Source organism: Schistocerca cancellata, chromosome 4 (genome assembly GCF_023864275.1).
Source record: "Schistocerca cancellata isolate TAMUIC-IGC-003103 chromosome 4, iqSchCanc2.1, whole genome shotgun sequence".
Taxonomy (NCBI): domain Eukaryota; kingdom Metazoa; phylum Arthropoda; class Insecta; order Orthoptera; family Acrididae; genus Schistocerca; species Schistocerca cancellata.
Window position 1 is genome coordinate 242,672,875 of NC_064629.1, and position 576,716 is coordinate 243,249,590.

Consider the following 576,716-nt stretch of genomic DNA (forward strand, 5'->3'; position numbering starts at 1 on the left):
CTGAAATCATCGATGCAGTAATCGCTTTATGATCGCTGATTCCCTGTTCTGCGTTAACTGTTTCAAATAGTTCGGGTCTGTTTGTCACCAGAAGGTCTAATATGTTATCAGCACGAGTCGGTTCTCTGTTTAACTGCTCAAGGTAGTTTTCAGATAAAGCACTTTAAAAAATTTCACTGGGTTCTTTGTCCGTGCCACCCGTTATGAATGTTTGAGTCTCCCAGTCTATATCCAGCAAATTAAAATCTCCACACAGAACTATAACATGGTGGGGAAATCTACTCGAAATATTTTCCAAATTATCCTTCAGGTGCTCAGCCACAACAGATGCTGAGTCCGAGGGCCTATAGAGACATCCAATTACCATGTCTGAGCCTGCTTTAACTGTGCCCTTCACCCAAATCATTTCCCATTTTGGATCTCCGTCAATTTCCTTCTATACTATTGCACTTCTTATCGCTATAAACACGCCTCCCCCTTCACTGTCCAGCCCGTCTCTGCGGGATACATTCCAATCTGAGTTTAGGATTTGATTACTGTTTACGTCTGGTTTCAGCCAACTTTCTGTCCCTAGTACTATATGGGCATTGTGACCGTTTATTAATGAGAGCAGTTCTGGGACCTTTCTGTAGACGCTCCTGCAGTTTACTATTAGCACATTAATATTGTTATTCCCTGTAGCATTTTGCCTACTCCTACCTTGCCGCGTCTCAGGAGGCGTCTTGTCGGGCCTAGGGAGGGGATTCTCTAACCTAAAAAAACCCCCTGTGCACTCCACACGTACTCCGCTACCCTTGTAGCCGCTTCCGGCGTGTAGTGCACGCCTGACCTATTCAGGGGGACCCTACATTTCTCCACCCGATAGCGGAGGTCGAGAAATTTGCACCCCAGATCTCCGCAGAATCGTCTGAGCCTCTGGTTTAAGCCTTCCACTCGGCTCCAAACCAGAGGACCGCGATCGGTTCTGGGAACAATACTACAAATAGTTAGCTCTGATTTCACCCTGCGAGCGAGGCTTTCCGCCTTCACCAATTCCGCCAACCGCCTGTACGAACTGAGGATGACCTCTGAACCCAGACGGCAGGAGTCATTGGTGCCGACATGAGCAACAATTTGCATTCGGGTGCACCCAGTGCTCTCTATCGCTGCCGGTAGGGCCTCCTCCGTATCTCGGATGAGACCACAGACAGAGTGAACACTGGCCTTCTTCCCCGACCTTTCCGCTATTTTCCTAAGGGGCTCCATCACCCGCCTAACGTTGGAGCTCCCAGTAACTAATAAACACCTCCTCCCGTGTGCCTGCTCGGACCTTGCTGAAGGAGCAGCCACATGTCCACTCACAGGCAGAGCGGGCAATGCCACACGGCCAGCCTCCACATTTACCCTCTGCCTCGTGCACCGCGAACGGCGCTGAACCCGCCACTCCCCTTGGGGAGAGGGTGGCCCAACCGCGCCCGATACCCGCGAAGATGTCTTGACAGCAGGGACAGTGGGTGAAGCATGTAACACCTGGGGTGTACCTTGCGATGCACCAGACTCCCCACTGCTGCTACACTCCGAGGCAGCAGCCTGAAGACAGCTGACCGCGGCCATCAACACGTTCAGCTGTTCGTGAACAGTAGCCAGCTCCTCCTGCATCCGTTCACAGCAGTCATACATCCTATTCAGCCTAAGGAATCAATTTACTGAAGAGAGTTAATCAACTTTTAACTGGTTGGCATTATCCAAAAAGTTAATAATGAATTAGCTTTTGACGTTTTCATTGTTGGCTGTAATAAACTGGACTGTGGAAAGAAAATCAATGGCAATAAATAGTATCAATGAGTGATTTGAGCTCAATGATTTCTAGTGTTACACATTTAATGACAGCATGCAAGTAATTTAATAGTTTCATGATGAATATATATGGTACTCTGCATGCTCTTGTTCTAAGATTTGTTAAGTATAGAACAACAGTAACATCAGTGATAATATTGTTTGAGGAAATAAACTTAATAATTTACCATTATTGTATCCTATATGTTTGTATTGTACATAAGTTAAACAAAAACTTTTCTATACACCATAAAATCCTTCCTTTCATATAAGTATATAATGATATTGCTTCATGCAGAAGTCATAGATTGCCTAATACTCTCCTGTAGTGTTCTTTTCAGGTAAACAGTTCAATTTATATCAGGTTATATTAGATTCAGTGATTCTGTTTTCGTTCCATAGACCCAAAAATTAAATGATTCTTGTAGGTATGGAACATATCCAAAATTATAAAATAAAAAACATAAAACTTTTGAGTGTAATTCTTACTGACCTGATTATTTATTAAGGAGAAAAAAAAAATGGTTCAGATGGCTCTGAGCACTATGGGACTTAACATCTATGGTCATCAGTCCCCTAGAACGTAGAACTACTTAAACCTAACTAACCTAAGGACAGCACACAACACCCAGTCATCACGAGGCAGAGAAAATCCCTGACACCGCCGGGAATCGAACCCGGGAACCCGGGCGTGGGAAGCGAGAACGCTACCACACAACCACGAGCTGCGGACTGTTAGGGAGATTGTCAAAATATTTTAATACATTACAGTAAACTGGAACTGCTAATATTTTTGCAGAATTATTATGCTGTCAGAATGAAACATAGTTATTAACTTGTAATATATTTATCTTACACAAAATAACTGATCTTGACTGTGTGTCAAGTGCTGCAAAAACTGAAAACTGAGAAGCATTTTTACTTAAGCAGGTCTAACAGTCCCTGTTAAGGTATTCATGTATAAAGTAGAGTTATTTGCCTATCAAAAAGACTTTCAAACTCTGACTACACCATGCTTTATCTGGAACCAATTTTTTAATAGTATCTGGCATGATACTGAATATGTGTGGTCCTCAATATTGGACCCCTTTTTGGATCAATGTAAGTGATTTTAGGTCTTTATGTAGATTGTTCTTATTCCTAGTACTGGTACTGTGTATTGAGCTATTCATTGGAAAGATGGCGATGTTGATGATGTTCGGTTTGTGGGGTGCTCAAATGCATGCTTATCAGTGCCCCTACACAATCCCAATCTGTACACAATCCAATCTAACCACTTTCATCAATGATAACTGAATATGCGGACAACACAAACACCCAGTCCCCATGCAGAGAAAATCCCAAACGCGGCTAGGAATTGAACTCAGAACCCCATGATCCAGAGGTAGCAACCCTAGCCACTAGACCACCGGCTGCGGCCACATTGGAAAGAGAGATATATTACTTGCAACAAATTTCATTAAGGAATAAATATCCTAGGAACCACAGGGTAGGATACAAAGTTCCTTGAATAGGTTTGTTGATTATGTTTTTGAATTTACACCATAAATGATTCTTATTACATGCTTCTGCTCAATGATATCTGTTGCTCAGTTTGATGAGTTGCCCCAGTATATCATCCTGTATGACATAAAAGACTGAAAGTAAGTGAAGTATGCAAGTTTTTTTTATATTTATATCTCCTACATCTGACGTGATTCTTCACTGCAAATACAGACAATTCTGTGATATGCCTTTATCAACTAAATTTATTATCGAGTTGTAATCCCAGAAATATAACACTATAAAACTTAACAAAATCAGGGATGCAGTCATTGCTAGACAGTGAAAATGTGTTAAAAATAATATTAATATTCACCTCATATGTGCTTATTTTTGTCTGAGTTCACTTTATGTGACAGTGGGTAAACATATGGAAGAAATTTTACTGCAAATATGTATTAACCACTTACGTTAGTCTCCTTCTGCTTACTTTTTGTATCTGTATGTCCTACATCTGACATGATTCTCACTTTTTATATTTACATCTTCTACATCTGACATCATTCTCACTGCAATTACAGACTTGTTTAGGTGCTTTAGCGATTCTGTGATATACCGTTCCCAACTGAATTTTTTATCAAATTGTAATCCCAGATATTTATCACTCTCAGACTTAATCATATCAAAAATGCACTCATTGCTAGACAGTTAATGCTGTGTTCTAAATTATGTTTAATATTCACCTCATATGTGCCTATTTTTAGATCAGTTCACTTTATCTGGTAATGAGTAAACATATGGAAGCAGCATTACGGCAAATATATATAAACCACTTACCTTTGCCTCCTTCTGCTTATTTTGTTGCCTTCTCTGGAAGACATGATTTCATTTATTATAAGAGAGATATACTTTTCATGCAAGCTCTAAGTTCACTGACATTAATATTATCTTCTTTGTTCCCTGTGTGTTTGAAAAATTCTGCTAGTTTTTGTATATATAGTCTATATCCGTAAGCGAAGAGATTGTTGCTTCATACTTAAAGTATAAAAAACATGTTTTCAAACCATCTCCTTCCACATTGTACTGCTTAACAATACACATTGTTAGCATTCTCTTGTTGCATATTCGTCATGTTTAAATAAAAGTGCTATCTACTTTTACACTGTAACTTGAAATACACAAAGCAAAGTGGTGTAATAGTTTTTCCTTTTTATTTGTGCACAGATGAATTATTTGAACATGGTTATCAACCATGTGTAAGAAAAAACCTGATCGTGACTGTTTAGATTTATAAGGTGAAATGATATTAGTACCAAGAGAAAGATTTTGTAATATCTGTTGTGTCATATTGCAATCTGTTTATAAAAAGATGTGTAACAGATTTGACATTAATACAGTAGTGTGTAAGTGTAAATATATTAAGTGCAGTGATATTAGATATACGTTGTCACTTTTTCCATGTCAGTGTTTTGTACTTCTTAATCCTTAAAATATTCTACATCAGTCCACTTGAACAATAACCTACAAACAACTGAGGGCACTTATTTCACAATCACACATATAAACAGGCAACACAACTAACAACTATGTTTGATATTTGTTCCATTTTGTCAGATGAGACAACATTCTGACCTTTCACTCAACCAGACAGGTAGATAATATGAGCTTTTAATGGGAGATATAACAAGATTTTCTAATACATGAGCAGAGATACATTAATGAAAGGTTTACTATTGTCTTTAAAATAAATAATGCTTTTATGTGTTTGAATTGTGAGTGATGCTCCAGAGCTCTGAATAAAATCCTTGAGAAGTTGTCTAGTGTAGCAATAGTAAGAAAGATTTGTTTTCTAAAATTGCTAGTAGAGAAGCAGTTGTTACTTGAAGGTTGACAGACACTAGCACTTTCAACATCCTTCCCTGGTTGTTTGAAAAAATTTACTAGATTTTCAATTATGTATTCTGGGTCTCAAACTGGGGAACTCATTGCTTCATACTTACTGTACCCACAGCCTGAATCTACATGATATCCTCTAACATTTAAAAAATTCAAAAAGCAAACCATTTCTATTCTTCCATTGCATGCTCACCATGGATTAAGATGAAATGCAGTCCAGTTTTAAACTTTACCTGGCTGTATATGAAGCAGTATGGTACAATAGCTTGTTTTGTCATTTGTGAATAGATGAAATATTTGAAGATGAGTATGAAAATACAGCTGGAAAGAACATTAACTTTCGATGCAGGATTTCTAATATGAAGTGATATTGAAATGTAGGGACAAATTATGTAAAGTGTGCTATGTCATACATGCATTGCCATACAAGTGGTCAGTGGAACTGACTGCTATGCATAGAGCTTTAGGTCCATTCCCTGTACTGCCAAGGAATTTTCCTCCATGGGAGGACTGTGTAGAGGAATGTTGGACGAAGATGGGATGTCATGATGCGCCATTTTAAAACTCATCTGAGTTTCCCAAGTGATTTATTATTTCCAGCTACAGTGCCCCTATTCCTCTTGGTCTGCGTCACCAGGTTCCGCAATGCTGAGCAAACCACTTTGTTGTCTGTGAAACAGGGAATGGCTGCCTCAGCGACCCATGCAACACCCTGCTGTGTGTCGGCCTTGTACTGCCGCAGAGTTGTGACGACGTCAGGCTGTGCCGGAAGTCATCTCAGAGGTCATCACCCCTGCCGCCTCAGTGCCTCCTCACTGGTATGGCTAAGATTGTGGTGACAACAAGCGACCGTGATCCGGTGTCCGAATCTGCAGCCCTTGCCTCGGGCTGCCTGTGGCATGTGTTGGGAGCCAACAAGACTGCTCGCATTAGCAAACTGTGGTGTAGCCTGCCGCTGGCTGGCTGCAGACCCCACGTTGGCCTCAGAGGGTTGAACTAGTGACCTGCTATGGACGGGAACACTGGCGCCCCGTCTGCTGTTGCGTGTAGCCGATGGTGTGACACGCCCCGCTGTCCAGGAGAGCTGTCACACTTGAATGCCTTGTTAGTGAACTGGCACCTAGTTATGAGCGGCTGTGCGCCTCTGTTTTGCTAATGCGTTGCTCCGAATCACATACTCATAACACATAAGTTGGGCCAGTGGGCCCCTTCTGCCTGTAACTTGCACCATGCAAACTGCTGCATTTACTCTTTTCAGCAGGTCTACAGCCCTGTGGCCTCCATTCCACTTTGCAAGCGCTGGTAGCGTAACTTACTGTCAACAGTCTCACGCCTGGCTGTAACTTGTGTGCTCTGAAATATTGCACCAAAGCTAACCTTTTCCCGTTGTAAATGGTGGTGCTGCTATAACTGTAATGGAGTGCAGTCTGCCCCATCATGACTTTTGAGGAGCACAGTTAATAGACAGAATAGTAACTGGAACAACAGAGAACAAGCGGTATCTTACTAGATTGTTCCTTGATTTGGAAAACATGTTTAGTTGTGCCAGCATCACTATATTAAAAGTAATAGAACCCAGTTATTAGTGGAACTGTGTATGAATTGATAAAATCATATGTGAGAATGGGAGTTAATTTGTGTTGCTCAAAACAGATGGTGTCAACAATTAGTGATGTAAAACATGAAATGCCTGAAGGTGCCATGTTAGGATCCCTTATTTTCTAAATTCATGTATATGATACATTATGCTGTTGAAATATCTCTAAAAAGAATATTACATATATTGTGTGCTCATGTTATGTCAACTGTGTGCAAACACAAGCCTGACAGTCTGAAGATGCAGGGCAACAAATGCATGACAGTCTTTTTGTTGTGCCTGTTACCAACACAACATACCACCTTTATGATGAGTAGTAACTTATCCTTTATATAATATTATTGCTATTCCATCTTGTACTTTCAATCATTTAATATTTTGGCCTCATGAGTTAAGAACAGATGAAGTATTTAGAAACTGATATCAGCCATGGCTCAGTAATACCTATACAGATTTTTTAAATGAAATGTCATCAATATTGGTACTAGATTATTCTAAAATTCGCTGTGTTTTATACATAATGTACATATTAAAAAGAGTGTATAACAGGATGAGGCATTAATAAATTAGTCCATAAGCCTGAATATATTAACTGGAGTGAAATGGGAAAAGCTGTGGCATTATTCGAAGTATGATGGTTGCGAGACTTAAAACTTAACCTGGATTTTAACACCTGCAAATTGTTCTTAGTAAAACAAGTATAGAGTGGGTATGTCATTAAATTTATGTATGAAATCAAACAGCTCCATGAGTCCAATAGAACAATGTAAATAACTGAGTGTATACTATCTGACACTGGAACGTTTCACATAGCAGTATAGTAAACAGCTGTATCTAATATTTGTGCTCTTTGTTTAGTTCAAGGAACATTTTCTGATGGACTCTCTTGGTGTTGAAATGAACTCCACCAAGATTCTCTAATAGTTTAGTAGTGGAAAAGTGTGAAAGTATACCCAGGAACATATGATGTTCCCTGTTTGTTGTTTCAGTCTAGTGATCCATTTTATAATGACATGAAGGACAGCATGGAGGAGATGTCCTTAAGCAGTTTCTTGTGTTTTCTACTGTTTTTGTTCTTGTGAGACACGTGTTGTTTTGTGGAGCATTTGTAAATATTATGAGTTTTACACATTTAAGTGTTGTTAATAAATTAAAGCTATTTTGAAATTATTGTTATTGTACAGTTGACTTGTTTTATGGTGAGTAAAATTCTGTAATTTTTTATAACTAGTTGCCTAACATGTGAATAGTTAAGCCACACTTTGTGTTGTGCATCGCCTTGCCCCTTGGAATAGAAGGTCTATTTAGCTTCAAGCTCTTAGCCAGTGAAATGAGTTTCTGTAATGTTATCACATATTTCCCCATTTCAAAAATGGCAATCTGCATTGGTTTCCAATTGCTTCTGTTAACTTTTATCTAGGCTTTGATAATACTTCCTACTAATTTGACTGACTGCCAAATTATTGACATGTAGTAGAGTGATAATGCAACACATAGATTATTATATGGAGTATTAATAAGATTTTACCAATTTCAGTAATTTTAAATCTGAAAAGAATATTTATTGGTAGGTACGTGACCATGTTGTACCCTGACCAGATTTCACATTTGGAAAAATCTTACATAGTTGTAGTAGCTTTGTAATTTGACAAAAATAGTGTGTCACATGTAAAGTGTATGCTATTACTTCCAAATGCAATCAGAAAATATATTAAACTTCTGTTATGGGGCTCACAAGAGGTGCAAGTATGAAAAGTGTGCCAAGCTACAACACTCTTCTATACAGATAAGTTAATTAAAAATTGTTCATTGAGTCAAAATGAAATAATGCTTTTGTGTGCATAGAAAGTGATGTTACAAATCACTAAGAAATGTGATTGTTATATACCTGGATGTCCTGTCGAACATTGTTATTGTGTAGAAGGAGAAAAGAAAGGTTGTAACAATGAATCTTAATGAGTTACACTCTTCTGTTTTTCTACTGCCTAGTGCCACACCAGCGCATATGAAGTTACTACAACTACATTCATAGACATGGAACTCTTGACTGTGGAACCAGCTGTGGTTGGCTTCATTCAAAATTTCAATAATGTATCAGCTTTTGACGTTTTAACTGTTGACTGCAGTGTTAATTATCAATGAGTGACCTGTGCTTAGTGCTTTCTCTTGTTACGCATCTTATGACAACTTCTAATTAATTCTAGTATTTTTGCGATGAATATATATGGTACTGTGCATGCTCGTGTTCTAAGATTATTTAGGGATGGAACAACTGTGACATCAATGGAAATACTAGTTGCAGAAATAAGCTTAGTAAGCTATCACTGTGCTACGTTTTGTGTTATTGCTGTGCATTAGTGTAACAGAATTATTCTTGTGTATCATAAAGTCCTTTCTTTCATAGCAGTACATAATGATATTCCTTCATGCAGAAGCCATAGTTCATCTGATATTCTCATTTAGTATTCCTTTCAGATAAACAATTCAGTTTATATCAGACTTAACAAAATCAAGGAGGTAGTCATTGTTAGACACTGAATTGTGTGTTATAAAATTATGTTTAGTATTCACCTCATATGTGCCTACTTTTATTGTAGTTCACTTTATGTGGCACTAGTTAAACATATGGAAGAAAAATAATTGCAGATGTGTGTAAACCACTTACCTTACTCTCCTTCTGCTTACTTCTGTGCCTTCACTGGAAGACACTATTCTTGAAAAGGCAGTTCTTTCAGGGTACAGATGTTAATTTTGTATGACAGTTATATTCAATTCTTGGAGATATGGACCAGAAATGTTCTTGCTTTATATTTTGATTTTATATATTAAAGGAGAGACTTGTTTATCATGCTAGTTCTACATTCACAGACACTAATATTATTATCTTCCTTCCCTAGGTGTTGGAAAAAAGTTGCTACTTTTTTGAATGTGTAGTCCACATCTGTAAGTGAAGAGTTTGTTGCTTCATACTAAGTACATCAAAAGTATGTATCCAAACCAACCACTTTCTCATTGTATTGCTTAACAGTATACATTGCTATCATTCTTCTGTTGCATACTCATTATGTTTAAATAAAAGTGCTGTCTCCTTTTACACTTTATCTTGAAATACATGAAGCAATGTGGTGTGATAGTTTTTCTTTGTCATTTATGAATGGTGAATTATTTGAACATGGATATCTACCATCTATCAGAAAAAAACCTTATCATGATTTTTTATATTTATGAGATGAATTGTTATCAGTACTGAGAGAAATATTTTGTAAACTCTCTTGTGTCTTATTGTAATATCTTTATTATAGTAGATGTTGTAATGGATTCCACATTACTACATTTTTGTGTAAGTCTGAAAGTATTAAGTGGAGTGAAATTGGAAAAACTTTGTCACTGTTCCATGTCAATGGCTCGCACTTCTGAATACTTAAAATAGAGCTCAATATGTCATGGAAATTCTACATGAGTCCACTTGCACAGTAACCTATATTTAACTGAGGACATCTGTTTTACATTCGCACATGTCACCTAGCAACACAACTGACAACTGAGTTTGATATTTATTCCCTTTGGTCACTTGAGGCCACATTCTCACTTTTCACTCAACCAGACAGATATGCAACACAACTGTTAATAGGAGAAATACAAGATTTTCTAGTATGAACAGAGATATGTTAATCAAATGTTTTCTGTTGTGTTGAAGATAAGTAATGTTTTTTTTGCCCCTGAATTGTTAGTTGTGCTCCAGAACACAGAATAAAATGCTTGAGAAGTTGTCTAGAGTAGGAATAGTAAGAATTTTTTTTCTAAATTAGTCAATGTTCAGGTTGAAATCAGTAGTTCCTAATTGCGTACACGAAAGTGATGAGACCCTCTGATCACATCTAGCCTACTATCACACCATCTCATCTCTAGTAACTACAACTGTGCTTGTAGATAAATACTTGTTACTTGAAAAATCAGATTTGATTTCTGTCTTCTAAATGGACAGTGACAAGCCAACTTTTGACATTTTTATGTCTCTGATCTAGAAAACAGGTGTAAGAAATGATCATGTGTTTCTATGTCAAATATCACTGAGAGACCTGAGCTAAGGGCTTCCTGCTGTTATACATCTACAGAAATACAAGGTGAGCACCAAGTCTTGCCCTGATTATAACAATTTATTACAGAATAACCATCTGATATAATAATTTACATTTGATGCCATTACATAGTTTAGTGTTACTAGTTTTTTTCAAGACCACTTACATTAGTAAACCTCAACATGTGCTCTCTTGGTAGCACGGAGAATGTCAAGGCGGTATTCCAGTTCCCACCAGCTGTTTCGTAACAAGTGCTCTGTCACAGTGCCCACAGCAGCTTGTATCCTGGCCTTCAGTTTGTCAATGCCAGCATCTGGTGTGACGAAGACTCTATCCTTGATATAGCCCTAGAAAAAAAAGTCAAGGGTCATATTGTCAGGAGAGCTGGGTGGCAAGGGTGTTGGACCATTCCTTCCAATCCACCGTTACGGAAATATTTCATCCAGGAAACCACACACTGTCAAAGCCCCACAGTTAGAAGAATATCAACCCCCCCTCCCCCCCCCCCCCCCCCCCCACACACACACACACACTGGGCTTTGATAGTGCATGATTTCCTGGATCAAACATTTCCAGATTGGTGGACTGGAAGGAATGGTCCAACACCCTGGCCACCCTGCTCTCCAGACATTATGCATCTTGACTCTTTTTTCTGGGGCTATATCAAGAACAGAGTCTACGTCACACCAATTGCTGATGTCAGTTAACTGAAGGCTAGGATACAAGCAGCTGTGGGTGCTGTGATAGAACACATGTTACAAAACACCTGGTGGGAACTGGAATACTACCTTGAAATTCTTGAGCTACCAAGGGAGTACATGTTGAGGTTTACTAACGTAAGTGGTCTTAAAAAGAACTAGTAATGCTAACCTATGTAACAGCATCAAATGTAAATTATTATGTCAAACTGTTATTCTGTAATAAATTGTTACAATCAGGGCAAGACTTTGTGGTCACCCTGCATATCTCAGTAATTGAAATGGTTTATTTAAGAAGAGATTTCACATTCTGTACATATTTGTAGTACATGCCTTACTTATTGAGTCCCTGATGGTAACAGCAATACAATACCAGTTTCAGAAAGAGTTTCATTTGGAACCAGTATTCCATTTATGTGTTGTTATTATTAGATTAGTATAGCATAAATATTACTATAGCTCTGCAATTCCCAGAATTTTTACATCAGAACCTAATAGTACTTCCACATGCAGAAATCATAGATTTTATAATGGTTTCATGTGATTTTTGTTGATTTCTAATGACTTTTGATAAAAATTGTTTAGCTTTTATAAAGTTTTATATAATACTTATTCTTAATTTGATTAACTTCTGATTTTATTGGTATGTACTGGAGTGATAATGTAACACATAGATTATTACATGCAGTGCTAACAAGATTTTTTTAATGTTAGCCCTTTTCAATCTGAATATAATATTTGACAATAGATGCAATAGATGCATGATCATGTCACACCTTGGGACAGTTTTTCACATTTGGAAAAATCTTATATACCTGGAGCAGTTTTTGTAATTTCAGAAAGAGACTGCATTACATATAATGTGAATGTTGTTATTTAAAAATGAAATCAGCAAATATGTTAAACGTCTATTACAGGGCTAGTAAGAGGCAAAAGTGTGGAAAAAGTTCCAAGCTATAACGCTCTTCCATACATTGTCCATTGGGTCAAAAGAAAATAATGCTTTTATGTATTTACATAGAGAGTGATGTTTCAGATCAGTAAGAAAGATGATTGAATAGATACTTGCATTTTATGTTGAACTCTGTTATTGTGTAGCAGGGGAACAGGAGGTTTGTAACAAAGTATCTTAATGACTTACACTGTTCTGTTTTTCTGCTTCCTAGTGGCACACCATCACATATGAAGTTACTACAACTACATTCATACACATGGAACTTGCTGTGGTTAGCTTCATCCAAAATCTCAATAATCATCAGTTTCTAACATTTTACCTGTTGACTGTAATAAACTGGCCTATGGAAAGAACAGCAGATCACTGAGTAATATGATTGACTAGATACCTAGATTGTACAGCAGGGGACAGGAGGGTTGTAACAGTGGATCTTAATGAGTTACAGGGTTTTATTTCCCTGCTGCGTAATGGCACACCATCACATCTGAAGTCAATAATAACTATGTTTATGGACAAGAAACTGTTGATGTGGAACCAACCGTGGTTGACATCATGTAAAAGGTCAATAATGAAGAACTTTTGACATCTGAAGTGTTGTCTGTAATTACCTGGTTTAAGTAAAGATCATCTGTAGTAATTTTAATCATCAATGGGCAGCCTTAGCTCCGTCCTTTGTAGTGTTACACATCTGAACAATGTCTCAGCAATCCTAGTAGTTTTGCAAGGAAAATATAATTTAGGATTCATATTCTTATTCTGAAATTTGGTAGGAATAGAACAGCAGTAATATCAATGACATTACTGACTGCTGAAATGAGCATACCACTATTGCATCTTATGTTTTTGTATTGCTGCTTTATTGTGAAGAAAAACATTTTTGTGTATCATAAATTTCGTTGCCTTTCATATCAGTACATAATGATATTTCTCATGCAGAAGCCATGGAAAGTCTAATATTTGCCATTAACCTACTCCTCAGATAAACTATTCAGTTTATATCAGACTGAACTATATTAATGATGCTGTGATTCTAAGACAATGAACAATAAATTATAAAAATATATTTAATATTCACCTTGTACGTGACTAGTTGTAATGTGAGTTCATTTCATCTAACAATAGATAAATGTATGGATGAGATATTACTACAAATATTTGTAAACTACATACCTTAGTCTCCTTCTGCTTACTTTTGTCTCTTCACTGGAAGACACTCTTCTTGAAAAGGCAATTCATTCAATTCCAGATACTAAATTTGTACAACAGTAATTTTTCTATCTTAGAGAAACAGCCCCCCCTCCCACTCCTTGAACCATGGATCTTGCTGTTGGTGGGGAGGCTTGTGTGCCTCAGTGATACAGATTTCTGTACCCTAGTTGCAACCGCGACGGAGGGATACCTGTTGAGAGGCCAGACAAACTTGTGGTTCCCAAAGAGGGACAGTGACAAGACAGCTTAGCTTTTCAGTAGTTGCAGGGTCAACAGTCTGGATAATTGACTGATCTGGCCTTGTAACACTAACCAAAACGGCCTTACTGTGCTGGTACTGCGAACAGCTGAAAGCAAGGGGAAAGTACAGCCGTAATTTTCCCTGAGGGCATGCAACTTTACTGTATGGTTACATGATGATGGCATCCTCTTGGGTAAAATATTCTGGGGGTAAAATAGTCCCTCATTCTGATCTCCAGGACATTGCTAACAGGAGAAAGAAAACTGGCGTTCTACAGATTGGAGCATGGAATGTTAGATCCCTTAAACGGACAAATAGGTAGGAAATTTAAAAAGGGAAATGGATAGGTTAAAGTTAGATATAGTGGGAATTAGTGAAGTTTGGTGGCATGAGGAACAAGACTTCTGGTCAGGTGACTACAGGGTTACAAATTCAAAATCAAATAGGGGTAATGCAGGAGTAGGTTTAATAATGAATAAAAAAATAGGAGTGTGATTAAGATACTACAATCAGCATAGTAAACACATTATTTTGGCCAAGATAGACACGAAGCCCATGCCTACCACAGTAGTACAAGTATATATGCCAACTAGCTCCACAGATGATGAAGAGATTGGTGAAATGTATGATGAGATAGAATAAATTATTCAGATAGTGAAGGGAGCAAAAATTTAATAGTCATTGGTGACTGGAATTTGATCCTAGGAAAAGGAAGAGGAGGAAACGTAGTAGGTGAATATGGAATGGGGGGTAAGGAATGAAATAGGAAGCCGCCTGGTAAAATTTGGCACAGAGCATAACTTAATCATAGATAACGCTTGGTTCAAGATTCATGAAAGAAGGTTATATACATGGAAGAGGCCTGGAGATACTGGAAGGTTTCAGATAGATTATATAATGGTAAGACAGAGATTTAGGAACCAGGTTTTAAATTGTAAGACATTTCCAGGGGCAGATGTGGACTCTGACCACAATCTATTGGTTATGAACTGTAGATTAAAACTGAAGAAACTGCAAAAAGATGGGAATTTAAGCAGATGGGACCTGGATAAACTGACAGAACCAGAGGCTGAGAGAGTTTCAGGGAGAGGATTATGGAACGACTGACAAGAATGGAGGAAAGAAATACAGTAGATAAAGAATGGGTAGTTATGAGAGATGAAATAGTGAAGGCAGCAGAAGATCAAGTAGGTAAAAAGATGAGGGCTAGTAGAAGTCCTTGGGTAACTGAAGAAGTATTGTATTTAATTGATGAAAGAAGAAAATATAAAAATGCAGTAAATGAAGCAGGCAAAAAGGAATACAAACATCTCACAAATGAGATTAATATCAAGTGCAAACTGGCTAAGCAGGGATGGCTAAGGGACAAATGTAAGGATGTAGAGGCATATATCACTAGGGGTAAGATAGATACTGCCTACAGAAAAGTTAAAGAGACATTGGGAGAAAAGAGAACCACTTCTATAAATATCAAGAGCTCAGATGGAGACCCAGTTCTAAGCAAAGAAGGAAAAGCAGAAAAGTGGAAGGAGTACATAGAGGGTCTATACAAGGGCAATGTACTTGAGGACAATATTATGGAAATGGAAGAGCATGTAGACAAAGATAAAGTGGGAGATACGATACTGCGTGAAGAGTTTGAAAGATCACTGAAAGATCTAAGTTGAAACAAGGCCACGGGAGTAGACAACATTCCATTAGAACTACTGATAGCCTTGGGAGAGCCAGCCCTGACAAAACTCTACCATCTGGTGAGCAAGATATACAGGGTGCTACAAAAAGGTATGGCCAAACTTTCAGGAGACATTCCTCACACACAAAGAAAGAAAATATGTTATGTGGACATGTGTCGGGAAACACTTACTTTCCATGTTGAGCTTATTTTATTACTTCTCTTCAAATCACATTAATCATGGAATGGAAACACACAGCAACAGAACGTACCAGCGTGACTTCAAATACTCTGTTATAGGAAATGTTCAAAATGTCCTCCGTTAGCAAGGATACATGCATCCACCCTCCGTCGCATGGAATCCCTGATGCGCTGATGCAGCATTGGAGAATGGCGTATTGAATCACAGCCATCCACAATCTGTATATTGAGCAAGCAGTAAAGGAAACAAAAGAAAAATTTGGAGTAGGTATTAAAATCCATGGAGAAGAAATAAAAACTTTGAGGTTCGCCGATGACATTGTAATTCTGTCAGAGACAGCAAAGGACCTTAAAGAACAGTTCAATGGAATGGACAGTGTCTTGAGAGGAGGACATAAGATGAACATCAACAAAAGCAAAATGAGGATAATGGCATGCAGTCGAATTAAATCAGGTGATGCTGAGGAAGTTAGATTAGGAAATGAGACACTTAAAGTAGTAAATGAATATTGCTATTTGGGGAGCAAAATGACTGATGATGCTTGAAGTAGAGAGGATATAAAATGTAGACTGGCAATGGCAAGGAAAGCGTTTCTGAAGAAGAGAAATATGTTAAGATCAAGTATAAAATGGTTCAAATGGCTCTGAGCACTATGGGACGTAACAGCTATGGTCATCAGTCCCCGAGAACTTAGAACTACTTAAACCTAACTAACCTGAGGACATCACACAACACCCAGTCATCACAAGGCAGAGAAAATCCCTTATCCCACCGGGAATCAAACCCAGGAACCCGGACGTGGGAAGCGAGAACGAAGATCAAGTATAGATTTAAATGCCAGGAAGTCATTTCTGAAAGTATTTGTGTGGAGTGCAGCCATGTATGGAAGTGAAACATGGATGGTAAATAGTTTAGACAAGAAGAGAATAGAAGCTTTTGAAATGTGGTGCTACAGAAGAGTGCTGTAGATTAGATGGTTAGACCACATAACTAATAAGGAGGTATTGAATAGAATTTGTGGCAAAACTTGACTAGAAGAAGGGATCAGTTGGTAGAACATGTTCTGAGGCATTAAGGGATCACCAATTTAGTGTTGAAGGATAGCGTGGAGGGTAAAAATTGTAGTGGGAGACCAAGAGATGAATACACTAAGCAGATTCAGAAGGATGTAGGTTGCAGTATGTAGAGGGAGATGAAGAAGTTTGCGCAGTATATAGTAGCATGGAGAGCTGCATCAAACCAGTCTGTGTACTGAAGCAACAACAACAGAGAAACAGTGCAGTAATGTTTCCCACTTTATATTTTAGATTTCATCTTTTATAACAGAGACTTATTTTTCATGGTAGTTTTAAGTTGACAGACACTAATGTTATCCTCTTTCTTCCCTAAGCATTTGAAAAACTTGGGTACTGTTTTGATTGTATACTTCAAGTCTGTAAGTGAAGATTTTGTTGCTTCATACTTGGCACATCAAAAGCTTGTATCTAAACTTGAGAATACACATAGATACAATTCTCTTCTTACATATTCATCATGTTTAAATAAAAGACTGTTTACTTATACACTTTACCTGGAAATATATGAAGCAGTGAGGTGTGATAGTTTGTCTTTGTCATTTGCACATAGATGAAATATTTAAACATGGAAATCAACCATCATCAGGAAAAAGCTAATCATGATTATTTAGATTCATGAGATGAAATGTTGTCAATACCGAGAGAAAGATTTAGTGAAATTAGCTGTATCATATTGAAATCTGTTATAAAAGTAGATGTAATAGATTAGACATTAATACATTAATGTATAAGTCTGAATGTTTTAAGTGGAGTGAAATTGGAAGAACTTTGTCAGTGTCCCATGCCACTGACTTATGCTTCTTAATACTTAAAACAGCCCAGAAAATTCTAAATGAGTCCACTTGAACAATAACCTGAAACAACAAAGAACATTTATTTCACAATTGCACATATCACCCGGTAAAACAACTCACAGCCATGTCTAATATTTGTTAATTTTGGTCAGTTGAGACAACATTCTCTCCATACACTCACACAGAGAGGTGAACGAAACCAGCTGTTAATGGTAGATTTTCTAATAGGTAAATTAACCAAATGTTTTCCATTGTATCTATGATATGTAACTCTTCCATGTGTTTGCATAGTTAGTGATGCCTCAGATCACTAACTTAAATATTTGAAAAATTGTGTTGAGTAGTAGTAGTAAGAAAGATATTTTGTCCAACTTCCTCAAAGCTCAATTTGGAATCAGCAGCACTTAACTGTGTACATTAATGTGTTGAGACACTCTGATCAGCTCTTGGCTAGTGTCACACCATCCCATCTCCACTATCTATAATGATGCTAGTGAATAATCTGTTTGTCACTTGAAAAATTAGCTTTGATGGTGGCTTCTAAATGGTCAATGACAAGTCAGCTATTGACATTTTGAGTATCTGTCATAGTAAACAGGTGTAAGAAGTGAACGTCTGTGTTGAGCATCTCTACTGAACATCACTGAGAGACCTGGGGTAAGTGTTTTCTGTTGTGATACGTTTGAGGAAAAAAAAATCAGCAAATGCATTGGGTTGCTTATGAAGAGGTTTAGAATTTTTTACAGTGTCATAGCGTACATTGATCAGCAAGAGCATTATGACTACCTACCTAATAGCTGGTATGTCCAAATTTGGCAGGGGTAACAGCGGGAACATATCACGGCATGGAAGCAGTGAAGCCTTGGTAGTTCACTGGAGGGACATGGCATCATGTCTCCACAAACGTGTCACGCAGTTCCCCCTCTGAGGGGGCGATCGTCTCTGACATCGCGTAAAATCACATCACAGATGTATCTGATCAGGTTCAGATCTGGCAAGTTGGGGGACTGTACATCAATTGTAACTTGCTACTGTGTTCCTCAAACCATTGCATTACATACCTGGCCTTATGTCATGGCACATTGTCTTGTTGAAAAATGTCTCTGCCATCGGGAAACATGATCCTCATGAAGAGAGGTATATGGATCTCAACCAGTGTATGATACTCCTTGGCCATCAAGGTACCTTCAGTGTCATTGGACTGCTGGATGCCCATGTGAATGTTCTCCACAGCATAATGGAGCCACCTGTCACTTGTCTCCATCGTGCAGCACTGGTGTCAAGTAGTTGTTCCCTTGGAAGGTGATGGATTTTTGCAATTCTGCTGGTGTAGTGAAGAAGATATGGGGTTTCATCACGCCTTGGTCACGTGCCCATGTTGTACTGATGTTATGGTATTATCATTGGCACATGCAGGGGTCATCGGCAGCAGAGGCCTATTGTTAGGAGAGTTTCGTGCACCGTGTGTTCAGATGCACTTGTACTCTGCCCAGCATTAAAGTCTGATTTAAGTTCTGCTACACTTTGCCACATGTCTGGTTTTACCAGCCTGCTCAGCCTACATAATCTGTAATGAGGGGTGGATACCCAATGTCTAGACGTGGTTTTACTATGGTTTGCCATGTGTTGAGGACTCTTACCACAGCACACCTCAAACACCTAATAGGTCTTGCTTTTTTCTAAATGCTTGTGTTAAGCCTCTGGGCCATCACAATCTGCCCATGGTTAGATTCAGATAAACTGCATGCATTCCCCATTCTACACACGGATAGCATGCTCACTGATACTGTAAGTACCATGCACGAGTGATGTGGAGATTGTGGTGTTTCAAAAGTCTAATCAGGAAACATCGCGTTTCTTTACAGCTTGAGTGATGCCAGGTAAGAAATGTTAATATACATATTTATTTATTTGTAGCATGTTAAGTGGACACTTGTTATTTAAAAAGATTTTGTTTCTTTTCTTTCGTGTCGAGCGTGGCAGCAAGATGATCCATTGGGGACTCCAGACATGGCGGACGACGAGAGCTAACCACTATTGCCGGCGGCTGGAAGAACCGTTGAAACATCGTGCTGACCATTATTAAAATTTGTTGTATTTTTTTTATTTTTTTTTATTTTATATATATATATATATATATATATATATATATATATATATATATATATATATATATATATATATATATATATATATATATATAAATGGAAAGGGAGTTCAATGTTGAAGGTGGAATGATAAAGTTTGTAATTGGATGTCAATTGGTTATCAACTGTTAAATAAACTTTGAGTTGGAAGTTAAAACAGTCAGTTGACTCTGTTGTTACAACATACATCATAAATATTACTTATGTGTGAAATTTGAAAAATTTATTAAAATTCAGGCTTCTTGAAGAGATTCTTGCAGAATTTTATCAGCAGTGTGGACGATCTTCAATAATTAACTAGTTTAAAGCTTTATTAATGAGAAGTCCACATGTATTGACATTTTGAAAATAATCGATACTGTGAAGTGTATAAAAATTCTGTTTTAAAACTTTATCGGCGATTGTGGTCAAGAAGATCAGTTTTAAAGCGAAATATTTCATTAAATGAGAACAAGATTGATTTTTTAGTGACATTAAGGAATTACTTAAGGAAAAATTAGGAGAATTTCAATAAATTCTGGCAAAGATATCAAGGAGGGTCAGACTGCACAATGAACATATAAAAACTCTGTGGCTTTGTTGAACTGTCAAAAAATTTTAATGAAAAAACTTTTGTACAACAGGGACTGGTGAATTTTGCTGCGTCTATCCTTATCTTCTAGGTTGAGTCTGCTACAGCTTAATGTTTTCTTTATGGGTTTTTCAAGTAACTGGGAAAAGAACTTATAATTTGATCTGTAGCAGACCGTTGGTACTGGGTACACGGTTAGGTTGTTGTGTAGCCTGTTGGTTTGCAGATTGCCTTTCTTTCCCCTGCTGCAGACATCATTGCGGAGTTGGTGCGACAGGATCAATGGTTCAGCCAGACGTGGTGACCGGTGAAAGGACACCAAACCTGGATAGAGTGCGGCAGTTATCGGAGTGCGGAACGGCTGAAGTCAAGACAGCCGATACAAATGCAGTGATGGGGAGGAAGAAACGCCACCGTCGATGTTGATAAAGAGTTTGTACAGGTTCAAGTTGTCGCTGTTCGCACTCGGCGGTGCCTGTTGCTGTGACGCCATTTGCAGCTGACGACACCGTAGCTGTGTAGCAGTTAGTGGTCGGCGACGCCCATTGCCGTAACACAGTTTGCAGCCAACGACACCTGTGTAGTAGTTAGCGATCATTGGCGCCTGTTGCCGTTGAGCCATTTGTAGCCGACGATGCCAGTGCAGAGTAGCTGCTTGTGGTCAGTGATGCCGTTACAGAGTCGCTGGTGGGAGACAGTGACGCAGTTGCAGTAGACTTGGGTTGCAGGCGACGAGGCCGGCAGCTCATCGTTGTCGCAGCGCAAGACAGAGTCGGTGAGTCATATTCATTATGGCAGTGTAATGCGAAGTGTGAGTGAGTGTATTAATTTGTAGAAGGTTAGGACCGAAGTGAGCACGGAACAACAGTATAACTTTGAGTCATTGTATTTGGGGGTTTTCGTTATAAAATGGAAACGCAAGAAGGTGAACCATTGATAACAGATGAAAGGGAGCAGGTCAAACAAGACCATAGGGAAGCCAGAAAGGAACACAGGGAAATTAGAAAAGAAATAATTGAACAATCGAAGCATGTGAACGAAAGGTGTGCACAGCTGGAGAAGGAAAATTTATCTGTAGCTACTCAGTCCGCAGGAATTAGTAGTATTTCAGGCTCTTTCAATGAAGTTAGATGATACAAAAACCGAATTGTCACAGTCTATGGACAGAATGAAAACTGAATTGTCGCAGTCCTTAGATAATAGTATAGATGCTTTGAAAGTGGAGATCGGTGGACAGATAAATGATATTAGAAAGGATAACAATACTTTCAGACAAGAAGTTACGGAACAGGTAACAAAAGTATCTTCTCAATTGCAAACACACATTCGTGAGTCTAGGGAAGAAAAAGATAAGCTGATACAAGATATACATAAGCTTTTGGAAGATTTTGCTAGTCTGAAATCAAATCTCTTCACCGATCTTGAAACTAACAACAATGATTTAAGAGAAGAGATTCAAAACATTGTTAAAGTTACCAGTGATGAATTTACTGATTCTCTGGAGGAAGTTAAATTTCTTATAAACAACATACAGGAAGAAAAATTATCTCAGATTACAAGTGAATTAGAAAAGGAAGAACAAGAACTCTCTTCTCTTAAGCAACGAATAGAGAGGAATGAAATAGAATTAAACGAGTCTCAGCAAAGAGAATCTTTTGAACGATGTGGGTTGGAGAGACTTTGTGCAGAAACAAACGAGACAATTAGAACTGATCGTAATTTAGATTTTGTAGTGGACATTAACCGTGATGTAACTAGCGATGGATTGTCCGTGTTACCTCCTGGAGGACAACGGGAAGAGACTTCAGGTGCTAGCTCAAAAGCATGAGATAAAATAATATTAGATGAAAATCCCATACAGTATAATACCTCTGTAGGGAGCACGGAGAATCCACACGTAAATGGAAAAGAACCTATGGTTATTCCTTGTACTAAAGTATTGTGGGAAGAAATTCGGATTGGAAATAGTGGTCAGTTATTGAACCGGTTTCCTGGTTTTCAACCCGAAGGCTCAGTACAGCCCATTGTGTTTATAAAAACATTTGAGGATGCTTTACCTTGAACGTGGGATAGTAAGAAAAGAATTAGCTTTGTGGTAGGCCATCTGGAAGGAGAAGCTGCTGAATGGGGCGTATTAAATGCTAAATATTTTTGTCATTGGGAGGATTTTGTCTACCACTTTAAGGAAAAATATTGGTGAGAAGTGGAGCAACAAAAGTTAACGTTAGAATTATTGTATCCGGCCCCTTACAATCGTAGTTGGGGAGGATTCCGAAAATACTTCAAGTGGCATTTAACAAGAGTAAAGTTTTTAGATGAACCTATCAATGAAGAATATCTCATTAAGCTGTTAATAAGTCGCATGCCAACATATGTAAAAGAGAAATTAATAGGGAGAGAATGGGGAAGAGTAAGTAGTATTTTAAGATACTTAGAACAATTAGATATTTTAACTAAATCCCGTGAAGATGACAGGTTAAGATTTTTGAGAGATAATTTTAGGTGAGGAAATAATTCAGGTGGTGGTTCAGGAGAACTTTGTAATTCACATTATTGCCAAGTAAAGTTACCTTACCCATCTATTAACAATAACAGTCATAATGTTAGGGCTTACAACAACAATAATAATAGCAATCCAAATTTTTGTAACAATAATGAGGAGAATGATGGAAAAAGGAGAGAAAAAATTCATAGAAAACAGGAAGAAAAGTCGTCTGAAATTCAGGAATACCCTGTAGGGGCAGTAGTGATAGAAAATGTGGGAAATGAGGAATGTCTTTCGATGGGGGCCATATTGAGAGACAAATAAGATCTAAATATCGGTCCAAAAGGCTAGGAATAATAAATTTAAAGGAGGAAAGGGACCTCATGGAAGAATTATTGGAAGAAACTGAGATCATAGAAAGAGGTGATGTTAGAAAACCATTCATCCAAGGGCATATAAATGGGGAAAGAGTCACCATGATGATTGATTGCAGCAGTGAAGTCTGTGTAATAGATGAAGCATATTTTAGAGATAGGGAAGAAAACCTGATATGACCAAAACTTCCTGTAACGAGTGTCAAGATAGTAGGAATTACAGGCGGACATGGACAAAATGTAAAGCTAGAGGTGTGGATTTCTTTTGTAATTGCAGGTTTTACATTTTACCAAAACTTTTTGGTAGTTCCTAAGATGAATATACCCATTCTTTTGGGATTAGATTGGTTAAATAACCATGGGATTATTCTAGATTTAGAGAAAGAGTTTATGATATGCACTGTACAGAGTAAGCGTTTTGACTCTCAGTTTTGCAAAGGTGAACTTGAGGATGTGCAGAATGTAGAGAAAGCACACCTATGTGCGGTCACAGACATACCAGATAATGATAAGGAACTACTAGAACAAAGTAATGAAAATCATTTCGAAAAGAAATTAAAAGAGAATGATTATTTATCACCAACAGAAAAAACACAATTAGTAGACTTGTTGGTAAAATATAAGGAAGTTTTCTCCGATAAACCTGCTCGTATAGCAGGGTATGAATGCAAACTTAAGATTAAAGATAATAAGCCTTTCTTTAAGAAACCGTATCCCATACCTGTAGCCATTAAACCAGCTGTATCTCTCTAACTTAAAAAGATGATAGATCAGGACATTATTGAAAGATCTCAAAGCCAATTTAATAACACGATTTTAGTGGTAAAAAAGGCAGACAGCAGTGTGAGATTAGTTTCAGATGCACGGACACTGAATCGAGTGATTGAAATGGAATGAGATCGTCCCTTACCTATGGAAGAAGTGTTGGCCAGATTAAAAGGGGGGAAGTACACCAGTAAAATGGATTTAACTGCTGGATATTGGCAAGTAAAATTCCATCCAGATTCTAGGCCATATACTGCATTTTTATTTGAGGGCAGGTCATTCCAATTCAAAGTTTTACCATTTGGTCTTAACGTATCGCTATAGGTATTTATGAGGGCATTGGATTTAGCTCTTGGAGATGAGTTAACACAGAAAATCATACTATATGTGGATGATTTGTTAGTAATTTCTGATAATTGGGAAGAACACAGAGAATTATTGGAAAAGGTATTTGATAAGTTTAAACAAAGCGGAATAACACTTAAGTTAGCTAAATCCACATTTGGTAGCAAGGAAGTTAAATTTCTAGGTCATATAATTGATGATAAGGGGATTAGACCTGACCTGAGTAGAGCAGAGGCTATAGCGTGATGTCCCTATCCGCAAGATAAAAAACAATTAAAATCCTTTCTAGGAATGGTAAATTTTTTAGAAAGTTCATGTCAGGAGACTGTATAATTAACCTATGTATTACAATTTTGCTTAAACAAAAGACACCCCAGCGTAAGAGTGATAAAGAGAAGGAAGCTATTGACAATATCACAAAAAATTTAGTATTTTCAGGGTTACTGTACCACCCAGACTTTAATGAAGAATTTAAAATGAGTACAGATGCCTCGAATTACAGGATAGCATGTGAGGTTTTTCAAGGAGATTTTGGGAAGGATTCAAAGGATCACTGTAGTATAGCATTCGCTAGTTGCACACTGAATGAGCACGAATGAAACTACAGAGTAACAGAAAAAGAGGCCTTAGCTGTTGTGTGGAGTTTCTAAAGGATTAGATATTTATTAGCAGGAAATAAAACCATAATATATACAGATCATCAGGCACTTACATTCCTGATGAAAAGTAAATTATTACATCAACAACTAATGAGGTGGATGTTAGCTCTAAAAGAATTTAATTTCGAAGTAGTATATATATAAGGTTCACAGAATACAGTATCTGATGCTTTGTCAAGACTGCTGGTAGGAACTGAAGAGTATCTGGAAAGGTTAAACAACAACACACAAATTAGGATCTATTTCCTTAAACAAGGGGACAGTAATAAAGGGATTAAAAAGTTAGTTAAGCGAATAATGGAGGAACAAGAATTAGATGAGAATTTAAAAGCAATAATACAAGCTTTAAGAAATCATACTCTGGTATCTGGTAAGAAACGTTACTGGTTACTTTGTAATGAGATCTTGTATTGGGGGAGTGATAAGGAACAAGGTAGATGGAAGATTTGTGCATCCTCTCACATAACTGAACAACTTATTGAATACATACACCAAGGTTAAGGACACTGTGGTATTAGAAAATGTCTGATGCATATGATCAGACAATATTATTTTAGGAATATGGGAAGAATAACAAGAAAAATAATCGGTGTATGCAAGTTATGCCAAAAGGTGAAAGAAACGGCACCAGCCTTACATTACTGTATGTACCCTATAATTCCAGATAGGTTACTAGACCTCGTAGCTGTGGATCTCCTAGGATCCCTTCTGACTGGAAAAGGAAAACAGAGATATATTTTTTGATGGTTGATTGTTGATCAAAATACGTTCGGTTATATCCACTTCACACAGCAAATGCACATAACCTGAGTAGATGCATTGAAAGAGATTATGTAGTAAAAGTGGGTGTTCCGAAGAGAATATTGTCAGATAATGAGAGTCAGTTTACAAGTAAAATCTTGAGAACAATTATGGAGAAATTTAATATTCTCCACATTAGAACTTCAAAATATTACCCTCGAAGTAACCCGGCAGGGAGGGTAATCCAAGAAATCGTATGACTTTATAGAGTGCAGTGTGCACATAAACATTCAAAGTGGCCTGAGATACTAACTGAATTTGAATGATTGTTAAATGAGTTGCCTTATATTAGTACAGGGGTAGTGCCCTTGGAAGTGATGAAAAAGGAGGTGTTATGAGAACCATTATTACATCTTTTACCATGGCCTGAAAATAACAGCCCCCCCTGTAGATATGAATCAATATAATGTGAGGAAAAAACTCGAAGGCAGTGCATAAAAAAAGACTACAGCGGTATAATCAGGATGCAAAAGTACCCCAGTTTAATAATGGAGAAAAGGTTATGGTTAAGACACATATTAAGAGTTCCAAGAGTAATAAACAAGTTGCAAAATTTTTTCATATTTATCAGGGTCCATGGGAGGTTATAGATAGTCCCCATCCCAAAGTATTACATTTATACAACCCCTTAAGTAAGAAAGAGAAGAGGACTTATAACGTGACACAAGTTAGAAAATATCGGGAGATTAGAGAACAATAACCTCAGGAGTTATGCTGGTTTTTAGTTGATGCAGTGATCACAGGGTTCAAGCTGTGACAGTGGTTATTTTACGACAACCTTCCTCATTTTCTATCTTATTCAAATGATCTAAGAATAAAGCAGATAGTTTTGATGCCCACTGTAATCAATTTGAGGATGAAATCTAGAGAAAGACCATTACAATAATCAAAGTTTACAGTACATAGATTATTTATCTATAAATTCCATTTAATAATTACATATTTCTGTTGAAATATGTTTATTGACTTGTAAGGAAAGATTATTTCTATGTTTTATGAACCAAATAGAATGCAATAAGGGTGTGTTTATATTGTTGTTTGTAGGGGGGGGGGGGGGGGGGGGAGGTATAATACGACACATTAAATGCACACATTACACTTACACACACAGACACACACACACACACACACACACACACACACACACACACACACACACGCACACACACAGATAATAACTCACCTAAGGAAGGGTTAAGTTAGTAGGGATTCATCATTTTAAGAGGATTGAATATCATATCCTATGTACGAGAAGGTAAAACGTGTCAAGCAAAGAGGTTCTGGATAAATAATAATATACGAGAGAGAGCGAGAGAAAAGGAATGGATACCTCGGGATAACAGACAGAAATAAAATCTATTAAAGGATAAGCAGTAAATAGAAGTTAACCATCCAGAATGCGAAAACTAAATGACGAGTGAACTTTAATGAAGCATTAATAATATTACAGAGGGTGTAGGAGAGTGATTATAATAATTTGAAGTTGCTAACTTGTGGTGTTTTAATTAGAAGGAAATATGGGTTTTACTAGCCTCACTTTAGTGTAATCCCTTCTCTTGGTACATAGTACCCAGGTATTGCTATGAAGCTTTTCAGCAATGGCAAACACATATAGAGGAAATTGTTTTGTCATTGGGACTAAGGTTTGTTCAGGGAATGACTGGTAAGTATACTCTGGGATGACACCTAACTGGAATATGGTGATCATTGGGGCCTTGGGCACCTGTTCAGGGAACAGGGCAGTAATCAACTCCAATTAGCAAAAAGAAACCCATCAGAGCAATTGGAAGTAGGAGGATGTTAAGATGGTTGTATATACTTAATGAAATTAAAGTTTGACTCTGATAACTAGTAAGAGCATTCTCAAATGATAGTTTATAAAGTTCATATAGGGAGTGTGATAATACACATTATTCAAACCCTTGGGATAAAACCAGTAAACTTGTATTAATTTACAATATTAAAGAAACTGTAAAGAGTTCGTATCCATAGAGGATCAGATACCACATCTCTCCAAAACGTATCACAATATATATTTATAAATCAAGATAAAATTATGAAAAACTTAAACATAAATCGGTAGAAATAAATAACGTGGAAACACAGTAAAATTTCATTAATAGAAGGTATCTTGGTAGTAACTAATGATTACGATATTATGAAAGAATAAATATCATGAAAAGTTACTGAAAATCTGATCTGTAAGTAATTAATAGAGTTCCAGTAGATAAGATGGATCTGTATAATATAAGTTGATAAACTACTTGTATTAAACAAAAAAGATAAAACGCTGTAATCTGTTATAAAATAATGTTGTTTTTAAGAGTAATCACCATAATGGGTGACAATTAAATTTAAGAGCTTAAAAACTTAGAATGACTTTTAGTCTAACTATTTATTACTAAAATGACTAACAAGGAACTTACCTAAAGGAGACTACTATGTAGTCTGAAATATTTTCTTCGAATATTCTTAAAAGGAGTAATATGAACGATTCCCATGAATGTCTGGTAGGGAATGGTACAAAAAAAGAATAGATGTACATATATATGAAAACTAAAATTATGCTTATAGTCAATATTAAGAGGTTTAAGAGGACTAAAGGAAAAGATGTTAATAAACTTTGGAAAAGAAAAACTTGAGTGTATACAAAAATGAACTGGAACAATTAATTATAAAGTAAATGAATTATGTCTAACTTAATAGTAACATTTTAAGATTAATATGAGAAAATAATAGGTTTAGTAGACCTGGAGTCACTCAGCTTGTGGTGGGGATATGTGGTGTTTCAAAAGTCTAATCAGGAAACATCGCGTTTCTTTACCGCTTGAGTGACGCCAGGTAAGAAATGTTAATATACATATTAATTTATTTGTAGTATGTTAAGTGAAGACTTGTTATTTAAAAAGATTTTGTTTCTTTTCTTTCATGTTGAGCGTGGCAGCAAGACAATCCAGTGGGGACTCCAGACGTGACAGACGATGAGAGCTAACCTCTATTGCATCGTAGTTGATGGCTGGCGGCTGGAAGATACATTGAAACATTATCCTAACCATTATTAAAATATGTTGTATGTTTTTTTTAAAAAAATGAAAAGGGAGTTCAATGTTGAAGGTGGAAAGTTTGTAATTGGATGTCAATTGGTTATCAACTGTTAAATAAACTTTGAGTTGGAACTTAAAACAGTCAGTTGACTCTGTTGCTACGACATACATTGTAAATATTACTTATGTGTGAAATTTGAAAATTTTATTAAAATTCAGATTTCTTGAAGAGATTCTGGCAGAATTTTATCAGGAGTGTGGACGATCTTTAATAATTAACTAGTTTAAAGCTTTATTAATGACAAGTCCACACGTATTGACATTTTGAAAATAATCGATACTGTGAAGTGTATTAAAAGTCTGTTTTAAAACTTTATCGGCAATTGTGGTCAAGAATATTTTGTTAAATGAGAACAAGATTGATTCTTTAGTGACATTAATGAATTATTTAAGGAAAAATTAGGAGAATTTCAATTTATACTGGCAAAGATATCATGGAGGGTCAGACCATACAACGGACATATAAAAACTCTGTGGCTTTGTTGAACTGTCAAAAAAGTTTTATGAAAAAACTTTTGTACAACAGAGACTGGTGAATTTTGCTGTGTCTATCCTTATCTTCTAAGTTGAATCTGCTACAGTTTAATGTTTTCTTTATGGATTTTTCAAGTAACTGGGAAAAGAACTTATAATTTGATCTGTGGTGGACCGTCAATATTGGGTACATGGTTAGGCTGTTGTGAAGCCTGTTGGTTTGCAGATTGCCTTTCTTTCCCCTGCTGCAGACATTGTTGCTGAGTTGCTGCAACAGGATTGGCAGTTCAGCGCATGATGCTGCTGTCACCTGTGTGGGTTTATATGATAATAAGATATTGCTCATAATGTTCTTGCTGGTCAGTGTAAGTCTTAATTAGTGTCACCATGATAGTAATGGTAAAACAATACCAGTTTCAAAACCGGCTTAATTTGGTACCACTATCCTATGATACCCATTATTATTGGTAGATTAGTATAACAAAACTAATACTGTATATCAACCATGCCCTTGTTTTTCACATCAGTACATAATAATATTCCCACATCCAGAAATCACAGATTTTGTAATAGACTCATCTAACCTACTTTTCAGTTACACTGTTACATTTGTATAGGTCTCAACTGTCTCATGTTTGCGGACTGTGTCAGACAGTAATCGCTATGTTATAAAATAGTTAATTTGAACATTACATGTATTTTATTATCTTTCGAGCTCACTCTACATGGTAGTTGACAATCATTAGGATCATACATAAGTGTCAGTGTGTGTGAGCCATAGGCATTAGTGTCCTCCAATTCCTCTTGCCTGCTCAGTGAAGGACTTTTTTTTTTTGTATTGTTTGTTGATGCAATACTAATCCTTGATCGTGTAAACTAACCATTTTCATTTCTTAGAAACACAAGTCATTAAAACTTCCTATTTTATATTAGGTTTCTTTTGTAATAAGAATAATAGATTGTCATTGTACTTCTAAGTTGACAGACACTAGCACTTATGACAAAGTAAGCTGGGATCTTTTTACTTCCTCTTTTGTTTTGCCATCTGCCTCCTGAAAATAATTTTATTTTCATTTTTGCCTGATTACCTTTAACATACATGAGTATAATCTGCATTTCTATAAAAGAGAAAGGTTGGCCCTTAGTCTTAAAGAATATACCACCAGGTCTAATTTTGTGCTTAGTTTTATACATGTAATTAATTTCCTAATTTATTTTAACTATTCCTGGCTAATACTTTTGTGATAGGGTGAAATCAATAATTGTTTTGTGACTTAAATTTTATTGTTAATTTATAACCAAATATAAATTCTGTAATAATTATAAACATTTGGAAGAACTATTACTAAGATTCCTAAAGTATTTATTTGGGTCTATTTGAAAATATATTAGCAAAGCCAGCCCTTAATTAATTCCAAAGTAATTACCAGGTTTGTTAAAAATATAGTTTGTATAACTATGAGGGTAAACCCAAAAGTAAGGTCTCCAATTTTTTTATAAGTACATGGACCTGTTTATTTCTACAATGCTTTACATCAGTTTACAGCTTGAACATTGAGCTAATTTTCGACATATTCACCATTTCTGTCGATGCATTTTTGTGGATGCTGTGGCAGTTTTTGTATGCCCATGTCATACCAGCTTGCCAGCATGCTGTTCGGAAAGTTATGAACCTCTTCTTTCACTAAATTCCTTTCTGGCCAAATGTTCTTTTAACCTAGGGAACAGGTGATAGTCTCTGGTCCCAAGTCAGGACTATAGTGTGCATGGGTGATTATGTTCCACTGAAACTGTTGCAGGAGAGCAACAGTTTGTTGAACGATGTGTGGGTGAGTGTTGTCATGGAGAATGTGTATGCCCTTGCTTAACATTCCTCTTCTCCAGTTTTAAATTGCTCATTTGAGTTTTTTCAGAGTGTGTCAATGTTAACTGTGATCCCAGCAATTCAACTTTGATGACGAGGTGAAAGAAGAGGTTCATAACTTTCTGAACAGCATGGCGGCAAGCTGGTTTGACATGGGCATACAAAAACTGCCACAGCATCTACAAAAATGCATCGTCAGAAATGGTGATTATGTTGAAAAATAGCTAAATGTTCAAGCTGTAAACTGATGTAAACCATTGTAGAAATAAACGGGTCTATGTACTTATAAAAAAAAAATAGGAGACCTTACTTTCAGGACTACCCTCATATATGTGTTAATGTTATTATTGAAACAAATGTTTTGGCCTAACCCTTGTAATACAAGAAACTGTTAGGAAGAAGGAATTTTTCTGTATATTCAGTTAATTGAATGAGTTATGTTTTAATTGTAATTGCTGTACTTTAAGCATCAAAGAATGTATAGGTTCAGTACCTATTATTGTGAGGATATATGAAGGCCTGATTTTTGGTCTTGAGTCAGTCAGTCCACGGATGAGTTTTTGATGAGAAAACTGTACTGGTCAGATCAACAACAATGCATTAACTTAACCATCAAATAAGTGTAACACAAATAGGCCATGTGTTAAAACAAATACAGTGTCTGTTCAATAGTGTCACATGTACCGCACTATTCTGCAAGAACTGTGTGATTGGGTTTTTACTGCTCATAGATGTTCAACGGTAAACTATTGTAGCAGTATGCTGACATGTGTCTGCAGACTATTAATGAAGCTTATTGAAAGTTAATCAATGGTGAATTGGCCATATAACTGTGTAATATTGATGAGTTGTCAACAGTGAAAGTAAAGAACTGTGAAAAGCAACTGTGCAAGTGTCGGCTACATCATTTACAATATACAACCCCTATATACAATATACAACACCTCATTTTTCTGCCGAGGACTATCAACAAAGAAATAAAGCAGGCGAATGGCACATATGGTGCCCTTCTGGGTGAGGGCTATTATATTTGGGCACAATAAATTAGGACTCACGAAGTATGAACAGTGAACTCAAGAATGATTTAAAATACAGTGGTTTTAATGTAGGAGGTGCAACAGCCAATCAGCACTTGGGTTTCATGGCCACAGTATGACAGCATTCAATCAGTGAGTGGGTTCTATGTAAGCAGCCACTGAGTACAGGAGCAGCTAATCAGTACGCAGTTGGACACAGCCAACTGAGATAAAAAACGCACATAACTGAAAAAATTACAACTTGCAGCAGCCATGCAGACAACAAATCAGGATGACAACTGCAGCAGCAGCAGCAGGAGACAAGTGAATAAAAATAAGATAATTTATAGCAAAAGCCCTTTATATTAAGTGATACATCATGAGTGGCTTTAATGAACAAGACAGTGGGATGGAGGAGAATCAACAACAGTAGAGTAATGCGATTGATAACAAAGCTGTAGAGGTTAAGTTTTAAATGAACAGAATGACTTAATGGGGACTGGTTTGAAGGACAATAGTTTTTACAGGAAACTGGAAATGATGTTAATGCAAATTATGAGTAGTATGAGTAATATAAGTATGAAAGAAGATGTTAGTAGATTGGGAAATAGCATAAAGAAAATTGTACATGATACTAAAGAGAAATTGACATTAATGAGTAGTAAATGTGTAGAAGAGAGAGAGAAACCTTGTGATGACTGTAGTAGGAGGATGGTGGCTTCCGAGAAATTTTGTGCTGAAAGTAGGGGTAAACTTGGGAACCAAATCGGCCAGATTAAAAATGATTTAGAAACGGAAGTAGAAACCAAGTGTGCAGTAGTGGTAGAGGAAAAACTGGTAAAAGTAAATGAAAATGTAGATTCAAAATTGACTGCAATGGAGATAAACATGGAAGAGGTATAAAACCTAAAGCACAGAGAAAGTGGCAGTGGGTCTAATTCTGACAGTAGTTGTAATGATGATAGCAATGATGAACCAGTAGTGATGAGCACAAGGTATTTCAATTTATCATTGATAATGCCAGCAATGTGTTAAGTAAAGGAAGATTAAAGGAGGATAATGTTAGGCCTAATGAAGAGTCAGAGTTTAATGACAATGGTAACGGGGAAGAGGACCATGCTATCTGTCATTTGACTGTGTCTGATAATTGTTTTGGTAAGAAGGACGATGGTTTTTCCTGGGAAAGGATTAATGAGGATTTGTTGTCTGAAGATCACATGGTAAGTAAAAGAGAAGTGTGGCACTCTGTAATAAAAGTGTGGCACCCTGTAATAACAGCATGTGTACAAGTTGTACATGTTAAGTGTTTACTGGACAGTGGTAGTGATTTGAATGGCATTTCACAGGCATTTTTTGAGTCTATTAAGAACACAGAGGGTATAGTAGTGATGCATGTTTCTGGAATAAAAATTATTGATGCTACTGGTAACCAATCACTGAGTGTGAAACGAGAGTTACTATTAACTGTGGAATTGGCAGCACAGCTGTTGGGGTGCAATTTCTTGGTGATTCAAAATATCAGCATTGATGTAATATTTGGGACTAATTTCTTGTGCAAATAGCAAGTAGGGGGTTCAACATACTGTATTGGATTCATTATGTGGTGATAATGCTTACCTCAGCTGTCCGTCTCATTTTTTGTGTTTCCTGAGGCAGTCAAGCTCTTCTCCTATCCTATCTGTAGTTTATAAGTGGATCAGAGACATTCTATCTTCAACTTTCGTGTGATTTTGTACAGCAGGATACTTTAGGATAGGAATATTTTAGAAAAAGTTTCTCCAGTGTTATCTATGTATATTGTATTGTGTTAGTGATAAGTAATGGAATCATAAGAGGATGTAAGGAAAGGCAAAAAACAGCAGTGGCATTTGGCAAACATTTATGAGATACTGTGTTTATTCTGGTTTTATGAAATATGATGGAAGTAAACTGTTGTCATGGTTAAAGAATTTCTGTCAAACAAAGAGGTAAGGTAAAAAGAAAATGATAGGTGTCAGCATATAAGGAGGAGAACATCTGAAATAATCAGCTCATGTGCAAAATTAGTATAATTTGGTGCAGCATCAGAGGAAATATGCAGTAAAAACCATCTTGAATACTGGGTATTAACATTAATTGTGGTATAATAAAAGTGGTTGTGTTCAGTACAGTCTGTATATGTTGTTGTTGTGGTTTTCAGCCCTGAGACTGGTTTGATGCAGCTCTCCATGCTACTCTATCCTGTGCAAGCTTCTTCATCTCCTAGTACTTACTGCAACCTACATCCTTCTGAATCTGCTAAGTGTATTCATCTCTTGATATTCATACAAGTGGCTCTCTTTTCTCCAAAGGTCTCGTTAATTTTCCTGTATGCAGTATCTATCTTACCCCTAGTGAGATAAGTTTCTACATCCTTACATTTGTCCTCTATCCATCCCTGCTTAGCCATTTTGTACTTCATGTCGATCTCATTTTGGAGATGTTTGTATTCCTTCCTGCCTGCTTTATTTACTGCATTTTTACATTTTCTCCTTTCATCAATTAAATTCAATATTTCTTCTGTTACCCAAGGATTTCTGCAAGCCCTTGACTTTTTACCTACTTGATCTTCTGCTGCCTTCACTACTTCATCCCTCAGAGCTATCCATTCTTCTTCTTCTGTATTTCTTTCCCCCATTCCTGTCAATTGTTCCCTTATGCTCTCCCTGAAACTCTGTACAACCTCTGGTTCTTTCAGTTTATCCAGGTCCCATCTGCTTAAATTCCCACCTTTTTGCAGTTTCTTCAGTTTTAATCTACAGTTCATAACCAATAGATTGTGGTCAGAGTCCACATCTGCCCCTGGAAATGTCTTACAATTTAAAACCTGTTTCCTAAATCTCTGTCTTAGCATTATATGATCTATCTGATACCTTGTAGTATCTCCAGGATTCTTCCATGTATACAACCTTCTTTTATGATTCTTGAACCAAGTGTTGGCTGTGATTAAGTTATGCTCTGTGCCAAATTTTCCTTTTTCATTCCTTACCCCCATTCCATAGTCACCTACTATGTTTCCTCCTCTTCCTTTTCCTAGGATCGAATTTCAGTCACCAATGACTATTAAATTTTTGCTCCCTTCACTATCTGAATAATTTATTCTGTCTCATCATACATTTCACCAATCTCTTCATCATCTGCGGAGCTAGTTGGCATATATACTTGTACTACTGTGGTAGGCATGGGCTTCGTGTCTCTCTTGGCGAAAATAATGTGTTCACTATGCTGATTGTAGTATCTTAATCACACTCCTATTTTTTTTATTTGTTATTAAACCTACTCCTGCAATACCCCTATTTGATTTTGAATTTACAACCCTGTATTCACCTGAGCAGAAGTCTTGTTCCTCCTGCCACCGAACTTCACTAATTCCCACTATATCTATTTTAACCTATGCATTCCCCTTTTTAAATTTTCTAACCTACCTGCCTGATTAAGGGATCTGACATTCCACACTCTGATCCATAGAACGTCAGTTTTCTTTCTCCTGATAATGACGTCCTCCTGAGTAGTCCCTGCCCGGAGTTCTGAATGGGGGACTATTTTACCTCCGGAATATTTTACCCAAGAGGATGCCATCATCATTTAACCATACTTTAAAGCTGCATGCCCTTTGGAAAAATTACAGCTGTAGTTTCCCCTTGCTTTCAGCCATTCGCAGTACCAGCACAGCAAGGCTGTTTTGGTTAGTGTTACCAGGCCAGATCAGTCAATCATCCAGACTGTTGCCCCTGCAACTACTGAAAAGGCTGCTGCCCCTCATCAGGAATCACACGTTTGTCTGGCCTCTCACTAGATACCCCTCTGTTGTGGTTGCCGCTACAGTCCGGCCATCTGTATAGCTGAGGCACGCAAGCCTCCCCACCAACGGCAAGGTCCATGGTTCATGGGGGGAGTCAGTATATAGAGATAAATATCTACCTATAGAAGTGTGTCTTGATACAGCCTCTTGTAACATTAAGGAAATAAAACTTTAAACAGAGTTGCCTGGAGTAATGTTTGTAGAAAGAATAAGCAAGATTGGTATGTACATTTCCCTTCAGGATAGAATATCAAGGAATTTGGTGAAATACACGTAATAAATAGTTTATCTAAATGATAATTTTGTCTGATCAGTAATGAGAGTTAAGTTTACCTTAGCACAAGGATCTGTTACTATGGAGTGTTTTCAGTAGAATCAATTTTGCATTGTGGATAAGCAGAGCAGGTGTTTATTTATTAGATAATGAAGCAATAATGAAATAATAAAATAATGACTAATCTTAGGGTCTTCTGTCTCTGCAGTAGGGGTATTTTTTGAGAATACACTCCACTAGTTAACAAGGTAAGAAATGTAAGTAAAATAATGGAGCTGACACACATGATTGAGTAATGGAAAAGATAACTGTATACAAATAAATGAGGTGTAACTATATTGATACTGTGCATATTGTGCAATTCATGACACTGCAGGTGGGAATGAGAGCTTAATATAAAGACCAATATTTTAGTGAGGTACAAGTCATATAATGCTGCGTTATTAGACCTATGGTTATCTGAAAACTTCTGTTTGTGTTCTGAGGAATTATGAGCTTATACTGGAACAAAGAAAAGTAATTTTGATGATTAACTGATACCTGTGGAGCTAAAGTGATGTGAAGATCAGGTCAAATATTTGGTAGCATTTTGTGAGGATTTAATTTTCTGGTTGAATGAGAGTAGTACCCAGAGTTAAGCGGAGAAGTAGGGCAATGATTTGGTACAACTCCCATCCCTTAATTTTGATATGAGTAGTAATTGAAGTTATGCTATGGTGACTCTCTTCCTTTTTCACAGTGTAATGATTAGTAAATCTATGCTACTGCACAGCTTGAGTTTTTGCTAGATGTAATACACATATTTTGGACTGTAGAGGACAAGGGGTTATTTTTAGGAAATATGGTGCGAAATTGTGATTTAGTGTGTTTGAGTGCGTGATGCACCAGCCTCACAGCAGATGGCAGATGAAGGCTGGCTGGCACATTATGTAGGTGACACAGTTTTGCAACAAGCACCAGTAGGTGTGTACATGCACGGCAGCCATCAACAGCCAGAACGCAGCATTAGCAGAATTATGCAGGCGCAGGCCACGTTTGGCATGGTTGCATTAGCCAACTCATCAAGAACATTCTAATAAACACAGCGCCTCGTAACCGGTGTATTCGGCAGCAGTTTGCACTATTTAAGGGCATTGGTTTGACAGATTGGGCATTCGGTCGCTGTTACGTCATCGTCATCAGTGACGCTGTCCTTGAGGACCGGCTGGCAGAGGGCGTTTCCCACTGCTACACGGGTGACTCCCAGCATTGTCACAAGCTGCAGCATCTGCAGGAGGTGAACTAGGCCAGGCCTCATGCTGCTAACCTCCTACCACCTGCACAGCTGCTGACCGAGCACGGCGTCGCGTGCCCCGGGCTGCGCGCATCAGCACGTCTCCACCACAACACGAGCGGTGGGGCCGAGCTAATAGAGAATGTATTGGAAGAACCAACAATAAAGAGGAAGATTGCTAAAAACAGCCACCTTCTTCTACCCAGCCACGCCCTACAACCCCGACCATGTCACCCGCTCCTGTCATCATATTACAAGTGGTGTCAGTCAGGCAACCTACGCATCACGCACTCCTGTTACAAATAGTGATAGTAGCGGTCTTCTCCCTGGATTTGGAGGAAATTGGGGCTGGTAATCGACAAGGATATGTGGCACCTGAGAAGGGCAACAAGGGATCAGCAACTCCTGCAATGTGACAAGTAAGTGCCAATTATTCGTTTGGTGATTTGTCTGAACCTGTAGCATAGTCTGTCTTCCTGCCCTGTTCTTCTTTCTGGGCTTACTGTAGTCTTGACTCGATAGCTGGTAGTGATGGAGCAGTCTGTGTCAGCTGAGGTGGCTATTTAGCAGCTACTTGAGCGAGTGTTAGAATTAGAGATAGAGCTTGCTCATTCTAAAGGAGTGACCAAGGAACGGTTTCCTGTTAATGCAGTTATTCTTGACACTAAAGCTGCGTCTTTGGTCACCCCTTTCTCAGGAAAAGCTGGGGAGGATGTTATGATTTTTTTTTGAGAACCTTAGCACAGCCGCTAAATTGGGAAATTGACGTGCAGAAACACTTTTGCATGTGGCTAAGTTGAAAGTAATTGGGGATGCCAGAGCATACGTTACATGCCATGAAGAATTAAGGGATGCTCGGACATTTGAAGTATCCAAAAAAGGGTTACTGGGAAGGTATCGGAGGAAAAATACATCTAGATACTATTGGGAACAATTGAATAGAATGTATTAAAGGAATGGGGAATCAACAGAAGCTTTTGTATATCGAATTCGAAAAATTAATGTTAATACCTATGAGCTAACGGATTCCAATAGAGTTAATGAAACCATTCTGCAGGAAGCTGAGCAGAGGGCACTAGACGCATTTTTGCGGGGAATACAACCCCAAACCTCCCGCAAGATTGGGATGGAATTCCCTAAGACTCTCAACGACGCAGTCGGAATCACTGTGGCGTTAGAGGAAATTGAAGCAGTAACAAAGACGCGGGACAGGAAAGCAGTGTTTAATGCAGAAATAAAATGTTTCAGATGTGGTCGGATGGGACACATTAGACGCGATTGCAAGGAAGTGCAGTGTAGGAAATGCAGACGTTGGGGTCATCGGGAGCGTAATTGCAATGGGTCCTGTTAGAAACATGATAGGAAACCGCAAGGTGGGCCTACCCCCCTCAGTTAAAAGGGGCAGGGGGTGGTGTGTCCACTGTGCAACACCCCGATAAGGATTAATGCTAGTGCAGAATCAGTGGAAGACTTTTTTCTGACTGGCTTGGTGAGGGGCAGACCATAAATTTTATTTTGGATTCCGGGTAAAGTAGAATTAAAACTACCATGCTGGGCCTTAAGTGGCGTGGATGGCAGACATGTGAAGTCACTTGGATCAGCGGTGTTAACCTTCCGAGTGGAAATGAGGAACTTCCAGGTGAAGGTAGAAGTTCTTCCAGTTGTTAGCAGCAGCTATGATGTCATACTCGGATTGGACTTCCTGGTTGCGCATCACGCGAAAGTTAACCTGGAACGGCGTACAGTAGAACTGGACGGAATACAATTTTGCCTAGGTTCTGTGGCTGAAAAACCATTACTGTTGCAAAGAACCGCCCAAACATCAGGTGGGCCACCTAAACTGTGTACAAGGTCCTTTAGGGTTAAGTCGCTGGATACTATACCGAAGGGTACAGGGAAAATAATCTGGGCAGATGTTGGAGCTAACGTGCCGATAAATTCATTGTGTGTCATTGAACCTTTGTCTGAGAACTATGCTATGGCATGTAAAACACTTCATTTTATCCACTCTCAAGAACCAGTTGTGGAGTGCCCTAAGGAAATCATACCAGGCATGGAGCAGCAAATGGATCCACATTGGGTATTTTCAGTAATGGAAAACACAGTCATTATTTGCATTTGTTATGAGCAGGGTAAGCAAGGGAGTACGCAAAGAATAGAATTGCAGGGGCAGGGACTGTTAATTAACGGCACACAGTGTGACATTTCAGGGCCAACTTTCCATTTACCAGCTATTGTTACCGGAGCTACAATCATGAACATAACACGCACATTGATCTACGTACCCAACCAACTGGTGCAAATTCGTCACGAAAGAAAATCTCACTCTTTTGAATAGCACATTAGACCCGACTTTGCTCGCCTCTTTTGACCAGATGCTAGCAGCTCAGGATGAATGTATAACTATGGAACATCTTTTTCAATGAGTGCATGAGTACCATAATGAGCATAAGCAACCCTTACTAGTTATTGCATCATCAACCACCATCACCTGTATTTTTACCTTTGGCGTAGAATTAGTGGAATATCGGCTCAAGAGGAAGGTAGCCCAAATCCCGCCCCTTCCAACCTTTAACCTAAGGGTCCAGACAAAATCGCTGAACAGTTGTGAGGTACTGCAGCAGAGCACTGAGTAATGTTTATGAACAAAGATTAGACTGAGGATAGAAGTGAATGAATACAGTGTAAATAGTGAATCAATTGCATTTTGTGGTGTTTGTGAAATGAACTGTAGTTGTTTTGACTTTTTGGTTGAATTTGGGGACAAATTCTTTTCGTAAGAGGGAGGAATTGTAGAGGACAAGGGGTTATTTTTAGGAAATATGGTGCGTAATTGTGATTTAGTGTGTTTCAGTGCGCGATGTGCCGGCCTCACGGCAGATGGCGGATGAAGGCTGGCCAGTGTGTTATGTAGGTGACACAGTTTTGCAACGAGCATCGGTATGTGTGTATGTGCGCAGCAGCCATAAACAACCTGAACGCAGCATTAGCAGAATTACACAGGTGTGGGCCATGTGTGGCGTGGTTGCGTTAGCCAACTCATTGAGAACATTCTAATAAACATGGCGCCGTTAACTGGCAGATTCAGCAGCAGTCTGCGCTATTTAAGGGCATCAGAGGTGGGCGTCGGCATCAGTTCGACTGATTGGGCGTTCGGTCATTGTTACGTCGTCATCACAGTGATGCTGTTCCCGAGGACTGGCCCATGGAGGGCATTGCCCGCTGCTAGACTGGTGACTCCCGGTGTCCTCACGAGCCACAGTGTCTGCAGGAGGCGAGCTAGGCTGGGCCTCGTGCTGTTAACCTCCTACCGCCTGCACAGCCACTGACCGAGCACAGCATCGTGTTCCTCGGGCTGCACGCATCAGCACGTCTCCACCACGACACGAGTGGTGGGCCTGAACTACAGGAGAATATATTGGAAGAACCAAGAATAAAGAGGAAGATTGCTAAAAACAGCCACCTTCTTCTACCCAGCCATCCCCTACAACCCCTACCACCTCACCTGCTCTGGTCATCCTATTATAGGATGTTAAGGTGATATGAGTTCATAGAATGATGTGAATTTCAAACCAGGACTTGATATTTTAGTGATTTTGGACATGGGAAAGAGTTATGACCTCGTGTAATGTTTTGTCGTGTAATGTGCACTCAATTTTAAATTTTTACCAGCCCCCATCTTTTGTACTGTAGTCAATTTTAATGCTAATTATTGTGATGTTGTGAAAACTATGTAATGTATTTATTTATGAAGTAATGACTACCATTTGCTACCAGCTCTACCATTTGCCATTAGTGTTCAATATGTTTCCTTATACTTAGAAGTAAAAGTAAGTGTTCTAAAGTAGGATATTTTGTCTCATTATTTCATGTAGTGTGGCGTAGGAGAACCACCTCCAAGAGATCTGATGGCAGTGGATTTCCTCACTAACTGCCACTTGGACCTGATGAAGGTGTGGATGACTTGGTGAGAAAATGTGTTAAAGCTCATCAAAAAAGTGAAAGTGTTTGTGCAGAACATTGAAAAAGTGTAAGTTCTGTCTGAAAATGAACTACAAGGCACATTGCAATGTAACTTTTTGCAACTCAGATCATTTATTTGTTGAAGCAAAACAGGACTTGTATAAACAGATATGTGTCTTAGAATGTAATCTTTGTTTATCCAAAAAGGGCATCACTTATGATGAAGATGCCTAATCTTTATTAAAAATATAACTTGTGGATATTTTTTGCCATTGTACAATACACTATATGTAAATATTTTGTATGGAGATTTTCATATGGCCAGTTCATACAAGTAAAAATTTGAAAAACCTATGTACTGTATTTTTTGATAAAGAGATTTCTTATGTAATATTCTTATGTGTGTAGATTGTTAAGCCCACTTTCTGGGGTCACTTGAGGATACTGAATTGCCCAGTTACCTATTTGCAATATCTATCTGGTCAACCCAATGAGGGGGTAATGTGACGAAGCAAGCTGGGATCTTTTTACTTCCTCTCTTGTTTTGCCATCTGCCTACTTCAGTTCAGTTTATATTCATTTTTGCCTAATCATCATTAACATACACGACTATAATCTGCATTTTCATAAAAGAGAACAATTGGCCCTGTCTTAAAGAATATACCACCAGCTCTAATTTTGTGTTTAGTTTCATGTATGTAATTAATTTGCTAATTTATTTTGACTATTCCTAGCTAGTACTTTTGTTATATGGTGAAATCAGTAATTGTTTCATGACTTAAATTCTATTGTTGACTTGTAAACAAATATAAACTTAAATAATTATAAACATTTGGAAGAACAATTACTAAGATTCCTAAAGTATTTATTTGGGTCTATTTGAAAAAGTATTAGCAAAGCCAGCCCTTAATTAATTCCAAAGTAATTACCAGGTTTGTCAATAGTATAGTTTGTATAACTATATCTGTTAATTTCATTATTTAAACAAATGATTTGCCCTAACCCTTGTGGTAGAAGAAACTGTTAAAAAGAAGAATTTTTTCTATATACTCAGTTAATCGAATGAGTTATGTTTTAATTGTAATTTCTGTAAATAATAGATCAAACAAAATATAGTTTCAGTACCTATTATTGTGAGGATTGTGCAGGGAGGAGAGCCCCCCCCCCCAAGAGAGGCCAGCTTGGGCGTACTGTGGTGGAAGGTGCTGGCCAGAAGACCGTGGTCGGCACATTCCTGCCACGTGCTCCTCGGTCAGACTCTAGTCCCACAGGTTGGTTGCGGTGACAAGGGTACGCTACTAGCAAGGCATGTTGGCGGAATCAACCTTGTCCAGTGATCACGTGGGGACGTGACCGGGAGCGGCGAGGGCGGCTCGGAAACAGCTCCAGGCTCTCTTAGCTTCAGACCTCGGCCCTGAGTAGTCGCTCCTCTAGTCTCTGCCTCTCTCCTCAAACCTCCTGATGAACAGACAGCAACCCCTCTTGGGGCTGCTCAGCCCTACATAGGCACCCATGTACCATCGTTACATGAATAAACAGAGTCCATTCCAACTTCATTACTTTTCATTTTTGCATCGCCCACCGCTCCTGACCTCTATCCTGACAAACAGGATATATAAAGGCCTGATTTTTGGTCCTGAGTCAGGCAGTCCATGACCAATTTTCAGACGAGAAAGCTGTACTGGTTAGATCAACAACGGTACATCAACTTAACCATGAAACAAGTGTAACACAAATAGGCCATATGCTGAAACAATGACAGTGTCTTTTCAATAGTGTCACGTGTTCTGTATTATTCTGTAAGAACTGTGTGATTAGGTTTTTACTGTGCATAGATGTTCAACATTAAACTATTGTAGCAGTATGCAAACTATTAATGAGGCTTATCAAAAGTTAACCATTGGTGAACTGGCCATATAACTGTGTAATATTGTGGGGTTGTGAACAGGGAAAGTAAAGAACTGAGAAAATCAACTGTGCAACTAATGGCTACATCATTTACAGTAGTCAGTGTTGAAATTCCACCCCCCATTTTTCAGCCACTGTAACAATGCAGTACATCAGCAACAAGGACTATCAACAAAGAAACAAAGCATATGAACATCACACAGCATGAACTTCCTTTCCTGCTTGTCTGAGAAAATTTCCTGCAGTTGCGGATGTATATCGGGGTGTCTAAGTGGGATACTTGTTGTTTCTTACCTAGTGTAACTATTGCCTGAAACTAGAAGGGAAGAACACTTGTGGGAACATTAAATATCAATGAATGACCTGAGCTCAGTGCTTGCTAGTGTCATACATCCATACAACATCGAAGTGAACCTAGTATATTTGAGATGAAAATATGCAGTACTCTGCAGGCTCTTGTTCTGAGTATTTGTTAGGGATAGAACAAAAGTAATGCAAATGGCTACACTGTTAATAGAAATGAGCATAGTAAGTTACCACTATTCTATCTTATTTGTTTCTATTGCTACATTATTGTAAAAAATTCTGTATGTATTAAGTTCCTTTTTATATCAGTACATATTAACTTTCCTTCTTGGAGAAGCCATAGATCACTTAATATTCTCTGTTAACCTAGTTCTTAGACAAGCTATTCAATTTATAACACACTTATCTATATCAATGAAGAACTCATTGTAATAGAGTGAATACTGTGTTATAAAATTATGTTTAATATCCACCTCAGATATGCCTGGCCGGCCGCGGTGGTCTAGCGGTTCTAGGCGCTCAGTCTGGAACCACGCGACTGCTACGGTCGCAGGTTCGAATCCTGCCTTGGCCATGGATGTGTGTGCCCGCATCTCGTGGTCGTGCGGTAGCATTCTCGCTTCCCACGCCCGGGTTCCCGGGTTCGATTCCTGGCGGGGTCAGGGATTTTCTCTGCCTCGTGATGGCTGGGTGTTGTGTGCTGTCCTTAGGTTAGTTAGGTTTAAGTAGTTCTAAGTTCTAGGGGACTGATGACCATAGATGTTAAGTCCCATAGTGCTCAGAGCCATTTGAACCATTTTAGATATGCCTAATTTTAATCTGATTTCACTTTATGTGACAACTGATAGATGTATGGATGAAACATTACTGCAGGTATGTGTTAACCCACTTAGTCTCTATTATCCTCTTCCTTCTACAGGTATTTGAAAAAAATTTCTACTGTTTTAAATGTGTAGTGCATATCTGTAAGCGAAGAGTTTGTTGCTTCATACTTAGCACATCAAATGCATGTATCCAAACCACCAACTTTCTCATTGTATTACTGAACAATACACATTGTTACCATTCTCTTGTTGCATATTCAGCATGGTTTAATAAAACTACTGCCTACTTTTACACTGTACCTTGAAATGTGCAAAGCAATGAGGTGTGATAGTTCGTCCTTGTCATCAGTGCATAGATATAATACTTAAACACTGATACCAAACATCTATCAGAAAAAATCTGATCATGATTATTCAGATTCCTGAGATGAACTTTACTGTATCATATTGTATTCTGTTTTTGTAAGGAGATAGTGTAATAGATCAGACAATAACACATTGTCAAGAGTACATCACATGGGGCAGTTGCGGTTTTGTAAATGATGTTCCATGTTCTAGATTTCAACTCAGTTGCTCTTGTTTTCTGCTCTGACTTTAAGGCCCTTGTTCAATTAGATTTGTTTTGACTGGGGTTACACCCACTCTGACACAGTACAATGTTCTCCAAAGCTTCTAGCTTGATATATTGCCACTGAGCATCTCTTGTGAGACAGGGTAGTCCTTGTGTTTGGCTCTAAGAAACGTGTTATAGGATTTAAGTATGCCAGCAGATAAAGCTATGTTTAGGCACTCTTCAGAAGTCTGTTTACATTTTTCTATGTGCTTATATGCAGTGCTTCAGGATTTGGATCTGAGAATACAGCTGCTTCATGTAGCTTCCTTAGTCCTGCATCCTATGGCTAATCTGCATGTGTCAGTTAGGACTTTTGGGCATGTGCACATTTGGACCATATGGGTCATACATATTGCACCATGGAGAAGCAAAATGATTGGATAGCTGTTTTTAATCCATTTGGTTTTACTCCCGATTTACTATTCGTTAGTTGCCTCAAGATATTCCCGGCATCAACCAAGTGGCTCATCTTGCAGTGACATTTGTATGTCAGTGATATGTCCAAAATGACATCCTGTTATGTTGCTATGAGTGTGTATTCCAGATTTCCAAGTTGCTGCCATTCCATGTGACAGTGAGCTTCCTGTTTGCCTTTTCTGAGCAAATGTGGAAAGTGCTAACTCTCTCACTGTACAATTAACAATGAACACCTTAGCCATTCTCTTGTTGCAGGATCATTTTGGTTGGGAAATACTATCTACTTTTCCACTTTACCTTGAAATACTTAAAGCAATGCCATGTGAGAGCATGTCATTATTGTTTGCAAATTGATGAAAGATTTAAAGATGGATATCAACCACCCGTTAGTAAATCCTCATCATCAATATTTGGGTTTCTGAGGTGAAAACTTATCAATATTCATGGATAGACTATTATAAAATCTGCTCTGTTCTGTAATTATCTTCTTATATAAGAAGATGGCATAATAAAGCATTCATTAATAAAATTGCTGCCTAAATCTGAACATATTAATTGGAGTGAAACAGGAAAAATTTTGGCAGCATTCCAAATCTGTGAGTTTTGTGGCTTAATACTTAAGTTTCACATCTCCACATACTTCAAAGTAAATTTTGTGCTGAGACAATGTCTCTGTAATGCACATTTAGTAAACAATGAACTCATATTAATCCAACATTTTCACGTTGATTGTAAATTACACATTGTTATAAATAATGCATAAGAGAAATGATGGTAGCCTCATAACACTGAATTTATTTGATGAAGATTATTGTCACAGTAAATTCACATGTAGACTCAACTACTTCATGAGTCAAGTTGAGCAATCCAGGTAAATGAGACATATTATTTCACACAGTAACAATTCCCCTCTGAATAACAACAACAATTACATTTCATATGTGTTGAGACAACACTCTCTTTTTAACCCAGTCAGATAATTAACGGCAGCTGCAAAAGGTAGATTTAACAAGGTTTTCTAGTAAGGGAGTATGCATAAATTATTCAAAAACTGTCCATTGTGTTGAACATGCATTGAAAAGCCAAAGAAACCTGTACACCTGTGTAATACCATGTAGGGCCCCCACCAGCATGCAGAAGTGCCTCAACATGACATGACATGGACTCAACTAATATCTGAAGTAGAGGTGGAGGGAATTGATACCATGAATCCTACAGGGCTGTCCATAAACCCCTAAGAGTACGAGGGCGTGGAGATCTCTTCTGAACAGCACGTTGCAAGGTATCTCAGATATGGTCAATAATGTTCATGTCTGGGAGGTGTGGTGGCCAGTGGAAGTGTTTAAACTCAGAAGAGGGTTCCTGGTGCCAATGTGTAGCAATTCTGGACGTGTGGGATGTTGCATTGTGCTGCTCGAATTGCCCAAGTCTATCGGAATGCACAATGGACATGAATGGATGCGGGTGATCAGACAAGATGCTGTCAGAGTTGTATCTTGACATATCAGAGGTCCCATATCACTCCAACTGCACATGCTCCACACCATTACAGACCATCCACCAGCTTGAACAGTCCCCTGCTGATATGCAGGGTCCATGGATTCATGCGGTTGTCTCCATACCTGTGCACGTCCATCCACTCAATACAATTTGAAATGAGACAAGTCCAACCAGGCAACATATTTCCATTCATCAAGAGTCCAAAGTTGATGTTGAAGGGCTCAGGCAAGGCATAAAGCTTTTTGTCTTGTAGCCATTAATGGTACACGAGTGGGCCTTTGGCTCCAAAAGCCCATATCCATGATATTTCGTTGCACTGTTTGCATGCTGACACTTGTTGTTGGCCCAGTATTGAAATCTATAGCAATTTGCAGAAGAGTTGTACTTCTGTCATGTTGAATGATTTTCTTCAGCCATCAATAGTCCTGTTCTAGCAGGATCCTTTTCCTGCTGCAGCAATGTTGGAGATTCGATGTTTTACTGGACTCCTGATATTCATGGTACACTTTTGAAATGCTCGTATGGGAAAATCCTCACTTCATCACTACCTCAAGGATGCTGTGACCCCATCACTCGTGTACCGACTATAACACCATGTTCAAACTCACTTAAACCTTGATAACCTGCTATTGTAGAAACAGTAACCAATCTAACAACTGTGCCAGACACTTGTTGTCTTATATAGGCATTGCCGATCACAGTGCCATATTCTGGCTGTTTACGTATCTCTGTATTCGAATACGCGTGCCTATACAAGTTTCTTTGGCGCTTCAGTGTATTTAATGCTTGTTTGTGTTTGAGTAATTAGTAATGTTTCAGACCAGTGACTCAGATGATAGAACATTTACCTGGAGTTCTGAGAAACAATTCATGTTGAACTCTTTCAGTGTGCATATGAAGATTAGGAGTTCTTAACAGTGTATCTTAACTAGTTAATGCCTTCTGATGTACTTTTGCATAGTAATACACCATTCCATCCACTGTAACTATAACTTGGCTGATAGACAGTAATGTCTTACATGCAAAACTAGCTATTATTGAAGTCTTTTAAAAGTTCAATTAATAACCAATGGCCTTACTACAGTGGTTATCATGGTTCCCGAGAGATCACTGAAGTTAAGCATTGTCAGTCTTGGCTAACACTTGGATAGTTCACTGTCCAGGTCTGCTGAGTGATTTTGGCAAGCATAATGCATTCAGCCCTTGTGAGGCCAATTGACGAGCTACTTGACTGAAAAGTAGCAACACAGGTCACAAAAACTGACAATAGCTAGGAGAGCGGTGCGCCTACCACATGCCCTTTGGTACTGGCATCTGGTAACTCCTAATGGCTGAGGATGACATGGCAGCTGGTCGGTACCATTGGGTCTTCAAGGCCAGTTAGGGCAATGTTTATTTGTTTGTTTTTAAAAGTTCAATTATGAAATTAACTTGTGGAAGTAGGTACAATGGCTTAAATGAATATGCTAAGATTCCACATGTAGAGATAAGCACTTTCATGATCAGCTTGATATCACTATAGATAAACACACAGTCACTCAAATTCAAAAGTTTGCAACAGACTGAAAGTCCGTGCACTATCTCTTGCAAACCCCAAAAATGGCAGTCCAAAGATAGGTCACTCGACAGGCATCAGAATTTGATGATATGCTTTCTTGCAATCTATCACCCTGAACATTTTAGAACCACTCAGTTGTTGTGCAAAGTCCTGTATATGGGGGACTGGGTAATTGTCCAAAATAGTTCTATCGTTTAGTCTATGGTAATCCCCACAGAGTCTGAATGAGCCGTCTTTTTTTGAAATGAGTTAAATTGCTGATGACCAATCGCTGGATGAGATGCAAACAATCCGTGCAGTTAATAGTTCCTGAATAATAGACTTAGCAATCTTGAGTATATGAGGGATCAGTCTCCAAGCTTTATGTAAAACAGGGGGTCCTTCAGTAGTGTTCAATTTATGACATCCACCACTGGTGACAGCCAAAATACTTCATGGCTGGGTGAGGGAAATTTGGAAATTTGTGGTAAGGACTGTGGGATCAAACTGCTGAGGTCATCGGTCCCAAGGCTTATGTACCACTTAATCTAACTTATGCTAAGAAGAACACACACACCCATGCCCAAGGGAGGACTCGAAACTCCAACAGGGTAAGCAGCAAGAATCGTGACAAGACGCCTCAGACCGCACGGCTACCCTGTGCAGTGCTGGGTGAGCGGATCCCACTATTCACTAGAAGAAACAGGAATGCTGACCTTAATATCATCTGTCACATGGTGGGCTGTGTCGGTGGTGTGTGCTGTGAAGGCTTGCATCTGGCGAGGTCGTGGGCATGAGTAGTATCCTCGACGAGTTGTCGTAACATGGCTTGATTAGTTCAGAGGTCATTAATCTGTTGGCATTGAAATAGAAGGTTACAAGTAGCACTCATGAGTTTAGCTGTAAGCAAAACCCACTCAGCTGTCAAAGAGCTAAGAGAACTGTTACAAAGGGGTGGAGGTCACTCTCGAGAGGCGGAAGTGAAAGGAATAGTCATATCAATAGGTAGGTGAGACTAGGTATTGTCTGACGTATTGACAGAAAACGAGTGCTGGCGTAGGAAATCAATGCCTAGCCCTGGGTAACTGACTTCTGCTATGTGGAATGTCCATGGAAACTGCAGAGAGGTGGATAGTTTCAACATGAGTGGAGCTGTACCAAGCCCGTTGATGTCTGAATCGTTTGTGGTCCGTAGTAATGCAGGTGAAGGTCGCAGATTTGGAGGTGCAAGTGTAGGGGCAATGATGCTTGTGTCAGCCCCACTGTCATCCAAAAACTTTTGGTTGGTGGTAGCATTGTGGACATAGAAGCATCCGCTGACAGGCGAGGCGATATGTGCTGACTGCTCATGAATGTGGCGCTGCATACTTTTTGTGCGAGATGAGGCACCTAATGCATCTCGCGTTGCATGTTTTCTTCCACACATGGTGAGCAACAGTTGCATAGTGCATCACTGAATGTAGCATGAAACCAGCATAAGGGATAACGTGTGTGTGATTCAGTGGCTGTTGTAGTACGGAGGTTGCTGCGCTGCGCATCACCCGAGGCTGCAGTGGGGGCAGGCTGCAGCATATGAGGTTCATGGCTTAGGTCACCAGATGAAAGCACTCATGCTGGCTGCCTGGACGAGCGCGTCCGATAGCGGGTGGTGGAGGGGGCAGTACTGTGCTAATGTCACTTGACTGAGTAGAGAAAGTTGAAATATGAAATGAAAGTTCGCGCCGGAGAATTATCATGAAAGTGCAGTCTGCCACTAACAATTTCTCATCCAGCGAGCTTGATGTGAGGGGCAGGAGTTGCAGTTTTAATGTTTTTGGGAGTTTCCTTAACCAGATCGACCACAGTGCTGCATCTGGCAGAAAGTCACGTGTAGCAAGGGCACATAGATGACGCCACAGTGTGGAGGGAGTAAGGTTGTCTAAATGTTCCTTGTGAATAATTTGGTGAATTATCTCGTAAGATAATAGTGACAATGTTCACAGATAATCAGATTTCTCAGAGTGGACACCAGTAGCATGAAAAAGAGAGTCCGCCAGTGCAAACCAGATACACCGCTGGTCCTTTACAGATGTAGGCAATTTCGGAAATTTGGCATGTAGGACGTCCGATAACACAGTGTTACTTGGGGGTTGATTGCCCGTAACTGTTTGTTTGGTAGTGGTAACTCTGGGGGGAGGGGGACATGGGGTCCCAGAAACTTGACCGGGAAGGTGAGGTACCTGTTGCAGCCGGGGCCTCAGGAAATGTTGTGATGAGGTAGTAGCATCTCCCATATCAATAATGCACTGCTTGGAATTTCGCAGTAGGCATGGGAGAGAGTTGTAGTTTGGTCGGAAACGCGACTGGCGTGTGTGGCACAGCAGATTCAACCTTGACTGAGGCAGGACAGCATGGCCTGGCAAACCGATGTTGTACAAAATGCATGAGGCACAGTTCGTGATACCTCACTCCTTTGACCAAAATGCCCATAGATATACAAAGGCACAGTCTGAGGCAATGCCGCGTGGGCCCTATTAATCATAGCACTCACAGGCACAGTAGAAAAATGATAAAAGATCGTGTTTGGAAGTTCTGTTTGCATAGTTGGAAGCTGTGATGGCATCTGGTTCACTGATAATTAAGGTGCTTGAGTTGTGGCAGGAAAAGGTAACTGCTGGTGGCCATTGAAAGACCACATGGCGTAGCAACAAAAGATGATACAAGAAACACAAAAACAGTTCAGAGCACTTGCCGTCGGGGTCACCAATGTGGAAGTAGGTACAATGGCTTAAATGAATACGCTAAGATTCCACATGTATAGAAAAGCACTTTAATGTTCAGCTTGATATCACTATACATAAACACACAGTCACTCCAATTCTTAAGTTCACAATGGACGGAAGGTCCATGGGCTATTTCTCGCAAAACTCAAAGATGGCAGTCCAAAGATAGGTCAGTCGACCGATTGCATGCTGCCACAAACTTTCACAGTTTAAGTGTCTAATGTAATGAACTGGTACAAGTAGTAATCTTCTATGGCAACGTTAAATTCATTGAGAGACATGAGCTAAATTCTTTCTATTGTTACATGTTAAGGACAAAATTCAGCAACTCGACTACTTCATTAATGAAAAGTAATACACTGTCCACTCACATCAATGTGACCACATGTCAAAAGCCTAAATAACTACATTATGCTGCATGGATGTACTGAAAGAGAGTGTGTGAGGTCCAGGAAGGTATCAACAGGGATGTGGAAATCCATGCCAACGTCAATGCTTTGGCCAGCTGTGCTATGTGATCCATTGCGAACAAGATGGTCCAACAGGTGGTTTAAACCTGGGGAGTTTGTTGGCCATGGGAGTACAGTAAAGTCGTCCTGGTGCACTTTGAACCACACACCTACACTTCAAGGTGTGTGACTCATTGCATTGTCCTGCTGAAAGATGCCATTGTGCCAAGGTAAAACAAACTGAATGAAGGTGTGGACATGAGCCCCAAAGATAGATACATACTTGTGTTCATCCATTGTGCCTTACAGGATTACAAGATCAACCAGGGAATGCCCTCCAGCCTGGACCCTTTTATTGATTATTGCAGGTCGTTTGCTTTCAGATGTTTCATGCTTTACATGCCAGTAGTCATCTGTCTGATGGGGCATAAAAAGTGATTCACCAGAAAAGGCCACCTGTCAGCACTCAGTGGGTATTCAGCTGCGAAGCTGACATGCAAATTCCCGATTTTGTTGGTAATGAACAGCACTCAACATGGATTTATGCTGCTGCAGAGGCCCATACACAGCAATGTTAGCTGAACAGTTGATGAGGAGATACTGTTGGTAGCCCATTGGTTGTTCTACATGGTGAGTTGCTCAGCAGTTGCACATCTCCAAAGGCATTGCTCATACCTGTCGTCTATGGCCTGTAGTGCACCAAAGTTGCTAGAGTGCTGGTTTTCTATAGCACCATTTTGCCATTCATGGTATATTTTAACCAAAGTGTGACACGGACAGTTTACAAAAAAAGCTGTTTTGTAAATGGTTCCATCCTTGGACTGAAAGCCAGTGATTATGCCCTTTTGAATGTCAGATAAATCACTGCGTTGGCATGTGATGACAATGACTGCACTGTTTCCCACAGGTGCCAATATATTATGTATTATTCACTGCTAATGCTGCCACTGGCCATCTGTGAGTCATTATTCCACGCTGATGTTCAACATAAGTGGTGGTCACATTAATGAGACTGGACTGTGTAGTACTCTGCATGCTGCTGTTGTAAGTCCTGGTTAGAGATAGAACAATAATAACGTCAGTGACAATACAGATTGCAGAAATAAGCATAGTGAGTTACCACTATTCTGTCATGTGTGTTTGCATTCCTAGATTAGTATAACAGAGGTATTACTGTCAAACAATGGAAAATCCAGGATGGAATGCAATAATACGAGAGAAGGAAAGTTGTTACTCACCATATAGCGGAGATGCTGAGTCACGATAGGCACAATTATTGTGCCTATTGCGACTCAGCAGCTTCGCTATATGGTGAGTAGCAACTTTCCTTCTCTCGTAGAGGTATTACTGTATATTATAAAGTTCCTTCTTATTCATATCCATATACTGTAACTCATGGAATTCATAATAGTCTCTTTTATCACTCTGGTATTATATTCTACACTGTTCTAATCAACCCATAAGGGATGTGATATAAGATTCACAACACTAAATTAACTGAAGCAGTTTATTTGGGGCAGTAAAGTAATATATAGTCTGAAGCAACTGCATGAGTTCAACTGAACTATGCAGATAATTGAGGACATACTAATTCACAATGGCACATTTCACCTGGTAACAGAATCAACATCCATTTTGTTCATCCAGATAAATTTGTAATTCCAGCTGTTAAAGGAAGATGTTACAAGACAGGTGAGAAAAGATAAGTTAAACAAAAGTTTTCCAATTATGAATCAGTATTTGACATTTTAAGTTCTAAACTACTGTAAGAAGGAAATATCTGAGGAAATGTTGAACATCATTGAGAGACATAAATAAGCCATTTTTAGTGTTAGACAGCTAATTCCAAAAACACAACAATTATAGCAGTTTCTTGATGGAAAGCATTACTATTCTGCAAGACCATATTGAAATACTTTGATTGTGATAGCACAATTGTAGTAGCAGTAACAATGCTGATTGCAGAGAAGAGTAAAGTTAGTTACAACTATTCTGGTATATGGGTTTGTATTTTTAGATTAGTATAACCAAAATTTTACTGGATATCATAAATATCCTTTCTTTTCACATCAGTAAATATCCAGTAGATGAATCCTCAAAATGCAGCTGCTGCTTTATTGAGCAGCTCCTCATTTAGTCTCTTGAGGCTGAGAGGAACCCCTTCCACACTTCCCTTCCTCAGAAAAGTCTGAGGAGGTACTGGGAATCAAATCCAGGACATTCTGCACCAAAGGCTGCAATTCTATTTGGCTATTGAGGTGGCCTTCTCATACATAAATAATAATACTTCAGCATGCTGAAGTCATTGATTTACTGTTAATCTTATGTAATCTACTTTTGAAGTTACACCCCTTTAATCTCTACAATTAAACTATTGCATATGTGTCACACTTGAATATTTCAACTTTGCATAAACTGTAAGAGAGCTAAGTGAAATTTAAAATTTTCCTGGCCAGTTAAATGTGCAAAGAGATTTTGGAATTGCAGCCGGTTGCCGTAAACTTCACTCCACAATATTTCAACTGGACACCTGCCAGTTATTTTCAGAAGAGCCATTGAAGACGTTCTGCTCTCTGCCTTATGTAGCATGCTGATAGTATTGCCGCACATGCATAATAGTCATGGTGACAGAAGAACTACACTGCCGAATGGCGGTACCCTTGCTGGTGGAACTGTAAGGATCAGCTGTCTTCTTCATTGCCAATTGCTGCAGTTATCAGAGTATTCTGGCGTCTTTGGTGGTAGCAAATCTCGGAGACGACAGGATTTCACGCATTATCCAGCTGGTAGCCACTGCCACAGTTCATTAAATTTTCCATGATGCATATTTCAACAGATTGTGTGGAGTCCAAAAAAGAATTTGCTGTGGCCAAAATTAATGTTTTGTCATACTCCACTGAATGTCTGTTGGAAATACAATGTTCCACAACTGCTGACTTACTGGGTTGCAGAAGGGGAGTGCTGTCGTTTGTCCTGTATAGGCCATACCACACTGGCAAAGTATTTTGTAAATTCCCACCTTCTACAATAACAAGTTATTCTTCACTGGTCCTAGCAGCTCTGTAATCTTAGGTGGAAGACGGAAAATCACTTTCACCCTTCTACAATAACACGTTATTCTTCACTGGTCCTAGCAGCTCTGTAATCTTAGGTGGAAGACGGAAAATCACTTTCACCTGAAAATTACTAAGGATTCTTGCTATTTTGGGGGAAATATTTCCAATAAAGGGAAGGGAAGCGAGGGAGTTTGCTGGTGCATTCTCCTCTTTATCTACTACTCGGTTTTTGGTTATAGCTGAGAATGCCCTGTTAATTTGCTGGGTCGAATATCCATTGTCTCTGAACACTGTCCTTAAATGTGCAAGCTCTTTAGGTAAACTGTCTGCATCCAGCACTGTATGGGACCTGTGTATAAGGGTTTTAAGCACACTCATCCTTGGGGAGGGGTAATGGCAACTTGAAGAGAGCAAGTACATATCAGTGTGAGTGGGCTTACGGTGAACAGAATGTCCCAGAGAGCCTTCACTCTTCCAGATGATGATGGTAAAGTTGGTAAAGATGATGGTAAAGTTGCAAACAAAGTCTTTGAAACCAATGTTTTCTGATTTTGCTGGTTAGCATAAGCAGCATGTAGTTTTGGTGCTATTCTGCAAGGAGGAAAATAAACACTACTGCTGGATCAAGAACATGTGCAATTTCTTTCACCGCAGTTGTAGAAAGAATATTGTGATACATAAAATTTTTGCCTGGCATGGCTGAACTCATTTACTTCAAGCAAGTTTTTAGCAAAGAATCTGGCCAACACGGGAGCCACTATATGGGGATATGCCCACAGATGAGAATACATTCTTAAAGTTTAAGAACACACAGAATAAGGAGCACTGCCCCTTTGTCGTGTGTGCTGACTTTGAGTGCCCCCTTGTTCCAGCGACATGCTGTGAGGGCCACCCCATACCACCTTCACTGAATGACACATGCCATATACAGCAATTCATCAAGTCGTGTGTGCATATGCCTCGGAACATAATCATTTTCATTCATGGTACGTTGGGGAAAATCCTGTATGATGGTTGCTCTCTGAGCTTGAACAAATTGCATGGAATGTTGATTGGATTTAACACATCGAGAATCCCATGACCAAATTGCAGGAAAATGACAGTTTTTATAAGAAGCAAGTTAAATGTCATATTTGTGAGCGACCATTAGATACGAAAATGTAGGAATTATTGTCACCTAATGAGGATGTTCCACAGTGCAGCTCATAACCCATGAAACTTGAAATGGTAACTGATTTCGGAATGGACAATGACCAGGTTAGTGTCTTGCCTTGGAGTGTTGAAATATACATCTCATTATCTCAATGAAGTTAACTGAGAATTATGCTAAACTACCTAGACTCATTACATTTTATGCATGTGCTACTTCATAAACTTGTCATGCATGAAGAGGTAATGCACATCACTCAAGATGCCTATCATGATGCTGCAAACCAACATATTGTATGGATTCTATGGGGAGACTCAACAAAACCACACTACCCATCATACCCACATTTGTCAGTAGCATTACAGGCAATTCCATACCAGATGCAGAGCATGGATATGCAGTGAATATTTGCCAAGGATTCGAGATCCCTAATTTAGTGGAGTATGCAAGACCTTAGATGGACATGATTTCAGACTTCCTTGCAGAAATTTTCGAGAAATTTCAAAGTGTTTGCATGGCCACACAATCTGGGCCCTGTTTTCTGTTACACCACATGAGGCCTTTTTTGAGGCACCATGTTGAAAAAGACATGTGTCAGCACAGAACTATTGACAGATGTCAACATGCTGCTCTTTCTTTAATACAGGATCCATGGGGAACTTTGCCAATGTGACATAGGCTTTCTGCTTATATGCCTAGGACAGAGCACATTCCAGATCAACAAGAGAAAAGTTTATTACCAAAACAACAGGACATTGACAAAACAAAAACTTCTTCTCACAGAAATTAATGCAAAACCCCCTCAGTCTTCTGCCAGGTGTGCTCCTGGAAAACAACATATTGAATAAAGATTGTGGGACATAGAGATAAACGTAATGAAATATCCCATGGAAATGAAGTAGAGTTTACACGGCAGAAGCTGGCCAAGATACTTCTCAAGGATGATGCTGAAGAGGTCTACAGTCCCACTGCAGAGGATCCTACCAGTCTCCAATTGAAGGGGTAGGTTGAGCTCGCATATGAGTTGGTTCAGAGTGACAGCAGAGAAATACCAATGACTGGGACTGCGGCCCTATAATAGCCGATGCACAGAGATACACCTGGGGATCTATTTCCACCCATGTGACTAAGCAGGTGAAATGGATCCCCAGTTAGGCGGACCTCTGGTGGCGATTGCCCCATCATCTGCCAGTTTCAATATGACTCTTGCCAGTGGCTGAAGTCCTGGGAGGTGACACCTTGGAGGCATGTAGGTATGTGATGCCAATCCTTCATATATAATGCTGGTTTATGACACAGACTAAGGCATATGACCCATAGATGGGTGAGAAGCTCAATGTATTTAATGATTTGAGTTACATCTTGTACCTGTATGTAAACAATTTATATGGGCGTGCCATGAAAGAAGCTCTTTGAATCGGAGGGTTTTTGTGGCTGTCCAATGAAGAAATCGTTGGATTAGGTAAATCTGATGATGTGACCTCAGATTCTGGTGTAGGATAAGTCATGGAGGAAGAATAAGGCATGTGCTAATAATTTGCATCACACACACAGCGATTTGCCACTGTTTCTAGAGTGACTAATTCTGTAGACAGTTCTTTCCCCAAGTTGTATCTCAGTTTGGGAATGGAACTTGTGTCATTAAATTTGACCTGCATCTCTGGTTGAAGGAATATAGTCATTTAAACACGGAACACATAGCTTCCTTGATGTGTGAGTTTGAAAAAGACTTTTTTAAACTGATAAACAATATAATTTTTGGCAAGACAGTGGAGAATTTCAGAAACTAGTCCTGAAATACATATAGTTTTCTGCTGGAGGGGAATTATGGAGCAACCGATTATACTGCCAGGCCAAATTTTAGACAGGCCACTACCTTCTACAAAGAATTTGTCACTCTGGAGATGAAAAAAGGTTCTGGTAGAGTTCAAAAAACCTGATTATGTCAGTATGTGTATATTGGATCTATCGGATCTTTACACGTATCAGTTTCATTATAGGTTAGTAAAAACTTACTTCGAGCACCCAGAGTTCCTTTATGTGGATATGGACAGGACAGGGGTTGTGACACATATGAAGTAAGAAGATACCACTCTGATCAATTTGACACGTCTGGATATGTGGCCGATAATCCTTATGGCATTATACTTGCCAACAATAAGGGTATTTACCTTATCAAACATGAGGTGAATGGGTTGCAAACTGAATAGTTTGTAGGTCTTGGATCGAAAATAGAGGCATTCTATACAGCGACAGGTGCCAGTCAAAGGCAGGTGAAGCATATGTTTCATGCTCTATCAATGATTGTCAGGCTTGAAGACTACTTGGAGTACCCGCACAGTGGCACTGGCAGTGGTCCATCTTCCACACTGCATCTGGTGCAGCAACTTAGCATTCGATTGCGGAACCATGGGGTGCACACTGTATCACAGCTGAAAATCATCCTGTCACCTCATAATGATATACAGGTCGTACTACCACCATTCACTGAGTGACAGAGTGACAGAGACAGAATGAATGCATTTATTTTTGTAAACAGCATGTGTGTTTGTAGATTATTAGTATTATCCATTTATAACCATGTAATTATTTGTGTCTATATATGTGTGTGCATGTCTCAGTTTATTGCACACTATGTGTACAGTAAGGAACTGTGTACTGTGCACACATGTATGTGTGTGTAAAAATTAGCTCATGAGTGTGAGGCTGTGCATATGTTCAACATCAGTTTTTCACCAGCTGCTAGTCATTAAAGTCTATAGTTTTTAGAGCAATCTGGTTCTCATACTAAATCTGCCTTTTCAACACTGAAAGATTGTATCAAATGCTACTGTACAAATTTTCTACTGAAACAGCTGTATATGAAATGACACTGTAATTTTTTTTCCATTGCAGCAGTTGTAAAATTTTTCATGGGAAATCTATTGAATTGTATATTGTAGATTTTGTTTTCTTGCTCCAAGTCATTTTTATTAGAGTAGGAAAAATCTATTTATGTATCAAAAGTATTACAGGAAAATTATTTTAAGGAGCCCATGATTCTATTTTTGTGCTTAGTAGGTTGCAACAGACTTGTATGAATAACTTTAAGGCTAGGTAGGTAGAAAAGTCACATAGAAAGCAAAGAGTCTTGCTGCTAGGAAGCAGTCATGCAAGAGGGGTAGGCCAGTTGCTACAGGAAAAGCCAGGTATAGAATACTATGTTTCAAGCAAGGAAATGGCATTCGAGACTACCACACCTGGCCATTGGACCATACGGCAGGCAACAATCTGGTTGGTATTCCAACACTGTCTGTGTCACCTACAGATACGTCTTTGGTCTGGGATTTCATTGATCGAAATAGAATTGTCTTCAGTGATGAGCCCCAATGAACAGGCAAGCCATGTTTGGAGACACCTCAGACGGTATTCAGATACCTACCTGACTGTCTTCTACCATATGGCCCAACAACGAGGAAAGATGTTCTGGAGTGACATTTCATTTCATAGTAGGACCCCTTTGGTGGCCAGGACCCTTTTTGTTGTCATCATCAGTAATCTTACAGCGCAGCAGTATGTTGATGATATTCTATACCCCTTTTTGTTGCCCTTCATGACAAGAAAAAGAATGCTTGCACATGTAGAGAGTCCCTACTGCTTGTCTTTGTGCTTGCCATATCCTACGTTTGGCAGCAAGTTTGTTGGATGTCTGCCAAAATGAGAATGTTTGGAGAATTACTGTCAGGGCCCTCCAACCAGCTCGGGATTTTGACATCCAACACACCAGTTGCACAGAATTTGGCATGATGCCCCTCGGGTGGACATTCAACGATTCTATAAATCAATTCCAACCAGAATAACTGCTTTCATAAGGGCCATAGGTGGAGTAATGTGTGATATTATTTGCTTAATTTGTGGAGCTCTTTCTCTTGAACAAATCATCCAATTTTTCTGAAATTTTAATCAACTGCTTATCTGTACAGGTGCATCACATCTACTGATTTATATCCCATTCAGATACATCTATGTCTACATCTACAGATCTACGTGATTATCCTGCTATTCACAATGAAGTGTCTGGCAGAGGGTTCAGTAAACCACTTTGAAACTATCTCTCTACCGTTCCACTCTCGAACGGCGCACGGGAAAAACGAGCTCTTAAATTTTTCTGTTCAAGCCTTGATTTCTCTTATTTTATTGTGATGGTCATTTCTCCCTATGTAGGTGGGTGCCAACAGAATGTTTTCGCAATCGGAGGAGAAAACTGGTGATTGAAAGTTCATGGGAAGTTTGCATTGCAAGGAAAAACACCTTTGTTTTAATGATTGCCACTCCAATTCACATGTCATATCTGTGGCACCATCTCCCCTACTTCGCAATAATACAAAACAAGCTGCCCTTCTTTGTACTTTTTCGATGTCATCCGTCAGTCCCATCTGATGCAGATCCTACACCACACAGCAATACTCCAGAACAGGGCAGACAAGCGTGGTGTATGCAGTCTCTTTAGTAGACCTGTTGCACCTTCTAAGTGTTCTGCCAATGAATTGGAGTATTTGGTTGGCTCTACCCACAACATTGTCTATGTGATTGTTCCAATTTAGGGTATTTGTAATTGTAATCCCTCAGTATTTAGTTGAATTTACAGTCTTCAGATTTGTGTAACTTATTGTGTAATTGAAATTTAGAAGATTTCTTTTAGTACTCATGTGAATAACTTCACACTTTTCTTTATTCATGGTCAATTGCCACTTTTCGCAACATACAGATATCTTATCTAAATCATTTTGCAGGGTCATCAGATAACTTAACAAGATGGTAAATGACAGCATCATCTGCAAACAACCTAAGACGGCTACTGAGATTGTCTCCTATATTGTTAATATAGATCAGGAACAATAGAGGGTCTATAACACTTCCTTGGGTAACACCGGATAGTACTTCTGGTTTACTCGATGACTTTCTGACTATTACTATGAACTGTGACCTTTCTGGCAGGAAATCATGAATCCAGTCACACAACTGAGGCGATATTCCATAGGTATGCAGTTTGGTTAGAATATGCTTGTGAGGAATGGTGTCGAAAGCCTTCTGGAAATCTAAAAATGTGGAATCAATTTGACATCCCCTGTCGATAGCACTCATCACTTCGTGAGTATAAAGAGCAAGTTGTGATTTGCAAGAAGGGTGTTTTCTGAATCCTTGCTGTCTACATGTCAATAAATTGTTTTCTTAGAGGTACTCCATAAATTTCGAATACAGTATATGTTCCAAAACCCTATTGCAAATCGACATTAGTGATATGGGCCTGTAATTCAACAGATTACTCCTACTTCTCTTTTTGAGTATTGGTGTGACTTGAGCAATTTTCCAGGCTTAAGGTACGGATCATTCTGTGAGCGAGCGGTTTTATCCAATTGCCAAATGCTTTTTGTGCAATAGCATTCTCTCTCTCTCTCTCTCTCTCTCTCTTTTCTTTTTAAATTAAGAGAAAAAGAGCATATAACGTGTGTGAGTCACATGTGTTAAACATTTATTTGAATTTGAGTGTTTTTTAGGAGGTGCAGTTTAAAGATGATAGTAACACAAATCAAAGACATATCACTTGGGATTTTGCACACTAATCAGCATATGAGTCTCTCTGGGAATAGGGAGCACTCTATTGCTGGTACCATTTTCAAAGAAGCTGGCACAGTGGTTAGCACACTGGACTCACATTCGGGAGGACAACGGTTCAATCCCGTCTCCGGCCATCCTGATTTAGGTTTTCCGTGATTTCCCTAAAACGCTTCAGGCAACTGCCGGGATGGTTGCTTTGAAAGGGCACAGCCAATTTCCTTCCCCATCCTTCCCTCACCTGAGCTTGCGCTCCGTCTCTAATGACCTCATTGTCGACGGGACGATAAACACCAATATCCTCCTCCTCCTCCATTTTCAAAGACATACAGAACCCATGTCTAAAATTACATAACCTGTGCTCGAAGAAAACCATAGCCATTGAATTTGGATGAAGTTGTACACTGAATAAAATGTCTCTCACCATATAACCACACCTGTCCTAGTCAAGGGTGGCAGAAACAAATTAAAGTCAGGGTGAAATCTTTAACAATACAGTGATTTTCTTTAAATTCATTCCTTGGTCACTCAACTTAAAAGTAAGTTTACATTTTCTAAAACCAACACAACACTATTTTATTTATTTCCATACTTCTTCTTGAACTGCCAAAGGGATGGACATCCATACGATTCCAGGTCATAAATAGCTGCATACTTCTAGATTCTGTGTATCCATGTGAACTCTCTCCTCAGTGCCTTTGACATAGTGTCTGTTTGGTTGAAATCTTGAAGCGATGCCATCATACCATCATAAGATATGCCACGATTATTCCAGAGAATTCCGTGGAGGAAGGTTGTTAATCATAATGCTGTCTTCCATGTTTTGGCACACATCACTCCATGTTTTGGCACACATCATGTCCCTGAGAGATTTTGGTGCTGCTACATTTGCTGAGAACAACTATACTGCGCTTCCATTGTTTCTAAATGCAATGATGACAACATCCTTAAATACAAACTATCTACACCCATCGTAAAAGCCCTGTGTGTCTACAGTAATGTTCACATTTTGAGGTGCCAGTGCGAAATACTTTGGATATGACTCAGAATTTTTTCATTTATACAACTCGTTGCACAATTCCTGTGAGGGGATGAACAGTTAGTCACATTGTCTTGCAGAATTACAACATATGCTGTGGTGCCTGGTGGGAAGTTTTCTGATGATTTGAATTCAGTTCGAAACACTAGTATAATGAATCTTTGTGTTTATGATTCAACAGATGTTTTAACAGTCCATGTCTGCATGGATGTAGTCAGTACCAGAGGATATTCAAAGTACTCCCATGAATGGAAAGTTAATGGTAGATAAATACCAACATTCAAAGCTTTTGTAGCCACACAGTCTGAGGCGCTTTGTCACGGCCCATGTGGCTCTCCCCGTCCGAGTCCTCCCTCAGGCATGGATGTGAGTGTTGTCCTTAGCATAAGTTAGTTTAAGTTAGAATAAGTTCTGTGTAAGCTTAGGGAATGATGACCTCAGCAGTTTGGTCCCATAGGATCTCACCACAAATTTCCAATTTTTCAAACCTTTTAAAAGTTTCAAACGTTCCTTGTCTGCTACATTGATGTGGGGAATCTTTCATATTATTTTATCAGTGATAATCTCATTCACTCTGACACCCCTTTGAATGTATGTGTTATTATGTGTTGCACTTCTTACTGAAATACATGACTGCTTTCCATTCATATCTTTGAAGTGTACCATCAAAATCTTGAGAGGCATACATGTACTAAAATGGCTGTACTCTGCTGCGTTTCAGCCTACTGGTTTGTCCTGTGAATAGGTTTGCCATACGCCATGGATTTCACAGACAGTCCGCGATTTTAGGGTAAATGAAAACGTCTGGGCTGAAAAGGCAAATGTCCGCGATATTTGCTGGATTTGAAGTCAACTTCCGGTAATTTCAAAAATTGCTGTCAAAGAAGCATCAATATGTTATCTCTTTGCCTTCACATTATATAAAATCCAAGCAGAACAGAACAGCTTTCGAGATATGGAAACAATGGGCAGTCAGGCTCAGGCGTACGGTACATCCTCTTCGATTTGCGAGTTGTCGATACAGTGGGCGGTCAGTCATCTCTGGCAATGAAGAGTATTATCCTCTTTGATTAGCTTGTTGAATGTTCGCATGGTTTGTTGTGCTTGCGATTTTGTTGTATTATTTTGTATTAAATAGTTGTTATTATTTGCCTGGCTGTGAACCATTCTGCATTTTCTAAATTGTTCTAGTCTGAGGCCAATGTAAAAACAGCTGTTTTCAGGGTTGATGCTATGCCTAGATTGCGTATGTGGTCAGTCTCAACACCTTTTAGTTCATATATTATTTCCTGACACAGAAATGCTAAAGCTTTATGTGTAAAATTCGATGCCTCCATAGCACTACCATTACTTTTCCAAAATTTCCTACCCAGCTGTAGGAAACTATTGCATGGAACAGTTAAAGTGTCCTGAAGCAGGATAAGAATCCTGATTTCATCTTTATTGAACATTACTGGCACAAAATGCTTGTGTGAAATCAATTCCATATACATAAACCAGCCTTCATATTCTACATGAGCTGTTATATTGAGGGACATCACCGTGAAGTTTCACACCCAGTGATTTAAGCAACTGGTAGTTCTTCCATGTTATCATGTTTTGCCTCCACTACCAAATGGTGCATGGACAATTCTGTGCACTGGTTTTATATCTCATGCCCATCCCGCCTTACATGCAGATATACTATAATTTCCTCACCATGACACTCAACGAGACTGTTGTCTTGGTATAGAATATGCAGCTCTATATGGTCTAATGTCTGGACGGTCAATTGAAGATATATCACATTGGTAGGAGCTCTAACAGTCTGTTATAGTAGCCCAATATCGATGATTTTCATTGAATACTTCACACACTGACATTTGTTGATTCCCAGGATTGAAATATGCAGAAATTTGCAGAATGGTTGTACTTCTGTCACGTTCAATGAGTCTCATCAGTTGTTGTTGGTTCTGTTCTTGCAGGTTCTTTTTCCAGCTGAAGCGATGTCAGAGGTTTGACGTTTTACCAGATTCCTGGTTTTCATGGTACACTCATCAAATGATCCTACGGGAAAATACCAACTCCATTGCTACCTTGGAGATGCCGTGCCTCATCGCTCGTGCGCCGACCATAGCACCATGTTCGAACTCACTTAAATCTTGATAACGTGCTATTGTAGCACCAGTAACCAGTCTAACAACTGTGCCAGACAGTTGTTGTCTCATATAGGTGTTGCTGACCACAGTACCATATTCTGCATGTTTGCATATCTCTGTATTTGAATACTCATGCTTATACCAGTTTCTTTGGTGCTTCAATGTATTACTCTGTAACAAACCATTAATATTGGTGTTAATAATGCCTTAGGAACTGGGACATTTTAACACGTTTTAACTTACAGAAATATTTATATATTTAAGTTTTTCAAGTTGGTGTAGGTAGGTATTAACTAAGTTTTCGCTATGGAATTCGAATTCTTGAGTTAATATGATTGCCCATTCCATTTGTGTAGGCCTACCAACCTATTAGATGTGAAGCTATTCATGTTCATGTATAACAGAGTACGAGTAACAAAATGTTTTCAGTTCATAGTTTAACTGTTTTCTATTTGTGATAAGAAACAGCCTTAGAAACCCATTTTGATCAGTTGACTGTATAATGCTGTTTTATATTGAATGTGTTTCAAGGAGAGTCACTCGAAGATGAGTGAGTGCCATTCAGTTGAAATCAGGAAGTAGTCATGTGATGCCCCTCTCTCATTACCTTTGAGCCACAGTATTGGGTTTATCATATTTTCTGGTCTCCATATGTGTTTATCACATTTTCTGGTCTCAGTATTTCAACTTGCTGGACGTGCAGACCGCGTGAGATGACGCTTCATCCAGTCTCAAACATGCTCAATGGGGGACAGATCCGGAGATCTTGCTGGCCAGGGTAGTTGACTTACACCTTCTAGAGCACGTTGGGTGGCACGGGATACATGCGGACGTGCATTGTCCTGTTGGAACAGCAAGTTCCCTTGCCGGTCTAGGAATGGTAGAACGATGGGTTCGATGACGGTTTGGATGTACCGTGCACTATTCAGTGTCCCCTCGACGATCACCAGTGGTGCACGGCCAGTGTAGGAGATCGCTCCCCACACCATGATGCAGGGTGTTGGCCCTGTGTGCCTCGGTCGTATGTAGTCCTGATTGTGGCGCTCACCTGCACGGCGCCAAACACGCATACGACCATCACTGGCACCAAGGCAGAAGCGACTCTCATCGCTGAAGACGACACGTCTCCATTCGTCCCTCCATTCACGCCTGTCGCGACACCACTGGAGGCGGGCTGCACGATGTTGGGGCGTGAGCGGAAGACGGTCTAACGGTGTGCGGGACCGTAGCCCAGCTTCATGGAGACGGTTGCGAATGGTCCTCGCCGCTACTCCAGGAGCAACAGTGTCCCTAATTTGCTGGGAAGTGGCGGTGCGGTCCCCTACGGCACTGCGTAGGATCCTACGGTCTTGGCGTGCATCCGTGCGTCGCTGCGGTCCAGTCCCAGGTCGACGGGCACGTGCACCTTCCGCCGACCACTGGCGACAACATTGATGTACTGTGGAGACCTCACGCCCCACGTGTTGAGCAATTCGGCGGTACGTCCACCCGGCCTCCCGCATGCCCACTATATGCCCTCGCTCAAAGTCTGTCAACTACACATACGGTTCACGTCCACGCTGTCACGGCATGCTACCAGTGTTAAAGACTGCGATGGAGCTCCGTATGCCACGGCAAACTGGCTGACACTGACGGCGGCGGTGCACAAATGCTGCGCAGCTAGCGCCATTCGACGGCCAACACCGCGGTTCCTGGTGTGTCCGCTGTGCCGTGCGTGTGATCATTGCTTGTACAGCCCTATCGCAGTGTCCGGAGCAAGTATGGTGGGTCTGACACACCGGTGTCAATGCGTTCTTTTTTCCATTTCCAGGAGTGTATAATGAAATAGCGGTATCAGTTAATGACACATCAGCAGCAAAAGCGCTTAGGAGATTCTAAGATGAATGATGATTATGCACAAAACTATATGCGATCACTGTAGCCATGTGGTTAGAAATATGCAGTTATAGAGTTCAAGGAATTAAATTCGCATGTTGCCATACTTTTCCCATCTTAACGTTTGTACCACATTTTGGCACTTTCTTGTTCATGTAAAGTAAGTACATTCTGCAATATTCGATGTTATTAAATATAAAAGCCTGCTCTCTCAGTAATGAATTTCCTCAGTTTCGTGATATCAGTCTGATTATAAAATGAAAGATGAAATTACTGTGAATAGGAAAACCAGTAATGACATTTATATTCCTGCCTGTCACAAATATTTGACCTTTTTTTCCGAATATGTCGCGATTTCCGGGGGTCTGATTTGACAGGAATTTAAGAACACAGCTTAAATTTCTGTGAATGAAACGAGCAACAATCATATTTCTAGTATTGATTGTTCCTATTTGTATTTGTACTTTATTCATCTCATAGCATACATTTACAGATTGTCCGATCATGCTGTACAGGAGACACATCAATTTTAGTCTTATGATATTAATAATTACATAATTCCCTAACACTACTTTTTACCACTACTTTTTTCTTATAATGTAACAACATATTATCTTTATATATGTATACAATATTATGCACTATGCTATAATATTAAACAGTCAAACTATTGAAATGATAGCCATTGTAGTATTGGGACAAGGCCATCTCAGTTAAAAGTACCATTATCCAAGATGTCGGCGATGACGTCATCGAAGATGGCGGCCGTGACGTCAATCAAGATGGCGGATTTTGGCGGGAAGAAGGTCGATTGAGCTACCTCCGCTAATCTAACCCCCTCCCCAGAAACATGGCAGGAAGTTCAAATTACAACAAGATAATGCATCACACCCCTGCTATTTCTACTAAGCAAGGAAAATGGCAGGAAAAAAGGAGTTGTCTTTATTATTTAACCAATTTCACTCACATGTGTTCACCACTGGGTCTGCACTCCAACTGGTTTAGTTCATATCGTTGCCACCAGAGGACACCACCATGACATCAGATCATGACGCATGTGCCGTTATTCATGATGGCCACACCCACTGTGTGTTCACCATGTGGTGTTGGTCTAATTCATATCGTCGCCACCAGAGGGCTCTATCGTGATGTCAGCTGACGACATTCTGGGATGGGAGAAATGGAGGGATCCAAGTGGAGCCCTTAATCGAGTCACGTGTTCAACTTCGGCCGATACGATTCAAGTATCCAGTGACGTCATTGTAGGAGATATAGATTAAGCCCAGCAACTCTGGGGCATCGGTCTTGGTCAGTCAGACAGCAGGAGAAGAAGAAGAATCATGAAGTGCCAGCAACAATCGAACTCCAGAGCAGTCATGCAGAGAAGGATTAAATGGAAAAGTAATTATCATCCTTCACATTATTCTATCTCACTCATTAGCCTTATTATTTTTCAAAGTTTTCAAAAAAATGCTTCAAATGGCTCTGAGCACTATGCGACTTAACTTCTGAGATCATCAGTCGCCTAGAACTTAGAACTAATTAAACCTAACTAACCTAAGGACATCACACACATCCATTCCCAAGGCAGAATTCGAACCTGCGACCATAGCGGTCGCTCGGTTCCAGACTGTAGCACCTAGAACCGCACGGCCACTCTGGCTGGCCAAAGTTTTCACATATTGGCCTATATCTAATGATTCCTTGTCTTTGTTCCACAGAGTGGAGCGCCAACAAGCCTAGCTCTCCAGACGCATCAGTACCTGCATCAGCCTAGACCGCCATCTTGTCGAGACCTACAGCAATGGCACCCATCTCGTCTGACCCAGTAGCGACCGCATGGGATCCTGTAGTCCACATAGCCCACTTGTTGGAGCAGGACAAGGACTTGCTACTCTCCGTCCCACTCAGCAACTTGTGTGATGAGGATGCACTACCTGCACATGGCAAATCAGATTCTTCTACTGGCGGTGTTAAACAGCATCTAAATGGAGGTCAGTACTGGGCACCAACATATGATTCATCCCAGTCAAACATTCCTGTGATAGTGCATCCACAGAGTTTACATACTGTAGATAAAAAGAATATGTCGAGTGCAGCCACGCTTTTCACCTCCACATACAATTTAACCCCCAGTGGATCCAAACATGTGAACATTGTTGCTATAGGCGTGCATCATGTGGGGGAGACCCAAGCTATAATGGAGATTGAAAATGTTACCAAATGTGTTAAAGTGCTAATTTCCGACTGGGATGAGATGTACGGTGCAGAGCGCTACATCAACCAGCAAATGACCACCGAGTATAATCCATCTCATTCTCCCCCGGACATTTGTCTTACTGATGCTACACTTTCTATTACTACGGTATATGATGACTGTGCCTTACGTGTGAAATCAGGCGACAAATGCGTCTATCTAAGACATCTGTCAGTTATGAAGTTATACAATGTAGGCTCTGCCATACAGCTTGTGCTGGAGAGACTGAATCGTTGGTTGCCTAGAATAGAGACTGCACACAGTGATGTTGTAAACGCCCTATGTGTGAATAGTATACTAATTGACGATCTTGAGCAGCACCTTCGTTCGCACATGACCGCTAAAGCTAAAGACAAACATATGAAATGTGTGTGTCAAAAACCAGAGTACTGTGAGTCACCTATTGTTTTAGGTGAGATATGTGCTGAATTTATTGCTAACCAAAAAACGTTATATGGTAGATATTGTACAGGTGCTAAGAAGATACATACAAATTAAAATGATATCCCGGAAATACTACATCCAATGTACAATTTTATATAAATAATTTATGTCTAATCTCAACCCGTGTATGTCTTCTTTTATTTCATAGCATTCTCCCATTATAATCAAAATATTACAATAATTTGTTTCAATGCTATGCCAGTTACTGATATTACGATCATGTTACTCTTCATGGGTCAAAATTGTACTTGTTTTCTTCGTGTAGTCAATATAACTCAATTGGTTGAGTGATGGAACTACACACAAATACTATTATTATTATCCTTTCAGGTGCATTTCTCTCTCTCTCTCTCTCTCTCTCTCTCTCTCTCTCTCTATATATATATATATATATATATATATATATATATATATATATGTCAAGTACTTGACTTGTCTGTTCATGACTCATTTAGTATCATGGTGCGCTGGGTGAAGCACCCTCGCCACAAGGAGTTTGTTGTCGGTGACTGGTCTTGTGAACATTGAAGTGAAGAGCTGAGGAAGGAGAACAAGAAGAACAGAATTCTCCTTCTCGATAATATACAAGCAATTATTGTAGGCCCATCCAATTGTGGGAAGACTAACGTCCTCATGACTCTGCTAACGCATGTCTGTGTGTTCTGAAAAACACTCTTTCAAATCAAGTATCAACTGTTGCAAGAGATATTGTGCTGTGTAGATGGTGTTACATACACAACATTCAGTGAAAGCAGTGATATCCCCCCATCTGAAATAGCAAAACCAAACACAGTCTTCATATTTGATGATGTTGCCGTGGAAAACCAGGACGAAAATCGAAAATATTTCTATTTCGGTCCCCATATGGGTGCTTACATTTTTATCTTTGTCAAACATATTCCAGAATCCACAAACAGCTTGTTAGGGATAACGCAAACCTCATTGTAGCCTTGAAACAAGACAATCTGAATTTAAAGCACATTTACCAAGCACATGTCGGAATGGACATGTCGTTCAATGATTTTGTAAAGGTATGTTCAGATTGCTGGAACCATTTACAGTATGGGTTCCTCACTACTGATAAATCAAGAAGATTCAGTGATGGTAGGTAAACGCGGAGCTTTCAAGAGTTTTTGCATATATAGCACAGTAAGAGAGGTTAGTACACAATGGACAAATTTGCGTGTATGTCCACCTCTCAACCCGAGAGGATGGGTGTACACAGACAGAACATTCGCTTGTACTTGTATGCGAAAATTCAGGCTATGGCGCATGAAGTTGCAGGTATGCACAGGGAACTAGAGACGTATTACCAGACTCTTCTGAGAATGGTGAATGCGTTAAATGAGTTAGTTAATCAAGTCAGTAAAGAAAGTAACAGACTTAACTGAAAAGGTCGATGCTATTCAGGGGAAAATTGATGTAGACTTCCTTGTTGTTGAGAGGTCGATGCTATTCAGGGGAAAATTGATGTAGACTTCCTTGTTGTTGAGAAGGGTGATCAGGATCATAGTAAGAGGAGGAAGAAAATGACTCGATAGATAAAGTCTCACGCAGCGGAGATGTCTGATTAGTATACACCAAGATATCAACGAAGCAGAAAGTGATTCAAGCACGTAAAGCAGTTCGTGAGAAATTACTGCTGCTGAGGTTAGGTCATATGGATCAGCAGCAAACACTAAGAGAGAGACCTTTAAGCCGGTTATTGAATCTCTCTGACAGCTCTCAGCAAAAACAAAAACACGCGATAACGAGGGTGTTGCCATTGATGAATTCATTATTAGTCACGCTCCAGGTCAGATAGATAGAACATTTGGCGTTAACAGGGGAAGACCTTACATGTTGGGTGCACAACTGTAAATGAAGACAAAATAGAGATCGATTATAGACAGTTTGACAGAACACCTGACTTAATGAATCTTATTTTCGTAAGACCCACCAAAAACCCCACGAAATATTCAGTTAGTGATAGGGACACGTATCGTGAAATACTGCACATGATTGGTGTGCACAAGTTCACGATAAGTCTGAGTAACAGGAAATATAAAACAACTGTAAAGCCAATACTTGAAGACGAAAACATCAACAACGGTAGCAGCAGTGGTGACGGTATTGACATTGGGCTTAAAGTAGTGAACAATCGAATCCCGCAGTATATATATTATGACAACCCAAACGAACTAATTGATTGACTACGGTTGCTCATGGCATCAGCTGCTGCAGGTAATACAGCTCATTCGAATGAAGTTGTTTCGATAAGCTCTGAGCTTTGGGAGAGGTATCATCGAATAATTATGGAGATGGTAGCTCGATAACTGCACAAGCCAGCACGCAAAACATACCCTCGCAGGCATGTTATGATTAAAGGGCTGGATAACTTGTGGCAAGCTGATCTTGTAGATACGCGCCAATATTCACATTAGAATAATGTGTTCAACTACATTTTAATGGTTATTGATACATACTCGAAGTTGGCCTGGGCATTACCTGTCAAGACAAAAATCCGGTCCAAATGTCGCTGATGTTTCTGAACATTTTCTACATACAGGAACGAATCGATAGGTATTTCAAGGCAGTGACGGAGCGCTATGGAATACGTCACTATGCGACATTCACTTACCCGTAGACGAGTATCGTGGAGCGCCTGAAACAGAACAATAAAAGGTCGAACGTGGATGCGTTTGAACCTTCGCGGCTCATACAAATGGACAGATATCCGTCCAGAAATAATTGCTCAATATAATAGATCCAAACATAGCACAATAAAAATGCGGCCAATCGATGTTCGTGATAATCGACTCATGGATACCGTATACTTTCGCATTAAGATGTTGGATTCGCGCAAACAGAAATTTAATATAGCTGATTTGGTGCATATCTCAAAACACAAGAGAGCATTTGAGAAATCATACCTAGCGAACTGGTTAACTGAGATATTTACAGTTTCAAAGGTGCAGCGAACGAATCCTAGAACTTATGTATTGAAGGACAGTAAAGGTGAAGAAATTGCGGGATCCTTCTACACTGAGGAGATGCAGAAAAGCTCATAATCAGAGAGAGTCATAAGACAGTGGGGAAATAATGCACTAGTCAAATGGCTTGGTTTTTCTGCTGCGCACAACAGTTGGATTGATGCTGGCGATTTGCTATATAATGAGCGTGCATTGTCCACAACCACTACAGTAGCGTAACATGCGCGCTAGAAGACACATTAGAGGAGGTGGTGGTGTTCTAGACAAACTACCTGTGGCATTACACATCCCTGGGTATAAATACTGTAAGCCTGGGACAAAGTTTCAGAAACGCTTGGCGCGAGGTGATAAGGGAGTCAATCTGCTCGACGAAGTGTGTTTGGAACATGAGATTGCATACACAGCGAATAAAGATCTATCAAGTAGTCACATTACAGATAGGATTTTAACTAATGAGGCTAAGGCGTCATGGAGAAGAAAGGGTATTGGTATAGGTCAATGCATAGCAGCATTTGCGGTTGATAAAACCGTGCATGGAAAAATCAAGTTGGGTTTAGGAGTGATGAATTTCAAGCAAGTTATGAATGCTGCACGTTGGGCACTGAACAAGAAGAAGAAGAACAACAAGTATTATTTGAAGAACTCTATCCTGACAGCGATGTATGCAGCTAAAAACGCAATGAAGCAGAAGGATTACTGAACAAGAAGAAGAGGATCGGTTAAAGCACCTCATGTTCTACCAATACCCAAAACATCCGGCGGTTTTATTCCTTTTCTCATCCCGGTCCTCTCCGCGCTCGTGGCGGTAGGGTCCCTCGCCGGTGGTGCCACAGCAATTGCTCGAGTGGTCAAGAACACGCAAAACTCCCAAGTGCAGTTAGAAGAGGTGAGAAGACATAACTGCATGATGGAAGCTGCAGCCATCGGTAAAGAACTATACTTGAAGCCGTACAGAAAGAGTCTCCGTCTATTCGTAAATAAAAAAAAAGCCCATTAGCGGTCCTACCAGATCGACCATTTACAAATACAGATCTTCTTAAGTTTGTTATAGATAAATTCAAGATACCAAGATTCCGTGGTGTGTTATTGCGGGATACAGTACCGAAGACTATGTGGAAAACTGGTGAATATGGTATTGTGAATTTAGATTTTGCTGAAGGTCCCGGCACCCACTGGATGGCATACTTTATGAGACACGTGGATACCGTCTACTATTTCGACTCATTTGGTGACCTGCAGCCACCAAAAGAATTACAACAATACTTAACTCACAGAAGATATGTACTCTGCAATTATCGACGCTATCAGGACATTAATACACACCTCTGCGGACATCTATGCATAATGTTTCTCTTGACGTTCACAAAGAAGAATAAGAAGAAGCACGCTATATAAGGAGGATGTTTAAACATCCATTCATCAGTTGAGGTCCAGATGCAATGTCGTAAACTTTGATATTGAAAGGACAAACATCTGTATTGCGTGCAAATTACTTCCTGCCAATTGATTTGAGCGCTGGTCAATGGAGGATGCATTGATTGGACTGGAGACGTACAACAGCATCCCGAATATCACCAAGACTAACAATAAACTGTATTTCGATATTAGTGGTGAAAAAGATATTCTGGAGATAGAACCTGGTGCATACAATATCGACGATTTAAACAACGTCTTAAAATAGTCCGGAAAAGGTATTGAACTACGTGCAAACATTAATACACTTAAATCTGAAATAAGAACTGTAAATGCAACGATTGACTTTAACCAGAAAGGTTCACTAAGACACCTGCTCGGGTTAAAAAAAGGACAGCGATTCAGACAGTGGACATACTCCCAATCAGCACAATATGTGCCAAGTGTAACATTGCAACGAACTCCTGTCTCAACGATACTCTCATTCACACTATTTACTGATTCTTCCCCTCAGTTGCAACAGGGTATAAGATTGTTGAGATCCCCTGCCAATGCAATATACCTTCCAGTGACAGCTCAGACACTGGACTATTTGGAGTTGCGTATTGTGGACGAGAATAATCATGTGGATGTAACCATGCCTTGTACACAAATACAGTTATCATGTTTTTTAATAAAAAGAACGATGATTGAGGATTGAAATAATATCATTCGACATTTTTACAATAAAATAAGTGAATTTATTATTGAATTCAGAATGTTTTGACAGTGTTTGCGAAATATGAGTTTACAGGTACACGATTCAGTTTTCACATTACAAGAATTTACAGATACATACATGATTGAGATTTACATTTTTCGACAAAAAATATCGACGTTCTGCTGTTTGCAGATATGTTTTTCAGATTTTACGTTATTCAGAAATATGAGTATTCTGCACATATATATATATATATATATATATATATATATATATATATATATATATATATATATATACGTTATTCAGAAATATGAGTATTCTGCACATATATATATATATATATATATATATATATATAAAGTTTACAACTAATGCAGAGGTGCTACAAGTTAATTACACTATCTTACATGGTAAATACTATAGCTAGTGAAGTTCCACCTGAAAAAGAAAAGACTTTAAAATAAGGGCAAACGTATTTCTTTGAAGTGGGTGGCTCTAACATTTTCCACTACCACAAGCAATTGAATATATTTCTTTGAAGTAAGTGGATCTAAACATTTTCCACTAGAACAAGCAAGAGAACATATATATTTCTTTGATGTTGATGACTCTAAACATTTTCCACTACAACAAGCAAGTGAACATATATATAAAGTATTTAACTGGGTGGAACTCACGTACTTAAAACTAGTTCTGACTGGATGTCTAGGAGTAGGTGAAACTTACAACCTAAAATCTAATCTATAACCACTCACACGGAAGCACATATGAAGTGCAAAAAGTTGTTTTTTTCTTGATATACAGGTACAAGTGAAGTGTGAAAACTTAGCTTTTGTTCATATATTAACTAGTAATACCATTGAAAAATGTTTACATACATAGAATTTTTTTCTAAATATTTTTTCCAGTTTTAAATTTTTTTCGTTTCTATGATTTCCTTTGGCAAAATAATGAATATATATTTACACAGACATACACTTAACACAGGCTCCCACACTCATTCACACATTCAGACATACGCGGAAGCACGCAAACTGATACACACCACACAACACTCTCATCCAGTATTTACACTACGATAAAAGAGCCATGCTATTTCCATGCATAACCCCCAATCATCACATTCACACGCTCATTTCCTCTCTATCAATCAACCAGAGTACCCCACCCCTACTTTCGTTTCAAGTAAATAGTGTGAGTATGGGAGGGTTTACACCCCATCCTCACAAATGGCAAATAGTCCTCGACTGTAAGAGCACGAGATGCCATGCACCAACACCCTTTGCCCGCCTCTGACTGCCCCCATGTGTTGTACGATATCCATACATTTTGGACCTCAAACCCACAAACTCTATAATTGGTAAACCATTTGACTCGTCTTTCACAAGACCGATAACCTTCCTGTTCTGTGGAACAATACCATAAGAATTATCGGCCCCATAAGAAAACGTGTCGAATTCTTTACCATTGCACCTAATTACTTCATATGGATTGCAGTTCTTGATCCAGTAGATAAAGCTGTCTTTATCCATATAAAGTAACTTTGGTTCTACGAAATGACGTTTTGAAAACTCATAGTAAAATCGGTACATGTAGAATTTGGAGATATCCAGTATGCACTTCCCCAAATAGATACTGCAGTCTTGACATCTCCAAAGCAACAAAGTTTTCATTGAAGATGGTGGCATACTTAAAATTTGGCCTGGCTATACATTTTCTCACGCCATAACGCTCTTCCCATTCGGTTCTAATCACAACATTACGTTTATTTCGCACATGCTGCATAGTTTTCCTGAAAATGGAATTATTCATTAATTTATAAAAGTCTTTTTCAAAATCATTACTCGCAACCACCCTCTTTTCGGTATTTAGTTCAATATACTCCTTCAACCAGGGAGATTGCTTGAAGGAGATTGCCTGGGTGATTTTAACAAGCTTCATCCCTAATCTGAGGCACTGCTGAAGGTAACGATAATGACTAATGTACCTCTGCTTATCTCGAACAGTAGCCAACAGTTTAGGGATGGTGCTTCCTCGTGGAATTTGTTGCTCTGGACATAACAGCAAGTCGCTTGTCTCTCCATGCAAATTATTAGGATATGAATTGTCTGCCTCAAGCACATATCGTACACCAGAATAAGCCGCAAGACCCATTATCTGCCCTCCTAATCCATTGAATTTGTTTTCGAACACCCATCGAAACCCACCAACTGGCAGTGGCTTCATCATGGAGTGCCCGTATAAGCTGTTGACATCTAAGTACAAAATGTAACTAGAATTAAGGGATGCATTGAATTCGACACCCATCCTTGGGTTATTTGTCTTGGCGTGCCTGTGAACACATTGACAAAGTTCCCCACGGATCCCTCGCTCAAAAAATAGAAGCATTGCAGCATCAGTCAAAAGTTCAATGCTGTGCCCCGTTTTTTTGAGCATAGCTTCGCAGGACAACCGAGGTGAAGTGTAATAAAATGCGGCGTCCACGGAGGACATGGTCATACATACAGTCCAGAACTTTTCGAAAACACCTGCCAGCAAACGCAAGTCGGTGTCCATGTATAACCTTGTATATTCACCCAAATTGGGGATGTTGAATTCCCGCCAGACGTTCACGGCATGCTCATAATATGCTGTAGTTATGGCATCGCGTGTGAGAGTACTGGTAAATGCAGATATTTCGGGAAACCTGGTTCCATTGAGTTTCGCCATACTATCAACATATTCGTATGGGAAAACTTCTTTCCTAGTCGCAAGCTGAAACTTTACCTCATCAGGAAATGCAGATCGAGTGATATGCATATTATTCCGAGGTAAAGTTTCAACCAGTTTCTGGAGTGAAGTCTGCATAAAGCGTAAAGAGTCAAGAAAGCGGAGCGTAATTTTTGGCGTCATTCGTTTTGAAAAAGAAATGTACTTCTCAACATTTTCAGGGAGGACACTGACCTGATCTTTCTTCATACCGAAATTAGCCAAGTGCTCAAAGAGAAATGAGCGTCATACCCGCTCAAATCATGAGAAAAGACGGGTATGTGTCTAGGAAACTGATACTTCAAGTTACACGTGTTGTGAGCTGCACCACGGAACTTACACGTAAGATGACAGTGGTCTCTACAAGCAGTTTCTGCTTTTATATCTAAGGCCAGCCCACAAATATGACAATTAGCTACCTTTTCATACATTTCATCATCTTCCTTTGATTTGGTCATGGGAATGTTGGTGCTGTAGAGCCTGTCAACTTCCCATGAAAGTTTTTCAAGCTCAGTGAGAAGCCAAACCACGGGGTTGTTCCATACATAAGACTGATAGCTATTAAGTTTAGAATCATATGCACATACAACTTGGAACGCTGCCACATAAGGTACGTGTTGATGTGTGAGGCTAGGGGATTCCCTTGACAACAAGTAATAGGAGCCGGCAGGCATTCAAAGTCTGCGTACACTACAAAAGTACAACGCTGCTAATGGTGAGCATTTTGAAATTTAATGAAGTTATTTTTCTCAGTAGGCAAAATCACACTACCGCATCCTTGGAAGCAAAATCTAATATATGTATTGCTAGTAACTCTTCAGATGAAAAATAATTCAAACACGTTAAACAAATATGCTGTTTATGCTGCTTGTTACTTAACTGGGGGGAAAGGAGTCGGGACATGTGTTTGATCCAGACGTAGTGGATCACCTTCAGAGAAGAGCATCATGTTTACATGCAACTCTTGCTCACCTGCAAATTTTGAGAAATGAAGGGGATCAACTACTGTGTGCTTGTCTGGGTCACCGAGCGAGGTGGCGCCGTGGTTAGCACACTGGACTCGCATTCGGGAGGACGACGGTTCAATCCCGTCTCTGGCCATCCTGATTTAGGTTTTCCGTGATTTCCCTAAATCGTTTCAGGCAAATGCCGGGATGGATCCTTTGAAAGGGCACGGCCGATTTCCTTCCCAATCCTTCCCTAACCCGAGCTTGCGCTCCGTCTCTAATGACCTCGTTGTCGACGGGACGTTTAACACTAACCACCTTGTCTGGGTCATCTGACTTGTCTTTCTTCTTCTTCCCAGGCCATAAACATGAACCGATATTCTGGTATTCTGAGCCTCAAACTTATGTATGTCCTGGCTCTTTACTGTGAACTCTATTCCATCAAAGTTATACTGTCTCTTAACATCACTAATGATTTTACTGCCAGGATATGCGGGATGATCTTTGTAATTGTAATTTCTCTGACAAGCCAGGACTGACCATGCAAAACAAGCATTATCATACTGATTTAGAACATTAATGCATGCCCACTTCTTCTCAATATCTATACGGAGTTTAATTTAACTGGACCCTCCATTAATTGGGTCATAGACATGTATATGAATGTTGAGGTGGGGTATACAGCTGAGCACTTTAGTGGTCCCACGTACTTCCATCTCGGATAATTGGGCCATAATAGTGCTCAAGGAGGATTCTTGATACCATTCAGCAATTGGTGTGCTCCAAGAAATAACGCCCTTATCATTTCATATATAGTGCAGACTCATTGTCTCTGCGTCACCTTGATGTTTAGGCGGGTGACTCAATTCGCAAAATAATACTGCACTGCATTTAATGGCGTTTAATCTCGGATCTTCTAGTCCGCCTCCAAGACAGGGAGGCACACCTCTCAAATCTCGGCAGGGTCGCAATACCTCCCTCCCAGATTCTCCATTCTAGTGAACGAGATGCCCCCCTCAAAAGCCCCAGCAACCGCTGACCCCTGAGGTCATTACACCATTATTCTGATCCAAATCATTATCGATAGCATGGGGGAGAGCACTACCACTAGCCACAGGATAATTACTATTACTAATTGTACTACTAGAACTAGAAGTCCAGCCTGTCGACGATGGGGCTGACAATGGCGCATCATCTTCAGGGAGGGCTATGCGTGTCGGGACACAAACCTTGTGCTGGCAGCAGGGGTGAGCTGGTTGAGGAGGAGGTGGTGACTGCCAGCTGGAGCAAACGGGCTGTGGTGACGGCCCCCGGGGTGCGATGCTCCAGCTACCGGCCAGTCCCCAGTGAGAGCACCCTGGGGTGGGGTCACGTCCCGGTGCAGGATCCGTGGCTGCTGCGGTGTGTGCTTCCCGTGAGGCAACTAACGGTGTCCTGACAGGCGACATGTGCTTTGCAGACCCTGCTTCAATGAGGGCTTAGCTGCTGCTGCCAGTACACTTGCGATGCCACCATGTTGAGGTGTGACCATTGTAGAAGAAGAACAAGTGGAGATAAACTAAATAAGTACATTGTCTACCATTGCTGGTGAGGTGAAGGAAAATGAATTCTAACTACAAGACACAAAGATGATGTGACTTACCAAACGAAAGCGCTGGCAGGTTGATAGACACACAAACACAAACATACACTCAAAATTCAAGCTTTCGCAACCAACGGTTGCTTCATCAGGAAAGAGGGAAGGAGAGGGAAAGACGAAAGGATGTGGGTTTTAAGGGAGAGGGTAAGAAGTAATTCCAGTCCCGGGAGCGGAAAGACTTACCTTAGGGGGGAAAAAAGGACAGGTATACACTCGCACACACACACATATCCATCCACACATACACGTACACAGACACAAGCAGACATTTGTAAAGGCAAAGAGTTTGGGCAGAGATTAACAGAATCGAATGACTTTGTAAGGTTGCAAGAGTAACCTGCTGCTTTGTTGCTTTGTCTTGCGATGAGCAGAGTTTTTTCAATGACTTCATTAATAGCACTCATGGTGCTTTTCCCTTTTTGGAACCCATATTGGTTTTTAAGAATAACATGATGTTTCACAATAAAATTTGTTATCTGGACTGCAGCTATTTTATTTTAAAGTTTGGATAGCACTGGGAGGATAGAGATGGGGTGATAATTTCCCATATCCTCTCTTGATCAATTTTAGTGTTGTGGTTTTCTGCGTACTTAAGTACATCAGGGAAGTTGGCTTGCTCAAATGACTGACTGATTATTAAGGACATAATGTGTGCTATTTTATCATACACAAATTTAATTGCATTGGTGGGTATTTGATCCCACCCTGAAGAGTTTTTGCTTTTTAAGGATAAAATAACATTTTTTCATCTGGGTCACTATTCCGATCCAGGCCAAAGGAATTCATGCTGTTTTGATAAGTAGTCACATTGAGATCAGATTTTGTTACATTTATGAGAAACTTATTAAAACATTGAGCTATTTGAGTGGGATTTGAAATAGTATTGTTGTTTTGTTTGATTTTTTAAATTTCCTAGTGTTTAACTGTTGTACCTAATTCTGTTTTAATAACAGACCACACTGCTTTAGACTTACTCTTATGTCCTAAAATGAACTTGTTGTGGCACCTTTAACAGCACTTTAAATACAGCTTTATAATGTCTCACATAGCAAACGAATTCAAGGTTTTTATTGTGGTTTATTTCTTCATGTAGCTCTCGTTTTCGAGCACTAGATATTTTTAAGCCTGAAGTAATCCAGTTTAATTTACTTTTAAGTTTATGGTCCTGGATCCTAGGTGGGAATGATTCATGGAATAACTCTGGAAAACTTTTTAGAAAATTATCAAAATTCTCAGTACTTGTCACAGTAATATTTATGGTTCATTTCATTGCATCTGTCTTGTCATGGAATAGGTTCAAGTTATTTTTACTAAAGTCTCTTTTCATAAACATTTGGTTTATTTTTTTCTGGCAGCTGAATAAACAATGCTGAATGGTCAGAAATTCCTAAGTCTAAACAAGACTTGTTTTCACTGTCAAATACGTAATTTGTTGAGATGTTGTATACAAGAACTAGCTGAATTGATATTTTCTCTAGTGAATTCACAAAAATTTAGTTTAAAACCAGAGTTCTGACTTACGTCAACAAACCGTTTTCAGCCACTGTCTTGACATATCACATTTACATCAACATCAGTTGCTATGATGATACAAGGTGTGCAACTTTGCTCCTTCTGTCTGCCGATAGGTGGCGACAAGGTAAGTAGCTGTCGAAAGAAACAGATCGCAAACGTCAGGCAGTTAGCTTGGTTTACGAGCCTAATTCTTGTCATTTGCGGGAGGTGTTACTGTTTTGTTTCAATATAAAAAAACAGCGGCTGAGTCTCATCGAATGCTCTCAAGTACGTATGGTAAGGACGTTGATAGTGAAATAATGTGTCGTGAATGGTTTCAACGCTTCAGGAACGGTGATTTTAACGTCGTAGACAGGCATAGTGGTGGAAGAGAGAATGTTTTCGATGATGCAGAATTGGAGACATTGCTGAGTGAAGACTCGCGTCAAACTCAAGAAGAATTGGCATGATTAATGGGAGTGACACAGTAAGCCATTTCAAAACGTCTCAAGGCTGTAGACATGATTCTGAAAGAAGGAACTTGGGTCTTGTGTGAGCTGAAACCAATAGATGTGAACGGCGTTTGTGTGTTCGTGAATAGTTGCTTCAGAGGCAAAAACGGAAGGAATTTATGCGTCGAATTGCGACCAGGGACGAAAAATGGGTACATTACGAGAACCCTAAACGCAAAAAACCATGGGGATATCCTGGCCATGCTTCCACGTCGATGGCCAAACTGAATATTCATGGCTCCAAGATCATGCCCTGCATTTGCTGGGACCAGTTCGGCATCGTGTACTATGAAGTGTTAAAACCAAGTGAAACAATCACAGGTGCTCGTTATCGAACGCATGCGTTTGAGCAGAGCATTAAAAGACAAACGGCCGCAGTACAGCGAGAGGCACGATAAAATGATTTTGCAACGCTCGACCCCATGTTGCAAAAGAGGTCAAAACATACTTGGAAACGTTGAAATGGGAAGTCCTACCCTACCCGCCGTATTCTTCAGACATTGTTCCCTCTAACTATCACCTGTTTAGATCAATGGCGCATGGCCTGGCTGACCAACACTTCCAATCTCATGAAGAAGTCACAAATTGGATCGATTCGTGGATCGGTTCAAAAGATGAACAATTTTTTCGATGCGGGATTCATACACTGCCCGAAAGACGGGAGAAGGTAGTGGCCAGCGATGAAAAATACGTTGAATGATACATGTGTAACCAATTTGTTCCATTACAGCCTTAAATGTTGGGGAAAAACGGCGGAAGCAAAGTTGTACACCTTGTATTTTTTCTCCTTTCTTTCTTGAGTTTGTCAAGGAGACACTAGACTTTGGGCAAGAAAGTTTTAGTTACTGCACTTCCCGGAATTCTGTAAATTGATATGACTATTGTGTTCATGACTTACAGTTCAACACAACAACTTTCAAAGGAGCACTCTTCATTTAAATAATCAAAATCTCTCTTTATTTCACATGTTATGCAGGTATCTAGAAGTATGCGCGAGCCCCCATGGGATATTTGTTTTCTGCAGAAGCTGCTTGCTAGTTGAAATGTTCCAGTTTATTTAAAATTTTTATGGAGTCACTAGTTAACCAACGTTCATTTAAACAGACAACTTTGATATTTTTGCTTTGATTGAGAATAATTTGCTGTTCTTCAATTTTGATATTACATGCCTTCAGACCATTTATATTCCAATGCATTAAATAAACTTTTTCACTTTTCTTTATCTGTCTAAGTACATATTTTCGTACATTTTTTTACGTGAGTGTTTTCTTCACACCAACTACTAATAAAAAATCCTTCAGATGGGCTGCTGGTGAGACTCTTCTCTTGTTAAGGCAACAGGTGACTCCTGTTGGTTCTGCTGTTGTTGATGTAGTTTCCGTTATTGGTGTTGCTTTTTTCCTTCGACTCACTTCATTAAACACTGCAGCTGGTGCTGTTTCTTCCTCACTTATTTCCACAGGACAGGCCGAAATTGCTGCTGCTGTTTTCAGGGTGCTAGCATAACTTTTTGCAACATATTCATTGTGTGGAATCTCCTGTTGACAGTGTATATGTACTGTCAATCTCTGAGTGATCTTTTGGTTCTGTTTCTGAGGTTCGGGACACGTCACTACACTTTGTATGAAACAACACCGCGACTGGCTTCCCACCGGTCATCATTCACAACTATGGAGACCTATGTCTCCTAAACAAGGAATTTAACAATAAGCACAGCCCCACAACATACTACTCTAAGCTCACCGGGGAACACGCCGCACTGTACGTGGCGAACAAGGCAGACTACACGAATCTACTGGACTTTCTCAAAGAAAGGAAGGTAGAACACTTCACGTACAGGACAGTCTTGGCAAAAACACAACAGTACGTGATAAAGGGGATAGACTCACGAACCCCGACCGACACGGTACACAATGAACTCTCTGCTCTCGGGTGGGAGTGCATTCGGGTAAACCGAATGTCAGAGTTCGGCACAGCGAGACCGTCACATAACTACATGGCGGAATTGGCCGACACGGCCAAATCCCGCGACCTGCTGAAGTTAAAGCTATTTCTTCACATGGTCGTCAATGTAGAGGTGTACAACACGCCGCGCACCCCCCAACAATGCCACAACTGCCAGCGCTATGCGCACGCGGGTATCAGATGCGGTCTCGCACCCCGCTGCCGCATTTGCGCTGGCGGTCACACAACCCAACGCTGCAAACACCCCCATACAGCACCTCGCAAGTGCGCCAACTGTGGTGCTGCTCATCCGGCAAACTACAGAGGGTGCATTGCATACAAAGCAGCTCTGAGGCGCAAAATCGCGAAACATGCGAAACCTACCGCCATCACAGTTCCAAGACCGCCCCCGCGCCCAGTAAGAAGTGGAATATCCTTCGCTGGAGTGGTCGCTGGCAGCCCCAGCAGCGCGGGACGGTCAGAGGAGCCCCAGAGCTCAGAACACGCTCAGCAAACACCCCCAGCAACAGACACACAACAGACAAGCACAACAACTGACACCACACCCGCACCAGGCACACCACACGAAACAAGCAACAACACCACCCTACCCCCTGAGATCGCGAACTGCAGCCCACCACAGGCTACAGAAAACGCACCTACACAGGGACAACCACAGCGCCAGAGGGGGAGGAGAAGGAGAAACAGCCGCAGCACGAGTAACACGACCACACCACAACAAGTACACAGGCAACAGAACACCAACACCCACGAATACATCCCGGAAACCAACTCAACAACCCACATAACACACCCACTCACCACAGAGAATACACAGGCGCCCACAACTGCCACACGAACAACCGACTCGCAGGCCAGCCCTCACCAAACGCCAACACTGGAACAAGCGGCCGCTAACACGACCAATAACTCGCAGGCCGACATGACCAACATTACAACAACATTCCAGAGAATAATGGAAACATTATTCCCCGGACGCACGACCACCGAAATAGTCACGAAGATTATGGGGTGTGTCTCACAACTCTTCATGCAGTTCATGTCGGGTACGCTCAACTGGACTAGCTTCCAAGCCACTATCACACCGCTTTTTACACTACTACATGGATAATACACCACACCAGCCCAGAAACGCAGACTTAAACACAATCACACAGATCCTGTTTTGGAATGCCAACGGGATCGCAAGCAAAAAAGCCGAGATGGCCGCGTTCATGGAGCGAAAGGGTATCCGAATCGCTCTTGTGAACGAAACACTGCTTACGCCTCGCAAACAACTAAACTTCCCAGGTTATTGCGTCTATCGTACCGACCGAGCGGATGGCAGGAGGGGAGGTGGCACGGCAATCATCATACACAGAGACATAGACCACACGAACATCGAGCTCCCAGCACTTAAAAGACTAGAGGCTACGGCCGTCAGGGTCAAGTTCAACGGAGCCAACACCACACTGGTATCGCTATACAATCCTCCTAAACACATAGTAACACGCGATATCAGCACAGTACTCAACATAGCACCGCGGGTAATAGCCGCTGGAGACCTCAACGCAAAACACCCTGATTGGAACTCACGAATACGAACCTCCAACGGCAAGGAACTGTACGAACACGCACTAGGCCGAAACTACATTATACTCGGACCGGACGTTCCCACGTTCGTGCCTACACAGGCCCGACATAGGCCAGACGTGTTAGACATAGCCCTCATAAAGGGCATCAAATGCACACTCAACCTGACGGTTGAAAACGATCTGGACTCAGACCACATGCCTGTATTACTGCACATGGAAGAGACACTGCAGGACATCGAACCACGCAGGATGCTTAACTACAAGCGCGCGAACTGGACACTGTTCAAGGAAACGCTTGATAGTCGCATTCCTGACATCCACGAAATTAACAACACACAGCAAATCGATGAGGCTGTGGAGGCTCTCACAACTGCCGTCCAAGACGCAATGACTGACGCCATTCCGTTTACAACACCAAGACAACACTCGACGGCCCTGCCCCAGGAAATCCTGGGCCTTATCTCAATGAGGAACCGCCTCAGGAGATACTGGCAGCGTACCAGGCGCCCGTTCTATAAACTGCACGTCAACAGACTCCAGGGCATAATACGGAATAAAATTCAAACAATCATAAACGAACAATGGGGACAGAAACTCGCTGGGCTGGATACCACACGTCCTGGCGTGTGGCAGCTGGCCAGACACTTCACCAGGGACAAACATTACATTCCCACGTTACAAGGACCAGACGGCCCAGCCTACTCCGCGACGGAGAAGGCAGAGCTTATGGCCACAACACTTGCAGCGTCTTTCATGCCGAATCTGGATCCTTCAGACCCAGCATTCACACTTGAAACGGACCAGGAGGTTACACGACTTGTAGCCCAGCCCTCGCGCGACGAAATAAGACGTACTAGCACAAATGAAGTCACATGGGCTATCAAGCACACCAACGCTAGAAAAGCCCCTGGGCCTGATGGCATTCAAAACCGTGTCCTCCAGGGGTTCACGGATAAAGCCATAGAATACCTCACACACCTAACGAATGCCATCCTGACACACCAACACTTCCCTGACTTTTGGAAGGCGGCCAAGGTCCTGATGTTCAAGAAGCCAGGGAAGGACCACTCTCTCCCACAAAATTACCGACCCATCAGTCTGCTGTGCTCGCTCAGCAAGATTGTTGAGAAGGTAATACTAAAACGTATCACTAGGCATTGCATCGCCAACGACACCCTAAGACCGGAGCAATTCAGCTTTAGGAATCACCACTCGACAACACAACAACTCCTCCGCGTAGTCGAACATATAACACACGGCTACAACATGAACAAAGCCACAGGGGCCGTGTTCCTAGACATCGAAAAGGCTTTCGATCGTCTCTGGCACAACGGACTCATACGCAAACTAAGCGAAGCTGGTTTCCCGGACGGACTCGTACGTCTCATACACTCATATCTCACGAACAGATGTTTCAACACTAACGTGCAGGATAAACAATCAACACAACACGGTATCCAAGCTGGAGTACCCCAAGGAAGCATCCTAGGGCCCATCTTGTTTAACCTGTACATTAATGACTTCCCAACGACACGAAACACGACGTTAGCCGTCTACGCGGATGACACAGCCATCCTCGCGCAAGACTGGAAACCGTCGAACATCAACTCACGAATACAGACAGCACTCAGAACAGCTGAGCCTTGGCTGGAGCGATGGCGTATTAAAGTAAACGTCGACAAGTGGGAAGCAGTTCTGTTCACACGCAGACCGAAACTACTGCGCAAACACCAACACTGTAAACCGATAACACTACATACACGCCCAATACGTTTCCGAGAGAAAGTCAGAACCTTGGTGTCTGGCTGGACCGGAAACTTACATGGGGGGACCACATCGAATACGTTGCCAACCGAGCGCACGCGAGGCTCAAACAGCTCTACCCTATGCTCAACAGGGAAAGCACACTGAATAGGAGGGTGTCGAGGTCCTTATACATGACACTGATTAGACCTCTGATGACCTACGCAGCTCCCGTCTGGGGATATGCGGCTCCCACACGACTGCGCCGCCTGCAGATCATACAGAACAAAGTGCTACGAATCATTAGCAATGCTCCACGCTACACACGCACCGTGGATCTTCACCATGAATACCGCCTTGATACCCTCAAGGAAGTATTCAAGAAACACGCCACACGACTATACAGGAGCTCGAGACACTCGAACAATCCTTTCATCCTCACTCTGGAAAACTACGATCACAACCACAGGTGGAAACACAAGCGACCAAAGACACTGCTAGCTAGGGCATAACCACCTATGGTAAACTAACATACGCAAACAGCGACAAACGTCGGTAAGCCCCTGCATATCAGCAACACTGACTGGCAACTACCAGCTGCTATTAGAGCCGACCAACAGGCCACAGCAGGGACACCGACGAGCTCGCCCACAGACGCACGAACCATCTGCCAACACTCCCTCACACTGTGCCTCCGATATATGACCTATCGGACACAAGACCGATAACAAACCTAACTGTTGCAGGTTGCAGGACGCTGAACGAGGACTCTGTACCAGCACCCAGCGCCAGCCGCCGAGCAGCACAAACGCACAACGTCAAGGTATCGACATGCATGATACCCACTACTAACAAAGCCTATCCTTGCACAACCTATCGCAGGCAGCAAGACAACCGCTACTGCTCTTGCCGCCCGACCTAACTTTCGCAGAGGTTTTTTTCCCTTGGCTCTTGCTTTGGCACTTTTTTTCCTCTGCCCTTCAAACCGCTACCCTTCGTCAGATTTCGACCAATCTGTCTCCAGATGAGCGCATATTAATGGTTAATCCTAACCAGACGTACGCAAACATCGCAGTACCCACATCCTGCGACACCTCACTTTAGTGAATACTAACCCTTATGCAGAGATGGCAGTAGACCTTTTGTGTTGGCCATCATGCCGGTGTGGGCGTGGAGGGGCTCCACCTCTATTTATTTTTTCTGGTTAGCATTTTGTGGAACTTTTGTGATTTTATGAGATAGAGGAATGTCAGTTGACCTATATATGTGGTGAATTTGCCACGACTTTATTATAGATGGTAGTTTTTCCTCTACCATTAAGGTGCAGACTCTCGGCACCGGTTTGAATTACCACGATCGGCGGTTTAACATCTGCGTGTGCTTGTAGGCTTAATATGGGAAGTAGGCTTGTCTCAGCTTGATGTAACAATTTATTAACGAAACCCTGCGGGCGGAACAGACAATAATACACTGCAATCGATAACTCGTGCGAAGTCGTGAGAAAAGTTCAGTACGGTAATTTATTCCGTATCTAACGCACTTGGATTCACGCTTTCGCCAAGGAGTAGAACGTGGAACAGAAAACCACAATCAAAGAGTAAATCTCTGAACAAATGTCGCTTGTGTATAGCGTCTCTGGCGTTCAGCGGGGAAGTTTCGCGGCACTGCATTTTCAAACACTCGCGCGTGTCACGGCGCTGGAGGATGACAGAAGACGCCACACACACGATGTCTGGTGAAGAAATCACGGTGCGTATCTTGTGTGTAGAGAAAGAATGTGTTGTGAAAGGCTTTGCACATTTTATTGTACAGTCTATTGGCTTTCTCTATCTTTTTGCTTACAGAAGACAAATTTGGAAGGTCATATCTGTTCGGAATTCCTACCACTATCATTGTTTTCTTTTCCAGTAAATTTAGTATTTTGTTAGGTTATCACCAATACTTTGCTGTTTATTCGAAAAAATGTCGCGATTTTCTAGAGTGCCCTTAGACAGAAACCTAAGAACACAGCCTAAATTGCTGCGAACGAAAAAACTTCTTTCTTATTTGTAGTCATACTCGTCACAAATATTTAGCTGCGATCAAATTCCTAACAATACTTTCGTCAATCTGGCGGTCTAGGTAAAGGTCGCATCACACAGGGACCGAGGAACGTCACATGATCAACCACAGAGCGCAATGGTGGCGACCTCATGTTCGTTAAACGTCACCGGAAGAGGATGCTGGATTTGGCGCCAAAATTGAAAGATAATCTTAAACGCTCCTTAAATGTGTGAGCGCACTACTGACATCCACACGTCTAGCAAATAGGATCCTCCCTGTGAGGACAAGATAACTCAGGGTATGAATAATTTCTTCTTCTATTTAAAAGTGAAAAATTATGATCCTTCACAGACACATTTTGCTATCGCCCACATTGTGCTCTGGCCATTTAAACATCTATATTCGAAGGTGAGTTTATGTCACAATGACTCAGATATCATTTAGAGATTACGGTACTAATATGTGAGACCTTTTTTCTATTGATATTGTGATCTCAGGGAAAAGCAGTGTCTTTCTAATGGAGGGAATACTCGAAGGTGATACAAACTAACATAATGTTAAACAGAGACCATGTATGGTTCCACGATTGTTAGCGTTTTTCGGATGCATACATAGTGAATTACTTTTTACTGGGACGTAAAATATTCATTTGTTTCCACGTTAGTTTGTATCTTCATTCCGGTTTACAAGGCAGCACATGATTTGCAATAATAGCCTAAAACAAATGGTTTTTAATTCCCACACAAGAGAATCTGTTCTGGTTACACGAGCTGTTTTTTTCCTTTATAACATTTAAGAAATTTTTATTTTAGGTGATCTAAATTTCTACTTCAGGTCAAGTGATCTAAGAGGAAAGGCTTTAAGTTGCAGTTAAACAACAAGAAGGAAGCAGCAGTTTCTGTTTTATATGACATCCTGTCGTCAATCTGTAGAGCAATACATGTGACGGATGTAACTTGACGGTTTCAGTTTGCTGTGGTACACTATCAGGTTGAAATTTGTGTCCTGAAAGTTTTGAGAAATTTTAGTTTTAGGTGATCTAAATTTCTGCTTCAGGTCTAAAGTGATCTAAGAGGAAAGTCTTTAAGTTACTGTTAAACAACAAGAAGGAAGCAGCAGTTTCTGTTTTATATGACATCCTGTCGTCAATCTGTAGAGCAATACATGTGACGGATGTGACTTGACAGTTTCAGTTTGCTGTGGTACACTATCGGGTTGAAATTTGTGTCGTGAAAGTTTGGTGCAGTGATTTGGGAGCCTAGTAAGAAAGCCAGTGATATAGCTGATTTGTGAACAAGCAGTGTAAGACGACAAATTCGAGACAGAAGAAAGACACCATAGGTAGTTTGTGCAATCGAGGCGGATTTTTCATAATTATTTCGATACTTACGATTGCTGACACGCTGCAATGCTTAAAGTTCTTAAAGACACCATAGGCCCGTTTGACTTATTCATTCTTCTATAAACTTGTGGAACTTGTGAATGGTGGCACTGTATGAGAGGAGATTCAGAAACATTAAAACTTACAGTGTTACGTTAGAACTGTGTGTATAGCCTCATCATAGTTGACTTTGATTCTGTCTTGGGTAAACGCTATGCATTGCCTCCCTACATTATTTTTCGTTCTGTATGTACGTAATGTGCTCCAAAATACTCGTTGGATGGTTGTCTAGAAAGTAATACAGGTTTTATGATTACGTTGTGGTTTTTGTTGTTATACAAAACAGTGGATTAAATATGGCACATATGTAGGCACCCTGATGCATTACGATTCATTCCCTTAGCACAACCTTTGTTTGACATCCACATTCGTTGGTTTCGCCATCTCACAACCAAATTCTCAACCTCCAGCCCAACCTAGACCTTGGGCTATGCTACAACTCAGTCACCACAACTCCGTGCCTGGTAGCTGAGTGGTCAGCGTGACAGACCATCAATCCTAAGGGCCCGGGTTCAATTCCTGGCTGGGTTGGAGATTTTCTCCACTCAGGGACTGGGTGTTGTGTTGTCCTAATAATCATCATTTCATCCCTATCGATGCACAAGTCACCGAAGTGGCATCAAATCGAAAGACTTGCAGCCGGCAAATGGTCTACCCAATGGGAGGCCTTAGTCACACAACTTTTACATTTAGTCACCACAACCAAAATTTCTGTGGAGGTGGCACTATCACACTCCAACCATATTCTACATTAATCTTGTACGTTTATGAACATGACATTACTGTACAAAACCTACATTCAATCTGTGATTTGGAATTCAGTGGGTCTTACTTCTTCATTATTGAAACATTATTTGGCGTTTTCTACATCACAGTGCATATTGATAATGCAGTAGGTATCATTTCAGTGCCTCTGTATTTTTTTTACCTCTCTTCATGCAAACAACAACCTATTGGCTATTCCCCAGAATATGAAAAAAGCTATTGGAACTGGTAATAGATTTACTATACATGTAATTCATAGGCCTATAGACAGACACTTACATACATATAGGTATAGTTTCATAGTGTGGTCGTTAATGATGTAGTAGGAAAGATGTATGAATCTGTTTGAAGTAATATGGAAAATCCATGAAAAATCAGAATCAGGAAAGTTGAGTAAGGATTAGAGCCTTTGTTCTCCTGAATCCAAGGCCAGTCCACTATAAAAATTATAATGTCATGTGGTTTATTCTGTTTCATAATGTAAGAATCTAGCTTACTGCTGTCCTTTATTTGTCAACACCAGTCACACTATCAGGTGACATCAGGACCTTGACATGATGTTTGATTTATTTTATTGTAATGGAGCTTGTCATTTACCTCCTGAAAGAATGGGTTAGGATACCTCTTAATGAATGGGATTTTGAGATAAAAAAGAAAATGAGACATTACTATTATTCCTAATGCAAAAATATGTCCTTTCATTCAAAGAGAATATTACATGTCAAATTTCTGTCTCTTCAACAGTCGTCCATAGAATAGAGGCCAACTTCAGATTGCTGTATTTCATTTTTTATTGACTGCATAGTTTTATGAGCGAGTCTTAAGTCTGTGAAATATCCATTAATGCTTGTCACATTGATTTTATTTATGACATCTAGTAAGTATGCCTTTTGGTGTGTTACAACTTGTGAGTATTTGCAGCAGTAGTTTTGTACCTGATGGATACAGTCATTAAGCAGGGAATGTGTTGTCTAGTTTTGTCCTAAAAAAGACCTATTTCTCCTACATATGAAAACAGGTATTTGAAACATGCATACCCCCCCCCCCCCACCCCCACCCCCACCCCACATACTTTCATCGATTAGTTATAACACTGTTCCCTTCCAAGTCCTGTTTAGGTGTCTAACTCCTAGTGAAACACTATGGAATGATAGTCCCAGCAAATACCAGTGCAATATCTTTCAAATCAGCTAACTCACTTCTCTATTAATGTATCTGGCCAGGCCACCATCTATGTGATATGCTGTGTCCCTATGTCAACTGCCTCCTACCCCAACTATTATGATTATACAGTCATCTTCTGTAAAATCTTTCTCAAAAGCCTTAAGTCATGTATCACTTAACTACACTCTCACTTTATTTGGTTGCATTGATACCCAGGTACACTGCCCCTAAACTTTCAGTACTCTCTTACAATACTGTGATTTTGCATCACTCTGTGACATTCATTAGAACCACCCCATATGTGGAATTCACTGGATTATTACTATAATTGTCATTGTCACTGCTTCATGTGTAAATTTCCTGTTATGTTCACTGGCTATTAGTGCAGAGAAGCCTCAATTTGTTTTTCTTTGGAAACAGTGGAAAAGTAAGCAGAGGATATTTTGGAAAGGCTCAGCAAGTTGTTATGCTTTTCTACATGCCTCCCAGTTGCTCAGAAGCTCTTCTATGTGGTATTTTGTATTCTTACTTCATATTTACTGATTGAAATATCATGTGCATGGATGATCAGAAAATGCACAGACGGTGCTGAAATGGGCTGAATCATTGTGTAGCAATATTTACAGAACTTTTGCAAATTATCGATGGCTAACAAACGGAAAGAAAAAACTAGGGTGATATTGCTTAATTCATATTTAAAATTGTCACATTAGAAAGATTTTGTGGAGTTGCTTCATCTAAATGAAACACATTGATCACAAACAAACAAAAAGTTACAATAGGAAACTGATCTAACTTTTTAAACAGCATACGTCATCCAAACTTGACTGGCAGTGATACTGGTGAGTATGGTCAGGGACATGTGGTATACGTTTCCTTTTATATATCCACTGAATGCTTCAACATAAACCAGAAAGTTTCCTGTGTGACGCCCACAATGAAACAGAAAAGGATGTTCCCATAAAAAATAAACTCTGATGTACGAAATCAAATAGTTTCATAGTGAGTTTGTCACATAAACCAAGAAAAAATAATACAAAAACTGTAATGTTAGTTGTTTTATCAAACCAAAAGAATGGAAGAGGAATTTTTGTCTGCATGAATTTCCTAGAAACGTATGTTAGCATTATCTGAAAGGAATGTGTTCCACAATAACCACAGTCCAGTGAGAATTGTGCATTGTTGTGTATCAATTAATCCTTTCCTGATTGTTCAACAGCCATCCATTGGTGGAAATAATTTTAATTAACTGAATAATTATGTTCTGTTAGAGCAGAAACCACATACCAGTATTGTTTTAGCACATGTACCCTCTTGTGTGTTGTTGGTGGAACTGCTCAATGTTTCTGGAATGTGTACATGTTACCTGTATGTTGTAATGCCTTTTTCACAAATATCTTACTGTTACATGCACATTTCATTTTATGTAAAAGAGACTGGACGTTTTTCAAAAGTTAATCATCTGGAGGAGCAGTATCTTTCATGTACAGTGTGTGTATATTATAAGCCTTTACTCCAGTTTATCAGACGAGTTAGCAGCATGTATAGAAATGTTGACTGGAAGAGCCTTGACATGTGCTTTCTCCTTGTGACAAATGAGTATTGTAGTACTACAGGTATAGAACCCAGTATAACTTATAAGTGCGTTAAAGAAAGTATTGTAAGCTGTATGAACTTTCCTAAATATTGGCAATTTTATAGTAGTAGAATTGGTAGTAGCAGTATGAGTAATAGAAGTGGTTATTTTCATCTATGGATCACTTTCATCAAGATATTGGACATGTCATGGAAATACAGTGTAACAACAAAAAATTCATTTATACGGGCATTTATATACTTATAGATCTAGCTTGACAAGGGAGAGACAGGTATTGAGCTACCATGTAATATTAGAAACCACCCACAAATTATTTAGAGAAATGTCCAAAACCCTAAATCATGAACAATACTGTTTCAGAAACAAGCTACGAATAATGAAAAAATTGGGCATTTCGCAATTCATTCATTTCTAAATACTGATTACTAGAAACAGGGCACACACAACAGACACATTACATCAAAATATAACCCTAGATAACTGTCAGTTGACTTCATCATCATCATCATATTGATGATATTTGGTTTTTATTTTGTGGGCTTCTAATGCTACCAATTAGCTTGCCTAAAAATTCTGAATAGCATGAATTCATACTCGAAGTAGTTTTGAACTCAGAAAGAGATAAGATGTTAATATTATCCATTAAAGATCTTATGGGGAGGGTTTTCCATAATAGAGAAACAAGTAAAAGTGTCGTGTGAAAGGATAAGTAAGTTCTACTGTTACTGTTACTACTACTACTACTACTATTACTATTACTACTACTATTATTATTACCTAGACTTAGATTTTTGATGAAACTCCTACTCTGGTATATCTACAAAGGCCTTAACTGTCAAGAATGTATTGTGCATCAGGAATATTTTAACTCATCATCATCATCATCATCATTTAAGACTGATTATGCCTTTCAGCGTTCAGTCTGGAGCATAGCCCCCCTTATACAGTTCCTCCATGATCCCCTATTCAGTGCTAACATTGGTGCCTCTTCTGATGTTAAACCTATTACTTCAAAATCATTCTTAACTGAATCCAGGTACCTTCTCCTCGGTCTGCCCCGACTCCTCCTACCCTCTACTGCTGAATCCATGAGTCTCTTGGGTAACCTTGCTTCTCCCATGCGCGTAATATGACCCCACCATCTAAGCCTGTTCGCCCTGACTGCTACATCTATAGAGTTCATTCCCAGTTTTTCTTTGATTTCCTCATTGTGGACACCCTCCTGCCATTGTTCCCATCTACTAGTATCTGCAATCATCCTAGCTACTTTCATATCCGTAACCTCAACCTTGTTGATAAGGTAACCTGAATCCACCCAGCTTTCGCTCCCATACAACAAAGTTGGTCGAAAGATTGAACGGTGCACAGATAACTTAGTCTCGGTACTGACTTTCTTCTTGCAGAAGAGAGTAGATCGTAGCTGAGCACTCACTGCATTAGCTTTGCTACACCTCGCTTCCAGTTCTTTCACTATGTTGCCATCCTGTGAGAATATGCATCCTAAGTACTTGAAACCGTCCACCTGTTCTAACTTTGTTCCTCCTATTTGGCACTCAATCCGTTTATATTTCTTTCCCACTGACATTACTTTCGTTTTGGAGATGCTAATCTTCATACCATAGTCCTTACATTTCTGATCTAGCTCTGAAATATTACTTTGCAAACTTTAAATCGAATCTGCCATCACAACTAAGTCATCCGCATATGCAAGACTGCTTATTTTGTGTTCACATTTCTTAATCTCACCCAGCTAGTCTATTGTTTTCAACATATGATCCATAAATAATATGAACAACAGTGGAGACAGGTTGCAGTCTTGTCCTACCCCTGAAACTACTCTGAACCATGAACTCAATTTACCGTCAACTCTAACTGCTGCCTGACTATCCATGTAAAGACCTTTAATTGCTTGCAAAAGTTTGCCTCCTATTCCATAATCTTGTAGAACAGACAATAACTTCCTCCTAGGTACCTTTTCTAGATCTGTCCGCCGCTCGTGGTCTCGCGGTAGCGTTCTCGCTTCCCGAGCACGGGGTCCCGGGTTCGATTCCCGGCGGGGTCAGGGATTTTCACCTGCCTCGAGATGACTGGGTGTTTGTGTTGTCCTCATCATTTCATCATCATCCAGGAAAGTGGCGAAATTGGACTGAGCAAAGATTGGATAATTGTACGGGCGCTGATAACCACGCCGTTGAGCGCCCCACAAACCAAACATCATCATCATCATCATCATTTTCTAGATCTATAAAGCATAGATACCATTCCCTGTTACACTCATAACACTTCTCCATTATTTGCCGTAAGCTAAAGATCTGGTCCTGACAACCTCTAATAGGCCTAAACCCACACTGATTTTCACCCAATTGGTCCTGAACTAATACTCGCACTTTCCTTTCAACAATACCTGAGAAGATTTTACCCACAACGCTGATTAAAGAGATACCTCTGTAGTTGTTACAATCTTTTCTGTTTCCATGTTTAAAGATTGGTGTGATTACTGCTTTTGTCCAGTCTGATGGAACCTGTCCCGACTCCCAGGCCATTTCAATTATCCTGTGTAGCCATTTGACATTCCACTGTATTTGATGAGTTCCGACTTAATTTCATCCACCCCAGCCGCTTTATTGCACTGCAATTTATTGATCATTTTTTCCACTTCCTCAAATGTGATCCTATTTCCATCATCATTCCTATCCCATTCTACCTCGAAATCTGAAACATTACTGATCGCATTTTCACCTACATTGTGCAACTCTTCAAAATATTCCCTCCATCTGCCCAAGGCATCCACAGGATTCACCAGCAGTTTTCCTGACCTGTCCAAAATACTTGTCATTTCCTTCTTACCTCCCTTTCGAAGACTGCTAATTACACTCCAGAATGGTTTTCCGGCAGCTTGACCCATAGTCTCCAACCTGTTTCCAAAGTCTTCCCACGATTTCTTCTTCGATGCTGCAGTTATCTGTTTGGCTTTGTTTCTTTCTTCAACATAACTTTCTCTGTCTACCTGGGTTCTGGTATGTAGCCATTTTTGATACGCCTTCTTTTTCCTTTTACAGGCTGCCTTGACTGTATCATTCCACCAAGCTGTTTGCTTCATCCTACTTTTACAGACTACTGTTCCAAGACATTCTTTAGCCACTTCTAGTACTGTGTCCCAGTACCTTGTCCATTCCTTTTCCAATGACTGTAATTGACTACATTCAACTAACTGGTACCTTTCTGAGATCGCTGTTATGTACTTGTGCCTGATTTCCTTATCCTGAAGTTTCTCCACTCTTATCCTCCTACATATGGACCTGACCTCCTGCACTTTCGGCCTCACAATCCCAATTTCACTGCAGATTAAATAATGATCAGTGTCATCAAAGAATCCCCTGAATACACGTGTGTCCCTCACAGCCTTCCTGAATTCCTGATCTGTTATTATATAGTCAATGACAGATCTGGTTCCCCTGCCTTCCCAAGTATACCGGTGAATGTTCTTATGTTTAAAAAAGGAGTTTGTGATTGCTAAGCCCATACTGGCACAGAAATCCAAGAGTTGTTTCCCGTTCCTGTTGGCCTCCATATACTCTCCAAATTTACCCATAACCTTATCATACCCTTCTGTTCGATTTCCAATCCTGGCGTTAAAATCACCCATGAGCAGAACACTGTCCTTGTACTTTACTCTAACAACTACATCACTGAGTGCCTCATAAAAACTATCCATCTTATCTTGATCTGTACCTTCACAATGCGAATATACTGACACAATCCTAATTTTCTTGCTAGACACTGTCAAATCTATCCACATCAGTCGTTCGTTTACATACCTTATTGCAACTACGCTGGGTTCCATTTCTTTCCTGATGTAAAGCCCTACACCCCATTGTGCTATTCCTGCTTTGACTCCTGACAGGTAGACCTTGTATTCTCCCACTTCCTCTTCTTTCTCACCCCTTACCCGAATGTCACTAACAGCTAAAACGTCCAGTCCCATCTTACTTGCAGCCTCTGCCAGCTCTACCTTCTTCCCAGAGTAGCCCCCATTTATATTAATAGCTCCCCATCTCATTACAATTTGTTTGCCAAGTCGTATCTTAGGAGTCCTTGGTTTGTCAGTTAGAGGTGGGACTCCGTCACCTCCAAAGGTCCGAGGCATTTTGCTCTGATTGTTGCCAGCATCATATTTAAAGTACCAGGGAAGCAGGTTGCTAGCCTTACTTGCCCCGAGTCCCATTGGGTTGTACCCCTAACGGCTGAGGGACTAACCGGTGGATTTGGTAGTCTTTGCCGTATGAGCACAAAGGTGACCATGACACAGAATATGTCCGAGATGCCCAGCCTTATTCCAAAGTAACTGGTATCCCGACTGTCGGGACCACTTACTTGGCCACTCATACATTGCCCATGGTTCATGAACTAGGACATGACTGCAGGAACCCACACCATGAACCACAGGAATATTTTAACTGCCTTTTAAAATAAATTTCACCTAGTAAATGTATTAATGACACTGGGATATTCACTGTACAATTTTCTTCCTTGACGAAAAAACTTCTACGTGTTTTGTGTTAATTTTGTTTCGACAAATGTAAATCCAGTCTACATTTTATCCGTGGTTGTGCTTACCATTGTGTCTTCACTGGGAGAGACTCTTCTTGAAAGACAATTCCTACAGTAACAGATCTTTATTTTGAACAACAGTAACTTTCATTTCTTGGAGAAACAGACAAGTAGTGTTTCCTACTTTATATTGTGATTTTGTTTATCGTATCACAGATTTATTTTTGATGCTAGTTCTTACTTCACAAACACTAATATTATCCTCTTCCTTCCCTTGATGTTTAAAAAACTTTCCTACTCTTCTGTATGTATACTCCATATCTGTAAGTGGAGAGTTTGTTACTCCAAACTCAGAATATCAAAAGTATGTGTCTAAACCAGCCCCTCTCTCACTGTACTGTGTAACAATATACATGTTTATCATTCTCTTGTAGCATATTCATTGTGGTTGAATACAAGTGCTGTCTACTTTTATGATTTACCTTGAAATATGCAAAGCAATGAGATATGATAGTTTATCTATGTCATTCATGCATAGATGAAATATTTAGACATGACTATCAACGATCTGTCAGAAAAAACTTGATCATCATTATTTAGCTTTCTGATGGGGGTTGTTTGGGGGAAGAGACCAAACAGCGAGGTCATCGATCTCATTGGATTAGGTAAGGATGGGGAAGGAAGTCGGCCATGCCCTTTCAAAGGAACCATCCCGGCATTTGCCTGGAGCGATTTAGGGAAATCACGGAAAACCTAAATTAGGATGACCGGACACGGGATTGAACTGTCATCTTCCCGAATGCGAGTCCAGTGTGCTAACCACTGTGCTACCATGCTTGGTGGCTTTCTGAGATGAAATGTTATCCAGTACTGAGAGAAAGATTTTGTAAGGTCTACTGTGTCAATTGCAATCTGTTTATATAAAAGGCAGTGTAGTAGATGAGAAATTGATATGTTAGTGTGTAAGTCTGAATGTGTCAAGCAGAGTATAAATGGAAAGACTTGGTTAGTGTTTCGTATCAGTGACTTGTGCTTCTTAGTACTTAAAATGAAGTACCACACCCTGAAAAAGTTCTACATGAGTCCACTTGAACTTACATGAGTTCACTTGAACAATAGCCTACAAATAACTTGGGAGTTAATTTAGCAATTGCATATATAACCTGGCAACAGAACTAATAATCATGTTTAATATTTGTTCCCTTTGGTCAGCTGAGACAACATTTACTCTCCTCATTTACCCAGATAGATAAGTAATATCACCTGTTAATGGGAGATATACTAAACTCCATCCGAACAGGCCTTGCAAGGCCCAGTGGTATGATCAGCTGCTGTGTGATCCTCAGCTGATAGGTGTCACTGGATGTGCATGTGGAGGGGCATGTGGTCATGACACAGCTCTCCTGGCTGTTGACTGTTTCCATGACTGGAGCTGCTACTGCTCAATCAAGTAGTTGGCCTCACAAAGGCTGAGAGCGCCCCGTTTCCCAACAGCACTTGTCACACTCAGACGGAGACCCATCCAAGTATTAACCAAGCCCGACAGTGCTTAATATTGATGACCTGATGGGAACCAGTATTACCACTGTGGACAAGGCCACTGGCAAAGGGAGATATAACAAAATTTTCTGGTATATGAGTAGGGATATGTTAAGGTGTCAACTGCGCCAAAGATAAGTAATGCTTTTAAGGGTTTGCATAGTTAGTGATGTTTCAGATCACAGCATAAAATGCTTTAAAAGTTGTCTAGAGTAGCAGTAGTGAGAAAGATTTGCTGTCTAACATTATCAGAGCTCAGGATGCAATTACAAGTCCTTAACTGTGTACATTTATGTGTTGAAAGCCTCTGATCATCTCTTGCCTAGTGTCACATCATCCCATCTCTAGTTACTACTATTGGGCCAGTAGATAAGCTGTTGTTACTTGTAAAATCATCTTTGATTGGGGTCTTGTAAGTGGTCTATGATGAGTCAGCTTTTGATATTTTGAATATGTGATATAGTAAACAGGTGTAAGAAGTGAACATGTTCGGCTGCATTTAATGTCACTGAGATACCTGAGCTAAGTGCTTGATGTTGTTGTACATTGAAGGAAAAATTTCTCAGTAATTCTATTGGTTTATTTATGAAGAGATTTAGTATTCTCCACACTGTCATTGTCTTAATTAGGGACTGCATAATAGTAACAGCAACCCTCCACTTTCAGAAAGAGCTTAATTTGGTACCATTATTCAGTTATATGTATTATTACTGGTAGATGAGTATAGAAAAAATATTACTGTATCAAAACCATTCCATTAATTTTCACATCAGTATGTAGTAATATTCTGACATGAAGAAATTGCAGATTTTGTAATAGTTTCATCTAACCCACATGTCAGTTACATTGTTCCATTTGTATCCGTCTCAACTATCTCATGCTTACAGACTGTGTAAGACAGTAATTACTGTGTTATGAAACAGTTAATATGCATTTTATATGTCTTTTATTGTGACTCAAGTTCACTCTATATGGCCATGAACAAACATTGGGATCACATATAAATGTCAATATGTGTGAAACTCAATCATTAGTATCCTCTAATTGCTCCATGTGCTCACAATGTTCTTGTCATTTTGTCTGTTCTTGCAATACTAAACCTTGATTCTGTTCAATAAATATTTCCATTTCTTAGAAATGGAAGGTGTTAATACTTTCTATTTCCTTTTAGGTTATTTTTGCCTGAGTCTGTAATTTTAATTCTAGATTGACAGACATCAGCCCTGTCAACTTCCTTCCCTGGTTATCTGAAAAAAAATTTGCTGCATTTGCTGATATATATGCCAGTTCAGTACTGGGGTCCTCGTTGCTTCATACCTAGTGTATCTGTGTTCTGAATTCAAACCACAACCTATTCCCTTGTACACATAAAAATGCACACTATTTCCATTCTATCATTGCAGGTGGACCACGGATAAATATAAAATGCATTCCCGTTTTATACTTTACCTGAATGTATGTGAAGCAGTATACCTTGGTGTTGCCATTTTTCAATAGATGAAACATTTTAAGAAGGGTATTAACAAACAGTAATGACAAACCTTATCTTGAGAGGCAGGATTTCTAAGAGGAAATGTTATGAAAATGTAGAGACAGATTATGTAAAGTCTGCTATGTTGCATGCAAATTCCCGTAACTTAGTGGTCAGTGTAACTGACTGCTATGTGGGGGATTTGAGTTCCATTTCTGTTCTTCCAAGGACCTTACCTTTGTGGCATACTGTAATGGAGTGCAGTCAGCCTTGTCATGACAGTGGGGGAGCTACTTAACTTCAGTAGCTGCAGTACAGTTAATAGACAAAATAGTAACTGCAGTTGAGAACAAACATTATGTTACAGGAGAGTTCCTTGATCTTGGGAACGTTTTTGGTTGTGTCACCATCAGCACATTACTCGACAAGCTGTGAAACCTGGTTGTTACAGGAATTGTGTATGAAGTGATAAAAGCATATGTCAGCAACAGGAAACAATTTGTGTTGCTTGAAACAAATGGTGGGTCATTCAAATCAAAAATTACTGATGTAATACACAGAGTGCCTCAAGATTCCATGTTACTTTTTTAATTTATGTGAATAATACAAAGCAGCAATTTTTCAAAAATTTTTAACTTGTATCTGATGTTGATAATTCTTCCTCTTATACTAACTGATGTACTTGTTATTAGTACAGAGTAGAGTGATTATGTAACACACTTATTATTACATGTAGTGTTAATAACATTTTTCCAATTTCAACACTTTTAAATCTTAATAAAATTTCTGTTTGTAGGTACATGACTGTGTTGTACGTTGGAACAGTTTTTTGCATTTGGAAAAATGGGCAGTTTTTGTAATTCCAGAAAAAGACTGCACAACATGTAGAGTGAGTGAAATTACTTCAAAATTCCATGAGAAAATATATTAAATTTCTGTTACAGGGCTGACAAGAGGCAGAATTCTGAAAAGTGTCCCTAAATACATTGCTCTTGCCTGTAGATAAGTTTATCAAATGTCATCCATTGAATCAAAAGAAGATAAAGCTTTGGTATGTTTGCACCCAGAGTGAGGTTTCAGATCACTGAATAAAGTGACTGAATAGACAATTCGAATTCCTATCGGACACTGTTATTGTGCAGCTGCAGATGAGGAGGTTGTAACAGTGTATCTTAATGAGTTGTCCTGTTGCCTAGGGGCACACCATCACATATGAAGGCACTAAAACTATGCTGATCACATGAAACCGAAAAAAAAAATTCTAAAGTTCACAAACACTGTCATTATCCTCTTCGTTCACTAGGAGTTTGAAAAAAAATTACTACTTTTTTAATGTATACACCATACAATATGTGATCAAAAGTATCCAGACACCACAAAAACATACATTTGTTATATTAGGTGCATTATGCTGCCACCTACTGCCAGATGCTTCATATCAGCAACCTCAATAGTCATCAGACGTCATGAGAGAGTAGAATAGGGTGCTCCATGGGACTCACGGACTCGAACAGGGTCAGGTGATTGTGTGTCACTTGTGTCATGTGTCTGTATGCAAGATTTCCACACTCCCAAACATCCCTAGGTCCACTGTTTCTGATGTGATAGTGAAATGGAAAGGTGAAGGGACACGTACAGCACAAAAGTGTACAGGCCGACCTCGTCTGTTGGCCGACAAAGACCACCAACAGTTGACGAGGGTCGTAATGTGTAATAGGCAGACATCTATCCAGACCATCACACATGAATTCCAAACTGCATCAGGATCCAATGCAAATACTATGACAGTTGATGGGAGGTGAGGAAACTTGAATTTCACAGTTGAGTGGCTGCTCATAAGCCACACATCATACCGGCAAATGCCATTCAACGCCTTGCTTGGTATAAGGATTCCAGCACCATGAGGGTGCCACAAACTTGTAAGTTATTTTCAGGCAGGTGTCTGGATACTTTTGATGACACAGTGTATCTGTAAGTGAATAGTTGGTTGTTTGATACTTAGCATATCAAAAGCTTGAATCAAAAGCCTCACTTTCTTACTGTACTGCCATGTGGGGTAGCTGTACAGTCTAAGGTGCCTTCTCATGATCCACATGGCTTCCCCCATCAGAGGTTCAAGTCCTCCCTCGGGCGTGGGTGTGTGTGTTGTCCTTAGAGTCAGTTAGTTTAAGTTAGATTAAGTAGTGCGTAAGCTTAGCGACCGATGACCTCAGCAGTTTGCTCCCATAAGACCATACCACAAATTTCCAAATGTTTCATTGTACTATTTAACAACACACTTTGATAACATTCTCTTGTTGCATATTCATCATGGTTACTACTTTCACACTATATCTTGAAATATGGGAAGCAATGCTGTATTGTAGCTTGTCATTGTCATTTGTGCATAGATGAAATATTTGAACATGGATATCAACCAAGTGTCTCTTAATTATTTAGATATCTGAAATGAAGAGTTATCAATACTGAGAGAAAGATATTGTAAAATCTGTTGTTTCATACTGCAATGTGTTTATAAAAAGAATGATTTGTAACAGGTTATACATTAATACATTAGTGTGTAAGTCTGAATGTATTAAGTGGAGTGAAATTGGAAAAACTTTGACAGTGATCCACATGAGTGACTGGTGCTTCTTAGTACTGGAAATGGAGCTCCACATCCCGAAAAAATTCTACAAGAGTCCACTTGAACTATATCCTACAAATAACTGTGAATATTTGTTTCACAATCACTCTTCTCACCTGGCAACACAACTAACAGCCATTCAGTTTACACAAGATTCTTGTCCTTCACTCCCTTAGACAGATATGTAATATCAGCTGTTAAAGGGAGATATGAGAAGCTTTCCTAATACATAAGCAGAGATATGTTAATCAAATGTTTTCAATTGTGTTGAAGATAAGTTACACTTTTATGTGTTTGTGTTGTTAGTATAGTTTCAGATCGCTGAATAAAATGCTTGAAAAGCTGTCAAGATAGCAACAATAAGAAAGATTTATTTTCTAACATTGTGAAACTTGAGGTTCATATCAGCATTTCTTAACTGTGTACATTAATATGCTGAGATGCTCTGATAGTCTCTTGCCTATTGGTACACAATCCCATCTCTAGTAACTATGGCTATGCTGGTAGGTAAGCAATTGTTACTTGAAAAATCAGATTTCATTGGAGTCTTCTAAATGATCTGATGTAGTAAACAGGTGTATGAAGGGAACATATGAGTCATGTTGAATATCACTAAGAGACCACCGTATGGTGGATTTCGGAGTATGTATGTAGATGTATGTATGTATGTAGATGTAGATGTAAGTGCTTTCCTTTGTCATACGTCTAAGGAAAAATATCTCAGTAATTCTGTTGGTTTATTTATGTAGAATTTCAGCTTTTTGTACACTGTCATTCTACTGGTCCTACCTAGTGACAGCACTACAATACCAATTTCAGAAAGAGCTTAATTATGCATCACTATTGTATTATAAATCTTATGTTTGATAGATTAGTCTAGCAAAAATATGACTATTTCTAAACCATTTCCTTATTTTTCACATCAGTACATAATAATGTTCATATAGCAATGTCTCTGAGTCCAGAGCTTTCCTTGCCTGAATGTTGCCATACCCTTTCTTCAGGCAAACTCGGTGCATGTGTCGTCTGTATTGTGCAACTGAGTGTTCGGGTATTTTGTTTTGAGTTCCCTTTTGAGTTTCCATTTGGTATGGTATCGAAAAGGATCAACAGGTGTTTCTTGTGTTGAACTATGCAAAAACAGAATCATACGTGAAATGTTGGATTGAATTCCAATGAAAATTTTGCAGTGTGCATGTTCCCAATGACTCAGTGTTATGCAGATTAGTAAAGAAATTTCAGACTGGATCTGTGTTTAACAAATGAACATGGTGTTTTAAGTGAAAATAAATGAGACTAGATAGAGGAGGTCTTAGAAAGGAGGCCTAGAAAATCTCTGCACTGTTTGGCACTATGGTGTGTCAAGTGCATCTGCTCACAGAGCTTTGCACAGACAAAAAAAAAAAAAAAAACCACACACACAAGATAACGGTAGGACATCGGCTGAGGAACTCAGATACTGTTGCTTGATATGATTATTGCAACTGGCTGTTACAGTATGTGCATGGTGGTGACGTCGATCCTGAGATCCCTTTTTTTTCTGAAGAAGCATAGATTATGTAAATTTTCAGAACAGCAGTTACTGGAGCTCTGAAACTCCTCATTAATTACGTCAACAACCTCTGCATGATACGAAAACAGGAGTGTGGTGTGTAATTACTGCAAGATGAATGATTGGAACTATCTTTTTCCAGTAAACAATATGTTCTGACAAGTATGAGAACAATATACTACACCCTTTTGTTCAAGAATTAACACCCAACGAAAAGGTGTACATCTGTTTCATACAGGACAATGCAACACCACACATCAGCAATGCATCTAGATAGCAGTACGAAGTGTGTTTGATAATAGGATAGTTGACTGGCCTCCTCATTCTCCAAATCTAAATCGGAGTGATTTTTATTTTTAGGAAATGTTAAAAGACAAGCTGTATGCAAGCAGTCCCCACAAGCTCAAAAAATTGGAAGACAGGATTTGACTAGTCATTTCACAGATTTCAGCAGCCTGAATTTATCAAGTGTTTGCTAATGACTTTAGTAAATGCCAGGCTGCCCTTACCTCAGAAGGACATCAGTTTGAGCACCTACTGCAAATAAAGGTTAGTTAGTCGAATGGCAATGAAATATATGCTTAACTCAGGGGAAGTGCCCACACAGCCAGCTATAGGCGGATTAGTCTCAGAGAGTAGGGTGTGACAGCGATCAGTGGATGCGGTGCCAGACACAAGTGGCTGTGCTGCAGTAACTCACTGATCCCTCCTTGTATTTAATATGTATTTTGAATGTATTTTATTGTGATTCATGTTCCCTCTATGTGGCCATGGACAAATGTTATGATCAGACATACCTGTAGATGTATGTGAACCACATGCATTAGTCTCCACTAATTCCTGTGTCATGCTCACTGAAGGGCGTCTCTTTGTATTGTTTGTTCATGCAATGCTTAATCTTTATTGCATTCACTAATCATTTTCATTTCTTAAAAACACAAGGAGTTAATACTTCCAATTTTATATAAGCTTACTTTTATACTTAGAATGATATACTGTCATCGCTCATTCTAAGTTCACAGACACTAGCACTTGTCAACTTTCTTCCCTGGTTGTTTAAAAAACATCTGCTTCATTTTCAGATATGTATATTATAGGTCTATAAGTGGGGACCTAGTTGCTTCATACTTAATGTATCTATTGCCTGAATGCAAATCATATCCTATTTCACTGAACAAATTAAAAATACACGCCATTCCCATTCTCTCAATACATGCACACCATGGATAAATATAAAACGCATACGACCTTTGTACTTCAGCCATATGAATGTGAAGCAATATGGTGCAATAGCTTGTCTTTGTCATTCATGAATACATGAAATATATGAAGATGGGTGTAAACAGTCAGGAAGAACAGTCCCTTGAGAGGCATGATCTCTAATACGAAGTTTTATTGAAATGGAGTGACAGATTATGTAGAGCCTCCTATGCTGTATGTCTACTGTCATAGCTAAGTAGTCATTCTGACTGCTATGCATAAGATTTGAGTTTCATTCCTGGCAATGCCAAGGATTTTTCCACCATGGCAGGACTGTAATGGAGTGAAATCAGTCTCATCATGCCAGCTAAGGAGCTACTTATGTTCAGTAGCTGCAGCACAGCTAATAGACAAAATAGTAACTGTAATAACAGAGAACAAGTGGTATGTTACTGGAGTGTCCCTTGATTTTGAAAAAGTTTTTGGTTGTGACACTGTCACTATATTAGTTCACAAGCTGTGGAACCAATTTATTAGAGGAACTGTATATGAATTGATAAAATCATATATGAGCAACAGGAAACAATTTATTCTGCTCCAAACACATGGTGTCTCATTCAAATAAAAAAATGCTAATGTAAAACAGGGAGTGCCTTAAGGTTAAATGTTAGGATCTCTTATTTTCATAATTTTTGTAAATGATACAAAATACTGTTCATGTAACTGTATAAAAAATATTGTAGGTCTTGTACACAGACGGTATGTCAACTGTGTGCAAACACAAAGCTTGACAGTCTAGACATGCTGGGCAACAAATACATAACAGTCTTTTTGTTGTGCCTGTCAGTAACTCAACATGTTATCTTTATGGTGAGTAGCAATTTGTCCTTTTCAAAATATTGTTAATATTCCAACCTGTACTTTCCATTGTTTAATATGTTGTCCTCATGAGTTATGAATAGATGAAGTATTTAAAGATGGGCATCAGCCATCAATCAGTAAGATCTCTTCATAATTATATAGATTTTGGGGATGAAACATCATCAATATTCAGGCTACATTACTTTAAAATATGCTGAGTTGTATACATGTCTACATGATCCAGGAATCAAATGTGGTTGTCATTGTCTTAAAGGTAAATAATGAATTATCTTTCATCATTTTAAGTGTTGACTCTAACAAAGTGGTCTATGAAAGGAATGTCCATGGCAATGTTCAGTATGAATGAGCTACCTGAGCTAAGTGCTTTCTAGTGTTTCGCATCTAAGGACAAGATCTCAGTAATTCTAGAAGCTTTGCAGTGAATATATATGGTGGTCTGCATACTCTTTTTCTAAGGTTTGTTAGGGATAGAACAACTGTAACATCAGTGACAGTACTGATTACAGAAATGAGTTTAGTAAGTTGCCAGTATTCAGTCTTATGTGTCTCTATTGCTACAGTAGTGAAACAAAAACATTTCTGTATTCATAAAACCCTGCCTCATAAAGCCCTACCTTTCATTGTTGTACGTAATGATATTCCTTCATGCAGAAGCCATAGATGGCCTAATATTCTCCATTAACATACTTTTCAGGACAGACTTAGGTGTGTAGAGGATGCAGTCATTGTTAGGCAGTGAATACTGCATAACAAAAGTGTGTTTAATGTTCACCTCATATGTGACTAGTTTTAATCTGACTTCACTTTATGTAGAAATAGATAAATGTTTGGAAGTAATATATCAGTAAACATATCTAAACAACTTACCTTAGTCTCCTTTTCTTACCTTTGTATCTTCACTGGAAAACACTCTTCTTGCAAAGCCAGTTCTTTCAGTAATAATTTGTAGGACATTCTTTTTCACTTCTTGGAGAAACAGATCTGTAATGTTTCTGGAGTTACATTTTGATTTCATTTATTTTAGGAGAGTCTAATTTTTCATTCTAGTCCTAAGTTCACAGACACTTTTCCTTCCCTAAGAATTTGAAAAAAATCCATTTTAGGATCCTCTTATTTTCTTAAGTTATATAAATGATATAATTTACAGTTCATGTAACTCTAAAAAAAATATTTTGTGTCTTGCTTGCAGACGGTATGTCAGCTGTGTGCAAACACAAAGCTTGACAGTCAGGAGATGCAAGGCAACAAATGTGTAACCGACTTCTGTTGTTCCTGTCAGCAAGTCAACATGTCCTCTTTATGGTGAGTAGCAATTTATCCTTTTCATAATATTCTTGATATTCCAACCCATACTTTTCATTGCTTAATATGTTGTCCACATGAGTTAAGAATAGATGAAGTATTTGAAGATGGATGTCAGCGACCAGTCAATAAAACCTCATCATAATTATATACATTTTTAAGATGAAGCATCATCATTATTGAGGTTACATTACTTTAAAATATGCTGAGTTGTATACATATCTGCATAAAAGAAGAGGATTAGGCATTGATACGTCAGAGTGTAAGCCTGAATATATTAATTGTAGTGAAATGGGAAAAGTTTTGGCATTGTTCCAAGTATAATGGTTGTGAAACTTGATGCTTAAGCTGGAGTTTCACATCTGCAAGCTGTTGTAAGGAATACAAGTGGAGAGAGAGTATGTCATTAAATTAAAGTACAGAATCAAACAACTGCATGGGTTCTACAGAACAATGCAAATAACTGAGTAGATACTATTTGACAATGGCACACATTATGTTCGACGCAGCTAACAACTGTGTGTAATATGTGTGCTCTTTATTTAGTTAAGGAAACTTTTTTTTGAACTTTCTTGGTGTTGAAATGAGATGTACCAAGATTCTCTATTAGTTTTTAGGGGAAGCGTATTGTATCTGGGGCAATGTATATCCAGAAACATGTGTTGTTCCCTGTTTGTTGTTTCAGTCTAGTGATTCATGTTATAATTACATGAAAAAGAACATGGTAGACATGTCCATAAGAAGTTTCTTGCAGTTTCTACTGTTTTTGTTTTGTGGAGCATTTCTAAATATTATGAGGTCTACACATTTCACTGGTGTTAATATATTAGAGCTATTTTGATTTTATTGTCATTCTTCAATTCAAAAGTTTTATCATGAGAAAAATTCTGTGCTCTTTAAAACCTATTACAAAACGTGAATGGTTAAATTGGACTTTGTGTTGTGCATCTTCTTGTCCCTTGAAATAGAAGGTGCCTTTAGCTTGGAACACATTACATTTGCCAATGTATTGAGTTCCATTAATTTCCTCAGAAATCTCCCAATTACAAAAAAACAAATTTATATTGATTTCCAATAGCTTCTGTTGAAAATTTATTAAGGAGTAACTGGTTTTTGGTAATACTTCTTCATAATTTGATTTACTTCTTGGTTATTGAAATGTAGTAGAGTGAAAATGTAGCAAATAGATTATTAAATGTGGTGTTAATGATTTTTTGTCAATTTTAACACTTAAATATCCCAACATAATAATTGTTCCTAGGCAGATGACAATTTTGTATCTTGGAACAATTTTTCACATTTGGTGATTTGGTGGAATCTTACATTTCTGGACCAAGTTTTGTAATTTCAGAAAAAGTTTGCATCACATACAAAGTGAATGCTATTATTTAAAAGTAGGAGCAAAACACATATCAAACTTCTATTGCAGAACTGACAAGAAGCAGAAGTCTGAAAGTTTTGTAAGTTACAACACTCTTCACTATAGGTAAGTTAATCAAAAGTTCTCCATTGAGTAAAAAGAAAATAACGCTTGTATGTGTTTGCATAAAGAGTGATGTTTCAGGTCACTGAGTAAGACAAGTGAATAGATGCCTGGATTTCCTGTCGAACATTGTCATTGTGCAGATGGAGATCAGGAGGTTGTAACATCGTATATTAATGAGTTACTCTCTTCTCACTAACATCTGCATTAACTCCGACTGTGCTGATAGCCATGAAACTGTTAATTGTAGAAACAGTTGTGGTAGGCATCTTCTATAAGGTCAGTAATGAAACAGATTTTCATGTCTTAAGTGTCAACTGTAATAAAGTGGTCTATGAAAGGAACATCTGTGGCAATGTTAAGTATCAGTGAGAGATCTGAGCTCAGTGCTTTCTAGTGTTATACATCTAAGGACAATGTCTCAGTAATTCTAGTAGTTTTGTGATGAATACATATGATACACTGCATGCTGTTATTCTAAGATTTGTTAGGGATAGAAAAACAGTAGCATCAGTGACAATGCTGATTTGCAGAAATGAGCTTTGTATGTTACCACTAACCTGTGTTATGTGTTTGTATTGTTTATACTAGTGTAAAAAATCAGTTCTGTATATTATAAAGTCCTTCCTTTCATTGCAGTGCAACATGATATTCCTTCATGCAGAAGCCATGGATTGCCCAATATTCTCCATTAACATACTTTTCAGGAAAGATATTCAATTAATATCAGACATAACTATATCAAGGATGCAGACACTATTGGACAGTGAATAATACATTATAAAATTATGTTTTATAAGCATCTCATATGTCCCTAGTTTTAATATGAGTTTAATTTTTGTAGCAATAGGTAAACATTAGGGATAATGTTTCTACAAATATTTGTACACTACTTACCTTAGTCTCCTTCTGCTTACTTTCGTGTCTTCATAGAGGACATCCTTCTTGAAAATACAGTTCTTTCACTAACAGATTTACATTTTGTATTACAGTCACTTTCATTTCTTAAAGAAACAGACCTGTAATGTTTGCTACTTTATATTGTGGTTTCGTTTATTAGAGGAGACACTTATTTTTAACATTAGTTACAAGTTCACAGACTCTATGATTATTCTCTTCCTTCCCTAGAAGCTTGAAAAAAGTTGCTACTTTTTTGAATGTATACTCCATATCTGTAAGCAGGGAGTGTGATGCTTCATATTTAGCACATCAAAAACATGTATCCAAACCCCACTTTCTCACTGTACTGTTTAACAATACACATTGATACCATTCTCCTGGTGCATAATCATGGTTAGTACCACCAAACTTTACCTTGAAATATGCAAAGCAATGTGGTCTGACAACTTGTTTTTGTCATTTGTGCATAGATGAAATATTTGAACGTGGATATCAACCATGTGCCACAAAAAATCCTCAACACTATTACTTAGATTTGTGTGATGAAATGTTATTAATACTGTGATAAAGATTTTGTTGAATCTACTGTATCATATTGCAATTGGTTTCAGTAAAAGATAGCTTAATAGATCAGACATTAATACATTAGTCTGTGTGTCTAAACATGTTAAGTGGAGTGAATGTGGAAAAACTGTTGTCATGAACACAACTAACATCCAGGTCAAATATTTGTTCCCTTTGGTCAGATGAGACAGCATTCTTTCCTTTTACTCACTCAGACAAATAGGTAATGTCAGCTGTTAATGGGAAATGTACTAAAGTCCAAAATGTTCCTTATTTATATCAATTCTGTGCCCTCTAGTATTATGAGTAACTCTAAAATATTTCTGTTTGCTGATGACACTAGTTTGGTAGTAAAGGATGTTGTGTGCAACATTTGCTCTGTTTCAAATAGTGCAGTTCATGACCTAAGTTCATATGTAGAAAATAAACTATTGCTGAATCACAGTAAGATTCAGTTCTTACAGTTTCTAACACACAATTCAACAAAACCTGATGTTTTAATTTCACAGACTGGGTGTATGATTAGTGAAACTGAACAGTTCAAATTTGTAGGTGTTTGGATAGATAGTAAACTGTCATGGAAAGCCCATGTTCAGGATCTTGTTCAAAGACTTAATACTGCAATTTTTACAATTCGAACAGTATCTGAAGTGAGTGATTGTTTGACATGAAAATTAGTCTACGTGGCTCATTTTCATTTGCTTATGTCATATGGTATTATATTTTGGGATAACTCTGCCAATTCTGAAAGTATATTTTTGTCTCAGAAACGGGCAGTAAGGGCAGTAGGTGGTATAAGTTCACGAACCTCTTGTTGACCTCTGTTCATGAGTCTGGGTATTTTGACATTGGACTCTCAATATATATATTCCTTACTGTCATTTCTTGTTAACAATATTAGCTTATTCCCAAGAATAAGCTGCTTTCACTCAGTTAATACTTGGCAGAAATCAAACCTGCATTTGGACTGGAGTCCCTTAACTCTTGTGCAGAAAGATGTGCAGTATGCTGTTGCATCCATTTTCAATAAGCTACCACTCAAATTCGAAAATCGTAGCAGTAATCCATGCACTTTCAAATTGAAACTGAAGTGTTTCCTCATGTGTCACTCCTCCTATTCTGTCAAGGAAGTCCTTGAAAAATTAAGCTTATTCTTGTTGTATTGTAGATTGTGTTTACTTAAACTTATGGATTGACTTTTTTTGGGTTCATAAACATTTTATGTAGTGTGACGTTCCATGATCTTGCTCCTCAATTTGCAATTTGGTCCTACAGAACTTGACATGGAAAAAAAAAAACCTCAGAAGCCACAAGGGTCCCAACAGTCCTCCGTACCATTATCAACTGATAGGTGTTGCTGGATGTGGATGTGAAGGGGCACTTGGTCATTACACCATTCGTCTAGCCATAGTCAGTTTTTAGGTCAAAGCTACTACTCCTCAGTCAAGGAGCCCCTTACTTGGCCTCACAAGGGCTGAGGCACACTGCTTGCCAACAGTGGTAAGCAGACTCGGATGGTGAGCCATCCAAGTTTTAACCAAGCTGAAACATACTTAACTGGTGATAGTATAGGAACCAGTGTTAGCACTGCAGCAAGAGTGTTGTGACTGGGAGATATAAAAGTATATTCATGTCATATACATGTCAATAAAATAGTTTCTATTGTGTCAAAGATAAGTAATGCTTTTATGTGTCTGCATAGTTAAGTGATGCTTCAGATCACTGAATAAAATGCTCGAAAAGTTGTCCAGAGTATCTGTAGTGAGAATGATTTGCCATCCAACATTGTCAAAGTTCAGGTTGAAATTAGCACTTCTTAACTGTGTACATTAATGTGTTGAAACCATCTAACCATCTCTTGCCTAGTGTCACCCCACCTCGTCTCTAGTAGCTCTGACTTTGCTGGTAAATAAGTAGTTGTTACCTGACAACCAGCTTTGATTGGTGTCTTCTAAATGGCCAGTAACAAGTCAGCTTGTGATATTTTAAGTATCTGATATAGTAAACAGGTGTAAGCATTGAATGAGTGTGTCTATGTTGAATATCATTGAGAGACCCATGGTAATTGCTTTCTATTGTTGTACAACTAAGGAAAGATATCACAGTAATTCTATTGCCTTTATTGTGAAGAGATTAGTATAGCAAAAATATTTCTGTATCTCAAATATTTTCTTATTTTTCACATCAGTACATGGTAGTATTCTCACATGAAGAAATCACAGATTATGTATTACCCACATATAATCTACTTTTCCGTTACACAGTTCCATTTGTTCAGTCTCAACTGTCTCATATTTGCAGACTATGTAAGACAGTAATTAATGTATTATAAAATATTTAATGTGCACTTTTAATGTATTTTATTGTGATGCAAGTTCATTCTAAGTGGCTGTGGGCAAATGTTAGGATCAGATATAACTGACATTTTGTGTACCCACATGCATCATTCCCTGTAAATCCTGTTGCATGCACACTGAATGATGTACTTATTGAACTGACTCTTCATGCAATACTAAACCTTCATTGTATACACTGACCATTCCCATTCTTTAGAAATACAGGGTGGTAACACTTTCTATTTTATATTTGATTAATTTGCCATGGATGAGGGATCAGTGGAACTGACTTCTATGTGTAGGACTCGAGTTCCATTCCTTGTACTACTGCTAACTATTTTTCCTTCGTGGGATGACTGTAATGGAGTGCAGTCATCCTCTTCATCCCAGCTGTGGAGCTACTTAAATACAGTAACTACACCACAGTTAATAGTCAAAATAGTTACTGCAATAGAGAATAAACACTATATTATTGGAGTGTTTCTTTATTTTGAAAAATCTTTTGTTTGTCTCATTGTATTACTGGCAAGCTGTAGGTCCTGGTTATTGGAAAAACTGTGCATAAATTTATAAAATGATATAGGAAAAACAGAAAATTTATTTTGCTCAAAACAAATGGTGGGTTATTCAAATAAAAAATTACTGAAGGAAACCAGTGAGTGACTTGAGGTTCCATGTTAGCATCTCTTATTTCCTTTAATTATGTAAATGATACAAAGTACTGTTTACGTATCTCTAAAAAAAATATTGTGTATATTGTATACAGATGGTATGTCAACTGTGTGCAAACACTAAGCTTGACAGACTGGAGATGCTGGTCAACAAACACATAACAGTCTTTTCAGTGTGCCTATCAGGAACTCAACATGTTATCTTTATGGGGAGTAACAATTTATCCTTTGCGTAATATTGTTGATATTCCAACCTCTGCTTGCCATTGTTTAGGATGCTGTTCTCATGAGTTAAGAATAGATGAAGTATTTAAAGATGAATATCAGCCACCAGTCAGTGAAAGCTCATCATAATTATATAGATTTTTGGGATGAAACATCATCAATGTTCAGGCTTCATTACTCTAAAATATGCTGATTTGTATACATATCTGCATAGACAAGAAGATATCATAACAGGATCAAGCACTAATAAATTAGTGCATAAGGCTGAATATATTAATTGGAGTGAAGTTCCAAGTACAGTGGTTGTGAGACTTAATAATTAAGCTTTGCTTCTGCAGACAGTTCTAAGAAAACAAGTGGAGAGAGGGTATGTAATTATATAAAATTACAGACTCAAACAGCTACATAAGTCCAGTAGAAGAATGCAAATAACTGAGTAGATGCTGTTTGACAGTGGCACGCGTCATATTGCAATACAGCTAACAGCTATGTCTAATATTTGTGCTCTTTTATTTAGTTCAGTAAACGTTTTCACTTGAAATCTCTTGGTGTTGAAATGGGATGCACCTAAATTCTCTAATAGTTTTGTTGGGAAAGAGTACAGTATCTGGAGGAAAGTATATCCAGGAACTTTTGAGGTTCTCTGTGTTTTAGTCCAGTGATCCATTTTATAATTACATGAAGGACAGTGTGGAAAAGCAGTTTCTTGCATTTCCTACTGTTTTTCTTGTTCTGAGGCAAGAGGTTGTATTGTCGAGCATTTGTAAATATTATGAGTTCCTTACATTGAAACACTGTTAATGTATTAAAGCTATCTGGTTATTGTTCAGTTAAAGAGTTTTATAGTGCATAATGTTCTGTATTTTTTAAAACCAACTGCAAAACATGTGGATGGTTAAAGTAGACTGCTGTTATGCATCATCTTATCCCTTAAAACTGATGGTCTCTTTAGCTTGGAACACATGATATTTACCAATGAATTGTGTTTCTTTAATGCCCTTACAAATTCTCGATTTTAAAAAAGGAAATCTGCTTTGGTTTCCAATAGCTACTGTTAAAAGTTTTTTAAATTGTATCTGGTTTTTGATAACACTTCCTCTTTCTTCGATTAACTTCCTTGTTATCAGTGTGTAGTAGAGTGATAATGTAACACATAGATTATTACATGCAGCATTAATGAGATTTTATCAATTTCAGCACTTTTGTTTCTGAACAGAATATTTGTTGCTATGTAAACAACCATTTTGTATCGTTGAACAGTTTTCCACATTTGGGAAACTCTTTCATTTCTGGAGAAATTTTTGTAATTTCAGAAAAAGACTGTATCACACGCAATGTGAATACTATTCTTTGAAAATGGAATCAGAAAATATATTGAACTTTTATTACAGGCTGACAAGAGGTGAAAGTCTGGAAATTGTTCCAAGCTATAACACTCTTGCTTGTACATAAGTTCATCAACAGTTATCCACTGAGTCAAAATAAATTATGTGCCTACTTTTTATTTGAATTTACTTTATGTGGCAACAGACAAGCATTTGGGAGAAATATTACTGCAAATATGTGTAAACCAGTTACGTTTGTCTCCAGCTTATTTCTGTGTCTTCACAGGAAGACACTCTTCTCGAAATGGCAATTCTTTCTGTAAAGTATGACAGTTACTTTCATTTTTTGGAGAAACAGACCAGTTATGTTTCTTGCTCTATTTTTTTTATTTTATTATAGGAGAAACTTTTTTCGTGCTGGTTCTAAGTTCACAGACACTAAGATTATCCTTCTCCTTCCCTAGTTGTTTGAATAGAAAATGCTCATTTATTAGATGTATCCTTCATATCTATATAATAAACTTTATTGCCCACAAGTTGTGCATATCAAGATACATTATTTAACACAGAGGTCTATGAATGATGTCACACAGTTTTTACATGTTAGTATGTGGTATTGATCACAATGTTTTTCACAGAGTTCACATATGTATATCGAGTCCTGATTGTGGTATGTCTTTGTCCTGCAGATTATGTGATGGTAGCCATGGACCACCATGGAATTTATGAATTTTCTCAGCTCGTGGTTTGTGGTGGTCCATGCTCTGTCCATTATGGCTTCTGAAGAGTATAACTCAGGCCATAGCTCCTTTTTTTTCTTCTCCCTCTATAGCTGCAGTTTCTTTCAGTTTTCTGTGTAGGGCAAGTTGAATTTCCATCTCAGGTCCTCTACTAGAAATGTTTCTCTCATGAGTTTGTACACTCGTCTTGACTTGGTGTACTCCATATCTGTAAGTGTGTAGTTTGGTGCTTCAAATTAAACATATCAAAAGCATGTACCCAAACCCCACCTTCCTCACTGTACTATTTACCAATACACACTGATGCCATTCTCTTGTTGCATATTCATCATGTTTAGTACTACCACACTTTACCTTGAAATATGCAAAACAATGTGATGTGATAGCTTGTATTTTGTCATTTGTGTGTAGATGAAATGTTTAAACATGGATATCAACCATGTGTCAGAAGAAACCTGTTATGATTATTTAGGTTTCTGAGATGGAATGTTATTAATATTGATAGAAAAAATTTGTAAAATCCTCTGTGCCATATTGTTATCCGGTTATGTAAAAGATAGTTAATAGATCAGACATTAATACAGAGGCATATTGTACTCTGTCTACATACAACATAGTTTAATAGACCAGGCATTAATAAGTTCGTGTGTAAGTTTAAATGTATTAAAAGGAGTGAAACTGGAAAAAGTTTGCCAATGTTCCACATCAAGGACTTGTTCTTCTTAGTACTTAAAATGATTCTTAACATCCCAGAATATTCTACATGAGTCCAGTTGAATAATAGTCTACAAATAACTCAGGATATTTATTTCACAACTGCTCATATCACCTGGCAACACAACTAACAACCATGTCTAGTATTTATTTCCTTCGGTCAGCCGAGACAACATTCTCTCCTTTCACTCATCCAGACAGATAGTTAATACTAGCTGTTAATGGGAGATATAATAAACTCCATCCTATTGGCCCTTGGAAGGTCTAGTGGTACCAGTTGGCCTCTGAGTCATACTCAGCTGATAGATGTCACTGGAGATGTAGAGAGAGGGGCAAAATTACTGATGTAAATTATGATGTGGCAAGGTCAAATGTTAGGATAATTTATTCTGTAAATTTATTTAAATGATACAATATACTATTCCCTTAACGCTAAAAAGTATAGTTAACAAATTGTATTCAGATGGCATGTCAACTGTGTGCAAACAGAAAGCCTGACAGACTGGAGATGCTGGGAAACAAATGTGTAACAGTCCTTTGGTTCTGCCAGTCAGCAACACAACAAGTAATCTTTATGGTGAGTAGAAATTTATCCTTTTCATAAAATTATTGATGTTTGAACCTGTACTTCCCATTGTTTAATATGTTGTCCTTGTGAATTATGAACAAAAGAAGTATTTAAAAATGGATTCAGCCGCCAGTCAGTAAAATCTAATCAAAATTGTATACTTTTTTGAGGTGAAATCTCATCAATACTGAAACTAGATTACTCTGAAACATGTGTCTTAGACATTATCTACATATAAAAGAGGAGAGCACAACAGGATCAAGCATTAAAAAATTTGTACATAAACTTAATGTATTAATTTGAATGGAATGAAAAACACTTTGGCAGTATTCCAAGTATGACAGTTGTGAGACTTAATACTTTAGCTGGAGTTTCACATCTGCAAACAGTTCTATGTAAAACAAGTGAAGAGATGGCATGTCATTAAAGTATAGAATCAAACAGCTACATGCGTCCAATATAAGAATGCAATTAACTATGTAGATACTATTTGACAATAGCATATATACTGATGCTATACAGCTAACAGCTATGTATAATACTTTTACCCCTTGTTTGGTTCAGGAAATATATTCTCTTGTACTCTCTTAGTGTTTGAATAAAATGTACCAAGATTCTCTAATAGTTTTGTGGGGGAAGAGTATTGCACTGGGGAGAAAATATACCCAGGAACATGTGATGCTCCTTTGTATTATGTTACAGTCTAGTGATACATATTATAACAACTTGATGGACAGCATCATAGAGATGTCCATAACCAGTTTATTTAATTTTCTACTGTTTTTAATGCTGTAAGATAAGAGTTATTTAAGGGCCATTTGTAAACATTATCAGTTCTATATATTTAGATGCTGTTAATATATTAAAGCTGGTTACTGTGAAATTGCTGTCGTTTGTACATGTTCTACATATGAAAAAAGAGAGTGTTTCAGGACCAAGCGTTAAAAAATTAGTGAATTTCACACAGTAATAACTGGCTTAGGACTGTGAAAAGTGATTTTGAGTATTGCTTATATGTACAACAGAAAATAGCCATAGAACAACCATGCTTCTGTACATCGATGATCTCCTGATAGCTTCAACTTTCTAGAGTAAAACTGACAATTTAATGCTGTTATTGAGTGATAACTTTAAAATGAAAAATTTAGGTGTGATTAGGAACTATTTGGAATTGAATATTATTCAAAATTTAATGGAGGTACTATTGCTGTTTGCCAAAGTACATTTCTTGAAAATGTGCTCCAAGTTTTTGATATGTTTGAATGTAATTCTGTTTGAATCCAATATCAAAAACTTTACAACAGATTACCAAGACATATAAAATCTCTTCCTGAACTACAAAGCTTTAAAAAGTCTGTGACAGCCTACCTTCTGAAAAACCGCTACTATTCAATCTCACAATATCTTAGGCAAGAAAAAATGTAATTTGTATCTTTAATAGTAGAAATAAGTTATAAATATACAGTATTTCAAAAATTTGTAATTATTAACTGTATAGTTCCAATTTGTCATAAAAATTTAAATAATGTATGTTTGATGTTTGAAAAACCAATAGCTAAAAAGGTTTCCTGTCCAATATCCTGTGTACAATATATGTACTGAAAAAGAGATGTGTATGGACAAACAAATAAAAAAAAATATCCAAACCATCCCCATATCAGGAGTCATAACTGTGTACATTAATGTGGTGAGACCCTCTGATCATCTCTTCCTAATGTCAACCCATCCCGTCCTTAGTAACTATGATTATGCTGGTATATACGCAGTTATCACTTGAAAAATCAGCTTTGATAAATGTCTTCTAAATAGTCAGTGACAAAAGTGCTTTTGACATTCTTAGTGTCTGATATAGCAAACAGGTGTGTGAAATGAACATATGTGGCTATGATGTACGTATATGGCTGACAGACAAGAACAAAGTGCTATCTGATGTTATACATGTAACGAAACATATCTCAGTAATTCTATTGGTTTATTTATAATGAAATTTAGCATTTTGCACACTGTCATTGTATAAGTCTTAATTAGTGTCTACATTACGCTAAACCAATACAATACCAATTTCAGATAGGACTTAATTTGGTATCATATTCGGTTATATATGTTACTATTGGTAAAAGCAATACAATACCAATTTCAGATAGGGCTTAATTTGGTATCTACACGTTATTATGGTTTAATTTTTATAGCAAAAATGTTACTGTATTCAGCCATTCCTTTAATTTTCACATCAGTACATATTAGTACTGCAGAAATCACAGATTTTGTAACAATCTCATTGAATGTATTTTTTAGTTACACTGTTCCATTTGTATCAGTGTCAACTATCTGATGTTTGGAGACCTTGTAAGGCAGTAATTAGAGTATTATAAAAGATTTAATATGCACTTTGTATTTACTGTATTGTGATTTGAGTTCACTCTATGTGTCACAGGACAAACATTAGCATCGGACATGAATGTTGCAGTGTGTGAACCAGAAGCATTTGTCTCCTCCAACTCCTCTTGCATATTCACTGTAGGATGGTCTTGTTGTATTGTCTGTTCATTCAATACTTAATCTTCTTTGTGTAAGTGAACTATCTATATTTCTTAGAAAAACAACTCTTTCAAACTTTGTGTTGTATATGGCGGTTACTTTTATGCTAAGAATGATAGAGTGTCACTGGTAATCTAAGCTGACAGATAGTACCACTGTCAACTTCCTTCCCCAGTTGTTTTAAAAAAAATCTGCTACATTTCCATGTATATATTCAAGGTTTCTAAGTGGGAATATTGTTGCTTCATATTTAGTGTTTCTGCAGCTGGAATCTGAACCGTATCCTTTTTCACTTAAGAAACTAAAAAACACACCATTTAAATTCTCCCATTGCAGGTCCATCACGTGTAAATACAAACTGCAATCCAGTTTTACCCTTTACGTGGATGTGTGTGAAACAACATGGTACAATAGTATGTCTTTGCAATGCATGAATAGATGAAATGTTTAAAGATGGGTGTAGAACAAACAGTCAGCAAGAACATTACATTGAGAGACAGGATTTCAAATATGAAGTTTCTTAAAATGGAGAGACAGATCGTGTAAAGACTATGTCATATGTCTACTGAAAAAGATCAGTGGTCAATTGAGCAGCGTGCTATGCGTAAAACTCGAATTCCATTCCTGGTACTGCTAAGGATTTTCCTTTTTGGAGGACTGTAATGCAGTGCAGTCAGCCTTATTAGACCATTTGAGGAGCTTTGGTAATAGATAGTATAGTAACTGGTATAGAGAATAAGCAGTATGTTACTGGAGTGTTCATTAGTCTTGAAAAGCTGTGGAACCTGGTAATTTGGGAACTGTAAATGAACAGGAAATACATTGTGTTGCTCAAAACAAATGGTGACTCATTCAAATCAAAAATAGCTCATGTAAAATATGAAATGCCTCAAGGACCCTGCTTAGGATCCCTTATTTTGTAAATTTATGTAAATCATACAAAGTAAGATTCACATAATTCTTACAAGAATACTTTATATATTGTATGTAGGTGGTATGACAACTGTGTGCTTTCACAAAGACTGGGTGTCAGGAGATGATGGACAACAAATGTGTACAACTCTTTTTGTGATCTTTATGGTGAGTAGCAAATCATCCTTTTCATGATATTGTTGATATTCCAACTTGTACTTTATATCGTTAAATATGTTTTTGTTATGAGTTATGAGTAGATGAAGTATTTAAAGCTTGATATCAGCCACCAGTCAGTAAAATATTATCATTATTGTACAGACTTTTGGGATGAAATTTCTCAATATTGGGAGGAGATTACTCTTAAATTTGCTATGTTTTGTATGTAGTCTGCAGAGAAAAGTAAAAAGCACAACAGGACCAAAATTAGTGCCTAAGCCTGAATATATTACTTGGGGTGTAATGGGAGAAGCTTATGCACTATTCCAAGTATGATGGCTTGAGATGTAATACTTAAGCTGGAGTTTCACATCTTCAAACAGGTGAAAGTAAAACATGTGGAGATAGGTTACATCATTAAATGAAAGTATAGAATCAAATAGCTAAGCGAGTCTGGTATGAGATTGCAAGCTGAGTAACTATTATGTTACTTTGGCGTAAATAAAGTTGTTATATAGCTATTAGCTATTTCGAATATTTGTGCCCTTTGTATAGCTCAGGAATGATTTTGCGATGTACTTCTTGGTGCTGGAATGAAAGGTACCAAAATTCTTTAATAGTTTTGTAGCGGAAAAGTGTTGTGTCACATGTTACAATACTGAAAGGAATATATGATGTTCTCTGTCCAGTATTTCGTCTAGTGATTCAGTTTATCATCACATGAAGGACAGCATGGAGGAGTGGCCCAGAAACATTTTCTTGCGTTTTCTACTCTATTGTTTTGGTGAGGCAAGAGATTGATTTGTGGAGAACTTGTAAACGTTACAAGTTGTACACATTTACAATCAGTTAGTATATTAAAGTTATTTTGAAATATTGCTATTGGTCTGTGATATAGTATTACATCTCAAGCCATCATATGTGGAATAGTGCATAAGCTTTTGCCATTCAATATCGATGAAATTTCATGACAAAAAACTATAATATAATGATGATATTCTATTGTCTGGTGGCTGATATCAAGCCTTAAATACTTCTTCTACTCATAACTCGTAACAACTACATATTATATGAAGGAAAGTACAGGTTGGAATATAAATAAAAAAAAATAAAAAAAAGAAAGAAAAGAAAAAGAGAGATAGAATTTCTACTCACAATAAAGATGACATGCTGACTTGCCGACTGCCACATCGAAAAGGTTAGATTAGGTTGTTTGGGAAGGAGACCAGACAGCGAGGTCATCCATTTCATCGGATTAGGGAAGGATGGGGAAGAAAGTCAACCAAGTCCTTTGAAAGGAACCATCCAGGTATTTTCCTGGAGCAATTTAGGGAAATACGGAAAACCTAAATTAGGATGGCACATCGAAAAGTCTTGTACACATTTGTTGTGCAGCATCTGCAGACATACCACCTTTGTGGCTGCACACAGTTACATACCAACTGCACACAATATACACAGATTTAATTTTAGAATTATGTGAATGGTACTTTTCATCATTCACATAAACTTAAAAGACAACGGATTCTAACCTGAATCGTTGTGGCTCTTCATGTTCTGCGTCACATAGTTTTGATAAGAATTCAAAATAAGGGAATACTCCATTATAGAACTATGTATAACATTTAGCTCATATGTGCATATTTTTTAAGAGTTCTTTTTATGCACTAATAGATAAATATGAGGAAAAAATATTACTGCAGATATGTTTAAACCACTTGTTCTTGTTCTTGCTCTTGTTCTGCTTACTTTTGTTTCAGCTTCATCATGCCAGTTGAGGAGATCTTTGGTAGCTGCAGCACAGTTAATTGTCTGTATAGTAAGTGGAATAGAAAACGTGGAGTATGTTAGTGGAGTGTCCTTTGATCTTGAGTAAGTGAGTCTTTCTGTCGCCATCACTGGTTTACACGAAGAGCTTTGGAACCTGGTAATTATGGATGTGTATATGAACTGATAAAACCATATATGAGGAACAGAAAATGCATTGTGTTTGTTGTAAGAAATACTATGTTACAATGGCATAAATAATGTTGTGATATAGCTATTTGCTATTTCTAATGTTTGTATCACTTTGTATAGCCCAGGAATGATTTTTTAATGTACTTCTTGGTGTTGGAATGAAAGGCACCAAAATTCTTTAATAGTTTTGTAGTGGAAAAGCATTGAGTCACATGGTAAAATGTAGGTAGGGATATGTGATGTTCCCTGACCAGTATTTCAGGTTAGTGATTGAGTTTACCATCACATGAAGGACAGTAGGGAGGAGCTGTCCATAAGCAGATTCTTGTGTTTTCTACTGAATTGTGTTTGTGAGGCAAGAGATTGATTTGTGGAGCATTTGTAAATGTTACGAGTTGTACACATTTATGATCTGTTCATATACTAAAGCTATTTTGAATTTATTGCTATTGTTCAGTGAGATAGTTTCATGGTGAGCAATACTCTGTATATTATAAAACAAACTCCCTAACAAGTGCATAGTTACTCCACACTTTGTGTTGCGGATCAGCATGTCCTATGGAGCAGAAGGTCCATTTAGCTTTGAATACTTGATATTTGTCAGTTAATTGAGTTTTTTTAGTCTCATGTTGACTGTGGAACCAAATGTGGGTGGCATCATCAGTCTTTGCTGTTGAAAGTACTGACTGTAGCAAACGTGACTAAGAAAAGCATCTCAGTGACAATGTTAAGCATGATATTCTTTGACGCAGGTGCCATAGTTTGCCTAATGTTCTCCATTAACCAACCAATCATAAAAACTATTTCCTTTATATCAGACAGAGATATATCAATGCTGCAGTCATTCTAAGACAGGGAAAACTCCATTATAGAACAAAGTATAACATTTAGCTCATTTGTGCATATTTTTGTAAGAGTTCTTTTTATGCTGTAATAGATGAATATGTCTCTATATGTGAACACAAAATAAGCAGTCTTGCATATGCGGATGACTTAGTTGTGATGGCAGATTCGATTGAAAGGATGCAAGGTAATATTTCAGAGCTAGATCAGAAATGTAAGGACTATGGTATGAAGATTAGCATCTCCAAAACGAAAGTAATGTCAGTGGGAAAGAAATATAAATGGATTGAGTGCCAAATAGGAGGAACAAAGTTAGAAGAGGTGGACGGTTTCAAGTACTTAGGATGCATATTCTCACAGGATGGCAACATAGTGGAAGAACTGGAAGCAAGGTGTAGCAAAGCTAATGCAGTGAGTGCTCAGCTACGATCTACTCTCTTCTGCAAGAAGGAAGTCAGTACCAAGACTAAGTTATCTGTGCATCTGTCAATCTTTCGACCAACTATATTGTATGGGAGTGAAAGCTGGGTGGATTCATGTTACTTTATCAACAAGGTTGAGGTTACGGATATGAAAGTAGCTAGGATGATTGCAGATACTAGTAGATGGGAACAATGGCAGGAGGGTGTCCACAATGAGGAAATCAAAGAAAAACTGGGAATGAACTCTATAGATGTAGCAGTCAGGGCGAACAGGCAAGGTTACCCAAGGTTACCCAAGAGACTCATTCATTCAGCAGCAGAGGGTAGGAGGAGTCGGGGCAGACCGAGGAGAAGGTACCTGGATTCAGTTAAGAATGATTTTGAAGTAATAGGTTTAACATCAGAAGAGGCACCAATGTTAGCACTGAATAGGGGATCATGGAGGAACTGTATAAGGGGGGCTATCTCCAGGCTGAACGCTGAAAGGCATAATCAGTCTTAAATGATGATGATGATGATGATGATGATGATGAGATAAATATGTGGAAAAAATATTGCTGCAAATGTGTTTAAACAACTTAGATTAGCCTTCTTCTGCTTCCTTTTGTTTCAGTTTCATCATGCCAGTTGAGGAGCTACCCAACTTTAGAAGCTGCAGCACAGTTAATTGTCTGTATAGTACGTGGAATATAAAATGTTGAGTATGTTAGTGGAGTGTCCTTTGAACTTGAGTAAGTGTGTCTTTCTGTCGCCATCACTGGTTTACATGAAGAGCTTTGGAACCTGGTAATTAAGGATGTGTATACGAATTGATAAAGCCATATATGAGGAACAGGAAACACATTGTGTTTGTTCTAAGAAATAGTGTCTCATACTGATCAAAAAATATGTTTCAGAACATGAATTGCCTCCAGGAATTGTAATAGGATCCCTTGTCTTCTAAGTTGTCTTCTAAGCATGATTTCAGCCACCAGTCAGTAAAATATCATCATTTTTGTACAGATTTTTCAGATAAAATTTCATCAATATTGAGAATAGATTACACTTAAAATATGCTAGATTTTGTATGTAGTCTGCAGAGAAGAGTACAGAGCACAACAGGACAAGGGACTAATAAATTTCTGCATAATTCTGAATATATTAATTGGGATATAATGGGAAAAGCTTATGCACTATTCCAAGTATGATGGCTTGAGATGTAATACTTAAGCTGGAGTCTCACGTCTTCAAAGAGGTGAAAGTGGTGCAATTGGAGATTGGTTATGTCACTAATTAAAGTATAGAATCAAATAGCTGAGCGAGTCCAGTATAAGAATGCAAAACCTGAATACATACTATGTTACAATGGCATAAATAATGTTGTGATATAGCTATAAGCTATTTCTAATGTTTCTGCCCTTTGAATAGCTCAGGAATGAATTTTTAGTTTACTCCTTGGTGCTGGAATGAAAGGCACCAAAATTATTTAAAAGTTTTGCAGCGTCACATGTTAAAGTACAGTAAGGAATATATGATGTTCCATGACCGGTACTTCAGCCTAGTGATTCAGTTTATCATCATATGGAGGACAGCATGGAGGAGCTGTCCATAGGCAATTCCTTGTGTTTTCTACTGAATTGTTTTTGTGAGGCAAGAGATTGATTTGTGGAGCATTTGTAAATGTTACGAGGTGTACACTTTTATAATCTTTTAGTATATTAAAGCAATTTTGAATATATTGCTATCGTTCAGTGAAGGAGTAATGTGGTGAGAAAAACTCTGTATTTTTTAAAACAACCTGCGTAACACGTGCATAGTGCGCAAGTTCCAGATCAGCTTGTCGTAAGGAGCAGCATGTCAATTTAGCCTGGAATAGTTGATATTTGTCAGTCAATTGAGTTTATTTAGTGTTCTTAAAAATTTCTCCACTCCAAATTGGAAATCAGTCTTGATTTCCTATAGCTTGGGGTTGAAATATTTCAAAAATTTGGTGAAGTTCCTTGTTATTGCTATGTAGTAGAGTGATAATGAAACACAGAAATTATTACATGGAGTATAGTAGGATTTTACCAATTGAAACACATCTCAGTGTCATAAGAAAATTTGTTCATAGGTACATGACCACGTCGTACTCGAAAACAGTTTTTCATATTTGGAAAAATCTTACATACGTGGAGGAATTTTGTGATATGAGAAAAAGAGTGCTGCACATGCAAAGTGTATGGTAGTTTTATGAAATGGAAAAGGAGAATATAATAAACCTTGTTTATAGGGATGGCATGAGGTGCAGGTGTGAAAAGTGATCCAAGCTTCAACTCTCTTTCCCACAGATAATTTAATCTAATATTCTCCATTGCATGAAAAGAATATAATGGTTCTATATATTTGCATAAAGAGTGGTGTTTCAGGTCACTGGGAAAGATGATGAAACATATACCTGTATTTTGTGTTGAAGGCTGTCACTGAGCAGCTAGAGACCAGAGCTGATGTAACAGTATATCTTAATGAGTTAAAACTGTTCTGGTTTCTACTTGCCTGGTGGCACACCATCACATCTGAAGCAACAACAGTTACATAGACAGACAAGGAACTGTTGACTGTGTAACCAACTGTGGGTGGCATCATTAGTCTTTGGTGTTTTAAGTACAGACTGTAGCAAACTTGATGAAGAAAAGTACCTCTGTGACAATGTTAAGCATCAATGAGTGACCTGAGCACAGCCCTTTCTAGGGTTACACTTGTCAACATCTCAGTAATTCTAGTAGGTCTGCGAATTATATAATACCATGAATGGCCTCATTCTGTAGTTATTTATTAAAAGAACAGCAGTAACATCAATGTTAATACTGATTGAAGAATAGCATTTTTGTACCTCATAAACACCGTTATTTTTCATATGAGTGCATTATGATATTCTTTGACGCAGGTGCCATAGTTTGCCTAATGTTCTCCATGAACCAACCTCTCATAAAAACTTCCCTTTATATCAGGCAGAGATATATCAATGGTGCAGTCATTCTAAGACAGGGAATGCTACACTGAACTATGTATAACATTTAGCTCATATGTGCATATTTTTGTAATAGTTATTTTTATGCAGTAATAGATAAATATGTGGGAAAAATATTGCTGCAGATGTGTTTGAACAACTTAGCTTAGTCTTCTTCTGCTTACTTTTGTTTCGGCTGCATCAAGTCAGTTGAGACGCTACCTAACGTTGGTAGCTGCAGCACAGTTAATTGTCAGTTTAGTAAGTGGAATAGAAAATGTGGGGTATGTTAGTGGAGTGTCCTTTGATCTTGAGTAAGTGTGTCTTTCTGTCGCCATCACTGGTGTACATGAAGAGCTTTGGAACCTGGTAATTATGGATGTGTATATGAATTGATAAAACCATATATGAGGAACAGAAAATGCATTGTGTTTGTTGTAAGAAATAGTGGCTCATTCTGATCAAAAATATGTGATGCAAAACATGAATTGCCTCCAGGAATCATAACAGGATCCCTTGTCTTCTAGGTTCATGTGAATGATAAAAAGTACCATTGACATTTTTCTAAAATGAAGTCTGTGTATACTGTTTGCAGATGGTTTGTGAACTGTGTGCAGTGACAAAGCTTGTCTTTCTAGTGATTCTGGACAACAAATATGTACAAGTCTTTTTGTTGTGGCAGTGAGAGGAAGTCAGCAACTCATCTTTATGGTTAGTAGCAATTCATCTTTTCCATGATGTTGTAGATATTCCAACCTGTACTTTCGGTTGTATAATATGTTGTTATTATGAGTTATGAGTAGATGAAGTATTTAAAGCTTGATATCAGCCACCAGTCAGTAAAATTTCATCATTTTTGTACAGATAAAATTTCATCAATATTGAGAGGAGTTTACTCTTAAAATATGCTATGTTTTGTATGTAGTCTGCAGAGAAAAGTAAAGAGCACAACAGGATGAGGCACTATTAAATTAGTGCATAATTCTGAATATATTAATTGGGGTGTAATGGGAAAAGCTAATGCACTATTCCAAGTATGATGGCTTGAGATGTAATACTTAAGCTGGAGTTTCACGACTTCAAAGGGGTGAAAGTGGTACAATCAGAGATTGGTTATGTCACTAATTAAAGAATAGAATCAAATAGCTGAGCAATTCCAGTATAAGAAAGCAAAAAAACTAAATACATACTATGTTACAATGGCACAAATAATGTTGTGGTATAGCTATTAACTATTTCTAATGTTTCTGCCCTTTGAATAGATCAGGAACGAAATTTTTGTGTACTCCTTGCTGCTGGAATGAAAGGCACCAAAATGTTTTAATAGTTTTGTAGGAGAGAAATGTTATGTCACATGTTAAAATACAGTAAGGAATATAAGACGTTCCATGACCAGTATTTTATTCTAGTGATTCAGTTTATCATCACATGAAGGACAGCATGGAGGAGCTGTTCATAAGCAGTTCCTTGTGTTTTCTACTGAATTGTTTTTGTGAGGCAAGAGATTGAATTGTGGAGCATTTGTAAATGTTACGAGTTGTTAGTATATTAAAGCAGGTTTGAATATATTGCTATCGTTCAGTGAAAGCATATTGTGGTGAGAAAAAGTCTGTATTTTTTAAAACAACCTGTGTAACATGTGCATAGTTTACTCACACTTTGTTTTGCAGATCACCTTGTCCTATGGAGCCGCAGGTCCATTTAGCCTGGAATAGTTGATATTTGTCAGTTAATTGAGTTTCTATAGTGTCCTTACAAAATTCTCCTCTCCAAATTGGAAATCAGTCTTGGTTTCCTATTGCCTGTGTTTGAAATTTTTCCAAATGTATCTGGTTTGTAATAATACTTCAACTTAATTTGGTGAAGTTCCTAGTTATTGCTATGTAGTAGAGTGGTAATGAAACACAGAAATTATTACATGCAGTATAGTTAGGTTTTACCAATTGAAACACATCTGAGTGTCATTAGAAAATTTGTTTATAGGTACATGACGATGTTGTACTTGAAAACAGTTTTTCACATTTGGAAAAGTCTTACGTATGTGGAGGAATTTTGTGATACGAGAAAAAGGGTGATGCACATGCAAGGAGTATGCTAGTATTATGAAATGGAAAAGAAGACCATAATAAACCTCTTTTATAGGGATGGCATGAGGTGCAAGTGTGAAAAGTGATCCAAGCTTCAACTCTCTTTCCCAGAGACAATTTAATCAAATATTCTCCATTGCATGAAAAGAAAATAATGGTTCTTTATCTTTGCATAAAGATTGGTGTTTCAGGTCACTGGGAAGGATGATGAAACAGATGCCTGTATTTTCTGTTGAAGATTGTCATTGAGCAGCTAGAGACCAGAACTGATCTAACAGTATATGTTAATGAGTTAGAACAGTTCTGGTTTCTACTTGCCTGGTGGCACATCATCACATCTGAAGCAACAACAGTTACATAGACATACAAGGAACAGTTGACTGTGGAACCAACTGTGGGTGGCATCATTAGTCTTTGGTGTTGTAAGTACAGACTGTAGCAAACTTGATGAAGAAAAGTACCTCTATGACAATGTAAAGCATCAATACGTAACCTGAGCACAGCCCTTTCTAGTGTTACACTTGTCAACATCTCAGTAATTCTAGTTGGTCTGCGAATTATATAATACCATGAATGGCCTCATTCTGTAGTTATTTATTAATAGAACAGCAGTAACATCAGTGTTAATACTGATTGAAGAATAGCATTTTTGTGCGTCATAAACAACGTTACTTTCCATATGAGTGCATAATGATATTCCTTTGACGCAGGTGCCATAGTTTGCCTAATGTTCTCCATGAACCAACCTCTCATAAAAACTATTCCCTTTATATCAGGCAGAGATATATCAATGGTGCAGTCATTCTAAGACAGGGAATGCTACACTGAACTATGTATAACATTTAGCTCATATGTGCATATTTTTGTAATAGTTATTTTTATGCAGTAATAGATAAATATGTGGAAAAAATATTGCTGCAGATGTGTTTGAACAACTTAGCTTAGTCTTCTTCTGCTTACTTTTGTTTCGGCTGCATCAAGTCAGTTGAGACGCTACCTAATGTTGGTAGCTGCAGCACAATTAATTGTCAGTTTAGTAAGTGGAATAGAAAATGTGGGGTATGTTAGTGGAGTGTCCTTTGATCTTGAGTAAGTGTGTCTTTCTGTCGCCATCACTGGTGTACATGAAGAGCTTTGGAACCTGGTAATTATGGATGTGTATATGAATTGATAAAACCATATATGAGGAACAGAAAATGCATTGTGTTTGTTGTAAGAAATAGTGTCTCATTCTGATCAAAAATATGTGATGCAAAACATGAATTGCCTCCAGGAATCATAACAGGATCCCTTGTCTTCTAGGTTCATGTGAATGATAAAAAGTACCATTGACATTTTTCTAAAATGAAGTCTGTGTATACTGTTTGCAGATGGTTTGTGAACTGTGTGCAGTGACAAAGCTTGTCTTTCTAGTGATTCTGGACAACAAATATGTACAAGTCTTTTTGTTGTGGCAGTGAGAGGAAGTCAGCAACTCATCTTTATGGTGAGTAGCAATTCATCTTTTCCATGATGTTGTAGATATTCCAACCTGTACTTTCGGTTGTATAATATGTTGTTATTATGAGTTATGAGTAGATGAAGTATTTAAAGCTTGATATCAGCCACCAGTCAGTAAAATTTCATCATTTTTGTACAGATAAAATTTCATCAATATTGAGAGGAGTTTACTCTTAAAATATGCTATGTTTTGTATGTAGTCTGCAGAGAAAAGTAAAGAGCACAACAGGATGAGGCACTATTAAATTAGTGCATAATTCTGAATATATTAATTGGGGTGTAATGGGAAAAGCTAATGCACTATTCCAAGTATGATGGCTTGAGATGTAATACTTAAGCTGGAGTTTCACGACTTCAAAGGGGTGAAAGTGGTACAATCGGAGATTGGTTATGTCACTAATTAAAGAATAGAGTCAAATAGCTGAGCAATTCCAGTATAAGAATGCAAAAAAACTAAATACATACTATGTTACAATGGCACAAATAATGTTGTGGTATAGCTATTAACTATTTCTAATGTTTCTGCCCTTTGAATAGATCAGGAACGAAATTTTAGTGTACTCCTTGCTGCTGGAATGAAAGGCACCAAAATGTTTTAATAGTTTTGTAGGAGAGAAATGTTATGTCACATGTTAAAATACAGTAAGGAATATAAGACGTTCCATGACCAGTATTTCATTCTAGTGATTCAAATTATCATCACATGAAGGACAGCATGGAGGAGCTGTTCATAAGCAGTTCCTTGTGTTTTCTACTGAATTGTTTTTGTGAGGCAAGAGATTGAATTGTGGAGCATTTGTAAATGTTACGAGTTGTTAGTATATTAAAGCAGGTTTGAATATATTGCTATCGTTCAGTGAAAGCATATTGTGGTGAGAAAAAGTCTGTATTTTTTAAAACAACCTGTGTAACATGTGCATAGTTTACTCACACTTTGTTTTGCAGATCACCTTGTCCTATGGAGCCGCAGGTCCATTTAGCCTGGAATAGTTGATATTTGTCAGTTAATTGAGTTTCTAGAGTGCTTACAAAATTCTCCTCTCCAAATTGGAAATCAGTCTTGGTTTCCTATTGCCTGTGTTTGAAATTTTTCCAAATCTATCTGGTTTGTAATAATACTTCAACTTAATTTGGTGAAGTTCCTAGTTATTGCTATGTAGTAGAGTGGTAATGAAACACAGAAATTATTACATGCAGTATAGTAAGGTTTTACCAATTGAAACACATCTGAGTGTCATTAGAAAATTTGTTTATAGGTACATGACGATGTTGTACTTGAAAACAGTTTTTCACATTTGGAAAAATCTTACGTATGTGGAGGAATTTTGTGATACGAGAAAAAGGGTGATGCACATGCAAGGAGTATGCAAGTATTATGAAATGGAAAAGAAGACCATAATAAACCTCTTTTATAGGGATGGCATGAGGTGCAAGTGTGAAAAGTGATCCAAGCTTCAACTCTCTTTCCCAGAGACAATTTAATCAAATATTCTCCATTGCATGAAAAGAAAATAATGGTTCTTTATCTTTGCATAAAGAGTGGTGTTTCAGGTCACTGGGAAGGATGATGAAACAGATGCCTGTATTTTCTGTTGAAGATTGTCATTGAGCAGCTAGAGACCAGAACTGATGTAACAGTATATGTTAATGAGTTATAACAGTTCTGGTTTCTACTTGCCTGGTGGCACACCATCACATCTGAAGCAACAACAGTTACATAGACATACAAGGAACAGTTGACTGTGGAACCAACTGTGGGTGGCATCATTAGTCTTTGGTGTTGTAAGTACAGACTGTAGCAAACTTGATGAAGAAAAGTACCACTATGACAATGTTAAGCATCAATAAGTGACCTGAGCACAGCCCTTTCTAGTGTTACACTTGTCAACCTCTCAGTAATTCTAGTTGGTCTGCGAATTATATAATACCATGAATGGCCTCATTCTGTAGTTATTTATTAATAGAACAGCAGTAACATCAGTGTTAATACTGATTGAAGAATAGCATTTTTGTGCGTCATAAACACCGTTACTTTTCATATGAGTGCATAATGATATTCTTTGACGCAGGTGCCATAGTTTGCCTAATGTTCTCCATGAACCAACCTCTCATAAAAACTATTCCCTTTATATCAGGCAGAGATATATCAATGGTGCAGTCATTCTAAGACAGGGAATGCTACACTGAACTATGTATAACATTTAGCTCATATGTGCATATTTTTGTAATAGTTATTTTTATGCAGTAATAGATAAATATGTGGAAAAAATATTGCTGCAGATGTGTTTGAACAACTTAGCTTAGTCTTCTTCTGCTTACTTTTGTTTCGGCTGCATGAAGTCAGTTGAGACGCTACCTAATGTTGGTAGCTGCAGCACAATTAATTGTCAGTTTAGTAAGTGGAATAGAAAATGTGGGGTATGTTAGTGGAGTGTCCTTTGATCTTGAGTAAGTGTGTCTTTCTGTCGCCATCACTGGTGTACATGAAGAGCTTTGGAACCTGGTAATTATGGATGTGTATATGAATTGATAAAACCATATATGAGGAACAGAAAATGCATTGTGTTTGTTGTAAGAAATAGTGGCTCATTCTGATCAAAAATATGTGATGCAAAACATGAATTGCCTCCAGGAATCATAACAGGATCCCTTGTCTTCTAGGTTCATGTGAATGATAAAAAGTACCATTGACATTTTTCTAAAATGAAGTCTGTGTATACTGTTTGCAGATGGTTTGTGAACTGTGTGCAGTGACAAAGCTTGTCTTTCTAGTGATTCTGGACAACAAATATGTACAAGTCTTTTTGTTGTGGCAGTGAGAGGAAGTCAGCAACTCATCTTTATGGTGAGTAGCAATTCATCTTTTCCATGATGTTGTAGATATTCCAACCTGTACTTTCGGTTGTATAATATGTTGTTATTATGAGTTATGAGTAGATGAAGTATTTAAAGCTTGATATCAGCCACCAGTCAGTAAAATTTCATCATTTTTGTACAGATAAAATTTCATCAATATTGAGAGGAGTTTACTCTTAAAATATGCTATGTTTTGTATGTAGTCTGCAGAGAAAAGTAAAGAGCACAACAGGATGAGGCACTATTAAATTAGTGCATAATTCTGAATATATTAATTGGGGTGTAATGGGAAAAGCTAATGCACTATTCCAAGTATGATGGCTTGAGATGTAATACTTAAGCTGGAGTTTCACGACTTCAAAGGGGTGAAAGTGGTACAATCAGAGATTGGTTATGTCACTAATTAAAGAATAGAATCAAATAGCTGAGCAATTCCAGTATAAGAAAGCAAAAAAACTAAATACATACTATATTACAATGGCACAAATAATGTTGTGGTATAGCTATTAACTATTTCTAATGTTTCTGCCCTTTGAATAGATCAGGAACGAAATTTTAGTGTACTCCTTGCTGCTGGAATGAAAGGCACCAAAATGTTTTAATAGTTTTGTAGGAGAGAAATGTTATGTCACATGTTAAAATACAGTAAGGAATATAAGATGTTCCATGACCAGTATTTCATTCTAGTGATTCAAATTATCATCACATGAAGGACAGCATGGAGGAGCTGTTCATAAGCAGTTCCTTGTGTTTTCTACTGAATTGTTTTTGTGAGGCAAGAGATTGAATTGTGGAGCATTTGTAAATGTTACGAGTTGTTAGTATATTAAAGCAGGTTTGAATATATTGCTATCGTTCAGTGAAAGAATATTGTGGTGAGAAAAAGTCTGTATTTTTTAAAACAACCTGTGTAACGTGCATAGTTTACTCACACTTTGTTTTGCAGATCACCTTGTCCTATGGAGCCGCAGGTCCATTTAGCCTGGAATAGTTGATATTTGTCAGTTAATTGAGTTTCTAGAGTGCTTACAAAATTCTCCTCTCCAAATTGGAAATCAGTCTTGGTTTCCTATTGCCTGTGTTTGAAATTTTTCCAAATCTATCTGGTTTGTAATAATACTTCAACTTAATTTGGTGAAGTTCCTAGTTATTGCTATGTAGTAGAGTGGTAATGAAACACAGAAATTATTACATGCAGTATAGTAAGGTTTTACCAATTGAAACACATCTGAGTGTCATTAGAAAATTTGTTTATAGGTACATGACGATGTTGTACTTGAAAACAGTTTTTCACATTTGGAAAAATCTTACGTATGTGGAGGAATTTTGTGATACGAGAAAAAGGGTGATGCACATGCAAGGAGTATGCAAGTATTATGAAATGGAAAAGAAGACCATAATAAACCTCTTTTATAGGAATGGCATGAGGTGCAAGTGTGAAAAGTGATCCAAGCTTCAACTCTCTTTCCCAGAGACAATTTAATCAAATATTCTCCATTGCATGAAAAGAAAATAATGGTTCTTTATCTTTGCATAAAGAGTGGTGTTTCAGGTCACTGGGAAGGATGATGAAACAGATGCCTGTATTTTCTGTTGAAGATTGTCATTGAGCAGCTAGAGACCAGAACTGATGTAACAGTATATGTTAATGAGTTATAACAGTTCTGGTTTCTACTTGCCTGGTGGCACACCATCACATCTGAAGCAACAACAGTTACATAGACATACAAGGAACAGTTGACTGTGGAACCAACTGTGGGTGGCATCATTAGTCTTTGGTGTTGTAAGTACAGACTGTAGCAAACTTGATGAAGAAAAGTACCACTATGACAATGTTAAGCATCAATAAGTGACCTGAGCACAGCCCTTTCTAGTGTTACACTTGTCAACCTCTCAGTAATTCTAGTTGGTCTGCGAATTATATAATACCATGAATGGCCTCATTCTGTAGTTATTTATTAATAGAACAGCAGTAACATCAGTGTTAATACTGATTGAAGAATAGCATTTTTGTGCGTCATAAACACCGTTACTTTTCATATGAGTGCATAATGATATTCTTTGACGCAGGTGCCATAGTTTGCCTAATGTTCTCCATGAACCAACCTCTCATAAAAACTATTCCCTTTATATCAGGCAGAGATATATCAATGGTGCAGTCATTCTAAGACAGGGAATGCTACACTGAACTATGTATAACATTTAGCTCATATGTGCATATTTTTGTAATAGTTATTTTTATGCAGTAATAGATAAATATGTGGAAAAAATATTGCTGCAGATGTGTTTGAACAACTTAGCTTAGTCTTCTTCTGCTTACTTTTGTTTCGGCTGCATCAAGTCAGTTGAGACGCTACCTAACGTTGGTAGCTGCAGCACAGTTAATTGTCAGTTTAGTAAGTGGAATAGAAAATGTGGGGTATGTTAGTGGAGTGTCCTTTGATCTTGAGTAAGTGTGTCTTTCTGTCGCCATCACTGGTGTACATGAAGAGCTTTGGAACCTGGTAATTATGGATGTGTATATGAATTGATAAAACCATATATGAGGAACAGAAAATGCATTGTGTTTGTTGTAAGAAATAGTGGCTCATTCTGATCAAAAATATGTGATGCAAAACATGAATTGCCTCCAGGAATCATAACAGGATCCCTTGTCTTCTAGGTTCATGTGAATGATAAAAAGTACCATTGACATTTTTCTAAAATGAAGTCTGTGTATACTGTTTGCAGATGGTTTGTGAACTGTGTGCAGTGACAAAGCTTGTCTTTCTAGTGATTCTGGACAACAAATATGTACAAGTCTTTTTGTTGTGGCAGTGAGAGGAAGTCAGCAACTCATCTTTATGGTGAGTAGCAATTCATCTTTTCCATGATGTTGTAGATATTCCAACCTGTACTTTCGGTTGTATAATATGTTGTTATTATGAGTTATGAGTAGATGAAGTATTTAAAGCTTGATATCAGCCACCAGTCAGTAAAATTTCATTATTTTTGTACAGATAAAATTTCATCAATATTGAGAGGAGTTTACTCTTAAAATATGCTATGTTTTGTATGTAGTCTGCAGAGAAAAGTAAAGAGCACAACAGGATGAGGCACTATTAAATTAGTGCATAATTCTGAATATATTAATTGGGGTGTAATGGGAAAAGCTAATGCACTATTCCAAGTATGATGGCTTGAGATGTAATACTTAAGCTGGAGTTTCACGACTTCAAAGGGGTGAAAGTGGTACAATCGGAGATTGGTTATGTCACTAATTAAAGAATACAATCAAATAGCTGAGCAATTCCAGTATAAGAAAGCAAAAAAACTAAATACATACTATGTTACAATGGCACAAATAATGTTGTGGTATAGCTATTAACTATTTCTAATGTTTCTGCCCTTTGAATAGATCAGGAACGAAATTTTTGTGTACTCCTTGCTGCTGGAATGAAAGGCACCAAAATGTTTTAATAGTTTTGTAGGAGAGAAATGTTATGTCACATGTTAAAATACAGTAAGGAATATAAGACGTTCCATGACCAGTATTTCATTCTAGTGATTCAGTTTATCATCACATGAAGGACAGCATGGAGGAGCTGTTCATAAGCAGTTCCTTGTGTTTTCTACTGAATTGTTTTTGTGAGGCAAGAGATTGAATTGTGGAGCATTTGTAAATGTTACGAGTTGTTAGTATATTAAAGCAGGTTTGAATATATTGCTATCGTTCAGTGAAAGAATATTGTGGTGAGAAAAAGTCTGTATTTTTTAAAACAACCTGTGTAACATGTGCATAGTTTACTCACACTTTGTTTTGCAGATCACCTTGTCCTATGGAGCCGCAGGTCCATTTAGCCTGGAATAGTTGATATTTGTCAGTTAATTGAGTTTCTATAGTGTCCTTACAAAATTCTCCTCTCCAAATTGGAAATCAGTCTTGGTTTCCTATTGCCTGTGTTTGAAATTTTTCCAAATGTATCTGGTTTGTAATAATACTTCAACTTAATTTGGTGAAGTTCCTAGTTATTGCTATGTAGTAGAGTGGTAATGAAACACAGAAATTATTACATGCAGTATAGTTAGGTTTTACCAATTGAAACACATCTGAGTGTCATTAGAAAATTTGTTTATAGGTACATGACGATGTTGTACTTGAAAACAGTTTTTCACATTTGGAAAAATCTTACGTATGTGGAGGAATTTTGTGATACGAGAAAAAGGGTGATGCACATGCAAGGAGTATGCTAGTATTATGAAATGGAAAAGAAGACCATAATAAACCTCTTTTATAGGGATGGCATGAGGTGCAAGTGTGGGATAGTGATCCAAGCTTCAACTCTCTTTCCCAGAGACAATTTAATCAAATATTCTCCATTGCATGAAAAGAAAATAATGGTTCTTTATCTTTGCATAAAGATTGGTGTTTCAGGTCACTGGGAAGGATGATGAAACAGATGCCTGTATTTTCTGTTGAAGATTGTCATTGAGCAGCTAGAGACCAGAACTGATCTAACAGTATATGTTAATGAGTTAGAACAGTTCTGGTTTCTACTTGCCTGGTGGCACACCATCACATCTGAAGCAACAACAGTTACATAGACATACAAGGAACAGTTGACTGTGGAACCAACTGTGGGTGGCATCATTAGTCTTTGGTGTTGTAAGTACAGACTGTAGCAAACTTGATGAAGAAAAGTACCTCTATGACAATGTAAAGCATCAATACGTAACCTGAGCACAGCCCTTTCTAGTGTTACACTTGTCAACATCTCAGTAATTCTAGTTGGTCTGCGAATTATATAATACCATGAATGGCCTCATTCTGTAGTTATTTATTAATAGAACAGCAGTAACATCAGTGTTAATACTGATTGAAGAATAGCATTTTTGTGCGTCATAAACAACGTTACTTTCCATATGAGTGCATAATGATATTCCTTTGACGCAGGTGCCATAGTTTGCCTAATGTTCTCCATGAACCAACCTCTCATAAAAACTATTCCCTTTATATCAGGCAGAGATATATCAATGGTGCAGTCATTCTAAGACAGGGAATGCTACACTGAACTATGTATAACATTTAGCTCATATGTGCATATTTTTGTAATAGTTATTTTTATGCAGTAATAGATAAATATGTGGGAAAAATATTGCTGCAGATGTGTTTGAACAACTTAGCTTAGTCTTCTTCTGCTTACTTTTGTTTTGGCTGCATCAAGTCAGTTGAGACGCTACCTAATGTTGGTAGCTGCAGCACAATTAATTGTCAGTTTAGTAAGTGGAATAGAAAATGTGGGGTATGTTAGTGGAGTGTCCTTTGATCTTGAGTAAGTGTGTCTTTCTGTCGCCATCACTGGTGTACATGAAGAGCTTTGGAACCTGGTAATTATGGATGTGTATATGAATTGATAAAACCATATATGAGGAACAGAAAATGCATTGTGTTTGTTGTAAGAAATAGTGGCTCATTCTGATCAAAAATATGTGATGCAAAACATGAATTGCCTCCAGGAATCATAACAGGATCCCTTGTCTTCTAGGTTCATGTGAATGATAAAAAGTACCATTGACATTTTTCTAAAATGAAGTCTGTGTATACTGTTTGCAGATGGTTTGTGAACTGTGTGCAGTGACAAAGCTTGTCTTTCTAGTGATTCTGGACAACAAATATGTACAAGTCTTTTTGTTGTGGCAGTGAGAGGAAGTCAGCAACTCATCTTTATGGTGAGTAGCAATTCATCTTTTCCATGATGTTGTAGATATTCCAACCTGTACTTTCGGTTGTATAATATGTTGTTATTATGAGTTATGAGTAGATGAAGTATTTAAAGCTTGATATCAGCCACCAGTCAGTAAAATTTCATCATTTTTGTACAGATAAAATTTCATCAATATTGAGAGGAGTTTACTCTTAAAATATGCTATGTTTTGTATGTAGTCTGCAGAGAAAAGTAAAGAGCACAACAGGATGAGGCACTATTAAATTAGTGCATAATTCTGAATATATTAATTGGGGTGTAATGGGAAAAGCTAATGCACTATTCCAAGTATGATGGCTTGAGATGTAATACTTAAGCTGGAGTTTCACGACTTCAAAGGGGTGAAAGTGGTACAATCGGAGATTGGTTATGTCACTAATTAAAGAATAGAGTCAAATAGCTGAGCAATTCCAGTATAAGAATGCAAAAAAACTAAATACATACTATGTTACAATGGCACAAATAATGTTGTGGTATAGCTATTAACTATTTCTAATGTTTCTGCCCTTTGAATAGATCAGGAACGAAATTTTAGTGTACTCCTTGCTGCTGGAATGAAAGGCACCAAAATGTTTTAATAGTTTTGTAGGAGAGAAATGTTATGTCACATGTTAAAATACAGTAAGGAATATAAGACGTTCCATGACCAGTATTTCATTCTAGTGATTCAAATTATCATCACATGAAGGACAGCATGGAGGAGCTGTTCATAAGCAGTTCCTTGTGTTTTCTACTGAATTGTTTTTGTGAGGCAAGAGATTGAATTGTGGAGCATTTGTAAATGTTACGAGTTGTTAGTATATTAAAGCAGGTTTGAATATATTGCTATCGTTCAGTGAAAGCATATTGTGGTGAGAAAAAGTCTGTATTTTTTAAAACAACCTGTGTAACATGTGCATAGTTTACTCACACTTTGTTTTGCAGATCACCTTGTCCTATGGAGCCGCAGGTCCATTTAGCCTGGAATAGTTGATATTTGTCAGTTAATTGAGTTTCTAGAGTGCTTACAAAATTCTCCTCTCCAAATTGGAAATCAGTCTTGGTTTCCTATTGCCTGTGTTTGAAATTTTTCCAAATCTATCTGGTTTGTAATAATACTTCAACTTAATTTGGTGAAGTTCCTAGTTATTGCTATGTAGTAGAGTGGTAATGAAACACAGAAATTATTACATGCAGTATAGTAAGGTTTTACCAATTGAAACACATCTGAGTGTCATTAGAAAATTTGTTTATGGGTACATGACGATGTTGTACTTGAAAACAGTTTTTCACATTTGGAAAAATCTTACGTATGTGGAGGAATTTTGTGATACGAGAAAAAGGGTGATGCACATGCAAGGAGTATGCAAGTATTATGAAATGGAAAAGAAGACCATAATAAACCTCTTTTATAGGGATGGCATGAGGTGCAAGTGTGAAAAGTGATCCAAGCTTCAACTCTCTTTCCCAGAGACAATTTAATCAAATATTCTCCATTGCATGAAAAGAAAATAATGGTTCTTTATCTTTGCATAAAGATTGGTGTTTCAGTTCACTGGGAAGGATGATGAAACAGATGCCTGTATTTTCTGTTGAAGATTGTCATTGAGCAGCTAGAGACCAGAACTGATGTAACAGTATATGTTAATGAGTTATAACAGTTCTGGTTTCTACTTGCCTGGTGGCACACCATCACATCTGAAGCAACAACAGTTACATAGACATACAAGGAACAGTTGACTGTGGAACCAACTGTGGGTGGCATCATTGGTCTTTGGTTTTGTAAGTACAGACTGTAGCAAACTTGATGAAGAAAAGTACCACTATGACAATGTTAAGCATCAATAAGTGACATGAGTACAGCCCTTTCTAGTGTTACACTTGTCAACCTCTCAGTAATTCTAGTTGGTCTGCGAATTATATAATACCATGAATGGCCTCATTCTGTAGTTATTTATTAATAGAACAGCAGTAACATCAGTGTTAATACTGATTGAAGAATAGCATTTTTGTGCGTCATAAACACCGTTACTTTTCATATGAGTGCATAATGATATTCTTTGACGCAGGTGCCATAGTTTGCCTAATGTTCTCCATGAACCAACCTCTCATAAAAACTATTCCCTTTATATCAGGCAGAGATATATCAATGGTGCAGTCATTCTAAGACAGGGAATGCTACACTGAACTATGTATAACATTTAGCTCATATGTGCATTTTTTTGTAATAGTTATTTTTATGCAGTAATAGATAAATATGTGGAAAAAATATTGCTGCAGATGTGTTTGAACAACTTAGCTTAGTCTTCTTCTGCTTACTTTTGTTTCGACTGCATCAAGTCAGTTGAGACGCTACCTAATGTTGGTAGCTGCAGCACAATTAATTGTCAGTTTAGTAAGTGGAATAGAAAATGTGGGGTATGTTAGTGGAGTGTCCTTTGATCTTGAGTAAGTGTGTCTTTCTGTCGCCATCACTGGTGTACATGAAGAGCTTTGGAACCTGGTAATTATGGATGTGTATATGAATTGATAAAACCATATATGAGGAACAGAAAATGCATTGTGTTTGTTGTAAGAAATAGTGGCTCATTCTGATCAAAAATATGTGATGCAAAACATGAATTGCCTCCAGGAATCATAACAGGATCCCTTGTCTTCTAGGTTCATGTGAATGATAAAAAGTACCATTGACATTTTTCTAAAATGAAGTCTGTGTATACTGTTTGCAGATGGTTTGTGAACTGTGTGCAGTGACAAAGCTTGTCTTTCTAGTGATTCTGGACAACAAATATGTACAAGTCTTTTTGTTGTGGCAGTGAGAGGAAGTCAGCAACTCATCTTTATGGTGAGTAGCAATTCATCTTTTCCATGATGTTGTAGATATTCCAACCTGTACTTTCGGTTGTATAATATGTTGTTATTATGAGTTATGAGTAGATGAAGTATTTAAAGCTTGATATCAGCCACCAGTCAGTAAAATTTCATCATTTTTGTACAGATAAAATTTCATCAATATTGAGAGGAGTTTACTCTTAAAATATGCTATGTTTTGTATGTAGTCTGCAGAGAAAAGTAAAGAGCACAACAGGATGAGGCACTATTAAATTAGTGCATAATTCTGAATATATTAATTGGGGTGTAATGGGAAAAGCTAATGCACTATTCCAAGTATGATGGCTTGAGATGTAATACTTAAGCTGGAGTTTCACGACTTCAAAGGGGTGAAAGTGGTACAATCAGAGATTGGTTATGTCACTAATTAAAGAATAGAATCAAATAGCTGAGCAATTCCAGTATAAGAAAGCAAAAAAACTAAATACATACTATATTACAATGGCACAAATAATGTTGTGGTATAGCTATTAACTATTTCTAATGTTTCTGCCCTTTGAATAGATCAGGAACGAAATTTTAGTGTACTCCTTGCTGCTGGAATGAAAGGCACCAAAATGTTTTAATAGTTTTGTAGGAGAGAAATGTTATGTCACATGTTAAAATACAGTAAGGAATATAAGACGTTCCATGACCAGTATTTCATTCTAGTGATTCAAATTATCATCACATGAAGGACAGCATGGAGGAGCTGTTCATAAGCAGTTCCTTGTGTTTTCTACTGAATTGTTTTTGTGAGGCAAGAGATTGAATTGTGGAGCATTTGTAAATGTTACGAGTTGTTAGTATATTAAAACTGGTTTGAATATATTGCTATCGTTCAGTGAAAGCATATCTTGGTGAGAAAAAGTCTGTATTTTTTAAAACAACCTGTGTAACATGTGCATAGTTTACTCACACTTTGTTTTGCAGATCACCTTGTCCTATGGAGCCGCAGGTCCATTTAGCCTGGAATAGTTGATATTTGTCAGTTAATTGAGTTTCTAGAGTGCTTACAAAATTCTCCTCTCCAAATTGGAAATCAGTCTTGGTTTCCTATTGCCTGTGTTTGAAATTTTTCCAAATCTATCTGGTTTGTAATAATACTTCAACTTAATTTGGTGAAGTTCCTAGTTATTGCTATGTAGTAGAGTGGTAATGAAACACAGAAATTATTACATGCAGTATAGTAAGGTTTTACCAATTGAAACACATCTGAGTGTCATTAGAAAATTTGTTTATAGGTACATGACGATGTTGTACTTGAAAACAGTTTTTCACATTTGGAAAAATCTTACGTATGTGGAGGAATTTTGTGATACGAGAAAAAGGGTGATGCACATGCAAGGAGTATGCAAGTATTATGAAATGGAAAAGAAGACCATAATAAACCTCTTTTATAGGGATGGCATGAGGTGCAAGTGTGAAAAGTGATCCAAGCTTCAACTCTCTTTCCCAGAGACAATTTAATCAAATATTCTCCATTGCATGAAAAGAAAATAATGGTTCTTTATCTTTGCATAAAGAGTGGTGTTTCAGGTCACTGGGAAGGATGATGAAACAGATGCCTGTATTTTCTGTTGAAGATTGTCATTGAGCAGCTAGAGACCAGAACTGATGTAACAGTATATGTTAATGAGTTATAACAGTTCTGGTTTCTACTTGCCTGGTGGCACACCATCACATCTGAAGCAACAACAGTTACATAGACATACAAGGAACAGTTGACTGTGGAACCAACTGTGGGTGGCATCATTGGTCTTTGGTTTTGTAAGTACAGACTGTAGCAAACTTGATGAAGAAAAGTACCACTATGACAATGTTAAGCATCAATAAGTGACCTGAGCACAGCCCTTTCTAGTGTTACACTTGTCAACATCTCAGTAATTCTAGTTGGTCTGCGAATTATATAATACCATGAATGGCCTCATTCTGTAGTTATTTATTAATAGAACAGCAGTAACATCAGTGTTAATACTGATTGAAGAATAGCATTTTTGTGCGTCATAAACACCGTTACTTTTCATATGAGTGCATAATGATATTCTTTGACGCAGGTGCCATAGTTTGCCTAATGTTCTCCATGAACCAACCTCTCATAAAAACTATTCCCTTTATATCAGGCAGAGATATATCAATGGTGCAGTCATTCTAAGACAGGGAATGCTACACTGAACTATGTATAACATTTAGCTCATATGTGCATATTTTTGTAATAGTTATTTTTATGCAGTAATAGATAAATATGTGGAAAAAATATTGCTGCAGATGTGTTTGAACAACTTAGCTTAGTCTTCTTCTGCTTACTTTTGTTTCGGCTGCATCAAGTCAGTTGAGACGCTACCTAATGTTGGTAGCTGCAGCACAATTAATTGTCAGTTTAGTAAGTGGAATAGAAAATGTGGGGTATGTTAGTGGAGTGTCCTTTGATCTTGAGTAAGTGTGTCTTTCTGTCGCCATCACTGGTGTACATGAAGAGCTTTGGAACCTGGTAATTATGGATGTGTATATGAATTGATAAAACCATATATGAGGAACAGAAAATGCATTGTGTTTGTTGTAAGAAATAGTGGCTCATTCTGATCAAAAATATGTGATGCAAAACATGAATTGCCTCCAGGAATCATAACAGGATCCCTTGTCTTCTAGGTTCATGTGAATGATAAAAAGTACCATTGACATTTTTCTAAAATGAAGTCTGTGTATACTGTTTGCAGATGGTTTGTGAACTGTGTGCAGTGACAAAGCTTGTCTTTCTAGTGATTCTGGACAACAAATATGTACAAGTCTTTTTGTTGTGGCAGTGAGAGGAAGTCAGCAACTCATCTTTATGGTGAGTAGCAATTCATCTTTTCCATGATGTTGTAGATATTCCAACCTGTACTTTCGGTTGTATAATATGTTGTTATTATGAGTTATGAGTAGATGAAGTATTTAAAGCTTGATATCAGCCACCAGTCAGTAAAATTTCATCATTTTTGTACAGATAAAATTTCATCAATATTGAGAGGAGTTTACTCTTAAAATATGCTATGTTTTGTATGTAGTCTGCAGAGAAAAGTAAAGAGCACAACAGGATGAGGCACTATTAAATTAGTGCATAATTCTGAATATATTAATTGGGGTGTAATGGGAAAAGCTAATGCACTATTCCAAGTATGATGGCTTGAGATGTAATACTTAAGCTGGAGTTTCACGACTTCAAAGGGGTGAAAGTGGTACAATCAGAGATTGGTTATGTCACTAATTAAAGAATAGAATCAAATAGCTGAGCAATTCCAGTATAAGAAAGCAAAAAAACTAAATACATACTATATTACAATGGCACAAATAATGTTGTGGTATAGCTATTAACTATTTCTAATGTTTCTGCCCTTTGAATAGATCAGGAACGAAATTTTAGTGTACTCCTTGCTGCTGGAATGAAAGGCACCAAAATGTTTTAATAGTTTTGTAGGAGAGAAATGTTATGTCACATGTTAAAATACAGTAAGGAATATAAGACGTTCCATGACCAGTATTTCATTCTAGTGATTCAAATTATCATCACATGAAGGACAGCATGGAGGAGCTGTTCATAAGCAGTTCCTTGTGTTTTCTACTGAATTGTTTTTGTGAGGCAAGAGATTGAATTGTGGAGCATTTGTAAATGTTACGAGTTGTTAGTATATTAAAACTGGTTTGAATATATTGCTATCGTTCAGTGAAAGCATATCTTGGTGAGAAAAAGTCTGTATTTTTTAAAACAACCTGTGTAACATGTGCATAGTTTACTCACACTTTGTTTTGCAGATCACCTTGTCCTATGGAGCCGCAGGTCCATTTAGCCTGGAATAGTTGATATTTGTCAGTTAATTGAGTTTCTAGAGTGCTTACAAAATTCTCCTCTCCAAATTGGAAATCAGTCTTGGTTTCCTATTGCCTGTGTTTGAAATTTTTCCAAATCTATCTGGTTTGTAATAATACTTCAACTTAATTTGGTGAAGTTCCTAGTTATTGCTATGTAGTAGAGTGGTAATGAAACACAGAAATTATTACATGCAGTATAGTAAGGTTTTACCAATTGAAACACATCTGAGTGTCATTAGAAAATTTGTTTATAGGTACATGACGATGTTGTACTTGAAAACAGTTTTTCACATTTGGAAAAATCTTACGTATGTGGAGGAATTTTGTGATACGAGAAAAAGGGTGATGCACATGCAAGGAGTATGCAAGTATTATGAAATGGAAAAGAAGACCATAATAAACCTCTTTTATAGGGATGGCATGAGGTGCAAGTGTGAAAAGTGATCCAAGCTTCAACTCTCTTTCCCAGAGACAATTTAATCAAATATTCTCCATTGCATGAAAAGAAAATAATGGTTCTTTATCTTTGCATAAAGAGTGGTGTTTCAGGTCACTGGGAAGGATGATGAAACAGATGCCTGTATTTTCTGTTGAAGATTGTCATTGAGCAGCTAGAGACCAGAACTGATGTAACAGTATATGTTAATGAGTTATAACAGTTCTGGTTTCTACTTGCCTGGTGGCACACCATCACATCTGAAGCAACAACAGTTACATAGACATACAAGGAACAGTTGACTGTGGAACCAACTGTGGGTGGCATCATTGGTCTTTGGTTTTGTAAGTACAGACTGTAGCAAACTTGATGAAGAAAAGTACCACTATGACAATGTTAAGCATCAATAAGTGACCTGAGCACAGCCCTTTCTAGTGTTACACTTGTCAACATCTCAGTAATTCTAGTTGGTCTGCGAATTATATAATACCATGAATGGCCTCATTCTGTAGTTATTTATTAATAGAACAGCAGTAACATCAGTGTTAATACTGATTGAAGAATAGCATTTTTGTGCGTCATAAACACCGTTACTTTTCATATGAGTGCATAATGATATTCTTTGACGCAGGTGCCATAGTTTGCCTAATGTTCTCCATGAACCAACCTCTCATAAAAACTATTCCCTTTATATCAGGCAGAGATATATCAATGGTGCAGTCATTCTAAGACAGGGAATGCTACACTGAACTATGTATAACATTTAGCTCATATGTGCATATTTTTGTAATAGTTATTTTTATGCAGTAATAGATAAATATGTGGAAAAAATATTGCTGCAGATGTGTTTGAACAACTTAGCTTAGTCTTCTTCTGCTTACTTTTGTTTCGGCTGCATCAAGTCAGTTGAGACGCTACCTAATGTTGGTAGCTGCAGCACAATTAATTGTCAGTTTAGTAAGTGGAATAGAAAATGTGGGGTATGTTAGTGGAGTGTCCTTTGATCTTGAGTAAGTGTGTCTTTCTGTCGCCATCACTGGTGTACATGAAGAGCTTTGGAACCTGGTAATTATGGATGTGTATATGAATTGATAAAACCATATATGAGGAACAGAAAATGCATTGTGTTTGTTGTAAGAAATAGTGGCTCATTCTGATCAAAAATATGTGATGCAAAACATGAATTGCCTCCAGGAATCATAACAGGATCCCTTGTCTTCTAGGTTCATGTGAATGATAAAAAGTACCATTGACATTTTTCTAAAATGAAGTCTGTGTATACTGTTTGCAGATGGTTTGTGAACTGTGTGCAGTGACAAAGCTTGTCTTTCTAGTGATTCTGGACAACAAATATGTACAAGTCTTTTTGTTGTGGCAGTGAGAGGAAGTCAGCAACTCATCTTTATGGTGAGTAGCAATTCATCTTTTCCATGATGTTGTAGATATTCCAACCTGTACTTTCGGTTGTATAATATGTTGTTATTATGAGTTATGAGTAGATGAAGTATTTAAAGCTTGATATCAGCCACCAGTCAGTAAAATTTCATCATTTTTGTACAGATAAAATTTCATCAATATTGAGAGGAGTTTACTCTTAAAATATGCTATGTTTTGTATGTAGTCTGCAGAGAAAAGTAAAGAGCACAACAGGATGAGGCACTATTAAATTAGTGCATAATTCTGAATATATTAATTGGGGTGTAATGGGAAAAGCTAATGCACTATTCCAAGTATGATGGCTTGAGATGTAATACTTAAGCTGGAGTTTCACGACTTCAAAGGGGTGAAAGTGGTACAATCGGAGATTGGTTATGTCACTAATTAAAGAATAGAATCAAATAGCTGAGCAATTCCAGTATAAGAATGCAAAAAAACTAAATACATACTATGTTACAATGGCACAAATAATGTTGTGATATAGCTATTAACTATTTCTAATGTTTCTGCCCTTTGAATAGATCAGGAACGACATTTTAGTGTACTCCTTGCTGCTGGAATGAAAGGCACCAAAATGTTTTAATAGTTTTGTAGGAGAGAAATGTTATGTCACATGTTAAAATACAGTAAGGAATATAAGACGTTCCATGACCAGTATTTCATTCTAGTGATTCAGTTTATCATCACATGAAGGACAGCATGGAGGACCTTTCATAAGCAGTTCCTTGTGTTTTCTACTGAATTGTTTTTGTGAGGCAAGAGATTGAATTGTGGAGCATTTGTAAATGTTACGAGTTGTTAGTATATTAAAGCAGTTTTGAATATATTGCTATCGTTCAGTGAAAGCATATTGTGGTGAGAAAAAGTCTGTATTTTTTAAAACAACCTGTGTAACATGTGCATAGTTTACTCACACTTTGTTTTGTAGATCACCTTGTCCTATGGAGCCGCAGGTCCATCTGGCCTGGAATAGTTGATATTTGTCAGTTAATTGAGTTTCTAGAGTGCTTACAAAATTCTCCTCTCCAAATTGGAAATCAGTCTTGGTTTCCTATTGCCTGTGTTTGAAATTTTTCCAAATCTATCTGGTTTGTAATAATACTTCAACTTAATTTGGTGAAGTTCCTAGTTATTGCTATGTAGTAGAGTGGTAATGAAACACAGAAATTATTACATGCAGTATAGTAAGGTTTTACCAATTGAAACACATCTGAGTGTCATTAGAAAATTTGTTTATAGGTACATGACGATGTTGTACTTGAAAACAGTTTTTCACATTTGGAAAAATCTTACGTATGTGGAGGAATTTTGTGATACGAGAAAAAGGGTGATGCACATGCAAGGAGTATGCTAGTATTATGAAATGGAAAAGAAGACCATAATAAACCTCTTTTATAGGGATGGCATGAGGTGCAAGTGTGAAAAGTGATCCAAGCTTCAACTCTCTTTCCCAGAGACAATTTAATCAAATATTCTCCATTGCATGAAAAGAAAATAATGGTTCTTTATCTTTGCATAAAGAGTGGTGTTTCAGGTCACTGGGAAGGATGATGAAACAGATGCCTGTATTTTCTGTTGAAGATTGTCATTGAGCAGCTAGAGACCAGAACTGATGTAACAGTATATGTTAATGAGTTATAACAGTTCTGGTTTCTACTTGCCTGGTGGCACACCATCACATCTGAAGCAACAACAGTTACATAGACATACAAGGAACAGTTGACTGTGGAACCAACTGTGGGTGGCATCATTAGTCTTTGGTGTTGTAAGTACAGACTGTAGCAAACTTGATGAAGAAAAGTACCACTATGACAATGTTAAGCATCAATAAGTGACCTGAGCACAGCCCTTTCTAGTGTTACACTTGTCAACATCTCAGTAATTCTAGTTGGTCTGCGAATTATATAATACCATGAATGGCCTCATTCTGTAGTTATTTATTAATAGAACAGCAGTAACATCAGTGTTAATACTGATTGAAGAATAGCATTTTTGTGCGTCATAAACACCGTTACTTTCCATATGAGTGCATAATGATATTCCTTTGACGCAGGTGCCATAGTTTGCCTAATGTTCTCCATGAACCAACCTCTCATAAAAACTATTCCCTTTATATCAGGCAGAGATATATCAATGGTGCAGTCATTCTAAGACAGGGAATGCTACACTGAACTATGTATAACATTTAGCTCATATGTGCATATTTTTGTAATAGTTATTTTTATGCAGTAATAGATAAATATGTGGAAAAAATATTGCTGCAGATGTGTTTGAACAACTTAGCTTAGTCTTCTTCTGCTTACTTTTGTTTCGGCTGCATCAAGTCAGTTGAGACGCTACCTAACGTTGGTAGCTGCAGCACAGTTATTTGTCAGTTTAGTAAGTGGAATAGAAAATGTGGGGTATGTTAGTGGAGTGTCCTTTGATCTTGAGTAAGTGTGTCTTTCTGTCGCCATCACTGGTGTACATGAAGAGCTTTGGAACCTGGTAATTATGGATGTGTATATGAATTGATAAAACCATATATGAGGAACAGAAAATGCATTGTGTTTGTTGTAAGAAATAGTGGCTCATTCTGATCAAAAATATGTGATGCAAAACATGAATTGCCTCCAGGAATCATAACAGGATCCCTTGTCTTCTAGGTTCATGTGAATGATAAAAAGTACCATTGACATTTTTCTAAAATGAAGTCTGTGTATACTGTTTGCAGATGGTTTGTGAACTGTGTGCAGTGACAAAGCTTGTCTTTCTAGTGATTCTGGACAACAAATATGTACAAGTCTTTTTGTTGTGGCAGTGAGAGGAAGTCAGCAACTCATCTTTATGGTGAGTAGCAATTCATCTTTTCCATGATGTTGTAGATATTCCAACCTGTACTTTCGGTTGTATAATATGTTGTTATTATGAGTTATGAGTAGATGAACTATTTAAAGCTTGATATCAGCCACCAGTCAATAAAATTTCATCATTTTTGTACAGATAAAATTTCATCAATATTGAGAGGAGTTTACTCTTAAAATATGCTATGTTTTGTATGTAGTCTGCAGAGAAAAGTAAAGAGCACAACAGGATGAGGCACTATTAAATTAGTGCATAATTCTGAATATATTAATTGGGGTGTAATGGGAAAAGCTAATGCACTATTCCAAGTATGATGGCTTGAGATGTAATACTTAAGCTGGAGTTTCACGACTTCAAAGGGGTGAAAGTGGTACAATCAGAGATTGGTTATGTCACTAATTAAAGAATAGAATCAAATAGCTGAGCAATTCCAGTATAAGAAAGCAAAAAAACTAAATACATACTATATTACAATGGCACAAATAATGTTGTGGTATAGCTATTAACTATTTCTAATGTTTCTGCCCTTTGAATAGATCAGGAACGAAATTTTAGTGTACTCCTTGCTGCTGGAATGAAAGGCACCAAAATGTTTTAATAGTTTTGTAGGAGAGAAATGTTATGTCACATGTTAAAATACAGTAAGGAATATAAGACGTTCCATGACCAGTATTTCATTCTAGTGATTCAGTTTATCATCACATGAAGGACAGCATGGAGGAGCTGTTCATAAGCAGTTCCTTGTGTTTTCTACTGAATTGTTTTTGTGAGGCAAGAGATTGAATTGTGGAGCATTTGTAAATGTTACGAGTTGTTAGTATATTAAAGCAGATTTGAATATATTGCTATCGTTCAGTGAAAGAATATTGTGGTGAGAAAAAGTCTGTATTTTTTAAAACAACCTGTGTAACATGTGCATAGTTTACTCACACTTTGTTTTGCAGATCACCTTGTCCTATGGAGCCGCAGGTCCATTTAGCCTGGAATAGTTGATATTTGTCAGTTAATTGAGTTTCTAGAGTGCTTACAAAATTCTCCTCTCCAAATTGGAAATCAGTCTTGGTTTCCTATTGCCTGTGTTTGAAATTTTTCCAAATCTATCTGGTTTGTAATAATACTTCAACTTAATTTGGTGAAGTTCCTAGTTATTGCTATGTAGTAGAGTGGTAATGAAACACAGAAATTATTACATGCAGTATAGTAAGGTTTTACCAATTGAAACACATCTGAGTGTCATTAGAAAATTTGTTTATAGGTACATGACGATGTTGTACTTGAAAACAGTTTTTCACATTTGGAAAAATCTTACGTATGTGGAGGAATTTTGTGATACGAGAAAAAGGGTGATGCACATGCAAGGAGTATGCTAGTATTATGAAATGGAAAAGAAGACCATAATAAACCTCTTTTATAGGGATGGCATGAGGTGCAAGTGTGGGATAGTGATCCAAGCTTCAACTCTCTTTCCCAGAGACAATTTAATCAAATATTCTCCATTGCATGAAAAGAAAATAATGGTTCTTTATCTTTGCATAAAGATTGGTGTTTCAGGTCACTGGGAAGGATGATGAAACAGATGCCTGTATTTTCTGTTGAAGATTGTCATTGAGCAGCTAGAGACCAGAACTGATGTAACAGTATATGTTAATGAGTTATAACAGTTCTGGTTTCTACTTGCCTGGTGGCACACCATCACATCTGAAGCAACAACAGTTACATAGACATACAAGGAACAGTTGACTGTGGAACCAACTGTGGGTGGCATCATTAGTCTTTGGTGTTGTAAGTACAGACTGTAGCAAACTTGATGAAGAAAAGTACCTCTATGACAATGTAAAGCATCAATACGTAACCTGAGCACAGCCCTTTCTAGTGTTACACTTGTCAACATCTCAGTAATTCTAGTTGGTCTGCGAATTATATAATACCATGAATGGCCTCATTCTGTAGTTATTTATTAATAGAACAGCAGTAACATCAGTGTTAATACTGATTGAAGAATAGCATTTTTGTGCGTCATAAACAACGTTACTTTCCATATGAGTGCATAATGATATTCCTTTGACGCAGGTGCCATAGTTTGCCTAATGTTCTCCATGAACCAACCTCTCATAAAAACTATTCCCTTTATATCAGGCAGAGATATATCAATGGTGCAGTCATTCTAAGACAGGGAATGCTACACTGAACTATGTATAACATTTAGCTCATATGTGCATATTTTTGTAATAGTTATTTTTATGCAGTAATAGATAAATATGTGGAAAAAATATTGCTGCAGATGTGTTTGAACAACTTAGCTTAGTCTTCTTCTGCTTACTTTTGTTTCGGCTGCATCAAGTCAGTTGAGACGCTACCTAATGTTGGTAGCTGCAGCACAATTAATTGTCAGTTTAGTAAGTGGAATAGAAAATGTGGGGTATGTTAGTGGAGTGTCCTTTGATCTTGAGTAAGTGTGTCTTTCTGTCGCCATCACTGGTGTACATGAAGAGCTTTGGAACCTGGTAATTATGGATGTGTATATGAATTGATAAAACCATATATGAGGAACAGAAAATGCATTGTGTTTGTTGTAAGAAATAGTGGCTCATTCTGATCAAAAATATGTGATGCAAAACATGAATTGCCTCCAGGAATCATAACAGGATCCCTTGTCTTCTAGGTTCATGTGAATGATAAAAAGTACCATTGACATTTTTCTAAAATGAAGTCTGTGTATACTGTTTGCAGATGGTTTGTGAACTGTGTGCAGTGACAAAGCTTGTCTTTCTAGTGATTCTGGACAACAAATATGTACAAGTCTTTTTGTTGTGGCAGTGAGAGGAAGTCAGCAACTCATCTTTATGGTGAGTAGCAATTCATCTTTTCCATGATGTTGTAGATATTCCAACCTGTACTTTCGGTTGTATAATATGTTGTTATTATGAGTTATGAGTAGATGAAGTATTTAAAGCTTGATATCAGCCACCAGTCAGTAAAATTTCATCATTTTTGTACAGATAAAATTTCATCAATATTGAGAGGAGTTTACTCTTAAAATATGCTATGTTTTGTATGTAGTCTGCAGAGAAAAGTAAAGAGCACAACAGGATGAGGCACTATTAAATTAGTGCATAATTCTGAATATATTAATTGGGGTGTAATGGGAAAAGCTAATGCACTATTCCAAGTATGATGGCTTGAGATGTAATACTTAAGCTGGAGTTTCACGACTTCAAAGGGGTGAAAGTGGTACAATCGGAGATTGGTTATGTCACTAATTAAAGAATAGAATCAAATAGCTGAGCAATTCCAGTATAAGAAAGCAAAAAAACTAAATACATACTATGTTACAATGGCACAAATAATGTTGTGGTATAGCTATTAACTATTTCTAATGTTTGTGCCCTTTGAATAGATCAGGAACGAAATTTTTGTGTACTCCTTGCTGCTGGAATGAAAGGCACCAAAATGTTTTAATAGTTTTGTAGGAGAGAAATGTTATGTCACATGTTAAAATACAGTAAGGAATATAAGATGTTCCATGACCAGTATTTCATTCTAGTGATTCAGTTTATCATCACATGAAGGACAGCATGGAGGAGCTGTTCATAAGCAGTTCCTTGTGTTTTCTACTGAATTGTTTTTGTGAGGCAAGAGATTGAATTGTGGAGCATTTGTAAATGTTACGAGTTGTTAGTATATTAAAGCAGGTTTGAATATATTGCTATCGTTCAGTGAAAGCATATTGTGGTGAGAAAAAGTCTGTATTTTTTAAAACAACCTGTGTAACATGTGCATAGTTTACTCACACTTTGTTTTGCAGATCACCTTGTCCTATGGAGCCGCAGGTCCATCTGGCCTGGAATAGTTGATATTTGTCAGTTAATTGAGTTTCTAGAGTGCTTACAAAATTCTCCTCTCCAAATTGGAAATCAGTCTTGGTTTCCTATTGCCTGTGTTTGAAATTTTTCCAAATCTATCTGGTTTGTAATAATACTTCAACTTAATTTGGTGAAGTTCCTAGTTATTGCTATGTAGTAGAGTGGTAATGAAACACAGAAATTATTACATGCAGTATAGTAAGGTTTTACCAATTGAAACACATCTGAGTGTCATTAGAAAATTTGTTTATAGGTACATGACGATGTTGTACTTGAAAACAGTTTTTCACATTTGGAAAAATCTTACGTATGTGGAGGAATTTTGTGATACGAGAAAAAGGGTGATGCACATGCAAGGAGTATGCAAGTATTATGAAATGGAAAAGAAGACCATAATAAACCTCTTTTATAGGGATGGCATGAGGTGCAAGTGTGAAAAGTGATCCAAGCTTCAACTCTCTTTCCCAGAGACAATTTAATCAAATATTCTCCATTGCATGAAAAGAAAATAATGGTTCTTTATCTTTGCATAAAGAGTGGTGTTTCAGGTCACTGGGAAGGATGATGAAACAGATGCCTGTATTTTCTGTTGAAGATTGTCATTGAGCAGCTAGAGACCAGAACTGATGTAACAGTATATGTTAATGAGTTATAACAGTTCTGGTTTCTACTTGCCTGGTGGCACACCATCACATCTGAAGCAACAACAGTTACATAGACATACAAGGAACAGTTGACTGTGGAACCAACTGTGGGTGGCATCATTAGTCTTTGGTGTTGTAAGTACAGACTGTAGCAAACTTGATGAAGAAAAGTACCACTATGACAATGTTAAGCATCAATAAGTGACCTGAGCACAGCCCTTTCTAGTGTTACACTTGTCAACCTCTCAGTAATTCTAGTTGGTCTGCGAATTATATAATACCATGAATGGCCTCATTCTGTAGTTATTTATTAATAGAACAGCAGTAACATCAGTGTTAATACTGATTGAAGAATAGCATTTTTGTGCGTCATAAACAACGTTACTTTCCATATGAGTGCATAATGATATTCCTTTGACGCAGGTGCCATAGTTTGCCTAATGTTCTCCATGAACCAACCTCTCATAAAAACTATTCCCTTTATATCAGGCAGAGATATATCAATGGTGCAGTCATTCTAAGACAGGGAATGCTACACTGAACTATGTATAACATTTAGCTCATATGTGCATATTTTTGTAATAGTTATTTTTATGCAGTAATAGATAAATATGTGGAAAAAATATTGCTGCAGATGTGTTTGAACAACTTAGCTTAGTCTTCTTCTGCTTACTTTTGTTTCGGCTGCATCAAGTCAGTTGAGACGCTACCTAATGTTGGTAGCTGCAGCACAATTAATTGTCAGTTTAGTAAGTGGAATAGAAAATGTGGGGTATGTTAGTGGAGTGTCCTTTGATCTTGAGTAAGTGTGTCTTTCTGTCGCCATCACTGGTGTACATGAAGAGCTTTGGAACCTGGTAATTATGGATGTGTATATGAATTGATAAAACCATATATGAGGAACAGAAAATGCATTGTGTTTGTTGTAAGAAATAGTGGCTCATTCTGATCAAAAATATGTGATGCAAAACATGAATTGCCTCCAGGGCTCATAACAGGATCCCTTGTCTTCTAGGTTCATGTGAATGATAAAAAGTACCATTGACATTTTTCTAAAATGAAGTCTGTGTATACTGTTTGCAGATGGTTTGTGAACTGTGTGCAGTGACAAAGCTTGTCTTTCTAGTGATTCTGGACAACAAATATGTACAAGTCTTTTTGTTGTGGCAGTGAGAGGAAGTCAGCAACTCATCTTTATGGTGAGTAGCAATTCATCTTTTCCATGATGTTGTAGATATTCCAACCTGTACTTTCGGTTGTATAATATGTTGTTATTATGAGTTATGAGTAGATGAAGTATTTAAAGCTTGATATCAGCCACCAGTCAGTAAAATTTCATCATTTTTGTACAGATAAAATTTCATCAATATTGAGAGGAGTTTACTCTTAAAATATGCTATGTTTTGTATGTAGTCTGCAGAGAAAAGTAAAGAGCACAACAGGATGAGGCACTATTAAATTAGTGCATAATTCTGAATATATTAATTGGGGTGTAATGGGAAAAGCTAATGCACTATTCCAAGTATGATGGCTTGAGATGTAATACTTAAGCTGGAGTTTCACGACTTCAAAGGGGTGAAAGTGGTACAATCGGAGATTGGTTATGTCACTAATTGAAGAATAGAGTCAAATAGCTGAGCAATTCCAGTATAAGAATGCAAAAAAACTAAATACATACTATGTTACAGTGGCACAAATAATGTTGTGATATAGCTATTAACTAATTCTAATGTTTCTGCCCTTTGAATAGATCAGGAACGAAATTTTAGTGTATTCCTTGCTGCTGGAATGAAAGGCACCAAAATGTTTTAATAGTTTTGTAGGAGAGAAATGTTATGTCACATGTTAAAATACAGTAAGGAATATAAGATGTTCCATGACCAGTATTTCATTCTAGTGATTCAGTTTATCATCACATGAAGGACAGCATGGAGGAGCTGTTCATAAGCAGTTCCTTGTGTTTTCTACTGAATTGTTTTTGTGAGGCAAGAGATTGAATTGTGGAGCATTTGTAAATGTTACGAGTTGTTAGTATATTAAAGCAGGTTTGAATATATTGCTATCGTTCAGTGAAAGCATATTGTGGTGAGAAAAAGTCTGTATTTTTTAAAACAACCTGTGTAACATGTGCATAGTTTACTCACACTTTGTTTTGGAGATCACCTTGTCCTATGGAGCCGCAGGTCCATCTGGCCTGGAATACTTGATATTTGTCAGTTAATTGAGTTTCTAGAGTGCTTACAAAATTCTCCTCTCCAAATTGGAAATCAGTCTTGGTTTCCTATTGCCTGTGTTTGAAATTTTTCCAAATGTATCTGGTTTGTAATAATACTTCAACTTAATTTGGTGAAGTTCCTAGTTATTGCTATGTAGTAGAGTGGTAATGAAACACAGAAATTATTACATGCAGTATAGTAAGGTTTTACCAATTGAAACACATCTGAGTGTCATTAGAAAATTTGTTTATAGGTACATGACGATGTTGTACTTGAAAACAGTTTTTCACATTTGGAAAAATCTTACGTATGTGGAGGAATTTTGTGATACGAGAAAAAGGGTGATGCACATGCAAGGAGTATGCTAGTATTATGAAATGGAAAAGAAGACCATAATAAACCTCTTTTATAGGGATGGCATGAGGTGCAAGTGTGGGATAGTGATCCAAGCTTCAACTCTCTTTCCCAGAGACAATTTAATCAAATATTCTCCATTGCATGAAAAGAAAATAATGGTTCTTTATCTTTGCATAAAGATTGGTGTTTCAGGTCACTGGGAAGGATGATGAAACAGATGCCTGTATTTTCTGTTGAAGATTGTCATTGAGCAGCTAGAGACCAGAACTGATGTAACAGTATATGTTAATGAGTTATAACAGTTCTGGTTTCTACTTGCCTGGTGGCACACCATCACATCTGAAGCAACAACAGTTACATAGACATACAAGGAACAGTTGACTGTGGAACCAACTGTGGGTGGCATCATTAGTCTTTGGTGTTGTAAGTACAGACTGTAGCAAACTTGATGAAGAAAAGTACCTCTATGACAATGTAAAGCATCAATACATAACCTGAGCACAGCCCTTTCTAGTGTTACACTTGTCAACATCTCAGTAATTCTAGTTGGTCTGCGAATTATATAATACCATGAATGGCCTCATTCTGTAGTTATTTATTAATAGAACAGCAGTAACATCAGTGTTAATACTGATTGAAGAATAGCATTTTTGTGCGTCATAAACAACGTTACTTTCCATATGAGTGCATAATGATATTCCTTTGACGCAGGTGCCATAGTTTGCCTAATGTTCTCCATGAACCAACCTCTCATAAAAACTATTCCCTTTATATCAGGCAGAGATATATCAATGGTGCAGTCATTCTAAGACAGGGAATGCTACACTGAACTATGTATAACATTTAGCTCATATGTGCATATTTTTGTAATAGTTATTTTTATGCAGTAATAGATAAATATGTGGAAAAAATATTGCTGCAGATGTGTTTGAACAACTTAGCTTAGTCTTCTTCTGCTTACTTTTGTTTCGGCTGCATCAAGTCAGTTGAGACGCTACCTAATGTTGGTAGCTGCAGCACAATTAATTGTCAGTTTAGTAAGTGGAATAGAAAATGTGGGGTATGTTAGTGGAGTGTCCTTTGATCTTGAGTAAGTGTGTCTTTCTGTTGCCATCACTGGTGTACATGAAGAGCTTTGGAACCTGGTAATTATGGATGTGTATATGAATTGATAAAACCATATATGAGGAACAGAAAATGCATTGTGTTTGTTGTAAGAAATAGTGGCTCATTCTGATCAAAAATATGTGATGCAAAACATGAATTGCCTCCAGGAATCATAACAGGATCCCTTGTCTTCTAGGTTCATGTGAATGATAAAAAGTACCATTGACATTTTTCTAAAATGAAGTCTGTGTATACTGTTTGCAGATGGTTTGTGAACTGTGTGCAGTGACAAAGCTTGTCTTTCTAGTGATTCTGGACAACAAATATGTACAAGTCTTTTTGTTGTGGCAGTGAGAGGAAGTCAGCAACTCATCTTTATGGTGAGTAGCAATTCATCTTTTCCATGATGTTGTAGATATTCCAACCTGTACTTTCGGTTGTATAATATGTTGTTATTATGAGTTATGAGTAGATGAAGTATTTAAAGCTTGATATCAGCCACCAGTCAGTAAAATTTCATCATTTTTGTACAGATAAAATTTCATCAATATTGAGAGGAGTTTACTCTTAAAATATGCTATGTTTTGTATGTAGTCTGCAGAGAAAAGTAAAGAGCACAACAGGATGAGGCACTATTAAATTAGTGCATAATTCTGAATATATTAATTGGGGTGTAATGGGAAAAGCTAATGCACTATTCCAAGTATGATGGCTTGAGATGTAATACTTAAGCTGGAGTTTCACGACTTCAAAGGGGTGAAAGTGGTACAATCGGAAATTGGTTATGTCACTAATTAAAGAATAGAATCAAATAGCTGAGCAATTCCAGTATAAGAAAGCAAAAAAACTAAATACATACTATGTTACAATGGCACAAATAATGTTGTGGTATAGCTATTAACTATTTCTAATGTTTCTGCCCTTTGAATAGATCAGGAACGAAATTTTAGTGTACTCCTTGCTGCTGGAATGAAAGGCACCAAAATGTTTTAATAGTTTTGTAGGAGAGAAATGTTATGTCACATGTTAAAATACAGTAAGGAATATAAGATGTTCCATGACCAGTATTTCATTCTAGTGATTCAGTTTATCATCACATGAAGGACAGCATGGAGGAGCTGTTCATAAGCAGTTCCTTGTGTTTTCTACTGAATTGTTTTTGTGAGGCAAGAGATTGAATTGTGGAGCATTTGTAAATGTTACGAGTTGTTAGTATATTGAAGCAGGTTTGAATATATTGCTATCGTTCAGTGAAAGCATATTGTGGTGAGAAAAAGTCTGTATTTTTTAAAACAACCTGTGTAACATGTGCATAGTTTACTCACACTTTGTTTTGCAGATCACCTTGTCCTATGGAGCCGCAGGTCCATCTGGCCTGGAATAGTTTATATTTGTCAGTTAATTGAGTTTCTAGAGTGCTTACAAAATTCTCCTCTCCAAATTGGAAATCAGTCTTGGTTTCCTATTGCCTGTGTTTAAAATTTTTCCAAATCTATCTGGTTTGTAATAATACTTCAACTTAATTTGGTGAAGTTCCTAGTTATTGCTATGTAGTAGAGTGGTAATGAAACACAGAAATTATTACATGCAGTATAGTAAGGTTTTACCAATTGAAACACATCTGAGTGTCATTAGAAAATTTGTTTATAGGTACATGACGATGTTGTACTTGAAAACAGTTTTTCACATTTGGAAAAGTCTTACGTATGTGGAAGAATTTTGTGATACGAGAAAAAGGGTGATGCACATGCAAGGAGTATGCTAGTATTATGAAATGGAAAAGAAGACCATAATAAACCTCTTTTATAGGGATGGCATGAGGTGCAAGTGTGGGATAGTGATCCAAGCTTCAACTCTCTTTCCCAGAGACAATTTAATCAAATATTCTCCATTGCATGAAAAGAAAATAATGGTTCTTTATCTTTGCATAAAGATTGGTGTTTCAGGTCACTGGGAAGGATGATGAAACAGATGCCTGTATTTTCTGTTGAAGATTGTCATTGAGCAGCTAGAGACCAGAACTGATGTAACAGTATATGTTAATGAGTTATAACAGTTCTGGTTTCTACTTGCCTGGTGGCACACCATCACATCTGAAGCAACAACAGTTACATAGACATACAAGGAACAGTTGACTGTGGAACCAACTGTGGGTGGCATCATTAGTCTTTGGTGTTGTAAGTACAGACTGTAGCAAACTTGATGAAGAAAAGTACCTCTATGACAATGTAAAGCATCAATACGTAACCTGAGCACAGCCCTTTCTAGTGTTACACTTGTCAATATCTCAGTAATTCTAGTTGGTCTGCGAATTATATAATACCATGAATGGCCTCATTCTGTAGTTATTTATTAATAGAACAGCAGTAACATCAGTGTTAATACTGATTGAAGAATAGCATTTTTGTGCGTCATAAACAACGTTACTTTCCATATGAGTGCATAATGATATTCCTTTGACGCAGGTGCCATAGTTTGCCTAATGTTCTCCATGAACCAACCTCTCATAAAAACTATTCCCTTTATATCAGGCAGAGATATATCAATGGTGCAGTCATTCTAAGACAGGGAATGCTACACTGAACTATGTATAACATTTAGCTCATATGTGCATATTTTTGTAATAGTTATTTTTATGCAGTAATAGATAAATATGTGGAAAAAATATTGCTGCAGATGTGTTTGAACAACTTAGCTTAGTCTTCTTCTGCTTACTTTTGTTTCGGCTGCATCAAGTCAGTTGAGACGCTACCTAATGTTGGTAGCTGCAGCACAATTAATTGTCAGTTTAGTAAGTGGAATAGAAAATGTGGGGTATGTTAGTGGAGTGTCCTTTGATCTTGAGTAAGTGTGTCTTTCTGTCGCCATCACTGGTGTACATGAAGAGCTTTGGAACCTGGTAATTATGGATGTGTATATGAATTGATAAAACCATATATGAGGAACAGAAAATGCATTGTGTTTGTTGTAAGAAATAGTGGCTCATTCTGATCAAAAATATGTGATGCAAAACATGAATTGCCTCCAGGAATCATAACAGGATCCCTTGTCTTCTAGGTTCATGTGAATGATAAAAAGTACCATTGACATTTTTCTAAAATGAAGTCTGTGTATACTGTTTGCAGATGGTTTGTGAACTGTGTGCAGTGACAAAGCTTGTCTTTCTAGTGATTCTGGACAACAAATATGTACAAGTCTTTTTGTTGTGGCAGTGAGAGGAAGTCAGCAACTCATCTTTATGGTGAGTAGCAATTCATCTTTTCCATGATGTTGTAGATATTCCAACCTGTACTTTCAGTTGTATAATATGTTGTTATTATGAGTTATGAGTAGATGAAGTATTTAAAGCTTGATATCAGCCACCAGTCAGTAAAATTTCATCATTTTTGTACAGATAAAATTTCATCAATATTGAGAGGAGTTTACTCTTAAAATATGCTATGTTTTGTATGTAGTCTGCAGAGAAAAGTAAAGAGCACAACAGGATGAGGCACTATTAAATTAGTGCATAATTCTGAATATATTAATTGGGGTGTAATGGGAAAAGCTAATGCACTATTCCAAGTATGATGGCTTGAGATGTAATACTTAAGCTGGAGTTTCACGACTTCAAAGGGGTGAAAGTGGTACAATCGGAGATTGGTTATGTCACTAATTAAAGAATAGAATCAAATAGCTGAGCAATTCCAGTATAAGAATGCAAAAAAACTAAATACATACTATGTTACAATGGCACAAATAATGTTGTGATATAGCTATTAACTATTTCTAATGTTTGTGCCCTTTGAATAGATCAGGAACGAAATTTTAGTGTACTCCTTGCTGCTGGAATGAAAGGCACCAAAATGTTTTAATAGTTTTGTAGGAGAGAAATGTTATGTCACATGTTAAAATACAGTAAGGAATATAAGACGTTCCATGACCAGTATTTCATTCTAGTGATTCAGTTTATCATCACATGAAGGACAGCATGGTGGACCTTTCATAAGCAGTTCCTTGTGTTTTCTACTGAATTGTTTTTGTGAGGCAAGAGATTGAATTGTGGAGCATTTGTAAATGTTACGAGTTGTTAGTATATTAAAGCAGGTTTGAATATATTGCTATCGTTCAGTGAAAGCATATTGTGGTGAGAAAAAGTCTGTATTTTTTAAAACAACCTGTGTAACATGTGCATAGTTTACTCACACTTTGTTTTGTAGATCACCTTGTCCTATGGAGCCGCAGGTCCATTTAGCCTGGAATAGTTGATATTTGTCAGTTAATTGAGTTTCTATAGTGTCCTTACAAAATTCTCCACTCCAAATTGGAAATCAGTCTTGGTTTCCTATTGCCTGTGTTTGAAATTTTTCCAAATGTATCTGGTTTGTAATAATACTTCAACTTAATTTGGTGAAGTTCCTAGTTATTGCTATGTAGTAGAGTGGTAATGAAACACAGAAATTATTACATGCAGTATAGTAAGGTTTTACCAATTGAAACACATCTGAGTGTCAGTAGAAAATTTGTTTATAGGTACATGACGATGTTGTACTTGAAAACAGTTTTTCACATTTGGAAAAGTCTTACGTATGTGGAGGAATTTTGTGATACGAGAAAAAGGGTGATGCACATGCAAGGAGTATGCTAGTATTATGAAATGGAAAAGAAGACCATAATAAACCTCTTTTATAGGGATGGCATGAGGTGCAAGTGTGAAAAGTGATCCAAGCTTCAACTCTCTTTCCCAGAGACAATTTAATCAAATACTCTCCATTGCATGAAAAGAAAATAATGGTTCTTTATCTTTGCATAAAGAGTGGTGTTTCAGGTCACTGGGAAGGATGATGAAACAGATGCCTGTATTTTCTGTTGAAGATTGTCATTGAGCAGCTAGAGACCAGAACTGATGTAACAGTATATGTTAATGAGTTATAACAGTTCTGGTTTCTACTTGCCTGGTGGCACACCATCACATCTGAAGCAACAACAGTTACATAGACATACAAGGAACAGTTGACTGTGGAACCAACTGTGGGTGGCATCATTAGTCTTTGGTGTTGTAAGTACAGTCTGTAGCAAACTTGATGAAGAAAAGTACCACTATGACAATGTTAAGCATCAATAAGTGACCTGAGCACAGCCCTTTCTAGTGTTACACGTGTCAACATCTCAGTAATTCTAGTTGGTCTGCGGATTATATAATACCATGAATGGCCTCATTCTGTAGTTATTTATTAATAGAACAGCAGTAACATCAGTGTTAATACTGATTGAAGAATAGCATTTTTGTGCGTCATAAACACCGTTACTTTCCATATGAGTGCATAATGATATTCCTTTGACGCAGGTGCCATAGTTTGCCTAATGTTCTCCATGAACCAACCTCTCATAAAAACTATTCCCTTTATATCAGGCAGAGATATATCAATGGTGCAGTCATTCTAAGACAGGGAATGCTACACTGAACTATGTATAACATTTAGCTCATATGTGCATATTTTTGTAATAGTTATTTTTATGCAGTAATAGATAAATATGTGGAAAAAATATTGCTGCAGATGTGTTTGAACAACTTAGCTTAGTCTTCTTCTGCTTACTTTTGTTTCGGCTGCATCAAGTCAGTTGAGACGCTACCTAACGTTGGTAGCTGCAGCACAGTTAATTGTCCGTTTAGTAAGTGGAATAGAAAATGTGGGGTATGTTAGTGGAGTGTCCTTTGATCTTGAGTAAGTGTGTCTTTCTGTCGCCATCACTGGTGTACATGAAGAGCTTTGGAACCTGGTAATTATGGATGTGTATATGAATTGATAAAACCATATATGAGGAACAGAAAATGCATTGTGTTTGTTGTAAGAAATAGTGGCTCATTCTGATCAAAAATATGTGATGCAAAACATGAATTGCCTCCAGGAATCATAACAGGATCCCTTGTCTTCTAGGTTCATGTGAATGATAAAAAGTACCATTGACATTTTTCTAAAATGAAGTCTGTGTATACTGTTTGCAGATGGTTTGTGAACTGTGTGGGTGAAAGTGGTACAATCGGAGATTGGTTATGTCACTAATTAAAGAATAGAATCAAATAGCTGAGCAATTCCAGTATAAGAATGCAAAAAAACTAAATACATACTATGTTACAATGGCACAAATAATGTTGTGATATAGCTATTAACTATTTCTAATGTTTCTGCCCTTTGAATAGATCAGGAACGAAATTTTAGTGTACCCCTTGCTGCTGGAATGAAAGGCACCAAAATGTTTTAATAGTTTTGTAGGAGAGAAATGTTATGTCACATGTTAAAATACAGTAAGGAATATAAGACGTTCCATGACCAGTATTTCATTCTAGTGATTCAGTTTATCATCACATGAAGGACAGCATGGAGGAGCTGTTCATAAGCAGTTCCTTGTGTTTTCTACTGAATTGTTTTTGTGAGGCAAGAGATTGAATTGTGGAGCATTTGTAAATGTTACGAGTTGTTAGTATATTAAAGCAGGTTTGAATATATTGCTATCGTTCAGTGAAAGCATATTGTGGTGAGAAAAAGTCTGTATTTTTTAAAACAACCTGTGTAACATGTGCATAGTTTACTCACACTTTGTTTTGCAGATCACCTTGTCCTATGGAGCCGCAGGTCCATTTAGCCTGGAATAGTTGATATTTGTCAGTTAATTGAGTTTCTATAGTGTCCTTACAAAATTCTCCTCTCCAAATTGGAAATCAGTCTTGGTTTCCTATTGCCTGCGTTTGAAATTTTTCCAAATCTATCTGGTTTGTAATAATACTTCAACTTAATTTGGTGAAGTTCCTAGTTATTGCTATGTAGTAGAGTGGTAATGAAACACAGAAATTATTACATGCAGTATAGTAAGGTTTTACCAATTGAAACACATCTGAGTGTCAGTAGAAAATTTGTTTATAGGAACATGACGATGTTGTACTTGAAAAGAGTTTTTCACATTTGAAAAAATATTACATATGTGGAGGAATTTTGTGATATGAGAAAAAGAGTGATGCAAATGCAAGGTGTATGCTAGTATTACGAAATGAAAAAGGAGACTATAATAAACCTCTGTTATAGGGATGGCATGAGGTGCAAGTGTGAAAAGTGAATGACGCTTCAACTCTCTTTCCCAGAGATAATTTAATCTAATATTCTCCATTGCATGAAAAGAAAATAATGGTTCTATATGTTTGCATAGAGAGTGGTGTTTCAGGTCACTGGGAAGGATGATGAAACAGATACCTGTATTTTCTGTTGAAGATTGTCATTGAGCAGCTATAGACGAGAGCTGATGTAACAGTATATCTTAATGAGTTACAACAGTTCTGGTTTCTACTTGCCTGGTGGCACAGTATCACATCTGAAGCAACAACAGTTACATAGACAGACAAGGAACTGTTGCCTGTGTAACCAACTGTGGGTGGCATCATTAGTCTTTGGTGTTGTAAGTACAGACTGTAGCTAACTTGATGAAGAAAAGTACCACTATGACAATGTTAAGCATCAATGAGTGACCTGAGCACAGCCCTTTCTAGTGTTACACTTGTCAACATCTCAGTAATTCTAGTTGGTCTGCGAATTATATAATACCATGAATGGCCTCATTCTGTAGTTATTTATTAATAGAACAGCAGTAACATCAGTGTTAATACTCATTGAAGATTAGCATTTTTGTTCGCCATAAACACCGTTACTTTTCATATGAGTGCGTAATGATATTCTTTGACGCAGGTGCCATAGTTTGCCCAATGTTCTCCATGAACCAACCTCTCATAAAAACTATTCCCTTTATATCAGGCAGAGATATATCAATGGTGCAGTCATTCTAAGACAGGCAATACTCCACTATAGAACTATGTATAAAATTTAGCTAATATGTGCATATTTTTGTAATAGTTGTTTTTATGCTGTAGTATATAAATATGTGGAAAAAATATTGCTGGAAATGTGTTTAAACAACTTATCTTAGTCTTCTTGTGCTTACTTTTGATTCAGCTTCATCATGTCAGTTGAGGGGCTACGTAACTTTGGTAGCTGCAGCACAGTTAATGGTCAGAATAGTAAGTGGAATGGAAAATGTGGGGTATGTTAGTGGAGTGTCCTTTGATCTTGAGTAAGTGTGTCTTTCTGTCGCCATCACTGGTGTACATGAAGAGCTGTGGAACCTGGTAATTATGGATGTGTATATGAATTGATAAAACCATATATGAGGAACAGGAAACGCATTGTGTTTGTTGTAAGAAATAGTGGCTCATTCTGATCAAAAATATGTGACACAAAACATGAATTGACTCCAGGAATCATAATAGGATCCCTTGTCTTCTACGTTCATGTGAATGATACCTGTACTTTCGGTTGTATAATATGTTGTTGTTATGAGTTATGAGTAGATGAAGTATTTAAAGCTTGATATCAGCCACCAGTCAGTAAAATATCATCATTTTTGTACAGATAAAATTTCATCAATATTGAGAGCAGTTTACTCTTAAAGTATGCTATGTTTTTTATGTAGTCTGTAGAGAAAAGTAAAGAGCACAACAGGACGAGGCACTAATAAATTAGTGCACTATTCTGAATATATTAGTTGGGGTGTAATGAGAAAAGCTTATGCACTATTCCAAGTATGATGGCTTGAGATGTAATACTTAAGCTGGAGTATCATGTCTTCAAAGAGGTGAAAGTGATGCAATTGGAGATTGGTTATGTCACTAATTAAAGTATAGAATCAAATAGCTGAGCAATTCCAGTATAAGAATGCAAAAAAACTAAATACATATTAAGTTACAATGGCACAAATAATGTTGTGATATAGCTATTAAATATTTCTAATGTTTCTGCCCTTTGAGTAGATCAGGAACGAATTTTTAGTGTACTCCTTGCTGCTGGAATGAAAGGCACCAAAATGTCTTAATAGTTTTGTAGGAGAGAAATGTTTTGTCACAAGTTAAAATACAGTAAGGAATATAAGATGTTCCATGACCAGTATTTCAGTCTATTGATTCAATTTATCATCACAAGAAGGTCAGCATGGAGGAGCTGTTCATAAGCAGTTCCTTGTGTTTTCTACTGAATTGTTTTTGTGAGGCAAGAGATTGAATTGTGGAGCATTTATAAATGTTACGAGTTGTTATTATATTAAAGCAGTTTTGATTATATTGCTATCGTTCAGTGAAAGCATATTGTGATGAGAAAAAGTCTGTATTTTTTAAAACAACCTGCGTAACATGTGCGTAGTTAACTCACATTTTGTTTTGCAGATCACCTTGTCCTATGGAGCAGCAGGTCCATTTAGCCTGGAATAGTTGATATTTGTCAGTTAATTGAGTTTCTATAGTGTCCTTACACAATTCTCCTCTCCAAGTTGGAAATCAGTCTTGGTCTCCTATCGCCTGTGTTTGAAATTTTTCAAAATCTATCTGGTTTGTAATAATACTTCATCCTGATTTGGTGAAGTTCCTTGTTATTGCTATGTAGTAGAGTGGTAATTAAACACAGAAATTGTTACATGCAGTATAGTAAGATTTTACCAATTGAAACACATCTCAGTGTCATTAGAAAATTTGTTTATAGGTACATGACGATGTTGTACTTGAGAACAATTTTTCACTTTAAAAAAAATCTTACATATATGGAGGATTTTTGTGATATGAGAAAAAGAGTGAAGCACATGCAAGGTGTTTGCTAGTATTATGAAATGAAAATGAGAATCTAATAAACCTCTTTTATAGGGATAGCATGAGGTGCAAGTGTGAAAAGTGATCCAAGCTTCAACTCTCTTTCCCACAGATAATTTAATCTAATATTTTCCATTGGATGAAAAGAAAATAATGGTTCTATATGTTTGCATAAAGAGTGGTGTTTCAGGTCACTGGGAAGGATGATGAAACTGCTGCCTGTATTTTCTGTTGAAGATTGTCATTGAGCAGCTAGAGACGAGAGCTGATGTAACAGTATATCTTAATGAGTTTCAACATTTCTGGTTTCTACTTGCCTGGTGGCACACCATCACATCTGAAGCAACAACAGTTACATAGGCAGACAAGGAACTGTTGACTGTGGAACCAACTGTGGGTGGCATCAGTAGTCTTTGGTGTTGTAAGTACAGAGTGTAGTAAACTTGATGAAGAAAATACCTCTGTGACAATGTTAAGCATCAATGAGTGACCTGAGAACAGCCCTTTCTAGTGTTACACTTGTCAACATCTCAGTAATTCTAGTAGGTCTGCGAATTATATAATAGCATGAATGGCCTCTTTCTGCAGTTATTTGTAAATAGAACAGCAGTATCATCAGTGTTAATACTGATTGAAGAACAGCATTTTTGAACGTCATAAACGCCATTACTTTTCATATGAGTGCATAATGACATTCTTTGATGCAGGTGCCATTGTTTGCCTAATGTTCTCCATTAACCAACCTCTCATAAAAACTATTCCCTTTACATCAGGCAGAGATATATCAATGGTGCAGTCATTCAAAGACAGAATATGTTCCACTATAGAACTATGTATAACATTTAGCTCATATGTGTATATTTTGGTAATAGTTGTTTTTATGCTGTAATAGAAAAATATGTGGAAAAAATATTGCTGCAAATGTGTTTAAACAACTTGCCTTAGTCTTCTTCTGCTTACTTTTGATTCAGCTTCATCATGTCAGTTGAGGAGCTACATAACTTTGGTAGCTGCAGAACAGTTAATTGTCAGTATAGTAAGCGGAATAGAAAGTGTGGGGTATGTTAGTGGAGTGTCCTTTGATCTAGAGTAAGTGTGTCTTTCTGTCGCCATCACTGATGTACATGAAGAGCTTTGGAACCTGGTAATTATGGATGTGTATATGAATTGATAAAACCATATATGAGGAACAGAAAATGCATTGTGATTGTTGTAAGAAATAGTGGCTCATTCTGATCAAAAATATGTGATGCAAAACATGAATTGCCTCCAGGAATCATAATAGGATCCCTTGTCTTCTAGGTTCATGTGAATGATAAAAAGTACCGTTCACGTTTTTCTAAAATGAAATCTGTGTATACTGTTTGCAGATGGTTTGTGAACTGTGTGCAGTGACAAAGCTTGTCTTTCTGGAGATGCTGGACAACAAATATGTACAAGTCTTTTTGTTGTGGCAGTGAGGAAGTCAGCATGTCATCATTATGGTGAGTAGCAATTCATCTTTTTCATGATGTTGTAGATATTCCAACCTGTACTTTCGGTCGTATAATATGTTGTTGTTATGAGTTATGAGTAGATGAAGTATTTAGAGCTTGATATCAGCCACCAGTCAGTAAAATATCATCATTTTTGTACTGTTAAAATTTCATCAATATTTAGAGCAGTTTACTCTTAAAATATGCTATGTTCTGTATGTAGTCTGCAGAGAAAAGTAAAGAGCACAACAGGATGAGGCACTATTAAATTATGCATAATTCTGAATATATTAATTGGGGTGTAATGGGAAAAGCTAATGCACTATTCCAAGTATGATGGCTTCAGATGTAATACTTAAGCTGGAGTTTCACGTCATCAAAGAGGTGAAAGTGGTGCAATTGGAGATTGGTTATGTCACTAATTAAAGTATGGAATCAAATAGCTATGCAATTCCAGTATAAGAATGCAAAAAAAACTAAATACATATTATGATACAATGGCACAAATAATGTTGTGATATAGCTATTAACTATTTCTAATGTTTCTGCCCTTTGAGTAGATCAGGAACGAATTTTTAGTGTACTGCTTGCATCAGTGTTAACACTGACTGAAGAATAGCATTTTTGTACGTCATAAACTCCGTTTCTTTTCATATGAGTGCATAATGACATTCTTTGATGCAGGTGCCATTCTTTGCCTAATGTTCTCCATTAACCAACCTCTCATAAAAACTATTCCCTTTACATCAGGCAGAGATATATCAATGGTGCAGTCATTCAAAGACAGAATATGTTCCACTATAGAACTATGTATAACATTTAGCTCATATGTGTATATTTTGGTAATAGTTGTTTTTATGCTGTAATAGAAAAATATGTGGAAAAAATATTGCTGCAAATGTGTTTAAACAACTTGCCTTAGTCTTCTTCTGCTTACTTTTGATTCAGCTTCATCATGTCAGTTGAGGAGCTACATAACTTTGGTAGCTGCAGAACAGTTAATTGTCAGTATAGTAAGCGGAATAGAAAGTGTGGGGTATGTTAGTGGAGTGTCCTTTGATCTAGAGTAAGTGTGTCTTTCTGTCGCCATCACTGATGTACATGAAGAGCTTTGGAACCTGGTAATTATGGATGTGTATATGAATTGATAAAACCATATATGAGGAACAGAAAATGCATTGTGATTGTTGTAAGAAATAGTGGCTCATTCTGATCAAAAATATGTGATGCAAAACATGAATTGCCTCCAGGAATCATAATAGGATCCCTTGTCTTCTAGGTTCATGTGAATGATAAAAAGTACCGTTCACGTTTTTCTAAAATGAAATCTGTGTATACTGTTTGCAGATGGTTTGTGAACTGTGTGCAGTGACAAAGCTTGTCTTTCTGGAGATGCTGGACAACAAATATGTACAAGTCTTTTTGTTGAGGCAGTGAGGAAGTCAGCATGTCATCATTATGGTGAGTAGCAATTCATCTTTTTCATGATGTTGTAGATAATCCAACCTGTACTTTCGGTCGTATAATATGTTGTTGTTATGAGTTATGAGTAGATGAAGTATTTAGAGCTTGATATCAGCCACCAGTCAGTAAAATATCATCATTTTTGTACTGTTAAAATTTCATCAATATTTAGAGCAGTTTACTCTTAAAATATGCTATGTTTTGTATGTAGTCTGCAGAGAAAAGTAAAGAGCACAACAGGACGAGGCTCTAATAAATTAGTGCATAATTCTGAATATATTAATTGGGGTGTAACTAGAAAATCTTATGTACTATTCCAAGTATGATGGCTTCAGATGTAATACTTAAGCTGGAGTTTCACGTCATCAAAGAGGTGAAAGTGGTGCAATTGGAGATTGGTTATGTCACTAATTAAAGTATAGAATCAAATAGCTGTGCAATTCCAGTATAAGAATGCAAAAAAAACTAAATACATATTATGATACAATGGCACAAATAATGTTGTGATATAGCTATTAACTATTTCTAATGATTCTGCCCTTTGAGTAGATCAGGAACGAATTTTTAGTGTACTGCTTGCATCAGTGTTAATACTGACTGAAGAATAGCATTTTTGTACGTCATAAACTCCGTTTCTTTTCATATGAGTGCATAATGACATTCTTTGATGCAGGTGCCATTGTCTGCCTAATGTTCTCCATTAACCAACCTCTAATAAAAACTATTCCCTTTACATCAGGCAGAGATATATCAATGGTGCAGTCATTCGAAGACAGAATATGTTCCACTATAGAACTATGTATAGCATTTCGCTCATATGTGTATATTTAGGTAATAGTTGTTTTTATGCTGTAATAGAAAAATATGTGGAAAAAATATTGCTGCAAATGTGTTTAAACAACTTATCTTAGTCTTCTTCTGCTTATTTTTGTTTCAGCTTCGTCATGTCAGTTGAGGAGCTACATAACTTTGGTAGCTGCAGCACAGTTAATTGTCAGTATAGTAAGTGGAATAGAAAATGTGGGGTATGTTAGTGGAGTTGATGTTAAGTAAGTGTGTCTTACTGTCGCCATCACTGGTGTACATGAAGAGCTTTGGAACCTGGTAATTATGGATGTGTATATGAATTGATAAAACCATATATGAGGAACAGAAAGCGCATTGTGATTGTTGTAAGAAATAGTGGCTCATTCTTATCAAAAACATGTGATGCAAAACATGAATTGCCTCCAGGAATCATAATAGTATCCCTTGTATTCTAGGTTCATGTGAATGATAAAAAGTACCGTTCACGTTTTTCTAAAATGAAATCTGTGTATACTGTTTGCAGATGGTTTATGAACTATGTGCAGTGACAAAGATTGTCTTTCTGGAGATGCTGGACAACAAATATGTACAAGTCTTTTTGTTGTGGCAGTGAGGAAGTCAGCATGTCATCTTTATGGTGAGTAGCAATTCATCTTTTTCATGATGTTGTAGATATTCCAACCTGTACTTTCGGTCGTATAATATGTTGTTGTTATGAGTTATGAGTAGATGAAGTATTTAGAGCTTGATATCAGCCACCAGTCAGTAAAATATCATCATTTTTGTACAGATAAAATTTCATCAATACTGAGAGGAGTTTACTCTTAAAATATGCTAAGTTTTGTATGTAGTCTGCAGAGAAAAGTAAAGAGCACAACAGGACGAGGCTCTAATAAATTAGTGCATAATTCTGAATATATTAATTGGGGTGTAATGAGAAAATCTTATGCACTATTCCAAGTATGATTGCTTGAGATGTAATACTTAAGCTGGAGTGTCACGTCTTCAAAGAGGTGAAAGTGGTGCAATTGGAGATTGGTTATGTCACTAATTAAAGTATAGAATCAAATAGCTGTGCAATTCCAGTATAAGAATACAAAAAAAACTAAATACAAATTATGTTACAGTGGCACAAATAATGTTGTGATATAGCTATTAACAATTTCTAATGTTTCTGCAGTTGAGTAGATCAGGAACGAATTTTTAGTGTACTCCTTGCTGCTGGAATGAAAGGCACCAAAATGTTTTAATAGTTTTGTAGGAGAGAAATGTTATGTCACATGTTAAAATACAGTAAGAAATATAAGATGTTCCATGACCAGTATTTCAGTCTAGTGATTCAGTTTATTATCACATGAAGGACAGCATGGAGGAGCTGTTCATAATCAGTTCCTTGTGTTTTCTACTGAATTGTTTTTGTGAGGCAAGAGATTGAATTGTGGAGCATTTGTAAATGTTATGAGTTGTTAGTATATTAAAGCAGTTTTGGATGTATTGCTATCGTTCAGTGTAAGCATATTGTGAAGAGAAAAAGTTTGTATTTTTTAAAACAACCTGCGTAACATGTGCGTAGTTAACTCACACTTTGTTTTGCAGATCACCTTGTCCTATGGAGCAGCAGGTCCATTTAGCCTGGAATACTTGATATTTGTCAGTTAATTGAGTTTCTATAGTGTCCTTACAAAATACTCCACTCCAAGTTGGAAATCAGTCTTGGTTTCCTATTGCCTGTGTTTGAAATTTTTCAAAATCTATCTGGTTCGTAATAATACTTCATCTTAATTTGGTGAAGTTCCTTGTTATTGCTATGTAGTAGAGTGGTAATTAAAAACAGAAATTATTACATGCAGTATAGTAAGATTTTACCAGGTGAAACACATCTCAGTGTCATTTGAAAATTTGTTTATAGGTACATGACGATGTTGTAGTTGAAAACAGTTTTTCACTTTTAAAAAAATCTTACATATATGGAGGATTTTTGTGATATGAGAAAAAGAGTGATGCACATGCAAGGTGTTTGCTAGTATTATGAAATGAAAAGGAGAATATAATAAACCTCTTATATAGGGATAGCATGAGGTGCAAGTGCGAAAAGTGATCCAAGCTTCAACTCACTTTCCCACAGATAATTTAATCTAATATTTTCCATTGGATGAAAAGAAAATAATGGTTCTATATGTTTGCATAAAGAGTGGTGTTTCAGGTCACTGGGAAGGATGATGAAACAGATACCTGTATTTTCTGTTGAAGAATGTCATTGAGCAGTTAGTGACCAGAGCTGATGTAACAGTATATCTTAATGAGTTTCAACAGTTCTGGTTTCTACTTGCCTGGTGGCACACCATCACATCTGAAGCAACAACAGTTACATAGACAGACAAGGAACTGTTGACTGTGGAACCAACTGTGGGTGGCATCAGTAGTCTTTGGTGTTGTAAGTACAGAGTGTAGTAAACTTGATGAAGGAAAGTACATCTGTGACAATGTTAAGCATCAATGAGTGACCTGAGCACAGCCCTTCCTAGTGTTACACTTGTCAACATCTCAGTAATTCTAGTAGGTCTGCAAATTAAGTAAGAGCATGAATGGCCTCTTTCTGCAGTTATTTGTTAATAGAACAGCAGTAACATCAGTGTTAATACTGATTGAAGAATAGCATTTTTGTACGTCATAAACTTCGTTTCTTTTCATATGAGTGCATAATGACATTCTTTGATGCAGGTGCCATTGTCTGCCTAATGTTCTCCATTAACCAACCTCTAATAAAAACTATTCCCTTTACATCAGGCAGAGATATATCAATGGTGCAGTCATTCGAAGACAGAATATGTTCCACTATAGAACTATGTATAACATTTCGCTCATATGTGTATATTTTGGTAATAGTTGTTTTTGTGCTGTAATAGAAAAATATGTGGAAAAAATATTGCTGCAAATGTGTTTAAACAACTTGCCTTAGTCTTCTTCTGCTTACTTTTGATTCAGCTTCATCATGTCAGTTGAGCAGCTACGTAACTTTGGTAGCTGCAGAACAGTTAATTGTCAGTATAGTAAGTGGAATAGAAAGTGCGGGGTATGTTAGTGGAGTGTCCTTTGATGTTAAGTAGGTGTGTCTTTCTGTCGCCATCACTGGTGAACATGAAGAGCTTTGGAACCTGGTAATTATGGATGTGTATATGAATTGATAAAACCATATATGAGGAACAGAAAATGCATTGTGATTGTTGTAAGATATAGTGGCTCATTCTGATCAAAAATATGTGACGCAAAACATGCATTGCCTCCAGGAATCAAAATAGGATCCCTTGTCCTCTAGGTTCATGTGAATGATAATAAGTACCTTTCACATTTTTCTAAAATGAAATCTGTGTATACTGTTTGCAGATGGTTTATGAACTGGGTGCAGTGACAAAGCTTGTCTTTCTGTAGATGCTGGACAACAAATATGTACAAGTCTTTTTGTTGTGGCAGTGAGGAAGTCAGCATGTCATCTTGATGGTGAGTAGCAATTCATCTTTTTCATGATGTTGTAGATATTCCAACCTGTACTTTCGGTCGTATAATATGTTGTTGTTATGAGTTATGAGTAGATGAAGTATTTAAAGCTTGATATCAGCCACCAGTCAGTAAAATATCATCATTTTTGTACAGATAAAATTTCATCAATATTGAGAGCAGTTAACTCTTAAAATATGCTAAGTTTTGTATGTAGTCTGCAGAGAAAAGTAAAGAGCACAACAGGACGAGGCTCTAATAAATTAGTGCATAATTCTGAATATATTAATTGGGGTGTAATGAGAAAAGCTTATGCACTATTCCAAGTATGATGGCTTGAGATGTAATAGTTAAGCTGGAGTGTCACGTCTTCAAAGAGTGAAAGTGGTGCAATTGGAGATTGGTTATGTCACTAATTAAAGTATAGAATCAAATAGCTGTGCAATTCCAGTATAAGAATGCAAAAAAACTAAATACATATTATGTTACAATGGCACAAATAATGTTGTGATATAGCTATTAACTATTTCTAATGATTCTGACCTTTGAGTAGATCAGGAACGAATTTTTAGTGTACTCCTTGCTGCTGGAATGAAAGGCACCAAAATGTTTTAATAGTTTTGTAGGAGAGAAATGTTATGTTACATGTTAAAATACATTAAGGAATATAAGATGTTCCATGACCAGTATTTCAGTCTAGTGATTCAGTTTATTATCACATGAAGGACAGCATGGAGGAGCTGTTCATAATAAGTTCCTTGTGTTTTCTACTGAATTGTTTTTGTGAGGCAAGAGATTGAATTGTGGAGCATTTGTAAATGTTACGAGTTGTTAGTATATTAAAGCAGTTTAGGATATATTGCTATCATTCAGTGAAAGCATATTGTGATGAGAAAAAGTTTGAATTTTAAAAACAACCTGTGAAACATGTGCGTAGTTAACTCACACTTTGTTTTGCAGATCACCTTGTCCTATGGAGCAGCAGGTCCATTTAGCCTGGAATAGTTGATATTTGTCAGTTAATTGAGTTTCTATAGTGTCCTTACAAAATTCTCCACTCCAAGTAGGAAGTCAGTCTTGGTTTGCTATTGCCTGTGTTTGAAATTTTTCAAAATCTATCTGGTTTGTAATAATACTTCATCTTAATTTGGTGAAGTTCCTTCTTATTGCTATGTAGTAGAGTGGTAATTAAACACAGAAATTATTACATGCAGTATAGTAATATTTTAACAATTGAAACACATCTCAGTGTCATTAGAAAATTAATTTATAGGTACATGATGAAGTTGTACTTGAAAACAGTTTTTCACATTTGGAAAAAACCAACATATGTGGAGGAATTTTGTGAAATGAGAAAAAGAGTGATGCATATGCAAGGTGTATGCTAGTTTTATGAAATGGAAAAGGAGAATATAATAAACCTCTTTTATAGGGATGGCATGAGGTACAAGTGTGAAAAGTGATCCAAGCTTCAACTCTCTTTCCCACAGATAATTTAATCTAATATTTTCCATTGGATGAAAAGAAAATAATGGTTCTATATGTTTGCATAAAGAGTGGTGTTTCAGGTCACTGGGAAGGATGATGAAACAGATACCTGTATTTTCTGTTGAAGATTGTCATTGAGCAGCTAGAGACCAGAGCTGATGTAACAGTATGTCTTAATGAGTACAACAGTTCCGGTTTCTACTTGCCTGGTGGCACACCATCACATCTGAAGCAACAACGGTTACGTAGACAGACAAGGAAATGTTGACTGTGGAACCAACTGTGGGTGGCATCATCAGTATTTGGTGTAGTAAGTACTGACTGTAGCAAACTTGATGAAGAATAGTACCTCTGTGACAATGTTAAACATCAATGAGTGACATGAGCACAGCCCTTTCTAGTGTTACACTTGTCAACATCTCAGTAATTCTAATAGGTCTGCGAATTATATAATACCATGAATGGTCTCTTTCTGCAGTTATTTGTTAATAGAACAGCAGTAATATCAGTGTTAATACTGATTGAAGAATAGCATTTTTGTACGCCATAAACGCCGTTACTTTTCATATGAGTGCATAATGACATTCTTTGGTGCAGGTGTCATTGTTTGCCTAATGTTCTCCATTAACCAACCTCTCACAAAAACTATTCCCTTTATATCAGGCACAGATATTTCAATGGTGCAGTCATTCTAAGACAGAATATGTTCCACTATAAAACTATGTATATCATTTAGCCCATATGTGCATATTTTTGTAATAGTTGTTTTTATGCTGTAATAGATAGAAGGTTGTATACATGGAAGAACCCTGGAGATTCTAAAAGGTATCAGATAGATTATATAATGGTAAGACAGAGATTTAGGAACCAGGTTTTAAATTGTAAGACATTTCCAGGGGCAGATGTGGACTCTGACCACAATCTATTGGTTAAGACCTGTAGATTAAAACTGAAGAAACTGCAAAAAGGTGGGAATATAAGGAGATGGGACCTGGATAAACTGAAAGAACCAGAGGTTGTACAGAGTTTCAGAGAGAGCATAAGGGAACAATTGACAGGAATGGGGGAAAGAAATACAGTAGAAGAACAATGGGTAACTTTGAGGGATGAAGTAGTGAAGGCAGCAGAGGATCAAGTAGGTAAAAAGACGAGGGCTAGTAGAAACCCTTGGGTAACAGAAGAAATATTGAATTTAATTGATGAAAGGAGAAAATATAAAAATGCAGTGAATGAAGCATGCAAAAAGGAATAAAACCGTCTCAAAAATGAGATCGACAGGAAGTGCAAAATGGCTAAGCAGGGATGGCTAGAGGACAAATGTAAGGATGTAGAGGCTTTCTCACTAGGGGTTAAATAGATACTGCCTACAGCTAAATTAGAGAGACCTTTGTAGATAAGAGAACCACTTGTATGAACATCAAGAGCTCAGATGCAAACCCAGTTCTAAGCAAAGAAGGGAAAGCAGAAAGGTGGAAGGAGTATATAGAGGGTCTATACAAGGGCTATGTACTTGAGGACAATATTATGGAAATGGAAGAGGATGTAGATGAAGATGAAATGGGAGATACTATACTGCGTGAAGAGTTTGACAGAGCACTGAAAGACCTGAGTCGAAACAAGGCCCCCGGAGTAGACAACATTCCATTGGACCTACTGATGGCCTTGGGAGAGCCAGTCCTGACAAAACTCTACCATCTGGTGAGCAAGATGTACGAGACAGGCGAAATACCCTCAGACTTCAAGAAGAATATAATAATTCCAATCCCAAAAAAAGCAGGTGTTGACAGATGTGAAAATTACCGAACGATCAGTTTAATAAGTCACAGCTGCAAAATACTAACGCGAATTCTTTACAGACGAATGGAAAAACTGGTAGAAGCCGACCTCGGGGAAGATCAGTTTGGATTCCGTAGAAATGTTGGAACACGTGAAGCAGTACTGACCTTACGACTTATCTTAGAAGAAAGATTAAGGAAAGGCAAACCTACGTTTCTAGCATTTGTAGACTTAGAGAAAGCTTTTGACAATGTTGACTGGAATACTCTCTTTCAAATTCTAAAGGTGGCAGGGGTAAAATACAGGGAGCGAAAGGCTATTTACAATTTGTACAGAAACCAGATGGCAGTTATAAGAGTCGAGGGACATGAAAGGGAAGCAGTGGTTGGGAAGGCAGTAAGACAGGGTTGTAGCCTCTCCCCGATGTTATTCAATCTGTATATTGAGCAAGCAGTAAAGGAAACAAAAGAAAAATTCGGAGTAGGTATTAAAATCCATAGAGAAGAAAAAAAAACTTTGAGGTTCGCCGATGAGATTGTAATTCTGTCAGTGACTGCAAAGGACTTTGAAGAACAGTTCAACGGAATGGATGGTGTCTTGAAGGGAGGATATAAGATGAACATCAACAAAAGAAAAATGAGGATAATGGAAAGTAGTCACATTAAGTCGGGTGATGTTGAGGGTATTAGATTAGGAAATGAGACACTTAAAGTAGTAAAGGAATTTTGCTATTTAGGGAGCAAAATAACTGATGATGGTCGAAGTAGAGAGGATATGAAATGTAGACTGGCAATGGCAAGGAAAGCGTTTCTGAAGAAGAGAAATTTGTTAACATCGAGTATAGATTTAAGTGTCTGGAAGTCATTTCTGAAAGTATTTGTTTGGAGTGTAGCCATGTATGGAAGTGAAACGTGGACGGTAAATAGTTTGAACAAGAAGAGAATTGAAGCTTTTGAAATGTGGTGCTACAGAAGAATGCTGAAGATTAGATGGGTAGATCACATAACTAATGAGGAGGTACTGAATAGGAGTGGGGAGAAGAGGAGTTTGTGGTACAACTTGACCAGAAGAAGGGATCGGTTTGTAGGACATGTTCTGAGGCATCAAGGGATCACCAATTTAGTATTGAAGGGCAGTGTGGAGGGTAAAAATCGTAGGGGGAGACCAAGAGATGAATACACTAAGCAGATTCAGAAGGATGTAGGTTGCAGTAGGTACTGGGAGATGAAGAAGCTTACACAGGATAAAGTAGCATGGTGAGCTGCAACAAACCAGTCTTAGGACTGAAGACCACAACAACAACAACAGATAAATATGTGGAAAAAATATTGCTGCAAATGTGTTTAAACAACTTATCTTAGTCTTCTTCTGCTTACTTTTGTTTCAGCTCCATCATGTCAGTTGAGGAGCTACGTAACTTTGGTAGCTGCAGCACAGTTATTTGTCAGTATAGTAAGTGGAATAGAAAATGTGGGGTATGTTAGTGGAGTGTCCTTTGATCTTGAGTAAGTGTGTCTTTCTGTCTCCATGACTGGTGTACATGAAGAGCTTTAAACCTGGTAATTATGGATGTATATATGACTTGATAAAACCATATATGAGGAACAGAAAACACATTGTGTTTGTTGTAAAATAGGCGCTCATTCTGATCAAAAATATGTGATGCAAAACATGCATTGCCTCCAGGAATCATAATAGGATCCCTTGTCTTCTACGTTCATGTGAATGATAAAAAGTACAGTTCACATTTTTCTAAAATGAAATCTGTGTATACTGTTTGCAGATGGTTTGTGAACTGTGTGCAGTGACAAAGCTTGTCTTTCTGGAGATGCTGGACAACAAATATGTAAAAGTCTTTTTGTTGTGGCAGTGAGGAAGTCAGCATGTCATTTTTATGGTGAGTAGCAATTCATCTTTTTAATGATGTTGTAGATATTCTAACCTGTACTTTCGGTTGTATAATATGTTGTTGTTATGAGTTATGAGTAGATGAAGTATTTAAAGCTTGATATCAGCCTCCAGTCAGTAAAATATCATCATTTTTGTACAGATAAAATTTTATAAATATTGAGAGCAGTTTACTCTTAAAATATGCTATGTTTTGTATGTAGTCTGCAGAGAAAAGTAAAGAGCACAACAGGACGAGGGACTAATAAATTAGTGTATAATTCTGAAAATATTAAATGGGGTGTAATGGGAAAAGCTTGTTCACTATTCCAAGTACGATGGCTTGAGATGTAATACTTAAGCTGGAGTTTCATGTCTTCAAAGAGGTGAAAGTGGTGCAATCGGAGGTTAGTAATGTCACTAATTAAAGTATAGAATCAAATAGCTGAGCAATACAGTATAAGAATGCAAAAAAACTAAATACATACTATGTTACAATGGCACAAATAATGTTGTGATATAGCTATTAACTATTTCTAATGTTTCTGCCCTTTGAGTAGATCAGGAACGAATTTTTAGTGTACTCCTTGGTGCTGGAATGAAAGGCACCAAAATGTTTTAATAGTTTTGTAGGAGAGAAATGTTATGTCACATGTTAAAATACAGTAAGGAATATAAGATGTTCCAAGACCAGTATTTCAGTCTAGTGATTTGGTTTATCATCACATGAAGGACAGCATGGAGGAGCTGTTCATAAGCAGTTCCTTGTATTTTCTACTGAATTGTTTTTGTGAGGCAAGAGATTGAATTGTGGAGCATTTTTAAATGTTACGAGTTGTTAGTATATTAAAGTAGTTTTGAATATACTGCTATCGTAAAGTGAAAGCATATTGTGGTGAGAAAAAGTCTGAATTTTTTAAAACCACCTGCGTAACATGTGCGTAGTTAACTCACACTTTGTTTTGCAGATCACCTTGTCCCATGGAGCAGCAGGTCCATTTAGCCTGGAATAGTTGATATTTGTCAGTTAATTGAGTTTCTATAGTGTCTTTACAAAATTCTCCACTCCAAGTTGGAAATCAGTCTTGGTTTCCTATTGCCAGTGTTTGAAATTTTTCAAAATCTATCTGGTTTGTAATAATACTTCAACTTAATTTGGTGAAGTTCCTTCTTATTGCTATGTAGTAGAGTGGTAATTAAACACAGAAATTATTACATGCAGTATAGTAATATTTTAACAATTGAAACACATCTCAGTGTCATTAGAAAATTAATTTATAGGTACATGATGAAGTTGTACTTGAAAACAGTTTTTCACATTTGGAAAAAACCAACATATGTGGAGGAATTTTGTGAAATGAGAAAAAGAGTGATGCATATGCAAGGTGTATGCTAGTTTTATGAAATGGAAAAGGAGAATATAATAAACCTCTTTTATAGGGATGGCATAAGGTGCAAGTGTGAAAAGTGATCCAAGCTTCAACTCTCTTTCCCACAGATAATTTAATCTAATATTTTCCATTGGATGAAAAGAAAATAATGGTTCTATATGTTTGCATAAAGAGTGGTGTTTCAGGTCACTGGGAAGGATGATGAAACAGATACCTGTATTTTCTGTTGAAGATTGTCATTGAGCAGCTAGAGACCAGAGCTGATGTAACAGTATGTCTTAATGAGTACAACAGTTCCGGTTTCTACTTGCCTGGTGGCACACCATCACATCTGAAGCAACAATGGTTACGTAGACAGACAAGGAAATGTTGACTGTGGAACCAACTGTGGGTGGCATCATCAGTATTTGGTGTAGTAAGTACTGACTGTAGCAAACTTGATGAAGAATTGTACCTCTGTGACAATGTTAAACATCAATGAGTGACATGAGCACAGCCCTTTCTAGTGTTACACTTGTCAACATCTCAGTAATTCTAATAGGTCTGCGAATTATATAATACCATGAATGGTCTCTTTCTGCAGTTATTTGTTAATAGAACAGCAGTAATATCAGTGTTAATACTGATTGAAGAATAGCATTTTTGTACGCCATAAACGCCGTTACTTTTCAAATGAGTGCATAATGACATTCTTTGGTGCAGGTGTCATTGTTTGCCTAATGTTCTCCATTAACCAACCTCTCACAAAAACTATTCCCTTTATATCAGGCACAGATATTTCAATGGTGCAGTCATTCTAAGACAGAATATGTTCCACTATAGAACTATGTATATCATTTAGCCCATATGTGCATATTTTTGTAATAGTTGTTTTTATGCTGTAATAGATAGAAGGTTGTATACATGGAAGAACCCTGGAGATTCTAAAAGGTATCAGATAGATTATATAATGGTAAGACAGAGATTTAGGAACCAGGTTTTAAATTGTAAGACATTTCCAGGGGCAGATGTGGACTCTGACCACAATCTATTGGTTATGACCTGTAGATTAAAACTGAAGAAACTGCAAAAAGGTGGGAATATAAGGAGATGGGACCTGGATAAACTGAAAGAACCAGAGGTTGTACAGAGTTTCAGAGAGAGCATAAGGGAACAATTGACAGGAATGGGGGAAAGAAATACAGTAGAAGAACAATGGGTAGCTTTGAGGGATGAAGTAGTGAAGGCAGCAGAGGATCAAGTAGGTAAAAAGACGAGGGCTAGTAGAAACCCTTGGGTAACAGAAGAAATATTGAATTTAATTGATGAAAGGAGAAAATATAAAAATGCAGTGAATGAAGCATGCAAAAAGGAATAAAACCGTCTCAAAAATGAGATCGACAGGAAGTGCAAAATGGCTAAGCAGGGATGGCTAGAGGACAAATGTAAGGATGTAGAGGCTTTCTCACTAGGGGTAAAATAGATACTGCCTACAGCTAAATTAGAGAGACCTTTGTAGATAAGAGAACCACTTGTATGAACATCAAGAGCTCAGATGCAAACCCAGTTCTAAGCAAAGAAGGGAAAGCAGAAAGGTGGAAGGAGTATATAGAGGGTCTATACAAGGGCTATGTACTTGAGGACAATATTATGGAAATGGAAGAGGATGTAGATGAAGATGAAATGGGAGATACTATACTGCGTGAAGAGTTTGACAGAGCACTGAAAGACCTGAGTCGAAACAAGGCCCCCGGAGTAGACAACATTCCATTGGACCTACTGATGGCCTTGGGAGAGCCAGTCCTGATAAAACTCTACCATCTGGTGAGCAAGATGTACGAGACAGGCGAAATACCCTCAGACTTCAAGAAGAATATAATAATTCCAATCCCAAAAAAAGCAGGTGTTGACAGATGTGAAAATTACCGAACTATCAGTTTAATAAGTCACAGCTGCAAAATACTAACGCGAATTCTTTACAGACGAATGGAAAAACTGGTAGAAGCCGACCTCGGGGAAGATCAGTTTGGATTCCGTAGAAATGTTGGAACACGTGAAGCAGTACTGACCTTACGACTTATCTTAGAAGAAAGATTAAGGAAAGGCAAACCTACGTTTCTAGCATTTGTAGACTTAGAGAAAGCTTTTGACAATGTTGACTGGAATACTCTCTTTCAAATTCTAAAGGTGGCAGGGGTAAAATACAGGGAGCGAAAGGCTATTTACAATTTGTACAGAAACCAGATGGCAGTTATAAGAGTCGAGGGACATGAAAGGGAAGCAGTGGTTGGGAAGGCAGTAAGACAGGGTTGTAGCCTCTCCCCGATGTTATTCAATCTGTATATTGAGCAAGCAGTAAAGGAAACAAAAGAAAAATTCGGAGTAGGTATTAAAATCCATAGAGAAGAAAAAAAAACTTTGAGGTTCGCCGATGAGATTGTAATTCTGTCAGTGACTGCAAAGGACTTTGAAGAACAGTTCAACGGAATGGATGGTGTCTTGAAGGGAGGATATAAGATGAACATCAACAAAAGAAAAATGAGGATAATGGAAAGTAGTCACATTAGGTCGGGTGATGTTGAGGGTATTAGATTAGGAAATGAGACACTTAAAGTAGTAAAGGAATTTTGCTATTTAGGGAGCAAAATAACTGATGATGGTCGAAGTAGAGAGGATATGAAATGTAGACTGGCAATGGCAAGGAAAGCGTTTCTGAAGAAGAGAAATTTGTTAACATCGAGTATAGATTTAAGTGTCTGGAAGTCATTTCTGAAAGTATTTGTTTGGAGTGTAGCCATGTATGGAAGTGAAACGTGGACGGTAAATAGTTTGAACAAGAAGAGAATTGAAGCTTTTGAAATGTGGTGCTACAGAAGAATGCTGAAGATTAGATGGGTAGATCACATAACTAATGAGGAGGTACTGAATAGGAGTGGGGAGAAGAGGAGTTTGTGGTACAACTTGACCAGAAGAAGGGATCGGTTTGTAGGACATGTTCTGAGGCATCAAGGGATCACCAATTTAGTATTGAAGGGCAGTGTGGAGGGTAAATATCGTAGGGGGAGACCAAGAGATGAATACACTAAGCAGATTCAGAAGGATGTAGGTTGCAGTAGGTACTGGGAGATGAAGAAGCTTGCACAGGATAAAGTAGCATGGTGAGCTGCAACAAACCAGTCTTAGGACTGAAGACCACAACAACAACAACAGATAAATATGTGGAAAAAATATTGCTGCAAATGTGTTTGAACAACTTATCTTAGTCTTCTTCTGCTTACTTTTGTTTCAGCTCCATCATGTCAGTTGAGGAGCTACGTAACTTTGGTAGCTGCAGCACAGTTATTTGTCAGTATAGTAAGTGGAATAGAAAATGTGGGGTATGTTAGTGGAGTGTCCTTTGATCTTGAGTAAGTGTGTCTTTCTGTCTCCATGACTGGTGTACATGAAGAGCTTTGGAACCTGGTAATTATGGATGTATATATGACTTGATAAAACCATATATGAGGAACAGAAAACACATTGTGTTTGTTGTAAAATAGTGGCTCATTATGATCAAAAATATGTGACGCAAAACATGCATTGCCTCCAGGAATCATAACAGGATCCCTTGTCTTCTACGTTCATGTGAATGATAAAAAGTACCGTTCACATTTTTCTAAAATGAAATCTGTGTATACTGTTTGCAGATGGTTTGTGAACTGTGTGCAGTGACAAAGCTTGTCTTTCTGGAGATGCTGGACAACAAATATGTAAAAGTCTTTTTGTTGTGGCAGTGAGGAAGTCAGCATGTCATTTTTATGGTGAGTAGCAATTCATCTTTTTAATGATGTTGTAGATATTCTAACCTGTACTTTCGGTTGTATAATATGTTGTTGTTATGAGTTATGAGTAGATGAAGTATTTAAAGCTTGATATCAGCCTCCAGTCAGTAAAATATCATCATTTTTGTACAGATAAAATTTCATAAATATTGAGAGCAGTTTACTCTTAAAATATGCTATGTTTTGTATGTAGCCAGCAGAGAAAAGTAAAGAGCACAACAGGACGAGGGACTAATAAATTAGTGTATAATTCTGAAAATATTAATTGGGGTGTAATGGGAAAAGCTTATTCACCATTCCAAGTATGATGGCTTGAGATGTAATAGTTAAGCTGGAGTGTCACGTCTTCAAAGAGGTGAAAGTGGTGCAATCGGAGGTTAGTAATGTCACTAATTAAAGTATAGAATCAAATAGCTGAGCAATACAGTATAAGAATGCAAAAAAACTAAATACATACTATGTTACAATGGCACAAATAATGTTGTGATATAGCTATTAACTATTTCTAATGTTTCTGCCCTTTGAGTAGATCAGGAACGAATTTTTAGTGTACTCCTTGGTGCTGGAATGAAAGGCACCATAATGTTTTAATAGTTTTGTAGGAGAGAAATGTTATGTCACATGTTAAAATACAGTAAGGAATATAAGATGTTCCATGACCAGTATTTCAGTCTAGTGATTCAGTTTATCATCACATGAAGGTCAGCATGGAGGAGCTGTTCATAAGCAGTTCCTTGAGTTTTCTACTGAATTGTTTTTGTGAGGCAAGAGATTGAATTGTGGAGGATTTGTAAATGTTACGTGTTGTTAGTATATTAAAGCAGTTTTGAATATATTGCTATCGTTCAGTGAAAGCATATTGTGATGAGAAAAAGTCTGTATTTTTTAAAACAACCTGCGTAACATGTGCGTAGTTAACTCACACTTTGTTTTGCAGATCACCTTGTCCTATGGAGCAGCAGGTCCATTTAGCCTGGAATAGTTGATATTTGTCAATTAATTGAGTTTCTATAGTGTCTTTACAAAATTCTCCACTCCAAGTTGGAAATCAGTCTTGGTTTGCTATTGCCTGTGTTTGAAATTTTTCAAAATCTATCTGGTTCGTAATAATACTTCATCTTAATTTGGTGAAGTTCCTTGTTATTGCTATGTAGTAGAGTTGTAATTAAATACAGAAATTATTACATGCAGTATAGTAATATTTTAACAATTGAAACACATCTCAGTGTCATTAGAAAATTAATTTATAGGTACATGATGAAGTTGTACTTGGAAACAGTTTTTTACATTTGGAAAAATCCAACGTATGTGGAGGAATTTTGTGATATGAGAAAAAGAGTGATGCATATGCAAGGTGTATGCTAGTATTATGAAATGGAAAAGGAGAATATAATAAACCTCTTTTATAGGGATGGCATGAGGTGCAAGTGTGAAAAGTGATCAAAGCTTCAACTCTCTTTCCCAAAGATAATTTAAACAAATATTCTCCATTGCATGAAAAGAAAATAATGGTTCTATATGTTTGCATAAAGAGTGGTGTTTGAGGTCACTGGGAAGGATGATGAAACAGATACCTGTATTTTCTGTTGAAGATTGTGATTGAGCAGCTAGAGACCAGAGCTGATGTAACAGTATGTCTTAATGAGTTACAACAGTTCTGGTTTCTACTTGCCTGGTGGCACACCATCACATCTGAAGCAACTACAGTTACATAAACGCCGTTACTTTTCATATGAGTGCATAATGACATTCTTTGATGCAGGTGCCATTGTTTGCCTAATGTTCTCCATTAACCAACCTCTCATAAAAACTATTCCCTTTATATCAGGCAGAGATACATCAATGGTGGAGTCATTCTAAGACAGGGAATACTCCACTATAGAACTATGTATAACATTTAGCTCATATGTGTATATTTTTGTAATAGTTGATTTTATGCTGTAATAGAGAAGTATGTGGAAAAATATTGCTGCAAATGTGTTTAAACAACTTATCTTAGTGTTCTTCTGCTTACTTTTGTTTCAGCTTCATCATGTCAGTTGAGCAGCTACGTAACTTTGGTAGCTGCAGCACAGTAAATTGTCAGTTTAGTAAGTGGAATGGAAAATGTGGGGAATGTTAGTGGAGTATCCTTTGATCTTGAGTAAGTGTGTCTTTCTGTCGCCATCACTGGTGTACAATAAGAGCTTTGGAACCTGGTAATTATAGATGTGTATATGAATTGATAAAACCATATATGAGGAACAGGAAACGCATTGTGTTTGATGTAAGAAATAGTGGCTCATTCTGATCAAAAATATTTGACGCAAAACATGAATTGCTTCCAGGAATCATAATAGGATCCCTTGTCTTCTAGGTTCATGTGAATGTTTAAAAGTACTGTTCACGTTTTTCTAAAATGAAATCTGTGTATACTGTTTGGAGATGGTTTATGAACTGGGTGCAGTGACAAAGTATGTCTTTCTGTAGATGCTGGACAACAAATATGTACAAGTCTTTTTGTTGTGGTAGTGAGGAAGTCAGCATGTCATCTTTATGGTGAGTAGCAATTCATCTTTTTCATGATGTTGTAGATAATCCAACCTGTACTTTTGGTCGTATAATATGTTGTTGTTATGAGTTATGAGTAGATGAAGTATTTAGTGCTTGATATCAGCCTCCAGTCAGTAAAATATCATTATTTTTGTACAAATAAAATTTCATCAATATTGAGAGCAGTTTACTCTTAAAATATGCTATGTTTTGTATGTAGTTTGCAGAGAAAAGTAAAGAGCACAACAGGACGAGGCACTAATAAATTAGTGCATAATTCTGAATATATTAATTGGGGTGTAATGGGAAAAGCTTATTCACTATTCCAAGTATGATGGCTTGAGATGTAATACTTAAGCTGGAGTGTCACATCTTCAAAGAGGTGAAAGTGAAGCAATCGGAGATTGGTTATGTCACTAATTAAAGAATAGAATCAAATAGCTAAGCAAGTCCAGTAAAAGAATGCAAATAACTGAGTAGATACTTTTTTACCATGGCATAAATAATGTTGTGATGTAACTATTCGATATTTCTAATGTTTTTGCCCTTTGTATAGCTCAGGAATGCTTTTTAATGTACTTCTTGGTGCTGGAATGAAGGCACCAAAATTCTTTAATAGTTTTGTAGCGGAAAAGTGTTGTGTCACTTGTTAAAATACAGTAAGTTAAATATGATGTTCCCTGTGGAGTATTTCCGACTAGTGATTCAGTTTATCATCACATAAAGGACAGCATGGAGGAGCTGTCCATAAGCATTTCCTTGTGTTTTCTACTGAATTGTTTCTGTGAGGCAAGAGACTGATTGGAAACCAGTTTTGTTTTCCTATAGCTTGTGCTTGAAATTTTTCAACATCTATCTGGTTTGTAATAATTCTTCTTCTTTGATGTTGTAAGTAGTACACTAAAACATATTGGCTCTTCATTTTAGAATAATTGATTGAGAGTTGTGCAATGGGAGGAGCCATCTATATACACACAGTGCCTTGGATTTTCAACATCTTGTGTTATATTATTGGGTAATAGAGAATTTGAAAGATTTGTGATTTAGTATTGTTGCACTAAAGTATGATATATAGCTATAATTTGAGGTCTATGTATCAAAAAATAAAGGTATAAGAGTTACATTTGCTTGTTATTATTATATAGTCTTTGGAGACATTATGTTTCTGGATAGAAGTCACATTAAATGTTAAATGTAATTTGGGATGCATTTTAAGTGGCAACAAAAATCGAGACTCAGTAGTTGCATGACAATAATACTTTTCTGGCCTGATAGCAACAAACAATGTTAATAAGGTTTGTTAGTTATGATAGCTGGTTGTTGGATGTCATGTTTATAAACCTTCACAGTGTTATATGTTTGCTAATAACACATTAATATCTGTTTACAGGTAAGACATCATTCCCAATACATCGTCAAAAAGTTGTGGTACTAAGTGCATAAGATATACATTGTGAAGAGTTATTTTCTGCACAGAAGTAATGTTTTGAGGTAGGTATATTGTATGAATCAAGTGATATTAACAGATAGTGTAACATGTGAAATAAGTTGTGTTTTGCGAGTGTTGTGCCTTTCTGTATCTTTTTTTTCCCTATACATATGTGTTGTGTTCACAATTTGTCAAACAAAACGTCTGCGAAGAAAAGTTGGAAATATACAAGATTGGTTTCTGGTAGAACAGCCTGATGAAACCTTTTCTAGGACAGAAAAACGAATCTTCTACTGATTACAATGGCCATCATGAGAAACTTTACAGGTATTTGCCAGAGTGTATGTCTTTTCATTTCTGTCCACTCCACCACTAGATTCTGATCCACTGGAAGTTAAATCAGTGCACACAGGACATGTTTCTTATCAGTCACTTTCATCACTAAAGTTTCCTTCATCCTCAATGCCTTTGTGAAGCCACCTGACCAAATCTACTGATGTTTTGTCTGAACAAGAGACAGACAGGGCAAAAGCACCACAGGCACAAGGATGCAAGCTGGTGCCACTGACATAGACTCTCTACATGCAGAGGTTTTTACAGTGCAACCAGCAGTGCAGAGGATGAAGGTATCAACTGCGCCTCAGCGCATTGCTGGCTGAGTACAGCCCACCAGTTAATGGACGATAATGGACAGAAGGCCACTCGAAAGATAGAAGAGCAGATCTTACACTTGGTTAAAGATTATTGTCCAGGGCTGACTTAGTTGGGGAAAGTTATTTAGTCAACTGTTAGAAGTGAACAGACAGTTGCTGTAACTTGTGTCTGGTGAATTTTTTGATTTATATTACAAATGGTGTGGCGGGCTTCAGTATTCAACTAGTCACAAGGATAAATAACATTTTAACACATTTGTGTGACTTTGTTCCTAATTTGTTGGAGTATTGTAGAGCCTTATGTACTGTATCCTGTTACCTTACCCTGGGACATAGCTGTTCAGTAGTGGCAGAGAAAAATTGTCTTAGCCATGTACTGTACCAGAAGCTGTTTCACGAACCCATGAACTTGGACTTCCAAACCAACAGTGGCTACTCGGTATCCACATCACTGGCAACAAGGGCTTTTGAAAACCAGTGATGAGGCTGTACAAAATGTTCATCACGCATCTGTTTTCCACCGGTCGATACTGTGCTATAAGCATATGAGCACAATATTTTCATACTAAGTGCTGCCATGCACCACACAAATTCCATTAGTGGTGGGGATTGGAAGCATTGGATTGGAAAAATGTCAGATATTTTCTGACATCAGAGCCATAGTGGAAAATTGTAATGTCGGACATAGTTCGATAGTGGATCAGAATGGATCCAAGGTATCAGGATACCATCTTCCCTCTTCATGAAGTTGTGGGGGACTCTGAGTTGCTGTATAAGTGCATTTGATGGAACAACTAAATAGTGATCAAAGGTAGTATGGCACAAATTTAAAAAATGATGTGATATGAAACCAGATGGTAAAATGTATAGTTTTATTTAGATTTACAGTTTGTGGTATAGGTATATCTTGAGATGCAGAGTCTTACTAATTCAGTAGTTTCATTATTCCATTTGACTGTATGAACACAAAACACCTGGGTACTGAAATATTTTGAATGGTAATACGTTTAATTTGCAGGCACTGGGAGTGAAATTCACTTTCATACGAGCTGAAAGCTGTTGTGCATTAGTGTAGAGTCTGCATGGAGTCTAGTTAATATTTCTGTCTATAGCAGCATAAGCCTCACAGTTATCATAAGTTGTTTGTATTGTCGTTCTTATAGTAAACACACAATTCTGGTTTTATGCTTTATGATAAGGCCTAAAACAATGACTAGTAAAGTAGTGAGGAGTTGTAACTTGTGATAAGACAGAATAACATTTTAAATTGGAAGTTGGTGGTATGAGGTAGGCTTGTGCTACTGGACAATGATAGGATACAATTTCTTAAAAGACATGATATGTGTAGTGCAAGGCTTATATCAGGGTAGGTGTGCTGTGTTAATACATAGAATCTTATGTTTATTCATTGTCAGACCTCTTGTTGATGGTAACATTATGTACTATTGCAGATGTGCAAGAGCAGGTTTTCTTGGTCTTGTTTCTAAAATAATTATTGTTTAAATAGGCCAATGATGTATGTGTTTAACTGCGCTGACACCGGTGTACTGCAGAAGATATGGACATACATTCATGCCAGCGCACATATTAAAGGGGCCTTCTGTGTGCACATTAAAACATATTTTGATGTTGTCCTCAGCATTCCCAACAGTCCAACCATAATGCATAGTTGTTTGTGGATATAATTTCTTAACTACTACTATTCTGTATTTTGCAAATACTGTATGGATGTGAGCAATTATGAAACGTTTGCAGTGTTCTTTATATGTTGCGAGAGGTCTTACACACATTTAGATACATATCAGTCACATGTACTAGGATTGAATTGTTGTGGTGTGACAGAAAATATGACCTCTATAGATTGAGATACTGTGCAATAAGGTTTCAAACACAAAAACATGAATGAAACATCAAATACTCAGATTTCACTTTGTAGAACTTGTATCAGGATGCATTTGTGTAAAACTGTAATGCACTGTGGTGTACAATTGATGACATTAAAGCATGTAGACTGGAGTTTATCGTTTGAGTTTGCAGCTTACAGCTTGGCTTTGAAATCAAGTCTGGTAGTCTTATGTTGACTATGTTAGGAGCTACACATGACATACCATGCAAATAATAAGTAGTTGAATCTTAGGTCAGTGAGAGTAATTATTTTTGGGGTTGTTTTTGACTTTTGTGAGACTGAAATTGACAACTACAAGGAATGTGATTCTCTATTTGATGGTTTTACTTGTCCAAAGTCAGTTGTCTACATGATGCGGATGTTCTGCTTATACAGAGGAAAGGCAAGGTAAGAGTCACACCTATAAACGTTGGTTTAGACATTGTGTAATTCTCAAGTACTTTATCAGGAAACCTACATGTGTAATTACAGAGACCAATTGTTGCTTTATTATTACAAGGTTTCCTTGTGATGTCAGTTGAACACCGAGCTATAAAATCTGCAGCAGTATCACCTTCAGTAAGGCATAGATTAAAAATTTCCACAGTGAACAAGTTCATCATAGTATAGAGAACTGTGAAATTCAACGGTTACTTTTGAGGACTCTAAAACATATTGGCTCTTCATTTTAGAATAATTGATTGAGAGATGTGCAAATTGAGGAGTCATCTATATACACACAGTGTCTTGGATTTTCAACATCCTGTGTTATATTACTGGGTAATAGTGAATTTGAAAAATTGTGCTGAAGTATGATACATAGCTATAATTTGAGGTCTATGTATAAAAAAACAAATGTTTTAGAGTTACATTAGCTTGTTATTATTATATAGTCTTTGGAGACATTATCTTTTTGGATAGAAGTCACATTAAATGTTAAATGTGATTTGAGAGGCATTTTAAGAGGCAACAAAAAGCGAGACTCAGTAGTTGCATAACAGTAATTCCTTTATGGCCTGATAGCGACAAACAATGTTAATAGGAGCGTTAGTTATGACAGCTGGTTGTTGGTTGTCATGTTTATCAACCTTCACAGTGTTATATGTTTGCTAATAACATGTTAATATCTGTTTACAGGTAAGAGATCAGTCCCAATACATCGTCAAAAAGTTGTGGTACTAAGTGCATAAGATATGCATTGTGAAGAGTTATTTTCTGCACAGAAGTAATGTTTTGGGGTAGGTATATTGTGTGAATCATGTGATATTAACAGATAGTGTAACATGTGAAATGACTTGAAATTTATAACATGAAGATTATTTGTACACGTCAATATTAACCCAGTAAAATTCCCAATGGTCCAAATTACTGTCTTGCACACTGCTCATGAAAAGCAGTCTTCTTGGACTAAAGTGGGATTAAAATAGTACATTAGGATCATACTGAGGTAAGTGATTTATTATTCTTAGTTTTGCATAAAATGGTTGATGCTTTGTGTTGTGTGTTATACACTTCAGGAGTTGAAGTATAGCACCGTTCATAATGCAGGAATGAAAATAGTTAATTAACTACACCTTCAACCAAATATGAAGAAATTTTCAAGTATTCCCAATAATTCTGAAGTGCTGTATTTGAGTGGCTAGAATAGTACATGCGTTACATATTTCACACATAATGTGAATGAGATGGGGATATTTCATAGATTTCATCACGGCTTTGTATAGTAGGAATGTAGACTGTTTTGTCGGTAACAGGTGTTTTAATATTATCCGTTACAAATTTCTAATCTCTGCATTCTCTCCAATTCTTATTTAAGTGATGAGGGTAAGGTGTTTTGATACCAGTTAATAAGCTCCTGTTTTAACAAATGAAATGCAGTGTGAGGTCGCTTTGACAGCTTTGTTATCTGTTACTCTGATTTTGAAACTTAGTTATGATTACTTTTTGTATGTTCTGTATTGCACTTCTTAAAATACGATCATGGTTGAAGTCGAGGCTTCTTCTTGCGTCTTAAGAAGCAAAAATTGTTTCCCTTTGTTTTCCTTTCTCTTTGTGGGTGCTGCAATTGATGCAGAAATTTGTTAATTTTTATTTCATGATGAGGAATGAAATGTATCCTCCCTTTTAGTATCTGCCAAGTGTCAGATGATGGTGGTCCTCCTCTTTTCTTAGAATCTGTATTTCTCGCCTGATCAGAAAGCCATATGTATAGATTTTTTGTGAAGGAAATGTGAGGCTGCAGTTATTCTCAACATACAATTTTGTCTGTTGAGCACAGAATATAATTGTCCATTATAGCAACTTCAGTGAGCCGAGGAAATAATTTTTGCACCACTTGTAGGGCTTCCTTGTAAAGCGTAGAAACCACAGTAACAATCAGCCCTCTTCACTCCAAGGATAAACTCCATGTGTTCCAAAACAACAGTGGTTTTCAGGAACTGCACAGGCTGTTTGTTACTTTAGGCTGTGATGAATTGACTCTGATGATGAAAAACTGTATTCAGTATTGTCAGTAACCATTTGTCATGGAAAGAAAGATACACCATTAGCATCTGAATATTGTATATGTTTTCATTGTATATGTTTTCTTAAGAAGTCTTACTGTTAGATCAATATCAGTCAGATGTACTCACTATTGATTTGCTGTGGTGTGTTGGAAAATAAGACCTGTATAAATTGTGATACTGTGCCATAAGATTTAAACACAAAAAAATGGATAAAATATCAAATACTCAGATTTCACTTTGTAGAAGTTGTTTCAGGATGCATTTGTGTAAAAACTCTAATCCACTGTGGTGTACAATTGATGACTTTAATGCATGTAGACTGCATTAAGGGATAACATCGAATGGACGGGGTGATCAATTGAGATGGAGATGTAATGAGGCATGATTTATTGACAGACTGATGATGCATTCTATGGAGGGAAGGATATGTCGGCACCGGTCATTTGACCATTTTTTCCACTGATCTGTCAGGATCAGTCACATGACATAGATGGCGTTTTACTCGTATCAACCACTTGTTCTGTGTAGAGCATTGTGGGTCTTAGAGATTGTTAACAGTAAACCTCTCGGTCATCAGAGGATTTCCATCCCACATGTGATGAACCGTAACATATTCCTGTAAACGAACAAAGATTTATGTGATGTACTCCATTCCCCTGTCGCATGTTAATTTTGAAATCGATACTTCATTTTCAAAACTAAGTTAGCTATAGGGGTTTGTGAGACACTGCAATCCCTGCATATACGTCTGCTTGACGGATGTGCTGTTTACAGAGTTAGTGGCGCCAAGACTTGTAATTTCACATCTCGGACACTGCTGCTATGCATTTATCTGTTTCCTTGTCGGAGGTATTCTCAGTTATTAACGATCATTTTATACAGGACTGATGTGGGCATAGTATAATTTCTGAACCTCGATAGGATGTTGAGAGTAAATGGTATACATCTCTGGAAAGTTATATTGTTCATGTATCTCACAGAGCCAGTGCTTTACAGTTTTTTACCATAGTTTATCGTAGAGAAACCTGCAAGAAGGATGCATGTCATGCGCTGGAAATATATTTCTTACATTGGAATATTAACAGCACTGCATTCCACATGACTGATAGGTCAAAAGCTCAAGCAATCTTACATTATAGCCCGTTTTAAGTGCAGAGCATTGTAGCCTTAGGAGTGCATGTGTTTATGTTCTCTCTTACCAATACCTTCCAGGTACTGATCCTAGACTCTGAAACCATACTTTAGAGTTGATAACGTAGTTGATTTACATAAAATGCTTCGAACTCCATCTATCTGGAGCTCCATCATGCATAAAAATCACCCGTTTCTTGTTCTGCTCAACCCTGTGCTATTTCATCACAACACTATCAAATTTGTTACTGTACACCGATAAGGGGTGCTAACCTCCTCAGCATGGGTGCATCTGGGGAAATCTTGTGCACTTGGATGGGTGAGGACTCAGCAAGCTCCATTCATTCATGAGACATGGAATGTAGCGGTGTATTTCTAGTCAGCTGCATATTAAATCGGTAACGGTGCTGCAGAGCGGGCTATCCTAAGACTGCGAGAATGTTCTATGACCCCCATCCACATAAAGATAGATCGTAAATTATGTACTATGCTCAAGGTGTTAGGAATATGTAGAGCACTGTCTAGTATACTTTGATGATTTGTGTGTTCCAGAATTAACAATGAATGGATGTACTGTACAGTCATCTATCTACATTCACAATAATACTCACAAAGTAGAGAAGGGGCAGTTTTGCTATGATACTGAAACTGGGGAAATACGCTGTCACATCATTGGCCGGTGTTGAAATTACTGTAAAATTGCTAAAATTGTTCACACTATCAACTGTGATGCTTATTATTAGAGTACATCAGCGGTGCCTTTTCCATCCTATCCATCCACTGACAGGCTGTTAGTTACCACATAATGATTGACTGAAAATGCTGAAAATGCTTAATGTCCTTGTTGCCTGCGAGAGGCTGTGGATCAGAATGTCTTAATGTCAGTTTAGAGCCAGACACAGACCTCAAAGTCATGGCATAAAAGTAAAATGTTTGGTAGTGTCAGAAAATAATGTTTCAAACAATGGGACAAGGTCACAGGGGTGCGACTCACAGTACAGTCCACAGGATACGATCATCCTAGAGTACATGTGATGGAACTTTAAACTGGTCTGTGCAGTAGATCAATGCCTGTATATTTAATAGGATTGTCACATGTGTTCATTGCCTGCATGCATGCATTATTTGGATTTGATATATGGGAAGAGAGAGATCTTTAAAAATCATATCTAATTGTCTATCGGATGAAGTTAGTTGATCTTTTATTGTTCATAATTTTTCTCTGATGGATGGTGCAGAATAACGAAGGTAGAGAGAGATAGATGTGAATGGACTTGGATCTGTAGTATCTGTATCTAGTTTGGGGATGCACCACAACGTGCCCATTTCCACCAAATGGTCAAAACATGGTCCTGTTACAATAACTCAGGTCGCTCTGTTTCTACACGGGTTGCATGACATGGTGGTTATGGCTTTCTCTGACTTCTATCCAGTTCCGACTGAAATTGGAACTATCACATGCGCAAAGCTGTGAAAATGGCAGCAGACACACGATGCGTAGGGACTGACTAAAACCACGTTGGAATTTAACTGTAGCAGACAAATTCAAGAAAGGTGACTCGTTTCGAGATATGAGAGTGCCAGAAATATGATTCACCTGTGGCTGTAGACATTAAATGACTTCTCAATAGGATCAAACTCAGGTATGTGGTTGAATGGAGAGACTTGATTCCAAATCCCAGACAGCATTTCTAGCAGATAGCGTAGCATTAGAGATCTGAAGAGTAGTCTACATTTCTTATGACCCCAATCAGCACACCATCTACTGTTTGTGATCGTTCTCGATCAGTCATCGCCTATAGTCCAGTGGATATATCACCAAACCTCTGGCATGGTGTCGATACAGAATGCGTTACAAATACTGTAGAAATATCTAGCTGTGGTAGCGTGAGGGATTTGCAAATACCAGTATTATACCATGTTCCTTAGCTGAATCACTTTCAAAATTGAGTGATTTTATGATGAGGTTGCATCGTGGGTTACGTGTAAGCAGACTGCCGGTCTGATAATATATGGCTGGCCGTGGTGGTCTAGTGGTTCTAGGCGCGCAGTCCGGAACCGCGGGACTGCTACGGTCGCAAGTTCGAATCCTGCCTCGGGCATGGATGTGTGTGATGTCCTTAGGTTAGTTAGGTTTAAGTAGTTCTAAGTTCTAGGGGACTGATGACCACAGAAGTTAAGTCCCATAGTGCTCAGAGCCATTTTGATAATATACACTCCTACAATCACCGTCTCGATATTTGTTTGGAAAAACCACGTGATTCATAGGGAATGTCTACCTCAATTTATAAAGCAAGTATAGCTTTTAACATGGATACTTGTGTGAACCTGTAGAACCAAGACTGCTTGTGACAGTAACACACAGTAGTTGTTGAGATCAAGTTTTTTATCATATGGCGGTTTGTAGGATGATTACGGCTATCTTTCTAAGACACAGTGGTACCATTCACAAGAAAAACTCATTAGACATGTCCACCCATCATTGATTTTCTCTCAGTGTTATTTTGTATCATAGGCAATGAGTTATTGACGAAGTGTTATACTCAGTAGTAGTAGGGGATGTATGATAGGTTCACCTTGAGCATCAGGCTTATAAAGTATGTGTTTGTGTTCCGACATGTGCCAAGGATATGACTATGTCCTGTCGTAAGGAAGGTTTGCAAAAAACTGAGATGAGACAAAATATCCATGAAACATGGAGTTTGTCCTATCTTGTCTTGTGTGCACTGGTGAGCTAAAACATTATGACCACCTGTTTAACAACAGGTTGTCCCACTTTTGAAACACAGTTCAACAGAGATTTTGCTTGGCATGGGTTCTAAAAGTCCTTGACATGACTGAAGTATGTTAAACCAGACATCTATGCACAGATCAAGTAATTCCATAATATTACAGAGTGGTGGTTTATGTGCACGTAGCTGGCATCAGCTTCATGTTCCAGAAGGTACAGATCAGGCAGATTTGCTGGCCAAGACATCAATGTGAGTTCACCATAATGGCCCTCAAACCACTGTCGGATGATTCTGACATTGCAACACAGACAGTATCCTCCTGGAAGATGTCATCACCATAGGGGGAGATTTCAAGCATGACGTGACAGAAATCGTCTTCGATAATGTTCACGCAGTTCAATACTGTTATGATGCTTTCGATTACCACCACAGGTCTCACGGAAGCCCAGCTCACCGTACCCCATAATACAGGGCTATTACAAATGATTGAAGCGATTTCATAAATTCACTGTAGCTCCATTCATTGACATATGGTCACGACACACTACAGATACGTAGAAAAACTCATAACGTTTTGTTCGGCTGAAGCCGCACTTCAGGTTTCTGCCGCCAGAGCGCTCGAGAGCGCAGTGAGACAAAATGGCGACAGGAGCCGAGAAAGCGTATGTCGTGCTTGAAATGCACTCACATCAGTCAGTCATAACAGTGCAACGACACTTCAGGACGAAGTTCAACAAAGATCCACCAACTGCTAACTCCATTCGGCGATGGTATGCGCAGTTTAAAGCTTCTGGATGCCTCTGTAAGGGGAAATCAACGGGTCGGCCTGCAGTGAGCGAAGAAACGGTCGAATGCGTGCGGACAAGTTTCACGCGTAGCCTGCGGAAGTCGACGAATAAAGCAAGCAGGGAGCTAAACGTACCACAGCCGACAGTTTGGAAACTCTTACGGAAATGGCTAAAGCAGAAGCCTTACCGTTTACAATTGCTACAAGCCCTGACACCCGATGACAAAGTCAAACGCTTTGAATTTTCGGCGCGGTTGCAACAGCTCATGGAAGAGGATGCGTTCAGTGCGAAACTTGTTTTCAGTGATGAAGCAACATTTTTTCTTAATGGTGAAGTGAACAGACACAATGTGCGAATCTGGGCGGTAGAGAATCCTCACGCATTCGTGCAGCAAATTCGCAATTCACCAAAAGTTAACGTGTTTTGTGCAGTCTCACGGTTTAAAGTTTACGGCCCCTTTTTCTTCTGTGAAAAAAACGTTACAGGACATGTGTATCTGGACATGCTGGAAAATTGGCTCAAGCCACAACTGGAGACCGACAGCGCCGATTTCATCTTTCAACAGGATGGTGCTCCACCGCACTTCCATCATGATGTTCGGCATTTCTTAAACAGGAGATTGGAAAACCGATGGATCGGCCGTGGTGGAGCTCCTGATCAGCAATTCATGTCATGGCCTCCACGCTCTCCTGACTTAACCCCATGCGATTTCTTTCTGTGGGGTTATGTGAAAGATTCAGTGTTTAAACATCCTCTACCAAGGAACGTGCCAGAACTGCGAGCTCGCATCAACGATGCTTTCGAACTCATTGATGGGGACATGCCTCGCCGAGTGTGGGAGGAACTTGATTATCGGCTTGATGTCTGCCGAATCACTAAAGGGGCACATATTGAACATTTGTGAATGCCTAAAATAACTTTTTGAGTTTTTGTATGTGTGTGCAAAGCATTGTGAAAATATCTCAAATAATAAAGTTATTGTAGAGCTGTGAAATCGCTTCAACCATTTGTAATAACCCTGTATAATTGTGTCGTCTCTGGCATGCATCTGTGACATAGTGTGTGTTTTCTGCAGCCATTTTCCTGGATGACAGCATGTAGGGACACAACCATTGACCTGGTGTAATAAGAAATGCAATTCACTTGACAGGCAACACATTTCTATCAATCCACGGTGAAAACTCAATATCCTGTGCCCACTGATGATGATGTTGGGGGATCACAGGGATATGTACGGAATTATGTGATGTGTAGCTTCATGTTCAACAATGGTCTTTGAACGGTGTGCTCTAAAACACTTATACTTGCACCAGCATTGTACTCTGTCATTAGAACGGCCACAGATCACTACCTATCCTGGATCACACAGGGGGGAGAATGGCTGACATCAACATTTTGTGATGAGACGTGGTTATGCAAGACCAAACAGCCCACTCATTATTTCACCATTCTTCAACCACTGTCCATACGAGCTGATGACAGTAGTATGCCAACAGGTGACTAGCGTCACCATTTCAGAGATAATTGTTTTTAGCTGCAGCGCCACAACAGCGTGCCCTTTGTCAAAACCACTTATATCTGTGGATTTACAAATTTGCACCTGTATCTTCACTATAATGACTGCCCATTAGTCTTTCTTTGACTTATATTTTTCCTTTCTGTGTCAGATGCCACCAACATCACCAGGAGACATTCAATTCCAAATTGGGCATTTTGGCTCATAAGTGTAAAATAATTCTACCTACACATTGCAGGCCATGTTCAATATTGCACTAATAAAAGCATCAGTTCTTCTAATGAAACATCCCTCCTCTAGTGCCACATAGAGTATATTATAAGTGGAGTGACTTTCTGCATCTTTTCTATAGCATTTGCAGTTTCACAAATGGGATCATCAGTGAAGGAGAGTTGGCAATATTGAAGTCCAGATATTGGTCGAACACCATGAGGAGTGGTGAAACCTTCTTGCATGGCTGATAAAGGAAACTTAATGTGCTAACCATCATCTTCACAATATTTTTCCCATGTATGTGCTACAGGTTGCGTCCTTTCACACCTGTCCACTCTGTCAGAACATATATCACTGCACAAGTTTCATCCCAGTCATTTCAACACTAAATTACCCTTCATCCTCAATATTTTTGGGACACCACCTGGCAATATCATAATCACTTACACGTTTTCTACCTGGCATTATTATGCTATAAACACATAAATGCAAAATGCTTAGAGAAGTCAGATCTTCATAATAAGTGCTGTCTTGTACCTAGCAAATTACAACAAAGGAGCAGACGGAAAGCACAATACTTGAAACGTGTTGCACATTGTCCACAATCAGAGGCATCAGTGAAAATCGTAATGTTACACTTAGTCCTACACTAGACCACAAGGTATTAAATATATAAGAATATCATCTCTCCATTTTATGATATTACAGACAACACTGAGCTACCATGAAACTATATATTAGGCAACAGATAAGTGGTGAGCCAAAGGAGTGTCCAACAAGTGTGGAAAATGAAGCGATATAAAATAAGCAAGTAAACTACATCATTTCATCTAATTGAACATGAAGTGTTATAGTTTGTGCTCTAGGCGTGTCTTGAGTTGCATGGTCTGTACTAGGTTCATGCCGTCATTCGGCTGTATGAATCTAAAATTCCTGAGTGCAGTAATATTTGGGATGTTCATACATATAAATTACTTGCATTGAAAATTCACTTATATTTCATTTGAAAGTTTTCATACGTGCCTACAATGTCTGCATTGAATCAACATATCTTTTAACTGTGGGGACTTATCAGTGCAGGTTTCTCTTGAGATTTACATCTTTGCTTAATGTTCCTATCTATAAGATCATAACAGAAATACCATACAGTTCTTTTCAATGTCACCTATATGATAAACTTATTATCTCAGTTTTGTGGTTGGTCATCAACAGTAACACATTCACATGTAAAATCGTGGGGTGTTGTAACTTGTGATAGCTCCAGAATAACATTTAATTGTGGAAGTCAGTAGTGTGAGGTAGATTCATGCTACTGGACGTTGGTAACTTATTGATATATTACATTTTATTAAAAGGCTTGATTTGTATAGTGCAAGGCTTATATGTATGTAGAACAGCTGAGTTAATATATGATCTCTCATTCATATTTTTTCTGAACCTCTTGTTCATGGTAATATTATCTATTAATGCAGATGTGAAATAACATCTCTTCTTTGTGAGAGAGTTATTGTTTAAACTGGTCATTGATGTAAGAGTCTCAATGCACTTACACCAGTATACTCCAGAAGACGAGGACACATCTTTTTAACAGCACAGATATCTAAGGGAGCAAGTGAGTTCACATTTAATCAGATTTTGATGTTATCGGGATTTCCAATAGTCCAGCCATAATGCACTGGTGGTTGCTATCTTTTATACATTGTCACCCCAGAGCTGTTAACGGCGGAACTAAATGCGGATTCCAAAATATTTGGAAAAAAAAAATGAGATGAGAAAAAGTATCGTCAAAAAATGGAGTTTGTTCTAGCTAGTCATGTGTACACTGATGAGCCAAAACATTATGACCACCTGTTTAACTGCAGTTTATTCCACTTTTGAAACGCAGTACAATGGAGCTTCTGCTGGCATGGATTCTAAAAGTCCTTGACAGGATTCCAGAAGTATGTGGCACCAGATGTCTATGCACAGGTGAAGTAAATCCCAAAAATTACAGGGTGGCGGTTTATGAGCACGGAGGTGGTGCCAGATGTGTGTTGCAGTGGGTACAGATCAGGCAAACTTGATGGCCAAGACATCAATGTGAGTTGACTGTAACGTACCTCAAGTCACTGTACGATTATTCTGACCTTGCAACACAGACAGTTATCCTGCTGAAAGATGTCATCACTGTAGAGGAAGACTTCAAGCATTAAGCAATGCAGGCCGTCTGCAATAGTGTTCACGGAGTTCACTGCTGCCACGATGCCTTGGATTACCACTACGCATCCAATGGAAGCCCAACTCAGTATACCCCGTAGCATAAATGTGCCCTATGAGGCCCACATCTGTGGTGCAGCTCATGGTTTGTGTAGCCATTTGCCTAGATGATGGCGTGTAAGGATCCATCCGTTATCCTGGTGCAACAAGAAACGCAATTCACCTGATAGACGATACATATCTATCAATCCACTGTAAAAACTCAATGATGCTGTGCCCACTGCAGTCATCACTGATCATATCATTGCATCAAAGAAGTAACACGCAGAATAAAAACTACATAATTAAGTTTTTATTTATTTGCGGGTATATAACTAAAACTCCTTTACATATTAAAATTGGCCCATCACAATACTACAGCACACTGCAAAAACAGCCAGAACCAATGGTGTATTCACTTCATAAAGTGGAGTATCATGTGGTAAATGGTTTTTTCATTTGAAGGATACCAGCACTGCAATACTCTGTGTATAGTTAGTGGAAGCGTACAGTAGTAATACATGATTATATGACATGGTGGTCATGTGCCACAGAGCTTCCAGTGTTGTCAAACAAGTATGAATGAACAACGAAGCGGCAGCCCAACTCTGTGCGAAGAACCAGGAGTCCAAGAGAACTAGAGGCCTGGGTGCTCGAATAGCAGTGTATCTCATTCGAGGCGATATTGGAAATGTAAAAATTGGACGGGATAGAGTCACATGTGCTTTTCCTTTTATCCATCATCATTCGTATTCTCCTGACATGACACACGGTGACATCTTCTTTCCTCAGATTAAGAAAACGTTGCGTGGCCAGTATTTCCAGAATGACCGCAAGGTGATTTTTGAAGTGGAACGTTTCCTGAACAACCAAAATGCATCGAGAAAAATGTGCCGCATTTTATATATATTACCATAAGTAAAGTTCTAGTTTCAAAGAGCTGTAGAAGGGAACCACTGCTCAGAATGATATCAAATTGGAGCAGGATATTACTGACACAGGGAGAAACGTCATGGAACAAGAAAAGGAAAAAAAAATGGAAAATGTTCCCAATAGATGGCGCTGTAATTTTCATACAAATGACAGATGAATCGCAATACGACAGCTCTTGTTTGAGTTGCACATTAAGCCAGCTGTACTGTTCACTGTGCATGACTGCACAAATTCGGCAGTTAGCAGTTATGGCACTGTTAGTTAGATAAGCCTATCCAGCACGGCAAGGATGTACCACATTGGATGGGAAAAAGCGGTTTTCATTATCCTAAGGCCAAAAACCACATAAAATGCAAAAAACATCTATTTCTATTTGTCGTCAGACAGGTGCAAGAATGTTCAGTATGCTGTACACTGTTTCTGACACAAGTTGAAATAGAGAACCAGCATGTTTAAAACAGGTCGGAGAGTCTCAGGGGTCACGTTCAGAATGCGTTATAGGAGTACTGAACACAGAATCTTTCACATAATCCTCCAGCCAAAAGTCACACAGATAAAGATCAGGTTACCTGGATGGCCAGACTGTAGGGAATTGACAGCCGACAATTCTAGGCTTTCCGAAATGCATCTACCGCACCCGCTTCGCTGGCTGTGCAATGTGTGGAGGAGAGCCATTTTCCATGCGCAAAAGCCTCTCATAGTGTTTAACAGGACACATAGGACTCATCTCCTCGAAAAAATACGGCTTTCTGATAAACGGTGCCATCAACCTGCTCTACACAGTCACCTTTGCAGAACGAAGTGGTACCGGTTAATTTGCATGGCGATTTTCCGTTACCATATTCTACAATTCTGCGTATTGACATGTAGATGGAAATGAGCTACATTGGGCCACAGAATGTTCCATAGCCATTCATTGTCTATTTCCACGTCAGTCAGAAATTCCAGAGTGAACGTTTGTCATGCTGGCTGGCCAACAGGAAGCAGCTCCTGAACGTGGATACTTTTACATGGATAGCAAAGCACGATGTTTTGTGGGATTTTACGCACAGTTGTCGCAGGAATGTCCAACGTCCAGGCCGTCTCTTGCGCATCACATGTTTGCACACCACCGCTCCACCCCTCTTACAATGCTGTGGCCACTTCGTCGACAGAAGTCGGATCAACTGCTTTCCTGCCTCTGCCACACTGCACTTCAAAAAAGAACTTGCCTTTCCGAATTTTGTAATCATTTTCTCCAGACTCTTAGCAGACATCTGATCAATGCCTCTTTCATACCCTTAAGTGTCGGGAACTTCTTCAGGGCTACTGGTGCACAGTTACCATTCTGGTAAAAGAGCTTTACCAGCAATGCGCCATCCTTCATGGAAACAGTCACGTTGTGTGTCTCAGACGCAAACTGAGGGACAGTCGTGTGCCGCACCTCTGTTGGTGTGCATATTCAGACGTTTACAGCGCCATCTGTTGGTAAAATTTTCATTAATTTTTTGGCCTCTTCTTGGACACCTTGGACCATTACTGCACTCTCCAGTTTTTATGTTGTTGTGCCCACTGCAATCTTCACACCTTATTTTGTCTGTGCAGTTAAGGATTTTTGACCACTATGCAGTCCTTTAACCCTTTCAGGTACATAAGAAAACTAAAGTGCTAGTGATTGAAATTTTTGTATCTCTTTGGTAACTGGAGGTTTTATAAACAAAATATGTTATTATTTCAACCTTTTTTATTTGTACTGCTAAAAAAAAAAGCTGTGACGTATTTTTCCCTGTGATCCTTAAAGGACAGTTACAGAACACGTTACACTCAATACATCGAAAAATTACAGAGGCTGTGTATATGTTGTCTATTTGATGTGAAATTCTGTAAAACACTTTCTGCTTGAAGTAAAGCATAAATTAACATCACACTAGTCACAAATATTGTAAGTGCGATTTTCAACACACTTTGGAGCACAATGGACACATCTCTTCCTTACGTCTGATTTTATCATTCGGTGCTCTGGACTCTTTGGATTGCAACTGGTCTGCAACCTTCTTGTTGTTCTCACAACTGTTGATAAATTCCTTTGTTGACTTGAATAATTTCCAATTAGATTTCTCGCAATGCATTGGCTGAACTCTAGGGATGATAGTGTTGATTTGAATCCTGATTCTTCTGCCAATTTTGAATATATTGCATACGCATTGTTTACACCAATGTCAAGAAGATCAAAGAAAATTCTCAGGTAATACTTAATCTTTGACTTCCTGTCGATCTCATAAGTCACTTTCTTCTGGTCCATAAGTTCCACCCCTCCCATCCACTTGTTGTACCTTCTTATCATAAGAGGACACTGAACACTGATCTTTTCAGAAGAACCAGACTGACGCCTCTTCATTGTCGTACATGGTGTTGGGGAAATAAAATTAGTCAGTAGAAAAACTGGCTTGTTATCCATCCATTTGAGGATTGTCAGACCATTGCTACTGAGACTGTATGAATCACCTCTTTTCTTTTCCTTGTCTGGAGGGAATGTCTATGGGATGTTTTTACGATTGGTGCACACTGTTCCACATGATCTGATATTTTCTAAACCAAGTTACTACTGCAAAGCTGGAGAGTTAAAAAAGTTATCTATGTAAATTTCACATCCCATTCAGGATAGTGATTTTGTCAGTTGCAGAACTGCTGACTCACCAAGCCCTACTTCAGGACCTGAGTTTTTTTTTGCCAATGTATAAATCACATTCAAATAGGTAGCCAGTTTCCGAATCACATCTGCAACACATTTTGAAACCCCATTTGACTGGGTTATTTTTGACATACTGTTGCATAATATTATCATATGCTCATCTACAGTTTGAGCCCTAGTTGCACTAAGAGATTCCTGGAAGGTTTTGTTCAAATGGATAATTACGGGTCTCACTTTGTATGTGCGGTCTTCCTGCATTGTTGGAAAAATATGGTACCCCATTACCAGGTTCATACCAAGAAATGCCTTGATTTCATCTTCATTTGTGCTGAATACGTTACCTGATTGTTCTGCATACCGATACTTTCAGGAATTAATATATCATGCGCCAAATCTTTTAGGCCAATAGTGGAAGAAAAAATTACAAATGGCTGTAGCATTTCACAATTTTCACTGACACTAAAGAAAAGCACTTTCCCAAATTAATGATTCATGTTATCACTGAACTGTCTTGGTTGGTAAGTTCTGGACCATTTAAATTCAGGTACCTCAGAATTTGGTTCTGATATTTAGTCTGTATGCTTTCTTTTGCTAGGTGGGCTACGTATTTCTTTTTCAGGATCTTCTATAATAACATGTTCTCTTTCACCTTCCATATCTCCTCCAAGAAAATTTTTATCTTCTTCATTCAGTAACAGATTATCTTCGTCATCACTACTGCAAGCCTCCAAAATCTGCATAACACTTTCATCAGTGATGAAAAGTCTCTTTTTCTGGAGCACATAACCTAAAAGCAAATTTGAAATTATACCAGTACAAATTTTTTCCGCTTATTTAATAAAATGAAAGATAATATATTTTCAACCAAATATTAAATAACGTACTGCTCGTTTCTTTTACGTAATAGTAACGATTTCATGACATTCAAAAACAACTACACAAATTACCATTGTGGTACATTGGGACAAGTATGTCCCAAAGAATGAAAATAAAGATTTCCAGTGATGAAATACAGTTATTTTCTAAATGAATGGTCTAAATTAAAAGAGAAACTTACTTGAATATACTTTCAAGCTGTGACAGTAAGGCAGAGAACACAATACGCACGCAATAAGTGAATAAATTTGTGTGTCTGCTCGAAGTGAGAACCACCAACAATAGCCGACTACTAATGGTAGTTATAGTACTTGTTGCCACCAAAGATGTATGATATTAAAGAAAACAAATATCTCTGCTTGAAGTAGAGCATCTGCAGCACATCAACTCTGATTACAGTCTAATTAGTAAGGTGATTTATATGAGGGACAAATGTGTCCCATATACGTGAAAGGGTTAAACGCTGTTCTCAGATCGCATTGCACTGTCCAGATAGAGATTGGAGCTGCTCGCATATTATTTACTTTCTTGCGAATGCCAGGTGCAGTATGGGTCTTCTGAAGTTCTCTTTGTGCACATATGAACTGATCTTCCATGTATGATGTAACTTGAGGTCTTCCAGATTGCAAAACACTTGCATTGGCATCAGTTTGCTTGATCCATTGCCATTTATGAATCAGTGTAGATTGGGCTGCGCCAACTTTTGTTGCTATTGTTATGCTAGAATAGCCTTTCTGATGGAGAACTGCAATTACAGCAAGTTGTTCAATTCTAATAACCTGCTTCTGTTCCATTTGGGGTTACTTTGGTATGATCCTGATCAGATATACAGACACAGAGCTAAATGCACACATTGTATCATATACTAAGATGAACTGATTGATACACAGACAGCTGAAGAATGAGGCCTATGTGAATGGATCCGTCTTCGATAAAGGTACATCAATCTTGTTGTGGATGGTCATCAGTGCCACTCTTTGTGAACAGCCAGTTAGATACACAACACAGACGGTTTTTCTTTACATGTTTACATTTGTTTTATTCTCAGAACAGGGATATGACACAATATTCAAAATGAAATTTCTGTTTTAACCACAAATCCATAATTTTGATTGGTGACCGAAAACTTTCAGTCATTCGCGATATATATGGTTTTTAAACTCACATTTGAATATACGGTAATAATATTCGATCTTTAGATACGTATATTTCAGTATGGTTAAAACTTTTGTGTCATATTTCTCTATGAATAGTCTTTTTTATATTTAGGTTAGTAGTTGAGCTATATGCTGCTGAGCCCAGCATGCATTCTTGCCAGATCTGCGCTAAAATCAGCGTCAATAACAACCCCTCCACAATCCCGCTGTCTTCTAGCCCCGTTGGGTCTCATGTAATGGTGGCAAATTAAAATATGGGGAATGGGGCATGGACCTATTGTTCGAGGCATGTGAGTTCAGTCTGCATGATTGCAGGATTTCCAGTACCTTTATTGCAATTATTTATTACCCAGTTACTATAAATAATGACCATTATTATTACAATTTATTACTCAATTAATATGATTTATGCCCCAAGAAATGGTTGCCAAGGTATCGGATTTATAAAGGATTGTATGGTATCACACATAAAAATTAATGTAAACTGAGTAAGATAGTATGGTTTCTCCATTTAGGAATGCTTCTGTCATGTACAAGCAATATTACGTTACAAAACATGCTGCAGAAACAATCAGCACAATGCCAAATATAAAATTGCATGCTGTATTCTAGTTTCGAATTTGAAGAGGTCCTCAACACATGGAGCATCTGGTCCTTCAGCATGACAATACCAGACTGCATACGAGCGCTGCAACATCTGCAACATTCCAACGTCTTGTGTACACTGTTGTTGATCATCTTTCACACAGCCCCACCTTGACCGCATCTCATTATCTGTTTCAAATGGTTCAAATGGCTCTGAGCACTATGGGACTCAACTGCTGTGGTCGTAAGTCCCCTAGAACTTAGAACTACTTAAACCTAACTAACCTAAGGACATCACACACATCCATGCCCGAGACAGGATTCGAACCTGCGACCGTAGCGGTCATGAGGTTCCAGACTGCAGCGCCTTTAACCGCTCGGCCACTCCGGCCGGCTTATCTGTTTCCAAAAACTTAAAGAACGCCTTCCAGGTCTTCACTTTAATAATGATGAACTGGTGCAAGAAGAGGTGAAGTACTTACTCTTTCAATGAAATCATATATTATTCAGTGATGGTATCAACAAACGTGTCTCTTGTTGGGAGAAACTTGTTGGCTGCCAGGATGACTATGTTGCAAAATAAACAGTAGACATGAAAACAATCAGCTAGAATTTTCACAAGATTTGTTTTATTTAAAAAGCCTTGAGCACTTTCACATAAAATCTTTAGAGGCATTAGTTTTCAGAATGGCCTCGTAGAACTCTAAGCCACTGCAGCACTGCTATGCTGTGGATTTGTGCGCACATCGGATTACTGCAGTATTCTTAAACATATTTTCAGTTCAAACATAATAAATGTCCTTCAGAGGAAAAAGCTTCTGTCCACGAATCAGCGTGGTTTAAGAAAGTATCAATGATGAGAAACTCAGATTGCCCTTTTCTCACACGATATCCTGTGAACTATGGGTGAAGCGCAACAGGCAGATTCCATAACCCTAGCTCTCCTAAAAGCAGTTGACACGGTACTCCACTGCAGACTGTTAACATAGGGACGAGCATAAGGAATAGGTTCCCAGATAGAGCAGTGGTTCAAAGACTTATTAAGGAACAGAATACAGCATGTTGTCCTCGATAGTGCTCATCAGAGACAAGGGTACCGTGAGGAGTCCCCCATGGAAGTGTGATAGGACCGCTGTTATTTTCTATATACTTACATTATCTGGCAGACATGGTGAGCAGCATTTGGCGGCTGTTTGCTGATGCTGCTGTGGTGTACAGGAAGATGTCGACGCTGAGTGACTGCTGGAGGATACAAGATGACTCAGACAGAATTTCTAGTTGTGTGGTGAATGGCACCTATCTCTAAATGTAGAAAAAGTATGACCCTGCAGATGAGTGAGGAAAACAATCATGTGATGTGAAATAGAGCATTAGTAGTATGTTGACCGACACAGTCGCGTCGATTAAATATCTAGGCGTAACGCTGCAAAGCGATATCAAATGGAACGAGCATATAAGGATTGTATTAGGGTAGGAGAATGGTCGGCTTCGATTTATTAGAAGAATTTTAGGAAAGTGTGTTTAATCTGCATACGAGACCTCGTATAGAAAACTGGTGCAACCATAGTTCAGTACTGTTCGAGTGTTAGGGATCCCCAACAGGTCGGATTAAAGAAAGACATCGAAAAAATTCAGAGGCAGGCTGCTAGATTTGTTACGGTTAGGTTCGACCGACATGTAAGTATTATGGAGATGCTTTGGTAACAAACGCGGATCCCTCGAGGGAAGGCGACTTTCTTCTCGAGGAACAGTATTAACAAAATTTAGAGAACAGACATTTGAAGCTGAATGCAAACAATTCTGTTGCCGACCGTATACATTTCGCGTGAGGACTGTGCAGATACGATAAGAGAAATTAGGGCTCGTGTGGAGACATACAGTGAGTTGTTTTTCTCTCGCTCTGTTGCGAGTGGAACAGGAAAAGAAATGGCTATAAGTGGTACAGGGTAGCCTCTGCTATGCACCGTACGGTGGCTGGCGGAGTATGTATACAAGATGTAGACATTATTTATACCATCTGCCACGCAGGACTTCAAACCACAAGATAGTTCAGGTTTTTATGGGAGGTAATAATCCGTTATTCTCTGAAACACAAAAATTCTCTAAATTTACCCTCGTGACCAAGTGGTCATCTGGAACGATAAAATCACAACACTGAGATAGTGCACACATACTACATTCCAACATGAGTTGGGGTGATGGCATATTGCACTGCATAAGGTTTGTTCATTATCTGCTATTGTCTAAGTCTGTGTAGACTGTCGTAACTGCCGTCTGCTTCACGTCTGCTGTGCAGCGAGCTACCTTAATTTAAGTATTAACTATATTTTTCTTACTTTTCACTTCTTCTTCCGTGTGTATTTGCTTTTAGGAAGCTTTAATTGTCGGGTGCTATTAATAGTGTTCCATAGATTTCGTGTTTGTTTTGAATACAGTCAGAGAGAGTCCCTTTAGTCAGCCATAGTGCCAGTAGAGTCAGTGTCGTCGTAATTGCCGTCTGCTTCACGTCTGCTGTTCAGCGAGCTACCTTAATTTAAGTATTAACTGTATTTTTCTTACTTGTCACTTCTTCTTCTGTGTGTATTTGCTTTTAGGAAGCTTTAATTTTCGGGTGCTATTAATAGTGTTCCATAGATTTCGTGTTTGTTTTGAATACAGTCAGAGAGAGTCCCTTTAGTCAGTCATAGTGCCAATAGAGTCAGTGTCGTCGTAGTTGCCGTCTGCTGTGCAGCGAGCTACCATAATTTAAGTATTAACTGTATTTTTCTTACTTGTCACTTCTTCTTCCGTGTGTTTTTGCTTTTAGGAAGCTTTAATTGTCGAGTGCTATTAATAGTTCCATAGATTTCGTGTTTGTTTTTAATACAGTCAGAGAGAGTCCCTTTAGTCAACCATAGTGCCAGTAGTGCTAGTGTTTGTTTTCAATACAGTCCAGAGACAGGTAGCGCTATTTTCATTGTTTTCTACAAGAAGTGGCTAGCAACCACAGTTTAGTGAATAAACAGCCGCCTTTAGTGAATTAGCAGTCTAGTTGAAGGTTGATTAACTCTCTTCAGTAAATTGATTCCTTGGGATGGATAGGATGTGTGACTGCTGTGTACGGACGCAGGAGGAGCTGGCCACTATTCGCGAACAGCTGAGCGTGTTGATGGCTGCGGTCAGCCGTCTTCAGGCTGCTGCCTCGGAGTGTAGCGGCAGAGGGGAGTCTGGTGCGTCGCAAGGTACACCCCAGGTGTTACATGCTTCACCCACTGTCCCTGCTGTCGAGACATCTTCGCGGGTACTGGGCGCGGTTGGGCCACCCTCTCCCCAAGGGGAGTGGCGGGTTCAGCGGCGTTCGCGGCGCACGAGGCGGAGGGTCAATGTGGAGGCTGGCCGTGTGGCATCGCCCGCTCTGCCTGTGAGTGGACATGTGGCTGCTCCTTCAGCAAGGTCCGAGCAGGCACATGGGGGGAGGGGTTTATTAGTTATTGGGAGCTCCAACGTTAGGCGGGTGATGGAGCCCCTTAGGGAAATAGCGGGAAGATCGGGGAAGAAGGCCAGTGTTCACTCTGTCTGCTTGCCGGGGGGTCTCATCCGAGATGTGGAGGAGGCCCTACCGGCGGCGATAGAGAGCACTGGGTGCACCCGACTGCAAATTGTTGCTCATGTCGGCACCAGTGACGCCTGCCGTCTGGGTTCAGAGGTCATCCTCAGTTCGTACAGGCGTTTGGCGGAATTGGTGAAGGCGGAAAGCCTCGCTCGCAGGGTGAAATCAGAGCTAACTATTTGTAGTATTGTTCCCAGAACCGATCGCGGTCCTCTGGTTTGGAGGCGAGTGGAAGGCTTAAACCAGAGGCTCAGACGATTCTGCGGAGATCTGGGGTGCAAATTTCTCGACCTCCGCTATCGGGTGGAGAAATGTAGGGTCCCCCTGAATAGGTCAGGCGTGCACTACACGCCGGAAGCGGCTACAAGGGTAGCGGAGTACGTGTGGAGTGCACATGGGGTTTTTTTAGGTTAGAGAATCCCCTCCCTAGGCCCGACAAGACGCCTCCTGAGACGCGGCAAGGTAGGAGTAGGCAAAATGCAACAGGGAATAACAATATTAATTTGCTAATAGTAAACTGCAGAAGCGTCTTCAGAAAGGTCCCATAACTGCTCTCATTAATAAACGGTCACAACGCCCATATAGTACTAGGGACAGAAAGTTGGCTGAAACCAGACGTAAACAGTAATCAAATCCTAAACTCAGATTTGAATGTATACCGCAGAGACGGGCTGGACAGTGAAGGGGGAGGCGTGTTTATAGCGATAAGAAGTGCAATAGTATAGAAGGAAATTGACGGAGATCCGAAATGTGAAATGATTTGGGTGAAGGTCACGGTTAAAGCAGGCTCAGACATGGTAATTGGATGTCTCTATAGACCCCCTGGCTCAGCAGCTGTTGTGGCTGAGCACCTGAAGGATAATTTGGAAAATATTTCGAGTAGATTTCCCCACCATGTTATAGTTCTGGGTGGAGATTTTAATTTGCCGGATATAGACTGGGAGACTCAGACGTTCATAACGGGTGGCAGGGACAAAGAATCCAGTGAAATTTTTTTAAGTGCTTTATCTGAAAACTACCTTAAGCAGTTAAACAGAGAACCGACTCGTGGCGATAACATAATAGATCTTCTGGTGACAAACAGACCCGAACTATTTGAAAAAGTTAACACAGAGCAGGGAATCAGCGATCATAAAGCGGTTACGGCATCGATGATTTCAGCCGTAAATAGGAATATTAAAAAGGGTAGGAAGATTTTTCTGTTTAGAAAAAGTGACAAAAAGCAGATTTCAGAGTACCTGTTGGCTCAACACAAAAGTTTTGTCTCAAGTACAGATAGTGTTGAGGATCAGTGGACAAAGTTCAAAACCGTCGTACATAATGCGTTAGATGAGTATGTGCCAAGCAAGATCGTAAGAGATGGAAAAGAGCCACCGTGGTACAACAACCGAGTTAGAAAACTGCTGCGGAAGCAAAGGGAACTTCACAGCAAACATAAACATAGCCAAAGCCTTGCAGGCAAACAAAAATTACGCGAAGCGAAATGTAGTGTGAGGAGGGCTATGGGAGAGGCGTTCAATGAATTCGAAAGTGAAGTTCTATGTACTGACTTGGCAGAAAATCCTAAGAAATTTTGGTCTTATGTCAAAGCGGTAGGTGGATCAAAACAAAATGTCCAGACCCTCTGTGACCAAAATGGTACTGAAACAGAGGATGACAGACTAAAGGCCGAAATACTAAATGTCTTTTTCCAAAGTTGTTTCACAGAGGAAGACTGCACTGTAGTTCCTTCTCTAGATTGTCGCACAGATGACAAAATGGTAGATATCGAAATAGACGACAAAGGGATAGAGAAACAATTAAAATCGCTCAAAAGAGGAAAGGCCTCTGGACCTGATGGGATACCAGTTCAATTTTACACAGAGTACGCGAAGGAACTTGCCCCCCTTCTTGCAGCGGTGTACCGTAGGTCTCTAGAAGAGCGTAGCGTTCCAAAGGATTGGAAAAGGGCACAGGTCATCCCCGTTTTCAAGAAGGGACGTAAAACAGATGTGCAGAACTATAGACCTATATCTCTAACGTCGATCAGTTGTAGAATTTTGGAACACGTATTGTGTTCGAGTATAATGACTTTTCTGGAGACTAGAAATCTACTCTGTAGGAATCAGCATGGGTTTCGAAAAAGACGGTCATGTGAAACCCAGTTCGCGCTATTCGTCCACGAGACTCAGAGGGCCATAGACACGGGTTCACAGGTAGATGCCGTGTTTCTTGACTTCCGCAAGGCGTTCGATACAGTTCCCCACAGTCGTTTAATGAACAAAGTAAGAGCATATGGACTATCAGACCAATTGTGTGATTGGATTGAGGAGTTCCTAGATAACAGGTCGCAGCATGTCATTCTCAATGGAGAGAGGTCCTCCGAAGTAAGAGTGATTTCAGGTGTGCCGCAGGGGAGTGTCATAGGACCGTTGCTATTCACAATATACATAAATGACCTGGTGGATGACATCGGAAGTTCACTGAGGCTTTTTGCAGATGATGCTGTGGTGTATCGAGAGGTTGTAACAATGGAAAATTGTACTGAAATGCAGGAGGATCTGCAGCGAATTGACGCATGGTGCAGGGAATGGCAATTGAATCTCAGTGTAGACAAGTGTAATGTGCTGCGAATACACAGAAAGATAGATCCTTTATCATTTAGCTACAAAATAGCAGGTCAGCAACTGGAAGCAGTTAATACCATAAATTATCTGGGAGTACGCATTAGGAGTGATTTAAAATGGAATGACCATATAATGTTGATCGTCGGTAAAGCAGATGCCAGACTGAGATTCATTGGAAGAATCCTAAGGAAAGGCAATCCGAAAACAAAGGAAGTAGGTTACAGTACGCTTGTTCGCCCACTGCTTGAATACTGCTCAGCAGTGTGGGATCCGTACCAGATAGGGTTGATAGAAGATATAGAGAAGATCAAACGGAGAGCAGCGCGCTTCGTTACACGATCATTTAGTAATCGCGAAAGCGTTACGGAGATGATAGATAAAATCCAGTGGAAGACTCTGCAGGAGAGACGCTCAGTAGCTCGGTACGGGCTTTTGTCAAAGTTTCGAGAACATACCTTCACCGAAGAGTCAAGCAGTATATTGCTCCCTCCTACGTATATCTCGCGAAGAGACCATGAGGATAAAACCAGAGAGATTAGAGCCCACACAGAGGCATACCGACAATCCTTTTTTCCACGAACAATACGAGACTGGAATAGAAGGGAGAACCGATAGAGGTACTCAAGGTACCCTCCGCCACACACCGTCAGGTGGCTTGCGGAGTGTGGATGTAGATGTAGATGTAGATGTAGACTGCCACATATCAAAATATTACTTAGTCAGCACCAATAAAATTGACTACCTACTTAACGTTACTTGATTGCTAACTCATTATGAGCAAAAACAACACATATTATGCAACGGAAGTGCAGCTGACGCTTTCCACATGTCCGACCTCCCCCAACACCAAATGTATTCTCGCTAACATTGGCACATCGTCACCACTGCTACTCATCCAGGGCTGCAGTGATCTCAGACCATCAAATTAGGAATATTTAATGCTCTAAATATTATAATAACTTATACAGGATGACAATTATTGAGCTATATGAAATGAAATTGGCATAACGTCTGAACCGTTTGCGTTAGGACGTTCAAACAGCATGGTTGGCAGCAGGGCACGATGTGAATTTTGATGTGAAAATGGTTTGGTTTTGCGCGAAGCCTACTTTCATTTGGATGTTTTCGTCACTAAGTAAAATTGGCGCATTTCTGGAACTGAGAATCCGCTTCCACCCCAAAAACGGGTGACTATATAGTGTGCAATGTCCAGTCACAGAATAACTGGGGGAATATTCCTTGATGTCATGGTGACTACTGAATGGTATGTGAAGATGTTAGAAGATGATTTCATCCTCATTATCCAATGTTACCCTGATTTCGACGAGATATGGTTCATGCAAGATGGAGCTCGACCCCATCGAAGCAGGAGAGTGTTTGATGTCCTGGTGGAGCACTTTGGGGACCGCATTCTGGATCTGGGGTACCCTGAGGTCACTCAAATGGGCATCGATGGGCCGTCATATTCTCCGGATCTGAACACATGCGACTCCTTTTTGTGCTGCTATATTAAAGGCAAGATGTACTGCTAAACTGAAAACAGCCATCCAGGAGGCCGCCGACGGCACCGATGTTCCAACACTTCAGCGGGTCATGTTGAATTTCGCTGTTCGTCTGCGTCACATCATCGCCAGTAATGGCAGGCGTATCGAACATGTCATGACCTAAATCCGAATATCTGTAGTGACCTATACGTGTTGAATAAAGTGTCTGCAGGCCGTAGTTTGTAATTAATTTACGTTTATTTCATATACACTCCTGGAAATTGAAATAAGAACACCGTGAATTCATTGTCTCAGGAAGGGGAAACTTTATTGACACATTCCTGGGGTCAGATACATCACATGATCACACTGACAGAACCACAGGCACATAGACACAGGCAACAGAGCATGCACAATGTCGGCACTAGTACAGTGTATATCCACCTTTCGCAGCAATGCCGGCTGCTATTCTCCCATGGAGACGATCGTAGAGATGCTGGATGTAGTCCTGTGGAACGGCTTGCCATGCCATTTCCACCTGGCGCCTCAGTTGGACCAGCGTTCGAGCTGGACGTGCAGACCGCGTGAGACGACGCTTCATCCAGTCCCAAACATGCTCAATGGGGGACAGATCCGGAGATCTTGCTGGCCAAGGTAGTTGACTTACACCTTCTAGAGCACGTTGGGTGGCGCGGGATACATGCGGACGTGCATTGTCCTGTTGGAACAGCAAGTTCCCTTGCCGGTCTAGGAATGGTAGAACGATGGGTTCGATGACGGTTTGGATGTACCGTGCACTATTCAGTGTCCCCTCGACGAGCACCAGTGGTGTACGGCCAGTGTAGGAGATCGCTCCCCACACCATGATGCCGGGTGTTGGCCCTGTGTGCCTCGGTCGTATGCAGTCCTGATTGTGGCGCTCACCTGCACGGCGCCAAACACGCATACGACCATCATTGGCACCAAGGCAGAAGCGACTCTCATCGCTGAAGACGACACGTCTCCATTCGTCCCTCCATTCACGGCTGCCGTGACACCACTGGAGGCGGGCTGCACGATGTTGGGGCGTGAGCGGAAGACGGCCTAACGGTGTGCGGGACCGTAGCCCAGCTTCATGGAGACGGTTGCGAATGGTCCTCGGCGATACCCCAGGAGCAACAGTGTCCCTAATTTGCTGGGAAGTGGCGGTGCGGTCCCCTACGGCACTGCGTAGGATCCTACGGTCTTGGCGTGCATCCGTGCGTCGCTGCGGTCCGGTCCCAGGTCGACGGGCACGTGCACCTTCCGCCGACCACTGGCGACAACATCGATGTACTGTGGAGACCTCACGCCCCACGTGTTGAGCAATTCGGCGGTACATCCACCCGGCCTCCCGCATGCCCACTATACGCCCTCGCTCAAAGTCCGTCAACTGCACATACGGTTCACGTCCACGCTGTCGCGGCATGCTACCAGTGTTAAAGACTGCGATGGAGCTCCTTATGCCACGGCAAACTGGCTGACACTGACGGCGGCGGTGCACAAATGCTGCGCAGCTAGCGCCATTCGACGGCCAACACCGCGGTTCCTGGTGTGTCCGCTGTGCCGTGCGTGTGATCATTGCTTGTACAGCCCTCTCGCAGTGTCCGGAGCAAGTATGGTGGGTCTGACACACCGGTGTCAATGTGTTCTTTTTTCCATTTCCAGGAGTGTAGTTCAATAACTGTCGCCTTGTACCAATGGCTCCATTGGAGACACTTGCCAAGTGGTACATAACTTAATTTCCCATAACTCCTAATTATGATAATTCATAATTTTATGTTGAATTATATATCCCTTTCTTTTCTACAAACCATTGGACTGTTCCACCAGATTGTAACTGTAAAGTGTAAGTAGCTGGAAACTGTGACGTATTTTTATTTTGGTCACCGTTAGTTATTACACCAGCCATCAAACTTCCAGATGCCGTACTCTGAATTTCCGTCAAGCTGACTTGCATTTTTATATGTACCTTCACAAGAGCGATTCTAGGCGCTTCAGTCGGGAACCGCGCTGCTGTTATGGTCGCAGGTTCGTATCCTGCCTTGGACATGAATGTGTGTGATGTCCTTAGGTTAGTTAGGTTTAAGTAGTTCTAATTTTAGGGGACTGATGACCTCGGATGTTAAGTCCTACGGTGGTCAGAGCCATTTGAACCATTTTGAGCACTGCGGTTGTCATCTGGTAACTTTAACAGTTTGATGATGTATGGATGGACCTCGGAGACTTCGGAGGTGCAAGACCAACAGGTAGGTTTGTAATTCATTTGAGTCACGCACCTTTGTTAGGATTCCACTTCCTGATACAAGCAGGAGGTTCAGGGTATGTTGTTAGTGTTTGGATACAAGTCATTTTCTCTCAATGCCAACCAATGTGGTTTGTTTGTTGACTGTTCCAAAGTGGTTCAAATGGCTTTGAGCACTATGGGACTTAATATCTGAGGTCTTCAGTCCCGTAGAATTAGAACTACTCAAACCTAACTAACCTAAGGACATCATACACATTCGTACCCGAGGTAGGATTCGAACGTGCGACCGTAGCACCAGCGCGGTTCCGGACTGAATCGCCTAGAACCGCTCGTCCACAACGGCCGGCTGTTGACTGTCCTCCAAGAGTATGTTTTGAGATTTTGAACACGTTAGTGAGCATTAGCCCCTAGAAGCAAAAAAGCATCCTACCTGCGGCAGTAAGTGAGAGTGTACCAATGGACTGACGACTTAAACCTATGCTCATAACATGACCGAGCGTTTGGAAACATGCGGTAATGGGTAGTCCAAGCTGGCAGCAGAAGGACGAGGCAGAGCCACAGACGTGCAGACCTGAACAGAGGGGCGATCTTTCACCTCAGCAGCAGAGGCAGCAGGAGAGACGGCAGACAACACGGTGCCTAATTCTTCAAAAGGTAAGCTGTAAGTTTTTATCAGCTGTTGGGCACAATTGTAACACTACACAACAGAATGGCCTGTAGCGATAAAGGCCCAGTAGATTCCACTTCACCAGGAGAAATAGAGGGTATAATTGACATGCACAGAAATAAGAGGAAGCTAAGCAGTGTAGAAGTACTGGGTATGTTGAACTAGCTAATCTGGAACCAACGGAAGTTAAGCGGAGTGAATCAGAGCTTGCAAGTATTGATGACACTCGGACAATGAAGGATTCAATAGCAGAGCAGTTGTATCCAGAAGTCACTACAGATGGGAAAATGTTTTACTATTGCCATTAATTGCAAATTAAAGTAATCGCAAGACGGAACAAGCCACTGACATAAGTAAGGATAAGGATTACGTGTAGTTTAATGTAAAATCAGAGATAGACACGGTCAATGCTCATATGTCAACCGAAATGATGATGTTAAAATAGGAAGTAAAGCACGACACTGATGAATAGTTTGCCCAATGCAGACTACAATTAGAGCAGCAGGTGGAGGAAAATTTGAAAAAGATTGTGTCGAAAGTGGATTCAGGCATATCGAGGTGCACAAAAATTGCGTAGGACGTGGGAAGAAATATGAAGGACAGATCTATAAAAGGTTTGAAGCTAACGAAACTGTATATCGCACATTCTTGGTGTAAAGGGGCTAAAGTATGAAGAACAGGAGACAGTGGTCAAATAATTAACTAGTACCAGCGATAAGATAATGCTCGATCAGCGTACTACTTATAAGTTTCCCGTAATCGAGATGGATCACATGCTGGATGCTGAACTAACAGCACACAAATCGTTTCAAACATAGCAGCTGGCGAATAATCATGGTTTGGTGACAAACTGCTCAGACCAGACCTGTAGATTTTAAAGTTGTCCGGTCGTTTATTACATCATTCGCCTACCTTAGCGGAAGCGGCATTCATTCACTGTAGAAAATTTAATTATCTCGATCTGTACGAAAATGTGTATCCAGAATTGTTGACAGAAATTTGTGGAATTGTTACCACTAACCTGGTAGGCATAAGAACAAAATTCATTTCTATCAGGACATTAAGAGGTTGACGCCGTTAGGTGTGCGAATGATGTAACCAAAGGCTGTAAAAATTTAAATGGGTTCAAGGAAATAATTAAAAAGAGTACTGGTCTCTAGAAAAAAAATGGTTCAAATGGCTCTGAGCACTATGGGACTTAAATTCTAAGGTCATCAGTCGCTTAGAACTTAGAACTACTTAAACCTAACTAACCTAAGGACATCACACACATCCATGCCCGAGGCAGGATTCGAGCCTGCGACCGTTGCGGTCGCGCAGTTCCAGACTGTAGCACTCCACAGTCCATTAGTCGGCGATATGGCGGACAATTCACTACACCACGCTTGACGCAGAAACACGAGAAATGTAGTACCTGCTAGTTAACGGTAAACAAGTCACTGGATCGTACCTCCACATCATCAACATGCTGAACTTCCCATTATGCCATGTGTCAGGTTAGATACGACGACGCCTACCGACTTATGCACGGTTCCTCTGGGGAATAATGCCATTTAGTGACGAATATGATTGCATTCCTTCTCTGCAGAGGAAAACAAGTTGTTAACTCTAACACTGTTCTGTTTCCAGACAGAACGTACTACCCACGAACCACGAAGAACGCAGTGACATGGCTACGAGTCCATACAGTGCATTCTCTGTTTAATGATGGCCCGAAGAATGTGCTGGACTTTTGGAACCACCTGCCTGAATATTTTTCTACTTTCCTGGGCAGTGCATTACGAGAGCCTCCACCCAGCTGGAACTTCTCGGGTATGAGAAGCTGATCTTGAACGTGATGAAGAAGCATAGAGTGACCGCGACCAAACGGTTGTCTCTTCCAATTCTAAGACATGACGTGCCTGGAGGCAGAAGCGCCGGAGAGGACTGCTATTATACTCACCCACCAGAGGAGATTTACCGTTTTTCTTCTCTTTTCCTTAGTTGTTTGACGATATGGATAGTGAAGAGCGACCAGTGGATGGTATGTGTATATAGAGTGATTCACCTGAAACTTGCACCCTAAATATTTGGAGATTGAAAGTGCTATTGATGTCCAGTTTTTACAGAATGGACTGGTGGTCAGGGGCTCGTACTGTTAGCCAATAAACAGATCGTAACAATATTTAGAAAGTGTACTTTTGTGCAAACATACACTTTTTTTAAATGGAACAATTCCTTTTGACATTAACAAAAGAAAAGGATTTAGGAACGAAGAAACAACCGACATCCTAATGGTGTTTGGAGAGTTTAGGAAAAATGCAGTTGTTCTTGACGGTGTATGCAACAAGATATCCCAACAGACATTAACTATCTCGGAAATTATTTATCAACGTCTTCAACCAGTTACGTGACAATGGTAGTGTAACACCTAGACAATCTAACAGAAGTAAGAGACGACAGAAGAAGGAGAAATTAATGTTCTTACAACTGCTGCAGTTGATCCCCACTTTAGCTCCCACGCAATCGCACGAGAAAGTGGCATGAGTCAGGCAAGTGTCCTACACGTATTCATACATCGACATAGTTTCCATCCATATCACATCTCTCTTCATCAAGAGCTGCATGGAAACGATTATGAGAATCGTGTTAACTTCATAACTTCTGTACATGGGCATTAAGACAGGATATTCCAGACGTATTTTGTTTAGTGATGAATCCACATTTACCATTGATGGCCAGGTAAACCACCGAAACATGCATTATTGGTCTGTTGACAATCCCATTGGTTTCGTCAGGTAGAAAGCCAGCATCCATATACTGTATACGTTTGGTGTGGGATAGTGAACCATCAGCTTATAGGCCCATTTTTCACGGATGGAACACTGAATGTGCACAAGTATCGCAGCCTCCCAATAAACCATCTTCCACAGATGCTAGAAGACGTTCCTCTGCAGACTAGGAGGGACCTGTGGTACCAATATGATGGCTGTCGAGCCCATAGAGCACGAAGTACTACAGCATGTCTTCACGATTCGTTCCCACATCATTGCACTGGATGCAGAGGCCCTGTACCTTGGTCGTACTGTTCCCCGTATTTTACGCATTATTGTAGCCTGCTCCGACATCTCTGCTGAAGTGCTGGCATGTGTGCAGCAGTCGTTCCATACCAGCCTGGAAAAGTGTATTGCAGCTGCAGATGGTTATCTTGAACACAACCTGTGATGGTCAGTTTCTCGTTACTAGTCAGAATCCACATAACTAGTGTCTGCACTTGTGCTGTTCTTCAGTGTGTGCTGCCACAGGTATTGTACAAGTGACGGTGTGGGACCATTTCAAAATACGATATCTCATAAATGACTCCTACAAGAATCCTGCAACAAACACCACTGACATTATAATTTCCCATAATTTCAGTTTGTTTGTGTCAGTTGGTTATGTTCTATTTAAGGAAATGTATGTTTGCACCAAAATACACTATCAAAGTAATATTATAATATGTTGATTGGCTAACAATACGAGCCCCAGACTACCAATCCATTCTATAAAAACCGCACACCAGTAACACTTTCCATTTCGGCAATATTTCCGGTGTAACTATTAAGTGATTCACCCTATATATGTATAGGGTGGCCCACTCAAACCTTACAGCGCAAATATCTCTGGAACAACAATAGATACTGAAACCTACTTTCACGAGTATAAATTTAAGGCAGGGGCTCATGAAAGTAAACGCTATGAGACATTCTGAAACATAAGCAAATATTAGTTTCAACAGTGAGTTATGGCTTGTTTTTTATTGGACACCCCGTATTCTTTGTTACGAAATCAATAATATGAAAAATCGCAAAGGGAATTGCCTTGGTTGCATCGCAATACACCAGTTAATCCCCCCCCCCCCCCCCACTCCCGCCCGAGCAACTCCAAAGCGAAGTAGCTGCTTGAATCCGGGAGGTGAGCGTGAACCCCTGTTGTTTACGTTTTAAAATGTCTCAGCTTTCACGAGCCCTTGCTCTAAACTCATATCCGTGAAAGTCGTTTTTCAATATATAATGTTATTCCAGAGATATTTGTGCTGAAAGGGGTCGCAACACAAAAACATGATTAATGTAAAGTAATGAAATTACAGGAATACATTTGTATAGCTAACGTATTTAAGTGATTACCCCTAAGAACGCTCCTATCATATGAAATGGTACTCTACATCATAGTTACAGGTGGAGGTCCTGTGTGTCTAATACACAGACAGGGTGGTCGCAGGTCCTCAGCTGGCCTCATTCTAATCAACACATGGCGATCGCTGACACCGAGGCAGAACCAGCTTTCATCAGAAAATACAACAGACCTCCACCGTGCCGTCCAATCAGTTCTCACTTGACACAACTGAAGTCGCAAACAGCGGTGGTTTGGGGTCTGTGGAATGGATGCTACAGGGCGTCTGTCTCGGAACCGTGCTCGATGTAACACATTTTTAACAGTTCGTTGTGCCACTGTGGTGACATGTGCGCTAAAAATGCCGATGCAGATGCAGTACAGTGCGCCAGTGCCATAACCCAAACATGATGGTCTTCCCTGTCTGTAGTTCTAGTTCCACTAGAACGTCTGGAGTCCGGCCTTCTTGTGACTGTACAATGCCACCTGCCGCAATCATGTACATGGTTACAGTCCTGCCAAGTCCTTCTGCAGTACTGCTCGAAGGAATATCCAGCTTCTCGTAGCCGTATTACACGACCTCATTCAAACTCAGTTAGGTTTCGATAATAGTGTCTTCGTCATATTAAAGACATTTTTGGCTAACATCAATGCACCACGATGAGTCTCAAGGGTTACTAACGTTCACGACTGTTACAGCTTTTATTTATAGCAAACCTGGTCTGTATCCACATTTATGCAACTGGGGCGAGATTTGAATAGCCATCATCTTTCAGATGCAGAAACGCATCTACCAACGTTCGTTTCTGTCACACAACTCCTTGGTGATGTGATTTTTTACCCGTCAGTATATACAAGGTGAAGAAAAATTCACGCACTAGGACTTAGTAGATCGATTCCACACATACTAGCAATACAAAAATGTTTGTCACAAAATTTAGTCCTCCACGTATTTCTGGCAGTAAATGGACGTTGAAGATTGGGAATCTGGCAACACTGTAATCACATGAACGCCAACTAACTCTGTCAGCAGAGCTGAGCACCGTTGTGCTATTGGTGCAGTGAATAGCATTTTGGGTTAGCATGTAGGAGGTCGATGGTCCAGTTCTGGGTCGAGGCGGATTTGTTTTTATATGCTAAATATAGCCTACATGATAAGGTATCTGTGGTCTTAACCGCCCTACGGCGATTACAGTGGGTCTTCTATAAAACATTTGCATTTATGTCCTACGAACGGAGAAACAGAAGTACAATCGTTTTTGAAGGTCAGCTTTCAAAGAAGCCTTTTAAACGCCGTGGACTCGAATTGTTTCACATCACTGCATCTTATAGATCCCAAATCTGTTTTCTGTGAACCCTCCCCCAATGGTCTCATCGATTAGTATCAACTATTATTCTTGCCACGTTCAGATCCATTACATTTCGTTATGGTCTTGCATCACAAGTAGGGCTAGTAATATGCTTTGAAAATAATTTCGGTACTCTGTTGCCATTTGTATGTATTATCACCATGGAACCACTAATTATGACTTTCAACATTAAGTCTGATACGGGCGTGCTGTTTAGCGAGTATCTCCAGGCGTTACCATAATAATAATAATAATAATTATTATTATTATTATTATTACTGATGGAAATGAGGAAACATCACGCCCATTGTTGTTAGCGTAACAGTGTAATTAGAAAACGAACATTTAACAGTTAACAATGTCGAGATGAATTGTGCAGAACGAAAGCTGTAAGACAGGGGCGGGCAAACGTTGCACGCGGCTCGTGAGCGCACAGCGCTGCACGTGTGCTGCTCGCGTGCAATCGCCGAATGGGGCAGTGGCGACAGCCGGCAGGTTGCGGCAGTATGGTACAAGGCCAAGCCGCGGACGTTGATGCGAAGCGACCACTACGCAGTGAACGTTGTATTTCAAGAACCGGAAAATGCTGAGTGAATCAAGGAAACGGAGACGTGGAGATTTGCTATCTTTTAAAAAGTAATGGGAGAATCATTTTTTCTTTGTGCAAAGACGTGAAAATTCGAAATGTTTAATATGTGGCAGTATTCTCGCTGGTCAGCGGAAGTTTACAATTGAAGGCCATTATAATAAATTTCACAAGGACGAGTACAATTTATTGTCGGATTCTGAGCGGATGGGGAAATTGACTGAGCTTAAGAAGAGCGACCTGACGATATTAGATGCATCTGTCCTAGTTGCCGTTGTCACGAGAGATCTGCGACTTTCTCTCGTCATGTCTCTCATCTAACTGATTTAACATTTTATGGAGCACTGTTTTCAATTTTTCAGGACGACAACAATAATAGCCCAGCGTGCAAGCGATAAAATTGCGCTTAATATAGCGAGAGCTGGAAAACCATTTGCTGAATTAATAAGCCTCGGTTAAGAGCAAACATAAGTGATGAAAATTTACTTAACTGTTTGCGTTTGTCTGTACGCAGAAATTTTGTTCCAGGTATTAAACGTATTGTAAACTCTACCTGTGACAATTAAATAAAACGTATCGTAGTTAATAGGTACTCTTTCAAACCATGATTTATTTCAAGCACTCCTGCTAACCTTATTCCATCATTCAATAAAGCAAGCTAGAAAAACAAAACGCATTGCAGAGGAAGGAGCGGACAGAAGGTATGGTGGGGAGGGGAGACACGCGGGTGGACAGCTTGCCCCTGTGTGCACGCAGAACACCTGTTAACTGCACGCGTGCAAGTGCACCGCACACGTGCAGGATTCCTGCCCGCCCCTGCTGTAAGAGATGTGATGTGCATTAGGTGGAATGGCCGGCTGCGTGTTCATACTGTGTCCGCTGGTCACCAGACAGGACCTAAAAATGGGTCTGAGCACTATGGGTCCTAACTTCTGAGGTCATCAGTCCTCTAGAACTTAGAACTACTTAAACCTAACTAACCTAAGGACATTACACACATCCATGCCCGAGGCAGGATTCGAACATGCGACTGTAGCGGTCGCGCGGTTCCAGACTGTAGCGCCCAGAACCGCTCGGCCACCACGGCCGGCAACAGGACTTAGTTGCTAGCAGAGTAACGTGCCCATGACAAACTTCATGTACAATAGTACGCATATACTATTTTCTTCTTGTGTTATTCTAAAACAGTGTATCAAACGATGACAATGTGGAAATGCTTCTGGTCCTTGGTGCTGCTGCTAACCGGGCTTGTGTTGCTGCTCGTGAGTATGCTGCTAGATATCCTGGTCGGCATCATCCAGATATAAATGTGTTTCGATGTCTTGAGGCATGGTGCCTTATATCGCTCCTGTCTAGAGCCTGTGTTCTGAGAGAATGACTCATGCGTGCACAGTAACAAATGGCCTGAAGCGGGTTCAGTCGAGTATGTTGTTCTAATTTTCATCCACCAGAGTCCAGTACTGCACAGAGACATTCAAGAAACAGGTCAAGAGAATGTTTTCGTGAATTGTTCTATTTATTTCTTGAAACCTTTTAGTAGCTAAATAAAGCTGGTTCTGGCTCAATAGCTCAATTTCTGGCTCAACCTTCGGTATCACTAAAAATTGAGCTATTTACCAAAAACCCATTTTATTTAGATGCTATAGTATATATTTTCAGTTCAAGTTCGCTATATTTTTTGAAAGGTGAATGTATGAAATTAAATTTAATATATTTTTTTGTGAAAGGCGAACAAAAAAAATTAACGTAATATAATTTTTTGTAAAAGGTGAATGTAAGAAAATAAATAAAATGAATTGGTTAATGAAAATTATTCACTAGCAGGCATGAGATTTTTATGAAGAGCAGTTTGTAAATGTCTTTTTAAATAAGACCTGTTAACAGTTGTACCATATTCACATGGAACTTTAATTGTTTGGTAATAGGGTAATAGGTTACACATTCTATATATATATATATATATATATATATATATATATATATATATATACAGGGTGAGTCACCTAACATTACCGCTGGATATATTTCGTAAACCGCATCAAATACTGACGAACCGATTCCACAGACCGAACGTGAGGAGAGGGGCTAGTGTAATTGGTTAATATAAACCATTAAAAATGCACGGAAGTATGTTTTTTAACACAAACCTACGTTTTTTAAAATGGAACCCCGTTAGTTTTGTTAGCACATCTGAACATATAAACAAATACGTAATCAGTGCCATTTGCTGCATTGTAAAATGTTAATTACATCCGGAGATATTGTAACCTAAAGTTGACGCTTGAGTACCACTCCTCCGCTGTTCGATCATGTGTATCGGAGAGCACCGAATTACGTAGGGATCCAAAGGGAACGGTGATGGACCTTAGGTACAGAAGAGACTGGAACAGCACATTACGTCCACATGCTAACACCTTTTTATTGGTCTTTTTCAATGACGCACATGTACATTACCATGAGGGGTGAGGTACACGTACACACGTGGTTTCCATTTTCAATTACGGAGTGTAATAGAGTGTGTCCCGACATGTCAGGCCAATAGGTGTTCAATGTGGTGGCCATCATTTGCTGCACACAATTGCAATCTCTGGCGTAATGAATGTCGTACACGCCGCAGTACATCTGGTGTAATGTCGGCGCAGGCTGCCACAATACGTTGCTTCATATCCTCTGGGGTTGTAGGCACATCACGGTACACATTCTCCTTTAACGTACCCCACAGAAAGAAGTCCAGAGGTGTAAGATCAGGAGAACGGGCTGGCCAATTTATACGTCCTCCACGTCCTATGAAACGCCCGTCGAACATCCTGTCAAGGGTCAGCCTAGTGTTAATTGCGGAATGTGCAGGTGCACCATCATGCTGATACCACATACGTTGACGCGTTTCCAGTGGGACATTTTCGAGCAACGTTGGCAGATAATTCTGTAGAAACGCGATGTATGTTGCAGCTGTTTGGGCCCCTGCAATGAAGTGAGGACCAATGAGGTGGTCGCCAATGATTCCGCACCATACATTTACAGTCCACGGTCGCTGTCGCTCTACCTGTCTGAGCCAGCGAGGATTGTACACGGACCAGTAACGCATGTCCCGTAGATTCAGTGCCCCGTGGTTTGTGAAACCGGCTACATCGGTAAACAGGTAGAACTGCAACGCATTCTCTGTTAATGCCCATTGACAGAATTGCACTCGATGATTAAAGTCATCACCATGTAATTGCTGATGTAGCGACACATGAAACGGGTGAAAGCGGTGACGATGCAGTATGCGCATGACACTACTTTGACTCAGTCCACCAGCTCTCGCAATGTCCCATGTACTCATGTGTGAGTTCATGGCAACAGCAGCTAACACACCAACTGCCCCCGCTTCTCATGTGACGGGCCTGTTATGGACCCGTTTGCGTGCTACGACCATACATGTTGCATACAGTTGGCGGTAGATGTTTTGCAATGTGCGGCACGTTGGATGCTCTCTGTCCGGGTACCGTTCTGCATACACCCTGCAGGCTTCAGCTGCATTTCGTCGACACTCGCCATAGATGAGTATCATCTCCCCCTTTTCAGAGTTCGAATACACCATGGTCACAGTTCCTACAACACTACGCTATCACAGACGTCTGGTAACACGGTGTACTACAGTTGGTCTGCTAGCGGAGACTAATGCAGAATAACAATAGCAGCAAGCGGCACATGCGGACACTGCAACAGCTAGACAAAACCACAACAGTGCACTACAGCCACACTCGTAAACACGGTCGTCATCGCAAACATGTCCCTGCAGATGCTGCTCGCCGACCGTGGCCCATGTTTGTTACAGCACGCAACTGAACGTCGGAGGTTTCAAGCGTCAACTTTAGGTTACAATATCTCCGGATATAATTAACATTGTACAATGCAACAAACGGCACTGATTACGTATTTGTTTATATGTTCAGATGTGTTAACAGAACTAACGTGGTTCCATTTAAAAAAACGTAGGTTTATGTTAAAAAACACACTTCCGTGCATTTTTGTATGGTTTGTATTAAACAATTACACTAGCCCCTCTCGTCACGTTCGGTCTGTGGAATCGGTTCGTCAGTATTTGATGTGGTTTACGAAACGTATCCAGCGGTAACGTTAGGTGACTCACCCTGTATATATATATATATATATATATATATATATATATATATATATATATATATATATAAATCAGTTGGTTATACTGAGAAATTCATCAATGGAGTAGAAGGAGTTGGCCATCAATAAATCCTTTAGGCTTCTCTTGAACTGAATTTCATTGGTTGTTAAGCTTTTTATAGCTGCTGGCAAGTTATTGAAAATGTGTGTTCCTGAATAATGCACACCTTTTTGTACAAGTCTAAGTGACTTTAAATCCCTGTGAAGATTATTCTTATTTCTAGTATTGATTCCATGAATTGAGCTGTTGGTTTGAAAAAGTGATATATTTTTAATGACAAATTTCATTAAGGAATAAATATATTGGGAAGCAGTAGTTAGTATCCCTAGTTCCCTAAACAGATTTCTGCAGGATGTTCTTGAGTTCACACCATATATAACTTTTACTGCACGTTTTTATGCCCGGAAAACTTTAGCTTGGCTTGATGAATTACCCCAAAAAATAATCCCATATGACATTATGGAATGAAAGTAAGCATAGTATGCTAGCTTTTTCGTTTTTATATCCCCTATGTCTGACAAAATTCGCATTTCAAACAGATTTGTTAAGACGCTTCAGCAGTTCTGTGGTGTGCTCCTCCCAATTGAATTTATTATCAAGCTGTAATCCCAAGAGTTTAACACTGTCCACTTCTTCTATCTTCTTGTCATCGTATGTTAGACATATACTCGTGGGACACCCCTTACAAGTTCTGAACTGCAAGTAGTGTGTTTTTTCAAAGTTTAGTGGCAAAGAATTGGCTAGGAACCAGTGATTAATGTCCGAAAATATTTTATTAGCTGATCTTTCTAAGACTACACTTGATTTGCTATTTATTGCAATGTTTGTATCATCGGTAAACAAAACGAAATTGGCATCTGGTAATGTTACTGATGAAAGGTCATTGATATACACAAGAAAAAGTAAGGGCTCCAAAATGGAACCCTGTGGGACCCCACATGTAATTAGTTCCCAGTTGGATGATGCCTGATAGCTTGATACATTTCTCTTTCCTAATAACACTCTTTGTTTCCTGCCAGAGATATAAGATTTGAACCAATTTGCATCATATCCTGTTACACTATAATATTCTAATTTACTTAAAAGGATATTGTGATTTACACAGTCAAATGCCTTTGACAGATCACAAAATATACCAGTTGCCTACAATTTTTTGTCTAATGAATTAAGCACATTTTCACTGTAAGTGTAGATAGCCTTCTCGAATATTTTGATGCAATAATGATAGCTGACATTCCACATTGACTGAGTTAAATTTGGGTAGAGTTAAAATATCTGCTGATAGTTGAAAATTCTTAACCAATAGCTGTTTATGCTGATGTAATAAGCTGGAATTATGTTTTTTGATTTCTTTCTCAAACTGAAGGTTAGTCTCAGTTCTAAACTCTCTTAAAATTTGCTTTCTTTCTGTCCTCCCTACCCTACCCTACCAGCTGGTTCCCCTCAGCACAAAGACGTTACTGTTTCTGGCCCCAACTTGCTTGCTTTCTTCACCCATCCCCAGACTCTGAGATTACAAGAACATACGTATTTTCACATGGTTTGGCAGAATATGATACCATTTACGCGATAGTTCTCGACATCAATCACATGGCAGAATGCTGCCGATAGCCTCCATAGTGAAATTTCGAAGATGAAGACTGGGAATTGCATTTCTAGAAACAAAACTTTAGTGAGGTGGAAGGTCCTGCAAACCACTGAGTAACTAGAAACTTGTCTCATCTGTGAAGCTCTTTACATGAAAATTAGAAAAAATAGAGGAAACCGATAATTCCACTTGCGAATACCTATGTCTATAATACAACAGATTCCAAATCACCCTTCTGCTTTACAAAGTGAACTAAGGTGTTTCTCATGTCTAGAGAACCAGCAAACGCGTCTTACACCTGTCTTTCACCATATAGATGCACAAAACATGCACACATCGATGTTCTCTCAACCAAATAATGCCTGGAAATGTGCAGAAGCAGTAAACTGGACAATTTATTTGGGAGGGAATCATGGTCCATCCCAAACACATGTCCATATTGAATCTTCTCAAATGTCCATGGAGAACACACACGATCACAAAGGCTCTCCAACACATCCTGAGTATTAGTTCACTATTCAACCATCAGAGGACGACACGGTCAGGTCAGCTGCAGCCCTGTACACCTGCTGTGCCGTCCAGTCGTACTGGCTCCCACCATACCCCGGAAATGTCAATTGTTCCCGCCACAGGCCACTGCCACCACGTACACCCAGCACACCAGCCGGAACCATCCTAGGAAACTGGCCACATGTATTTTATCACTGTACTTACAATTAAATATTACGATTAGAGCCTCAATTGGATGACATTCAACAATGAGAAAAGTATTGGAAATAGCCCCTCCAGACAGCTGTGGCTCTGGAGGTAGAAATATCTGTTCCATTCTTCTGACTTGACATAATTTTTCCAAGTAAATAAAAAAATCTTTCATTCCCCTTCTGGCTATCACAGTTTTCAACGTCAAATCCATACCTCCCTTATGACTGACATAGTGATTTTCTTTGCACGTGTCAGAACACACACACATACTTGATAAGCCAGCTGATCACAGTGAACTTATCATCCACCCCTTACGACTAAGTTCATATGTCTCGTAATTTTTTCTTGCGAGTGGTGCCAGTGTGTCTTAGAAAGAGGGACGTAATCGTTTTACAAGCCACCAGATGTAAAAAACACGCTCACAATGACTATGTTACTGTCACAATCAGTCTTGTCACTACCTGCAAACAGAAGTATCCATGTTAAAAACTATACTGGCTTTATAAGTCGAGTTATATTATTGCTTCCGAATGAAGTGGTTTTCCACACAAATACCGCAACATTGGGTATAGACGGTGACCGCTGGGGTGTACATTAACAGACCGACAGTGCAGGTACACGTCACCTGTGGTGTAAACTCTTAATAAAAAATCATCGAATTTAGAAAGTGATTCAGCTAAGGAAAATGATATGAAGCCGGTATTTGCAACTCCTTCACACCACCACTGGATATTTCTAGAGTAGTTGTAACACATTCTATCTCGGAGCCAGATCAGAGGTTCTGTGATATATCCACTGGGTTATAGGCGATGGTTGATTGAAAATAATCACGTAGAGTAGATGGAGTGCTATGCGACAAATCACTTTAAAAAAAAATGCAACGCTAGATTGAGGTCATAAGAAATGCAGAGTATCTTTTCAGATTTATAGTGCTACACTTGCTGGTAGAAATGCTGTCTGTGATTTGGAATCAAGTCTTTCCATTCAGCCACATACCTGCGTTGGATCCTATGGAGAAGTCTTTTAATGATTACAGCCACTAGTGAATCGTATTCGTGGCACTCTCATGTTTCGAAACAAGTCACCTTTTTCAAACCTATCTGCTACAGCAAAACTCCAACGTGATGTTTTAGGTAGCTCCCATGCATCGTGCAACTGTTCCCTAGACACTGCCCTTCCATCTCTGCGGCTTTGTGCATGTGATTGCTCCAATTTAAATCGGAACTGAGCAGAAGTCGAAGAGCGCTATATCTACCACGCCTCCTGCAACCAATGCAGAAACAGGAAAAGCTGAGTTAGTGTGACATGATCGTCTTTTGACCATTCAGTGGAAATGGGAACACGTTGTCATAGCTCCGCCAACTGTTTACAATGTGTAAGGCTAGCGCAAAAAAAGTCCTGCAACATGAGGCAGTAGTGTAAAAAGACAGTATGGGAACTGGCAAAAAGACGAGGACTTTGTTACTGCATTGTGGTGCATCTCCAAACTACATACAGGTACTGTAAACTGAAGGAGATCTGCATCTCTCAGGGTACCTCCACGTCCGTCACCCAAACATTCTCTCTATCATGTACCATCCCACAGAGAATAAAAAAATACAAACTATGAATAGCTCTCCTTACTTCATCCAACAGAGAACTCGATATATATTTCGAAAAAAAATACCATCTACGTGCCGGCATCGAGCATAAGCGCCGACCCCATTATATATGCAGGTATTGATCCACTCAGTCACCTGCATAGACTAATGTAATTTTTCATCACCTGTACTGTAGGAGAACCATATCCCACAGACTATCAGTCGCATTAGAGAGTCCCTGTTTTGTTGGTTGATACATTGTTTTCTTCTGTTGTAACACGCTTTGTATACTGCCATACATTTTGTTTTTTTTTTCCACCACGACTTCAAGGTCTGTGTCAGGTTTTAAACTGACATTAACACCTTAGACCAATTGACTCTCGCAGAATACTAGACATCGCATAGTGCAAATCATGTTGTTGCTGTTGCTCCCACAACACACACACTGGGTGATTGAAATAAAAGATGGTCAAAACATAAGGAAACTGGAAGGGTTCTGTGGCACTGTGAAGAGTTTCCAAACAGGTCTCTGAATGTGATTGACGGCCTCTACATTTAAACTCATCTGTCACAGTGATGGGATACCTGATGGCTCTACGTTCCCACTTCCAACTTCGAGCATAAAACACAACTCTGAATGTAACGTTCTGCAGATCCACCTTCAAACCCTGTCCCAGATGTGGTATACTGTGGATCTGCATCCCAACATGGCTTGGTTCAAATGGTTCAAATGGCTCTGAGCACTATGGGACTCAACTTCTTGAGGTCATAAGTCCCCTAGAACTTAGAACTACTTAAACCTAACTAACCTTTGGACATCACACACATCCACGCCCGAGGCAGGATTCGAACCTGCGACCATAGCGGTCGCGCGGTTCCAGACTGTAGCGCCTAGAACCGCTCGGCCATACCGGCCGGCAACATGGCTTGGGATATTATGATGTTGCATATTGTGGATCCACATCCCAACATCGCTCCGAATATAACGTGTGGCACATCCACAATCGAACACTAATTCTGGTCTACTCTGGCTCATGGGAGCCTTTTGCAACACAGACATACAGAAAACAGAGCAAAAGTAATGTATTTGTAGAATATGTGGTTGGAAGTGACTGGATGCATTCTAGTAAAGTGTAAATTCCTTGTAGCTGTACTGCAAGCAATTTTAGAATACAGAATGAAAAGTGATGTCGTGATCGCATGGGTAGAAGTGACATAAATCGATAAAATTACGAAAAATGTCGGAAAATACGTATAAATTGAGGGAAAATACGTCGAAACGTGGGGAAATTGAGAGAGTACTTGGACGTCTTCTGCTTGGTGCAGAACAATTATTGTACATGGGAACGGGCATGCGACAACAAGAGGAATGCGAGAAAACGTTGACATGGAAGCACTGGGAACCAAGGAAACAGTAATTTTTTTCGTCGAGGCAACATTCTACTATATGTCTATTGAGGTAATAGTGATACGTGCGAGTTGACTGCTGTCTTTGAGAATTTCTTGGAAAAAAATTTACTTGCATCTGCTTTAAAGGACGACAGGGAATGGATGGAGTGATCGGCTGTGATGGAGTTGCAATGAGGTATGATTTAATGGCAGACTGAAGGTGCATTCTAGAGAGAGAGGTCACCTGATCATTTTTTCCGTTGCTCTGTTGGGGTGCATCAGTTGTGTGAAATAACCCACGTTCGACTCATATACAAGTGCGTGTTCTGTGTGTGACTTAGAGCACTGTCCACTTGCGATCCTTAACGACAAACCTCTCAGTTGTCAGAGTATTTCCATCTCATGTGTGATGAAACTTCTCCATCGTGTTTCACCACATTCGTGTAGACGAACGGTTTATGGTGTTAGTGGCGACATGACGAGAAATTTCGCATGTCAAACACCGCTCCTATTGCGTCCATCTCTTTCTTTGTAAGAGGTATTATCCGATACTAACGATCCTCTAATATAGGATTGATGCGACCATAGTATGATTTCTGAACCGTGATCAGATGTGAACAGAGGGCACTATACACCTCTGGAAAGCTGTACTATGCACGTATCATACAGACTCGATGTTTTAAGGAAGTAGTTTTTTCAAAAAATGGTTCAAATGGCACTGAGCACTATGGGACTTAACTGCTGAGGTCGTCAGTCCCCTAGAACTTAGAACTACTTAAACCTAACTAACCTAAGGACATCACACACATCCATGCCCGAGGCAGGATTCGAACCTGCGACTGTAGAGTAGTTTTTTCAGTTTACAGTTTGTCACCATAGTATATCGTAGAGAAACCTGCAAGGAGAATGTATTTAATGTGCTGGAAATGCATTTCTTACGTTGGAATATTAACAAATTTGCATTGCACATGAGTAAAATGTCGGAAACAACATCCCTCTAACAATATAGCCTGTTTTAAGTGCAGAACTATGTAACCTTAGGAGTGCATGTTTTTATGTTCTCTCTTTTCAATACCTTCTTGGTACTGATTCCAGACACTAGAACAATACCTTAGAATTGATAGCGCGGTTGATTTACATAAAATGCTTCACCGCCTGGAGCTCCGTCATGCATAAAAACCACTCGTTCCTTCTTCTTCTTAACCTTCTGCTATTACATCACACTTTCATATCTCCTACTACACATCGATAAGGGGTGAAAACCTCCTCGACATGTGCACATCTGCAGAAATCTTGTGCTCTTGGATGGGTGCGGAACAGCAGTTATGAAATCGGTTCACTCTATTCCTTCATGAGATGTGGAATGTAGTGGTCTACTTCTGGTCAGCTGCAGATTAAATCGGTAACAGTACTGCAGAGAGGGTTGGTCACAGGCAATGCGAGGAGATCTTTCTGTCTCTAACTTTATCCTAAGTATGCGAGATTGCCCTGTGACTCCTATCCACATAGAAAAAGATAGTAAATTAAGCACTATGTTCAACGTACTACAAATATATAGATCGCTGTCTGGTATTCATTGAGGTATATGTTCGAGAATTAACAATGAATGGGCATACTGCACATTCGCTATGGTACTCGCAAAGTAGAGGAGAGGCGGTTTAGCGATGATACAGAAATGGGGAAGCATGCTGTCGCGTCATTGGTTGGTGTTGAAATTACGGTAAAATTGCTAAAATTGGTCGAACTATCAATGGCCATGCTAATTACAGTAAATCGACGGTGTCTTTTGTATCCCATCCGTTCACTGGTATGGTGTTGGTAACCACATAACGATTGACTGACATCGCTTGTTTGAGATGGAGAAAGAGTCTTGGAGGAGGGTCAACACCTTTCGGGGATGGCTAGCACCGAAACAGTGATCGCGTACATGACTGCAATATGAAGACTCAGTCGAAATGGAACACTGGGCTATCAGCTATTCTGTCACTGTGAAAGATGAGTTTAAATGTAGAGGCCATCAATTACCTTCAGAGAGCAGTTTGGAAGTGCTCCACACCGCCGCAAACTCTTCCGGTTTTCATGTGTTATGACTGTCTTTTATTTAAAATCATCCAGTGTATGTGTTGTGGTTGCAGCAGCAACATGATTTACACTGTGTGACATCTAAACTTCTGTGAGAGGTAATGGGTCAAAACATGTTAATGTCAGTTTAGAATCTCACACAGACGTCGAAGTCGTGGCGGAAAAAACGAAATGTATGGCAGTGTACAAGGCGTGTTACAGCAGAAAAAAACGATGTATCAAACAACAAAACAGGGACTCTCTCTTGCGACTGACAGTCTGTGGGAAATGGTCCTCCTATAGTACAGGCGATGAAACTGTATACTGGTCTGTGCAAGCGACTTCGATCACTTGCCACCTTCTCCAATGGGTCAATACCTGTATATCAAATAGGATCACCACATATGCTCAATGCTGGCACGTAGACGGTATTTGTTTTCGATATATCAGAAGAGAGAGATGTGGTAAAAATCTTATCGAGTTCTCTCTCGGATGAAGTTAGCAGGCATTTTATAATTCTTAATTGGTCTCTGTTGGATCGTACAGAATAACGATGATAGAATGATTGGGTGATCCGTGTGAATGGACCCTGAGGGATGCAGACCTGCTTCGGACTGCAGCGCCTGTATGATGGGGACTCTTCCTAATTTTCGCGATAAGAAACAACACCGCAACTGTTCATACCGTCTTTTATATTACCTCGTGTTGCAGGAGCATGCTTCGTTTGGCGCTGACCTTACACATCGTAATATAGTTGGCGGAGCTATGACAACACTTTCCCATTTCCACCAAGTGGCCAAAAGAAAGTCCTGTTGTATTAGCTCAGCTTGTTTCTACACGGGTTTCAGAAGTTGGTGGATATAGTGCTCTCCGAGTTCCGTTCAGTTCAGATCTAAATTGGGACGACCACTTGGATGAAGCTGCAGGAAGGCCTTGGCAGAGACCAGGGAACAGTTACAAGATGCAGACGAATTGTCTAACCACGTTGCAATTTTGCTGTAGCAGATAGGTTCGAAGAAGGTGATTCGTTTCGAGATGTGAGAGTGGCACGAATATTATTCGTTAGTGGCTGTAATGATTAAAAGACGTCTCCATAGGCTCTAACGCAAGTACGTGGCTGCATGGAGAGACGTCATTCCAAATCGTATACAGCATTTATATCAGAAAGCGTTACACGACAAGCGACTCTTGTGTGTGCTTGTAGAACCAAGACCGCTTTCTATGCAGGATGACGGTAACATAGTTGTTGTAATTCTGTTTTTAATAGCGCAGTCCTTATGTGTAATGTACGTTTTGGGTGGTAGAATCCTTCTGTGGTCAGCTTGAAATATCGGTTCTCAATAGTATTTCGCGTAAAGAACATTGTTTTCCTTCCAAGGACTCCCATTTGTAGTACCTGGTGAGTGTAATCCGACTACTGTAAAAGAAAAATTAGCCACCATGCAAGGTGACTCTCATGATCAATTTAATAAATTCGCGTATCAATATGATATCAGCGACATGCCACCCGGTGGGTGTAGGCACTTTCAGCACCAGAGGCGTCCTGCTCCTCCCGCAACAATCTTCAGTTGCCAGTGCAGACTCAACACGTCTTACCAGGCAGGTTCCCTAAACTACCCGCAATGCAAAAAGACAACTCAATAACTTGGTTCGCCTTAACGGATCACCTCCTGGACATCCACAGCATTTCCAACAATGGTGCCCATTTTGTCTGCCTGATGAGCCATCTCCACGCACATACAGACCTCGTCAGTGACTTGCTCCTCTCACTGCTCACCATATTCGACGGCCAAACCACTGCTCATCGAGCGCCTTTCCCACCCTGCAGTGAAGGCTATCTATCACATTATACACGAAGAGCATCTTGATAACTGCACCCCTTTGCAACTTTAGCGGTGTCTACGTGCTTTAATCGATGACCAAGAATTGCCAGACGCTGCTCTTTGGATGTTGTAGATGGTCAAAATGCCTTCAGATCTCCAGCTTCATCTCCTGTCTCACGTCGCTGACCCACTCGAGGTTTGATTACATGTGGTGGATCACCATCATTTGTCACCGACACCACCTGTCACGAGCGACATCTCCACCATCCTACTCAGCTGGCACACCTCCAGTTCCGCACCCAGTCAGCAGAGGCCAGCGCACTCACCTCAGCGCCTCAGCTGCCTGTCAGCAGCTGTCATCTAACAGCCTATGGGATGTACTGCCAGCGGGCTCCCGACAGCAGCCGACCTCACCTGAGCAGCAGCCCGACTGGCTACCGGCCCCACAGCAGTCAGCTGCTACCCCAGCCCGTACCGCACTGACCCGCCACACGACCTACCCGCTATGCTGGTTCCACGCTACTAGTGGGGTGCCAATCACAACTGTCGCGTGCCCTGCACCTACCCAAACGAGACTGCAGTGCAAGTTTAGGTGCCACATCCCACCATGTACCTACACGGCACCTGTCTTCTGACACTGCACCACCCGCTTCATCGACGCAATGCCTCTATGCCACAGATATGTCGATGGGCATCCACTTCCTCGTCGACACTGGCGCCGACGTTAGTGTCATCACAGCCAAGCATGCTGTCGACATGCTATCCCCCACTACCTTCGCCTTGATTGCCACTAACAATTCTCCTATTGTGATCCATGGCTCCATAAAGATGTCGCTTCACCTCTCACTGGTTCACACCTTCCGTTGGACCTTCCACACTGCTGACGTGGATGAACCTGTGATCAGGCTGTCTTTTCTAAACCATTATGAACGTTCACCAGACCTGCAGACCGGCATGCTCTGCCTTGCATCTTGCTCTACAGTTCCATGCACACCCGAGTTAGCACCACATCGCACTTTGCCACCTTGGCTGCACTTTCCACGTGTGCTTCCCTCGTCAAGCGCATAACCTCAATGCTTTCTGATCTGTTATACGTTCGCTCCCAGATCGACAAACTCTGCACCCAGAATGATGACTTATGCAGCCGCATCGCCTCTGTCTCCACCAAATTGTCAGCGGCACGGCAAACCATACATCACCTATCAGCAGCCCCGCAGCTAGGCGGCCCAGCACATGCCTCTACAGAGGTTTTTTGCTAACCTGCTCCAGTGTCGAGCATTCCACCACCTGCTGTTTTTTTCACATCGCTGTGGACGAAACTCCAAGACGCATCTGCATGAACATCTCCAGAGTCTTCGCGCCCCTTCAATCCTGCATCGCGCCTTCTGTCGTTGATTGCAGCAGACACCTCGCCTACATCGCCCTAGTCCATCAAGGTCAGTGAACCAACATTACCTGTGGATACTTTCTTGCCCCCTCATGCCGACTTCCCTATACAATTATCGGCCATCAGTAATGGCACTTGCGATAAGATTCACACCACCAACCCAACGGCCCACCTGTTCGTTATAGCTTTTTTCTCGATTCAAAAAACTTTACCAACAACCATAAATTTTGGGTTATTTTATTTTATATATCAAATGCTACCAGTTTCGGCAACTCAGTATTGCCATCTTCAGGCCTCATACGCTATTTTCGTATTAACAAGCTTATCATATGTCCCCTGGCCATAACAGACTGACAGAAACTGTTCGTTATAAAGCCAGGTACGTTAACGCTTCCAGACATCTGCGTACCAAGGGGACTTTCAGGATCTCTGTTCCTCCAATAGCAACTGGTCTTCCCCTATTCATCTTGTTTCCAAAATGGATGACACTGTGCGGGGGCAGCCCTTCAGCCACCCTATTCAGACCCTCACCATGTGCTACGCCACGGTACCAACACGTTTGTCATCCACCTCCTAGGATGGCCGCAGACAGTCTCAGTTAATAGACTTAAACTGGTGTGGTCCCTCAACGACGACCTTCCTCCTGGCGCAGTTGCCCTGCCTTCGACCAACTTGTCTCCGCCCTCCGTCACCTCTCACGTGCAGCCATTAGAACCACTAGACTGCAGCACCGCGTGTAACACTACCGCCCTGCCGGACGTGCGTTAGCTCAATAAAGCCTGTACTGTAATAAGTTCACGGGCTTCACCTTGTAAACAAGGATTTAGTACATAAGTTGACCGCGTGTACCTAATGGAAGCAATTCGGACTTATTCAGTCAGTAACTACAGTGATGCGTCAAGTAAATGTAAAGTACAATTACGCGTTCGCATGGACAAGAAGTACACACAGCAGATACTACCAATAATTAATAGTACGGTCGCCAGCCTAATTAGGCATTGAGTGAGTTTTTCCCTGTACAAGTAATAGCATATTCAAGCATAGTGAAACGTAGTAATGTTGCGTTTTATAGCAAAATTTAGAACCAGAAAGAATCTACTGAACTAAGGTTTTCTTCTTTTGTACTAATTTGAATGAGCTAAACTTACACAACACCACACAGCAATGATTACTACGAGCTGCACTTTGTATATTGATCAGAATGAAATCAGGCATAGATTACCCTAGAATCAGCAATTTTGAAAACACACATACAATGTCACTATTAAATTTGAAAAAAAAAACACTAATACACTTAGGTTTAACATAGAAATTAATATTACTGTTCAATTCTGATCAGTACACTTCAAAATGTGCAAGAATAGGCAAGAGAAGGGGGGGGGGGGGCCTGAAACTGTTACGGTCGTTATGCTGAAACTAGTAAGTCCTGAAGGTACATTAACACTCAAAATTATCAACCTATGGATTACTATTCTTTTGTCACGCTTCTGGAGTAATTGACTAACATTCTTTCAATCTCAAATGAATTAAATATCATTGCTAGCTCAATTCATAATTTATCTTTCAATTTAATCATACTGATCTTCTTTACTAACATTTACATTTGCACTCCTATCCTTGAACGTCTTTATAGTATAGATTGGTCTGCAGATGATTTAGTACTAACTGTAACTTTCAGTTCGGGATACTCGGGTTGCACAATATAAGGTAAGGACCCTGTCTAGGTCAATGATAAGGATAAGTGACGGCTAAAGCAATTCTGGTAAAAGTCACGTTATTATTGAACAGTCAAAACAGTTTCGACACTGGTCCACACAGATACACTTCTAAAGATGAAATAAATGTTTGACCTGTGCACGTCGGTGCGGCGGATGGCGGGCAGCGAGATATCGGGCAGCACAGCACACATACAAGCACGGCTAAGGCTCTCACAGTATCGGCACTTTCATTCTTCTTGGCGTCGTAATCTTTCCAGTTTTGTGCCTGAGGATATAGCCATGCCAAGTAGTCGTCGGAATCGGACCATCCGAGGCTCAATGGAATCCACTTTTCCTAGATAGCCTCCTCGGTACAGTACATGTTCCTCTGACCGATGCTCAACTCCGACTGTGTTACTGAGCCCGTTGTGCCGAACCGCGCCAGTGTGCGTTTTCCCGCACTCGCCTGCATCCACCTTTTCCCGCGCCCCTACAGGTAGGGTATTCACCACAGGTTTTCTACTACACATATTCTAATGCATTACCTACGTATGGACCAAGTGTTTAAATTACAATTTACACATTTTACAATAGTTTTAACATTAAATACATTTTCCTTTGGTTATCAAATTGCTTAAAATCTAACATAAGTAATGACATTCATTTCAAAAGTTGTGTACAGTTTCTTTAACATGACACGAAAAGAAAAAAAATCTAAAATAATATTTACATTATTTCACATAAATTCAGAAAGAAACATTTATCTAAATGCATAAAGAAAAAAATTATTATAGGTACATTATTGTTACACATGCCCCTGTTTCCAGAAAATTTTCTTAAGTCCAAATTTTATGGGAACACTAAATTTAACAATGATACACTGGTTCTGAATCTTTACGTAAAAGTTCAAGAAGATTTACACTACATATTTCCTTCCACTCACTGTATATAGGTTCACACTATTTTAATATATTAAGACCAATATCTTGTTATTTTCTTAAGTGCCTTTTGCACAGTCCAACTTCCCATTTAAACATTACTAAAATAGCAATGTAATCAATTTTTCCCAAATTTCTTAACGAAATAATTTAAATTTCTGGAATGCAAATATTTAACTACAAAAACAAATGCATATTTCGTATACACTATAGGATAATTTGTCGCTGCTTGCTTTGAATAGCAGTCCAGTTCTTAATTTACTAAACAAAACACACACACAAAATTTTCATAAAATTAACTACACATATTTGCTGCCTATTATGTGAATTTGGGCAGTCCATTTCACTTCATATTGTCACATCCTCTGGATTACATTTACTATTTTCCATCGACTATTTATCTGCCCTCATTGGTATTTGGCAGTCCTTCCTATTCTGGTTCATACTCTGCCCATTTTCATTTTAGACAGTTCCATCTTTTATCTGGCAGATAGCATTTATCCTTTCTTTTCAGTCCTTTCCTCCATACATTTTTACAGTTACAGTACAATTGGTAATCTGAAACTCACATAACTACATTAGTACACTTTCAATGGAATACAGGCATTTACAAAGATTAGTTACATTTCAAACAACTTGGGTTCAGCATAAAATACAGCACAATTACTCGTTTCTGGGAACATACAGTTTCAGATCCACTATATTTCTTACACCCAAAGGTCTTTTGGATTTTGGGTAGATTAGGTAGTAAGCATTTTCGTGTGGAATGTTCTGTATTATATATGGTCCATTATAGATATATTTACATTTTGAAATTTCATGGTTTAGTTCACTAGACTTTTCGTGGGTTTTTTCAGAAGAACATGATCTCCAATTTTAAATTTTGAAACCTTTAGATTTTTATCGTGTCTTCTAGATCTAGATTCGGCTTTTTGTTTTGCCCTTTTTATAACCAATTCTTTCTTTTGATTCAATCCCAAACTTGTACAAGGTGGAAACTCTAATTTTTCTTCAATTAAACTTTTACTACTTTTATCTAACAAAATTTCTTCCGGTGGGAACCCTGTAGTTTCATGATGTAATGTGTTCATGACATTCTCAAAATCCGATATGAATCTGCCCCAGGCTCTAATAAAAAAAAACACAAAATTCAATTTCAGCTAACACTGAGTTACAGTAACAATAAAGTTATGCATAATATTAATAATATATACAAATACAGCATCCTGCCCCTGCTCGTCTCTTTATTAACAAGGCAGTCTTTTATGGTTCATAAAACAGTCACTTAAGTCTGGTGGCTTCTTAGGCCTCTGGAGTTCAAAGTCTTTGCTCACTTGAACTCTTCGCAAAATAAACACTGAGTCGTCAGGCGGCTCTTTCTTTCTTTGTTCGGTCACAACATCAGGATTCTGTTTTGACACTTCGTCATTGTTAGGTACAATATCGTACTTAACTGCATCCCCTTTGATTTCACTGATTTTTTCATATCCTCTTTCGGTAAAAGTATATTCACTTTCTTTTACCCCGAAAAATTCATCTTCACTAGAGTCATCACTACTCTCTTCCTCCACATCAGATTCATTTAAGTACACTACTTTTGCACAACAGGGAAAGCTAGTATATTCAATTTTGTCTGTATTTACGTATATTTCATCATCTGAACTATCGTCGGAATCCGACCATTCCGGATCGCTATCAGGTTCTAACATAAAGGCTTTTCTGAGACAGGCACTAAGTTCCTCCTCGGTATTGTCGTCAGGTTTAGATTTTAATTCAATCTCCTCTTTTGGTGAAACGGCCTCATCATCAGCTTTATTTACCTCTACTGTGACTTCATATTCGGTGTAATCCTCGTGGACTTTAATTACTTTCATGTAATCATCTGCCCCTTCTCCACGGTGCCTCTCGGTAGCAGCTTGCACTATTGGCGGATTGTTAGCAGAAGTTATTTCTTCGTCAATACTGAGGATTTCATCCTCCAAATCCTTCCTATCATTAACGTTCCTCTTATCGGCAACACGCGTACTTTTCGCGGCGCTATTTATTCTTCCTTCTTCAAATTTGGGCCACGTCACTTTATTGACGCCCCTTTCATTTCCCTTTCTATTAACTAATTTCTTCGCCTCATATTCCTTCTTAACATCCTCCCACTCACATTGCTTTAGGCCCTTGTACAGATCGTCGATCTGCACACACCAATCAGTTACTTCTGCTAATTCATTATCGCCCTTTTCCTCATTGCAAACACTGCTAACCGCACCTCTCTGTGTACTCACAGTCTCATCTATTGTTTCCTTTGCCACGGAATTATCACTCGTAAAATTTTCATTATCTCTTACGGCTACGTTCGCACCTACTGCTGCCGTATTGCTAGCGGCTTCTCTCTGAACAGATGTTCCACTAGGCTGGGCCGTTGCCCTCTGATGCTCCACTCGCCCGTTAACCTGGAGCTTTCTGTGCGGCCTATATGACTCACGCTGGCTCGCACCTGACGCTTGTCTCGCCACAACACATTGCGTCGCTTCACGCCTGTCTCTAGCCTGTCTCATTACATTACGGTCGGTCCGGTATTTGTTCTTAAATCGGGGCCGGTATGTATTGTCCGCTTCCGTTTGGCCCGCAACGTTCGCGGAAATTAGTTTCCCGCGTCGTTATTGTTTTGCGCGGTGTACTCTCGTCCGCGACCTGGATAACTTCCTCTGCCTCTTCCTCTCTGTATTACATTGACGCGAAATCCATCGCCGTCATTCCTTTCGTCATTGTGTCGGGTATTATGGTTGCCAAAATTTTGATAATTGGCACGACTTTCGCGCCAATGGTCTTCGTCTTCGACTCTTTCTAGAAATGCTTGGAAGCTGCGATGATTGCTTCCTACATACCTCTTGGAATCTTCTGGGAGCTTTTTATACAGTTCCCAGATAATTTCTGAATCTGATCTTCGGCCTTTTAAATGTGTCAATTTCCGGTACCAATACTCGCAGAAATCTTTCAAAGAATTCCTGCCCCTGCTATCATGCTGTTTTGCCATGATAAACTCGCGCCATAAATGGTCCTGTTTTTGTTCTGACCAATATTCTTCGGTAAATTTTTGCCTAAATTCTTCGAACGTCATTCGTTCGGTATTTAAATTTATTCCCCAGCGCTTAGCGTCACCTGCTAAGGCGCTAATTACTACATTTATCTTTTCCTGATCAGACAAGTGCTCAGGAAATACTCTCTCGCAATTTTTGATGAAGTCTAACGGATGCCACCCGTTATGTTTCTTGGCGGGATCGAAGCGTTCCTCGCCTTCTAACAGCTTCGTAATCGGTGTGCCATTACAGACAACACCAGGCCTATCTTTTATTTTGCTCTCCAGATCGAAAATTCTGCCTTGAATTTCCGTAGTATTTTGTTCACAATTTTGAATACAGCCGGTTACTATTTCACCTAAATCTTTTCCAGTGTCTAGAACTACCTTTTTCAACTGAGATATTCCGTATTGACATTCGTTTACGATCTCAGTTTTAAGACCGAAAACTTTTTCGTCTACCTTAGTTTCAACCAGCGGTTCTACTTTCTCTTGGATGTTGAGAATTTCGACATCGAATCTACTGTTAATGTTACCAATTTCCTCCTGCATAGTATCCATATTTTTGTTAATGGTGTCAATTTCAAATTTCATATTATTTACCACAGAACTTAAATTTCCCACTTTTTGTTCTACCTGCTCTATTTGTTTACTAATTCTAATTCCTTGATCTTTGACCTGTGCTTTAATTTGATCAACGTGTGTTTTAAGCTGCTCGTTCTGTGTTTTGATCTGATGGCCCTGTGTTTTGAGTTGCTCGTCAACGTGCGTTTTAAGCTGATCAACCTGATTACCGACTTGTTTTTGAAGCTGATTACTCTGTGTTTTAAGCTGCGCATCAACGTGCGTTTTAAGCTGCTCGTTCTGTGTTTTGAGCTGCTCATCAACGTGTGTTTTAAGCTGCTCGTTCTGTGTTTTGAGCTGCTCATCAACGTGTGTTTTAAGCTGCTCATTCTGTCCTACAATTTGTTTGGTTAATTGTTCAAATAAGTCGTTCATATTTAAAATTTTTACACTGTTTTGTTCTACGGAATCCGTGTGTTCCGGTCCTACTTCATAAGTTTCTTTCGGTTCTTTCTTTATCTGTGGTGAATCAAATATGTCAGTGGATTCGTTCACGTATCCACTATCATCTACAAAGTCACCCTCTACTTCCTGTTTTGTCCCTTGCTGTGTTCGAGGTGATCGCGACATTTCAATCTGTTCGTTGACGTGTTCATGGTATTGTATGTACGCCAATTGTCTTCCGCTAACGCCATCTGTTATCTGGCCGCGTAGACTCCTGCTACTGCTAGCCGCATTCTCCATTTCGCTCGGCACATCTACCCTGTCCCCGTTCCTGTCCATATTGAATGCCAATCACACACACTATTATACTTGACTCACACTGCAGTTTAATTTACTGAACTTTATTGCTATTCAAGCCACTGAACATCCACTGTTCGGTCTTTACGTTAGTGTATAACCGACAACAACTGGATGTCCTGTCACCGGGAAGCCACGTGTAACACTACCGCCCTGCCGGACGTGCGTTTGCTCAATAAAGCCTGTACTGTAATAAGTTCACGGGCTTCACCTTGTAAACAAGGATTTAGTACATAAGTTGACCGCGTGTACCTAATGGAAGCAATTCGGACTTATTCAGTCAGTAACTACAGTGATGCGTCAAGTAAATGTAAAGTACAATTACGCGTTCGCATGGACAAGAAGTACACACAGCAGATACTACCAATAATTAATAGTACGGTCGCCAGCCTAATTAGGCATTGAGTGAGTTTTTCCCTGTACAAGTAATAGCATATTCAAGCATAGTGAAACGTAGTAATGTTGCGTTTTATAGCAAAATTTAGAACCAGAAAGAATCTACTGAACTAAGGTTTTCTTCTTTTGTACTAATTTGAATGAGCTAAACTTACACAACACCACACAGCAATGATTACTACGAGCTGCACTTTGTATATTGATCAGAATGAAATCGGGCATAGATTACCCTAGAATCAGCAATTTTGAAAACACACATACAATGTCACTATTAAATTTGAAAAAAACACTAATACACTTAGGTTTAACATAGAAATTAATATTACTGTTCAATTCTGATCAGTACACTTCAAAATGTGCAAGAATAGGCAAGAGAAGGGGGGGGGGGCCCTGAAACTGTTACGGTCGTTATGCTGAAACTAGTAAGTCCTGAAGGTACATTAACACTCAAAATTATCAACCTATGGATTACTATTCTTTTGTCACGCTTCTGGAGTAATTGACTAACATTCTTTCAATCTCAAATGAATTAAATATCATTGCTAGCTCAATTCATAATTTATCTTTCAATTTAATCATACTGATCTTCTTTACTAACATTTACATTTGCACTCCTATCCTTGAACGTCTTTATAGTATAGATTGGTCTGCAGATGATTTAGTACTAACTGTAACTTTCAGTTCGGGATACTCGGGTTGCACAATATAAGGTAAGGACCCTGTCTAGGTCAATGATAAGGATAAGTGACGGCTAAAGCAATTCTGGTAAAAGTCACGTTATTATTGAACAGTCAAAACAGTTTCGACACTGGTCCACACAGATACACTTCTAAAGATGAAATAAATGTTTGACCTGTGCACGTCGGTGCGGCGGATGGCGGGCAGCGAGATATCGGGCAGCACAGCACACATACAAGCACGGCTAAGGCTCTCACAGTATCGGCACTTTCATTCTTCTTGGCGTCGTAATCTTTCCAGTTTTGTGCCTGAGGATATAGCCATGCCAAGTAGTCGTCGGAATCGGACCATCCGAGGCTCAATGGAATCCACTTTTCCTAGATAGCCTCCTCGGTACAGTACATGTTCCTCTGACCGATGCTCAACTCCGACTGTGTTACTGAGCCCGTTGTGCCGAACCGCGCCAGTGTGCGTTTTCCCGCACTCGCCTGCATCCACCTTTTCCCGCGCCCCTACAGGTAGGGTATTCACCACAGGTTTTCTACTACACATATTCTAATGCATTACCTACGTATGGACCAAGTGTTTAAATTACAATTTACACATTTTACAATAGTTTTAACATTAAATACATTTTCCTTTGGTTATCAAATTGCTTAAAATCTAACATAAGTAATGACATTCATTTCAAAAGTTGTGTACAGTTTCTTTAACATGACACGAAAAGAAAAAAAATCTAAAATAATATTTACATTATTTCACATAAATTCAGAAAGAAACATTTATCTAAATGCATAAAGAAAAAAATTATTATAGGTACATTATTGTTACACGCGGACACTGCTGCCCTCACTTCCCGCACTGGCTGCCACCTACACCCGCCGCGTTTGCACCGAGATTACAACTTCATCCCCTGAGTCTTCCCTCCACCGTGCCCCGCACTACTGGGGTCTGGGCTCGGTGGTGTCTCTGGCATAGAGCACCCTATCTTTGGGAACATTATTCTTTGGACTAGGAGTCTGGCATGAACTTTCTGCCCGTGATAGGTGTAACAGCCATAATTATCCTATGTACAAGTGTTCAATAAATGTATATTTCATATTGAAGGGAGTTATCTCTCGATTAATCCACCATGATAACCACAGACATATTGATAACATCAAAATTCCTACCACTCCAATCATTCCCGGATGCCCTCTATGGTCGGGGGTGGTGCACTCTGGCATACAGACACGTCCACGTCTGCGACTACGGGCACAGTGGAAAATTGTCACTGACTTTTTTACGTCAGCGCTGGCAGTGTGCATGTGGCGAGGGGGCGCCGCATAAAGACTTAGGGACAGGAGCGCGTGTGGACATGAAAGTGCTTCCAGCTGTCTTCGACGTCTAGCTGTGACAGCTTACTGCTGTGGACTCGATTGTGGGTTAAGTGTCTCGTGTTTAGTTCCTCTCCATACATCACAGTGACTCTATCTTGCAGTGGTATTTGCTGTTGTCTCAATTCAATCAACTCCCAATTGAACACTTAATTGTTTCCGATAGCTGTATTGCGTACATGCATGTGTTCGGTGTGGGTGGACATGCTCAGTGCAGGCAGATGGGGGCTACCCTGCAGTCAGCTGATGGTGTACACCTCGTGATCGTTAGCTTGTGTGATTATCAGGATTCCTTTTCAGCAGATATGTTTAGTGGAAACGTTGTGGTAGAGGAGGGCATGTACAAAAAAGACCTCGGATTTATTTACTGCTACAATCTATTTGTGACGGAAATTTCATTACTTGATTTACATAATGTTTGTATGTGATACTCATACGTTGAAAAGTGTTTTATTACTATGAAGGATGATTTTAAGGTGGAAGTGAGTGTTGTAAGCGATCTCTTTGACTCCTGTAAATTGTTAAACAATTAATTTATGGGAAAATGCAAATGGATTATTTCACTCTATTTTTGATATAGAAATTGCATCAGCTTTCCCTTTGTCTCCAGCATTAGCCAATAGAAATACAGTATTCTGAGGAGAGATGAAAACCTCTATCTTTGTGCTTGAAATATTGGTTCACGGTTCACACAGACAAGCATGGAGAATGGCAGAGACTGGAAGCGAGTCTGGAATTTGCCAATCAACAGAATACTGCCACTTGATGCTTTGTTTGGGGACCGTGAGATCAAAGGAGGCCGACATCAGGTCCGTGGTCGGTGGTATTTAGTAACGTGATCTGTAATTAGGACATTGGGCTATTTTGACTTTAGTGGTAGCGCCCTGACTATAGACACACACGTGGGAGAGCCCAAACGGTGGCTACTCTATCGCACTTCATTCCATTCCCTTGTGATTACAGTTATTATGTCACAGGGAGCAAGGCTGGGGGGGAGTGCAGTCACGATGTCTAACCTAGTGGTGGAACCCCATCTCCCACAAAGTGATTAAATAAAAATATGTATCAGTATGTTATTGACTTTGAATTGAATTTCGTGTCGTGAGATCGGATAGGCGTTTCCTGAGGGTTGGGAGGAGGATGGGAAGGTAGAGAGGTGGGGTAACAATAGGTTAAGGACCTGTCAATCAAAAGGAAGGATTATGTCCAGGGAGTCGTAATCCTCTTAGCAGACCAATCAATGGAGAACAATAGGTTTGCCTCTGACTGTATGGTTGCCCCTGGTGTAGGCAACCCACTCTACAAAACGCCCTGATGCCGCCCTTGTACCATTACTTTCGTACACCAGAGGAACACATTGCCAATTTATGTACTCTTTTTCGAGTGTTGTCAGACGCAGGACTCAAGTGTCATCTCAAAAAGTGTGACTTTCTTCAAACTGAACTACAATACTTGGGTCATGTGATAAACAGTCAGGGTGTGCACCCCCTCCAACCTCATTTGCTTGCAATCCGTGACCTGCCTGTTTCTTGCAATGTGTCTGAACTGCAGTCAGTACTAGCCAAGATGACATACTACATGAAATTCATACAGAATGCCTGCCTCGTGGGGTAGTGTGTAAGCTTAGGGACCAATGACCTCAGCAGTTGGGCCCCATTAAGACCTTACCACAAAATACAGAATTCTGCTCAGATCACGGCTACATTGCATTGCTTGTGTCGCAAAAATTTACCTTTTGTGAGGACTAAAGATTATCAAGATGCATTTCAGGAACTCAAAAATGCTTTGCTTAATTACTGATTTGTAGTGCATTGTGACCCTGCCTAGCCAATAGTTCTGCAAGTCAACGCTTCTTCCTACAGAATCAATGCTGTACTTTTGCACAGAATTGGTGTACAAGACAGGCCAATTGCTTTTACCTTAACATTATTAACTCAAAATCAGTGCAATTATTCTCAAATAGAAAAAGAAGCTCTCGCTATTGTGTATGGAGTGATCAAATATCATCACTATTTGTTTGGTCGCAAGTTCTTTTTAGTGACAGATCACAAATCTTTGCAGTCTTTCTTTCATCCGTCAAAGCCGGTTACTACATGCACTGCTCAAAAATTGCAGTGTTGGGGCATGTTGGTTTCGCAGTACCAGTATGAAATTGTGAACAGACCTACAACAAAACAAGGCAATGCAGACGCTCTATCTCTCCTTCCGATTGGCCCAGAATCTGATTTTGATGCATCTCCTGCATCTTGCTGCCAAATCGGTGTTCAGGACTCTGATTTCCTGGAATCTTTTCCCCTGCGCTACAGAAGAACTGCACAGGCCACGCATGCAGACCCAGGTCTCAAGATTTTATTGCATTACATTCGCACGTCTTGGCTTAGTTCATTGAACGGTATCCAAAACTCAGTTGTGCACCGATATCTTGCATGTCGGCATAACCTTTCAGTTCAACTGCGTGTGACTAGTTCAAAATGACAGTGGACAATCACGTGTGTTTATTCCCAAAGTGTCGCAAAAGGATGTATTAGCACTGCTCCACCAAGATCATTGGGGTATTGTTACCACTAAACAGTTAGCGTGATGGCACTGTACTTTGCAGGGCATGGACGTAATATTGAACAGATGACATAAGAGTGTCGCACATGCACGGAAAACCAATTCGCTGCGCCACAGACATTCTCAGCTTGGTCTAAGACCCAATTGCCATGGGAACGAATGCACATAGACTTTGGAGGACCATTTTGGAACACTCCTTACCTCATAGTGGTAAACTCTTTTAGCAATTTCCCTTTGTGGTGCCTATAGCTTCTACCACGTCATGTAGCACCATTCAAGCGTTGTCCTCCATATTTTATGTAGAAGGTTTCCCAGAAGTACTTTTGTTGGACAATGAACCACAGTTCACTTCACACGATTTTGAACAGTTTTGTGAACGAAATGGCATTTGTCATCTAACTAGTGTTGTGTTTCACCCCCAGTACAACGGAGAAGCAAAATGCTTCGTACACATTTTCAAACAACACATGGCCAAGTTTCGCACCATCAACACTCTGAAACAGGCACTGCAACTATTTCTCTCCTCCTATCGCTTCCACCCACTAGATGGACCAACACAGGCAGAACTTCTGCATGCCCACCGCCATCGGACACTGCTACACTTGCTACAACCAACACAGCATCCGGTGCCACCATTGGTCCACAAGTATCGCTTTGCATCACATGATCATGTTCTTTCCAGGGTTTATGGCAACCGTGGGCGCTGGAAAAGGTGTGACGCATTGCTCTTTTATGTACTTGATTGCAGGTTCCGATGGTTTGCAGCGCCGCCACTAGAACCAAATTCGTGTGTGTCATTTGCCTATGATTCTGTTACTTTTCTTCCCCCAGATCGCCGGCCGATGTGGCCGTGCGGTTAAAGGCGCTGCAGCTTGGAACCGCAAGACCGCTACAGTCGCAGGTTCGAATCCTGCCTCGGGCATGGATGTTTGTGATGTCCTTAGGTTAGTTAGGTTTAACTAGTTCTAAGTTCTAGGGGACTAATGACCACAGCAGTTGAGTCCCATCGTGCTCAGAGCCATCCATCCATCCTTCCCCCAGATTCACAGCCTCACAGAACCACACAGCCTTCACAGCCGCCCACTGGTGCCACCAGGGCCCCTCAGGAGGAGAGGAAGGACTATTCACCCTCACCCCCACCATCACTGCTCGCCGATCCGATGGATATGAACTCGTTGTCACCATCACTGTTGCCATCATCGCCGCAAGACACACCCTTGGGCCTGGAGTTGTGCCCAAGCCACACTTTTCCGCAGGATGTTCCTGTTGCCTTGTAAGCCAGATGGTGCGGTACGGTTGGGAGTATGCCATCATCCACAGTCACAGCTCCTAACTCCTCTCTACATCTGGCATCCTGCCATCACCCCCATCCCATGGTCGTTCCCTCCTTACATGACAACGCTATGGTATATTTTTTGGGTGGGCGGGGAGGTGGGGGGGCGAGGAGGAATGTACTGGCATAAGCTGTCACCAGCACACCGATTGGTAAAGATTAAGAGAAAAGATCGATTGGTAGGAGCTGCAATGAGTGTGCTTACCACGAGAGAGGCAAGAGACACACCCACAAGCCGGCCGGAGTGGCCGAGCGGTTAAAGGTGCTACAGTCTGGAACCGCACGACCGCTACGGTCGCAGGTTCGAATCCTGCCTCGGGCATGGATGTGTGTGATGTCCTTAGGTTAGTTACGTTTAAGTAGTTCTAAGTTCTAGGGGACTTATGACCTAAGATGTTGAGTCCCATAGTGCTCAGAGCCATTTGAACACACCCACAAACAACACACCACCAACGCCCTCTGCACAGCATGCATTTAGGACGCCGCCGTTAGTAAGGGGATTAAGTATATTCTACCCCACTCTCCACTGTTTCCAGATGTATCAAAGATGGCGCCAATGATGTCACTCAAGATGACGGCCTGTAGACTTGGCAACAGCACACGACATCATCCAAGATGGCGGATTTTGGCGAGAAGATAGGTCAATTGGGCTACCACCACCAACCTAAACCCTCTCCCATTCCCTTCCCCAGGAAATGTCCAGAAGACCAAATTCCATCAGGATAATTCAACACACCACGGCTTCTTCTACTAACCTAAGAAAATCTCAATTTAAGTAATTAGTTATGTCCTCTATGTTCACTTTTAGAATTTCACATGCTTTTGAACGCCATTTTTAACGCAATCTTCTTCGTCATCCACCCCCTTAAATTATTGTACTGTGTTTTACATAAAAATTATGCAAATTAACCTAGTGTTTTGCACTTAACCTACTGTTCTGCTCATCTGCAGCTCGTGGTCGTGCAGTAGCATTCTCGCTTCCTGCGCCCGGGTTCCCGGGTTCAATTCCCAGCGGGGTAAGGGATTTTCTCTGCCTCGTGATGACTGGGTGTTGTATGATGTCCTTAGGTTAGTTAGGTTTAAGTAGTTCGAAGTTCTAGGGGAGTGATGACCATAGATGTTAAGTCCCATAGTGCTCCGAGCCATTTGAATAAACTGTTCTGCTCCATGTCACCCACTCACGCAAACCCTCCCCTTAACTATTTTACCACTAACACCACGTTGATATAAAAAATTTATGCAAATTAATTAAATCGATATTTTTCACATGTTTGGGGTAGTTTTTCTCAATTTGCAGCATCCTATTAGTCGATGAAATCAATGGATACAGTTTACACAAAAGATCACTTATAAAAGACACATCCCACCACTCGACGCCCACTGCCACTGCCACCCCCAGTCCAAACCCTGCCCTGGCAGGTGGCTGCCACAGCATCACTCTGGCGTCCATTGGCCACCTCCTTCAGTGTTATGGGTTTGGGCTGCAGCAACCTGGCTGCTCGCAACGGCCCAATTCCGCAGTATCTCCTCCTCCACCATCACATTCTCATGGATCACATGAAGTACAGCACACACCCCTGTCCACCACACCACAGAATTCCAAGGCACGCTCACACCAATCCCATAGCAAAACGCCTCTGGGCAGCACGTGTGTTTACCGTTGCTGACGCTATACCTGTGGATACTTACATCACAGATCGCACTATAGAAATCTGTCCCAGAATAGCGCAAGCTGCTTTCTCCCTAGCAAGCCTAACGGCACATACGAGTCGTGTCCAGCCATGCTTACCTGCCCCAGCATGACTGACGCATCACTGGGAAACATCTGTGTGGTGACTCACAATCTAAAAGGTTATACTGACGTCACATGGCTATGTAAAATAAGAGTCAAGTCAACCTCTCAGAAATTGTATAGTGTCCCAGAAATAGTTAACGGTCGGTATGGTAGGAGTTTTTATGATGTCTCAGCTTGTCCGCATGGAAATTCGTGTCCCAACAGAAACTGCTTACGAAAATAGCGCGGAATAACGCCGAATGCATTCCTCCTGATCGTCCTAACGTGGTACCCCGACCATCGTGTCTTACTCCTCTTACTTTCAAAATACACAAATGTTCTCACCGCTAAGTAGAGACTCCTATATCCAAGCACAAAGGATGTCTTGTGAATGAATTGAGCATTATGATTGGCTCTTATCGAATGTACCCGCTGAATTACTGATGCCACCGGTGTGGAAGCACTGTCCAACTTTTTCTTTTCTTTCTGCAGATGAGACTTTCAGCTGCAAAAAACTATTTTATACAGATAGCTATTTTGCACCCACAATTAAACCTTGTGAAGTGCCCTACATATCCTCAAATATGGAAAGACTCTTATTTAATTACACTGCTATGGAACTGAGGACAGGAGCGTGAATATTAGAGCATGAAACTGATCTCCAACCCAGCTATATATCACTGTGTACCGTGTCGATGCAGTAAACACACAATTCTTATCCTGTGCCATACAAAAATCGCCCCTTTTACATCATTCGTATAGCTACCAACCACTAGAAAAATGATTCAAATGGCTCTGAGCACTATGGAACTTAACATCTGAGCTTATCAGTCCCCTAGACTTAGAACTACTTAAACCTAACTAACCTAAGGATATCACACACATCCATACCCGAGGCAGGATTCGAACCTGTGACTGCAGCAGCACTAGATATCTTCCCGCAGCCAACGGTCACAAGCAATCCACTCTCAATATGTGTCCAGAGCACCCTCAGCAGACCGAAGTCACTCTCAGAAACGTTCTACAAATTCGGGCTCGTTTCCCCTCGGCACAAATGCGTTACTGTTTCTGGTCCGGACCTGCTAGCTTGCTTCCTTTTCTACACCCATCTCCAGATTCTCGGATTACAAGAACACATTTATTTTCGCATGGTTTGCCATAACATTATACCATTTTCGCTGTACTTCTCGATATCAAGCACACAGCAATACCCTACCAATCGCTCACACAACATAATTCTGAAGATATAGACCCGAAATTATTTCTCTACAATCACTAAAAGTTAGAGAGGTGGAGCATGCTGTAAACCACTGAGTAACTAGAAACTTATCCTGTCTGTGAAACTGATATTTCCACTTGCGAATACCGATGTCAGTGATGTAACACATTCCAAATCATCCCTATAATTTCCAAATAAGGTGTTTCTCATGTCTAGAGAGAACCAGCAAATATGTCTTCCACTCATATTTCACCTGCTAGATGCACACACCACAATCGATGTTCCCTCAACTAAATAAAGGCGCGAAATGCGCAGAAGCAGTCAAATGGACACTTTTCATGGAAGGCAATAACGGTCCAGCGCCAACACACGTCCATATTGAATCCTCTAAAAAATTTACACGTGATCAAGAAAGCTATCCAGCACGTACTAAGTATTAGTTCGCTATTCGGCTAATTCAGATACATTTCTCTACTCCAACAGGCCTCTGCATTCGGACGGGAAACGTGAACCATTCCCGCCACAGGTTACCGGCGCTACACGCCAAGCATGCATAGACAGAATCGTCCTAGGTAGAAAAACCAGCCTCATATATATTTTGTCCCTGTACTTACAACTAAATGTTGCGGTCTCAGTTGAATGACATTCAACAATGAGTGAAGTATCAGAAATACACTCTTCTGACTGCGGTGGCTCTGGAAATATCGGTACCATTCTTATGACTTTACATACTCCTCCCTTTGCTATCACAGTACTCCACGTCAAATCCATACCTTCCTTATGACTGGACATAGTCATTTCCTTTGCACACATCAGAACACAAGCACATACATTATAAGCCTGATCGTCAGGGCGAACCTATCACGTGCGCCTACTGCTAAGTATAATACTTTGTCAATAAGAGATTGCTGGCAATACGAAATAATACTGACCTAAAATCAAAGATGGGGTGGACGTGTCTAGTAAGTTTTTCTTGCGAGTGCTACCACTGTGTCTTAGAAAGAGAGGTGTAATCGTCTTACAAATCGCTATACGTTAAAAAAAAAAAGACATATTACCATCACAAGCGGTATTGGTTCTACAGGTGCACACAGGTATCCATGTTAGAAGCTATACCAGCTGTATAAATCCACGTATGCCATTACCTACGATTGATGTGGTTTTCCAGACAAATAAAAAAATGGCTCAAATGGCTCTGACCACTATGGGACTTAACAGCTGCGGTCATCAGTCCCCTAGAACTTAGAACTACTTAAACCTAACTAACCTAAAAGGACAACACACACATCCATGCCCGTGGCAGGATTCGAACCTGCGACCGTAGCGGTCGCGCTGTTACAGACTGAAGCGCCTAGAACTGCTCAGCCACCCCGGCCGGCCCAGACAAATACCGTGACACTGAATATAGACAGTGATCGCCAGAGTGTATATTATCGCACCAGCAGTGCGGTTAAACGTCACCGAAGGTCCACCCTCGTAATAAAATTAAAGAACTTTGGAAGTGATTTGGCTAAGGAGCATGGTATGAAACTGGTATTTGCAACTCCCTCATGCCGCCGCCACTAGATATTTCTCCAGTATTTGTAACGCATTCCGTCTCGATGTCACGTCAGAAGTTCTGTGATATATCAACTGAGTTATAGGCGACGATTGATTGAGGTCGTAGGAAATGTACACTAGCTTTTCAGATCTCTAGTGGTACGCTTTTGGTAGAAATGCTGTCTACGAGTTGAAATCAAGTCTTTCCATTCAACCGCATACCTGCGTTGGGTCCTTTGGAGAAGTCCTTTAATGATTACAGCCACTAGTGAATCATATTTCTGGCACTCTCATATCTCGAAACGAGCCACCTTTCGTGAAACTATCTGCTACAGTAAAATCCCGACATCGTTTTTGGTAGCCCCTATGCATCTTGCAACTACCCCTCAGAATCTGCGCTACCATCCCTGTGTGATTTTTATGGGCGATGGAGCTCAAGATGGATGGAGTTCGAAGCATTTTTACATAAATCAACCAAGCTATCAATTTTAAAGTATTATTTCAGAGTCTGGGATCAGTACCTGAAAGGTCTTGGTAAGAGAGAACATAAATACACTCACTCCTAAGGCTACAACGTGCCACACTTAAAACGGGCTATAATGTTAGATTGCTTGAGTTTCCAACCTATCAGTTGTATGGAATGTAGCAGTGTTACTATTTCAATGTAAGAAATATATTTCAAGTGTATGACATACATCCTTCTTCTCGGTTTCTCCACGATAAACTATGTTATCGAACCGATAAACGAAAAAACTACTTCCTTAAAACATTGACTTTGTGTGATACTGGCACAACATAGCTTTCCAGAGATGTATAGCGTCCGCTGTTCACATACCGATCATGCTTCAGAAATTATATGATGCCTGCATCAGTCCTATATAAAATTATGGTTAGTAACGGGGAATACCTCTTACAAGGAAACATATAAAAACATAGCAGCAGCGTCCGACATGTGAAAATTAAAAGTAATTCCGCGACTAACTCTGTAAACAATACATCTGTGATGCAAATGTATACATGGGGATTGTAGTGCTTCAAAAGCACCTACCGCTAACTTAGTTATGAAGCTGGAGTCTTGATTTTACACCCAAGATGTGACGTAAGTATCCACAGGTATAGCGTCAGCAACGGTAAACACATGTACTGCCCAGAGGCATTTCGCGTATGGGATCGGTGTGAGCGCGACTTGTAGTTCTGTGGTGTGATGGACAGGGGTGTGCAGGGGTGTGTGCTGTACCTCACGTGATCGGCGAGGACGTGTCGGCAGAGGAGGAGACGCTGTGGAATCGGGCCACTGCGAGCAGCCTGGTTACTGCAGCCCTAACCAGCTAGTCTGAGGGAGGGCGGCCCATGGACGCCAGAACGATGCTGTGGCGGCCATAGTTAGCGCAGGGTCAGGGCTAGGGCCGGCAGCGGCGGCGGGCGTCTAGTGCAAGACTTTTTTTTTATTAGCAATCTTTTGCTTAAACTCTATTCCATGGATTTCACCGACTAATAGGACGCTGCGAATTAAGAAAAGTACCCCACACATGTGAAAAATATCGATTTAATTAATTTGCATAAATATTTTATATCAATTTGGTGTTGGCAGTGCAGTAGTTAAGGGGAGGGTGTGCGTGAGTGGGTGACATGGAGCAGAACAGTAGGTTAAGTGCAGAACACTAGGTTAATTTGCATAATTTTTATGTAAAACACAGTACAATTGTTTAACGGGGTGGATGACAAAGAAGATTGCGCCAGAAATGGCGTTCAAAAGCATGTGAAATTCGAAAAGTGCACCAGAAAATGGTGGGAGGACATTACTAATTACTTAATTTGGTATCAAAGGCGGTACAATAGTTTCAGGAAATGAGGGTGACATGGACAACCACTTAACAGAACAATAGGTAAAGTGCCAACAAAAGGCCAAGCATTCGGCGAAGACAATCAGAGTCTGGTGCTGAACGTTAGGTTATGCAACATGTTTGCTCCATGTAATTACTTCTTACAAGACCTAGATGTTTCCAAGCAGCAGTGAATGATTGAATGCCGAGATAGAGAAATCTATCCCCTAAAAATGTTTTTTTTTTTTAATAAACAATATACCCTTGCATTTCCTGTTATGGGACCCTTCCTCTCCACCAACCGACTGCCATCTTGGATTATGTCATGGAAGGGATGACAGCACCCTCTGGGGACGTCCTGGTGAACATACTGTTTCCTGCCATTTTCCCCTCACCCCAGACTACCATCTTGGATTATGTCATGGAACCGACAACAACATCCTGTGGTGGCAGTACTGTGTATAAGGTCAGTTGTACTCCGGACCTCATGGTGAACACATTGGATGGAGGTACTGCCTCTAACTGTTTAAACAAAGACTGAAAATAAAGACTTATGTGTAGCGCAAGTCGAGTCCTCGTCCCACCATTTCCTAGGAAATAGTGGTGGTCGGATAACTTAGGTTAGTGGAAGCAGCCCAAGTGCCTTTTCTTTCCTGTCACTTTCTTAGGTTAGTAGAGATAGCCTAAGTGGCCTTTCTTTACTGCCAAAATATAAATTTCCCTCCAATCCCTAGGAAGAGGTGTCATTCGGATGACTTAGGTTAGTGGCCGTAGCCCAATTGACCTATCTTCCCGCCAAAACCCATCATTTTGGATGACGTCAAGCGTTGCTGCCAAGTCTACAAGCCGCCATCTTGGATGACGTCATCGCCGTCATGTTGAATACATTTGTCAACAATGGAGAGTGGGGTAGAACATACTTAGTCTCCCTATTGCCGCTGACCTGAGTGCTCCCCCACTCACTCACTCATTTGCTCACTGAAACATCAATTTACTCACAGAGCAGGTTTACTTCGTCAGACTCTACGACAGTGCATAGCGACTATTTTAGCGATTACACCAGGGGTATGTCTCCTCAACCAGAATTGTACTTTACTATATGCCGGAGGACTATTACTGATGAACTTGTACTACAAAACGTGGACTCTATTCAAGTTAAGTAAATGTTCCAGTTCATGTAAATAAAGAACTGCATTAATTCACATGTGAATTTGTGTTGTAGGGAGAAGATACCGACCATCCATTACAGTGTCCTTTCCCTTGTTTCCGTGTGGTACAAGACTCTACATGGCCCACTTAATTTGTCCAGTCACCGAAAAGGCATAACTGTCTGTGCAAAGACTGCTCTGGAATAAAGCCTGCTGTTTCCCACCAATAATTTAGGAGCCAGAACGCCAACCAGAAATCTAGTTTCATACCTGGCAAAGGTTCAAAATCACATTCCCACAGCAAGGGAAGTATTCTAGGATTTCTTTGAATTTAAGTAATTGTGGACAGTTCTTCCCAGAGAAAACTGAAATGGAAATTTTCCCAGGCACCTCTACGGCTCTGTATCACAATTTTGATGTGCTGTCCAGCATCAGCATGAAACGGTAGTTTATGAAGTTGTTGACCGGACTCCCTGTGTCAGGTTAGGAAATCAAGAGGTTTTTGCCTCTTAAGTGCAAAAACAATGTGATCAAGGAAAGCAAATATCGTCTGAATCGAAAGGGAGAACGAAGGTGATGGGAAAAACGCATGCTGATCACCACTTTAGCAATAATAATGTGAGAGGTCAGCCTGGTAGAGGCTGACGTCTCACAAGGGACTGAGATAGGCCCTCGTTTCTATTCTCGCAAAGATCTGGAAGATGGCGAGCTGCTGAACGATGTGTGGTAGGAAGCTACTGCTGGTGAGATATAGAGCAGTATATGAAGAACTGTATATTTAGTATTATTTTTAATGGATGCCCTGAAACAGATTACAGAGGGTTGTCAACCTCTTCAAATGATTGAAATACATAATATTGTACCCCCAGTGCAAAAAACAACAGAGACACCATTATTCCTTGGCCCTTAGTGACCATGTCTACTGACTTATCAACGGTTTCCATCCCAGACAGGGAAGTTCAAACAGTGACAGGAGCCATGGTCAACAGCTGTACTTTAAAATGCAAAACACCAGAGGCTTTCATAAGAGATCAGGTCACCAACTCTATGTCAGAACTATTCAAGCAGTGTCTGTACAGACTCCATGGTGCCGAGGGAAGTAGCGCACCACGAACGTTAATAGCCATTGGCTCTGACAGTTTCCAGTCTTCTGTAGGTCTGTGGTCAACAATCACAGGATGCTGGCCTCATCAGAATCAACAGTGGAGGATACGCTACCCACACAGCATGACGTCTGAGCAACAGTCTATAATGTCTTCATTTGAGGTGACTGAAAATATTTTTGTTCATGTGTGGTGATAGCAGAGGAAGTGGAGGAGAGTAGTGTTTAATGTCCCATCGACAATGAAGTCATTAGAAATGGAACACAAGTTCGGTTTATGGAAGGACAGAGAGGGAAATCAGCCATGCCCTTTCAAAGGAACATCCCACCATTTACCTTAAGCGATTCAGGGAAATAAATCAGGATGGCTGGACGTGGATTTGAATCTTTGTCTTCCTGCTGTGCGTCAAGTATGCTAAGCACTACACTACTTCGCTTCGCTGTTTTCATAGTCGTGGGATAGAAGTATAGGGGTCATAATTATATGAGAGCTATTTTTATGAAACTGAAGGCACCAGTTGACTTATCACACTTTAAGGGAAATTCTAGGGATGAATGGTTAGCACCTGTGAATTTATACAGTTCAGTTTTCTTGGGCATTCTACCCTTTGTGCCAAGTCTGTAGCAGTTCATTGGCTTTATGTGTAATTGTTCTGGGCACATGGCCACACGATGTGTAGAGACCAGATGGCTCATGATGTGGCAGAAGATGCAGGTTGGTGGAGTGCTCTATGACTACCTGTTCTATCTGGGTTGTCAGTAGATTTTCTGTTGTTTTGAGGTATTGATTTTGACTTTTATAGATGACAAGGAGGACGGCCTGGCAAAAAAATTGTTCAAATGGCTCTGAGCACTATGCCACTTAACTTCTGAGGTCATCAGTCGCCTAGAACTTAGAACTAATTAAACCTAACTAACCTAAGGACATCACACACATCCATGCCCGAGGCAAGATTCGAACCTGCGACCGTTGTGGTCGCTCGGCTCCAGACTGTTGCGCCTAGAACCGCACGGCCACTTCGGCCGGCCGCCTGGCAAAACTGGAGACACAAAGTGTCGCCAGTGAGACGGCTATGCAGTCATTGGTGAATCAGGTGGCTTAATTAAGGACAAATAATGTGGTTGCATACAATAAGCTGGCGGAGAAAGATCAGGATGTAGAGGTGTTAAGGTCAAAGTCTCTATGAGTAGATCTGGCGAATGCTAACCTTATATCTCCCTTCTCTGGTAGAATGTCTGTGGATATGTTGGTATTTATGGAGAGCCTCATGTCACCAGCCAACATGTGGTCTGATGAACAATTTTATCAGATAGCAAAGTTATGTTTAACAAGGGAAGCAAAGTCGTTTGTGCAGTGCATGGAGGATCTACATAGTGTACAGACTTTTGACCAACTCAGGCAGGGGCTAGAGCAAAGGCATAGGAAGCATAATGTTGCATGATTTTTCCATGAGCGGTTGGGTACATTTGTCAAGATGAATAACGAAACTGTTAAGGATTTCGCGGATACGATTAGGAAACTATACACACATACTTATGGGCTAATGCTGAGTGAGCAGGTGAACAAAGTATTGCTACAGGAAGCCAAGCTTAATGCTTTTCTGAGAGATTAGGCACCGGAGATTTCTAGGAAGGTGTGCTTGGGGGCACCGAAAGGACTCCATGCAATGGTTAGGTTAGCATTGCAGTATGAGGAAACTGATGTTTGTACATGTGTAAGCGATCAGGGAAGCGTGTCTGTGTCAAATGTAAGATGTGTTAATTGTAGTTGTGCAGGGCATGTGCTAACGCAGTGCTACCAGCCACAGAGGCACAATAGAGATGGCATGGACTCCACACGTTTTAATGGATATAATTGTAGGGATGGTATGGAACAACAGCAGGGAAATAAGGCTAACAGGAGGGATGGTCTGGGTGGTAAGAAGCACCCGTTAAACTCAAGAGGGAACCACAGAACCGCTGCAAGGAGTTCCCAGTATAGACAAATGCTGTAAAGGCGAATGCAAAGGTGGAATATGCAATAGTGTGTGTGGCAGATGCTACAGAAGATAAAGTTATGTTGGGCACCAGGGCACATGTGTCAGTGACCTCAAGATAGTATGTAGGAGCCACTGAAACCCATCATGTTGCAATTTGCGTGGGATAGGAGATAGGGGACAGTGATATGTGGCCAGTGCGGTCAATAGTGATGAATTTTTCATTGGAACCAACCAAGTTCAAACAATGGGTGAAGATGATGTCACATGCAAGTGAGGGCTATAGAATGATTCTAGGGTTAAACATACTGCATCAACGTTATGCCAAAACTGACCTTCACTGACGTATAGTGGAACGTAGGGGAAGACATCCCAGCTACGGGAAATTGTTGTCCATGTTGATCTGCCACAAGGAACGTCTAATATATGAGACGCTCCAGTTAAACTGCGATCAATGACATTAAGGATTGATTCACATGACTGAGTGTCGGGAGGCATCAGAAAGTCGTTATAGGTGAATGTGGTGTCTGACTTACCAGTTGATATGTGTAGCACAACAGCTGGAAAGTAGTGTAGTGTTGGACACACCAAGCTGTTTGTTGATACGTAGTATATTGTACATGAACAAGAGTGGGACGGAGGTAAAGTAATAACGATCAATGTGGATAATTTTCGCTCCAAGGAAGTTAAGCTGTATAAGAGAACATTATTAGCTATCGTATGTGTACATGAGTGGGACGGAAGTTAAGTAATACCCATCAATGTGGATAATTTTCGCTCCAAGAAGTTAAGCTCTTGAAAGGAGCGTTATTAGTTACACAGGAGATTCCAGACGAGGAGAACTGCCACACAGACATTGTAGGCTATAAGAAGATACAGGATGCTGGTAAGAAAGCATTTCGTGGAAAATCGAAGCATTTAAAGGCTACAGACAGGATGCAGATGGAGGATGTTTTGCTAGAATTCCAAGATCTGTTTTTTCCACTGTTCTTTCCACTAGGGCTTGTAATGCTATTGTAAATATAATACTGCCATTAATCAGTATATTTTAAAATTTTTTGTTCTGTAATAATTTTGAAAAATTAAGCAAATACTATAACGAGAGTAAGCTTTTGTTAAGTGTAGTTTATCTGTTTAAAATAACCTCTTTGACGTAGGTGGAATAAATGTATTAAAACATGTTTTGTAAATAATTATGTAATATTTCAAGTAATACTGTAATTAATTATGCCAATTTTGTATGTATATGCTGTCATGCAATTGTAGATGGTTCATACTTAGGATTTTTGTAAGCAGAAGTGTAAATTGAAAAGGTGTAGGGATCATAGGTAGAACGGAACTCTGTTCTGTGGTGGAATGGAAAAGGTGGTGGGGCGCGCGACTGAGAATTGGCGCGCAAGGGGCTCAGACAGTCGGTAGCTGCCCTGCAAGTGGTGAACACGCATTACGTTGGTCAAGCACTACAGGCCCCGAATTTACCTGCAAGACTGGGTTTTGGCCTCGGACGTATTCTACATGACTGGTGCAGTACGGCAATAAATTAGTAGCTCAGAAATTTGCAATTTTATCGTCGCCACCAAGAGGAAGACAGAGCTATGAACATCAAGAGCCGTACCTGCGCAGTGTTACTACGCAGCACTGCCTCACGCCACCTTCGACATCAGTAACAGGCAAAGTACTTTATTTAGAAGTGTATCACAATATGAACCATCCATCTTCAATCAGTGGAATATAAGTGTTAAATGTACCTTTGTGTGTAACTCTAATTTTCCTATTTCATTTACCTCGGTAGAGTCCTTACCTTAACGAATTTTTTCCGAGTATCCTGATGTTTATTGAAGCTTGAATAATAGTAAATTACTGGAAATAGTACTGTTTTGGTAGTAAATTCTGAAAATCATTATTAAATACTAAAGTCTGCATGTATCAGTTTAAGGGCCACCGCTTTGCCTGACCATGAGGATAAGTTTTCAATAGCATTTCTGAAAGTAAAGGAACATAATTGTTTAACTGCAACAATCTTAACAGTAATTGTTCGTGTTGCTTCTCCATGTCAAAGAAAACCAGACAAATATTGGTGTTAGTAAAACATTAACAAATAACAGTCCTAAAGAAATGAAATTTAGTCATGTTAAATAATAGTTTTGGACACATGAATGATAGTTATAAGTTTAATATTTTTTTTGTATTCTTGTTGAAACATTTGTGTGTCTTCTTTAAATAATTACTGAAGTACAGCGATAAATTCCATAAGCAACAGAAAGTGGGATTAATAGTACTTACTGCCAAGTCACCGTAGTAAATGAAAATTAAGTGGTTGTGTTTAAATTACGCAATAAGTGAAAGTAGTTATTTATTCAGAGTCGAAAACTGACTTCATCTTTTTGTGTAGACATTGTGCCCGATTTGGGCTGGCGGCCGTTTTATTAAGCGAAACAGCTTATTGTTATAACAGGCTTTGTCTGATAAAAGGCTTCCAAAAGTATTTATTCTCACTGCTTTTCCCACAAACTGTATGATTCGGAGAAAAATAGTTCGATACTTTACCATTAGGTTGAACACGGTTAAAATCGCTCTCCGAGAGTCGATGGTGTGGAGTGTTAGTGCTGCGTAATTTTGTGTTGGTGTCCTGCCGCTACTTACTACACAGTTCTGACATTCCGAATCGCGGATCTTCCGTCTTTACAGTGGTAGAACTTAAACGTTCTGGTACCGTATTGATGATAACGCGAAAGTACCGTTGCAGGCTGTTGCATGCTATGTCAGTAACACAACACTGTATTCTGACAGGGAACGAAGCACTGGTGTATCGAAGGCCTTACAATATATGACAATCACTGCAACCAGTTTGGAGTATATTATAAATCAACAGTTGGCTGATGGAATAACAGAAGAGAGCAATAGCCTCTCGGTGGGGGGGGGGGGGGGGGGGGGCGTGCAGGCAGGTACTGGGCTTGTGACCAAAAAGTCTATGGAGGCTCATGGAAGTACGCTTTTGCCACCATTACTATCAATTGAATAGTAAGACTACAACAGATGCTTAACCCAATTCGAAACATGACAGAGATGATAGAGAACCTAGGGAAAAGACAGAACGTCTCGTCAGTGGATATAAGAAGTGGGTACATTCAGTTGGAAGTGGCTTCAGATGACAGACCGAAAACGCCGTTTTCTGCGTCCTAGCGACACTACCAATATAAAAGGATACCTTTTGGGATGAAGAAAGCATCAACAACATTCCAGTGGTTGCTGGACAGAGTGTTAAAATTATTTAGTATGTCTTGATGTCGTCTTTTCAAGGGATATACAGTACAAGACTATAGAAAACGTCTGACAGGTGTTAAAGCGATTACAAGCAGCCTGTCGATGCTCAGCGTGGAAAAATATCATTTTACATTGGAGGAAGTTAACTATTTGGGTCATGTCATTAGTAAGAGTGGCGTAAGAAAAGATTCTAGGTTAGTGAAAGCAGTTTAAGATTTTCCAGTAACAGAAATAAAAAAATAGTTGAAATTCTTTCTGGGCCTCGTGAATTAGTATAGCACGTTAGGACGTTCACGGAGGGGCTTCCAGATTAAGCAATTGTTGAAAAAGGGTGTTAATTTTTATGATTGGACTAATGTCGGGAACCATTTGTTGAATTAAAAAAGATGTTAATATTGAGTCTCATATTTATGATTCTAGACTTTCAAAAGGAGTTCATATTATCATGTGATAAGTCATTAGTGCCCTAGAACTTAGAACTACTTAAACCTAACTAACCTAAGGACAACACACACATCCATGCCCCGAGGCAGGATTCGAACCTGCGACCATAGCCGTTGTGTGGTTCCAGACAGAAGCGCCTACAACCTCTTTGCTTTCAGTAAGGAAATGGGGGATGGGTGAGGTCAGGAACGTTCTAATACCTTTACAACAAGGCAGTTGAATTACTCCACAACAGAGAGAGAGAGAGAGAGATTCTTAGCTTGGTGTAAGGAGTGGTATACTTCTAGTGTTACCTATATGGTAGAAAATTCGAGGTAGTGACAGACCACCCTGCTTTGAAGTTGTTACTAGGTTTGAACGACCCATCCAGTTGACTGACAAAGTGGACATTGAAACTAAGTAAATTTGTATACAAAGTAATCCACAGATCTGGGAAGAAGCATGGAAATGCAGAAGGGCTATCCAGAAAGATAGTGGTAATACAAGCACTAGCACAAGATCTTGGGGAATGGCTAGCAGCACAGAGAGCAGATGAAGAGAATAGACAGATGGGAAGCAACAGTGATTTAGCATGTGTGACTCATCATTATGTAGAGAAACGAAAACAGGAACGGGAATGATGGTGGCAGACAAGCTGAACATAGAAATATTACGGAAAATGCATGATCAGATCTTATCAGGTCAGGGGGGACGAAAGTGATGAGTCAGGGAGTGGCAGAAAAGTACTGGTGGAACAGAAGGGAGGATGTTGATCAGTACGTCAGAAATTGTGTGGATTGTACACGGCAGGTTGATCTAAATGGGAAGCAGTAACTGTTACAGATGTTGCCAGAAACAACAGAAGCGTTCAGTTTCCTTGGGGTGGACATGTTGGGCCTATTCAACTGAACATCAGCAGCTAATCATTTTGGGCTGATGGAAGAGGGACCAGAAAAGAAGAATGCTAGTTTTGGCATTGCTGCACATCTCTGATGGGGGGGGGGGGAGGAGGGGAAGTGGGGAGATGCAAGATCACCCCATTTCCAGGCAATCACATACAATGTTATGCAGTCACCGATGGCCCTTAGGTTTAGCATTTAATGTGTGGCAGCAGTTGTCGAAGGAGATTAGGAGACTGGAAAGATTGTTTCCAGGGATATTAGCAATTAGCAGTTGCAAGCTGAGAGGAGTCTCAAAGGAGCACAGAAAATTGCTCGGGGCATGTATACAACTAAAGGAGCAGATGCAGAAGGAGATCAGGGTGGTGCCATACGACTTCAGGAGAGAGAAGAGGGGGTAGATAGACGCTGGGTGTAGAATACTGTAATCTGCATTCAGGACAGCAGACACAAGTGGTATAATCGTTCAACAGCTGACTAAGGAAGACTTGGATTATGCCAGGGCCTCAGCTAGCACTCTGAACTGGGATATGAACTTGGTAGAAACATAGATTCAAGTACTAGATGCAAGAATAATGATGATGAGGATATTGCAGTAATTAGAGGATAATCGAATTAGCGAGTTGCACGAAGCAATCCATCAAGTGCTACATGTGCATTTATGTCCCATCTTGTTGTCACCTGAACAGTATCTGAAAGGGTTGTGGAAAGTGTAAGCAGAACCACCACCAGACTTATAGCTAACAGTGGAGCTGAGTAGCCAGAACTTGCCATCCCACTGCCATGGTGCCATGGCGAGTGTGAAAATGGGTAGTACATAGTTTTATGTCATGGTGAAGATGGCAGTGTCTGTCAAGAATATGGAGTTCAGGTGTTAATTTACACTTGTCCATGAAGCTAGCAACAGTTGGGTAATTTATGCAAGTGAGAGACAAAGCGGTGTTATTATTAGCTGAAGATGGTGACTGGCATGTGGTGATGACCGAGAGTGACCTCCAGCAATGTCAGAGTTGGGTAGTCAACATATACTCCACTAGCGAGATTGTAGTGAGTGGGGATTCATGCATCATGCAACTTTTCACGGTTAAAATGGAGGATGACCTTGACAGAAGGGGGTGATCAGACCAGAAACATACTTTCAGAGAATGGGTTTATGATGGACATGCTCTGTATACAATGGCATAGTGGTGGATACTAGTTGCTAAGGGCAAGGAGAACTCATGGGGCAAGGCATTCAGAAATGGGAGGCAATGGACTGTTAATCAATGGTACTATGTGTCAAATTATGGGACCCACAACTCACTTACAGGATTCCATGAATACAACACAGCAACTGTTGTATTGGCTATATGTATCTCTAGATTTGTTGTCCAAACAAAAACTTAGCTTCCTTAATGACATCTGTTAACGGTAGCACAGGAGCGGCAGATCACCAGAAAGAAATTGTTACAGCATGTAAGCTCTTTGGATCGTCCGGTTGTGTTGATATTTCGTGTGCGCTTATTTTTGAAGTTTTAGTAAGTATTAAATGCAGTGTCGAGATTTTATTAGGTTTAATTGCGTTCAGTAGTGTAATAACTGTTTGGGGAACTGAATATTTTAAGTTCTGTGCCACATATTTAAAGAAAGTAGCGCAAAACTGTGGTGTCACCGCCAGACACCACACTTGCTAAGTGATAGCCTTTAAATCGGCCGCGGTCCGTTAGTATACGTCGGGCCCGCGTGTCGCCACTATCAGTGATTGCAGACCGAGCGCCACCATACGGCAGGTCTAGTCTAGAGAGACTCCCTAGCACTCGCCCCAGCTGTGCAGCCGACTTTGCTAGCGATGGTTCTCTGCCTACATACGCTCTCACTTTGCAGAGACGATAGTTTAGCATAGCCTTCAGCTACGTCATTTGCTACGACCTAGCAAGGCACCATATTCAGTAATTAGAATGAATTCTGAATAGATAATATTGTGAATCATGTACCGTCAACAGTGACTTTCATCATTAATGGATTAAAGTTAAGTATCAAACTAATTACGTCCGCTTTCTGAATTCTAATTCTTTGTCATGTTCCAGACCTCACGTCAGTATAGTCCTTCTCTCCTCACGCCAGCCTGCGTGAGCTAAAACGCGTGCATTTCGGCCTCCACTAGTAACACGGTGTTGGCTCTTCCGCCAACACAACAAAAACAGTTACCGCTTAACAGCCGTTTTTAGGCCTACTCCGTGTGCGCTTACTTTTGAAGTTTTAATTGGTATTAAGTGCACTGTCTAGATTTTGTTAGGTTAAATTGCGTTCAGTAGTGTAATATCTGTTTGGGGAAGTGAAGATTTTAAGTTCTGTGCCGCATTTTTAAAGAAAATAGCGTAAAACCGTTACCGCTAAACAGCCGTTTTTAGACCTAAATTTTTTGTGCACGAAAGTTAAGTGATTCGAAGTGTAATTGAGTAAGTACATTAATATTATATTTATATTAGAGCACTATAGAGCATAGTAAATAGGAAATTATCTTTATTTAGCGAAAGCTTAAAAAGTAGGCCTATATTTAAACAATCATGAGTATGAAGTGTTTTAGTCGCTGTAGGAAAGTTAGTTCTGGGGTGCTATGCAGCTGTTGTGACAGATCGTTTCACTGGGGGGATGTAGTGGCATGGAAATTGGGGAACAAAATGAGACTTTTCCTAGGCACTGTAGAGTGAGTTCATGGGATATGAAAATACCAGAACAGGAAGGGCAGATTAGAGTCCTTCACGCTGAATTAGATAAAGCTTGGGAGGAGCTAATTAGGTTAAGGAGGAGAAGGGTGAAGAGAAGTGGGAAGTGGTAGCAGGGAACAGGGGCCACAGAAAGAGGACAGTATCTGACAGTTTCACTGTTGGCACAAAAAGTAGATTTGCCCTGCTGCCACAGTTAACTAATGAAGAGCTTCATGTAGATGTAGGTGTAGCTGATGCACAGCAGAATTCAGTTAGGAAGCCTGTTGTTTCAGAAAAAGTGGGAAGTAGGAAGAAAATTCTGCTGTTAGGTAGCATTCATGGAAGAGGTGTGGGCTAACTTCTGTAGGGAAAATTAGGTGAAAGCTACCAGGTCACAAACTTTTTTAAGTCTAGCGCATCTCTCAGCCAGGTGATAGACGGCATAGGATCTTTGTGTTAGGGTTTCACCAAGGAGGATCATCTTGTAATATGGGGTGGAGCAGGGAACAGTATCGATAGGGACCAGGGCTACAGTATTGAGAGTGACCTAGTAAAAATAGCATCAGCAACGAACCATACTAATGTTGAGTTTGTGCCTGTTTTCAAGCGGTACAATCGACCCCAGTTGAACATCTCTGTGAAGAGGGTCAATATGGAGTTCCATCGACTGCTTCGGGCTGGTGCTGGGTCAGGGATTGGTTTGGTTCCTGTTGACACTATTGGTAGGTGGCGCTTTACTTCTATGGCCTGCATCTCAATAGAATAGGGAAGGATATACTGGCTAGGTTGACAACAAATTCTTTAAGGGGGAACATTGTAACTCATTTAAGTAGGTATTTTTTAGGTTAAGCTCATTATCTACACATTCAAAATTGAAACAAGATGTATCTGAAAATGTTAAGCATAATACTTGTGAAGAAACAAAAGTAACAGTAAATTTACTACATCAAAATATCAGAGGTTTAACAAACAAAATTAATGAATTTCAGATCTGTTCAAAATTGTAGACTGCTTTTAGTAGCAGACAACTTAGGTTTGCATAGTTCCTCAGAAGACAGCATAAAACATTAAAAAAATGCATTTCTGCAGAAGTTTGACAAAATTGAACTATATCCTACCTCACCAAAAGAAATCTCTAATATTATTATCTCTCTTAAAAACAAATGTTCCAGCGGTTATGATGCAATCAGCACTACCATAATTAAATTTTGCTCCACAGAACTTTGTGACATACTGAGTTACTTATGTAATGAATCCCTCCACAGTGGTACTTTTCCAAATAGGCTTAAATATGCTATTGCCAAACCATTACACAAAAAAGGAAACAAATCATCAGTGGAAAACTTCCATCCCATTTCATTATTGGCAATATTTTCAAAAGTGTTTGTGAGGGTTATGTACAATAGACTTTACAAACACTTAGTACAGAAAAATACTCTCATTCACAATAAGTTTATCTTTCGGAAAGATTGTCAACTGATCAAGTTATATTCACTCTTACAGATGATAATTAGAATCAATAAATCAAAAGTTATTACCACTTGGAATATTCTGTGATCTGGCTAAAGCTTTTGATTGTGTTAAGCATGATATCCTTATACAGAAGTTAAAATATTAGGGGATAACAGGAGTAGCAGGCTCATGGTTCTCATCCTAATAGAAAACAGTGTCTGTCTGTTCCAGGCTTACCACATAACAATAGTCATTCAAAATATGAAACCATCAGACAAGGGATGCCCCAGGGCTCTATTTTAGGTCCCTTGTTGTTCCTATTATATATTAATGACCTTCCATATGCAGTGTCACAAAATGCAAATTTTGTGTCATTTGCAGATGATACAAGTATTGCTATAGAAAACAGTACCCGTGATCTCACTGAGAAATCAGATAATTAAATATTTGTAAGTATCAATGCGTGGTTCACAGGAAATGGATTGTCACTGAATTTTTACAAGACCCAGTGCATACAGTTTGGCACCTCACAAAGAATACCTGACCCTATAAGTAAAATGTATTCAAACAATGAGATTAAATCTGTAGACAGTGTCAAATTTTTAGGGATAGAAATTGACCACAATCTAAATTGGAAAACTCACACTTTAGACTGAGTGAAACACCTTAGTTCAGCTACATTTGCAGTACGCATGATAGCAGAAATAGGTGATTTAAAAATGAAGAAGTTAGTTTATTTGGACTACTTCCATTCACTAATGAGTTATGGAACCATCTTTTGTGGAAAATGCTCTCACAAAGAGAGCATTTTCAATATTCAGAAACTAGTCATTAGAATTATATCTGGCGTCAGTCCTAGATCATCATGCAGAGACCTCTTTAAGAAACTTGGTATTCTAACTACTACTTCTTACTACGTATACTCATTGATGCCCTTTATCATTTACAACATGTCTCTTTTTACACAAAATAGTGCAAAACACGATTATAATACCAGAACCAAAAACAATCTGTATAAGGACTATAAAAGCTTAACATTAGTACAAAAATGAGCCAGGTACATGGGTATTAATATATTCTGTAACTTACCATAGCATATCAAAGGTCTTGTAAGTGATAAAGATTGGTTTCAGAGTGAATTAAAGAACTTCCTGTTGGCCAACTCCTTCTACTCCATCCATGCATATCTTCACAAGGATTATAGCTCATAATTCTGTCTGCATTAGCATTGTACAGTATTAATGTATCTTAGTAAAAATAAATAAAGAAAAGCTTTGACCCTTTCCACATTCCAGAGACTCCTCTCCAAGGGATTAATGGAAAACGATTAATGTAATGTAATGTAAGAGTATCAGGAAGTAAGACATCAGGTAACCATCACCTTGAGTGTCGCAATCAATAGTGCCATGGTAACTGATTTGGCTCTACCTATCTATTACATATTTCAAATGATGAGCTGTATGAGAACGTGACCTAAGGCTAAGTAAAGTGCCTGTAGACTAGATACTGCAAGAGAGGGATGAAAGATAGGTTTATAGAGTCAGAGGTTAATGCTTTAACTCATACAGTAATCAAGGGTAACCAATTTAGTTTTACAGTATGTATCTATTTCATACATTGAGGGGTAGAAGTAATTGGAATAGAGAACCAGACAGGGCAAGACCCAAGGGGTTTTCTCTGTGGAGATGGACCTAGTCTCTGATTAAAAATTATAAATCTATAGCAAAACTAATGAGAATTAGTGTGGAAGCGATCATGGAGTGTTTTATGAACGACTGCCAGCCAATATTCATTAATGTGGTGACATGTGAATCACAGTAACAGACAAACAAAAGGATTGCAAAATGAGGACATGTGAGTGCATGACTACACTGTACTATATGCAGTAATAGTGAAGCCAGCAGGGCAACGTCACCACACCAGTACAGATCACGTTTTAAGGGCAATGTGACAACTTGCCAGGATTTAGTGAAACAAATTTGAGCTAGAGCTATATGAATAAGTCTGAATTACCAGACAGGAAGATGGCTGACTCCAACAGCAGCAGCCATGGATTCGAGACAAGGCTGTGCCTGTTGCTAGCACAAATTCCTTCATGTGACTTGGTGTCACAGCCCAACCATCCTGTCATCTGAGCCTGCTGGTGCCTCCAATGTTGAATCCCTGGTGGGACTTAGTGTCACAACATCAGCTGCCCTCCAACTCTTCCAAAGGGAAGTGAATCGTACACTGTACTCAGCCATCTTCATTTGCTGTTACAGTGATGTGAGCAGAGCAAGGGTACCATATGGTCTCCATAACGCTAAGGGAAATAGCATGCCGCTGACGTCAATGGCCGTGTCCTCTATCGATCGCCAGCTCCCAGGAATCTGTAGCCAGCATCACAAATTGCCAGCTCAACCTGCCGCCCATATGTCAGCAATGACCAAGGACAACAGAGAGAGATGTCGTGACCTCACTACATCATCTGTTGAAGGCTGTAAAAGTCATTCTTAACTGTCAACAGTGTTTCCACTGGGAACATTGAATCCACCACTCTCACTGTACACTTCAATAGCTTCACGCACCATGATCGTACATATGGAGAAAATTCAGGCTTTCAGAGACTTCCAGAAGCTATGCCATAATTTACTGAAGATACTTAGAAAGGCGAAGGATGGGTGAGAGGACTGGTAGAGATAAGGCACAGCAAAGACCTTTCGTATCCATTGAGGTTGTGCGTTTGTACCACTGTAAATGTGTGGCGATACTGACTGCGTATTTCTTCCTCTCCTAGCTTGCTGTCAACATTTTGTAGCTTGCAGTTAGCCCTCATGAAATAACAGGCAGAAACACCAACCAATATCTGCGTACTCTGGCCATGGACAATTGGGACACCGAAGGGCATAACCACAGCTGCTGCTCTGGTCCCACTTGGCTGCTACAGGGGTCGAATGTTTTTGTTGTATATCCATTGAATAGTGGCGCACTGTTCATACAGCAGTAAACTGTAATGTTGACCGACCAGCAATGGATACCGATGCAACATTCAATTTCCTAGTCATTGTGGAATGTTACAACTCCTGAACGATACTTTTTGTCAGCTACTGCTCATACCACAGAGCGGACAAGTATTTGACAAAACCCTAGCAGCATATCGAATGTTTTGATCCTCTTTTCCACAGCATGTGAGAGAACCTGCAACAGGCCACAGAACTAGTGCAAAAGACTCAAAATTTGCAGAACTGAGTTGAGACAAAGACGGACAGGCAGATGCTAAAATCAGTCTTCTTAACATCAACATGAGTTATCTGTGTGTCTTGTCTAATGCACAAACAACTGATATCACAGAATGGACAATGAAACAGAATATAGATGTCATCATCTGTCAGTCTTACATCATCAGTATCCAGTTGCCCATCACAAGCCTTTCACAGGTGGTTGCAGATAACGTCACAGATGATCGCATTTAAGCAGTCGAGTTTCAGGAGGTCCTACAGTACAGTTCTATGTCAGACAAAAACTTGTACACACCCTGTTCTCACTTAAACAATTCCTTGAGGGATTGCAGAAGGTCCAAGAAGGAAGTACTCACAGTGCCAGAATACAGCTTGTGTCCTCTTTCCGAACATTTTACCTTGGCACTCATAAAAATAGATAGCATGGACTAACACATATGGCTTCAGGCACCACTGACATGTGTGAAATGCCAAAACGGGGTTTACGTTATAGTCTCCTAAATGGTCACATGTGGAGCACTAAAATCGTTCATGTGCTCGCATATGGGTATCCTACTCGTGGCCCCAGATAGGAAGATTCACTCACTAATGACAGCGGCAGAATGATTGCAATGCTGAGCTGAGAAGATCAGGCTATGATCTAGGAAACGCACCCATACCACGTAGGGTTGGATGAACCCAGTTTATTCCTCATGAAAATACCCTTGTGTAACTTGCCTTGGGAATTTCTCGTTAACCATTGTCAGTACGTGTAAAATGTGGGCCACACTGGCTGTACTCATAAGCTGAACAAAGTAACTACCAAAACCACAGGTTAAGAACAAGGCAGTTCTGGTGGAACACAACGTCTAGAACTGAATGGTTGTGGACTGGTTCCACATGGGACTCACTGTGACATGTCCATCCCTCTTTCTGGACACTCAGATTCATAAATAAGATAATGGCACTACTTTTTTTACCTCCATGGACTAACTGATCGCTGCTCAAAACAATTGGATCCAAATGGAACAATTATATTAACATGTGCAGAAGTATTATTGGGATTACCGACATCTAGCTGACTTGCTGGGGAGGTTATCATTGGCCAACCTCTTGGTCCTGCTTGTGACTGGTGGAGCTTAGTTTTGCTGCAGAGGGAAAGCCATCCAAATCTCACTGACACTTTTCTTTTGCCTTGAGTCCTATGTTAATATCAGCACTTCTGAAGAGCCAGAACGAAAAAAAAAAAAATTCAGGGCGTTTGTAAAACGCTACAGGTAAATGAAAATAGATTTTGTACTAAAGTGGTTAAATGAGAACAGCATTAGAGAACAATAGGAGTCTAAGTGTGTAATTATAGACGAGAAATGGCACAGCTAACTTAGTCCCCATTTGCAGCATCCTTGTGAATAGTTTCCCACAAACCAGCCATGCTGAAGAATTCGGAGAGTCGAATTCTCCCAAAGAAGGGAAGAATGCTTACACGCAAAAGGATGGCAAGCTTCCCATACCTACTGCAGAAATTGCTAAACAGTTGGTGAAATCACAGACATACAGCCTGATACTAATATTATAGTGGTATTTCAGCAGCCACCAAGCACTGGTTATCCAGGACATCAATTCAGCATTGCGGCAGCGACAGGTATGTGCAGCCAAAGCCAGCAGCCACTAAAAACCCATCACAGTGACGCTATTAAAATAGCGCAGCTAACCAACAGGTCACCTGTTCGGCTGCCATTACATGGTTCATGGAATCAACTTGTCCATCAACAGTCATTGGGCAGCAGAATCTCCCATACCATGCACCTGACTCACTGCCACCTTTTGCTCTGTGAGTACATTTGGCGATGTTGTGCAGTGGCCCAAACAGCTATAGTACAGTCACTAAGAGAAGATCTCTGGTGGCTGGTAGCGCTGTTGTCAGCTTTCAGCAGTGAATTGCAAATGGGTGTTGATGAAAACAGTAGTCATTTATAGAACTACAATACTACTGAGGCGTTGCCGTAGAGATGTATACAGAATTGTGTTATTTGACTGGTAGAGGTAGACGCCTGAAGCAAGTGCACCAGGTGCACTGAAGTTGTCAGGGATTTTCTTTCACCAACTGTAATACAGGATGCTGGACCCTGACCCAGCATTGTGTAAGGTGCCATCAGCACAGCCACCAGTGCTGAGACCTTCAAACTGTATTCCTACTCCTGCAGTGTCAGCTGCCCTTGTCTAGGGTTCAACAACAGATTATCCCACAGGATCTGGAGACCTATTTGTATATGCTGCAGTATGTCTGTCATATTTCTTTAAGAAAAGTGAGTTTGACACAACTGCTCTAGTTCATACTGAGGGCCAAGACCTCCCATCCTGCTGTCCGGGCCTTGACTTTTGAGATGGCCATTGGACTAAGTAATGCCTGAGCAGGGAGCAACCATGTCACTCTCACTGACAAAAGAGTGGCCTCACAATTGCGGTAATGGCCAGTATGCTATTCCATTTCTCCGCAGTATGGAACCATTACCAGGGAGAATTCATGGAGACAGTAGAAAAGATCCAGAGATCAGTAGCACATTTCATCACACGTTTGTTTAGTAAGTGCAACCTGCCTCTGTAGCTGAGGTAGCTAACGTAGGTCTGTGCAGTCGTACAGGACTTGGAGGAAAGTCATTTCGAATTGCAGTGATGGATGAAACTCTTACCGCCAGTATTCAACAAGCAAGAGGACGAGTAGTGGTGGTGTTAGATTCCTGATCGCCAATTCTTGTGCCAGTGTCCTGGACTAAATTCCAAACCTCTCCCCAGTGTCTCATTAAGTGAGACCATGTGATGTTGTTGATAGTGATACGTCCGCCAGATGGGGACGTTAAATTCAGCAGTTGTCTTGGTGCTCTTCAAGTATCCCATCTCTGGGCATTGGGTTTCGTCCTTTTGGTAGTGGGGCAATATATGTTCTGTCACACTGGCACAATTATGGGACAATTAAGCAACTGAGCTTTCACTGTCAAGGTCTGCCCAACCGCTTTCTACCTACCCCACATGAGTACCTCCCTCTTCCCTACATCCTTTTCAGTCAATTAGGTGGCTGGGAAAAGCAGGTGCAGTCTTTACTTACAACGTCCTTAAGATGTCGGACTGTGTCATCAATATCATACTCCCACTTCTTCATCAACATAAATATATCTGTATCAACATCTAGATTATTCCTCAGCATTGGAGAATTAAGTGCCTTGCAGAATGTTCTACATCTACATCTACATTGATACTCCGCAAGCCACCCAACGGTGTGTGGCGGAGGGCACTTTACGTGCCACTGTCATTACCTCCCTTTCCTGTTCCAGTCGCGTATGGTTCGCGGGAAGAACGACTGTCTGAAAGCCTCCGTGCGCGCTCTAATCTCTCTAATTTTACATTCGTGATCTCCTCGGGAAGTATAAGTAGGGGGAAGCAATATATTCGATACCTCATCCAGAAACGCACCCTCTCGAAACCTGGCGAGCAAGCTACACCGCGATGCAGAGCGCCTCTCTTGCAGAGTCTGCCACTTGAGCTTATTAAACATCTCCGTAACGCTATCACGGTTACCAAATAACCCAGTGACGAAACGCGCCGCTCTTCTTTGGATCTTCTCTATCTCCTCCGTCAACCCGACCTGGTACGGATCCCACACTGATGAGCAATACTCAAGTATAGGTCGAACGAGTGTTTTGTAAGCCACCTCCTTTGTTGATGGACTACATTTTCTAAGCACTCTCCCAATGAATCTCAACCTGGTACCCGCCTTACCAACAATTAGTTTTATATGATCATTCCACTTCAAATCGTTCCGTACGCATACTCCCAGATATTTTACAGAAGTAACTGCTACCAGTGTTTGTTCCGCTATCATATAATCATACAATAAAGGATCCTTCTTTCTATGTATTCGCAATACATTACATTTGTCTATGTTAAGGGTCAGTTGCCACTCCCTGCACCAAGTGCCTATCCGCTGCAGATCTTCCTGTATTTCGCTACAATTTTCTAATGCAGCAACTTCTCTGTATACTACAGCATCATCCGCGAAAAGCCGCATGGAACTTCCGACACTATCTATGTTCATCAAACCACCTTTGAAGTATTTCTCTACATTTCAACTTTCAGGTAGTGTACAAGAAGAACGAATTCTTAAATCGTTCTGTGTAAGTTCAGTGTTCTCTTATTTTATTAAAAAGATCTTTCTATGTAGGTAGGCACCAACAAAATATTTCTGTATTTGGAGGAGAAAGTTTGTGATTGAAATTTCGCTAAAAGAGCCTGGTGCACTGAAACATACTTTCGTTTTAATAACGGTCATCCTAGATTACTTATCATATCTGTGACACTCTCTCCCCTATTTCACGATAGTAAAAAATGAACGGCCCTTCTTTGAACAAAATGTAATCGAACATTGCTATCTGGTGCAAATTCCATACTACACAACAGTACTCCTGAAAAGGATAGACAAGCATAGTGCAAACAGTCTTTCAGTAGACATGTTGCATGTTCTAAGTGTTCTGCCAATAAAACACACTCTTTGGTTAGCACAACATTATCTACTGATCATTCCAGTTTAAGTTATTTGTAATTGTAATATGTAATTATTAATTGAATTTAGTGCCTTTATATTTGTGTGATTTATTATGTAATCAACAGAATCATTTTGGTATTGATGTGTATGTCTTCACCCTTTTTATTATTTAGGATCAATTGCCACTTTTCACACAAAACAAATATTTTGTCTAAATCATTTGGCAAGTGGTTTTGATCATCTGGTGACTTCACAAGATGATAAATGACAGAATCATCTGCATACAGTTTAAGAGTGCCTCCTAAATCGTTTATATTGATTTCGAACAGCAGAGGGCCTGTAACACCTCCTTGGGGAACGCCAGGTATCACTTCTGCTTTACTTGATGATTTTCCACGTGTTACTATGAATTGTGATCTTTCTGACCAGAAATCAAGAATCTGGTGACACAACTGATATGATACGCCATAGGCACACTATATGATTAGAAACCACTCGCAAGGAAAATTGCCTAAAGCCTTCTGGAATGCTATAGAAATGGTATCAATCTGATATCCCTTGGTGACAGCATTCATTACTAGTAATGGGACAAATTTCTTTCTGGCGCATTTTGTTTGTGTGGGTTTCCTACCTAAGGGCAAGCACACATTCAGGGTCAGACCTATTGTTTTGCTCCATCTCAGCCCTTAACCTTGTTCTCTTTTGATGCACAGTTCCTTAAACTATTATGATACACCACTTTGTGCCAAATTTATTTCAAATTGATTAATTAATCCCCCCCTCCCCCCAGATGACATCATGGGTTTTCTCCCTCTCCCACTTTTTGAATTGTGTACGCTTTTGAATGGTATTTCTAGGCCACTTTTCTCTGTCACCCATTCCTCTGGGAAATTCCGGAAACCCTGGACCACTTTTGATATCAAATTAACTGACTAATTAATTACATTTATCGAAAAAATGGCCAGAAATAGTTCACTGTGTCACTTTTTGTACTCATGGGCTACTTCTGGTTGTTCGAATACCCCCCTTCCTACTCTATCAAATTGATGGACTAATTAATTTACAGTTGCATGTTTCTGATGTAGGGGATACAAGGCAGTTGTGGTAGCTCATCAGCCCCAGTCGCAGTCTCTGGAAGAAGAAGAACAATGAAGCAGCAACAGCAACAGTTGAGATCCTCATCTGTCTCTTCATCACAAAAGGAAAGTAAATTTAAGTATTCATTACATGTTGTCGTTAGTATTACCACATGTAGCAGTTCCTTCTCCTCCTCTTCTTTGTCAGGCTCCCTTCCTTTGTTCAACTCAATGTCATTGTCTGTGAATGTTTATTGTTTCTTCTTATTCTTTGTTCAACAGCCTCCGATATGTCTGGACTGGCAGCAGCCACCTTCGACTCGTCAGGACCTGCAGAGAACTCTGTCTTGTCAGGACCACCAGCCATAGAACCATCATGTGATCCTGTAGCACACATGACCAACATATTGGAGCAGAAAAAAGAGTCATTGCTATCCATCCTGCTCACTGATTTAGACACCCTGCAAGTCCCTGACTCCCAGAAGAACGGTTGTATACATCATCCCAGAACGTTCTCATGTTAGTGAAATCCAGAGTGTTGATGTGGTGGATGAGAAGTTGCTAATTCTTCCCAGTGCTCTACTGCTTCCAGCTTCAAAAATATTGGTATGGAAGCATCAGTGGACACTGACACTCTCTATATCGTCATTGTACGACAGTATGTCACTCATGGTGTGATCTATAGGTCGATACATTTATTTGCAACAGTCCACCGTTAGACACTTATTTGGCCTAAGGATGATGCTATTCTTTCTGCTGGAAAAACTGAAACATAGGCTCCTGTGTGTTCAAATTGAGTATGAAGACATCATGAACTATCTCTGTACGTATAGTGTGCATGCAGATGATTTAGAACAGCACATCAACATGGCATCAAAAGAAGAAGCTAAAGGGGCACCCATCAGTTTTTAGAAAAATGCATTCTGAATTTACTGCAGACAAGAAACAGTTATTAGTGAAATACTAAAAAAGAATCAGTTGTTTTTGTTGTTGATGATGTAATGCACTATATGTGTCATTGTTGAAATGTAAATAAAATATGTATAATTGCAAACCTTTGTTGTTTTTCTTATTTAACTACCTGTCGTTATATAATGTGATGTGCCGTCTATAACACTATACCTCAACAGAACAAATAGTCCTGCTATGGGAAAAGCTATGTATGACACTATTATACAGGGAACTGTGCATATAGTATACACCTGTCGTAAAATGTTACCCCTTTTACAGGATTTGACAATGATGTATGACTAATGGATATGGAAATCAGACTATTAGTTCCTCTTCCTGAGAGTTTTGTAACTGTTAGAAACAAACGAAGTAAAAATTGAGTAATACTGAATATAGGACCTTTCTGCAGCATGTTCATTAAGTGGTTTATCTAATGAATTTATGGTCACAAGACTACCTAGGCAAAGAAATCGTTAAGTTTCAGGAAAGTAAAACAAGCAAATTTGGCCTGTTTTCCTGCTGTTCCCTGACATAATTTCACTAATAAATGTAACTTTTTACGAATACGCTCTTGGAAAAGACACAGGAAGCTTTTAGCCAAAACACCGACATACATATATGTTTTTCATCTAGAAAGGCCACGAATTCTTAGTCATCATTATGTGCTAAAATTTTTTGACCACAGGAGACTTGTATGGTTGCAGTTTTGGGTAACCAACAAATTAAATACTTAAAAAGCAGACTGCTCCTTATCGTAAAGAAACGTCAAAGTGCAGACAGGTACAATTAGACTTACGTAATGCTTTCGACTGCAGCCTTCTTCAGTAACAGAGAGACACACATCATTAACACACACAAGCAAGCATAACTCACACACACACGACCGCCAACTCCAGCTTCTTGTTTGATTTTTGACGAACGGCTTTCTTCCATCCTTCAACTCAGTGATGTTTTCCACTGCTGCTCTTCTCAACAGCGCTGCTTTTCAGAGTGTCCATTTTTTCTCATCTTTCCTGTATTTACTCACAGCGTGCCTTACAGTATTTACTTCCGAGCCGCACTGTCTCAGTGATCTTCCTCACACAGTACAGACTTCGTGACTCTTCAGATTCTTGGTGGAGCATCGAATGCCCCAGGTGTAATCGTAAGAGGGTATAATTTTAGGTACTCAACTTCAAAAATGTCTCAGGTCCATTATTATTTTAATAATACAGAAAGGTTTACTTACAAGGTAATCATGAGTCATGGTTACATTTCAAGAATCAAAGTAATCTAGCTATAACAAATATACATGGTGACAATTATTGAACTACCGTATATGAAATAAAATCGTCATAACTTCTGAATGGTTTGCGTTAGGACGTTCAAACTGCACGATTGGCATGATGAGAATTGGTATGCTCATATGGTTTGGTTTAGTGATGAAGCTCACTTTCATTTAGACGGGTTCATCAATAAGTGAAATTGGCGTATTAAGGGGACCGAGAATCTGCATTTCACGATCGAGAAGTCTCTTCACACTTAATGGGTGACTGTGTAGTGTGCAATATCCAGTCACGAAATAATTGGTGCGATATTCCTTGTGGCATGGTGACTACTGAATGGTATGTGAAGGTTTTGGTAGATGATTTCATCCCCATTATCCAATGTTGCCCTGATTTCAACCAGATGCGGTTTATGAAAGATGGAACTCGACCCCATCGAAGCAGGAGAGTGGTTGATGTCCTGGTGGAGCACTCTGGGGACCGCATTCTCGCTCCCGGGTACCCAGAGGCCACTGGCATGTACCTCGATTGGCCGCCACATTGTCCGAATCTGAACACATGTGACTCCTTCTTGTGGGGCAATATTGCAATATTAAAGACGAGGTGTACAGAAATAACTCCGAAACCATTTCTGAGCTGGAAACAGCCATTCAGTAGGTCATCAACAGCATCGATATTCTGACACTCCAATGGGTCATGCAGAATTCTGGTATTCATCTTCAACACATCATGTCCAATGGTGGCAGGGATATTGAACATGTCATAACCTAAATACAAATATCTGTAGTGACGTTTACATGTTGAATAAAATGTGTGCCCTCTGTAGTTTTTAACTAATTTACGTTTTTCACATAGTTCGATAATTTTCACCCTGTAAATATTGAATGGATAATCATCAAGTCTTTAGACTGCAATAAATATTTCGTGTCACCTAAACAATTTAGTTCTTGTGGCATAACACATCTCAAAAGTGTCAAGTAATATTTATGAAAACTGGCAATTTTAGAGTAAACGTATTGTCTAGTATTACACTGAAGCACCAAGAAAAGCAGTAGAGGTATGCGTATTCAAATACAGAGATATGTAAACAGGCACAATACGGAGCTGCGGTCGGCAACGCCTATATAAGACAACAAGCGCCTGGTGCAGTTGTTAGAGCGTTTACTGCTGCTACAATGGCAGGTTATCAAGATTTAACTGAGTTTGCACGTGATGTTATAGTCGGAGCACGAGTGATGGGACGCAGCATCTCTGAAGTAGCGATGAAAGGGGGATTTTCCCGTACGACCATTTCACGAGTATACCGTGAATATCAGGAATCTGGTAAGACATCAAATCTCAGACATCGCTGTGGCTGGAAAAAGTTCCTGCAAGAACAGGACCGACGACGACTGCAGAGAATCGTTTAATGTGACAGAAGTGCAATCCTTCCACAAACTGCCACAGATTTCAATGCTGGGCTATCAACAAGTGTCAGCATGCGAACCATTCAACGAAACATCATCTATATGGGCTCTCAGAGGCAAAGGTCCAACGTGTACCCTTGATGAATGCATGACACAGCCTCTTGGATCCATGGACCCTGCATGTCAGCAGGGGACTGTTCAAGCTGGTGAAGGCTCTGTAATGGTGTGGGGCGTGTGCAGTTGGAGTGGCAGGGGACACATATGTAAACATCCTTTCTGATCACCTGATTCCATTCATGTCTATTTCAAGGGACTTGGGCAATTCCAGCAGGACATTGCAACATCCTACATGTCCAGAATTACTACAGAGTGGCTCCAGGGACACTCGTCTGAGCTGAAACACTTCCGCTGGCCACCAAACTGCCCAGACATGAACATTATAGAGCATATTAGGGATTTATGGTAATTTGCTGTTCAGAAGAGATCTCCACCCCCTCGTACTCTTACGGATTTATAGACAGCCCTATAGGATTCATTGTGTCAGTTTCTTCCAGCACTATTTCAGACATTAGTTGAGTCCTTGTCACGTCGTGTTGCAGTACTTCGGCATGCTGGCGGGGGCTCTACGCGATATCAGGCAGGTATACAAGATTATTTGACTCTTAGGTGTTATTAGTAATGCATTTAATGATGAAGATATTCCTAGCCCATCGGGATCATGACCAGTTCCAACTTCCCAAAGAGATAGGGAAAAAAAATCATGATGTGACAGAATGTGGAGTCAGATGTGTAGGAATTGTTTTAAATGTCGTTTGTCCCCTACTTATTAACTTGTATTACAACCGAATTGATGTGGCAAATTATAGTTATGTTACGATTTAATACTCGTTCACTATTATAAATGTCCAATACTGTCCTCTTATAATGAGTTAAAAAAAAAAAGAAATCCCTGGGAGGTTCTGAAACACTATTCTGGCACGTTCTGGCCGAAATTATCCCCTGAACGCAATGAACTGAAGGACATGTATATTAGCTGTCACTGAGTGAGCGAGAAATATGGTAAATTGCAAATTGGCAAAGTACATGTTTTCCGTGCACACCGACATGTCGCTCGTCTTCGGTGAAAGTGGATGAAATGATCGATTAGCATAACGCCTGTATCATGAACGATTTCTTGATAATGTCCGTCCATCACACGCCATTTTTGTAATATTGGAACAATGACTTCGGGAAAATGGTACTAATGACTAATAGGATCCTTACGGTTGTGTCCAGACATGCTGCACTGTGGATGTGGGAGAGGAAGTCTCCAACTGGTCGACTAGAGCCCATCGTTGAGTACCCGCAGTATTGGAGGATCGGTAAATGTATCCCAGAGCAGCATCTGACGAGTTTTCCATGAACAGCAACTTCACCTGTATCGCCTCCCGAGGATGCAGGCAATGGGTCTAGATGATTTAGTGCCACATGCTGATTACTGTGCGTGGTTCCTGTATCACTGTGGTGACGTTCCACGCTTTCCTTGGATCTTTCTTTTCATATACGAAGCGCATTTCACAAACGAAGGCTTACTCAACCCTCGCAACAGCCATATTTAGAATGCCATAGATTCCAGTGGATTCCAGCATCGTTTCTGTACTAATCTGTGGGCTGGTATTATCCATGCTCGTATTACTGGCCTCTGTATTCTACCTCGTTAAATGGATCATAGCTACTTGGCCTTTCTGCAAGACATACAGGACATGTCATTGTGTATCTGTTGTACAATGTGGTTCCAGCTCGATGGCATGCCTGCTCACTTTTCATGCGGCGTACATCAGCACCTTCACCAAACATTCAGTGACAGTTGGGTAGGTCACGGTGGACTGATTCGTTGGCCGTTATGATCGCCCAATTTAACATCTCTTCCTGTGGGGCTACATAAAGAGTATCGTTTACATTACTCCTGTGGAGTCACAGAACGATCTCTTTCCCCATATAATAGGTATTGTGGAGGTCATTCAGAACACTCGAGGGCTTTTGGGACGAGTGAAAGTGAACATTGTTTGCAGCTAAACTTTGTGCAATGAAGCTCATGATCACCAGTTCAAGCTTATATTGTAGTTTACACAGGCATGAGTTGAATGATGCACATACATCATGTCTTTTGATGTTCTTTCAAGGTTGTGGGATACCAACCTGATTGCCGCCCGCCCTGTGGCCTGACAACCAGAAGTGATGGTTTGGGGTGCAATCTCATTTCGTAGCTTGGTTGTCATCCGCTGCACATTTACATCACAGCGGTATGTCGATGATATTCTACACCCTGTTTTGTGGCTCTTCGTAGCAAGCCATCCTGGTTTTACATTCAGCAAGATAATGCCCACATGCACACGGCGAGTGTTTTTACTGCTTGTCTTCATTTCTGGCAAACCCTACTTTGACCACAAGGATGTCGCATTTCTCCCCAGTTGAGAGCATTTGGAGGGCAGGATCCTCCAGCCAGCTCAGAATTTTGTTGATCTAATGTGCCAGCTTTACATAATCTGTCACATTATCCCTCAGGAGGACATCCAGCAACAGTTAATTCCAAGTTGAATAACTGCTTGCATAGCGGCCAGATGTGGACGGACATGTTATTGACTTGCTGAACTTGTGAAGCTCTTTCTCTTGGATAAATCACCCAATTTTTATAAAATTCGTCCTATCGCAGTTGGATGGACCTAAAACAATCACTCTTATATTATCAGAATGGAGTGTTCCATTGTTATTTTTCTTCTTCTGCTTATCGTGGTCTTCAGTAGTGTTGCAGACCAGTCAGTTACTGTGAAGTTCTTGTGATGAGACTCTTTAGACCACTTGGCCATGGTGGCGATTGTATGACAACGTTTTTATACAGAAATAAAAAAAGAAGTCTTAGTTTTTTTTAATTTATAATCTCTTACAGATTGCTGGATTTATGTATATGGTTAAATAAGAACTTAGTTCTGTATCGATATGCTGTAGGTGTTGCAAAGCTGAGTGGCGATTCCTTGCAAAGGATACTGAGCCTGGTATGCTAACTCCATCGGTTTGTACCACGTAGTGCCATAGAATCGGTACACATATCGCCACCAGCTTAGTCATTCATCTAGGGCACAATGGATCGTTTAGGTGATGCAGATTAAGTTTTTAAAAGTTGCAGATGAGTGTACTCTCTCTCATTTAAAAGTTTAACTGTCAGTGGGAAGTCTCCTATGGATACAATATGAGTACCTAATACCACTGAGGGACTTGAAAAATTCCATAGAACATGGTAGCAATTAGCACCGAAGAATTACATAAGCGAATCCACGCTGGTGATAATATGACTTTCATACCACTATATCTAGGTAACTGGATAGATCTCGTGATCTGAGATCATTACCACATTGGTGCTTTTAATATAGCTAGTGTTTGAAGTATATGTTGCATTAAACAACATTGCTTTCACATCCGATAGCTTTGCCTCAGCTGCACAAAGAAACAAAAATGACTTACGTATATATTTTACAACTACATTCTGGTGCAGTCATCATCATTTCTAATATTTACATGATGGCTGCATTGCTACTACACATTTCAACATGTTCTCCCTTGCAACGGTGTACCGTAGGTCTCTAGAAGAGTGTAGCATTCCAAAACATTGGAAAAGGGCACAGGTCATTCCCATTTTCAAGAAGGGAAGTCGAAGAGATGTGCAGAACTATAGACCTTTATCTCTAACGTCGATCAGTTGTAGAATTTTGGAACACGTATTATGTTCGAGTATAATGACTTTTCTGGAGAGTAGAAATCTACTTTGTAGGAATCAGCATGGGTTTCGAAGAAGACGATCGTGTGAAACCCAGCTCGCGCTATTCGTCCACTAGACTGAGAGGGCCATAGACACAGGTTCCCAGGTGGACTTACAGCCACCGGCAAGAGTCATATTCAAAATTGTAAACGACGGGGCAATCGCCACTAGACGTCCCCCTCGCTAGGGATCCATTTCCTCTTGCTGAGTCACACGGGTGGAAATAGATCCCCAAGTGTACTGTGCATCAGATGCACAGTTCCAGTCATTGGTATTTCTCTGCTGTCGCTCTGGGCCAACTCATGTGCCAGCTAAACCTACCTTTTCAATCAGAGACTGCTAGGAGCCTCTGCAGTGGGACTTAAGACCTCTCCAACATCATCCCCGAGAAGCATTTCTGCCAGCTTCTGCTGAGTACACTCTACTTTTCATTAGGTTTGTCTCTATGTCATTCCATCTTCATTCACTATTTTATTTCAAGTTTTGCATTAATTTTTGTGAGATGAAGATTTTGTTTTGTCATTGTCCTGTTGTTTTGGTAATAAACTTTTCTCTTGCTGATCTGGAATGTGTACTGTGTTAGGTATCTCACTACATGAGATATGAGTAGAAAGCCAATGGAGACATTGGCAAAGTCCCCCATGGCTTCTGAATTAAAGAAAGAGCAGCATGACAACATCTATCAATGTCTGTTTCAACGTACTGTAGTGTTATTGACAAATGTGGATATAATCGGTAGCACCGTTTTGTTGAATCTGCCCATAGAATTCATACAGTATGTTGGTTTGGATCATCATGATGGGCACCACGAGTGATGTGCATGACCTCTTCATGCATGACAAGTTTATGAAGTGGCACATGCATAAAATGTAGTGAGTCTAGAAAGCGAAGGATAATTCTCAGTGTACTTCATTGGTAGAATGAAATGTATGTTGCAACACTCTAAGGCAAGACACTAACCTTGTCATTGTCCATTCCGAAATCAGCCAAGTGCTTTATGATGATGTGTTGATCATACTTGCTGAAATATTGGAACAAAATGAAGACGTGTCACGGTAGTTCCATTTCAATTTCATGGGTTGCGGGCTGCACTATGGAACATTCCCATTAGATGACAATGATCACTGAATAGAGTTTCCCACTATGTCGCTGGAGCAAGGAGGCACTCAAAGTCAGCATACATTACAAAGGGGCAGTGCTCCTTATGGTGGGTGTTCTTAAACTATTAGAATTTATTGTCAACTTTGGGCCTTTTCACATACACCGGCTCCTGTGTAGGCCAGATTATTTACCAAACACTTGCTCAAAGTAGACGAATTCAGGCATGTCAGACAAAAATGCTGTGTATCACAATATTCTTTCTATAACTGGGGTGGAAAAAGTTACTCATGTCCTTGATCCAGCAGTAGTGTTTATTTTTCTTCTTGTAGAATAGCAGCAACTCTACATGCTGCTCATGCTGACAAGCGAAATCAGAGAAAATAAGGGTTGAAAGTACTTTGTTTCCAACTTTACCATCATCATCTGGCTTGCTTTCCTTCAGACTATAAGTATGAATTTATATACCAGTATTCTGCCTCTCAATTTTAGGTATGTCCTGAGGTTTAATGGGGAAATTGATATCATCAAAGTTATGACACTCCAGAATATTATTACCTACATGGTATCAGTTTGTACACTTTGAACCTTTCTTAAAATTTCTCTCGGAAGCCAGGACTGACCACGCAAAACAAAACTTTTAGTCAAGATTTTGCTCACGAATAATAGCCTTCTTATTAGCTCTGTCGTTAGGAACCTGGATATAGCTGGATTTCCCATTTAATCGCTTAAAAATATGTGCAGTGATGCCAAGGTGGAATATTCAGCTAAGTACCTTACTGTACTCTCTTATCCGCATTTTAGAAAAATGGCCCTTTGGAACCACCCAGCAATCGAGGTGCCTTGTGATATCATACCATTATCCCCACAAATATAGACTATGATCTTCATTTCAATACCACAGTATAGCACTGTCCTATACTTAATGGCAGGATACCACAAATTACAATTTTGGAGACTCACCTTCCCAGAATGGGTCTAAAGGCATTTAAAAAATAGATTGGATCTTGACATCAAGTCATAGTATTGTCAATACGGGAATACAATATGTGGTCCTCAAATCCACCTGCAACTCCTAGGTAATTTAATGTTGGCATGGGACCTACCAAATGTGTGCATGTCTACAGTATTAGTAAGATGAGTCAGAAAACTGCCCGTAGCATGATGCACACGCAGTGTGTCTCTTGGTGTTCTTTCAGAGTCGTTTATCTTCCTAACAGCACATTTCTGGACATGAGTTTATTACCAAATATTACTGTCCTGAGTCCCCTCTACAACATCTACCCATGGCAAGGGAGATGGACCATGGAACTAGTATCATAGCCAATGCCGTAGCAATTGTGATGCTTCTGACAAAAGGATGACCATAAATATTGTTACAGGTGGACAGCTACAGCTCATGCGCTGGACCATCGCATTGGTGTGATTGCCGGTGCCATGGTGATTATGATGTATGTGGCCAAGGTGAACATGCCATGCCAGGCTGTCATGATCTTGCCATCGATTGTCTTGACCATGGCAAATATGACAGTGCTGACAGTCTCTATCAGGATGACAGACGGGGCCACAGCGATTGCAGTGGTGGAAGTATTATTGCCGTCCCTATTTTCCCATCTGGTGGGCTCAAAAGCTTCTACAGAAAAATATATACAAGTATAATATATCAAAAACATGATTGACGTGAAGGGTGTTTCAGAATGCCTATTACACAGTTATAAGTGTTGTACAGGAATATTAGGACAGCAATATTTTGTAATAAACCAACATCCAGGGATGTGCAGTTTGTACGTGTGGAGCGCACATGTGGGTTTTTTAGGTTAGAGAATTCCCTCCCTAGGCCCGACATGACGCCTCCTGAGATGCGACAAGATATCAGTAGGCAAAAAGCAACAGGGAATGACAATATTAATGTGGTAATAGTAAACTGCAGGAGCATCTATAGAGACGTCCCAGAACTGCTCTCGGTAATAAATGGTCACAATGCCTACATATTACTGGGACGGAAAGTTGGCTGAAACCAGATGTAAACAGTAATGAAATTCTAAACTCCAAGGGATGAGAATTTCCAATATCTATTATGCAATTGCACAATTAACATGTACTCAGATTGGAATGTATACCACAGAGTCAGGCTGGACAGTGAAGGGGGAGGCGTGTTCATAGCGATAAAAAGTGCAATAGTATCGAAGGAAATTGATGGAGATCCGAAATGTGAAATAATTTGGGCGAAGGCCACGGTTAAAGCAGGCTCAAACATGGTAATTGGATGTCTCTATAGGCGATAGCAGAGGTCGAGAAATTTGCGCCCCAGATCTCCGCAGAATCGTCTGAGCCTCTGGTTTAAGCCTTCGACTCGACTCCAAACCAGAGGACCGAGATCGGTTCTGGGAACGACATTAAAAATAGTTAGCTCAGATTCCACTCTGCGAGTGAGGCTTTCCGCCTTTACCAACTCCGCCAACCGCCTGTATGAACTGAGGATGACCTCTGAACCCAGACGGCAGGAGTCATTGGTGCCAACATGAGCAACAACTTGCAGTCGGGTGCACCCAGTGCTCTCTATGGCCGCCGGTAGGGTCTCCTCCACATCTTGGATGAGACCCCCACAAGCGACAGAGTGAACATTGGCATTCTTCCCCGAGCTTCTCGCTATTTCCCTAAGGGGCGCCGGCCGGAGTGGCCGAGCAGTTACAGGCGCTACAGTCTGGAACCGCAGACCGCTACCGTTGCAGGTTCGAATCCTGGCTTGGGCATGGAAGTGTGTGATGTCCTTAGGTTAGTTATGTTTAAGTAGTTCTAAGTTCTAGGGGACTGATGACCACAACAGTTAAGTCCCATAGTGCTTAGAGCCATTTGAACCCTAAGGGGTTCCATCACCCGCCTAACATTGGAGCTCCCAATCACTAATAAACCCCTCCCCCTGTGTGCTTGCTCTGACTTTGCTGAAGGAGCGGCCACACGTCCACACACGGGCAGAGCCGGCGATGCCACACTGCCAGACTCCGCTTTAAGCCTCCGCCTCGTGCGACACGAACTCCATTAAACCGGCCACTCCCCTTGGGGAGAGGGTGGCCCAACCGCGCCCGCAACCCGCGAAGATGTCTCGACAGCAAGGACCGTGGGTGAAGCATTTAACACCTGGGGTGTACCATGCGACGTACCAGACTCCCCACTGCCGCTACACTCCTAGGCAGCAGTCTCAAGACGGCTGACCGCGGCCATCAGTATGTTCAGCTGTTCGCAAACTGTGGCTAGCTCCTCCTGCATCCATACACAGCAGTCACACATCCTATCCATCCTAAGAAATCAACAATTTATTGTAGAGAGTTAAGTAATCAACTTTTAACTAGACTGCTAATTCACTAAAGGCGGCTGATAGCTGACTAAACTGTGGTTACTAGACGCTTCTTATTGGAAACAATGAAAATAAGCACTAACTGTCTCTGGACTGTATTCAAAACAAACACAAAATCTATGGAACACTATTACTAGTACTCGAAAATTAAAGCTTCCTAAAAGCAAAAGCACACGGAAAAGGAAGTGACAAGTAAGAAAGACACAGCTAATACTTAAATTTACGTAGCTTGCTGCACAGGAGATGTGAAGCAGACCGCAGTTACGACGACACTGGCAGTATTGAAGAGTGTGGTTATCATCGCAAAATTCTTACATGATTTCCAGTGTTCATAGGATGAAAGCACTACCTTCATGTACTAAACTTAGGATTTTCAGACACTACCAATGTGTTGAACTCATAACTATAGTGTATGATATCAACCAAACATTTACACCCACTCACATTAACATTGTACACTACACAGAATAACATCACATTAATAGGTGAGATATTCCATCATGACAGCCCGACAAGCAGTGTTGACATTCATGGTAGTGGGAACTCAAAGTCAAGGATGAATTCTTATACATCCTGCTGAGACACATCGCAGGTGTGCTGTTTCCATTGCTGTGGTACAGACTCTAAGTTGTGTGATAATTCAGGTGGACTCTGCTTCTGCTGCGGTGGAAAGCTAAATCCTATAAGTGAGGAGGGACATTGGTCTGCTGCTGTTGTAGTGTAGACAATAGAAATCTAAATGACTGTGCATTTTGATTATACAGGGTGGCCCACTGATTGTGACCGGGCCAAATATCTCACGAAATAAGCGTCAAACGAAAAAATTACAAAGAAGGAAACTTGTCTAGCTTGAAGGGGGAAACCAGATGGCGCTATGTTTGGCCCACTAGATGGCGCTGCCATAGGTCAAACAGATATCAACTACGTTTTTTAAAATAGGAACATCCATTTTTTATTACATATTCGTGTAGTATGTAAAGAAATATGACTGTCTTAGTTGGACCACATTTTTCGCTTTGTGATAAATGGCGCTGTAATAGTCACAAACATATGGCTCACAATTTTAGATGAACAGTTGGTAACAGGTAGGTTTTTTGAATAAAAATACAGAACGTAGGTACGTTTGAACATTTTATTTCGGTTGTTCCAATGTGATACATGTACCTTTGTGAACTTATCATTTCTGAAAACGCATGCTGTTACAGCGTGATTACCTGTAAACACCACATTAATGCAATAAATGCTCGCCGGCCGGAGTGGCCGAGCGGTTAAAGGCGCTACAGTCTGGAACCGCACGACCGCTACGGTCGCAGGTTCGAATCCTGCCTCGGGCATGGATGTGTGTGATGTCCTTAGGTTAGTTAGGTTTAAGTAGTTCTAAGTTCTAGGGGACTTATGACCACAGCAGTTGAGTCCCATAGTGCTCAGAGCCGCCAATAAATGCTCAAAACGATGTCCGTCAACCTCAATGCATTTGGAAATACGTGTAACGACATTCCTTTCAACAGTGACGTTTCTGAGATTCCCGATTCTCGCGCAGTTTGTCTGCTACAGATGTGCGGATTAGCCGCGACAGCAGTTAAAACATCTACTTGGGCATCATCATTTGTTGCAGGTCGTGGTTGACGTTTCACATGTGACTGAACACTTCCTGTTTCCTTAAATAACGTAACTATCCAGCGGGCACTTGGATGATGTCATCCACGATACCGAGCAGCATATATAGCACACGCCCGTTGGGCATTTTGATCACAATAGCCACACATCAACACGATATCGACCTTTGCCGCAATTGGTAAACGGTCCATTTTAACACGGGTAATGTATCACGAAGCAAATACCCTCCGCACTGGAGGAATGTTACGTGATACCACGTACTTATACGTTTGTGACTATTACAGCGCCATCTATCACAAAGCGAAAAAAGTGGTCCAACTAAGACATTCATATTTCTTTACGTACTACACGAATATGTCATAAAAATGGGGGTTCCTATTTAAAAAAACGCAGCTGATATCCGTTTGATCTATGGCAGCGCCATCTAGCGGGCCAACCATAGCGCCTTCTGATTTTCCCCTTCAAGCTAGACGAATTTTGTTCTTTGTAGTTTTTTTGTTTGGCGCTTATCTCGTGAGATATTTGGCCCGATCACTATTAATGGACCACCTTGTATAAATATGGTAGACTGTCGGCATACTACAGCAGTTCGACGCGTGGTGTAGGCTATAGACACTTGAAACATTCCATGCCCCGCTCCAACATATCAAATAGTGCTGCATCAAGGGGCTGTAGCGCTATTGAAAAGAAGAAAGAAACAGTAAGTATTTATGAAATTACAGACATACACACAATGAATAATGAGAGGAACTGGTTAATAATAATCTTACATTCTGATGAGTGTAGTCTTATTGTTCTTTTTATTTGAGAGGGAGGTGGTGGATGTGTTCCGCTGACACTTCATGGTGTTGGACCTTCCACTACAGCAAGCAAACCGCAAATGGTGGGTGGCTAGTTGGCTCAGATATTGGGGAAGAGTGGTGGGAGTAAGGGACAGCTGCATCACCAACTATTTACCATAGTGACATTACAACATGCTCTTTTTCTGACATTTTCTTCCACTACTGTATTTGATAGTGACTTCACAAAAAATGGCTCTGAGCACTATGGGACTTAACTTCTGAGGTCATCAGTCCCCTAGAACTTAGAACTTCCTAAACCTAACTAACCTAAGGACATCACACACATCCAGGCCCTAGGCAGGATTCGAACCTGCGACCATAGCGGTCGCGTGGTTCCAGCCTGTAGCGCCTAGAACCCCTCGGCCATCCCTGCCGGCAATGGCTTCACAGTCTGCCATCTTAGCTGCCATGTTAAGTGACATCATCGTTCACCATCTTCAAGGTCAGGTAATTGATCTAGAGAGGGTGACTATCATCTTTGAAAGTGACAGCTCGTTTGTGTAATTGTCCCATAAAGTGCACCAGGACATACATTGTTCCACAACTCCTCTCCCTTCTCTTTTCATTATCATACAATCCAAACATAATACTACACTGTACAAGCATCCATTACTCTCATCTAAACTCTACAAATATATGACCAACTCTAACACATCTGTTAGGAAAGAGGTCAATGTGCTCGGAGGAAGAACGCCCTTTTGACTGCTGGCTGAACCCAACATTTGAGATATTCCAGCTAACAGTAAAGTTCTTGATTGTAACGAGTAGTCTTGGATGCTGGTACAGTTATATAAATCAGTGACTATTAGTATTGCTGTGCTATATTAATGTAACGTTCCTCACTGCATTGTGCCATACTAATATTTGTAAGTCTATAGATGCATTTAATCTGCCGTGACCTCTGAATTGTGGCTGCTTAAAAAGAAGGGGCGGCCAGTCAGAGCCTTGAGCAGTGTGGTTACGTTGATTTTGCATCCTCCGGTGGTGTGTATGCAAGGTGCCACCCAACGGATAACAGTGAGTGAGGAATAGTGTGCTCGCCCCGGTGCCGCACTGGTTGGTGGTTCAAAAGAGCTGTCTATTATGTAGCTGTGAGTGGCAGACTGGGTGTGGTCAATGTAGATGCTGTTGATGCAGGTTTCAGTGTGACATACCTGTGACATTTCGCAAAACAGTAAATCGTGTACTTTTTTCTATTATTGAAACACAGGCATGCTGTTGACCAGTAGCTAATATCGTACAAAATAGACCAAGGTGCAATCAGGATGGCAAAAGAATAATCCTGAAACGGACAGGGAAACATGCATAGTTATAGCTACAGAAGTGTGTTAGTACAACAGAAGATAAATAGGAAATTTGAACAAAAATGTTCTAATTTAATTGAAATGTTGGTGTGAAAATATTTAAGATTTTTTTAAATTTCCTATTTTCAAGCTTTGTAACTGCCTCATCAGAATCAATAATTTAAAGAATACCGGTACTAAACATTTACATAAACACAGTTTTCCCTGTTGTGTCCTTCAGTTGGCCCAGTTACTGACTATCTGTTCCTGGCAGTTGTATGTACAAAGGAAAGATGTCATCAATCACTTCCTGACTGTAAAATGGAATCAGGAGGAAAGTACCTTTGGTCCACTGTCTTCGAAAGTTGAAAATTTATTCACAGCAGCCAGTATTGGCAGACAATAGAAACACAGTTTGTGTGCTGTGCTCTCAGTGTAATGCAGCCACACAGGTATTTAGTCCAGTGAACTAGATTGGATTAGATTAGATTAGATAAGTACTTGTTCCATAAATCATGAATACAACACTTTGTAATGATATGGAATGTGTCAGGTTAATAAAAGGTGTCTATACAAGATATTACATTACACAAAATATTACATGACACTTAATTTTCGTTTTTTGTGTGTGTGTGTGGGGGCGGGGTGGAAATTACCCACTTACTATATCCAAAAGTTCATCTAATGAGTAGAAGGAGTTGCCATTCAGAAATTCTTTTAATTTCCTTTTAAATGCTATATGGCTATCTGTCAGACTTTTGATGCTATTAGGTAAGTGGCCAAAGACTTTTGTGGCAGCATAATTTACCACCTTCTGAGCCAAAGTTAGATTTAACCTTGAGTAGTAAAGATCATCCTTTCTCCTAGTGTTGTAGCCATGTACACTGCTATTAATTTTGAATTCGTTCAGGTTGTTAACAACAAATGTCATAAGTGAATATATATATATATATATATTGGGAGGCTACAGTGAAGATCCCTAGCTCTTTAAATAAGTGTCTGCAGGATGATCTTGGATCAGCTCCAGCAGTTATTCTGATTACACGCTTTTGTGCAATGAACACTCTTTTACTCAATGAAGAGTTGCCCCAGAATATGATGCCATACGAATGCAGAGAATGAAAACAGACGTGGTAAGCTAATTTACTGAAATGTATGTAGCCAAAACTTGCAATGAACCTAATAGCATAAACAGTTGAACTCAGAAGTTTCGGCAGATCTTCAGTGTGATTTTCCAGTTCAACCCCTCATCAATGCATACCTCTAGAAATTTTGAATATTCTACCTTAGCTACCTATTTCTGATCGAAGTCTATATTTATTAATGGTGTCTTTCTGAACTTATTACTCTATTACAAACCATTAATATTTGTATTAATAACGCCTTAGGAACTAAGAATTTTTAACAGATTTTAACTTACAGAAATATTAACATATTAACAATATTTAAGTTGATGTAGGTAGTTATGAACTAAGTTTTCGCTATGCAGATCGAAGTTTTGAGTTAACATGATTGTCCATTTTATTTGTGTAGGCCTACCAATCCACTAGATATGAAGCGATTCATGTAAATCTATAACAGAGTACTAGTAACAAAATGTTTTCAATTCAGAATGTAGGCCTAAGTCGTTTCTACTTATGATGAGAGAAAGCATTAGAATTCCATTTTGAGTAGCTGACTGCATAATGCTGTTTGATACTTAATGTGTTACAAGGACAGTCACCAGAAGATGAGCCGGCCGCTGTGGCCGTGCGGTTCTAGGCGCTTCAGTCCGGATCCGCGCTGCTGCTACGGTCGCAGGTTCGAATCCTGCCTCGGGCATGGATGTGTGTGATGTCCTTAGGTTAGTTAGGTTTAAGTAGTTCTAAGTGTAGAGGACTGATGACCAAATATGTTAAGTCCCATAGTGCTTAGAGCCATTTTTGAATCAGTAGACGAGTGAGTAAAATGTGGAAATGTCACAGTGTGTGAGTGGCGTTGAGTTGAAATCAGAAAGTGGTCATGTGATGCCCCTCTCTCACTACCTTTGACCCGCCCTTTTGGATTTATCGTATTTTCTGGTCGTCCTGTTATAAAAATGGTTCGAATGGCTCTGAGCACTATGGGACTTAACATCTGAGGTCATCAGTCTCCTAGAACTTAGAACTACTTAAACCTAACTAACCGAAGGACGACGACACACACATCCATATCCGAGGCAGGATTCGAACCTGCGACCGTAGCGGTCGCGCGGTTCCAGACTGAAGCGCCTAGAACCGCTCGACCACTCTGGCCGGTGCTCTACTATAACTTCAAGGCAATGGCGCATTTGCTGTGGTTAAATATCAGTTAAGACACATCGGCAGTAAAAGTGCTTAGGAGATTCTAATATGATTAATAATAATGCACAAAACTATATGTGATCGCCGTAGTCATATGGTTAGGGACGTGCAGTTACTGATTTCAAGGAAGTAAATTTGCGTGTTGGCACATCGTAATAATTTTTTCCATTATAACGTTTGTAATACATTTGCGCTTTCTTATTCATGTAAAATAAGAACTTTCTGCATTATTCGATGTTACTTTCATACACAAACGTGCTCTCGGTAACGATTTTCTTCAATTTCGTTGTATCAGCCTGACTATAAACGAAAGATGAAATAGCCGTGAGTTAAACCACCAGCAGGGACATTTGTATTCTTGCCTGTCACAAATATTTGACCGTTTTTTTTTTTTCGGATATAAGGGTGTGATTAGGTAGGAACCTAAGAGCACAGCCTAAATTGCTGCGAATGAAACGAGCTGCATTCATATTTGTAGCGCAGCTCGTTACAAATACGTAGCCGCGGTCAAAACCCTAACAACGCTTTCGTAAATTTGCAGTCAAGGTAAAGATCACATCACACAGCGAAAAAGGAACATCACATGACCAACCGCAGAGCGCAATGCTAGCGATCTCATGTGAGTTGATCGTCACCGGAAGAGGATGCTGGAAATGGCGCCAAAATTCAAAGATAAACTTAAATGGTCCTTAAATGTGTGAGCGCGCTACGTACATCCACATGCTTAGTAAATATAATCGTCACGGTGAGAGCAAGATAACTCAAGGTACGAATAATTTCCTCTTAGATTTAAAAGTGAAAAAGTTAGATCCTTCACAGACACTTTGTGCTCTATTTCATTATTATCTGCCATTTAATGGTCAATATTCAAAGGTTAGTTTATTCCACAATGTACTCAGATATCATAGATTTGATCGTCACCGGAAGAGGATGCTGGATATGGCGCCAAAATTCAAAGATAAACTTATACGGTCCTTAAATGTGTGAGCGCGCTACGTACATCCACATGTTTTGTTAATATAATCCTCACGATGAGAGCAAGATAACTCAAGGTACGAATAATTTCCTCTTCGACTTAAAAGTGAAAAATTATGTTCCTTTGCAGACACATTGTGCTCTCTTTCATTATTATCGGCCATTTAACGGTCAATATACGAAGGTTAGTTTGTTCCACAATGTACTCAGACATCATGGACAGATTACGGTAAGCCTACAGATATGTGAGACCTTGTTTACTGATATTATGATCTTGGGAAAAAGTTGTGTTTTTCTAATGGATGAAACTTCCGAGAGTGATACGAAGTAACATAGTATTAAACAGAGACCCTCCATTGTTCCACGATTGTTAGCGATTTTCGGATACATACTTATGGAATTACTTTTTACTGGTACGTAAAATATTTAATTCGTTCCACATTAGTTTGTGTGTTGGTGAAATGATTATAAGGAGCTCAATTAGAGGTCAATTGCGAACATGCTGGGCTAGACCACAACTAAGTGATAGCCCCACTCTCTTTCCAGTTTACAGGGTAGCACATAACTTGCGATAATAGCCGAAAATAAATGTTTTTTTTTTTCATACACAAGAGAATCTGTTCTAGTTATATGAGCTGTTTTTTCTCTATAAAATTTTGTTTAACAAATTAGTTTTAGGTGCTCTAAAATTCAGTTACTTATCAAAAGTCATCTAAGAGGAAAACATTTAAGTCTCATTTAACATGAAGGGATCAGCAGTTTTTGTTTTATATTATATCCTGTTGTCAGTCTGTAGGGTAATACATCTGACAGGTGTAAATTGACGGTTTAAGTTTGCTGTGGTACAATATCAGACTGAAATCTGAGTCCTGAAAGTTTGATGAAGAGATTTAGGAGCCTAATAAGAAAGCCAGTGACATAGCTGATTTGTGGATAAGCAGTGTAAGATGACAAATTCGAGACAGAAGAAAGACCTGTAGGCCTGTTTGAAATGTTCGTTTCTTTGTAAACTTCTGGGAATTACGAATGTTGGCATGAAATTCAGTGACATTAAGATTTATGGTGTTAGGTTTGAACCGTGTGTGTAGCCTCATCATAACTGACTCTGAGTGTGTCTTGGGCAAAAGTTACATAGTGCCTCCTTTCATTATTTTTCGTGCTGTATGGCCGATATATGTACATAATATGCTCCAAATTATTCGTTGAATACTTGTTTAGAATATAATACAGTTTTTCTAATTTACATTGTAGTTTTTGTTGTTATACCAAATAGAGGATTAAGTATGGCATGGACATAGGCAGCCTGATGCATTACCAATCATTGTCTTAGCAAAATTTATTTAACATTCACATTCGTTGGTTTCATCATCTCACAACGAGTCGTTGGGCCAAGCTACAAATCAGTCACCAAAACCAAAATTTTCTGGGAGGTGGCACAATAACACTCCAGCCATATTTGACTTTAACCTTGTATCTTTACAAAGATGGCATTACTGTACAAAGGCTCATATTCGTTCTGTGAGGGAGTTCAGTGAGTTTTACATCTTTATTCTTCAAACATCCCTTTTCATTTTCTACATCACAGTGCATACTGATAGAGTAATAATTATCGTTTCACTGTCTCTGTATCTTTTTCACCTTTCTCCAGGCAACAACCTATTGGCTGTTCTCCAGAATATGAATAAAGCTAGTGGCTCTGGTAGTAGTTATAGTCACCCATGGAATACTGATGGATGACTGGGTGTTTGTGTTGTCCTCATCATTTCATCATCATCCAGGAAAGTGGCGAACTTGGACTGAGCAAAGATTGGGTAATTGTACGGTCGCTGATAACCACGCAGTTGAGCGCCCCACAAACCAAACATCATCATCATCATCATCCGGAATACTGATACAAAAGTATTGGTCACCTTGTGGTGTTATAGTTTGAGAAGACCTAAATACAGACACTTACATACATATAGATATAGTTTCATAGGGAAGAGGCAGATAGGTGGCATTGATGTTGTAGTAGGAAATATTTATGAATCTGCATTAAGTAATTTGGGGAATCCTTGAAAAATATGAATCAAGATGGCTCAATGAGAATTAGAGCCTTCATCCTCCTGCATCCAAGGGCAGTCTGTTATAATCATTATAACATCACTCTTTTTATCCGTTTTCGTAATGTAAGTATCTAATATTATACTGTTCTGTGTTTCTCAACACCAGTCACTCCACACACACACTACCAGCTGAGATCTGGGCCTTGGCACGATGTTTGATTTACGCTACTATAGTGCAGCTTCTCATTTGCCTCCTGAAAGCATGGGTCAGGATCCTTCATTAATGAATGATATATTGAGATCAAAAAGAGAATGAGACATTACTATTATTCCTAACCTAAAAGTCTGCCCTCTTGTTCAAAGAGAATATTTCTGTCTCTACAGCTGCTGTACATAGACTAGAGACCAACTTCAGAGTGCTGTATTTCATTTTTTATTGATTGCATGTTTTGATGAGGGAGTTTCAAGTCTGTTAAATGTCTATTGTTGCTTGTCATGTTGATTTTCCATATGACGTATAGTCAGTGTGCCATTTGGTGTGTTGCAACTTTTGTAACATATGGATACATTCATTAAGCACGGGAACGTGTTGTCTGAATATTTCCTAAAAAGACCAATTTCTCCTACATATTAAAACAGGCATTTAAAAAATGCACCCCTCCCACATACTTTCATTAATTAGTTATACCAACCTTCCCTCCAAGTCATATTTATTTGTCTAGCTCCTAGTGAAACACTGTGAAATGATAGTCCCAACAAATACCAGTGCAGCATCTTTCAAATCAGCTGGCTCACAGCTCTATTCATGTGTGTGGCCAGATCACTATCTATGTGATATGTTGTATTCCTGTCTCAACTGCATTGCTGCCTCTGGTTCACAGGGTCCCGGGTTCGATTCCTGGCCTGTTTGGCGATTGTCTCTGCCCGGAAACTGGGTGTTTGTGCTGTCCTCACCATTTCATCATCATCACGATCATCATCATTCGTGACAGTGGCTCGCTTAAAATGTGTAAAAATTGGGTCTTTGTATGGGTAATGATAACCACGCAGTTGAGTGCCTCACGAACCAAATAGCATCATCATCTCTGTCTCAACTGCCTTCTGCCCCACTTATTATAACAACACAGTTGTCGTTTGTAAAATCTTTCTCAAAATCCTTACGTCATGTATCTTGGGATTAGTCTCTCACTTTATGTGGTTACACTGATGCACAGGTACACTGCCCCCAAACGTTCAGTACTCTCTTACAATATTGTGATTTTCCATCACACTGTAACATGCACTAGAATCACCCCTGTATGTGGTATTGACTGGGTTATTCCTATACTTGTCATTGACACTGCCTAATGTGCAAATTTCCTGTGATGTGCACTGGCTAGTGGTATGGAGAAGCCGCAATTTATTTTTCATAGGAAACAGTGAAAAAGTAACCAGAGGAAATTTGTCAAAGGCTTAATAAGTTGTTATCCTTTTGTACGTGCATCTCAGTTGCTCAGAAGCTCCTCTGTTTGCTGTTTTGTATTCTTACTTCATATTTACTGAATGAAATAACATGTCCAGAGATGATTAGAAAATCAACAGACGATGCTTAAATGAACTGAAACATTTTGTAGCAATATTAACAGAAGTTTTGCTAACAAATGGAAAGAAGGAGGAGAATGAAATTGTTTAATTTATACAAAAATGATAACATTATCAATATTTTTTGGAGTTGCTTCATCTAAATGAAGCACATTGATCACAAGCACATGGAAAGCTCCAGTAGTGAACTGAGCTAACTCTCTAAGCAGCGTACTCCTTCCAGACTTGACTGAAAGTGATACTGGTATGAAATGAAATGATCGTATAGCATTTATCAGCTGGGATATCCTCTTCGGGGTTAATCCGCGTGTTGCCAGTCTTTTTAGTCGATACCATTTCAACGTCTTGCTTGTCAATGATGATGAAAGACACACAACACCCAGTCCCCTGCCGGGAATCAATCCAGGGCTCCCTTGTGCGGCAGGCGGTAACAGTACCACTGCACTACAAAGTTGGACAGTGATACTGGTGAGTGTGGTCAAGTACAAGGGAAAGTATACCACATTAACTTGACCACATTGATACTTGTGAGTGTGGTCAAGTTAATGTGGTATACTTGTCGTTGTACATATCCACTGTATGCATCAACACGGACCAGAAATTTTCCTGTGTGACTGACACAATCAGACAGCAAAGAACGTCCCTATAAAAAATAAACTTTAATATACACAGTCAAACAGCTTTGTAGTGGATTTGTCATGTAAACTGAGAACAATTAATATAAAAACTATGATGTTAGTTGTTGGCTGAAAATTTTATCAAACAAAAAGAATTGAGGAGGAAGTTTTGCCTGCGGGAATTTTCTAGAAATGTGTGTTAGCATTACCTGAAATGAATTTATTCCACAATAACCTCAGTCCTGTGAGAATTGTGTGTTGTTGTGTAGCAATTAATCCTTCCCTCATTGTTCTACATGCACCCTTAGGTGGTAATTATTTTAATTAACTGAATAATTACATTCTTTTGGGACATAAATCACATACCACTATTGTTTTACCATATGTACTTACCTGTATGTCATAAGTCTATTTCACAAATATCTTACTGTTAAATGCATGTTTCATTTTACGTAGAAGAGACTTGATGGTTGCTGAAAGTTAATCACCTACAGAAGCAGTACCTTTCATGTAAAGTGTGAGTATATGATAATCCTTTACTCCAGATAACTGGACCAGTTAGCAGCATGGATAGAAAAATTGACCAGAAGATCCTTGACACATACTTTCTCCTTGTGACAACTGTGTATTATAGTACTACAGCTTTTGAATCTTTCAAAGGCATAGACCCCTACATATTTTATAGATGATTTAAAAATGTATTGTAAGTCGTATGAAATTTCCTAAATACGGGCAATATTCTAGTAATAGAAATGGTAGTAGCAGTATCAGTGATAGTAGTTACTTTCATCTATGGATCACTTTTATCAAATTATTGTAAGTTGCATGAAATTTCCTAAATACAGGAAATATTCTAGTAATAGAAATGGTAGTAGCAGTATCAGTGATAGAAGTAGCTATTTTCATCTATGGATCACTTTTATCAATATACTGAACATGTCATATACAGTGGAAGAGTAAAAAATTCATTTATACAGGCATTTACATACTTACAGGTCTAATTAGACAAGGGTGAGACAGATACTGGACTACCACATTATGTTAGAAAGCACACTAAATTATTTACAGGAACAACCAAAAACCTAAATCTAGATTGCTAAATGGAGACTGGAGTCCTCATTCTGTTGAATACAAGACCAGTCTCTTTAAAATAGTCCAACCTCATTCAGTTTACCTCTAGCATGCAATATTGTTTCACAAACAAGTTATGAATAATGTAAAAAGTGAGCATTTCACAATTCATTCATTTCTCAATAATGATTAGTACGAACAGGGCTGATGCTATACACAAGTTATATCAAAATACAATACTACACACACTGGCAGCTGACACATTAATCATAATGATGTTGTTTGGTTTTTACTTTGTGGGCTGCTAATACTACCAATTTTCTTGCCTAAAAATTCTGAATCAGCATCACTTCTCTCTCAAAGCACTTTTGAGCTCAGAATGAGGTAAGATGTTAATATTATCCACTAAAGGACATAGGGATAAAGTTTTCCACAATAGAAAAAAAGTGAAAGTGTGCCATGAAATGATCAGTAAGTTATCTTGTTATTATTACTATTATTACCTTGTGTTAGATTTTTGATCTCCACTGTGGAGAATGTGTTGCTAATCAGGTATATTTTAACTGTCTTTTAAAATAAGTTTCTTCCAGTAATCTTTTTAATGATCTTGGGGTATTCATTGTACAACTTTCTTCCTTGAAGAAAACAGTTCTTTGTGCTTTGTGTTGATTTTGTTTTGACAAATTTAAATCCAATCTAGATTTTATTCCATGGTTCTGCATACTTTTGTGTCTTCACTAGAAGACACTCTTCTTGGAAAGGCAGTTCTTTCAGTAATATTATGTTCATTTTGTATGATATCAATTTTCATGTCTTGGAGAAACAGTCCAGTAATGTTTATTACTTTACATTTTGATTTCATTCATTATAGCACAGATTTATTTTTCATGTTACCTCTAACCTCACAGACACTAACATTATCCTTTTCCTTCCCTAGCTGTTTGAAAATAATTTTCTACTTTTTTGGATGACATTCCATATCCGTAGGTGGATGGTTTCTTGCTCCATACTCAGCATATCAAAAGCCTGTATCTAAACCACCCCCTTTCTCACTGTACTATGTAACAACACACATTGTTACCATTCTCTTGTTGCATATTCATTGTGGTTAAATAAAAGTACTGCCAACTTTTCAGCAATACCTTGAAATACACAAAGCAATGAGATGTGATAGTTTGTCTATGTCATTTGTGCACAGATGAAATATTTAAATATGGATTACAACCATCTGTCAGAAAAAACCTGATCATGATTATTAAGATTTCTGAGATGAAATGTTATCAATACTGAGAGAAACATTCTGTAAAATCTGTTGAGTAACATTTTAATCCATTTATGTACAAACTAGTGTAATAGATCAGAAATTGATATATTAATTCATTAGTCTGAATGTATTAAGCAGAGTGAAACTGCAAAACCTTTGTCGCTGTTCCATGTCACTGACCTGTGCTTCTTCATACTTAAATGGAGCTGCACAACCTGAAAGAAATTCTAATTGAGTCACTTGAACAGTATCCCACAAATAACTAAGAATTCATCAAGGCACTGTTGGTCCCGATTGTCCCACTCCTCAATGGCAATTCAGTGTAGATCCGTCAGAGTAGTTGGTGGGTCACATCGTCCATAAACACCCTTTTCAGTCTATCACAGGCATGTTTGATAGGATTCATGTCTGGAGAACATGTTGGCCACTCTAGTCGAGTGATGTCCTGAAGGAAGTCATCCACAAGATGTGCACAATGGGGGCACAGAAATATGCTGCCGATATGGTTGCACTATCAGTCGGAGGATGGCATTCACGCATCGTACAGCCAATACGTTGCCTTCCATGACCACCAGCTGTGTATGTCAGCCTCACATAATGCCGCCCCAAAATACCAGGGAACCTCCACCTTGTTACACTCACCAGATAGTGCGTCTAAGGCATTCAGCCTGACAGGATTGCCTCCAAACACATCTCTGACGATTGTCTGGTTGAAAGCATATGCAGCACTCATTGGTGAAGAGAATGTGATGCCAATCCCGAGTGGTCCATTCAACATGTTGTTGGGCCCATTTACATGATCAAACCATGGAATTGACTGTCTAGGCATGGTTGAACTACAGATAACACGAGCCGTGTACCTCCTTCTTGGTGGAATGACTGGAACAGATCAGTTGTCAGACCCTCTCTGTCTAATAGGTGCTGCTCATGCATGGTTGTTTACACCTTTGGGTGGGATTAGTGACATCTCTGAACAGTCAAAGGGACTGTGTCTGTGACACAATATCCACAGTCAACGTCTATCTTCAGGAGTTCTGGGAACCGGGGTAATGCAAAACGTTTTTGATGTGTGTATGAAGATTGGTATTAACAAATACTCAGAAGAACCTTATTTAGAGAGGCAGGATTTCTAATGTGAAGTTTCATTAAAATGGAGAGACACACTATGTAAAGCCTGCTATGTCGTAAGTCCATTGCTATGGCAGAGTGATCAATGGAACTGACTGTTATTTGTTCGACTGAAGTTCCATTCCAGCTACTGCTGTGGATTTTTCTTCATAGGAGGACTGTAATGAAGTGCATTCAACCTCATCTTGATAGTTGATGAGATAATCAACTTCAGTAGCTGCGGCACAGTTAATAGACAAAACAATAACTGCAATAGCGAAAAAGCAGTGTGTTACTGGAGTGTTGTTTGATTTTGAGAAAGGTTTAGGTTCTGTCATCATCACTATATTACGTGACAAGCCATGGAAACTTTTTATTAGAGGGACAGTGCATGAATTGAAAAAATCATATGTGAGCAGTGGGAAACAATTAATGTTACCTAAAATAAATTGTGGGTCATACAAATAAAAAATTACTGATGTAAAGTGAGGAGATCCTCAGGATGCCATATTAAGATCTCTTATTTTATTAATTTATCTAAATGATACAAAGCACTGTTGATACAACTCTACAAAAAATATTGTGTGTACTGTATTCAGATGGTGTGTCAACTCTGTTCAAACACAAAGCTTGACAGTCTGGAGACGTTGGGCAACAAATGTGTAACATTCTTTTTGTTACTCCTGTCAGCAACTCATTATGTCATCTTTATAGTGAGTAGCAATTTATGCTTCGCATAATATTGTTGATATTCCACCCTGTACTTTCCAGTGTCCTCATGAGTCATGTATGGATGAAGTATTCAAAGATGGATATCAGCCATGGCTCAGTAAAACCTCATCATAACTGTACAGATTTTGAAATGTCATCAATATTGAGGCTAGATTATTCTAACATATGCTGTACTTTATACATATCTACATATAAAAGAAGAGAGCATAATAGAATCAAGCATTAATAAATTAGTGCATAAGTTGGAATATATTAATAGGAGTGCGATGCAAAATGCTTTGGCAGCATTCTGAGTATGAGAATTGTATGAATTAATATTTAAGCTGGAGTTTCACACCTGCAAACTGTTCTAAGTAAAACAAGCTGAGAGAGGGGAAGTCATCTTTGTGTTGAAACAAGATGTACCAAGGTAATCTAATATTTTTCTAGGGGAAGAGTATTGTGTTTGGGGGGACTGTACCCAGGAACATATAATGTTCCTGTTCAGTGTTTCAGTCTAGATATCCATTTTATAATCACACAAAGGACAGCATAACAGAGTGCTCTACCAGCACTTGCCCACGAAAGGCAAAGGTCCCAAGTTCGAGTCTCGATCCGGCACACAGTTTTAATCTGCCAGGAAGTTTCATATCAGCACACACTCCACTGCAGAGTGAAAATCTCATTCTGGAATCATTCCCCAGGCTGTGGCTAAGCCATGTCTCCGCAATATACTTTCTTTCAGGAGTGCTAGTTCTGCAGGGTTCGCAGGAGAGCTTCTGTAAAGTTTGGAAGGTAGGAGGCAAGGTACTGGCAGAAGTAAAGCTGTGAGGACGGGGTGTGAGTCATGCTTGAGTAGCTCAGTTGGTAGAGCACTTGCCCATGAAAGGCAAAGGTCCTGAGTTTGAGTCTTGGTCTGGCACACAGTTTTAATCTGCACACTCCGCTGCAGAGTGAAAATCTCATTATGTAAAAACTATTTGGAATGTTTTGTTATTGTTCAGTTAACAGTATAATGGTGAGTAAAATTCTGAGTTTTTAAAACTAATTACATTATATGTGGGCAGATAAGCTACACTTTGTGTTGTGCATCATCTTGTCCCTAGTAGCAGAATGTCTCTTTAGCTTGGGACATTCGATATTTCACAATGACTGAATTTCTGTAATGTCCTCACAAATTTCCCCATTTCAGAAATGTTCAGGGAACATTTTGTCATTTACCATCTTTGTGTTGAAACAAGATGTACCAATGGAAATTTGAGTTGGTTTCCAACAGATTCTGTTCAAAATTTTTTAACTTGTATTTGGTCGTTTATAATGTTGTTGTTGTTGTTGTGGTCTTCAGTCCTGAGACTGGTTTGATGCAGCTCTCCATGCTACTCTATCCTGTGCAAGCTTCTTCATCTCCCAGTACCTACTGCAACCTACATCCTTCTGAATCTGCTTAGTGTATTCATCTCTTGGTCTCCCCCAACGATTTTTACCCTCCACGCTGCCCTCCAATACTAAATTGGTGATCCCTTGATGCCTCAGAACATGTCCTACCAACCGATCCCTTCTTCTGGTCAAGTTGTGACACAAACTTCTCTTCTCCCCAATCCTATTCAATACTTCCCCATTAGTTATGTGATCTACCCATTTAATCTTCAGCATTCTTCTGTAGCACCACATTTCAAAAGCTTCTATTCTCTTCTTGTCCGAACTATTTACCGTCCATGTTTCACTTCCATACAAGGCTACACTCCATACAAATACTTTCAGAAATGACTTCCTGACACTTAAATCTATACTCGATGTTAACAAATTTCTCTTCTTCAGAAACGCTTTCCTTGCCATTGCCAGTCTACATTTTATATACTCTCTACTTCGACCATCATCAGTTATTTTGCTCCCCAAATAGCAAAACTCCTTTACTACTTCAAGTGTCTCATTTCCTAATCTAATTCCCTCAGCATCACCCGACTTAATTCGACTACATTCCATTATCCTCGTTTTGCTTTTGTTTATGTTCATCTTATACCCTTCTTTCAAGACACTGTCAATTCCGTTCAAATGCTCTTCCAAGTCCTTTGCTGTCTCTGACAGAATTACAATCTCATCGGCGAACCTCAAAGTTTTTATTTCTTCTCCATGGATTTTAATACCTACCCCGAATTTTTCTTTTGTTTCCTTTACTGCTTGCTCAATATACAGATTGAATAACATCGGGGAGAGGCTACAACCCTGTCTTACTCCCTTCCCAACCACTGCTTCCCTTTCATGTCCCTCGACTCTTATAACTGCCATCTGGTTTCTGTACAAATTGTAAATAGCCTTTCGCTCCCTGTATTTTACCCCTGCCACTTTTAGAATTTGAAAGAGAGTATTCCAGTCAACATTGTCAAAAGCTTTCTCTAAGTCTACAAATGCTAGAAATGTAGGTTTGCCTTTCCTTAATCTTTCTTCTAAGATAAGTCGTAAGGTCAGTATTGCCTCACGTGTTCCAGTATTTCTACGGAATCCAAACTGATCTTCACCGAGTTCGGCTTCTACTAGTTTTTCCATTCGTCTGTAAAGAATTCGTGTTAGTATTTTGCAGCTGTGGCTTATTAAACTGATTGTTCGGCAATTTTCACATCTGTCAACACCTGCTTTCTTTGGTATTGGAATTATTATATTCTTCTTGAAGTCTGAGGGTATTTCGCCTGTTTCATACATCTTGCCCACCAGATGGTAGAGTTTTGTCAGGACTGGTTCTCCCAAGGCCGTCAGTAGTTCCAATGGAATGTTGTCTACTCCGGGGGCCTTGTTTCAACTCAGGGCTTTCAGTGCTCTGTCAAACTCTTCACGCAGTATCGTATCTCCCATTTCATCTTCAGCTACATCCTCTTCCATTTCCATAATATTGTCCTCAAGTGCATCGCCCTTGTATAGACCTTCTATATACTCGTTCCACCTTTCTGCTTTCCCTTCTTTGCTTAGAACTGGGTTTCCATCTGAGCTCTTGATGTTCATACAAGTGGTTCTCTTATCTCCAAAAGTCTCTGTAATTTTCCTGTAGGCAGTATCTATCTTACCCCTAGTGAGATACGCCTCTACATCCTTACATTTGTCCTCTAGCCATCCCTGCTTACCATTTTGCACTTCCTGTCGATCTCGTTTTTGAGACATTTGTATTCCTTTTTGCCTGCTTCATTTACTGCATTTTTATATTTTCTCCTTTCATCAATTAAATTCAATATTTCTTCTGTTACCCAAGGATTTCTACTAGCCCTCGTCTTTTTACCTACTTGATCCTCTGCTGCCTTCACTACTTCCTCCCTCAAAGCTAACCATTCTTCTTCTACTGTATTTCTTTCCCCCATTCCTGTCAATTTTTCCCTTATGCTCTCCCTGAAACTCTGTACAACCTTTGGTTCTTTCAGTTTATCCAGGTCCCATCTCCTTAAGTTCCCACCTTTTTGCAGTTTCTTCAGTTTTAATCTACAGGTCATAACCAATAGATTGTGGTCAGAGTCCACATCTGCCCCTGGAAATGTCTTACAATTCTAAACCTGGTTCCTAAATCTCTGTCTTACCATTATATAATCTATCTGATACCTTTTAGTGTCTCCAGGGTTCTTCCATGTATACAACCTTCTATCATGATTCTTAAACCAAGTGTTAGCTATGATTAAGTTGTGCTCTGTGCAAAATTCTACCAGGCGGCTTCCTCTTTCATTTCTTAGCCCCAATCCATATTCACCTACTACGTTTTCTTCTCTCCCTTTTCCTACACTCGAATTCCAGTCACCCATGACTATTAAATTTTCGTCTCCCTTCACTGTGTGAATAATTTCTTTTACTTCATCATACATTTCTTAATTTCTTCGTCATCTGCAGAGCTAGTTGGCATATAAACTTGTACTACTGTAGTAGGTGTGGGCTTCATATCTATCTTGGCCACAATAATGCGTTCACTATGCTGTTTGTAGTAGCTTACCCGCATTCCTATTTTCCTATTCACTATTAAACCTACTCCTGCATTGCCCCTATTTGACTTTGTGTTTATAACCCTGTAGTCACCGTACAGAAGTCTTGTTCCTCCTGCCACCGAACTTCACTAATTCCCACTATATCTAACTTTAACCTATCCATTTCCCTTTTTAAATTTTCTAACCTACCTGCCCGATTAAGGGATCTGACATTCCACGCTCCGATCCGTAGAACGCCAGTTTTCTTTCTGCTGATAACGACATCCTCTTGAGTAGTCCCCGCCTGGAGATCCGAATGGGGGACTATTTTACCTCCGGAATATTTTACCCAAGAGGACGCCATCATCATTTAATCATACAGTAAAGCTGCATGCCCTCGGGAAAAATTATGGCCGTAGTTTCCCCTTGCTTTCAGCCGTTCGCAGTACCAGCACAGCAAGGCCGTTTTGGTTATTGTTACAAGGCCAGATCAGTCAATCATCCAGACTGTTGCCCTTGCAACTACTGAAAAGGCTGCTGCCCCTCTTCAGGAACCACACATTTGTCTGGCCTCTCAACAGATACCCCTCCGTTGTGGTTGTACCTACGGTACGGCTATCTGTATCGCTGAGGCACGCAAGCCTCCCCTCCAAAGGCAAGGTCCATGGTTCATGGGGGGGGGGGGGGGGGGGTCGTTTATAATACTTCCACTTAATTTGATTAACTTTCTTGTTATTGGAATGTAGTGGAGATTTTGCCAGTTTCAGCACTTTTAAATATGAACAGAATATTTGTTTGTAGGTACATGGCCATTTTGTACCTTGGGACAGATTTTCGCATTTGGAAAAATCTTACAAATCTGTATCAATTTTTGTAATTTCACGAAAAGTCTGCATCACATTAAAACTGAATGCTGTTACTTCAAAATTGAATCAGAATATATAATAAACTACTGTTATGGGGCTGGCAATAGGTGAAAGAGACAAAAGTGTTCCGAGGTACAACACTCCTCTATAGAGATAAATTAATAAAACTTGTCCATTGAGTCAAAGGAAAATAATGCTTTTATGTGTTTGCATAGAGAGTGATGTTTCAGATCACTGAGTAATGAGTGAATAGATACCCAGATTCCCTGTTGAACATTTTCATTGTCAGCTGGATGTCAGGAGGTTGTAACTATGTATCATAGTAAGATACAGCCTTCTGCTGTCTACTGCCTAGTGGCACATCATCACTTATGAAGTAACTGCAACTACTTTAGTAGACATGAAATTATTGACAGTGGAACCAACTGTGGTTGATATCATCTGAAAATGTAATGATGAAATGATGATTCAGCTTTTAAAGTGTTAAGTATTGTCTTTAAGAAACTGGTCTATGGAAAGAACATCCACAGGAATGTTAAGTATCAATGAGTGACATGTACTCAGCGCTTTCTAGTGTTATACACCTAATGAAAACTTGTAAGCATTTCTAATAGATTGGCAATGAGTATATATGTGACCCTGCATGCTCTTGTTCTAAGACTTGTTTGGGACAGAAAAACAGTAACATCAATGACAGTACTGCTTTTGGAAATAGCTTAGTAACTTACCACTATTGTATCTTATGTGTTTGTACTGAACATTAGTGTAACAAAAGCAATTCTGTGTATCATAATTTACTTCCTTTCATATCAGATATTTCTTCATGCAGAAGCCATAGATTGCCTAATACTCTGCTTTAACATACTTTGCAGATAAACAATTTGATTTATATCAGACTTAACCATATCAAGAATGCAGTCATTGATTGTCAGTCAATACGGCATCATAAAATTATGTTTAACATTCACCTCATATGACCCTATTTTTATCTCAGTTCACTTTACGTGGCAGTGGATAAACATCATATCACTGCAGATATGTGTAAACCACTAAGCTCCTTATGCTTACACTTTTGTCTTCACTGGAAGACACTGTTGTTAAAAAGGCAATTCTATCCATAACAGATGATCATTATGCATGACAGTAATTTTCCTTTCTTGGAGAAACAGACCAGTAGTGCTTCCTGCTTTATATTTTGATTTCCTTTATTGTAGGGGAGATTTATTTCTCATGATGGTTTTATGTTCACAAACACTAACATTATCCTCTTCATTCCTAGGTGTTTGAAAAATTTTTGCAACCTTTTTACTTGTATAGTCTATATATCTGAAAGTGAAGAGTTTTTTGCTTCATACTTAATGTATCAAAAGCATGTACCCGAATCATTCCACTTCTCATTTGTACTGCTTAAAAGTAGAAATTGTTATCATTCGCTTTTTGCATATTCATCACATTTTAAATTAAAGTGCTGTCTATTTTTATGTTTTACCTTGAAATACATGAAGCAGTGAAGCGTGATAGTTTCTCTTTGTCATTTGTGCATAGATGAAATATGAAAAAATGAATATCAACCATATCTCAGAAAAAACCTGATCATAATTATTGTGTTAATATGTTTGTTATATGCATTTCATTGTGATTTGAGCCACTCTATTAGGCCATGGAAAGACATTAGGATTGGACCTGAAAGTAAACGTGTGTCAGTTACAAGCTGTAGTCCTTTCTAATTCCTTTTGCAGGATCATGTAAAGATAGTCTTATTGTGGTGTCTGTTCATGCAGTACTTAACCTCACTTTGTCTTCTAATCTCATTTTCATTTCTTAAAAATACAAGGTGTTAATACTTTGCATTAAGTTACTTTTATACTATGAATGATAGACGATCATTGGTAATTCTAACTTGACAGACACTGTCAACGTCCTTCCCAGGTTGCCTGACAAAATCTGCCAGATTTTCAGATATATATTCCAGGGGCATAAGTGGGGACCGAATTGCCTCAGACTTACTGTATCTACAACCTGAATCTAAATCACATCTGGTTTCATTGAAAAACTTGTATATGCTCACCATTACCATCCTCCCATTGATGGCTCACAATGGAAAAATATAAAATGCAATCCAGTTTTACACTTACCGAGATATACGTCAAGCAATATATTGGGGCACCTTGTACTTGTGATTTGCAAAAATATGAAATTTTGGAAAATGGGTATGAAAAAACAGTCAAGAAGAACATTACCTTGAGTGGCAGTATTTCTCATATGTAGTGATATTGAAATGGAAAGCCGGGATGTGTAAGGCCTGCTATGCATTGTACTTGAGTTCAATTCCAGGTAGTGCCAAGGAATTTTCCTCCATGGGAGGACTGTAATGGGGTGCAGTCAGCATCATCGTGACATTTGAAGAGGCTACTTAACTCCAGTAGCTGCAGCACAGTTAATAGACAAAATAGTAACTGGAATAACAGAGAACAATCCGTATATTACTGGAGTGTTTCTTGACTTGGAAAAAGTGTTTGACAAGCTGCGGAACCTGGTTATTATAGGTACTGCATATGAATTGATAAAATTGTATGTGAGCAACAGGAATTGATTTGTGTTACTCAAAACAAATGGTTGGTCATTGAAGTCAAAAGTTATTAGGATCCCTTATTTTCTAGATGTATGTAAATGATAAAAAATGAAGCTCACGTAATTCTAACAAAAATATTGTCTATATTGTATGCAGATGGAATGTCAACTGTGTGCGAATAGAAAGTTTGACAGTCTGAAGCTGCTGGGTGATATATGCATAACAGAATTTTTGTTGTACGTGTTAGCAACACAACGTGCCATTCTTATGCTGAGTAGTAATTTATCCTTTATATAAAACTATTGCTATTCCAACCTATACTTTCCTTTGATTAATATGGTGTTCTCAAGAGATAAGAATAGATACAGTATTTAAAAACAGATAACAGCCTCTGCTCAGTATATCCTCCTCGTAATTATATAGAATTTTTTAGATGAACTTTCATCAATACCGAGACTAGATTATTCTAAAAAAATCTGTGTTTTATACATAATCTACATATAAAGTAAGAGGGCATAACAGGATGACACGTTAATAAATTAGCGCAACAGCCTGAGTATATTATAGGAATGAAATGGGAAAAGTGTTGGTGTTATTCCAAGTATGATGATTGTGAGACTTAATACATAAGCTGGAGTTTGACATACCCAAACTGTTCTTAGTATAAGAAGTGGAGAGTGGGTATGTCATTAAATGAAAGTATACAATCAAACAGCTACATGAGTCCAAAAGAATAATGCAAATAGCTGAATAGATACTATTTGAAAATGGTACATTTGATGTAGCATTACAGCTAACAGCCATGTGTAATATTTGCGTCCTTTGTTTAGTTCAGGAGACATTTTTTCATGATCTGTCCTGGTGATGAAAGAACTATACTAAGATATCCTATTACCTTTAAAGGGCAAGAGTATTGTATCTGGGGGAAACTGTAATGTGTTTCAGTCATGTGATCTGTTACATCATCAGATGAAGGACAGCACGGTTGAGATGTCCATAAGCAGTTTCATGCATTTTCTACAGTTTTTGTTGTTGTAAGACATAAGGTTGTTTTGTGGAGTATTTGTAAATATTATCAGTTCTATACATTTTATTACTGTTGATATATTAAAGTTATTTTGAATTTATCGTTATTGTTTGGTTAAAGAGTGTTATGGTGGGTAAAATTCCAAATTTTCAAATTATTTACATAATGTGTGTTTTGCGTCACCTTGTTCCTTGAAAAAGAGGGTCGCTGGATTTTGGAACACTTGATAAATACCAGTGGACTGAGATTCTGTAGTGTCCTCACAAATTTCCCATTTCAGGAAAGAAAATTTGCAGTGGTTTTAAATAGCTTCTGTTCAAATATTTTAAAATTTTCATCTTGTTTTTGATTACACATTCTCTTAATTTGATAGCTTCTGTTCAGTTTCTTTTTAAACTTCCATCTGATTTTTGATTACATGTGCTATTAATGTTATTAACTTACTTGTTATTGGTATGTAGGAGAGGGAAAATATAACAAATGGAATATTGCATGCAGTATTAATAATATTTTGCCAATTTCAGCATATTTAAATCTGAACGGCATATTTGTTCATAGGTACATGACCACATTACAAGACCATAGTGTACTTTGTTACTTGAAAGAGAGGTTCCCTTCATTTTGGAACACTCGATATTTGCCAGTGAACTGTGTTTCTTTAGTGTCCTCACAAATTTCCCCATTTCAGGAAAGGAAATTTGCATTGGCTTTCAATAGCTTTTGTTCAAATTTTTTAAACCTCCATCTTGTTTCTGATTACACTTCCTCTTCATTTGATAACTTCTGTTCAAGTTTTTGAAAACTTTCATCAGGTTTTTGATTATACATGCTTCTAAGGTGATTAACTTCCTTATTATTGGTCTGTACTAGAGTGAAAATATACCACATGGACTAATTCATGGAGTATTAACAATATTTTGCCAATTTCAGTACTTTTAAATCTGAATTTCTCAACGATCCGTATCAGTGACTGGGGTTTCTTAGTACTTAAAATAGATCTCCATATCTGCAGTAAATTCTACACCAGTACACATGAACAGTAACTGCCAAAGAACTAAGGACATTTATTTCACAGTTGCAAATATGACCTTGGTCTCAGAAACAGACATACAGCTGGGAGAGCGATGTGCTGACCACATGACCCTCCATCTACGCAAACGGTGACGCCAATGGCCTGAGGATAACACGACAGTCGGTCGGTACAGTTGTGCCTTCATGGCCTGTTCAGGAGGAGTTTAGCTTTTAAATATCACTGGTAATGCAAATCACAACCATGTTAGGTATTTGTTACCTTTTGTCAGATGAGACAACATTCCCTCCTTTCACTCAAATAGATGGGTAGGTAATATCAGTTTTTAATGGGAGATATAACAAGATTTTCTAATATGTCAGCAGAGACATGGTAATCAAATGTTTACTATAATCTTGAAGGTAAATACAAGTTTTATGTATTTGCATTGCATGGTGACGAATGGAATGTACTAAGATATCCTATTAGCTTTTGAGGGCAAGAGTATTGTATCTGGGGGAAACTGTTAGGTGTATCAGTCGAGTGATCCGTTTTATAAGCATATGAAGGACAGCATGGTTAAGATGTCCGTCTGCAGTTTCATGCATTTTCTACAGTTTTTGTTGTTGTTGAAGACATAAGGTTGCTTTGTGGAATATTTGTAAATATTATCAGTTCTATACATTTAAGTACTGTTACTATATTAAAGCTATTTTGAATTTATAGTTGTGGTTCAGTTAAAGAGTATTATGGTGGGTAAATATCTGTATTTTTAGAATTAATTACATAATGTGTCAATGGTGGATGCATACTTTGTGTTGTGCATCTCATTGTTCCTTCAAAGAGAGAGTCCCATGATCTTTGAACACTTGATATTTGCCAGTGAATTGTGTTTCTATATTGTCCTCACAAATTTCCACATTTCAGGAAAGGAAATTTGCATTGGCTATCAATAGCTTCTGTTCAATTTCTTTTTAAATCTTTATCTTGTTTTTGATTATACATTCTCTTAATCTGATAGCTACTGTTTCATTTCTTTTTAAACTTTCATCTCGTTTTTGCTTATATGTGTTCTTAAATGTGATTAACTTCCTTGTTATTGGTATTTAGTAGTGTGAAGATATAACTGAGGGACTATTTCATGCAGTACTAATAATAGTTTACTAATTTCAGTACTTTTAAATCTGAATGGAATATTTGTTCATAGGCACATGGCCATATTGTAATTTAGAACAATTTTTCACGTTTGGAAAAATCTTATACAATTGGAACATGTTTTGTAATTACAGGAAAGACTGCATTACATGCAAGGCAAATTCTGTTATTCCAAAATGCAAATGGAGAATACATCAAACGTCTATCAAAGTGATGGCAAGAGGTGAAAGTTTGAAATGTGTTCGAAGCAACAACATTCTTCCATATAGATAATTTAATTAAAAGTTGTCATTGAGTCAAAAGAAAAAATTAGATACGAGAGTTTCCTGTTGGAACATTGCCATTGTACAGCAGGGCAACAGGAGGGTTGTAACAATGCATCTTAATGAGTTATGCCCTTCTATTGCTCTGCTGCCTAGTGGCATACCATCACATATGAAGTAACTAAAACTACACTGGAAGACAAGAAAGAGTTGATTGTTTAACCAACAGTGGTTGGCATCATCTGAAAGGTCAATATAGAATCAGCTTTTGTTGTTTTAGACGATGACTTTAATAAATTATTTTAAGGAAAAAACCTCCCCGGCAATGGTAAGTATTAATGAGTGACCTGGGCTCATCGTTTTCTAGTGTTACACACTTCATGACAACAACTAATAAGTCTAGTTATTTTGCGATGAATCTATACGGTTCATTGCATGTTCATGTTCTATGATTTGTTTGGCGTAGAGCAACAGTAATATTAATAGCATTGCTGGATGGAGAAATAGGTTTAATATCTTATGTGTTTGTATTGTACATTAGTTTAACAAAAATGTTCCTGTATATTACAGTGTACTTCCTTACATATCAGTACGTAATAGTATTTCCTTACACAGAAGAGATATATAGCTTAATATTCACCTTTAATTTACATTTCAGATAAACAATTTGATTTATATCAGACTTAACCCCATAAAGGATGCAGTTATTGCTAATCAGGGAATCTTGCATTACAAATTATGTTTAATATTCATCTCAGATGAGCCTATTTTTATCCCATTTCACTTTATGTGGCAATGAATAAGTGTGTGGAAGAAATATTACTGCAGGTATGTGTAAACCACTTACTTTAGTCTCTTTCTGTCTATGTTTTTGTCTTCACTAGAAGACACTCTTGTTGAAAAGGCAGTTATTTCTGTAATGGATGTTCATTACGCATAACAGTAATTTTAATTTCCTTGAGAGACAGACGATTAGTGCTTCCTGCTTTATATTTTGATTTCATTTATTGAAGGAGAGACTTATTTCTCATGATTGTTTTATGTTCACAAACACTAACATTATCCTCTTCCTTCCCTAGGTGTTTGAAAAATATTAGCAACTTTCTTGCATGTATAGTCTGTATCCATAAGATCAATGTTTGTTGCTTCATACTTAATGTATGAAAAGCATGTATCAAAACCATCCCGCTTCTCATTCATACAGCTTAACAGTAAAATTGGAATAATTCTCTTTTAGCATAGTCATCATGTTTAAATTAAAGTGCTGCCTACTTTTATAGTGTACCTTGAAATTCATGAAGCAGTGTGATGTGACAGTTTCTCTTTGTACTTTGTGCATAGATGAAATATTTAAACATGAGTATCAATCATATGCCAGAAAATACCTGATCATAATTATTTTGAGTTATAAGATGAAATGTTATCAGTACCAAGAGAAAGATTTTGTCAAATGTGCTGTGTTATACGGTAATCTGTTTATTATAGAAGGTGCTGCAATAGATTAGAGATTACTACATTAGTGATTAGATTGTACTATTGAAATATACTACTGGCCATTAAAATTGCTACACCAAGAAGAAATGCAGATGATAAACGGGTATTCATCGGACAAACATATCATACTAGCACTGACATGAGATTACATTTTCACCCAATTTGGGTGCATAGATCGTGAGAAATCATTATCCACAACAATCACCTCTGGCTGTAATAACGGCCTTGATTCGTCTGGGCAATGAGTCAAACAGAGCTTGGATGGCGTGTACAATTACAGTTGCCCATGCATGTTCAACACGATACCACAGTTCATCAACTGTGGTGACTGGCGTATTGTGACGAGGCATGCTCTATTACCATTTACCAGATGTATTCAGTTGCTGAGAGATCTGGAGAATGTGCTGGCCAGGGCATCAGTCGAACATTTTCTGTATCCAGAAAGACCCGTACAGGGCCTGCAACATGCAGTTGTGCATTATCCTGCTGAAATGTAGGGTTTCACAGGGATCGAATGAAGGGTAGAGCCATGGGTCATAGCACATCTGAAATGCAATGTCCACTGTTCAGAGTGCCGTCAATGCAAACAAGAGGTGACCGAGACGTGCAACCAATGGCAGCCTATACCATCATGTCGGATGATATGCCAGTGCGGCAATGATGAATACAGGCTTCTAATGTGCGTTCACCGCGATGTCGCCAAACACAGATGTGACCATCATGATGCCGTAAACAGAACCTGGATTCATCCGAAAAAATGACGTTTTGCCATTCGTGCATCCAGGTACATCGTTGAGTACACCATCGCAGGCGCTCCTGTCTGTGATGCAGCGTCAAGGGTAACCGCAGCCATGGTCTCTGAGCTGATAGTCCATGCTGTTGCAAACATCATCGAACTGTTCATGAAGATGGTTGTTGTCTCGCAAACATCCCCACATGTTGACTCAGGCATTGAGACGTGGCTGTACGATCTGTTACAGCCATGCAGATAAGATGCCTGTCATCTCAAATGCTAGTGAAATGAGGCCGTTGGGATGCAGTACGGCATTCCGTATTACCCTCCCGAACCCACCAATTCAATATTCTGCTAACAGTTATTGGATCTTGACCAACGTGAGTAGCAATGTTGCTATACAGTAAACCACAATTGTGATAGGTTAAAATCCAACCTTTATCAAAGTGGGAAATGTGATGGTACGCATTTCTCCTTCTTGCACAAGGCATCACAACAATGTTTCACCAGGCAATGCTGGTCAGCTGCTGTTGGTGTATGAGAAATCGGTTGGAAACTTTCCTCATGGCAGCACGTTAAAGGTGTTGCCACTGGCACCAACCATGTGTGAATGTTCTGAAAAGCTAATCATTTGTGTACCACAGCATCCTGTTCCTCTTGGTTAAATTTCACGTCTGTTGCACGTCATCTTCGTGGTGTAGCAATATTAGTGGCCAGTAGCGTACTTTCTCTGTGATCCGTATCAGTGAATGGGGTTTCTTAATACTTGAAATAGAGCTCCATATCTGCAGTAAATTCTAAAACAGTACACATGAACAGTAACTCCCAAAGAACTGAGGACATTTATTACACAATTCCAAATATCACCTTGGTCTCAGAAACAGACATGCGGCTGGGAGATTGATGTCCTGAGCATCTGAACTTCCATCACCGCATCCAGTGACACCAGTGGCCTGAGGATGACACAAGTTAGTTGGTACAGTTGTGCCTTCATGGCCTGTACAGGAGGAGTTTAGTACTTAAATGTCACCTGGTAACGCAAATCAAAACCATGTTAGATATTTGTTCCCTTTCATCAGATGAGAAAAACATTTCCTACTTTCACTCAAATAGATGGATAGGTAACATCAGTTTTAAATGGGAAATATAACAAAATTTTCTAATATGTCAGCAGAGACATGATAATCAAATGTTTACTATAGTCATGAAGGTAAATAATGGTTTTATGTATTTGCATTGCATGGTGACGAATGGAATGTACTAAGACATCCTATTAGCTTTCAAGGGAAAGAGTATTGAATCTGGGGGAAACTTAGTTGTTTCAGTCGAGTGATCCATTTTATAAGCATATGAAGGACAGCATGGTAGAGATGTCCATATGCAGTTTCATGCATTTTTCTACAGTTTTTGTTGTTGAAGACATAAGGTTGTTTTGTAGAATATTTGTAAATATTATCAGTTCTATACATTTAAGTACTGTTACTATATTAAAGCTATTTTGAATTTATAGTTGTTGTTCAGTAAAAGAGTATTATGGTGGGTAAAAATCTGTATTTTTAAAATTAATTACATAATGTGTTGATGGTGGATGCATACTTTGTGTTGTGCATCACCTTGATCCTTCAAAGAGAGGGTCTCTTAATCTTTGAACACTTGTTATTTGCCAGTGAACTGTGCTTCTTTATTGTCCTCTCAGATTTCCACATTTCAGGATAGGAAGTTTGCAGTTGCATCCAATAGCTTCTGTTCAAATTATTTAAAATCTTTAGCTTGTTTTTGATCATACATTTGCTTAATACGATAGCTGCTGTTCAATTTCTTTTTAAACTTACATCTGGTTTTTGCTTATATGTGTTCTTATTGTGATTAACTTCCTTGTTATGGGTATGTAGTAGAGTGAAGATATAACACAGGGGGTTTTTCATGCAGTATTGATATTTTGCCAATTTCAGTACTTTTACATCTGAATGGGATATTTGTTCTTAGGTACATGATCATATTAGATGGCCATATTGCACATTAAAACAATTTTTCACCTTTGGAAAAGTCTTATACAACTGGAAAATGTTTTGTAATTACAGGGAAGACTGCATTAAAAACAATGAATATGCCTTCATTTCAATATCCAAACATAAAATATATGAAACATCGGTTCCAGGGATAGCAAGAGACGAAAGTGTGAAATGTTTTCAAAGCAACAACACTCTTCCATACAGATAATTTCATTAAACTTTGTCACTGATTCAAAAGAAATAGTTTCGTTTATGAGTTTGCATTGAGCGTGATCTTTCAAATCTCTAAAGAGGATGACTGAGTACATATGAGAGTTTCCTATTAGAACATTGCCATTGTGCAGCAGGGCAACATTAGGGTTGTAACAATGTATTTTAATGAGTTATGCTCTTGTGTTGCTCTGCTGCCTAGTGGCACACCTTCACATATGAAGTAACTACAAATACATTACAAGAAAAGAAACAGTTGATAGTTTAACCAACAGAGTTTGGCATCATCTGAAAGGTCACTAATGAATCAGACTTGTTGTTTTAAACATTGACTTTAATAAACTAGCCTCGTCAATGGTAAGTATTAATGAGTGAACCATGCTCAGTGTTTTCTAGTGTTACACATTTAATGACGACTACTAATAATTCTAGTACTTTTGCAATGAATCTATACCGTGCATTGCATGCCCATGTTCTATGATTTGTTATGCATAGAACAACAGTAATACCAATGCCATTGCTGAATGGAGAAATAAGTTTAATAAGCTACCACTATTCTATATTAGGTGTTTTTATTGTGCATTAGTCTAGCAAAAATGTTTCTGTGTATCACACTGTACTTCCTTTCATATCAGTACGTTATAGTATATCTTAAAGCAGAAGACATAGATAGCCCGATATTCACCTTTAACTTACTTTTCAGATAAACAGTTTAATTTATATCAGACTTAACCACATATAGGATGCAGTTTTTGCTAATCAGGCTATCCTGCATTACAAATTATGTTTAATATTCATCTTAGATGAGACTAAATTCATCCCATTTCACTTTATGTGGCAGTGAATAAGTATATGGAAGAAATGTTACTGCAGGTATGTATAAACCACTTACTTTAGTCTCCTTCTGCTTATGTTTTTGTCTTCACTAGAAGACACTCTTGTTGAAAGGCAGTTATTTCTGTAATGGATGTACATTATGCATAACAGTAATTTTAATTTCCTGGAGAGACAGACGATTAGTGCTTTCTGCTTTATATTTTGATTTCATTTATTGAAGGAGAGACTTATTTCACATGATGGTTTTATGTTCAGGAACACTAACATTCCCCCTCTCCCTTCACTAGGTGGTTGAAAAATATTTAGAACTCTCTTGCATGTATAGTCTAGATCATTAAATGCAGTGTTTATTGCTTCATACTTAATGTATCAAAAGCATGTATTAAAACCATCACACTTCTCATTTACACAGCTTAACAGTAGAAATTGTTGTTATTCTCTTTTTGCGTATTCATCGTGTTTAAATTAAAGTGCTGCCTACTTTTATAGTTTACCTTGAAATATGTGAAGCAGTGTGGTGTGTTAGATCTCTTTGTCATTTGTGCATAGATGGAATATTTAGTCATGAATATCAACCATACGCCAGAAAAAACCTGATCATAAGTATTCAGATTTATAAGTTAAAATGTTATCAGTACGAAGAAAAAGATTTTGCAAAATTAGCTGTGTCATACGGTAATCTGTTTGTTAAAGAAGGTGCTGTAACTGATTAGACTCTACTACATTAGCGATTAGATTGTACTAACTGGAGTGAAACTGGAAAAACTTTTCTCACTGATTGATATGAGTGACTGGGTTTTCTTAATACTTATACTAGAGCTCAATATATGCAGTAAATTCTACATCAGTACACATGACCAATAACCTAAAAAAATGAAGGACATTTATTTTACAATTGCAAATATCACCTCGGTCTGAGAAACAGACATATGATTGGGAGAGTGATGTGCTAATCACATGACCTCGATCCACGCATCCAGTGACGCCAATGGCCTGAGGATGACATGGTAGTCAGTCGGTACAGTTGTCCCTTAATGGTAAGTTCAGGAGGTGTTAAGTATTTAAATATCACCTGGTAACACTACTCACAACCATGTCAGCTATTTGTTGCCTTTTGTCAAATGAGAGAAACATTTCCTACTTTCATTCAAATAGATGGATAGGTAATATCACTCTTTAATGGGAGATATAACAAGATTTTCTGATATGTGAGCAGAGACATGTTAATCCAATGTTTACTATATTCTTGAAGGTAAATAACTGTTTTATGTATTTGCATTTGATGGTGACGAAGGAAATGTACTAAGATATCCTATTAGCTTTCAAGGGCAAGAGTATTGTATCAGTGGTAAGCTGTTAGATGTTCAGTCAAGTGATCCATTTTATAATCATATGAAGGAGAGCATGATTGAGATGTCCATAAACAGTATCATGCATTTTCTATGGTTTTTGTTGTTGTAAGGCATAAGGCTGTTTTGTGGAGTATTTGTAAATAATATCAGTTCTATACATTTAAGGACTGTTACTATATTAAAGTTAATTTGAATTTATAGTGGTTGTTCAGTTTAATGGTATTATGGTGGTTAATAATCTGTATTTTTAAAATTAATTACATAATGTGTCGATGGTAGACGCACCGTTTGTGTGGTGCATCACCTTGTTCCTTCAAAGAGAGAGTCCCATGATCTTGGAACACTTGATATTTGTCAGTGAACTGTATTTCTTTAATGTCCTCACAAATTTCCCCATTTCAGGAATGGAAATTTGCATTAGCTTTAAATAGATCTGTTCAAATTTTTGTTGTTGTTAATCTTGATTTTGATTCTGCATTCTGTTAATTTGATAGCTTCTGTTCAGTTTCTTTCTAAACTTACACCTGTTTTTTGGTTATATGTGTTTTTATTGTGATTAACTTCCTAGTTATTGGTATGTAGTAGAGATAAGGTACAACAGAGAGGCTTTTTCACGCAGTATTAATAATTTGCCAATTTCAGTATTTTAAAATCTGAATGCAATATTTGTTCTTAGGTACATGACCATATTACATGGCCATATTGTACTTAAGAATAATTTTTCATTTTGGAAATGTCTTATATAACTGGAACATGTTTTGTAATTACAGGGCGGACTGCATTACATGCAAGGAAAATGCCTTGATTTCAATAAGCAAGCAGAAAATATATCAAACATCATTTACAGGGCTGTCAAGAGACGATAGTGTGAAATATGTTCAAAGCAACAACACTCTTCCATACAGATAATTTCATTAAACTTTGTCATTGATTCAAAAGAAATAGTTATGTTCATGTGTTTGCATTGAGTGTGATCTTTCAAATCTCTAAAGAGGATGACTGAGTACTTACGAGAGTTTCCTATTGGAACATTGCCATTGTGCAGCAGGGCAACATTAGGGTTGTAACAATCCATTTTAATGAGTTATGCTCTTCTGTTGCTCTGCTGCCTAGTGGCACACCTTCACATATGAAGTAATTCCAACTACATTGGAAGACAAGAAACAGTTGATTGTTTAACCAACAGAGTTTGGCATCATCTGAGAGGTCAATAATGAATCAGCTTTTGTTGTTTTAACTGTTGAGTTTAATAAACTAGTCTGAGGAAGAAACGTCCTCGTCAATGGTAAGTATTAATGAGTGAACCTTGCTCAGTGTTTTCTAGTGTTACACATTTAATGACAACAACTAATAATTCTTGTACTTTTGCAATGAATCTATACCGTGCATTGCATGCTCATGTTCTATGATTTGTTAGGCATAGAACAACAGTAATACCAATGCCATTGCTGAATGGAAAAATAAGTTTAATAAGCTACCACTATTCTATATTAGGTGTTTTTATTGTGCATTAGTCTAGCAAAAATGTTTCTGTGTATCACACTGTACTTCCTTTCATATCAGTACGTTATAGTATATCTTAAAGCAGAAGACATAGATAGCCCGATATTCACCTTTAACTTACTTTTCAGATAAACAGTTTAATTTATATCAGACTTAACCACATATAGGATGCAGTTTTTGCTAATCAGGCTATCCTGCATTACAAATTATGTTTAATATTCATCTTAGATGAGACTAAATTCATCCCATTTCACTTTATGTGGCAGTGAATAAGTATATGGAAGAAATGTTACTGCAGGTATGTATAAACCACTTACTTTAGTCTCCTGCTTATGTTTTTGTCTTCACTAGAAGACACTCTTGTTGAAAAGGCAGTTATTTCTGTAATGGATGTACATTATGCATAACAGTAATTTTAATTTCCTGGAGAGACAGACGATTAGTGCTTTCTGCTTTATATTTTGATTACATTTATTAAAGGAGAGACTTATTTCACATGATGGTTTTATGTTCAGGAACACTAACATTCCCCCTCTCCCTTCACTAGGTGGTTGAAAAATATTTAGAACTCTCTTGCATGTATAGTCTATATTATTAAATGCAGTGTTTATTGCTTCATACTTAATGTATCAAAAGCATGTATTAAAACCATCTCACTTCTCATTTACAAAGCTTAACAGTAGAAATTGTTATTATTCTCTTTTTGCGTATTCATCGTGTTTAAATTAAAGTGCTGCCTACTTTTATAGATTACCTTTTAATATGTGAAGCAGTGTGGTGTGTTAGATCTCTTTGTCATTTGTGCATAGATGGAATATTTAGTCATGAATATCAACCATACGCCAGAAACAACCTGATCATAATTATTCAGATTTATAAGTTAAAATGTTATCAGTACGAAGAAAAAGATTTTGCAAAATTAGCTGTGTCATACGGTAATCTGTTTGTTAAAGAAGGTGCTGTAACAGATTAGACCCTACTACATTAGCGATTAGATTGTACTAACTGGAGTGAAACTGGAAAAACTTTTCTCACTGATTGATATGAGTGACTGGGTTTTCTTAATACTTATACTAGAGCTCCATATATGCAGTAAATTCTACATCAGTACACATGACCAATAACCTTAAAAAATGAAGGACATTTATTTTACAATCGAAAATATCACCTCGGTCTGAGAAACAGACGTATGACTGGGAGAGTGATGTGCTAATCACATGACCCTCGATCCACGCATCCAGTGACGCCAATGGCCTGAGGATGACATGGTAGTCAGTCGGTACAGTTGTGCCTTAATGGCGTGTTCAGGAGGTGTTAAGTATTTAAATATCACCTGGTAACACTACTCACATTCATGTCAGCTATTTGTTGCCTTTTGTCAAATGAGAGAAACATTTCCTAATTCATTCAAATAGATAGATAGGTAATATCACTCTTTAATGGGAGATATAACAAGATTTTCTGATATGTGAGCAGAGACATGTTAATCCAATGTTTACTATAGTCTTGAAGGTAAATAACTGTTTTATGTATTTACATTTGATGGTGACGAAGGAAATGTACTAAGATATCCTATTAGCTTTCAAGAGCAAGAGTATTGTATCAGTGGTAAGCTGTTAGGTGTTCAGTCGAGTGATCCATTTTCTAATCATAAGAAGGAGAGCATGATTGAGATGTCCATAAACAGTTTCATGCATTTTCTATGGTTTTTGTTGTTGTAAGGCATAAGGCTGTTTTGTGGAGTATTTGTAAATAATATCAGTTCTATACATTTAAGGACTGTTACTATATTAAAGTTAATTTGAATTTATAGTGGTTGTTCAGCTTAATAGTATTATGGTGGTTAATAATCTGTATTTTTAAAATTAATTACATAATGTGTCGATGGTAGACGCACAGTTTGTGTGGTGCATCACCTTGTTCCTTCAAAGAGAGAGTCCCATGATCTTCGAACACTTGATATTTGTCAGTGAACTGTATTTCTTTAATGTCCTCACAAATTTCCCCATTTCAGGAAAGGAAATTTGCATTAGCTTTAAATAGATCTGTTCAAATTTTTGTTGTTGTTAATCTTGATTTTGATTCTACATTCTGTTAATTTGATAGCTTCTGTTCAGTTTCTTTCTAAACTTACACCTGTTTTTTGGTTATATGTGTTCATATTGTGATTAACTTCCTAGTTATTGGTATGTAGTAGAGATAAGGTACAACAGAGAGGCTTTTTCACGCAGGTTTAATAATTTGCCAATTTCAGTATTTTAAAATCTGAATGCAATATTTGTTCTTAGGTACATGACCATATTACATGGCCATATTGTACTTAAGAATAATTTTTCACGTTTGGAAATGTCTTATATAACTGGAACATGTTTTGTAATTACAGGACAGACTGCATTACATGCAAGGAAAATGCCTTGATTTCAATATGCAAGCAGAAAATATATCAAACATCGATTACAGGGATGTCAAGAGACGATAGTGTGAAATATGTTCAAAGCAACAACACTCTTCCATACAGATAATTTCATTAAACTTTGTCATTGATTCAAAAGAAATAGTTATGTTCATGTGTTTGCATTGAGTGTGATCTTTCAAATCTCTAAAGAGGATGACTGAGTACTTACGAGAGTTTCCTATTGGAACATTGCCATTGTGCAGCAGGGCAACATTAGGGTTGTAACAATCCATTTTAATGAGTTATGCTCTTCTGTTGCCCTGCTGCCTAGTTGCACACCTTCACATATGAAGTAATTCCAACTACATTGGAAGACGAGAAACAGTTGATTGTTTAACCAACAGAGTTTGGCATCATCTGAGAGGTCAATAATGAATCAGCTTTTGTTGTTTTAACTGTTGACTTTAATAAACTAGTCTGAGGAAGAAACGTCCTTGTCAGTGGTAAGTATTAATGAGTGAACCTTGCTCAGTTTTTTCTAGTGTTACACATTTAATGACGACAACTAATAATTCTAGTACTTTTGCAATGAATCTATACCGTGCATTGCATGCTCATGTTATATGATTTGTTATGCATAGAACAACAGTAATACCAATGCCATTGCTGAATGGAGAAATAAGTTTAATAAGCTACCACTATTCTATATTAGGTGTTTTTATTGTGCATTAGTCTAGCAAAAATGTTTCTGTGTATCACACTGTACTTCCTTTCATATCAGTACGTTATAGTATATCTTAAAGCAGAAGACATAGATAGCCCGATATTCACCTTTAACTTACTTTTCAGATAAACAGTTTAATTTATATCAGACTTAACCACATATAGGATGCAGTTTTTGCTAATCAGGCTATCCTGCATTACAAATTATGTTTAATATTCATCTTAGATGAGACTAATTTCATCCCATTTCACTTTATGTGGCAGTGAATAAGTATATGGAAGAAATGTTACTGCAGGTATGTATAAACCACTTACTTTAGTCTCCTTCTGCTTATGTTTTTGTCTTCACTAGAAGACACTCTTGTTGAAAGGCAGTTATTTCTGTAATGGATGTACATTATGAATAACAGTAATTTTAATTTCCTGGACAGACAGATGATTAGTGCTTTGTGCTTTATATTTTGATTTCATTTATTGAAGGAGAGACTTATTTCTCATGATGGTTTTATGTTCAGGAACACTAACATTCCCCCTCTCCCTTCACTAGGTGGTTGAAAAATATTTAGAACTCTCTTGCATGTATAGTCTATATTATTAAATGCAGTGTTTATTGCTTCATACTTAATGTATCAAAAGCATGTATTAAAACCATCTCACTTCTCATTTACACAGCTTAACAGTAGAAATTGTTATTATTCTCTTTTTGCGTATTCATCGTGTTTAAATTAAAGTGCTGCCTACTTTTATAGTTTACCTTGAAATATGTGAAGCAGTGTGGTGTGTTAGATCTCTTTGTCATTTGTGCATAGATGGAATATTTAGTCATGAATATCAACCATATGCCAGAAAAAACCTGATCAGAAGTATTCAGATTTATTAGTTAAAATGTTATCAGTACGAAGAAAAAGATTTTGCAAAATTAACTGTGTCATACGGTAATCTGTTTGTTAAAGAAGGTGCTGTAACAGATTAGACCCTACTACATTAGCGATTAGATTGTACTAACTGGAGTGAAACTGGAAAAACTTTTCTCACTGATTGATATGAGTGACTGGGTTTTCATAATACTTACACTAGAGCTCCATATATGCAGTAAATTCTACATCAGTACACATGACCAATAACCTAAAAAAATGAAGGACATTTATTTTACAATTGCAAATATCACCTCGGTCTGAGAAACAGACATATGACTGGGAGAGTGATGTGCTAATCACATGACCCTCGATCCACGCATCCAGTGACGCCAATGGCCTGAGGATGACACGGTAGTCAGTCGGTACAGTTGTGCCTTAATGGCGTGTTCAGGAGGTGTTAAGTATTTAAATATCACCTGGTAACACTACTCACAACCATGTCAGCTATTTGTTGCCTTTTGTCAAATGAGAGAAACATTTCCTACTTTCATTCAAATAGATGGATAGGTAATATCATTCTTTAATGGGAGATATAACAAGATTTTCTGATATGTGAGCAGAGATATGTTAATCCAATGTTTACTATATTCTTGAAGGTAAATAACTGTTTTATGTATTTGCATTTGATGGTGACGAAGGAAATGTACTAAGATATCCTATTAGCTTTCAGAGGCAAGAGTATTGTATCAGTGGTAAGCTGTTAGGTGTTCAGTCGAGTGATCCATTTTCTAATCATAAGAAGGAGAGCATGATTGAGATGTCCATAAACAGCTTCATGCATTTTCTATGGTTTTTGATGTTGTAAGGCATAAGGCTGTTTTGTGGAGTATTTGTAAATAATATCAGTTCTATACATTTAAGGACTGTTACTATATTAAAGTTAATTTGAATTTATAGTGGTTGTTCAGCTTAATAGTATTATGGTGGTTAATAATCTGTATTTTTAAAATTAATTACATAATGTGTCGATGGTAGACGCACAGTTTGTGTGGTGCATAACCTTGTTCCTTCAAAGAGAGAGTCCCATGATCTTGGAACACTTGATATTTGTCAGTGAACTGTATTTCTTTAATGTCCTCACAAATTTCCCCATTTCAGAAAAGGAAATTTGCATTAGCTTTAAATAGATCTGTTCAAATTTTTGTTGTTGTTAATCTTGATTTTGATTCTACATTCTGTTAATTTGATAGCTTCTGTTCAGTTTCTTTCTAAACTTACACCTGTTTTTTGGTTATATGTGTTCATATTGTGATTAACTTCCTAGTTATTGGTATGTAGTAGAGATAAGGTACAACAGAGAGGCTTTTTCACGCAGTATTAATAATTTGCCAATTTCAGTATTTTAAAATCTGAATGCAATATTTGTTCTTAGGTACATGACCATATTACATGGCCATATTGTACTTAAGAATAATTTTTCACGTTTGGAAATGTCTTATATAACTGGAACATGTTTTGTAATTACAGGACAGACTGCATTACATGCAAGGAAAATGCCTTGATTTCAATATGCAAGCAGAAAATATATCAAACATCGATTACAGGGATGTCAAGAGACGATAGTGTGAAATATGTTCAAAGCAACAACACTCTTCCATACAGATAATTTCATTAAACTTTGTCATTGATTCAAAAGAAATAGTTATGTTCATGTGTTTGCATTGAGTGTGATCTTTCAAATCTCTAAAGAGGATGACTGAGTACTTACGAGAGTTTCCTATTGGAACATTGCCATTGTGCAGCAGGGCAACATTAGGGTTGTAACAATCCATTTTAATGAGTTATGCTCTTCTGTTGCTCTGCTGCCTAGTGGCACACCTTCACATATGAAGTAGTTCCAACTACATTGGAAGACGAGAAACAGTTGATTGTTTAACCAACAGAGTTTGGCATCATCTGAGAGGTCAATAATGAATCAGCTTTTGTTGTTTTAACTGTTGACTTTAATAAACTAGTCTGAGGAAGAAACGTCCTTGTCAGTGGTAAGTATTAATGAGTGAACCTTGCTCAGTTTTTTCTAGTGTTACACATTTAATGACGACAACTAATAATTCTAGTACTTTTGCAATGAATCTATACCGTGCATTGCATGCTCATGTTGTATGATTTGTTATGCATAGAACAACAGTAATACCAATGCCATTGCTGAATGGAGAAATAAGTTTAATAAGCTACCACTATTCTATATTAGGTGTTTTTATTGTGCATTAGTCTAGCAAAAATGTTTCTGTGTATCACACTGTACTTCCTTTCATATCAGTACGTTATAGTATATCTTGAAGCAGAAGACATAGATAGCCCGATATTCACCTTTAACTTACTTTTCAGATAAACAGTTTAATTTATATCAGACTTAACCACATATAGGATGCAGTTTTTGCTAATCAGGCTATCCTGCATTACAAATTATGTTTAATATTCATCTTAGATGAGACTAATTTCATCCCATTTCACTTTATGTGGCAGTGAATAAGTATATGGAAGAAATGTTACTGCAGGTATGTATAAACCACTTACTTTAGTCTCCTTCTGCTTATGTTTTTGTCTTCACTAGAAGACACTCTTGTTGAAAGGCAGTTATTTCTGTAATGGATGTACATTATGAATAACAGTAATTTTAATTTCCTGGACAGACAGATGATTAGTGCTTTGTGCTTTATATTTTGATTTCATTTATTGAAGGAGAGACTTATTTCTCATGATGGTTTTATGTTCAGGAACACTAACATTCCCCCTCTCCCTTCACTAGGTGGTTGAAAAATATTTAGAACTCTCTTGCATGTATAGTCTATATTATTAAATGCAGTGTTTATTGCTTCATACTTAATGTATCAAAAGCATGTATTAAAACCATCTCACATCTCATTTACACAGCTTAACCGTAGAAATTGTTATTATTCTCTTTTTGCGTATTCATCGTGTTTAAATTAAAGTGCTGCCTACTTTTATAGTTTACCTTGAAATATGTGAAGCAGTGTGGTGTGTTAGATCTCTTTGTCATTTGTGCATAGATGGAATATTTAGTCATGAATATCAACCATATGCCAGAAAAAACCTGATCAGAAGTATTCAGATTTATTAGTTAAAATGTTATCAGTACGAAGAAAAAGATTTTGCAAAATTAACTGTGTCATACGGTAATCTGTTTGTTAAAGAAGGTGCTGTAACAGATTAGACCCTACTACATTAGCGATTAGATTGTACTAACTGGAGTGAAACTGGAAAAACTTTTCTCACGGATTGATATGAGTGACTGGGTTTTCTTAATACATACACTAGAGCTCCATATATGCAGTAAATTCTACATCAGTACACATGACCAATAACCTAAAAAAAATGAAGGACATTTATTTTACAATTGCAAATATCACCTCGGTCTGAGAAACAGACATATGACTGGGAGAGTGATGTGCTAATCACATGACCCTCGATCCACGCATCCAGTGACGCCAATGGCCTGAGGATGACACGGTAGTCAGTCGGTACAGTTGTGCCTTAATGGCGTGTTCAGGAGGTGTTAAGTATTTAAATATCACCTGGTAACACTACCCACAACCATGTCAGCTATTTGTTGCCTTTTGTCAAATGAGAGAAACATTTCCTACTTTCATTCAAATAGATGGATTGGTAATATCATTCTTTAATGGGAGATATAACAAGATTTTCTGATATGTGAGCAGAGACATGTTAATCCAATGTTTACTATATTCTTGAAGGTAAATAACTGTTTTATGTATTTGCATTTGACGGTGACGAAGGAAATGTACTAAGATATCCTATTAGCTTTCAAGGGCAAGAGTATTGTATCAGTGGTAAGCTGTTAGGTGTTCAGTCGAGTGATCCATTTTCTAATCATAAGAAGGAGAGCATGATTGAGATGTCCATAAACAGTTTCGTGCATTTCCTATGGTTTTTGTTGTTGTAAGGCATAAGGCTGTTTTGTGGAGTATTTGTAAATAATATCAGTTCTATACATTTAAGGACTGTTACTATATTAAAGTTAATTTGAATTTATAGTGGTTGTTCAGCTTAATAGTATTATGGTGGTTAATAATCTGTATTTTTAAAATTAATTACATACTGTGTCGATGGTAGATGCACAGCTTGTGTGGTGCATCACCTTGTTCCTTCAAAGAGAGAGTCCCATGATCTTGGAACACTTGATATTTGTCAGTGAACTGTATTTCTTTAATGTCCTCACAAATTTCCCCATTTCAGGAAAGGAAATTTGCATTAGCTTTAAATAGATCCGTTCAAATTTTTGTTGTTGTTAATCTTGATTTTGATTCTACATTCTGTTAATTTGATAGCTTCTGTTCAGTTTCTTTCTAAACTTACACCTGTTTTTTTGTTGTATGTGTTCTTATTGTGATTAACTTCCTTGTTATTGGTATGTAGTAGAGATAAGGTACAACAGAGAGGCTTTTTCACACAGTATTAAAATTTTGCAAATTTCAGTATTTTAAAAGCTGAATGCAATATTTGTTCTTAGGTACACGACCATATTTCATGGCTATATTGTACTTTAGAACAATTTTTCACGTTTGGAAATGTCTTATATAACTGGAACATGTTTTGTAATTACAGGACAGACTGCATTACATGCAAGGAAAATGCCTTGATTTCAATATGCAAGCAGAAAATATATCAAACATCGATTACAGGGATGTCAAGAGGCGATAGTGTGAAATATGTTCAAAGCAACAACACTCTTCCATACAGATAATTTCATTAAACTTTGTCATTGATTCAAAAGAAATAAACTCCTGGAAATGGAAACAAGATCACATTGACACCGGTGTGTCAGACCCACCATACTTGCTCCGGACACTGCGAGAGGGATGTACAAGCAATGATCACCCGCACGGCACAGCGGACACACCAGGAACCGCGGTGTTGGCCGTCGAATGGCGCTAGCTGCGCAGCATTTGTGCACCACCACTGTCAGTGTCAGCCAGTTTGCCGTGGCATACGGAGCTCCATTGCAGTCTTTAACACTGGTAGCATGCCACGACAGCGTGGACGTGAACCGTATGTGCAGTTGACGGACTTTGAGCGAGGGCGTATAGTGGGCATGCGGGAGGCCGGGTGGACGTACCGCTGAATTGCTCAACACGTGGGGCGTGAGGTCTCCACAGTACATCGATATTGTCGCCAGTGGTCAGCGGAAGGTGCACGTGCCCGTCGACCTGGGACCGGACCGCAGCGACGCACGGATGCACGCCAAGACCGTAGGATCCTACGCAGTGCCGTAGGGGACCGCACCGCCACTTCCCAGCAAATTAGGGACACTGTTGCTCCTGGGGTATCGGCGAGGACCATTCCCAACCGTCTCCATGAAGCTGGGCTACGGTCCCGCACACCGTTAGGCCGTCTTCCGCACACGCCCCAACATCGTGCAGCCCGCCTCCAGTGGTGTCGCGACAGGCGTGAATGGAGGGATGAATGGAGACGTGTCATCTTCAGCGATGAGAGTCGCTTCTGCCTTGGTGCCAATGATGGTCGTATGCGTGTTTGGCGCCGTGCAGGTGAGCGCCACAATCAGGACTGCATACGACCGAGGCACACAGGGCCAACACCCGGCATCATGGTGTGGGGAGCGATCTCCTACACTGGCCGTACACCACTGGTGATCGTCGAGGGCACACTGAATAGTGCACGGTACATCCAAACCGTCATCGAACCCATTGTTCTACCATTCCTAGACCGGCAAGGGAACTTGCTGTTCCAACAGGACAATGCACGTCCGCATGTATCCCGTGCCACCCAACGTGCTCTAGAAGGTAGGTGTAAGTCAACTACCCTGGCCAGCAAGATCTCTGGATCTGTCCCCCATTGAGCATGTTTGGGACTGGATGAAGCGTCGTCTCACGCGGTGTGCACGTCCAGCACAAACACTGATCCAGCTGAGGTGCCAGGTGGAAATGGCATGGCAAGCCGTTCCACAGGACTACATCCAGCATCTCTACGATCGTCTCCATGGGAGAATAGCAGCCTGCATTGCTGCGAAAGGTGGTTATACACTGTACTAGTGCCGACATTGTGCATGCTCTGTTGCCTGTGTCTATGTGCCTGTGGTTCTGTTAGTGTGATCATGAGATGTATCTGACCCCAGGAATGTGTCAATAAAGTTTCCCCTACCTGGGACAATGAATTCACGGTGTTCTTATTTCAATTTCCAGGAGTGTAGTTATGTTCATGTGTTTTCATTGAGTGTGATCTTTCAAATCTCTAAAGAGGATGACTGAGTACTTACGAGAGTTTCCTATTGGAACATTGCCATTGTGCAGCAGGGCAACACTAGGGTTGTAACAATCCATTTTAATGAGTTATGCTCTTCTGTTGCTCTGCTGCCTAGTGGCACACCTTCACATATGAAGTAATTCCAACTACATTGGAAGACGAGAAGCAGTTGATTGTTTAACCAACAGAGTTTGGCATCATCTGAGAGGTCAATAATGAATCAGCTTTTGTTGTTTTAACTGTTGACTTTAATAAACTAGTCTGAGGAAGAAACGTCCTCGTCAGTGGTAAGTATTAATGAGTGAACCTTGCTCAGTGTTTTCTAGTGTTACACATTTAATGACGACAACTAATAATTCTAGTACTTTTGCAATGAATCTATACCGTGCATTGCATGCTCATGTTCTATGATTTGTTAGGCATAGAACAACAGTAATACCAATGCCATTGCTGAATGGAGAAATAAGTTTAATAAGCTACCACTATTCTATATTAGGTGTTTTTATTGTGCATTAGTCTAGCAAAAATGTTTCTGTGTATCACACTGTACTTCCTTTCATATCAGTACGTTATAGTATATCTTAAAGCAGAAGACATAGGTAGCCCGATATTCACCTTTAACTTACTTTTCAGATAAACAGTTTAATTTATATCAGACTTAACCACATATAGGATGCAGTTTTTGCTAATCAGGCTATCCTGCATTAAAAATTATGTTTAATATTCATCTTAGATGAGACTAATTTCATCCCATTTCACTTTATGTGGCAGTGAATAAGTATATGGAAGAAATGTTACTGCAGGTATGTATAAACCACTTACTTTAGTCTCCTTCTGCTTATGTTTTTGTCTTCACTAGAAGACACTCTTGTTGAAAGGCAGTTATTTCTGTAATGGATGTACATTATGCATAACAGTAATTTTAATTTCCTGGACAGACAGACGATTAGTGCTTTGTGCTTTATATTTTGATTTCATTTATTGTAGGAGAGACTTATTTCTCATGATGGTTTTATGTTCAGGAACACTAACATTCCCCCTCTCCCTTCACTAGGTGGTTGAAAAATATTTAGAACTCTCTTGCATGTATAGTCTAGATCATTAAATGCAGTGTTTATTGCTTCATACTTAATGTATCAAAAGCATGTATTACAACCATCTCACTTCTCATTTACACAGCTTAACTGTAGAAATTGTTGTTATTCTCTTTTTGCGTATTCATCGTGTTTAAATTAAAGTGCTGCCTACTTTTATAGTTTACCTTGAAATATGTGAAGCAGTGTGGTGTGTTAGATCTCTTTGTCATTTGTGCATAGATGGAATATTTAGTCATGAATATCAACCATATGCCAGAAAAAACCTGATCATAAGTATTCAGATTTATAAGTTAAAATGTTATCAGTACGAAGAAAAAGATTTTGCAAAATTAGCTGTGTCATACGGTAATCTGTTTGTTAAAGAAGGTGCTGTAACAGATTAGACCCTACTACATTAGCGATTAGATTGTACTAACTGGAGTGAAACTGGAAAAACTTTTCTCACTGATTGATATGAGTGACTGGGTTTTCTTAATACTTATACTAGAGCTCCATATATGCAGTAAATTCTACGTCAGTACACATGACCAATAACCTTAAAAAATGAAGGACATTTATTTTACAATTGCAAATATCACCTCAGTCTGAGAAACGGACATATGACTGGGAGAGTGATGTGCTAATCACATGACCCTCGATCCACGCATCCAGTGACGCCAATGGCCTGAGGATGACACGGTAGTCAGTCGGTACAGTTGTGCCTTAATGGCGTGTTCAGGAGGTGTTAAGTATTTAAATATCACCTGGTAACACTACTTACAACCATGTCAGCTATTTGTTGCCTTTTGTCAAATGAGAGAAACATTTCCTACTTTCATTCAAATAGATGGATAGGTAATATCACTCTTTAATGGGAGATATAACAAGATTTTCTGATATGTGAGCAGAGACATGTTAATCCAATGTTTACTATAGTCTTGAAGGTAAATAACTGTTTTATAGATTTGCATTTGATGGTGACGAAGGAAATGTACTAAGATATCCTATTATCTTTCAAGAGCAAGAGTATTGTATCAGTGGTAAGCTGTTAGGTGTTCAGTCGAGTGATCCATTTTCTAATCATAAGAAGGAGAGCATGATTGAGATGTCCATAAACAGTTTGATGCATTTTCTATGGTTTTTGTTGTTGTAAGGCATAAGGCTGTTTTGTGGAGTATTTGTAAACAATTTCAGTTCTATACATTTAAGGACTGTTACTATATTAAAGTTAATTTGAATTTATAGTGGTTGTTCAGTTTAATAGCATTATGGTGGGTAATAATCTGTATTTTTAAAACTAATTACATACTGTGTCGATGGTAGATGCACAGTTTGTGTGGTGCATCACCTTGTTCCTTCAAAGAGAGAGTCCCATGATCTTGGAACACTTGATATTTGTCAGTGAACTGTATTTCTTTAATGTCCTCACAAATTTCCCCATTTCAGGAAAGGAAATTTGCATTAGCTTTAAATAGATCTGTTCAAATTTTTGTTGTTGTTAATCTTGATTTTGATTCTACATTCTGTTAATTTGATAGCTTCTGTTCAGTTTCTTTGTAAACTTACACCTGTTTTTTGGTTATATGTGTTCTTCTTGTGATTAACTTCCTTGTTATTGGTATGTAGTAGAGATAAGGTACAACAGAGAGGCTTTTTCACACAGTATTAAAATTTTGCAAATTTTTAGTATTTTAAAAGCTGAATGCAATATTTGTTCTTAGGTACACGACCATATTACATGGCTATATTGTACTTTAGAACAATTTTTCACGTTTGGAAATGTCTTATATAACTGGAACATGTTTTGTAATTACAGGACAGACTGCATTACATGCAAGGAAAATGCCTTGATTTCAATATGCAAGCAGAAAATATATCAAACATCGATTACAGGGATGTCAAGAGGCGATAGTGTGAAATATGTTCAAAGCAACAACACTCTTCCATACAGATAATTTCATTAAACTTTGTCATTGATTCAAAAGAAATAAACTCCTGGAAATGGAAACAAGAACACATTGACACCGGTGTGTCAGACCCACCATACTTGCTCCGGACACTGCGAGAGGGCTGTACAAGCAATGATCACACGCACGGCACAGCGGACACACCAGGAACCGCGGTGTTGGCCGTCGAATGGCGCTAGCTGCGCAGCATTTGTGCACCGCCACCGTCAGTGTCAGACAGTTTGCCATGGCATACGGATTTCCATCGCAGTCTTTAACACTGGTAGCATGCCACGACAGCGTGGACGTGAACCGTATGTGCAGTTGACGGACTTTGAGCGAGGGCGTATAGTGGGCATGCGGGAGGCCGGGTGGACGTACCGCCGAATTGCTCAACACGTGGGGCGTGAGGTCTCCACAGTACATCGATGTTGTCGCCAGTGGTCAGCGGAAGGTGCACGTGCCCGTCGACCTGGGACCGTACCGCAGCGACGCACGGATGTACGCTAAGACCGTAGGATCCTACGCAGTGCCGTAGGGGACCGCACCGCCACTTCCCAGCAAATTAGGGACACTGTTGATCCTGGGTTATCGGTGAGGACCATTCGCAACCGTCTGCATGAAGCTGGGCTACGGTCCCGCACACCGTTAGGCCGTCTTCCGCTCACGCCCCAACATCGTGCAGCCCGCCTCCAGTGGTGTTGCGACAGGCGTGAATGGAGGGACGAATGGAGACATGTCATCTTCAGCGATGAGAGTCGCTTCTGCCTTGGTGCCAATGATGGTCGTATGCGTGTTTGGCACCGTGCAGGTGAGCGCCACAATCAGGACTGCATACGACCGAGGCACACAGGGCCAACACCCGGCATCATGGTGTGGGGAGCGATCTCCTACACTGGCCGTACACCACTGGTGATCGTCGAGGGGACACTGAATAGTGCACGGTACATCCAAACCGTCATCGAACCCATCGTTCTACCATTCCTAGACCGGCAAGGGAACTTGCTGTTCCAACAGGACAATGCACGTCCGCATGTATCCCGTGCCACCCAACGTGCTCTAGAAGGTGTAAGTCAACTACCCTGGCCAGCAAGATCTCTGGATCTGTCCCCCATTGAGCATGTTTGGGACTGGATGAAGCGTCGTCTCACGCGGTGTGCACGTCCAGCACAAACGCTGGTCCAACTGAGGTGCCAGGTGGAAATGGCATGGCAAGCCGTTCCACAGGACTACATCCAGCATCTCTACGATCGTCTCCATGGGAGAATAGCAGCCTGCATTGCTGTGAAAGTTGGATATACACTGTACTAGTGCCGACATTGTGCATGCTCTGTTGCCTGTGTCTATGTGCCTGTGGTTCTGTCAGTGTGATCATGTGATGTATCTGACCCCAGGAATGTGTCAATAAAGTTTCCCCTACCTGGGACAATGAATTCACGGTGTTCTTCTTTCAATTTCCAGGAGTGTAGTTATGTTCATGTGTTTTCATTGAGTGTGATCTTTCAAATCTCTAAAGAGGATGACTGAGTACTTACGAGAGTTTCCTATTGGAACATTGCCATTGTGCAGCAGGGCAACACTAGGGTTGTAACAATCCATTTTAATGAGTTATGCTCTTCTGTTGCTCTGCTGCCTAGTGGCACACCTTCACATATGAAGTAATTCCAACTACATTGGAAGACAAGAAGCAGTTGATTGTTTAACCAACAGAGTTTGGCATCATCTGAGAGGTCAATAATGAATCAGCGTTTGTTGTTTTAACTGTTGACTTTAATAAACTAGTCTGAGGAACAAACGTCCTCGTCAGTGGTAAGTATTAATGAGTGAACCTTGCTCAGTGTTTTCTAGTGTTACACATTTAATGACGACAACTAATAATTCTTGTACTTTTGCAATGAATCTATACCGTGCATTGCATGCTCATGTTCTATGATTTGTTAGGCATAGAACAACAGTAATACCAATGCCATTGCTGAATGGAGAAATAAGTTTAATAAGCTACCACTATTCTATATTAGGTGTTTTTATTGTGCATTAGTCTAGCAAAAATGTTTCTGTGTATCACACTGTACTTTCTTTCATATCAGTACGTTATAGTATATCTTAAAGCAGAAGACATAGGTAGCCCGATATTCACCTTTAACTTACTTTTCAGATAAACAGTTTAATTTATATCAGACTTAACCACATATAGGATGCAGTTTTTGCTAATCAGGCTATCCTGCATTACAAATTATGTTTAATATTCATCTTAGATGAGACTAATTTCATCCCATTTCACTTTATGTGGCAGTGAATAAGTATATGGAAGAAATGTTACTGCAGGTATGTATAAACCACTTACTTTAGTCTCCTTCTGCTTATGTTTTTGTCTTCACTAGAAGACACTCTTGTTGAAAGGCAGTTATTTCTGTAATGGATGTACATTATGAATAACAGTAATTTTAATTTCCTGGAGAGACAGACGATAAGTGCTTTGTGCTTTATATTTTGATTTCATTTATTGAAGGAGAGACTTATTTCTCATGATGGTTTTATGTTCAGGAACACTAACATTCCCCCTCTCCCTTCACTAGGTGGTTGAAAAATATTTAGAACTCTCTTGCATGTATAGTCTAGATCATTAAATGCAGTGTTTATTGCTTCATACTTAATGTATCAAAAGCATGTATTAAAACCATCTCACTTCTCATTTACACAGCTTAACAGTAGAAATTGTTATTATTCTCTTTTTGCGTATTCATCGTGTTTAAATTAAAGTGCTGCCTACTTTTATAGTTTACCTTGAAATATGTGAAGCAGTGTGGTGTGTTAGATCTATTTGTCATTTGCGCATAGATGGAATATTTAGTCATGAATATCAACCATATGCCAGAAAAAACCTGATCATAAGTATTCAGATTTATAAGTTAAAATGTTATCAGTACGAAGAAAAAGATTTTGCAAAATTTGATAAAGAAGGTGCTGTAACAGATTAGACTCTACTACATTATCGATTAGATTGTACTAACTGGAGTGAAACTGGAAAAACTTTTCTCACTGATTGATATGAGTGACTGGGTTTTCTTAATACTTATACTAGAGCTCCATATATGCAGTAAATTCTACATCAGTACACATGACCAATAACCTTAAAAAATGAAGGACATTTATTTTACAATTGCAAATATCACCTCGGTGTGAGAAACAGACATATGACTGGGAGAGTGATGTGCTAATCACATGACCCTCGATCCACGCATCCAGTGATGCCAATGGCCTGAGGATGACACGGTAGTCAGTCGGTACAGTTGTGCCTTAATGGTAAGTTCAGGAGGTGTTAAGTATTTAAATATCACCTGGTAACACTACTCACAACCATGTGAGCTGTTTGTTGCCTTTTGTCAAATGAGAGAAACATTTCCTACTTTCATTCAAATAGATGGATAGGTAATATCACTCTTTAATGGGAGATATAACAAGATTTTCTGATATGTGAGCAGAGACATGTTAATCCAATGTTTACTATAGTCTTGGAGGTAAATAACTGTTTTATGTATTTGCATTTGATGGTGACGAAGGAAATGTACTAAGATATCCTATTATCTTTCAAGGGCAAGAGTATTGTATCAGTGGTAAGGTGTTAGGTGTTCAGTCGAGTGATCCATTTTATAATCATATGAAGGAGAGCATGATTGAGATGTCCATAAACAGTTTGATGCATTTTCTATGGTTTTTGTTATTGTAAGGCATAAGGCTGTTTCGTGGAGTATTTGTAAATAATATCAGTTCTGTACATTTATGGACTGTTACTATATTAAAGTTAATTTGAATTTATAGTGGTTGTTCAGTTTAATAGTATTATGGTGGGTAATAATCTGTATTTTTAAAATTAATTACATAATGTGTCGATGGTAGACGCACAGTTTGTGTGGTGCATCACCTTGTTCCTTCAAAGAGAGAGTCCCATGATCTTGGAACACTTGATATTTGTCAGTGAACTGTATTTCTTTAATGTCCTCACAAATTTCCCCATTTCAAGAAAGGAAATTTGCATTAGCTTTAAATAGATCTGTTCAAATTTTTGTTGTTGTTAATCTTGATTTTGATTCTACATTCATTAAATTTGATAGCTTCTGTTCAGTTTCTTTCTAAACTTACACCTGTTTTTTGGTTATATGTGTTCTTATTGTGATTAACTTCCTTGTTATTGGTATGTAGTATTGATAAGGTAAAACAGAGAGGCTTTTTTCACACAGTATTAAAATTTTGCCAATTTCAGTATTTTAAAATCTGAATGCAATATTTGTTCTTAGGTACACGACCATATTACATGGCTATATTGTACTTAAGAATAATTTTTCATGTTTGGAAATGTCTTATATAACTGGAACATGTTTTGTAATTACAGGACAGACTGCATTACATGCAAGGAAAATGCCTTTATTTCAATATGCAAGCAGAAAATATATCAAACATCGATTACTGGGATGTCAAGAGACGATAGTGTGAAATATGTTCAAAGCAACGACACTCTTCCATACAGATAATTTCATTAAACTTTGTCATTGATTCAAAAGAAATAGTTACGTTCATGTGTTTGCATTGAGCGTGATCTTTCAAATCTCTAAAGAGGATGACTGAGTGCTTACGAGAGTTTCCTATTGGAACATTGCCATTGTGCAGCAGGGCAACATTAGGGTTGTAACAATCCATTTTAATGAGTTATGCTCTTCTGTTGCTCTGCTGCCTAGTGGCACACCTTCACATATGAAGTAATTCCAACTACATTGGAAGACAAGAAACAGTTGATTGTTTAACCAACAGAGTTTGGCATCATCTGAGAGGTCAATAATGAATCAGCTTTTGTTGTTTTAACTGTTGACTTTAATAAACTAGGGTGAGGAAGAAACGTCCTCGTCAATGGTAAATATTAATGAGTGAACCTTGCTCAGTGTTTTCTAGTGTTACACATTTAATGACGACAACTAATAATTCTAGTACTTTTGCAATGAATCTATACCGTGCATTGCATGCTCATGTTCTATGATTTGTTAGGCATAGAACAACAGTAATACCAATGCCATTGCTGAATGGAGAAATAAGTTTAATAAGCTACCACTATTCTATATTAGGTGTTTTTATTGTGCATTAGTCTAGCAAAAATGTTTCTGTGTATCACACTGTACTTCCTTTCATATCAGTACGTTATAGTATATCTTAAAGCAGAAGACATAGGTAGCCCGATATTCACCTTTAACTTACTTTTCAGATAAACAGTTTAATTTATATCAGACTTAACCACATATAGGATGCAGTTTTTGCTAATCAGGCTATCCTGCATTAAAAATTATGTTTAATATTCATCTTAGATGAGACTAATTTCATCCCATTTCACTTTATGTGGCAGTGAATAAGTATATGGAAGAAATGTTACTGCAGGTATGTATAAACCACTTACTTTAGTCTCCTTCTGCTTATGTTTTTGTTTTCACTAGAAGACACTCTTGTTGAAAGGCAGTTATTTCTGTAATGGTTGTACATTATGCATAACAGTAATTTTAATTTCCTGGACAGACAGACGATTAGTGCTTTGTGCTTTATATTTTGATTTCATTTATTGTAGGAGAGACTTATTTCTCATGATGGTTTTATGTTCAGGAACACTAACATTCCCCCTCTCCCTTCACTAGGTGGTTGAAAAATATTTAGAACTCTCTTGCATGTATAGTCTAGATCATTAAATGCAGTGTTTATTGCTTCATACTTAATGTATCAAAAGCATGTATTACAACCATCTCACTTCTCATTTACACAGCTTAACTGTAGAAATTGTTGTTATTCTCTTTTTGCGTATTCATCGTGTTTAAATTAAAGTGCTGCCTACTTTTATAGTTTACCTTGAAATATGTGAAGCAGTGTGGTGTGTTAGATCTCTTTGTCATTTGTGCATAGATGGAATATTTAGTCATGAATATCAACCATACGCCAGAAAAAACCTGATCATAAGTATTCAGATTTATAAGTTAAAATGTTATCAGTACGAAGAAAAAGATTTTGCAAAATTAGCTGTGTCATACGGTAATCTGTTTGTTAAAGAAGGTGCTGTAACAGATTAGACCCTACTACATTAGCGATTAGATTGTACTAACTGGAGTGAAACTGGAAAAACTTTTCTCACTGATTGATATGAGTGACTGGGTTTTCTTAATACTTATACTAGAGCTCCATATATGCAGTAAATTCTACGTCAGTACACATGACCAATAACCTTAAAAAATGAAGGACATTTATTTTACAATTGCAAATATCACCTCAGTCTGAGAAACAGACATATGACTGGGAGAGTGATGTGCTAATCACATGACCCTCGATCCACGCATCCAGTGACGCCAATGGCCTGAGGATGACACGGTAGTCAGTCGGTACAGTTGTGCCTTAATGGCGTGTTCAGGAGGTGTTAAGTATTTAAATATCACCTGGTAACACTACTTACAACCATGTCAGCTATTTGTTGCCTTTTGTCAAATGAGAGAAACATTTCCTACTTTCATTCAAATAGATGGATAGGTAATATCACTCTTTAATGGGAGATATAACAAGATTTTCTGATATGTGAGCAGAGACATGTTAATCCAATGTTTACTATAGTCTTGAAGGTAAATAACTGTTTTATAGATTTGCATTTGATGGTGACGAAGGAAATGTACTAAGATATCCTATTAGCTTTCAAGGGCAAGAGTATTGTATCAGTGGTAAGGTGTTAGGTGTTCAGTCGAGTGATCCATTTTCTAATCATAAGAAGGAGAGCATGATTGAGATGTCCATAAACAGTTTGATGCATTTTCTATGGTTTTTGTTGTTGTAAGGCATAAGGCTGTTTTGTGGAGTATTTGTAAACAATTTCAGTTCTATACATTTAAGGGCTGTTACAATATTAAAGTTAATTTGAATTTATAGTGGTTGTTCAGTTTAATAGTATTATGGTGGGTAATAATCTGTATTTTTAAAATTAATTACATACTGTGTCGATGGTAGATGCACAGTTTGTGTGGTGCATCACCTTGTTCCTTCAAAGAGAGAGTCCCATGATCTTGGAACACTTGATATTTGTCAGTGAACTGTATTTCTTTAATGTCCTCACAAATTTCCCCATTTCAGGAAAGGAAATTTGAATTAGCTTTAAATAGATCTGTTCAAATTTTTGTTGTTGTTAATCTTGATTTTGATTCTACATTCTGTTAATTTGATAGCTTCTGTTCAGTTTCTTTGTAAACTTACACCTGTTTTTTGGTTATATGTGTTCTTCTTGTGATTAACTTCCTTGTTATTGGTATGTAGTAGAGATAAGGTACAACAGAGAGGCTTTTTCACACAGTATTAAAATTTTGCAAATTTTTAGTATTTTAAAAGCTGAATGCAATATTTGTTCTTAGGTACACGACCATATTACATGGCTATATTGTACTTTAGAACAATTTTTCACGTTTGGAAATGTCTTATATAACTGGAACATGTTTTGTAATTACAGGACAGACTGCATTACATGCAAGGAAAATGCCTTGATTTCAATATGCAAGCAGAAAATATATCAAACATCGATTACAGGGATGTCAAGAGGCGATAGTGTGAAATATGTTCAAAGCAACAACACTCTTCCATACAGATAATTTCATTAACTTTGTCATTGATTCAAAAGAAATAAACTCCTGGAAATGGAAACAAGAACACATTGACACCGGTGTGTCAGACCCACCATACTTGCTCCGGACACTGCGAGAGGGCTGTACAAGCAATGATCACACGCACGGCACAGCGGACACACCAGGAACCGCGGTGTTGGCCGTCGAATGGCGCTAGCTGCGCAGCATTTGTGCACCGCCACCGTCAGTGTCAGACAGTTTGCCATGGCATACGGAGCTCCATCGCAGTCTTTAACACTGGTAGCATGCCACGACAGCGTGGACGTGAACCGTATGTGCAGTTGACGGACTTTGAGCGAGGGCGTATAGTGGGCATGCGGGAGGCCGGGTGGACGTACCGCCGAATTGCTCAACACGTGGGGCGTGAGGTCTCCACAGTACATCGATGTTGTCGCCAGTGGTCAGCGGAAGGTGCACGTGCCCGTCGACCTGGGACCGTACCGCAGCGACGCACGGATGTACGCTAAGACCGTAGGATCCTACGCAGTGCCGTAGGGGACCGCACCGCCACTTCCCAGCAAATTAGGGACACTGTTGCTCCTGGGTTATCGGCGAGGACCATTCGCAACCGTCTGCATGAAGCTGGGCTACGGTCCCGCACACCGTTAGGCCGTCTTCCGCTCACGCCCCAACATCGTGCAGCCCGCCTCCAGTGGTGTTGCGACAGGCGTGAATGGAGGGACGAATGGAGACATGTCATCTTCAGCGATGAGAGTCGCTTCTGCCTTGGTGCCAATGATGGTCGTATGCGTGTTTGGCACCGTGCAGGTGAGCGCCACAATCAGGACTGCATACGACCGAGGCACACAGGGCCAACACCCGGCATCATGGTGTGGGGAGCGATCTCCTACACTGGCCGTACACCACTGGTGATCGTCGAGGGCACACTGAATAGTGCACGGTACATCCAAACCGTCATCGAACCCATCGTTCTACCATTCCTAGACCGGCAAGGGAACTTGCTGTTCCAACAGGACAATGCACGTCCGCATGTATCCCGTGCCACCCAACGTGCTCTAGAAGGTGTAAGTCAACTACCCTGGCCAGCAAGATCTCTGGATCTGTCCCCCATTGAGCATGTTTGGGACTGGATGAAGCGTCGTCTCACGCGGTGTGCACGTCCAGCACAAACGCTGGTCCAACTGAGGTGCCAGGTGGAAATGGCATGGCAAGCCGTTCCACAGGACTACATCCAGCATCTCTACGATCGTCTCCATGGGAGAATAGCAGCCTGCATTGCTGTGAAAGTTGGATATACACTGTACTAGTGCCGACATTGTGCATGCTCTGTTGCCTGTGTCTATGTGCCTGTGGTTCTGTCAGTGTGATCATGTGATGTATCTGACCCCAGGAATGTGTCAATAAAGTTTCCCCTACCTGGGACAATGAATTCACGGTGTTCTTCTTTCAATTTCCAGGAGTGTAGTTATGTTCATGTGTTTTCATTGAGTGTGATCTTTCAAATCTCTAAAGAGGATGACTGAGTACTTACGAGAGTTTCCTATTGGAACATTGCCATTGTGCAGCAGGGCAACACTAGGGTTGTAACAATCCATTTTAATGAGTTATGCTCTTCTGTTGCTCTGCTGCCTAGTGGCACACCTTCACATATGAAGTAATTCCAACTACATTGGAAGACAAGAAGCAGTTGATTGTTTAACCAACAGAGTTTGGCATCATCTGAGAGGTCAATAATGAATCAGCGACTGTTGACTTTAATAAACTAGTCTGAGGAACAAACGTCCTCGTCAGTGGTAAGTATTAATGAGTGAACCTTGCTCAGTGTTTTCTAGTGTTACACATTTAATGACGACAACTAATAATTCTTGTACTTTTGCAATGAATCTATACCGTGCATTGCATGCTCATGTTCTATGATTTGTTAGGCATAGAACAACAGTAATACCAATGCCATTGCTGAATGGAGAAATAAGTTTAATAAGCTACCACTATTCTATATTAGGTGTTTTTATTGTGCATTAGTCTAGCAAAAATGTTTCTGTGTATCACACTGTACTTTCTTTCATATCAGTACGTTATAGTATATCTTAAAGCAGAAGACATAGGTAGCCCGATATTCACCTTTAACTTACTTTTCAGATAAACAGTTTAATTTATATCAGACTTAACCACATATAGGATGCAGTTTTTGCTAATCAGGCTATCCTGCATTACAAATTATGTTTAATATTCATCTTAGATGAGACTAATTTCATCCCATTTCACTTTATGTGGCAGTGAATAAGTATATGGAAGAAATGTTACTGCAGGTATGTATAAACCACTTACTTTAGTCTCCTTCTGCTTATGTTTTTGTCTTCACTAGAAGACACTCTTGTTGAAAGGCAGTTATTTCTGTAATGGATGTACATTATGAATAACAGTAATTTTAATTTCCTGGAGAGACAGACGATAAGTGCTTTGTGCTTTATATTTTGATTTCATTTATTGAAGGAGAGACTTATTTCTCATGATGGTTTTATGTTCAGGAACACTAACATTCCCCCTCTCCCTTCACTAGGTGGTTGAAAAATATTTAGAACTCTCTTGCATGTATAGTCTAGATCATTAAATGCAGTGTTTATTGCTTCATACTTAATGTATCAAAAGCATGTATTAAAACCATCTCACTTCTCATTTACACAGCTTAACAGTAGAAATTGTTATTATTCTCTTTTTGCATATTCATCGTGTTTAAATTAAAGTGCTGCCTACTTTTATAGTTTACCTTGAAATATGTGAAGCAGTGTGGTGTGTTAGATCTATTTGTCATTTGCGCATAGATGGAATATTTAGTCATGAATATCAACCATATGCCAGAAAAAACCTGATCATAAGTATTCAGATTTATAAGTTAAAATGTTATCAGTACGAAGAAAAAGATTTTGCAAAATTTGTTAAAGAAGGTGCTGTAACAGATTAGACTCTACTACATTATCGATTAGATTGTACTAACTGGAGTGAAACTGGAAAACTTTTCTCACTGATTGATATGAGTGACTGGGTTTTCTTAATACTTATACTAGAGCTCCATATATGCAGTAAATTCTACATCAGTACACATGACCAATAACCTTAAAAAATGAAGGACATTTATTTTACAATTGCAAATATCACCTCGGTGTGAGAAACAGACATATGACTGGGAGAGTGATGTGCTAATCACATGACCCTCGATCCACGCATCCAGTGATGCCAATGGCCTGAGGATGACACGGTAGTCAGTCGGTACAGTTGTGCCTTAATGGTAAGTTCAGGAGGTGTTAAGTATTTAAATATCACCTGGTAACACTACTCACAACCATGTGAGCTGTTTGTTGCCTTTTGTCAAATGAGAGAAACATTTCCTACTTTCATTCAAATAGATGGATAGGTAATATCACTCTTTAATGGGAGATATAACAAGATTTTCTGATATGTGAGCAGAGACATGTTAATCCAATGTTTACTATAGTCTTGGAGGTAAATAACTGTTTTATGTATTTGCATTTGATGGTGACGAAGGAAATGTACTAAGATATCCTATTATCTTTCAAGGGCAAGAGTATTGTATCAGTGGTAAGGTGTTAGGTGTTCAGTCGAGTGATCCATTTTATAATCATATGAAGGAGAGCATGATTGAGATGTCCATAAACAGTTTGATGCATTTTCTATGGTTTTTGTTGTTGTAAGGCATAAGGCTGTTTCGTGGAGTATTTGTAAATAATATCAGTTCTGTACATTTATGGACTGTTACTATATTAAAGTTAATTTGAATTTATAGTGGTTGTTCAGTTTAATAGTATTATGGTGGGTAATAATCTGTATTTTTAAAATTAATTACATAATGTGTCGATGGTAGACGCACAGTTTGTGTGGTGCATCACCTTGTTCCTTCAAAGAGAGAGTCCCATGATCTTGGAACACTTGATATTTGTCAGTGAACTGTATTTCTTTAATGTCCTCACAAATTTCCCCATTTCAAGAAAGGAAATTTGCATTAGCTTTAAATAGATCTGTTCAAATTTTTGTTGTTGTTAATCTTGATTTTGATTCTACATTCATTAAATTTGATAGCTTCTGTTCAGTTTCTTTCTAAACTTACACCTGTTTTTTGGTTATATGTGTTCTTATTGTGATTAACTTCCTTGTTATTGGTATGTAGTATTGATAAGGTAAAACAGAGAGGCTTTTTTCACACAGTATTAAAATTTTGCCAATTTCAGTATTTTAAAATCTGAATGCAATATTTGTTCTTAGGTACACGACCATATTACATGGCTATATTGTACTTAAGAATAATTTTTCATGTTTGGAAATGTCTTATATAACTGGAACATGTTTTGTAATTACAGGACAGACTGCATTACATGCAAGGAAAATGCCTTGATTTCAATATGCAAGCAGAAAATATATCAAACATCGATTACTGGGATGTCAAGAGACGATAGTGTGAAATATGTTCAAAGCAACGACACTCTTCCATACAGATAATTTCATTAAACTTTGTCATTGATTCAAAAGAAATAGTTACGTTCATGTGTTTGCATTGAGCGTGATCTTTCAAATCTCTAAAGAGGATGACTGAGTGCTTACGAGAGTTTCCTATTGGAACATTGCCATTGTGCAGCAGGGCAACATTAGGGTTGTAACAATCCATTTTAATGAGTTATGCTCTTCTGTTGCTCTGCTGCCTAGTGGCACACCTTCACATATGAAGTAATTCCAACTACATTGGAAGACAAGAAACAGTTGATTGTTTAACCAACAGAGTTTGGCATCATCTGAGAGGTCAATAATGAATCAGCTTTTGTTGTTTTAACTGTTGACTTTAATAAACGAGGGTGAGGAAGAAACGTCCTCGTCAATGGTAAATATTAATGAGTGAACCTTGCTCAGTGTTTTCTAGTGTTACACATTTAATGACGACAACTAATAATTCTAGTACTTTTGCAATGAATCTATACCGTGCATTGCATGCTCATGTTCTATGATTTGTTAGGCATAGAACAACAGTAATACCAATGCCATTGCTGAATGGAGAAATAAGTTTAATAAGCTACCACTATTCTATATTAGGTGTTTTTATTGTGCATTAGTCTAGCAAAAATGTTTCTGTGTATCACACTGTACTTCCTTTCATATCAGTACGTTATAGTATATCTTAAAGCAGAAGACATAGGTAGCCCGATATTCACCTTTAACTTACTTTTCAGATAAACAGTTTAATTTATATCAGACTTAACCACATATAGGATGCAGTTTTTGCTAATCAGGCTATCCTGCATTAAAAATTATGTTTAATATTCATCTTAGATGAGACTAATTTCATCCCATTTCACTTTATGTGGCAGTGAATAAGTATATGGAAGAAATGTTACTGCAGGTATGTATAAACCACTTACTTTAGTCTCCTTCTGCTTATGTTTTTGTTTTCACTAGAAGACACTCTTGTTGAAAGGCAGTTATTTCTGTAATGGTTGTACATTATGCATAACAGTAATTTTAATTTCCTGGACAGACAGACGATTAGTGCTTTGTGCTTTATATTTTGATTTCATTTATTGTAGGAGAGACTTATTTCTCATGATGGTTTTATGTTCAGGAACACTAACATTCCCCCTCTCCCTTCACTAGGTGGTTGAAAAATATTTAGAACTCTCTTGCATGTATAGTCTAGATCATTAAATGCAGTGTTTATTGCTTCATACTTAATGTATCAAAAGCATGTATTACAACCATCTCACTTCTCATTTACACAGCTTAACTGTAGAAATTGTTGTTATTCTCTTTTTGCGTATTCATCGTGTTTAAATTAAAGTGCTGCCTACTTTTATAGTTTACCTTGAAATATGTGAAGCAGTGTGGTGTGTTAGATCTCTTTGTCATTTGTGCATAGATGGAATATTTAGTCATGAATATCAACCATACGCCAGAAAAAACCTGATCATAAGTATTCAGATTTATAAGTTAAAATGTTATCAGTACGAAGAAAAAGATTTTGCAAAATTAGCTGTGTCATACGGTAATCTGTTTGTTAAAGAAGGTGCTGTAACAGATTAGACCCTACTACATTAGCGATTAGATTGTACTAACTGGAGTGAAACTGGAAAAACTTTTCTCACTGATTGATATGAGTGACTGGGTTTTCTTAATACTTATACTAGAGCTCCATATATGCAGTAAATTCTACATCAGTACACATGACCAATAACCTTAAAAAATGAAGGACATTTATTTTACAATTGCAAATATCACCTCGGTGTGAGAAACAGACATATGACTGGGAGAGTGATGTGCTAATCACATGACCCTCGATCCACGCATCCAGTGATGCCAATGGCCTGAGGATGACACGGTAGTCAGTCGGTACAGTTGTGCCTTAATGGTAAGTTCAGGAGGTGTTAAGTATTTAAATATCACCTGGTAACACTACTCACAACCATGTGAGCTGTTTGTTGCCTTTTGTCAAATGAGAGAAACATTTCCTACTTTCATTCAAATAGATGGATAGGTAATATCACTCTTTAATGGGAGATATAACAAGATTTTCTGATATGTGAGCAGAGACATGTTAATCCAATGTTTACTATAGTCTTGGAGGTAAATAACTGTTTTATGTATTTGCATTTGATGGTGACGAAGGAAATGTACTAAGATATCCTATTATCTTTCAAGGGCAAGAGTATTGTATCAGTGGTAAGGTGTTAGGTGTTCAGTCGAGTGATCCATTTTATAATCATATGAAGGAGAGCATGTTTGACATGTCCATAAACAGTTTGATGCATTTTCTATGGTTTTTGTTGTTGTAAGGCATAAGGCTGTTTCGTGGAGTATTTGTAAATAATATCAGTTCTGTACATTTATGGACTGTTACTATATTAAAGTTAATTTGAATTTATAGTGGTTGTTCAGTTTAATAGTATTATGGTGGGTAATAATCTGTATTTTTAAAATTAATTACATACTGTGTCGATGGTAGATGCACAGTTTGTGTGGTGCATCACCTTGTTCCTTCAAAGAGAGAGTCCCATGATCTTGGAACACTTGATATTTGTCAGTGAACTGTATTTCTTTAATGTCCTCACAAATTTCCCCATTTCAAGAAAGGAAATTTGCATTAGCTTTAAATAGATCTGTTCAAATTTTTGTTGTTGTTAATCTTGATTTTGATTCTACATTCATTAAATTTGATAGCTTCTGTTCAGTTTCTTTCTAAACTTACACCTGTTTTTTGGTTATATGTGTTCTTATTGTGATTAACTTCCTTGTTATTGGTATGTAGTATTGATAAGGTAAAACAGAGAGGCTTTTTTCACACAGTATTAAAATTTTGCCAATTTCAGTATTTTAAAATCTGAATGCAATATTTGTTCTTAGGTACACGACCATATTACATGGCTATATTGTACTTAAGAATAATTTTTCATGTTTGGAAATGTCTTATATAACTGGAACATGTTTTGTAATTACAGGACAGACTGCATTACATGCAAGGAAAATGCCTTTATTTCAATATGCAAGCAGAAAATATATCAAACATCGATTACTGGGATGTCAAGAGACGATAGTGTGAAATATGTTCAAAGCAACGACACTCTTCCATACAGATAATTTCATTAAACTTTGTCATTGATTCAAAAGAAATAGTTACGTTCATGTGTTTGCATTGAGCGTGATCTTTCAAATCTCTAAAGAGGATGACTGAGTGCTTACGAGAGTTTCCTATTGGAACATTGCCATTGTGCAGCAGGGCAACATTAGGGTTGTAACAATCCATTTTAATGAGTTATGCTCTTCTGTTGCTCTGCTGCCTAGTGGCACACCTTCACATATGAAGTAATTCCAACTACATTGGAAGACAAGAAACAGTTGATTGTTTAACCAACAGAGTTTGGCATCATCTGAGAGGTCAATAATGAATCAGCTTTTGTTGTTTTAACTGTTGACTTTAATAAACTAGGGTGAGGAAGAAACGTCCTCGTCAATGGTAAATATTAATGAGTGAACCTTGCTCAGTGTTTTCTAGTGTTACACATTTAATGACGACAACTAATAATTCTAGTACTTTTGCAATGAATCTATACCGTGCATTGCATGCTCATGTTCTATGATTTGTTAGGCATAGAACAACAGTAATACCAATGCCATTGCTGAATGGAGAAATAAGTTTAATAAGCTACCACTATTCTATATTAGGTGTTTTTATTGTGCATTAGTCTCGCAAAAATGTTTCTGTGTATCACACTGTACTTCCTTTCATATCAGTACGTTATAGTATATCTTAAAGCAGAAGACATAGGTAGCCCGATATTCACCTTTAACTTACTTTTCAGATAAACAGTTTAATTTATATCAGACTTAACCACATATAGGATGCAGTTTTTGCTAATCAGGCTATCCTGCATTAAAAATTATGTTTAATATTCATCTTAGATGAGACTAATTTCATCCCATTTCACTTTATGTGGCAGTGAATAAGTATATGGAAGAAATGTTACTGCAGGTATGTATAAACCACTTACTTTAGTCTCCTTCTGCTTATGTTTTTGTTTTCACTAGAAGACACTCTTGTTGAAAGGCAGTTATTTCTGTAATGGTTGTACATTATGCATAACAGTAATTTTAATTTCCTGGACAGACAGACGATTAGTGCTTTGTGCTTTATATTTTGATTTCATTTATTGTAGGAGAGACTTATTTCTCATGATGGTTTTATGTTCAGGAACACTAACATTCCCCCTCTCCCTTCACTAGGTGGTTGAAAAATATTTAGAACTCTCTTGCATGTATAGTCTAGATCATTAAATGCAGTGTTTATTGCTTCATACTTAATGTATCAAAAGCATGTATTACAACCATCTCACTTCTCATTTACACAGCTTAACTGTAGAAATTGTTGTTATTCTCTTTTTGCGTATTCATCGTGTTTAAATTAAAGTGCTGCCTACTTTTATAGTTTACCTTGAAATATGTGAAGCAGTGTGGTGTGTTAGATCTCTTTGTCATTTGTGCATAGATGGAATATTTAGTCATGAATATCAACCATACGCCAGAAAAAACCTGATCATAAGTATTCAGATTTATAAGTTAAAATGTTATCAGTACGAAGAAAAAGATTTTGCAAAATTAGCTGTGTCATACGGTAATCTGTTTGTTAAAGAAGGTGCTGTAACAGATTAGACCCTACTACATTAGCGATTAGATTGTACTAACTGGAGTGAAACTGGAAAAACTTTTCTCACTGATTGATATGAGTGACTGGGTTTTCTTAATACTTATACTAGAGCTCCATATATGCAGTAAATTCTACGTCAGTACACATGACCAATAACCTTAAAAAATGAAGGACATTTATTTTACAATTGCAAATATCACCTCAGTCTGAGAAACAGACATATGACTGGGAGAGTGATGTGCTAATCACATGACCCTCGATCCACGCATCCAGTGACGCCAATGGCCTGAGGATGACACGGTAGTCAGTCGGTACAGTTGTGCCTTAATGGCGTGTTCAGGAGGTGTTAAGTATTTAAATATCACCTGGTAACACTACTTACAACCATGTCAGCTATTTGTTGCCTTTTGTCAAATGAGAGAAACATTTCCTACTTTCATTCAAATAGATGGATAGGTAATATCAGTCTTTAATGGGAGATATAACAAGATTTTCTGATATGTGAGCAGAGACATGTTAATCCAATGTTTACTATAGTCTTGAAGGTAAATAACTGTTTTATAGATTTGCATTTGATGGTGACGAAGGAAATGTACTAAGATATCCTATTAGCTTTCAAGGGCAAGAGTATTCTATCAGTGGTAAGGTGTTAGGTGTTCAGTCGAGTGATCCATTTTCTAATCATAAGAAGGAGAGCATGATTGAGATGTCCATAAACAGTTTGATGCATTTTCTATGGTTTTTGTTGTTGTAAGGCATAAGGCTGTTTTGTGGAGTATTTGTAAACAATTTCAGTTCTATACATTTAAGGGCTGTTACTATATTAAAGTTAATTTGAATTTATAGTGGTTGTTCAGTTTAATAGTATTATGGTGGGTAATAATCTGTATTTTTAAAATTAATTACATACTGTGTCGATGGTAGATGCACAGTTTGTGTGGTGCATCACCTTGTTCCTTCAAAGAGAGAGTCCCATGATCTTGGAACACTTGATATTTGTCAGTGAACTGTATTTCTTTAATGTCCTCACAAATTTCCCCATTTCAGGAAAGGAAATTTGAATTAGCTTTAAATAGATCTGTTCAAATTTTTGTTGTTGTTAATCTTGATTTTGATTCTACATTCTGTTAATTTGATAGCTTCTGTTCAGTTTCTTTGTAAACTTACACCTGTTTTTTGGTTATATGTGTTCTTCTTGTGATTAACTTCCTTGTTATTGGTATGTAGTAGAGATAAGGTACAACAGAGAGGCTTTTTCACACAGTATTAAAATTTTGCAAATTTTTAGTATTTTAAAAGCTGAATGCAATATTTGTTCTTAGGTACACGACCATATTACATGGCTATATTGTACTTTAGAACAATTTTTCACGTTTGGAAATGTCTTATATAACTGGAACATGTTTTGTAATTACAGGACAGACTGCATTACATGCAAGGAAAATGCCTTGATTTCAATATGCAAGCAGAAAATATATCAAACATCGATTACAGGGATGTCAAGAGGCGATAGTGTGAAATATGTTCAAAGCAACAACACTCTTCCATACAGATAATTTCATTAAACTTTGTCATTGATTCAAAAGAAATAAACTCCTGGAAATGGAAACAAGAACACATTGACACCGGTGTGTCAGACCCACCATACTTGCTCCGGACACTGCGAGAGGGCTGTACAAGCAATGATCACACGCACGGCACAGCGGACACACCAGGAACCGCGGTGTTGGCCGTCGAATGGCGCTAGCTGCGCAGCATTTGTGCACCGCCACCGTCAGTGTCAGACAGTTTGCCATGGCATACGGAGCTCCATCGCAGTCTTTAACACTGGTAGCATGCCACGACAGCGTGGACGTGAACCGTATGTGCAGTTGACGGACTTTGAGCGAGGGCGTATAGTGGGCATGCGGGAGGCCGGGTGGACGTACCGCCGAATTGCTCAACACGTGGGGCGTGAGGTCTCCACAGTACATCGATGTTGTCGCCAGTGGTCAGCGGAAGGTGCACGTGCCCGTCGACCTGGGACCGTACCGCAGCGACGCACGGATGTACGCTAAGACCGTAGGATCCTACGCAGTGCCGTAGGGGACCGCACCGCCACTTCCCAGCAAATTAGGGACACTGTTGCTCCTGGGTTATCGGCGAGGACCATTCACAACCGTCTGCATGAAGCTGGGCTACGGTCCCGCACACCGTTAGGCCGTCTTCCGCTCACGCCCCAACATCGTGCAGCCCGCCTCCAGTGGTGTTGCGACAGGCGTGAATGGAGGGACGAATGGAGACATGTCATCTTCAGCGATGAGAGTCGCTTCTGCCTTGGTGCCAATGATGGTCGTATGCGTGTTTGGCACCGTGCAGGTGAGCGCCACAATCAGGACTGCATACGACCGAGGCACACAGGGCCAACACCCGGCATCATGGTGTGGGGAGCGATCTCCTACACTGGCCGTACACCACTGGTGATCGTCGAGGGCACACTGAATAGTGCACGGTACATCCAAACCGTCATCGAACCCATCGTTCTACCATTCCTAGACCGGCAAGGGAACTTGCTGTTCCAACAGGACAATGCACGTCCGCATGTATCCCGTGCCACCCAACGTGCTCTAGAAGGTGTAAGTCAACTACCCTGGCCAGCAAGATCTCTGGATCTGTCCCCCATTGAGCATGTTTGGGACTGGATGAAGCGTCGTCTCACGCGGTGTGCACGTCCAGCACAAACGCTGGTCCAACTGAGGTGCCAGGTGGAAATGGCATGGCAAGCCGTTCCACAGGACTACATCCAGCATCTCTACGATCGTCTCCATGGGAGAATAGCAGCCTGCATTGCTGTGAAAGTTGGATATACACTGTACTAGTGCCGACATTGTGCATGCTCTGTTGCCTGTGTCTATGTGCCTGTGGTTCTGTCAGTGTGATCATGTGATGTATCTGACCCCAGGAATGTGTCAATAAAGTTTCCCCTACCTGGGACAATGAATTCACGGTGTTCTTCTTTCAATTTCCAGGAGTGTAGTTATGTTCATGTGTTTTCATTGAGTGTGATCTTTCAAATCTCTAAAGAGGATGACTGAGTACTTACGAGAGTTTCCTATTGGAACATTGCCATTGTGCAGCAGGGCAACACTAGGGTTGTAACAATCCATTTTAATGAGTTATGCTCTTCTGTTGCTCTGCTGCCTAGTGGCACACCTTCACATATGAAGTAATTCCAACTACATTGGAAGACAAGAAGCAGTTGATTGTTTAACCAACAGAGTTTGGCATCATCTGAGAGGTCAATAATGAATCAGCGACTGTTGACTTTAATAAACTAGTCTGAGGAACAAACGTCCTCGTCAGTGGTAAGTATTAATGAGTGAACCTTGCTCAGTGTTTTCTAGTGTTACACATTTAATGACGACAACTAATAATTCTTGTACTTTTGCAATGAATCTATACCGTGCATTGCATGCTCATGTTCTATGATTTGTTAGGCATAGAACAACAGTAATACCAATGCCATTGCTGAATGGAGAAATAAGTTTAATAAGCTACCACTATTCTATATTAGGTGTTTTTATTGTGCATTAGTCTAGCAAAAATGTTTCTGTGTATCACACTGTACTTTCTTTCATATCAGTACGTTATAGTATATCTTAAAGCAGAAGACATAGGTAGCCCGATATTCACCTTTAACTTACTTTTCAGATAAACAGTTTAATTTATATCAGACTTAACCACATATAGGATGCAGTTTTTGCTAATCAGGCTATCCTGCATTACAAATTATGTTTAATATTCATCTTAGATGAGACTAATTTCATCCCATTTCACTTTATGTGGCAGTGAATAAGTATATGGAAGAAATGTTACTGCAGGTATGTATAAACCACTTACTTTAGTCTCCTTCTGCTTATGTTTTTGTCTTCACTAGAAGACACTCTTGTTGAAAGGCAGTTATTTCTGTAATGGATGTACATTATGAATAACAGTAATTTTAATTTCCTGGAGAGACAGACGATAAGTGCTTTGTGCTTTATATTTTGATTTCATTTATTGAAGGAGAGACTTATTTCTCATGATGGTTTTATGTTCAGGAACACTAACATTCCCCCTCTCCCTTCACTAGGTGGTTGAAAAATATTTAGAACTCTCTTGCATGTATAGTCTAGATCATTAAATGCAGTGTTTATTGCTTCATACTTAATGTATCAAAAGCATGTATTAAAACCATCTCACTTCTCATTTACACAGCTTAACAGTAGAAATTGTTATTATTCTCTTTTTGCATATTCATCGTGTTTAAATTAAAGTGCTGCCTACTTTTATAGTTTACCTTGAAATATGTGAAGCAGTGTGGTGTGTTAGATCTATTTGTCATTTGCGCATAGATGGAATATTTAGTCATGAATATCAACCATATGCCAGAAAAAACCTGATCATAAGTATTCAGATTTATAAGTTAAAATGTTATCAGTACGAAGAAAAAGATTTTGCAAAATTTGTTAAAGAAGGTGCTGTAACAGATTAGACTCTACTACATTATCGATTAGATTGTACTAACTGGAGTGAAACTGGAAAAACTTTTCTCACTGATTGATATGAGTGACTGGGTTTTCTTAATACTTATACTAGAGCTCCATATATGCAGTAAATTCTACATCAGTACACATGACCAATAACCTTAAAAAATGAAGGACATTTATTTTACAATTGCAAATATCACCTCGGTGTGAGAAACAGACATATGACTGGGAGAGTGATGTGCTAATCACATGACCCTCGATCCACGCATCCAGTGATGCCAATGGCCTGAGGATGACACGGTAGTCAGTCGGTACAGTTGTGCCTTAATGGTAAGTTCAGGAGGTGTTAAGTATTTAAATATCACCTGGTAACACTACTCACAACCATGTGAGCTGTTTGTTGCCTTTTGTCAAATGAGAGAAACATTTCCTACTTTCATTCAAATAGATGGATAGGTAATATCACTCTTTAATGGGAGATATAACAAGATTTTCTGATATGTGAGCAGAGACATGTTAATCCAATGTTTACTATAGTCTTGGAGGTAAATAACTGTTTTATGTATTTGCATTTGATGGTGACGAAGGAAATGTACTAAGATATCCTATTATCTTTCAAGGGCAAGAGTATTGTATCAGTGGTAAGGTGTTAGGTGTTCAGTCGAGTGATCCATTTTATAATCATATGAAGGAGAGCATGATTGAGATGTCCATAAACAGTTTGATGCATTTTCTATGGTTTTTGTTGTTGTAAGGCATAAGGCTGTTTCGTGGAGTATTTGTAAATAATATCAGTTCTGTACATTTATGGACTGTTACTATATTAAAGTTAATTTGAATTTATAGTGGTTGTTCAGTTTAATAGTATTATGGTGGGTAATAATCTGTATTTTTAAAATTAATTACATAATGTGTCGATGGTAGACGCACAGTTTGTGTGGTGCATCACCTTGTTCCTTCAAAGAGAGAGTCCCATGATCTTGGAACACTTGATATTTGTCAGTGAACTGTATTTCTTTAATGTCCTCACAAATTTCCCCATTTCAAGAAAGGAAATTTGCATTAGCTTTAAATAGATCTGTTCAAATTTTTGTTGTTGTTAATCTTGATTTTGATTCTACATTCATTAAATTTGATAGCTTCTGTTCAGTTTCTTTCTAAACTTACACCTGTTTTTTGGTTATATGTGTTCTTATTGTGATTAACTTCCTTGTTATTGGTATGTAGTATTGATAAGGTAAAACAGAGAGGCTTTTTTCACACAGTATTAAAATTTTGCCAATTTCAGTATTTTAAAATCTGAATGCAATATTTGTTCTTAGGTACACGACCATATTACATGGCTATATTGTACTTAAGAATAATTTTTCATGTTTGGAAATGTCTTATATAACTGGAACATGTTTTGTAATTACAGGACAGACTGCATTACATGCAAGGAAAATGCCTTTATTTCAATATGCAAGCAGAAAATATATCAAACATCGATTACTGGGATGTCAAGAGACGATAGTGTGAAATATGTTCAAAGCAACGACACTCTTCCATACAGATAATTTCATTAAACTTTGTCATTGATTCAAAAGAAATAGTTACGTTCATGTGTTTGCATTGAGCGTGATCTTTCAAATCTCTAAAGAGGATGACTGAGTGCTTACGAGAGTTTCCTATTGGAACATTGCCATTGTGCAGCAGGGCAACATTAGGGTTGTAACAATCCATTTTAATGAGTTATGCTCTTCTGTTGCTCTGCTGCCTAGTGGCACACCTTCACATATGAAGTAATTCCAACTACATTGGAAGACAAGAAACAGTTGATTGTTTAACCAACAGAGTTTGGCATCATCTGAGAGGTCAATAATGAATCAGCTTTTGTTGTTTTAACTGTTGACTTTAATAAACTAGGGTGAGGAAGAAACGTCCTCGTCAATGGTAAATATTAATGAGTGAACCTTGCTCAGTGTTTTCTAGTGTTACACATTTAATGACGACAACTAATAATTCTAGTACTTTTGCAATGAATCTATACCGTGCATTGCATGCTCATGTTCTATGATTTGTTAGGCATAGAACAACAGTAATACCAATGCCATTGCTGAATGGAGAAATAAGTTTAATAAGCTACCACTATTCTATATTAGGTGTTTTTATTGTGCATTAGTCTCGCAAAAATGTTTCTGTGTATCACACTGTACTTCCTTTCATATCAGTACGTTATAGTATATCTTAAAGCAGAAGACATAGGTAGCCCGATATTCACCTTTAACTTACTTTTCAGATAAACAGTTTAATTTATATCAGACTTAACCACATATAGGATGCAGTTTTTGCTAATCAGGCTATCCTGCATTAAAAATTATGTTTAATATTCATCTTAGATGAGACTAATTTCATCCCATTTCACTTTATGTGGCAGTGAATAAGTATATGGAAGAAATGTTACTGCAGGTATGTATAAACCACTTACTTTAGTCTCCTTCTGCTTATGTTTTTGTTTTCACTAGAAGACACTCTTGTTGAAAGGCAGTTATTTCTGTAATGGTTGTACATTATGCATAACAGTAATTTTAATTTCCTGGACAGACAGACGATTAGTGCTTTGTGCTTTATATTTTGATTTCATTTATTGTAGGAGAGACTTATTTCTCATGATGGTTTTATGTTCAGGAACACTAACATTCCCCCTCTCCCTTCACTAGGTGGTTGAAAAATATTTAGAACTCTCTTGCATGTATAGTCTAGATCATTAAATGCAGTGTTTATTGCTTCATACTTAATGTATCAAAAGCATGTATTACAACCATCTCACTTCTCATTTACACAGCTTAACTGTAGAAATTGTTGTTATTCTCTTTTTGCGTATTCATCGTGTTTAAATTAAAGTGCTGCCTACTTTTATAGTTTACCTTGAAATATGTGAAGCAGTGTGGTGTGTTAGATCTCTTTGTCATTTGTGCATAGATGGAATATTTAGTCATGAATATCAACCATACGCCAGAAAAAACCTGATCATAAGTATTCAGATTTATAAGTTAAAATGTTATCAGTACGAAGAAAAAGATTTTGCAAAATTAGCTGTGTCATACGGTAATCTGTTTGTTAAAGAAGGTGCTGTAACAGATTAGACCCTACTACATTAGCGATTAGATTGTACTAACTGGAGTGAAACTGGAAAAACTTTTCTCACTGATTGATATGAGTGACTGGGTTTTCTTAATACTTATACTAGAGCTCCATATATGCAGTAAATTCTACGTCAGTACACATGACCAATAACCTTAAAAAATGAAGGACATTTATTTTACAATTGCAAATATCACCTCAGTCTGAGAAACAGACATATGACTGGGAGAGTGATGTGCTAATCACATGACCCTCGATCCACGCATCCAGTGACGCCAATGGCCTGAGGATGACACGGTAGTCAGTCGGTACAGTTGTGCCTTAATGGCGTGTTCAGGAGGTGTTAAGTATTTAAATATCACCTGGTAACACTATTTACAACCATGTCAGCTATTTGTTGCCTTTTGTCAAATGAGAGAAACATTTCCTACTTTCATTCAAATAGATGGATAGGTAATATCACTCTTTAATGGGAGATATAACAAGATTTTCTGATATGTGAGCAGAGACATGTTAATCCAATGTTTACTATAGTCTTGAAGGTAAATAACTGTTTTATAGATTTGCATTTGATGGTGACGAAGGAAATGTACTAAGATATCCTATTAGCTTTCAAGGGCAAGAGTATTGTATCAGTGGTAAGGTGTTAGGTGTTCAGTCGAGTGATCCATTTTCTAATCATAAGAAGGAGAGCATGATTGAGATGTCCATAAACAGTTTGATGCATTTTCTATGGTTTTTGTTGTTGTAAGGCATAAGGCTGTTTTGTGGAGTATTTGTAAACAATTTCAGTTCTATACATTTAAGGGCTGTTACTATATTAAAGTTAATTTGAATTTATAGTGGTTGTTCAGTTTAATAGTATTATGGTGGGTAATAATCTGTATTTTTAAAATTAATTACATACTGTGTCGATGGTAGATGCACAGTTTGTGTGGTGCATCACCTTGTTCCTTCAAAGAGAGAGTCCCATGATCTTGGAACACTTGATATTTGTCAGTGAACTGTATTTCTTTAATGTCCTCACAAATTTCCCCATTTCAGGAAAGGAAATTTGAATTAGCTTTAAATAGATCTGTTCAAATTTTTGTTGTTGTTAATCTTGATTTTGATTCTACATTCTGTTAATTTGATAGCTTCTGTTCAGTTTCTTTGTAAACTTACACCTGTTTTTTGGTTATATGTGTTCTTCTTGTGATTAACTTCCTTGTTATTGGTATGTAGTAGAGATAAGGTACAACAGAGAGGCTTTTTCACACAGTATTAAAATTTTGCAAATTTTTAGTATTTTAAAAGCTGAATGCAATATTTGTTCTTAGGTACACGACCATATTACATGGCTATATTGTACTTTAGAACAATTTTTCACGTTTGGAAATGTCTTATATAACTGGAACATGTTTTGTAATTACAGGACAGACTGCATTACATGCAAGGAAAATGCCTTGATTTCAATATGCAAGCAGAAAATATATCAAACATCGATTACAGGGATGTCAAGAGGCGATAGTGTGAAATATGTTCAAAGCAACAACACTCCTCCATACAGATAATTTCATTAAACTTTGTCATTGATTCAAAAGAAATAAACTCCTGGAAATGGAAACAAGAACACATTGACACCGGTGTGTCAGACCCACCATACTTGCTCCGGACACTGCGAGAGGGCTGTACAAGCAATGATCACACGCACGGCACAGCGGACACACCAGGAACCGCGGTGTTGGCCGTCGAATGGCGCTAGCTGCGCAGCATTTGTGCACCGCCACCGTCAGTGTCAGACAGTTTGCCATGGCATACGGAGCTCCATCGCAGTCTTTAACACTGGTAGCATGCCACGACAGCGTGGACGTGAACCGTATGTGCAGCTGACGGACTTTGAGCGAGGGCGTATAGTGGGCATGCGGGAGGCCGGGTGGACGTACCGCCGAATTGCTCAACACGTGGGGCGTGAGGTCTCCACAGTACATCGATGTTGTCGCCAGTGGTCAGCGGAAGGTGCACGTGCCCGTCGACCTGGGACCGTACCGCAGCGACGCACGGATGTACGCTAAGACCGTAGGATCCTACGCAGTGCCGTAGGGGACCGCACCGCCACTTCCCAGCAAATTAGGGACACTGTTGCTCCTGGGTTATCGGCGAGGACCATTCGCAACCGTCTGCATGAAGCTGGGCTATGGTCCCGCACACCGTTAGGCCGTCTTCCGCTCACGCCCCAACATCGTGCAGCCCGCCTCCAGTGGTGTTGCGACAGGCGTGAATGGAGGGACGAATGGAGACATGTCATCTTCAGCGATGAGAGTCGCTTCTGCCTTGGTGCCAATGATGGTCGTATGCGTGTTTGGCACCGTGCAGGTGAGCGCCACAATCAGGACTGCATACGACCGAGGCACACAGGGCCAACACCCGGCATCATGGTGTGGGGAGCGATCTCCTACACTGGCCGTACACCACTGGTGATCGTCGAGGGCACACTGAATAGTGCACGGTACATCCAAACCGTCATCGAACCCATCGTTCTACCATTCCTAGACCGGCAAGGGAACTTGCTGTTCCAACAGGACAATGCACGTCCGCATGTATCCCGTGCCACCCAACGTGCTCTAGAAGGTGTAAGTCAACTACCCTGGCCAGCAAGATCTCTGGATCTGTCCCCCATTGAGCATGTTTGGGACTGGATGAAGCGTCGTCTCACGCGGTGTGCACGTCCAGCACAAACGCTGGTCCAACTGAGGTGCCAGGTGGAAATGGCATGGCAAGCCGTTCCACAGGACTACATCCAGCATCTCTACGATCGTCTCCATGGGAGAATAGCAGCCTGCATTGCTGTGAAAGTTGGATATACACTGTACTAGTGCCGACATTGTGCATGCTCTGTTGCCTGTGTCTATGTGCCTGTGGTTCTGTCAGTGTGATCATGTGATGTATCTGACCCCAGGAATGTGTCAATAAAGTTTCCCCTACCTGGGACAATGAATTCACGGTGTTCTTCTTTCAATTTCCAGGAGTGTAGTTATGTTCATGTGTTTTCATTGAGTGTGATCTTTCAAATCTCTAAAGAGGATGACTGAGTACTTACGAGAGTTTCCTATTGGAACATTGCCATTGTGCAGCAGGGCAACACTAGGGTTGTAACAATCCATTTTAATGAGTTATGCTCTTCTGTTGCTCTGCTGCCTAGTGGCACACCTTCACATATGAAGTAATTCCAACTACATTGGAAGACAAGAAGCAGTTGATTGTTTAACCAACAGAGTTTGGCATCATCTGAGAGGTCAATAATGAATCAGCGACTGTTGACTTTAATAAACTAGTCTGAGGAACAAACGTCCTCGTCAGTGGTAAGTATTAATGAGTGAACCTTGCTCAGTGTTTTCTAGTGTTACACATTTAATGACGACAACTAATAATTCTTGTACTTTTGCAATGAATCTATACCGTGCATTGCATGCTCATGTTCTATGATTTGTTAGGCATAGAACAACAGTAATACCAATGCCATTGCTGAATGGAGAAATAAGTTTAATAAGCTACCACTATTCTATATTAGGTGTTTTTATTGTGCATTAGTCTAGCAAAAATGTTTCTGTGTATCACACTGTACTTTCTTTCATATCAGTACGTTATAGTATATCTTAAAGCAGAAGACATAGGTAGCCCGATATTCACCTTTAACTTACTTTTCAGATAAACAGTTTAATTTATATCAGACTTAACCACATATAGGATGCAGTTTTTGCTAATCAGGCTATCCTGCATTACAAATTATGTTTAATATTCATCTTAGATGAGACTAATTTCATCCCATTTCACTTTATGTGGCAGTGAATAAGTATATGGAAGAAATGTTACTGCAGGTATGTATAAACCACTTACTTTAGTCTCCTTCTGCTTATGTTTTTGTCTTCACTAGAAGACACTCTTGTTGAAAGGCAGTTATTTCTGTAATGGATGTACATTATGAATAACAGTAATTTTAATTTCCTGGAGAGACAGACGATAAGTGCTTTGTGCTTTATATTTTGATTTCATTTATTGAAGGAGAGACTTATTTCTCATGATGGTTTTATGTTCAGGAACACTAACATTCCCCCTCTCCCTTCACTAGGTGGTTGAAAAATATTTAGAACTCTCTTGCATGTATAGTCTAGATCATTAAATGCAGTGTTTATTGCTTCATACTTAATGTATCAAAAGCATGTATTAAAACCATCTCACTTCTCATTTACACAGCTTAACAGTAGAAATTGTTATTATTCTCTTTTTGCATATTCATCGTGTTTAAATTAAAGTGCTGCCTACTTTTATAGTTTACCTTGAAATATGTGAAGCAGTGTGGTGTGTTAGATCTATTTGTCATTTGCGCATAGATGGAATATTTAGTCATGAATATCAACCATATGCCAGAAAAAACCTGATCATAAGTATTCAGATTTATAAGTTAAAATGTTATCAGTACGAAGAAAAAGATTTTGCAAAATTTGTTAAAGAAGGTGCTGTAACAGATTAGACTCTACTACATTATCGATTAGATTGTACTAACTGGAGTGAAACTGGTAAAACTTTTCTCACTGATTGATATGAGTGACTGGGTTTTCTTAATACTTATACTAGAGCTCCATATATGCAGTAAATTCTACATCAGTACACATGACCAATAACCTTAAAAAATGAAGGAAATTTATTTTACAATTGCAAATATCACCTCGGTGTGAGAAACAGACATATGACTGGGAGAGTGATGTGCTAATCACATGACCCTCGATCCACGCATCCAGTGATGCCAATGGCCTGAGGATGACACGGTAGTCAGTCGGTACAGTTGTGCCTTAATGGTAAGTTCAGGAGGTGTTAAGTATTTAAATATCACCTGGTAACACTACTCACAACCATGTGAGCTGTTTGTTGCCTTTTGTCAAATGAGAGAAACATTTCCTACTTTCATTCAAATAGATGGATAGGTAATATCACTCTTTAATGGGAGATATAACAAGATTTTCTGATATGTGAGCAGAGACATGTTAATCCAATGTTTACTATAGTCTTGGAGGTAAATAACTGTTTTATGTATTTGCATTTGATGGTGACGAAGGAAATGTACTAAGATATCCTATTATCTTTCAAGGGCAAGAGTATTGTATCAGTGGTAAGGTGTTAGGTGTTCAGTCGAGTGATCCATTTTATAATCATATGAAGGAGAGCATGATTGAGATGTCCATAAACAGTTTGATGCATTTTCTATGGTTTTTGTTGTAAGGCATAAGGCTGTTTTGTGGAGTATTTGTAAATAATATCAGTTCTGTACATTTAAGGACTGTTACTATATTAAAGTTAATTTGAATTTATAGTGGTTGTTCAGTTTAATAGTATTATGGTGGTTAATAATCTGTATTTTTAAAATTAATTACATAATGTGTCGATGGTAGACGCACAGTTTGTGTGGTGCATCACCTTGTTCCTTCAAAGAGAGAGTCCCATGATCTTGGAACACTTGATATTTGTCAGTGAACTGTATTTCTTTAATGTCCTCACAAATTTCCCCATTTCAAGAAAGGAAATTTGCATTAGCTTTAAATAGATCTGTTCAAATTTTTGTTGTTGTTAATCTTGATTTTGATTCTACATTCTGTAAATTTGATAGCTTCTGTTCAGTTTCTTTCTAAACTTACACCTGTTTTTTGGTTATATGTGTTCTTATTGTGATTAACTTCCTTGTTATTGGTATGTAGTATTGATAAGGTAAAACAGAGAGGCTTTTTTCACACAGTATTAAAATTTTGCCAATTTCAGTATTTTAAAATCTGAATGCAATATTTGTTCTTAGGTACACGACCATATTACATGGCTATATTGTACTTAAGAATAATTTTTCATGTTTGGAAATGTCTTATATAACTGGAACATGTTTTGTAATTACAGGACAGACTGCATTACACACCTTCACATATGAAGTAATTCCAACTACATTGTAAGACAAGAAACAGTTGATTGTTTAACCAACAGAGTTTGGCATCATGTGAGAGGTCAATAATGAATCAGTTTTTGTTGTTTTCTAGTGTTACACATTTAATGACGACAACTAATAATTCTAGTACTTTTGCAATGAATCTATACCGTGCATTGCATGCTCATGTTCTATGATTTGTTAGGCATAGAACAACAGTAATACCAATGCCATTGCTGAATGGAGAAATAAGTTTAATAAGCTACCACTATTCTATATTAGGTGTTTTTATTGTGCATTAGTCTAGCAAAAATGTTTCTGTGTATCACACTGTACTTTCTTTCATATCAGTACGTTATAGTATATCTTAAAGCAGAAGACATAGGTAGCCCGATATTCACCTTTAACTTACTTTTCAGATAAACAGTTTAATTTATATCAGACTTAACCACATATAGGATGCAGTTTTTGCTAATCAGGCTATCCTGCATTACAAATTATGTTTAATATTCATCTTAGATGAGACTAATTTCATCCCATTTCACTTTATGTGGCAGTGAATAAGTATATGGAAGAAATGTTACTGCAGGTATGTATAAACCACTTACTTTAGTCTCCTTCTGCTTATGTTTTTGTCTTCACTAGAAGACACTCTTGTTGAAAGGCAGTTATTTCTGTAATGGATGTACATTATGAATAACAGTAATTTTAATTTCCTGGAGAGACAGACGATAAGTGCTTTGTGCTTTATATTTTGATTTCATTTATTGAAGGAGAGACTTATTTCTCATGATGGTTTTATGTTCAGGAACACTAACATTCCCCCTCTCCCTTCACTAGGTGGTTGAAAAATATTTAGAACTCTCTTGCATGTATAGTCTAGATCATTAAATGCAGTGTTTATTTCTTCATACCTAATGTATCAAGAGCAGGTATTAAAATCAACTCACTTCTCATTTACACAGCTTAACAGTAGAAATTGTTATTATTCTCTTTTTGCGTATTCATAGTGTTTAAATTAAAGTGCTGCCTACTTTTATAGTTTACCTTGAAATATGTGAAGCAGTGTGGTGTGTTAGATCTCTTTGTCATTTGTGCATAGATGGAATATTTAGTCATGAATATCAACCATATGCCAGAAAAAACCTGATCATAAGTATTCAGATTTATAAGTTAAAATGTTATCAGTACGAAGAAAAAGATTTTGCAAAATTAGCAGTGTCATACGGTAATCTGTTTGTTAAAGAAGGTGCTGTAACAGATTAGACTCTACTACATTAGCGATTAGATTGTACTAACTGGAGTGAAACTGGAAAATTTTTTCTCACTGATTGATATGAGTGACTGGGTTTTCTTAATACTTATACTAGAGCTCCATATATGCAGTAAATTCTACATCAGTACACATGACCAATAACCTTAAAAAATGAAGGACATTTATTTTACAATTGCAAGTATCACCTCGGTCTGAGAAACAGACATATGACTGGGAGAGTGATGTGCTAATCACATGCCCCTCGATCCACGCATCCAGTGATGCCAATGGCCTGAGGATGACACGGTAGTCAGTCGGTACAGTTGTGCCTTAATGGTAAGTTCAGGAGGTGTTAAGTATTTAAATATCACCTGGTAACACTACTCACAACCATGTCAGCTATTTGTTGCCTTTTGTCAAATGAGAGAAACATTTCCTACTTTCATTCAAATAGATGGATAGGTAATATCACTCTTTAATGGGAGATATAACAAGATTTTCTGATATGTGAGCAGAGACATGTTAATTCAATGTTTACTATAGTCTTGAAGGTAAATAACTGTTTTATGTATTTGCATTTGATGGTGACGAAGGAAATGTACTAAGATATCCTATTATCTTTCAAGGGCAAGAGTATTGTATCAGTGGTAAGGTGTTAGGTGTTCAGTCGAGTGATCCATTTTATAATCATATGAAGGAGAGCATGATTGAGATGTCCATAAACAGTTTCATGCATTTTCTTTGGTTTTTGTTGTTGTAAGGCATAAGGCTGTTTTGTGGAGTATTTGTAAATAATATCAGTTCTATACATTTAAGGACTGTTACTATATTAAAGCTAATTTGAATTTATAGTGGTTGTTCAGTTTAATAGTATTATGGTGGTTAATAATCTGTATTTTTAAAATTAATTACATAATGTGTCGATGGTAGACGCACAGTTTGTGTGGTGCATCACCTTGTTCCTTCAAAGAGAGAGTCTCATGATCTTGGAACACTTGATATTTGTCAGTGAACTGTATTTCTTTAATGTCCTCACAAATTTCCCCATTTCAGGAAAGGAAATTTGCATTAGCTTTAAATAGATCTGTTCAAATTTTTGTTGTTGTTAATCTTGATTTTGATTCTACATTCTGTAAATTTGATAGCTTCTGTTCAGTTTCTTTCTAAACTTACACCTGTTTTTTGGTTATATGTGTTCTTATTGTGATTAACTTCCTTGTTATTGGTATGTAGTATTGATAAGGTACAACAGAGAGGCTTTTTCACACAGTATTAAAATTTTGCCAATTTCAGTATTTTAAAATCTGAATGCAATATTTGTTCTTAGGTACAGGACCATATTACATGGCTATATTGTACTTTAGAACAATTTTTCACGTTTGGAAATGTCTTATATAACTGGAACATGTTTTGTAATTACAGGACAGACTGCATTACATGCAAGGAAAATGCCTTTATTTCAATATGCAAGCAAAAAATATATCAAACATCGATTACTGGGATGTCAAGAGACGATAGTGTGAAATATGTTCAAAGCAACAACACTCTTCCATACAGATAATTTCATTAAACTTTGTCATTAATTCAAAAGAAATAGTTACGTTCATGTGTTTGCATTGAGTGTGATCTTTCAAATCTCTAAATAGGATGACTGAGTGCTTACGAGAGTTTCCTATTGGAACATTGCCATTGTGCAGCAGGGCAACATTAGGGTTGTAACAATCCATTTTAATTAGTTATGCTCTTCTGTTGCTCTGCTGCCTAGTGGCACACCTTCACATATGAAGTAATTCCAACTACATTGGAAGACAAGAAACAGTTGATTGTTTAACCAACAGAGTTTGGCATCATGTGAGAGGTCAATAATGAATCAGTTTTTGTTGTTTTAACTGTTGGCTTTAATAAACTAGGGTGAGGAAGAAACGTCCTCGTCAATGGTAAATATTAATGAGTGAACCTTGCTCAGTGTTTTCTAGTGTTACACATTTAATGACGACAACTAATAATTCTAGTACTTTTGCAATGAATCTATACCGTGCATTGCATGCTCATGTTCTATGATTTGTTAGGCATAGAACAACAGTAATACCAATGCCATTGCTGAATGGAGAAATAAGTTTAATAAGCTACCACTATTCTATATTAGGTGTTTTTATTGTGCATTAGTCTAGCAAAAATGTTTCTGTGTATCACACTGTACTTCCTTTCATATCAGTACGTTATAGTATATCTTAAAGCAGAAGATATAGATAGCCCGATATTCACCTTTAACTTAGTTTTCAGATAAACAGTTTAATTTATATCAGACTTAACCACATATAGGATGCAGTTTTTGCTAATCAGGCTATCCTGCATTATAAATTATGTTTAATATTCATCTTAGATGAGACTAATTTCATCCCATTTCACTTTATGTGGCAGTGAATAAGTATATGGAAGAAATGTTACTGCAGGTATGTATAAACCACTTACTTTAGTCTCCTTCTGCTTATGTTTTTGTCTTCACTAGAAGACACTCTTGTTGAAAAGGCAGTTATTTCTGTAATGGATGTACATTATGCATAACAGTAATTTTAATTTCCTGGAGAGACAGACGATTAGTGCTTTCTGCTTCATATTTTGATTTCATTTATTGAAGGAGAGACTTATTTCTCATGATGGTTTTATGTTCAGGAACACTAACATTCCCCCTCTCCCTTCACTAGGTGGTTGAAAAATATTTAGAACTCTCTTGCATGTATAGTCTATATTATTAAATGCAGTGTTTATTGCTTCATACTTAATGTATCAAAAGCAGGTATTAAAATCATCTCACTTCTCATTTACACAGCTTAACAGTAGAAATTATTATTATTCTCTTTTTGCGTATTCATCGTGTTTAAATTAAAGTGCTGCCTACTTTTATAGTTTACCTTGAAATATGTGAAGCAGTGTGGTGTGTTAGATCTATTTGTCATTTGTGCATAGATGGAATATTTAGTCATGAATATCAACCATATGCCAGAAAAAACCTGATGATAAGTATTCAGATTTATACGTTAAAATGTTATCAGTACGAAGAAAAAGATTTTGCAAAATTAGCAGTGTCATACGGTAATCTGTTTGTTAAAGAAGGTGCTGTAACAGATTAGACTCTACTACATTAGCGATTAGATTGTACTAACTGGAGTGAAACTGGAAAAACTTTTCTCACTGATTGATATGAGTGACTGGGTTTTCTTAATACTTATACTAGAGCACCATATATGCAGTAAATTCTACATCAGTACACATGAGCAATAACCTTAAAAAATGAAGGACATTTATTTTACAATTGCAAGTATCAACTCAGTCTGAGAAACAGAAAATATATCAAACATCGATTACAGGGATGTCAAGAGACGATAGTGTGAAATATGTTCAAAGCAACGACACTCTTCCATACAGATAATTTCATTAAACTTTGTCATTGATTCAAAAGAAATAGTTATGTTCATGTGTTTGCATTGAGCGTGATCTTTCAAATCTCTAAAGAGGATGACTGAGTACTTACGAGAGTTTCCTATTGGAACATTGCCATTGTGCAGCAGGGCAACATTAGGGTTGTAACAATTCATTTTAATGAGTTATGCTCTTCTGTTGCTCTGCTGCCCAGTGGCACACCTTCACATATGAAGTAATTTGAACTACATTGGAAGACAAGAAACGGTTGATTGTTTAACCAACAGAGTTTGGCATCATCTGAGAGGTCAATAATGAATCAGCTTTTGTTGTTTTAACTGTTGACTTTAATAAACTAGTGTGAGGAAGAAACGTCCTCGTCAGTGGTAAGTATTAATGAGTGAACCTTGCTCAGTGTTTTCTAGTGTTACACATTTAATGACGACAACTAATAATTCTAGTACTTTTGCAATGAATCTATACCGTGCATTGCATGCTCATGTTCTATGATTTGTTAGGCATAGAACAACAGTAATACCAATGCCATTGCTGAATGGAGAAATAAGTTTAATAAGCTACCACTATTCTATATTAGGTGTTTTTTTTGTGCATTAGTCTAGCAAAAATGTTTCTCTGTATCACACTGTACTTCCTTTCATATCAGTACGCTATAGTATATCTTAAAGCAAAAGACATAGATAGCCTGATATTCACCTTTAACTTACTTTTCAGATAAACAGTTTAATTTATATCAGACTTAACCACATATAGGATGCAGTTTTTGCTAATCAGGCAATCCTGCATTACAAATTATGTTTAATATTCATCTTGGATGAGACTAATTTCATCCCATTTCACTTTATGTGGCAGTGAATAAGTATATGGAAGAAATGTTACTGCAGGTATGTATAAACCACTTACTTTAGTCTCCTTCTGCTTATGTTTTTGTCTTCACTAGAAGACACTCTTGTTGAAAAGGCAGTTATTTCTGTAATGGATGTACATTATGCATAACAGTAATTTTAATTTCCTGGAGAGACAGACGATTAGTTCTTTCTGCTTTATATTTTGATTTCATTTATTGAAGGAGAGACTTATTTCTCATGATGGTTTTATGTTCAGGAACACTAACATTCCCCCTCTCCCTTCACTAGGTGGTTGATAAATATTTAGAACTCTCTTGTATGTACAGTCTTTATTATTAAATGCAGTGTTTATTGCTTCATACTTAATGTATCAAAAGCATGTATTAAAACCATCTCACTTCTCATTTACACAGCTTAACAGTAGAAATTGTTATTATTCTCTTTTTGCGGATTCATCGTGTTTAAATTAAAGTGCTGCCTACTTTTATAGTTTACCTTGAAATATATGAAGCAGTGTGGTGTGTTAGATCTCTTTGTCATTTGTGCATAGATGGAATATTTAGTCATGAATATCAACCATATGCCAGAAAAAACCTGATCATAAGTATTCAGATTTATTAGTTAAAATGTTATCAGTACGAAGAAAAAGATTTTGCAAAATTAGCAGTGTCATACGGTAATCTGTTTGTTAAAGAGGGTGCTGTAACAGATTACACTCTACTACATTAGCGATTAGATTGTACTAACTGGAGTGAAACTGGAAAAACTTTTCTCACTGATTGATATGAGTGACTGGGTTTTCTTAATACTTATTCTTGAGCTCCATATATGCAGTAAATTCTACATCAGTACACATGACCAATAACCTTAAAAAATGAAGGACATTTATTTTACAATTGCAAATATCACCTCGGTCTGAGAAACAGACATTAGACTGGGAGAGTGATGTGCTAATCACATGACCCTCGATCCACGCATCCAGTGATGCCAATGGCCTGAGGATGACACGGTAGTCAGTCGGTACAGTTGTGCCTTAATGGTAAGTTCAGGAGGTGTTAAGTATTTAAATATCACCTGGTAACACTACTCACAACCATGTCAGCTATTTGTTGCCTTTTGTCAAATGAGAAAAACATTTCCTACTTTCATTCAAATAGATGGATAGGTAATATCACTCTTTAATGGGAGATATAACAAGATTTTCTGATATGTGAGCAGAGACATGTTAATCCAATGTTTACTATAGTCTTGGAGGTAAATAACTGTTTTATGTATTTGCATTTGATGGTGACGAAGAAATGTACTAAGATATCCTATTATCTTTCAAGGGAAAGAGCATTGTATCAGTGGTAAGGTGTTAGGTGTTCAGTCGAGTAATCCATTTTATAATCATATGAAGGAGAGCATGATTGAGATGTCCATAAACAGTTTCAACAGTTTCATGCATTTTCTATGGTTTTTGTTGTTGTAAGGCATAAGGCTGTTTTGTGGAGTATTTGTTAATAATATCACTTCTGTACATTTAAGGACTGTTACTATACTAAAGCTAATTTGAATTTATAGTGGTTGTTCAGTATAATAGTATTATAGTGGGTAATAATCTGTATTTTTAAAATAAATTACCTAATGTGTCGATGGTAGACGCACAGTTTGTGTGGTGCATCACCTTGTTCCTTCAAAGAGAGAGTCCCATGATCTTGGAACACTTGATATTTGTCAGTGAACTGTATTTCTTTAATGTCCTCACAAATTTCCCCATTTCAGGAAAGGAAATTTTCATTAGCATTAAATAGATCTGTTCAAATTTTTGTTGTTGTTAATCTTGATTTTGATTCTACATTCTGTTAATTTGATAGCTTCTGTTCAGTTTCTTTGTAAACTTACACCTGTTTTTTGGTTATATGTGTTCTTATTGTGATTAACTTCCTTGTTATTGGTATGTAGTAGAGGTAAGGTACAACAGAGAGGCTTTTTCACGCAGTATTATTATTTGGCCAATTTCAGTATTTTAAAATCTGAATGCAATATTTGTTCTTAGGTACATGACCATATTACATGGCTATATTGTACTTTAGAACAATTTTTCACGTTTGGAAATATCTTATATAACTGGAACATGTTTTGTAATTACAGGACAGACTGCATTACATCCATGGAAAATGCCTTGATTTCGATATGCAACCAGAAAATATATCAAACATCGATTACAGGGATGTCAAGAGACGATAGTGTGAAATATGTTCAAAGCAACAACACTCTTCCATACAGATAATTTCATTAAACTTTGTCATTGATTCAAAAGAAATAGTTACGTTCATGTGTTTGCATTGAGCGTGATCTTTCAAATCTCTAAAGAGGATGACTGAGTACTTACGAAAGTTTCCTATTGGAACATTGCCATTGTGCAGCAGGGCAACATTAGGGTTGTAACAATCCATTTTAATGAGTTATGCTCTTCTGTTGCTCTGCTGCCTAGTGGCACACCTTCACATATGAAGTAATTCCAAGTACATTGGAAGACAAGAAACAGTTGATTGTTTAACCAACAGAGTTTGGCATCATCTGAAAGGTCACTAATGAATCAGACTTGTGGTTTTAAACATTGACTTTAATAAACTAGGCTGAGGAAGAAACGTCCTCGTCAATGTTAAGTATTAATGAGTGAACCATGCTCAGTGTTTTCTAGTGTTACACATTTAATGACGACAACTAACAATTCTAGTACTTTTGCAATGAATCTATACCGTGCATTGCATGCTCATGTTCTATGATTTGTTAGGCATAGAACAACAGTAATACCAACGCCATTGCTGAATGGAGAAATAAGTTTAATAAGCTACCACTATTCTATATTAGGTGTTTTTATTGTGCATTAGTCTAGCAAAAATGTTTCTGTGTATCACACTGTACTCCCTTTCATATCAGTACATTATAGTATTTCTTAAAGCAGAAGACATTGATAGCCCGATATTCACCTTTAACTTACTTTTCAGATAAACAGTTTAATTTATATCAGACTTAACCGCCTAAAGGATGCAGTTTTTGCTAATCAGGCTATCCTGCATTATAAATTATGTTTAATATTCATCTTAGATGACACTAATTTCATCCCATTTTACTTTATATGGCAGTGAATAAGTATATGGAAGAAATGTTACTGCAGGTATGTATAAACCACTTACTTTAGTCTCCTTCTGCTTATGTTTTTGTCTTCACTAGAAGACACCCTTGTTGAAAAGGCAGTTATTTCTGTAATGGATGTACATTATGCATAACAGTAATTTTAATTTCCTGGAGAGACAGACAATTAGTGCTTTCTGCTTTATATTTTGATTTCATTTATTGAAGGAGAGACTTATTTCTCATGATGGTTTTATGTTCAGGAACACTAACATTCCCCCTCTCCCTTCACTAGGTGGTTGAAAAATATTTAGAAGTCTCTTGCATGTATAGTCTATATTATTAAATGCAGTGTTTATTGCTTCATACTTAATGTATCAAAAGCATGTATTAAAACCATCTCACTTCTCATTTACACAGCTTAACAGTAGAAATTGTTATTATTCTCTTTTTGAGTATTCATCATGTTTAAATTAAAGTGCTGCCTACTTTTATAGTTTACCTTGAAATATGTGAAGCAGTGTGGTGTGTTAGATCTCTTTGTCATTTGTGCATAGATAGAATATTTAGTCATGAATATCAACCATATGCCAGAAAAAACCTGATCATAATTATTCAGATTATAAGTTGAAATGTTACCAGTACGAAGAAAAAGATTTTGCAAAATTAGCTGTGTCATACGGTAATCTGTTTGTTAAAGAAGGTGCTGTAACAGATTAGACTCTACTACATTAGCGATTAGATTGTACTAACTGGAGTGAAACTGGAAAAACTTTTCTCACTGATTGATATGAGTGACTGGGTTTTCTTAATACTTATACTAGAGCTCCATATATGCAGTAAATTCTACATCAGTACACATGACCAATAACCTTAAAAAATGAAGGACATTTATTTTACAATTGCAAATATCACCTCGGTCTGAGAAACAGACATATGACTGGGAGATTAATGTGCTAATCACATGACCCTCGATCCACGCATCCAGTGATGCCAATGGCCTGAGGATGACACGGTAGTCAGTCGGTACAGTTGTGCCTTAATGGTAAGTTCAGGAGGTGTTAAGTATTTAAATATCAGCTGGTAACACTACTCACAACCATGTCAGCTATTTGTTGCCTTTTGTCAAATGAGAAAAACATTTCCTACTTTCATTCAAATAGATGGATGGGTAATATCACTCTTTAATGGGAGATATAACAAGTTTTTCTGATATGTGAGCAGAGACATGTTAATCCAATGTTTACTATTGTCTTGGAGGTAAATAACTGATTTATGTATTTGCATTAGATGGTGACAAATGAAATGTACTAAGATATCCTATTTTCATTGAAGGGCAAGAGTATTGTATCAGTGGTAAGCTGTTAGGTGTTCAGTCGAGTGATCCATTTTATAATCATATGAAGGAGAGCATGATTGAGATGTCCATAAACAGTTTGATGCATTTTCTATAGTTTTTGTTGTTGTAAGGCATAAGGCTGATTTGTGGAGAATTTGTAAATAATATCAGTTCTATACATTTAAGGACTGTTACTATACTAAAGCTAATTTGAATTTATAGTGGTTGTTCAGTTTAATAGTATTATGGTGGGTAATAATCTGTATTTTTAAAATTAATTACATAATGTGTCGATGGTAGACGCACAGTTTGTGTGGTGCATCACCTTGTTCCTTCAAAGAGAGAGTCCCATGATCTTGGAACACTTGATATTTGTCAGTGAACTGTATTTCTTTAATGTCCTCACAAATTTCCCCATTTCCGGAAAGGAAATTCGAATTAACTTTAAATAGATCTGTTCAAATTTTTGTTGTTGTTAATCTTGATTTTGATTCTACATTCTGTTAATTTGATAGCTTCTGTTCAGTTTCTTTGTAAACTTACACCTGTTTTTTGGTTATATGTGTTCTTATTGTGATTAACTTCCTTGTTATTGGTATGTAGTAGAGATAAGGTACAACAGAGAGGCTTTTTCATGCAGTATTAACATTTTGCCAATTTCAGTATTTTAAAATCTGAATGCAATATTTGTTTTTAGGTACATGACCATATTACATGGCCATATTGTACTTTAGAACAATTTTTCACGTTTGGAAATGTCTTATATAACTGGAACATGTTTTGTAATTACAGGACAGACTGCATTACATGCAAGGAAAATGCCTTTATTTCGATATGCAAACAGAAAATATACCAAACATCGATTACAGGGATGTCAAGAGACGATAGTGTGAAATATGTTCAAAGCAACAACACTCTTCCATCCAGATAATTTCATTAAACTTTGTCATTGATTCAAAAGAAATAGTTACGTTCATGTGTTTGCATTGAGCGTGATCTTTCAAATCTCTAAAGAGGATGACTGAGTACATATGAGAGTTTCCTATTGGAACATTGCCATTGTGCAGCAGGGCAACATTAGGGTTGTAACAATCCATTTTAATGAGTTATGCTCTTCTGTTGCTCTGCTGCCTAGTGGCACACCTTCACATATGAAGTAATTCCAAGTACATTGGAAGACAAGAAACAGTTGATTGTTTAACCAACTGAGTTTGGCATCATCTGAGAGGTCAATAATGAATCAGCTTTTGTTGTTTTAACTGTTGACTTTAATAAACTAGTCTGAGGAAGAAACGTCCTCGTCAGTGGTAAGTATTAATGAGTGAACCTTGCTCAGTGTTTTCTAGTGTTACACATTTAATGACGACAACTAATAATTCTAGTACTTTTGCACTGAATCTATACCATGCATTGCATGCTCATGTTCTATGATTTGTTAGGCATAGAACAACAGTAATACCAATACCATTACTGAATGGAGAAATAAGTTTAATAAACTACCACTATTCTATATTAGGTGTTTTTATTGTGCATTAGTCTAGCAAAAATGTTTCTGTGTATCACACTGTACTTCCTTTCAAATCAGTACGTTATAGTATTTCTTAAAGCAGAAGACATTGATAGCCCGATATTCACCTTTAACTTACTTTTCAGATAAACAGTTTAATTTATATCAGACTTAACCGCCTAAAGGATGCAGTTTTTACTAATCAGGCTATCCTGCATTATAAATTATGTTTAATATTCATCTTAGATGAGACTAATTTCATCCCATTTCACTTTATATGGCAGTGAATAAGTATATGGAAGAAATGTTACTGCAGGTATGTATAAATCACTTACTTTAGTCTCCTTCTGCTTATGTTTTTGTCTTCACTAGAAGACACTCTTGTTGAAAAGGCAGTTATTTCTGTAATGGATGTACATTATGCATAACAGTAATTTTAATTTCCTGGAGAGACAGACAATTAGTGCTTTCTGCTTTATATTTTGATTTCATTTATTGAAGGAGAGACTTATTTCTCATGATGGTTTTATGTTCAGGAACACTAACATTCCCCCTCTCCCTTCACTAGGTGGTTGATAAATATTTAGGACTGTCTTGTATGTATAGTCTATATTATTAAATGCAGTGTTTATTGCTTCATACTTAATGTATCAAAAGCATGTATTAAAACCATCTCACTTCTCATTTACACAGCTTAACAGTAGAAATTGTTATTATTCTCTTTTTGCGTATTCATCGTGTTTAAATTAAAGTGCTGCCTACTTTTATAGTTTACCTTGAAATATGTGAAGCAGTGTGGTGTGTTAGATCTCTTTGTCATTTGTGCATAGATGGAATATTTAGTCATGAATATCAACCATATGCCAGAAAAAACCTGATCATAAGTATTCAGATTTATAAGTTAAAATGTTATCAGTACGAAGAAAAAGATTTTGCAAAATTAGCTGTGTCATACGGTAATCTGTTTGTTAAAGAAGGTGCTGTAACAGATTAGACTCTACTACATTAGCGATTAGATTGTACTAACTGGAGTGAAACTGGAAAAACTAGAGCTCCATATATGCAGTAAATTCTACATCAGTACACATGAGCAATAACCTTAAAAAATGAAGGACATTTATTTTACAATTGCAAATATCACCTTGGTCAGAGAAACAGACATATGACTGGGAGAGTGATGTGCTAATCACATGACCCTCGATCCACGCATCCAGTGACGCCAATGGCCTGAGGATGACACGGTAGTCAGTCGGTACAGTTGTGCCTTAGTGGTAAGTTCAGGAGGTGTTAAGAATTTAAATATCACCTGGTAACACTACTCACAACCATGTCAGCTATTTGTTGCCTTTTGTCAAATGAGAAAAGCATTTCCTACGTTCATTGAAATAGATGGATAGATAATATCACTCTTTAATGGGAGATATAACAAGATTTTCTGATATGTGAGCAGAGATATGTTAATCCAATATTTACTATAGTCTTGAAGGTAAATAACTGTTTTATGTAATTGCATTTGATGGTGACGAATGAAATGTACTAAGATATCCTATTAGCTTTCAAGGGCAAGAGTATTGTATCAGTGGTAAGCTGTTAAGTGTTCAGTCGATGATCCATTTTAGATTCATATGAAGGACAGCATGATTGAGATGTCCATGAACAGTTTCATGCATTTTCTACAGTTTTTGTTGTTGTAAGGCATAAGGCTGTTTTGTGGAGTAATTGTATATAATATTAGTTCTATACATTTAATGACTGTTACTATATTAAAGCTAATTTGAATTTATAGTGGTTGTTCAGTTTATTAGTATTATGGTGGGTAATAATCTGTATTTTTAAAATTAAATACATAATGTGTCGATGGTAGACGCACAGTTTGTGTGGTGCATCACCTTGTTCCTTCAAAGAGAGAGTCCCATGATCTTGGAACAATTGATATTTGTCAGTGAACTGTATTTCTTTAATGTCTTCACAAGTTTCCCCATTTCAGGAAAGGAAATTTGCATTAGCTTTAAATAGATCTGTTCAAATTTTTGTTGTTGTTAATCTTGATTTTGATTCTACATTCTGTTAATTTGATAGCTTCTGTTCAGTTTCTTTGTAAACTTACACCTGTTTTTTTGTTATATGTGTCCTTATTGTGATTAATTTCCTTGTTATTGGTATGTAGTAGAGATAAGGTACAACAGAGAGGCTTTTTCATGCAGTATAAATATTTTGCCAATTTCAGTATTTTAAAATCTGAATGCAATATTTGTTCTTAGGTACATGGCCATATTACATGGCCATATTGTACTTTAGAACAATTTTTCACGTTTGGAAATGTCTTATACAAGGTCCGGCAGAAAAACCTCCCCTTTAAGGAAAGCTAATAAAAACAAAACCAAATAAGGTAGAACAATTTTATTTATACTAAATAAAAGTACATATTATGCCATTTTAGAAAATACTCTTATGGTCTTACTTTTTAAATAAAACATCCCTTAAATGGCTTCCTGCACTGTCGACACACTGATTGAGTCTTTCCCTGAAGTTATTCATTACTCTTTGAGTCATTTCAGGTGGAATAGCTTCAACCTCTTGTGTAATTGCTTCTTTCAGGGCTCGTAAAGATTGTGGACGTTGTTCATAAACTTTTGCTTCTAAATAGCCCCAAAGAAAGAAATCACAGAGCGTTAAGTCCGGCGATCGTGGGGGCCAGCCAATGTCTCCACGCAACGAGATCACATGTCCAGGAAACATTTCCTTCACCAATGCCAGTGACTGCCGCGCTGTGTGGGCTGTAGCACCATCTTGCTGGAACCACACGTTCTCTATTTCACCAAAAAGCTCCCTTAGTTGCGGTTGGAGAAAGTCGCGGAGCATGGCACAATAGCGTTCACTGTTGACGGTTAAATTCCTGTCATTTTCTTCGAAAAAGTAAGGACCGATCACTCCGGAATTGTAAACAGCACACCATACTGTTACTTTAGGGCTATGTAGTGGTCGTTGATGAAGTTCTTGGGGATTGTGTTCACACCAGTACCTGCAATTTTGGCTGTTCACTGTTCCGGCAAGATGAAAGTGTGCTTCATCAGAAAAAATCACAATATCGTTGGGACGAATGTTCCGAAGAAGGTCTTGGCACAAACTTACACGGACACCACAGTCTCGTTCACTCAGTTCCTGCGTAGTTACAAGTTTGTAAGGATGCATTTTAAGATCTCGATGCAAGATTCTTCTCACACTTCGATCAGATATCCGTAATGCTGCCGCATGCTTTTCAGCGGATCGTCGACGAGATTGTTGAACTGAAGCTCTAACTGCATCAACATTTCCGGGGCCTGTTGCAGTCCGTGCTCGTCCAGGTGGTTTCCTTTTTAATGCGGAACCTGTCTCACGAAAGTTAGAAACCCAAGAATAAATTGTTTTCTTATCGGGAACAGGGTCCCGTCGTCCGAGCGCAAAGCGAACGCGAAAAGCACGTTGAGTATTAATAGGCGATTCGCCATTTTGAATAAAATCTTCCACTACGAAGGCACGATGTTCACCAGACCACGCCATGGCATACACTGAAAACGGCACGTAGGCAGCTACTTAACGACGCGCCCCCCACCACTCTGCTCCTTCTACTGTCCGCTGCACGTTACTTTGTAATCGGGGAGTTTTTTATGCCGGACCCTGGATAACTGGAACATGTTTTGTAATTACAGGACAGACTGCACTACATGCAAGGAAAATGCCTTGATTTCGATATGCAAACAGAAAATATATCAAACATCGATTACAGGGATGTCAAGAGTCGATAGTGTGAAATATGTTCAAAGCAACAACACTCTTCCATACAGATAATTTCATTAAACTTTGTCATTGATTCAAAAGAAATAGTTTCGTTCATGAGTTTGCATTGAGCGTGATCTTTCAAATCTCTAAAGAGGATGACTGAGTACATATGAGAGTTTCCTATTGGAACATTGCCATTGTGCAGCAGGGCAACATTAGGGTTGTAACAATCCATTTTAATGAGTTATGCTCTTCTGTTGCTCTGCTGCCTAGTGGCACACCTTCACATATGATGTAATTACAACTACATTGGAAGACAAGAAACAGTTGATTGTTTAACCAACAGAATTTGGCATCATCTGAGAGGTCAATAATGAATCAGCTTTTGTTGTTTTAACTGTTGACTTTAATAAACTAGTGTGAGGAAGAAACGTCCTCGTCAATGGTAAGTATTAATGAGTGAACCATGCTCAGTGTTTTCTAGTGTTACACATTTAATGACAACAATTAATAATTCTAGTACTTTTGCAATGAATCTATACCGTGCATTGCATGCTCATGTTCTATGATTTGTTAGGCATAGAACAACAGTAATACCAATGCCATTGCTGAATGGAGAAATAAGTTTAATAAGCTACCACTGTTCTATATTAGGTGTTTTTATAGTGCATTTGTCTAGCAAAAATGTTTCTGTGTATCACAATGTACTTCCTTTCATATCAGTACGTTATAGTATTTCTTAAAGCAGAAGACATTGATAGCCCGATATTCACCTTTAACTTACTTTTCAGATAAACAGTTTAATTTATATCAGACTTAACCGCATAAAGGATGCAGTTTTTGCTAATCAGGCTATCCTGCATTATAAATTATGTTTAATATTCATCTTAGTTGAGACTAATTTCATCCCATTTCACTTTATGTGGCAGTGAATAAATATATGGAAGAAATGTTACTGCAGGTATGTATAAACCACTTACTTTAGTCTCCTTCTGCTTATGTTTTTGTCTTCACTAGAAGACACTCTTGTTGAAAAGGCAGTTATTTCTGTAATGGATGTATATTATGCATAACAGTAATTTTAATTTCCTGGAGAGACAGACGATTAGCGCTTTCTGCTTTATATTTTGATTTCATTTATTGAAGGAGAGACTTATTTCTCATGATGGTTTTATGTTCAGGAACACTAACATTCCCCCTCTCCTTTCAGTAGGTGGGTGAAAAATATTTAGAACTCTCTTGCATGTATAGTCTATATCATTAAATGCAGTGTTTATTGCTTCATACTTAATGTATCAAAAGCATGTATTAAAACCATCTCACTTCTCATTTACACAGCTTAACAGTAGAAATTGTTATTATTCTCTTTTTGCGTATTCATCGTGTTTAAATTAAAGTGCTGCCTACTTTCATAGTTTACCTTGAAATACGTGAAGCAGTGTGGTGTGTTAGATCTCTTTGTAATTTGTGCATAGATGAAATATTTAGTCATGAATATCAACCATATGCTAGAAAAAACCTGATCATAAGTATTCAGATTTATTAGTTAAAATGTTATCAGTACGAAGAAAAAGATTTTGCAAAATTAGCTGTGTCATACGGTAATCTGTTTGTTGAAGAAGGTGCTGTAACAGATTAGACTCTACTACATTAGCGATTGGATTGTACTAACTGGAGTGAAACTGGAAAAACTTTTCTCACTGATTGATATGAGCGACTGGGTTTTCTTAATACTTATACTAGAGCTCCATATATGCAGTAAATTCTACATCAGTACACATGACCAATAACCTTAAAAAATGAAGGACATTTATTTTACAGTTGCAAATATCACCTCAGTCTGAGAAACAGACATTAGACTGGGAGAATGATGTGCTAATCACATGACCCTCGATCCACGCATCCAGTGACGCCAATGGCCTGAGGATGACACGGTAGTCAGTCGGTACAGTTGTGACTTAATGGCATGTTCAGGAGGTGTTAAGTATTTAAATATCACCTGGTAACACTACTCACAACCATGTAAGCTATTTGTTGTCTTTTGTCAGATGAGAAAAGCATTTCCTACGTTCATTGAAATAGATGGATAGATAATATCACTCTTTAATGGGAGATATAACAAGATTTTCTGATATGTGAGCAGAGATATGTTAATCCAATATTTACTATAGTCTTGAAGGTAAATAACTGTTTTATGTAATTGCATTTGATGGTGACGAATGAAATGTACTAAGATATCCTATTAGCTTTCAAGGGCAAGAGTATTGTATCAGTGGTAAGCTGTTAAGTGTTCAGTCGATGATCCATTTTAGATTCATATGAAGGACAGCATGATTGAGATGTCCATGAACAGTTTCATGCATTTTCTACAGTTTTTGTTGTTGTAAGGCATAAGGCTGTTTTGTGGAGTAATTGTATATAATATTAGTTCTATACATTTAATGACTGTTACTATATTAAAGCTAATTTGAATTTATAGTGGTTGTTCAGTTTAATAGTATTATGGTGGGTAATAATCTGTATTTTTTAAATTAATTACATAATGTGTCGATGGTAGATGCACAGTTTGTGTGGTGCATCACCTTGTTCCTTCAAAGAGAGAGTCCCATGATCTTGGAACACTTGATATTTTTCAGTGAACTGTTCTCACAAATTTCTCCATTTCAGGAACCTAAATTTGCATTAGCTTTAAATAGCTTCAGTTCAAATTTGTTATTAATCTTGATTTAGATTCTACATTCTCTTAATTTGATAGCTTCTGTTCAGTTTCTGTTTAAACTTACATCTGGTTTTTGTTTGTATGTGTTCTTATTGTGATTAACTTTCTTTGTTATTGGTATGTAGTAGAGTGAAGATATAACACAAGGGATTTTTCATGCAGTATTAATATTTTGCCAATTTCAGTACTTTTAAATCTGAATGGAATATTTGTTCTTAGGTACATGACCAGATTACATGGCCCTATTTTACTTTAGAACAATTTTTCACGTTTGGAAATGTCTTATACAACTGGAACATGTTTTGTAATTACAGGACAGACTGCATTACATGCAAGGAAAATGCCTTTATTTCGATATGCAAGCAGAAATTATATCAAACATCGATTACAGGGATGTCAAGAGATGATAGTGTGAAATATGTTCAAAGCAACAACACTCTTCCATACAGATAAATTCATTAAACTTTGTCATTGATTCAAAAGAAATAGTTTCGTTCATGAGTTTGCATTGAGCATGATCTTTCAAATCTCTAAAGAGGATGACTGAGTACATATGAGAGTTTCCTATTGGAACATTGCCATTGTGCAGCAGGGCAACATTAGGGTTGTAACAATCCATTTTAATGAGTTATGCTCTTCTGTTGCTCTGCTGCCTAGTGGCACACCTTCACATATGAAGTAATTCCAAGTACATTGGAAGACAAGAAACAGTTGATTGTTTAACCAACAGAGTTTGGCACAATCTGAGAGGTCAATAATGAATCAGCTTTTGTTGTTTTAACTGTTGACTTTAATAAACTAGTGTGAGGAAGAAACGTCCTCGTCAATGGTAAGTATTAATGAGTGAACCATGCTCAGTGTTTTCTAGTGTTACACATTTAATGACAACAATTAATAATTCTAGTACTTTTGCAATGAATCTATACCGTGCATTGCATGCTCATGTTCTATGATTTGTTAGGCATAGAACAACAGTAATACCAATGCCATTGCTGAATGGAGAAATAAGTTTAATAAGCTACCACTGTTCTATATTAGGTGTTTTTATAGTGCATTTGTCTAGCAAAAATGTTTCTGTGTATCACAATGTACTTCCTTTCATATCAGTACGTTATAGTATTTCTTAAAGCAGAAGACATTGATAGCCCGATATTCACCTTTAACTTACTTTTCAGATAAACAGTTTAATTTATATCAGACTTAACCGCATAAAGGATGCAGTTTTTGCTAATCAGGCTATCATGCATTACAAATTATGTTTAATATTCATCTTAGATGAGACTAATTTCATCCCATTTCACTTTATGTGGCAGTGAATAAGTATATGGAAGAAATGTTACTGCAGGTATGTATAAACCACTTACTTTTGTCTCCTTCTGCTTATGTTATTGTCTTCACTAGACGACACTCTCGTTGAAAAGGCAGTTATTTCTGTAATGGATGTACATTATGTATAACAGTAATTTTAATTTCCTGGAGAGACAGACGATTAGTGCTTTCTGCTTTATATTTTGATTTCATTTATTGAAAGAGAGACTTATTTCTCATGATGGTTTTATGTTCAGGAACACTAACATCCCCCCTCTCCCTTCACTAGGTGGTTAAAAAATATTTAGAACTCTCTTGCATGTATAGTCTATATCATTAAATGCAGTGTTTATTGCTTCATACTTAATGTATAAAAAGCATGTATTAAAACCATCTCACTTCTCATTTACACAGCTTAACAGTAGAAATTGTTATTATTCTCTTTTTGCATATCCATCGTGTTTAAATTAAAGTGCTGCCTACTTTTATAGTTTACCTTGAAATACGTGAAGCAGTGTGGTGTGTTAGATCTCTTTGTAATTTGTGCATAGATAGAATATTTAGTCATGAATATCAACCATATGCCATCTGGTTTTTGTTTGTATGTGTTCTTATTGTGATTAACTTTCTTTGTTATTGGTATGTAGTAGAGTGAAGATATAACACAAGGGATTTTTCATGCAGTATTAATATTTTGCCAATTTCAGTACTTTTAAATCTGAATGGAGTATTTGTTCTTAGGTACATGACCAGATTACATGGCCCTATTTTACTTTAGAACAATTTTTCACGTTTGGAAATGTCTTATACAACTGGAACATGTTTTGTAATTACAGGAGAGACTGCATTACATGCAAGGAAAATGCTTTTATTTCAATATGCAAACAGAAAATATATCAAACATCGATTACAGGGATAGCAAGAGACGAAAGTGTGAAATGTGTTCGAAGCAACAACACTCTTCCATACAGATAACTTCATAAAAAGTTGTCATTGATTAAAAAGAAAAAAATACTTTTTTGTGTTTGCATAGAGCGTGATCTTCCAAATCATTAAAAAGGATGATTGTATGTACGAGTGTTTCCTATTGGAACATTGCCGTTGTGCAGCAGGGCAACATTAGGGTCGTAACAATGCATTTTAATGAATTATGCCCTTCAGTTGCACTCCTGCCTAGTGGTACACCTTCACATATGAAGTAATTCCAACTACATTGGAAGACGAGAAACAGTTGATAGTTTAACCAACAGAGTTTGGCATCATCTGAAAGGTCAATAATGAATCAGCTTTTGTTGTTTTAACTGTTGACTTTAATAAACTAGTCTGAGGAAGAAATGACCTCGTCAATGGTAACTATTAATGAGTGAACCATGCTCAGTGTTTTCTAGTGTTACACATTTAATGACAACAATTAATAATTCTAGTACTTTTGCAATGAATCTATACCGTGCATTGCATGCTCATATTCTATGTTTTATTAGGCATAGAACTACAGTAATATCAATGCCATCGCTTGAATGGAGAAATAAGTTTAATAAGCTACCACTATTCTATATTACGTGTTTTTAATGTAAATTAGTCTAACAAAAATGTTTCTGTGTATCACAATTTACTTCTTTTCATATCAGTATGTTACTGTATTTCTTATAGTAGAGGACATAGATAGCTCAATATTCACCTTTAACTTACTTTTCTGATAAACAGTATAATTTATATCAGTCTTAGCTGCATAGAGGATGCAGTTTTTGCTTTTCAGGCTATCCTGCATTACTAATTATGTTTAATATTCATCTTAGATGTGCCTATTTTTATCCCATTTCACTGTATGTGGCAATGAATAAGTATATGGAAGAAATATTACTGCAGGTGTTTATAAACCACTTACTTCGGACTCCCTCTGCTTATGTTTTTGTCTTCACTAGAAGACACTCTTATTGAAGAGGCACTTCTTTCTGTAATGGATGTTCATTTCGCATGACAGTATTTTTAATTCTTTTAGAGAAGGACGATTAGTGCTTTCAGCTTTATATTTTGATTTCATTTATTGGAGGAGAAACTTATTTCTCATGATGGTTTTATGTTCAAGAACACTAACATTCCCCCTCTTCCTTGACTAGGTGTTTGAAAAATATTTGCAAATTTCTTGCACGTATAGTCTATATCTGTAAAAGCAGTGTTTATTGCTTCATACTTAATGTATCAAAAGCATGTATTAAAACCATCTCACTTCTCATTTACACAGCTTAACAGTAGAAATTGTTATTATTCTCTTTTTGCATATACGTCATGTTTAAATTAAAGTGCTTACTGCTTTTATAGTTAAGCTTTAAATACATGTGTTAGATCTCTTTGTCATTTGTGCATAGACGTAATATTTAAACATGAATATCAACCATATGCCAGAAAAAACCTGATCATAATTATTCGGATTTATTATATGAAATGTTGTCAGTACCAAGAAACAGATTTTGTAAAATCTCCTGTGTCATACAGTAATCATTATTTTAAAGAAGGTGCTGTAACTGGATAGACATTACTACATTAGTGATTAGATTGTATTAACTGGAGTGAAAGTGGAAAAGCTTTTCTCACTGATTGTTGTCAGTGACTGGAGTTTCTTAATACTTAAACTAGAGCTCCATATCTGCAGTAAATTCTACATCAGCACACGTGAACAATAACTGCCAAAGAACTGAGGACATTTATTTCGCAATCGCAAATATCACCTCAGTCTCAGAAATAGACACATACTGCTGGGAGAGCGATGTACTGACCACATGACCCTCCATCTCCGTATCCTGTGACGCCTATGGCCTGAGGATGACACGGCAGTCAGTCGGTACAGTTGTGCCTTCTGGCCTGTTCAGTAGGCGTTTAGTATTTAAATATCAACTGGTAACGCAACTCGCAAAAATTTCAGATATTTAATAGATGGATAGGTAATATCAGTTTTTAATGGGAGATATAACAAGATTTTCTAATATGTCAGCAGAGACTTGTTAATCCTACGTTTAGTATAGTCTAGATTGAATTGCATGGTGACGAATGAAATGTACTAAGATATTCTATCAGCTTTGAAGGGCAAGAGTATTGTATCTGGGGTAAACTGTTAACATGTTTCAGTTGAGTGATCCATTTTATAATCTCTTGAAGGACAACATGGTTGAGATGTCCATTAGCAGTTTCATGCATTATCTACGGTTTTTTGTTGTTGTAAGACATAAGGTTCTTTTGTGGAGTATTTGTAAATATTATCAGTTCTCTATGTTTAAGTACTGTTACTATATTAGAGCTATTTTGAATTTATAGTTGGTTTTCAGTTAAAGAGTGTTATGGTGAGCAAAAATCAGAAGTTTTAAAATTAATTACATAATGTGTCGATGGTAGACGCACAGTTTGTTTGGTGCATCACCTTGTTCCTTCAAAGAGAGAGTCCCTTCATCTTGGATTACTTGATATTGGTCAGTGAACTGTATTTCTTTAATGTCCTCACAAATTTCCCCATTTCAGGAAAGGAAAATGGCATTGTCTTTCAATAGCTTCTGTTAAAAATTTTTTAAACATTAATCTTGATTTTGATTATACATTCTCTTAATTTGATAGCTTCTGTTCAATTTCTTTTTAATCTTTCATCTGGTTTTTGATTATACACGTTCTTAATGCGATTAACTTCCTTGTTATTGGTATGTAGTAGAGTGAAGATATAACAGAGGGGCTATTTCATGCAGTATTAATAACATTTTAGCAATTTCAGTTCTTTTAAATCTGAATGGAATATTTTTTCATATGAACATGACCATGTTACCTGTCTGTTTTGTACTTTGGGACAATTTTTCACCTTTGGAAAAATCTTTCATAACTGGAGTAAATTTTGTAATTACAGGAAAGATGGCTTTACATGCAAGGCAAATGCTATTATTTCAAAATGCAAACAGAAAATATATCAAACATCTATTATTAAGACGGCAAGAGACCAAAGTTTGTAATGTTCCAAGTTACATCGTTCTTCCTTATGGATAATTTAATTAAAAGTTGTCATTGACTCAAAAGAAAAGTATGCTTTCATGTTTTTGCATAGAGAGTGAGCTTTCAAATCACAAAAAAGGATGACTGTGTAGATAAGAGGGTTTCCTGTGGAACCTCCCCATTGTGCAGCAGGGCAACAGGAGGGTTGTAACGATGCATCAGTTTGAGTTACGCTTTTTTGTTCCTCGCAGCCTAGTGGCACACCATCACAGTAAAGTAACTACAGCTACATTGAGAGACAATAAACAGTTGTTTGTGGAAACAGTTGTTGGCATCATGTAAAAGGTTAACAAAGAGTCACATTTTGCTGTTTTAAGTGTTGACTGTAATAAGCTGGTCTAAGGAACGAACCTCCTCAGCAATGGTAAGTATTAATGAGTGACCTGGGCTCAGTGTTTCCTAGTGTTATACATTTAATAACAAATAATTAGTTCTAGTAGTTTTGCGATGAGTCTATATGGTGCACTACTTGCCCTCGATCTATGATTTATTAGAGATAGGACAACAGTAATATCAATGATAATGCTAAATGCAGAAAGAACCTTTTATATCTTACATGTTTGTATAGTACATAAGTTCAACAATAACGTTCCGTGTAATAGGATGTAGTTCCTTTCATATCAGTACGGAATGATATTTCTTGATGCAGAAGCCATAGATTGGCTAATATTCTTCTTTAATGTACTTTTCAGATTAAAAATTCATTTTATATTAGAATTAATCACATAAAGGATGCAGTCACTGCTAGTCAGTGAACAGTGTGTTACAAATTATGTTTAATATTCACCCACCACATATGTGCCTCTTTTTTTATTTCAGTTCACTTTATGTGGCAATGAATAAACATATGGAATAAATATTGCTCTAATTATGTATAAACCATTTGCTATAGTCTGCTTCTGGTTACTTTTCTGTCTTCAGTGCAAGACCCTTTTTTTGAATTTGTCAATAGTTTCAGTAAGAGATGTTCATTGTGCATGAGTGTATTCTTTATTTCTTGGAGAAACAGATCAGTAATTTTCCCTGCTTTATAATTTGGTTTCATTTATTATAGAAGAGACTTATTTCTCATGATGGTTTTAAGTTCACACATACTAACGTCATCCTCTCCCATCCCTTGGTGCTTGAAAAAAATTAGCTACTTTTTTGCATGCATAGCCTGTAATTGTAAGTGAAGAGTTTCTTGGCTTATACTTAATGTATTAAAAATATGTATACATACCATTCTAATTCTCATTAGTATTGCTTAAATGTACAAATTGTTAGCATTTTTGCATATTCATCATGTATAAATAAAATTGCTGTTTACCTTTACACTTTATCTTGAAATAAAGCCATGTGGTGTGAAATATTTAAGCATGAATATCAACCATATGTCGTAATAAACCCTATCATAATTATCCAGATTTATAAGATGAAATGTGTTCAGTACCAAGGGAAAGATTTTGTAAAATTTGCTGTGTCATACAGTAATCTGTTTGTAAAAGAAGATGTTGTAACAGATTAGTTATTAATACATCAGTGATTAAAATGAATTAAGTGGAATGAAATTGGAGATACTTTCTGAATGATCTATGCTAGTGACATAAACATCTTAATACTTAAAACAGAGCTCCTATCTCCAGAAATTTGTATATCAGTCTGCTTGAACAATATCCTACAAACAACTGACATTTTTTTCACAATTGCAAATAACACCCGGTAACACAACTGACAACCATGTTTGATATTCATTCCCTTTGGTCACCTGAGAGCAGATGGATAGGTAATATCAGCTGTTAATGGGAGATACAACAAAATTTTCTAATACTTGAGCAGAGACATGTTAATCAAATGTTTACTATTGTCTTGAATATTAATAATGCTGTTATGTATTTGCTTTGTTAATGATACTCCAGATCTCTGAATAAAAAGCTCGAGAAGTTCTCTAGAGTAGCAATAGTTAGATAGATTTGCTTTATAACATTGTCAAATTTCAGATTGAAATCAATAGTTCTTAACTGTGTATATATTATTGTGGTGACATCCTCTGATCACATCTTTGCTAGTGTCATACTATCCTATCTCTAGAACTAGGACTGTGCTGGTAGGCAAGCAGTTGTTTGTTGAAAGATCAGCTTTGATTCGAGTCTTCTGAACATTCAATGACAATAAAACATTTGATATTGTTCGGTATTTGATGTAGTAAACAGGTGTTAGAAATGAACATGTGTGGCTATGTTGAATATCACTGATAGACAAGAGCTAAGTGCTTTCTGTTGTTATACATGTATGGAAAGATATCTCAGTAATTCTATTGGTTTATGAAGATATTTAGCGTTACGTACACTCTCATTGTATATGTTGTACTTAGTGATTCTATTAGTTTATGAAGATATTTAGCATTCTGTACACTTTCATTGTATAGATTCAAGATTCAAGATTCAAGATTCTTTATTAGCCATTGATCATGCAAGATGAAATAGGCTTCGTCAGAACATAAAATAATATTAATATTCCAGACACTATATATAAGGCATAGATATAATTAGCATATGAGTAACTTACAAATAACATAAACCTTAAGCAGGTGACTACAATGCTTAATACATATTCTTGTTTCAGATACATACAAAGGTACCAAAAATGAGTTACATTGTAGTAGCAAACACAGTAGTTACGTAACACATCATAACACTGGCAAATAAAGTAGTTACCTAACACAGTTGAAATACAAAGGTATTAAATATGAAACATTTTGTAACAGTATATATAGTTGTACTTAGTGATTCCATTGGTTTATGAAGATGTTCAGCATGCTGTACACTTTCATTGTATATGTTGTACTTAGTGAGTGCATGTTGGTAACAGCTGTACAACACCAACTTGAGACAGAGCTTAATTTGGAACCACTATTCTATTAGTGTAGCAAAAAGAGTTCTCTGTCTCAACCATTCCCTTAATTATCACATCAATACACAAAAAGATTTGCACATGCAGAAATAATTGATTTTGTAATACTGTCATCTAACCTACTTTTCAGTTACACTGTTCTGCTTGCATCAGTGTCAACTTTGTCACGCTTTCTGTCTGTGTTAGACAGTAATTGCTGTGTTATGAAATTGTTAATATGATCTTTATATGTATTTTTTGTGATTTGAGTCCACTCTATGTGGACATGGACAAACATTAGGATCAGCCATCAGTGTCAATGTGTGTGAATCACAATCAGTAGTCCTTCCTAAATCCTTTTGCAGGCTCACTTAAGGATGGTCTTGTTGTATTGTCTGTTCATGCAATATTTAATCTTCATTGCATAATCTAAGCATTTTCATTTCTTAAAAATTACAGGTTCTAACATTTTGTATTTTGCATTAGGTTACTTTTTATCAAGAATAATAGACTGTCATTGGTAAGTCTAAGTTGACAGACACTGTCAACTTTCTTCCCTAGTTGTCTGACAAAATCTGCTGGATTTTGAGTTATATATTCCAGGTGTGTAAGTGGGGACCTAGTTGCTTCATACTTACTGTATCTACAACCTCAATTCAAACCATATTCTATTTCATCAAATAATTTAAAGATGCTCACCATTTCCATTCACCCTTTGCAGGTTCGCCATGGATAAATATAAAAATCAATCCCGTTTCACACTTTACCTAGATGTACATGAAGTGATATGTTGCAACGGCTTGTCTTTGTCATTAGTGAATAGATGTAATTTTGGAAAATGTGTCGAAAAACTCAGCCAGGATGAACATTACATTGAGAGGCAGGGTTTCTAATATGAAGTGATACTGAAATGGTGATCCGGATTATGTAAAGCCTGCTATCTCGTATGTACATTTCCATTGCAAAGTGGTGCGTCAAACTGACTGCTAAGCATAGAAAATTCCAGGCACTGCAATGAATTTTTCCTTCATGGGAGGACTGGTGGAGTGCAGTCAGCCTCATCATGACGACTGAGGAACTAGAAACTCTAGTAGCTGCAGCACAAATAATAGACAAAATAGTAACTGGAATAACTGAGAACAAGCAGCGTGTTACCGGAGTGTTCCTTGACTTGGAAATTTGTTTTGGTTGTGTCAGCATCTCCATATTACTTGACGAGCTGCAGAAACTGGCTATTAGAGGTGCTGTGTATGAATAAAGAAAATCATATGCGAGCAACAGGAATCAGTTTGTGTCATTGAAAACTAATTGTGGGTCACTCAAGTAAAAAATTACCGATGCAAAACATGAAATGCCTCAAGGTGCCATGTTAGGATCCATTATTTTCCAGATTTATATAAATAATACAGAGTGCCATTCAAATAACTCTAAAAGGTATATTGTATTCAGATGGTATGTCATCTGTGTGGAACACAAGCCTGACAGTCTGAAGATGCTGTGCAACAAATGCATATCAAACTTCCTGGCAGATTAAAACTGTGTGCCCGACCGAGACTCGAACTCAGGACCTTTGCCTTTCGCGGGCAAGTGCTCTACCATCTGAGCTACCGAAGCATGACTCACGCGCGGTACTCACAGCTTTACTTCTGCCAGTATCTCGTCTCCTACCTTCCAAACTTTACAGAAGCTCTCCTAGTTCTGCAAGGTTCGCAGGAGAGCTTCTGTAAAGTTTGGAAGGTAGGAGACAAGATACTGGCAGAAGTAAAGCTGTGAGTACCGGGCGTGAGTTGTGCTTCGGTGGCTCAGATGGTAGAGCACTTGCCCGCGAAAGGCAAAGGTCTTGAGTTCGAGTCTCGGTCGGGCACACAGTTTTAATCTGCCAGGAAGTTTCATATCAGCGCACACTCCGCTGCAGAGTGAAAATCTCATTCTGAATGCATATCAGTGTCTTTTTTGAGCCTTTTAGCAAAACAACATGCCATCTTTAGGGTGGGTATTAATTTAACCTGTATATAATATTATTGATATTCCAACTTGTACTCTCTATTGTTTAATATGTTGTCCTCATGAGATAAGGATATAAAGTATTTGAAGACTGATATCATCCACACATTATTAAATCCTTGTCATAATTATATAGATTTTTTAGATGAAATTTCATCAATATTGAGACTAGATTATTCTAAAATACTCTGTGTTTTATAGATAATAAATAAGAGAGCATAACAGGATGAGGTATTAACAAGATAGTACATAAGTGTGAGTGAAACATGAAAAGCTTTTGCATTATGGCAAATATGATGGTTCTGAGGCTTAATGCTTAAGCTGGAGTTTTACATCTTTGTACTGTTCTAAGTGAAATAAGTGGAGAGTGGTTATGTCATTAAATTAAAGTATAGAATCAAACAGCTACATGAGTCCAATAGAACAGTGCAATAACTGAGTAGTTTCGATTTGACAATGGTACAATTGCAATACAGCTAAAAGCCATATCAAATGTTTATGCCCTTTGGTTTGTTCAGGACACGTTTTCTCATATACTCTTTTGGTGTTGAAATGAAATGTACCAAGATTCTCTAATAGTTTTGTAAGGGAAGATTATTGTATCTGGGAGAAACTGTTTGGTGTTTGAGTCCAGTGATCCATATTATAATCACATGAAGGACAGTATGGCAGAGATGTCCTTAAGCAGTTTCTTGCATTTTCTACTGTTTTTGTTGTTGTGAGACATGAGGTTGCTTTATGAAGTATTTGTAAATATTATAAGTTCTACACTATTAAGTGCTGTTAATATATGAAAACTGTATAGTTAATGTTCAGTTAAAGAGTTTTATGGTGGAGAAAGTCTGTATTTTTTATAACTAATTATATAATGTGTGGATGCTGGAGCCACACTTTGTGTTGTACATCACCTTGTCCCTTGAAAGAGAGGATCCTTTCACCTTGGGACTCTTGATATTTGCCATTGAACTGAGTTTCTTTAATGTCCTCATAAATTTCCCGATTTTTAAAAGGAAAATTGCCATTGGTTACCAATAGCTTCTGTTCAAAATTTTTTTAACCGTTATCTCAGTCTTGTTAATACTTCCTCTTAATTTGTCCATGGAATGTGATATTTCACATCACTAAAAAGCATTATTCAATATATACCTGTATTCCCTGTCAAACATTGTCATTGTGCAGCAGGAGAACAGGAGTGTTGTAATAATGAATCTTGATGAGTTACACTCTTCTGTTCTTCTGCTGCCTAGTGGCACAACATCACATTTGAAGTAATGACACATATATCGACAGACAGGAAACTGATGATTGTTCAACCAAGCATCTACATCTACATCTACATCCATACTCCACAAGCCACCTGACGGTGTGTGGCGGAGGGTACCCTGAGTATCTCTATCAGTTCTCCCTTCTATTCCAGACTTGTATTGTTCGTGGAAAGAAGAATTGTCGGTATGCTTCTGTGTGCACTCTAATCTCTCTGATTTTATCCTCATGGTCTCTTCTTGAGATATACGTAGGAGGGAGCAATATACTGCTTGACTCTTCGGTGAAGGTATGTTCTCGAAACTTTAACAAAAGCCCGTACCGAGCTACTGGGCGTCTCTCCTGCAGAGTCTTCCTCTGGAGTTTATCTATCATCTCCGTAATGCTTTCGCGATTACTAAATGATCCTGTAACGAAGCGCGCTGCTCTCCATTGGATCTTCTCTATCTCTTCTATCAACCCTATCTGGTACGGATCCCACACTGCTGAGCAGTATTCAAGCAGTGGGCAGACAAGCGTACTGTAACCTATTTCCTTTGTTTTCGGATTGCATTTCCTTAGGATTCTTCCAATGAATCTCAGTCTGGCATCTGCTTTACCGATGATCAACTTTATATGATCATTCCATTTTAAATCACTCCTAATGTGTACTCCCAGATAATTTATGGAATTAACTGCTTCCAGTTGCTGACCTGCTATTTTGTAGCTAAATGATAAGGGATCTATCTTTCTATGTATTCGCAGCACATTACACTTGTCTACATTGAGATTCAATTGCCATTCCCTGCACCATGCGTCAATTCGCTGCAGATCCTCCTGCATTTCAGTACAATTTTCCATTGTTACAACCTCTTGATACACCACAGCATCATCTGCAAAAAGCCTCAGTGAACTTCCGATGTCATCCACCAGGTCATTTATGTATATTGTGAATAGCAATGGTACTATGACACTCCCCTGTGGCACACCTGAAATTACTCTTACTTCGGAAGGCTTCTCTCCATTGAGAATGACATGCTGCGTTCTGTTATCTAGGAACTCCTCAATCCAATCACACAATTGGTCTGATAGTCCATATGCTCTTACTTTGTTCATTAAACAACTGTGGGGAACTGTATCGAACGCCTTGCAGAAGTCAAGAAACGCGGCATCTACCTGTGAACCCATGTCTATGGCCCTCTGAGTCTCGTGGACGAATAGAGCGAACTGGGTTTCACTTGACCGTCTTTTTCGAATCCCATGCTGATTCCTACAGAGTAGATCTCTAGTCTCCAGAAAAGTCATTATACTCGAACATAATACGTGTTCCAAATTCTACAACTGATCGACGTTAGAGATATAGGTCTATAGTTCTGCACATCTGTTCGACGTCCCTTCTTGAAAATGGGGATGACCTGTGCCCTTTTCCAATCCTTTGGAACACTATGCTCTTCTAGAGACCTACGGTACACTGCTGCAAGAAGGGGGGCAAGTTCCTTCATGTACTCTGCGTAAAATCGAACTGGTATCCCACCAGGTCCAGCGGCCTTTCCTCTTTTGAGCGATTTTAATTGTTTCTCTATCCCTCTGTTGTCTATTTTGATATCTACCATTTTGTCATCTGTGTGACAATCTAGAGAAGGAACTACAGTGCAGTCTTCCTCTGTGAAACAGCTTTGGGAAAAGACATGTAGTATTTCAGCCTTTAGTCTGTCATCCTCTCTTTCAGTACCATTTTGGTCACAGAGTGTGTGGACATTTTATTTTGATCCACCTACAGCTTTGACATAAGACCAAAATTTCTTAGGATTTTCTGCCAAGTCAGTACATAAAACTTTAATTTCGAATTCATTGAACGCCTCTCGCATAGCCCTCCTCACACTACATTTCGCTTCACGTAATTGTTGTTTGTCTGCAAGGCTTTGGCTATGTTTATGTTTGCTGTGAAGTTCCCTTTGCTTCCGCAGCAATTTTCTAACTTGGTTGTTGTACCACGGTGGCTCTTTTCCATCTCTTACGATCTTGCTTGGCACATACTCATCTAACGCATATTATACGATGGTTTTGAACTTTGTCCACTGATCCTCAACACTATCTGTACTTGAGACGAAGCCGGCCGGTGTGGCCATGCGGTTCTAAGCGTGTCAGTTTGGAACCACATGGCCGCTACGGTCGCAGGTTTGAATCCTGCCTCGGGCATGGATGTGTGTGATGTCCTTAGGTTAGTTAGGTTTAAGTAGTTCTAAGTTCTAGGGGAGTGATGACCTCAGTAGTTAAGTCCCATAGTGCTCAGAGCCATTTGAACCATTTTTTGAACTTGAGACAAAACTTTTGTGTTGAGCCGTCAGGTACTCTGTAATCTGCTTTTTGTCACTTTTGCTAAACAGAAATATCTTCCTACCTTTTTTAATATTTCTATTTACGGCTGAAATCATCGATGCAGTAATCGCTTTATGATCACTGATTCCCTGTTCTGCGTTAACTGTTTCAAATAGTTCGGGTCTGTTTGTCACCAGAAGGTCTAATATGTTATCAGCACGAGTCGGTTCTCTGTTTAACTGCTCAAGGTAGTTTTCAGATAAAGCACTTTAAAAAATTTCACTGGGTTCTTTGTCCGTGCCACCCGTTATGAATGTTTGAGTCTCCCAGTCTATATCCAGCAAATTAAAATCTCCACACAGAACTATAACATGGTGGGGAAATCTACTCGAAATATTTTCCAAATTATCCTTCAGGTGCTCAGCCACAACAGATGCTGAGTCCGAGGGCCTATAGAGACATCCAATTACCATGTCTGAGCCTGCTTTAACTGTGACCTTCACCCAAATCATTTCACATTTTGGATCTCCGTCAATTTCCTTCTATACTATTGCACTTCTTATCGCTATAAACACGCCTCCCCCTTCACTGTCCAGCCTGTCTCTGCGGTATACATTCTAATCTGAGTTTAGGATTTCATTACTGTTTACGTCTGGTTTCAGCCAACTTTCTGTCCCTAGTACTATATGGGCGTTGTGACCGTTTATTAATCAGAGCAGTTCTGGGACCTTTTTATAGATGCTCCTGCAGTTTACTGTTAGCACATTAATATTGTTATTCCCTGTTGCATTTTGCCTACTCCTACCTTGCCGCGTCTCAGGAGGCCTAGGGAGGAAATTCTCTAACCTAAAAAACCCCAATGTGCACTCCACATGTGCTCCGCTACCCTTGTAGCCACTTCTGGCGTGTAGTGCACGCCTGACCTATCCAGGGGGACCCTACATTTCTCCACCCGATAGCGGAGGTCGAGAAATTTGCACCCCAGATCTCCTCAGAATCGTCTGAGCCTCTGGTTTAAGCCCTCCACTTGGCTCCAAACCAGAGGACCGCGATTGATTCTGGGAACGATACTACAAATAGTTAGCTGTGATTCCACCCTGTGAGCGAGGCTTTCCGCCTTCCCCAATTCCGCCAACCGCCTGACGAACTGAGGATGACCTCTGAACCGAGACGGCAGGAGTCATTGGTGCCGACATGAGCAACAATTTGCATTCGGGTGCACCCAGTGCTTTCTATCGCTGCCAGTAGGGCCTCCTCCATATCTCAGATGAGACCACAGACAGAGTGAACACTGGCCTTCTTCCCCGACCTTTCCGCTACTTTCCTAAGGGGCTCCATTACCCGCCTAACGTTGGAGCTCCCTGTAACTAATAAACACCTCCCCCCGTGTGCCTGCTCGGACCTTGCTGAAGGAGCAGCCACATGTCCACTCACAGGCAGAGCGGGCAATGCCACACGGCCAGCCTCCACATTTACCCTCCGCCTCGTGCACCGCGAACGGCGCTGAACCCGCCACTCCCCTTGGGGAGAGGGTGGCCCAACCGCGCCCGATACCCGCGAAGATGTCTTGACAGCAGGGACAGTGGGTGAAGCATGTAACACCTGGGGTGTACCTTGCGATGCACCAGACTCCCCACTGCTGCTACACTCCGAGGCAGCAGCCTGAAGACAGCTGACCGCGGCCATCAATACGTTCAGCTGTTCGTGAACAGTAGCCAGCTCCTCCTGCATCCGTACACAGCAGTCACACATCCTATTCAGCCTAAGGAATCAATTTACTGAAGAGAGTTAATCAACTTTTATCTGGTTGGCATTATTCAAAAAGTTAATAATGAATTAGCTTTTGACGTTTTCATTGTTGGCTGTAATAAACTGGACTGTGGAAAGAAAATCAATGGCAATAAATAGTATCAATGAGTGATTTGAGCTCAATGATTTCTAGTGTTACACATTTAATGACAGCATGCAAGTAATTTAATAGTTTCATGATGAATATATATGTTACTCTGCATGCTCTTGTTCTAAGATTTGTTAAGTATAGAACAACAGTAACATCAGTGATAATATTGTTTGAGGAAATAAACTTAATAATTTACCATTATTGTATCCTATATGTTTGTATTGTACATAAGTTAAACAAAAACTTTTCTATACACCATAAAATCCTTCCTTTCATATAAGTATATAATGATATTGCTTCATGCAGAAGTCATAGATTGCCTAATACTCTCCTGTAGTGTTCTTTTCAGGTAAACAGTTCAATTTATATCAGGTTATATTAGATTCAGTGATTCTGTAAACTGGAACTGCTAATATTTTTGCAGAATTATTATGTTGTCAGAATGAAACATAGTTATTAACTTGTAATAAATTTATCTTACACAAAATAACTGATCTTGACTGTGTGTCAAGTGCTGCAAAAACTGAAAACTGAGAAGCATTTTTACTTAAGCAGGTCTAACAGTCCCTGTTAAGGTATTCATCTATAAAGTAGAGTTATTTGCCTATCAAAAAGACTTTCAAACTCTGACTACACCATGCTTTATCTGAAACCAATTTTTTAATAGTATCTGGCATGATACTGAAAATGTGTGGTCCTCAATATTGGACCCCTTTTTGGATCAAGGTAAGTGATTTTAGGTCTTTATGTAGATTGTTCTTATTCCTAGTACTGGTACTGTGTATTGAGCTATTCATTGGAAAGATGGCAATGTTGATGATGTTTGGTTTGTGGGGTGCTCAAATGCATGCTTATCAGTGCCCCTACACAATCCCAATCTGTACACAATCCAATCTAACCACTTTCATCAATGATAACTGAATATGCGGACAACACAAACACCCAGTCCCCATGCAGAGAAAATCCCAAACACGGCTAGGAATTGAACTCAGAACCCCATGATCCAGAGGTAGCAACCCTAGCCACTAGACCACCGGCTGCGGCCACATTGGAAAGAGAGATATATTACTTGCAACAAATTTCATTAAGGAATAAATACCCTAGGAACCACAGGGTAGGATACAAAGTTCCTTGAATAGGTTTGTTGATGATGTTTTTGAATTTACACCATAAATGATTCTTATTACATGCTTCTGCTCAATGATATCTGTTGCTCAGTTTGATGAGTTGCCCCAGTATATCATCCTGTATGACATAAAAGACTGAAAGTAAGTGAAGTATGCAAGTTTTTTTTATATTTATATCTCCTACATCTGACGTGATTCTTCACTTTAAATACAGACAATTCTGTGATATGCCTTTATCAACTAAATTTATTATCGAGTTGTAATCCCAGAAATATAACACTATAAAACTTAACAAAATCAGGGATGCAGTCATTGCTAGACAGTGAAAATGTGTTAAAAATAATATTAATATTCACCTCATATGTGCTTATTTTTGTCTGAGTTCACTTTATGTGACAGTGGGTAAACATATGGAAGAAATTTTACTGCAAATATGTATTAACCACTTACGTTAGTCTCCTTCTGCTTACTTTTTGTATCTGTATGTCCTACATCTGACATGATTCTCACTTTTTATATTTACATCTTCTACATCTGACATCATTCTCACTGCAATTACAGACTTGTTTAGGTGCTTTAGCGATTCTGTGATATACCGTTCCCAACTGAATTTTTTATCAAATTGTAATCCCAGATATTTATCACTCTCAGACTTAATCATATCAAAAATGCACTCATTGCTAGACAGTTAATGCTGTGTTCTAAATTATGTTTAATATTCACCTCATATGTGCCTATTTTTAGATCAGTTCACTTTATCTGTTAATGAGTAAACATATGGAAGCAGCATTACGGCAAATATATGTAAACCACTTACCTTTGCCTCCTTCTGCTTATTTTGTTGCCTTCTCTGGAAGACATGATTTCATTTATTATAAGAGATATACTTTTCATGCAAGCTCTAAGTTCACTGACATTAATATTATCTTCTTTGTTCCCTGTGTGTTTGAAAAATTCTGCTAGTTTTTGTATATATAGTCTATATCTGTAAGCGAAGAGATTGTTGCTTCATACTTAAAGTATAAAAAACATGTTTTCAAACCATCTCCTTCCACATTGTACTGCTTAACAATACACATTGTTAGCATTCTCTTGTTGCATATTCGTCATGTTTAAATAAAAGTGCTATCTACTTTTACACTGTAACTTGAAATACACAAAGCAAAGTGGTGTAATAGTTTCTCCTTTTTATTTGTGCACAGATGAATTATTTGAACATGGTTATCAACCATGTGTAAGAAAAAACCTGATCGTGACTGTTTAGATTTATAAGGTGAAATGATATTAGTACCAAGAGAAAGATTTTGTAATATCTGTTGTGTCATATTGCAATCTGTTTATAAAAAGATGTGTAACAGATTTGACATTAATACAGTAGTGTGTAAGTGTAAATATATTAAGTGCAGTGATACTAGAAATACGTTGTCACTTTTTCCATGTCAGTGTCTTGTACTTCTTAATCCTTAAAATATTCTACATCAGTCCACTTGAACAATAACCTACAAACAACTGAGGGCACTTATTTCACAATCACAAATATAAACAGGCAACACAACTAACAACTATGTTTGATATTTGTTCCATTTTGTCAGATGAGACAACATTCTGACCTTTCACTCAACCAGACAGGTAGATAATATGAGCTTTTAATGGGAGATATAACAAGATTTTCTAATACATGAGCAGAGATACATTAATGAAAGGTTTACTATTGTCTTTAAAATAAATAATGCTTTTATGTGTTTGAATTGTGAGTGATGCTCCAGAGCTCTGAATAAAATCCTTGAGAAGTTGTCTAGTGTAGCAATAGTAAGAAAGATTTGTTTTCTAAAATTGCTAGTAGAGAAGCAGTTGTTACTTGAAGGTTGACAGACACTAGCACTTTCAACATCCTTCCCTGGTTGTTTGAAAAAATTTACTGGATTTTCAATTATGTATTCTGGGTCTCAAACTGGGGAACTCATTGCTTCATACTTACTGTACCCACAGCCTGAATCTACACGATATCCTCTAACATTTAAAAAATTCAAAAAGCAAACCATTTCTATTCTTCCATTGCATGCTCACCATGGATTAAGATGAAATGCAATCCAGTTTTAAACTTTACCTGGCTGTATATGAAGCAGTATGGTACAATAGCTTGTTTTGTCATTTGTGAATAGATGAAATATTTGAAGATGAGTATGAAAATACAGCTGGAAAGAACATTAACTTTCGATGCAGGATTTCTAATATGAAGTGATATTGAAATGTAGGGACAAATTATGTAAAGTGTGCTATGTCATACATGCATTGCCATATAAGTGGTCAGTGGAACTGACTGCTATGCATAGAGCTTTAGGTCCATTCCCTGTACTGCCAAGGAATTTTCCTCCATGGGAGGACTGTGTAGAGGAATGTTGGACGAAGATGGGATGTCATGATGCGCCATTTTAAAACTCATCCGAGTTTCCCAAGTGATTTATTATTTCCAGCTACAGTGCCCCTATTCCTCTTGGTCTGCGTCACCAGGTTCCGCAATGCTGAGCAAACCACTTTGTTGTCTGTGAAACAGGGAATGGCTGCCTCAGCGACCCATGCAACACCCTGCTGTGTGTCGGCCTTGTACTGCCGCAGAGTTGTGACGACGTCAGGCTGTGCCGGCAGTCATCTCAGAGGTCACCATCCCTGCCGCCTCAGTCCCTCCTCACTGGTATGGCTAAGATTGTGGTGACAACAAGCGACCGTGATCCGGTGTCCGAATCTGCAGCCCTTGCCTTTGGCTGCCTGTGGCATGGGAGCCAACAAGACTGCTCGCATTAGCAAACTGTGGTGTAGCCTGCCGCTGGCTGGCTGCAGACCCCACGTTGGCCTCAGAGGGTTGAACTAGTGACCTGCTATGGACGGGAACACTGGCGCCCCGTCTGCTGTTGCGTGTAGCCGATGGTGTGACACGCCCCGCTGTCCAGGAGAGCTGTCACACTTGAATGCCTTGTTAGTGAACTGGCACCTAGTTATGAGCGGCTGTGCGCCTCTGTTTTGCTAATGCGTTGCTCCGAATCACATACTCATAACACATAAGTTGGGCCAGTGGGCCCCTTCTGCCTGTAACTTGCACCATGCAAACCGCTGCATTTACTCTTTTCAGCAGGTCTACAGCCCTGTGGCCTCCATTCCACTTTGCAAGCGCTGGTAGCGTAACTTACTGTCAACAGTCCCACGCCTGGCTGTAACTTGTGTGCTCTGAAATATTGCACCAAAGCTAACCTTTTCCCATTGTAAACGGTGGTGCTGCTATAACTGTAATGGAGTGCAGTCTGCCCCATCATGACTTTTGAGGAGCACGGTTAATAGACAGAATAGTAACTGGAACAACAGAGAACAAGCGGTATCTTACTAGATTGTTCCTTGATTTGGAAAACATGTTTAGTTGTGCCAGCATCACTATATTAAAAGTAATAGAACCCAGTTATTAGTGGAACTGTGTATGAATTGATAAAATCATATGTGAGAATGGGAGTTAATTTGTGTTGCTCAAAACAGATGGTGTCAACAATTAGTGATGTAAAACATGAAATGCCTGAAGGTGCCATGTTAGGACCCTTATTTTCTAAATTCATGTATATGATACATTATACTGTTGAAATATCTCTAAAAAGAATATTATATATATTGTGTGCTCATGTTATGTCAACTGTGTGCAAACACAAGCCTGACAGTCTGAAGATGCTGGGCAACAAATGCATGACAGTCTTTTTTGTTGTGCCTGTTACCAACACAACATACCACCTTTATGATGAGTAGTAATTTATCTTTTATATAATATTATTGCTATTCCATCTTGTACTTTCAATCATTTAATATTTTGGCCTCATGAGTTAAGAACAGATGAAGTATTTAGAAACTGATATCAGCCATGGCTCAGTAATACCTATACAGATTTTTTAAATGAAATGTCATCAATATTGGTACTAGATTATTCTAAAATTCGCTGTGTTTTATACATAATGTACATATTAAAAAGAGTGTATAACAGGATGGGGCATTAATAAATCAGTCCATAAGCCTGAATATATTAACTGGAGTGAAATGGGAAAAGCTGTGGCATTATTCGAAGTATGATGGTTGCGAGACTTAAAACTTAACCTGGATTTTAACACCTGCAAATTGTTCTTAGTAAAACAAGTATAGAGTGGGTATGTCATTAAATTTATGTATGAAATCAAACAGCTCCATGAGTCCAATAGAACAATGTAAATAACTGAGTGTATACTATCTGACACTGGAACGTTTCACATAGCAGTATAGTAAACAGCTGTATCTAATATTTGTGCTCTTTGTTTAGTTCAAGGAACATTTTCTGATGGACTCTCTTGGTGTTGAAATGAACTCCACCAAGATTCTCTAATAGTTTAGTAGTGGAAAAGTGTGAAAGTATACCCAGGAACATATGATGTTCCCTGTTTGGTGTTTCAGTCTAGTGATCCATTTTATAATGACATGAAGGACAGCATGGAGGAGGTGTCCTTAAGCAGTTTCTTGTGTTTTCTACTGTTTTTGTTCTTGTGAGACCCGAGGTTGTTTTGTGGAGCATTTGTAAATATTATGAGTGTTACACATTTAAGTGTTGTTAATAAATTAAAGCTATTTTGAAATTATTGTTATTGTACAGTTGACTTGTTTTATGGTGAGTAAAATTCTGTAATTTTTTATAACTAGTTGCCTAACATGTGAATAGTTAAGCCACACTTTGTGTTGTGCATCGCCTTGCCCCTTGGAATAGAAGGTCTATTTAGCTTCAAGCACTTAGCCAGTGAAATGAGTTTCTTTAATGTTATCACATATTTCCCCATTTCAAAAATGGCAATCTGCATTGGTTTCCAATTGCTTCTGTTAACTTTTATCTAGGCTTTGATAATACTTCCTACTAATTTGACTGACTGCCAAATTATTGACATGTAGTAGAGTGATAATGCAACGCATAGATTATTATATGGAGTATTAATAAGATTTTACCAATTTCAATAATTTTAAATCTGAAAAGAATATTTATTGGTAGGTACGTGACCATGTTGTACCCTGACCAGTTTTTCACATTTGGAAAAATCTTACATAGTTGTAGTAGCTTTGTAATTTGACAAAAATAGTGCGTCACATGTAAAGTGTATGCTATTACTTCCAAATGCAATCAGAAAATATATTAAACTTCTGTTATGGGGCTCACAAGAGGTGCAAGTATGAAAAGTGTGCCAAGCTACAACACTCTTCTATACAGATAAGTTAATTAAAAATTGTTCATTGAGTCAAAATGAAATAATGCTTTTGTGTGCATAGAAAGTGATGTTACAAATCACTAAGAAATGTGATTGTTATATACCTGGATGTCCTGTCGAACATTGTTATTGTGTAGAAGGAGAAAAGAAAGGTTGTAACAATGAATCTTAATGAGTTACACTCTTCTGTTTTTCTACTGCCTAGTGCCACACCAGCGCATATGAAGTTACTACAACTACATTCATAGACATGGAACTCTTGACTGTGGAACCAGCTGTGGTTGGCTTCATTCAAAATTTCAATAATGTATCAGCTTTTGACGTTTTAACTGTTGACTGCAGTGTTAATTATCAATGAGTGACCTGTGCTTAGTGCTTTCTCTTGTTACGCATCTTATGACAACTTCTAATTAATTCTAGTATTTTTGCGATGAATATATATGGTACTGTGCATGCTCGTGTTCTAAGATTATTTAGGGATGGAACAACTGTGACATCAATGGAAATACTAGTTGCAGAAATAAGCTTAGTAAGCTATCACTGTGCTACGTTTTGTGTTATTGCTGTGCATTAGTGTAACAGAATTATTCTTGTGTATCATAAAGTCCTTTCTTTCATAGCAGTACATAATGATATTCCTTCATGCAGAAGCCATAGTTCATCTGATATTCTCATTTAGTATTCCTTTCAGATAAACAATTCAGTTTATATCAGACTTAACAAAATCAAGGAGGTAGTCATTGTTAGACACTGAATTGTGTGTTATAAAATTATGTTTAGTATTCACCTCATATGTGCCTACTTTTATTGTAGTTCACTTTATGTGGCACTAGTTAAACATATGGAAGAAAAATAATTGCAGATGTGTGTAAACCACTTACCTTACTCTCCTTCTGCTTACTTCTGTGCCTTCACTGGAAGACACTATTCTTGAAAAGGCAGTTCTTTCAGGGTACAGATGTTAATTTTGTATGACAGTTATATTCAATTCTTGTAGATATGGACCAGAAATGTTCTTGCTTTATATTTTGATTTTATATATTAAAGGAGAGACTTGTTTATCATGCTAGTTCTACATTCACAGACACTATTATTATTATCTTCCTTCCCTAGGTGTTGGAAAAAAGTTGCTACTTTTTTGAATGTGTAGTCCACATCTGTAAGTGAAGAGTTTGTTGCTTCATACTAAGTACATCAAAAGCATGTATCCAAACCAACCACTTTCTCATTGTATTGCTTAACAGTATACATTGCCATCATTCTTCTGTTGCATACTCATCATGTTTAAATAAAAGTGCTGTCTACTTTTACACTTTATCTTGAAATACATGAAGCAATGTGGTGTGATAGTTTTTCTTTGTCATTTATGCATGGTGAATTATTTGAACATGGATATCTACCATCTATCAGAAAAAAACCTTATCATGATTTTTTATATTTATGAGATGAATTGTTATCAGTACTGAGAGAAATATTTTGTAAAATCTCTTGTGTCTTATTGTAATATCTTTATTATAGTAGATGTTGTAATGGATTCCACATTACTACATTTTTGTGTAAGTCTGAAAGTATTAAGTGGAGTGAAATTGGAAAAACTTTGTCACTGTTCCATGTCAATGGCTCGCACTTCTGAATACTTAAAATAGAGCTCAATATGTCATGGAAATTCTACATGAGTCCACTTGCACAGTAACCTATATATAACTGAGGACATCTGTTTTACGTTCGCACATGTCACCTAGCGACACAACTGACAACTGAGTTTGATATTTATTCCCTTTGGTCACTTGAGGCCACATTCTCACTTTTCACTCAACCAGACAGATATGCAACACAACTGTTAATAGGAGAAATACAAGATTTTCTAGTATGAACAGAGATATGTTAATCAAATGTTTTCTGTTGTGTTGAAGATAAGTAATGCTTTTTTTGCCCCTGAATTGTTAGTTGTGCTCCAGAACACTGAATAAAATGCTTGAGAAGTTGTCTAGAGTAGGAATAGTAAGAATTTTTTTTCTAAATTAGTCAATGTTCAGGTTGAAATCAGTAGTTCCTAATTGCGTACACGAAAGTGATGAGACCCTCTGATCACATCTAGCCTACTATCACACCATCTCATCTCTAGTAACTACAACTGTGCTTGTAGATAAATACTTGTTACTTGAAAAATCAGATTTGATTTCTGTCTTCTAAATGGACAGTGACAAGCCAACTTTTGACATTTTTATGTCTCTGATCTAGAAAACAGGTGTAAGAAATGATCATGTGTTTCTATGTCAAATATCACTGAGAGACCTGAGCTAAGGGCTTCCTGCTGTTATACATCTACAGAAATACAAGGTGAGCACCAAGTCTTGCCCTGATTATAACAATTTATTACAGAATAACCATCTGATATAATAATTTACATTTGATGCCATTACATAGTTTAGTGTGACTAGTTTTTTTCAAGACCACTTACGTTAGTAAACCTCAACATGTGCTCTCTTGGTAGCACGGAGAATGTCAAGGCGGTATTCCAGTTCCCACCAGCTGTTTCGTAACAAGTGCTCTGTCACAGTGCCCACAGCAGCTTGTATCCTGGCCTTCAGTTTGTCAATGCCAGCATCTGGTGTGACAAAGACTCTATCCTTGATATAGCCCTAGAAAAAAAAGTCAAGGGTCATATTGTCAGGAGAGCTGGGTGGCAAGGGTGTTGGACCATTCCTTCCAATCCACCGATACGGAAATATTTCATCCAGGAAACCACACACTGTCAAAGCCCCACAGTTAGAAGAATATCAACCCCCCCCCCCCCCCCACACACACACACACACACTGGGCTTTGATAGTGCATGATTTCCTGGATCAAACATTTCCAGATTGGTGGACTGGAAGGAATGGTCCAACACCCTGGCCACCCTGCTCTCCAGACATTATGCATCTTGACTCTTTTTTTCTGGGGCTATGTCAAGAACAGAGTCTTCGTCACACCAATTGCTGATGTCAATTAACTGAAGGCTAGGATACAAGCAGCTGTGGGTGCTGTGATAGAACACATGTTACAAAACACCTGGTGGGAACTGGAATACTCCCTTGAAATTCTTGAGCTACCAAGGGAGCACATGTTGAGGTTTACTAACGTAAGTGGTCTTAAAAAGAACTAGTAATGCTAACCTATGTAACAGCATCAAATGTAAATTATTATGTCAAACTGTTATTCTGTAATAAATTGTTACAATCAGGACAAGACTTTGTGCTCACCCTGCATATCTCAGTAATTGAAATGGTTTATTTAAGAAGAGATTTCACATTCTGTACATATTTGTAGTACATGCCTTACTTATTGAGTCCCTGATGGTAACAGCAATACAATACCAGTTTCAGAAAGAGTTTCATTTGGAACCAGTATTCCATTTATGTGTTGTTATTATTAGATTAGTATAGCATAAATATTACTATAGCTCTGCAATTCCCAGAATTTTTACATCAGAACCTAATAGTACTTCCACATGCAGAAATCATAGATTTTATAATGGTTTCATGCGATTTTTGTTGATTTCTAATGACTTTTGATAAAAATTGTTTAGCTTTTATAAAGTTTTATATAATACTTATTCTTAATTTGATTAACTTCTGATTTTATTGGTATGTACTGGAGTGATAATGTAACACATAGATTATTACATGCAGTGCTAACAAGATTTTTTTAATGTTAGCCCTTTTCAATCTGAATATAATATTTGACAATAGATGCAATAGATGCATGATCACGTCACTCCTTGGGACAGTTTTTCACATTTGGAAAAATCTTATATACCTGGAGCAGTTTTTGTAATTTCAGAAAGAGACTGCATTACATATAATGTGAATGTTGTTATTTAAAAATGAAATCAGTAAATATGTTAAACGTCTATTACAGGGCTAGTAAGAGGCAAAAGTGTGGAAAAAGTTCCAAGCTATAACGCTCTTCCATACATTGTCCATTGGGTCAAAAGAAAATAATGCTTTTATGTATTTACATAGAGAGTGATGTTTCAGATCAGTAAGAAAGATGATTAAATAGATACTTGCATTTTATGTTGAACTCTGTTATTGTGTAGCAGGGGAACAGGAGGTTTGTAACAAAGTATCTTAATGACTTACACTGTTCTGTTTTTCTGCTTCCTAGTGGCACACCATCACATATGAAGTTACTACAACTACATTCATACACATGGAACTTGCTTCATCCAAAATCTCAATAATCATCAGTTTCTAACATTTTACCTGTTGACTGTAATAAACTGGCCTATGGAGAGAACAGCAGATCACTGAGTAATATGATTGACTAGAAACCTAGATTGTACAGCAGGGAACAGGAGGGTTGTAACAGTGGATCTTAATGAGTTACAGGGTTTTATTTCCCTGCTGCGTAATGGCACACCATCACATCTGAAGTCAATAAAAACTATGTTTATGGACAAGAAACTGTTGATGTGGAACCAACTGTGGTTGACATCATGTAAAAGGTCAATAATGAAGAACTTTTGACATCTGAAGTGTTGTCTGTAATTACCTGGTTTAAGTAAAGAACATCTGTAGTAATTTTAATCATCAATGGGCAGCCTTAGCTCCGTCCTTTGTAGTGTTACACATCTGAACAATGTCTCAGCAATCCTAGTGGTTTTGCAAGGAAAATATAATTTAGGCTTCATATTCTTATTCTGAAATTTGGTAGGAATAGAACAGCAGTAATATCAATGACACTACTGACTGCTGAAATGAGCATACCACTATTGCATCTTATGTTTTTGTATTGCTGCTTTATTGTGAAGAAAAACATTTTTGTGTATCATAAATTTCGTTGCCTTTCATATCAGTACATAATGATATTTCTCATGCAGAAGCTATGGAAAGTCTAATATTTGCCATTAACCTACTCCTCAGATAAACTATTCAGTTTATATCAGACTGAACTATATTAATGATGCTGTCATTCTAAGACAGCGAACACTGAATTATAAAAATATGTTTAATATTCACCTTGTACGTGACTAGTTGTAATGTGAGTTCATTTCATCTAACAATAGATAAATGTATGGATGAGATATTACTACAAATATTTGTAAACTACATACCTTAGTCTCCTTCTGCTTACTTTTGTCTCTTCACTGGAAGACACTCTTCTTGAAAAGGCAATTCATTCAGTTACAGATACTGAATTTGTACAACAGTAATTTTTCTATCTTAGAGAAACAGTCCCCCCCCCCCCCCCCCCCCTCCTTGAACCATGGATCTTGGTGTTGGTGGGGAGGCTTGTGTGCCTCAGTGATACAGATTGCTGTACCGTAGTTGCAACCGCGACGGAGGGATACCTGTTGAGAGGCCAGACAAACTTGTGGTTCCCGTAGAGGGACAGTGACAAGACAGCTTAGCTTTTCAGTAGTTGCAGGGTCAACAGTCTGGATAATTGACTGATCTGGCCTTGTAACACTAACCAAAACGGCCTTACTGTGCTGGTACTGCGAACAGCTGAAAGCAAGGGGAAAGTACAGCCGTAATTTTCCCTGAGGGCATGCAACTTTACTGTATGGTTACATGATGATGGCATCCTCTTGGGTAAAATATTCTGGGGGTAAAATAGTCCCTCATTCTGATCTCCAGGACATTGCTAACAGGAGAAAGAAAACTGGCGTTCTACAGATTGGAGCATGGAATGTTAGATCCCTTAAACGGACAAATAGGTTAGAAAATTTAAAAAGGGAAATGGATAGGTTAAAGTTAGATATAGTGGGAATTAGTGAAGTTTGGTGGCATGAGAAACAAGACTTCTGGTCAGGTGACTACAGGGTTACAAATTCAAAATCAAATAGGGGTAATGCAGGAGTAGGTTTAATAATGAATAAAAAATAGGAGTGTGATTAAGACACTACAATCAGCATAGTGAACACATTATTTTGGCCAAGATAGACATGAAGCCCATGCCTATCACAGTAGTACAAGTATATATGCCAACTAGCTCCACAGATGAAGAGATTGGTGAAATGTATGATGAGATAGAATAAATTATTCAGATAGTGAAGGGAGCAAAAATTTAATAGTCATTGATGACTGGAATTTGATCCTAGGAAAAGGAAGAGGAGGAAACGTAGTAGGTGAATATGGAATGGGGGTAAGGAATGAAATAGGAAGCCGCCTGGTAAAATTTGGCACAGAGCTTAACTTAATCATAGATAACACTTGGTTCAAGATTCATGAAAGAAGGTTATATACATGGAAGAGGCCTGGAGATACTGGAAGGTTTCAGATAGATTATATAATGGTAAGACAGAGATTTAGGAACCAGGTTTTAAATTGTAAGACATTTCCAGGGGCAGATGTGGACTCTGACCACAATCTATTGGTTATGAACTGTAGATTAAAACTGAAGAAACTGCAAAAAGATGGGAATTTAAGGAGAATTGACCTGGATAAACTGACAGAACCAGAGGCTGAGAGAGTTTCAGGGAGAGGATTATTGAACGACTGACAAGAATGGAGGAAAGAAATACAGTAGATAAAGAATGGGTAGTTATGAGAGATGAAATAGTGAAGGCAGCAGAAGATCAAGTAGGTAAAAAGATGAGGGCTAGTAGAAGTCCTTGGGTAACTGAAGAAGTATTGTATTTAATTGATGAAAGAAGAAAATATAAAAATGCAGTAAATGAAGCAGGCAAAAAGGAATACAAACATCTCACAAATGAGATTAATATCAAGTGCAAGATGGCTAAGCAGGGATGGCTAAGGGACAAATGTAAGGATGTAGAGGCATATATCACTAGGGGTAAGATAGATACTGCCTACAGAAAAGTTAAAGAGACATTGGGAGAAAAGAGAACCACTTCTATAAATATCAAGAGCTCAGATGGAAACCCAGTTCTAAGCAAAGAAGGGAAAGCAGAAAAGTGGAAGGAGTACATAGAGGGTCTATACAAGGGCAATGTACTTGAGGACAATATTATGGAAATGGAAGAGCATGTAGACAAAGATAAAGTGGGAGATACGATACTGCGTGAAGAGTTTGACAGATCACTGAAAGATCTAAGTTGAAACAAGGCCACAGGAGTAGACAACATTCCATTAGAACTACTGATAGCCTTGGGAGAGCCAGCCCTGACAAAACTCTACCATCTGGTGAGCAAGATATACAGGGTGTTACAAAAAGGTATGGCCAAACTTTCAGGAAACATTCCTCACACACAAAGAAAGAAAATATGTTATGTGGACAAGTGTCCGGAAACACTTACTTTCCATGTTGAGCTTATTTTATTACTTCTCTTCAAATCACATTAATCATGGAATGGAAACACACAGCAACAGAACGTACCAGCGTGTCTTCAAATACTTTGTTATAGGAAATGTTCAAAATGTCCTCCGTTAGCAAGGATACATGCATCCACCCTCCGTCGCATGGAACCCCTGATGCGCTGATGCAGCATTGGAGAATGGCGTATTGAATCACAGCCATCCACAATATGAGCACAAAGGATCTCTACATTTGGTACCGGGGTTGCATAGACAAGAGCTTTCAAATGCCCCCATAAATGAAAGTCAAGAGGGTTGAGGTCAGGAGAGTGGAGGCCATGGAATTGGTCCACCTCTACCAATCCATCGCTCAACAAATCTGTTGTTGAGAAGCGTACAAACACTAGACTGAAATGTGCAGGAGCTCCATCATGCATGAACCACATGTTGTGTCACACTTGTAAAGGCACATGTTCTAGCAGCACAGGTAGAGTATCCCGTATGAAATCATGATAATGTGCTCCATTGAGCGTAGGTGGAAGAACATACTGACAAAACTAAAATGAGCTCTAACATGAAAATTAAGCGTTTCCGGACACATGTCCACATAACATCTTTTCTTTATTTGTGTGTGAGGAATGTTTCCTGAAAGTTTGGCCATACCTCTTTGTAACACCCTGTATAAGACATGCGAAATACCCTCAGACTTCAAGAAGAATATAATAATTCCAATCCCAAAGAAAGCAGGTGTTGACAGATGTGAAAATTACTGAACTATCAGTTTAATAAGTCACGGCTGCAAAATACTAACATGAATTTTTTACACATGTTTGGAAAAACTGATAGAAGCTGACCTCTGGGAAGATCAGTTTGGATTCCATAGAAACGATCGAACATGCAAGGCAGTACTGACCCTACGACTTTTCTTAAAAGATAGATTAAGGGAAGGCAAACCTACATTTCTAGCATTTGTAGACTTAGAGAAAGCTTTTGAAAATGTTGACTGGGATACTCTCTTTCAAATTCTAAAGGTGGCAGGGGTAAAATACAGGGAGCGAAAGGCTATTTACAATTTGTACAGAAACCAGATGGCAGTTACAAGAGTCGAGGGACATGAAAGTGAAGCAGTTGTTTGGAAAGGAGTGATACAGGGTTGTAGCCTCTCCCTGATGTTATTCAATCTGTATATTGAGCAAGCAGTAAAGGAAACAAAAGAAAAATTCGGAGTAGGTATTAAAATCCATGGAGAAGAAATAAAAACTTTGAGGTTCGCCGATGACATTGTAATTCTGTCAGAGACAGCAAAGGACCTTAAAGAACAGTTCAATGAAATGGACAGTGTCTTGAGAGGAGGACATAAGATGAACATCAACAAAAGCAAAACGAGGATAATGGCATGCAGTCAAATTAAATCAGGTGATGCTGAGGAAGTTAGATTAGGAAATGAGACACTTAAAGTAGTAAATGAATATTGCTATTTGGGGAGCAAGATGACTGATGATGCTTGAAGTAGAGATATAAAATGTAGACTGGCAATGGCAAGGAAAGCGTTTCTGAAGAAGAGAAATATGTTAAGATCAAGTATAAAATGGTTCAAATGGCTCTGAGCACTATGGGACTTAACAGCTATGGTCATCAGTCCCCGAGAACTTAGAACTACTTAAACCTAACTAACCTAAGGACATCACACAACACCCAGTCATCACAAGGCAGAGAAAATCCCTTATCCCACCGGGAATCAAACCCAGGAACCCGGGCGTGGGAAGCGAGAACGAAGATCAAGTATAGATTTAAATGCCAGGAAGTCGTTTCTGAAAGTATTTGTGTGGAGTGCAGCCATGTATGGAAGTGAAACATGGATGGTAAATAGTTTAGACAAGAAGAGAATAGAAGCTTTTGAAATGTGGTGCTACAGAAGAGTGCTGAAGATTAGATGGTTAGACCACATAACTAATGAGGAGCTATTGAATAGAATTTGTGGCAAAACTTGACTAGAAGAAGGGATCAGTTGGTAGAACATGTTCTGAGGCATCAAGGGATCACCAATTTAGTGTTGAAGGATAGCGTGGAGGGTAAAAATTGTAGTGGGAGACCAAGAGATGAATACACTAAGCAGATTCAGAAGGATGTAGGTTGCAGTATGTAGAGGCAGTATAGAGTAGCATGGAGAGCTGCATCAAACCAGTCTGTGTACTGAAGACCACAGCAACAACAACAGAGAAACAGTGCAGTAATGTTTCCCACTTTATATTTTAGATTTCATCTTTTATAACAGAGACTTATTTTTCATGGTAGTTTTAAGTTGACAGACACTAATGTTATCCTCTTTCTTCCCTAAGCATTTGAAAAACTTGGGTACTGTTTTGATTGTATACTTCAAGTCTGTAAGTGAAGATTTTGTTGCTTCATACTTGGCACATCAAAAGCTTGTATCTAAACTTGAGAATACACATAGATACGATTCTCTTCTTACATATTCATCATGTTTAAATAAAAGACTGTTTACTTATACACTTTACCTTGAAATATATGAAGCAGTGAGGTGTGATAGTTTGTCTTTGTCATTTGCACATAGATGAAATATTTAAACATGGAAATCAACCATCATCAGGAAAAAGCTAATCATGATTATTTAGATTCATGAGATGAAATGTTGTCAATACCGAGAGAAAGATTTAGTGAAATTAGCTGTATCATATTGAAATCTGTTATAAAAGTAGATGTAATAGATTAGACATTAATACATTAATGTATAAGTCTGAATATTTTAAGTGGAGTGAAATTGGAAGAACTTTGTCAGTGTCCCATGCCACTGACTTATGCTTCTTAATACTTAAAACAGCCCAGAAAATTCTAAATGAGTCCACTTGAACAATAACCTGAAACAACAAAGAACATTTATTTCACAATTGCACATATCACCTGGTAAAACAACTCACAGCCATGTCTAATATTTGTTAATTTTGGTCAGTTGAGACAACATTCTCTCCATACACTCACACAGAGAGGTGAACGAAACCAGCTGTTAATGGTAGATTTTCTAATAGGTAAATTAACCAAATGTTTTCCATTGTATCTATGATATGTAACTCTTCCATGTGTTTGCATAGTTAGTGATGCCTCAGATCACTAACTTAAATATTTGAAAAATTGTGTTGAGTAGTAGTAGTAAGAAAGATATTTTGTCCAACTTTGTCAAAGCTCAATTTGGAATCAGCAGCACTTAACTGTGTACATTAATGTGTTGAGACACTCTGATCAGCTCTTGGCTAGTGTCACACCATCCCATCTCCACTATCTACAATGATGCTAGTGAATAATCTGTTTGTCACTTGAAAAATTAGCTTTGATGGTGGCTTCTAAATGGTCAATGACAAGTCAGCTATTGACATTTTGAGTATCTGTCATAGTAAACAGGTGTAAGAAGTGAACGTCTGTGTTGAGCATCTCTACTGAATATCACTGAGAGGCCTGGGGTAAGTGTTTTCTGTTGTGATACGTTTGAGGAAAAAAAATCAGCAAATGCATTGGGTTGCTTATGAAGAGGTTTAGAATTTTTTAGTGTCATAGCGTACACTGATCAGCAAGAGCATTATGACTACCTACCTAATAGCTGGTATGTCCAAATTTGGCAGGGGTAAAAGCGGGAACATATCACGGCATGGAAGCAGTGAAGCCTTGGTAGTTCACTGGAGGGACATGGCATCATGTCTCCACAAACGTGTCACGCAGTTCCCCCTCTGAGGGGGCGATCGTCTCTGACATCACGTAAAATCACATCACAGATGTATCTGATCAGGTTCAGATCTGGCAAGTTGAGGGACTGTACATCAATTGTAACTTGCTACTGTGTTCCTCAAACCATTGCATTACATACCTGGCCTTATGTCATGGCACATTGTCTTGTTGAAAAATGTCTCTGCCATCGGGAAACATGATCCTCATGAAGAGAGGTATATGGATCTCAACCAGTGTATGATACTCCTTGGCCATCAAGGTACCTTCAGTGTCATTGGACTGCTGGATGCCCATGTGAATGTTCTCCACAGCATAATGGAGCCACCTGTCACTTGTCTCCATCGTGCAGCACTGGTGTCAAGTAGTTGTTCCCTTGGAAGGTGATGGATTTTTGCAATTCTGCTGGTGTAATGAAGAAGATATGGGGTTTCATCACGCCTTGGTCACGTGCCCATGTTGTACTGATGTTATGGTATTATCATTGGCACATGCAGGGGTCATCGGCAGCAGAGGCCTATTGTTAGGAGAGTTTGGTGCACCGTGTGTTCAGATGCACTTGTACTCTGCCCAGCATTAAAGTCTGATCTAAGTTCTGCTACACTTTGCCACATGTCTGGTTTTACCAGCCTGCTCAGCCTACATAATCTGTAATGAGGGGTGGATACCCAATGTCTAGACGTGGTTTTACTATGGTTTGCCATGTGTTGAAGACTCTTACCACAGCACACCTCAAACACCTAATAGGTCTTGCTTTTTTCTAAATGCTTGTGTTAAGCCTCTGGGCCATCACAATCTGCCCATGGTTAGATTCAGATAAACTGCATGCATTCCCCATTCTACACACGGATAGCATGCTCACTGATACTGTAAGTACCATGCACGAGTGATGTGGAGATTGTGGTGTTTCAAAAGTCTAATCAGGAAACATCGCGTTTCTTTACCGCTTGAGTGATGCCAGGTAAGAAATGTTAATATACATATTTATTTATTTGTAGCATGTTAAGTGGAGACTTGTTATTTAAAAAGATTTTGTTTCTTTTCTTTCGTGTCGAGTGTGGCAGCAAGATGATCCAGTGGGGACTCCAGACATGGCGGACGACGAGAGCTAACCACTATTGCCGGCGGCTGGAAGAACCGTTGAAACATCGTGCTGACAATTATTAAAATTTGTTGTATGTTTTTTTTAAATTTTTTTTTATATATATATATAAAAATGGAAAGGGAGTTCAATGTTGAAGGTGGAATGATAAAGTTTGTAATTGGATGTCAATTGGTTATCAACTGTTAAATAAACTTTGAGTTGGAAGTTAAAACAGTCAGATGACTCTGTTGTTACAACATACATCATAAATATTACTTATGTGTGAAATTTGAAAAATTTATTAAAATTCAGGCTTCTTGAAGAGATTCTTGCAGAATTTTATCAGCAGTGTGGACGATCTTCAATAATTAACTAGTTTAAAGCTTTATTAATGAGAAGTCCACACGTATTGACATTTTGAAAATAATCGATACTGTGAAGTGTATAAAAATTCTGTTTTAAAACTTTATCGGCGATTGTGGTCAAGAAGATCAGTTTTAAAGCGAAATATTTCATTAAATGAGAACAAGATTGATTTTTTAGTGACATTAATGAATTATTTAAGGAAAAATTAGGAGAATTTCAATAAATTCTGGCAAAGATATCAAGGAGGGTCAGACTGCACAACGAACATATAAAAACTCTGTGGCTATGTTGAACTGTCAAAAAATTTTAATGAAAAAACTTTTGTACAACAGGGACTGGTGAATTTTGCTGCGTGTATCCTTATCTTCTAGGTTGAGTCTGCTACAGCTTAATGTTTTCTTTATGGGTTTTTCAAGTAACTGGGAAAAGAACTTATAATTTGATCTGTAGCAGACCGTTGGTACTGGGTACACGGTTAGGTTGTTGTGAAGCCTGTTGGTTTGCAGATTACCTTTCTTTCCCCTGCTGCAGACATCATTGCGGAGTTGCTGCGACAGGATCAATGGTTCAGCCAGACGTGGTGACCGGTGAAAGGACACCAAACCTGGATAGAGTGCGGCAGTTATCGGAGTGCGGAACGGCTGAAGTCAAGACAGCCAATACAAATGCAGTGATGGGGAGGAAGAAACCCCACCGTCGATGTTGATAAAGAGTTTGTACAGGTTCGAGTTGTCACTGTTCGCCCTCGGCGGTGCCTGTTGCTGTGACGCCATTTGCAGCTGACGACACCGTAGCTGTGTAGCAGTTAGTGGTCGGCGACGCCCATTGCCGTAACACAGTTTGCAGCCAATGACACCTGTGTAGTAGTTAGCGATCGTTGGCGCCTGTTGCCGTTGAGCCATTTGTAGCCGACGACGCCAGTACAGAATAGCTGCTTGTGGTCAGTGATGCCGTTACAGAGTCGCTGGTGGTAGACAGTGACGCAGTTGCAGTAGACTTGGGTTGCAGGTGACGAGGCCGGCAGCTCGTCGTTGTCGCAGTGCAAGACAGAGTCGGTGAGTCATATTCATTATGGCAGTGTAACACGAAGTGTGAGTGAGTGTATTAATTTGTAGAAGGTTAGGACTGAAGTGAGCATGGAACAACAGTATAACTTTGAGTCATTGTATTTGGGGGTTTTCGTTATAAAATGGAAACGCAAGAAGGTGAACCATTGATAACAGATGAAAGGGAGCAGGTTAAACAAGACCATAGGGAAGCCAGAAAGGAACACAGGGAAATTAGAAAAGAAATAATTGAACAATCAAAGCATGTGAACGAAATGTGTGCACAGCTGGAGAAGGAAAATTTATCTGTAGCTACTCAGTCCACAGGAATTAGTAGTATTTCAGGCTCTTTCAATGAAGTTAGATGATACAAAAACCGAATTGTCACAGTCTATGGACAGAATGAAAACTGAATTGTTGCAGTCCTTAGATAATAGTATAGATGCTTTGAAAGTGGAGATCGGTGGACAGATAAATGATATTAGAAAGGATAACAATACTTTCAGACAAGAAGTTACGGAACAGGTAACAAAAGTATCTTCTCAATTGCAAACACACATTCGTGAGTCTAGGGAAGAAAAAGATAAGCTGATACAAGATATATATAAGCTTTTGGAAGATTTTGCTAGTCTGAAATCAAATCTCTTCACTGATCTTGAAACTAACAACAATGATTTAAGAGAAGAGATTCAAAACATTGTTAAAGCTACCAGGGATGAATTTACTGATTCTCTGGAGGAAGTTAAAATTGTTATAAACAACATACAGGAAGAAAAATTATCTCAGATTACAAGTGAATTAGAAAAGGAAGAACAAGAACTCTCTTCTCTTAAGCAACGAATAGAGAGGAATGAAATAGAATTAAACGAGTCTCAGCAAAGAGAATCTTTTGAACGATGTGGGTTGGAGAGACTTTGTGCAGAAACAAACGAGACAATTAGAACTGATCGTAATTTAGATTTTGTAGTGGACATTAACCGTGATGTAACTAGCGATGGATTGTCCGTGTTACCTCCTGGAGGACAACGGGAAGAGACTTCAGGTGCTAGCTCAAAAGCATGAGATAAAATAATATTAGATGAAAATCCCATACAGTATAATACCTCTGTAGGGAGCACGGAGAATCCAGATGTAAATGGAAAAGAACCTATGGTTATTCCTTGTACTAAAGTATTGTGGGAAGAAATTCGGATTGGAAATAGTGGTCAGTTATTGAACCGGTTTCCTGGTTTTCAACCTGAAGGCTCAGTACAGCCCATTGTGTTTATAAAAACATTTGAGGATGCTTTACCTTGAACGTGGGATAGTAAAAAAAGAATTAGCTTTGTGGTAGGCCATCTGGAAGGAGAAGCTGCTGAATGGGGCGTATTAAATGCTAAATATTTTTGTCATTGGGAGGATTTTGTCTACCAATTTAAGGAAAAATATTGGTGAGAAGTGGAGCAACAAAAGTTAATGTTAGAATTATTGGATCCGGCCCCTTACAATCATAGTTGGGGAGGATTCCGAAAATACACTCCTGGAAATGGAAAAAAGAACACATTGACACCGGTGTGTCAGACCCACCATACTTGCTCCGGACACTGCGAGAGGGCTGTACAAGCAATGATCACACGCACGGCACAGAGGACACACTAGGAACCGCGGTGTTGGCCGTCGAATGGCGCTAGCTGCGCAGCATTTGTGCACCGCTGCCGTCAGTGTCAGCCAGTTTGCCATGGCATACGGAGCTCCATCGCAGTCTTTAACACTAGTAGCATGCCGCGACAGCGTGGACGTGAACCGTATGTGCAGTTGACGGACTTTGAGCGAGGGCGTATAGTCGGCATGCGGGAGGCCGGGTGGACGTACCGCCGAATTGCTCAACACGTGGGGCGTGAGGTCTCCACAGTACATCGATGTTGTCGCCAGTGGTCGGCGGAAGGTGCACGTGCCCGTCGACCTGGGACCGGACCGCAGCGATGCACGGATGCATGCCAAGACCGTAGGATCCTACGCAGTGCCGTAGGGGACCGCACCGCCACTTCCCAGCAAATTAGGGACACTGTTGCTCCTGGGGTATCGGCGAGGACCATTCGCAACCGTCTCCATGAAGCTGGGCTACGGTCCCGCACACCGTTAGGCCGTCTTCCGCTCACGCCCCAACATCGTGCAGCCCGCCTCCAGTGGTGTCGCGACAGGCGTGAATGGAGGGACAAATGGAGACGTGTCGTCTTCAGCGATGAGAGTCGCTTCTGCCTTGGTGCCAATGATGGTCGTATGCGTGTTTGGCGCCGTGCAGGTGAGCGCCACAATCAGGACTGCATACGACCGAGGCACACAGGGCCAACACCCGGCATCATGGTGTGGGGAGCGATCTCCTACACTGGCCGTACACCACTGGTGATTGTCGAGGGGACACTGAATAGTGCACGGTACATCCAAACCGTCATCGAACCCATCGTTCTACCATTCCTAGACCGGCAAGGGAACTTGCTGTTCCAACAGGACAATGCACGTCCGCATGTATCCCGTGCCACCCAACGTGCTCTAGAAGATGTAAGTCAACTACCCTGGCCAGCAAGATCTCCGGATCTGTCCCCCATTGAGCATGTTTGGGACTGGATGAAGCGTCGTCTCACGCGGTCTGCACGTCCAGCACGAACGCTGGTCCAACTGAGGCACCAGGTGGAAATGGCATGGCAAGCCGTTCCACAGGACTACATCCAGCATCTCTACGATCGTCTCCATGGGAGAATAGCAGCCTGCATTGCTGCGAAAGGTGGATATACACTGTACTAGTGCCGACATTGTGCATGCTCTGTTGCCTGTGTCTATGTGCCTGTGGTTCTGTCAGTGTGATCATGTGATGTATCTGACCCCAGGAATGTGTCAATAAAGTTCCCCCTTCCTGGGACAATGAATTCACGGTGTTCTTATTTCAATTTCCAGGAGTGTACTTCAAGTGGCATTTAACAAGAGTAACGTTTTTAGATTAACCTATCAATGAAGAATATCTCATTAAGCTGTTAATAAGTCGTATGCCAACATATGTAAAAGAGAAATTAATAGGGAGAGAATGGGGAAGAGTAAGTAGTATTTTAAGATACTTAGAACAATTAGATATTTTAACTAAATCCCGTGAAGATGACAGGTTAAGATTTTTGAGAGATAATTTTAGGTGAGGAAATGATTCAGGTGGTGGTTCTGGAGAACTTTGTAATTCACATTATTGCCAAGTAAAGTGACCTTACCCATCTATTAACAATAACAGTCATAACGTTAGGGCTTACAACAACAATAATAATAGCAATCCAAATTTTTGTAACAATAATGTGGAGAATGATGGAAAAAGGAGAGAAAAAATTCATAGAAAACAGGAAGAAAAGTCGTCTGAAATTCAGGAATACCCTGTAGGGGCAGTAGTGATAGAAAATGTGGGAAATGAGGAATGTCTTTCAATGGGGGCCATATTGAGAGACAAATAAGATCTAAATATTGGTCCAAAAGGCTAGGAATAATAAATTTAAAGGAGGAAAGGGACCTCATGGAAGAATTATTGGAAGAAACTGAGATCATAGAAAGAGGTGATGTTAGAAAACCATTCGTCCAAGGGCATATAAATGGGGAAAGAGTCACCATGATGATTGATTGCAGCAGTGAAGTCTGTGTAATAGATGAAGCATATTTTAGAGATAGGGAAGAAAACCTGATATGACCAAAACTTCCTGTAACGAGTGTCAAGATAGTAGGAATTACAGGCAGACATGGACAAAACGTAAAGCTAGAGGTGTGGATTTCTTTTGTAATTGCAGGTCTTACATTTTACCAAAACTTTTTGGTAGTTCCTAAGATGAATATACCCATTCTTTTGGGATTAGATTGGTTAAATAACCATGGGATTATTCTAGATTTAGAGAAAGAGTTTATGATATGCACTGTACAGAGTAAGCGTTTTGACTCTCAGTTTTGCAAAGGTGAACTTGAGGATGTGCAGAATGTAGAGAAAGCACACCTATGTGCGGTCACAGACATACCAGAGAATGATAAGGAACTACTAGAACAAAGTAATGAAAATCGTTTCGAAAAGAAATTAAAAGAGAATGCTTATTTATCACCAACAGAAAAAACACAATTAGTAGACTTGTTGGTAAAATATAAGGAAGTTTTCTCCGATAAACCTGCTCATATAGTAGGGTATGAATGCAAACTTAAGATTAAAGATAATAAGCCTTTCTTTAAGAAACCGTATCCCATACCTGTAGCCATTAAACCAGCTGTATCTCTCTAACTTAAAAAGATGATAGATCAGCACATTATTGAAAGATCTCAAAGCCAATATAATAACCCGATTTTAGTGGTAAAAAAGGCAGACGGCAGTGTGAGATTAGTTTCAGATGCACGGACACTGAATCGAGTGATTGAAATGGAATGGATCGTCCCTTACCTATGGAAGAAGTGTTGGCCAGATTAAAAGGGGGGAAGTACACCTGTAAAATGGATTTAACTGCTGGATATTGGCAAGTAAAATTCCATCCAGATTCTAGGCCATATACTGCATTTTTATTTGAGGGCAGGTCATTCCAATTCAAAGTTTTACCATTTGGTCTTAACGTATCGCTATAGGTATTTATGAGGGCATTGGATTTAGCTCTTGGAGATGAGTTAACACAGAAAAACATACTATACATCTACATCTACATCTACATCTATACTCCGCGAGCCACCTTACGGTGTGTGGCGGAGGGTACTTATTGTACCACTATCTGATCCCCCCTTCCCTGTTCCATTCACGAATTGTGGGAAGAACGACTGCTTGTAAGTCTCCGTATTTGCTCTAATTTCTCGGATCTTTTCGTTGTGATCATTACGCGAGATATATGTGGGCGGTAGTAATATGTTGCCCATCTCTTCCCGGAATGTGCTCTCTCGTAATTTCGATAATAAACCTCTCCGTATTGCGTAACGCCTTTCTTGAAGTGTCCGCCACTGGAGCTTGTTCAGCATCTCCGTAACGCTCTCGCGCTGACTAAATGTCCCCATGACGAATCGCGCTGCTTTTCGCTGGATCATGTCTATCTCTTCTATTAATCCAACCTGGTAAGGGTCCCATACTGATGAGCAATACTCAAGAATCGGACGAACAAGCGTTTTGTAAGCTACTTCTTTCGTCGATGAGTCACATTTTCTTAGAATTCTTCCTATGAATATGTGGATGATTTGTTAGTAATTTCTGATAATTGGGAAGAACACAGAGAATTATTGGAAAAGGTATTTGATAAGTTTAAACAAAGTGGAATAACACTTAAGTTAGCTAAATCCACATTTGGTAGCAAGGAAGTTAAATTTCTAGGTCATATAATTGATGATAAGGGGATTAGACCTGACCTGAGTAGAGCAGAGGCTATAGCGTGATGTCCCTATCCGCAAGATAAAAAACAATTAAAATCCTTTCTAGGAATGGTAAATTTTTTAGAAAGTTCATGTCAGGAGACTGTATAATTAACCTATGTATTACAATTTTGCTTAAACAAAAGACACCCCAGCGTAAGAGTGATAAAGAGAAGGAAGCTATTGACAATATCACAAAAAATTTAGTATTTTCAGGGTTACTGTACCACCCAGACTTTAATGAAGAATTTAAAATGAGTACAGATGCCTCGAATTACAGGATAGCATGTGAGGTTTTTCAAGGAGATTTTGGGAAGGATTCAAAGGATCACTGTAGTATAGCATTCGCTAGTTGCACACTGAATGAGCACGAATGAAACTACAGCGTAACAGAAAAGGAGGCCTTAGCCGTTGTGTGGAGTTTCTAAAGGATTAGATATTTATTAGCAGGAAATAAAACCATAATATATACAGATCATCAGGCACTTACATTCCTGATGAAACGTAAATTATTACATCAACAACTAATGAGGTGATGTTAGCCCTAAAAGAATTTAATTTCGAAGTAGTATATATATAAGGTTCACAGAATACAGTACCTGATGCTTTGTCAAGACTGTTGGTAGGAACTGAAGAGTATCCGGAAAGGTTAAACAACAACACACAAATTAGGATCTATTTCCTTAAACAAGGGGACAATAATAAAGGGATTAAAAAGGTAGTTAAGCGAATAATGGAGGAACAAGAATTAGATGAGAATTTAAAAGCAATAATACAAGCTTTAAGAAATCATACTCTGGTATCTGGTAAGAAACGTTACTGGTTACTTTGTAATGAGATCTTGTATTGGGGGAGTGATAAGGAACAAGGTAGATGGAAGATTTGTACATCCTCTCACATAACTGAACAACTTATTGAATACATACACCAAGGTTAAGGACACTGTTGTATTAGAAAATGTCTGATGCATATGATCAGACAATATTATTTTAGGAATATGGGAAGAATAACAAGAAAAATAATCGGTGTATGCAAGTTATGCCAAAAGGTGAAAGAAACGGCACCAGCCTTACATTACTGTATGTACCCTATAGTATGTACCCTATAATTCCAGATAGGTTACTAGACCTCGTAGCTGTGGATCTCCTAGGACCCCTTCTGACTGGAAAAGGAAAACAGAGATATATTTTTTGATGGTTGATTGTTGATTAAAATACATTCGGTTATATCCACTTCACACAGCAAATGCACGTAACCTGAGTAGATGCATTGAAAGAGATTATGTAGTAAAAGTGGGTGTTCCGAAGAGAATATTGTCAGATAATGAGAGTCAGTTTACAAGTAAAATCTTGAGAACAATTATGGAGAAATTTAATATTCTCCACATTAGAACTTCAAAATATTACCCTCGAAGTAACCCGGCAGGGAGGGTAATCCAAGAAATCGTATGACTTTATAGAGTGCAGTGTACACATAAACATTCAAAGTGGCCTGAGATACTAACTGAATTTGAATGATTGTTAAATGAGTTGCCTTATATTAGTACAGGGGTAGTGCCCTTGGAAGTGATGAAAAAGGAGGTGTTATGAGAACCATTATTACATCTTTTACCATGGCCTGAATATAACAGCCCCCCCCCCGTCCCCCCCCCCCCTGTAGATATGAATCAATATAACGTGAGGAAAAAACTCAAAGGCAGTGCATAAAAAAAGACTAAAGCGGTATAATCAGGATGCAAAAGTACCCCAGTTTAATAATGGAGAAAAGGCTATGGTTAAGACACATATTAAGAGTTCCAAGAGTAATAAACAAGTTGCAAAATTTTTTCATATTTATCAGGGTCCATGGGAGGTTATAGATAGTCCCCATCCCAAAGTATTACATTTATACAACCCCTTAAGTAAGAAAGAGAAGAGGACTTATAACGTGACACAAGTTAGAAAATATCGGGAGATTAGAGAACAATAACCTCAGGAGTTACACTGGTTTTTAGTTGGTGCAGTGATCACAGGGTTCAAGCTGTGACAGTGGTTATTTTATGACAACCTTCCTCATTTTCTATCTTATTCAAATGATCTAAGAATAAAGCAGATAGTTTCGATGCCCACTGTAATCAATTTGAGGATGAAATCTAGAGAAAGACCATTACAATAATCAAAGTTTACAGTACATAGATTATTTATCTATAAATTCCATTTAATAATTACATATTTCTGTTGAAATATGTTTATTGACTTGTAAGGAAAGATTATTTCTATGTTTTATGAACCAAATAGAATGCAATAAGGGTGTGTTTATATTGTTGTTTGTAGGGGGGGGGAGGTATAATACGACACATTAAACACACACAATGCATTACACTTACACACACAGACACACACACACACACACACACACACACACACACACACACAGATACTAACTCACCTAAGGAAGGGTTAAGTTGGTAGGGATTCATCATTTTAAGAGGATTGAATATCTTATCCTATGTACGAGAAGGTAAAACGTGTCAAGCAAAGAGGTTCTGGATAAATAATAATATACGAGAGAGAGCGAGAGAAAAGGAATGGATACCTCGGGATAACAGACAGAAATAAAATCTATTAAAGGATAAGCAGTAAATAGAAGTTAACCATCCAGAATGCGAAAACTAAATGACGAGTGAACTTTAATGAAGCATTAATAATATTACAGAGGGTGTAGGAGAGTGATTTAATAATTTGAAGTTGCTAACTTGTGGTGTTTTAATTAGAAGTAAATATGGGTTTTACTAGCCTCACTTTAGTGTAATCCCTTCTCTTGGTACATAGTACCCAGGTATTGCTATGAAGCTTTTCAGCAATGGCAAACACATATAGAGGAAATTGTTGTGTCATTGGGACTAAGGTTTGTTCAGGGAATGACTGGCAAGTATACTCTGGGACGACACCTAACTGGAATATGGTGATCATTGGGGCCTTGGGCACCTGTTTAGGGAACAGGGCAGTAATCAACTCCAATTAGCAAAAAGAAACCCATCAGAGCAATTGGAAGTAGGAGGATGTTAAGATGGTTGTATACACTTAATGAAATTAAAGTTTGACTCTGATAACTAGTAAGAGCATTCTCAAATGATAGTTTATAAAGTTCATATAGGGAGTGTGATAATACACATTATTCAAACCCTTGGGATAAAACCAGTAAACTTGTATTAATTTACAATATTAAAGAAACTGTAAAGAGTTCGTATCCATAGAGGATCAGATACCTCATCTCTCCAAAACGTATCACAATATATATTTATAAATCAAGATAAAATTATGAAAAACTTAAACATAAATCGGTAGAAATAAATAACGTGGAAACACAGTAAAATTTCATTAATAGAAGGTATCTTGGTAGTAACTAATGATTATGATATTATGAAAGAATAAATATCATGAAAAGTTACTGAAAATCTGATCTGTAAATAATTAATAGAGTTCCAGTAGATAAGATGGATCTGTATAATATAAGTTGATAAACTACTTGTATTAAACAAAAAAGATAAAACGCTGTAATCTATTATAAAATAATGTTGTTTTTAAGAGTAATCACCATAACGGGTGACAATTAAATTTAAGAGTTTAAAAACTTAGAATGACTTTTAGTCTAACTATTTAGTACTAAAATGACTAACAAGGAACTTACCTAAAGGAGACTACTATGTAGTCTGAAATATTTTCTTCGAATTTTCTTAAAAGGAGTAATATGAACGATTCCCATGAATGTCTGGTAGGGAATGGTACAAAAAAAGAATAGATGTACATATATATGAAAACTAAAATTATGCTTATAGTCAATATTAAGAGGTTTAAGAGGACTAAAGGAAAAGATGTTAATTAACTTTGGAAAAGAAAAACTTGAGTGTATACAAAAATGAACTGGAACAATTAATTATAAAGTAAATGAATTATGTCTAAGTTAATAGTAACATTTTAAGATTAATATGAGAAAATAATAGGTTTAGTAGACCTGGAGTCACTCAGCTTGTGGTGAGGATATGTGGTGTTTCAAAAGTCTAATCAGGAAACATCGCGTTTCTTTACCGCTTGAGTGACGCCAGGTAAGAAATGTTAATATATATATTAATTTATTTGTAGTATGTTAAGTGAAGACTTGTTATTTAAAAAGATTTTGTTTCTTTTCTTTAATGTTGAGCGTGGCAGCAAGACAATCCAGTGGGGACTCCACACGCAACAGACGATGAGAGCTAACCTCTACTGCATCGTAGTTGACGGCTGGCAGCTGGAAGATCCATTGAAACATTATGCTAACCATTATTAAAATATGTTGTATGTTTTTTTTAAAAAAATGAAAAGGGAGTTCAATGTTGAAGGTGGAAAGTTTGTAATTGGATGTCAATTGGTTATCAACTGTTAAATAAACTTTGAGTTGGAACTTAAAACAGTCAGTTGACTCTGTTGCTACGACATACATTGTAAATATTACTTATGTGTGAAATTTGCAAATTTTATTAAAATTCAGACTTCTTGAAGAGATTCTGGCAGAATTTTATCAGGAGTGTGGACGATCTTTAATAATTAACTAGTTTAAAGCTTTATTAATGAGAAGTCCACACGTATTGACATTTTGAAAATAATCGATACTGTGAAGTGTATTAAAAGTCAGTTTTAAAACTTTATCGGCAATTGTGGTCAAGAATATTTTGTTAAATGAGAACAAGATTGATTCTTTAGTGACATTAATGAATTATTTAAGGAAAAATTAGGAGAATTTCAATTTATACTGGCAAAGATATCAAGGAGGGTCAGACCATACAACGGACATATAAAAACTCTGTGGCTTTGTTGAACTGTCAAAAAATTTTAATGAAAAAACTTTTGTACAACAGAGACTGGTGAATTTTGCTGTGTCTATCCTTATCTTCTAAGTTGAATCTGCTACAGTTTAATGTTTTCTTTATGGATTTTTCAAGTAACTGGGAAAAGAACTTATAATTTGATCTGTGGTGGACCGTCAATATTGGGTACATGGTTAGGCTGTTGTGAAGCCTGTTGGTTTGCAGATTACCTTTCTTTCCCCTGCTGCAGACATTGTTGCTGAGTTGCTGCAACAGGATCGGCAGTTCAGCGCATGATGCTGCTGTCACCTGTGTGGGTTTATATGATAATAAGATATTGCTCACAATGTTCTTGCTGGTCAGTGTAAGTCTTAATTAGTGTCACCATGATAATAATGGTAAAACAATACCAGTTTCAAAACCAGCTTAATTTGGTACCACTATCCTATGATACCCGTTATTATTGGTAGATTAGTATAACAAAACTATTACTGTATATCAACCATGCCCTTGTTTTTCACATCAGTACATAATAGTATTCCCAGATCCAGAAATCACAGATTTTGTAATAGACTCATCTAACCTACTTTTCAATTACACTGTTACATTTGTATAGGTCTCAACTGTCTCATGTTTGCGGACTGTGTCAGACAGTAATCGCTATGTTATAAAATAGTTAATTTGAACATTACATGTATTTTATTATCTTTCGAGCTCACTCTACATGGTAGTTGACAATCATTAGGATCAGACATAAGTGTCAGTGTGTGTGAGCCACAGGCATTAGTGTCCTCCAATTCCTCTTGCCTGCTCAGTGAAGGACATTTTTTTTTTTTTTTGTATTGTTTGTTGATGCAATACTAATCCTTGATCGTGTAAACTAACCATTTTCATTTCTTAGAAACACAAGTCATTAAAACTTCCTATTTTATATTAGGTTTCTTTTGTACTAAGAATAATAGATTGTCATTGTACTTCTAAGTTGACAGACACTAGCACTTATGACAAAGTAAGCTGGGATCTTTTTACTTCCTCTTTTGTTTTGCCATCTGCCTCCTGAAAACAATTTTATTTTCATTTTTGCCTGATTACCTTCAACATACATGAGTATAATCTGCATTTCTATAAAAGAGAAAGGTTGGCCCTTAGTCTTAAAGAATATACCACCAGGTCTAATTTTGTGCTTAGTTGTATACATGTAATTAATTTCCTAATTTATTTTAACTATTCCTGGCTAATACTTTTGTGATAGGGTGAAATCAATAATTGTTTTGTGACTTAAATTTTATTGTTAATTTATAACCAAATATAAATTCTGTAATAATTATAAACATTTGGAAGAACTATTACTAAGATTCCTAAAGTATTTATTTGGGTCTATTTGAAAATATATTAGCAAAGCCAGCCCTTAATTAATTCCAAAGTAATTACCAGGTTTGTCAAAAATATAGTTTGTATAACTATGAGGGTAACCCCAAAAGTAAGGTCTCCAATTTTTTTCTAAGTACATGGACCTGTTTCTTTCTACAATGCTTTACATCAGTTTACAGCTTAAACATTGAGCTAATTTTCGACATATTCACCATTTCTGTCGATGCATTTTTGTGGATGCTGTGGCAGTTTTTGTATGCCCATGTCATACCAGCTTGCCGGCATGCTGTTCGGAAAGTTATGAACCTCTTCTTTCACTAAATTCCTTTCTGGCCAAATGTTCTTTTAACCTAGGGAACAGGTGATAGTCTCTGGTTCCAAGTCAGGACTATAGTGTGCATGGGTGATTATGTTCCACTGAAACTGTTGCAGGAGAGCAACAGTTTGTTGAACGATGTGTGGGTGAGTGTTGTCATGGAGAATGTGTATGCTCTTGCTTAACATTCCTCTTCTCCAGTTTTAAATTGCTCATTTGAGTTTTTTCAGAGTGTGTCAATGTTAACTGTGATCCCAGCAATTCAACTTTGATGACGAGGTGAAATAAGAGGTTCATAACTTTCTGAACAGCATGGCGGCAAGCTGGTTTGACATGGGCATACAAAAACTGCCACAGCATCTACAAAAATGCATCGTCAGAAATGGTGATTATGTTGAAAAATAGCTAAATGTTCAAGCTGTAAACTGATGTAAACCATTGTAGAAATAAACGGGTCTATGTACTTATAAAAAAAATAGGAGACCTTACTTTCAGGACTACCCTCATATATGTGTTAATGTTATTATTGAAACAAATGTTTTGGCCTAACCCTTGTAATACAAGAAACTGTTAGGAAGAAGGAATTTTTCTGTATATTCAGTTAATTGAATGAGTTATGTTTTAATTGTATTTGCTGTACTTTAAACATCAAAGAATGTATAGGTTCAGTACCTATTATTGTGAGGATATATGAAGGCCTGATTTTTGGTCTTGAGTCAGTCAGTCCACGGATGAGTTTTTGATGAGAAAACTGTACTGGTCAGATCAACAACAATGCATTAACTTAACCATCAAATAAGTGTAACACAAATAGGCAATGTGTTAAAACAAATACAGTGTCTGTTCAATAGTGTCACATGTACCGTACTATTCTGCAAGAATTGAGTGATTGGGTTTTTACTGCTCATAGATGTTCAACGGTAAACTATTGTAGCAGTATGCTGACATTTGTCTGCAGACTATTAATGAAGCTTATTGAAAATTAATCAATGGTGAATTGGCCATATAACTGTGTAATATTGATGAGTTGTCAACAGTGAAAGTAAAGAACTGTGAAAAGCAACTGTGCAAGTGTCGGCTACATCATTTACAATATACAACCCCTATATACAATATACAACCCCTCATTTTTCTGCCGAGGACTATCAACAAAGAAATAAAGCAGGCGAATGGCACATATGGTGCCCTTCTGGGTGAGGGCTATTATATTTGGGCACAATAAATTAGGACTCACGAAGTATGAACAGTGAACTCAAGAATGATTTAAAATACAGTGGGTTTAATGTAGGAGGTGCAACAGCCAATCAGCACTTGGGTTTCATGGCCACAGTATGACAGCATTCAATCAGTGAGTGGGTTCTATGTAAGCAGCCACTGAGTACAGGAGCAGCTAATCAGTACGCAGTTGGACACAGCCAACTGAGATAAAAAACACACATAACTGAAAAAATTACAACTTGCAGCAGCCATGCAGACAACAAATCAGGATGACAACTGCAGCAGCAGCAGCAGGAGACAAGTGAATAAAAATAAGATAATTTATAGCAAAAGCCTTTTATATTAAGTGATACATCATGAGTGGCTTTAATGAACAAGACAGTGGGATGGAGGAGAATCAACAACAGGAGAGTAATGCGATTGATAACAAAGCTGTAGAGGTTAAGTTTTAAATGAACAGAATGACTTAATGGGGACTGGTTTGAAGGACAATAGTTTTTACAGGAAACTGGAAATGATGTTAATGCAAATTATGAGTAGTATGAGTAATATAAGTATGAAAGAAGATGTTAGTAGATTGGGAAATAGCATAAAGAAAATAGTACATGATACTAAAGAGAAATTGACATTAATGAGTAGTAAATGTGTAGAAGAGAGAGAGAAACTTTGTGATGACTATAGTAGGAGGATGGAGGCTTCCGAGAAATTTTGTGCTGAAAGTAGGGGTAAACTTGGGAACCAAATTGGCCAGATTAAAAATGATTTAGAAACGGAAGTAGAAACCAAGTGTGCAGTAGTGGTAGAGGAAAAACTGGTAAAAGTAAATGAAAATGTAGATTCAAAATTGACTGCAATGGAGATAAACATGGAAGAGGTATAAAACCTAAAGCACAGAGAAAGTGGCAGTGGGTCTAATTCTGACAGTAGTTGTAATGATGGCTCTGAGCACTATGGGACTTAACATCTATGGTCATCAGTCCCCTAGAACTTAGAACTACTTAAACCTAACTAACCTAAGGACATCACACAACACCCAGCCATCACGAGGCAGAGAAAATCCCTGACCCCACCGGGAATCGAACCCGGGAACCCGGGCGTGGGAAGCGAGAATGCTACCGCACGACCACGAGATGCGGGCAGTTGTAATGATGATAGCAATGATGAACCAGTAGTGATGAGCACAAGGTATTTGAATTTATCATTGATAATGACAGCAATGTGTTAAGTAAAGAAAGATTAAAGGAGGATAATGTTAGGCCTAATGAAGAGTCAGAGTTTAATGACAATGGTAACGGGGAAGAGGACCATGCTATCTGTCATTTGACTGTGTCTGATAATTGTTTTGGTAAGAAGGACGATAGTTTTTCCTGGGAAAGGATTAATGAGGATTTGTTGTCTGAAGATCACATGGTAAGTAAAAGGGAAGTGTGGCACTCTGTAATAAAAGTGTGGCACCCTGTAATAACAGCATGTGTACAAGTTGTACATGTTAAGTGTTTACTGGACAGTGGTAGTGATTTGAATGGCATTTCACACGCATTTTTTGAGTCTATTAAGAACACAGAGGGTATAGTAGTGATGCATGTTTCTGGAATAAAAATTGTTGATGCTACTGGTAACCTATCACTGAGTGTGAAACGAGAGTTACTATTAACTGTGGAATTGGCAGCACAGCTGTTGGGGTGCAATTTCTTGGTGATTCAAAATATCAGCATTGATGTAATATTTGGGACTAATTTCTTGTGCAAATAGCAAGTAGGGGGTTCAACATACTGTATTGGATTCATTATGTGGTGATAATGCTTACCTCAGCTGTCCGTCTCATTTTTTGTGTTTCCTGAGGCAGTCAAGCTCTTCTCCTATCCTATCTGTAGTTTATAAGTGGATCAGAGACATTCTATCTTCAACTTTCGTGTGATTTTGTACAGCAGGATACTTTAGGATAGGAATAATTTAGAAAAAGTTTCTCCAGTGTTATCTATGTATATTGTATTGTGTTAGTGATAAGTAATGGAATCAAAAGAGGATGGAAGGAAAGGCAAAAAACAGCAGTGGCATTTGGCAAAAATTTATGAGATACTGTGTTTATTCTGGTTTTATGAAATATGATGGAAGTAAACTGTTGTCATAGTTAAAGAATTTCTGTCAAACAAAGAGGTAAGGTAAAAAGAAAATGATAGGTGTCAGCATATAAGGAGGAGAACATCTGAAATAATCAGCTCATGTGCAAAATTAGTATAATTTGGTGCAGCATCAGAGGAAATATGCAGTAAAAACCATCTTGAATACTGGGTATTAACATTAATTGTGGTATAATAAAAGTGGTTGTGTTCAGTACAGTCAGTATATGTTGTTGTTGTTGTGGTTTTCAGCCCTGAGACTGGTTTGATGCAGCTCTCCATGCTACTCTATCCTGTGCAAGCTTCTTCATCTCCTAGTACTTACTGCAACCTACATCCTTCTGAATCTGCTAAGTGTATTCATCTCTTGATATTCATAGAAGTGGCTCTCTTTTCTCCAAAGGTCTCGTTAATTTTCCTGTATGCAGTATCTATCTTACCCCTAGTGAGATAAGCTTCTACATCCTTACATTTGTCCTCTATCCATCCCTGCTTAGCCATTTTGTACTTCATGTCGATCTCATTTTGGAGATGTTTGTATTCCTTCCTGCCTGCTTTATTTACTGCATTTTTATATTTTCTCCTTTCATCAATTAAATTCAATATTTCTTCTGTTACCCAAGGATTTCTGCCAGCCCTCGTCTTTTTACCTACTTGATCTTCTGCTGCCTTCACTACTTCATCCCTCAGAGCTATCCATTCTTCTTCTTCTGTATTTCTTTCCCCCATTCCTGTCAATTGTTCCCTTATGCTCTCCCTGAAACTCTGTACAACCTATGGTTCTTTCAGTTTATCCAGGTTCCATCTGCTTAAATCCCCACCTTTTTGCAGTTTCTTCAGTTTTAATCTACAGTTCATAACCAATAGATTGTGGTCAGAGTCCACATCTGCCCCTGGAAATGTCTTACAATTTAAAACCTGTTTCCTAAATCTCTGTCTTAGCATTATATGATCTATCTGATACCTTCTAGTATCTCCAGGATTCTTCCATGTATACAACCTTCTTTTATGATTCTTGAACCAAGTGTTGGCTGTGATTAAGTTATGCTCTGTGCCAAATTTTACCAGGCGGCTTCCTTTTTCATTCCTTACCCCCATTCCATATTCACCTACTATGTTTCCTCCTCTTCCTTTTCCTAGGATCGAATTCCAGTCACCAATGACTATTAAATTTTTGCTCCCTTCACTATCTGAATAATTTATTCTGTCTCATCATACATTTCACCAATCTCTTCATCATCTGCGGAGCTAGTTGGCATATATACTTGTACTACTGTGGTAGGCATGGGCTTTGTGTCTCTCTTGGCGAAAATAATGTGTTCACTATGCTGATTGTAGTATCTTAATCACACTCCTATTTTTTTTATTCGTTATTAAACCTACTCCTGCATTACCCCTATTTGATTTTGAATTTATAACCCTGTATTCACCTGAGCAGAAGTCTTGTTCCTCCTGCCACCGAACTTCACTAATTCCCACTATATCTACTTTAACCTATGCATTCCCCTTTTTAAATTTTCTAACGTACCTGCCTGATTAAGGGATCTGACATTCCACACTCTGATCCATAGAACGCCAGTTTTCTTTCTCCTGATAATGACGTCCTCCTGAGTAGTCCCTGCCCGGAGTTCTGAATGGGGGACTATTTTACCTCCGGAATATTTTACCCAAGAGGACGCCATCATCATTTAACCATACTTTATAGCTGCATGCCCTTTGGAAAAATTACGACTGTAGTTTCCCCTTGCTTTCAGCCATTCGCAGTACCAGCACAGCAAAGCTGTTTTCGTTAGTGTTACCAGGCCAGATCAGTCAATCATCCAGACTGTTGCCCCTGCAACTACTGAAAAGGCTGCTGCCCCTCTTCAGGAATCACACGTTTGTCTGGCCTCTCACTAGATACCCCTCTGTTGTGGTTGCCGCTACAGTACAGCCATCTGTATAGCTGAGGCACGCAAGCCTCCCCACCAACGGCAAGGTCCATGGTTCATGGGGGGAGTCAGTATATAGAGATAAATATCTACCTATAGAAGTGTGTCTTGATACAGCCTCTTGTAACATTAAGGAAATAAAACTTTAAACAGAGTTGCCTGGAGTAATGTTTGTAGAAAGAATAAGCAAGATTGGTATGTACAGTTCCCTTCAGGATAGAATATCAAGGAATTTGGTGAAATACACGTAATAAATAGTTTTTCTAAATGATAATTTTGTCTGATCAGTAATGAGAGTTAAGTTTACCTTAGCACAAGGATCTGTTACTATGGAGTGTTTTCAGTAGAATCAATTTTGCATTGTGGATAAGCAGAGCAGGTGTTTATTTATTAGATAATGAAGCAATAATGAAATAATAAAATAATGACTAATCTTAGGGTCTTCTGTCTCTGCAGTAGGGGTATTTTTTGAGAATACATTCCACTAGTTAACAAGGTAAGAAATGTAAGTAAAATAATGGAGCTGACACACATGATTGAGTAATGGAAAAGATAACTGTATACAAATAAATGAGGTGTAACTATATTGATACAGTGCATATTGTGCAATTCATGACACTGCAGGTGGGAATGAGAGCTTAATATAAAGACCAATATTTTAGTGAGGTACAAGTCATATAATGCTGCGTTATTAGACCTATGGTTATCTGAAAACTTCTGTTTGTGTTCTGAGGAATTATGAGCTTATACTAGAACAAAGAAAAGTAATTTTGCTGATTAACTGATACCTGTGGAGCTAAAGTGATGTGAAGATCAGGTCAAATATTTGGTAGCATTTTGTGAGGATTTAATTTTCTGGTTGAATGAGAGTAGTACCCAGAGTTAAGCGGAGAAGTAGGGCAATGATTTGGTACAACTCCCATCCCTTAATTTTGATATGAGTAGTAATTGAAGTTACGCTATGGTGACTCTCTTCCTTTTTCACAGTGTAATGATTAGTAAATCTATGCTACTGCACAGCTTGAGTTTTTGCTAGAGGTAATACACATATTTTGGACTGTAGAGGACAAGGGGTTATTTTTAGGAAATATGGTGCGAAATTGTGATTTAGTGTGTTTCAGTGCGTGATGCACCAGCCTCACAGCAGATGGCAGATGAAGGCTGGCTGGCATGTTATGTAGGTGACACAGTTTTGCAACAAGCGCCAGTAGGTGTGTACATGCACGGCAGCCATCAACAGCCAGAACGCAGCATTAGCAGAATTATGCAGGCGCAGGCCACGTTTGGCATGGTTGCATTAGCCAACTCATCAAGAACATTCTAATAAACACAGCGCCTCGTAACCGGTGTATTCGGCAGCAGTTTGCACTATTTAAGGGCATTGGTTCGACAGATTGGGCATTCGGTCGCTGTTACGTCATCGTCATCAGTGACGCTGTCCTTGAGGACCGGCTGGCAGAGGGCGTTTCCCACTGCTACGCGGGTGACTCCCGGCGTTGTCACAAGCTGCAGCATATGCAGGAGGTGAACTAGGCCAGGCCTCATGCTGCTAACCTCCTACCACCTGCACAGCTGCTGACCGAGCACGGCGTCGCGTTCCCCGGGCTGCGCGCATCAGCACGTCTCCACCACAACACGAGCGGTGGGGCCGAGCTACTAGAGAATGTATTGGAAGAACCAACAATAAAGAGGAAGATTGCTAAAAACAGCCACCTTCTTCTACCCAGCCACACCCTACAACCCCGACCATGTCACCCGCTCCTGTCATCATATTACAAGTGGTGTCAGTCAGGCAACCTACGCATCACGCACTCCTGTTACAAATAGTGATAGTAGTGGTCTTCTCTCTGGATTTGGAGGAAATTGTGGCTGGTAATCGACAAGGATATGTGGCACCTGAGAAGGGCAACAAGGGATCAGCAACTCCTGCAATGTGACAAGTAAGTGCCAATTATTCGTTTGGTGGTTTGTCTGAACCTGTAGCATAGTCTGTCTTCCTGCCCTGTTCTTCTTTCTGGGCTTACTGTAGTCTTGACTCGATAGCTGGTAGTGATGGAGCAGTCTGTATCAGCTGAGGTGGCTATTTAGCAGCTACTTGAGCGAGTGTTAGAATTAGAGATAGAGCTTGCTCATTCTAAAGGAGTGACCAAGGAACGGTTTCCTGTTAATGCAGTTATTCTTGACACTAAAGCTGCGTCTTTGGTCACCCCTTTCTCAGGAAAAGCTGGGGAGGATGTTATGATTTTTTTTTGAGAACCTTAGCACAGCCACTAAATTGGGAAATTGAGGTGCAGAAACACTTTTGCATGTGGCTAAGTTGAAAGTAATTGGGGATGCCAGAGCATACGTTACATGCCATGAAGAATTAAGGGATGCTCTGACATTTGAAGTATCCAAGAAAGGGTTACTGGGAAGGTATCAGAGGAAAAATACGTCTAGATACTATTGGGAGCAATTGAATAGAATGTATTAAAGGAATGGGGAATCAACAGAAGCTTTTGTATATCGAATTCGAAAAATTAATGTTAATACCTATGAGCTAACGGATTCCAATAGAGTTAATGAAACCATTCTGCAGGAAGCTGAGCAGAGGGCACTAGACGCATTTTTGCGGGGAATACAACCCCAAACCTCCCGCAAGATTGGGATGGAATTCCCTAAGACTCTCAACGAGGCAGTCGGAATCACTGTGGCGTTAGAGGAAATTGAAGCAGTAACAAAGACGCGGGACAGGAAAGCAGTGTTTAATGCAGAAATAAAATGTTTCAGATGTGGTCGGATGGGACACATTAGATGCGATTGCAAGGAAGTGCAGTGCAGGAAATGCAGATGTTGGGGTCATCAGGAGCGTAATTGCAATGGGTCCTGTTAGAAACATGATAGGAAACCGCAAGGTGGGCCTACCCCCCTCAGTTAAACGGGGCAGGGGGTGGTGTGTCCACTGTGCAACACCCCGATAAGGACTAATGCTAGTGCAGAATCAGTGGAAGAAATTTTTCTGACTGGCTTGGTGAGGGGCAGACCGTAAAATTTTTTTTGGATTCTGGGTAAAGTAGAATTAAAACTACCATGCTGGGCCTTAAGTGGCGTGGGTGGCAGACAGGTGAAGTCACTTGGATCAGCGGTGTTAACCTTCCGAGTGGAAATGAGGAACTTCCAGGTGAAGGTAGAAGTTCTTCCAGTTGTTAGCAGCAGCTATGATGTCATACTCGGATTGGACTTCCTGGTTGCGCATCACGCAAAAGTTAACCTGGAACGGCGTACAGTAGAACTGGACGGAATACAATTTTGCCTAGGTTCTGTGGCCGAAAAACCATTACTGTTGCAAAGAACCACCCAAACATCAGGTGGGCCACCTAAACTGCGTACAAGGTCCTTTAGGGTTAAGTCGCTGGATACTATACCGAAGGGTACAGGGAAAATAATCTGGGCACATGTTGGAGCTAATGTGCCGATAAATTCGTTGTGTGTCATTGAACCTTTGTCTGAGAACTATGCTATGGCATGTAAAACACTTCATTTTATCCACTCTCAAGAACCAGTTGTGGAGTGCCCTAAGGAAATCATACCAGGCATGGAGCAGTTCTTTCAGCAAATGGATCCACATTGGGTATTTTCAGTAATGGAAAACACAGTCATTATTTGCATTTGTTATGAGCAGGGTAAGCAAGGGCGTATGCAAAGAATAGAATTGCAGGGTCAGGGACTGTTAATTAACGGCACACAGTGTGACATTTCAGGGCCAACTTTCCATTTACCAGCTATTGTTACCGGAGCTACAATCATGAACATAACATGCACATTGATCTACGTACCCAACCAACTGGTGCAAATTCATCACGAAAGAAAATCTCACTCTTTTGAATAGCACATTAGACCCGACTTTGCTCGCCTCTTTTGACCAGATGCTAGCAGCTCAGGATGAATGTATAACTATGGAACATCTTTTTCAATGAGTGCATGAGTACCATAATGAGCATAAGCAACCCTTACTAGTTATTGGATCATCAACCACAATCACCTGTGTTTTTACCTTTGGCGTAGAATTAGTGGAATATCGGCTCAAGAGGAAGGTAGCCCAAATCCTGCCCCTTCCAACCTTTAACCTAAGGGTCCAGACAAAATCGCTGAACAGTTGTGAGGTACTGCAGCAGAGCACTGAGTAATGTTTATGAACAAAGATTAGACTGAGGATAGAAGTGAATGAATACAGTGTAAATAGTGAATCAATTGCATTTTGTGGTGTTTGTGAAATGAACTGTAGTTGTTTTGACTTTTTGGTTGAATTTGGGGACAAATTCTTTTCGTAAGAGGGAGGAATTGTAGAGGACAAGGGGTTATTTTTAGGAAATATGGTGCGTAATTGTGATTTAGTGTGTTTCAGTGCGCGATGTGCCGGCCTCACTGCAGATGGCGGATGAAGGCTGTCCAGTGTGCTATGCAGGTGACACAGTTTTGCAATGAACATCGGTATGTGTGTATGTGCGCAGCAGCCATAAACAACCAGAACACAGCATTAGCAGAATTACACAGGTGTGGGCCATGTGTGGCGTGGTTGCATTAGCCAACTCATTGAGAACATTCTAATAAACATGGCGCCGTTAACTGGCAGATTCAGCAGCAGTCTGTGCTATTTAAGGGCATCAGAGGTGGGCGTCGGCATCAGTTCGACTGATTGGGCGTTCGGTCATTGTTACGTCGTCATCATAAGTGATGCTGTTCCTGAGAACTGGCCCATGGAGGGCATTGCCCGCTGCTACACTGGTGACTCCCGGTGTCCTCACTAGCCACAGTGTCTGCAGGAGGCGAGCTAGGCTGGGCCTCGTGCTGTTAACCTCCTACCACCTGCACAGCCACTGACTGAGCACAGCATCGTGTTCCTTGGGCTGCGCGCATCAGCACGTCTCCACCACGACACGAGTGGTGGGCCTGAACTACGGGAGAATATATTGGAAGAACCAACAATAAAGAGGAAGATTACTAAAAACAGCCACCTTCTTCTACCCAGTCATCCCCTACAACCCCTACCACCTCACCTGCTCTGGTCATCCTATTATAGGACGTTAAGGTGATATGAGTTCATAGAATGATGTGAATTTCAAACCAGGACTTGATATTTTAGTGATTTTGGACATGGGAAAGAGTTATGACCTAGTGTAATGTTTTGTCGTGTAATGTGCACTCAATTTTAAATTTTTACCAGCCCCCATCTTTTGTACTGTAGTCAATTTTAATGCTAATTATTGTGATGTTGTGAAAACTATGTAATGTATTTATTTATGAAGTAATGACTACCATTTGCTACCAGCTCTACCATTTGCCATTAGTGTTCAATATGTTTCCTTATACTTAGAAGTAAAAGTAAGTGTTCTAAAGTAGGATATTTTGTCTCATTATTTCATGTAGTGTGGCGTAGGAGAACCACCTCCAAGGGATCTGATGGCAGTGGATTTCCTCACTAACTGCCACTTGGACCTGATGAAGGTGTGGATGACTTGGTGAGAAAATGTGTTAAAGCTCATCAAAAAAGTGAAAGCGTTTGTGCAAAACATTGAAAAAGTGTAAGTTCTGTCTGAAAATGAACTACAAGGCACATTGCAATGTAACTTTTTGCAACCCAGATCATTTATTTGTTGAAGCAAAACAGGACTTGATAAACAGATATGTGTCTTAGAATGTAATCTTTGTTTATCCAAAAAGGGCATCACTTATGATGAAGATGCCTAATCTTTATTAAAAATATAACTTGTGGATATTTTTTGCCATTGTACAATACACTATATGTAAATATTTTGTATGGAGATTTTCATATGGCCAGTTCATACAAGTAAAAATTTGAAAAACCTATGTACTGTAGTTTTTGATAAAGAGATTTCTTATGTAATATTCTTATGTGTGTATATTGTTTAGCCCACTTTCTGGGGTCACTTGTGGATACTGAATTGCCCAGTTACCTATTTGCAATATCTATCTGGTCAACCCAGTGAGGGGGTAATGTGACGCAGCAAGCTGGGATCTTTTTACTTCCTCTCTTGTTTTGCCATCTGCCTACTTCAGTTCATTTTATATTTATTTTTGCCTAATCATCTTTAACATACACGACTATAATCTGCATTTTCATAAAAGAGAACAATTGGCCCTGTCTTAAAGAATATACCACCAGCTCTAATTTTGTGTTTAGTTTCATGTATGTAATTAATTTGCTAATTTATTTTGACTATTCCTAGCTAGTACTTTTGTTATATGGTGAAATCAGTAATTGTTTCGTGACTTAAATTCTATTGTTGACTTGTAAACAAATATAAACTTAAATAATTATAAACATTTGGAAGAACAATTACTAAGATTCCTAAAGTATTTATTTGGGTCTATTTGAAAAAGTATTAGCAAAGCCAGCCCTTAATTAATTCCAAAGTAATTACCAGGTTTGTCAATAGTATAGTTTGTATAACTATATCTGTTAATTTCATTATTTAAACAAATGATTCGCCCTAACCCTTGTGGTAGAAGAAACTGTTAAAAAGAAGAAATTTTTCTATATACTCAGTTAATCGAATGAGTTATGTTTTAATTGTAATTTCTGTAAATAATAGATCAAACAAAATATAGTTTCAGTACCTATTATTGTGAGGATTGTGCAGGGAGGAGACCCCCCCCCCCCCCCCCCCCCCCCCAAGAGAGGCCAGCTTGGGCGTACTGTGGTGGAAGGTGCTGGCCGGAAGACCGTGGTCGGCACATTCCTGCCACGTGCTCCTCGGTCAGACTCTAGTCCCACAGGTTGGTTGCGGTGACAAGGGTACGCTACTAGAAAGGCATGTTGGCGGAATCAACCTTGTCCAGTGATCACGTGGGGACGTGACCGGGAGCGGCGAGGGCGGCTCGGAAACAGCTCCAGGCTCTCTTAGCTTCAGACCTCGGCCCCGAGTAGTCGCTCCTCTAGTCTCTGCCTCTCTCCTCAAACCTCTTGATGAACAGATAGCAACCCCTCTTGGGGTTACTCATTCATTTCTTGGTAGATCCACTCTGCCAGAATGAAACTCTTGACCAGATGCAGGTCCACGTAAAACGTAGCCTGTGCAAAGTGCAGCAAGTACAGAAAGGAAACTGCATACCCGTGTGTTTAGACAATTTTAGTCACAAGCAAGCTTTAATACCACATGGTACAGTATTAGCCAGCTTACAGGTTATCACAGAAGATGAGTTGCCAATGAAAACCCCTTCTCTGAGAAAGAAAAAGACCTTGCCACCTCTCTACACCTTTTGATAATCACGTCACATCTGACAGATAAGTTTAAAGGTAAGCTTAGTCACCTACAAATTCATGAGCAAAAGCTAATAAATGAAGTATTGAATGAATATTCATGGTTGTTTGAAGACAGGAAATATTTACCAGCAACAGACCTAATCCAACATGAGATTCCAACCGGAAATGCTAGGTCAATAGCTCAAAAAGGATACCGAATTCCCTACCATCTTCAGTCAGTGGTAGAAGAAACTATACAACACCAACTAGAGGCAGTAATAATACAACCCTCTTCTAGTGCTTGGTCTAGCCCAACTGTAGTCGTTCCAAAGAAGTCTAAAGACAGGAAAAAATCCTATCACCTCTGTGTAGACATGTGAGCAGTAAACAAGGTTACTCCCCAGATCATTATCCATTACCCTGGATCCAAGACACACTCGATCATCTGGGCAATTGCCAGTACTTTACAACGTTAAACATGGGCAGTTGGTATAATCAAACTCCAATTGCTTCTCAAGATCGAGCTAAGACAGCTTTTGAAGTACCTGGTGGCTTATATGAATTCTTAAGGATGCCTTTCGGGCTTCGCAATGCCCCACCAACCTTTCAGCGATTTACAGATCTGCTATTACGTGGGTTGAAACATACAATGTGCCTTGTGTATCTTGATGATATAATTATATTTTCAAAATCCACTGCTGAACATGCTGAAAATCTATGCAGTGTACTGTTGCAATTGCAAAATGCTAATTTATGCTTAAAATTAGAAAAACGTTCTTTTGCTCAATCACAAGTACAGTATTTAGGTCATGTCATCAGTTCCAGCGGAGTCAAGCCAGATCCATGATTAACTGAAGCAGTAGAAACTTTTCCTATTCCAACAAATTTAAAAGAATTACAATCCTTCCTTGGTCTTGCCAATTATTACCACCGTTTTGTTAAAGAATATGCTACTATTACCAAACCTCTTACTAAAAAAGGATATACCTTTTGTGTGGATGGATGAATGTTTGACCGCCTTTCAAACAGTGAAAACTATTTTAACTAGTTCACCTCTACTTGTTTACCCATACTTTGCTGAACCTTTTATTTTATTTTGTGACACATCTGATTTTTCTGTAGGATGTGTCCTAAGCCAAGTGCAAGATGGTGAGGAAAAACCCACTGGGTATGCCTCTCCTCAACTGAATAAAGCAGAAACTAATTACAGTACTACAGAAAAGGAATTGTTTGCCCTTCTTTTTGGAATTAATTATTTTAGATGTTACCTTTATGGTCGCAAATTTACAGTTCTTACCGATCACTGTGCTCTGCAGTGGTTATTGAACCTTAAGGACCCTAGCAGCAAACTTATGCGCTGGGCCATGAAATTGTGAGAATATGATTTTGAAGTTCGACACAAGCCTGGTCGGTTGCATCAAAATGCTGATGCCTTAAGTAGAAAAGTGTGTGTCATTCAATCAGATGAGGTATCAATTGAAGAGTCAAAAGAAGCACAGCTGGTGGATGTTCAATGTCAAAGATATGCTACCTTTGCCAGAATTTGAAATAATAGATGACCTTTTGTATTGAAAAACTCCCCATGGAAATCATTTGGTAATATTGGAATGCTTGCAGCAGCGTATAATATGGCAATGCCATGATACAATCCAAGCATGTCACAGCGGAAAATGCGCTACAAACGCTCAAATTGTGACACGTTATTGGTGGGAATACTGACAACATGACGTGGACAGGTATGTAAGATCTTGCCTGCCATGTGCACAATGAGCACAAAATAGGCATCTGCGAGTGCCACTGCAAACACTTTCTCAGGCGTCTTCACCCTTCAAAATTCTTTCTTTAGATATCCTAGGTCCTTGTCCACAGTCACAACAAGGTAACAAATACATTTTGTCTGTTATTGATCACTTTTCACGTTATCTAATTTTGGTTCCCCTCGCCAAAATGACAGCTGAAACTGTGGTGAGAGCGTTTGTAAATCATGTGATACTACCTTTTGGAAGTCCTGATGCCATTTTAATGGATCAAGGAACCAATTTCATGTCTGCTCTATTTGTACAAGTTTGTAAATTGCTAAGAATCAAAAAATGGCGTACAACTCCCTTCCATCCCAAAGCCAACGGTTGCGTTGAACACGTACAATGTACAATTTGAAAAATGTTATCCTATTATGTTGCAAAAACGCACGCTGATTGGAACAGATATGTACCATATATTTCTTCTGCAGACAACACCTGAATACATGAATCCACGGGGTATACCCCTTACGAAACTGTGTTTGGATGGCCATTGAATTCGCTGTTTGAAATAGACAAACTACCTCAGGGTGAAGAAATAAAGGAAGTAAAAGGTTTAGCCCGCTGGCTAAAAGCAGTCTGGTATAAGGTCAAGAGGAATAAAGCTACTAATAAACAGTTGCACAGGCAGAACAGAAATGCTGTTTTACCGACTTATCAAACAGGTGATTCGGTGCTACTATGAAACCCGGCAATCAAAAAGGGATGAACTAAAAAGTTCTCTCCCCACTTTGAAGGCCTGTATCGGATTGTATGGTTGACCTCACCAGTCAATGCAGAACTGCAATTAACTGATTGTATGATGATAGTGCACTTTGACCGCCTGCAACCTTACCACGGTAGAGCTGTGTCAACACAACAGGTCGCAGCCTCCGATCCGCCTGTGTCACCTCCACCTCAAGTGGAACAAAGACAAAAGAAAAAACGGAGGAGGTTACCTCCACAGGGTTGTCCAAGATATGCCTTGCAGAATCGACACCCTTATGGTTTGAAGTCGCGTGATTAATCACACCTAATTAGTGTTTTATGTTATGTTTTATTGCAGGATAGTTTAAGTTATTTCCTCCAGGGACTTGGAAGCAAGACATGCCTGGCCACCATGGAGTTCCCAGCCATTCTGAATTGTCAATTTCCAGTCTTGTCATGTATTTTTGCTCATTTTTATATGTATGATTATGTTTTATGTTTTGCAAGCAATGCCACGCATTAGACATCATGCAACTGACTTGCTTCAAATGCAACCATTACACTTGATGTTGGCAGTACTGCGGCTGCTAACTCCAAATAATATTCTTCAATATCATATATTGCCATCTATTTGGCAAACCAGTACATGTGGAGTGTTTTTACTCCGAGGTTTTCTTAATACTCGTTACGTTGACGTCTAGTGTATTGTACTATATGTCGTAGTTATGTACACTCCTGGAAATGGAAAAAAGAACACATTGACACCGGTGTGTCAGACCCACCATACTTGCTCCGGACACTGCGAGAGGGCTGTACAAGCAATGATCACAGGCACGGCACAGCGGACACACCAGGAACCGCGGTGTTGGCCGTCGAATGGCGCTAGCTGCGCAGCATTTGCGCACCGCCGCCGTCAGTGTCAGCCAGTTTGCCGTGGCATACGGAGCTCCATCGCAGTCTTTAACAATGGTAGCATGCCGCGAAAGCGTGGACGTGAACCGTATGTGCAGTTGACGGACTTTGAGCGAGGGCGTATAGTGGGCATGCGGGAGGCCGGGTGGACGTACCGCCGAATTGCTCAACACGTGGGGCGTGAGGTCTCCACAGTACATCGATGTTGTCGCCAGTGGTCGGCGGAAGGTGCACGTGCCCGTCGACCTGGGACCGGACCGCAGCGACGCACGGATGCACGCCAAGACCGTAGGATCCTACGCAGTGCCGTAGGGGACCGCACCGCCACTTCCCAGCAAATTAGGGACACTGTTGCTCCTGGGGTATCGCCGAGGACCATTCGCAACCGTCTCCATGAAGCTGGGCTACGGTCCCGCACACCGTTAGGCCGTCTTCCGCTCACGCCCCAACATCGTGCAGCCCGCCTCCAGTGGTGTCGCGACAGGCGTGAATGGAGGTACGAATGGAGACGTGTCGTCTTCAGCGATGAGAGTCGCTTCTGCCTTGGTGCCAATGATGGTCGTATGCGTGTTTGGCGCCGTGCAGGTGAGCGCCACAATCAGGACTGCATACGACCGAGGCACACAGGGCCAACACCCGGCATCATGGTGTGGGGAGCGATCTCCTACACTGGCCGTACACCACTGGTGATCGTCGAGGGGACACTGAATAGTGCACGGTACATCCAAACCGTCATCGAAGCCATCGTTCTACCATTCCTAGACCGGCAAGGGAGCTTGCTGTTCCAACAGGACAATGCACGTCCGCATGTATCCCGTGCCACCCAACGTGCTCTAGAAGGTGTAAGTCAACTACCCTGGCCAGCAAGATCTCCGGATCTGTCCCCCATCGAGCATGTTTGGGACTGGATGAAGCGTCGTCTCACGCGGTCTGCACGTCCAGCACGAACGCTGGTCCAACTGAGGCGCCAGGTGGAAATGGCATGGCAAGCCGTTCCACAGGACTACATCCAGCACCTCTACGATCGTCTCCATGGGAGAATAGCAGCCTGCATTGCTGCGAAAGGTGGATATACATTGTACTAGTGCCGACATTGTGCATGCTCTGTTGCCTGTGTCTATGTGCCTGTGGTTCTGTCAATGTGATCATATGATGTATCTGACCCCAGGAATGTGTCAATAAAGTTTCGCCTTCCTGGGACAATGAATTCACGGTGTTCTTATTTCAATTTCCAGGAGTGTATTTGTTGCAGCTAACTGTAAGTAATTGGAACAGAAAAGCCAGGACTTGAAATGCATATGCCTCGTACGCTTTGTTTACAGGACCAGCTGTTGGCGGGGCAACAAATCAGCAGTCGCCTCCCCTCCTCTCTTCAGCATTGCCACCGGACCCTGCACCCCGTCTCATTGCCAAGAACTGGCCAGCGGCCATCATTGTTTGTCAGCCAGTAGCAGCGCTCCGCGTGATGACATATCTTATCACCACATGTGCTGCCACCTCCGAGTAGTTACAAAAACAAACCGCAAATTACTGCCCTATCCTCCGTGTATGACAGACTACAATGCACTTAACATCATTTTATATAACTAACAGTTTTTTTTTAAATTCTTATTCTAGATGATTAACAATTTCTAATTCATCATTGTTTCTTGTACACGCTAAGCGCATGACATTTGTTGCTACAGTAGCAGCCGCTCTCTTGCGGCTACACGCCATCTCACATAACCGCTGATGTGCTACTCCGGATCTACGCGTGTGCTGCGCGCTTACTAACAGCTCCAAGCTGGTCTCTTTCATGCCGCCGGAAGACACGGCAAACAAAATTCATTCAAACATCCCAATAAATCTTAACATAAATATTAATATAATAGAGGGAAACATTCCACGTGGAAAAAATATATCTAAAAACAAAGATGATGAGACTTACCAAACAAAAGCGCTGGCAGGTCGATAGACACACAAACAAACACAAACATACACACAAAATTCAAGCTTTCGCAACAAACGCTTGCTTCATCAGGAAAGAGGGAAGGAAAGGGAAAGACGAAAGGATGTGGGTTTTAAGGGAGAGGGTAAGGAGTCATTCCAATACCGGGAGTGGAAAGACTTACCCTAGGGGGAAAAAAGGACAGGTATACACTCACACACACACACACACACACACACACACACACACACGCACACATATCCATCCGCACATACACAGACACAAGCAGACATTTGTAAAGGCAAAATATTAAGTAGATGTGATTCATTGTTTAATTTCTTTTCCTTGTTTTGTTTGACATTATCTGGATAAATTACACAAAGTTCTTAACGATTTACAATATTCTGCATACCTTAGTCTGCAAATCTTATAAGTGAAGTTTCATTATTGCTTTGATTCATTGCATAAACTAAAATCTACAGCCCTAACCCTCTTACACATCGAACTATGAGGACAGTTAACATTATCCTCCTTGGACAAGGCCAGATAAGGGCAAACCAATGCAATGCTATGGGTTGTTCACACTACTGATGAGGCACAAACGACCAATCGTTCGGGCTGCCGTATACCGGTGGGCAATTGTTCCTTGGTTGCTACGGAGCTATTTTTTCCCTCCCCTTTTATTTTGCTCTACCGCCGTGGTCATTGTTCTATCCTGTTTGCCTTCTAGCAATGAGGAGGTCCCTACAACATGGTAGGTACCCTCTTCTGACAGTACCGGTCTTTTAACCTTACCACCCATTTACACCAAGATATGGCTCTCCCTTGTTGCAGTCTTGCTCCCAAAATATCGGCTGATAATCCATTGTGAGATATGTACTTTTCCTCTAATTAGCCGGTGATGTAAGCGCTACGGGAACTGTGCCTAGTTGTCCTTTCAGTTCAATTTGTTATCGTCAGTTTTAAAACTAACACACACGCAGCCTAGCAGCCAGCTTCAGATGGCCAGTGTTACATGTTAATGTTGAGCAATCTCATACCAGAGCACGTACACCACGCCCTGTCACCCCAACAGCCTACATCCCGCATGAACTTCGACGCAAAACACTTGTACTACCATTCATAATATCGTTCCGACTATTTACAGCATTATTATTATACATCATTGTGTTTTTATTTTCCTGTCACTATATGTCATTGTGTTTAATTATGTCATTATGCTAGCGCTAGTGATTTATAGTTCATGATTTTCATTTTATGTATTGTTATGTACTGCGCGCACACAAAGTGACACTATTTATGCATGCATGCTATTCTAGCTTCAGAGCTATTTTTATTGCTTGAACAGTCGACATTTCCCTAGTACAGCAGGTCGCTAATAACGCCACTGATACTTTTATTCCATTTATCGCAGGAGACCCATGTGCCTGCCGGGTCAGCGCTGATAAAGCTGCGCTGCGCCACTCCACGGCTTCACGCCCAGCCTCTGTATTCATGAGCAACAGACTCGCTCTCACTGACATTCATTTCCGACTGCAGTACAGTACTGTAAGTAAAGATCCTATGATTATTGAGTTAACGTGAGGTGTCCTACCCTCATTCAGGTTTTCTACAGCTGAAAAACCACTGAATATTATTTCTGAAATTTATGAATTACTTCACCTGTCTCCCTGTGTCAAACCTTACCAGGTTGGATGTCCCTGCGTAGTGGCCAATGCGTGGGAGGTGCCTAGGCCATGCAGGTTTACACCATGATCACAGGATTCCTTCTCATTTTTATTCATTAAAAAAAAAAACCTTTCTTCGTACAAAATCTCAAATTAATTAACAACACTTGGCCTTTGTGCCATAGCAGGTTGAAAATTTTTTTCCAGTGAGTTGCGTTTTGTCTGCGCTGCATAGTATTGCCTCTGCGCTCAGCGTCTTTTTTGCTGATTTGTGATTGATCAGCGGATACTCAGTGTTGAATTAAACCACTGTCTTGCCTCCTTGCTACCCCACGGCTGCCAAACTGTTGGTTGCCTGCCACGATTCTACTTCGTGGCCTTCTCCATCAGTAAGCGTGACTGAACTGCTCCATCATCGCTACTTGCCAGGTAACTATTGCTACAATGTTGTAACCCCTCTGTCATCTCTGAATTACTCATCAAGTAAGCCAAGAAATTTTTACTTGTAGGGTCACTACTACTTTCTCTCGCAGTCAACTGTTATCAACATTGGAAACTCAAAGCAACCTCCGTTCAAATGGCTGTCAATTTATCATCAGCAATGAGAAGCATATTAATCTCAATGGTTGTCGTCGTTGCTGTTAAGGCGCCTCCATTTCACCTCTACCCTTCCACATCTGGCGTGCTTTTTGGACATCATCATAATCTGGTGCATACTCCACATTATGCTATTATGTTAGCTGATGTTAATTTAACACTATTAGAAGAGGAAGACCATGCTTTGTATGATACAGCTCAGCAATTGTCAAAATATGAAACCTTTTTGACGCAGACAAAGCAACATGAGTTTCTCCGATCTTTGTGGGAAGTGACTAGAATTATTTCAACCCTTCGAAGTCAATTGGACAGTATTAGGGATGCAGCACCATGGCCTAGTTTCAAACGAGCCTGGTTGCCCGTTGGAGGTACATTATTAAAAACTGTCTTTGGGACTCCCGACAAAACAGACGCGAAACACTGGGATTTGGACACACAGCAAGCGCTTTCGGAAACACAAGTTAATCATGAAGTGTTGGTACATCAACAGGTGGACCTGACACATCTTGAGAATAAACTGTTAGCCACAACTAGACAAATACAAGTTGTAGCAAACAGATTAACACAGCACTGTGGCGCACTTGAACAATCCTTTAACCAAGAGTGGACTCATCTTTGCTCGGGATTATGTAATCTGACTATCACATTGGACATTGTGAAGACCGCGCAGATTCTTTTAATTAATATGCACACAGCACAGTTACACGTACATGTTACACTCGGCCATTCAACTCGGACTGCAAGGAATACTCAGTCCACACCTGTTACCCTCAGAGCCCTTCTTGCATATCCTACATAATGTGTCATTTGCAAATTTTGGCCTCCAAACAAATGCTTTATGCTGTGCGGGAAAGCAACCTCCCCTTTTACTATGCTGCATTGGAGGTCCGACTTACCCGTAATTTGGATGGTATTCAGATGCGAATGAGGTTGCCAATCATGTGCACAAATTGTGAATACGAGTGCTATCAAATATATACTTTTCCAGTCTCTTGGGCCACCCTTCACCACCATGTTGTTTGGCAGACTCAAGAATTTTTAATAGTTAGTCGGGATCGACAAACCCACGTCACTCTCTCTCACGCTGAACTATCCAGTTGCACCCATACAACATATTACTTATGCTCCACACCAATTTTACATACTAACACTACTGAGTGCGGGATGTCACTGTTTTTAGCTGAAACTACTACACCTCCAAGTCCTCGTGTTCTAGTCTCACTTCGTCAACCAATAATTCAACCTGTTGGCAATAGTTTTCTATTCGCTGTTCCACAAACTGTCACCACCACTCTGATGTGCCACCGTTCAATATCAGAAACTGAATTGTACTGGGTAACACTGAATAATAGTGGCCTAGTGTATAATAGTTCAAGATGTGACATATACGCAGCTTGTATGAGGATATCAGCTCAATTGCACTCCACCTTTCATGTCACCATTCCCACATTCACCTTATACCTTCCTGAACTCTCTTTTAAACTCCATCACCATGAGAAGCTAAAGAATTTACTGAATACCAATGATTCAGATCTACTCCAATCGATCAATCATCTCCTTACCCAGGAACATAACCAAGTTGCTCTTGACCAAGTGGCCTCACATATTGCTTATTGCCATGAAACCAAGCGATTAACCACCGTTGTATTACTCAGCGCTGGTTTGGTAATCATCACTGAAATGATTCTGATTATAGTATCCTGGATATTCTGTAAAAGAGGGTTTTGCAAGTGTTTCACTTCCTTCCAAGAAGTAGTACCACCCCCACAACCTGAAGGTGAATATCCCACCTGAACCTACCTGCCAACCTTGATGCATGTGATCAGGCATGACCCCCCCCCCCCCCCCCCCTTAGAATTAAGTTGTAGTCTAGGAGTCAGGTCAATGAACTAATTTTGTAATGGATTTGTATTACTATGTAAAGTCTATGGAATCACAATTTAACTGTCGAGTCTTAACATGAATGTAAGTCATTTTGTTTTCTCTTTAAATTATTGTCATTTTGTAATGTTCTCATTCACCCACTTGGGTAATTACCATTGTAATCCTAGATTTAAGAACTCAAAGTAATATTACTGGGCAAAAGCCCCCTTGTGACTGTCAGGCCTGGGAGCATTCTCTTACCCCTATGATGATGGAGTGTTTCAGTGTGCTGTGCTCCGGGGTCCCTCATCATCACCTGGGTACCCACCACCACTGATACTGCCGACACACACACTCATACCATGGTGCTGCCCCTACTGCTGAGCCTCCCTTCAGGCCATTCAGGCCACTTTGTAACTTTTGCACATGTTGATTTCACTATGTTATGGATGTTAATTTCTGTGACCCCTATAATGATCATATATTTTCTAAATGAAACAATCAATTAGAATAAGCTTATTCATTTTCATCCAGAGAGCCTTCTTCGGAAGACGAAAGGATGTGCAGGGAGACCCCCCAAGAGGAATCATTGCCAATAAAATTTTATTAAATAATTTTTCCATTCATAATGTACGGCCGTAGCCGGCTTGGGCACACTGTGGTGGAAGGTGCTGGCCAGAAGACCATGGTTGGCACATTCCTGCCACGTGCTCCCTGGTCAGACTCTAGTCCCACGGGTTGGTTGCACTGATGAGGGTACGCTACTAGCAAGGCACGTTGGCAGAATTGACCCTCCGATCGAAGACTAGTCATGTGATCACGTGGGGATGCGGCCGGCAGTGGCGAGGGTGGCTTGGAAACAGCTCCGTGCTCTCTTTGCTTCAAACCTTCGCCCCGAGTAGTCACTCCTCTAGCCTCTGCCTCTCTCCTCAAACCTCCTGATGAACAGACGGCAACCCCTCTTGGGGCTGCTCAGCCCTACATAGGCACCCATGTACCATCGTTACATGAATAAACAGAGTCCATTCCAACTTCATTACTTTTCATTTTTGCATCGCCCACCGCTCCTGACCTCTATCCTGACAAACAGGATATATAAAGGCCTGAATTTTGGTCCTGAGTCAGGCAGTCCATGACCAATTTTCAGACGAGAAAGCTGTACTGGTTAGATCAACAACGGTACATCAACTTAACCATGAAACAAGTGTAACACAAATAGGCCATATGCTGAAACAATGACAGTGTCTGTTCAATAGTGTCACGTGTTCTGTATTATTCTGTAAGAACTGTGTGATTAGGTTTTTACTGTGCATAGATGTTCAACATTAAACTATTGTAGCAGTATGCAAACTATTAATGAGGCTTATCAAAAGTTAACCATTGGTGAACTGGCCATATAACTGTGTAATATTGTGGGATTGTGAAGAGGGAAAGTAAAGAACTGAGAAAATCAACTGTGCAACTATCGGCTACATCATTTACAGTAGTCAGTGTTGAAATTCCACCCCCCATTTTTCAGCCACTGTAACAATGCAGTACATCAGCAACAAGGACTATCAACAAAGAAACAAAGCATATGAACATCACACACCATGAACTTCCTTTCCTGCTTGTCTGAGAAAATTTCCTGCAGTTGCGGATGTATATCAAGGTGTCTAAGTGGGATACTTGTTGTTTCTTACCTAGTGTAACTATTGCCTGAAACTAGAAGGGAAGAACACACCTGAGCTCAGTGCTTGCTAGTGTCATACATCCATACAACATCCAAGTGAACCTAGTATATTTGAGATGAAAATATGCAGTACTCTGCAGGCTCTTGTTCTGAGTATTTGTTAGGGATAGAACAAAAGTAATGCAAATGGCTACACTGTTAACAGAAATGAGCATAGTAAGTTACCACTATTCTATCTTATTTGTTTCTATTGCTACATTATTGTAAAAAATTCTGTATGTATTAAGTTCCTTTTTATATCAGTACATATTAACTTTCCCTCTTGGAGAAGCCATAGATCGCTTAATATTCTCTGTTAACCTAGTTCTTAGACAAGCTATTCAATTTATAACACACTTATCTATATCAATGAAGAACTCATTGTAATAGAGTGAATACTGTGTTATAAAATTATGTTTAATATCCACCTCAGATATGCCTGGCCGGCCGCGGTGGTCTAGCGGTGCTAGGCGCTCAGTCTGGAACCGCGCGACTGCTACGGTCGCAGGTTCGAATCCTGCCTTGGGCATGGATGTGTGTGCCCGCATCTTGTGGTCGTGCGGTAGCGTTCTCGCTTCCCACGCCCGGGTTCCCGGGTTCGATTCCCGGCGGGGTCAGGGATTTTCTCTGCCTCGTGATGGCTGGGTGTTGTGTGCTGTCCTTAGGTTAGTTAGGTTTAAGTAGTTCTAAGTTCTAGGGGACTGATGACCATAGATGTTAAGTCCCATAGTGCTCAGAGCCCCCCCCCCCCCCCCCCCCCATGGATGTGTGTGATGTCCTTAGGTTAGTTAGGTTTAAGTAGTTCTAAGTTCTAGGGGACTGATGACCACAGATGTTAAGTCCCATAGTGCTCAGAGCCATTTGAACCATTTTAGGTATGCCTAATTTTAATCTGATTTCACTTTATGTGACAACTGATAGATGTATGGATGAAACATTACTGCAGGTATGTGTTAACCCACTTAGTCTCTTATTATCCTCTTCCTTCCACAGGTATTTGAAAAAATTTTCTACTGTTTTAAATGTGTAGTGCATATCTGTAAGCGAAGAGTTTGTTGCTTCATACTTAGCACATCAAATGCATGTATCCAAACCACCAACTTTCTCATTGTATTACTGAACAATACACATTGTTACCATTCTCTTGTTGCATATTCAGCATGGTTTAATAAAACTACTGCCTACTTTTACACTGTACCTTGAAATGTGCAAAGCAATGAGGTGTGATAGTTCGTCCTTGTCATCAGTGCATAGATATAATACTTAAACACTGATACCAAACATCTATCAGAAAAAATCTGATCATGATTATTCAGATTCATGAGATGAACTGTACTGTATCATATTGTATTCTGTTTTTGTAAGGAGATAGTGTAATAGATCAGACAATAACACATTGTCAAGAGTACATCACATTGGGCAGTTGCGGTTTTGTAAATGATATTCCATGTTCTAGATTTCAACTCAGTTGCTCTTGTTTTCTGCTCTGACTTTAAGGCCCTTGTTCAATTAGATTTGTTTTGACTGGGGTTACACCCACTCTGACACAGTACAATGTTCTCCAAAGCTTCTAGCTTGATATATTGCCACTGAGCATCTCTTGTGAGACAGGGTAGTCCTTGTGTTTGGCTCTAAGAAACGTGTTGTAGGATTTAAGTATGCCAGCACATAAAGCTATGTTTAGGCACTCTTCAGAAGTCTGTTTACATTTTTCTATGTGCTTAAAAGCAGTGCTTCAGGATTTGGATCTGAGAATACAGCTGCTTTATGTAGCTTCCTTAGTCATGCATCCTATGGCTAATCTGCATGTGTCAGTTAGGACTTTTGGGCATGTGCACATTTGGACCATATGGGTCATACATATTGCACCATGGAGAAGCAAAATGATTGGATAGCTGTTTTTAATCCATTTGGTTTTACTCCCGATTTACTATTCGTTAGTTGCCTCAAGATATTCCCGGCATCAACCAAGTGGCTCATCTTGCAGTGACATTTGTATGTCAGTGATATGTCCAAAATGACATCCTGTTATGTTGCTATGAGTGTGTATTCCAGTATTCCAAGTTGATGCCATTCCATGTGACAGTGAGCTTCCTGTATGCCTTTTCTGAGCAAATGTGGAAAGTGCTAACTCTCTCACTGTACAATTAACAATGAACACCTTAGCCATTCTCTTGTTGCAGGATCATTTTGGTTGGGAAATACTATCTACTTTTCCACTTTACCTTGAAATACTTAAAGCAATGCCATGTGAGAGCATGTCATTATTGTTTGCAAATTGATGAAAGATTTAAAGATGGATATCAACCACCCGTTAGTAAATCCTCATCATCAATATTTGGGTTTCTGAGGTGAAAACTTATCAATATTCATGGATAGACTATTATAAAATCTGCTCTGTTCTGTAATTATCTTCTTATATAAGAAGATGGCATAATAAAGCATTCATTAATAAAATTGCTGCCTAAATCTGAACATATTAATTGGAGTGAAACAGGAAAAATTTTGGCAGCATTCCAAATCTGTGAGTGTTGTGGCTTAATACTTAAGTTTCACATCTCCACATACTTCAAAGTAAATTTTGTGCTGAGACAATGTCTCTGTAATGCACATTTAGTAAACAATGAACTCATATTAATCCAACATTTTCACGTTGATTGTAAATTACACATTGTTATAAATAATGCATAAGAGAAATGATGGTAGCCTCATAACACTGAATTTATTTGATGAAGATTATTGTCACAGTAAATTCACATGTAGACTCAACTACTTCATGAGTCAAGTTGAGCAATCCAGGTAAATGAGACATATTATTTCACACAGTAACAATTCCCCTCTGAATAACAACAACAATTACATTTCATATGTGTTGAGACAACACTCTCTTTTTAACCCAGTCAGATAATTAACGGCAGCTGCAAAAGGTAGATTTAACAAGGTTTTCTAGTAAGGGAGTATGCATAAAGTATTCAAAAACTGTCCATTGTGTTGAACATGCATTGAAAAGCCAAAGAAACCTGTACACCTGTGTAATACCATGTAGGGCCCCCACCAGCATGCAGAAGTGCCTCAACATGACATGACATGGACTCAACTAATATCTGAAGTGGAGGTGGAGGGAATTGATACCATGAATCCTACAGGGCTGTCCATAAACCCCTAAGAGTACGAGGGTGTGGAGATCTCTTCTGAACAGCACGTTGCAAGGTATCCCAGATATGGTCAATAATGTTCATGTCTGGGAGGTGTGGTGGCCAGTGGAAGTGTTTAAACTCAGAAGAGGGTTCCTGGTGCCAATGTGTAGCAATTCTGGACGTGTGGGATGTTGCATTGTGCTGCTCGAATTGCCCAAGTCTATCGGAATGCACAATGGACATGAATGGATGCGGGTGATCAGACAAGATGCTGCCAGCTTTGTATCTTGTCATATCAGAGGTCCCATATCACTCCAACTGCACACGCCCCACACCATTACAGACCATCCACCAGCTTGAACAGTCCCCTGCTGATATGCAGGGTCCATGGATTCATGCGGTTGTCTCCATACCTGTGCACGTCCATCCACTCAATACAATTTGAAATGAGACAAGTCCAACCAGGCAACATGTTTCCAGTCATCAAGAGTCCAAAGTTGATGTTGAAGGGCTCAGGCAAGGCATAAAGCTTTTTGTCTTGTAGCCATTAATGGTACACGAGTGGGCCTTTGGCTCCAAAAGCCCATATCCATGATATTTCGTTGCACTGTTTGCATGCTGACACTTGTTGTTGGCCCAGTATTGAAATCTATAGCAATTTGCAGAAGAGTTGTACTTCTGTCATGTTGAATGATTTTCTTCAGCCATCAATAGTCCTGTTCTTGCAGGATCCTTTTCCTGCTGCAGCAATGTTGGAGATTCGATGTTTTACTGGACTCCTGATATTCATGGTACACTTTTGAAATGCTCATATGGGAAAATCCCCACTTCATCACAACCTCAGAGATGCTGTGACCCCATCACTTGTGTACCGACTATAACACCATGTTCAAACTCACTTAAACCTTGATAACCTGCTATTGTAGGAACAGTAACCAATCTAACAACTGTGCCAGACACTTGTTGTCTTATATAGGCATTGCCGATCACAGTGCCATATTCTGGCTGTTTACGTATCTCTGTATTCGAATACGCGTGCCTATACAAGTTTCTTTGGTGCTTCAGTGTATTTAATGCTTGTTTGTGTTTGAGTAATTAGTAATGTTTCAGACCAGTGACTCAGATGATAGAACATTTACCTGGAGTTCTGAGAAACAATTCATGTTGAACTCTTTCAGTGTGCATATGAAGATTAGGAGTTCTTAACAGTATATCTTAACTAGTTAATGCCTTCTGATGTACTTTTGCATAGTAATACACCATTCCATCCACTGTAACTATAACTTGGCTGATAGACAGTAAAGTCTTACATGCAAAACTAGCTATTATTGAAGTCTTTTAAAAGTTCAATTAATAACCAATGGCCTTACTACAGTGGTTATCGTGGTTCCCGAGAGATCACTGAAGTTAAGCATTGTCAGTCTTGGCTAACACTTGGATAGTTCACTGTCCAGGTCTGCTGAGTGATTTTGGCAAGCATAATGCATTCAGCCTTTGTGAGGCCAATTGACGAGCTACTTGACTGAAAAGTAGCAACACAGGTCACAAAAACTGACAATAGCTAGGAGAGCGGTGTGCCTACCACATGCCCTTTGGTACTGGCATCTGGTAACTCCTAATGGCTGAGGATGACATGGCAGCTGGTCGGTACCATTGGGTCTTCAAGGCCAGTTAGGGCAATGTTTATTTGTTTGTTTTTAAAAGTTCAATTATGAAATTAACTTGTGGAAGTAGGTACAATGGCTTAAATGAATATGCTAAGATCCCACATGTAGAGATAAGCACTTTCATGATCAGCTTGATATCACTATAGATAAACACACAGTCACTCAAATTCAAAAGTTCGCAACAGACTGAAGGTCCGTGCGCTATCTCTTGCAAACCCCAAAAATGGCAGTCCAAAGATAGGTCACTCGACAGGCATCAGAATTTGATGATATGCTTTCTTGCAATCTACCACCCTGAACATTTTAAAACCACTCAGTTGTTGTGCAAAGTCCTGTACATGGGGGACTGGGTAATTGTCCAAAATAGTTCTATCGTTTAGTCTATGGTAATCCCCACAGAGTCTGAATGAGCCGTCTTTTTTTGAAATGAGTTAAATTGCTGATGACCAATCGCTGGATGAGATGCAAACAATCCCTGCAGTTAATAGTTCCTGAATAATAGACTTAGCAATCTTGAGTATATGAGGGATCAGTCTCCAAGCTTTACGTAAAACAGGGGGTCCTTCAGTAGTGTTCAATTTATGACACCCACCACTGGTGACAGCCAAAATACTTCACGGCTGGGTGAGGGAAATTTGGAAATTTGTGGTAAGGACTGTGGGATCAAACTGCTGAGGTCATCGGTCCCAAGGCTTATGTACTACTTAATCTAACTTATGCTAAGGAGAACATACACACCCATGCCCAAGGTAGGACTCGAAACTCCAACAGGGTAAGCAGCAAGAATCGCGACAAGACGCCTCAGACCGCACGGCTACCCTGTGCAGTACTGGGTGAGGGGATCCCACTATTCACAAGAAGAAACAGGAATGCTTACCTTAATATCATCTGTCACATGGTGGGCTGTGTCGGTGGTGTGTGCTGTGAAGGCTTGCATCTGGCGAGGTCGTGGGCATGAGTAGTATCCTCGACGAGTTGTCGTAACATGGCTTGATTAGTTCAGAGGTCATTAATCTGTTGGCATTGAACTAGAAGGTTACAAGTTGCACTCATGAGTTTAGCTGTAAGCAAAACACACTCAGCTGTCAAAGAGCTAAGAGAACTATTACAAAGGGGTGGAGGTCACGCTCGAGAGGCGGAAGTGAAAGGAATAGTCATATCAATAGGTAGGTGAGACTAGGTATTGTCTGACGTATTGACAGAAAACGAGTGCTGGCGTAGGAAATCAATGCCTAGCCCTGGGTAACTGACTTCTGCTATGTGGAATGTCCATGGAAACTGCAGAGAGGTGGATAGTTTCAACATGAGTGGAGCTGTACCAAGCCCGTTGATGTCTGAATCGTTTGTGGTCCGTAGTAATGCAGGTGAAGGTCGCAGATTTGGAGGTGCAAGTGTAGGGGCAATGATGCTTGTGTCAGCCCCACTGTCATCCAAAAACTTTTGGTTGGTGGTAGCATTGTGGACATAGAAGCATCCGCTGACAGGCGAGGCGATATGTGCTGACTGCTCATGAATGTGGCGCTGCATACTTTTTGTGCGAGATGAGGCACCTAATGCATCTCGCGTTGCATGTTTTCTTCCACACATGGTGAGCGACAGTTGCATGGTGCATCACTGAATGTAGCATGAAACCCGCATAAGGGATAACGTGTGTGTGATTCAGTGGCTGTTGTAGTACGGAGGTTGCTGCGCTGCGCATCACCCGAGGCTGCAGTGGGGGCAGGCTGCAGCATATGAGGTTCATGGCTTAGGTCACCAGATGAAAGCACTCATGCTGGCTGCCTGGACGAGCGCGTCCGATAGCGGGTGGTGGAGGGGGCAGTACTGTGCTAATGTCACTTGACTGAGTAGAGAAAGTTGAAATATGAAATGAAAGTTCGCGCAGGTGAATTATCGTGAAAGTGCAGTCTGCCACTAACAATTTCTCATCCAGCGAGCTTGATGTGAGGGGCAGGAGCTGCAGTTTTAATGTTTTTGGGAGTGTCCTTAACCAGATCGACCACAGTGCTGCATCTGGCAGAAAGTCACGTGTAGCAGTCTAAATGTTCCTTGTGAATAATTTGGTGAATGATCTCGTAAGATAATAGTGACAATGTTCACAGATAATCAGATTTCTCAGAGTGGACACCAGTAGCATGAAAAAGAGAGTCCGCCAGTGCAAACCAGATACACCGCTGGTCCTTTACAGATGTAGGCAATTTCGGAAATTTGGCATGTAGGACGTCCAATAACACAGTGTTACTTGGGGGTTGATTGCCCGTAACTGTTTGTTTGGTAGTGGTAACTCTGGGGGGAGGGGGACATGGGGTCCCAGAAACTTGACCGGGAAGGTGAGGTACCTGTTGCAGCCGGGGCCTCAGGAAATGTTGTGATGAGGTAGTAGCATCTCCCATATCAATAATGCACTGCTTGGAATTTCGCAGTAGGCATGGGAGAGAGTTGTAGTTTGGTCAGAAACGCGACTGGCGTGTGCGGCACAGCAGATTCAACCTTGAGTGAGGCAGGACAGCATGGCCTGGCAAACCGATGTTGTACAAAATGCATGAGGCACAGTTCGTGATACCTCACTCCTTTGATCAAAATGCCCATAGATATACAAAGGCACAGTCTGAGGCAATGCCGCATGGGCCCTATTAATCATAGCACTTATAGGCACAGTAGAAAAATGATAAAAGATCGTGTTTGGAAGTTCTGTTTGCATAGTTGGAAGCTGCGATGGCATCTGGTTCACTGATAATTAAGGTGCTTGAGTTGTGGCAGGAGAAGGTAACTGCTGGTGGCCATTGAAAGACCAGATGGCGTAGCAACAAAAGATGATACAAGAAACACAAAAACAGTTCAGAGCACTTGCCGTCGGGGTCACCAATGTGGAAGTAGGTACGATGGCTTAAATGAATACGCTAAGATTCCACATGTATAGAAAAGCACTTTAATGTTCAGCTTGATATCACTATACATAAATACACAGTCACTCCAATTCTTAAGTTCACAATGGACGGAAGGTCCATGGGCTATTTCTCGCAAAACTCAAAGATGGCAGTCCAAAGATAGGTCAGTCGACCGATTGCATGCTGCCACAAACTTTCACAGTTTAAGTGTCTAATGTAATGAACTGGTACAAGTAGTAATCTTCTATGGCAACGTTAAATTCATTGAGAGACATGAGCTAAATTCTTTCTATTGTTACATGTTAAGGACAAAATTCAGCAACTCGACTACTTCATTAATGAAAAGTAATACACTGTCCACTCACATCAATGTGACCACATGTCAAAAGCCTAAATAACTACATTATGCTGCATGGATGTACTGAAAGAGAGTGTGTGAGGTCCAGGAAGGTATCAACAGGGATGTGGAAATCCATGCCAACGTCAATGCTTTGGCCAGCTGTGCTATGTGATCCATTGCGAACAAGATGGTCCAACAGGTGGTTTAAACCTGGGGAGTTTGTTGGCCATGGGAGTACAGTAAAGTCGTCCTGGTGCACTTTGAACCACACACCTACACTTCAAGGTGTGTGACTCATTGCATTGTCCTGCTGAAAGATACCATTGTGCCAAGGTAAAACAAACTGAATGAAGGTGTGGACATGAGCCCCAAGGATAGATACATACTTGTGTTCATCCATTGTGCCTTACAGGATTACAAGATCAACCAGGGAATGCCCTCCAGCCTGGACCCTTTTACTGATTATTGCAGGTCATTTGCTTTCAGATGTTTCATGCTTTAGATGCCAGTGGTCATCTGTCTGATGGGGCATAAAAAGTGATTCACCAGAAAAGGCCACCTGTCACCACTCAGTGGGTATTCAGCTGTGAAGCTGACATGCAAATTCCCGATTTTGTTGGTAATGAACAGCACTCAACATGGATTTATGCTGCTGCAGAGGCCCATACACAGCAATGTTAGCTGAACAGTTGATGAGGAGATTTTGTTGGTAGCCCATTGGTTGTTCTACATGGTGAGTTGCTCAGCAGTTGCACATCTCCAAAGGCATTGCTCATACCTGTCGCCTATGGCCTGTAGTGCACCAAAGTTGCTAGAGTGCTGGTTTTCTATAGCACCATTTTGCCATTCATGGTATATTTTAACCAAAGTGTGACACGGACAGTTTACAAAAAAAGCTGTTTTGTAAATGGTTCCATCCTTGGACTGAAAGCCAATGATTATGCCCTTTTGAATGTCAGATAAATCACTGTGTTGGCACGTTATGACAACGACTGCACTGTTTTCCACAGGTGCCAATACACTTTATATATTATTCACTGCTAATGCTGCCACTGGCCGTCTGTGAGTCATTATTCCATGCTGATGTTCAACATAGGTGGTGGTCACATTAATGAGACTGGACTGTGTAGTACTCTGCATGCTGCTGTTGTAAGTCCTGGTTAGAGATAGAACAATAATAACGTCAGTGACAATACAGATTACAGAAATAAGCATAGTGAGTTACCACTATTGTGTCATGTGTGTTTGCATTCCTAGATTAGTATAACAGAGGTATTACTGTCAAACAATGGAAAATCCAGCATGGAATGCAATAATACGAGAGAAGGAAAGTTGCTACTCACCATATAGCGGAGATGCTGAGTCACGATAGGCACAATTATTGTGCCTATTGTGACTCAGCATCTTCGCTGTATGGTAGCAACTTTCCTTCTCTCGTAGAGGTATTACTGTATATTGTAAAGTTCCTTCTTATTCATATCCATACACTGTAACTCATGGAATTCATAATAGTCTCTTTCATCACTCTGGTATTATATTCTACACTGTTCTAATCAACCCATAAGGGATGTGATATAAGATTCACAACACTAAATTAACTGAAGCAGTTTATTTGGGGCAGTAAAGTAATATATAGTCTGAAGCAACTGCATGAGTTCAACTGAACTATACAGATAATTGAGGACATACTAATTCACAATGGCACATTTCACCTGGTAACAGAATCAACATCCATTTTGTTCATCCAGGTAAATTTGTAATTCCAGCTGTTAAAGGAAGATGTTACAAGACAGGTGAGAACAGATAAGTTAAACAAAAGTTTTCCAATTATGAATCAGTATTTGACATTTTCAGTTCTAAACTACTGTAAGAAGGAAATATCTGAGGAAATGTTAAACATCATTGAGAGACATTAAGTAAGCCACTTTTAGTGTTAGACAGCTAATTCCAAAAACACAACAATTATAGCAGTTTCTTGATGGAAAGCATTACTATTCTGCAAGACCATATTGAAATACTTTGATTGTGATAGCACAATTGTAATAGCAGTAACAGTGCTGATTGCAGAGAAGAGTAAAGTTAGTTACAACTATTCTGGTATATGGGTTTGTATTTTTAGATTGGTATAACAAAAATTTTACTGGATATCATAAATATCCTTTCTTTTAACATCAGTAAATATCCAGTAGATGAATCCTCAAAATGCAGCTGCTGATTTATTGAGCAGCTCCTCATTTAGTCTCTTGAGGCTGAGAGGAACCCCTTCCACACTTCCCTTCCTCAGAAAAGTCTGAGGAGGTACTGGGAATCAAATCCAGGACATTCTGCACCAAAGGCTGCAATTATAACTATTTGGCTATTGAGGTGGCCTTCTCATACATAAATAATAATACTTCAGCATGCTGAAGTCATTGATTTACTGTTAATCTTACATAATCTACTTTTGAAGTTACACCCCTTTAATCTCTACAATTAAACTATTGCATATGTTTCACACTTGAATATTTCAACTTTGCATAAACTGTAAGAGAGCTAAGTGAAATTTAAAATTTTCCTGGCCAATTAAATGTGCAAAGGGATTTTGGAATTGCAGCCGGTTGCCGTAAACTTCACTCCACAATATTTCAACTGGACACCTGCCAGTTATTTTCAGAAGAGCCATTGAAGACGTTCTGCTCTCTGCCTTATGTAGCATGCTGATAGTATTGCCGCACATGCATAATAGTCACGGTGACAGAAGGACTACACTGCCGAATGGCGGTACCCTTGCTGGTGGAACTGTAAGGATCAGCTGTCTTCTTCATTGCCAATTGCTGCAGTTATCAGAGTATTCTGGCGTCTTTGGTGGTAGCAAATCTCAGAGATGACTGGATTTCACGCATTATCCAGCTGGTAGCCACTGCGACTGTTCATTAAATTTTCCATGATGCATATTTCAACAGATTGTGTGGAGTCCAAAAAAGAATTTGCTGTGGCCAAAATTAATGTTTTGTCATACTCCATTGAATGTCTGTTGGAAATACAGTGTTCCACAACTGCTGACTTACTGGGTTGCAGAAGGGGAGTGTTGTTGTTTGTCCTGTATAGGCCATACCACACTGGCAAAGTATTTTGTAAATTCCCACCTTCTACAATAACAAGTTATTCTTCACTGGTCCTAGCAGCTCTGTAATCTTAGGTGGAAGACGGAAAATCACTTTCACCTGAAAATTACTAAGGATTCTTGTTATTTTGGGGGAAATATTTCCAATAAAGGGAAGGGAAGCAAGGGAGTTTGCTGGCGCATTCTCCTCTTTATCTACTACTCGGTTTTTGGTTGTAGCTGAGAATGCCCTGTTAATTTGCTGGGTCGAATATCCATTGTCTCTGAACACTGTCCTTAAATGTGCAAGCTCTTTAGGTAAACTGTCTGGATCCAGCACTGTATGGGACCTGTGTACAAGGGTTTTAAGCACACTCATCCTTAGGGAGGGGTAATGGCAACTTGAAGAGTGCAAGTACATATCAGTGTGAGTGGGCTTACGGTGAACAGAATGTCCCAGAGAGCCATCACTCTTCCAGATGATGATGGTAAAGTTGGTAAAGATGATGGTAAAGTTGCAAACAAAGTCTTTGAAACCAATGTTTTCTGATTTTGCTGGTTAGCATCAGCAGCATGTAGTTTTGCTGCTATTCTCCAAGGAGGAAAATAAACACTACTAATGGATCAAGAACATGTGCAATTTCTTTCACCGCAGTTGTAGAAAGAATATTGTGATACATAAAATTTTTGCCTGACATGGCTGAACTCATTTACTTCAAGCAAGTTTTTAGCAAAGAATCTGGCCAACACAGGAGACACTATATGGGGATATGCCCACAGATGAGAATACACTCTTAAAGTTTAAGAACACCCAGAATAAGGAGCACTGCCCCTTTGTAGTGTGTGCTGACTTCGAGTGCCCCCTTGTTCCAGCGACATGCTGTGAGGGCAACCCCATACCACCTTCACTGAATGACACATGCCATATACAGCAATTCATCAAGTCGTGTGTGCATATGCCTCGGAACATAATCATTTTCATTCATGGTACGTTGGGGAAAATCCTGTATGATGGTTGCTCTCTGAGCTTGAACAAATTGCAGGAAAATGACAGTTTTTATAAGAAGCAAGTTAAACGTCATATTTGTGAGCGACCATTAGATACGAAAATGTAGGAATTATTGTCACCTAATGAGGATGTTCCACAGTGCAGCTCATAACCCATGAAACTTGAAATGGTAACTGATTTTGGAGTGGACAATGACCAGGTTAGTGACTTGCCTTGGAGTGTTGAAATATACATCTCATTCTCCCAATAAAGTTAACTGAGAATAATGCAAAACTACCTACACTCATTACATTTTATGCATGTGCTACTTCATAAACTTGTCATGCATGAAGAGGTAATGCACATCACTCAAGATGCCTATCATGATGCTGCAAACCAACATATTGTATGGATTCTATGGGGAGACTCAACGAAACCACACTACCCATCATACCCACATTTGTCAGTAGCATTACAGGCAATTCCATACCAGATGCAGAGCATGGATATGCAGTGAATATTTGCCAAGGATTCGAGATCCCTAATTTAGTGGAGTATGCAAGACCTCAGATGGACATGATTTCAGACTTCCTTGCAGACATTTCCAAGAAATTTAAAAGTGTTTGCGTGGTCACACACTCTGGGCCCTGTCTTCTGTTACACCACATGAGGCTTTTTTTGAGACACCATGTTGAAAAAGACATGTGTCAGCACAGAACTATTGACAGATGTCGACATGCTGCTCTTTCTTTAATGCAGGATCCATGGGGAACTTTGCCAATGTGACATAGGCTTTCTGCTTATATCTCATGTAGTGAGATGCCTAAGACAGAACACATTCCAGATCAACAAGAGAAAAGTTTATTACCAAAACAACAGGACATTGACAAAACAAAAACTTTTTCTCACAGAAATTAATGCAAAACCCTCTCAGTCTTCTGCCAGGTGTGCTCCTGGAAAACAACATATTGAATAAAGATTGTGGGACACAGAGATAAACGTAATGAAATATCCCATGGAAATGAAGTAGAGTTTACATGGCAGAAGCTGGCCAAGATACTTCTCAAGGATGATGCTGAAGAGGTCTACAGTCCCACTGCAGAGGATCCTACCAGTCTCCAATTGAAGGGGTAGGTTGAGCTCGCATATGAGTTGGTTCAGAGTGACAGCAGAGAAATACCAATGACTGGGACTGCGGCCCTATAATAGCCTATGCACAGAGATACACCTGGGGATCTATTTCCACCCATGTGACTAAGCAGGTGAAATGGATCCCCAGTTAGGCGGACCTCTGGTGGCGATTGCCCCATCATCTGCCAGTTTCAATATGACTCTTGCCAGTGGCTGAAGTCCTGGGAGGTGACACCTTGGAGGCATGTAGGTATGTGATGCCAATCCTTCATATATAATGCTGGTTTATGACACAGACTAAGGCATATGACCCATAGATGGGTGAGAAGCTCAATGTATTTAATGATTTGAGTTACATCTTGTACCTGTATGTAAACAATTTATATGGGCGTGCCATGAAAGAAGCTCTTTGAATCGGAGGGTTTTTGTGGCTGTCCAATGAAGAAATCGTTGGATTAGGTAAATCTGATGATGTGACCTCAGATTCTGGTGTAGGATAAGTCATGGAGGAAGAATAAGGCATGTGCTAATAATTTGCATCACACACACAGCGATTTGCCACTGTTTCTAGAGTGACTAATTCTGTAGACAGTTCTTTCCCCAAGTTGTATCTCAGTTTGGGAATGGAACTTGTGTCATTAAATTTGACCTGCATCTCTGGTTGAAGGAATATAGTCATTTAAACACGGAACACATAGCTTCCTTGATGTGTGAGTTTGAAAAAGACTTTTTTAAACTGATAAACAATATAATTTTTGGCAAGACAGTGGAGAATTTCAGAAACTAGTCCTGAAATACATATAGTTTTCTGCTGGAGGGGGATTATGGAGCAACCGATTATACTGCCAGGCCAAATTTTAGACAGGCCACTACCTTCTACAAAGAATTTGTCACTCTGGAGATGAAAAAAGGTTCTGGTAGAGTTCAAAAAACCTGATTATGTCAGTATGTGTATATTGGATCTATCGGATCTTTAAACATATCAGTTTCATTATAGGTTAGTAAAAACTTACTTTGAGCACCCAGAGTTCCTTTATGTGGATATGGACAGGACAGGGGTTGTGACCCATATGAAGTAAGAAGATACCACTCTGATCAATTTTACACGTCTGGATATGTGGCTGATAATCCTTATGGCATTATACTTGCCAAACAATAAGGGTATTTACCTTATCAAACATGAGGTGAATGTGTTGCAAACTGAATAGTTTGTAGGTCTTAGATCGAAAATAGATGCATTCTATACAGCGACAGGTGCCAGTCAAAGGCAGGTGAAGCATATGTTTCATGTTCTATCAATGATTGTCAGGCTTGAAGACTACTTGGAGTACCCGCACAGTGGCACTGGCAGTGGTCCATCTTCCACACTGGATCTGGTGCAGCAACTTAGCATTCGATTTCGGAACCATGGGGTGCACACTGTATCACAGCTGAAAATCATCCTGTCACCTCATAATGATATACAGGTCATACTACCACCATTCACTTGAGTGACAGAGACAGAATGAATGCATTTATTTTTGTAAACAGCATGTGTGTTTGTAGATTATTAGTATTATCCATTTATAACCATGTAATTATTTGTGTCTATATATGTGTGTACATGTCTCAGTTTATTGCACACTATGTGTACAGTAAGGAACTGTGTACTGTGCACACATGTATGTGTGTGTAAAAATTAGCTCATGAGTGTGAGGCTGTGCATATGTCCAACATCAGTTTTTCACCAGCTGCTAGTCATTAAAGTCTATAGTTTTTAGAGCAATCTAGTTCTCATACTAAATCTGCCTTTTCAACACTGAAAGATTGTATCAAATGCTACTGTACAAATTTTCTACTGAAACAGCTGTATATGAAATGACACTGTAATTTTTTTCCATTGCAGCAGTTGTAACAATTTTCATGGGAAATCTATTGAATTGTATATTGTAGATTTTGCCTTCTTGCTCCAAGTCATTATTATTAGAGTAAGAAAAATCTATTTATGAATCAAAAGTATTACAGGAAAATTATTTTAAGGAGCCCATGATTCTATTTTTGTGCTTAGTAGGTTGCAACAGACTTGTATGAATAACTTTAAAGCTAGGTAGGTAGAAAAGCCACATAGAAAGCAAAGAGTCTTGCTGCTAGGAAGCAGTCATGCAAGAGGGGTAGGCCAGTTGCTACAGGAAAAGTCAGGTATAGAATACTATGTTTCAAGCAAAGAAATGGCATTCGAGACCACCACACCTGGCCATTGGACCATACGGCAGGCAACAATCTGGTTGGTATTCCAACACTGTCTGGGTCACCTACAGATACGTCTTTGGTCTGGAATTTCATTGATCGAAATAGAATTGTCTTCAGTGATGAGCCCCAATGAACAGGCAAGCCATGTTTGGAGACACCTCAGACGGTATTCAGATACCTACCTGACTGTCTTCTACCATATGGCCCAACAACGAGGAAAGATGTTCTGGAGTGACATTTAATTTCATAGTAGGACCCCTTTGGTGGCCAGGACCCTTTTTGTTGTCATCATCAGTAATCTTACAGTGCAGCAGTATGTTGATGATATTCTATACCCCTTTTTGTTGCCCTTCATGACAAGAAAAAGAATGCTTGCACATGTAGAGAGTCCCTACTGCTTGTCTTTGTGCTTGCCATATCCTACATTTGGAGCAAGTTTGTTGGATGTCTCCCAAAATGAGAATGTTTGGAGAATTACTGTCAGGGCCCTCCAACCAGCTCAGGATTTTGACACCCAACACACCAGTTGCACAGAATTTGGCATGATGCCCCTCGGGTGGACATTCAACGATTCTATAAATCAATTCCAACCGGAATAACTGCTTTCATAAGGGCCATATGTGGAGTAATGTGTGATATTATTTGCTTAATTTGTGGAGCTCTTTCTCTTGAACAAATCATCCAATTTTTCAGAAATTTTAATCAACTGCTTATCTGTACAGGTGCATCACATCTACTGATTTATATCCCATTCAGATACATCTATGTCTAGATCTACAGATCTACGTGATTATCCTGCTATTCACAATAAAGTGTCTGGCAGAGGGTTCAGTAAACCACCTTGAGACTATCTCTCTACCGTTCCACTCTCGAACGGTGCACGGGAAACACGAGCTCTTAAATTTTTCTGTGCAAGCCTTGATTTCTCTTATTTTATTGTGATGGTCATTTCTCCCTATGTAGGTGGGTGCCAACAGAATGTTTTCGCAATCGGAGGAGAAAACTGGTGATTGAAATTTCATGGGAAGATCGCATTGCAAGGAAAAACACCTTTGTTTTAATGATTGCCACTCCAATTCACATGTCATATCTGTGGCACCATCTCCCCTACTTCGCAATAATACAAAACAAGCTGCCCTTCTTTGTACTTTTTCGATGTCATCCGTCAGTCCCATCTGATGCAGATCCTACACCACACAGCAATACTCCAGAACAGGGCAGACAAGCATGGTGTATGCAGTCTCTTTAGTAGACCTGTTGCACCTTCTAAGTGTTCTGCCAATGAATTGGTGTATTTGGTTGGCTCTACCCACAACATTGTCTATGTGATTGTTCCAATTTAGGGTATTTGTAATTGTAATCCCTAAGTATTTAGTTGAATTTACAGTCTTCAGATTTGTGTAACTTATTGTGTGATTGAAATTTAGAAGATTTCTTTTAGTACTCATGTGAATAACTTCACACTTTTCTTTATTCATGGTCAATTGCCACTTTTTGCAACATACAGATATCTTATCTAAATCATTTTGCAGGGTCATCTGATGACTTTACAAGACGGTAAATGACAGCATCATCTGCAAACAACCTAAGACGGCTACTGAGATTGTCTCCTATATCGTTAATATAGATCAGGAACAATAGAGGGCCTATAACACTTCCTTGGGTAACACCAGATAGTACTTCTGGTTTACTCGATGACTTTCTGACTATTACTATGAACTGTGACCTTTCTGGCAGGAAATCATGAATCCAGTCACACAACTGAGGCGATATTCTATAGGTATGCAGTTTGGTTAGAATATGCTTGTGAGGAATGGTGTCGAAAGCCTTCTGGAAATCTAAAAATGTGGAATCAATTTGACATCCCCTGTCGATAGCACTCATCACTTCATGAGTATAAAGAGCAAGTTGTGATTTGCAAGAAGGGTGTTTTCTGAATCCTTGCTGTCTACATGTCAATAAATTGTTTTCTTAGAGGTACTCCATAAATTTCGAATACAGTATAAGTTCCAAAACCCTATTGCAAATCGACGTTAGTGATATGGGCCTGTAATTCAACAGATTACTCCTACTTCTCTTTTTGGGTATTGGTGTGACTTGAGCAATTTTCCAGGCTTAAGGTACGGATCTTTCTGTGAGCGAGCGGTTTTATCCAATTGCTAAATGCTTTTTGTGCAATAGCATTCCCTCTCTTTCTCTCTCTCTCTCTCTTTTTTTTAAAAAAAGAGAAAAAGAGCATATAACGTGTGTGAGTCACATGTGTTAAACATTTATTTGAATTTGAGTGTTTTTTAGGAGGTGCAGTTTAAAGATTATAGTAACACAAATGAAAGACATATCACTTGGGATTTTGCACACTAATCAGCATATGAGTCTCTCTGGGAATAGGGAGCACTCTATTGCTGGTACCATTTTCAAAGAAGGTGGCGCAGTGGTTAGCACACTGGACTCACATTCGGGAGGACAACGGTTCAATCCCGTCTCCGGCCATCCTGATTTAGGTTTTCCGTGATTTCCCTAAATCGCTTCAGGCAAATGCCAGGATGGTTGCTTTGAAAGGGCACAGCCAATTTCCTTCCCCATCCTTCCCTCACCTGAGCTTGCACTCCGTCTCTAATGACCTCATTGTCGACGGGACGATAAACACCAATATCCTCCTCCTCCTCCATTTTCAAAGACATACAGAACCCATGTCTAAAATTACATAACCTGTGCTCGAAGAAAACCATAGCCATTGAATTTGGATGAAGTTGTACACTGAATAAAATGTCTCTCACCATATAACCACACCTGTCCTAGTCAAGGGTGGCAGAGACAAATTAAAGTCAGGGTGAAATCTTTAACAATACAGTGATTTTCTTTAAATTCATTCCTTGGTCACTCAACTTAAAAGTAAGTTTACATTTTCTAAAACCAACACAACACTATTTTATTTATTTCCATACTTCTTCTTGAACTGCCAAAGGGATGGACATCCATACGATTCCAGGTCATAAATAGCTGCATACTTCTAGATTCTGTGTATCCATGTGAACTCTCTCCTCAATGCCTTTGGCATAGTGTCTGTTTGGTTGAAATCTTGAAGCGATGCCATCATACCATCATAAGATATGCCACGATTATTCCAGAGAATTCCGTGGAGGAAGCTTGTTAATCATAATGCTGTCTTCCATGTTTTGGCACACATCACTCCATGTTTTGGCACACATCATGTCCCTGAGAGATTTTGGTGCTGCTACATTTGCTGAGAACAACTATACTGCGCTTCCATTGTTTCTAAATGCAATGATGACAACATCCTTAAATACGAACTATCTACACCCATCGTAAAAGCCCTGTGTGTCTACAGTAATGTTCACATTTTGAGGTGCCAGTGTGAAATACTTTGGATATGACTCAGAATTTTTTCATTTATACAACTCGTTGCACAATTCCTGTGAGGGGACGAACAGTTAGCCACATTGTCTTGCAGAATTACAACATATGCTGTGGTGCCTGGTGGGAAGTTTTCTGATGATTTGAATTCAGTTCGAAACACTAGTATAATGAATCTTTGTGTTTATGATTCAACAGATGTTTTAACAGTCCATGTCTGCAAGGATGTAGTCAGTACCAGAGGATATTCAAAGTACTCCCATGAATGGAAAGTTAATGGTAGATAAATACCAACATTCAAAGCTTTTGTAGCCACACAGTCTGAGGCGCTTTGTCACGGCCCATGTGGCTCTCCCCGTCGGAGGTTCGAGTCCTCCGTCAGGCACGGATGTGAGTGTTGTCCTTAGCATAAGTTAGTTTAAGTTAGAATAAGTTGTGTGTAAGCTTAGGGACTGATGACCTCAGCAGTTTGGTCCCATAGGATCTTACCACAAATTTCCAATTTTTCAAACCTTTTAAAAGTTTCAAACGTTCCTTGACTGCTACATTGATGTGGGGAATCTTTCATATTATTTTATCAGTGATAATCTCATTCACTCTGACACCCCTTTGAATGTATGTGTTATTATGTGTTGCACTTCTTACTGAAATACATGACTGCTTTCCATTCATATCTTTGAAGTGTACCATCAAAATCTTGAGAGGCATGCATGTACTAAAATGGCTGTACTCTGCTGCGTTTCAGCCTACTGGTTTGTCCTGTGAATAGGTTTGCCATACGCCACGGATTTCACAGACAGTCCGCGATTTTAGGGTAAATGAAAACGTCTGGGCTGAAAAGGCAAATGTCCGCGATATTTGCTGGATTTGAAGTCAACTTCTGGTAATTTCAAAAATTGCTGTCAAAGAAGCATCAATATGTTATAAAATCCAAGCAGAACAGAACAGCTTTCGACATATGGAAACAATGGGCAGTCAGGCTCAGGCGTACGGTACATCCTCTTCGATTTGCGAGTTGTCGATACAGTGGGCGGTCAGTCATCTCTGGCAATGAAGAGTATTATCCTCTTTGATTAGCTTGTTGAATGTTCGCATGGTTTGTTGTGCTTGCGATTTTGTTGTATTATTTTGTATTAAATAGTTGTTATTATTTGCCTGGCTGTGAACCATTCTGCATTTTCTAAATTGTTCTAGTCTGAGGCCAATGTAAAAACAGCTGTTTTCAGGGTTGATGCTATGCCTAGATTGCGTATGTGGTCAGTCTCAACACCTTTTAGTTCATATATTATTTCCTGACACAGAAATGCTAAAGCTTTATGTGTAAAATTCGATGCCTCCATAGCACTACCATTACTTTTCCAAAATTTCCTACCCAGCTGTAGGAAACTATAGCATGGAATGGTTAAAGTGTCCTGAAGCAGGATAAGAATCCTGATCTCATCTTTATTGAACATTACTGGCACAAAATGCTTGTGTGAAATCAATTCCATATACATAAACCTGCCTTCATATTCTACATGAGCTGTTATATCGAGGGACATCACCGTGAAGTTTCACACCCAGTGATTTAAGCAACTGGTAGTTCTTCCATGTTATCATGTTTTGCCTCCACTACCAAATGGTGCATGGACAATTCTGTGCACTGGTTTTATATCTCATGCCCATCCCGCCTTACATGCAGATATACTATAATTTCCTCACCATGACACTCAACGGGACTGTTGTCTTGGTATAGAATATGCAGCTCTATATGGTCTAATGTCTGGACGGTCAATTGAAGATATATCACATTGGTAGGAGCTCTAACAGTCTGTTATAGTAGCCCAATATCGATGATTTTCATTGAATACTTCATACACTGACATTTGTTGATTCCCAGGATTGAAATATGCAGAAATTTGCAGAATGGTTGTACTTCTGTCACGTTCAATGAGTCTCATCAGTTGTTGTTGGTCCTGTTCTTGCAGGTTCTTTTTCCAGCTGAAGCGATGTCAGAGGTTTGATGTTTTACCAGATTCCTGGTTTTCATGGTACACTCATGAAATGATCCTACGGGAAAATACCAACTCCATTGCTACCTTGGAGATGCCGTGCCTCATCGCTCGTGCGCCGACCATAGCACCATGTTCAAACTCACTTAAATCTTGATAACGTGCTGTTGTAGCACCAGTAACCAGTCTAACAACTGTGCCAGACAGTTGTTGTCTCATATAGGTGTTGCTGACCACAGTGCCATATTCTGCATGTTTGTATATCTCCGTATTTGAATACTCATGCTTATACCAGTTTCTTTGGTGCTTCAATGTATTACTCCGTAACAAACCATTAATATTGGTGTTAATAATGCCTTAGGAACTGGGACATTTTAACACGTTTTAACTTACAGAAATATTTATATATTAAAGTTTTTCAAGTTGGTGTAGGTCGGTATAAACTAAGTTTTCGCTATGGAATTCGAATTCTTGAGTTAATATGATTGCCCATTCCATTTGTGTAGGCCTACCAACCTATTAGATGTGAAGCTATTCATGTTCATGTATAACAGAGTACGAGTAACAAAATGTTTTCAGTTCATAGTTTAACTGTTTTCTATTTGTGATAAGAAACAGCCTTAGAAACCCATCTTGATCAGTTGACGTATAATGCTGTTTTATATTGAATGTGTTTCAAGGAGAGTCACTCGAAGATGAGTGAGTGCCATTCAGTTGAAATCAGGAAGTAGTCATGTGATGCCCCTCTCTCATTACCTTTGAGCCACAGTATTGGGTTTATCATATTTTCTGGTCTCCATATTTGTTTATCATATTTTCTGGTCTCTGTATTTCAACTTGCATGTTATGACGATATACCATGTCAAGGTAATGGTGCATTTTGTACACTCCTGGAAATTGAAATAAGAACACCGTAAATTCATTGTCCCAGGAAGGGGAAACTTTATTGACACATTCCTGGGGTCAGATACATCACATGGTCACACTGACAGAACCAAAGGCACATAGACACAGGCAACAGAGCATGCACAATGTCGGCACTAGTACAGTGTATATCCACCTTTCGCAGCAATGCAGGCTGCTATTCTCCCATGGAGACGATTGTAGAGATGCTGGATGTAGTCCTGTGGAACGGCTTGCCATGCCATTTCCACCTGGCGCCTCAGTTGGACCAGCGTTCGTGCTGGACGTGCAGACCGCGTGAGACGACGCTTCATCCAGTCCCAAACATGCTCAATGGGGGACAGATCCGGAGATCTTGCTGGCCAGGGTAGTTGACTTACACCTTCTAGAGCACGTTGGGTGGCACGGGATACATGCGGACGTGCATTGTCCTGTTGGAACAGCAAGTTCCCTTGCCGGTCTAGGAATGGTAGAACGATGGGTTCGATGACGGTTTGGATGTACCATGCACTATTCAGTGTCCCCTCGCTGAAGACGACACGTCTCCATTCGTCCCTCCATTCACGCCTGTCGCGACACCACTGGAGGCGGGCTGCACGATGTTGGTGCGTGAGCGGAAGACGGCCTAACGGTGTGCGGGACCGTAGCCCAGCTTCATGGAGACGGTTGCGAATGGTCCTCGCCGATACCCCAGGAGCAACAGTGTCCCTAATTTGCTGGGAAGTCGCGGTGCGGTCCCCTACGGCACTGCGTAGGATCCTACGGTCTTGGCATGCATCCGTGCGTCGCTGGGGTCCAGTCCCAGGTCGACGGGCACGTGCACCTTCCGCCGACCACTGGCGACAACATTGATGTACTGTGGAGACCTCACGCCCCACGTGTTGAGCAATTTGGCGGTACGTCCACCCGGTCTCCCGCATGCCCACTATATGCCCTCGCTCAAAGTCCGTCAACTGCACATACGGTTCACGTCCACGCTGTCGCGGCATGCTACCAGTGTTAAAGACTGTGATGGAGCTCCGTATGCCACTGCAAACTGGCTGACACTGACGGCGGCGGTGCACAAATGCTGCGCAGCTAGCGCCATTCGACGGCCAACACCGCGGTTCCTGGTGTGTCCGCTGTGCCATGCGTGTGATCATTGCTTGTACAGCCCTCTCGCAGTGTCCGGAGCAAGTATGGTGGGTCTGACACACCGGTGTCAATGTGTTCTTTTTTCCATTTCCAGGAGTGTATAATGAAATAGCGGTATCAGTTAATGACACATCAGCAGCAAAAGCGCTCAGGAGATTCTAAGATGAATGATGATTATGCACAAAACTATATGCGATCACTGTAGCCATGTGGTTAGAAATATGCAGTTATAGAGTTCAAGGAATTAAATTCGCATGTTGCCACATTCTAATACTTTTTCCCATCTTAACGTTTGTACCACATTTTGGCACTTTCTTGTTCATGTAAAGTAAGTACATTCTGCAATATTCGATGTTATTAAATATAAAAGCCTGCTCTCTCAGTAATGAATTTCCTCAGTTTCGTGATATCAGTGTGATTATAAAATGAAAGATGAAATTACTGTGAATGGGAAAACCAGTAATGACATTTATATTTCTGCCTGTCACAAATATTTGACCTTTTTTTCCGAATATGTCGCGATTTCCGGGGGTCTGATTTGACAGGAATTTAAGAACACAGCTTAAATTTCTGTGAATGAAACGAGCAACAATTATATTTCTAGCATTGCTTGTTTCTATTTGTATTTGTACTTTATTCATCTCATAGCATACATTTACAGATTGTCCGATCATGCTGTACAGGAGACACATCAATTTTAGTCTTATGATATTAATAATTACATAATTCCCTAACACTACTTTTTACCACTACTTTTTTCTTATAATGTAACAACATATTATCTTTATATATGTATACAATATTATACACTATGCTATAATATTAAACAGTCAAACTATTGAAATGATAGCCATTGTAGTATTGGGACAAGGCCATCTCAGTTAAAAGTACCATTATCCAAGATGTCGGCGATGACGTCATCGAAGATGGCGGCCGTGACGTCAATCAAGATGGCGGATTTTGGCGGGAAGAAGGTCGATTGACCTACCTCCGCTAATCTAACCCCCTCCCCAGAAACATGGCAGGAAGTTCAAATTACAACAAGATAATGCATCACACCCCTGCTATTTCTACTAAGCAAGGAAAATGGCAGGAAAAAAAGAGTTGTCTTTCTTATTTAACCAATTTCACTCACATGTGTTCGCCACTGGGTCTGCACTCCAACTGGTTTAGTTCATATCGTTGCCACCAGAGGACACCACCGTGACATCAGATCATGACGCATGTGCCGTTATTCATGATGGCTACACCCACTGTGTGTTCACCATGTGGTGTTGGTCCAATTCATATCGTCGCCACCAGAGGGCTCTATCGTGATGTCAGCGGACGACATTCTGGGATGGGAGAAATGGAGGGATCCAAGTGGAGCCCTTAATCGAGTCACGTGTTCAACTTCGGCCGATACGATTCAAGTATCCAGTGACGTCATTGTAGGAGATATAGATTAAGCCCAGCAACTCTGGGGCATCGGTCTTGGTCAGTCAGACAGCAGGAGAAGAAGAAGAATCATGAAGTGCCAGCAACAATCGAACTCCAGAGCAGTCATGCAGAGAAGGATTAAATGGAAAAGTAATTATCATCCTTCACATTATTCTATCTCACTCATTAGCCTTATTATTTTTCAAAGTTTTCAAAAAAATGCTTCAAATGGCTCTGAGCACTACGCGACTTAACTTCTGAGGTCATCAGTCGCCTAGAACTTAGAACTAATTAAACCTAACTAACCTAAGGACATCACACACATCCATTCCCAAGGCAGAATTCGAACCTGCGACCATAGCGGTCGCTCGGTTCCAGACTGTAGCGCCTAGAACCGCACGGCCACTCCGGCTGGCCAAAGTTTTCACATATTGGCCTATATCTAATGATTCCTTGTCTTTGTTCCACAGAGTGGAGCGCCAACAAGCCTAGCTCTCCAGACGTATCAGTACCTGCATCAGCCTAGACCGCCATCTTGTCGAGACCTACAGCAATGGCACCCATCTCGTCTGACCCAGTAGCGACCGCATGGGATCCTGTAGCCCACATAGCCCACTTGTTGGAGCAGGACAAGGACTTGCTACTCTCCGTCCCACTCAGCAACTTGTGTGATGAGGATGCACTACCTGCACATGGCAAACCAGATTCTTCTACTGGCGGTGTTAAACAGCATCTAAATGGAGGTCAGTACTGGGCACCAACATATGATTCATCCCAGTCAAACATTCCTGTGATAGTGCATCCACAGAGTTTACATACTGTAGATAAAAAGAATATGTCGAGTGCAGCCACGCTTTTCACCTCCACATACAATTTAAACCCCAGTGGATCCAAACATGTGAACATTGTTGCTATAGGCGTGCATCATGTGGGGGAGACCCAAGCTATAATGGAGATTGAAAATGTTACCAAATGTGTTAAAGTGCTAATTTACGACTGGGATGAGATGTACGGTGCAGAGCGCTACATCAACCAGCAAATGACCACCGAGTATAATCCATCTCATTCTCCCCTGTACATTTGTCTTACTGATGCTACACTTTCTATTACTACGGTATATGATGACTGTGCCTTACGTGTGAAATCAGGCGACAAATGCGTCTATCTAAGACATCTGTCAGTTATGAAGTTATACAATGTAGGCTCTGCCATACAGCTTGTGCTGGAGAGACTGAATCGTTGGTTGCCTAGAATAGAGACTGCACACAGTGATGTTGTAAACGCCCTATGTGTGAATAGTATACTAATTGACGATCTTGAGCAGCACCTTCGTTCGCACATGACCGCTAAAGCTAAAGACAAACATATGAAATGTGTGTGTCAAAAACCAGAGTACTGTGAGTCACCTATTGTTTTAGGTGAGATATGTGCTGAATTTATTGCTAACCAAAAAACGTTATTTGGTAGATATTGTACAGGTGCTAAGAAGATACATACAAATTAAAATGATATCCCAGAAATACTACATCCAATGTACAATTTTATATAAATAATTTATGTCTAATCTCAACCCGTGTATGTCTTCTTTTATTTCATAGCATTCTCCCATTATAATCAAAATATTACAATAATTTGTTTCAATGCTATGCCAGTTACTGATATTACGATCATGTTACTCTTCATGGGTGAAAATTGTACTTGTTTTCTTCGTGTAGTCAATATAACTCAATTGGTTGAGTGATGGAACTACACACAAATACTATTATTATTATCCTTTCAGGTGCATTTCTCTCTCTCTCTCTCTCTCTCTCTCTCTCTCTCTCTATATATATATATATATATATATATATATATATATATATATATATATGTCAAGTACTTGACTTGTCTGTTCATGACTGATTTAGTATCATGGTGCGCTGGGTGAAGCACCCTCGCCACAAGGAGTTTGTTGTCGGTGACTGGTCTTGTGAACATTGAAGTGAAGAGCTGAAGAAGGAGAACAAGAAGAACAGAATTCTCCTTCTCGATAATATACAAGCAATTATTGTAGGCCCATCCAATTGTGGGAAGACTAACGTCCTCATGACTCTGCTAACGCATGTCTGTGTGTTCTGAAAAACACTCTTTCATATCAAGTATCAACTGTTGCAAGAGATATTGTGCTGTGTAGATGGTGTTACATACACAACATTCAGTGAAAGCAGTGATATCCCCCCATCTGAAATAGCAAAACCAAACACAGTCTTCATATTTGATGATGTTGCCGTGGAAAACCAGGACCAAATTCGAAAATATTTCTATTTCGGTCCCCATATGGGTGCTTACATTTTCATCTTTGTCAAACATATTCCAGAATCCACAAACAGCTTGTTAGGGATAACGCAAACCTCATTGTAGCCTTGAAACAAGACAATCTGAATTTAAAGCACATTTACCAAGCACATGTCGGAATGGACATGTCGTTCAATGATTTTGCAAAGGTATGTTCAGATTGCTGGAACCATTTACAGTATGGGTTCCTCACTACTGATAAATCAAGAAGACTCAATGATGGTAGGTAAACGCGGAGCTTTCAAGAGTTTTTGCATATATAGCACAGAAAGAGAGAGGTTAGTACACCATGGACAAATTTGCGTGTATGTCCACCTCTCAACCCGAGAGGATGGGTGTACACAGACAGAACATTCGCTTGTACTTGTATGCGAAAATTCAGGCTATGGCGCATGAAGTTGCAGGTATGCACAGGGAACTAGAGACGTATTACCAGACTCTTCTGAGAATGGTGAATGCGTTAAATGAGCTAGTTAATCAAGTCAGTAAAGAAAGTAACAGACTTAACTGAAAAGGTCGATGCTATTCAGGGGAAAATTGATGTAGACTTCCTTGTTGTTGAGAAGGGTGATCAGGATCATAGAAAGGGGAGGAAGAAAATGACTGGATAGATAAAGCCTCACGCAGCGGAGATGTCTGATTAGTATACGCCAAGATATCAACGAAGCAGAAAGTGATTCAAGCACGTAAAGCAGTTCGTGAGAAATTACTGCTGCTGAGGTTAGGTCATATGGATCAGCAGCAAACACTAAGAGAGAGACCTTTAAGCCGGTTATTGAATCTCTCTGACAGCTCTCAGCAAAAACCAAAACACGCGATAACGAGGGTGTTGCCATTGATGAACTCATTATTAGTCACGCTCCAGGTCAGATAGATAGAACATTTGGCGTTAACAGGGGAAGACCTTACATGTTGGGTGCACAACTGTAAATGAAGACAAAATAGAGATCGATTATAGACAGTTTGACAGAACACCCGACTTAATGAATCTTATTTTCGTAAGACCCACCAAAAACCCGACGAATTATTCAGTTAGTGATAGGGACACGTATCGTGAAATACTGCACATGATTGGTGTGCACAAGTTCACGATAAGTCTGAGTAACAGGAAATATAAAACAACTGTAAAGCCAGTACTTGAAGACGAAAACATCAACAACGGTAGCAGCAGTGGTGACGGTATTGACATTGGGCTTAAAGTAGTGAACAATCGAATCCCGCAGTATATATATCATGACAACCCAAACGAACTAATTGATCGACTACGGTTGCTCATGGCATCAGCTGCTGCAGGTAATACAGCTCATTCGAATGAAGTTGTTTCGATAATCTCTGAGCTTTGAGAGAGGTATCATCGAATAATTATGGAGATGGTAGCTCGATAACTGCACAAGCCAGCACGCAACACATACCCTCGCAGGCATGTTATGATTAAAGGGCTGGATAACTTGTGGCAAGCTGATCTTGTAGATACGCGCTAATATTCACATTAGAATAATGTGTTCAACTACATTTTAATGGTTATTGATACATACTCGAAGTTGGCCTGGGCATTACCTGTCAAGACAAAAATCCGGTCCAAATGTCGCTGATGTTTCTGAACATTTTCTACAGACAGGAATGAATCGATAGGTATTTCAAGGCAGTGACGGAGCGCTATGGAATGCGTCACTATGCGACATTCACTTACCTGTAGACGAGTATCGTAGAGCGCCTGAAACAGAACAATAAAAGGTCGAACGTGGATGCGTTTGAACCTTCGCGGCTCATACAAATGGACAGATATCCGTCCAGAAATAATTGCTCAATATAATAGATCCAAACATAGCACAATAAAAATGCGGCCAATCGATGTTCGTGATAATCGACTCATGGATACCGTATACTTTCGCATTAAGATGTTGGATTCGCGCAAACAGAAATTTAATATAGCTGGTTTGGTGCATATCTCAAAACACAAGAGAGCATTTGAGAAATCATACCTAGCGAACTGGTTAACTGAGATATTTACAGTTTCAAAGGTGCAGCGAACCAATCCTAGAACTTATGTATTGAAGGACAGTAAAGGTGAAGAAATTGCGGGATCCTTCTACACTGAGGAGATGCAGAAAAGCTCATAATCAGAGAGAGTCATAAGACAGTGGGGAAATAATGCACTAGTCAAATGGCTTGGTTTTTCTGCTGCGCAAAACAGTTGGATTGATGCTGGCGATTTGCTATATAATGAGCGTGCATTGTCCACAACCACTACAGTAGCGTAACATGCGCGCTAGAAGACACATTAGAGGAGGTGGTGGTGTTCTAGACAAACTACCTGTGGCATTACACATCCCTGGGTATAAATACTGTAAGCCTGGGACAAAGTTTCAGAAACGCTTGGCGCGAGGTGATAAGGGAGTCAATCTGCTCGACGAAGTGTGTTTGGAACATGAGATTGCATACACAGCAAATAAAGATCTATCAATTAGTCACATTACAGATAGGATTTTAACTAATGAGGCTAAGGCGTCATGGAGAAGAAAGGGTATTGGTATAGGTCAATGCATAGCAGCATTTGCGGTTGATAAAACCGTGCATGGAAAAATCAAGTTGGGTTTAGGAGTGATGAATTTCAAGTAAGTTATGAATGCTGCACGTTGGGCACTGAACAAGAAGAAGAACAACAACAAGTATTATTTGAAGAACTCTATCCTGACAGCGATGTATGCAGCTAAAAACGCAATGAAGCAGAAGGATTACTGAACAAGAAGAAGAGGATCGGTTAAAGCACCTCATGTTCTACCAATACCCAAAACATCCGGCGGTTTTATTCCTTTTCTCATCCCGGTCCTCTCCGCGCTCGTGGCGGTAGGGTCCCTCGCCGGTGGTGCCACAGCAATTGCTCGAGTGGTCAAGAACACGCAAAACTCCCAAGTGCAGTTAGAAGAGGTGAGAAGACATAACTGCATGATGGAAGCTGCAGCCATCGGTAAAGAACTATACTTGAAGCCGTACAGAAAGAGTCTCCGTCTATTCGTAAATAAAAAAAAAAAAAAGCCCATTAGCGGTCCTACCAGATCGACCACTTACAAATACAGATCTTCTTAAGTTTGTTATTGATAAATTCAAGATACCAAGATTCCGTGGTGTGTTATTGCGGGAGACAGTACCGAAGACTATGTGGAAAACTGGTGAATATGGTATTGTGAATTTAGATTTTGCTGAAGGTCCCGGCACCCACTGGATGGCATACTTTATGAGACACGTGGATACCGTCTACTATTTCGACTCATTTGGTGACCTGCAGCCACCAGAAGAATTACAACAATACTTAACTCACAGAAGATATGTACTCTGCAATTATCGACGCTATCAGGACATTAATACACACCTCTGCGGACATCTATGCATAATGTTTCTCTTGACGTTCACAAAGAAGAATAAGAAGAAGCACGCTATATAAGGAGGATGTTTAAACATCCATTCATCAGTTGAGGTCCAGATGCAATGTCGTAAACTTTGATATTGAAAGGACAAACATCTGTATTGCGTGCAAATTACTTCCTGCCAATTGATTTGAGCGCTGGTCAATGTAGGATGCATTGACTGGACTGGAGACGTACAACAGCATCCCGAATATCAAAAAGACTAACAATAAACTGTATTTCGATATTAGTGGTGAAAAGATATTCTGGAGATAGAACCTGGTGCATACAATATCGACGATTTAAACAACGTCTTAAAATAGTCCGGAAAAGGTATTGAACTACGTGCAAACATTAATACACTTAAATCTGAAATAAGAACTGTAAATGCAACGATTGACTTTAACCAGAAAGGTTCAATAGGACACCTGCTGGGGTTCAAAAAAGGACATCGAATCAGACAGTGGACATACTCCCAATCAGCACAATATGTGCCAAGTGTAACATTGCAACGAACTCCTGTCTCAACGATACTCTCATTCACACTATTTACTGATTCTTCCCCTCAGTTGCAACAGGGTATAAGATTGTTGAGATCCCCTGCCAATGCAATATACCTTCCAGTGACAGCTCAGACACTGGACTATTTGGAGTTGCGTATTGTGGACGAGAATAATCATGTGGATGTAACCATGCCTGGTACACAGATACAGTTATCATGTTTTTTAATAAAAAGAATGATGATTGAGGATTGAAATAATATCATTCGACATTTTTACAATAAAATAAGTGAATTTATTATTAAATTCAGAATGTTTTGACAGTGTTTGCGAAATATGAGTTTACAGGTACACGATTCAGTTTTCACATTACAAGAATTTACAGATACATGATTGAGATTTACATTTTTCGACAAAAAATATCAACGTTCTGCTGTTTGCAGATATGTTTTTCAGATTTTACGTTACTCAGAAATATGAGGATTCTGCATATATATATATATATATATATATATATATATATATATATATAAAGTTTACAACTAATGCAGAGGTGCTACAAGCTAATTACACTATCTTACATGGTAAATACTATAGCTAGTGAAGTTCCACCTGAAAAAGAAAAGACTTTAAAATAAGGGCAAACGTATTTCTTTGAAGTGGGTGGCTCTAAACATTTTCCACTACCACAAGCAATTGAATATATTTCTTTGAAGTAAATGGATCTAAACATTTTCCACTAGAACAAGCAAGAGAACATATATATTTCTTTGATGTTGATGACTCTAAACATTTTCCACTACAACAAGCAAGTGAACATATATATAAAGTATTTAACTGGGTGGAACTCACGTACTTAAAACTAGTTCTGACTGGATGTCTAGGAGTAGGTGAAACTTACAAACTAAAATCTAATCTATAACCACTCACACGGAAGCACATATGAAGTGCAAAAAGTTGCTTTTTTCTTGATATACAGGTACAAGTGAAGTGTGAAAACTTAGCTTTTGTTCATATATTAACTAGTAATACCATTGAAAAATGTTTACATACATAGACTTTTTTTCTAAATATTTTTTCCAGTTTTAAATTTTTTTCGTTTCTATGATTTCCTTTGGCAAAATAATGAATATATATTTACACAGACATACACTTAACACAGGCTCCCACACTCATTCACACATTCAGACATACGCGGAAGCACGCAAACTGATACACACCACACAAAGCTCTCATCCAGTATTTACACTACGATAAAAGAGCCATGCTATTTCCATGCATAACCCCCAATCATCACATTCACACGCTCATTTCCTCTCTATCAATCAACCAGAGTACCCCAACCCTACTTTCGTTTCAAGTAAATAGTGTGAGTATGGGAGGGTTTACACCCCATCCTCACAAATGGCAAATAGTCCTCGACTGTAAGAGCACGAGATGCCATGCACCTAACACCCTTTGCCCGCCTCTGACTGCCCCCATGTGTTGTACGATATCCATACATTTTGTACCTCAAACCCACAAACTCTATAATTGGTAAACCATTTGACTCGTCTTTCACAAGACCGATAACCTTCCTGTTCTGTGGAACAATACCATAAGAATTATCGGCCCCATAAGAAAACGTGTCGAATTCTTTACCATTGCACCTAATTACTTCATATGGATTGCAGTTCTTGATCCAGTAGATAAAGCTGTCTTTATCCATATAAAGTAACTTTCGTTCTACGAAATGACGTTTTGAAAACTCATAGTAAAATCGGTACATGTAGAATTTGGAGATATCCAGTATGCACTTCCCCAAATAGATAAGCCTAATAAACTCTACTGCAGTCTTGACATCTCCAAAGCAACAAAGTTTTCATTGAAGATGGTGGCATACTTAAAATTTGGCCTGGCTATACATTTTCTCACGCCATAACGCTCTTCCCATTCGGTTCTAATCACAACATTACGTTTATTTCGTACATTCTGCATAGTTTTCCTGAAAATGGAATTATTCACTAATTTATAAAAGTCTTTTTCAAAATCATTACTCGCAACCACCCTCTTTTCGGTATTTAGTTCAATATACTCCTTCAACCAGGGAGATTGCTTGAAGGAGATTGCCTGGGTGATTCTAACAAGCTTCATCCCTAATCTGAGGCACTGCTGAAGGTAACGATAATGACTAATGTACCTCTGCTTATCTCGAACAGTAGCCAACAGTTTAGGGATGGTGCTTCCTCGTGGAATTTGTTGCTCTGGACATAACAGCAAGTCGCTTGTCTCTCCATGCAAATTATTAGGATATGAATTGTCTGCCTCAAGCACATATCGTACACCAGAATAAGCCGCAAGACCCATTATCTGCCCTCCTAATCCATTGAATTTGTTTTCGAACACCCATCGAAACCCACCAACTGGCAGTGGCTTCATCATGGAGTGCCCGTATAAGCTGTTGACATCTAAGTACAAAATGTAACTAGAATTAAGAGATGCATTGAATTCGACACCCATCCTTGGGTTATTTGTCTTGGCGCGCCTGTGAACACATTGACAAAGTTCCCCACGGATCCCTCGCTCAAAAAATAGAAGCATTGCAGCATCAGTCAAAAGTTCAATGCTGTGCCCCGTTTTTTTGAGCATAGCTTCGCAGGACAACCGAGGTGAAGTGTAATAAAATGCGGCGTCCACGGAGGACATGGTCATACATACAGTCCAGAACTTTTCGAAAACACCTGCCAGCAAACGCAAGTCGGTGTCCATGTATAACCTTGTATATTCACCCAAATTGGGGATGTTGAATTCCCGCCAGACGTTCACGGCATGCTCATAATATGCTGTAGTTATGGCATCGCCTGTGAGAGTACTGGTAAATGCAGATATTTCGGGAAACCTGGTTCCATTGAGTTTCGCCATACTATCAACATATTCGTATGGGAAAACTTCTTTCCTAGTCGCAAGCTGAAACTTTACCTCATCAGGAAATGCAGATCGAGTGATATGCATATTATTCCGAGGTACAGTTTCAACCAGTTTCTGGAGTGAAGTCTGCATAAAGCGTAAAGAGTCAAGAAAGCGGAGCGTAATTTTTGGCGTCATTCGTTTTGAAAAAGAAATGTACTTCTCAACATTTTCAGGGAGGACACTGACCTGATCTTTCTTCATACCGAAATTAGCCAAGTGCTCAAAGAGAAAATGAGCGTCATACCCGCTCCAATCATGAGAAAAGACGGGTATGTGTCTAGGAAACTGATACTTCCAGTTACACGTGTTGTGAGCTGCACCACGGAACTTACACGTAAGATGACAGTGGTCTCTACAAGCAGTTTCTGCTTTTATATCTAAGGCCAGCCCACAAATATGACAATTAGCTACCTTTTCATACATTTCATCATCTTCCTTTGATTTGATCATGGGAATGTTGGTGCTTCCCCCATGAAAGTTTTTCAAGCTCAGTGAGAAGCCAAACCACGGGGTTGTTCCATACATAAGACTGATAGCTATTAAGTTTAGAATCATATGCACATACTACTTGGAACGCTGCCACATAAGGTACGTGTTGATGTGTGAAGTTTGTGTGTGAGGCTAGGGGATTCCCTTCACAACGAGTAATAGGAGCCGGCAGGCATTCAAAGTCGGCGTACACTACAAAAGTACAACGCTGCTAATGGTGAGCATTTTGAAATTTAATGAAGTTATTTTTCTCAGTAGGCAAAATCACACGTACCGCATCCTTGGAAGCACAATCTAATATATGTATTGCTAGTAACTCTTCAGATGAAAAATAATTCAAACACATTAAACAAATATGCTGTTTATGCTGCTTGTTACTTAACTGGGGGGAAAGGAGTCGGGACATGTGTTTGATCCAGACGTAGTGGATCACCTTCAGAGAAGAGCAGCATGTTTACATGCAACTCTTGCTCACCTGCAAATTTTGAGAAATGAAGGGGATCAACTACTGTGTGCTTGTCTGGGTCATCTGACTTGTCTTTCTTCTTCTTCCCAGGCCATAAACATGAACCGATATTCTGGTATTCTGAGCCTCAAACTTATGTATGTCCTGGCTCTTTACTGTGAACTCTATTCCATCAAAGTTATACTGTCTCTTAACATCACTAATGTTTTAACTGCCAGGATGTGTGGGATGATCTTTGTAATTGTAATTTCTCTGACAAGCCAGGACTGACCATGCAAAACAAGCATTATCATACTGATTTTGAACATTAATGCATGCCCACTTCTTCTCAATATCTATACGGAGTTTAATTTAACTGGACCCTCCATTAATTGGGTCATAGACATGTATATGAATGTTGAGGTGGGGTATACAGCTGAGCACTTTAGTGGTCCCACGTACTTCCATCTCGGATAATTGGGCCATAATAGTGCTCAAGGTGGATTCTTGATACCATTCAGCAATTGGTGTGCTCCAAGAAATAACGCCCTTATCATTTCATATATAGTGCAGACTCATTGTCTCTGCGTCACCTTGATGTTTAGGCGGGTGACTCAATTCGCAAAATAATACTGCACTGCATTTAATGGCGTTTAATCTCAGATCTTCTAGTCCGCCTCCAAGACAGGGAGGCACACCTCTCAAATCTCGGTAGGGTCGCAATACCTCCCTCCCAGATTCTCCATTCTAGTGAACGGGATGCCCCCCTCAAAAGCCCCAGCAACCGCTGACCCCTGAGGTCATTACACCATTATTCTGATCCAAATCATTATCGATAGCATGGGGGAGAGCACTACCACTAGCCACAGGATAATTACTATTACTAATTGTACTACTAGAACTAGAAGTCCAGCCTGTCGACGATGGGGCTGACAATGGCGCATCATCTGCAGGGAGGGCTATGCGTGTCGGGACACAAACCTTGTGCTGACAGCGGGGGTGAGCTGGTTGAGGAGGAGGTGGTGACTGCCAGCTGGAGCAAACGGGCTGTGGTGACGGCCCCTGGGGTGCGATGCTCCAGCTACCGGCCAGTCCCCAGTGAGAGCACCCTGGGGTGGGGTCACGTCCCGGTGCAGGATCTGTGGCTGCTGCGGTGTGTGCTTCCCGTGAGGCAACTAACGGTGTCCTGACAGGCGACATGTGCTTTGCAGACCCTGCTTCAATGAGGGCTTAGCTGCTGCTGCCAGTACACTTGCGATGCCACCATGTTGAGGTGTGACCATTGTAGAAGAAGAACAAGTGGAGATAAACTAAATAAGTACATTGTCTACCACTGCTGGTGAGGTGAAGGAAAATGAATTCTAACTACAAGACACAAAGATGATGTGACTTACCAAACGAAAGCGCTGGCAGGTTGATAGACACACAAACAAACACAAACATACACACAAAATTCAAGCTTTCGCAACCAACGGTTGCTTCATCAGGAAAGAGGGAAGGAGAGGGAAAGACGAAAGGATGTGGGTTTTAAGGGAGAGGGTAAGAAGTCATTCCAGTCCCGGGAGCGGAAAGACTTACCTTAGGGGGGAAAAAAGGACAGGTATACACTCGCACACACACACATATCCATCCACACATACACGTACACAGACACAAGCAGACATTTGTAAATGCAAGGAGTTTGGGCAGAGATCAACAGAATCGAATGAATTTGTAAGGTTGCAGAAGTAACCTGCTGCTTTGTTGCTTTGTCTTGCGATGAGCAGAGGTTTTTCAATGACTTCATTAATAGCACTCATGGTGCTTTTCCCTTTTTGGAACCCATATTGGTTTTTAAGAATAACATGATGTTTCACAATAAAATTTGTTATCTGGACTGCAGCTATTTTATTTTAAAGTTTGGATAGCACTGGGAGGATAGAGATGGGGTGATAATTTCTCATATCCTCTCTTGATCAATTTTAGTGTTGTGGTTTTCTGCGTACTTAAGTACATCAGGGAAGTTGGCTTGCTCAAATGATTGACTGATTATTAAGGACATAATGTGTGCTATTTTATCATACACAAATTTAATTGCATTGGTGGGTATTTGATCCCACCCTGAAGAGTTTTTGCTTTTTAAGGATAAAATAACATTTTTTCATCTGGGTCACTATTCCGATCCAGGCCAAAGGAATTCATGCTGTTTTGATACGTAGTCACATTGAGATCAGATTTTGTTACATTTATGAGAAACTTATTAAAACATTGAGCTATTTGAGTGGGATTTGAAATAGTATTGTTGTTTTGTTTGATTTTTTAAATTTCCTAGTGTTCAACTGTTGTACCTAATTCTGATTTAATAACAGACCAAACTGCTTTAGACTTACTCTTATGTCCTAAAATGAACTTGTTGTGGCACGTTTAACAGCACTTTAAATACAGCTTTATAATGTCTCACATAGCAAACGAATTCAAGGTTTTTATTGTGGTTTATTTCTTCATGTAGCTCTCGTTTTCGAGCACTAGATATTTTTAAGCCTGAAGTAATCCAGTTTAATTTACTTTTAAGTTTATGGTCCTGGATCCTAGGTGGGAATGATTCATTGAATACCTCTGGAAAACTTTTTAGAAAATTATCAAAATTCTCAGTACTTGACACAGTAATATTTATGGTTCATTTCATTGCATCTGTCTTGTCATGGAATAGGTTCAAGTTATTTTTACTAAAGTCTCTTTTCATAAACATTTGGTTTATTTTTTTCTGGCAGCTGAATAAACAATGCTGAATGGTCAGAAATTCCTAAGTCTAAACAAGACTTGTTTTCACTGTCAAATACGTAATTTGTTGAGATGTTGTATACAAGAAGTAGCTGAATTGATATTTTCTCTAGTGAATTCACAAAAATTTAGTTTAAAACCAGAGTTCTGACTTACGTCAACAAACTGTTTTCAGCCACTGTCTTGACATATCACATTTACATCAACATCAGTTGCTATGATGATACAAGGTGTACAACTTTGCTCCTTCTGTCTGCCGATAGGTGGCGACAAGGTAAGTAGCGGTCGAAAGAAACAGATCGCAAACGTCAGGCAGTTAGCTTGGTTTACGAGCCTAATTCTTGTCATTTGCGGGAGGTGTTACTGTTTTGTTTCAATATAAAAAAACAGCCGCTGAGTCTCATCGAATGCTCTCAAGTACGTATGGTAAGGACGTTGATAGTGAAATAATGTGTCGTGAATGGTTTCAACGTTTCAGGAACGGTGATTTTAACGTCGTAGACAGGCGTAGTGGTGGAAGAGAGAATGTTTTCGATGATGCAGAATTGGAGACATTGCTGAGTGAAGACTCGCGTCAAACTCAAGAAGAATTGGCATGATTAATGGGAGTGACACAGTAAGCCATTTCAAAACGTCTCAAGGCTGTAGACATGATTCTGAAAGAAGGAACTTGGGTCTTGTGTGAGCTGAAACCAATAGATGTGAACGGCGTTTGTGTGTTCGTGAACAGTTGCTTCAGAGGCAAAAACGGAAGGAATTTATGCGTCGAATTGCGACCAGGTACGAAAAATGGGTACATTACGACAACCCTAAACGCAAAAAACCATGGGGATATCCTGGCCATGCTTCCACGTCGATGGCCAAACTGAATATTCATGGCTCCAAGATCATGCCCTGCATTTGCTGGGACCAGTTCGGCGTCGTGTACTATGAAGTGTTAAAACCAAGTGAAACAATCACAGGTGCTCGTTATCGAACGCATGCGTTTGAGCAGAGCATTAAAAGACAAACGGCCGCAGTACAGCGAGAGGCACGATAAAATGATTTTGCAACGCTCGACCCCATGTTGCAAAAGAGGTCAAAACATACTTGGAAACGTTGAAATGGGAAGTCCTACCCTACCCGCCGTATTCTTCAGACATTGTTCCCTCTAACTATCACCTGTTTAGATCAATGGCGCATGGCCTGGCTGACCAACAATTCCAATCTCATGAAGAAGTCACAAATTGGATCGATTCGTGGATCGGTTCAAAAGATGAACAATTTTTTCGATGCGGGATTCATACACTGCCCGAAAGACGGGAGAAGGTAGTGGCCAGCGATGAAAAATACGTTGAATGATACATGTGTAACCAATTTGTTCCATTAAAGCCTTAAATGTGGGGGAAAAACGGCGGAAGCAAAATTGTACACCTTGTATTTTTTCTCCTTTCTTTCTAGAGTTTTAGTTACTGCACTTCCCGGAATTCTGTAAATTGATATGACTATTGTGTTCATGACTTACAGTTCAACACAACAACTTTCAAAGGAGCACTCTTCATTTAAATAATCAAAATCTGTCTTTATTTCACATGTTATGCAGGTATCTAGAAGTATGCGCGAGCCCCCATGGGATATTTGTTTTCTGCAGAAGCTGCTTGCTAGTTGAAATGTTCCAGTTTATTTAAAAATTTTATGGAGTCACTAGTTAACCAATGTTCATTTAAACAGACAACTTTGATATTTTTGCTTTGATTGAGGATAATTTGCTGTTCTTCAATTTTGATATTACCTGCCTTCAGACCATTTATATTCCAATGCATTAAATAAACTTTTTCACTTTTCTTTATCTGTCTAAGTACATATTTTCGTGCATTTCTTACGTGAGTGTTTTCTTCACACCAATTACTAATAAAAAGTCCTTCAGATAGGCTGCTGGTGAGACTCTTCTCTTGTTAAGGCAACAGGTGACTCCTGTTGGTTCTGCTGTTGTTGATGTAGTTTCCGTTATTGGTGTTGCTTTTTTCCTTCGACTCACTTCATTAAACACTGCAGCTGGTGCTGTTTCTTCCTCACTTATTTCCACAGGACAGGCCGAAATTGCTGCTGCTGTTTTTAGGGTGCTAGCATAACTTTTTGCAACATATTCATTGTGTGGAATCTGCTGTTGACAGTGTATATGTACTGTCAATCTCTGAGTGATCTTTTGGTTCTGTTTCTGAGGTTCGGGACACGTCACTACACTTTGTATGAAACAACACCGCGACTGGCTTCCCACCGGTCATCATTCACAACTATGGAGACCTATGTCTCCTAAACAGAGAATTTAACAATAAGCACAGCCCCACAACATACTACTCTAAGCTCACCGGGGAACACGCCGCACTGTACGTGCCGAACAAGGCAGACTACACGAATCTACTGGACTTTCTCAAAGAAAGGAAGGTAGAATACTTCACGTACAGGACAGTCTTGGAAAAAACACAACAGTACGTGATAAAGGGGATAGACTCACGAACCCCGACCGACACGGTACACAATGAACTCTCTGCTCTCGGGTGGGAGTGCATTCGGGTAAACCGAATGTCAGAGTTCGGCACAGCGAGACCGTCACATAACTACATGGCGGAATTGGCCGACACGGCCAAATCCCGCGACCTGCTGAAGTTAAAGCTATTTATTCACATGGTCGTCAATGTAGAGGTGTACAACACGCCGCGCACCCCCCCCCCCCCCCCCCCAACAATGCCACAACTGCCAGCGCTATGCGCACACGGGTATCAGATGCGGTCTCGCACCCCGCTGTCGCATTTGCGCTGGCGGTCACACAACCCAACGCTGCAAACTCCCCCATACAGCACCTCGCAAGTGCGCCAACTGTGGTGCTGCCCATCCGGCAAACTACAGAGGGTGCATTGCATACAAAGCAGCTCTGAGGCGCAAAATCGCGAAACATGCGAAACCTACCGCCATCACAGTTCCAAGACCGCCCCCGCGCTCAGTAAGAAGTGGAATATCCTTCGCTGGAGTGGTCGCTGGCAGCCCCAGCAGCGCGGGACGGTCAGAGGAGCCCCAGAGCTCAGAACACGCTCAGCAAACACCCCCAGCAACAGACACACAACAGACAAGCACAACAACTGACACCACACCCGCACCAGGCACACCACACGAAACAAGCAACAACACCACCCTACCCCCTGAGATCGCGAACTGCAGCCCACCACAGGCTACAGAAAACGCACCTACACAGGGACAACCACAGCGCCAGAGGAGGAGGAGAAGGAGAAACAGCCGCAGCACGAGTAACACGACCACACCACAACAAGTACACAGGCAACAGAACACCAACACCCACGAATACATCCCGGACACCAACTCAACAACCCACATAACACACCCACTCACCACAGAGAATACACAGGCGCCCACAACTGCCACACGAACAACCGACTCGCAGGCCAGCCCTCACCAAACGCCAACACTGGAACAAGCGGCCGCTAACACGACCAATAACTCGCAGGCCGACATGACCATCATTACAACAACATTCCAGAGAATAATGGAAACATTATTCCCCGGACGCACGACCACCGAAATAGTCACGAAGATTATGGGGTGTGTCTCACAACTCTTCATGCAGTTCATGTCGGGTACGCTCAACTGGACTAGCTTCCAAGCCACTATCACACCGCTTTTTACACTACTACATGGATAATACATCACACCAGCCCAGAAACGCAGACTTAAACACAATCACACAGATCCTGTTTTGGAATGCCAACGGGATCGCAAGCAAAAAAGCCGAGATGGCCGCGTTCATGGAGCGAAAGGGTATCCGAATCGCTCTTGTGAACGAAACACTGCTTACGCCTCGCAAACAACTAAACTTCCCAGGTTATTGCGTCTATCGTACCGACCGAGCGGATGGCAGGAGGGGAGGTGGCACGGCAATCATCATACACAGAGACATAGACCACACGAACATCGAGCTCCCAGCACTTAAAAGACTAGAGGCTACGGCCGTCAGGGTCAAGTTCAACGGAGCCAACACCACACTGGTATCGCTATACAATCCTCCTAAACACATAGTAACACGCGATATCAGCACAGTACTCAACATAGCACCGCGGGTAATAGCCGCTGGAGACCTCAACGCAAAACATCCTGATTGGAACTCACGAATACGAACCTCCAACGGCAAGAAACTGTACGAACACGCACTAGGCCGAAACTATATTATACTCGGACCGGACGTTCCCACGTTCGTACCTACACAGGCCCGACATAGGCCAGACGTGTTAGACATAGCCCTCATAAAGGGCATCAGATGCACACTCAACCTGACGGTTGAAAACGATCTGGACTCAGACCACATGCCTGTATTACTGCACATGGAAGAGACACTGCAGGACATCGAACCACGCAGGATGCTTAACTACAAGCGCGCGAACTGGACACTGTTCAAGGAAACGCTTGATAGTCGCATTCCTGACATCCACGAAATTAACAACACACAGCAAATCGATGAGGCTGTGGAGGCTCTCACAACTGCCGTCCAAGACGCAATGACTGACGCCATTCCATTTACAACACCAAGACAACACTCGACGGCCCTGCCCCAGGAAATCCTGGGCCTTATCTCAATGAGGAACCGCCTCAGGAGATACTGGCAGCGTACCAGGCGCCCGTTCTATAAACTGCACGTCAACAGACTCCAGGGCATAATACGGAATAAAATTCAAACAATCATAAACGAAAAATGGGGACAGAAACTCGCTGGGCTGGATACCACACGTCCTGGCGTGTGGCAGCTGGCCAGACACTTCACCAGGAAGAAACATTACATTCCCACGTTACAAGGACCAGACGGCCCAGCCTACTCCGCGACGGAGAAGGCAGAGCTTATGGCCACAACACTTGCAGCGTCTTTCATGCCGAATCTGGATCCTTCAGACCCAGCATTCACACTTGAAACGGACCAGGAGGTTACACGACTTGTAGCCCAGCCCTCGCGCGACGAAATAAGACGTACTAGCACAAATGAAGTCACATGGGCTATCAAGCACACCAACGCTAGAAAAGCCCCTGGGCCTGATGGCATTCAAAACCGTGTCCTCCAGGAGTTCACGGATAAAGCCATAGAATACCTCACACACCTAACGAATGCCATCCTGACACACCAACACTTCCCTGACTTTTGGAAGGCGCCCAAGGTCCTGATGTTCAGGAAGCCAGGGAAAGACCACTCCCTCCCACAAAATTACCGACCCATCAGTCTGCTGTGCTCCCTCAGCAAGATTGTTGAGAAGGTAATACTAAGACGTATCACTAGGCATTGCATCGCCAACGACACCCTAAGACCGGAGCAATTCGGCTTTAGGAATCACCACTCGACAACACAACAACTCCTCCGCGTAGTCGAACATATAACACACGGCTACAACATGAACAAAGCCACAGGGGCCGTGTTCCTAGACATCGAAAAGGCTTTCGATCGTTTCTGGCACAACGGACTCATACGCAAACTAAGCGAAGCTGGTTTCCCGGACGGACTCGTACGTCTCATACACTCATATCTCACGAACAGATGTTTCAACACTAACGTGCAGGATAAACAATCAACACAACACGGTATCCAAGCTGGAGTACCCCAAGGAAGCATCCTAGGGCCCATCTTGTTTAACCTGTACATTAATGACTTCCCAACGACACGAAACACGACGTTAGCCGTCTACGCGGATGACACAGCCATCCTCGCGCAAGACTGGAAACCGTCGAACATCAACTCACGAATACAGACAGCACTCAGAACAGCTGAGCCTTGGCTGGAGCGATGGCGTATTAAAGTAAACGTCGACAAGTGGGAAGCAGTTCTGTTCACACGCAGACCGAAACTACTGCGCAAACACCAACACTGTAAACCGATAACACTACATACACGCCCAATACGTTTCCGAGAGAAAGTCAGAACCTTGGTGTCTGGCTGGATCGGAAACTTACATGGGGGGACCACATCGAATACGTTGCCAACCGAGCGCACGCGAGGCTCAAACAGCTCTACCCAATGCTCAACAGGGAAAGCACACTGAATAGGAGGGTGTCGAGGTCCTTATACATGACACTGATTAGACCTCTGATGACGTACGCAGCTCCCGTCTGGGGATATGCAGCTCCCACACGACTGCGCCGCCTGCAGATCATACAGAACAAAGTGCTACGAATCATTAGCAATGCTCCACGCTACACACGCACCGTGGATCTTCACCATGAATACCGCCTTGATACCCTCAAGGAAGTATTCAAGAAACACGCCACACGACTATACAGGAACTCGAGACACTCGAACAATCCTTTCATCCTCACTCTGGGAAACTACGATCACAACCACAGGTGGAAACACAAGCGACCAAAGACACTGCTAGCTAGGGCATAACCACCTATGGTAAACTAACATACGCAAACAGCGACAAACGTCGGTAAGCCCCTGCATATCAGCAACACTGACTGGCAACTACCAGCTGCTATTAGAGCCGACCAACAGGCCACAGCAGGGACACCGACGAGCTCGCCCACAGACGCACGAACAATCTGCCAACACTCCCTCACACTGTGCCTCCGATATATGACCTATCGGACACAAGACCGATAACAAACCTAACTGTTGCAGGTTGCAGGACGCTGAACGAGGACTCTGTACCAGCACCCAGCGCCAGCCGCCGAGCAGCACAAACGCACAGCGTCAAGGTATCGACATGCATGATACCCACTACTAACAAAGCCTATCCTTGCACAACCTATCGCAGGCAGCAAGACAACCGCTACTGCTTTGCCGCCCGACCTAACTTTCGCAGAGGTTTTTTTCCCTTGGCTCTTGCTTTGGCACTTTTTTTCCTCTGCCCTTCAAACCGCTACCCTTCGTCAGATTTCGACCAATCTATCTCCAGATGAGCGCGTATTAATGGTTAATCCTAACCAGACGTACGCAAACATCGCAGTGCCCACATCCTGCGACACCTCACTTTAGTGAATACTAACCCTTATGCAGAGATGGCAGTAGACCTTTTGTGTTGGCCATCATGCCGGTGTGGGCGTGGAGGGGCTCCACCTCTATTTATTTTTTCTGGTTAGCATTTTGTGGAACTGTTGTGATTTTATGAGATAGAGGAATGTCAGTTGACCTATATATGTGGTGAATTTGCCACGACTTTATTATAGATGGTAGTTTTTCCTCTACCATTAAGGTGCAGACTCTCGGCACCAGTTTGAATTACCACGATCGGCGGTTTAACATCTGCGTGTGCTTGTAGGCTTAATATGGGAAGTAGGCTTGTCTCAGCTTGATGTAACAATTTATTAACGAAGCCCTGCGGGCGGAACAGACAATAATACACTGCAATCGATAACTCGTGCGAAGTCGTGAGAAAAGTTCAGTACGGTAATTTATTCCGTATCTAACGCACTTGGATTCACGCTTTCGCCAAGGAGTAGAACGTGGAACAGAAAACCACAATCAAAGAGTAAATCTCTGAACAAATGTCGCTTGTGTATAGCGTCTCTGGCGTTCAGCGGGGAAGTTTCGCGGCACTGCATTTTCAAACACTCGCGCGTGTCACGGCGCTGGAGGATGACAGAAGACGCCACACACACGATGTCTGGTGAAGAAATCACGGTGCGTATCTTCTGTGTAGAGAAAGAATGTGTTGTGAAAGGCTTTGCACATTTCATTGTACGGTCTATTGGCTTTCTCTATCTTTTTGCTTACAGAAGACAAATTTGGAAGGTCATATCTGTTCGGAATTCCTACCACTATCATTGTTTTCTTTTCCAGTAAATTTAGTATTTTGTTAGGTTATCACCAGTACTTTGCTGTTTATTCGAAAAAAATGTCGCGATTTTCTAGAGTGCCCTTAGACAGAAACCTAAGAACACAGCCTAAATTGCTGCGAACGAAAAAACTTCTTTCTTATTTGTAGTCATGCTCGTCGCAAATATTTAGCTGCAATCAAATTCCTAACAATACTTTCGTCAATCTGGCGGTCTAGGTAAAGGTCGCATCACACAGGGACCGAGGAACGTCACATGATCAACCACAGAGCGCAATGGTGGCGACCTCATGTTCGTTGAACGTCACCGGAAGAGGACGCTGGATTTGGCGCCAAAATTGAAAGATAATCTTAAACGCTCCTTAAATGTGTGAGCGCACTACGGACATCCACACGTCTAGCAAATAGGATCCTCCCTGTGAGGACAAGATAACTCAGGGTATGAATAATTTCTTCTTCTATTTAAAAGTGAAAAATTATGATCCTTCACAGACACATTTTGCTATCGCCCACATTGTGCTCTGGCCATTTAAACATCTATATTCGAAGGTGAGTTTATGTCACAATGACTCAGATATCATTAATATGTGAGACCTTTTTTCTATTGATATTGTGATCTCAGGGAAAAGTAGTGTCTTTCTAATGGAGGGAATACTCGAAGGTGATACAAACTAACATAATGTTAAACAGAGACCATGTATGGTTCCACGATTGTTAGCGTTCTTCGGATGCATACATAGTGAATTACTTTTTACTGGGACGTAAAATATTCATTTGTTTCCACGTTAGTTTGTATCTTCGTGAAATGAGTTTTAGGAGCTCAATTAGTGGTCAGTTGTGTGCATGCTGTGCTAGACTACAACTAAATGTTAGCCCCACTCTCTTTCCGGTTTACAAGGCAGCACATGATTTGCAATAATACCTAAAACAAATGGTTTTTAACTCCCACACAAGAGAATCTGTTCTGGTTACACGAGCTGTTTTTTTCCTTTATAACATTTAAGAAATTTTTATTTTAGGTGATCTAAATTTCTACTTCAGGTCAAGTGATCTAAGACGAAAGGCTTTAAGTTGCAGTTAAACAACAAGAAGGAAGCAGCAGTTTCTGTTTTATATGACATCCTGTCGTCAATCTGTAGAGCAATACATGTGACGGATGTAACTTGACGGTTTCAGTTTGCTGTGGTACACTATCAGGTTGAAATTTGTGTCCTGGAAGTTTTAAGAAATTTTAATTTTAGGTGATCTAAATTTCTGCTTCAGGTCTAAAGTGATCTAAGAGGAAAGTCTTTAAGTTACTGTTAAACAACATGAAGGAAGCAGAAGTTTCTGTTTTATATGGCATCCTGTCGTCAGTCTGTAGAGCAATATACGTGACGGATGTGACTTGACAGTTTCAGTTTGCTGTGGTACACTATCGAGTTGAAATTTGTGTCCTGAAAGTTTGGTGCAGTGATTTGGGAGCCTAGTAAGAAAGCCAGTGATATAGCTGATTTGTGAACAAGCAGTGTAAGACGACAAATTCGAGACAGAAGAAAGACACCATAGGTAGTTTGTGCAATCGAGGCGGATTTTTCATAATTATTTCGATACTTACGATTGCTGACACGCTGCAATGCTTAAAGTTCTTAAAGACACCATAGGCCCGTTTGACTTATTCATTCTTCTATAAACTTGTGGAACTTGTGAATGGTGGCACTGTATGAGAGGAGATTCAGAAACATTAAAACTTACAGTGTTACGTTAGAACTGTGTGTATAGCCTCATCATAGTTGACTTTGATTCTATCTTGGGTAAACGCTATGCAGTGCCTCCCTACATTATTTTTCGTTCTGTATGTACATAATGTGCTCCAAAATAATCGTTGGATGGTTGTCTAGAAAGTAATACGGGTTTTATGATTACGTTGTGGTTTTTGTTGTTATACAAAACAGTGGATTAAATATGGCACATATGTAGGCTCCCTGATGCATTACGATTCATTCCCTTAGCACAACCTTTGTTTGACATCCACATTCGTTGGTTTCGCCATCTCACAACCAAATTCTCAACCTCCAGCCCAACCTAGACCTTGGGCTATGCTACAACTCAGTCACCACAACTCCGTGCCTGGTAGCTGAGTGGTCAGCGTGACATACCATCAATCCTAAGGGCCCGGGTTCAGTTCCTGGCTGGGTTGGAGATTTTCTCCACTCAGGGACTGGGTGTTGCGTTGTCCTAATAATCATCATTTCATCCCTATCGATGCACAAGTCACCGAAGTGGCATCAAATCGAAAGACTTGCAGCCGGCAAATGGTCTACCCAATGGGAGGCCTTAGTCACACAACTTTTACATTTAGTCACCACAACCAAAATTTCTGTGGAGGTGGCACTATCACACTCCGACCATATTCTACATTAATCTTGTACGTTTATGAACATGACATTACTGTACAAAACCTACATTCAATCTGTGATTTGGAATTCAGTGGGTCTTACTTCTTCATTATTGAAACATTATTTGGCGTTTTCTACATCACAGTGCATATTGATAATGCAGTAGGTATCATTTCAGTGCCTCTGTATTTTTTTTACCTCTCTTCATGCAAACAACAACCTATTGGCCATTCCCCAGAATATGAAAAAAGCTATTGGAACTGGTAATAGATTTACTATACATGTAATTCATAGGCCTATAGACAGACACTTACATACATATAGGTATAGTTTCATAGTGTGGTCGGTAATGATGTAGTAGGAAAGATGTATGAATCTGTTTGAAGTAATATGGAAAATCCATGAAAAATCTGAATCAGGAAAGTTGAGTGAGGATTAGAGCCTTTGTTCTCCTGAATCCAAGGCAGTCCACTATAAAAATTACAATGTCATGTGGTTTATTCTGTTTCATAATGTAAGAATCTAGCTTACTGCTGTCCTTTATTTGTCAACACCAGTCACACTATCAGGTGACATCAGGACCTTGACATGATGTTTGATTTATTTTATTGTAATGGAGCTTGTCATTTACCTCCTGAAAGAATGGGTTAGGATACCTCTTAATGAATGGGATTTTGAGATAAAAAAGAAAATGAGACATTACTATTATTCCTAATGCAAAAATATGTCCTTTCATTCAAAGAGAATATTACATGTCAAATTTCTGTCTCTTCAACAGTCGTCCATAGAATAGAGGCCAACTTCAGATTGCTGTATTTCATTTTTTATTGACTGCATAGTTTTATGAGCGAGTCTTAAGTCTGTGAAATATCCATTATTGCTTGTCACATTGATTTTATTTATGACATCTAGTAAGTATGCCTTTTGGTGTGTTGCAACTTGTATTTGCAGCAGTAGTTTTGTACCTGATGGATACAGTCATTAAGCAGGGAATGTGTTGTCTAGTTTTGTCCTAAAAAAGACCTATTTCTCCTACATATGAAAACAGGTATTTGAAACATGCATACCCCCCCCACCCCCACCCCACCCCACATACTTTCATCGATTAGTTATAACACTGTTCCCTTCCAAGTCCTGTTTAGGTGTCTAACTCCTAGTGAAACACTATGGAATGATAGTCCCAGCAAATACCAGTGCAATATCTTTCAAATCAGCTAACTCACATCTCTATTAATGTATCTGGCCAGGCCACCATCTATGTGATATGCTGCGTCCCTGTGTCAACTGCCTCCTACCCCAACTATTATGATTATACAGTCATCTTCTGTAAAATCTTTCTCAAAAGCCTTAAGTCATGTATCACTTAACTACACTCTCACTTTATTTGGTTGCATTGATACCCAGGTACACTGCCCCTAAACTTTCAGTACTCTCTTACAATACTGTGATTTTGCATCACTCTGTGACATTCATTAGAACCACCCCATATGTGGAATTCACTGGATTATTACTATAATTGTCATTGTCACTGCTTCATGTGTAAATTTCCTGTTATGTTCACTGGCTATTAGTGCAGAGAAGCCTCAATTTGTTTTTCTTTGGAAACAGTGGAAAAGTAAGCAGAGGATATTTTGGAAAGGCTCAGCAAGTTGTTATGCTTTTCTACATGCCTCCCAGTTGCTCAGAAGCTCTTCTATGTGGTATTTTGTATTCTTACTTCATATTTACTGATTGAAATATCATGTGCATGGATGATCAGAAAATGCTCAGACGGTGCTGAAATGAGCTGAATCATTGTGTAGCAATATTTACAGAACTTTTGCAAATTATCGATGGCTAACAAACGGAAAGAAAAAACTAGGGTGATATTGCTTAATTCATATTTAAAATTGTCACATTAGAAAGATTTTGTGGAGTTGCTTCATCTAAATGAAACACATTGATCACAAACAAACAAAAAGTTACAATAGGAAACTGATCTAACTTTTTAAACAGCATACGCCATCCAAACTTGACTGGCAGTGATACTGGTGAGTATGGTCAGGGACATGTGGTATACGTTTCCTTTTATATATCCACTGAATGCTTCAACATAAACCAGAAAGTTTCCTGTGTGACGCCCACAATGAAACAGAAAAGGATGTTCCCATAAAAAATAAACTCTGATGTACGATATCAAATAGTTTCATAGTGAGTTTGTCACATAAACCAAGAAAAAATAATACAAAAACTGTAATGTTAGTTGTTTTATCAAACCAAAAGAATGGAAGAGGAATTTTTGTCTGCATGAATTTCCTAGAAATGTATGTTAGCATTATCTGAAAGGAATGTGTTCCACAATAACCACAGTCCAGTGAGAATTGTGCATTGTTGTGTAAGAATTAATCCTTTCCTGATTGTTCAACAGCCATCCATTGGTGGAAATAATTTTAATTAACTGAATAATTATGTTCTGTTAGAGCAGAAACCACATACCAGTATTGTTTTAGCACATGTACCTTCTTGTGTGTTGTTGGTGGAACTGCTCAATGTTTCTGGAATGTGTACATGTTACCTGTATGTTGTAATGCCTTTTTCATAAATATCTTACTGTTACATGCATGTTTCATTTTATGTAAAAGAGACTGGACGCTTTCCAAAAGTTAATCATCTGGAGGAGTAGTATCTTTCATGTACAGTGTGTGTATATTATAAGCCTTTACTCCAGTTTATCAGACGAGTTAGCAGCATGTATAGAAATGTTGACTGGAAGAGCCTTGACATGTGCTTTCTCCTTGTGACAAGTGAGTATTGTAGTACTACAGGTTTTGACTCTTTGAAAGGTATAGAACCCAGTATAACTTATAAGTGCGTTAAAGAAAGTATTGTAAGGTGTATGAACTTTCCTAAATATTGGCAATTTTATATTAGTAGAATTGGTAGTAGCAGTATGAGTAATAGAAGTGGTTATTTTCATCTATGGATCACTTTCATCAAGATATTGGACATGTCATGGAAATACAGTGTAACAACAAAAAACTCATTTATACGGGCATTTATATACTTATAGATCTAGCTTGACAAGGGAGAGACAGGTATTGAGCTACCATGTAATATTAGAAACCACCCACAAATCATTTACAGAAATGTCCAAAACCCTAAATCATGAACAATACTGTTTCAGAAACAAGCTGCGAATAATGTAAAAATTGGGCATTTCGCAATTCATTCATTTCTAAATACTGAATACTAGAAACAGGGCACACACAACAGACACATTACATCAAAATATAACCCTAGATAACTGTCAGTTGACATCATCATCATCATCATCATCATATTGATGATATTTGGTTTTTATTTTGTGGGCTTCTAATGCTACCAATTAGCTTGCCTAAAAATTCTGAATCAGCATGAATTCTTACTCGAAGTAGTTTTGAACTCAGAAAGAGATAAGATGTTAATATTATCCATTAAAGATCTTATGGGGAGGGTTTTCCATAATAGAGAAACAAGTAAAAGTGTCGTGTGAAAGGATAAGTAAGTTCTACTGTTACTGTTACTACTACTACTACTACTATTACTATTACTACTACTATTATTATTACCTAGACTTAGATTTTTGATGAAACTCCTACTCTGGTATATCTACAAAGGCCTTAACTGTCAAGAATGTATTGTGCATCAGGAATATTTTAACTCATCATCATCATCATCATCATTAAGACTGATTATGCCTTTCAGCGTTCAGTCTGGAGCATAGCCCCCCTTATACAGTTCCTCCATGATCCCCTATTCAGTGCTAACATTGGTGCCTCTTCTGATGTTAAACCTATTACTTCAAAATCATTCTTAACTGAATCCAGGTACCTTCTCCTTGGTCTGCCCCGACTCCTCCTACCCTCTACTGCTGAATCCATGAGTCTCTTGGGTAACCTTGCTTCTCCCATGTGCGTAATATGACCCCACCATCTAAGCCTGTTCGCCCTGACTGCTACATCTATAGAGTTCATTCCCAGTTTTTCTTTGATTTCCTCATTGTGGACACCCTCCTGCCATTGTTCCCATCTACTAGTATCTGCAATCATCCTAGCTACTTTCATATCCGTAACCTCAACCTTGTTGATAAGGTAACCTGAATCCACCCAGCTTTCGCTCCCATACAACAAAGTTGGTCGAAAGATTGAACGGTGCACAGATAACTTAGTCTCGGTACTGACTTTCTTCTTGCAGAAGAGAGTAGATCGTAGCTGAGCACTCACTGCATTAGCTTTGCTACACCTCGCTTCCAGTTCTTTCACTATGTTGCCATCCTGTGAGAATATGCATCCTAAGTACTTGAAACCGTCCACCTGTTCTAACTTTGTTCCTTCTATTTGGCACTCAATCCGTTTATATTTCTTTCCCACTGACATTACTTTCGTTTTGGAGATGCTAATCTTCATACCATAGTCCTTACATTTCTGATCTAGCTCTGAAATATTACTTTGCAAACTTTCAATCAAATCTGCCATCACAACTAAGTCATCCGCATATGCAAGACTGCTTATTTTGTGTTCACATATCTTAATCTCACCCAGCCAGTCTATTGTTTTCAACATATGATCCATAAATAATATGAACAACAGTGGAGACAGGTTGCAGTCTTGTCTTACCCCTGAAACTACTCTGAACCATGAACTCAATTTACTGTCAACTCTAACTGCTGCCTCACTATCCATGTAAAGACCTTTAATTGCTTGCAAAAGTTTGCCTCCTATTCCATAATCTTGTAGAACAGACAATAACTTCCTCCTAGGAACCCGGTCATATGCCTTTTCTAGATCTATAAAGAATAGATACAATGCCGTGTTCCACTCATAACACTTCTCCATTATTTGCCGTAAGCTAAAGATCTGGTCCTGACAACCTCTAAGAGGCCTAAACCCACACTGATTTTCACCCAATTGGTCCTGAACTAATACTCGCACTTTCCTTTCAACAATACCTGAGAAGATTTTACCCACAACGCTGATTAAAGAGATACCTCTGTAGTTGTTACAATCTTTTCTGTTTCCATGTTTAAAGATTGGTGTGATTACTGCTTTTGTCCAGTCTGATGGAACCTGTCCCGACTCCCAGGCCATTTCAATTATCCTGTGTAGCCATTTAAGACCTGACATTCCACTGTATTTGATGAGTTCCGACTTAATTTCATCCACCCCAGCCGCTTTATTGCACTGCAATTTATTGATCATTTTTTCCACTTCCTCAAATGTGATCCTATTTCCATCACCATTCCTATCCCATTCTACCTCGAAATCTGAAACATTACTGATCGCATTTTCACCTACATTGAGCAACTCTTCAAAATATTCCCTCCATCTGCCCAAGGCATCCACAGGATTCACCAGCAGTTTTACTGACCTGTCCAAAATACTTGTCATTTCCTTCTTACCTCCCTTTCGAAGACTGCTAATTACACTCCAGAATGGTTTTCCGGCAGCTTGACCCATAGTCTCCTACCTGTTTCCAAAGTCTTCCCACGATTTCTTCTTCGATGCTGCAGTTATCTATTTGGCTTTGTTTCTTTCTTCAACATAACTTTCTCTGTCTACCTGGGTTCTGGTATGTAGCCATTTTTGATACGCCTTCTTTTTCCTTTTACAGGCTGCCTTGACTGTATCATTCCACCAAGCTGTTTGCTTCATCCTACTTTTACACATTACTGTTCCAAGACATTCTTTAGCCACTTCTAGTACTGTGTCCCTGTACCTTGTCCATTCCTTTCCCAATGACTGTAATTGACTACATTCAACTAACTGGTACCTTTCTGAGATCGCTGTTATGTACTTGTGCCTGATTTCCTTATCCTGAAGTTTCTCCACTCTTATCCTCCTACATATGGACCTGACCTCCTGCACTTTCGGCCTCACAATCCCAATTTCACTGCAGATTAAATAATGATCAGTGTCATCAAAGAACCCCCTGAATACACGTGTGTCCCTCACAGCCTTCCTGAATTCCTGATCTGTTATTATATAGTCAATGACAGATCTGGTTCCCCTGCCTTCCCAAGTATACCGGTGAATGTTCTTATGTTTAAAAAAGGAGTTTGTGATTACTAAGCCCATACTGGCACAGAAATCCAAGAGTTGTTTCCCGTTCCTGTTGGCCTCCATATACTCTCCAAATTTACCCATAACCTTTTCATACCCTTCTGTTCGATTTCCAATCCTGGCGTTAAAATCACCCATGAACAGAACACTGTCCTTGTACTTTACTCTAACAACTACATCACTGAGTGCCTCATAAAAACTATCCATCTTATCTCGATCTGTACCTTCACAATGCGAATATACTGACACAATCCTAATTTTCTTGCTAGACACTGTCAAATCTATCCACATCAGTCGTTCGTTTACATACCTTATTGCAACTACGCTGGGTTCCATTTCTTTCCTGATGTAAAGCCCTACACCCCATTGTGCTATTCCTGCTTTGACTCCTGACAGGTAGACCTTGTATTCTCCCACTTCCTCTTCTTTCTCACCCCTTACCCGAATGTCACTAACAGCTAAAACGTCCAGCCGCATCTTACTTGCAGCCTCTGCCAGCTCTACCTTCTTCCCAGAGTAGCCCCCATTGATATTAATAGCTCCCCATCTCATTACAATTTGTTTGCCAAGTCGTATCTTAGGAGTCCTTGGTTTGTCAGTTAGAGGTGGGACTCCGTCACCTCCAAAGGTCCGAGGCATTTTGCTCTGATTGTTGCCAGCATCATATTTAAAGTACCAGGGAAGCAGGTTGCTAGCCTTACTTGCCCCGAGTCCCATTGGGTTTTACCCCTAACGGCTGAGGGACTAACCGGTGGATTTGGTAGTCTTTGCCATATGAGCACAAAGGTGACCACGACACAGAATATGTCCGAGATGCCCAGCCTTATTCCAAAGTAACTGGTATCCCGACTGTCGGGACCACTTACTTGGCCACTCATACATTGCCCGTGGTTCATGAACTAGGACATGACTGCAGGAACCCACACCATGAACCACAGGAATATTTTAACTGCCTGTTAAAATAAATTTCACCTAGTAAATGTATTAATGACACTGGGATATTCACTGTACAATTTTCTTCCTTGACGAAAACACTTCTACGTGTTTTGTGTTAATTTTGTTTCGACAAATGTAAATCCAGTCTACATTTTATCCGTGGTTGTGCTTACCATTGTGTCTTCACTGGGAGAGACTCTTCTTGAAAGACAATTCCTACAGTAACAGATCTTTATTTTGAACAACAGTAACTTTCATTTCTTGGAGAAACAGACAAGTAGTGTTTCCTACTTTATATTGTGATTTTGTTTATCGTATCACAGATTTATTTTTGATGCTAGTTCTTACTTCACAAACACTAATATTATCCTCTTCCTTCCCTTGATGTTTAAAAAACTTTCCTACTCTTCTGTATGTATACTCCATATCTGTAAGTGGAGAGTTTGTTACTCCAAACTCAGAATATCAAAAGTATGTGTCTAAACCAGCCCCTCTCTCACTGTACTGTGTAACAATATACATGTTTATCATTCTCTTGTAGCATATTCATTGTGGTTGAATACAAGTGCTGTCTACTTTTATGATTTACCTTGAAATATGCAAAGCAATGAGATATGATAGTTTATCTATGTCATTCATGCATAGATGAAATATTTAGACATGAATATCAATGATCTGTCAGAAAAAACTTGATCATCATTATTTAGCTTTCTGATGGGGGTTGTTTAGGGGAAGAGACCAAACAGCGAGGTCATCGATCTCATTGGATTAGGTAAGGATGGGGAAGGAAGTCGGCCATGCCCTTTCAAAGGAACCATCCCGGCATTTGCCTGGAGCGATTTAGGGAAATCACGGAAAACCTAAATTAGGATGACCGGACACGGGATTGAACTGTCATCTTCCCGAATGCGAGTCCAGTGTGCTAACCACTGCGCTACCATGCTTGGTGGCTTTCTGAGATGAAATGTTATCCAGTACTGAGAGAAAGATTTTGTAAGGTCTACTGTGTCAATTGCAATCTGTTTATATAAAAGACAGTGTAGTAGATGAGAAATTGATATGTTAGTGTGTAAGTCTGAATGTGTTAAGCAGAGTATAAATGGAAAGACTTGGTTAGTTTTTCGTATCAGTGACTTGTGCTTCTTAGTACTTAAAATGAAGCACCACACCCTGAAAAAGTTCTACATGAGTCCACTTGAACTTACATGAGTTCACTTGAACAATAGCCTACAAATAACTTGGGAGTTAATTTAGCAATTGCATATATAACCTGGCAACAGAACTAATAATCATGTTTAATATTTGTTCCCTTTGGTCAGCTGAGACAACATTTGCTCTCCTCATTTACCCAGATAGATAAGTAATGTCACCTGTTAATGGGAGATATACTAAACTCCATCCGAACAGGCCTTGCAAGGCCCAGTGGTATGATCAGCTGCTGTGTGATCCTCAGCTGATAGGCGTCACTGGATGTGCATGTGGAGGGGCATGTGGTCACGACACAGCTCTCCTGGCTGTTGACTGCTTCCATGACTGGAGCTGCTACTGCTCAATCAAGTAGTTGGCCTCACAAAGGCTGAGAGCGCCCCGTTTCCCAACAGCACTTGTCACACTCAGACGGAGACCCATCCAAGTATTAACCAAGCCCGACAGTGCTTAATATTGATGACCCGATGGGAACCAGTGTTACCACTGTGGACAAGGCCACTGGCAAAGAGAGATATAACAAAATTTTCTGGTATATGAGTAGGGATATGTTAAGGTGTCAACTGCGCCAAAGATAAGTAATGCTTTTAAGGGTTTGCATAGTTAGTGATGTTTCAGATCACAGCATAAAATGCTTTAAAAGTTGTCTAGAGTAGCAGTAGTGAGAAAGATTTGCTGTCTAACATTGTCAGAGCTCAGGATGCAATTACAAGTCCTTAACTGTGTACATTTATGTGTTGAAAGCCTCTGATCATCTCTTGCCTAGTGTCACATCATCCCATCTCTAGTTACTACTATTGGGCCAGTAGATAAGCTGTTGTTACTTGTAAAATCATCTTTGATTGGGGTCTTGTAAGTGGTCTATGATGAGTCAGCTTTTGATGTTTTGAATATGTGATATAGTAAACAGGTGTAAGAAGTGAACATGTTCGGCTGCATTTAATGTCACTGAGATACCTGAGCTAAGTGCTTAATGTTGTTGTACATTGAAGGAAAAATTTCTCAGTAATTCTATTGGTTTATTTATGAAGAGATTTAGTATTCTCCACACTGTCATTGTCTTAATTAGGGACTGCATAATAGTAACAGCAACCCTCCACTTTCAGAAAGAGCTTAATTTGGTACCATTATTCAGTTATATGTATTATTACTGGTAGATGAGTATAGAAAAAATATTACTGTATCAAAACCATTCCATTAATTTTCACATCAGTATGTAGTAATATTCTGACATGAAGAAATTGCAGATTTTGTAATAGTTTCATCTAACCTACATGTCAGTTACATTGTTCCATTTGTATCCGTCTCAACTATCTCATGCTTACAGACTGTGTAAGACAGTAATTACTGTGTTATGAAACAGTTAATATGCATTTTATATGTCTTTTATTGTGACTCAAGTTCACTCTATATGGCCATGAACAAACATTGGGATCACATATAAATGTCAATATGTGTGAAACTCAATCATTAGTATCCTCTAGTTGCTCCATGTGCTCACAATGTTCTTGTCATTTTGTCTGTTCTTGCAATACTAAACCTTGATTCTGTTCACTAAATATTTCCATTTCTTAGAAATGGAAGGTGTTAATACTTTCTATTTCCTTTTAGGTTATTTTTGCATGAGTCTGTAATTTTAATTCTAGATTTACAGACATCAGCCCTGTCAACTTCCTTCCCTGGTTATCTGAAAAAAATCTGCTGCATTTGCTGATATATATGCCAGTTCAGTACTGGGGTCCTCATTGCTTCATACCTAGTGTATCTGTGTTCTGAATTCAAACCACAACCTATTCCCTTGTACACATAAAAAATGCACACTATTTCCATTCTATCATTGCAGGTGGACCACGGATAAATATAAAATGCATTCCCGTTTTATGCTTTACCTGAATGTATGTGAAGCAGTATACCTTGGTGTTGCCATTTTTCAATAGATAAAACATTTTAAGAAGGGTATTAACAAACAGTAATGACAAACCTTATCTTGAGAGGCAGGATTTCTAAGAGGAAATGTTATGAAAATGTAGAGACAGATTATGTAAAGTCTGCTATGTTGCATGCAAATTCCCGTAACTTAGTGGTCAGTGTAACTGACTGCTATCTGGGGGATTTGAGTTCCATTTCTGTTCTTCCAAGGACCTTACCTTTGTGGCATACTGTAATGGAGTGCAGTCAGCCTTGTCATGACAGTGGGGGAGCTACTTAACTTCAGTAGCTGCAGCACAGTTAATAGACAAAATAGTAACTGCAGTTGAGAACAAACATTACGTTACAGGAGAGTTCCTTGATCTTGGGAACGTTTTTGGTTGTGTCACCATCACCACATTACTCGACAAGCTGTGAAACCTGGTTGTTACAGGAATTGTGTATGAAGTGATAAAAGCATATGTCAGCAACAGGAAACAATTTGTGTTGCTTGAAACAAATGGTGGGTCATTCAAATCAAAAATTATTGATGTAATACACAGAGTGCCTCAAGATTCCATGTTACTTTTTTAATTTATGTAAATAATACAAAGCAGCAATTTTTCAAAAATTTTTAACCTGTATCTGATGTTGATAATTCTTCCTCTTATACTAACTCATGTACTTGTTATTGGTACAGAGTAGAGTGATTATGTAACACACTTATTATTACATGTAGTGTTAATAACATTTTTCTAATTTCAGCACTTTTAAATCTTAATAAAATTTCTGTTTGTAGGTACATGACTGTGTTGTACGTTGGAACAGTTTTTTGCATTTGGAAAAATGGGCAGTTTTTGTAATTCCAGAAAAAGACTGCACCACATGTAGAGTGAGTGAAATTACTTCAAAATTCCATGAGAAAATATATTAAATTTCTGTTACAGGGCTGACAAGAGGCAGAATTCTGAAAAGTGTCCCTAAATACATTGCTCTTGCCTGTAGATAAGTTTATCAAATGTCATCCATTGAATCAAAAGAAGATAAAGCTTTGGTATGTTTGCACCCAGAGTGAGGTTTCAGATCACTGAATAAAGTGACTGAATAGACAATTAGAATTCCTATCGAACACTGTTATTGTGCAGCTGCAGATCAGGAGGTTGTAACAGTGTATCTTAATGAGTTGTCCTGTTGCCTAGGGGCTCACCATCACATATGAAGGCACTAAAACTATGCTGATCACATGAAACCGAAAAAAAATTCTAAAGTTAACAAACACTGTCATTATCCTCTTCGTTCACTAGGAGTTTGAAAAAAAATTACTACTTTTTTAATGTATACACCATACAATATGTGATCAAAAGTATCCAGACACCACAAAAACATACATTTGTTATATTAGGTGCATTATGCTGCCACCTACTGCCAGATGCTTCATATCAGCAACCTCAATAGTCATCAGACGTCATGAGAGAGCAGAATAGGGTGCTCCATGGGACTCACGGACTCGAACAGGGTCAGGTGATTGTGTGTCACTTGTGTCATGTGTCTGTATGTAAGATTTCCACACTCCCAAACATCCCTAGGTCCACTGTTTCTGATGTGATAGTGAAATGGAAAGGTGAAGGGACACGTACAGCACAAAAGTGTACAGGCCGACCTTGTCTGTTGGCACCAAAGACCACCAACAGTTGACGAGGGTCGTAATGTGTAATAGGCAGACATCTATCCAGACCATCACACATGAATTCCAAACTGCATCAGGATCCAATGCAAATACTATGACAGTTGATGGGAGGTGAGGAAACTTGAATTTCACAGTTGAGTGGCTGCTCATAAGCCACACATCATACCGGCAAATGCCATTCAACGCCTCGCTTGGTATAAGGATTCCAGCACCATGAGGGTGCCACAAACTTGTAAGTTATTTTCAGTCAGGTGTCTGGATACTTTTGATGACACAGTGTATCTGTAAGTGAATAGTTGGTTGTTTGATACTTAGCATATCAAAAGCTTGAATCAAAAGCCTCACTTTCTTACTGTACTGCCATGTGGGGTAGCTGTACAGTCTAAGGTGCCTTCTCATGATCCACATGGCTTCCCCCATCAGAGGTTCAAGTCCTCCCTCGGGCGTGGGTGTGTGTGTTGTCCTTAGTGTCAGTTAGTTTAAGTTAGATTAAGTAGTGCGTAAGCTTAGCGACCGATGACCTCAGCAGTTTGCTCCCATAAGACCATACCACAAATTTCCAAATGTTTCATTGTACTATTTAACAACACACTTTGATAACATTCTCTTGTTGCATATTCATCATGGTTACTACTTTCACATTATATCTTGAAATATGGGAAGCAATGCTGTATTGTAGCTTGTCATTGTCATTTGTGCATAGATGAAATATTTGAACATGGATATCAACCAAGTGTCTCTTAATTATTTAGATATCTGAGATGAAGAGTTATCAATACTGAGAGAAAGATATTGTAAAATCTGTTGTTTCATACTGCAATGTGTTTATAAAAAGAATGATTTGTAACAGGTTATACATTAATACATTAGTGTGTAAGTCTGAATGTATTAAGTGGAGTGAAATTGGAAAAACTTTGACAGTGATCCACATGAGTGACTGGTGCTTCTTAGTACTGGAAATGGAGCTCCACATCCCGAAAAAATTCTACAAGAGTCCACTTGAACTATATCCTACAAATAACTGTGAATATTTGTTTCACAATCACTCTTCTCACCTGGCAACACAACTAACAGCCATTCAGTTTACACAAGATTCTTGTCCTTCACTCACTTAGACAGATATGTAATATCAGCTGTTAAAGGGAGATATGAGAAGCTTTCCTAATACATAAGCAGAGATATGTTAATCAAATGTTTTCAATTGTGCTGAAGATAAGTTACACTTTTATGTGTTTGTGTTGTTAGTATAGTTTCAGATCGCTGAATAAAATGCTTGAAAAGCTGTCAAGATAGCAACAATAAGAAAGATTTATTTTCTAACATTGTGAAACTTGAGGTTCATATCAGCATTTCTTAACTGTGTACATTAATATGCTGAGATGCTCTGATAGTCTCTTGCCTATTGGTACACAATCCCATCTCTAGTAACTATGGCTATGCTGGTAGGTAAGCAATTGTTACTTGAAAAATCAGATTTCATTGGAGTCTTCTAAATGATCTGATGTAGTAAACAGGTGTATGAAGGGAACATATGAGTCATGTTGAATATCACTAAGAGACCACTGTATGGTGGATTACGGAGTATGTATGTAGATGTATGTATGTATGTAGATGTAGATGTAAGTGCTTTCCTTTGTCATATGTCTAAGGAAAAATATCTCAGTAATTCTGTTGGTTTATTTATGTAGAATTTCAGCTTTTTGTACACTGTCATTCTACTGGTCCTACCTAGTGACAGCACTACAATACCAATTTCAGAAAGAGCTTAATTATGCATCACTATTGTATTATAAATCTTATGTTTGATAGATTAGTCTAGCAAAAATATGACTATTTCTAAACCATTTCCTTATTTTTCACATCAGTACATAATAATGTTCATATAGCAATGTCTCTGAGTCCAGAGCTTTCCTTGCCTGAATGTTGCCATACCCTTTCTTCAGGCAAACTCGGTGCATGTGTCGTCTGTATTGTGCAACTGAGTGTTCGGGTATTTTGTTTTGAGTTCCCTTTTGAGTTTCCATTTGGTATGGTATCGAAAAGGATCAACAGGTGTTTCTTGTGTTGAACTATGCAAAAACAGAATCATACGTGAAATGTTGGATTGAATTCCAATGAAAATTTTGCAGTGTGCATGTTCCCAATGACTCAGTGTTATGCAGATTAGTAAAGAAATTTCAGACTGGATCTGTGTTTAACAAATGAACATGGTGTTTTAAGTGAAAATAAATTAGACTAGATAGAGGAGGTCTTAGAAAGGAGGCCTAGAAAATCTCTGCACTGTTTGGCACTTTGGTGTGTCAAGTGCATCTGCTCACAGAGCTATGCACAGACTTAAAAAAAAAACCACACACACACAAGATAATGGTAGGACATCGGCTGAGGAACTCAGATACTGTTGCTTGATATGATTATTGCAACTGGCTGTTACAGTATGTGCATGGTGGTGAAGTCGATCCTGAGATCCCTTTTTTTCTGAAGAAGCATAGATTATGTAAATTTTCAGAACAGCAGTTACTGGAGCTCTGAAACTCCTCATTAATTACGTCAACAACCTCTGCATGATACGAAAACAGGAGTGTGGTATGTAATTACTGCAAGATGAATGATTGGAACTATCTTTTTCCAGTAAACAATATGTTCTGACAAGTATGAGAACAATATACTACACCCTTTTGTTCAAGAATTAACACCTAACGAAAAGGTGTACATCTGTTTCATACAGGACATTACAACACCACACATCAGCAATGCATCTAGATAGCAGTACGAAGTGTGTTTGATAATAGGATAGTTGACTGGCCTCCTCATTCTCCAAATCTAAATTGGAGTGATTTTTATTTTTAGGAAATGTTAAAAGATAAGCTGTATGCAAGCAGTCCCCACAAGCTCAAAAAATTGGAAGACAGGATTTGACTAGTCATTTCACAGATTTCAGCAGCCTGAATTTATCAAATGTTTGCTAATGACTTTAGTAAATGTCAGGCTGCCCTTACCACAGAAGGACATCAGTTTGAGCACCTACTGCAAATAAAGGTTAGTTAGTCGAATGGCAATGAAATATATGCTTAACTCAGGGGAAGTGCACACACAGCCAGCTATAGGCGGATTAGTCTCAGAGAGTAGGGTGTGACAGCGATCAGTGGATGCGGTGCCAGACACAAGTGGCTGTGCTGCAGTAACTCACTGATCCCTCCTTGTATTTAATATGTATTTTGAATGTATTTTATTGTGATTCATGTTCCCTCTATGTGGCCATGGACAAATGTTATGATCAGACATACCTGTAGATGTATGTGAACCACATGCATTAGTCTCCACTAATTCCTGTGTCATGCTCACTGAAGGGCGGTCTCTTTGTATTGTTTGTTCATGCAATGCTTAATCTTTATTGCATTCACTAATCATTTTCATTTCTTAAAAACACAAGGAGTTAATACTTCCTATTTTATATAAGCTTACTTTTATACTTAGAATGATATACTGTCATCGCTCATTCTAAGTTCACAGACACTAGCACTTGTCAACTTTCTTCCCTGGTTGTTTAAAAAACATCTGCTTCATTTTCAGATATGTATATTATAGGTCTATAAGTGGGGACCTAGTTGCTTCATACTTAATGTATCTATTGCCTGAATGCAAATCATATCCTATTTCACTGAACAAATTAAAAATGCACGCCATTCCCATTCTCTCAATACATGCACACCATGGATAAATATAAAACGCATACGACCTTTGTACTTCAGCCATATGAATGTGAAGCAATATGGTGCAATAGCTTGTCTTTGTCATTCATGAATACATGAAATATTTGAAGATGGGTGTAAACAGTCAGGAAGAACAGTCCCTTGAGAGGCATGATCTCTAATACGAAGTTGTATTGAAATGGAGTGACAGATTATGTAGAGCCTCCTATGTTGTAATTCCACTGTCATAGCTAAGTAGTCATTCTGACTGCTATGCATAAGATTTGAGTTTCATTCATGGCAATGCCAAGGATTTTTCCACCATGGCAGGACTGTAATGGAGTGAAATCAGTCTCATCATGCCAGCTAAGGAGCTACTTATGTTCAGTAGCTGCAGCACAGCTAATAGACAAAATAGTAACTGTAATAACAGAGAACAAGTGGTATGTTACTGGAGTGTCCCTTGATTTTGAAAAAGTTTTTGGTTGTGACACTGTCACTATATTAGTTCACAAGCTGTGGAACCAATTTATTAGAGGAACTGTGTATGAATTGATAAAATCATATATGAGCAACAGGAAACAATTTATTCTGCTCCAAACACATGGTGTCTCATTCAAATAAAAAAATGCTAATGTAAAACAGGGAGTGCCTTAAGGTTAAATGTTAGGATCTCTTATTTTCATAATTTTTGTAAATGATACAAAATACTGTTCATGTAACTGTATAAACAATATTGTAGGTCTTGTACACAGACGGTATGTCAACTGTGTGCAAACACAAAGCTTGACAGTCTAGACATGCTGGGCAACAAATACATAACAGTAACTCAACATGTTATCTTTATGGTGAGTAGCAATATGTCCTTTTCAAAATATTGTTAATATTCCAACCTGTACTTTCCATTGTTTAATATGTTGTCCTCATGAGATATGAATAGATGAAGTATTTAAAGATGGGCATCAGCCATCAATCAGTAAGATCTCTTCATAATTATATAGATTTTGGGGATGAAACATCATCAATATTCAGGCTACATTACTTTAAAATATGCTGAGTTGTATACATGTCTACATGATCCAGGAACCAAATGTGGTTGTCATATTCTTAAAGGTAAATAATGAATTATCTTTCATCATTTTAAGTGTTGACTCTAACAAAGTGGTCTATGAAAGGAATGTCCATGGCAATGTTCAGTATGAATGAGCTACCTGAGCTAAGTGCTTTCTAGTGTTTCGCATCTAAGGACAAGATCTCAGTAATTCTAGAAGCTTTGCAGTGAATATATATGGTGGTCTGCATACTCTTTTTCTAAGGTTTGTTAGGGATAGAACAACTGTAACATCAGTGACTGTACTGATTACAGAAATGAGTTTAGTAAGTTGCCAGTATTCAGTCTTATGTGTCTCTATTGCTACAGTAGTGTAACAAAAACATTTCTGTATTCATAAAGCCCTGCCTCATAAAGCCCTACCTTTCATTGTTGTACGTAATGATATTCCTTCATGCAGAAGCCATAGATGGCCTAATATTCTCCATTAACATACTTTTCAGGACAGACTTAGCTGTGTAGAGGATGCAGTCATTGTTAGGCAGTGAATACTGCATAACAAAAGTGTGTTTAATGTTCACCTCATATGTGACTAGTTTTAATCTGACTTCACTTTATGTAGAAATAGATAAATGTTTGGAAGTAATATATCAGTAAACATATCTAAACAACTTACCTTAGTCTGCTTTTCTTACCTTTGTATCTTCACTGGAAAACACTCTTCTTGCAAAGCCAGTTCTTTCAGTAATAATTTGTAGGGCATTCTTTTTCACTTCTTGGAGAAACAGATCTGTAATGTTTCTGGAGTTACATTTTGATTTAATTTATTTTAGGAGAGTCTAATTTTTCATTCTAGTCCTAAGTTCACAGACACTTTTCCTTCCCTAAGAATTTGAAAAAAATCCATTTTAGGAACCTCTTATTTTCTTAAGTTATATAAATGATATAATTTACAGTTCATGTAACTCTAAAAAAATATTTTGTGTCTTGCTTGCAGACGGTATGTCAGCTGTGTGCAAACACAAAGCTTGACAGTCAGGAGATGCAAGGCAACAAATGTGTAACCGACTTCTGTTGTTCCTGTCAGCAAGTCAACATGTCCTCTTTATAGTGAGTAGCAATTTATCCTTTTCATAATATTCTTGATATTCCAACCCATACTTTTCATTGCTTAATATGTTGTCCACATGAGTTAAGAATAGATGAAGTATTTGAAGATGGATGTCAGCGACCAGTCAATAAAACCTCATCATAATTATATACATTTTTAGGATGAAGCATCATCATTATTGAGGTTACATTACTTTAAAATATGCTGAGTTGTATACATATCTGCATAAAAGAAGAGGATTAGGCATTGATACATCAGAGTGTAAGCCTGAATATATTAATTGGAGTGAAATGGGAAAAGTATTGGCATTGTTCCAAGTATAATGGTTGTGAAACTCGATGCTTAAGCTGGAGTTTCACATCTGCAAGCTGTTGTAAGGAATACAAGTGGAGAGAGAGTATGTCATTAAATTAAAGTACAGAATCAAACAACTGCATGGGTTCTACAGAACAATGCAAATAACTGAGTAGATACTATTTGACAATGGCACACGTTATGTTCGACGCAGCTAACAACTGTGTGTAATATGTGTGCTCTTTATTTAGTTAAGGAAACTTTTTTTTTGAACTTTCTTGGTGTTGAAATGAGATGTACCAAGATTCTCTATTAGTTTTTAGGGGAAGCGTATTGTATCTGGGGAAATGTATATCCAGAAACATGTGTTGTTCCCTGTTTGTTGTTTCAGTCTAGTGATTCATGTTATAATTACATGAAAAAGAACATGGTAGACATGTCCATAAGAAGTTTCTTGCAGTTTCTACTGTTTTTGTTTTGTGGAGCATTTCTAAATACAGTCCTGGAAATGGAAAAAAGAAAACATTGACACTGGTGTATCAGACCCATCATACTTGCTCCGGACACTGCGAGAGGGCTGTACAAGCAATGATCACAGGCACGGCACAGCGGACACACCAGGAACCGCGGTGTTGGCCGTCGAATGGCGCTAGCTGCGCAGCATTTGTGCACCGCCGCCGTCAGTGTCAGCCAGTTTGCCGTGGCATACGGAGCTCCATCGCAGTCTTTAACACTGGTAGCATGCCGCGACAGCGTGGACGTGAACCGTATGTGCAGTTGACGGACTTTGAGCGAGGGCGTATAGTGGGCATGCGGGAGGCCGGGTGGACGTACCGCCGAATTGCTCAACACGTGGGGCGTGAGGTCTCCACAGTACATCGATGTTGTCGCCAGTGGTCGGTGGAAGGTGCACGTGCCCGTCGACCTGGGACCGGACCGCAGCAACGCACGGATGCACGCCAAGACCGTAGGATCCTACGCAGTGCCGTAGGGGACCGCACCGCCACTTCCCAGCAAATTAGGGACACTGTTGCTCGTGGGGTATCGGCGAGGACCATTCGCAACCGTCTCCATGAAGCTGGGCTACGGTCCCGCACACCGTTAGGCCGTCTTCCGCTCACACCCCAACATCATGCAGCCCGCCTCCAGTGGTGTCGCGACAGGCGTGAATGGAGGGACGAATGGAGACGTGTCGTCTTCAGCAATGAGAGTCGCTTCTGCCTTGGTGCCAATGATGGTCGTATGCGTGTTTGGCGCCATGCAGGTGAGCGCCACAATCAGGACTGCATACGACCGAGGCACACAGGGCCAACACCCGGCATCATGGTGTGGGGAGCGATCTCCTACACTGGCCGTACACCACTGGTGATCGTCGAGGGGACACTGAATAGTGCACGGTACATCCAAACCGTCATCGAACCCATCGTTCTACCATTCCTAGACCGGCAAGGGAACTTGCTGTTCCAACAGGACAATGCACGTCTGCATGTATCCCGTGCCACCCAACGTGCTCTAGAAGGTGTAAGTCAACTACCCTGGCCAGCAAGATCTCCGGATCTGTCCCCCATTGAGCATGTTTGGGACTGGATGAAGCGTCGTCTCATGCGGTCTGCACGTCCAGCACGAACGCTGGTCCAACTGAGGCGCCAGGTGGAAATGGCATGGCAAGCCATTCCACAGGACTACATCCAGCATCTCTACGATCGTCTCCATGGGAGAATAGCAGCCTGCATTGCTGCGAAAGGTGGATATACACTGTACTAGTGCCGACATTGTGCATGCTCTGTTGCCTGTGTCTATGTGCCTGTGGTTCTGTCAGTGTGATCATGTGATGTATCTGACCCCAGGAATGTGTCAATAAAGTTTCCCCTTCCTGGGACAATGAATTCACGGTGTTCTTATTTCAATTTCCAGGAGTGTATTATGAGGTCTACACATTTCACTGGTGTTAATATATTAAAGCTATTTTGATTTTATTGTCATTCTTCAATTCAAAAGTTTTATCATGAGAAAAATTCTGTGCTCTTTAAAACCTATTACAAAACGTGAATGGTTAAATTGGACTTTGTGTTGTGCATCTTCTTGTCCCTTGAAATAGAAGGTGCCTTTAGCTTGGAACACATTACATTTGCCAATGTATTGAGTTCCATTAATTTCCTCAGAAATCTCCCAATTACAAAAAAGCAAATTTATATTGATTTCCAATAGCTTCTGTTGAAAATTTATTAAGGAGTAACTGGTTTCTGGTAATACTTCTTCATAATTTGATTTACTTCTTGGTTATTGAAATGTAGTAGAGTGAAAATGTAGCAAATAGATTATTAAATGTGGTGTTAATGATTTTTTGTCAATTTTAACACTTAAATATCTCAACATAATAATTGTTCCTGACAATTTTGTATCTTGGAACAATTTTTCACATTTGGTGATTTGGTGGAATCTTACATTTCTGGACCAAGTTTTGTAATTTCAGAAAAAGTTTGCATCACATACAAAGTGAATGCTATTATTTAAAAGTAGGAGCAAAAAATATATCAAACTTCTATTGCAGAACTGACAAGAAGCAGAAGTCTGAAAGTTTTGTAAGTTACAACACTCTTCACTATAGGTAAGTTAATCAAAAGTTGTCCATTGAGTAAAAAGAAAATAACGCTTGTATGTGTTTGCATAAAGAGTGATGTTTCAGGTCACTGAGTAAGACAAGTGAATAGATGCCTGGATTTCCTGTCGAACATTGTCATTGGGCAGATGGAGATCAGGAGGTTGTAACATCGTATATTAATGAGTTACTCTCTTCTCACTAACATCTGCATTAACTCCGACTGTGCTGATAGCCATGAAACTGTTAATTGTAGAAACAGTTGTGGTAGGCATCTTCTATAAGGTCAGAAATGAAACAGATTTTTATGTCTTAAGTGTCAACTGTAATAAAGTGGTCTATGAAAGGAACATCTGTGGCAATGTTAAGTATCAGTGAGAGATCTGAGCTCAGTGCTTTCTAGTGTTATACATCTAAGGACAATGTCTCAGTAATTCTAGTAGTTTTGTGATGAATACATATGATACACTGCATGCTCTTATTCTAAGATTTGTTAGGGATAGAACAACAGTAGCATCAGTGACAATGCTGATTTGCAGAAATGAGCTTTGTATGTTACATCTAACCTGTGTTATGTGTTTGTATTGTTTATACTAGTGTAAAAAATCAGTTCTGTATATTATAAAGTCCTTCCTTTCATTGCAGTGCAACATGATATTCCTTCATGCAGAAGCCCTGGATTGCCCAATATTCTCCATTAACATACTTTTCAGGAAAGATATTCAATTAATATCAGACATAACTATATCAAGGATGCAGACACTGTTGGACAGTGAATAATGCATTATAAAATTATGTTTTATAAGCATCTCATATGTCCCTAGTTTTAATATGAGTTTAATTTTTGTAGCAATAGGTAAACATTAGGGATAATGTTTCTACAAATATTTGTACACTACTTACCTTAGTCTCCTTCTGCTTACTTTCGTGTCTTCATAGAGGACATCCTTCTTGAAAATACAGTTCTTTCACTAACAGATTTACATTTTGTATTACAGTCACTTTCATTTCTTAAAGAAACAGACCTGTAATGTTTGCTACTTTATATTGTGGTTTCGTTTATTAGAGGAGACACTTATTTTTAACATTAGTTACAAGTTCACAGACTCTATGATTATTCTCTTCCTTCCCTAGAAGCTTGAAAAAAGTTGCTACTTTTTTGAATGTATACTCCATATCTGTAAGCAGGGAGTGTGATGCTTCATATTTAGCACATCAAAAACATGTATCCAAACCCCACTTTCTCACTGTACTGTTTAACAATACACATTGATACCATTCTCTAGGTGCATCATCATGGTTAGTACCACCAAACTTTACCTTGAAATATGCAAAGCAATGTGGTCTGACAACTTGTTTTTGTCATTTGTGCATAGATGAAATATTTGAACGTGGATATCAACCATGTGCCACAAAAAATCTTCAACACTATTACTTAGATTTGTGTGATGAAATGTTATTAATACTGTGATAAAGATTTTGTTGAATCTACTGTATCATATTGCAATTGGTTTCAGTAAAAGATAGCTTAATAGATCAGACATTAATACATTAGTCTGTGTGTCTAAACATGTTAAGTGGAGTGAATGTGGAAAAACTGTTGTCATGAACACAACTAACATCCAGGTCAAATATTTGTTCCCTTTGGTCAGCTGAGACAGCATTCTTTCCTTTTACTCACTCAGACAAATAGGTAATGTCAGCTATTAATGGGAAATGTACTAAAGTCCAAAATGTTCCTTATTTATATCAATTCTGTGCCCTCTAGTATTATGAGTAACTCTAAAATATTTCTGTTTGCTGATGACACTAGTTTGGTAGTAAAGGATGTTGTGTGCAACATTTGCTCTGTTTCAAATAGTGCAGTTCATGACCTAAGTTCATATGTAGAAAATAAACTATTGCTGAATCACAGTAAGATTCACTTCTTACAGTTTCTAACACACAATTCAACAAAACCTGATGTTTTAATTTCACAGACTGGGTGTATGATTAGTGAAACTGAACAGTTCAAATTTGTAGGTGTTTGGATAGATAGTAAACTGTCATGGAAAGCCCATGTTCAGGATCTTGTTCAAAGACTTAATACTGCAATTTTTACTATTCGAACAGTATCTGAAGTGAGTGATCGTTCGACATGAAAATTAGTCTACGTGGCTCATTTTCATTTGCTTATGTCATATGGTATTATATTTTGGGATAACTCTGCCAATTCTGAAAGTATATTTTTGTCTCAGAAACGGGCAGTAAGGGCAATAGGTGGTATAAGTTCACGAACCTCTTGTTGACCTCTGTTCATGAGTCTGGGTATTTTGACATTGGACTCTCAATATATATATTCCTTACTGTCATTTCTTGTTAACAATATTAGCTTATTCCCAAGAATAAGCTGCTTTCACTCAGTTAATACTTGGCAGAAATCAAACCTGCATTTGGACTGGAGTCCCTTAACTCTCGTGCAGAAAGATGTGCAGTATGCTGTTGCATCCATTTTCAATAAGCTACCACTCAAATTCGAAAATTGTAGCAGTAATCCATGCACTTTCAAATTGAAACTGAAGTATTTCCTCATGTGTCACTCCTCCTATTCTGTCAAGGAAGTCCTTGAAAAATTAAGCTTATTCTTGTTGTATTGTAGATTGCGTTTACTTAAACTTATGGATTGACTTTTTTTGGGTTCATAAACATTTTATGTAGTGTGACGTTCCATGATCTTGCTCCTCAATTTGCAATTTGGTTCTACAGAACTTGACGTGGGAAAAAAAAAACCTCAGAAGCCACAAGGGTCCCAACAGTCCTCCGTACCATTATCAACTGATAGGTGTTGCTGGATGTGGATGTGAAGGGGCACTTGGTCATTACACCATTCGCCTAGCCATAGTCAGTTTTTAGGTCAAAGCTACTACTCCTCAGTCAAGGAGCCCCTTACTTGGCCTCACAAGGGCTGAGGCAGACTGCTTGCCAACAGTGGTAAGCAGACTCGGACGGTGAGCCATCCAAGTTTTAACCAAGCTGAAACATACTTAACTGGTGATAGTATAGGAACCAGTGTTAGCATTGCAGCAAGAGTGTTGTGACTGGGAGATATAAAAGTATATTCATGTCATATACATGTCAATAAAATAGTTTCTATTGTGTCAAAGATAAGTAATGCTTTTATGTGTCTGCATAGTTAAGTGATGCTTCAGATCACTGAATAAAATGCTCGAAAAGTTGTCCAGAGTATCTGTAGTGAGAATGATTTGCCATCCAACATTGTCAAAGTTCAGGTTGAAATTAGCACTTCTTAACTGTGTACATTAATGTGTTGAAACCATCTAACCATCTCTTGCCTAGTGTCACCCCACCTCGTCTCTAGTAGCTCTGACTTTGCTGGTAAATAAGTAGTTGTTACCTGACAACCAGCTTTGATTGGTGTCTTCTAAATGGCCAGTAACAAGTCAGCTTGTGATATTTTAAGTATCTGATATAGTAAACAGGTGTAAGCATTGAATGTGTGTGTCTATGTTGAATATCATTGAGAGACCCATGGTAATTGCTTTCTATTGTTGTACAACTAAGGAAAGATATCACAGTAATTCTATTGCCTTTATTGTGAAGAGATTAAGTGTTTTGCAGGCTGTAATTGTACAAGTTTTAATTAGTGTCTGCATGATAGTAACAGCAATAGAATACCAATTTCAGAAAGTGCTTAATTTCATACCACTGTTTAATTGTATGTGTAATTATTGGTAGATTAGTATAGCAAAAATATTTCTGTATCTCAAATATTTTCTTATTTTTCACATCAGTACATGGTAGTATTCTCACATGAAGAAATCACAGATTATGTATTAGCCACATATAATCTACTTTTCCGTTACACAGTTCCATTTGTTCAGTCTCAACTGTCTCATATTTGCAGACTATGTAAGACAGTAATTAATGTATTATAAAATATTTAATGTGCACTTTTAATGTATTTTATTGTGATGCAAGTTCATTCTAAGTGGCTGTGGGCAAATGTTAGGATCAGATATAACTGACATTTTGTGTACCCACATGCATCATTCCCTGTAAATCCTGTTGCATGCACACTGAATGATGTACTTATTGAACTGACTCTTCATGCAATACTAAACCTTCATTGTATACACTGACCATTCCCATTCTTTAGAAATACAGGGTGGTAACACTTTCTATTTTATATTTGATTAATTTGCCATGGATGAGGGATCAGTGGAACTGACTTCTATGCGTAGGACTCGAGTTCCATTCCTGGTACTGCTGCTAACTATTTTTCCTTCATGGGATGACTGTAATGGAGTGCAGTCATCCTCTTCATCCCAGCTGTGGAGCTACTTAAATACAGTAACTACACCACAGTTAATAGTCAAAATAGTTACTGCAATAGAGAATAAACACTATATTATTGGAGTGTTTCTTTATTTTGAAAAATCTTTTGTTTGTCTCATTGTATTACTGGCAAGCTGTAGGTCCTGGTTATTGGAAAAACTGTGCATAAATTTATAAAATGATATAGGAAAAACAGAAAATTTATTTTGCTCAAAACAAATGGTGGGTCATTCAAATAAAAAATTACTGAAGGAAACCAGTGAGTGACTTGAGGTTCCATGTTAGCATCTCTTATTTTCTTTAATTATGTAAATGATACAAAGTACTGTTTACGTATCTCTAAAAAAAAATATTGTGTATATTGTATACAGATGGTATGTCAACTGTGTGCAAACACTAAGCTTGACAGACTGGAGATGCTGGTCAACAAACACATAACAGTCTTTTCAGTGTGCCTATCAGGAACTCAACATGTTATCTTTATGGGGAGTAACAATTTATCCTTTGCGTAATATTGTTGATATTCCAACCTCTGCTTGCCATTGTTTAGGATGCTGTTCTCATGAGTTAAGAATAGATGAAGTATTTAAAGATGAATATCAGCCACCAGTCAGTGAAAGCTCATCATAATTATATAGATTTTTGGGATGAAACATCATCAATGTTCAGGCTTCATTACTCTAAAATATGCTGATTTGTGTACATATCTGCATATACAAGAAGATATCATAACAGGATCAAGCACTAATAAATTAGTGCATAAGGCTGAATATATTAATTGGAGTGAAGTGGGAAAAACTTTATCATTATTCCAAGTACAGTGGTTGTGAGACTTAATAATTAAGCTTTGCTTCTGCAGACAGTTCTAAGAAAACAAGTGGAGAGAGGGTATGTAATTATATAAAATTACAGACTCAAACAGCTACATGAGTCCAGTAGAAGAATGCAAATAACTGAGTAGATGCTGTTTGACAGTGGCACGCATCATATTGCAATACAGCTAACAGCTATGTCTAATATTTGTGCTCTTTTATTTAGTTCAGTAAACGTTTTCACTTGAAATCTCTTGGTGTTGAAATGGGATGCACCTAAATTCTCTAATAGTTTTGTTGGGAAAGAGTACAGTATCTGGAGGAAAGTATATCCAGGAACTTTTGAGGTTCTCTGTGTTTTAGTCCAGTGATCCATTTTATAATTACATGGACAGTGTGGAAGAGCAGTTTCTTGCATTTCCTACTGTTTTTCTTGTTCTGAGGCAAGAGGTTGTATTGTCGAGCATTTGTAAATATTATGAGTTCCTTACATTGAAACACTGTTAATGTATTAAAGCTATCTGGTTATGGTTCAGTTAAAGAGTTTTATAGTGCATAATGTTCTGTATTTTTTAAAACCAACTGCAAAACATGTGGATGGTTAAAGTAGACTTCTGTTATGCATCATCTTATCCCTTAAAACTGATGGTCTCTTTAGCTTGGAACACATGATATTTGCCAATGAATTGTGTTTCTTTAATGCCCTTACAAATTCTCGATTTTGAAAAAGGAAATCTGCTTTGGTTTCCAATAGCTACTGTTAAAAGTTTTTTAAATTGTATCTGGTTTTTGATAACACTTCCTCTTTCTTCGATTAACTTCCTTGTTATCAGTGTGTAGTAGAGTGATAATGGAACACATAGATTATTACATGCAGCATTAATGAGATTTTATCAATTTCAGCACTTTTGTTTCTGAACAGAATATTTGTTGCTATGTAAACAACCATTTTGTATCTTTGAACAGTTTTCCACATTTGGGAAACTCTTTCATTTCTGGAGAAATTTTTGTAATTTCAGAAAAAGACTGTATCACACGCAATGTGAATACTATTCTTTGAAAATGGAATCCGAAAATATATTGAACTTTTATTACAAGGCTGACAAGAGGTGAAAGTCTGGAAATTGTTCCAAGCTATAACACTCTTGCTTGTACATAAGTTCATTAACAGTCATCCACTGAGTCAAAATAAATTATGTGCCTACTTTTTATTTGAATTTACTTTATGTGGCAACAGACAAGCATTTGGGAGAAATATTACTGCAAATATGTGTAAACCACTTACGTTTGTCTCCAGCTTATTTCTGTGTCTTCACAGGAAGACACTCTTCTTGAAATGGCAATTCTTTCAGTAAAGTGTGACAGTTACTTTCATTTTTTTAAGAGAAACAGACTAGTTATGTTTCTTGCTCTATTTTTTTATTTTATTATAGGAGAAACTTTTTTCGTGCTGGTTCTAAGTTCACAGACACTAAGATTATCCTTCTCCTTCCCTAGTTGTTTGAATAGAAAATGCTCATTTATTAGATGTATCCTTCATATCTATATAATAAACTTTATTGCCCACAAGTTGTGCATATCAAGATACATTATTTAACACAGAGGTCTATGAATGATTTCACACAGTTTTTACATGTTAGTATGTGGTATTGATCACAATGTTTTTCACAGAGTTCACATATGCATATCGAGTCCTGATTGTGGTATGTCTTTGTCCTGCAGATTATGTGATGGTAGCCATGGACCACCATGGAATTTATGAATTTTCTCAGCTCGTGGTTTGTGGTGGTCCATGGTCTGTTCATTATGGCTTCTGAAGAGTATAACTCAGGCCATAGCTCCTTTTTTTTCTTCTCCCTCTATAGCTGCAGTTTCTTTCAGTTTTCTGTGTAGGGCAAGTTGAATTTCCATCTCAGGTCCTCTACTAGAAATGTTTCTCTCATGAGTTTGTACACTCGTCTTGACTTGGTGTACTCCATATCTGTAAGTGTGTAGTTTGGTGCTTCAAATTAAACATATCAAAAGCATGTACCCAAACCCCACCTTCCTCACTGTACTATTTACCAATACACACTGATGCCATTCTCTTGTTGCATATTCATCATGTTTAGTACTACCACACTTTACCTTGAAATATGCAAAACAATGTGATGTGATAGCTTGTATTTGTGGTTTGTGGTGGTCCATGCTCTGTCCATTATGGTTTCTGAAGAGTATAACTCAGGCCATAGCTCCTTTTTTTTCTTCTCCCTCTATAGCTGCAGTTTCTTTCAGTTTTCTGTGTAGGGCAAGTTGAATTTCCATCTCAGGTCCTCTACTAGAAATGTTTCTCTCATGAGTTTGTACTCTCGTCTTGACTTGGTGTACTCCATATCTGTAAGTGTGTAGTTTGGTGCTTCAAATTAAACATATCAAAGGCATGTACCCAAACCCCACCTTCCTCACTGTACTATTTACCAATACACACTGATGCCATTCTCTTGTTGCATATTCATCATGTTTAGTACTACCACACTTTACCTTGAAATATGCAAAACAATGTGATGTGATAGCTTGTATTTTGTCATTTGTGCGTAGATGAAATGTTTAAACATGGATATCAACCATGTGTCAGAAGAAACCTGTTATGATTATTTAGGTTTCTGAGATGGAATGTTATTAATATTGATAGAAAAAATTTGTAAAATCCTCTGTGCCATATTGTTATCCAGTTATGTAAAAGATAGTTAATAGATCAGACATTAATACAGAGGCATATTGTACTCTGTCTACATAAAACATAGTTTAATAGACCAGGCATTAATAAGTTCGTGTGTAAGTTTAAATGTATTAAAAGGAGTGAAACTGGAAAAAGTTTGCCAATGTTCCACATCAAGGACTTGTTCTTCTTAGTACTGAAAATGATTCTTAACATCCCAGAATATTCTACATGAGTCCAGTTGAATAATAGTCTACAAATAACTCAGGATATTTATTTCACAACTGCTCATATCACCTGGCAACACAACTAACAACCATGTCTAGTATTTATTTCCTTCGGTCAGCTGAGACAACATTCTCTCCTTTCACACATCCAGACAGATAGTTAATACTAGCTGTTAATGGGAGATATATTAAACTCCATCCTATTGGCCCTTGGAAGGTCTAGTGGTACCAGCTGGCCTCTGAGTCATACTCAGCTGATAGATGTCACTGGAGATGCAGATAGAGGGGCAAAATTACTGATGTAAATTATGATGTGGCAAGGTCAAATGTTAGGATAATTTATTCTGTAAATTTATTTAAATGATACAATATACTATTCCCTTAACGCTAAAAAGTATAGTTAACAAATTGTATTCAGATGGCATGTCAACTGTGTGCAAACAGAAAGCTTGACAGACTGGAGATGCTGGGAAACAAATGTGTAACAGTCCTTTGGTTCTGCCAGTCAGCAACACAACAAGTAATCTTTATGGTGAGTAGAAATTTATCCTTTTCATAAAATTATTGATGTTTGAACCTGTACTTCCCATTGTTTAATATGTTGTCCTTGTGAATTATGAACAAAAGAAGTATTTAAAAATGGATTCAGCCGCCAGTCAGTAAAATCTAATCAAAATTGTATACTTTTTTGAGGTGAAATCTCATCAATACTGAAACTAGATTACTCTGAAACATGTGTCTTAGACATTATCTACATATAAAAGAGGAGAGCACAACAGGATCAAGCATTAAAAAATTTGTACATAAACTTAATGTATTAATTTGAGTGAAATGAAAAACACTTTGGCAGTATTCCAAGTATGACAGTTGTGAGACTTAATACTTTAGCTGGAGTTTCACATCTGCAAACAGTTCTATGTAAAACAAGTGAAGAGATGGCATGTCATTAAAGTATAGAATCAAACAGCTACATGCGTCCAATATAAGAATGCAATTAACTATGTAGATACTATTTGACAATAGCATATATACTGATGCTATACAGCTAACAGCTATGTATAATACTTGTACCCCTTGTTTGGTTCAGGAAATATATTCTCTTGTACTATCTTAGTGTTTGGATAAAATGTACCAAGATTCTCTAATAGTTTTGTGGGGGAAGAGTATTGCACTGGGGAGAAAATATACCCAGGAACATGTGATGCTCCTTTGTATTATGTTACAGTCTAGTGATACATATTATAACAACTTGATGGACAGCATCATAGAGATGTCCATAACCAGTTTATTTAATTTTCTACTGTTTTTAATGCTGTAAGATAAGAGTTATTTAAGGGCCATTTGTAAACATTATCAGTTCTATATATTTAGATGCTGTTAATATATTAAAGCTGGTTACTGTGAAATTGCTGTGGTTTGTACATGTTCTACATATAAAAAAGAGAGTGTTTCAGGACCAAGCATTAAAAAATTAGTGAATTTCACACAGTAATAACTGGCTTAGGACTGTGAAAAGTGATTTTGAGTATTGCTTATATGTACAACAGAAAATAGCCATAAAACAACCATGCTTCTGTACATCGATGATCTCCTGATAGCTTCAACTTTCTAGAGTAAAACTGACAATTTAATGCTGTTATTGAGTGATAACTTTAAAATGAAAAATTTAGGTGCGATTAGGAACTATTTGGAATTGAATATTGTTCAAAATTTAATGGAGGTACTATTGCTGTTTGCCAAAGTACATTTCTTGAAAATGTGCTCCAAGTTTTTGATATGTTTGAATGTAATTCTGTTTCAATCCAATATCAAAAACTTTACAACAGATTACCAAGACATATAAAATCTCTTCCTGAACTACAAAGCTTTAAAAAGTCTGTGACAGCCTACCTTCTGAAAAACCGCTACTATTCAATCTCACAATATCTTAGGCAAGAAAAAATGTAATTTGTATCTTTAATAGTAGAAATAAGTTATAAATATACAGTATTTCAAAAATTTGTAATTATTAACTGTATAGTTCCAATTTGTCATAAAAATTTAAATAATGTATGTTTGATGTTTGAAAAACCAATAGCTAAAAAGGTTTCCTGTCCAATATCCTGTGTACAATATATGTACTGAAAAAGAGATGTGTATGGACAAACAAATAAAAAAAAAATATCCAAACCATCCCCATATCAGGAGTCATAACTGTGTACATTAATGTGGTGAGACCCTCTGATCATCTCTTCCTAATGTCAACCCATCCCGTCCTTAGTAACTATGATTATGCTGGTATATACGCAGTTGTCACTTGAAAAATCAGCATTGATAAATGTCTTCTAAATAGTCAATGACAAAAGTGCTTTTGACATTCTTAGTATCTGTATAGCAAACAGGTGTGTGAAATGAACATATGTGGCTATGATGTACGTATATGGCTGACAGACAAGAACAAAGTACTATCTGATGTTATACATGTAACGAAACATATCTCAGTAATTCTATTGGTTTATTTATAATGAAATTTAGCATTTTGCACACTGTCATTGTATAAGTCTTAATTAGTGTCTACATTACGCTAAACCAATACAATACCAATTTCAGATAGGACTTAATTTGGTATCATATTCGGTTATATGTGTTACTATTGGTAAAAGCAATACAATACCAATTTCAGATAGGGCTTAATTTGGTATCTACACGTTATTATGGTTTAATTTTTATAGCAAAAATGTTACTGTATTCAGCCATTCCTTTAATTTTCACATCAGTACATATTAGTACTGCAGAAATCACAGATTTTGTAACAATCTCATTGAATGTATTTTTTAGTTACACTGTTCCATTTGTATCAGTGTCAACTATCTGATGTTTGGAGACCTTGTAAGGCAGTAATTAGAGTATTATAAAAGATTTAATATGCACTTTGTATTTACTGTATTGTGATTTGAGTTCACTCTATGTGTCACAGGACAAACATTAGCACCGGACATGAATGTTGCAGTGTGTGAACCAGACGCATTTGTCTCCTCCAACTCCTCTTGCATATTCACTGTAGGATGGACTTGTTGTATTGTCTGTTCATTCAATACTTAATCTTCTTTGTGTAAGTGAACTATCTATATTTCTTAGAAAAACAACTCTTTCAAACTTTGTGTTGTATATGGCGGTTACTTTTATGCTAAGAATGATAGAGTGTCACTGGTAATCTAAGCTGACAGATAGTACCACTGTCAACTTCCTTCCCCAGTTGTTTTAAAAAAAATCTGCTACATTTCCATGTATATATTCAAGGTTTCTAAGTGGGAATATTGTTGCTTCATATTTAGTGTTTCCGCAGCTGGAATCTGAAACGTATCCTTTTTCACTTAAGAAACTAAAAAACACACCATTTCAATTCTCCCATTGCAGGCCCATCACGTGTAAATACAAACTGCAATCCAGTTTTACCCTTTACGTGGATGTGTGTGAAACATCATGGTACAATAGTATGTCTTTGCAATGCATGAATAGATGAAATGTTTAAAGATGGGTGTAGAACAAACAGTCAGCAAGAACATTACATTGAGAGACAGGATTTCAAATATGAAGTTTATTAAAATGGAGAGACAGATTGTGTAAAGACTATGTCATATGTCTACTGAAAAAGCTCAGTGGTCAATTGAACAGCCTGCTATGCGTAAAACTCGAATTCCATTCCTGGTACTGCTAAGGATTTTCCTTTTTGGAGGACTGTAATGAAGTGCAGTCAGCCTTATTAGACCATTTGAGGAGCTTTGGTAATAGACAGTATAGTAACTGGTATAGAGAATAAGCAGTATGTTACTGGAGTGTTCATTAGTCTTGAAAAGTTGTGGAACCTGGTAATTTGGGAACTGTAAATGAACAGGAAATACATTGTGTTGCTCAAAACAAATGGTGACTCATTCAAATCAAAAATAGCTCATGTAAAATATGAAATGCCTCAAGGACCCTGCTTAGGATCCCTTATTTTGTAAATTTATGTAAATCATACAAAGTAAGATTCACATAATTCTTACAAGAATACTTTATATATTGTATGTAGGTGGTATGACAACTGTGTGCTTTCACAAAGACTGGGTGTCAGGAGATGATGGACAACAAATGTGTACAACTCTTTTTGTGATCTTTATGGTGAGTAGCAAATCATCCTTTTCATGATATTGTTGATATTCCAACTTGTACTTTATATCGTTAAATATGTTTTTGTTATGAGTTATGAGTAGATGAAGTATTTAAAGCTTGATATCAGCCACCAGTCAGTAAAATATTATCATTATTGTACAGATTTTTGGGATGAAATTTCTCAATATTGGGGAGGAGATTACTCTTAAATTTGCTATGTTTTGTATGTAGTCTGCAGAGAAAAGTAAAAAGCACAACAGGACCAAAATTAGTGCCTAAGCCTGAATATATTACTTGGGGTGTAATGGGAGAAGCTTATGCACTATTCCAAGTATGATGGCTTGAGATGTAATACTTAAGCTGGAGTTTCACATCTTCAAACAGGTGAAAGTAAAACAAGTGGAGATAGGTTACATCATTAAATGAAAGTATAGAATCAAATAGCTAAGCGAGTCTGGTATGAGATTGCAAGCTGAGTAACTATTATGTTACTTTGGCGTAAATAAAGTTGTTATATAGCTATTAGCTATTTCGAATATTTGTGCCCTTTGTATAGCTCAGGAATGATTTTGTGATGTACTTCTTGGTGCTGGAATGAAAGGTACCAAAATTCTTTAATAGTTTTGTAGGAGAGAAATGTTATGTCACATGTTAAAATACAGTAAGGAATATAAGACGTTCCATGACCAGTATTTCATTCTAGTGATTCAGTTTACCATCACATGAAGGACAGTAGGGAGGAGCTGTCCATAAGCAGATTCTTGTGTTTTTTACTGAATTGTTTTTGTGAGGCAAGAGATTGATTTGTGGAGCATTTGTAAATGTTACGAGTTGTACACATTTATGATCTGTTCATATACTAAAGCTATTTTGAATTTATTGCTATTGTTCAGTGAGATAGTTTCATGGTGAGCAATACTCTGTATTTTATAAAACAAACTCCCTAACAAGTGCATAGCTACTCCACACTTTGTGTTGCGGATCAGCATGTCCTATGGAGCAGAAGGTCCATTTAGCTTTGAATACTTGATATTTGTCAGTTAATTGAGTTTTTTTAGTCTCATGTTGACTGTGGAACCAAATGTGGGTGGCATCATCAGTCTTTGGTGTTGTAAGTACTGACTGTAGCAAACGTGACTAAGAAAAGTATCTCAGTGACAATGTTAAGCATGATATTCTTTGACGCAGGTGCCATAGTTTGCCTAATGTTCTCCATTAACCAACCAATCATAAAAACTATTTCCTTTATATGAGACAGAGATATATCAATGCTGCAGTCATTCTAAGACAGGGAAAACTCCATTATAGAACAAAGTATAACATTTAGCTCATTTGTGCATATTTTTGTAAGAGTTCTTTTTATGCTGTAATAGATAAATATGTCTCTATATGTGAACACAAAATAAGCAGTCTTGCATATGCGGATGACTTAGTTGTGATGGCAGATTCGATTGAAAGGATGCAAGGTAATATTTCAGAGCTAGATCAGAAATGTAAGGACTATGGTATGAAGATTATCATCTCCAAAACGAAACTAATGTCAGTGGGAAAGAAATATAAATGGATTGAGTGCCAAATAGGAGGAACAAAGTTAGAAGAGGTGGACGGTTTCAAGTACTTAGGATGCATATTCTCACAGGATGGCAACATAGTGAAAGAACTGGAAGCGAGGTGTAGCAAAGCTAATGCAGTGAACGCTCAGCTACGACCTACTCTCTTCTGCAAGAAGGAAGTCAGTACCAAGACTAAGTTATCTGTGCATCTGTCAATCTTTTGACCAACTTTGTTGTATGGGAGTGAAAGCTGGGTGGATTCATGTTACCTTATCAACAAGGTTGAGGTTACGGATATGAAAGTAGCTAGGATGATTGCACTTACTAGTAGATGGGAACAATGGCAGGAGGGTGTCCACAATGAGGAAATCAAAGAAAAACTGGGAATGAACTCTGTAGATGTAGCAGTCAGGGCGAACAGGCTTAGGTGGTGGGGTCATGTTACACGCATGGGAGAAGCAAGGTTACCCAAGAGACTCATTCATTCAGCAGCAGAGGGTAGGAGGAGTCGGGGCAGACCGAGGAGAAGGTACCTGGATTCAGTTAAGAATGATTTTGAAGTAATAGGTTTAACATCAGAAGAGGCACCAATGTTAGCACTGAATAGGGGATCATGGAGGAACTGTATAAGGGGGGCTATCTCCAGGCTGAACGCTGAAAGGCATAATCAGTCTTAAATGATGATGATGATGATGATGAGATAAATATGTGGAAAAAATATTGCTGCAAATGTGTTTAAACAACTTAGCTTAGCCTTCTTCTGCTTCCTTTTGTTTCAGTTTCATCATGCCAGTTGAGGAGCTACCTAACTTTAGTAGCTGCAGCACAGTTAATTGTCTGTATAGTACGTGGAATATAAAATGTTGAGTATGTTAGTGGAGTGTCCTTTGAACTCGAGTAAGTGTGTCTTTCTGTCGCCATCACTGGTTTACATGAAGAGCTTTGGAACCTGGTAATTAAGGATGTGCATACGAATTGATAAAGCCATATATGAGGAACAGGAAATGCATTGTGTTTGTTCTAAGAAATAGTGTCTCATACTGATCAAAAAAATATGTTGCAGAACATGAATTGCCTCCAGGAATTGTAATAGGATCCCTTGTCTTCTAAGTTGTCTTCTAAGCATGATTTCAGCCACCAGTCAGTAAAATATCATCATTTTTGTACAGATTTTTCAGATAAAATTTCATCAATATTGAGAATAGATTACACTTAAAATATGCTAGGTTTTGTATGTAGTCTGCAGAGAAAAGTACAGAGCACTACAGGACAAGGCACTAATAAATTTCTGCATAATTCTGAATATATTAATTGGGATGTAATGGGAAAAGCTTATGCACTATTCCAAGTATGATGGCTTGAGATGTAATACTTAAGCTGGAGTCTCACGTCTTCAAAGAGGTGAAAGTGGTGCAATTGGAGATTGGTTATGTCACTAATTAAAGTATAGAATCAAATAGCTGAGCGAGTCCAGTATAAGAATGCAAAACCTGAATACATACTATGTTACAATGGCATAAATAATGTTGTGATATAGCTATAAGCTATTTCTAATGCTTCTGCCCTTTGAATAGCTCAGGAATGAATTTTTAGTTTACTCCTTGGTGCTGGAATGAAAGGCACCAAAATTATTTAATAGTTTTGCAGCGTCACATGTTAAAAAAACCTGCGTAACATGTGCATAGTGCACAAGTTCCAGATCACCTTGTCCTAATGAGTAGCATGTCAATTTAGCCTGGAATAGTTGATGTTTGTCAGTCAATTGAGTTTCTTTAGTGTCCTTACAAATTTCTCCACTCCAAATTGGAAATCAGTCTTGATTTCCTATAGCTTGGGGTTGAAATATTTCAAAATTTGGTGAAGTTCCTTGTTATTGCTATGTAGTAGAGTGATAATGAAACACAGAAATTATTACATGGAGTACAGTAGGATTTTACCAATTGAAACAGATCTGAGTGTCATTAGAAAATTTGTTTATAGGTACATGACGATGTTGTACTTGAAAACAGTTTTTCACATTTGGAAAAATCTTACGTATGTGGAGGAATTTTGTGATACGAGAAAAAGGGTGATGCACATGCAAGGTGTATGCTAGTATTATGAAATGGAAAAGAAGACTATAATAAACCTCTTTTATAGGGATGGCATGAGGTGCAAGTGTGAAAAGTAATCCAAGCTTCAACTCTCTTTCCCAGAGACAATTTAATCAAGTATTCTCCATTGAATGAAAAGAAAATAATGGTTCTATATGTTTGCATAAAGAGTGGTGTTTCAGGTCACTGGGAAGGATGATGAAACAGATACCTGTATTTTCTGTTGAAGATTGTCATTGAGCAGCTAGAGACCAGAGCTGATGTAACAGTATATGTTAATGAGTTACAACAGTTCTGGTTTCTACTTGGCTGGTAGTGCACCATCACATCTGAAGCAACAACAGTTACATAGACAGACAAGGAACGGTTGACTGTGGAACCAACAGTGGGTGGCATCATTAGCCTTGGTGTTGTAAGTACAGACTGTAGCAAACTTGATGAAGAAAAGTACCTCTGTGACAATGTTAAGCATCAATGAGTGACCTGAGCACAGCCCTTTCTAGTGTTACACTTGTCAACATGTCAGTAATTCTAGTTGGTGTGCGAATTATATAATACCATAAATAGCCTCATTCTGTAGTTATTTATTAATAGAACAGCAGTAACATCAGTGTTAATACTGATTGAAGAATATCATTTTTGTGTGTCATAAACACCATTACTTTACATATGAGTGCGTAATGATATTCTTTGACGCAGGTGCCATAGTTTGCCTAATGTTCTCCATTAACCAACCAATCATAAAAACTATTCCCTTTATATCAGGCAGAGATATATCAACGGTGCAGTCATTCTAAGACAGGGAATACTCCACTATAGATCTATGTATAACATTTAGCTCATATGTGCATATTTTTGTAATAGTTGTTTTTATGCTGTAATAGATAAGTATGTGGAAAAAATATTGCTGCAAATGTGTTTAAACAACTTATCTTAGTCTTCTTCTGCTTACTTTTGTTTCAGCTTCATCATGTCAGTTGAGGAACTACGTGACTTTGGAAGCTGCAGCACACTTAATGGTCAGTATAGTAAGTGGAATAGAAAATGTGGGGTATGTTAGTGGAGTGTCCTTTGATCTTGAGTAAGTGTGTCTTTCTGTCGCCATCACTGGTGTACATGAAGAGCTTTGGAACCTGGTAATTATGGATGTGTATATGAATTGATAAAACCATACATGAGGAACAGAAAATGCATTGTGTTTGTTGTAAGAAATAGTGGCTCATTCTGATCAAAAATACGTGATGCAAAACATGAATTGCCTCCAGGAATCATAATAGGATCCCTTGTCTTCTAGGTTCATGTGAATGATAAAAAGTACCGTTGACATTTTTCTAAAATGAAGTCTGTGTATACTGTTTGCAGATGGTTTGTGAACTGTGTGCAGTGACAAAGCTTGTCTTTCTGGTGATTCTGGACAACAAATATGTACAAGTATTTTTGTTGTGGCAGTGAGGAAGTCAGCATGTCATCTTTATGGTGAGTAGCAATTCATCTTTTCCATGATGTTGTAGATATTCCAACCTGTACTTTCGGTTGTATAATATGTTGTTATTATGAGTTATGAGTAGATGAAGTATTTAAAGCTTGATATCAGCCACCAGTCAGTAAAATTTCATCATTTTTGTACAGATAAAATTTCATCAATATTGAGAGCAGTTTACTCTTAAAATATGCTATGTTTTGTATGTAGTCTGCAGAGAAAAGTAAAGAGCACAACAGGATGAGGCACTATTAAATTAGTGCATAATTCTGAATATATTAATTGGGGTGTAATGGGAAAAGCTTATGCACTATTCCAAGTATGATGGCTTGAGATGTAATACTTAAGCTGGAGTTTCACGACTTCAAAGGGGTGAAAGTGGTGCAATCGGAGATTGGTTATGTCACTAATTAAAGAATAGAATCAAATAGCTGAGCAGTTCCAGTATAAGAATGCAAAAAACTAAATACACACTATGTTACAATGGCACAAATAATGTTATGATATAGCTATTGACTATTTCTAATGTTTCTGTCCTTTGAATAGATCAGGAACGAAATTTTAGTGTACTCCTTGCTGCTGGAATGAAAGGCACCAAAATGTTTTAATAGTTTTGTAGGAGAGAAATGTTATGTCACATGTTAAAATACAGTAAAGAATATAAGACGTTCCATGATCAGTATTTCATTCTAGTGATTCAGTTTATCATCACATGAAGGACAGCATGGAGGAGCTGTTCATAAGCAGTTCCTTGTGTTTTCTACTGAATTGTTTTTGTGAGGCAAGAGATTGAATTGTGGAGCATTTGTAAATGTTACGAGTTGTTAGTATATTAAAGCAGGTTTGAATATATTGCTATCGTTCAGTGAAAGCATATTGTGGTGAGAAAAAGTCTGTATTTTTTAAAACAACCTGCGTAACATGTGCATAGTTAACTCACACTTTGTTTTGCAGATCACCTTGTCCTATGGTGCAGCAGGTCCATTTAGCGTGGAATAGTTGATATTTGTCAGTTAATTGAGTTTCTATAGTGTCCTTACAAAATTCTTCACTCCAAACTAGAAATCAGTCTTGGTTTGCTATTGCCTGTGTTTGAAATTTTTCAAATTCTATCTGGTTTGTAATAATACTTTATCTTAATTTGGTGAAGTTCCTAGTTATTGTTATGTAGTAGAATGGTAATGAAACACAGAAATTATTACATGCAGTATAGTAAGATTTTACCAATTGAAACACATCTGAGTGTCATTAGAAAATTTGTTTATAGGTACATGACGATGTTATACTTGAAAACAGTTTTTCACATTTGGAAAAATCTTACATATGTGGAGGAATTTTGTGATATGAGAAAAAGAGTGATGCACATGCAAGGTGTATGCTAGTATTATGAAATGGAAAAGGAGACTATAATAAACCTCTTTTATAGGGATGGCATGAGGTGCAAGTGTGAAAAGTGATCGAAGCTTCAACTCTCTTTCCCAGAGATAATTTAATCAAATATTCTCCATTGCATGAAAAGAAAATAATGGTTCTATATGTTTGCATAAAGAGTAGTGTTTCAGGTCACTGGGAGGGATGATGAAACAGATACCTGTATTTTCTGTTGAAGATTGTCATTGAGCAGCTAGAGACCAGAGCTGATGTAACAGTATATCTTAATGAGTTACAACAGTTCTGGTTTCTACTTGCCTGGTGGCACACTATCACATCTGAAGCAACAACAGTTACATAGACAGACAAGGAACGGTTGCCTGTCTAACCAACTGTGGGTGGCATCATTAGTCTTTGGTGTTGTAAGTACAGACTGTAGCAAACTTGATGAAGAAAAGTACCTCTGTGACAATGTTAAGCATCAATGAGTGACCTGAGCACAGCCCTTTCTAGTGTTACACTTGTCAACATCTCAGTAATTCTAGTAGGTCTGCGAATTATATAATACCATGAATAGCCTCATTCTGTAGTTATTTATTAATAGAACAGCAGTAACATCAGTGTTAATACTGATTGAAGAATAGCATTTTTGTGTGTCATAAACACCGTTACTTTACATATGAGTGCGTAATGATAATCTTTGACGCAGGTGCCATAGTTTGCCTAATGTTCTCCATTAACCAACCAATCATAAAAACTGTTTCCTTTATATTAGACAGAGATATATCAATGTTGCAGTTATTCTAAGGCAGGGAAAACTCCATTATAGAACAAAGTATAACATTTAGCTCATTTGTGCATATTTTTGTAAGAGTTCTTTTTATGCTGTAATAGATTAATATGTCTCTATATGTGAATGCAAAATAAGCAGTCTTGCATATGCGGATGACTTAGTTGTGATGGCAGATTCAATTGAAAGGATGCAAAGTAATATTTCAGAGCTTGATCAGAAATGTGAGGACTATGGTATGAAGATTAGCATCTACAAAGCGAAAGTAATGTCAGTGGGAAAGAAATATAAATGGATTGAGTGCCAAATAGGAGGAACAAAGTTAGAAGAGGTGGACGGTTTCAAGTACTTAGGATGCATATTCTCACAGGATGGCAACATAGTGAAAGAACTGGAAGCGAGGTGTAGCAAAGCTAATGCAGTGAGCACTCAGCTACGATCTACTCTCTTCTGCAAGAAGGAAGTCAGTACCAAGACTAAGTTATCTGTGCATCTGTCAATCTTTCGACCAACTTTGTTGTATGGGAGTGAAAGCTGGGTGGATTCATGATACCTTATCAACAAGGTTGAGGTTATGGATATGAAAGTAGCTAGGATGATTGCAGGTCCTAGTAGATGGGAACAATGGCAGGAGGGTGTCCACAATGAGGAAATCAATGTGTGTATTTTAGTAATAGTTGTTTTTATGCTGTAATAGAAAAATATGTGGAAAAAATATAGCTGCAAATGTGTTTAAACAACTTATCTTAGTCTTCTTGTGCTTACTTTTGTTTCAGCTTCATCATGTCAGTTGAGGAGCTACATTACTTTTGTAGCTGCAGCACAGTTAATTGTCAGTATAGTAAGTGGAATAGAAAATGTGGGGTATGTTAGTGGAGTGTCCTTTGATCTTGAGTAAGTGTGTCTTTCTGTCGCCATCACTGGTGTACATGAAGAGCTTTCAACCAGGTAATTATGGATGTGTATATGAATTGATGAAACCATATATGAGGAACAGGAAACGCATTGTGTTTGTTGTAAGAAATAGTGGCTCATTCTGATCAAAAATATGTGACGCAAAACGTGAATTGCCTCCAGGAATCATAATAGGATCCCTTGTCTTCTAGGTTCATGTGAATGATAAAAAGTACCGTTGACATTTTTCTAAATGAGATCTGTGTATACTGTTTGCAGATGGTTTATAAACTGGGTGCAGTGTCTAAGCTTGTCTTTCTGGAGCTGCTGGGCAACAAATATCTACAAGTCTTTTTGTTGTGGCAGTGAGGAAGTCAGCATGTCATCTTTATGGTGAGTAGCAATCCATCTTTTTCATGATGTTTGTAGATATTCCAACCTGTACTTTTGGTCGTATAATATGTTGTTGTTATGAGTTATGAGTAGATGAAGTATTTAGAGCTTGATATCAGCCACCAGTCAGTATAGAATCAAATAGCTGAGCAATTCCAGTATAAGAATGCAAAAAACTAAATACACACTATGTTACAATGGCACAAATAATGTTGTGATATAGCTATATACTATTTCTAATATTTCTGCCCTTTTAGTAGATCAGGAACGAATTTTTAGTGTACTCCTTGCTGCTGGAATGAAAGGAACCAAAACGTTTTAATAGTTTTGTAATAGAGAAATGTTATGTCACATGTTAAAATACAGTAAGGAATATAAGATGTTCCATGACCAGTATTTCAGTCTAGTGATTCAGTTTATCATCACATGAAGGACAGCATGGAGGAGCTGTTCATAAGCAGTTCCTTGTGTTTTCTACTGAATTGTTTTTGTGAGGCAAGAGATGAATTGTGGAGCATTTGTAAATGTTATGAGTTGTTAGTATATTAAAGCAGGTTTGAATATATCGCTATCGTTCAGTGAAAGCATACTGTATTGAGAAAAAATCTGTATTTTTTAAAACAACCTGGGTAACATGTGCATAGTTAACTCACACTTCGTTTTGCAGATCACCTTGTCCTATGGAGCAGCAGGTCCATTTAGCCTGGAATAGTTGATATTTGTCAGTTAATTGAATTTATATAGTGTCCTTACAAAATTCTCCACTCCAAACTGGAAATCAGTCTTGGTTTCCTATTGCCTGTGTTTGAAATTTTTCAAAATCTATCTGCTTTGTAATAATACTTCATCTTAATTTGGTGAAGTTCCTAGTTATTGCTATGTAGTAGAATGGTAATGGAACACAGAAATTATTATATGCAGTATAGTAAGATTTTACCAATTGAAACACATCTGAGTGTCATTAGAAAATTTGTTTATAGGTACATGACGATGTTGTACTTGAAAACAGATTTTCACATTTGGAAAAATCTTACATATGTGGAGGAATTTTGTGATATGAGAAGAAGAGTGATGCACATGCAAGGTGTATGCTAGTATTATGAAATGAAAAAGGAGACTATAATAAACCTCTGTTATAGGGATGGCATGAGGTGCAAGTGTGAAAAGTGATCCAAGCTTCAACTCTCTTTCCCAGAGATAATTTAATCAAATATTCTCCATTGCATGAAAAGAAAATAATGGTTCTATATGTTTGCATAAAGAGTGGTGTTTCAGGTCACTGGGAAGGATGATGAAACAGATACCTGTATTTTCTGTTGAAGATTGTCATTGAGCAGCTAGAGACCAGAGCTGATGTAACAGTATATCTTAATGAGTTACAACAGTTCTGGTTTCTACTTGCCTGGTGGCACACTATCACATCTGAAGCAACAACAGTTACATAGACAGACAAGGAACGGTTGCCTGTCTAACCAACTGTGGGTGGCATCATTAGTCTTTGGTGTTGTAAGTACAGACTGTAGCAAACTTGATGAAGAAAAGTACCTCTGTGACAATGTTAAGCATCAATGAGTGACCTGAGCACAGCCCTTTCTAGTGTTACACTTGTCAACATCTCAGTAATTCTAGTAGGTCTGCGAATTATATAATACCATGAATAGCCTCATTCTGTAGTTATTTATTAATAGAACAGCAGTAACATCAGTGTTAATACTGATTAAAGAATAGCATTTTTCTGTGTCATAAACACCGTTACTTTACATATGAGTGCGTAATGATAATCTTTGACGCAGGTGCCATAGTTTGCCTAATGTTCTCCATTAACCAACCAATCATAAAAACTATTTCCTTTATATTAGACAGAGATATATCAATGTTGCAGTTATTCTAAGGCAGGGAAAACTCCATTATAGAACAAAGTATAACATTTAGCTCATTTGTGCATATTTTTGTAATAGTTGTTTTTATGCTGTAATATATAAATATGTGGAAAAAAATATTGCTGCAAATGTGTTTAAACAACTTATCTTTGTCTTCTTCTGCTTACTTTTGTTTCAGCTTCATCATGTCTGTTGAGGAACTACATAACTTTGATAGCTGCAGCACAGTTAATTGTCAGTACAGTAAGTGGAATATAAAATGTGGGGTATGTTAGTGGAGTGTCCTATGATCTTGAGTAAGTGTGTCTTTCTGTCGCCATCACTGGTGTACATGAAGAGCTTTGGAACCTGGTAATTATGGATGTGTATATGAATTGATAAAACCATATATGAGGAACAGGAAACGCATTGTGTTTGTTGTAAGAAATAGTGGCTCATTCTGATAAAAAATATGTGACGCAAAACATGAATTGCCTCCAGGAATCATAATAGGATCCCTTTTCTTCTAGGTTCATATGAATGATAAAGAGTACCGTTGACATTTTTCTAAAATGAAATCTGTGTATACTGTTTGCAGATGGTTTGTGAACTGTGTGCAGTGACAAAACTTGTCTTTCTGGAGATGCTGGACAACAAATATGTACAAGTCTTTTTGTTGTGGCAGTGAGGAATTCAGCATGTCATCTTTATGGTGAGTAGCAATTCATCTTTTTCATGATGTTGTAGATATTCCAAACTGTACTTTTGGTCGTATAATATGTTTTTGTTGTGAGTACAACAGGATGAGGCACTAATAAATTAGTGCACTATTCTGAATATATTAATTGTGGTGTAATGGGAAAAGCTTATGCACTATTCCAAGTATCATGGCTTGAGATGTAATACTTAAGCTGGAGTTTCACGTCTTCAAAGAGGTGAAAGTGGTGCAATCGGACATTGGTTATGTCACTAATTAAAGTATAGAATCAAATAGCTGAGCAATTCCAGTATAAGAATGCAAATAAACTAAATACATACTATGTTACAATGGCACAAATAATGTTGTGATATACACTCCTGGAAATGGAAAAAAGAACACATTGACACCGGTGTGTCAGACCCACCATACTTGCTCCGGATACTGCGAGAGGGCTGTACAAGCAATGATCACACGCACGGCACAGCGGACACACCAGGAACCGCGGTGTTGGCCGTCGAATGGCGCTAGCTGCGCAGCATTTGTGCACCGCCGCCGTCAGTGTCAGCCAGTTTGCCGTGGCATATGGAGCTCCATCGCAGTCTTTAACACTGGTAGCATGCCGCGAGAGCGTGGACGTGAACCGTATGTGGAGTTGACGGACTTTGAGCGAGGGCGTATAGTGGGCATGCGGGAGGCCAGGTGTACGTACCGCCGAATTGCTCAACAGGTGGGGCGTGAGGTCTCCACAGTACATCGATGTTGTCGCCAGTGGTCGGCGGAAGGTGCACGTGCCTGTGGACCTGGGACCGGACCGCAGCGACGCACGGATGTACGCCAAGACCGTAGGATCCTACGCAGTGCCGTAGGGGACCGCACCGCCACTCCAGCAAATTAGGGACACTGTTGCTCCTGGGGTATCGGCGAGGACCATTCGCAACCGTCTCCATGCAGCTGGTCTACAGTCCCGCACACCGTTAGGCCGTCTTCCGCTCACGCCCCTACATCGTGCAGCCCGCCTCCAGTGGTGTCGCGACAGGCGTGAATGGAGGGACGAATGGAGACGTGGAGATATTAACTATTTCTAATGTTTCTGCCCTTCGAATAGATCACGAACGAATTTTTAGTGTTCTCCTTGCTGCTGGAATGAAAGGACACCAAAATGTTTTAATAGTTTTGTAGGAGAGAAATGTTATGTCACATGTTAAAATACAGTAAGCAATATAAGATCTTCCATGACCAGTATTTCAGTCTAGTGATTCAGTTTATCATTACATGAAGGACAGCATGGAGGAGCTGTTCATAAGCAGTTCCGTGGGTTCTACTGCATTGTTTTTGTGAGGCAAGAGATTGAATTGTGGAGCATTTGTAAATGTTACGAGTTGTTAGTATATTAAAGCAGTTTTGAATATATTGCTATCGTTCAGTGAAAGCATATTGTGGTGAGAAAAAGTCTGTATTTTTTAAAACAACCTGCGTAACATGTGGATAGTTAACTCATACTTTGTTTTGCAGATTGCCTTGTCCTATGGAGCAGCAGGTCCATTTAGCCTGGAATAGTTGATATTTGTCAGTTAATTGAGTTTCTATAGTGTCCTTACAAAATTCTCCACTCCTAGTTGGAAATCAGTCTTGGTTTCCTATTGCCTGTGTTTGAAGTTTTTCAAAATCTATCTGGTTTGTAATAATACTTCATCTTAATTTGGTGAAGTTCCTTGTTACTGCAATGTAGTAGAGTGGTAATTAAACACAGAAATTATTACATGCAGTATAGTAAGATTCTACCAATTGAAACACATCTGAGTGTCATTTGAAAATTTGTTTATAGGTACATGACGATGTTGTACTTGAGAACAGTTTTTCACTTTTAAAAAAATCTTACATATATGGAGGATTTTTGCGATATGAGAAAAGTGTGATGCACATGCAAGGTGTTTGCTAGTATTATGAAATGAAAAGGAGAATATAATAAACCTCTTTTATAGGGATAGCATGAGGTGCAAGTGTGAAAAGTGATCCAAGCTTCAACTCTCTTTCCCACAGATAATTTAATCTAATATTTTCCATTGGATGAAAAGAAAATAATGATTCTATATGATTGCATAAAGAGTGGTGTTTCAGGTCACTGGGAAGGATGATGAAATAGATACCTGTATTTTCTGTTCAAGATTGTCATTGAGCAGCTAGAGACCAGAGCTGATGTAACAGTATATCTTAATGAGTTTCAACAGTTCTGGTTTCTACTTGCCTGGTGGCACACCATCACATCTGAAGCAACAACAGTTACATAGACAGACAAGGAACTGTTGACTGTGGAGCCAACTGTGGGTGGTATCAGTAGTCTTTGGTGTTGTAAGTACAGAGTGGAGCAAACTTGATGAAGGAAAGTACCTCTGTGACAATGTTAAGCATCAATGAGTGACCTGAGCACAGCCCTTTCTAGTGTTACACTTGTCAACATCTCAGTAATTCTAGTAGGTCTGCGAATTATATAATACCATGAATGGCCTCTTTCTGCAGTTACACTCCTGGAAATTGAAATAAGAACACCGTGAATTCATTGTCCCAGGAAGGGGAAACTTTATTGACACATTCCTGGGGTCAGATACATCACAGATCACACTGACAGAACCACAGGCACATAGACACAGGCAACATAGTATGCACAATGTCGGCACTAGTACAGTGTATATCCACCTTTCGCAGCAATGCAGGCTGCTACTCTCCCATGGAGACGATCGTAGAGATGCTGGATGTAGTCCTGTGGAATGGCTTGCCATGACATTTCCACCTGGCGCCTCAGTTGGACCAGCGTTCGTGCTGGACGTGCAGACCGCGTGAGACGACGCTTCATCCAGTCCCAAACATGCTCAATGGGGGACAGATCCGGAGATCTTGCTGGCCAGGGTAGTTAACTTACACCTTCTAGACCACGTTGGGTGGCACGGGATGCATGCGGACGTGCATTGTCCTGTTGGAACAGCAAGTTCCCTTGCCGGTCTAGGAATAGTAGAACGATGGGTTCGATGACGGTTTGGATGTACCGTGCACTATTCAGTGTCCCCTCGACGATCACCAGTGGTGTACGGCAGGTGTAGGAGATCGTTCCCCACACCATGATGCCGGGTGTTGGCCCTGTGTGCCTCGGTCTTATGCAGTCCTGATTGTGGCGCTCACCTGTACGGCGCCAAACATGCATACAACCATCATTGGCACCAAGGCAGAAGCGACTCCATCGCTGAAGATGACACGTCTCCATTCGTCCCTCCATTCACGTCTGTCGCGACACCACTGGAGGCGGGCTGCACGATGTTGGGGCGTGAGCGGAAGACGGCCTAACGGTGTGCGGGACCATAGCCCAACTCCATGGAGACGGTTGCGAATGGTCCTCGCCGATACCCCAGGAGCAACAGTGTCCCTAATTTGCTGGGAAATGGCGGTGCGGTCCCCTACGGCACTGCGTAGGATCCTACGGTCTTGGCGTGCATCCGTGCGTTTCTGCGGTCCGGTCCGAGGTCGACAGGCACGTGCCCCTTCCGCCGACCACTGGCGACAACATTGATGTACTGTGGAGACCTCACGCCCCACGTGTTGAGCAATTCGGCGGTACGTCCACCCGGCCTCCCGCATGCCCACTATACGCCCTCGCTCAAAGTCCGCCAACTGCACATACGGTTCACGTCCACGCTCTCACGTCATGCTAACAGTGTTAAATACTGCGATGGAGCTCCATATGCCACGGCAAACTGGCTGACACTGACGGCAGCGGTGCACAAATGCTGCCCAGCTAGCGCCATTCGATGGCCAACACCGCAGTTCCTGGTGTGTCCGCTGTGCCGTGCGTGTGATCATTGCTTGTACAGCCCTCTCGCAGTGTCCGGAGCAAATATGGTGGGTCTGACACACCGGTGTCAATGTGTTCTTTTTTCCATTTCCAGGAGTGTATTTGTTAATAGAACAGCAGTAACACCAGTGTTAATACTGATTGAAGAATAGCATTTTTGTACGTCATAAACGCCGTTACTTTTCATATGAGTGCATAATGACATTCTTTGATGCAGGTGCCATTGTTTGCCTAATGTTCTCCATTAACCAACCTCTCATAAAAACTATTCCCTTTACATCAGGCAGAGATATATCAATGGTGCAGTCATTCTAAGACAGAATATGTTCCACTATAGAACTATGTATAACATTTAGCTCATATGTGTATATTTTTGTAATAGTTGTTTTTATGCTGTAATAGAAAAATATGTGGAAAAACTATTGCTGCAAATGTGTTTAAACAACTTATCTTAGTCTTCTTGTGCTTACTTTTGTTTCAGCTTCATCATGTCAGTTGAGGAGCTACGTTACTTCGGTAGCTGCAGCACAGTTAATTGTCAGTATAGTAAGTGGAATAGAAAATGTGGGGTATTTTAGTGGAGTGTCCTTTGATGTTAAGTAAGTGTGTCTTTCTGTCACCATCACTGGCGTACATGAAGAGCTTTGGAAACTGGTAATTATGGATGTGTATATGAATTGATAAAACCATATATGAGGAACAGAAAATGCATTGTGATTGTTGTAAGAAATAGTGGCTCATTCTGATCAGCAATATGTGACGCAAAACATGAAATGCCTCCAGGAATCATAATAGGATCCCTTGTCTTCTAGGTTCATGTGAATGATGAAAAGTACTGTTCACATTTTTCTAAATGAGATCTGTGTATACTGTTTGCAGATGGTTTATGAACTGGGTGCAGTGACAAAGCTTGTCTTTCTGGAGATGCTGGACAACAAATATGTACAAGTCTTTTTGTTGTGGCAGTGAGGAAGTCAGCATGTCATCTTTATGGTGAGTAGCAATTCATCTTTTTCATGATGTTGTAGATATTCCAACCTGTACTTTTGGTCGTATAATATGTTGTTGTTATGAGTTATGAGTAGATGAAGTATTTAGAGCTTGATATCAGCCACCAGTCAGTAAAATATCATCATTTTTGTACAGATAAAATTTCATCAATATTGAGAGCAGTTTACTCTTAAAATATGCTATGTTTTGTATGTAGTCTGCAGAGAAAAGTAAAGAGCACAACAGGACGAGGCTCTAATAAATTAGTGCATAATTCTGAATATATTAATTGGGGTGTAATGAGAAAAGCTTATGCACTATTCCAAGTATAATGGCTTCAGATGTAATACTTAAGCTGGAGTGTCACGTCTTCAAAGAGGTGAAAGTGGTGCAATTGGAGATTGGTTATGTCACTAATTAAAGTATAGAATCAAATAGCTGTGCAATTCCAGTATAAGAACGCAAAAAAACTAAATACATATTATGTTACAATGACACAAATAATGTTGAGATATAGCTATTAAATATTTCTAATGTTTCTGCCCTTTGAGTAGATCAGGAACGAATTTTTAGTGTACTCCTTGCTGCTGGAATGAAAGGCACCAAAATGTTTTAATAGTTTTGTAGGAGAGAAATGTTATGTCACATGTTAAAATACAGTAGGGAATAAGATGTTCCATGACCAGTATTTCAGTCTAGTGATTCAGTTTATCATCACATGAAGGACAGCATGGAGGAGCTGTTCATAAGCAGTTCCTTGTGTTTTCTACTGAATTGTTTTTGTGAGGCAAGAGATTGAATTGTGGAGCATTTGTAAAAGTTACGAGTTGTTAGTATATTAAAGCAGTTTTGAATATATTGCTATCGTTCAGTGAAAGCATATTGTGATGAGAAAAAGTCTGTATTTTTTAAAACAACCTGGGTAACATGTGCATAGTTAACTCACACTTTGTTTTGCAGATCACCTTGTCCTATGGAGCAGCAGGTCCATTTAGCCTGGAATAGTTGATATTTGTCAGTTAATTGAGTTTCTATAGTGTCCTTACAAAATTCTCCACTACAAGTTGGAAATCAGTCTTGGTTTCCTATTGCCTGTGTTTGAAATTTTTCAAAATCTATCTGGTTTGTAATAATACTTCATCTTAATTTGGTGAAGTTCCTTGTTATTGCTATGTAGTAGAGTGGTAATTAAACACAGAAATTATTGCATGCAGTATAGTAAGATTTTACCAATTGAAACACATCTCAGTGTCATTTGAAAATTTGTTTAAGGTACGTGACGATGTTGTACTTGAGAACAGTTTTTCACTTTTAAAAAAAATCTTACATATATGGAGGATTTTTGTGATATGAGAAAAAGAGTGATGCACATGCAAGGTGTTTGCTAGTATTAGGAAATGAAAAGGAGAATATAATAAACCTCTTTTATAGGGATAGCATGAGGTGCAAGTGTGAAAAGTGATCCAAGCTTCAACTCTCTTTCCCACAGATAATTTAATCTAATATTTTCCATTGGATGAAAAGAAAATAACGGTTCTATATGTTTGCATAAAGAGTGGTGTTTCAGGTCACAGGGAAGGATGATGAAACAGATACCTGTATTTTCTGTTGAAGATTGTCATTGAGCAGCTAGAGACCAGAGCTGATGTAACAGTATATCTTAATGAGTTTCAACAGTTCTGGTTTCTACTTGCCTGGTGGCACACCATCACATCTGAAGCAACAACAGTTACATAGACAGACAAGGAACTGTCGACTGTGGAACCAACTGTGGGTGGCATCAGTAGTCTTTGGTGTTGTAAGTACAGAGTGTAGCAAACTTGATGAAGAAAAGTACCTCTGTGACAATGTTAAGCATCAATGAGTGACCTGAGCACAGCCCTTTCTAGTGTTACACTTGTCAACATCTCAGTAATTCTAGTTGGTCTGCGAATTATATAATACCATGAATGGCCTCTTTCTGCGGTTACACTCCTGGAAATTGAAATAAGAACACCGTGAATTCATTGTCCCAGGATGGGGAAACTTTATTGACACATTCCTGGGGTCAGATACATCACAGATCACACTGACAGAACCACAGGCACATAGACACAGGCAACACAGCATGCACAATGTCGGCACTAGTACAGTGTATATCCACCTTTCGCAGCAATGCAGGCTGCTACTCTCCCATGGAGACGATCGTAGAGATGCTGGATGTAGTCCTGTGGAATGGCTTGCCATGACATTTCCACCTGGCGCCTCAGTTGGACCAGCGTTCGTGCTGGACGTGCAGACCGCGTGAGACGACGCTTCATCCAGTCCCAAACATGCTCAATGGGGGACAGATCCGGAGATCTTGCTGGCCAGGGTAGTTAACTTGCACCTTCTAGACCACGTTGGGTGGCACGGGATGCATGCGGACGTGCATTGTCCTGTTGGAACAGCAAGTTCCCTTGCCGGTCTAGGAATGGTAGAACGATGGGTTCGATGACGGTTTGGATGTACCGTGCACTATTCAGTGTCCCCTCGACGATCACCAGTGGTGTACGGCAGGTGTAGGAGATCGTTCCCCACACCATGATGCCGGGTGTTGGCCCTGTGTGCCTCGGTCTTATGCAGTCCTGATTGTGGCGCTCACCTGTACGGCGCCAAACATGCATACAACCATCATTGGCACCAAGGCAGAAGCGACTCCATCGCTGAAGATGACACGTCTCCATTCGTCCCTCCATTCACATCTGTCGCGACACCACTGGAGGCGGGCTGCACGATGTTGGGGCGTGAGCGGAAGACGGCCTAACGGTGTGCAGGACCGTAGCCCAACTTCATGGAGACGGTTGCGAATGGTCCTCGCCGATACCCCACGAGCAACAGTGTCCCTAATTTGCTGGGAAATGGCGGTGCGGTCCCCTACGGCACTGCATAGGATCCTACGGTCTTGGCGTGCATCCGTGCGTTTCTGCGGTCCGGTCCGAGGTCGACAGGCACGTGCCCCTTCCGCCGACCACTGGCGACAACATTGATGTACTGTGGAGACCTCACGCCCCACGTGTTGAGCAATTCGGCGGTACGTCCACCCGGCCTCCCGCATGCCCACTATACGCCCTCGCTCAAAGTCCGCCAACTGCACATACGGTTCACGTCCACGCTCTCACGTCATGCTAACAGTGTTAAATACTGCGATGGAACTCCATATGCCACGGCAAACTGGCTGACACTGACGGCAGCGGTGCACAAATGCTGCCCAGCTAGCGCCATTCGATGGCCAACACCGCAGTTCCTGGTGTGTCCGCTGTGCCGTGCGTGTGATCATTGCTTGTACAGCCCTCTCGCAGTGTCCGGAGCAAATATGGTGGGTCTGACACACCGGTGTCAATGTGTTCTTTTTTCCATTTCCAGGAGTGTATTTGTTAATAGAACAGCAGTAACACCAGTGTTAATACTGATTGAAGAATAGCATTTTTGTACGTCATAAACGCCGTTACTTTTCATATGAGTGCATAATGACATTCTTTGATGCAGGTGCCATTGTTTGCCTAATGTTCTCCATTAACCAACCTCTCATAAAAACTATTCCCTTTACATCAGGCAGAGATATATCAATGGTGCAGTCATTCTAAGACAGAATATGTTCCACTATAGAACTATGTATAACATTTAGCTCATATGTGTATATTTTTGTAATAGTTGTTTTTATGCTGTAATAGAAAAATATGTGGAAAAAATATTGCTGCAAATGTGTTTAAACAACTTATCTTAGTCTTCTTGTGCTTACTTTTGTTTCAGCTTCATCATGTCAGTTGAGGAGCTACATTACTTTGGTAGCTGCAGCACAGTTAATTGTCAGTATAGTAAGTGGAATAGAAAATGTGGGGTATTTTAGTGGAGTGTCCTTTGATGTTAAGTAAGTGTGTCTTTCTGTCACCATCACTGGCGTACATGAAGAGCTTTGGAAACTGGTAATTATGGATGTGTATATGAATTGATAAAACCATATATGAGGAACAGAAAATGCATTGTGATTGTTGTAAGAAATAGTGGCTCATTCTGATCAGCAATATGTGACGCAAAACATGAAATGCCTCCAGGAATCATAATAGGATCCCTTGTCTTCTAGGTTCATGTGAATGATGAAAAGTACTGTTCACATTTTTCTAAATGAGATCTGTGTATACTGTTTGCAGATGGTTTATGAACTGGGTGCAGTGACAAAGCTTGTCTTTCTGGAGATGTTGGACAACAAATATGTACAAGTCTTTTTGTTGTGGCAGTGAGGAAGTCAGCATGTCATCTTTATGGTGAGTAGCAATTCATCTTTTTCATGATGTTGTAGATATTCCAACCTGTACTTTTGGTCGTATAATATGTTGTTGTTATGAGTTATGAGTAGATGAAGTATTTAGAGCTTGATATCAGCCACCAGTCAGTAAAATATCATCATTTTTGTACAGATAAAATTTTATCAATATTGAGAGCAGTTTACTCTTAAAATATGCTATGTTTTGTATGTAGTCTGCAGAGAAAAGTAAAGAGCACAACAGGACGAGGCTCTAATAAATTAGTGCATAATTCTGAATATATTAATTGGGGTGTAATGAGAAAAGCTTATGCACTATTCCAAGTATGATGGCTTGAGATGTAATACTTAAGCTGGAGTGTCACGTCTTCAAAGAGGTGAAAGTGGTGCAATTGGAGATTGGTTATGTCACTAATTAAAGTATAGAATCAAATAGCTGTGCAATTCCAGTATAAGAATGCAAAAAAACTAAATACATATTATGTTACAATGACACAAATAATGTTGTGATATAGCTATTAAATATTTCTAATGTTTCTGCCCTTTGAGTAGATCAGGAGCGAATTTTTAGTGTACTCCTTGCTGCTGGAATGAAAGGCACCAAAATGTATTAATAGTTTTGTAGGATAGAAATGTTATGTCACATGTTAAAATACAGTAAGGAATATAAGATGTTCCATGACCAGTATTTCAGTCTAGTGATTCAGTTTATCATCACATGAAGGACAGCATGGAGGAGCTGCTCATAAGCAGTTCCTTGTGTTTTCTACTGAATTGTTTTTGTGAGGCAAGAGATTGAATTGTGGAGCATTTGTAAAAGTTACGAGTTGTTAGTATATTAAAGCAGTTTTGAATATATTGCTATCGTTCAGTGAAAGCATATTGTGATGAGAAAAAGTCTGTATTTTTTAAAACAACCTGCGTAACATGTGCGTAGTAAACTCACACTTTGTTTTGCAGATCACCTTGTCCTATGGAGCAGCAGGTCCATTTAGCCTGGAATAGTTGATATTTGTCAGTTAATTGAGTTTCTATAGTGTCCTTACAAAATTCTCCACTACAAGTTGGAAATCAGTCTTGGTTTCCTATTGCCTGTGTTTGAAATTTTTCAAAATCTATCTGGTTTGTAATAATACTTCATCTTAATTTGGTGAAGTTCCTTGTTATTGCTATGTAGTAGAGTGGTAATTAAACACAGAAATTATTGCATGCAGTATAGTAAGATTTTACCAATTGAAACACATCTCAGTGTCATTTGAAAATTTGTTTAAGGTACGTGACGATGTTGTACTTGAGAACAGTTTTTCACTTTTAAAAAAAATCTTACATATATGGAGGATTTTTGTGATATGAGAAAAAGAGTGATGCACATGCAAGGTGTTTGCTAGTATTAGGAAATGAAAAGGAGAATATAATAAACCTCTTTTATAGGGATAGCATGAGGTGCAAGTGTGAAAAGTGATCCAAGCTTCAACTCTCTTTCCCACAGATAATTTAATCTAATATTTTCCATTGGATGAAAAGAAAATAACGGTTCTATATGTTTGCATAAAGAGTGGTGTTTCAGGTCACAGGGAAGGATGATGAAACAGATACCTGTATTTTCTGTTGAAGATTGTCATTGAGCAGCTAGAGACCAGAGCTGATGTAACAGTATATCTTAATGAGTTTCAACAGTTCTGGTTTCTACTTGCCTGGTGGCACACCATCACATCTGAAGCAACAACAGTTACATAGACAGACAAGGAACTGTTGACTGTGGAAGCAACTGTGGGTGGCATCAGTAGTCTTTGGTGTCGTAAGTACAGAGTAGAGCAAACTTGATGAAGAAAAGTACCTCTGTGACAATGTTAGGCATCAATGAGTGACCTGAGCACAGCCCTTTCTAGTGTTACACTTGTCAACATCTCAGTAATTCTAGTAGGTCTGCGAATTATGTAATAGCATGAATGGCCTCTTTCTGCAGTTATTTGTGAATAGTTCAGCAGTATCATCAGTGTTAATACTGATTGAAGAATAGCATTTTTGTACGTCATAAACGCCATTACTTTTCATATGAGTGCATAATGAAATTCTTTGATGCAGGTGCCATTGTTTGCCTAATGTTCTCCATTAACCAACCTCTCATAAAAACTATTCCCTTTACATCAGGCAGAGATATATCAATGGTGCAGTCATTCTAAGACAGAATATGTTCCACTATAGAACTATGTATAACATTTAGCTCATATGTGTATATTTTTGTAATAGTTGTTTTTATGCTGTAATAGAAAAATATGTGGAAAAAATATTGCTGCAAATGTGTTTAAACAACTTATCTTAGTCTTCTTCTGCTTACTTTTGTTTCAGCTTCATCATGTCAGTTGAGGAGCTACATTACTTTGGTAGCTGCAGCACAGTTAATTGTCAGTATAGTAAGTGGAATAGAAAATGTGGAGTATTTTAGTGGAGTGTCCTTTGATGTTAAATAAGTGTGTCTTTCTGTCGCCATCACTGGTGTACATGAAGAGCTTTGGAACCTGGTAATTATGGATGTGTATATGAATTGATAAAACCATATATGAGGAACAGAAAATGCATTGTGATTGTTGTAAGAAATAGTGGCTCATTCTGATCAAAAATATGTGACGCAAAACATGAATTGCCTCCAGGAATCATAATAGGATCCCTTGTCTTCTAGGTTCATGTGAATGATAAAAAGTACCGTTGACATTTTTCTAAAATGAAATCTGTGTATACAGTTTGCAGATGGTTTATGAACTGGGTGCAGTGACAAAGCTTGTCTTTCTGGAGATGCTGGACAACAAATATGTACAAGTCTTTTTGTTGTGGCAGTGAGGAATTCAGCATGTCATCTTTATAATGAGTAACAATTCATCTTTTTCATGATGTTGTAGATATTCCAACCTGTACTTTTGGTCGTATAATATGTTGTTGTTATGAGTTATGAGTAGATGAAGTATTTAGAGCTTGATATCAGCCACCAGTCAGTAAAATATCATCATTTTTGTACAGATAAAATTTCATCAATATTGAGAGCAGTTTACTCTTAAAATATGCTATGTTTTGTATGTAGTCTGCAGAGAAAAGTAAAGAGCACAACAGGATGAGGCTCTAATAAATTAGTGCATAATTCTGAATATATTAATTGGGGTGTAATGAGAAAAGCTTATGCACAATTACAAGTATGATGGCTTGAGATGTAATACTTAAGGTGGAGTGTCACGTGTTCAAAGAGGTGTAAGTGGTGCAATTGGAGATTGGTTATGTCACTAATTAAAGTATAGAATCAAATAGCTGAGCAATTCCAGTATAAGAATGCAAAAAAAACTAAATACATATTATGTTACAATGACACAAATAATGTTGTGATATAGCTATTAAATATTTCTAATGTTTCTGCCCTTTGAGCAGATCAGGAACGAATTTTTAGTGTACTCCTTGCTTCTGGAATGAAAGGCACCAAAATGTTTTAATAGTTTTGTAGAAGAGAAATGTTATGTCACATGTTAAAATACAGTTAAGTATATAAGATGTTACATGACCAGTATTTCAGTCTAGTTATTCAGTTTATCATCACATGAAGGACAGCATGGAGGAGCTGTTCATAAGCAGTTCCTTGTGTTTTCTACTGAATTGTTTTTGTGAGGCAAGAGATTGAATTGTGGAGCATTTGAAAATGTTATGAGTTGTTAGTATATTAAAGCAGTTTTGAATATATTGCTATCGTTCAGTGAAAGCATATTGTGGTGAGAAAAAGTCTGTATTTTTTAAAACAACCTGGGTAACATGTGCATAGTTAACTCACACTTTTGTTTTGCAGATCACCTTGTCCTATGGAGCAGCAGGTCCATTTAGCCTGGAATAGTTGATATTTGTCAGTTAATTGAGTTTCTATAGTGTCCTTACAAAATTCTCCACTACAAGTTGGAAATCAGTCTTGGTTTCCTATTGCCTGTGTTTGAAATTTTTCAAAATCTATCTGGTTTGTAATAATCTTCATCTTAATTTGGTGAAGTTCCTTGTTATTGCTATGTAGTAGAGTGGTCATTAAACACAGAAATTATTACATGCAGTATAGTAAGATTTTACCAATTGAAACACATGTGAGTGTCATTAGAAAATTTGTTTATAGGTACATGACGATGTTGTACTTGAAAACAGTTTTTCACTTTTAAAAAAATCATACATATATGGAGGATTTTTGTGATATGAGAAAAGAGTGATGCACATGCAAGGTGTTTGCTAGTATTATGAAATGAAAAGGAGAATATAATAAACCTCTTTTATAGGGATAGCATGAGGTGCAAGTGTGAAAAGTGATCCAAGCTTCAACTCTCTTTCCCACAGATAATTTAATCTAATATTTTCCATTGGATGAAAATAAAATAATGGTTCAATATGTTTGCATAAAGAGTGGTGTTTCAGGTCACTGGGAAGGATGATGAAACAGATACCTGTATTTTCTGTTGAAGATTGTCATTGAGCAGCTAGAGACCAGAGCTGATGTAACAGTATATCTTAATGAGTTTCAACAGTTCTGGTTTCTACTTGCCTGGTGGCACACCATCACATCTGAAGCAACAACAGTTACATAGACAGACAAGGAACTGTTGACTGTGGAACCAACTGTGGGTGGCATCAGTAGTCTTTGGTGTTGTAAGTACAGAGTGTAGCAAACTTGATGAAGAAAAGTACCTCTGTTACAATGTTAAGCATCAATGAGTGACCTGAGCACAGCCCTTTCTAGTGTTACACTTGTCAACATCTCAGTAATTCTAGTAGGTGTGCGAATTATATAATAGCATGAATGGCCTCTTTCTGCAGTTATTTGTAAATAGAACAGCAGTATCATCAGTGTTAATACTGATTGAAGAACAGCATTTTTGTACGTCATAAACGCCATTACTTTTCATATGAGTGCATAATGACCTTCTATGTTGCAGGTGCCATTGTTTGCCTAATGTTCTCCATTAACCAAACTCTCAAAAAACTATTCCTTTCACATCAGGCAGAGATATATCAATGGTGCAGTCATTCTAAGACAGAATATGTTCCACTATAGAACTATGTATAACATTTAGCTCATATGTGTATACTTTGGTAATAGTTGTTTTTATGCTGTAATAGAAAAATATGTGGATAAAATATTGCTGAAAATGTGTTTAAACAACTTATCTTAGTCGTCTTGTGCTTACTTTTGATTCAGCTTCATCATTTCAGTTGAGGAGCTAGGTAACTTTGGTAGCTGCAGCACAGTTAATTGTCAGTATAGTAAGTGGAATAGAAAATGTGGGGTATGTTAGTGGAGTGTCCTTTGATGTTAAATAAGTGTGTCTTTCTGTCGCCAACCCTGGTGTACATGAAGAACTTTGGAACCTGGTAATTATGGATGTGTATATGAATTGATAAAACCATATATGAGGAACAGAAAATGCATTGTGATTGTTGTAAGAAATAGTGGCTCATTCTGATCAAAAATATGTGACGCAAAACATGAATTGCCTCCAGGAATCATAATAGGATCCCTTGTCTTCTAGGTTCATCTGAATGATAAAAAGTACTGTTCATGTTTTTCTAAAATGTAATCTGTGTATACTGTTTGCAGATGGTTTATGAACTGGGTGCAGTGACAAAGCATGTCTTTCTGGAGATGTTGGACAACAAATATGTACAAGTCTTTTTGTTGTGGCAGTGAGGAAGTCAGCATGTCATCCTTATGGTGAGTAGCAATTCATCTTTTTCATGATGATGTAGATATTCCAACCTGTACTTTCAGTCGTATAATATGTTGTTGTTATGTGTTATGAGTAGATGAAGTATTTAGAGCTTGATATCAGCCACCAGTCAGTAAAATATCATCATTTTTGTACAGATAAAATTTCATCAATATTGAGAGCAGTTTACTCTTAAAATATGCTATGTTTTGTATGTAGTCTGCAGAGAAAAGTAAAGAGCACAACAGGACGAGGCTCTAATAAATTAGTGCATAATTCTGAATATATTAATTGGGGTGTAATGAGAAAAGCTTATGCACTATTCCAAGTATGATGGCTTGAGATGTAATACTTAAGCTGGAGTCTCACGTCTTCAAAGAGGTGAAAGTGGTGCAATTGGAGATTGGTTATGTCACTAATTAAAGTATAGAATCAAATAGCTGTACAATTCCAGTATAAGAATGCAAAAGAACTAAATACATATTATGTTACAATGGCACAAATAATGTTGTGATATAGCTATTAACTATTTCTAATGTTTCTGTCCTTTGAATAGATCAGGAACGAAATGTTAGTGTACTCCTTGCTGCTGGAATGAAAGGCACCAAAATGTTTTATTAGTTTTGTAGGAGAGAAATGTTATGTCACATGTTAAAATACAGTAAAGAATATAAGACGTTCCATGGCCAGTATTTCATTCTAGTGATTCAGTTTATCATCACATGAAGGACAGCATGGAGGAGCTGTTCATAAGCAGTTCCTTGTGTTTTCTACTGAATTGTTTTTGTGAGGCAAGAGATTGAATTGTGGAGCATTTGTAAATGTTACGAGTTGTTAGTATATTAAAGCAGTTTTGAATATATTGCTATCGTTCAGTGAAAGCATATTGTGGTGAGGAAAAGTCTGTATTTTTTAAAACAAGCTGTGTAACATGTGCATAGTTTACTCACACTTTGTTTTGCAGATCACATTGTCCTATGGACCCGCAGATCCATTTAGCCTGGAATAGTTGATATTTGTCAGTTAATTGAGTTTCTATAGTGTCCTTACAAAATTCTCCTCTCCAAATTGGAAATCAGTCTTGGTTTCCTATTGCCTGTGTTTGAAATTTTTCAAAATCTATCTGGTTTGTAATAATACTTCATCTTAATTTGGTGAAGTTCCTAGTTATTGCTATGTAGTAGAGTGGTAATGAAACACAGAAATTATTACATGCAGTATAGTAAGGTTTTACCAATTGAAACACATCTGAGTGTCATTAGAAAATTTGTTTATAGGTACATGATGATGTTGTACTTGAAAACAGTTTTTCACATTTGGAATAATCTTACATATGTGGAGGAATTTTGTGATACGAGAAAAAGGGTGATGCACATGCAAGGTGTATGCTAGTATTATGAAATGGAAAAGAAGACTATAATAAACCTCTTTTATAGGGATGGCATGAGGTGCAAGTGTGAAAAGTGATCGAAGCTTCAACTCTCTTTCCCAGAGACAATTTAATCAAATATTCTCCATTGCATGAAAAGAAAATAATGGTTCTATATCTTTGCATAATGAGTGGTATTTCAGGTCACTGGGAAGGATAATGAAACAGATGCCTGTATTTTCTGTTGAAGATTGTCATTGAGCAGCTAGAGACCAGAACTGATGTAACAGTATATGTTAATGAGTTATAACAGTTCTGGTTTCTACTTGCCTGGTGGCACACCATCACATCTGAAGCAACAACAGTTACATAGACAGACAAGGAACGGTTGACTGTGGAACCAACTGAGGGTGGCAGCATTAGTCCTTGGTGTTGTAAGTACAGACTGTAGCAAACTTGATGAAGAAAAGTACCTCTGTGACAATGTTAAGCATCAATAAGTGACCTGAGCACAGCCCTTTCTAGTGTTACACTTGTCAACATGTCAGTAATTCTAGTTGGTGTGCGAATTATATAATACCATGAATGGCCTCATTCTGTAGTTATTTATTAATAGAACAGCAGTAACATCAGTGTTAATACTGATTGAAGAATAGCATTTTTGTGCGTCATAAACACTGTTACTTTTCATATGAGTGCATAATGATATTCTTTGACGCAGGTGCCATAGTTTGCCTAATGTTCTCCATGAACCAACCTCTCATAAAAACTATTCCCTTTATATCAGGCAGAGATATATCAATGGTGCAGTCATTCTAAGACAGGCAATACTCCACTATAGAACTATGTATAACATTTAGCTCATATGTGCATATTTTTGTAATAGTTGTTTTTATGCTGTAATAGATAAGTATGTGGAAAAAATATTGCTGCAAATGTGTTTAAACAACTTATCTTAGTCTTCTTCTGCTTACTTTTGTTTCAGCTTCATCATGTCAGTTGAGGAACTACGTGACTTTGGAAGCTGCAGCACACTTAATGGTCAGTATAGTAAGTGGAATAGAAAATGTGGGGTATGTTAGTGGAGTGTCCTTTGATCTTGAGTAAGTGTGTCTTTCTGTCGCCATCACTGGTGTACATGAAGAGCTTTCGACCTGGTAATTATGGATGTGTATATGAATTGATGAAACCATATGTGAGGAACAGGAAATGCATTGTGTTTGTTGTAAGAAATAGTGGCTCATTCTGATCAAAAATATGTGACGCAAAACGTGAATTGCCTCCAGGAATCATAATAGGATCCCTTGTCTTCTAGGTTCATGTGAATGATAAAAAGTACCGTTGACATTTTTCTAAAATGAAATCTGTGTATACTGTTTGCAGATGGTTTGTGAACTGTGTGCAGTGACAAAGCCTGTCTTTCTGGAGATGCTGGACAACAAATATGTACAAGTCTTTTTGTTGTGGCAGTGAGGAATTCAGCATGTCATCTTTATGGTGAGTAGCAATTCATCTTTTCCACGATGTTGTAGATATTCCAACCTGTACTTTCAGTTGTATAATATGTTGTTGTTATGAGTTATGAGTAGATGAAGTATTTAGAGCTTGATATCAGCCACCAGTCAGTAAAATATCATCATTTTTGTACAGATAAAATTTCATCAATATTGAGAGCAGTTTACTCTTAAAATATGCTATGTTTTGTATGTAGCCTGCAGAGAAAAGTAAAGAGCACAACAGGACGAGGCTCTAATAAATTAGTGCATAATTCTGAATATATTAATTGGGGTGTAATGAGAAAAGCTTATGCACTATTCCAAGTATGATGGCTTGAGATGTAATACTTAAGCTGGAGTGTCACATCTTCAAAGAGGTGAAGGTGGTGCAGTTGGAGGTTGGTTATGTCAATAATTAAAGTATAGAATCAAATAGCTGTACAATTCCAGTATAAGAATGCAAAAAAACTAAATACATATTATGTTACAATGGCACAAATAATGTTGTGATATAGCTGTATACTATTTCTAATATTTCTGCCCTTTTAGTAGATCAGGAACGAATTTTTAGTGTACTCCTTGCTGCTGGAATGAAAGGAACCAAAATGTTTTAATAGTTTTGTAGGAGAGAAATGTTACGTCACATGTTAAAATACAGTAAGGAATATAAGATGTTCCATGACCAGTATTTCAGTCTAGTGATTCAGTTTATCATCACATGAAGGACAGCATGGAGGAGCTGTTCATAAGCAGTTCCTTGTGTTTTCTACTGAATTGTTTATGTGAGGCAAGAGATTGAATTGTGGAGCATTTGTAAATGTTATGAGTTGTTAGTATATTAAAGCAGGTTTGAATATATCGCTATCGTTCAGTGAAAGCATATTGTGGTGAAAAAAGTCTGTATTTTTTAAAACAACCTGCGTAACATGTGCATAGTTAACTCACACTTTGTTTTGCAGATCACCTTGTCCTATGGAGCAGCAGGTCCATTTAGCGTGGAATAGTTGATATTTGTCAGTTAATTGAGTTTCTATAGTGTCCTTTCAAAATTCTTCACTCCAAACTAGAAATCAGTCTTGGTTTGCTATTGCCTGTGTTGGAAATTTTTCAAAATCTATCTGGTTTGTAATAATACTTTATCTTAATTTGGTGAAGTTCCTAGTTATTGTTATGTAGTAGAATGGTAATGAAACACAGAAATTGTTACATGCAGTATAGTAAGATTTTACCAATTGAAACACATCTGAGTGTCATTAGAAAATTTGTTTATAGGTACATGACGATGTTATACTTGAAAACAGTTTTTCACATTTGGAAAAATCTTACATATGTGGAGGAATTTTGTGATATGAGAAAAAGAGTGATGCACATGCAAGGTGTATGCTAGTATTATGAAATGGAAAAGGAGACTATAATAAACCTCTTTTATAGAGATGGCATGAGGTGCAAGTGTGAAAAGTGATCGAAGCTTCAACTCTCTTTCCCGGAGATAATTTAATCAAATATTCTCCATTGAATGAAAAGAAAATAATGGTTCTATATCTTTGCATAAAGAGTGGTGTTCAGGTCACTGGGAAGGATAATGAAACAGATGCCTGTATTTTCTGTTGAAGATTGTCATTGAGCAGCTAGAGACCAGAACTGATGTAACAGTATATGTTAATGAGTTATAACAGTTCTGGTTTCTACTTGCCTGGTGGCACACCATCACATCTGAACCAACAACAGTTACATAGACAGACAAGGAACGGTTGACTGTGGAACCAACTGTGGGTGGCATCATTAGTCCTTGGTGTTGTAAGTACAGACTGTAGCAAACTTGATGAAGAAAAGTACCTCTGTGACAATGTTAAGCATCAAAGAGTGACCTGAGCACAGCCCTTTCTAGTGTTACACTTGTCAACATGTCAGTAATTCTAGTTGGTGTGTGAATTATATAATACCATGAATGGCCTCATTCTGTAGTTATTTATTAATAGAACAGCAGTAACATCAGTGTTAATACTGATTGAAGAATAGCATTTTTGTGCGTCATAAACACCGTTACTTTTCATATGAGTGCATAATGATATTCTTTGACGCAGGTGCCATAGTTTGCCTAATGTTCTCCATGAACCAACCTCTCATAAAAACTATTCCCTTTATATCAGGCAGAGATATATCAATGGTGCAGTCATTCTAAGACAGGCAATACTCCACTATAGAACTATGTATAACATTTAGCTCATATGTGCATATTTTTGTAATAGTTGTTTTTATGCTGTAATAGATAAGTATGTGGAAAAAATATTGCTGCAAATGTGTTTAAACAACTTATCTTAGTCTTCTTCTGCTTACTTTTGTTTCAGCTTCATCATGTCAGTTGAGGAACTACGTGACTTTGGAAGCTGCAGCACACTTAATGGTCAGTATAGTAAGTGGAATAGAAAATGTGGGGTATGTTAGTGGAGTGTCCTTTGATCTTGAGTAAGTGTGTCTTTCTGTCGCCATCACTGGTGTACATAAAGAGCTTTCGACCTGGTAATTATGGATGTGTATATGAATTGATAAAACCATATATGAGGAACAGGAAACGCATTGTGTTTGTTGTAAGAAATAGTGGCTCATTCTGATCAAAAATATGTGACGCAAAATGTGAATTGCCTCCAGGAATCATAATAGGATCCCTTGTCTTCTAGGTTCATCTGAATGATAAAAAGTACTGTTCATGTTTTTCTAAAATGTAATCTGTGTATACTGTTTGCAGATGGTTTATGAACTGGGTGCAGTGACAAAGCATGTCTTTCTGGAGATGTTGGACAACAAATATGTACAAGTCTTTTTGTTGTGGCAGTGAGGAAGTCAGCATGTCATCCTTATGGTGAGTAGCAATTCATCTTTTTCATGATGATGTAGATATTCCAACCTGTACTTTCGGTCGTATAATATGTTGTTGTTATGTGTTATGAGTAGATGAAGTATTTAGAGCTTGATATCAGCCACCAGTCAGTAAAATATCATCATTTTTGTACAGATAAAATTTCATCAATATTGAGAGCAGTTTACTCTTAAAATATGCTATGTTTTGTATGTAGTCTGCAGAGAAAAGTAAAGAGCACAACAGGACGAGGCTCTAATAAATTAGTGCATAATTCTGAATATATTAATTGGGGTGTAATGAGAAAAGCTTATGCACTATTCCAAGTATGATGGCTTGAGATGTAATACTTAAGCTGGAGTGTCACATCTTCAAAGAGGTGAAGGTGGTGCAATTGGAGGTTGGTTATGTCAATAATTAAAGTATAGAATCAAATAGCTGTACAATTCCAGTATAAGAATGCAAAAAAACTAAATACATATTATGTTACAATGGCACAAATAATGTTGTGATATAGCTGTATACTATTTCTAATATTTCTGCCCTTTTAGTAGATCAGGAATGAATTTTTAGTGTACTCCTTGCTGCTGGAATGAAAGGAACCAAAATGTTTTAATAGTTTTGTAGGATAGAAATGTTATGTCACATGTTAAAATACAGTAAGGAATATAAGATGTTCCATGACCAGTATTTCAGTCTAGTGATTCAGTTTATCATCACATGAAGGACAGCATGGAGGAGCTGTTCATAAGCAGTTCCTTGTGTTTTCTACTGAATTGTTTTTGTGAGGCAAGAGATTGAATTGTGGAGCATTTGTAAATGTTATGAGTTGTTAGTATATTAAAGCAGGTTTGAATATATCGCCATCGTTCAGTGAAAGCATATTGTGGTGAGAAAAAGTCTGTATTTTTTAAAACAACCTGGGTAACATGTGCATAGTTAACTCACACTTCGTTTTGCAGATCACCTTGTCCTATGGACCCGCAGATCCATTTAGCCTGGAATAGTTGATATTTGTCAGTTAATTGAATTTCTATAGTGTCCGTACAAAATTCTCCACTCCAAGTTGGAAATCAGTCTTGGTTTCCTATTGCCTGTGTTTGAAACTTTTCAAAATCTATCTGGTTTGTAATAATACTTCATCTTAATTTGGTGAAGTTCCTTGTTATTGCTATGTAGTAGACTGGTAATTAAACACAGAAATTATTACATGCAGTATAGTAAGATTTTACCAATTGAAACACATCTCAGTGTCATTAGAAAATTTGTTTATAGGTACATGACGATGTTGTACTTGAAAACAGTTTTTCACTTTTAAAAAAATCTTACATATATGGAGGATTTTTGTGATATGAGAAAAGAGTGATGCACATGCAAGGTGTTTGCTAGTATTATGAAA